This window comes from Neodiprion lecontei, chromosome 7, assembly GCF_021901455.1.
Source record: "Neodiprion lecontei isolate iyNeoLeco1 chromosome 7, iyNeoLeco1.1, whole genome shotgun sequence".
Taxonomy (NCBI): Eukaryota; Metazoa; Arthropoda; class Insecta; order Hymenoptera; family Diprionidae; genus Neodiprion; species Neodiprion lecontei.
The window spans coordinates 25,108,253-25,659,462 of NC_060266.1; the positions used below are offsets into that span (position 1 = coordinate 25,108,253).

A 551,210-nucleotide genomic window follows, 5' to 3' on the forward strand; every position below is an offset into this window, starting at 1 on the left:
AGCGAGTTAGTGAGCCGGGTGTACAGCGCTGCGCACTGCATCGGCTCCTCGGTCAATCGGCGTGCCACCAAAAAGCGAGTCATCGGAGCCGCCGAGGAGGTGAACGACAGGTGCCGTCGTCCATCGTGTCCTCCCCAGGTGAGGTACTCCGACGTACTGACACCGAGTCAAGTTCGGTTGGTACTGACCGCGTGGTGCGTTGCTCGCCCCGCATGGCACCGTTATGCTTTATTATCTGCGGACTCGGACCTGCGGCATGACGGCAGAAGGTGCGCCAGGAGAACGGCACGTTAAGGAGATCAGCTTTTTCTCTCAGATTTTCTGCTCTCAGAGAAAAATGGAAGTTATTGTAAGCACACCGAAAATCGAATGCTGAGTTCTCGCTGGATCTCTAGGTTTTTAAGTTCGGAGAATCACCGACAATCATTTTCAAACGGACGTTCGCGTGGGTTTACGTATGCACGTGTGTACGCGTGCGACTAATTTTTTTTGTCCGACGATATCTCGATAGCGAGTTATCAGATTTCAATGATTTTGGCCTTAATCGACGCGGATTTTACAAACTTAGAACTGATTAGATTTTGGATTCGATCGGTTCGCTGCTTTTGTAATTATTTAAATGACAAAATTACAAACAGTTAAATAAAATTTATGATATCTAGCGAATGGGTGAACGGATTTGAATGAAAATTGGTACCGTGAGGTTATTTGGGTCTCTAATCACGTATCTAAGGTTAGATTTGCAAAATTTAAAATTGACGTATTCGAAAAATTAAAAAGAAAACAACAAACAACATTTGGATTTTGATGAAAATTGGTACTCGTTGGTTGCGGAATCCAAAATGGCGGTTCAATATAGTGGGGAAAAAAATCTAAAAATATCCCGATATTGGTAGGAGGAGCTTTTTTAGGTCACCGATAACGAATCCAAAGACAGATTTCCAAAATTTGCAACGGTGGATCCATTATAGTGGTTGAATATAAAAAAAATCATCATGTTTTCACGTAATTGGTATCCGAGGGTTTTAAAATCGTCAATTACGAATCTGAATTTGTAGTTCTAAATAAAAATTGAATATTATTCTTTATTTTTCTCTATGAACTTGGAACCTGCAGTGTGAGAACGGTAATTTCGATGGCTGGCTCGTGGCCAGTCCGAATCATCTTTTTTCAAATTTTTAGCTGCTTCAGTCGGGCTCGAAGAGCGTTGGTTCCACCTTACGACATTATATTTATCGTATCAAACACGCAGCACCAACGATAAGTCACAACGAGTAGTCAAACAAGCATCGTATTATACATACATTGTATAATAATCGCACGTGGAAAATGTGTCACGTTGATAACCCTTTTTTAGGAAGGGGGGGGGGGGGGGGGGGGGCTATTGTCTCGTTCTTTTCGTTAACAGTTTTATTACTGCGCGCTATATTTAGTATTAAACGGGGGGCCCTACCATACCTTGCAAACACGTGACAAAAACGCGAGTTGATACGACGTTAAAATATTGCTATTATACACGTGTGCTTACGCGCAAACAAATCTCGTGTTGCATATTTATAAAACGAACAACGAACCTGGTGTACAAGTATATACGGTTTACTGCCGAAAACTTATCTCGTCTTCACGTTTTCAAATATTTTATGTACATATAATATTATTATATATTATTAGACACAGTTTCACACGTAATATGTTTTTCAACTGTCAAATTTAGGTTTTTCCTGAAAATGCATACACGGAACTCGACGAAATTTTGGCGTTGAAACATAAATTTTCACACTGATGATATTTATACGTATTATTATACAATCTGCAGTGGCACTAGAGTGACGAATATATATACAGACTAATATCTATCTAATATATATATATACTATGTATAGATATGTACATAGGGCATTCCACGCCAACTCAGCTGACGATTGATCATGACATTTATTTTGTAAGTTCACCAAGGATTTTTCCTACCTCGGTACGACTCCTGAAAAGCTTCCGAAAAAAATTCCAAATTACATCAATCCATCGTCTTTAATCAATGATTTTTTAAACCGATTTCAAAAAGACTCAAATTGATTTTTGAAAAACAGAAACAACGAGGTCCGACTCTGAATCTCGCGTGAAAATGTTCCGTCTCGGTAAGCGAGTGTTTTTTTTCTTGCATCGTAAAAATCAATTTCGGTTTTTTTGAGACGGTTTTAAAAAATCATAGGTTAAAGACGGGTGATTAATGCGATTTGAAATTCTTTCGGAATCTTTTCAGGAGTCGTACCGAGGTAGGAAAAATCCTTGATGAAATAAAAAAATTAATTTTACGGTCAACCGTTTACCTAATTGGCGTGGAATGTCCCGTATATACCGTACCTATAGACATGTATACACACATGTCCCGATGCACGCGGCTTTTCGTCAACGTGACTAGGGCATCAGGCTTCGAACCGAGCGAGATACCCAACCAATCTTATCTATTATCGAACGGTAAACTAAAGACGCGTTTCGGCGTTAACGCCAGAGCAATCATTGCGTAACATGCGCAATTATACATACTCGCATCAAAGAAAATGGAAGTACACGAGAAGGAGGTTCTTTCTCTCCAACTTTCCTCTTCCCCGTCGTTTTTTTTTTTTTTTTTTTTTTTTTCACGACTTACGATAGAATTGAAAACGCATATATCTGTGAATCAGGTAATTAATTCCGACCGCAATTAGTCGGCCCTGTTAAAACGTCCTCGACGATTTCCGTTCGGCGGCAGCACTAATAATAATTAAAAGTAGTACGCCTACCTCCGAGTGTGTCGCGGCAGTGCGACAGCACAGGTGGTCTGCAGGCTGCATGGCGGTAAGTCGTAACAAGTCGCATCGTGCAGGAGCAGAGCGATATAAGAAGCTGATAATAAAGAGACAGGCGCGTGTGTAGTCTAGTATAGCGTGATGCAGTATCTTCGCTGCAGGTTGGTCGCGTCGATTGTCAAGCCTCTGAATCGAGGTGCGGGAGGAGGTGGAGGTTGGAGGGTGGAGGGGAACGATCGGTTGACGCGCCTCATACTCGAGGCGTGGAACGATCGAGGGAACCGAACGGTTCGGTAACACCGGGAACTCGACACCGTGACGATCATCATCATCCTCCTCCTCCTCCTCCTCCTCCTCCTCCTCCTCCTCCTCCTCCTCCTCCTCCTCCTCCTCCTCCTCCTCCTCCTCCTCCTCCTCCTCCTCCTCCTCCTCCTCCTCCTCCTCCTCCTCCTCCTCCTCCTCCTCCTCCTCCTCCTCCTCCTCCTCCTCCTCCTCCTCCTCCTCCTCCTCCTCCTCCTCCTCCTCCTCCTCCTCCTCCTCCTCCTCCTCCCCCCCCTCCTCCCCCCCCTCCCCCTCCCCCTCCCCCTCCCCCTCCCCCTCCTCCTCCTCTTCCTCGCCGCGACTCGGAAGTACCTACAACACCGAACGGTTACAGTTAAAACGTGATGTCTGATGTAGGTACAGAACAAACACGGTGCACCGTTTCGAAGCCACGCACCGAGGCACCCGAGTGATACCCCGATGATGCCTATCGGGTGATTTTGACAGTTGAATGGCCGCCGGTCGGCTCGACGATCAGAAGCGATTCGGTCACACGAATTAATGCACGCCCTCCCCCTCCCCCCCGATCTGTCCGTCTCCAACACCATTCGATATCATTATCGAACCTGGAAGACTCCGTCGTTTCACCTGGGAGGTCGCAGCACGTGCTCTTTCATCGAGGGAATTGAAGAGCACATTTTTAAGGGGTTTGACCCAGTCGAGATTTTTCAAAAATCGATTTTTTATTTTTATTTTTTTTTTGTTTTTTCTTCAAATTTCATTTTCTCAACGCACGTACATTCAAGTATATGCACAGAAGATTTCACGTCGATCCGACAAATATTCTCCAAGTTGAGCGCAGATTTTTCGAAGACGCCGCGGAGCGTTTGAATCTCGGAACGCGTTTTTCTTGAAACTATGCTTTCATAGTCGGTGAGCAGGATTTTTTGGAAACTGCTGAACCGAACATTCACAAATTTTTAGACAAGCTTTGTGAATGTATTTTTTAATCCTTGATCGACGGGTTTTTCTCCTCGATAAATATTTTCCATTTTATAAAAAAATTAAGGTGAAAATTTTTACGGAAAATGAATTTTTATCTTTTTGAGAAACGGCCGTTTTTTACAAATTAATATTCTGCTTGTTCTTTCAATTTAAGACCAGACAATACCTTAGGATAAATACATATTTTTTGTTTTTCCATTTTCGATTATCCAGTCCAGAAATATCTCGCTCACCGCGACACGCCTTTTTTTTAAAGGTGAAAGATGTACCCGAATATGTACATAAATTTTTATATTAATAAATTGAAACGACACGTGAGGTTTTTTAATAAAATATGCTTAGTGAAATGCAGAATTTACTGTAAAATCAGTGAAAACCATGACTGTGCGCATATAAAAACCTGCTACATTTGTATAGTACAAAATACTGCTGACATGGTTAAGTTTTTGAATATACCATCCTCTCTTTCTTTTCAACGTATTCAGTCACTGTTTATTACGTTGCACCGAAATTAGTTCGCAGGAATTCGAATCACGAGATTATGACGAGGTTTCGATACGCCGAAGGTGGAAATGAAACTCCAAGTTTTCGACTCGATGCAGCGAGGGACACGAACGTCTGCCGAATTACACACGCGGTGCACTTCGTAGGTGTGTAGAAGAGGGAAAGTGGAAAAAAATACTCGGAACATCCGCTACGCGCGGATGCAGAAGAGATGCGGACTGCTGTTGAATCGCCGAGCGCATACGTGTCTTGGTTAACATAATTTCACCCTAAGAATGACCATAATTAATCGATTTTCGATCAAATCGATTATTTTTTCCCGATCAAGCGAGTATAATAGATTATTTTCTCTCACGATCGGTTTTTGATTTTGACTTCCGTGAACGACGCAGTAAAATATCAATTTACGTGTTTAGAGTATCAATCGTCATCGTCACTGTCTTGTTCACTAAGATACCTGGTTCATGTAGTAAGTGAAAGATGAACGAATATTTTCACCTGATATTGAAAAATATTTACCACGAAACTATGATTCGTGAAAAAAAAGTTTTCCGCTATCAAGACCACGTACCGATATTTACGAAACTTCCTTTCTTTTTTATCTCTTCATATGCATAGTTTCATAAAAATACTAAATAATGGATTAATCGATTAATTTTTACCGATTCAATCGAGTCGTGTTCGATTATTTTCTACTTGAGCTCGCTTAATCGATGCATCGATTATTTTTCGCTTAACGGCCAATTCTCGTTCTTGTAATTCCAATATCACTGGAATCACAAGAATTACTCTCTTCGTTTCGATACAGAGAAACGATTTTCGAACTCTGATGGACGGGAAAATGTATATAAATTGAGTATCGAAGAGAGACAGAGCGAGAGAGAGAGATGGAGAGAGAGAAAGAATGTAAATAAAATAAGAAATGAGAATAAAGAAGAGTGATGGATATGGGGAACGGGAATCTCGACACAGATATAATAAGAGCTTACTTCAGAAAAGTACCTGTCACTCCGTAAATGACATATGACCGTAGGTGTATTATAGTTACGTATTACACGTATCATACGTATACAGGTGTGTGTATATATATATATATATATATATATATATATATGCGTATATGTATACACACATACACACGGACGCGTAATCTAAAAGCCTCGATGTTAAGAGATGTAACTTTTCAAGTGCTACCGCATACGACGCACTACACGAGGAGGCAGGGTATTGCTTTTGTATATTTTTATCAAAGAAGACGATCCCCCGTGTGGGGCGAATGAGAGTAGGAGGAAGGAACGTATAATATCATCTTGCGAGTCTGCTTACGCCGAGTGGTAAAAAAAAAAGAAGAAGATGAAGAAGAAGAAGAAACGAAAATAAGAAGAATTCGACCGCGTCCGAGACACGCGCGTCTTCCTTCTCTGACCGACTTCGGCCTCTCGTCCGAAAGTGTTACAAAATATATGTGATATTTATTACACACGGGTTATGAAAAAATAAACTGGATGCATTCCGCTGCACGCCGTTGCTCCGTTGTGTAAAACAATGCCCCAGAGGTATTTAATTATACTAAACTGGACGGGGGTGGTTGGGCGGCTTGAATTAATGCCGGAATATAACGAGAGGTGGGGCGGAGTGTTTTAATACACGCATAATATGCATATTAAACAAGTGTTCTCGCATCCCACGGATGTTATTGGAACACACGCCGGGTTTATAAAGCGAGTATATCATTTGCGTTCCTCGGCGTAAACGCGAGACGGAAGAATTAAATGAGATTCTACGTGCTTGAGCCGGGATGTTTCAAATTTTTGTTGTTTTGTTTCCGTTTTTCATTTTATCTCACTTTGTTTATTTATTTATTTTTTTCAAATTATCATACGGTTATTGCCTGCATCATATTACATTTACCGCTTATGTTTTTCCCAACGCGTATGGTCGTTTATTTTTTCTAAATCTGGTCGCACCTTGTACACCTTACCTACATATGGGGGGTTACATGCCAAATCGAACCAACGTCTCGACCTCACCATTTTTAATTTTTTTTGAAAATATTCTCTGCAACTGTATCAACGTATGAGATTTTTTTTATTAAACTGATTTATCATTTATAAGTATTGAAAATGATTTTGAAGCCTTCTTTTGAAATTTTCAAAATTACTTTAAATGTTTGTAAGTAATTGAACAGTAGCGCAAAAAATGTGAAAAAATTCAGGACACCGTTTCAGAGTTGGGACAATTGCAGAAACTTCTTTAAAAAAAAATCACAAATTATAAGGGTAAGACGTTGGTCGTGTTCGCACGGAATCCCCCATATATACCTACGGTAACGTCTCGCTCCATTTATCCGTCACGTCTTCACACCTTCGCTGCGGTGGCTGTTACACTAACTGGACGTCAAGAATCCCGTCCCCCTAACCGAGGAATTCCCACCGCCCGTCGAGCGCAATCAAAATCTCGGTCATACGATTTCCACCGTCGAGGCTGACGATGAATATCGCCGTTTCAATTCCCTTTCGGTAACTTTCAGGAATTATTTTACATATTACGTATCTACTAGTCGCACGCGTGCTTCTAGGATAATCTTACGGGCATAAATATTCCAAGCGTTTCGATGTATAATTCACGTACGATTATTGGTTTTTTTTTTTTTTTTTTACCAATTCCGTAGGCAAATACAAACACTCCAACTGTCCGGGACACCGTTTCTTTCGCTAACTTATGTGACGGTAATCAAAGCTTAAAGTTAAGATTCACATTGAAAATGGAAATCTATAACCATTGACGATGAGTTGCCTGAATTTATCTTCAATATATATCCACCTGATCTACCGACGGGAACAATTTTCTTTCTCTATCCGTAATTTGATTAATATTGGTTACGCATATTTATCGGCCAATTATTTGTCATGGAATACATATAAATTTAGAGCCATTTGTAGGGAAGGAAAAAAAAAATAAATATCGTTTACTCAATTATAAAAACAAAAATTTCAATCTTTCACCGATTATCAAGGACTGTTCCAAGATTTCGCGATTTTCGTTCAAAGAAAAGTGAGTTCTTTCCAAGCTCTTCGCGGCATTCGGGGGGTAAGAAGAAAAAAATGAAAAAAAAAAAAAAAAACAACAAACACCGACAAAAGGAGAAAAATGTGTCATCCGCATCGGATTTCTCGTGAAATAAAACGAATCCCGTTTCTCTTGTCGTTATTTCCCTTCTGTTACGTCACAATTTAGGATATAAGTGCAGTAGGAAGGCGTTGTTTTCCTGCACGAGAGACCCCCTGCGGTAAATCGAGAAGGAGGAAGAGACGTTTTTCAAACTATAGTCCGGAGGAAGCATTACAGAATACTTTACGCTTCGGAATGTTCAACCTTATCGCCATGCGCCATGAGGTTGCGTCAAACTGTTCTTTCTTCTTTCCGTTTCAAATATCTTCGTTTTTTTTTCTTTTATTCATTTATTTTTTTTGTGTGTTTCTTCTTACCTGATACGGTTTCCGAATTCCCTCCTCTGTGACAAAAATATATTATAGAAAAACGCTTCGGGCTGTTGTGATTTTGTGATCGTTTTTTTTCATGCGACTTCCACCGACTGATTGTACTGATTGTACGTTGGTTGTACATATTGAACTTTTGAACCGAGCGTATGTTATTTAACCTTTTACGGTGAGTTTTGACATACATATTTTGTCTTGTAGAAATTAAAGATGAAGAAAAATTTTACTGTAATTTAATTCTGTCGAGGAAGATGAAGTTATTGGACTTCGATAATTGATAGGATTTCAAATAATTCCCGCACAGAGTGTAAAAAGTGGTGATATCCGGCTCGTGTTTCCATCTAGCGGCCGTTTAGGTGATTGTTATTAACTTTTAGACGTTCAATTGACGGCGACTGTGAACGTAGCGATTACCAACCGATTATGCTCAGTCGGTAAGTTATCCGACGAGTACAACTCCGTCAGTGCACCAGTAGATCCACAAATGACGTTGATAAACTCGTTTTTATGATGAAATTGACGAAAAAGAGTGTAATTTACGGGTTTGTTGTGTCTCGTTTCTCTGTTTCAGTTCTCTACTTGCGTATTATTCCATCCGGTGAATACAATAACTCAGCTGCTCAACGTCGATGATCAAACAATGATATATGATTAAATCTATTAAGACAATGTTACCAGCAACGCGTCTCTTGGTAAGCCGGTAATACAGAACGCTACTGTATCGGTCTGCTAGACGATGAAACGATCATGAAGTATAGAAAAAAAAAAAAAAAAAAAAAAATCATCAGCAGACTAGAGTGACTAGTTTTTTGTTTCTTTTTCGTTTCTTTTCTCACCCTTGTGGAATTTTTTCCAATTTCTACACGCCTAAGATTGCTATTTAATTAATTTCAACTGTGCAACAGACTACAAACGATAACCCAGATTCTACACGTGGTTGACACATGCGTCTCGGATATAATAGTTTTATTATGTTCAAAACAAACGATCTGATACAGTTGAGCTTGGTTTTTTTTTTTTTTTTTCAATTTTTATTTTTACGAGCTGCAAAGTAGAAACGTAATAACTGAGACACCCTAATCCTAAAATCCTTTCCTCCAGATCCAAGTTTTCGTATTTTTCTTATCATTTCGATAAATTTAAAACATCCCGCAGCAGTATTGGAACTTGTGCACATATCTGTACCGAAATTTGAATAATGCCAGCCAGAAACACCTACAATAATTTATTGCAAATTGTAATTGCGGTATACGCGTAGACTAACAGACGCACGAATTTGTAATGATTGAAGAAGAGAAAGAATTAATAGCTAGGGAATTTTTCGCGCGGGTGCAGATCGCACGCTCACGAGTAAAGTACGAGATTAAGAAGCTGTGGCCCAGTTTTAGCGATAGATGCGGAGGTGGTTAAACGTCATACACTACTAACTAACCGTGTAAAGGAGAGAGACAGAGAGAGAGAGAGAGAGAGAAGAAACTTTGTTAGCAAATAAGAAGAAGAAGAAGAAGAAGAATCTGTGTACCGCAGAAACCTCCATCGCTCGCTCGCTCGCAATTATTGTTTGTTATCATTTGATGCGCTGATTACTGTCTGGAGCGTTAATAAAGCTTTCAGGTCTATAAGATAAGAAACACCGCTCGAATTAGTCGGGCATCAGCCGTAACCAACGGCAACGACGCCAAGTATAACGGAATTGAGAAAACGAAGCGGAACCAGACCGAGCACTACACTGCTGAGAGAAAAAGAGAGAGAGAGAGAGAGAGGGAGAAAGAAAGAGACGGAACAGAGAATCTCCCCCATGATGATGAAATCTGGACACTCGACCAGCTGCTACTATTTTCTAATTTTATGCGCTTCAAACGCGGTCGCAAATTCATTATTAATTACAAAAACGAAACAAAAAAAAAAAAAAACGGATATAACTCACCGAATTGATGTGTCGATAGATTTGCGAATTAATTATAATTCACCTGAATTAGTGAGAATCAACTGAATTAATGCAAGATAACTGAATTAATAAGAATTAACTGAATTTGATAAAAATGTAACTGAAATACTGAGAATTAAATGAGAGATAACTGAATTATGGAAAATTAAGTCAAAAATATTAAATTGAAATAAGAAATTGGTTTCATGAATTGAAATGAATCAAGTTGAATTAAAGAAATCTACCTAAATTAAAGAAATTAATTTGTAATAAAAAAAAAAAAAAAAATCAAGTTGAATTACATGAATATATTTAATTTAATTGAGCTCGAAAAAAATTATTGCGTTCACTCAAATCTCGAGTTGTTTTCCTCTTGTTCGCGAGAAGGGGTGAGAAAATTGATAAATAAAAAAATAAGAAAAAATAAAAAGACTAAGAAAAAGATTCGCGTACGCTGTACGTGCATTTATCATAAATACATGTAATTATACATCCTTAGGCAAGTAAACACCGTGATTTGAAAACAAGTCGAGTCGTCAAGTGTCCGAGGCTAGAAGCGTATGTACCAGGGACGTAAGGACATTGCGTTACCTCATCTCTGCCCAATTTTGTAAACGTGGTATAATACAACAGCTCGGCATGGAAAGAGCGATGGTCGAGTTAAATGCTGCTCCGAAATAAGCAGATTTTTAATATAAAATCGCGGTTTATTCATATATAAATATAGAGTTAAATTTTTAAATAATCTCTACGATATTGATTACACAGGCCGTAAGTGCAGTTCTCAAGTGTTTTCTATTCTACCTTATTGTACATACATATGAAATGATGAAATAAATTTCTGTAAACGCAATTAAGTAAATATATACGTATAATAGAAGAGTAATATTATATCCGTGTGCTTACCGTGTTGTTATAAAATCAATTTTTAACTAAAAATTGTTAGCGTAATAAAAGAGATCAGTAACGCAGGTCTGCGAGAAAATTATTTCATAACTGCTGCACGGGGTGTTTTTCATTGATATTATGTTTGCGAGTGTGCTGAATCGAAAAATAATCACTTCCATTTCCCTCCACTAAGAACAATATTTTTGCAAAATGGAAGGTGTTGTTTGCATTAAAAAAAAAAAAAGTACGACAACAATGAAAAAACCATCATTACATTGCAACGAACAATAAACAACATATCTTACAAACTTAAACGAACAATTTCTTCATGAAATTTACTCAACAATCAGTGTTTCATTCTTTTTCCCTATTTTCATCACCGAACAAGTTTCCGCTTTCAATTTTCTCTTTCCCCGTTTGTATTTATTCTCGAGTCTATCTCTGATCCTAATTATACAAATATATTGAACAAAACTCAGAAATAACTTTTTGCAAAAGAATTACTCGAATCAAAAAATATTATACCATATAGTTCGACTAAACCAGGAGTTTCGCACCGACTAAAACTGCAAAAACCGCGTTCGTGACGGAGAATTTTCTTGACAATACATTTATCCCGGTTTCAGCGAGTTCGAAATAAAACAAATTAAAAAAAAAAAAAAAAAAACAGACACCCCGCGCAGTTTTTTTTTCCTTGCAGCCCCGTGTGAGTTGAGTTTAAAAAAAAAAAAAGTTCTTTTCCTTAAGTATATAAAATTGTAAAATTAAAAGGAATGCCAAAGTCGGATCGCAGTCCCAACGACGATGAGAAACAAGAGCCGGGGTTCCGAGGCTCGCCGTTCGAACGTCGAGGGCGTCGTCGAATATCGCGAGTCGGTCGCGTGGGGCGAAAACCGAGCGGCGGCTTTCGTTCAAACGGTTCAAATCGCGAAACGGAGTTGCCGACCGTGGTTCAAAGACGGAGTAGCGCGATCCTTGTTGCCCAAGCTGCAAGGGCGCTCGGTGTTTCCGTGATAAGGAGTTACGTTGGGATAATTTACAAGTGCGCGTCCTGCGTTATGGGGATGTTCAAATGGCTGAGAAAGTGAGTACACACACACACACACACAAAAATAAATATATATATATAACCTATAAGTTGTATAAAAATTTAATGTTATTTTTCTACCCGAGGATACGGTGATTTATGTTACTATTTTGTCTTTTTCTTTTAGAAAACATTCTTCTTCTTCTTCTTCTTCTTTTTTTTTTATCTTTCTTTCACTTTTCTCCAACCGCGTAGCACCGTGTGTTTCGTCTAAAAGTTCGATTTCACGCGCAATCGCGCGACGAAAATGACGAGGCAAAACATTGTCACGCATCAATTTGCAAACATTATTACACGTACGTAGCATATAATACACGAGTTTCTATAACTGGGTATATTATACAAATTTATGCCTGTGAATAGATTGTATATTTAATGTGTGTGCGTGTGTGTGTGTGTGTGTGTGTATAGACACGAGTCGAGTATCAATACCGCAAAAAAAAGAGAGAGTAAGAGAGAGAAAAAATTGAAAAAAAAAAGGAAAGATAAACAGCCGGACGAAAGGTAGAATATACGTTACCTACAATAATAACACCTTTGCGCAATTTGTAATAATATTATAATTGGCATACAGATGCGATAATGGAGCAGATAATTTTACCGGTTTTTGTATATTATGTAGGAAACCGTTTATCAGCGATAATGATATTCTTATTATTGCGTACATAAAATTGCCTACGTTTCAAGTGGAGTTTGAAAATGAATACATTAGATACGATTCATTATCTGACCTTTCGGCTTGTCAGCCTTGCTACATGTGAATATCTGTATATACAATATTATAAAGCGACTTGCGTATAATTTCTGTGTCGTGTCGAACTTGTGTAACTATAAACGCTTATATGCAACGTATATATATATACATACATATACATAAAAACCATGTATTTAATGGACAATTCCAACACACGTACGGTTATAATAAAGTTCGAAGTCACTAACTGTCATTAAAATCGTGATGCAGGCTCGTTTAAAAGATGTTTCGTCTTTCAAAAAATGTTACTGTATATTTAGAAATGAGAACCGAAAGATGAAAGTGGAAAAGAAATTTTTATAATAATACAATTACGTGTATATACAACGAAGAGACATAATTATTATAATTGCGACTCGCGAATAAAAGTCAACCATTGCGGAACAGACACTGCGAATAGAAGCTCACGGAGCATATTCGCAAATTCTTGCAAAATCCGGCTGAATGTACGTTCGTAACGGTAATTTTTATTTTCTTTTTATTATTATTTTTTTTTTTTTTTTCAAGCGAACAAAAGGTGTGGGAAATTCCCAGGACATATTTTCGATAGACAATTCAAACGAGCGGCGAGTTAATTGCTATCATTATTAGTGTTGTTGTTATAATTATTATTGTAATAATAATTATACGAGCCGTTGTTCGGTGACTTTTATTATTCCGGAATATAATTCAGGGAGAATTTCTTACCCAGATGACACTAGACGAGGAGACAATGAGAGCGAGCCGGATCTATAGGGTGATCAAAATGCGATTTACTTTAAGGAATTTTGTATCCATCCCTGGGAATCGAAGCGGCGTTTTGTTATTATACGGAAGGAAACGACGAGGAATTTACTGTGCGAGCAATTGTCGTAAAGTTTCTCTGTTTTCACCGGTCCTTTTCCGAGGATGTGAAAACGGAATACGCGTCGCTCATACGCAATGAATCGGTGTTTAAGGGCGGGGGGGGAGCATAGCTTGAACGATTAAGAATCGTATCTATTTTTTTTTTTTTTTTTAAGAAAATTAATTACATTTGGAGCAATTTCAGTTCTAGGGCTTTATTGTTTGTAGTTTCGAGAAAAATTTTTCATTTTTTCATTGAAATTAATAACAAAATGACGACGTGATGCGTACAAGTCAAGTTTCGAGTTAAAGACACTTTTTCGGGTTGGAGCTTGTAGCTCGAATAAGAAACTTTTTTTTTTCAAATATATACGATTATGAGCAGAAAAATTCATTTTTCGATCAGAAAGTTGGTAAAAAAGTGTTTAAAAAAAAAAAGACGTTGGGGTTGAAATTGGAAAATCTAGCCACGAGCCCGAATCGATAAACAAGTTTCAACGATTGTGTCAAAACTTCAAATCGATCGGATAAAAATTGACCACCGGATTGAAAACGTGCTCGTTCGCTATTTATACGTGCCATGCCGCCATTTTGTTAATAATGTCAATGGAAGAAAAAGAAAGAAAGAAAGAAAGGGCATGATTTTAGACCGTACAAGCTGTCCCCCCCCCCCCCCCCCCCCCAAACGCCATTCAATTTCACCGAAAACGTAACGGAAGTTGGATTTTACTTGTTGCACGAGTGAAAATTTCCATTTACTATTTCTAGGGAAATAATATTGCTACAGGTGTAATTGTTGGGGAATAGAAAGACGTGAATTCGTGCGAGTCGCGGGTACGGCGTATAAACGAAGGAATAAACTGAAATCGATTAATCGATAGCCGATCGCCTGCGCACATGTAATACACGTCCACACATTGTGTGTAAATATATACTATAATATAATTCGTACGGCGCACGCGTCATGAATTTTCAAGGCGCGTTACCGGCTTACCAATACTTTCATCTCGTACCAGCGAGGTGCCAAAGCTGTTTGCGACCCGATCGTAACTGCAGAGGTATAATTAAATCGCGTGGAACAATATAAATACATCGGCTAGCGAACAGCGATGTAATATAAGTAATAATCACGGCGAGCGACGACGAAGAAGGAAGAGTTCGATTATACGTGCATAATTGTAATTGCACTACAACGAGATGTAATCAATGCTAATTATAAGTTCCTTTCTTTCGTTGCCACCGGTAGGGATTTTTTTTTATACCCTAAGGGAGAGGAAGCCGTTCGTTTAATTAATCGCTAATCATCAAGCTGGCTGCATACACTGAGAAAAATTTAGTGAAACAGGTATCGTTAAAAAAAACTTTTTGAACATTGTTGGAATTACGAAAGACGAGGTACGCCCAACAATTTTGCGCTATCGTCGATCCTTTTTCGGTAATCGCAACGCAAAATCAGTTTGCGAGGTTTACTCTACTTTTCTAGTCAAACAAGGCTTTAACGTCAATTTATTCTTGCGCGAGCATTAGATTTTCGCAACGGTTGCAAGAAAATATAGCAACAGCGATCGTAACGAGAAAGAATAGCAACGGATACTAGACTTTCCGGTAACGGCTACACAACTATTATTCATTTTGTACCTAGAACTATATTTTTCGATTCTGGTAAAAAATGAAAATATTCAAGGACCGAGCGGTAAACGGAACTAAAAATTTCTCTCAGTGTATAACACAGTTGTAAAATTGGTAGGAATTAAGAAAAACAAGTTGGATAATCAATTTATAGATCGTACGTAATCGGTTTTAGAACGTGTCTATCTAAGCTAGATTTTGCCAAGCGACCCGTGAAATATTTCAAGATCCAATTAAGGAACTGCTACATGATATGTGTTGAATACACACACACGCTGCACACGCGCATGAACCTTGTAAGCCGGACAAATCCTGCCTGCCTAATTGCCATGCCGGATGCTTCCTCCTCTCCATGTTACAAACAGAGCAACAAAAACGCGTTTATTTATTCTCACGCAATGCAGCTGGGCGTGCAAAACGCATGCGATTTTTGTACATATACATATGTGTGTACGTATGTGTGAAGTAATATAATGTATAATGTATGTGCACGTAATTACTCTATCGCCATAATCAGATCGATCAGACAGCGTTACACCTTCTAGCAGCAACAGCATCAAGTCGCGTATCAGAATTCCACCACTTCTTCTTCTTCTTCTTCTTCTTCTTCTTCTTCTTCTTCTTCTTCTTCTTCTTCTTCTTCTTCTTCTTCTTCCTCTTCTTATTCTTTTTCTTCTTATTCATCGCGCTGCCAACTTCTCCACGCTTTCTAGATTCGATAGTACGTACATTTGTACATAGACCAGCTATTACGAAGCTGTTTTTCTTTTTCCTTTTTTTTATGTGTATATATATATATATATATATATTATATAAATTATACTGTATCAAAACAATCGACCTTTTTTTTCAAAATTCAAGTCGAAAATATTGTTCCAAATAACGAAAAAAGAACGCTGTTGTGTTCCAAATTTGGTATTGTATAACTCGTCAAGGGATTAGTGTACCGATGAGAAAAAAACGGATTTTTTTAAGGGGTTGAACGATCTACAAAAAAGGTCTTTTATCATTTTACGATAAATCTAATCTTTCAAACGTTATTCAAAGTCTTTTCTTTGATCTTTTGAAGGAGCAGATTTATCGTAAAATGATCATGGAGCTTTTTTGTAGGTCATTCGATTCTCCACAAAAATACGTTGTGGTTTTATCGGTACACAAACGCGATGACGATGTATAAAATTCCAACGCTTAAAAAAAAAAAATTTCCCAAGTTATTTAAATGGGAAATGGAAAATCGCGATGAGGCATCTCTAGATATTAATATCAAGAGGTCAAAATTGGAACAACGTCGTTTTTTCGTTATCTGGAACAATATTTTTGCCTTTAATTTTGAAGAATGGTCGATTTTTTAAAACATGTATCCAAACTCGCGACAATGAGACCCCCGGAAAGATCATTATTATAAACAAATAAAACGACACAAATTCGCGTTGTAATTTACGATATTTTCCATCCAACCTCCGGCCGACGTTAAATTTAATTCTCGATTTGTTGTACGAACTGAACACAGGATTGCGTCACGAGATCGTGGCGGCCGGAAACGAATACCGAATAGACCGGAAGGCGGTCGCGGCGTGTCGGGAAGCGGCGATCGCGGATCAACGAGGTGAAAAATTTCAGCGAAATTCGATCGCACGTAAATCCGACGGAGGTAGGCTACGTAAGAGAGGGAAAGATGTATCGCATATGCATACTCGTATTAACGCAGAATAGTCGATCGGGGATAAGAGGCGACCGTCGAAGCTGGCCGAGAGCGCGGGTCAAGGTTTTGCGATGGATTCGGAAAGGTGACGGCATCGGAAAGAAGCGGAAAGAAGCGGAAAGATTATATTATTATTCTGCGTATCGTACATTCGTACATGCATGTATACGAGTCGGATTTTATTGTTAGAGGAGAGGCTAACCCTTTGAATTATAGTGGCAAGTATTCTTACAATACCACCTGTTTTATATCAATATGTCCGTATATTTAGACAATTTTGAAAACATATTTCTTTGCGCTGTTTTGCTATTTCTGACGGTATACTAACGGGAATTCATTCATTGAATGTAAATTATTGTCGTTGGGAAGAGATTGGTTGAAAAAAAAAAACGTGAAAATTTAAAGAATAATTCATTTCCGAGAAAGTCAACACTCTACGCGTGTACATATTTTACATAAATTGTAAGTTCTCGGGGTCGCTGATTGCGAATGTAAAACCGGATTTGAAAAATCCAGTATTTCGAATCCAATCAGCGACCCCTAAAACACCTGCACAGAGTTTTTTAACCATATTCCATCAAATTTGAAACCTTCGTCCGCGATTTAAAATTTTTGAAATCCATTTAAAACTATCTTGCTATAAAATTTGACTCAGCACAACAAAGCACGTGTTTCAAAGAGTCAACACTCGCGATCGTATCCTCAAACTATGGAGAAAGAAGAACGCGCCGGCGGTAAAAAGCTTCGAAAACTAGCCTGACGGAACCGGAAGCTGCTGCGCCGGCTGCAGCGACCGCGTAGAAACGGTAAAAAATAAAAAGGCAGAATTTCATTCCGGCTCGACTGGGAAAATTATAAACTGCGGTATTCGAGCCGTCGTTGGTTAGGATTTTCGACACTGAATTCTGTAGGAGAATGTTATTCGGATTCAGCGAAGAGTTGGTATACTCAGGTACCACACGTATGTACGCAATTTTCGAACGAATCTCACCTCGCCCCGTTGCGTCGGCACGGTTCCCTACCTCGGAATGACATCATGCGGACATAAAACGGGGTATATGTATAACGTGCGATTTATCAAGTACACGTGGAATTTGTGTTGGGCCAGCGGACACCTATATATATATATATATACATATATATATGTATATATATATATACAGGTTTTGCCTTTTGTCCCGTACAACATGCGAAATGAAAAAAGATAAAAATAAAACTAGAAGAATTGAATGTTACGGAGTTGAAATGCGGGCTAGCCTGAACTTATATTTTGCATACAAGGATGTCGGACGAATAGATATTATCAGTGTGGAAATCTACTATTTTTCGACTGCGATCGCAATGAAACGAAAAGAAAAACGAGGGAAAAAAACACCACATACATTTCTCTTTTATCCACCTCCAAATATTTATCTACACGGCTGTTAATAACTGGAATCTCGAATTTCCTGACTTTTCCAGGCATTCCAGCCTGAAAATAAGATTTTGTCAAGTAACCTTTCGCGAAATATAACGCTAAATAATGACAATTTACTTTACACATCGATACTAATACCTTCACGATCAGTATTACCTAGTAAATAATATCTTTTACCATCCGACTATCAATTTCCAAAAAACAGCCTGCGATTTTCCGTTGAAAAAAAAAAAAAAAAAAAAAAAACGAAAGAAGATTCGGTGTCGAGTGATATGCGTGGAATGTATGAGGTGTTGCGATGAAACAAAATTTCAAGTACAACGTTTTTTTTTTTCTTAAGATCGATAGCAGTTTGTTATAAGTACAAGTGTGTTTCTGCGACAGACTCAAAATTCCAGTCTTGTTATCGAAATTCCCTGAGTTTTCCCTGCTGTAAAAAATTTCCCGCATTTTCCCGGTTTTCCAGGTTTTCCCTGTGCGAACGAATCCTGCCCGAGTCCTCCTATAATAAGTGCACCGGCACCCCCGACTTCGAGTACATCGCACGCGGGTATTTATAGCTATGTTCACATGATATTTACCTTTCTCTTAACGGTTAATACATTACGAGATGGAAAAAAACGGAATGCCGTAGACTCGTGTATGCGTATGTGCGGCAGATTTTTACCCATGTATCATGCATTTGTGTAATTGTAAGAAAATCTTTCCTCCTAAATTTCAGAGACTTTGTGCAGTGGGACCGAAACAGGAGGAGTCTGCCATCTCCGAATCAACGAGGGCTTAACAAGTGGGTACATGCTTATAATAATTCGAGCGTCGTTTGTTGTTTGTGTTCGACAACGTAACGCTGGAAGATTTATAATTCGTAGTTTCACTCACCATTCTCAAATCTCGAACGCTGCATCGGCAATTTTCCGGTGGCTGAAAGCGTGGTCGGATAAAAAACACGAGCACTCTCACAATAGTAACACTCGAAACTTTACACGATTAGTGGTAGTGTTTACAGTTTTTTCACATCAAAACGAAACGCGGCGTACGCAACACGATTACACAACAATGGCGTCGTAACAAACCGGCGAAACAAAAGCGGGGAAAAGTAACAAATGAAAATCGAGGATAGAAATGAAAAACCGAGCTTCGCCCTGAGTCGGCAAGAAAGATCGCGATGAGAATTAAACATCACGTCGGATTAGCGATATTTTATCGGAACCGAAAATCCTCCAGCGTATCGCGGCGATAACGAAATTCGCGAAGGCGTTTCAAGTCAACGCCGGTATTTATACGCCGAAATGAAAACGGACGCATCGCGTGGCGTCTTGCACAAAATTACCCATCATCCCTTGCTACAAGAAAGTGAAATTATTCACACAATAAACTGTTGCCAACCTGAACGCGGGGCGTTGCGAAATCTGATTCGATCAATTTCACGTTCGAAGCTCCCTTCATTCCGCAAGTTTTGATCGGTTGACCGTGTTGACCCGAGACAAGTTCACGTAGCATGAGCAAAAATTTTTTAACGAAAAAACGTCACCTCCTCGTCAAGATGTCAGGATCAGTTGCCAGGCGGCTCCGTTTCGAAGGAAGGTGAATAAACGTTTTCGACTTATGTTATAACCTGTAACAACGATAACTTACCGAGCATTTCGTACGATTCAACCGGCATAACCTCTTTTCGCAATCGTAACCCTGTCGGTGTTTTCTTTTTTTTTGGTTATATTGCATTTTATAGCTACGAATCGTTACTGTTATCGGCATTCTTTTTTCGGGATAGCGATCAGGACCGCAAAAGCACCTTGACAGTGGTCCTAGAACGGCGTCGACACCGCGGCACTGATTCCAACGACCTGTGCCGTCTGTCACAGTCCGAAGACACGAATGAGGCCCACAGCTCTGTTTCCGGTTCGCTGAACAGCTTAAACTGCACCGAAGACCGCGCCAGCAGGTTGTTCGACTATCGAAAATCGATTATATTGAACTTGGTAACGTTGTCGTAACTGTTCGTGCCGAGGAAAAACGGGAAAAACCGTTATTTCCGCGATTTGGGAACTGTTTGAAGTTTAGTAAACCGTAATAAATTAAAACGTACTCATATTTTGCAAACTTAGTTCCTTAAAAATAATTTTAAAAATAAAAAAATGGTAACTTTTTCCCAATGTTTCGTTACGATAACGTTTATACTATAACTATAACTTCAACATCGTGAAAATCGATAGTATTCGACACAGCATGAAATTAATAGTGCATGCGCAGATGCGTCACCGCGTTGCATTTCTTCGATCAGGATTATATGCACATGCACTCGTGATGCACAGCCGTGTCCGCATTGACGATGCACCGCATGAACGAATGTTCACTGATACATCTACATTTAAGCAACTTCCCAAAATATGACATTCTTTCACAAGTTTTTGCTTATCAGCGAGGCGTACAGAAGCGCACTCCAAGCGTTTCTGGATCGTCGTCGTGAACCGGCCGAGGGATCCGAGGGCGGTCATTCGCCGAAATTAAGTCCGACTAAAAACCGGGTCGAAATCTTCAGGAACAATACGAACAGCGAGAAGCAACCGGAGTATGAAAATCCGCCGATTCCGGGGGTTCCCCACGTCGAGGCGTCGGAACTCTTCGAAGTCGGGTGGGTCGCCGGTACGGAAGATCGCTACCTCGAGCTCATCGCCGCCGAATGGCAGAACACAAGAACTGCTCTTCGCCGAAGTTCCCATCCGGACTGTTTTACCGCTGTACGAGCCGACCTGAACGTTCTCACGTTAGTATTAACATAATATACTTAATTATTAATTTGTTACGTAAAACAAAAATGATGCACCTGCAATTTATATATATATAATAATTTCTTCGTTGTTTACAAATGAATGTAAGCCGACAAATTGCAGGGAAATCCGGCATCCGCACACCCTGCTGCTGATGGGAACGACGCGTACCGATGAGCACGGGATCGTCGCGATTTTCGAGTCGGTCGACTGCACCCTTTACAACTACGTCCACGAGCAGGGGGAGCGTGTAAGTGTCCAGGGTGCGGCGCGATGTGCCGGACAGCTGGCCGATGCCCTGAGGCACGCCCACGCGAGAGGAATCATCCACGGAGCTCTAAGTTCGCATTGCGTATTTCTCGCTGCTAGCGGTACCGCAAAACTTGGGGGATGGGAACTCGCCGTGCGCGAAAAAGAGGTTTGCGATATTATTTATTTCAATTCTGATAAATACCCCGGTGAATATGATTCCTACGATTTTATAAGAATTTTTAAACAAATTGGGATATTTCTTACAATTTTGTGCAAAAAATTATTATCGTACAAAATTGGAGAGTATACTTAGTTTCTCATAAATACTTGTAGATTTGTATGAAAATTTATATATTTTCAATAAGAAAACCTGCAAGCTACTACAAATTTTAACGAAAATTAACAATAACTCTTTACGAAAAATTATGCATATTTACAATTTTTTAAAGAAATAATCCCAAATATTTCAATTTCTGTAAAAATCTAAGTGTAGAAATTTTCACCAGGGTAAGTATTAGAATTACTTATTCTACCTGTTCGTCGAATATGTGTCTATTTGTAATTATAATACATGCCGTCGTGTATGCATTGCAGCTGAAATTCCGCGGAAGTGTTGTGCAGGGATATCGGAATTCTGCTAGCGTAAATAATTGGCCCACGCCCCAGTAGAAAGTGTATATAACACGTATATCTGAATAGGATTACGTAAAATTCATTGTAGCGCTATATATTATATGGGTATTTTATGTATTTACAGAGCAATATTAATCTTCACGGACCGCGGAGCAATCGATCGCTTTCAATTAACACTATTAACGGTATAAGTATATACAGGCAAAAAGGTATCGAAAAGCATGACTATTTCTGCGGGATTAGTACTTCTTCTTGACCGACTTTATACCGTTTATACAATACACGAGATTGACTTTGGTTTCGGTTTCCAGACCGCATTACCGCTACCGAGGTATAAAATACTACAATGTAAAACTTATTTTAAAATGAAAAATTACCCAACGAACGGACAAATAATCAAAGAAACAAACGAAAAGCAGTTATAGAACAGTGACACTAAAGTTAGAAGTAAATTGTCGGTTGGTTTTATTACGCGGAGTTGTCAAACCTCGGAACCGTTAATGTTATACCCGTGGTGGAGGGATGGGAGGGATTTGTATTTTTCATTCGTCGAGTTTTACTTAAATAGCCGCATTCCATGTAACAGGAAATTGTCTGACGGTATACTGTTTCGTTCTCATTGTATCCAATTGATCGTCCCGATTTCAAAACGGACACGTTTGCACTGCTAGTAGGTATTCAATTGAATTTGTTTCAAAAAGGAGACAGACGAGCGATCGCTCGACCGTGTCCAGATTCCCGATGGACGGGATAAATAAATATATTTTCCCGCATACTTCTGTAAGCGTGCAGCTTCGCTGTAACCACGCTGCTTGATCCCACGCTGAGGGTATTCTTTGATTAAAACAAAAACTGGCAATTCGTAACGTTTCCTTTAGCCGCGGCCTTACCGCGAATGGGAGGAAAGACTGAGGACAGAAATATTCAAGTGGCAAGCACCTGAGATGTTTTACGGCGATGCACCCAGTCGGGCGTGCGATGTTTACGCCCTGGCTCTCCTAATTTGGGAAATGTGTACTGGTGAGCGCTTCGAGAACGTAAATAAGATGACAATACTAGAAAAAATTGGATTGTCCTGGAATCAGATTTTTTTTTTTTTTAATGCACAGGCCGAATTCCTTGGAACGGACTAGACGAGGCGGAAATAGAGCGACAATACATACACTGGGAGCGCAGGATATCAACGGATACATACAATTTTCCACCGCTGCTAAACAACCTGCTTGAGGTCGGTCTCCATCTGGACGTTAACAAGAGGAACTTGGACATGGATCGTACGCGCAGATTTTTACGGCGAATCGAGGTTCGTAGAAATCTTTTTAACTGGTTAAATTTATGTTTACAGGAAACTGTTACTTAGATTGTTTGATTTTTGAGAAAAAAAAAAAATATCTTTTTAGCTGCGTTACGAAGAGGAAGAACCGATTTACATCAATCGGCAATCTAACAACAATAATCCGGATGTAAAAACGTTCAATGCACCCGTGGCCACATCGCCGTTGATCAAATCGCCGACGGTAACTACGCCGAAACGGGATACGAATGATATAAACAACACTCTGATGGCGAAGAAGTTATTTAATTTGAAAAAAACATCGGTTGATGAAGGAGGACAGAAAAACGGAAAGAATAAGATCTGCTCCGGTGATGCGTGCGCGGCGTCAGACGAAAAAAATTCAAATATGTACGCGGAGACGCGGAGAAAGAATTGCGGGCATGTATCACCCCCCGAAACTCGTAAAGCCGTGTCTGAGTATCGCGAGAGAACGGCAGGCAAACGGGAGAAACTGGGCCACACCGATGAGAAAAGACAGCGCAGAGCTACGAAGGCGACGTCCACCGATATCGGGAAGAAGGCAGATAGAAATTTGAGTAAATTAATCGTGTCTGAGAGCAGTTTCTCCGAATCTTCGACCGCAATCGAAATTACAGAATCAAGCGATGACGAATCCGGGAACGATACCATAACCGATTTGAAAAAACTTAAAGAACTGATAGCGACGAAAAGGTCCAAATTTTTCTATGGTACCAGCTCGCTCACGAATCTTCAAGCCCTCGAAATACCTGACATACCACAATCAAGTAGGTATATAAAAGTAAGCAGATCATTCAATTGATACTGTCGATAGTTGCACGATAAATGAATTTCTTTCAATGTTCAAGGTCCACGAACGAGAGAGAGGATTTTAAAAGAGGCGAGAGAGAAAAGCTGTGAGCCATGCAAACCTGCGAGTCATAAAACAAACTTTGAACCGCTACTGTCCAAGTCACCCATAGAGTACAATCCAACTTTAATCAAGCCTGCAAGCCATCAAAATCAAAGAGTGAGTTGATTCGGACCAATTGAACTTCTTAAGAAAGTCGAAAGAATTCACTTATACATTTCTAAACTTGTTTTCACTGTATGTTTCAGGTAGGGCAGTCGCTACTGAACCAGGAGCATCAACCATCAATTCCACGGTCGCAAACACTGAACTCTAGCTCTACTAACTTCTTTGAATCATCACTGTGGAGGAAGGAGAAGTTGATTTGCTTGTCTAAAATGCATAAAGACGACCATAGCAGCGCGCAAAACCTTTCAAGTCTCGATAACAAACAACTCAATTCCAAATCGCCGGAATCTCCGGAAAGTGATTCAACCTATATTATCAGCAATAAAACTCCAGGTAAAACTTTTCAATTATATGAAAAAAAAAAGAACACATTGACAAAACCGAGTTACAGCGAGGTTTCTCAAGTATTTATTCATATATTTTTTATTTTTTACATCAGCCCACGACAAAGCTGATTTCATATACCCAGATTCTGTTTTGATGACGGACACAACGACTACCGAAATGGATGCAAGTCAAAATCGTACATCCGAAACTATGCCGTTACAGGCATTGAAAGAAGCCCTCGATCGAGCTACGATTATCATTAATTCAGCAACACCAAATAACGAAAAATCGAGCCAATTTTCACCATTGGAGAGCCCTAACATCTCTGATGTTGTATTTGACGAAAATGGTGCAAGCGAATCAATCTTTGAAAATTTAAACAAATCAAAGCTGTATGTTAATAATTCAAATGAAGAGATAAAAAGCATTGAACGAACCACAAATGGTGACCGTGATTCGCTACTTGCCACCGAAATAGCGACGAAATATCCTATTACCGTTGAAGACAACAACGAAAAATCAAGATACCTATCTTTTGGTCAAAAGTCAGGAGATATTTTTGACAGTATGACAGAATCAAAAATAGATGACTCTTTGGTTCAAAGACAGCCCGATTTTACGTACAGTAACCTGAATGGCAACAACACGCATGATGCAAATGACAGCCTGAACTGCTTAGCTGAAAAAAGTCTCATCTCATCAGCAACGATATTTTTAAGTGCTAAAAGTGGGGAAAAAGGTTGCAAAAGTTGCCAAAACAGAAATTTACTTGCCAGACGAAGATCCCTTCCTGCCGGATTGGGGCAGTTCAGGTCTGTGAGCAATGTTTCACCGCTTGGAAGATTGCCCATTAGAAGAGGGGTAATATTATCTTATAAATCTCACTAATGCAACAGATCTTTAAAAATTTTTACATAACATTTACCCGCGATTGTACGTTGTTTTTGTTTTTTTTTTAGGAAATTCCCGACAGCACGGTTGAAGATTTGTACATTGATGATGAATTCGGAGAAAACTTGAACATAAATATGGTCTTTCTGGAAGATGAAAACGAGCCTGATGACCACGACATACTTTCCAGTCTGCTACAATCATCTGAAGTGTAATATAATTCATAATTCACATTTATTCTACATACTAGATTTTTCCCAGTCTTTAAAAGATGAACACCAACCAATACTTTCAGTACTCTTTGTACCTTTGATAAATTTTTCCAAATTTAAGAAAATGGGAATATAGATTTTTACGAAAGGAATCGTAAGATTGAAATATACTGACAGTAGATATTGTAAGAAATGAACCACACGATTAGCATCAACGATAACAAACTTATGAGAGTGATTTTTCTAAACAATATCCTAACACATGCTTTTATTTTATAAATCATTTTGTATTCATTTGTATGTATAAGTAGTGATATGTTTCTAGAATTAGAAACAACATGATGCATTTTAATTTCTCTTTCATGAACTTTTGTCAAACATTCCAAAGTTGAGATTGAAGAACGACAAGTTTTGTGATAGTAAATGTATGTTCAAAAGGTATTGTATCACGATATATAAGATATTTGGCGTCAAAGCAGAAAAAAGGAAACCTCTATTGTCAATATTGAAATGATAATATGTGTGATTGAATTAATGCTATAAATAACAAAATCTGTTCCTATCGCACCAAAGACATATAGCGAGCACCAAAAAAAAATAAGAAAAGTTGAAGACCGAATCATCATTGCTTTTAAGAGTTATCAGTATTTTAATGTATCAGTTTTTTTGTGTTAAACTTGTACTAAGGATAAGTTTGTTTTATACCCGATGTAAACTTAATATGATGTTAGATATCACTGACGATTCCTATAAATATGTTTTCCGTCCTTGAAGTATTTTACTCTCACGACCCAATGAGAATATGGTTATTATTATCACTACTATTTCTATTTGATTATATAATAAAACATATTGACCGAAATAATCTCAATAATTATTTTACCATATATTTTTCAACACCTGTGAGGCTAGAAGGTTTCCAAGATGTACAAGAAAAGAATTCATAGGTTTATTTATTTACAGATGATTAGAGAGTTTGCGAAATACGACTTTACATAAATTATTTCAACATCTTCTGACTTCTTCGCATTGATTGAATGGACTTGGGCCATTTTTTCTCCTTAACAACACTAGGCATACTTGTATGCACAGTGAACAAGGCCGCTTAGAATTTGCATTAAATTTCTTAAGAGTAGGATATCAGATAGCCTTGATAATCAACACAAACATGAGAAACGAAATTGCCCTCGAAATACTATAATAACTAAAAAATGCACATTGGGGTAGCTGAAGAATAATATGAAAAAAAATTTCGTAACACGATTAGTAAAGATCTTTCGTTTGCAATGAAGAAATATTTTGTGGATCAGCAACGGCCTAGACAACTCACGCCGTTTGAAAAAATCAAATATGTTTTTAGATATCTTACGACTAAACTCAGTTAAAACTTTCTTTTTGGAGATAAACTTTACTCAATTTGATTTTGGATGGACTAGGTCAACTTTCAACTCAAAGGTTTAAATCGCCAGACCAAAAACGGACACGATACAATACATCGTTTTGTTCTCCCAGCGAACTGTGCAACTTCCATCCGTTGCATTGTCCCAAAAGCACGAACTTGCCGTATGCAAGCCTGCACCGTTCTTTTGCATGATGGTACAAGTCACTGGAATAAATGTAGTTTTATATTTCCATGACTCAGTCTCACTTGGGAAAGCGATTTATCTATATCAGCAGGCTAAAGGAATCGATCTTGACCTCGTACCCCGGAAAAAAAATGTCACCATGCCGGAGCAAAGATCAGACTGCGAAACCGAAAACAACCGAAAAGACTGCACCAAGTAAAAATATAGAGAAATATGAATGAAGTGCGTCTAAGGAGCGGCCCATCTCGTTCTATCTCCCCTCTGCCACACAGATTTCAACATTCATAAATACCGGAGGCCTTGACAATGGGTCGAGGTCATCAAAGTAATCCAAACGTAATAAGACAAAGGTACGTATAAGCAAAAGTAATGTGATAAAAAATAAAAATGAATCATCTAGCCACTACTCACCGATATATTTGTAAGGTTTCTGTAGCTTGGTGAGGTTTCCCAGGCAGGCTTCAACTACGTGAGATGTCCATTGATTAACCTTAGTGTGTTGGTAGGCGTTGCCCCCGATGGAAACCTCGATCGCATCTTTTATTATCTTGCTGACATCGTCGACGACAAATTGGGTCTGAAATTGAAGAACTGCGTTAAATGCACGAAGTTTTAAATTTAAAAAAAAAAAAAAAAAAAAAAAAACGAATACCTGCAAGAGCGACATAAACTCAGACCTTAACCTAAAAATCCTGCGAGCATAGACCAGTAATTAAAAAATTCCGATTTACCTCCTCCTGCATATCTTCCATGGCTAAAATTCAAACAAAATTCCGCTCTCGATCGTTAAGTTACGCTTGTAACGGGGTCAAATCGCTGATTGACCAAAGATGAGAGTCAGATGCAGAGACGCGACTAATCGGAATCAGCCAGAGCCCTTTCTACAGTTTCAATTCCGAAGCTGAGGGAGGAGAAAGAGGAGGACGAAAACTGGTATAACCTAATCCCTGTTTATTGGCTCGCCGTTGACTCTCGCCTTGTTTATTCCGTCAACTGAGGATCGGACCGGTCATCACTCATGACAGCTGTCAGGCAAGTAATAAAAGCTGAGAATCGACTCCGAAATCCGAGGAATCGACAGACCAGCCAGCGACAAGATGGCGGACCCGGTAACTCACCTAACCTAAAATCGATACATACCATGCAGAGAGTCGAAAAATAACCCGAAACGAGGGCAAAATTGAATCGAACAAAACCTCGGTCCTCGAGGATAATAGAAGTTACATCGAATTCAGACACTTGGCCGGAGGAAAAAAAGTCTCCCAAACATGCTTGCCAGGCAGGTTACTCGTCTGGGATTGCATAGGTACCAAGGATGCCGTAATTCATTGATTTTAGAACAAGTATCGAGGTCAATGAGCAAGTATGATCCCCCGGAGGAAGAGGTCCAAAAACCTAAACCGCAGTTAAAGCAGTGGCGAAGAGAGTGGGACGATGGAAGTTATAGGTTACAAACAAAATTCAAAGTTTGGGACCGCACAGGCAAAGTTGAAGGACCCACGATGGAGAAGGTGGTAGCGTTGACGCAACCCTGGGACTTGAGCGCAGATGGGATAAAGAAATGGTGGAATCAAAAGAAGATAGAAGCAGAAAAGGAGGACCAGAAATTCATAAAACTGAGACATGAAATTCTAGGTTCCAATTTGGCCACCGGTCATTTTCTCGTCTTTCGCGGAGCCAAAGTTAAGTTTTTGGGACAACCTGGGTGGACGGAAAGAGACGAGAAAGGAAATTACAATTTGCCGACATCCTACGTGCCGGATTTCGTAGTGGAAGCGATCGACATAAATGGAATGAATCTTTACTACGAAGGATTGGATAACATGCGCTTCCTCAACGAACTCAAATGGCTAAGCCTTAAAGGCTGCAAGACAATCGACGACTGGTGCTTGGATAAGATGTCGAGCTATTACCCAAATCTGGAATATCTGGATATATCGGATTGTGAAAAAGTAACCGAACGTGGACTCGAAGCTCTGTACAGGATACACTCTCTCAAGAAATTGATTGTTACTAACCACCATGTTTCCCCGGCCTTTGAATTGACCTGCATGATGTTGGAGGATTGCTCTTCGCAACTAAAAGTCGACATGAGACTACCCGCGGAGAAGGATTCTGTGCCTGCAGAAGCCCAAACCTAAACGTATCGACACTAATCTAGCTTAGACTTAAATTTAACTGGGAATGAGTGTAACTTATTATATCGATGAGGATTAAAAGATAAAATTCAGACCGTTTTGTACCTAGATTTTGACACCTTTATTTTTCTCGCCGTTTCTTTACGTAATGTAGCTCCGCTTTGTTAGTCAGGCCGTAGTTCTTTATGTTTTCATTATCGTTTACCAGCTGTGTACTACCAAAGCATACGTTGTACTTTCTCCAAACATGTTTCCAGCTTATCTTCTTTGTTACCTTCTCTCTCTTCAGGGCCAAAAGCGTGTGACGTTTTATCGCCTTTTTCAAATCAAGAACCGTTGTGTTGTGAGGCGGCACCTTGTTTCAAATTATAAAGAACGGTACAAACTATTATAGCGCAAAATTGCTTTGTAGAAACATATATAATCTAGTAATATTTACCACAACAGAAAGCATCGGCAATTCTCCACGGTTCAAGTAAAGCGTAATCGCTTGACCTTGAGCAACTGCCGACTGTGATTTGATTTCCTCAACTGTAGCATCGGCTGGAATTCCAGAAAATAGAGGATCGCTCTCAATTATCTTGTTTATCGCATCTTTGGTCAGTTTGACAAGCTCGTCGTGAGCAAACTCTACAGCACCTGGTGTAGATTTATCCTTTGTCACAGAGTCATCGACCTCCGATGTTACAACGTTGCTCATTGCTGGATCTGAATGAAATTCAATCGTAAACCCATCAGTTGGGCACATGTATACAAATATGCATAAGCATTCCTAATTTCAGTTCAAACGCATGTACTTCGCTTTGCCATCGCAGGGAATGAAAGTTGATTCCAAACATTCCGTACAATCGCAATGCGTGTACATATAAGGGTCGAATAGTTTCTAATGATATAATGGATCAATTTCGCTGCCGACCTATACTCAAGCGGTATATTACGTACATACAAGTCTCTACGACGCAGCTTGATCCGCGAGTTGAGAGTAATGTAAGAAAAAAAGGGAGAGAGAGAGATAGAGAGGGAGAGATTTAAAAATAAGCAGGATCATGGATCCGCTTTTAGTAACGTCCTTCATCTCGGGCCGATAAATCCTCCGGCAACAAAGCCCGGTGGAGACAAAGACAAAGTAAGCGAAAGGTATGCCATCCGCGAAACTATTGCAAATTAGAGCCGTTCCCCGTACCGAGCACGCGGCGTCTATGTTATATTCACGTATGCGCACGGCCATGTGTGTAAGATGTGTTCACTGTATTATACAGTTGTACGGACTCGACGTACGAATAATCGCGATAATACGTACATGCGGAGAAGCCTGTATTAGATATATGTATATAGGTGTATATATAGACATATATATATATATATATATATATATATATATATATATATACTACCGACTCTACAGTGTGTGGCAGAGGACCCGCAGTCCACACACTTCTCTGACACATAGCCCGTAAAGATGAATAACATTCGCGGGAATTTATAATAGAGCTGGGTTTATTCTTGGCAGAGATTTAATAGACGGCCTGTGTGTATGTGCGTGTGTGTGCTGGTTGAAGAGCGAGGAGATAGACGTGCGAGAAGCGGCGACGAGCGGCGTTAAAGTAAAGAGTTTTCGATCGGATACTTTATATCCCGCGCGTCGTCGTCGTTTGTGGGTGATTATTTTACTTATATATATGCATATGGATGTATATAAGTATATAAGTATATATGTACGTAGTAGGTTGGTATAAATACGTTTGTCTCTCGTCGCGTAGCGTCGCGTCGTTGGTACGAAATGAATCATTTCGAGGAGTAAAGTATCGCGGATGAATAATAAATTCTTTTACCATTCGCGGTTGATCTAAACTCTCTCTCTCTCTTGAGTCGGAGACCGAGACGACGACGACAACAAGTGTCGGGGACGACGCTTTGAGAATTCCCCTCGTTCCCGGCCGCAGGTTTTCGTCCCTGAACCCAGATGGCCGAGAGCCGGCGAAGTCGCGCGCGGTCGTTTACACTCGTGAGTCGAGAGAGGGCGGAGAGGAGAGGGACTCTGCCTGTTGGGTTCGCCTGCTTCGCCTCCGGGGAGGGACTTCGGTAATAAAGCGCGCGTGTTTGACAAGTAGCGGCGCCGCGGCTGCTGTGCGGCTTGGATTATCGTTCGCAGTTCGGTATTACTATCGTGTGTAAGCGTATTTTCTCGTCAATTCACCGGGATGCCGGTATTATCGGAGCTGCTCGTACGTACCGCGTACGATGCATGGATGTACGGTTAGATAGGTACGTATTGTACGTCGTACGTACGTACGTACGAAACATACGTATGTATGTACATACATTGTACATACGCATGAGAACGAGAACGAGAACGAGACTCGCGTCTCGCGCGCATTTCTTAGACGAGGGGCCGAACTTTGCCGAACTGGGGTAACGAAGTTTCCCGAACCCCTCGGTAGCGTTACAAGTTCCGTGTGTGTTTCTCTCGTGTTTCTATTACGCGAGTTTCTGGTGTGTTGGTAACGTGAGTCTCTTTCTCACTCTCACTCCTTCTCTCTCTCTCTCTCTCTCTCTCTCTCCAACTCCGACTCTGGATGATTATTGTTGTGGTGGTGTAGAGTAAGCTGCTGCTGCTGCTGCTGCTGCTACTACTACTGCTGGTGGCGGTGGTGGTGGTGGGCCTCGGTAAAATTGGCGTTAAAATGGAAACAGAATTTCGCTACGAGGTCGAGGTCCCGCGAGCCGAAGACAAGTGAACATGGGAAGGTCCAAGTTTCCCGGTAAACCGCCGAAAACGGTCACCAGGAAACGAATCAAGGTTCTTGGGAGACCCGAGACTGCCCAAACCGACCCCGTAACCGTCGTCGCCGCCGAGAACATTTACTACGGACTGTCCCTGTTCAACGAAACCTTCGGTGACAACGAAAAGGTAATTTCTGCTTCTGTCGAACCGATGATTACGCGTCATACGCTGTCGTCGCCACCCCTCCCTTCCCCCCCATGCCCCCCATAGCCTGACCCCTCAATCCCCCCGCACGGACGTGATTTTAGACGCTTCGCGATCCTCGTCTCCGTCTTTTCACACTACACTCCGCCGATGCTCGCCTCTCTTCGTTTCAATTATTCGCCTACCTTCGTTCTCTTACCTTTTTTTTTGTATTTGTTTTTTTTTCTTCGCTATACTCCTGACGGCTCTCACTTTTTTCCGATTTTCGACGATCCTTTTGATGCGTGGATAATAGCCGCTATTCCGTATCCCCGATCCACTACGCCGATATTATACACCGAAAATGAACAACTGAACCATTAGAAGGTTAATATATGCCACATGAGCGGCAAATGTTTTTTATGTGCGTTGAGAAATTTATATCTATTTTCAAATGCCGATGACTTGATCCAATTCCTCAACGTCTTGCCAGTCGGATATCTTTCGTCGTCGATCCTAACCTCAATCCTCTGTATTTAATCGCGCGCAAAGAACGCGCGACGTTTCTCTGTTGATTGTGTTATCATTGAGCATCGCCTGAACCGTTTCTGTATGCATGCGCAAAACTTTTCATTCACAATATCGTCAAGTTAACCGAACACGCGACTTTGATCGATAAGTGTAGATGAAAGGGTAGTTTTAAGCGAAAAGGTCTTGACTGACTGGTATTTTATTTTCAGGAACACCCACCATTTCATGGGTTTAGCAGCAAAGAAGCCAAGCTATCCGTGTGCTATGTTAAAACGCAACAGCGGGACACAGAAGTGCCTGAACGGCCTCTGAAAAAATCTCCCTCCAAGTGTAGAAAAAACATTAAAGACATTAAAAATCCTCCATTGGATGAAGAAAACGTGAGGGATGCTTCTTTGTATAAAAGTGGTTCTAACCGAATTCGGATTTCCCGAGACAGTTTGGGTAAAACAGAGTCGGATGAGGCTAGGAGAGTTTGCAGGATGAAGAACCGTCGAAGTAAAATAGCTGGTACCGAGTCTCTGAACTTGAGCAAAGCTCCAGTGCTGAAGCCTGTAAACAACATTCTGGAAAGACACCAACGAACCAGGCAACTTAGAAACAGTACAGCCAAAAGATTACTGCAAAGGGCCAAGTCTAGCGGTTCGGTTAATACTCGAAACGGCACAGGTTCGACCGGAGATAAGATTGGTACTGTGCGCAAGTTTGTTTTGCCTGTGCGAAGTGTGCATTCCTCAAGAGTAATAAAACCAAATAAAAGGTTTATAGAAGAATTGGAAGAAACTTGCATCCCGGAGAGCAGTGAGAGTCTCAATGAAAAATATCATAAAAAAGCTAAAGTGTTACCGGATAGAACCGGGGGTGAGGAGGTTGTTGATAAAGATATGAGGAAGCCTAAGAAAACTGTTCAAAACGTCACGGCTAACTCAAATATTTCAAATCACACCGTTACAACGGCTGATAACGAGTTGAAGAAACCTCAGGTTTCTACATGCAAAAACAAATCTTCCGTCAAATCTTCCCATGTCTCACCCAGCGCTGCTCAGGATCCCATACCGCAATTACCTAAATCAAATACCTGTACAAGTAGCAAGCAAACTCTCATTCCTGCTAAAGTTCCTCCCGATTCCAGTACGACTAATTCAGAGTCTTCCAGAGTTCAGACTCGTTCTGGAACGCTCAGTGCAGCAGTGAATTCTCCAAGCCCGAAGGTAGCCTCTGAGCCTGTTCATAATTCAACAGATAATATGCCTGCTTTGGAAAACGTACCATCGTTAAAAGAGAGCATCGATAATATTAGTGATAAAAGCGTCTCGACATCAAACTCGCAAAGCTTGGACACAGAGAGCAACCTTTCGGAAAGTGGCAGTGAACACAGCGATCACAGTGAGGATGAACACTCGGAATGGTCAGGAATGAAGTTGAATGGCGGAAAAGTGATCCTGCGTAAGGCAAGGCTGAAGTTGGATAACAGAACGTCAGGGGGTGCTGAGGGACCGTTTTCCAACTCGAATGCCCACAGCAATTCAAGTGGAAGTTCTAATCCTGGTGAGAAACTAGTTGGAAAAAAGCATAACAGATTCTCCTTTCTAAGATTCAAACTAAGATTTTCTTCTCTCTTGACATTTCAGGCTTGGCTGCGACTGTCAAATGTGGGGTATGCGGTGCAGTACGTTTTTATCGATTTGTTAAACAGGCCCGTAAGTTTGGCATTCATAGTTGTGAGTCGTGTCGCAAATTTATTAGCAAGATGATTAAACGTCAGGCTTGCACAAAGTCTACCAACAACGCTCTTCCGGTACTTCAATGCCACAAGGGTGACGGACTCTGTCTGGTACCACCAGTCGTCAGAAGTCAGCAATGGAATCTTATGAGATGTGTATACAAAGCTAGGTGTCCGGCATGCTGGCTAAAGATGTGTCTAAAGTGTTACAATATACCTGCGGCTCTAAGGGCTGGATTGAACCTATTACTTCCACCTTTGATGAGGGATCCTTTGGCTGTCCCAGTATCCGTGCCGATGTCGGTATGTCAGGAAGAAAGCGAAGGACAAATGCAAAGATTGACGGGATGCAAATTGGGTTGGCCAGCCGAAGACAGCAGGGATAGAAGCTTGTTCAGATCAGCAACCAATTGGAACGGACTTGATATCCTGGGACAGAAAACGAGTCATCAAAATGCCGTTCCAGGAGCGCTAGGCAAATTGAAAAAATGTATGATTGCAAAAATCAATTACCACTTATTTATTTTTTATTAGAAAATTCTTGGAAATTTGTTCTCGGTTGTATTATTCTTGCATTTAAACATTGCTTATGATGAATTTAATGAATATCGAATTCCGTATTTACAGTTGACTATCCTATATCAGTATCACCAAGCAAGAAGAGAAGAAAAGATAACAGGATAAAGGTTCGAAAGAAAGTAAAAAATCCATCATTAGATCCATCGACAACAGATCAATTTTCTCAGCCCGTTAGACAGAGGCTGGAGTTGAAAGGACCTCGAGTTAAACACGTCTGCCGGAGTGCTAGTGTAGCGCTCGGCCAACCAATAGCGACATTTCCGTCCAGCGAGGGTAAAGAGGACAGTGTTGAATCTGGAAAGAACATTCCAAGACTACCTAAAGATGAGGAGAAAACAGAGGAAATCAAAAAGGTCGAGGAAGTATCCAAAGAGAAGGAAATAATAAAAGCCTATCAAGAGGAAACTAACAATCAAGTACAACAACCGTCTCAAAAAAGGGTGAAGGTACAAGGGCAACAGAATCCTTCAACGCTAAACCTTCCAGTCGTAAGTTCAATAATAGTAATAAACTTGCTTACTCTAATTGTTACTTTTAGACATTGAAAAATAATTTCATCACAAACAGATACGTTCTCTGCCTAAGCCTGTCGTTGATGAGGTACACACAGTTTCTATAGACTTTTGGGAACAGTACGATCCAGCTGAGGTTGGAGCCAAAGGTTTTGCACTAATCGGTTCCGAAGCCTTCCACATTCCTGCTATATGCTATCTTTGTGGCAGCGCTGGTAAAGAACCTGTAAGTGGATACATGTTTGAACATTGTAATCTATTCAAAGAATCCATAATCTGAGTTAACATCTGAATTAACATTATTCACAATCCTTACAGCTGATCCATTGTCAGTGCTGCTGCGAGCCGTATCATGCTTTCTGTCTGGAGCCAAGCGAGTGGAACGCATGTGCTCAACCAAATTGGTGCTGTCCTCGCTGTACGATTTGTCAAACATGCCACCTGAGATCCGGTCCGAAATTGTCTTGCATTCGATGTCGCCAGTCCTTCCATCACTCCTGCCTATCAAAATCTGGGATTAGCACGAGACTGTATAGTCCTGACAGACCCTACGTGTGCCATAGTTGCATAAAATGTAAAAGCTGTGGAAGCGAAGGTGTCAGTGTTCACGTTGGCAATCTACCTCTGTGTTCTATGTGCTTCAAGCTCAGACAGCGTGGAAATTATTGCCCTCTGTGTCAAAGATGTTACGACGAAAATGACTTTGACACAAAGGTAATGGGCAGCATGATATTTTCAAATGATTTTCTATTATTCTCAACTGCTAATGTTCGTAATTGAACAATTTCAATCAGTAATTGTATTATTTTTATTTTTTGTAGATGATGGAATGCAACGAATGCTCATGCTGGGTTCATGCTCGATGCGAAGGCCTCTCGGACGAACGCTACGAAATTCTGAGCTACTTACCAGACTCTATAGAGTTTATTTGTCGCCAATGTTCACCGGACCCAAATTCTATCTGGCGAAACGCAGTTGAAGCAGAACTAAAGGCAGGTTTCATAGGTGTTATAAAATCCCTGAGTAAAAACAGAAAAGCGTGCATCGCTCTGAAGTGGAGCCCTAGAAAGGAGTGCTTGTGCAGACCGATATCTAGTGTAAGAAAGCTAGACTTCTCAGACGAAAAACTTGAGGTGTGTGTTATAAACGGCAAGGAAGTAATCAACAGGTTCGATGACTACGATGAGTGTAACAGTGAGCGTTCTACGGATGCTGATTCAAACTTGAGTGGAAATTTGAAGTCTGATAACTCCAGTAAATCTGATTTTGAAACAGATGACCAGCCCACTGATCCACCCAAGAGAGGGTTGAGGCGATTGCGACAGAAGTTTCACTTGAAAGAATGTTCCGTTAGAGTAAAAAATTGCCTCTCAAAAGAGGGGCAGGATATTTTTGACGGTAAAGACTCTGCTGTCGATATTGAAACGACACGTGGTTCTGCAATTGAGAATAAAGAGTGCCTTTGCCTTGAGCAACAAATTATTGCTAGGCCATCACCAACCTTGATGTCTGTAAAGCGTAAAGTGAATGGTAATGAATATGGGTCGTTGTTGCAGTTTCACTGTGACATGGAGCACGTAATCAATCGTGCATCTAACGAGGACCTTGTAGAAGCGTATCACAAAATTCTGTGCGAAGTATTTCCTTGGTTTCATCCAAAGCATTCGAAAATCACATCGAGCACTGGGGGCTTATCCACGCCAACAAAAGAGTCGTATTCCAAAGATAGTGAGAATTTTTTGGCTAAGCTGGATGATTCAATTCTGGAAACGTGGAAGGAGGAAGTTCTGAGGGCGCCAAAGGCTATCGCAGCGAAATCAGGAAATTTGTACCAGAATGTCAACGCGCAGGACAGCAGGTCATGTTGCTTGTGCAAGGGACTTGGCGATGGATACTCTACAAGAGAAGGCCGTCTCCTTTACTGTGGGCAAAATGAATGGGTTCATGCAAATTGTGCTTTGTGGTCCAACGAGGTATTCGAGGAAATTGACGGATCACTTCAGAACGTTCACAGTGCTATATCAAGAGGTCGGTTAATACGGTGTACGGAATGTGGAAAGAAAGGAGCAAGCGTTGGTTGCTGCAGCAAGAATTGCAATGGAACGTATCATTATCCATGCGCAAGGAACATAGACCTTGCATTCAATGATGACAAAACGGTATTCTGTACTTTGCATTTATCTAACTGCTCGGACAAAACACCGCAATCTGAGGAGGACTTTGATTTAAAAAGGCCGGTTTACGTTGAGTTGGATCGGAAAAAGAAAAAATATGCTGAACCTAATAAGGTCAAGGTCATGATCGGCTCTCTCACCATCGATTGCCTTGGCACCATTGTTCCAGAGTTTTCTGACACAATTGAGAAAATAGTGCCAAGTGATTATAAGTGTTCCAGACTGTACTGGTCTACCATTAACCCTTTGAAAATTGTCAAATATTATGTTAGGACGTTTGTTCAAATATATGTACCCGAGGCAGCTGTGGATATGGAAAATAATGTCACCATTGATCACTCCGCGGAGCGAGAGGCTGAGAGCGACACCGAGAAATCTGTTGCAGTAAAACAGACGTTAGACACTCTCGTCGATTCTGTATGCAACAAGGAAGCCGATGAGAATTTAGCTGAACAGAATAACACAGATCTCTTACCACCAGAGCTGAAGGAAGCAATTTTCGAAGACCTGCCCCATGATCTATTGGATGGAATTTCGATGCAAGATATTTTTCCAAAAATGACGTATGAGGATTTTTTAGCCATGGATTTGAAAACTGATGGCGGTTTTGGTACAGATTTATTGAAAGATGAAATATTGCCAACAGAAGTAGACGAGATGATAAAACCTACCGAGAACAAAGTCTCTAAAATGGATCCATCTATGCCAGAACTCGGACCGCAGAATGATTTCTGGCTTCACCTGGAGGCAAAGAGTTCTGTTCAAGATATCGTCGACGATCTGTTTAATTCGAAAAACCAGAAATTGGGGGGCAGAGAACTAAAACGATCAAAGTCTGAAGTGATGTCCAACAATTCCGTCGTCGTTGGGGGTCCTCGGCATCACCAGAGATCCTGCAGTCTTACATGGAGCTATAAACTAGACGGGACCTACGGACCCACAATGAAGCGGAGGAAGTTACCGAAGAATTTAAACTCTACACGATCAGAAGCTGCCGTCACAGTTGTGGAGTCTCAAAACGAGCGAACGCCAATGCTGCACGAACTTCGTATACCAGAAAGTATTATGCTAACAGTGGGTAGGGCCAGTACACCCAGTATTATCTCCGAGTCTGTCAGAGAGCTTAAATACTGCATTGAAGATTCTGGCGTAACAACACGCCGCACTTCACCTCGGGATGATGGCAAAGAACACAAGAGGCTCCTCTGGCACGCAAGGCAGCACCCGAGGATTCTTCAGGTAGATGGAACGGCAGATACAGGAAGCGCAAGTGAGTGTAGCTCTCCTGAATACACAGCAGAGGATCGAGTCCCACCACTCCATTCGCTGGACGCGATTGTTCGGATCCCCCAGGTCGACGGAGCGAATGACGACTCCTCTTGCGACAGTGGAAAGTTTGACACTGGCGCCAGTTTGTACAAATATGCTTCTAGGTTTTCAAAATTGAATAGGGTTCCTCGAAAGGAGGATGGAAAGGAGCTGGTGGAGAAGTTTAATCAGAGTGACGCAGTGTCCTTCAAAATTCCGCAGCTGGATGGTGCAGATGATGTGTCTAGTGACGACGAGTGTTCATCGCCGCATTCTCAGGTCCCGAACGAATTAGGCACAAGCTTGTCAACAAAGTACCTGCCAATACCAGACCCTGTGGATCAACCTGTAACTTGCAAGAGGTGCCGTTGCACGTACAGGACACAGGATAGCTACAACAGACATCTTGCTACCTGCGACACCATGACTACAAGTGATAGCGACTCCGAGACTATGGACAATAAACTTACGTCCCCAGATTCAAGGTTTTCACCCAGTATCAGATCTTCAATCGAATCACCGCAGTTCATTACTATGTCTCCGTCTGAAGGACATACCTTGTCATCCGAGTATTCGGATATCCAGGCTACATCTCCTGTTGAAGCTTCGGTTCCCTCGCCCCATCCTGGAATTCAAATTGAACCCATCGCACAGGCGATTATGACACCTCAAATCCACACACACGCCACGGTAGAAACTGTTCACCAAACGGTATTAACGTCGAATGACATGATTGTACAAACTCAGTATACTAGAACAACGACAACATTACCAAATGCTACAGTATTACCACAGCAGCCGGAGAGTACGGTTCAAATAACCGAAATCACAGATCGCCCGTTGATATCGAGAGACTCTGTGACCAGTATTACACAAAGCGCCATAAACGTACCCCTGACATCACCAGACAGCACAAGCTCTCAGACCATTCCAAGCCCACAAGTATCGCCAACTTTTTCATCGACTGGCGTTCAGACCAGCGCCAATGAGGCAGGAGTAAATCCTGGTGTCCAGCAAGCTAAGCTTTTGAAGCCAAAATCTCCCAGAACCCCAAAGCCCAGGGCCAAGGGCATCAAGCCCAATATATTACGAACCTCTAACGTACCACAGTCAAGCCACGTCAGGTTCCAAACGATCCAAAATAATACGCCAATTATACAGCTGCAGCAAGCCCAAAGAGCCACTGGTCCAACGGTTATTCTACAACAGGTTCCCCAGCCGAATTTGATGTCCGCATACGTGGAAGCTATGCAGCAGCAACAACATCAACATCAACATCACCAGCAATCGGCTCAAAACTTGCAGTATGTAGCTACGATTGGAGGGCAACACGAGACCGGTTATAAGCCACAATTTATAGCTGCCAACTCGTTGGTTCCTGGTGCTTACATCCAGGCTTCCTCTGACAATTTGTTGACGTTGCAAAATGGCGGAATATCAGTATTACCGAACGTACAAATAGCTCAACCACAGCCGACCGTTTTGGGCACTATTATCCAGCAACAACCGAGCGCCATCCAATGTGGAGTGATATCGTCGGAGCAATTGGTACTTAGTTCCACACCGGCACTTGAAATGTTCACAGATTCAACGGGGAGCATGTTTGTCCATAGCCAACCAATGTACTATGGGCTTGAGACAATAGTGAGCAATACCGTTATGTCATCTAGTCAGTTTGTGGCCGGAGCTGTTCCTCAGGTACTTGCAAGCAGCTACCAAACTACTACGCAAGTATTTCAAGCTTCGAAACTCATGGAACCAATCGTAGACGTTCAGTCCGTGCCTAATGTTCCAAATGTTCCGTCGGTACAAACGGTCCAGAGTGTTCCTGGAGTGCCGGGAAGCTACGTGGTCGTCAATCAACCTCCACCTCCTATTGCTGAGCCAAGCAATTCCCAAATAACTATTCCAGCAAACCCGGAACAGGCTTTCGCTCCCGCGAATTGTAATCCTATACAGCATGGGCCGTGCTTACAGATAGCGGATCCTGTACAACCAATACAAGTGCCACAAATTCCGCCAATTGTCTCTAGTGCAGTTTCTCCTAGCGATATGTTGGTGGGTTTTAAACAGCAGCAACAGACATCTACGACAATACCAAGGGTTGCCGTTAGACCAAGTCCCGTTTCTCACACCTCTGTGCAGCCCCTTCAACAAATACAATCAATGCAGCCCTTGCATCAGGGACCCTGGAGAATAACTGAGCCTCTCTTTGCGTCCGAGCAACCTATCAGCAACAATATCAGACCGTACTTTGACTCTAAACATGTGTCGGAAAATACTAGCATGATAAAATCAAGCATATCTTCGAAAATGCCGCCTTTGCCGAGCCACTGTGTACCACAGAGGAATAATAATAATATTACTGTAAATAAAATGAACCACAATGATGTAAATAACGTGCATACCAGCTACGTTAATACAATGTCCAACAACAGTGTTGGTAGTTGCATTGTTAATAGTAACAGTACTAATGGCCATTGTATTAACGTTAACATGATGAACACAAATAATGTAAACCAGATCAATTTGAACGTTTGCACAACTAATAAGATTACCATGCCAGTGAGCAACGCACCTACAAGCAGACCGATGAATCGGGTTCTGCCAATGCAGGCGATTACCTCAAAACCAGAACCGGCGGAGCAAATGCGGAAGCCTGATATTGCCGTCGAGGAACCGACTAAGCTGAACGTCCAGATTTCCAAACGCAGAGATGACATGATTGTCGAACCGGTGAAAGAACCAGATGCGTCTACAAATGATTTGAGTAATAGTGATGGAATGGCATTTGATATCGAAACGATGAATAAAATGAAGGAAAACTTGAAATTGGAACTGGATAAGGAAAAGTTACAGAATAAATCTTTGAAGATTGTCTTTCAGAAGCAGCTACAGGACGGTTCTTACAAAATAACGCAAAATATGAAAGCAGTTTCACAAAACAAAAGGACACCACAAATAACTTCAGTTGAAATTCTATCACCGAGAGAAGCTGCTAAGATTACTTCCCTACAACTTTCGCCGTTGAAGAACTTTGCGTTAAAGTCGGGCAAGATGGAGAGTAAACCAAGCTCGCTTGATAATAAAATGGACTCGCCAAAACCTAGACCTCCTCCTATAGCGGTAAAGAAACCAAGAATTGTCTCAAAGATCTTGAAACCTCCAAACAATAATCCTTCTAAATTGATGGTAAAAAAATCAATCTCAAAACGACCCAGCATGATGTACGAAATCAAATCGCAAGACGGTTTTACGCACGTTGCCTCTTCCATGTCCGAGGTCTGGGACAAAGTCTTTGAAGCTGTTCAGTCTGCACGTAGGGCTCACAACTTGCCTCCGTTACCCCACAATCCCCTTACGGAAAATCTGGGGCTGGAAAATAACGCAACTGTTTATCTGGTCGAACAATTACCAGGGGTGAACAGGTGCACCAAGTACAAACCAAAGCTGCATAATTTAAAACCACCAAAACCAAGCGAGATAGAAAACGACTTGTTGACAGAATGTGACAGCGGAGCTGCGAGGGCTGAATCATTCAGGGGAAGGAAGGTCCATGACATGTTCAGTTGGCTGGCATCGAGACATCGACAGCAGCCAAAAATGATTGCCATTTCAGAAAACGAATCACGGTGAATAATAACATTAATTTATTGACTTTTCAAAGATTTTTAATCCATTTACTTCAGATATTTACATTACAATCTGAACGAAATTTTCTAGGAGGGCTGCGAGCACAAATTTACCAATGGCAATGAGGTTTAGGATTCTGAAGGAAACATCTAAGGAATCTGTCGGCGTTTATCACTCACACATTCACGGGAGGGGTTTGTTTTGCTTGCGGGATATCGAGGCTGGGGAAATGGTCATTGAATACGCCGGAGAGGTAACTAATGGAGATATATAAACTCCGATGACCGATAACTTTGGTAAACCTGATACCAATGTTTTAATTGTTTATTGTTTGGCTACTTTCAGGTGATACGAGCATCATTGACGGATAAACGCGAAAAGTACTACGATAGCAAAAACATTGGATGTTACATGTTCAAAATTGATGACCACCTAGTCGTGGATGCAACGATGAAAGGGAACGCTGCTCGTTTCATCAATCACTCTTGCGAGGTGCTTGTTAAAGTTGAAATAAAAAACTATGAATATTACCTAATTTTTTACATTTAATGTGGTTCCTGGAACGTATTTATGAAAAATCCTTCTCTTTTTCAGCCAAATTGCTACTCTCGAGTGGTCGACATCCTTGGTAAGAAACACATTTTAATATTTGCGCTACGTCGCATAGTGCAAGGCGAAGAGCTAACCTACGACTACAAGTTTCCCTTTGAGGATATAAAGATCCCGTGTACCTGTGGTTCCCGGAGATGTCGAAAATATCTCAATTGAGCAGCGCGTACCTGATTGGTGACATCGATAGGAAATAATGGATCGCACTTCACGAGAGCACCGCGCGTTTATTGAAATATATATCACGACAAGGTCAGTTTGCACGAATCGTAGTAGTTCTATTCTCAAAGATAATGACAAGAAAGAAGAAAACCACTATCGAATTACATATGCAGCTTTTTATTTAAATATAAACAATTGATAGGCGGAAAGAAAAGAAAAAATGAAATACAATATAGTTAACAAAGTTTGAAATATTGACAGGCCAGATAATATATCTCAGCTGACGCGGCGTTGTGAAGTCGTTTTAAGGTTTACTTTTTATTTCTCTAAACGGCTACGCGTAGTAATTAATTTAAGGAGTATATACCAGTAGCAATAATAATCAATTGAATATATCTTCGGCTTGCTTTTACGCTTCAAAAGTTAATACAACTATCGTGTTAACGACCCTTTGGATACACTTTACACATGCCTGTGCTATGGCACGCAACTTATAGATTCTATGCATCGTCCACTATCGAGGCTCGCTCGTAATCAAGGCCTAATGATTGATACGCAGCAATATTCGCACTGGATCACAATCCCTTATCGCACTTTTTGGTACTTTGCGTAGAAGAGCTAATTATTATACTACAGTGAAACTTCCCAATAGCGGACACCTTCGGGACTGAAAATATCGTCCGTTATTAAGAATAACATAAACGTGTAAATTGTGCCGCTGGAGATTCTTAGACTGTCCGTTGTAAAGAGAAATCCGTCATTGGGAGGTGTCCGTTAAGTGAAGTTTCACTGTATCAATGAAATTAAATTTGATTAAAAGGAGATGAAAAGTACGATAATATTACGCGGTCTAGCGTGGATATTACTGGAAACTCAATTAACCTTGTACGGGCTCAATTTTAATGCCAGATTTAAAGCTTTCTTGTAAGATATGTAATTGTTAAAAACCACACTTTGTCTCGATGTAAGTGACGAGTACCCAGTTTAACGTAAGATAGGATCGTAGGCATTAAGGAGAGAGATTGAGAATGGCAAGAAAGGATGATCTTTTTCTTTTTTTTTTGTAAAGAAAGACTATCCGAAGGTACGTCTACTTTGGCAGCGATGTGCAAAAGGTATGAATAATATTAATTATTTGTTCATTTGAGCCATACCTTATTGTTGCTGTTGTAATAGGACAGAACAAAGTCCCCTGATCTTAGTTTGGTGGTATTTTATAAAACTCCCATTGTAAGATATTTATCCCCCCCCCCCATAACGGTAAAAAAAATTATTTTTTTTTCTCTTTTCTTTTTGTTTCTCTCTTCCCACAAAAGTGATTCGTAATATTTTTGTGTCCATTTTTCAATGGCGGGAAACTGAGAACCAGAGAGACTGCATATTCGTACTTCATTATTGTTGTATTTTCTTTTATCGTGTCCAAATTTGAATCATGTGAATGGTAAATTTATATTGAATCTGGCCAGACGATAAGTTGCCTTCGTACTAATATTAAGTACATTATTTCATACTTTAGTGATTCACTTTAATATTTACACTACGTATACACCAGCTGCTTGAGCTTAACAGGAACAAATATATACTTTAAAACTTTTGTTTTTGATCTGGGTGAGAGTATCTGCTCGAGTGGACGTGCCTTAATTTTGGTGCTCTTTGGACACCGTCAAGTGCACTTTTCACGAAAACAAAAAAAAGAAGTAAAATAAAATTTAAAAAATCTAAAAAGTAAAATAAAATGGCCTAGAGTAAGAGATAGTAGGTTGAAGCAAAGTGTTTGATAATAATGAAAAAAACAAACAAAAACAAAAAGAAATAATAATAATAATAATAATAATAATAATGATAATAACTTTATACAAAGATTATTGATTGCGAATTATTTAAGCCGAGTAAAATAAAGAAGCATAAATGATGGCAGGAACATTATTTGAACACGCGTTAGTCAAATGTGTTACATTTTTCGATCGGCCTGGTTTGGTACAAAATATTGTATGCGTTGTGTAAAAGGTTATAAAATGGGGGAAAAAATGGAAACTTGTTCTGGTCATGAGAAATTGCCATTTTTTTTTTTTCATATTTAATTTTGAATCTTTTTTTTTTTTCCTCCCTCTATTTCAACGACAATACACATGTACAATGTGCGTTGCGTTGAATTATTTTAACTTTTTTTTTTTTGTCTTCAGCAATGCATAATTTTACCGATAACAATTTATAATAATAATAATAATAATTATAATAATAATAATTGTATTCGAGGATGGCGATGATAAAGGAGAAGAAGAATATTGTTAATATAATGATAATTAAGTTTTAATCTGTAAAGACGATTCATATACGAAATAAGAAAGGTAATAATTTACATGAAAATATAATAGCAATGTTAGATATTTTATTGATATTTATTGATTACAAAGACGATTTTCATGGTCTAAGATGAAAAAGTAATAATAATAATAATAATAATAATAATAATAATTTTAAATAAAAAAAAAATTTAATTTAGCAAACATTGGAAGGGGTAAGCGAATTGGGCTAATAGGCTTAACTGTTGAGCAGATATTCGTTTTTATTTTATTTCAACTTTTTATTTTTGACCTTCTCCTGTACCTTTAATCATTGTGTGTTTCCAATTTGACTTCTATCACATCCACCGCGCATATGTACAATATAAATTATACACCCACAGACATACACACTGCACCGTATACACAATATTTTAAGCTTTATTATTTCTAACAATTGTATAGTTTAATTATGCTTAGAGTCTATATTAACAATTATATACACAAGTTATACGAATTGTTATAAAATTACTAGGAACAACGGTAAAACACCTACATTTAATCTCCTTGAAAAATTTTCCATTCGTGGAAAAGGGGGAGAAAAAGAAAATGTACGAGACAATTTCGACGAATTTATTAAGACCGTGACCAGTCCGTCCTCACAGCAAGAGACAGGACCGCTCGTGAATTGCTATAATTTTACAAAAATAAACTGACGATGAGATAGACACGTGTTGAATTCCCCCTTTATGCCGACCGACGAGTCACTCGGTCGTTAATAAAAAAAATATTCCTTTAATTGCGTATAACGTTCCGCGAGGAATATGATTCCCGGGATCTTTTTAATTTTTTTAATTTTTAATGATATATTTTTTTTTTCTTCCTTTTTTTTTTTATCCAGTTCACGAAAATTTGCGTGGAACGATCGAGTTACAGATAATTTCCGCGCTCATGCTTCCCGATGACGCTGAACTGTTTTTATTATATATTTTTTTAAATTGATTTATTTTTATTTGTTTGTTCTTTATGTGATTACAGTTTTTATCGAATTAAAACATACCATTTTTTTTTCTTCTTTCCTTCCTTCATATATATATATATATATATATATATATATATATCTTTTGACCCAAATTTTTCTTCTCACGTATACATCCGTTTAGCGATTACGCAGCAAGAAACGCAAACAAAAAAATAAAAAATAAAAAATTAACGGCAATTGTGTTATATTTTTGCCTTGCCTGCGTATTGAATATATTATTATTATTATTGTAATATTCTCGAATAGCGTCAAACGGTGAAAAACGCACTCTGGGTTGTGTATACTAAGCTGCAGGCAAGCGTGCGTAAAATGAGTGAAATGAGAGAAAAGAAACACCACTTAATATATACATATACATATACATATACATATTAGTATTGTACGCATCACCCCCCTGTCATAATATTATATTATTATTATTACACTCACACACGCCCACAATTTATATATATACAAATTATAATCAATTATATATTTGCAAGTGTATAGGTTTTTTTTTTCATCATCATTATTAATTTTCGTTTTCCTGTCGTTTAAGAAAAAAAAAAAAAAAAAAAGAAAGAAAGAAAAAAGAAATGTAATTTTTTTTCCAAATTTTTGTTTCTTACTTTTCTTCTCTTATCCTTAGTACAATAATAATAATTTTACAAACGATAATGAGTATAATATAACACTTGACACACTGGTGTACACATAATTCGCAATTATATTAGGTGAATAACTGCACAGTTTCTTTTAAACGTCCTCACGTAAATGCACCCTCGACGTGATTGAAACTAATTAATTACTATCGGTTGATCACTGCGGCGCAAAAGATAGCAATCTATCAATCTATCATTGCAGAAGAGAGAGAGTGAGTGAGTGAGTGAGTGAGTGAGAGCGAGCGAAAGAGAGAGAGAGAGAAAGATAGAATGAAAAAAAATTAGTAGAGAATAATAACCGATAAGGTAATGATAATATATATATATATATATATGTGTGTGTGTGTGTATATATATATATATATATTAAACTATGTATAACGTGTATTTAAGTGTTAAAAAGACGACAGGTGAGCTGAGAAACAACGCAAGGGAATTAAAAATGAATTACATATGTAAAACGCTTCTGGCAAACTCTCTTCTGGTTATTATTATTTATCTATAACGTGACAATAGTAATAATAATATTATTATTCTGATCATTATTACTATTACTATTAGCTATTTTAACTGATAAAGAAGAAAACTAACAAACACGTAAAATTTTTAATAGTGTATTAATTATACTTTTACTTGTTTGCAGTTCGGGAAGGCAAAAAGAATTTTTAATAATAATAATAGTATTAATATTGTTACACATGCGATGAAATTTTTTCTTTTTATAAACGTGACTAAAAAAACACAACGCAACTGATCAAGATCGAGAATGAATCGAGGATGTGAAAAGTGAAGAGAGAGAAAAAAAAAAAAAATTGTCTGTGATTATCAGTCATAATAATCTTTAGGTCAACATATTTTTTAGAGAATATTTTTTAGAAAATTACAAAATTTATGATATATACCCTACTATTATTCATATGTGGTAATGTGAATATACGATATGATACGACTTATTGGATGAAACGTGCTACGCATAATATTGCGAGAGAAAGAGAGAGAGAGAGAACAATATGAAACAAATGAATAACAAAAAATAAATTAAATTTCAACTGTAATGAGAAGTTGCAAAACGTTTAATAGAGTTACACGACTATAGGGTGAGGTCAATAGTTGTTGTAAAATATTCAGTGTTTTTGACAAATAACTCTACATATATGTATAAATATATACATAGATACTTATAATTAACGTACATACCTGTAGTGAATGAAAAGTAGAGAAGGCAGAAAAAAGAAATCGTTCAAAGCGTGAAAACAGAAAATAATACATTATTTATGGAACTAAAGGTATACATAATATTATTGACATGCAACAACGCGATGGCACAAAATATTTCGTCATTGTTTTATTTTTATTCTTACGTTTTCTCACATACCTTATACAGGAGTAAAATACACGAGTAAAACAAGGGATCGTCGAACTTTTTCAATTCACAACTGTTTCGTCGTTTCGTCGTACGTTATACAAAAAGAATAAAAATAAAAAAAATACATCGTATTCGTACGACATAATATGATACATGGGTACAATCTGTGAATAATGTTGTAACAAGATCGTTATGAAGAATGAAATTGAAATGACGGCGATGTGAAAATATTAAAAAATATTTAATAGAAGAAAGAGAATGATATATATATATAATATATATATCGTCGTTAATCTGTGGAGAAGAAGAAAAAAAAAAAGAAAAACATTTTATCCACGCATTCATAAGGATCAAATACAAAATATGATCCTCGACACACTAACCAGATGATATTATTACACATACGGTATGCATATCGCGTAAAGAGATACATTGTAGCTTTCATCATGATATGAAATATGGATTGAAGAAAAAAATGAAAGACAAAAAAAAAGAAAAGAAAGAAAAGTTCAATCGATTGACACAAGGCACACGTAATACACCATCGTACACACAAATAGACCATACTGTTTTTGTAATTGAATGTTTTGTTCGTATTATATTATATGATATGATATAATATAATATAATATAATATAATATAATATAATATAATTACAATATGAGAAATTAACAGAATAATAAAAATTAAAAAACGAAAATGTCGAACTATTATACGAATAATTATATATAATCGCGATGCATGTATGTATTGTACGTATATACATACAATGTCATCGACTTCGTTTATCTACGTATATATTGTTTAAAAAATATAGGTGTATATGTACGAGTTATTCCATGACAACTCGATCAAGATTCTACATCGATGTCTCGGATTGATTTTATAATTTTTTGTGTGAAACGACATGACGAAGAACGCGATCGCAATTTTTTTCAGAATATTTCGACCCGGAGTATCTGAAGTACGATTTAAAGACTTGGAAGCAAAAATCCACTCTCTAAAATCTGTAAAAATTTAGAAAAATCCGATAAAGTATAACAAAATTTTTACATCTATTAGAAGATGGAGATTTCGTAACTTGAAAATACGAATTTAAAACAAATAAGAAAGAAAAAAATTGATTGTTATTGGATTGCATTTTTGACGTAAGAATGAACATGAAAGTAAGTTCTCTATAAATGTGGGCCGAAAAATTTCTAGTTAGAGTTACAGGGAATCAAATATATCACGATAATACGAATAAAAATCCAATCCAATAATAACAATTTTTTTTTTTAATTCTTCTCATTCATCTTTCGAAGTTATGAAATCTCCACCTTTTAATAGATTGTCGAAAATTTTTCTTACATTTCATAAGATTTTTCACATTTCAGAAAGTGGGGTGTTTGTTTTTTCTCAAGTTTTTAATTCATACTTCAGGTATACGCTGGGTCGAAAAATTCTGAAAAAAATTGCGTTTCTCGTCGCGTACATTCACGCAAAAAATTATAAAGCCAATCCGATATATCGACGTAGAATCTCGATCGAGATGTCATGGAATGCTCCATACATGTATGTATGTATACATACACACATATATATATATATATTCAACAGGATTTTTCTATACGATTAATCGCGTATTGTGTATGAAACGCTGCACGCTGCCTGTTTGTTCACTGTTGTATGCGATGTGTACATATGCACATGTAACATGGTCATGTGTATGTACATACATTAAGGTGGCTGTTGCGTTACGGGATACGCACGAGGCATGCGTCACTCTTTTCATAGTATGTACGACACTGTGTTTGGTGGGATGTCGCACACACTTGCATTTACACATTTTAACGTGCTCGCGCAGCATCGCCTATATATTTAGATGCATACGCGTGTGTCGCGCGTGTGTGAAACATTACAACGATACCAATATTACTTGAGGCTCACGCACGCGGGTAGGTAATGCAATAACAATAATAAAAAGTGTGCAGGTTGAAACAGCGTCGTGGATGAGTCACTGCATACGTGCGTACGTACATACTTGCGACCGTATACATACGTGATTATACACTGCGAAACCGACAACGCGGACTACTTGTATACGTCAAAGTCGCGCGATGTTGTTGAAAAAAAACTAATTAATTAAAACCCAAATTCATGTGAAATAATGACAATATAGCGAAAAGTCGGGCGTGCACAAGACGTGACATTTTTCACGTTCTAACACGCGTTTTTTCATTTTTGTGATTTATCACAAATTTTTTCTTCGACATTTCTTTTTCTTATCCTCGTAATTTGCTCAGATTTACTTTATCGTTACGCGTTGTACTTGGCTTTTTTTTTTTTTTTTTTTTTTGTATCCGGAGGGGCGAAGGGGGAAAGTTTGAATGTGATATTTCGCACGTTTTACGCAAATCTCGCTCAAACGTGGTTATTATTTACTCATCGAATACAGAGATTAAAAACGAACGTTCTCCCTACGCATGTCCTCCGCTTGGTATAAAAATAAAGGAATTACGTACTACTACGTTAGTATTGTTGTGCTCGCTGCGTGAATGGCGTAAAGTTGATAATGAAAAAAAAAAATAAAATAAAATAAAAATAAAAATAGAAAGAAGTTGGAGGGGAGAGAAAGGCCGCGCGTTTATTAATCGACTTTATCTACATACAATATTATGCCTCTTCTAACGGATGTGTCGCCGTCGCGTATTGTGCTAGTTTAATAAACGTTTTTAGCTTACAATTAGTTTCTCTCGTTAGTGCCGAATGCGCCGATATATGTACGTACACACACACACACACAGACACACACCCACATATAGATACGCAGATACGTTCGTTATTATACATATGTCCGTACATGAGGTGCAGAATTATTATACGTGTATCTTTGATCGGAGATTCGCACGTATTTTAATATAAAAACACGGGAAACTGTTGTTTTGCGATGCGGTAAGGAATTCTATTTCCGCGCGCCTCTGTGTTTAGGTATATTGGCATACCGACAGAGGCATACACGAGTATATATTATGCATTTATAATACAGTCCGAGGTTAATTCACCTCCTATACGTCGACGAACGCGGCCAATTTTATCATGTCACACATGCATGCATACGTACGTAGAGATACACATAATCGCAGTGAGTCATTATGCATGACGGTTTGGTGACGTAACCGTGATCATCTACACATAATTAGTTTGAATATTATTACACTACACACACACACACACACCTATCCGACCTATCGCGCATGATTCCAGTTATGCATTATAATTACTCATATCGTGCAATACGTATGTAATACATATATATATATATATGTATATTTATGTACGGATGGGTTCGGTTGTCAACGACCTGTAGAAAATAATAGCCGGCGTGCTTGCAGTCGCTTCGGAAGCGACGATTCCCGCTACGAGGATGAGATCAGCTTTCCGCAGGTGCCTCTGTAGCATAATTATAAACGTATGCGGTCACCGTATTATAGGTATCACATCGGTCAATATGCATTTTCAGTCCGGGTTCTTATAGATGTGAAATTTTCATTCCTTCCGCGTAACTGATGAAAGAAAAAATAGTTTTATTAGATGGAGTTTGAACGATATTTTTCGGATTTTAAGAAAAGTTATCCTATTTTTTCAAACACTTTTATTGTAAATAACAGTCAAAACAATTTTCAGTTTCTTCGTCGAATCATTTTTATTCAATAAATAGTAATTGGACACAGGTCATCAGAAAAATTATTCTTGAGTTTATATATTCTTGAGATTTTCGTTGATAGCTGTCTCAACCAAATACTTCAAGACTTATTTGTCGACGTAAAAAAAAAAAGACAAAAGCAATCTTTATAAGCAATAAATCAATATTTTCGTTATTATTCCGTGTATACCATCAAAACTTATTTGTTTAAATATCAACCTTACAAAAGACACGGGTGATGCGAAATCGGTAGGAAACCAGCTCTCGAAGAGTACACACGCACAGAGAAGTTTTTTCGTGCAATACTGAGAACTAGGATTATTAGAGTAATTTCGTAAATAAAAGATGCTTTTACGGCAAGTAACTTTCCTGAATTTCGCTACAAAATAGCGACATTCCGTCGAAATTTGAATACCCTTTCCGTTCGTTTGTTTATTCAATGCGGGAAAAAGGGTGAGTTTGCTCGGTCGGTAAACGTAGGAGTGCTACGTGACCTTAACCTATACGATTCATATAATTATTATGGCTGTCGTCGTTGCATCCTACATAACCTATGCTCGTGAATGCATACATGGGTACGAATATCGACCGTGCATGCGTGTGTGTGAAAATACGTGGACGATGAAACGATCGCGTTGTAAACTCGGTGAACATCGTTCCTGCTGCTACTGCTGCTTTGTAGTCTTATCCTATGTGATAATTGTACAAACTTTGTACGCAATTCTTGGTATTAACATTATTAATTGTTTACACAATTGGTGGAGATAATTGTACGTGTCAACGTGACGCGTTCTTGATATACTTCTCATATTTCCCCTCGAAGCTTGACTGTAGGTATTATCGTTGTTGCAAACCAAGAACAGAATGTCTTAGATTATGTCTTAAATTCTTAGACGTACCTACAATCAACTGTCTTTATTTCGTTGGAGGTAAGGTATCATCTGCTGTATAAATTACGAATTACCTACATAGTATGCGTACGAAACAAGGAATGAATAGGTGTACAGTACATACCTGTACATATACACCTTGGAATTATGAATGGCAATAGCTGCGAATCCTTCATCCTATTCATCGACCACGCGATAGAGAATACGTGACAAGCGATACACGTATAATCTGTATGTGCGGAATCTTGAAAAGCGCCGCGCGCGTTTGTGAAACCTTTTAAATAATTTTATCATCGATTCACGTTCGTTGTCACGACGATGGTTAAATTCACCAAATACGTAGAATCGGTAGTATCGACCTGTACGACAATGTACTTTATCACGTAGATTTGAACTGATCCACCGCGTGCAACAGTAACTTGACTCGAGTCATGCTTTTGACAATGAATGTTCTAATGAAAGAAAATTGATCGTTTTTTGTTTTGTAAAAACTGTCCTAACCTCAGTTATAGCAACAACTCCCACAAGATAATGTATTTTACTAATTCATTGTCCAAAACTTGACTCGGGTCAATTTGTTGTTAGACGCAGAGAGGGGGGAGGGTAAATTTCGATCGACGAAATCTCGATGCGAGCATGCTTTTCATCATCCTCGCCGACCCCTCTTCCGTCCTTGCCGGAGTCTCTGGCCGTGCCTCTCCGATATGCGGCTTTACATTCATGCTATACCACAAATGAACGAAAGCAGCCTGTGTAGTGCGGCACAAGCACGGGCAGAGCCGCAGTAAGAATACAAGAATCGTACAGACGAGGCGCCCGGGAGGCGTGCAGGTCGGCCGAGGCGGCAGCGCGCGCGTGTGGTTGCTCCGTCCTTTTTTACCTCCAGAGAGGTGAGCCGTCTCTCTTTCGCGGTGGATGTGGTGTTAGTCACCTCAAGGACGTTTGCTCTAATTGGGATAGGTCGGACAGACATTAGAGTTGGAACACTGAGAGTATTCGTGCGTCGCCGGCAGCGGCACACCGAGTTTTCTGTTAATATGGCGTCAGCGGTGAAGCCTCGCCGCAGCGGCCGCAGCTGAGACGAACGAATTTGATTTTCATCTCGCGGAGTTGAGTTTCGTTGTCCTACATCTCGGGTCGCCATTTATCGTTGTGTGAGTAATTTGCAGGAGAAAAAGAGCGATGAGGATCGTACGCGTGTTTGCGTGAGCGAGATAGAAGGCAGGAAGTAAAAACAAAAAAGAAAGAAAAAAAAAACAAAAAAAAGAACGATGAAGGAAAATATCGCAAGGAACGGAAGAACAACCTCGCGCCCGCAGCACCCGTCGACGACGACGACGATGACGATGAAACGTAGCTGAGAAATATACCCAGCTAACGCAGCACAGCATCGCCGCCGGTGATTGAGCGAATAAGTAAGTTACGAGAATGATGAAATAAAATCTAAAACATCCGACGGTCGGGGATTACCAACGACGCGCGGCGGATCATTTGCCCGTCGCTGGTCGCTATGCACCGCCGTGGATCTCTCGATCGATGTAGATTCGGACTCGCCGTGGTAAAATAGTTGACGCGAGCGGAACGCGATCGCAGCGCCCTCGACGCCGGCGGACAAAAACCGCGCAGCGCGCCCGCGCGTAGTCACCTTTGTTCGACACAACCAAGACGGCGACGACGACGACGAGGACTTGACACAGGTAAAATCTGTTGCTAACCGGGCCGCACAGCCAGAGACGCCGGCCCGGAACGACCGAAGACGCATGCCGGGCGCGCGTAGTCGTGACTCGTACGTCGTACGCAGGTCGGTCGTCTCGCCGATGCTGATCTTCGTTCACGCGTGTTGGTCTCTCTCTGCGTACGGTACGCACTGCGTACATGCGTACATACATACTTGCCTAGTACTCGAGACGATGCGTACGTACGTGCGTAAGTAAGCAACCACGTACGTACCTACCTAACTATAGCGCGCAATAGTAAGTCCGGCCAACTGCCTGGCTATTCTTTTAATAGACACCGTAGGTATAATAGTTGACAGACTAACGCGAGACGTCTCTACGGTCAATGCTTGGCACGCGACACGACGTCGCGACACGGCATTGCTCACCGAGCGTTGAATGAAATATTTTCAGAATCTATCCGTGGTATGCGGTGTGTCCTGAACGGATGTCGAAAACATCCACCTCGAATTACTTTTTGTATTACATTGTGTGTCCGAACGAGTATTATCCTCTGCTGCAACAGAGATCACCACCTCGCGTACCGTTGTTGCACCGCTGCAAATTCTATTTTCAACATCGTATACATATGTACGTATATACGTTCTATACACGCCGTACGGTACACAGCATAGAGGTGCTTTTATTAATCGACGATCAGCTCGCTCGCATCCACCTGTTCAACAGTTTGTTGCCTTTTACATATACTCGTCTGTTGTTTCGGTTCCTCCCCGCTACCCAACCTCCGTTTAGAATCTCTTCCCCGCATACCTGTACTCCGTTTTAAAATTAAAACGTCACGGCCCATTCCAACGTTTCTTTCATTGAGCAAAACTTCCACACATAATTCCGCGCGCCATTCGACCGCGAGTTCATTCTCCGTTCGAACAAAGAATTATTATTTCAGCTTCTCAGACCCGTGGTTTTAATAATAACGATCGACTATTCATGTGTAGCCTATAGGTGAAGACGCATAGTGTATTACGTAGAACCTGGTGTAGGTAGTACGACACTGCCTACCTACCCACTCAACCTATGTACATACATACATATGTACACGTTTAACATTTCCACGAAGATTCAAGCGCACGCTGTTGTTAGATTCTTGCCTCGCTTCGTGCAGCGCTGTGTGTGTTTACGTACACGCGTCAGACACGCGAGTATCCACGAGTACGTACGATGTAAACGTGTGCTGCGTCGCAACGTGCACAAGCGTACCCGTATTACCTGCCCGACTAGGAAGGACTGTAAAAGACTTTATACTCTCTAACCTCGAGGGTCTCTCGGACAGTACGGTTCAACACGGCGTCAAAGGGACGAGACCAGACGCATGTGTGTGCGTACCAACCGCGCAAGTGTGTTTTACGGCTAATACGCACGCGCAGAGGTCGTCCGTCCGTGCGTGCGTGTGCGCTGCCCGATGCCCATCGACTGTCGCGACTCACGGGCCTCGGGTCGGGTCGGAATTCTTCGGGGGGATTCGGCTCGAGCGACGGTGTGTCGTGTCGGTGAGAGAAGGAGCGAACAGCAGCGCGATCAGCCCGCGGCAGGCAGAGAGACCGCGGTCTGTGGTACGCTGCTGTGACGGCGTCGGCGGCGGCGCTGGCGTTAGCGGCGAGGTGGTCGGACGGTGGAGCGGGAGGAGGGGGGAAGAGCCGAAGGCTCGCCGTCGTCGACCGACTGGGTTAGTCTCTCTCCCCGAGAACCGAGTCTAGTCGAGCGAGCGACCACGAGCGATTCTGTCGCTGACCGTATCCACGAAGGTGAGAGAATACCTTACCTACCTACGTGCGTCGTCGTCGCCGAGTCGAGTGAGTCGAGAGAGCGCGAGAAGCAGCAGCAGCAGTAATTGTTTTCCGACCAACGTTCACGGAAGGAGCCTTTATCGAAACGATATTTATTATCGTCGTTATATATCGTGTGAAACGCGAGACGACGACGGGGTCTACGCGCGGCGCGATTATGAAGTGAGGTGTGCGAACGATAGATGATGAGGAAGATTATTCGGTGGAATTATTCGCCCCGCGTCTTGTCTACTACGGTAAATATAGCGTGAATCGAACGAGCGCCGCGTTGAGTGAGGAACAGCCGCCGCCGCACCACACAAACGCGATCACACACTACTCCCACACCCAAAAATAATAAAGCCACACGGTAGCGAGGCTCACGCGTACCTACGTGTTTTAGTGCGTGCGCGTATGCGTGCGCTGGCGTACGCGCCTGTGTGATATTATACATTCATAGAGAACGGCGCGGGCCTACCGAGGGATGATGGAACAGTGTGCGCGCGCGCGCGCCTTCTCGCGTGTATTATATACGTAGATGCGCAACACTGCGAGAGAGGAGGCGAGTCAGTCGTGTAGCGGGCGTTGTGTGTGTTTCGCTGTGTCGCTCATACGTACACATATAGGTATAATATCCGCGTGTGCGTACGTACGTTTTATACGTACTTATGTATATATATATATAAATATGTGCGCGCGAGTTGCCCAGTGACGTGATCAAGCAAACGACGGAATCGTGAACCGACCGACACACCGCCGCGAATCCAAGCGAATTCCGGTGCGGCTAGTGTCCCGGGGGCCTCCTCCTCCTCCTCCTCTTCCTCTTCTCTTTGAGACTTGTATGCCGGATCCTTGGCGCGTTACGAATATCGGGCTTATCTCATTTCGATGTGCGATATGTAAGTGTACGTACACTGTACGTAAACGGAGGAATCCTACGCGGCTTGTACACATATCGCCAAGTATCTTCTGTTTATTTACCGTCGCTTTGGAGCGGCGGGTGGAACGTGGGGGGAGGAGAAGAGAGCAACCCGAGAAAATACTACGTTTCTCTGCTTCGCCGTTGTGTTTTCCGCTCCTGTTCGTCTTCCTCCTACTCGTCGTCGTATTGTTGGTGGCAATAGTAACCGTACATGGTAGTTTTAGTTGTTGTATAGTTGAGAGGTGAACCAGGACTACTGGTGTAACATAGTGCGACCAGTGATTGTGTTAGTGCGACGACAACGGTGATAGTGACGATGATGATGATGATGATGATGATGATGATATGGTGATGGTGATGGTGATGGTGATGTGGTGGTGGTGCTGCTGCTGCTAGTGGCTACGAGATGATGATGGTGTTGTATCGAGTGTGGATCGAGTTTTCATCCACGTATAACCAGGTTCTTACCAACCACCGTACTATATCGTACTCTAGTGTACTATCTATCGTCTATTTATACGCCGACGACCATACGTGCACGGCATAAAGGATATATACGTATGTGTGTATACGCGTATACACGTCTGCGTCGTCTACTATGTGCGCGTTTCTCTCTCTCTCTCTCTCTCTCTCTTCCCCTCTTCTCCGTACACGTATAACTTTTCTCGTTCTTTCTTTCTTTCTTTCTTTCTTTTTCTCTTCTTACACTCCGCATTCATTCCTCTTGTTACTATACGGAGACTAGATCCGTATGCGAGTTACTTCTCTTCTTAGTCCTCGTAGTCTTGGGTCGTTGGTTGTGTTCTCTCGTGGTGATGATGCGGTAGTAGCCACCTCCTCCTCCTACTCCACCTCCTCTCCTTCTCCTCCTGCCACATGTATACACCACATATCTTTACCCCCACATAGTTATACATACATGTAAATTCGTTCGTTCTGTGGAATCGCGTTGCCTGCCCACAATGGGGTTTATTGTATTGTTGCAACCTCCACCTCCTACCACCGCCCTCCCCCCATCGGCAACCTTCGCTCTTCTCTTTCTATTACTCCTCCTCCTCCTTCTCCTCCTCCTCCTCTTCGGTCAAGATGGTGTGCCGCGTCGACCCGTCCTCATCTTCTTCTTCTTGTTCTTCTTGTTCTTCTTGCCTTGGCCCAGGGGTACACACGGGTACACGCCGGATTCGAAGGATTATTTTTATTCCTTGTCAAGCACGACTTACGCCGCACGCCCTGCCTCTCTCTGTCTATATATATATATACATACACATACATATATATATATATATATATATATCTCCGTATCTCTTTCGTATCTCTTGAACACGACGATGCTTTCTTTGTACACTGTATAATTCTCTTCCTACTGACGTGACGTCGTGTCTTTACGTTTGTAACACACTTCTTTTCTAACTGCATCAACGTCCCTCCATTCCCTTCCCTATGATTTTCTATTTTCTAATCTTCACCGTGCCGCCTTTAATCCCACATTATTTACGACGTGTTACCGATCGAAATTAATGCATAACTACGACGTTGTCCATGTACGTATGCATGCATGGCAGAGAACGACGAGACACCATCTTGGTCCTCGTGTCGTTTCTTTTGTATTTGTATACTTGCAATAGTTTTGCGAAAGGAAAAACTTGCTCGATGATTTGCTCTGCTAGCAGGCTTTGCGCTCGCTTTGTGCGTGCCAATCCCTCTTCGGGAGTATCGTAGTTGAGAGAGAAAGAGAGAGAGAGAGAGAGAGAGAGAGAGAGAGAGAGAGAGAGATGGATGGCTCGTAATTGCGTGATGTGTGCATCGTGCGCCACGAGTTCTGACAAGTTATTCACTCTCCGAGGGCAAGGAACTGTTGCGTTGTTGAGGTTGCTTGTTTTAAATATATTATAACCTTCAAATTCATGGCTGAAATTACGAAACTTTAATACTGGACAAACGTGGCGGGTGGCGCGGTGCGAATTTCTTTATTTTGTGTTTGTTTATTGTTGGTGTTTTTTTATTATTATTTTTTTATCCCCCCCCCCCCCCACATCCTTTCTTTTTGTATCCCCCTTACGTACTATTTATTTTCAATTTTTCGTTTTTACACGAACTGTTGTGTAAAATAGGAAGAAGAACGAGGTCGAAGTTAGTCAAGTTATCATAACGAAAACAATCGTTAATTTTCTTAACCTTACAAATGTTTTTTTTTTTTAAGGAATCAAGATTTCGAAATACGAGTGTGTTTTGTCGTATTACGGCTTATACTGAATTTCGGACAATACGAAAATCGCAAGACGACAATTTTTCCTCGGCGTGAATAGTTGCGATATAACGTTTATCGTACAATGATTTACTTTCCGGACAAATCGTTATTTCACTATTTCAGGGACGTTGGAAATGCAGTAAATTATAACAACGCAACTCTTGTTCATATTCTGAAGACTCAACTACTTCAAAGTCGCTATAAATTTGCAAAATAGTGAGTGTCTTTCACCGATGTTTCGTTACGTCAAAACCTACTAACTTCAGTACGACGAAGAAGATTAAGGGAAGGCATTACGCGGTGTAATCTTTGCCTTGTCGTACCTTCCATCATTTCGAGATTTAAGTATCGTAACGAATTGATTGATTCTTCTTTTTCCTGTCCTTCCATTTTTTTTTCCCCATCCTTCTTTCCAACGAAGTTCCGACAAGCTTATACCTACGAACGGTGTCGATATTCTTGCACAAAGCCAACTGTTGATCGTTGACCCTCTGCACTGGTTGTCTTTCGTTCGTTCGTCTACTCGTAGTGCCCGCGTTGTTCGTTACAGCTGATCGTTTGCTGATGCTCGTTTACCGTAATGACGTGTCGAAGGAATCGATCTCCGTCATACCAAGTCACGTTACTCCGAAAACCTTGATTATATATGTAACATACCGATAAATACGTGGAGTACATGTATTTTCGAACGAAAGAAGATGTCGGTAGTTGTGTTGTAGGAATGAAAGATGAGAGAATATTCATTCGCGATATGTATTAATTTACATTATCAACATTTTTCGTTCACGATCCTATTCAGTCTGGGAATAATTATCGTCGTTGTTGATTTTCTTCTGTCACAGTTGCGCGGATATTTTACTATGTTAAATGAGGTACGTAAGTGTGTACATGGAACAGATAATGAGAAAGCGAGAGAAGGAGAGATGACGATAACGCTCGTAATAATTATCCTTTGTGGTAGTTCGATATAACATTATATTATTATATTACAACGTAATTATATGGCAGCCGGCGCAGCGCGGCATGAGATAGAAGAATAGTTGGCGAAAAAACGCGCGAAGCGTAGTTTGAAAGGGATGCGTGCAAACTAACGCGTGTGCGTATGCATGCATGGTTCTTTATCCATGCCATAGGTAACGAATGTCACGTCGGCGCGACGCAGCTGGTGGTGTTTGTATTATAGAAAAAACTACGTAGAAATCTTTTATCGAATATGTAATGCAAGCAGTTTAAAATATGGAATATGGAAATTCGAGATGTTTCTCGCGGAAATTTATGTGCAATGTTTGCCTACTGCAGCAACAACTGTACGTACGTATGTAGTTGCGAGCAAACTTACACCCATCTGTTACTTAGTTGCATGCGCCGTGCCGGAATAGACTGATATGAGATTTCTGCGGTTATCCTTAGACCGGCGGTGACAAGTTTTTACTAAACACAAGCGCACACACGCACGCACAAATGTCTAGACTCGCCGATGATATCTGGTTGAAGTTCCGTCTTGTTTTTCTCTCTCTCTCTCTCTTCGTTTTTTCGACATCGTCTGTGTCTTCTTTCCTTTTTTTTTTTTTTCCTGTGTTTTAAATTTCGTTGCATCTCGTCATCGGTCATTTGCACCACGCGTCACGATCCAGTCATTGGTATATAACATTTATTCGTACTATTGTTTAACTGAATTTTGGAGGGGGGGATTGTCAGATGGATCGTCTTTGTATGTACGCACGTATTACGTTTGCTTGATTAATCATTTTTTCATATAATAAAAGATTTATTCAATGGTTTCGTACAACGAATAACCGGAGTACAAGCAACGAGTCGTTTTGTGTTTGACTGCGTATACAAAGCTTTTGTAGCAGCCGCGTATGTACCTATAATATGCACGTTGGTTGTACACTCTACCGTGAAATATCATTCTCGCGGCGCGATGTTGGTTGAAACGCGAAGGAGAGTGTAAAAATAAAAGAGAGAGAAGAAAAAAAAAAACTGTTATTCGTGAAAGTTTCACGTATTTAACAACGTACGGTGACGATGAAAAAACACTTCTTAATTGTTATTTTCTGTACTGTGTACGTTGTATCGAACCTTAAAGTGAGGAAGAAAAAGATATACGACGAACGAGAACGATGTAATATAAGTTTCGTGACAAAAGTAAACAAAGAAATCTTTGATTGATTTCAGTAATCTTTCTTCAATTATTGTATAAATACCGTCTGTGTACAGTAATGATGCGGTAATCGATAAGCCCAGGCTAGCTGAGAATAATTGTCTGTATGCATGTGCCGCGTGCATACACGCAACGTATTATTCCTGTGTTCGGTAGCAGCCGGAAGACAAAGTATTTTTATTTCACATTTATGCAACGAAACATTGCGTACTCATCGTACGCTCGGGAACGCAGCAGCAGCACCAGCAATAGAGAGAGAGAGTGAGGGGGGAGGGGGGGAAAGGCGGCTAATTTTATACATCGTTTGTATATGAGACACGACGTGTATGTGTTTGTATGTATAGACGTAGCGTAAATTATGAAAACTGAATATACATCTTGCCCCCGCCCTTCACTCTCATTCTACGCGATATGCTCTATCTTTCTCATTCTCGTTTTTCACCCACTCACTTACACTCTCCTTCTCTCTCTGCAATCTGTAATGCATAATGCGCCTAATCCATAGAGAATTCTCACGATCAAATCAATTTATTCCTCGGTACGTGATAGTTGGATGACGATGCGGCGCTGCAGCAGCAGCGGCGGCTTGAAAGAAGAGAACGTTTTCCGCGCCATGCGTGCAGCAGCGTTGATACACATTCATTTATCGTATTGCGTTGTTGTACGCACGCAGTGATGCAGATACGTACGGTAGTGAAACGGCGTGTACCTAGCTGTCTGCTTACTCGCCCCCCTCTCGCCTCCTCTCACCCGCCTACATCTGTCCCATCAACGTATCCCAACGACGAATGGGCTATTTTCCTCTACCTGCAGGCTGATTTATGCTTCACCAGCACAGCAAAAGTAGTTAGGATTGCCGGTGGAAGAGGAGAAGGCTGCGATCCTTTTCTTCCTTCCTTCCTTCCTTTTTTCCTATACTCTACCAGTAGTTCGCAGGCCCGAGTCCCCATTGTTCCGTGTTCGTACCGAGCTATTCTCTGACCTCCCCGGCGACAAACTTGAAAGTGTACTAAGATATTCGTGGGTGGAAGTATAAGTAAAACTGAAGCTAGCAGCGAAACCTTTTTCAACGTCGCTAGAATTAGAGAAGTTCGGTTCAGTTGTCATCCTGGTAATTCTACAAAAGTATCGGGGTTTCAAGGCGTTTTACCAAAAGCTTGATTTTTGGACCTCACTTCGCTACCTTATGCGAATGAACGTTAAAATAGAACTTCAGCCTCGTGATAAATGTTTGTACTAATATGTACGTTTACTTGTATATGTAATATAATATTGTGTGATATAATGTCGCGTAATGTTCCGTGTGAGTCGGTGAGAGTGGTGCGGTAGGCGAAATTCCGAATTTGAAAAGTTCCGTAAGTGAGATAGTGAGAAAATTTAAAGATTTGAAGCGTTGAAATTCCGAATGACCCAAGATTCTCAGTTCTGTCAAATCCTGGCTCGGTGAAATTTCACCATTTTGATATCTTTTTTGTTTCGGATTCTCGATATTTTTACGTTCGGAATCCTGGTCTTTCCGATTTTCGGTTTCTCTCATTTTTCACACCCACTCGTCGAGTAAACCAAGCTGCGTGAGTATATTTAAATTCTCGGAATTTTACTCCATCGAAACTTTATTTATGCGAATTTTGCTCTTGAATTTTCGGAATCTTGCATCTGGGAAGTTTGAACCGTCGGCTTTCCGACCATTCGAACCTTCGTTGTTTCGTAAAATTTCAATTTCTATACTCCCAAGTTCCTCCAGCAACCAATTCGGAATTTGTAGCTTTTGCCACTTCTAAAATTCGAAACTCCAATCCCGCCCCGGGAGGGCGCAAGAGGGAGAACGAAAAAGAGAAAGAGAAAAAGACCCTTTGTGTTTTCGTTGGATGGTCTCTGCAAGACCCCTGACTCTAGTAGGTACACCCGTACGAGAACCGAGGATGGTCGCAGGTATTGGTTACAAATTGTCGGAGTCTAGACACTGCCGTTAAAAGGGCGTGTTTTTCACCAAGGAACAAACCAGCATCGGATCTCTTTCTTTATTACATTATCCTTGGCAACTATGCCTTTCGAGTAATCGCCTTTTGCCTGCCCTTCTCCTTGCGCCTCACCGTCTTCAACTTTTAACGTATTGTACGAAGGGAAACCGACGCCCCGAACCCCCAATGTACGTACGTACCTTATACTTACGCACATACACCTGCAACCATCTCGTTTTAAATAAATAAAATTTACAAAGTTGCATTATGTACATTGTTACTTCTACATGATATATACCTATAATATTTCTGAGAATATACGTTGAAGGTATAAACTGTTTCACCTGTTTATTCTTGCAAATTTCTCCTTCCCCTTATTCCCTCCCCTCACCTATCCTCTCCTCTCCTCTTCTCTATTCTCGTTCAATTTCGACGCAAACGATGCACCTTGTCTGGAACTTCCTTGTCGATCGTTGACGCTGACCTCACGTCCCTTCGTAGGTTGGAAAAGGGCAAGGTGCAGCGTTGCGTTTCGTCATACTCAATTAATTCTGCACACGTGGTATAGTCATTTTGTTGCTTTGCGTGCGTGTGTCGTTGTTATCTGCGGATGCTGTGCAGTTTTCCTTCTACGCATCACAATCGTTTTGGAATTTATATTTGGAAAAAGTTTGTATGCATATGTACATGCCAGAGTGTTGCGCGAAAAAATAATTTGCGTAATTTCCAACGCGGCGCGATGTGAAAAGTTTGTTTCGGCCGAAGGAAAGATTCTCTCCAAGGCTGAGCGTGTTTCACGTTACATTCAAGATGGCGCCCATTCGATTTTTCACTTTCTCTGCAACGAAAAATTATTTTTTTTCCCGAAACACCCTCGCTATATTTTTGACACGTGATATGAGCATTTTTCTATTACTAAAAATGACTGCGCAGAAAGTCGTTCGACCCGTGATTTCTAATCGTTCAACCGTTTTTGTCAGATGTTTGTTTGGGTTGAGGGAAAGATTCTTTCGAAAGATGAGCGCGGTACGTACGTTAGAAAAAGTGAAAAATCGAACGAACGCCATTGTGGATGTAAACGTAGAACACGCTCATCTTTGGAGAGAGAATCTTTCTTTCAATAATTTTTTTCGTGCAACACCCTAATGTACACACTTGTACGTATATATATATTCACGAGACACGCATCAGAGCATCAACTGCTAATCAAATATTGCGAAAAGATGAAAGGCGCGCGCTCGCACTGGAGGACCAGAAGAAGCGCACAACGTCATTGCATATAATTTATACGTTGCACATGTGTTGTGCACATCGCCGTTATGCTTCATGCCCGTTGCGTTTCCACGTATAATGTAACATCGCCGCGTCCGATGTTTGTAATCCGACATTCGTTTCAGCTTTCCGTTAATTGAAATTTATTTATTTACTTACTTATACCGTATTATGTTCATTTTCCTTCCCCTTCAAAGCTGCGGTGTGTAGATGCGTATATACGTATGGATGTCGTGTAGTATATTTCCATTTATTTGTACATCGTGTAAATTCTTCCTCTATTTATCTTTTTTTTTTTTTTATCACCCAAACGACCACATGGTCGTTGTAACGCACCGTACAGAACGTACCCATTCTACTCGTGCGAACGTATCGTACACGTTTTACACACACGTACGTAATCACGAGAATGTAAGTTGAGTACAAAGTTTTTCCTGCGGGTAGCTGGTTTCTCGAGAGAATTCCTCGACTTGGAAATTACAGCGGTCGGTGATCACGCGGGGATATTCAATGTATACATATGGTATATAAACCTATGCATACACCGAAGTGAAACGTATGCATGCGTGTATGTATGTATGTATGTATGTATGTATGCGGACACGCGTGTATAAACGTAAAGAATTATTAACGGGATAAATTGTGACGCGATCTGTTGGTACATATGTTAGAACGACCGTCGAACCTAACAACGCCTGTAATATCTTGTTTTTACAGGGCAATCATTAGAAGATAGGATAGATAGGAACAAAAGAGACTGCAGTCCAAGCGAGACGAGAGAATTCGAGTATAGGATGCATGGGAGCTGGAGCTGGGAAGGAGAACTGGAGCTGGGTGAGGGAACGATCACTCTGCTGCGCCAAAGACGGAGACCAGAGAGCCCGGACTCGACGCATCCGGTCCCCGATACCCGGGTGCTAAGGTATGCACCCAGCCGTTGCCACCGAACGCCTACCTCTCAATCGCCGCACTCCGGCCCGCAGCCCCCTCTCACACGTGTCGACTGTAAGTGATGCCACCCTTCACCCTTCTCCCACCCACCCCCTCCCACCTCCGTCCATCCATCCAGCCGTCTATCTAACCATCTGTCTATCTATCCTTGTTTTTCTGCCTTTCTAAATTTCGACACAACGGACGGGGTTGAAATTCCGAATTTGAAAAATTTAGAAAGCTTAGAATTTCGATTTTTTTGCTCGCGAAACTTGAAGTGGAGAAAATCAAACTTTGACCATATCGTCAAAGTTTCGAATGGTCCGAAATCCGACGCTCAAAGTTAAGAGAGTGCAAAGTTACGAAAGGGCGTAACTCTGACAAGTCAAAGTTCCGATAGTGAGAATACTTTTTGAGTAAACTAGGTCGTGTAATTACATTTTAATTTTCGGAATTTTACTCCAACGAAACTTTACTTTTCGGTACATTGCTCTGCCGTAACTTGAATTTTCGGAACCTTGAGCCGACGGCTTTCCGACCATTCGAAACGTTGTTGTTTCATCAGAGTTTGATATCTTTGTTTCAAGTTTTGCCACCTAATAATTCGGAATTAGACGCTTTGGGAACTTTTAAAATTCGGAATTTCCATCCTGCCCTCAATAAAATACTGTCCGTATTATTCCGTATGAAGAAGTATATTTTTCCTTTGTTAAAAATCAATTTAGAGCAGCGTCTGGCCGATCCTGCAGGGGAAATGTTGACCGCTACTCATCCTGAGATGCACGAGAAGCGGGATTCCCTTGGAGTTGTGGGCCAGTATGGGGGAGGTGCTGGCGGGGGCGGCGGGCAATCCCCGGAGGATAAATGCGTCGTTGAGCAGCCACCCCCGCCTCCGCCGCCCCCGCAAAAGGATCCCTCCGACCCGACGATAAGCGCTAAAAAGTTACCGAAAAAACGTAAATTCGATTTGTCCGCTCTTGACGATATGAATAAAACCAACAACGCTACCAGCAACGTTACCAGCAACGTTGGTGGCGATCTTGTTGTTACCGGATTGCGGGGTATCAATACAACCTCTATAAATCAACCCCAAAATATTCAACATCCGACTCTTCTTCCGTCTCCTCCGCACCAGCAACCACCGCCGCTGCCGCAGCATCAGCAACAGCAACATCAACCCGAATATTATCAGGTAAGACGATAACATCGTACATACCTATGTGTGTTACGAGAGAAAAATCTCTAGCATTCTTTTAAGTACGATATAGATTCGTTTTGTAATTTGATTTTATTTTATCAACGATTAATCAGAAATGCCTCTTTCGAAAGTTTCTGTAAGATCCTCTAAGCATTTGAATGGTTAGTTTCTATACTGACATTGGTATAATCAAAAGAAGACGGTAAAAATGCGTGGATCCAACTGACTATCGATCGATTCGGACAATAATATATAAAGCTACCAATTTATACTTGGCAAGAAAAAGATTCGATTGAAATCTTTACTTAAAATCACTCGAATTTATTTTCAGGTACAACAGCCACATGCAGTTGTAGCTCCGCCGCAAAGCACAGCGGTGGATTATTCTTGTCGTGAAGAACCACCACGGTCTCGTCCTCGGTTACAGGTAGCACCAGCAGCAGCGGCGATAGACCTGAGCGAGTGGCGGGAGCACAAAGTGCTAGCTTTAAGGGACTCACATTATTACCCGGGGGTTATAAGCAACGCGACTCATGGTGATATATACGTTAAGTTTGACGGTGAGGGTAACCTAGTTAAGTACGAGGATGTGCTGGGGATAGGAAAATACGATGTCATCAAGGATTCGAGTCCGTCGGTTAGCCAAGTGACTGTTGATGCGAACGTTTGCTTTAGATATCCTACCACATCTAACAACCACGCCGAAACACTGACCAGTGTTTTTGTGAAGGGTACTGTTTGTGAGATACTATCAAATCCAATTAGTTTTGTCGTCAAGATACCTGGCGAAGATGATCAGAGCTGTGAATTTGTTGTTAAACGTGCCGATTTAAGGCTCGTCCAACCTCCGTGGTGGGATGAACTCGAAGGCCTAGAGATCGTTGATCCGCCAAGGGCCCAAGTAGTCGGTAAGATTTTGAATTTTTTTTTCACTCGAATATTTTCACACTTTGGAATCTTGTCATCAATAACATCAGTAATTTATTCCGTCAGATCGTGGCTATCGAAATTCGTTGGAGGCACCTGCGTCGGTACCGGTCTTACAGCTTCATCATGCTTCGCCGCATGCTTCACTTATTGCTCACAATGACGGAAATGCATACTACAGAAGTAGGGCGACGAGTCCCTTATTGGAGTTGCCAGGTTCCGTCCAATCAGGAAACAACACTTTGAACATAAGCAACGGAAGTAGAATATACGAGGATTTGGAAAGTGACGACGATTTGGGCAGAGAGGATATAAGGTTTCCTTCTGATGCAGGTAAATTGTTATCATATTTTTTTTTATGTCGAGTATAGCAAGGCATCTCACATTCTCTCTACTATTTTCAGTTCTTTGAGTTGTAGGGATATTGTTTTCCTGTGGTCTGAGGTCATATAATTTAGAAAGCGTTGTGTGTGTAAAATTATGATTCAACCAACGAGACAAAGCAAACATAATTTTGTGAGAATGTTTTAATTTGATCAGCTTTTACATTAAGCTCAAGATAGGTCAGAGTAGAAAATAATTGTATTCGTATTCAACTGACAGATGCAAAATTGTCAGGAAGCAGTAAAAGGAGCAGTATGCAAAGCCGTGGAAGTACAAGCAGCCTTGTCGAGCAACGCAGTATAACTCCTCGTTCCCAGGCGGCCACACCCAGGCAAGTGAAACAAATGAACGACGAGACGGAGCTTTGATTATCTTTGATAAATTTCCTTAAAACACGTTGTAGTCGACAATTAATTTACGAAACACTATCAACAGATCTCAGGCGGCAACGCCACACAAATACAAAAAGGGTGACGTAGTAGCGACGTCTAGTGGAATCCGGAAAAAATTCAATGGTAAACAATGGCGCAGACTTTGCAGCAAAGAAGGATGCTCAAAAGAGAGTCAGCGGAGAGGATACTGCTCTCGCCACCTTAGTCTGAAGGGTTCAGGATTCAGGGGCACTAGCACGTTTCCCGGGTAAGAAGCCACGATTTTATTTTGTCGCATTATTGTTTCAAAAACGCACCCAATTTCAAGACAATTCGGTCGTATTTTTCGTTCCGTTATTTTATCGTTTTGTTTTTTGCAGGGGTAAAATGGACGGGGAAGAAACCTCACGGGATTCCGACACGTCTCCAAACTACGCAGATAGAAGAATAGCCGGACGTTTCGACCAAGAGGAAACTGAGGCCGCAAACATGCTTGGTAAGCTCCTCCTTTTCCCATCAATTACAGCTCATAGGCACGAAAAAGTGCATTAACAAAATCATCTCTAACGACATTTCTCGTTTCAGTATCACTGGGGAGTTCGCGTTCAGCAACCCCGGCCTTTTCACCTACGGGACAGTCCTCTGTATCGCCGTGTATAAATCAGAGTCCCGTTCCGTTGTTGGGTCTGAATCAGAACGTCTTCATGCCAATATCGAGTCCAGCGCATCACCCTCCTCCCATAATATCGCCTGGTGCGAAATGGAAGCATTCCCCTACCCAACCGAATTTCGTGGGTCAGTATCAGCAGCCCGTAATTAGACCAGAGCTAGTCAGGCCGAACGGGAGACCAGGTCAAACACCACCAGCAAGCATCGGCGCCAGTGTGATCCGGATTTCACCCGTTAGTAGATTATTGGCAAGCCAGAGTTTGAGCATCCCTACATGGCCCGATCAAAGTCCGCCTCAAAGGCATCCGTCGGTTGTTACGTCGTTGGCTCAGCAACAGCAACAGCAGCAACAACAGCAGCAACAACAACAACAACAACAACAACAACAACAACAACAACAACAACAACAACAACAACAACAACAACAACACCAACACCAACATCAGCAGCAACAACAACAGCAGCATCAGCAGCAACAAAGCATAATATTGCAGCATGCCCTGACTTCTAACAACGGTTTTTCGAACCATTCGGAAGTGACGCAATCTAACAATCAGCTATTGAAGCCACCCCACTCACCCCATGTTCCACTCTCGGTAACACCAGGGCAGAATCTAACCATGATTCATAAACCTCAAGACCAACCCGTCGACTACGCTCAACCATTGACCCAGACTCAGACAATGTATTTAATGCCTCATCAACATGAGAAAAAGTATGTGATAAAAAGCACTACTATGGAAGCAACGCCATTGTCTAGTGGACATTTGGTTAGTAATCAAGACGACAAGTATAGACAAACGATGATTAATCATTTGGGACAATTACCACCCTTACATCAAACACAGTGTCAACCCCCCCAGTCACCGGCAGCTCAGTCCGTCCACGTTGAAAAAATGTCTGCTCTCCAACAGGTGAGTGTTAACAGTGTTGTTATTGATTATGATTTTGGTTGGATGTACGCGCGATTTGGCACCATATTTTCTGTGATCTAAAACTCTGCTATACGGTGGGATGGTTATGAATATGCACTAGCCTCTACATATACATATGCATAATAATTTTGGGGATGTTATTTTTGTCGAATTAGATTTTTTTTTTCTTTTCCCCCCTCTTTGCGAGTGAATTCTTTGATTTTATTTTACTCGGTAATGTCAAGGACAATTTTGGATTAGGTGAACCACGGATGAGACCTGGGAGGAAAGAAGGGGGGGAGAAGACTTTAAATTAAATTGTGGAGACACGGACAGCGAAGGCTTGCGAGACGGTCGGGGGACGTACGTTGTTAAATGCTTGTAAAGATAAAAGTTTATCGACCCCGTAAGAGGCGTAGGACGTCTCCCTTCCTTCTTTCGTTCAAAGGATCAGCCGCACGAGTGCAGGTACACATGTACTAATAATATGAACTGAAATGTTAGAAATTTCAACTGTAGTTGGCTGTTTATTCTGAAAAATTATGAGAGCGCGTCGCGTGTAAACTCCGCCTTTATAAAATCATTTGGATCGCGTATATATAATGACATTGTTTCGTTGAAAAAAATGGATTCTTTTTATCTAGCAAGCCAGATCCCTGAAGTAGGCATACAAAATGCATTCTTTTTTTCAGGTCAGCAAAGTAACCCTTCCGCTTCATCTTTCATCTCACGTGGACTCCCAGAGGACTTTGTCGACACCGGCAACCATTGTGATGTCTGCTACGACAACCATTAATGACTCGGCACCACCAACCAGCGTTTTCCAACCCGTCATCGTTCAACCAAGTCACTTGACTCCAATGGCAAAAATCCAACCGCCTCGAGAAGATAATCATCAAAAGAACAATGGAGTTCTATGTGAGTGTAAAACAATATCTTTATTTCCTTTATGCTGCCTTATCGATATTTCTCTCTAGTTAATTTATTGAATTTTTTTCAAACTAGAATTGACCAACTCTTTTTTTCAAACCTCAGTTTCTGTTATTTGTTTGTTTTTTTTTTTTTTTTTCCTTCTTCTCAGGAAAATTTATGCTTCAGATTGGAAACAATTATTAATATTTTATAATGTTTGCATTTATTTGTATTATCATATCCAATGTATCATCAATAGTACAGATAATGTACTAGAGTGTTGAAACAACTTGAATCTTAGATTTTATGGACATAAACGCCATTCGTTATTAGTGGAGATGAAAAGCATTGAGTTTTTGGAACAAAAATCATAAAACTACTGTCTTCGTATGTCCTATTATCACACAAAATTTATACATCCTTGACAGGAATGGTAAGCGGACACAAAACTAAGTCTTAGTAAAAAAAATGTTGAAATATTCTCTATCTGCCTACTTTCAACAGGATACGTAGAATATAGTGACTTTACTTAGAAAAATTACATCATCATGATAAGTTTCATTTACTAGACAGTAATTTTATAACTAATCGTGTTGTTTACCTCGAAAGTTGTCAATTTCTTTTCAAGTCTCATAGAAAGTAAAAATAAAAATCACGTTGTATCGATTGTGTTGAACATAATCGATGGATTGAGTAAACTCGGAGAGTTCATGACTAAGTGAAAAGAATTTCACAGATGGAAGCCGCGATGTTTCTCCCGCATATCAGCCCCAACTCCCGCAACTTGTCACCAATGCTGTGTCCAAACGGAAAAAAGGTTTGAACCCTAGAAAGCGAACGCGATCATCGTTTGAGTTCTCTCTTGTTCTAACTACAATTCGAATAATGGTATTACTTGGTGGCGGGAATTGCGATTTTCTGTAATCATATAAGCAGCGATGAGATGTTAAATTGTCTTGTAAAACTGCGTACAGATGGTCCAATTTTATTTCATACATTTTTTCGTATTCTTCCAAGTTTAATTGACATTAAATCAATAGCCATAGTAACTGCCATTATTCAAAAACAGCGACATGATATTGATCTAACTCTGCTTCTATCTCATCTTCTAACCGCATTTTCATGACTTCTGCCACTACGGTGTTTGATGTTGCTTGTATATAGGGTCAAGATGTTCCAACTAACCAGTTTTCAAATTTGAACTATGGATGTTGTATGCGAACAACGTGCGTACTTGAAGGTTTTCTTCAGAGTTATCAATTGAACCTCTCAGCTGATCTCACGATTGTTTGGATTAATTTTTTTCAAGTATTAATTAGATGAACAAATATTGCGCAATGATTGTCCGCCTTCTGACGTCTCTTAGTTTGATTTCGCACCTTGCATTAACTCATTGTAATGTCTAGGGGTTTGGCAGCACTTCTTTCTGTTTTTATTATAATCCAAAAAATGATATTCAAAATGATCCCATCTAATTTCGCTGCTATTCCCATGCTGTTACTAACCACATTCATCACAACTAACCAAATAATTTCATTCCAGCTTTTTCCTGGCAGACGATAGTGTTGGACCAACCAGAGGTCAGTCCGCCGCCATCAGCCCTCAGCCCTCCGTTGAGTGCACCCCCGATTCCTATGGGTACAGGCAACAATCCTAGCGACGATGGTAGCGGGCATGGTCCTGGGGCTGGCCCTGAACCCATCACTCCGGCGGAGGAGGATGATGACGACGTTTTTGAGACGGAACCGACAACCCCGGCTGAAGTAGAGAGCAGCATCAACAAACGTCGAAGTCAATCACTCGGTGCGCTGCACACCAAAGATCCACAAAGTCCACTTAAAGTGAGTTTCATTACTCATTTATTTCAACTCAGAGTCTTTTTTCTATTTAATCATTCTACGTGATCCAGAAGACCATTTTCTGGCACCAACACGTCGTGTCTTTATCCTACTGATTGTATGACCGTTGATTGATCGCTCGATCGATTGTTGATGTAGTCTATTCGTCGATCTGGAAGTATTTTTTTAGCATCGAGAAAAAATGACATGTTTTCTGTTTGCTACATTTTTTGTAGCAAACTGTGAAAAAACCACCGATGTTACAGGCCAAGGACCGAATACGACGACCAATGAATGCTTTTATGATATTTTCAAAACGTCACCGAGCGTTGGTACACCTAAGGCATCCCAATCAAGATAATAGAACAGTATCGAAAATTCTTGGCGAATGGTGGTACGCCCTGAAACCTGAAGAGAAACAGAAGTACCACGAACTTGCTTCGGAAGTAAAGGAGGCTCATTTCAAAGCTCATCCAGACTGGAAGTGGTGCAGCAAAGATAGGCGGAAGTCATCGACTACCGGATTCAAGGGCGCTGAACCACGAGGGAAACTTAATAGCACCGGAGAGGAAACTGATATGGGACCACCCTCTGATGACGTGCCTTTAACCCCGCGAACAGTCGACGAACCATCGGCACTCGCACCCGGCATATTCGAATCTCCGAATATCGAGGTAAGTTTGTTGAATTTTTCTTCCAGTCTCCCTTACAGAATAGTCTGTCTGTTTTTGCATCACATAATCGCAAAACATATTCGGTTCTTAGATCGGTGGTCAAGCGCGCGATTCTCGTCGTGTTTCCGAAATTCCGCTGCAGGTTGAAAACTCTGAGTCTGATATGAAGCAGGAGGAGGATGGTAACGTATCGGATGACGATCAAATGGTGATATGTGAAGATCCGCAACCGGAAATAGACTTGAAGTGCAAGGATAAATTGACAGACAGTGACAATGAGGGGCAGGATGAAAATGTGGAGAATAAAAATTACGCACAGGCGAGATGTTCGCCTGCTAGTGGTCAAAATCACGACGCACAGGATACCAAGATGGACATAACATGTAGGCCTAAGCCTATCAAAGGTAAATTTCGTATCTGGCGCGTTTGTTCTGCTCGAAATTAACATTATTCAGTAACGACGTGGAAAATTTGTGATTGCAATTTAATCATATATTTTGTAACAGCCCGACCACCATCCGCCGGCATGGAGACTACGACAAAATACCATCATGCATCCATGGACAAAGGTGGCACTGTTTCGGTCCTTTCAACAACGTACCCTTACCACAGCCCTGTTAATCCGAGCGGAGTAACGGGTTTCCAGCCTAAGGGAGGCGCGTTTATAACTATGCCTGTATCTCCAAAAGTTGTTAAACCAGAGCCGGTTAAAAACATTGAGCAACAGTACAGTACCCAGTATAGTGTCAGTAATCTCGTTGCTAATATTCAGAACGAAAACGGGCGAACTTTACCGAAATTTCCTCCTTCACCCATCGTTTCACATTCGGTGAGCCAAAAGTTGATTATCTGTTTGACATTTTTTTTTCTCTCGGGCCACGAGAGTCTGGTAGATTCGCGTAATCTGCATGTTATTTCATGGTGCCTTCTTGATGATGGCAGTTACAGGTCAGACCCATGATGACGCTTCTTAAAGAACAACAGGGGATACAGTCAACAAACTCTATGCATCATATGCTAACTTCCAGTGCTGGTTACCAACCCCAACTCACCCTCACAGTAGTCAACAATGAGGTCATGTCAGGTTCAAAGCCCCAGCAAGGATCTCAGTATCTTGTCCAGGCATCGCCTCATGCTAGAATGTATGGAAACTTCCAGATCCCTGTTTCAGGTATGTGTTTATAATTATTATTTGACACGTCTCTAATATGCACACGTAACGTGCACGGAGTTTGAAATAATAGCTTGGTGTGTTTAAATCACTTTGAGTACCGTTCAACGTGGTAAAGCTTTGTTTCTTATTTGTGTTCATTCTATTTTCAAACGAAACTCAAGGTACATTGCCCTCTGAAAATGAAAACTATTTGACGCCTGTGTTTTATTGTACTCTTTGTCACCATAAATTTGTATTCTTTGGCTCTTGACGCTACCAGCTATATTGATGTACTTTGGCTACTTTATTTTAAGGAGCTTGTCCAATGACTCAGTGAGGGAAGAATGCCAGTATATTTCTTTTTATTATTTTTCTTCTCATTTTCTCGTTTACTCTTTTCTTTCAGATGCCAGTGGCCGTAGTATATCTGTTCAGAACTTAGTAACCAGTGGTAAAGTCGAAGCTCATAGCGTTATTGTGAGCAAAGCTTATCCAGTATCAACTCCAAGTCCTGGTACACCAAGTTATAAAGGAATCGGTCACTCGGTTACACGACTTGCTGAAATTGAGCAAAATGATAATCAATCTACTGTAAACCATGCTCAATTCTATGGTAAGTCTGCAATTCAAAAAACCAAGACACTACTGCTCAATTTTATCTTGTATTACTAACATCTAAGTTTTTTTTTTGTTAATGGGTGAACAAAAGTATGAACCTTTGTCAAAGAGTAATGTTTATATTTTGTTGAAGCAGTAAATGCTCTGAAATTAGATCAAGAAAGGAAAGACACGGTTAATATTCACGTTCCGGTACCTGGTGACAGTCACAAGCAACCTTCAACGCCGCATACTCCGCACACGCCGCATAACAACGATCATTCGTCGAACACATCTTTCGCAATGGAAGAGCCAAGAGGAATCGGCGCTTTGAACAACGTCGACGTAGGGACAAATAAAGCTCCATTTATGCTTGCTCCAACACCGGCGCAACTTGGTCGGGCTCCGCTACAGAGGAGACAATCAATGGGTAAATAACATGTGAGACGATGAAACGACCTATTTATCCAAATGGCAAATATTTATTGTATACTCTTAACAGCAATGCCTCCCACATCAAATGCGGGAGATCATGGGCCTCCGACGTCTCAGAATTCCGATAATCGGCAGCCTTCAAATTCTGTCCAGAACTTCGATCAGCTGCAACAAAATTCCAATACCGAGCTTCTGGCTGCGTCGTCACCATCGACGAAGAAAGGTTCTTTCTTCAAGAAGAACGTCGAGGACGGCATGGACAGGTACAGGCAATTGTATGTCTACTTGGAGTGTAATAACAAAGATAAAAAATGAAGAGGAATTGATTAAATCACATGTGTATAATATTTCTAGGGTTCTGGAGCAAGTTAACTTCCAAGAGAAATTTTCATCGTTGCCAGAATTCAAGCCAGAGGAAATCCAGAGTCCGAGCGCGATCGGCATTACCAGTGGAACAGGTGCATCACCTCATGTCTCTGTTACACCGGGACTACATCAGTCTAACCTATCTTCATCCATGCAGGATTATCGTAAGAAATCTGTGCAGGGACCTCATAGACCCAGTTGTAAGTAGTATATTTGAAAACTGTGCAGACAAAAATTACAGAGTAATACTTGAGAGTGTAATTATAACTTTATTTTTTTTTGTCATGTTAATTAACAGTGAATGAGGATGATACAGAGTCAGACATATCGATGTCAGTCACCCCTAAGTCGACGAGCAGTGTAAAATTGACGGGGAATCAATTTTTTGGTCCCGACTTCAACATAGAAGCATTTAGAACGAGCACTGATCCAGGCGGCGATGTTGATCCGAGTTCACCGCGGACTCCGAAGACTCCCAGCGGTGGGGTTGGCGGTGCGACAACCAGTGCGAGCAGAGGTGAAAACGAACGAGGTCACAGGAAGGTACTGGAGCAGCGACGAAAGCTCGTTATGCAGTTATTTCAAGAACAGGGTTACTTCCCGACGACGCAGGCGACTTCTTCATTTCAGGCAAATCATGCCGATATATTTCCTACCAAAGCGAGTCTTCAACTGAAAATAAGGGAAGTTCGGCAAAAATTGAAGGCTAACTCGACGCCTGTGAGCGCCAGCAGTTTGATCAGCCCGTTACCGGTGTCGGAGTCCTCACCTGGGGTTAACGGTAATTGATGGTTTTTCCTTATATCTCCTCTTACATCCAGGTATTAAGCGGACTTAGAGATTTGAGATTTTGAAACTTTGCGTCACTTTGATTGTTTATGACAATAATGCAAACGAATATAATCGGCTCATACTTTCAGAGATGTTTATTGACATATTTGTGAATAATTATGTTGTATGGGATGGTTCCCAGGACAATAATATGGACGGTCCAACATCATTAGTCCAACGAGGTAAAATTGAATTTTATCACGATTCCACACGGACGGGAAATCTAATCCGGAGTCCCTCTGTCTGAATCTTTTTATTGAAAATTATAAAAATGGCAACCGAAAAACGCTAAATTAAGAAAAAATCGGGACATTTGTTATCATAAAATCGTGACAACATCTTCTAAGGATTACATTTCAGGGGTGATCGATATCGAGAGGCCCGATGAAGAGACCCAGACAAAGAAATTTCGGATTTGATTACTCTGGACTAATTACGTTGTGGACCGTCCGTATTATTGACCTGGGAACCATCCCATACAATATAATTATTCACAAACACGACAATGAACACCCTTGAAAGTATGAACCGGTTTTATTAGTTTGTACCATAACTTTGTTATGAACAATGAAAGTTACGCAAAGTTTTAAAATCTTGAACCTCTACAGTCCCCTTAACGTGCAAATCACTGGATCTCTGCTCTCTAGTTTCTCTCGCTCTTACTACCCTCTCGAATGTTTAAAGATTGAACTTCACAGGACCTCTTACTGCCCCCCCAACGTCGATGGGTGCTCCTCATTCGCTGCCGGTCGGCAATACCAGCGGTAGCTAGCCCCCACGCGCCAACTGTGATAGAAAGCGTACCCCCTCGCCCCGCAGCGCATCCGCCTCATAATGTTATGAGAACATCGTTATTAGAAGAACAAAATAATCGCATCGTCCGCACCGTGTAGTCTCTGTGAAACGATTAGCTGGGACGGGAGAAGAAGTTTACATTTTTTTTTAAATCTTTTTTTTTTCACTTTTTTTTTGTTATATTTTTTTTCCTATCTCTTCGAATTTCCTTCTCCAGGCGAAACGTGTTCGTGAGACTCGAGTGCTATTCTCCCGTTAACGTGGGCACACAATCGTTATTGATATTGAATACGGGCGGGGATGTCTTACATCGATCGGCTACGTGGTTTAATTAAATAATATTATGTCAAACTCCTGTCGAGAGAATGTTTTAGTTTTCTGCATACTAAGTGGTATATCGGTATCGGAAAACTGGTGTGTCTCGTTTTTATTATTATATCTTTACGAATGCTTGTGCAATAATTCGTCGATGAACTTTATTGGCTTGAATCTTGTTCAGCAAAGTTAGGATTCGTTATTTTGTAAATTTATAAAATTACTGCAATATCGCTGAAATATTTCAGAGGAAATGAAAGGAAAAAAAAACGTATTATAAAACTTTCACAGTTTTAAGCACGTGGTATGTGATTTAGAGTTTAAAAAAAAATCGTACTTGTATATGAATACTTGGGTAACGCTCGAATCTTATATCTGATCAAATTTATGTCGTTACTTGCAACTGTGATTTGTACCCGTAGCCGAATTAAGCATGGCATAATTCAAAAGACGTGTAGCTGATTCTTGTAGTTATGTAGTAATTGATGCGGGGCGAATCGGACGAGGCCTATGCCAATGTTAATAATAATAATATTAATAATAATAATAATGTTATGGGAGAAAAACTTATAATAAAAAAGAAACATTAAAAGACGTGATCCGGTGGTTAAATGCACCGGTCCGTTTTAATGAAACGTTATCGCTATTAAGTCATTCTATAGAATTTAGATTAACATTTTATACATATATCTACACTATATATATATATATCTTGATAATTGTTTAAAAAAAAAAAAAAAAAGAAAAGAAAACACGAAAACTCGAGAACAAAGTCCATAGAAATATATAAATATATATATAGTTATATATGTATTAAAATATTTGCACAAAATCTAGATGACGCAATCAACAAAAATGTGTTTTATATGATATAAGTGTAAATAATGGTATAGTACGTCTCGCGCTTGGGATGTTGCGTGATGACGAATCATTGTAATCATATAAGCGATTTTTCGTTTGTGTTAAACCTTGGTGACAATGCGTTGAATTATTCTGTTAATTTGAGAAGGACATGATAAAGACACGGTGCCATTGTGTGGTAGCGATGATATCCAGGGAAAGTGCGAATGACGTTCAATTCCCTTGTTATATTATTTAACGGTGTATTATTATATTAACGGTTAATCAATTCATTGCCCGATAGTTAATAAACATAGATCGTATTAATATGTAATTTAAAGAAAAAAAATATTTCCAATATTATTGAAAGTACTTATCGACTGTTTTTAAAAGGCTTTGCTAAGGTTCAACGTATTTATACGTATTTTATAGGTGTTTTTAAAAAATGGTCACTTTTGTTTTTTTTTTTTTTTACTCCAATGGCCACCTTAGATTTAAGCGGTTTTATATTGGCTATATGATGATGTTTTTTTTTTCTTTTTTTTTCTGTCCAAGCCGTGACTCATGTATTTTACACTCGTATACAGTATGGCGCGTGTAGATCTGTTAATCAATTTCCAATTCGTCATTGATGAAAATGGCTTTCACATTCTAGCATGTTATCTACTTTTACCTACCACATATACATATAGATTTACATTTATGTATTCACATATACATCGACGCCCAATATATTTTGTTTTAACGGTCTTGTTTGAATCTATATAAATAATTCTTGTCTCAATTTTTTTTTTTCCTTTTTTTTTCTACTACAATTTTATTCGAAAGAACGCTCTGTAAATCGTTGCGGAAATGTGTTGAATCTTGGCAAAATAACGAAAAAAAAATATAATAAAAAATGGAAATATATTGTTGAGAAATTGGCTGTAAAATATAGATATTGTAATTAGCAAAAAATGTTTTGGAAGTGCACGATAAAATGTTCAGGTCTCGCGCGACGGCACGCATATACATATATTGTAGCTAAACAGCAGACAGCGCATGTTCTACATATTTTGTAAATAAAAACAATATAATTATATTATATTATATAAAGAAATAGAGTATAATAATTGAAGTATAGTAAAGGATATAGTCTTGTAATTTGTAGAATGATAGTTATTATTAAAAAAAAAAAAAAACAAAAAAAAACAGAAAAAATAACATAAGAAAATATTAATCACTAGTATAATTACTTCTACGAGTTTAGGCAGGATTAGGTTTAGTTTAATTACAAATAACTGGGCCTTTACACGTCATTGAAATTTTGGCTCGGGATTGTTTACTCCACTCCCTCATAATCAAATGCCATTTGGTTCACACCCTCCAGCCTCCGTATAAACTGAAAAACTTGTTCCCAAATGATTGATAACTCTTGATACCATTATTTGTGTGTGTGTATATATATATATATATATATAAAAATATATATATACACACACATATATATATAATATACTTTTGCTGCCCAATAATAATTTTTGCAATTACCGATTTACTATAATTATTACTATTTATTTATTATTATTAGAATTTTTTTTTTTTTTTTTTCGACACCAACTTAAGAACGCGGCAAGCGTGCTGCAAGCAAATATTGACAGAGTGAAGCGCAAATATTTCGCGATAAGATTTCTTTTTAGGTAATTTAACAATTTCTCTGATCATTGTTGCATGAAATGATATAGAAATGTCTTGACGTGTTCGTTCTACCTCATTTGTCATATCCGACATGTACTTTTCTGTAAAAGATTACTCATGAGGTTTTACGTTTACTTGAATTTTCTTTCTATTTTTTTTTCTTTTTCTAAAATCTTAAAATCCAATGAGGATTTTGAAGCAACGGACTATTTCACAATTTTGATACTTTTAAGAAAACAAGAAAACTGAAATAGCGTACTTAAACTAGCTTCTCAGAACAATTCTTTCAATTTTATCACATATGTAATATATGACTTTTGTCACAGATTATATTGTTCTTTGATTTCTTCGGAAATTTGCAGTAAAATGTCGCCCAGATATGAAATAACAATGGTTCGATTGAAAAATTAGCCATTAGTCCGTCATTTGTTGAAGATAATTTTTATCTTATGCAGAAAAGCACATGATAGGATTATTGCGTAACACGATGTTGTCAAGGACCTTATTCTATGGGGGGTGGGGGAACTTACAGAAGATGAACACTAAGACGCTCTCTGACAGTGAAATTTCCTTATGTAAATGGGGATTGCGGCCGATAAGCGATATTGTAGAGTCTCGTAAAATCCTCATCCTTGCCTCGCTCGAACAACAATTAGTAAAATTTACCACATTTTGTACTTGATTTAAATTTTAAGTAAGCTATTTTCCAGTATTGATAAGATTTTTAAATAAGTTTCTTGAAAATTACTACTATTATTATTATTATCTACAAGTTTTTTTTTTCTTATTTATACATACATATTTTTCGTAACTCGTTGAATAATGCGAAGAAATTTGCTTGGTGACTATTAGCCGTTGCTTGTATGACTGTGATTTAGAAAAGCAGAACTATAAAGGATAAACCGCTGGGCGGCTATAATAGCTAGCAGTTTCCTCGCTCAATAATTTATCTCCCTGAACATATTCGTTATCCTCTTTTTTTCTCCATTTCGTCAAAGGAAGAGAGGAAGAATATCAAAGAATTACATTCATAGAAATGCTATGATGTTTGATAAAGAAAGATAGGAAGAAAAAAACTCGACAACTTACGACGAACAGCGAGCCTTACCAACATCCAAATTATACCCTCCCCTAAATACTTTTTATATTATTATTTGTGTTATTGTATTTTTACCACGATATAATTATTAATTACTTATTACTATTATTATTATTATTATTATTATTATTATCATCATCATCATTATTATCATTATCATTATTATTACTGTCGTCGTCGTCATTCTTATATTTCTTATTGTTTAATTTTGAAATATTTCTAAAATTGTTAAATATAATACACTATATCAATCAAGTATAATGTTATCGAAATATGAATTAGATAAAATGAATACCACACGTACAAGTGATAATGTCTATCTATTAATCAATATATCCATGCGGTAAATTCTTCTTTTTTCTTTTCTTTTTTTTCAATAAAAATACCTTTGATGTATGATGTAAATCTTTACTACTCAACGTTGTGATTATATACAAATGTGACACATACATAACGAAGACGATGAGGATATTTTGAAACTGATCTTTCAAACTACTTGAGGTGATTCCGTGTACCTTGAGATAACTGGAACGAAACTTTGAACGTGAATATCAAAGGTCTGCTTCAAACGACCCTCTCTGTATGTATGCGTGTATAATTTGTAAAGTATGCACTGATATATACATGTACGAAATGACGAGTATGATAAACATATATTTGACATTTTATAATAGCCACTATCTGGCAGAAGCTTGAAACTCTTTATCGACAGCGGTGGTCATGTTTGGTTCATTTACAATTTTCAATTACACCCAAAGTATGCGTGTGCAGATAAGTAGCCGTAAATGATTGCGACACACGCTATGCTTTAAGGTAATAAAACAAGCATCGGTGGTGCTTGGTAGACTTTAAAGCCTACCTGAGACTTCACCAGCCGATTAGTACACGCTAGACCAAATTTATAAAGTGACTGTACAATAATTTCGAAGTGCACATTTTGACGATGTATTATAAAATTTGTTCGTTATAACATTTTAATTAATTAAATTTAGTTAGATGAATCCGGAACACTGTATTGCATATTTGCAAATAGGTTATGCTTTTTTAGTACAGTTTCCAATGTTCTATAAAGTATGTGTTTCATAATACTTGAAAGTTTGCTAAAAGTCATTTAATTCTCCGTCGCGCACATCGTTGTATTAACAGATAACAGAAAACAGTATTTAAGGGTATTTTTGGTTAAGATAAATTAAAGACAGGTGCAATGATCACACGAATATCAATTAGCTGGTTGAAACTTCGGTTAATGTCTATAATGTATTACAATTCGATTCGCTTTCCTTGTAGCTAAAGTCGAGATCTGGTGCATGGATTCCCCAAAGTAGCGAGAACGATCCTTTCTGACAATTTATAAGATTACCAAAAAATGAAATGAACAAATATTGAATATTGTGTGAACATTTTGACGACAGCCGCAGTACGAGGTAACGATTATTAATGCAATCATATTACCGCGTGGCTATATGGATGCTTACATCAACATTAGAAATTTAAGTGGTTTAACGGTAAAAACTTTTCGATGCTTAGAAATTCACAGTCATGCCTTATAGACCAAACATCGTAATAATTGAAATGCATTTCTGTTGTGGGAAAAGGAACTTCCTCATTGAGAATAAATGAAACCAAATGATATTTTCTTCAAATTGCTATACGTAACAATTTATTGTCGACAACTAATTGAATACTCAGTGATTCAATTGCTTTTGGGAACAGCCATACGGTGTATGAAGTTTTGTTAATTTTAATCAAGATACTCTGAAACGATAATTAGGAAGTAAATTTCTGTTTCAATTTTTTGAGGAAAAACATTGGATGTATTATTTTTTTTGAAAAGCATAAATTTTTAAGGGTATTACATACTTTAATGTGTATATAATACGATGTATAAATCATACTGTTATATGACTGTAATAATAATTGAGATATATAATAATAATAATAATAATGGTAATAGTAATAATAATAATGTTAATTACGATACCAAGACGTAACAATTATTTGAAAATAAAATTAAGTGACAGGGAAAAATACATAAATTAAATTGAATATTTGCTAGAGAAATTGGATAATTGATATTCGGGTGAATGTCGCGTTAAAAGAGATGCGTGAATCGAATTATTTAATGTCTAAAATAGGAAATTGCGTGTGACAGAATAAATAAGATGTTGAAATCTGTGTTGACAATCGCCGACATATTGAGCTTACATTAATAACTGAACGATATTGTAGAGACACAATATGCCTTCGAAGTGTTGAAAATAAATTTTCTACTTTTTATTCGTAAGTACATTTTTACGAAATCAGTTAAATGTTAATATTTAGTATCGATCGTTCGGTGGGTACATTTTTAACGTGTTCACGTATATTTCGACGAATTTTTGTATTGTACTTACGATTGAAAATCTAAATTTTGTATTCCCATTTTGGGAAGAGGTTGATTATAACTGTTGATTTTCAAGTAATTTTCAAGCTTCTACTTCGAGCTTGATTTGTCAGGTGAATGTAGCTTACTTGTATATATGGTACATATACAACAAAACCCAGTCCGCTGTTAGTTACAACATATTATTAATCTTTTAGTATAAATATGAATATCTTTGTTAAGATAAAAATCGACCGCGTAAACTTCCGTAATGTTGTATCATTTTGATGCTATTATAAATCGCATTAGAGAACGTAAATTATATACAAATAGAGGTACGTGTTATATTATATTATCGAGAATGTGATCGAAGCGAGAGATGTTTATTATTTCATGTTGTTCGATAAAGAGAATTGGTAACAATTTGCACAATCCTGCATGAGCTGCAGTCTTTCTCCACTAGCCTTTCCTGTACATAAAACGATAAATATTTGATTGTGCGATATGACGATACGTATAATCATAATCAATAAACTGTAACGATATTATAGACTCAAGTATATGAATCATTTAAATAATATACACACATGCATATATAATATATATATATATATATATATATATTACATATATATATATATTAATAATTTTATTGTAAATGTGTTACATAATGTGTACTTCGTACATCCCGAGTACTTGCAGTAGGCATTAGATAGAAAATATTGCTTGAGGATATTTTTTCAATGCCAACAATGTGATCACTTCATGTAGAGAAAGCGATATAATAAATTTCATGTAGAATTAATAGTTTGAACGTGTCTTTTGAGTCTTTTCGTATCCACTTCTTAACAAGACCAGAAACTACATGAAATCTAAGAATTTATCGCTAAATCAAGTTTCTTTTTACTGTCTCGTACAATTTGATAGTCCTTTGGATATCTCTCATCAAACACATTACATAGAATATTTTCGTATCGTTTTATAAATAATTTAAATGCTATATCTAATGTTCTAGTCGATTAACTATTTATAGTGGATAAAGGGAATGTTTTTTCTCACTCGTACGATGAGTGAAGAATGAATAATTGCGAAATTTTTCACCTTTTACCCCAGGCAGATTGTCCAGGCCAAGGTAGTCGCAGAGAGAAATAATCCTGCTCGAAACGTGACACCCTGATGATTTTGCTCCGATTACTTTCAAGAAACGAATATAATGACGAATGTAGCACCATTTAATCGATATATCTGAAGAGGAAGCACGGGTTACACATATCAATACTGGTAATTTTAACGCAATGAAAATCAACTGGAATTGATATCAACTTACTCATCAATGTCGTTTGAGGTGACGAATTTTCTCCACCTCTTCCGGAGTGAAGTGAAGAATTGTAGAAATAGCATTCAACATATGCCGCTTACTGGATGCATCATTAGTCAGGAGGTAATTGAGTACGACATTCTTCAAGTACTCGAGATTTGCACCTTCTCTGGATTTGTAGGCTTTCAATCTACATGCATACGTGGAAAAAGTTGAGTTGAAAACATTTTTTTAATGCTAGTTATTATAATATTTCTCTTCTAGTTCCCTAGCGTACCTTGTAACTTCATTTTCTAGTCTCTTCAATTCCTCCCTGTGTCTTTCAGTAGCTTTTATATATTCTCTGTGTTTCTCTCTAATATCTGCTTCCATTTTCATATTGCTTTTTCGTAATCCTGAAACCTGGACTTCTCGCCGCGCCAATTCTTGAGCGTAATGGAGCATAGGTGGACTGTCGGCTGTCAGCAAGCCTGTAACGAGATCAACTGCTGGCTCGGAAATATTGTCCGGAGTTGGAGATTTGGAGCGGTCTTCCTGATCTCCAGAAGAAGCTTTCTTTGGCAGTAACGCGTGAAATGACGACTTTAAGGTTTGAATTTCTTGGTCCTTTTCCTGAATTAATACTAATGTTCGTTCCCTTTGACGTTGAAGCTGATGTTCCAAAGTTGAAATCTTCCCTCGGAATTCATTCTCTTTCAGAGATAGCGATCGTTCACTTTTCAATCGTTCTTCTCTGAGTAGCTGCAATACATCGACTGCGGTTATTACTGTTAAAACTTGAGTGACAAATTTGTTTTTGCCCACATATTCTGTATTTTTATTACCTGTTGCTGATTTTCTAATTGAGATTTGCATTCTTTTTCTTTGTTAATTATATCTGCATGCGATCTGCGCAATCTTTCTTCCAAATTTTTAACCTGCAATTTAGCAGCATTCAACTGCAGTTTGTAATTGCCACTTTCATTTGATTCAGAAGCAGTAATTTTGTCCCGTTCTTTATTCAGTGAGGAATCAGGTATCGCATGACGAAGCTGGGCCGATGTTTTCAATTTAAAATCTTCGAATTCTTGCTCTAGCTTTTCAAACTTTTCTTTGTACTCTAGATCCTCGTTAACATCGCGTAGATTTAATTTACCTAAAAGATCTGACATTTTTGTTCATAAACTCTGAGTAGAACTTGCACGATTGAGCTAACTATTAAAATAGACCTGGAGGATACGTTACTTTTGATATCAGACGACTTGTCCTGATTAGCCAGGTCCGACATACGAGCATAGAGCTTCTTTATTTTAGCTGCAATTTCTTCTGGATCATTTTCAAACCTTCCTGTTTCTTTATCTTTACATCCAGCCCCCTGCAAGTTGGCCAATTGGTCCTTTAGCTTTTGAATAGCTTGCTGATCCTGATGCCTCAGTCTATCGTATCCTCCGACTGTTTCCGATAATTCTGCTAATCGAGCCTCCAACCCTGCGACTCTGGATTCATGCGTCATTGCTAGAATTCTTGCCTGTTGTTCTGCGGCAGAGGCTCTTTTTTGTTCCTATATACAATGAGATATTATACAATCGGTCGTTCATTGGAAGTAACAATTTTATGAACTCTGTGCTATTGTTACCTCTTGAATTGCATTGCGATGTTGTTGTTTTAAACTCGCCATTTCAGATTGTAAAGAAAGTAGCAGTGGAGGAGTTTCTTTTGCAGCTGCCTCTGCTTGTTTCAATTTATTCCTAGCAATTTCTAACTCCGCCTCTAGCAACTTACTTTGCTCTTTACTCGCGACGTTGATCTTTAGATCTCTAACTTGGTTTTCCAACTGTTCTTTGGCGCATCTTTCGTCGTTGAGCAGTCTTTGCAGTTCCCTACAAATTGATAATATAATCCACATTATTACCTTAACAATTTCATTGTGAAGTTTGAAAAAAATTTGCTGTAATAACAAGTTGGTCAAGGCAAAAAATATTCGATTAGTTAATCTGCATGCAAGCCAATGTACCAACAATGGTCGAAAGCAATCTTCATACAAGTGAGGTATATGTACTTAATCATTGCAGAATGATCAGCTTGCTCCTTTTCCCGTTCATGCCGTTCCATGATCAGTTTATACTTAACATGTTCAACCTCGGAGCGTGTCTCTTTTTGTGCCTGTTTTAATTTTTCTCTCAACTCTCTGATAACTTTTTCATACTGGAAAATATTTCACATAATCAAATCAAAAGATGTTTCAAAATATCAATTTAGACAAATATTGCTGTTTTTAAAATTTAATTGCACTCACTTCTTCTCTTTCCGTACGCAGCTGTTTTTTATCAGACTGAAAATTCGCCTCCATTTTTGATTTTTCTGCCGAAAGAGTTGCTAGTGAATTCATCAGGGCACTAAGCTGAGTTTTTAACTGCTCCACCGTCTCTGGTTGGCTTGCTTCTTTTTTAGAATTGGGCACCTGAAAGTATAAAGTTTGTCAAAAAAGTATTCAACGAACATTTACTGCATCCCATATACAACTATGGATTGATAATATGAATACGCAATCGCTTGTAAGTATAGTAATGCGATTCATCTTCAAGTACCGGTTCAGTGCCAGTTTTCAAATCCGACGGTTTATCATGTTTATCAACGTCAGCCTTAGTTTTAAGGATAAAAGCTTTGAGGCTTTCTTCTAGGGCTTCTTTTTCCTTTATTAGACTTTCGTACGCCGGCACGATATCTGAAATAATATACAAATTAGATGTACATCGTCGCGTGTCCGGTTACCCGAGCGTTTCAAATGTTGCGCGCCATTTTTTATTCCGCTGCACTCAGCTATTACCAACCTCTCAAACGGTTTTCATACTTGGTTAGCTTTTGCCTCTGCTTGTCTACGATTTCCCAGAGCTCCTTCTTGCTAGTTTTTTCCATTTTATTAATCACCTTCTGGACTTACAGGTTGAATACAACGTATGCTTGCAATATTCATAGGTGATTGAGCTTATAAATCAATTCAGAAATGAAACGGAGATGTTAAATAGGATAGCGTATGACAGCTGGCGATTGCAATCATATTCACGAGCACACGTGCTTCCAGTATTGCCAACGTTATAATTTCGTGCTCTTTCTCGCACTGATTAGTGACACCATCTTTGATTTATTTTAGAACAGATGAATGGTCGCAAGGCAGGAATTAGGCGTGGGCTTAAAGCAGAATTTTTAGAATTTATTTTATTTCCAGACTCAAGCGCACGACGTCTTTAAATCACTGAGATACTCTAACAGGTGATTCAATCTCCAGGGTGACTGGTCCATCATTCTCGATTAGAACTTGCATCATTGCGCCAAATTTCCCATCTGAAAAATGTATTGTAGGTATGGTTGTAGTACACTTATAAATTGTGAAGAGGGTGAAGAGTATTTACATACCTTTTATCAACTCGGGTTTGTACTGTTTGCCAAGTTCAAGGAGAAAATTGTTGTAAAATGGTTCCGATTCCGTAGCTGGCATTGCTCTGTGAAAATCCAGTTTATTCCCCTTCAATTGATGGTACAAGGTGAACTGGCTGACACATAGAATTTCATAATTTTTATCCACAACGTTTGTAGACCATCTTTTCTCATTTTCGTCCTCGAAGATTTTAGTGTTAAGAATCTTGCGGATTCTGTTTTAAAATCGAATATATTCAAAGGTCCCATCAGGTTCTTAGCAATTTATGAAAATATGTGAAAGATACATTAAATTATTGAGGCGAGTTAAATTACATGTATTCCATATCTGCCGCATTGTCGTCTTTTTTTAGTCCTATTAAAACGCAGAGTCCCCGTCCGATGCAACTGATGATTTCACCATTAACTCGAGAAGAAAAAAATTTGAAGAAATCGTTTAATCACCCAAATATTTGTCTGACAGTAGTGTTGGTGCATATTGATTCGAAGCTAGAGTGCAATAAATATTTATTTGGAAATTCAAAATTTATCGCGAATACTGTAATCAAATCAGCTACTGTGTAACCTAACGCAATCAAGTACTCTCACCTGATACACTAGCTTGTGTAACTCGTTGAATTACGGCTTTCATCCTGCATGAACGAATCGGTCAATTCAAGTTTTATAAAAATTCTGAATGATTGTTTGGGGACAAGTCGAGTGTCTTTTGTTCCTACGAGATTTGAGGAGAGCTGATAACGTACGAAGTTTTTCTGTCACTGATGAATCAGGATGGCGTCTATCCGGTTACGCGAGGTTGGCGGGAGCGCGACGCAACTAGTACGTAATTTGATATTTCCGGTGCGTGTAATATGCTATAGAGTGGTGTTTGACTTTTCAAAGATTGTTTACAAGCGTTTTCCCCCGTTAACGTTCAATCGAATTTAGTCAAATCCATTATCAATATCAAGGCAGGGTCGGTGGCAACAGTTTCATAAACATCCCGGAATGTATTTCTGAACAACATTCAACCCCGTTGTGTTAAATGCGACTAGTTATCGATGACACACTTGTTGCACGTAGGTTATGGCCCTATAAACAAAGGTACTTTATTCACAAATCAATGATATAACATAGTTGTTCGGCGTTAAGCAGGCTTCGGGATGGAAGGGCCTGGTATAAGTTTGTTTCAAGGATCCGATAGCATCCAGTTGAACACAACCGCCCAGCGCCAAGAGGAGGATGAAGAACAAGAAGACATCAAGCGCCGGAATGAGGAGGTGAATGTTAACTCTCTTCTTGGTAAACAAACCCAAACCCCTCCGTTTCTTGCACTATAAACCCTTTTCGTAATTTTTTCAAGATCAAAAACATTTTGACAAATGCTTTTGACGACCTCGACAACGACGACGACGAAGCCAGCTCAGTCAACAGCAGTAGATGCTACAATGACGTTACCAGAGACACAGAACGGAGTCATGCAGGAGGGTTAGTTTTTGAAACTACGCGCTCTGAGAGTGGTCCGACGGTTTCTCAAATACAACGAGAATTCGGGGTGTACGGACGCGTCGACGCCAGTAATGATTGCAATGATCAACCCCAGTCCAATTTCGAACACCAAAATGCAGATCGTGGCCCTACTATTTCAGACATACAGAGAGAATACGGGGTGTATGGGCAACCGGAAACACCGTATAGTAAGAATACTGCAAATAATATGGTCAATTCGTTGGACAGTCCTTATGAATTGCCCAAACCATCGAATCCTGGGTATCCTCACAATATCAGAGCTCAGCTTAGCGAGGGGTATACTTTTCCTGAGAGTTATCCAGCTAATTACAAAACTCCAACCAGTCGCTTTGGAACAGCGACTGAAAATTATCGCGACAACGGGTATATCGACAATTACGAAAAAAATGGCCCGTATAAAGCTATTCAGGAATTTGGCGGAGGAGATAGCGAAGTCACTTCAGATCATTTTCAGCATTGCTTTCAAACCAGTCCAAATGGCGGTCCTGTCGATGAGAATACAGCCTATAAGACCGCAGAGTATAATAGTAATGAACAATTGCAAGTATTGTATTCTGTTAGAATGCGAGAAATTCAAAGGTTAACGGAAGAATTGCAACAGTTGCAAGAGGAACGAAAAGAAGAGACAAGTCAGCTCAGTAGAAAGCTTGCTCTTGCTCAAGCTGAAGTGGAAAGATCTAACCTGTCGAGAAATCAGGCACAGAATTTACTTGGTAAATATTTTACATTGATGTGAGCAAAAATTTGTCAAACTTTTTTACAATTGTTTTGATTTTTCCAGTGGACGCTAAAGTGGAAATAGGTGATCTCCAGGCAAAATTAGCAGCTTTGAAAGAAAACGTTGCTGTATTGGAAAAGACTAAGCAAAATGTGAGGCATAATAAAGATCAGAGAGTTTTGTGTTATTTCGTTCCATAAGAATAATAATAATAATTTCTATTACCCACTTCAACAGATGGGTGAAGAGCTCAGCATTTCCAAAAATTCGGTGGCCGATCTTCAACAAAAAATAGCGGTCCTAGAAAGAGTACAAATGTTGCAGACAACTGATAAAACTCATGAAAAATTTTTGAAACAAGCTCAAGAAAAACACACCATAGAGATGAAGAACATGCAGATACAGATAGATGCTCTTACAGATAAATTAAATGCTAAGGTATTCACTTGAACTAATGAACCTTTTACATAATTTCATAGTATAAAATAACACGAGATCTTTTGTAATTTTTGATGAAGCTGCTAATCATGGATTCTAGCAGCAGCGACATTTGGGCAAGTGTCTGATCTTCTGCATAGAAGTTTGCGTTTGCTTCCTTGAAAAAATTATTTCATTTAAATTTGCTCCAGAGTAATACTGATTTGTGTAATATCTCCTGATTACATCGATCAAGAAAAATTGATATTAAAATGTGAAAATTTACTGGTTGTTTTAAAATAATTAGGAAACATCTTATGTCGCTCTGGAACACAAGTTAGCTGATGTAAGGAGGGCGCATGAAACATTAATGGTAGATAAAGGAGATACGATGAATCGTCTGTCGCGTGCGCTAGAGGAAAGTCAGGCTCAATGTCGTCATCTGATGGCCAGTCACAATGTGCAGGAAGTTACGAAGTTGGAAACTCAGCTTAGAATTGTGACGGAGGAGAAGGACGAGCTTGTTAAAACTGTACACGAACTGCAGGTAAGGATTGTCGTCTAAGCATCTTTCTTTCCGTGAATACTTGACAAGAGTTCATTTACTTCTAGCGGAAATTGGATTTAGCCAAGAGCGATATTACACAATATGACTCACTGCTGGCAACTACGTGTGAAGAGGAATCCGACTCTATGAGGCAACTAAAGTTGGGCGAACTTCACAATAGATCTAAGAGTAAACCAGCTGATGATATTACCAATAAACTGCGAGGAGAATTGCAGCGGTATTTCTAATTCGTCTTTCGATGATTACTCAATACCAGAATGAAGATCTTTTAATTAAAATGCTGTTTTTATTATAGATGCTTGGCAGGACAAGCAGTTAAGAGGAAAGAGATAAATCGTCTAGAAAATACTCTTGCCCAAAAAGAAAGAGAGGTCGAACAAGCTTCATCCTTGGCTCAAACATGTCAAGAAGAAGCAGCGAGATATGCAAGGCGGGTCAACGAGTTGGAAATGGAATTGAAATCTCTTTTGACGGACAAAGCTATGAAAGCAAACGCGGAGATACAAAAGCTTTCTGATCACTTGAATGATACAAAAAAACTTTGTGATAACCTGCAGACAGAAAAAAATGAACTCGAGCGTAAACTACAGCAGGCTTTAGTTAAAAATGAGGAAAATTTAAGACGTGTGCATCAGGAAATATTGGCAGAGCAAGAGAAAGAAGCTGTGGGAGAATACAACAAAGAGTATTTAGAAATTCACGAAAAGGCTGTACAAAGAGTCAGGCAGGAAGCGCAAGTTGAAATAGTTCAGTTATCGTAAGTATCATAACCCAAAACAAGAACATTGCATGATGACCATAGTTTATTTGAACATCTTTAGAATCAATTGTTATAAAAATTTACCATGTTTCACAGAGTGCAATTGGAACAGACCCAAAAAGAACTAGATCGAGTTAAAGAATTATACGTAGATGTTTGTGGTACAAAAGAGCAACTGATAGCACAGCATCAGGAAGAAATTGCGGAATTAAAAGTAACGTATGCAGACTTTGAGACACATAAGGCAATGGCGGACAAGATGAATCGTGACTTAGAAACTCAGGCATCCGTTATAAAGAGGCTAACTAAAGAGTGTGAGCTTTATAGGAGTAAAACTGTAGAACTGGAAAAAGATTTGAGTCATGAAAGGCAGAGAAGAGAAGAACATGCAAAAAGAATACATGTTGAAATTGAGAGAAGTGAGGAGAAACCATTTTGATTTGGGTTTTGAAGCACCTTTATAGACGTCAATTTCTGACCATTGATTTTGTCTTTCTTGTTTGCAGCGAAAGAAGAAACGCTGAAAGAACTGCGTAATGCTTACCCAAACCGTAACATAAGTGTAATTTTACCAGATCACTGCTCTGAGCATGTAGATAAAATTACTCAGGTATGTATGTTGTTTAAAGATTGTTTTTCATGATACAGAGCACATTTATAGTCAAATATACTCTTTATGGCTATCATATCCTATTGCAGCTTGAAGATGATTGCAAACGTTTGGAAGAAAAGCTTTCGAATGTAGTCGAAGAGAGGAAAAAAATGTCGGAACTACAAACAAATTTGGATGATGCTAGATTAAAAATAGCCCAGTTGGAAATCGCACATGAGTCTTTAAAGAAAAAGTGCGAGGATGTTGCCAGAGATCGAAATTCCTGCAGAGATAAGATCTCTGCATTGGAATTAGAATTATTGAATGCCAAAAGAAGTACACAATCGAATTTACAGGAATCCAGTGATATCAGGCAAAGCCTCGAACGTGCACAAAGTGAATATGAATCATTGCAAAAAGAATATGATAGTGTTTTGAGGGATAGAAATACGTTGAAGGATAAGTTGTCTAGTTTAGAAATAAAACAGTTGCAAGGCAATACAGATGTTAATTCAAACTCGGAAGAAAGAATGATACTTTTGGCTAATGAGTCACGGCGCAACGATGAGCAGCTTCAACTTCAATCGAAAGAAATTAATATGCTCAAAGAAGAACGAGATCAGCTCGTAGTTAAACTGAAAGATCAGGCAAGACAATTTGAACGGTACGTTAAGAGTCAAATGCAAGTGTCAGTGGAATTGAACAACTCTCCTCGCAGCTTGACAGGTGATGCTGATTTACAAAAAATGAGGGAAATTGCCATAAAAGAGGTCAGGGAAGAAATGGAGGAGAAAGTGACTGACGAATTAAAGGGGATTGAAGAGCAACATAAGCAAAGACAAAAGGAAATTGAAGAGCAGTATAAAACCCTGTTGTTAGAGTTGCAGTCAAGGTGCAGAGAAAAGACTGAAGAGGTTGAAGCAGTAAAGGAAACTATGATCGCAGAAAGACTCCGGTTACAGTCGAGGTTTAAGGCGCAGGAACAAACGATAGCAAAAATGATAGAAGCAAAGCTGGAAAAGATGCATCATGAGTTGGTGGCGAGAAAAATTAGGATAGAATCCTTGCTGGAGGAATTAAGAAGGAGAGAAATTGATATGGAAGAACAAAGAAATGTAATGGCCCAAGTAATGTCCGAGTGGGCATCGGAAATTAGATCGGTCAAAACAAAAGAGGCTGAAATGAATCAAGATATTGAAAAGTTGAAGCAAAAGGAGGAGGCCTTAACCGAAGAAGTCAAAGATTTAAAACAAACGGAGGAAGATATGAAAAGTAATATCAATATGTTGAAACACAAGTATCAGTCAGCAAGGAAAACTGCTCAAAATTATAAGGTAAGACCTTCGGGATATCATTCGGTATACCCAACGATAAACGTCTACAGTTCTGGTTTTAAAACTGACATGGTTTACAGGAATTGGCGGAGAATAAAGAAAAATTCTTTCTAAGCGAATGCGAAAGGATCAAGGAGGGTTACAAAAGAGCCATGAATCAAGTACAACAAAAAGTTGATGCAATAGTGAGCTCTCAAGAGAAACAAGTATCGACAAAAATGGCGGAGCTCGAGAGTCAGTATGAAGAACAGTTAGAACAAATGAGACTTAAAATGAAGTACAAAAATAAATGTTGAAGTATGTATTAATTCCACTTACCTCTGGTAGAGCTTTCCGTAGTTTATGATAAATTTTAGTTAGAAGAGGCTAATTATATATTATTCTAGTTTAATTTAAAGCACTTTATTGTACAACACATCATTAGAAGAGATTTTATTTTAGGAACAATATTTTCAAATATATATAATAATATTACCAGTCGCTGCGGTTGCCCATACATCAAACGATACGATAGTCATTATTATAAGTGTTACATTTCTCTATAAGTTTTGCAATCATAATTGCAAAATTCTATATAATTAACAACAGGCAAAGTGCCTGGTCACGTACTTTGTAGGAAATTGTAATTGTAAATCACAAATTGATACAAATATTAAAAATAATATTAATCATTTCTATAAAATTTATATCATGTAAAGTTGAAATTTTATAAATTTTTATACTTAAGATATTAATAACAAGCGTCGTACAACTGTCCATCCGTCAGAGAATGTCGGGACAGTACTATAAGCACCAGTAGCCACCACTGAGTTTGGCTCGTTAATATTGGATGAGGTTGTACACGCAGGTTTTCATTATTATAATCAATTATTTTAATTACTGTAGATCTGCAAGACTAGATAATTATGTTTTAGATAAAAATTTATGCCTCTGTTACTATATGAATATTCGTTTAAGTAATAATGAAAAGAAAAAAATTTATTCAATATATGGGAAAAAAGAAAAGAATGAAAAGGAAAAAAAATATTTATATTAATCGATACTTTCGTAGATTTATTTTGAACTAAATTTTCATTAACTGTGGCAATTTGAAAAAGAATCTATTCTTCTTTCAGTGACGTATCTATCGTGTCGTTTGGATTGGAAATTTCAGCAACCAAACTATAGAGAGTATTGCATAATATATACTGTTTAATTACGTGTCGATACTGTCACAAAATAATAATATCATCATTATCATTTATTATAAAATCATCACTAAATACAGAGTATTATTAATATTAATTACTTACGATGTATTTTTGTACGTAGAATGAATTAATTTATTTTTTGTAATAAACATCTTATGTCATACCAGATTCTAACTAATACTAATCAGTAAAAGCGACATCCTGTCTGTGTTCAGAATGTGCGGTTTTGGTTTGGCATTTTCTTTTCGTTTCATGCACAATCCAATGTTTCTAGTTATATTACGACTCGTTATAAGAATCTGTAGTTTTAAGATCCCAAGTATGTTAACTTGTTCATTTCAACAAGCCATTCAAACACTTGTCAGCTATCGAAAGATAATTTTTCGTTATTGTTTATATTTGATTTCCCTTTATTTGAATTGGATAACATACAGATATACAAACACGAACGAACGTCACGAACACATTCATATCATTGTACGTATGTGTTGAGGATTGATAGAGGTCAACGTTCACTGGTTTGTGATTGCAACCTCAGTGTTCCTCGAGCAGTCGATCATGATGGATCTCCCTACTGCTTTTGGTTTAATAAATGCATTATTCTGTTGTTACATTACTTCTGCTAGCTCAATAGAATATGGTGAATTTAAACCAGCTCAAAACCAGGCAGTAGAAGACATCAAGTATGACTTTGTGATCAAAAAGTTTCGAGTACCCGTGAGTGAACAAGTTTGTTGTATCTTGTAATCAGTCAGTAATTTGTTTTCTTATTTAACTACAAAGAATAACTCACCGTTGAAATTGACAACTGTTTTTTTTCCAGCTCGATCATTTCAGTTTTTCAATGAACGCTACATTTGAGATGCGATACCTCGTTAATGACACATGGCAGAGGGGCAATGATCCACCTATATTCTTTTACACAGGAAATGAAGGGGACATCGAACTCTTTGCTCAAAATACGGTGAGAGATTGCACAGTAAACGTAAACAATTAGCGTTATAACTATATGTTGAAAATTCTATCACTGCATGCCGATTATTCTGGAAGTCAGTGAGCTTATTACAAATTGGTTCCGTGCAAGTTTAAAGCATTGCCCCTTGTTTGTACAAGTTTTGAATTATGTGCAGAGTTGATACTGATATCCAATTATTTTCTTGCAGGGTTTTATGTGGGAAATTGCACCAACCTTTGGCGCATGTTTAATCTTTGCTGAGCATCGCTATTACGGAAAATCTATGCCGTTTGGTAACGAATCTTATTCAGATTCTAGTCATCTCGGATATTTAACAAGCCAACAAGCCTTAGCTGATTACGCTGACTTGATAAGTTTTCTAAAATCTGCTTCGAACATGAAACATAGCCCTGTCATTGTATTTGGAGGCTCTTACGGTGGAATGCTTAGCGCATGGATGCGGATGAAGTATCCACACCTTGTAAAAGGGTGATAGTTGCAAAAGTCTCTTTTGAATGCTAAGCCTTGCTAATAATGCGATAAATAATCCACCTGAAAATTTCAGAGCAATCGCAGCTTCGGCTCCGATCCTACAATTCACTGGTATCACCGAATGCGGCGCATTTGCGAGAGTCGTCACATCAGATTTTCGCATAGCGCATCCAGAATGTCCGAAAACAATTCTCAAATCGTGGACAGCAATCGCAAACGTTACCTCAACTGGTGAGACAGAATATTACTTTATTAGCATCAGTTATATCTGCTATTTCCTACAGGCGGGGACACCTTCACGGATAGAATAATTTAATTTATTTTACAGAAAATGGGAGGAAATGGTTTTCAGAAAATTGGAAATTGTGCCAGCCGTTGAAAAATTCATCAGACATCAAAGTGCTGAAGGACTTTCTGACCGATATTTACGGAAATTTAGCAATGGTAAACTATCCATACGCGTCAAACTTCTTAGCGCCATTACCTGCGTATCCAATATCCGTAAGTTCTATTCTGATATGAAAAATTTCACTCTTTTCAAAGTAAAAGAATTGAACCAAATTCAAATAACATGTATATCTATGATTATTTTTGCTCGTGTAGAAAGTCTGCAGCTACTTGACGAACTCGAATCAGAACGACATGGCGCTTCTTCTTGATCTCAACAAAGCGATTAGTGTCTTTACAAATGGCACAGGAAACAGCAAGTGTTTATCTGTGAGCGAAAACTCTTCTCCAAATCTGGATAGCAAAGGGTGGTCGTATCAATCTTGCACAGAGATGGTCATGCCCATGTGTACCAATGGCGTGGATGACATGTTCGAAAAAATTCCTTGGGATTTTAAGAAATTTAGCGACGACTGCTATCAGAATTTCAAGTCAAGACCCCAGCCTTATCTAGCCTGCGAGGAATATGGATGTCAGGATCTATCTGCAGCTAGTAACATCGTGTTTAGGTGCGTTTGCTGTTTATTTAGTCTTGGAACTGACAGTGACTTCATATCGTGCATCAATTATTGCATTACTTATAAAATTTTCAGTAATGGATTGTTGGACCCTTGGTCAACTGGTGGAGTTTTATCAAACGTTTCGTCGTCGACAGTGGCAATTCTCATACCAGAAGGCGCTCACCATCTAGATCTCAGGGCAAGTAATCCCCATGATCCATCTAGCGTGATTCAGACGCGACAAATTCACTGCAATTTTATTAAAAAGTGGATTCATGAGCATTGGGTACCTATTGATGATAAAAATACAGTACAACATGAAATTATAAGTGTTTGATAAAAGACATAATTTTGCTTCTTATATTAATACGGGGAAAGTTTTCATACTGAATTTGAAATATTAATAGAAATAGGATCTTTTATAATATTTACGATTTGTTTATTCAAATTGCGGATATAAATGGTTTTACATGAGTGGATAAATAACACGTTGCTCGTGAGTTTACTTTAACTAAATTTGAGAAAAGAGATTAAAAGTTATCGACATAGATTTGTTGCAATAATGTAAAAACATATTGCTGGTGATTCGTCGGATTTATTACTATTAAAAAGCTGCAGTATACGTATATTAATTACTAATCAGATCATCAATCTTGTCGTTAAAAAAAGATATTTAAAAAATTAAGCTGCAAAGCATCAGATGTTCCCTCGATGTTACAATTATTCTGTACAACGAATTGAAGATTTCTTTTCATACTTTTTATCATCAGCAATCAAAGCAGATTTACGTAGATTTACTGACTCGTCAAACAGACATTTGTATATGAATATAAAATAATTCAGGAACAATAATTTATAATCCTTACCTATAATACGTATCATAAAAAGTAAAGCAGTTTTTACATAAACAATAACGAGTTCTATAATGTGCTAATATTCGTGCTAAAACTACCTCTCAATCGAGTCCTTGCGTATCCATTCCGTTAAAATGATACCAATTCTTTAAATAAAGTGGTAATTAAAAAAAAAAGAAAAAAAAATACACTATGAAAAATAAATATCTAGCTTATGGTTTTGCTTAAAAATAATGCTTAGCGAGGGGGTCGTCGATGAGCAGTGGTCGGCCTCGGAACACCCGACCGACCTCTCAACTTTTTTGGTTGGGCAAGACTGCTTTCCGTGCCCGTGTTGTACGAAAGGTAGATGTTAGAGAGATCAGGCTGTGGTTGCTGTAACAGAAATTGTAGCATGCAAGTTTGTCAATATTCCAAGCTTTCGATTAGAATCACAATTTCCACTTACATCTTTGTTGCTTCCGGTCGAAGGTGTGGCTTGTGCTTTTCTCATATTGTTTCCTGTGTACGCTACGCATTTCAATTGCCACTCCCCAATGTCTTCGTTCCAATGAACGTACCTTTCGATCATCGTCTGGAAAATATTATGCCGGTCAGGACAAAGTTGGTAATAATGATTAATTTTCTGTACCTCAGTTTACTTACCTGATATTGAACAGGTATGTAGTTGTTGAGAACGAGTTCGTGCAGTTGTAATTCTCGTCCAATTTCTCGTACACCTTCCAGGAGATCTTCCATCTCTCGCTGATGCTCTTGTTGCAAGTCCGATAATTCCGCCTTGGCAGACATCAGCATGGTGTAGACTCTGCCTAATTTTTTTGTTTTTCCTGCAGCCTCTTCTTGCAGGGACGAGTATTTCTCTTCGATGTCTATGCGTTCAGCCTCTTTTTCCTCAATAGCTTTCTTCAGCTGTTCTTCTCGGCTCTTTCTTTGGTCCAGCTCAATTGCAGATGCCGCGAGTAGCTGTTCCTGAGCCTCGGCTTTTTCCAATAAATTCTCACCTCCGACTAGAATTTTGTTTTGCAAGTTTTGCATTTTTTCCCTTAACGCTTCTTTCTCGCTTCTAAGACAAAAAATGAACAGTTTTTATTTGATATTGATTATCAAGTGTTATTGTGGGTGTTATTTTTCTTTTCATACCGAACATAAAAACTCACTGCGTTCTCTTTAGCTCGATGACATCTTTGTCATCTGGGCTTTTGTCGTGCCTCTCTGCCTTGTCCATTTTTTCTCTCAATTCTACTTCACCATCTTCAAGTTGATCCATTGAAAGTATTTGGCTCTGTCTATGTCTGGTTTTTCTATCACACTTTGACTCAAAATTATCATCAGAATCTTCGGTCTCGGGATCAGACTCAGAAACTCCTGTACCATTTTCTTCGAGTTGTTTACGCAGCTCTTCAATTTCAACTTGGAACTGGCGAAGTAGGGCGTCCTTGGGGTCCTCGTTAATTCTAGCTCGGTTCTTAATATTTTTAGCTCGATTGGCGTACCTTAGAGTACTTATAGTTTCATCGTAGTTCATGTCAGCAGGGCTAATGTTTGCGCACTGCGAAAAACATTAATCCATTCAAATTTGGTTCATTGTTCATTCAAGAAAGAAATTGTCACAATCACGAATACTGGGTAAATAGTCACCATTAAAGTTTTCGAATTTCCACCCAGCGAATCCTGCAGCAATCTTGTTAGTTTAGAGTTTCTGTACGGGACGTGTGAACTTTGTCCGTCAACAAGTGCGGATATAACATTGCCCAGTGTCGACAGAGACAAATTAATCTTTGTAGCCTCTCTCAGACGGACTCCTGTCGCTTTGGTTTTACTTTGCCTCTCTGAGCCCTGAAATATCGAGGTTTTAAATCTCGCTGTACTTTCGATGTTGGAATTTAGCAATTCAAAATTCGATCTATATACTGTGAAGAAATACACACAGCTAAATCTACAAGGTGAAGTTTTCCCATTTTAACGTGTTGTTCTCCATCGTCGCCTAGTTGACTGGACTCGACAGTTATGGTGAATATCGCATGGGACCTAGAACTGGAAACGTTCATCGCCGTTGCGCCGACAACCCCTTAAATTAAATAAATAATGGATTATCTTGAGGTGACTTTGTGTCTTTAGGAATAGCCGTTGAACAGCGATTAAATAGGCTCACGATTCTTATTTCCTAGGGTCATGATGCGGTCCAAGTCATCGGCGTTATTGACCACATATCCGCTTAGGTCTTTAACGAATACACCAATGTCCGGTCTCTCTTTGACTTCTAAACGAGTATTTTGATCCTTTCCTAACAAATCTCTAACTTCTTCGTTGTAAATCTCCAAGTATGTAGCGCGAACTAAGAACCTGCAAAAATGTAGTCTGAGATGAAATTCATATTATTTTAGTTCAGTCACGTAATTATCAGTAAATATTTATTCTGCAATTGACATGATCAAATTGAATAACTCGCGGCTGGTAATTACTTCTGATTTTCGTCAGCCTTAGCGATGTGGCCAAATATATGGGCAAAGGTGTTCGGAATGATGCCTCTTAGCTGTGGGGAAGTCTTGGCGCCAGACATGGTGTAGGTTTTACCAGTTCCCGTTTGCCCGTAAGCAAGTATCGTCCCATTGTAGCCTTGAAGAACCTTGTCGACGATCGGCCGGGCTGTTTCGTTGTATATGTCAACCTGTGATGAGTCTGTATCGAAAACTGCGTCGAAGGAAAACAGTTTTGGTGGTTCCCCGGGAGCAGCGTGAGGATTTTCGACCAATATTTCACTGTTCAGAGAGTCAACTTTTGTTATATTCTTACAGTGACCGTCCAACTCCTTTCCGTTCAGTGGTCTAACACGAACGACCACTCTAACGTTTTCAATCTCTCCCAGCTCCGCAGCATTATCCTGTGAAATGTATATTTCGTGTTAAATCAGTGCGGTCGATGAGAACGAACGTCGTTTGAATAATTTTACCAAACTCACCCCTGGTCCTTCCATTATCCTTTGAAAATCGCTCTATAAATTTCTAACTCACTGTACAATATCACGACTTTAAGTCTGCCAGGGAAATACGCTCCTCGCAATGACAGTGACAGGAGCAGACGACACCGCCTCAAACAATCGAATCGATTTTTTTTAATCACAAACCCTTTTTACGCCGACAGCGCGCTCTGTCTTCAATCATTAATAGCTTATTGTGTCATTTAGAGTCCGTCGGTAAATCAGATGTTCTGCCAATTGGAATGTATATTGTGTAACGGGCAAACTCGGTCTTTTTAGGCCGAGCGTACGTTTGCAATATGAGTCGTAGGTGAAGTCGAAGACGAATATTGCAAATATGCGAGGCGAAAAGACCGTTGCCTTCTCGTTGCACACGATTTTTCATGTAACAAGTGTATGTTACACGTTTTTTCACGAAGCACGAAATTGAGGTTAGGGTCGCACAACGTCAGATTCATTCGCGACAGCGCATGCGCGCGGTCTAGAAAAGACCACTTTAAACTCCTAGGGCTTAAAAGTGGTCTTTTCAGTACTCCTCGTAAACGCATTCACAGATTCACTCGAGCGTGATAGAATAGACTAGCACTTTTTGTACGAAAAACACGCATGAAATAACGCGTAAAACATGCTCGCGTTATGTAAAAGTAGATTCCTTCATATGCAGTTAAAATTCAAATTCAAATTGCATTTGCGCCGGAGTCGCGCGTGAGAGATTGGGGTTTTCTTTATTACGTTTCGGCAAGCTGAAACAATATCGCGGTACCAATCTGGAGTGTATATGACGGCATTGTGCGTAATTCGTAGGGAAACAATACGGGCAATGGCGATGCGTTCATTGTGCACCAGAAGCTGTACGCACCCCTGTTTGCTAGCCACCCTACATACGTGCGCCATGTGTTTGTTAACTAGGTGCAGGATCTTAATTGAAATGGGGCAGCTGACAATAAGACCAAAGCGTGAACAGCACAGCGTTTAAACGGGTCTAACTGTAATCAAATTCAAATTTCACTCGAGTATTTTCACGCATATATTTATACACATACTCAAAATTAGTTGAGTATCATATCGTTGAACAAATAAAATGTGTGTAGGAAATTATCATCATATGCACAATTCATTGAGTAACATTTGTGGAAAATTTTTGGGATGAAAAATTAATTTGATGTATTTATTTACCTAAATTTTGTCAAATAAATTGTAGCATTATTTAACGCGATACCTATTAGAGCTACACTGAAATCATGCTCAATTTAGCACAGTACGATTTCACTTAGTTCGCGCCAATTGATTGAAAATTATTGAGATTGAGAATTATTTTCAAAATATAGATCAGTCCTCACGTACCGGGACTTTAAGGATTATACGACATTATTTATTATAATAAAGGAACGCTGAAATCAAAATACCTGCAATGTCAAAGACGACGTTACGTCCGTAGACTTTTTATCGAACAAAATCTCTCATCCCAGTTCGCTAACAGAAATATATACAGTTTAAAGATAACTCAATCTCAGAAATAGTTTGATTATGTTGGCGACCGTTTGTTCGTTTGACAAAAATAGACCGACCTTAGACCAGACCGTCGAAGTGAGTGTTGCGCTCAAAGCGTGTAATAAACACACGCATATCTAGGAGGCATGCCACATACGACCGGACAAGAATGTACAGCACCAGGGGCCCTCTTCTCGTCCTACGTATGGAGAAAGAAATGGAGGGGGGGGTTCGATTCACGTTCACGATTCACTCGTGAATAACACACAGACGTATATATGCACGCCCGGCGACGTTCATTGGCACTCGATGTCAGGGCTCTTTCACTCCCCTCGGTTTTTCCCGTACCCCCAATGCGAACAACACACGGGGTTCCCTGCACATGTGCATCAACCCCGTGGCTGAACGAAGCCCTTAGTCAGCCTCAGCCAGCAGCTAACGTCGCTTGTAAAGCGACGCAAGTGTGGCGCCTGCAAGCCGTCTTATATAACGATTCATCTTTGCTTACGGGAGTAGGATATTTTATTCTCAGTCGTAATTATTATAAGAAGCTCTCTCGGATCAGCGTGCGAGGGAAATATAAGAGAGGGAGAGGGAACGTATATCTAGTTATACTCGTAGTAAATCCTGTTCTCCGTAACGAACGGAGAGACGCGGCGTGCGTGGATTACGCATGAGTTACGCGCGCATACGTTTCGGTTTGGGGACTTATGGGAGTTGGGCCGGTTTCACCGATCACCAAACAGCTTCTACGAGTGCCACCTGAAGCCTGGAAGAAGCTAGGCCGCGTAGCTAGCTGCTCGGGGTTGCTTCGTCACCGGAGTTCAAGCCGGTTGATCGGTTCGAGTCGATCCCTGACGAGTGAAGAGCGAGCGAAGAGCGAGTGAGAGAAAGAAAGAGAGAGAGATAAGTCGATCTGAGACTGGAAATACTAGGACTCCTCTGCTCGGGGATAACTCGAAGAAGGGATAGAAGAAACTCTCTGTAACTTGATTCTGTCGTCCCAGGTCAGTGTTGCCACGGTGGTCACGGTGAGCGGGTGCCGTTTTTATGACTATCGATGTGGATATCTGCGTATCTGTCCGTACTGAATGTCTTTTATACATCGTTATTGTATCCGCTTTTACAGACACCAGGAGTTTCGACAATAATCATCCGTAAGTCGAGTCGCGCGAGTGGATTTCTCAGTGTTTTATGCCGTCAACGGAATTAGTGCCGGTTATAGTAAGCACCGATGACACGTGACGAGGAAATCATACAACAGATAGAAATTTTAACTGAACAACATTTCTGAGCACGTGAGTTATTCCTGTATTTATAGTTTAATATATCATCTTAACCCTGGTAAAAATTTCTAATACAACGAATTTTTACAGAAATTTGAACATTTCGTATTATTTTGTACAAAATTGAAAATATGCATAGGTTTAAGTAAAGAGTTGTTAATTTTCGTTAAAAATTTTAGTATCTTGCGATTGTTTTTACTTAAAACATACAATTTATGAGAAACTATGCATATTTACAATTTTTTGTACAAAATTCTACGAAATGTCCAAAGTTTTTTAAAAAATTCATAGGACATCGTAGAAATTATTTTCATCGGTAAAAACACGAGTTTTGCGCGCATCGATGCATGACATTCGATGGGACGAAGGGTTAAACAACGAAGAGAATCGATATAAATTTCTCAAATCGTTATACATCTATCCATATCAGCCGATAAGCAAGCGTTAACCTAAGATTCTGTATTAAGATTACTAATTAAAAATTAAACGACACCCCAGATACCCACGTGTGGAGTCTCGTATAAAAAGCCGTCTGAACGATAATCACTATTCACGGCCGGTGGCGTTGAAACTGTTTAAGAATTTCGAAACTAGTTGTCGGACTGCTTTTTAAAACTCGATGTAAACATTTCCCGCGGCATTCTGTACCTCGTCCATTAAAATTAGTCGTGTATTTCAATATAATGCTGTATAATACCCCGCAACGCAGCGTATAGGGGAAATACACACGGTGTAAAAAGACTCCGGAAGTCATTCGATTTACATACCTGATGGGCGACAGGGTATACAGAGTGGTAAATTCGTTCCACGAAAACTAATTCCGACAAAAAGCTAATGGTCAAAAATTCATTCAACCAGGTTACTGTGTATAATCGGAGCAAAAAAAAAAAAAGAAAAAGAAAATTCCCCGATTCATTTTCGCCCTGCTCTATAAACCGTCTGATTTTTTATTTACATCTCCCACGCATGAAATTATAGGCAGTATTTTGACGCAGACCCGCCGAGTTATAAATAATATCAGATCGTGTAACGAGGATGGGTTTCGCACAATATCGTGCGTAGCGTCGAGTGTTGCGGGTATATTTTTCGGACACCCCGTAGGGATCGGTGCACCTTGCGTTCACGGCGAGAACATATCTCTCTCCCTCTCTTCCTCTCTCTGTGTGTGTGTGTGTAAAGATGTTACGTGTATATGCTGCACGTGTAGAGCACACATCGCAGGGAACCGCGTATCCATACATGCATATATATACATAATATACCATATACCTCGTACGTATCTCAGCTGCACCTATACCTACCTACCTCTACCTACCTGCCTGCCTGCAGCGTGCGACAGATGTTGCCCAACAAAGAAATAAAGAAAATAGTAGAAAAGAAGGAGAATGGAGTGAAACGGAGTAGTAAAAGAAAAGAAAGAGAAAAAAAAAGAAATAATACGAAAAGAGATGAAAAAAACCGCCCAACAAGCCGGCTCTCCGACTTCGTTAATACGACAACGACGACGACGACGACTCGCACCCATAACGGTCTTTAAACTATAAGAACCGGGAAGAACCAGCCGTTCCACTCCTCATTCGTCACTCCCTGCATCCTCGGACACGAGAACAGCGATGAGTGCGATGACTGGTTTCCATTTTTCGTTCGATCATCCGCTCTCTTCTTTATTTCGACGCGAAATTTCGGCAAAAAAATTTCTCACCGAATGTGACGTTCAGATTTTTAACGAGATCGAAGCAAGTCGGTGCAAGTAAGCTGAAGCTGTAATGTTACGGGTGTAACGCGGTTGCTTAACCGGGACTTAACCGTTAACGGGCCCCGGACCAGTCCCTTCGTAAATTTAAAACATATGTTAATATATACCGGGAAGCGTGCGCCAGCTTGCATACATATGCGTGTAATGCGTGTAAGGATGCCGTACACCGTATACACACAGTTTTATGCTAAAGTTCTGTGACTCGACTTTACTATCGTCGTCGTAGAAAAACATATCGGACTGCGTTGCCGTTTTACGATATCGCCTGTCTATACGCAACCCGCGACGCGCCGCGTGCTTTCGTAATTATCATTCTCATCCACGTATTGTAGTCTCGACCCTCCGCGTAGGTATTCAACCTGCGTTTGAATATAATTAGCGTCTGCAGTATTGCTCAACGGAATACCGCCGAGGCGTACGTCTTGTACGGTGTATTATGTATTCCGTTCCTTTATTTCCTTCTACGCAGGTCAAATGGTTCTTACTTTCGTCCGTAAGTCTTTGTACACACGGAGGGAAAGGATTGTTTGAGTTGAGTGATGATTCGCTTGATTCAAACAAGCGCTATAGTCAAATACGGCGAAGCCGATATTTGCTCAATTCAATAAAATACTTGCGACAACTTGATAGCGAATTGAATCAAGTCTTCGAATGATCATGCTGATTATCTAGTTATTCAAGACAACACGGCGCGAGTTTGTTGCGAAAATGTGAGATTGAAATGACTGAAAATTTGATTGAGCGCATCTCAATGGTTTTGTTTTAAAAATGTGAAATTGTTGTACCAAAACAAATTGAGCTTGTTTTAATTCACGTTTTGTCGAGTCAAGAGATCAATGGTTGAAATAGCTAATGAATTTTGTCGTTACAAAAATCTTTTGCATTGACCGAACATTTGAGTTATTCAAGCGCACAAGACGTATTCTTCGAATGATATCATTTATAATTCTAGTGACTCAAAATTTTGCTGGATTTACTCGACATTCAATAGATAAACCGCGAAAACTTATCGTTATATATGTACGATTTTACCACAATCTCTGAAGCGACTTTCGTATCGAGAAAGTTCACCGCCTAGTGGCCGTTTATAGTACCAGCATACCGATGTTTGCGACGAATATATTCTCTACTTGTTTCAAAGCAAAGTGTTGTTTATTTTACCTCGTAAACAAATCAGTGCAACCGATTCAACGAGTTGCGCCAAACAACCTCCGATTAGATCAACGAAGTACGGCATTCGGATCGATGTAAATTTTTTGTTGGCTAAATTCATGTACCTATTTGATTTGAAGTACCTAATCGTTTGTGTCGACGAACATGCTGCTTGGAGGAACAATACGATAAACGTCGAATGAAATGATATTCAGTCGACTCAATTTCGGAAACACATCGAAAGCTTCACTCGCTCGCGACAAGAAAGGCTTTTTCCGAATCAAGGCATTCGCTTGACTAAATCGAGATTGTTGAATCGAAGTCATCGTATTTGTAACAAACAAGGGATACAAGATTGAAGCGAACGGACTCCAACAAAATCTATTTCATTGGTTCAAGAATTCCTTTCTCTCCATCAACAACTTGTAACATATCATACAAGTTATTTACTAAAACTTTGACAATTAACGAGGAAAATAATTTCAGTTTATCGATTATGATATACCGTTCAAAATGAGGGCATTTGCCATAGGGTTTTATTATACCGAGCGAATCCTAGACGAGTTTATTCGGTCGATTGGTTTTCCCCGAAACTATTTTTCGACCTCCCCTGCAACCGTTGGATTCGGCCCACATTCGCACGCCATCGCCACCGGCGATCCTCTATATTACGCACGTCCATCAGGGGCCGGAAAACATCGCGTGGCTATAGCTGCAGGTACGAGGCAAGGATCAGGGGGCAAGAGGACGAGGACGAGGACGAAGGCGCGGGCGCGTTGCTCGAGCAAAAGGGTATAACCGACGACCTGGACGCGGATGTTCGGACGGGTGTCGTTTTAGTCGGACACCGTCAGTCCAGCCGAGTCGTCCGGATTACGCAGAGAAGCTACACGCGAGATCGGCACGTGGTGAACCGGAGGATCGCGTAAACGCGGTTGTGAATCATCGAGAAAAACGCCAAGTCGGAATCAACCCTCTTATAATCATATCATTCGTATATCGGTATTTTTCACGCGCGTTTATTATTCCATACATTTGTATATGGCCGAGTTTTTTTTTTTTTTTTTTTGCGTCAATCCGTTGCAGATTCCTACGTCAGTGAGATCTGACGGATGACAATGTGCAAGGAATCGGCGCGAAAATCATTTGATTTTAAATATTTTTAACACGCACTGACCGACCACGACGCTTTCTTTGAACCTTGCCTACGTTTCGTGGTTCATCTAGTCCGAAAAGTCGACTCTGCGGGAGTAATGCCAAAAATAAGAATCGCAATGAAAGTAAGGCCAGAGTTCGGAGGTTTGGGTTTATAGATTCGGGAGGCTCAACGGCGGCCTTACTCGGTTTATTATCGGTCATTGTCGTTCTGAAATTGGGTTGCAATTACGATCAGCCGTTTCTGTAAATCGAAAATAAACTCCTTGTGCACTGTGAAGGAGGAATTAGTGGCGGCCGGAGTAAAGGAGGGAGAGAATAGGCGGAAACGCGTTTATATTTTATGCACAAACAACAGTGCCAGTGCGTTATATCGAGCCCACTCTATACGTATACTATACAGATAACACAGCCAGCGTTCTCTAGAATTACCGTGAAATTAGTTCGCGCAATTTTTGCCAATTACACGTAAAACTACACCCAGGAGAGATTATATAGACCGATTTCGACCGCGGTTACAGTTGGGGCTGGGTTGAAATTACGAATTTGAAAAGTTGCGAAAGCGCCAAAATTTGAATTATTATTTTGCGAAAATTGAAGTGAAAAAATCAAACTTGATCCGTCGGCTTTCCGACCATTTGAAACTTTGTTGTTTCCTCAAAGCTTGATTTCTTTACTTCAAGTTTTGCCAGCAAATAATTCGGAATTAGAGACTTTTGGAACTTTTCAAATTCGGAACTTCAACCCCGCCCCATCAATTTGCAACGGCGCACTGGACTCGAGTGTATAACAATCAAATCGTCAATTATCGCTGTCATACACCAACGCCAATTTTCCCACACGTGTCATTTTACTCGCGGGTTTCTACTTGACCAAAGGTCAGAACACCAACTGGCGGGTCCACGGTAGAGCGAAAATTGTCGGTGTTGCTTATTTTCGCGCTACTTCTCGTCCGAACTGTTCGCAAATCACCGTTACCACAATTAATCGCAAGTGGTTTATACCCACTTCGCACAATCGTAGTCTCAGTGAGTGTGCGAAATACTAAACAATTCTTATCAAGGCGAGGTTTCGAGATCCTGCCGAGTAAAATCATACGCTAATTGTATTCGTCCGAGGACTGTACGAACCGTCGTGCTTCAAAGAAACTTTCCGACTTTTACGAACGGACGAGAATAAGCGCTCATAGTGATTTAACTCGCTTTCGGTCGTAAAAACGTTCTGCAGTTTACTTTCAGGCGAGAGAAATATCTCCAAGATTGAAATTCGGATGAAACGATCAGTTTTTTTTTTTTTTTACAAATAATCTCCGATCCTCGCTTAAGGTTTCGATTCGCAGACATCGGTCTCTGATTATAATCAATCCTTTTAACTGTCTCAATTTTCACATTGATAAATGAAACTTTGTGTACGTAATGAATAACGAATCGCTCCGTCTACAACAGCTGCACGCCTTTCAGCAATCGCAATTTCAATCTAGAGTACGACGTGCCTCCTGCCCATCGGAGTTGTTCCATAAATGTATTCGCGGTTCCCATGGGATTGTAGTAACACCCGCGACTAGAAGATGCCCTCGAAAGATAATCGGCCAACGTATGTAGGTACATTTATCATTGACTAGGACAAAGTAGTCGGAACAACTCCAATTCGCGTACGGTAATTGCCACGTAAGCAATTATATCCATAAAAAGTTGTTCCTTATATTTCGTAGTATTTTTAACTTCTCACGAGTTGCTGTTCAGCTATTGTAAAACACAAAGTTGGACTCGCTGCGTGATGCTTATAATTGTACCGCAAGTTTTTGAAGCGTTCGCAAGAAAACGATGAAAAAAATGAAAATTATTTACACGGTCTCTAAATTGTCTTGATGATAATTCGTTGAAATTTATGGCTTTGCGCGACGTGAAATTTGTAAGGAATCTACGAGTACAGGTTGTGATAAAATGACGGTGGACTATAATAATAACGGTTTTGTGACGCGCGATTACATCAAATCGCGGACTGACAAATAAACAGCGATTTCAAAATAAATAACAGAGATTGCACGAAGCGAAGGCTGGAAGAGAAAAGAGAGAAATAAGGAGAAAAACGTGGGCCTTATAGTGGATCTATTATAGCTCGGATGGCTCGTTGGAATTGAAGCATGCAGATTTTTTCCAGTTTCATGGCGCGTCATTTGAAGAGGGCTGCGTCACTGAAGAAAGGTACTGTACATACCTAAACATGACGCTTTTTTCCCTGAGAATATTACCTGCGGTTATTTCGTGTTAATTAATAACATATCCGTAATAATAAGCTTACGGCATATGCAAACTCGCTAATTTAATATCCGTATATTAAACGCACATGTATACCGAGTGTAACAACTGCGATCGATAAACCTCATTTCCTCCATAAATCAAACCGTGCTAAATTTGAACAATATATAGGATATCATTACTTGCGAAGCTCATTAGTGCCGCGCACCTCGTGAAGGTGGATACGGCTCATCCTAACTCCTAAGGATTTTAGGACAAACCCTACGTCGAACTTCCAACTTGAAAAAATTAAAGTCTCTAATCCTACTTTGACACTCTTGATAAACGATTGAACCTATTTTTCACGCTATTCGATTTACAGCTTCTCCATTGGACCTGTAACTCCTCATCTATAGATATATTATTACAGCGACATTCGAGTGTTAACGATGAATAATCCAAGGGCTATTTTGACATAATTTTGACGAGTTTCGATAACATTTGAATATTAAGTATCGCATTTCAACCGTATTCGTTCAACGTTCCCACGAATACAAAAACCCTTTATTTATTTGGATTTTAATTTGATTTCACACGTTTTAATCGTATTTTTTGTATTTCACATTTTTATTGTCAAATTAGGACCCAAAATGCCATTGAAATAGAACCTACTTTACTGTATTCGAGCCCTACGTAGGAGCTCCTCTAAAGTAGCCGTTAAATTTCGACTCCGACATGCGTCTGAAATTTCCTCACAAATACGAGACGTACCCGTTTACACAGTTCTTCATTAATTAATCGTAGGAACTTAATCCAGGATTACAAAGGTAACGACGAAGGGCGCATGATCTAACAGATTATATTTGATCAATAATGTTCGTTGTAATCTGTCTGTGTTTCTCTACACCGCATCGAAGCCTGTATAATATCACGGATAAACACACAGGCGGTACGGATTGAGCTTATGAAAGTTTCCTCGAATCACGCGATGCACCTGAAACTAAGTAACGATCAGTTGCTCGAATCAACCGCTCGGCCAACCTGGGCTCCCTGCTTAATTTCGTAAAACGTCGAAGCGCAAATTTAATATACCAGGGTAAAAATATCCCGCTACAATTAAACGTATTCACTTGTTCCGGCAGTTGATCAATCGATCAATCTCTTGATCTGATCTTCGATCAGGCTGCAGGATTACGGAAATTTCGCGACGCGGTGTTTCGGAGGTCAGAGGTGAAAGTGCAATTTAATTCCGCACCTTATCTCTTTAGGTGCTTTGGAAGCGCTTAATTCTGCCAAGGTTGCGCTCCACTTATTCGTCGACCCTTCCCCCCCCCCCCCCCCCTACAAGCGATTTGGGAACAAGCGAACCGGAAACTGTTTCCATAATTGTAAGGATCGCCGCAGGCTGACCATTCCTACACGGAATGTACTCGTAAACGAGTTGTTTTCGATCCAAGAGTATTATTACACGCGCGTACCTGCGGTGGCCGGGTTGAAGTTACGTACTTGAAAAGTTCCGAAAGCGTCTAATTCCGAATTATTTGGCGGCGAAAGTTGAAGTAAAGAAATCAAACTTTGAAGAAACGACAAAGTTTCGAATGGTCGGATACCCGACGGGTCAAAGTTCCAAAATGCAAGATTCCGAAAATTCAAGTTACGATAGAGAAAAGTTCCGAAAATTAAAATATACTCAACGAGTGGGTGTGAAAAATCGGAAAAACCAAAACAAAGAAAGATCAAATTGGTGAAATTTCACCAAAATCATTCCGAATTCTTTGCTTTAACTTTCCCCGGCGTGAAATTCGGAATCAGACGCTTTCGGAACTTTCAAAATTCGAAATTTCAACCCCGCCCCTACCTGCGGTACGAAAAGAAACCCTCCGCCGTCCACAACGAACGCATTCCTTTTACTGTTTTAACACGCTGACGCATCTTCGCAGGGAAACGAGAGGGTAGCGGAAGCTGCAGCCCTGGGGAAAGACCGCCGGCAGTATATCTGGCTGGAAATCCCTTAACCACCCTCCAGATCCCCGTGGGTGGCCCTGCAGGGGGTCTCGGAGGCGTCGCGACGATGAGCACGGACGACTTGGCGACGCAGGATGACGAGTTCGCCGTCGCCCTCGCCTTGGCCCAGAAGACAGAGGTTTTTCTTACAGTCTAAAAATACTCTTGCATTTCTTTATTTACTTGATTATTCCCCGTCAACTCGATGGACGCACAGTTTACGCGTGTGAAATTTTACACAGGCTGTAGAGCTTTCCCTTTGTTTTACATATTTTTTTACCTCTTTAATTTGAATATCGCGTGTAAGGCCGAGACGAGGCTAAAATTGTTATCTAAATCACAGAATCTCGCTTCGGGGGAGGCGAAATTGTGTATTCATACGTGAAACTCGTAAGACCCGGCATAAGTTAGATAAGCCTGTTGTGCGTTGTACCTTCGGTCGACTCGAGCCACCGACGCCCCCTAATTTAAAACCGTGTATTATTTACTTCGTTACAATCTCGGTATTACGATATGAGACAGGGTACAACGTACCGTGTCTACGCGTAAAGCTTGAGACCGTCGATACAGACACCGTGGTCACGCAGCCTCGGATTGATTTACGACCAACTTTTCACGCCTTGGGTGCTTAAGGGTATCGACTTTAATCATTTATTTATTTTCATCTCTTTTGTCTAGAACGTGCTGGTTGAATTGGTATACGTTGAAATCTGTCAGCTAGTCACTGCGGTCAACTTGAACCCAGGAGATCTTCACTTACGGTTTTTTCCTTGTAACGCTTTCCAGAATAGAATTTTGAACCGTAGTTTTTCAGACATACGATATACATTTCGAATGTAAATATATGTGCATGTAGATGGGGGAAAAAGGAATTGAATCAAATTAGATTTTGCTGGAGTCCGTTCGCTTCAATCTAGTGTCCGTTATTTGTTTTGATACAACAATTTCACAATTTTAAAACAGAACGATTGAGATGCGTTGAATCAAATTTTCAGTCGTTTCAATCGCACATTTTCTTGATACAAAATTCACATTATCGCAAAGAACTCGCGCCGTGTTGTCTTGAATAAATAGATAAACAGCACGATCATTCGAAGGCTTGATTCAGTTCTACGTTAAGTTGTCGCAAGTATACCGTCCGGCAAAAGTGTCTTGTCGAAATAAGTAATTATCGCGTTCGCCTCATTCGACTACAGTCTTTATTTGAATCGAACGAATATCACTCGACTCAACCAATCCTTTCCCTCCGCGTATGTTTTCAGCGTGACGCGGAGGCGGTGCGAGGTGCTCTTTATCTCGGGGTCGCCCTCTTGGTTGCGTGGGTCGTTGGGGCAGCCGGTTTGTCCCTGGCATGGTTAGTCCTGGTTCTCGCCCTCGTTGGAACGATATTCCGAGCGAGGCTGTCGCGGCTTCTGCAAACAGCCCTTCAACACGAATTGTCGAGGCTTCGTCGGCGCAGGGCGCTCTACAAGGACGAGACTGCTGAGTGGCTGAGCCTGCTGATAAATCGCTGGTACATAAAACAAGCTCAAACTTCCTACAACGCAAAGTACGTGGATCGAGAAGTGAAGATGAGAATGAAAGGAACGATGTAGTTACAATTGATTCGCCGATTTCTGTACACGGTATCGAATATCGGAGCTGGCACGGACATTAACATTATTACGGGGCCAGTTTAACGATCATGATGGGTGAATGAACTCCGTCGCTGTTGCTGCTGCTGCTGCTGCGTTTGGGTGCCAAGAGTCCTGCGGAGTCAGTCAGTCAGTCAGTCCATGAACTGCGGACCGTTGTACGAGTTAGACCAGTCGTAGGGCAGCTGCCGACTGCTGCTGGAGTATAGACATTTGTAAACATTCCACATTCCACATTCCCTTTGCGAGTTGTGGTACCCGCAACGCGCCTTTCACGTTCTAAAACGCGACGGCCGCGTCTCCAGTCGACCAGTCGACTACTTCCTTGACCGTGTAGTCGAGAAGCAAGGAAAATATTTATGCCTACACGTGCATGTATATTTCTCTTGATGCGTTATAACCGATGCCGATATGTACAATTAGGGGGGTTCTTTTTTAACATTTTTTTTTTAACACGTCACTCGAAACATTGTGACAAATACTGAAAAAAAACGAATATTACCGTAAAACCTGGAGGAGGTAGGAAAATATTTAGAGATCACATCGTAAATATAAATAAAAAATATTACAATAATTGATAGCGATCTCTAAATATTTTCCTACCGCCTCCAGGTTTTACCACAGTATTTGTCACAAATTTTCGAAGCGGCACCTTGAACGAAAAGAAATTTTTAAAAAATGAACCATCCTAATGTACATACGTGAGGTACAATATGTATGAATGGCAATATTCGCGGTTAATGAACAGCACCGCAAACTGATGACTGTTCGTGATTGTGGAAAAGTGATTGTGCAAATGTTATAATACACGCTTTTCAAATTTGTTTCGTTCTAGTTCCCCGGTTATCTTCAATCGCGATAAAATAAACTACAAAGCACGGATTTAGACTATAGATTGAGAGTAACGCAAATTCGTTGTTACCTAAACGTCGCATCGTGAAACTAATTTTTTTTACTCATATCACCGAATTTTATTTCCCTGTCATTCTTTAGCTATAAAAGTCCGTTTCTCTTTGAGAATCTAGGAATTATGGCCGATGAAAGACGCAAGCCTTTCGTAAGGTACACACACGTAACAGTCGGTGCAACTAACCGACAATATCCCGGGCGTCAAAGAATTCAATGTCGTTTAAAGTATCCGTCCTAAAGCAGCGAGCGCACGTTGTGTATCTATTATTTGTTCGTTCGATGAAAATCGATTTGCCGATCCCTCAAAGAATCCGAGAATCACCGTTTTCCAATCCATTCTCGTTCGCTATAATAACTTACCTCGCTCCTATAATCGTATAATCGTATAATCAATTATTTATCACGACGGTTGCTTTGTTATGCGATTGGCTGGAAATTGCCGAGCTGTATATCTGCGGGCAAAATCAATCCTCTTAATCCTCTCGGTTACGTGGTTTTTTTCCCCAACATTCCTTTCCACCCTTTGTTGTCGTCACGTTCTCCGTCACTTGCTATTTGAGTTGAGTCATAGATGTTTCGGCGAAAATAAAAAGCAATCAAAGCCATGTATTGTATATTTATTAGTCTGCGCGTTTAATTTCCGATAAAATATCTACAAAAAATAAATATACCCACGTCAATTATCTTCCATCCGAATACAGGTACAATATTAAACCTTAAGTGTTAAATGAAACCCGTATTTTGCTCCCGTTTGCGTATCACGGGTGGTCGAATGTATTACGGAAGAGGGCCGCGAGTGATTTATCATGAAACATGGTTGTATTTTCTCGAGGTTCACTTTGCGGGGGCGATAGCAGTGATAGTTTACCTCAAGTGGAATGTAACGTCGACGTGTCCAAGAGTTATCTACCCACTTGCATAATTTGCATACACCTATACCTAATAGCAGTGATCCGCAGCTATGTTAAACCGTGTAATGCGGTTGCAATGCGTGCATAAGGCCCTGCAGGCAGCAATTCGTATGAACTCTCGTACGCGGCGAAGCATGTAAAGATCAATCTGTGAAGTATTACGTAGGTACACGAAAGACTGCCGAGTTTTCCTATCTTCTTTTTCATCATTCATAAATGCATCTCCATGCGACAGTAAATAAAAACTTCCTTCTCTACGTGACACCGGAAGAATTTTCTTTCAAGCTCTCTACGGGCTATGATTTCTTTACATTCCGTCAACACGGTGCGAAAAAAGATTATAAAAAATCAATCTTGTGTATTTTCCATCGTCAAACAGGCGCGTCTTTCGACGCGTAGATTGTCGATCCCGATATCGTCGTGTGCATGCATATCAACGTAAATTTTCTAGCATTTGTACCGCATGCCTCCCGTAAACTAGTCCGGCATAAATTAAAGCTCGTTGAAATCCTGGATGCATAAATTGCGAATATCCCCGGGCCGGCTGACTCGTGACGGCGTTACTACTGCAGCAGGCGGCGTGTCTGGTTATATGTAACTTTGACTACTGCAGCCTGTTCATTGCGAAATCCTTTACAGTCTGACCAATCCCGATCTGCACTACTGAACGACGCTCGGGATTCGAGTCCCGTCGAAAGATTCTTCGTATTTTTAATTCTTTTTCATTTTTACTGAAGCGATGGACAAAACTTTCAGAAGTGATGTAATGGGTACCTATGAAATCGTGAAACTGGTTGATTTTCGCAATAATATCGAATTTTACTCAGCAATTTACAACCATAGGTAAAAAAGTATAAAAACTACACAGGATAATACACCTTAATTTATGCATACATTCACTCAACTCTTAATTATAGAGAAGAATGAATATGATATTTTTCTGTACCATGAAAATTGAATTTTGGTGGATGAAATTTTTATTTTTGTATTTTCAAAATTGTTTAAACAGATTGGATCTAATTCATTTGTTTACAATAATTTTATTCGCTAAATGTAATTGTAAATCGTTTCTTGAACGTTGAATTTTGTTCAAAGAATTACCAATTTCAAGTCTCAATATACAGCAAAACAAAGAAGAGAGAAAAAAAGAAAATACAAAGCATGTTTTTCATTTGCATATCACTCTTAAAATACCTACACACATACTATTATTCATTATCAGATTCACAATGCAGGTGGAGATTCAGCGCGGGAAGTATATTCACTCTTGCCAAGGAACGATTGGAGCCAATTTTGAATGAGTCAAAACCCGGGATACTTGGTAAGCCATAAATTAAGATTATTGTAAACCATCCTGAATTACGGGGTCTAATCATAGAAGACACCCCGAGAATGTGATTAAAGTTTCAAAATACCGAATAAGGTCCATTGGAGCTGCGAGAACTCACTTTTGGGGAACAGACACCCTGTATAACGCGTGTTAGAGCCCTGGATTACAGCGGAGATGACGATGGACCTGCCGCAAGACCCGGCTTCAGTAAACTCTCTGTTGAAGCTGATCTTCGATTGGACTGCGAGCAATTCAGGATGCTCATCACAACCAGGCTCTTTGGAAAAGGGTGAGCCACTTCCTTCTTCATCCAACTTTCTCGATTCCTTGCCTTTTGACAAAATAATGGATTGTCTCGCAGAGTTGGGATGGACATTGATGTTGCGGTTGAAAAACTGTCTCTTGCTGGTACGGTGTTGGCAACTCTGACACTGAACTCCGCAGCTCCATTTCCACACGTAACGCACCTCAGCGTGAGTTTCGTAGAAAAGCCAGATGTCTGGTTTAGTGTCAGGGTCCTTCGCGCTGTCCAAATGATGGAGGTACCCCTGGTAAAGACATGGATCCATGCGGTCGTCTCTGATGCTCTTGCAAGCTGGATAGTCGATCCTGGACATCTTGAATTGGACCTTCGAGCGCAGGAGAGACCTGGACCAGGTCTGGATTGCGTATCGCATGATACACCTCACGGAGTCCTTACCGTCACCCTCAGCCAAAGCAACACGGTCTCAGGTAACTTTCATGCATTGAAAATCAGACCTTGGTTTATATTTGTACTTTTAAAGTGGATTCTCTTGCAAACTGACAATTTCTCACAGAGTTGTGTTAATTTTTGGTTGGTAGGAACTACAACGGACGAAGTTAGGTGGTTGGTGGTCACCATAGGCGACCAGCGACTAGTGACGCCACATCTCTGCGCCAGCTGGACAGAAGATGTGTCTTTTCTGGTCGGGTCGTTGGAGAATGAACGAATCAGCATAAAACTGAAAGCCAAAAGGCTGGTCAGCACCATAACTCTGGCTCAATTTGAGCTGGCGCTGGGTGTGTACAACTGGGAAAATTCTACTGTGTAAGAGCGATTAAATCATGTATCTTTTGAATAGAAAATGTAAAATTTTGCTGGCAAATTGGTAATCATATTGTATTTACAGGGTTGAGAGTGTGCTGCAACAGAAAAAACCATCACGAAGTAGCGCCAATATTCCCAATATCAATGCTAGGCTGGAGTACAGCTCACTGCCCACCTTGGAACCCGATTTACCACAGCCAGAATCACTGGATGAAAGCCTTCATCCCTCGGGTAATTAAAACGACACTGTTTTGCTGGTGAATGTTGGTTAATCGAGTCTATTATAACCCTGTGAGACTTGGAGATGCAAATGAAGATGAAATAGAATAGCGATGAGTATTGAATAATCAATGGAGGCTTTGGATAAAGTTTGACCAAGTATTGAGGATGAAGAAAGTCATAGGTCCTGTATCCAAAGCTGATTATTTGCCATTCGCCTGTGCCTTACTCTCATTATGTTACTTAGCTTTGGTTTTTAACATTTTCAGTGACTCGAAAAAATTCGTACCGAAAGCAAAGAGCAGGTAAATTGCGAATCGACCGAATGTTAATTGAATTGTTTGTCAGGCATGGTCTTACACGATTTTTCTCATTATTGGTGCACCAGAGCACGCACAAACAACATGCAATTTATTTCAACATTGCGAAGTTTGTGTTTCACTAAATGAAAAAACTGCAATACACAACGCTTTCCGGCTGTGTACACTGTCAATTATGCAATTCTTTTTTTCCTTACCAGGTGTGCTCGTTGTTTACATACATTCGGCGGAGGATCTTATCAACAGCGATCCCTCCCACTGCAATCCGTATTGTATGCTCTTCAATAATCGTAAAAAAGCAAGTAATAAAATTATTTTCACGTGTTTATCAACATTTCTCTTTTTGCCGAATTGGGAAAATCAAAAAAATATACATTCAATAGGGATAATTAACTTTCACAGGTAAAAACTACACATTACGTCCGAGGCACAAGCTCGCCAAGATGGGAGGCCAGGACGCAGTTTCTTGTACAAGACTACACTCAAGTTTCTCTGAGCTTCGTTATATGTTCATGGAATATATCTAAAATGGCAGATACGGACATGCTGGGTCTGGCTATGCTTTCTTTATCACAGGTAAACGTGTACAAACGGTTTCTGTAAAGAATTCGAATTAGAATAATTACTGACATCCGGACAGACAATAAACCATCAAATTTTCAGGGCACTAGATGGATTGTCAGAAGAGAACTGACTCTTAGCGGTTCAAGTGGGTCATCAACTGTGACAGTTTCTGTGCTTTTCCATCCAGTCAGAAGTGTTCAACAAGTGGTCTCTAGTAGACGTGGAAGTATTGCACCCATAGGATCTGATGATGATCCTAAGATGAAGCGAAACAGTCTTCCATGGATGCAACAAGCGGTAAATTATACATTTTCTTCATAGTTTTTCAAAGATGGTATGCTCAACGATGGCCATTGTATCGTAGACTGTTAATATTGACAAGTGTTAAAAGTAATCAACTATGAATTTTCAGAAAATGCTTCTAATACATCGAGATGCAGACCCTGCCTCCTCAGATATATCAAGCCTTCTGTCGACAGGCAGTGGATTGATGGAGGTGACCTTGTTACGAGCAAAAGACCTCGTTGCAAAAGATTTAAACGGTTTCAGCGATCCATTCTGCGAACTGAGACTGAACAATGAAACAAAGTATAAAAGCAGCATAAAAAAGAAAACTCTGAATCCCTGCTGGGATGAAAGTTCAATCATGGGATTGCCGAGGGCCGGAGAAAATTTGGACATTGTAAGAATCTTGCCATTCCCAGTGAAAAAAAATATTAGAAATAAGTATCGCATATGACCTAGTTACTCCATATTCAGATGCTGTGGGATCACGATACTTTTGGGATGAAAGATTATCTCGGAAAAGTGTCATTAGCCCTAGAAGATATAAGAAAACTGTCGAGCAGCGATCAGTCCCATTGGTTCATACTCAAGGGAACCAAATCAGGATCTGTTGAGCTCAAGATCAAAGTTCTCTCCGAAGAATCTGAGGTGGACATAATTCACAGTAGTTGTAGGATTTTTTCCAGCTGTACATCGTCCTCTGTTTACTGATCTGTTGTTGAAGGAACTGGAAGTAAAATTTTTCTGGTATCAAATTTTTGGGAAAGTCTGTTTTAACTCTGTTCATCTGCTTTCTCAGACGCAGAGCACGTATGCGGCAAGTACCGTCAGTGATTCTTCCACACGGCAGGATGCAGAGCCAGATGCTGTCGCAACTGTTGTTCGACGGCCATCAATGGAAAAATCTAAAATGAGATTGCATCTGGGACCGGTGGTTCCTCCTCCACCGCCTCCTCGCACTGTCACCTTGATTAAACCGCCAGCCATAGTCCATCTACCTGGTATGTAATTATTATTTTGTTGAAACAAGTGATTGTGTCTTGTTCTAATTGTTTCATGGAAATTTATGTTTGGAATGATGTAGATAAGACCAGTGCGACTAGCAAAGAATCGGGTGAAGTAAACGGTCTGGCAACTGGTTGGTCTGGGCGGGATACCAGCACAGTAAGCGGCGATAACGCAGAGGATGGCGTTGATAGTAGCACCCTAGAAAAATTTGGGGAAAGAAGATCATCGCATCACAGTTTGACACCAAGCCCTGATAATGGTTTTGGGAAGAAGACGCCTCAGTACAACAGTTTTCGAGTAATGAAGCAGAAGGTGAGATTCGACATATTCTTTTCGTTAAATCGACTAGGTTTATACCGATTTCCGACTTTTATCAGGTTAAACGGGGACTCAAACTTCGCAGATTTCGATCTGAAGTTAATATTGAGGATAAGGGAGACACTGCGAAAGGTGTCGCACTGAGTTTGGAACCTCGAGGAGGTGGGGAAGCTGATGCGACGGAGTTACTTCAGGGTGCCGGTCTCTCCCATGCAGTTTCGCAACCGGACATGCTTGGGAGGATAAGGCAGCCAAGTCCGAACCTGCGTGGAACGAGAGGTCAGTGAGCTTGTGCTAAAATACTTTGAACGTAGTATTGAGCTACACGATTAAACTAATTTTAAAAAACAATTATCCCTGATTATCTGCAGACTTGAAAGCAATCAATGGCACCAGAGAAAAGTATTCCGGTGTTGAAGGAAAAGTACTCCAAGCCCAAGGTCTCCATGTTGCTCATATTGCCCAGCTTTATTGTCGGGTGAAGTTTCAAGCGTAAGTTGATTGTTTATGCAAGAGAAATCAAATTCTTTAATGAATCTCTGATAGAAGTATCTACATAATATTTTATAATCAAATAACTTATAGGTGCACAAGTCCAGAGAAAATGTCGTCTTCCACTAACGGCGGTAAGACATTGACAAAGTCTCGCCTTCTTCCGGCAATGCCCAATCCACAGTTTGGCGTTGACTTCCAAATTGATAGCGATGAAGTATCCCGGCAATCTTCTCTTATTTTCGAAATTCGCAGCTCCAACAAGGAGCTGTTGGCCAGCCGCAGAGTTACACTTCACGAACTTCTAAGTGGTAATTACATACCATATTATTACGTTACGATTTTTGTCATGCTACATTAAGTTCCGACTGCCGTTGAGTGCAGATTTTTGCGACTCGTCGACTAAGTTGGGCTTTGAAATATCTTTACAGGTGCTTCTGCGGCTACCAACGACGTGCATACTTGGCTAGCATTGAATAATGGCGCATCGTTGGAAATACAAATTGGGCATGGGAAGGAAGTGAAGAATAAATCCACGAAAAAGTTGTTCCGGTCTTGGTCAGTGCACAGAATTGGCAAAATTTGAAAGTGGTGTAAATTTCAGCCTGCAGTTCCAATGCATCGAGCTGAAAACAGTTGAATTTAACATCTACTAGGTCGCTTTGGTCATATTTGCAGATTATATTCGATCCGAAATTTATCAGGTAAACTGCAAAGTGTAGCACATCCATGGAGAATACTGACGAGTTGATTTTAAGATGTTTTTATTTTTGTATATATTAGAAATACTATGTTTATAATATTAAAAATTAAATCTTTTTAGTAGTCTAACTGTAAGAGTTCGCCATTTCATAAATAGATTTTGGTCAGTATTGCGTAAAACTGATAAATTTGGAACGTTTTCAAAATGAAATCATATTGATTTCATTCTTATAGAATCACTTTCAGCTTCTCTTGGAATATCTTGCTCCAGCTATTGACAGCATGAATTTGTGAGAAATACTCTCTGTTGTTGTATGTTCAAGCATAATGTGACTTACAATCGTTTTCGGATTTAACGTCCAGTACTGATGAAGAATCATATCATTCCGTAATAATACGTACCTATATAAATATACATGTATAATATTATGAGAGAAAATTTTTCACTGTACATTTCTTCGAATATTATAAAACTTTCAAGAAGATATTTAAAAAATATAAACAGTATATCGCCATATTATTGGCAAACTTATCATATTGTACAGAGACTGGGTATCGGACAAAATAAATTATTCGACTATTTATATTTATTTTCAGATTTACTATATTTATACATGCATATTTGAATGTAACTCAAATAGAATTTTTTCTACGTAAATAACAAATGTACTTTAAACCAATTATGTAAACGACTTCATTGTCTCATCAATCTTGGTATCCGCGATTAATGAATTACACAGTAAAATTTGAATTCAATCATGGAACTATGTTTTATTTCGTCTCGATTACATTGACGTTGAAAAATAATCTCACAAACCAAACATTTTGTAATAATTAGTTTCAAGTTTTAGTTTCTAAGGTATGAGTTGCTTGAAACATTGTTTAGTTTTTCCTGACTTTCAAGAAGCCGAGTCAAGGGTGGTATTGATTTTCACGTGGCTAATGCTCGTAAATTATACAAGAACTGTATTATTTTCCGTCACCATTATTATGAGAAAATGCTGTCCGTACTGGGTCTTAATTGAACCTTGCTGCATGCATTTTAATCCACACCGCAGGGGCGAACTTCTTTGTTGTTATATTATAGTGCCCATGACCCTTGACGAATCAGAAAAATTTTTTCGTCATATAAGCAGCAACGATTACTGTATTGTATATCATGATACAATAATTCAACGTGGATTGTTTGAAGAGTTATCATACACCCCCATTACTTTGATATCGTTGACTGTACGCTGGTAAAATATTCATGGAATTTTCACACTGTAGTAGTGGGAGTGTACCCAACGTAATTATAGGTTTCAAAATTATCGAGTGGTATAATTACCCAACAATCCATACTGGCTCTGTCGAAACTGCCATATTTTTGACGTAGTACCTTGGTTTGGTTACAGTCTTTATTGAACATCTCGTATTTCTCGTCGAGGTCTTTTTACCCAGAATCGACATTGTTTCATCAATTATCTAGTCTGAGTAATCACACGAGTAACTTTTTCAACAGTATATTTTCCCTTTTTCCATCACAATAAGAAAGGTATGGTATGTTAAATTTGTGAGTGATTAATGATTATTACCTACTGTGATCTGGAAAGCGAAGAAGGGCGCATTTCAACAGTTTTGACTTGTGTCAAGCCTATTAGAATAAAATGTATTTAATACCTTTCAAATTCATAGTATTATTTTATTTTCAAGCTGAACGATGTCAGCATTTCGTCCAGCTCGAGTCGTGCCTGGATTCGGAATGAATGGTCTTATCCACCTGACTGGAAACCGCCAAGGTATGGCGTTTATGAATAATTTCGGTCATATGGAGAAGAGTGTTGCTCCGTCGTCACGAATAGTCGTTGATGCTTTTGAAAAGAAAACCACCGAATTACAAGATATTGTTTATGAAAACATGAAGGCAGTTGTAATGGTGGTTCGCATAATGGGAGCTCTTCCCATCATGAGACCACACATAGGTGAACAATTATTCTCATTCGTAATTGTTTAGTTCAAGTGCATTTAAAATGGTTTGTTTTAAGTGCTATTCAAATTTTAGGTGTCACTAAATTCAAATTCGCTTCAAACACAATGATATATTCTGTACTGGTATACGTAGCCATGACGGCTTACGTTGTATACGTGATATGGAATCGAATAAAAATTGTGCAGGCAGTACAGGGTCGTTTTGAAGAAGCTGTCATAGCATATCTTTTCATCGTCTTTCTTGTACCTAATTTTCTCGTGCCAGTATTCTGGTACGAAACGCGAAAGAATGCAGGCTGCTTCAACCATTGGATGGATTTTGAGGCACGTGCTATTATTGCCTGGATTGTTCAGTAACTCTGCAACTCCCCTCATTTTTACTGAGTTACATCTATTACAGGTCTTCTACACTCGAGTAACGACACGGTATTTGCCAATTAATTTGAGAATCAGGGCAATATGGATATCAATTTTAGTTCCTATAATATCAACTGCATGTGTCTTCACCACTCAAATGACTATGGATAATTTTGCTTTGTGGCAGGTATACAAAAATGCAGTATAATTTGGTATGTTCCCAAATAAAATAATTACAACATCTTCAATTAAATCACTCGTATAATACTCAGGTTGTTCCCAATATCTATGTAACGACATTCATAAATATGCTGGGTGCTTACTGGTACATGCATTGCACTACCATCTCAACCTGTGCAAACATACTCGCTCAAGATTTTAAACATGTGAGTTTATTGCATTCATGTAACATCAGGTCTTTTCTGTATGTAGTCAATGTTTGCAAGTATAACGGATTCTCATATTTAAAAGAATGTGAAATCAATTTATTTTATTTTTATAGGCGATTAGAAGCAATGTTGAAGCTATTACTGTTGCGGACTATCGAGCACTGTGGCTTCATCTGAACAGAATAACGAGAGAAATAGGGATAGCGACTTGTTACTGTTTCACAGTTCTATGTATGTATCTTTTTTTCTCCTCCACCCTATCCATATACGGTTTGTTCTCCCAGTTAAAAGATGGGCTCACGATCAAAGACCTTGGACTTACAATATCGGCTATATCCACTATCGCCCTGTTGCATGTGATTTGCGACCAAGCACATTCTGCATCACAGCATGTGAGTTTATCTATCACTTATCTTTTATCATTTTTATATTATTGATCAATATCAGCATGTTTTAGTAATTTCATTCTCTCTAGGTGAGGGTTCATTTTCAAAAGAAATTATTGCTAGTCGAACTCTCCAATCTCAACGAAGACGCTCAAATCGAGGTACGTCTATTTTACGAGATCAAAGTTCTTGGGAAATACTGAAAATACAATGAAGTTTCATTTTCTAGATAAACATGTTTCTACGAGCAACAGAGATGAATCCGTCTGATATTAGTCTGGGCGGTTTCTTTGATGTAAATCGTAACTTATTCAAATCGGTAAGTTGAATGATATTATAACTTATAATGATGTTGAATTAAATTTTTGAAAACTTTTTAATAGCTCTTAGGTACTATGGTGACCTATCTTGTCGTCTTGCTACAGTTCCAAATCAGCCTGCCAGAGACCTCCACACTCAACAATGCGACGCTGGATTAGTAAAAAAGCAAGGATTTCTAGTGTCAATAGGCATTAGATACAATGAAAGTAGGAATAAGAGTTGAATATTGTATTAATTGAACAGTATAAGAATTGAAATTGACAACAGAGTGTATGTACCTAATTGGGCATTAAAATGAAACCTAATCCGTTGCTTACGACAATATATACACAAATTTAGCGATCACTTCCATCGTTTAAACGTATTTAGAGTAACATTGAATAAATTCATATGTATAAATTGTATGTACAACATGAAAAAAGTGTGGAAAAATCATACTGTCAGCACTGTGTAAAGTCATCGAATCTTAGAATAAGTAGAGTTTTTCACTGTTATATTATAAATATATTAAATATGTATGTATAATCGATATATCTATTAGTGTATATGTGTGTGTATATATATAATATGTATTATATGTATAAGTATATCACAATGTGTAAAGTAGTTATTCAGACATGTGATTGAAAATTCAGTATGTGTGATGCCTGCAAAGCGTGCACATCTTCACCTGGTCCTTATAACAGCTGCACCGTACCTCAGTTCACTTGCCACTGTAAGTATGCAAATGATACCTCATAAATCAGTAATTTCAAAATGATGAATATTCCTTCATTTCAACTAAGACTTACTTTGAGTCCAGTCTGTTGATCAACACTACCAGCTTCAGCCTGGCGTTTGGCCACTTCTGCAGCTCTCTGCTGCTGTCTCTTAACGGCGTCGACGTTGCCTATGCCTCGTGACTCATGTTCAGCTATTCGCTTCTCGGCAGCCTCAACCTGCTGGCGACGGCGCACCTCCTTTAGATACAAATGACAGTTTTCATTAGAAACCCATATCTTTGAGTAAATTTTTGCATGCTGACAAGTGAAGTGAATCGCAGAAAGCCTAATGAAAAGTATAAATAACGTGCAAGAAATAATATTTTACCGGATCGGGTGTCAGATCTTCGTACGACGAAGATTGTTTACAGCAAGATGTGCAAATACCCATGACGAATTAGTTCGTGTATTAGGCGGAAAGCTGAACGATTTGGATTTAATCCGGAGCAAAGCCTTTCTGACAACCCTCTCCACTTGTTTAAACTATCGCTGTTTCAATTTATGAGTTTATTTTAACTACGCTGCCCGATTTTAAAGGATCAAAGGTACTCCGAATTCCATACGAAATATTGGTTGGATTTCGTTTTGATTCCTACGATTATCTTGGACGAACTGTCAGCTGGCCAGTCACACATGCACATGAATAATTCGACGTGAAATGAATGTGCATAAGTATCACTATGTAGTTGAGTAATATTGTGTAGTAGTCACGTGATGACACGATTTACGTGCGTCTGCGCGCTTTTAGTCAAACTAAAGACTTAATTAAATTGACTAAAATTATCGTCACAGGATTTTGAGCGATTGAGTTTTAAATAATGGTTCGCGAAATTCAGTGATGCGATTTGCTAGATGTAGAAATTTAAGCGCAAATAAAATTATGTACAGCTTGACTAATAGGTCAGCCATTTTTTTTTTCTTAGGAACGGTTCCACTGGGTTGTTCAACCAACTCTCACGTCGCACGGTGAACCGCAGTGCAGACAAGATGCTGTCGAGGTTGGCTCTCCGTAATGGTAAATGACATTTAGGTTAAATTTACTTATTGATGCCCGAAAAGTTGGTCTTGATATTCAAACGAACTCAATAACCGAATTTGTCTCGTAACTATCTGTCCCTGTGTAGAAATTTTCGCGGTCCTATGTTTGCTTTTACATATTCTGCGGTCATTTTTCTGTTATTATGTAATGAGATGTATCTTGCCCAGTTTTCGTAAATCACTCACGGTTTCTGAAACGTACTACGGCACGGATATCTGATTGATGTCGGAAAATAATTCATCTAGAGGACCACTTTGATTTTTCTTCCTCTGCACTATCGCTAACCTCTACACATATTTTATTATGACCCGATATATATTACCGCATCTCAAGAAAAATAACCAATGGTATTATTCGCTTAGACGAAATATAAACATATTTCAATTAATATTTTTCACAATTATAGCTCAAGCTTTGCCCGCCATTGCTCATGGCGCGCAGGCTCTATCTTCATCTTCCGAAGCCAGCAATCGTCCGGTCAGAGCAGAGTTCGGTGGAAAGGTTCGCCTAGGATTTATTCCTGATGAATGGTTCACCTACTTTTATCCCAAGACCGGTGTTACGGGTGAGTGCAAATTTTGTTATTGTAATCAAGCATTGCACTCTGGTATAATTTTCCAACTGGTTTGGTTAATTTTGGCAGCAAGTGAAATGGCAGAGTACTGAATACTTGAAACTTATTTCAGGACCGTATGCATTTGGCCTTGGTTTGACAACCTATTTGGTCTCTAAAGAGATTTACGTGATGGAACATGAATATTATACCGGTCTATCCATTCTGTTGATGTGCATCTATGGGGTTAAGAAGTTTGGTCCAGCTGTTGCTGCTTATGCCGACAAGTTGATTGATGAGCAAATTACAGATTTAAATGAATCGAAGAACAGCGAGATTGAATACTATGAATCATCAATCAAAGATGAAAAGCACTCTCAATGGCAAGCTGAAGGCCAGACTCTTCTAATGGAAGCCAAGAAACAAAACATAGCCATGCAACTCGAAGCAGCTTACAGAGAACGCTTGGCCCACGTATATTCCGAGGTAATTATTTTGCCACCCTTCTTACTATTGGTATTCGTGTTACGTAAATGTAATTCACTTACTGTAATGTATTGTGTAGTATGGTGAATACATTAGATTCTCAGATTGAAATTCGATTTACTGGATTAATTTTACGTTAACACCATGGCGTCTTTACATTTTTTTGTTTCGTATTTGATAGATTTTGGTTTCCTTTACATGAGTATTTTTTTTCTCTAGGTCAAGAAGCGTTTGGACTACCAGGTACAGATTCAAGCAATCGAGCGTAGAATAAGCCAGAAACATATGAGTGAATGGATAATCTCAAACGTGTTGAAGTCCATCACACCGGAACAAGAAAAAGCTACACTCCAGCAATGTATTGTCGATCTTCAAGGTTTGGCTGCAAGAACTTGAAAACGAGAATTACCCAAATAATTAGCAAAACTAGCAAACCTAATGTACATTGTGCGTAAAAAACTTCACTGTTAGTCTACAAAACGACATGTATCGACAGAAAAAAAATTTCCTTGAGCCATCTCATGTAACAATGCGTTGAGAAACTGCGTTTGATAGGTGGTGTCACAACCTTGTATGACCAGTTATAATTCAATATACTTATGGTCAATGTGAATAAAATTATTATTAAAAAATATTCAACAGCTTGTCTATAACTTGTCATCAACTACAGGTCATTAGATTTAATTTCCAGTTCTTGCGGTAAATTTACAACCAGCCGAAATGGAGTTGGATGGTATTAGTTTATTATGAATTTACTCTGTTATAACTACGGATGAAAATACGATAATTGAGTAGATCAAAAACACCGGCAATTCGATAATACATATCAATTTTTATGTTGTATTTATCACTTCTGTTACAACATAACCAAACGTAAGATGAAGTAACTATTTCACCTAACGTCCGCATCGCAATACCGAAATCGCTTGATCCAGAATACCATAACCTATCGTTTATCAAACGAGAATTGAAATTTCAGGTCATTCTGCTGTCTTCTGTCGATTTTCCGTTGATTCAACATTTTATGCTGCTCTGTTTACCTGGATATCGGTTAATCAGTGTTTCGTGAAGGTTTATGAAAGAGTTCAAGCCATGCCGCTAGGTGCATTCGTGGAATTTATACAATTCGATCTTAATCGACTGGTGTAGGATTAACAGGGTCCACTTGTGCAGGTAGTTGGCGCGAACAAATGCTAATGCTGTTAGCGGTAACGACGTGAACATGTCGGAGCAGGTGCCACAGAGATAAAACGGGGCGCCTGTGGTTAGAGTTTTAGGCCACCCGACATACAGCTATGTGAGTTTGGCTGCCTAACCGAGTAAAGTTAGGCGCACGGTAAAAAATGGGCATGAGAAATAAAATGAAGTAATTAATTCGATGACTATAGTACATATAACGGAATGAAAAATTTGATTTGTTTTGACGAAAAAATTGTGTACTACGATAGTTTCATTTAATCAACACTGAAATCAAGTTCTACATACTCTGTGCGACGTATTTTTTGATGGCACATAATTACGCAGGATGTAAGTCATTGCTGTCGACGGATCAGAAGTTAGAACCGAATACGATATATCTAATATTGTATTGTTATTCTTGAAACCTGTATTTCGATAGAAAATGAGTAGAATTTCCCCGTTTAGTTTATTCAAGTTTAGTTTATTCAAATATGCCTTGAATCAAATACATGTATTACTCTGCGTATTTTCTCAGCTATTGGTCTTAAGCCATGTTAAATGCCTTTCCAGTAAACGGATATGTTAGTACTAAATTCTCTGCCGTTGATACCTTAATACATCGGGGACAGTGTTGCGTGCTTGAAAATGCAGTTATCTCGAAAGAGAGAATACAGGTGTATTCTGAACAGGGAAATTTTTGGTTGCCAGAAACGTAAGGCTAACCCCTTTGCATTTTTTGCGAAAATTTTCCGGGATTTTGAAAAGTGCTGGAATGAATTCGTTGTGGCACTATTCCGACGTAATTTTGCGAGAGAAATGGATTGGGCGCAGTCCCAATTTGCTGCGATCAACGCATCAAAAGTTACAGCCAAAAAACGGAAACCTGTGTTTTCGACATTCTTCAGCAGGTGCTTTTTCCTTCGCCATTTCTCTCCTGTTGATCCCACGCTCTTTTCGCTGCGTTTTCTGAGTTCCTGAGGGTCCAATTAGTCAGGAAAAGGTCATACAAAGCGAATCGGAGACCAAAAATTTTTGGTCGAAAAATGAAGAAAAAGTAAGGCTAACCCCTTTGCATTTTTTGCGAAAATTTTCGCGATTTTCAAAAGTGCCGGAATAAATTCATTGTGGTACTATTCCGACGTAATTCAGCGAGAGAAATCGATTAGGCGCAGTCCCAATACGCTGCGATTATTGTATAAAAAGTTACAGCCAAAAAACGGAAACCTGTGTTTTCGACATTTTTCAGCAGGTGCTTTTTCCTTCGCCATTTCTCTCCTGTTGATCCCACGCTCTTTTCGCTGCGTTTTCTGAGTTCCTGAGGGTCCAATTAGTCAGGAAAAGGTCATACAAAGCGAATCGGAGACCAAAAATTTTTGGTCGAAAAATGAAGAAAAAGTAAGGCTAACCCCTTTGCATTTTTGCGAAAATTTTCGCGATTTTCAAAAGTGCCGGAATAAATTCATTGTGGCACTATTCCGACGTAATTCAGCGAGAGAAATCGATTGGGCGCAGTCCCAATACGCTGCGATTATTGTATAAAAAGTTACAGCCAAAAAACGGAAACCTGTGTTTTCGACATTTTTCAGCAGGTGCTTTTTCCTTCGCCATTTCTCTCCTGTCGATCCCACGCTCTTTTCACTGCGTTTTCTGAGTTCCTGAGGGTCCAATTAGTCAGGAAAAGGTCATACAAAGCGAATCGGAGACCAAAAATTTTTGGTCGAAAAATGAAGAAAAAGTAAGGCTAACCCCTTTGTATTTTTTGCGAAAATTTTCGCGATTTTCAAAAGTGCCGGAATAAATTCATTGTGGCACTATTCCGACGTAATTCAGCGAGAGAAATCGATTGGGCGCAGTCCCAATACGCTGCGATTAATGTATAAAAAGTTACAGCCAAAAAACGGAAACCTGTGTTTTCGACATTTTTCAGCAGGTGCTTTTTCCTTCGCCATTTCTCTCCTGTTGATCCCACGCTCTTTTCGCTGCGTTTTCTGAGTTCCTGAGGGTCCAATTAGTCAGGAAAAGGTCATACAAAGCGAATCGGAGACCAAAAATTTTTGGTCGAAAAATGAAGAAAAAGTAAGGCTAACCCCTTTGCATTTTTTGCGAAAATTTTCGCGATTTTCAAAAGTGCCGGAATAAATTCATTGTGGTACTATTCCGACGTAATTCAGCGAGAGAAATCGATTAGGCGCAGTCCCAATACGCTGCGATTATTGTATAAAAAGTTACAGCCAAAAAACGGAAACCTGTGTTTTCGACATTTTTCAGCAGGTGCTTTTTCATTCGCCATTTCTCTCCTGTTGATCCCACGCTCTTTTCGCTGCGTTTTCTGAGTTCCTGAGGGTCCAATTAGTCAGGAAAAGGTCATACAAAGCGAATCGGAGACCAAAAATTTTTGGTCGAAAAATGAAGAAAAAGTAAGGCTAACCCCTTTGCATTTTTGCGAAAATTTTCGCGATTTTCAAAAGTGCCGGAATAAATTCATTGTGGCACTATTCCGACGTAATTCAGCGAGAGAACTCGATTGGGCGCAGTCCCAATACGCTGCGATTATTGTACAAAAAGTTACAGCCAAAAAACGGAAACCTGTGTTTTCGACATTTTTCAGCAGGTGCTTTTTCCTTCGCCATTTCTCTCCAGTCGATCCCACGCTCTTTTCACTGCGTTTTCTGAGTTCCTGAGGGTCCAATTAGTCAGGAAAAGGTCATACAAAGCGAATCGGAGACCAAAAATTTTTGGTCGAAAAATGAAGAAAAAGTAAGGCTAACCCCTTTGCATTTTTTGCGAAAATTTTCGCGATTTTCAAAAGTGCCGGAATAAATTCATTGTGGTACTATTCCGACGTAATTCAGCGAGAGAAATCGATTAGGCGCAGTCCCAATACGCTGCGATTATTGTATAAAAAGTTACAGCCAAAAAACGGAAACCTGTGTTTTCGACATTTTTCAGCAGGTGCTTTTTCATTCGCCATTTCTCTCCTGTTGATCCCACGCTCTTTTCGCTGCGTTTTCTGAGTTCCTGAGGGTCCAATTAGTCAGGAAAAGGTCATACAAAGCGAATCGGAGACCAAAAATTTTTGGTCGAAAAATGAAGAAAAAGTAAGGCTAACCCCTTTGCATTTTTTGCGAAAATTTTCGCGATTTTCAAAAGTGCCGGAATAAATTCATTGTGGCACTATTCCGACGTAATTCAGCGAGAGAAATCGATTGGGCGCAGTCCCAATACGTTGCGATTATTGTATAAAAAGTTACAGCCAAAAAACGGAAACCTGTGTTTTCGACATTTTTCAGCAGGTGCTTTTTCCTTCGCCATTTCTCTCCTGTTGATCCCACGCTCTTTTCGCTGCGTTTTCTGAGTTCCTGAGGGACCAATTAGTCAGGAAAAGGTCATACAAAGCGAATCGGAGACCAAAAATTTTTGGTCGAAAAATGAAGAAAAAGTAAGGCTAACCCCTTTGCATTTTTGCGAAAATTTTCGCGATTTTCAAAAGTGCCGGAATAAATTCATTGTGGCACTATTCCGACGTAATTCAGCGAGAGAAATCGATTGGGCGCAGTCCCAATACGCTGCGATTATTGTATAAAAAGTTACAGCCAAAAAACGGAAACCTGTGTTTTCGACATTTTTCAGCAGGTGCTTTTTCCTTCGCCATTTCTCTCCTGTCGATCCCACGCTCTTTTCACTGCGTTTTCTGAGTTCCTGAGGGTCCAATTAGTCAGGAAAAGGTCATACAAAGCGAATCGGAGACCAAAAATTTTTGGTCGAAAAATGAAGAAAAAGTAAGGCTAACCCCTTTGCATTTTTGCGAAAATTTTCGCGATTTTCAAAAGTGCCGGAATAAATTCATTGTGGCACTATTCCGACGTAATTCAGCGAGAGAAATCGATTGGGCGCAGTCCCAATACGCTGCGATTATTGTATAAAAAGTTACAGCCAAAAAACGGAAACCTGTGTTTTCGACATTTTTCAGCAGGTGCTTTTTCCTTCGCCATTTCTCTCCTGTCGATCCCACGCTCTTTTCACTGCGTTTTCTGAGTTCCTGAGGGTCCAATTAGTCAGGAAAAGGTCATACAAAGCGAATCGGAGACCAAAAATTTTTGGTCGAAAAATGAAGAAAAAGTAAGGCTAACCCCTTTGTATTTTTTGCGAAAATTTTCGCGATTTTCAAAAAGGCCGGAATAAATTCATTGTGGCACTATTCCGACGTAATTCAGCGAGAGAAATCGATTGGGCGCAGTCCCAATACGCTGCGATTAATGTATAAAAAGTTACAGCCAAAAAACGGAAACCTGTGTTTTCGACATTTTTCAGCAGGTGCTTTTTCCTTCGCCATTTCTCTCCTGTTGATCCCACGCTCTTTTCGCTGCGTTTTCTGAGTTCCTGAGGGTCCAATTAGTCAGGAAAAGGTCATACAAAGCGAATCGGAGACCAAAAATTTTTGGTCGAAAAATGAAGAAAAAGTAAGGCTAACCCCTTTGCATTTTTTGCGAAAATTTTCGCGATTTTCAAAAGTGCCGGAATAAATTCATTGTGGCACTATTCCGACGTAATTCAGCGAGGGAAATCGATTTGGCGCAGTCCCAATACGCTGCGATTATTGTATGAAAAGTTACAGCCAAAAAACGGAAACCTGTGTTTTCGACATTTTTCAGCAGGTGCTTTTTCCTTCGCCATTTCTCTCCTGTCGATCCCACGCTCTTTTCGCTGCGTTTTCTGAGTTCCTGAGGGTCCAATTAGTCAGGAAAAGGTCATACAAAGCGAATCGGAGACCAAAAATTTTTGGTCGAAAAATGAAGAAAAAGTAAGGCTAACCCCTTTGCATTTTTTGCGAAAATTTTCGCGATTTTCAAAAGTGCCGGAATAAATTCATTGTGGCACTATTCCGACGTAATTCAGCGAGGGAAATCGATTTGGCGCAGTCCCAATACGCTGCGATTATTGTATGAAAAGTTACAGCCAAAAAACGGAAACCTGTGTTTTCGACATATTTCAGCAGGTGCTTTTTCCTTCGCCATTTCTCTCCTGTTGATCCCACGCTCCTCTCGCTGCATTTTCTGAGTTCCTGAGGGTCCAATTAGTCAGGAAAAGGTCATACAAAGCGAATCGGAGACCAAAAATTTTTGGTCGAAAAATGAAGAAAAAGTAAGGCTAACCCCTTTGCATTTTTTGCGAAAATTTTCGCGATTTTCAAAAGTGCCGGAATAAATTCATTGTGGTACTATTCCGACGTAATTCAGCGAGAGAAATCGATTAGGCGCAGTCCCAATACGCTGCGATTATTGTATAAAAAGTTACAGCCAAAAAACGGAAACCTGTGTTTTCGACATTTTTCAGCAGGTGCTTTTTCATTCGCCATTTCTCTCCTGTTGATCCCACGCTCTTTTCGCTGCGTTTTCTGAGTTCCTGAGGGTCCAATTAGTCAGGAAAAGGTCATACAAAGCGAATCGGAGACCAAAAATTTTTGGTCGAAAAATGAAGAAAAAGTAAGGCTAACCCCTTTGCATTTTTTGCGAAAATTTTCGCGATTTTCAAAAGTGCCGGAATAAATTCATTGTGGCACTATTCCGACGTAATTCAGCGAGAGAAATCGATTGGGCGCAGTCCCAATACGCTGCGATTATTGTATAAAAAGTTACAGCCAAAAAACGGAAACCTGTGTTTTCGACATTTTTCAGCAGGTGCTTTTTCCTTCGCCATTTCTCTCCTGTTGATCCCACGCTCTTTTCGCTGCGTTTTCTGAGTTCCTGAGGGTCCAATTAGTCAGGAAAAGGTCATACAAAGCGAATCGGAGACCAAAAATTTTTGGTCGAAAAATGAAGAAAAAGTAAGGCTAACCCCTTTGCATTTTTGCGAAAATTTTCGCGATTTTCAAAAGTGCCGGAATAAATTCATTGTGGCACTATTCCGACGTAATTCAGCGAGAGAAATCGATTGGGCGCAGTCCCAATACGCTGCGATTATTGTATAAAAAGTTACAGCCAAAAAACGGAAACCTGTGTTTTCGACATTTTTCAGCAGGTGCTTTTTCCTTCGCCATTTCTCTCCTGTCGATCCCACGCTCTTTTCACTGCGTTTTCTGAGTTCCTGAGGGTCCAATTAGTCAGGAAAAGGTCATACAAAGCGAATCGGAGACCAAAAATTTTTGGTCGAAAAATGAAGAAAAAGTAAGGCTAACCCCTTTGCATTTTTTGCGAAAATTTTCGCGATTTTCAAAAGTGCCGGAATAAATTCATTGTGGCACTATTCCGACGTAATTCAGCGAGGGAAATCGATTTGGCGCAGTCCCAATACGCTGCGATTATTGTATGAAAAGTTACAGCCAAAAAACGGAAACCTGTGTTTTCGACATATTTCAGCAGGTGCTTTTTCCTTCGCCATTTCTCTCCTGTTGATCCCACGCTCCTCTCGCTGCATTTTCTGAGTTCCTGAGGGTCCAATTAGTCAGGAAAAGGTCATACAAAGCGAATCGGAGACCGAAAATTTTGGTCGAAAAATGAAGAAAAAGTAAGGCTAACCCCTTTGCATTTTTTGCGAAAATTTTCGCGATTTTCAAAAGTGCCGGAATAAATTCATTGTGGCACTATTCCGACGTAATTCAGCGAGAGAAATCGATTGGGCGCAGTCCCAATACGCTGCGATTATTGTATAAAAAGTTACAGCCAAAAAACGGAAACCTGTGTTTTCGACATTTTTCAGCAGGTGCTTTTTCCTTCGCCATTTCTCTCCTGTCGATCCCACGCTCTTTTCGCTGCGTTTTCTGAGTTCCTGAGGGTCCAATTAGTCAGGAAAAGGTCATACAAAGCGAATCGGAGACCAAAAATTTTTGGTCGAAAAATGAAGAAAAAGTAAGGCTAACCCCTTTGTATTTTTTGCGAAAATTTTCGCGATTTTCAAAAGTGCCGGAATAAATTCATTGTGGCACTATTCCGACGTAATTCAGCGAGAGAAATCGATTGGGCGCAGTCCCAATACGCTGCGATTAATGTATAAAAAGTTACAGCCAAAAAACGGAAACCTGTGTTTTCGACATTTTTCAGCAGGTGCTTTTTCCTTCGCCATTTCTCTCCAGTCGATCCCACGCTCTTTTCACTGCGTTTTCTGAGTTCCTGAGGGTCCAATTAGTCAGGAAAAGGTCATACAAAGCGAATCGGAGACCAAAAATTTTTGGTCGAAAAATGAAGAAAAAGTAAGGCTAACCCCTTTGCATTTTTTGCGAAAATTTTCGCGATTTTCAAAAGTGCCGGAATAAATTCATTGTGGCACTATTCCGACGTAATTCAGCGAGAGAAATCGATTGGGCGCAGTCCCAATACGCTGCGATTATTGTATAAAAAGTTACAGCCAAAAAACGGAAACCTGTGTTTTCGACATTTTTCAGCAGGTGCTTTTTCCTTCGCCATTTCTCTCCTGTTGATCCCACGCTCTTTTCGCTGCGTTTTCTGAGTTCCTGAGGGTCCAATTAGTCAGGAAAAGGTCATACAAAGCGAATCGGAGACCAAAAATTTTTGGTCGAAAAATGAAGAAAAAGTAAGGCTAACCCCTTTGCATTTTTGCGAAAATTTTCGCGATTTTCAAAAGTGCCGGAATAAATTCATTGTGGCACTATTCCGACGTAATTCAGCGAGAGAAATCGATTGGGCGCAGTCCCAATACGCTGCGATTATTGTATAAAAAGTTACAGCCAAAAAACGGAAACCTGTGTTTTCGACATTTTTCAGCAGGTGCTTTTTCCTTCGCCATTTCTCTCCTGTCGATCCCACGCTCTTTTCACTGCGTTTTCTGAGTTCCTGAGGGTCCAATTAGTCAGGAAAAGGTCATACAAAGCGAATCGGAGACCAAAAATTTTTGGTCGAAAAATGAAGAAAAAGTAAGGCTAACCCCTTTGTATTTTTTGCGAAAATTTTCGCGATTTTCAAAAGTGCCGGAATAAATTCATTGTGGCACTATTCCGACGTAATTCAGCGAGAGAAATCGATTGGGCGCAGTCCCAATACGCTGCGATTAATGTATAAAAAGTTACAGCCAAAAAACGGAAACCTGTGTTTTCGACATTTTTCAGCAGGTGCTTTTTCCTTCGCCATTTCTCTCCTGTTGATCCCACGCTCTTTTCGCTGCGTTTTCTGAGTTCCTGAGGGTCCAATTAGTCAGGAAAAGGTCATACAAAGCGAATCGGAGACCAAAAATTTTTGGTCGAAAAATGAAGAAAAAGTAAGGCTAACCCCTTTGCATTTTTTGCGAAAATTTTCGCGATTTTCAAAAGTGCCGGAATAAATTCATTGTGGCACTATTCCGACGTAATTCAGCGAGGGAAATCGATTTGGCGCAGTCCCAATACGCTGCGATTATTGTATGAAAAGTTACAGCCAAAAAACGGAAACCTGTGTTTTCGACATTTTTCAGCAGGTGCTTTTTCCTTCGCCATTTCTCTCCAGTCGATCCCACGCTCTTTTCACTGCGTTTTCTGAGTTCCTGAGGGTCCAATTAGTCAGGAAAAGGTCATACAAAGCGAATCGGAGACCAAAAATTTTTGGTCGAAAAATGAAGAAAAAGTAAGGCTAACCCCTTTGCATTTTTTGCGAAAATTTTCGCGATTTTCAAAAGTGCCGGAATAAATTCATTGTGGTACTATTCCGACGTAATTCAGCGAGAGAACTCGATTGGGCGCAGTCCCAATACGCTGCGATTATTGTACAAAAAGTTACAGCCAAAAAACGGAACCCTGTGTTTTCGACATTTTTCAGCAGGTGCTTTTTCCTTCGCCATTTCTCTCCTGTTGATCCCACGCTCTTTTCGCTGCGTTTTCTGAGTTCCTGAGGGTCCAATTAGTCAGGAAAAGGTCATACAAAGCGAATCGGGGACCAAAAATTTTTGGTCGAAAAATGAAGAAAAAGTAAGGCTAACCCCTTTGCATTTTTTGCGAAAATTTTCGCGATTTTCAAAAGTGCCGGAATAAATTCATTGTGGCACTATTCCGACGTAATTCAGCGAGAGAACTCGATTGGGCGCAGTCCCAATACGCTGCGATTATTGTACAAAAAGTTACAGCCAAAAAACGGAAACCTGTGTTTTCGACATTTTTCAGCAGGTGCTTTTTCCTTCGCCATTTCTCTCCTGTTGATCCCACGCTCCTCTCGCTGCATTTTCTGAGTTCCTGAGGGTCCAATTAGTCAGGAAAAGGTCATACAAAGCGAATCGGAGACCAAAAATTTTTGGTCGAAAAATGAAGAAAAAGTAAGGCTAACCCCTTTGCATTTTTTGCGAAAATTTTCGCGATTTTCAAAAGTGCCGGAATAAATTCATTGTGGCACTATTCCGACGTAATTCAGCGAGAGAAATCGATTGGGCGCAGTCCCAATACGCTGCGATTATTGTATAAAAAGTTACAGCCAAAAAACGGAAACCTGTGTTTTCGACATTTTTCAGCAGGTGCTTTTTCCTTCGCCATTTCTCTCCTGTTGATCCCACGCTCTTTTCGCTGTGTTTTCTGAGTTCCTGAGGGTTTAATTAGTCAGGAAAAGGTCATACAAAGCGAATCGGAGACCAAGAATTTTTGGTCGAAAAATGAAGAAAAAGTAAGGCTAACCCCTTTGCATTTTTTGCGAAAATTTTCGCGATTTTCAAAAGTGCCGGAATAAATTCATTGTGGCACTATTCCGACGTAATTCAGCGAGGGAAATCGATTTGGCGCAGTCCCAATACGCTGCGATTATTGTATGAAAAGTTACAGCCAAAAAACGGAAACCTGTGTTTTCGACATTTTTCAGCAGGTGCTTTTTCCTTCGCCATTTCTCTCCAGTCGATCCCACGCTCTTTTCACTGCGTTTTCTGAGTTCCTGAGGGTCCAATTCGTCAGGAAAAGGTCATACAAAGCGAATCGGAGACCAAAAATTTTTGGTCGAAAAATGAAGAAAAAGTAAGGCTAACCCCTTTGCATTTTTTGCGAAAATTTTCGCGATTTTCAAAAGTGCCGGAATAAATTCATTGTGGCACTATTCCGACGTAATTCAGCGAGAGAAATCGATTGGGCGCAGTCCCAATACGCTGCGATTAATGTATAAAAAGTTACAGCCAAAAAACGGAAACCTGAGTTTTCGACATTTTTCAGCAGGTGCTTTTTCCTTCGCCATTTCTCTCCTGTTGATCCCACGCTCTTTTCGCTGCGTTTTCTGAGTTCCTGAGGGTCCAATTAGTCAGGAAAAGGTCATACAAAGCGAATCGGAGACCAAAAATTTTTGGTCGAAAAATGAAGAAAAAGTAAGGCTAACCCCTTTGCATTTTTTGCGAAAATTTTCGCGATTTTCAAAAGTGCCGGAATAAATTCATTGTGGCACTATTCCGACGTAATTCAGCGAGAGAAATCGATTGGGCGCAGTCCCAATACGCTGCGATTATTGTATAAAAAGTTACAGCCAAAAAACGGAAACCTGTGTTTTCGACATTTTTCAGCAGGTGCTTTTTCCTTCGCCATTTCTCTCCTGTTGATCCCACGCTCTTTTCGCTGCGTTTTCTGAGTTCCTGAGGGTTTAATTAGTCAGGAAAAGGTCATACAAAGCGAATCGGAGACCAAAAATTTTTGGTCGAAAAATGAAGAAAAAGTAAGGCTAACCCCTTTGCATTTTTTGCGAAAATTTTCGCGATTTTCAAAAGTGCCGGAATAAATTCATTGTGGCACTATTCCGACGTAATTCAGCGAGGGAAATCGATTGGGCGCAGTCCCAATACGCTGCGATTATTGTATAAAAAGTTACAGCCAAAAAACGGAAACCTGTGTTTTCGACATTTTTCAGCAGGTGCTTTTTCATTCGCCATTTCTCTCCTGTTGATCCCACGCTCTTTTCGCTGCGTTTTCTGAGTTCCTGAGGGTCCAATTAGTCAGGAAAAGGTCATACAAAGCGAATCGGGGACCAAAAATTTTTGGTCGAAAAATGAAGAAAAAGTAAGGCTAACCCCTTTGCATTTTTTGCGAAAATTTTCGCGATTTTCAAAAGTGCCGGAATAAATTCATTGTGGCACTATTCCGACGTAATTCAGCGAGAGAAATCGATTGGGCGCAGTCCCAATACGCTGCGATTATTGTATAAAAAGTTCCAGCCAAAAAACGGAAACCTGGGTTTTCGACATTTTTCAGCTGGTGCTTTTTCATTCGCCATTTCTCTCTTGTTGATCCCACGCTCTTTTCGCTGCGTTTTCTGAGTTCCTGAGGGTCCAATTAGTCAGGAAAAGGTCATACAAATCGAATTGGAGCTCCAAAATTTTTGGTCGAAAAATGAAGAAAAACTAAGGCTAACCCCTTCGCTTTTTTTGCGAAAATTCTGCAATTTCTTGAAGAGCAGGAACGACTCCTCAGTCTTACTCACGCGACGTCATTTAATGAGAGGAATTGGTTGCACGGAGAATGGATTTACCGCAAGGAAACGAGTCGAATGTCACATGTGAAAATCTCTCAATGTGCACTGGGTGTTCGAAGGGGTCGGGAAGAAAAATGATCAACTCTCCATCATAATGTTATAGTATGAATTTATTACATATTTTTTGATTTCTGTACAGGTATTTTGGTGTCAGTGTACAATTTTTTCCATGTTATGAAAGACTACACAAATCCAAGACACAAAACAAATGCTACGAATCTGTTTGAACAATAGATAAAATATTTCACCATCATATGATAGCACGGAAGTGCATCATACATTATCTTAAGCCGAGTATGAAAAATCTTACATAAGGATCTTAGTTTGTAAGTATCGTTAAAGTTCGCGCTTGCGAGCGTGCACAGGCGCAATGCACTTCCGCTGAAAACGATGTGGATGATATTGTATTCTCACTACTCAGTGTAACCTGGATTATAAGTACTAAACCACTAAATTACAATTTATCCAATTTGTATTATACCAGCGGTCGTTTCTTCAATACTATGAATGCGTTTGTTGCAATCTCTGATGTCCAATCAGTCTGCTAAGGGTTGATCGAATCGATTTTCTCACAGAAAGCTTCCCACTGCAAACATCACAAAAAAGAAGGTGTCACGTATTTTGGTTTAGATTATCGCCTGGGGTACACACCGGGTTTTCTCACCAGAACCTTGATCGATACAGACATAAATCTGAAGACCAAACTGATCAATTAATCTGATTAAACCCTTACGTCTGTAGTTTTAATTAAATTTCGAAACATTCTGCTCAAATTATTGAACCGAAACAAATTTAAATTGACTGTTGACAATGTTAAGCAGCGTTCGAATCTCTTACGTGGTAGTCGAGACTGCAAGCAATGTTAGCAGCACCCTGTATCTATCAACTTGGTCTTGATGTTATCTATGGATAAAGATAACATTATTTGGGTGTACCGCTTGCGGTACCGTACTTCATGTTAGCCAAAGTAGGCAATTTCTTCGTTGTAAACCCCAACAATAGCAATTTACCATGATAAGTATGCTTTGGATCATCTCGTGCTCTCTTGGTGGTGAATGCTGGTCAGTTATCGATGTGTCTACTTTAAGGACAGAATGCCAGGATGGTGTCTCTCAGGCTTCCCTATGGATGGTGCCACTAGTACCAGATTCAGCACCCTTCCGAAACGTGCTTGAGCTTATCCTCTATCAGGAGCTAGCTCTGATATTTGAAATTGTCGATAAATCATGACTCCGTTCAAGTACTCAGTGAACCATCAATTTCAATCAAGTTGATCATTTCCCGCCCATCACCGTTAGCTTTTTATGTATTTGTACAGTAGTCAAAACTTAGGGTACAGTCAATATAGCAATGTGATATTTAATATAAAGGAAGTATCGCAGTCTGGTATTTTATTTTACAGATAATACATAGCCCAATATTCAAAACATGGTGTCTTATAGGGTGGAACAACATTATGGTTTGAATTCGATTTACGTAATTTTCATGTTTGCACATGGACGCGTTGCGAGACCTGTGAAAGGCACTTATTTCGTTAGACTGAGAGTAAAAATGACCCGCGAAAGCTCTCGCCGTAGTTGACTGGTTTTTTCGAGTCCAAACATTTTTGGTTCTTCTTGCCTCAATGATGATTGTGTGTGCAGTTATCCGCAAGAAGTGATTCGTCCTTTGCCAAACATCACAAAGGTCCTCAAATCCATCCCGTATAATCGTGGCCTGAAACAATACAGACATATTTCGGTAATCATTTGGTATATTCGTATATGAATGATATTTGGAGGTATGAACAGATTGCTGATGAGAGCCGTTTGTGGAATATCATCAAAGGGAAATAGAGTTTGTCGTTCACAAATATAACGTGGAATATTGTAATAAGCTCATTCGGCAATTATTATTACCGCACGCAATAACATCGCAAGTTATATGCGTATTCATTTATGTGTAGCTGCAGCAGCAGCATAATTGTTGGAAGGGGCAAACCGTAGGTACACACTGATACGATCGATAAAAACCATACATGGCCATGCTATTCCATGGATAATTGCCTTGTGCAATCATCACGATCATGATTTTAAAATTAAACCGGGACCAACAACTTGTGCCTGTTTTTTCTAGCGAAAATGTTTCCACCAAGCCACGGGGATAATCACTCATATTGTACAAACAGGCACAGACTCGGTGCCGTGAGGTTAAATTTTTTTTCCTCGCAAACAGCCAAACTTCCCCATCTGGAGAGCAGAAATGAGAATTAATATTGCTTTGTACAAATTACAGTGAGAAATGCTGAAAGAACTTTTCTTCAATGTTGTACATCCGTTCAGTTTTGTTGCCTTCCATTGTGGCTAACCGGCGCGTGCAGTGTGAGTCTCGTTAAGACATAAAAGTTGGAAGCATGATTCATTAAACAACTGTTTCCCGCTAACCATACGGACATTGTATATTGGATTAGATACACGGTAACTCGACGCGAATTTCTTGAGGAAAAAGTAAAAGCCACTAAGAAAATGAGAGAATAATTTTCCTCTGTCATCGATATCTGTGGCAAGTTCTCTGTATCCAACCAGGGCATGAGACTGCAGATAAGGAGGCGGAGGAACCAGGAGCAGATATCGTAAAGTGGCTGCCCGAGGCGTTCAACCAATTAGCCGACTCCCGGTTAACCCCGAAAACCGCTAACGAAGAAGACGAAGGAGTTGGAGGTTCGGCTCCAGCGGTTCATCGCAACGTCACAGCTCCGTTTCTAGCTGTTACACCCCTGCAGTTGTCGCAAGCTCGAGGCGAGGGTTATTTTTTCCCTCCCTTTTTATTTCGATATGCTCAGGGCGGGAGAATTTTCACGAAGAGTTTCTCCCGAGGAAAACGAACTAAAATGAACCAACCCAAAACCCACCCTAGAGAGATGCGACTGATTGACTATGTCATTATTCCCAAACCCTTCCACTGATCCCAAAGGAATGTTGAGTATTGTGACAGTTTCGATAAAGTTTCTTATTCGATTCATACCTGCACCGTAGGTATTTTTAATTCGAAACCGATCGCAGCTCAGATTACAATTGCAATAATTACAAAGCGTAGTTACAATTAGATATGGAGGAACGTTCGATTTCCGAATGCCATCCTGCTGCAGGGAAATGCGGTGTACCTACACGTATTTCGGTAGTTTGCTTGCCGAAGCATTGATAATCGAGTCGTTTCCATTCCGTGTATATTTTTCGATCGGTTTCATTCGGAATAATTATGATCACATTTGATCACTAATATAGAAAACGATCACAAGTGATCGCCTATCGTAGGAGAAGCATTGAAGTGGTTACACTCGTTCTTGCGACATAATAACTTACAGAACGGGATCTCTGAACGCGGTGAAATTGTTATTAAAGTAGATTGTGCGGAAGAACCGGCCCATGTCCAATCATACGATCTAAACGTTCTTTTTCCTGGTCAAAATAGGAAAGGGAGGGGGCGACACGCGTGTCTCGAGGTCAGCACCGATATTTATACGGATTGGGTACTCGTGTATCGTAAAATAAAGGGAAACCTCGTAAAAGTAGTAAAACGTAGGAATCAGCTGCGTGGCGCCGAGTCGTTCTCATCGTAGGACCTGGCGCGTCTGCCTTAAATTTTATCGTTCGCAAAGGCAGAAATTCAACGAACAACGAAAAGCGAGTGGTAAAATTAAATCTTACAAATAAACAAAACGGGTAATATTTACTCACGCAGATAGCAGAGAGAAGAGACTCGATTTATCGAGTCAACTTCGGGTACAAGTACTTCTCTTTTGATTAAAGCCGGACGCGCGACGATCCGCAAATATGAATATGAGAGGTGGTTTTTCCTGTGTTTGTTAGCAAATATAGGTTGTTTTTTTTTCACAAAAAATGTCATTTAAAAAATCTGGGTCCTTTCGTTTCCCGGTGGTTTTAGTTCCTGGTTTATTTTTTCAGTCAATACTATTCCGTTCATTTCATTACGAGTTAGTCGCAGCACCAAATTGTCACGTTCGTGAGCTCCCACGATTTTCCCATAAATGCAAGAAAGTAAAGTATTAAAATTACACAAACATCGACATTCTTAGAATCTCTCCCGATATCAGTTGTGCTCCACGCTGCCTCCGGAGTTTGAATTTTCTTTTTTCCGACAGATTTTTTTTTCGGTACTTTCGAATTTGCCATTCCGCGACTTCGAACGAAGTTTGATGCCGGTGCAGTTTGTCGGGGGTCGAGGTGTACCAACAATAATCCTGCATTGGGTCGAGCAGTCCGAGCAGTGCACACCTGTACACAACAACTATGACCTCGTCGTTGACAGCAACACAGAGTGGGAAGGCCGGGGGTTGGCGGGGTTCGCCGGGGGATAAATTCAAATTAGTAAACGCCATTAAAATGAGTTGTTAACTCCCGGGCTGCTCCGCACCCCCGTCCACCCATCCACACACATGAGCCCCCTCAGCTCTCACCGCCGTTCAGCATCCCCTCTGTGTGAGCCCGTCGACGCCAATGTATCAAGCCGGCACAATTCGCGGTACGCTAGTCTATTATGTTTCCCGGCTTAAAACGCATATGTGCATAGGCTTGCAAAAAGCTCGATCCGTCGCCGAGTTTCTCGTCCCGTGGAATGCCGGTTTAAGCTCAGCTTGCGTGTTGCCCTGATGGATCCGGTTGTTGTTTTTTTTTTTTTTTTTTTTTTTTTATACGCGCGATTCGGAGCGATTGTTTTTAACGAAAATGTCGGATTGTATTTCAATTTTCTGTGGGAGTTGTGGTGAGATTATGGTGTAAAATATACGAACGGTATAACTTTTTGAAATTGTTATCAGGCAATTGATAGACGTACCGATCAACGCGCTGATATTTTTTCATATCGTATGAAATACTGTAATTTTCGGGGTCAAGTTTCTCAGTCTCGTTATGAAATGCTCCACGTACGGCTATAATTCTATAAAATCATGGAATGAAGCATTTCTGAGTGCCTTTGAAATCTTGCACTTATTGGAAAGCAAGGCTTGAGTTTTGCCGAGCGAAGTTACCAACGACGCGCCGTGCGAGAATGAAGATAATAATAAAAATGACGATGATAATAATAATAATAGTATCGACATAATAATCAGGGAAGGTAACGCGCGGTGATGAAGAGTCGCCGAGGCGGTCGGAAGGTACTCGTGATTCTTCGCTCTTGAGGGAACCTCGGAGTTTCACAATCAGCCACACATCTAGCGTTCACATCGTTCCGAGCCCGGGGGTTCTTTAACCCTTCCTTTAATTATCGAAACGCTAATGATGTATCGACACACTCTCATGTATCCGCCCCCTCTTAGAAGCGTTTCACACTGGCGGTGTAAAAATTCATGCGTGTATTCCGGTTCAGAGTCGCGTATACTTGGGGCTAGGTGCCCGCCACCTGCTTCTTCTATCCTCCTCCTCTCCCGAGTGTATAATTAAGAGTCATTCAAGTCGTTGCTAGATGGAAAGAAGAAGGGAAACAGCACCGACGATATTCGTAACGATGAATTTCCTTACACGAGCTGTCACTCCTCAAGACTTTCAAGTCGAATTAACAACCGGGGGATGTTGATTACAATATTCCAGGTGACGGATTTCGAGGACGACGAATTTCATCAACGCGCCTGCACGTTTCCGCAATGTCCATATTATGCATACGAAGTAGGTACTTGATTAGGTGTACATCAAGACCAATTACATCGGAAGAAAGACCGCGTGTTCCGTGGACCTGAAACCTCGTCAGATTTCGGTATGTTTCCACGTTCATATCGAAATTTTGAAATTGAGAATGATCAGTTGCGGGTCGGTCTCCGTTGCGTGTGCCTTATACAGATGGCGAACGCACTACGTGACGTATCCGGACGATGCGGAATCCGCGACGAGGCTCACAATCAGCCGGAGAGAAAGGATCGGGCGCCCCGTCGAGGCTGGAAATATGGAGGGGGGCACGGCAAGGTAGCGCGAAGAGGGTGTTGAGGTAACCGAATTATCCTTGCGTCCGCCCGACTTATCCTGACGGATTGGGTTAGCCGAAGGAGGAGATCCTCCGGCACTACCACCAACACTCGCTCCAGCGATTCGAGCGTCGCACCGCTTCTTCTTCTTCTTTTCCTTTTCTCTTCTTTTAGGCACGGCGTGCACACGCTCCCTCAATTCGCACCAATTTATCTCACCCTCCCGTCCCCTTATTTTCCCGATTTTCCTCTCCCTGGAGTATCTCGCTCTCTCGCTGCCGGCAACGCCTGCATTCCTACATCGATATGTACAAGTAGTGATGTGAGGAGAGTTCTGGGTACAGATTCCGATACCGACATTTTACCGACATTTTTAGCCGCTTCATAGCTCAGATGTAAACCCTTTTGTCCGATGATCGATAAAGTCGTCCGGAGTGGGGATTACCCTCACCCAAAAAAAGGGTTTGCGTCTGAGCTGTGAAGTGGCTAAGAATGTCGGTAAAACATCGCTATCGGGATCTGTACCCCGAAATCTCCTTGTGTCACTATTTGTACACGCTTGACTCTCGTTATTAGATCGTTCGCGGGGCTGCAGGGAATTCGGCGCTGCTTCGTCTTATCACCGAAGGATTCGAGCACGGCGAGGAATGGTTCTAGATCACAAACTAAATGCGTGGGACCGTCTTTCGCCATAAATAAATACCCTTTTGCAGGATGAATTGGCACGGGGCAAACGAAGGCAAGTTCGAACCAGACCCTGAGAGAACGTGATGCGCATTTATTGTGAACGTGATCCCGCGGGGTTCGGTGTGGAGGATATAACACCGTGCTAATTGTTTTTCAATTTGCGACAATCAATGCCCCGCAGAATGCAGTACAAACCACTCACCGATTCGGTGTCGATCAGTATTTGCTTGCTGACTGTTTGGTCGTCCGATGCAGGAAACAGTCGGAAGTTTGTTTTGTAAGTTTTTGAGATTTTTTTTCTTCCCTCTTCTGAATCCTCACGGAAATTATTATGCGGGTCTAATCACAATCCGTTAAGAATTGAGACAACAACTGTATAGTATACGGAGAAATTGTTTTACGTTAAAAATTCAGAAATCAGGGTGATTGCTTGCGCAAGTTTGAATAATTCGAGGTCGTTAAACGGTATGTAACGTCAAAAATGGGCACTTTATTTCCGAGTCTTCCCAAGACCCCCGGGGGGGAAACGAAAATCCAACGAAAATTCTCGTGTCTCGCTCGTCAGTTGATGAGATGGTGTGGCGTGCGTCATGCGCGGGGAGCTAATCAAGTCGACGATGAGAGAGGAGGGCTGGGGGGTGGAGAGAGAGAGAGAGAGAGAGAAGGATGGGCTGATTGTGAGAACGGTGCAGAGAAATATCGTGGTCCTCAGCTTATTCGCGTAGACTGTACTGCGAGATTACGCGTGATTCAATTGTGCAAAATTTTGCTACCGCCCTATCCAGCGGCTCAAAACCCCAGCGGAGGTGGGAATTATGCCATGTTTGATTGCATTTTGTAAATCGGAAGAGCGGGAAATAGATAGAACCGAAGAACAGATGGGATTTACAAGACTTGAAATATTAAACTTCCGATTGTCATTTGTCTGCAGAGTTTTTAAATGTGGCAAACAATCACCGTCGATTTTAGGACGCGAAATTTGACGAATGGGAAAAACACGGACTCGCGGTTACGCTGCGATTACTCTCTCGTTTCACAGACCCGTGAAAATTTGTTACTCCGATTCTACAGGAAATGATTCCATTATACTTTTACTGGAAAAAGGTTATTCGCCTGAAAGAATTTTTGATCGTTTGTACGGAACGTATTGCAGCAAATAATTTCATCGAATTGCAGGTACTTTACTGATTTAAAAAAATTATTTCATAAGCATAATATGTCGGGTACGGTGTTTAAAGAAAGAATGATTTGCGATTTTCTACCGTCGTACAAAATCGTACGCCTATGAAAAGTTTGTTTGGATCGAAAGAAGGATTTTGTAAAAAGATGAGCAATCCACGTTATGTGAAAGATCGCGCTCATTTGATTTTCCATTTTGTTTTACATTTTTTTTTGATTTTGTCAAGAAACACGTTGTAGCACTTTGATTATTATTTCTTTCCTGACATTTATATTAATCCTAAAGATCACGATCAATAATACAACAATATATGAAGCAGAAATCTTATTCTCCTAAATTAGAAGTTCATAGTGAATTATAATTATTTTATGAGATTGAATAATTAATGAAAAAGTCGTCAGATCGACTTCTCAAACGTCAACCGAAGACTTAATATTACAAGTGTCGGTCTCCTTTGTGACGTAAATTGATATTATGATTGATGTTCGCAATAAAAGAAAAGTTTTCATTAGCGATGCTTTACAAATAAAAAATAGTCTAAAATAATGAAAAATCAGCTGAGCGCGATCTTTCGCGTAACGTAGAAAGCTCATCTTTCGACAGATACTTTCTTTTAACCCAAACAAACTTACGACGGATTGCCATGGAAATAAAATGACATTTTTTTTTTTTTCTGAACCATCCTAATACAAAGTGTCAAAGAAATGACATTATTGATACCAGCGTATGAAATAATTCGATAAAACCAATTATAAATCTCGCATCGATTGGCAAAAAAAGGATTTACTGCTTTACGGAGTATTAATTTCTAAGATTTTTCGCGGATTTTTCGCGGTGGATTAATTTCTTCGATAAGAATTGGCCAATCGTCGAATTTCTAAGACGCTCGACGGTGCCGCGAGTGATTAAACCATGCGTTAAAACGCCGGACGTACGATATCATCCCTTGCAAGTATCGGGGGTTGCGGCGGCGTCCGGATGCCGAATGATCGTTTGGGCCAACCGCGTCACTTAGGGAAGCTGGAAGGGAAGTGAAGCGGAGGGAAGACAACGGCGAGATGGGAATAGAGTGGAAATTTGGGCTTCTTAGTCGGGGTATAAATTAGCCCACGTCAGTTAGCCACATCCTGACGGCGTCGAGGCAACAATTGAACAATGGTTAATTTATAACCTGCCGCTGCAGGTATGACCGACCATAATACGCGTTACTCGCATATCTAACCACCATCCTGATATCCATACACAGATGCGCCCATCGCCGCGGGGCTGCGGGCAGCGAAACCCATTTATTCGCATTAGCCGCGTATCCGTTTTGCGCCTTGGCAATATAACCGCCCCCTTTCGCTCCCGGCCGCTCCGAACCCCCTCGAAATTTCACGCCTTTTTGTCTCGCCCTTCGCCCTGACGAATCCCAGTCCCCGCTGCACATCTGCCAAAAATTAAGGGCCCTGCAGCCGTTTCGTCCGAAGTAGAGTTTTAGCGACTAATCCAACCCCCCGCCGGGGTGAATTTTCGGTCGTAACTTACGAACGATCCTCGACCAGTTTCTTTTCTAACTATAAGAAAAAAGTATTACTCCAGGTAGAAAATGAAAGTGAGTTTAGTTACCGCAGATGAAAAATCTAGGATGAGGGTTGCTATTCTTTTTTAATACAGTCAACAGTCGATACACGAGTGTCATAATAACGATACTAATTCAGCCATAATTCTTCAAAATGCAGAAATATATCCGTGCGGTTAGTTTCGACTCAACCAAAGAGGGTGAATAGATCCTTCGAGCTTCGTTTCTCGATCACGACCGGTAAGCGATGCAGGCAACCCTAATGCATTATGAATCGGAACTGATATTAGAATACCCCCCTCCTCTTCCACACACACACACGTCTTCAGTCACATTACGAAAGCCGTGGTGCCGATGCAGATTCTCTTAGCATATTTTCAAATTTTCTAGGTTTGATTTAGCACCCAACCGTGCCGTATATTTCCACGTTCGGTAGTCCGGAAAGTAGAGACAGCGGGATTCTCGTCTGCAGCACACGTCTGACGTGTGTAGGTTGTCGTTCAATTTTTCGACTCACGTTCAAATGTATATATATTGGATCGAGCAATGCAACGATTTCGATTAATCATTATTTAGGGCTCCTTACCTCAAAAGAAAAAAACGGAATCCTTACAGGATCACTTTGTTGTTCGTCACTCTATCCGACTGTCAAGACTCTTTTTGGTCAGGAACGGGTAAAGGCATCAAGTTGAAATTAATACAAAATACTAAGGTCTACGAGGTGTAAAAAATTCAATCTTCTAAGTCATCGCAATGAAAAGATGCTGCCATTTACGTCACATATTTTGATCAAATTTCATTTAAATATGAGGTATCACAGCAGAAGTAAAGAAACAAATCCGAAAACAGTTGATTTGTAGTTATATCGCATAAAAAACAATTAATTTAGTACGCAAGCCTCAGGGCGCAAATCCTACTCACACTTGTCCGATGTTTTTGTCGATTAATCTATCAATCGTTTCTTCTCCTCGATTCCCGAGCCAGGCGGCGGCGCTACGATATTCTTACAATATAAAGAGATGTACATTGCAAGCCAACGTTTTGGGCCTTAGAACGGTGGCGATAGATAGGATAATTCGTACTTTGAGGAACTCGGCGATTTGCGTTACATTCCATCGTCCTCCCATCCTCTTCCCCCCTCGTTTTATTCAGCGCCGTTACCCCGCTCGAGGAAAACGGTGAACCACTTAGGTCGAGCGGCGACGCGACGGTCGGGTTAAGGGCGGCCCTGCGGGCGACGCCGGGCGCCGTTCGAGTCAAGGCTAGCGCTCGATTCCCGCACCCGGGACGTGGGAGGAGGATGAGGAGGATGATGAGGGGTGAGGGGTGAGGGGTGGTGCTGGAGGTCTGGTTGTACAAGCTGTTCTAATGAGATAACTTGGCCCATCATGCCTTACTTTTAATATCTCCTACCCTCGACGAGAGCGGCGCGGCGGCTTCTCGAGAGTCCTGGACCACTTTCGTCCCACCCCTTCTCCCCCCCCCCCCCCCTCCCCCCCCTTCGAAACCCGATTTAGCCGCGGCGCCGGCCACCCTGTCGCTGGCTAACCACCGCCTCTGGAATTGTCTCCGAAGCTTCTCTCCCCCCTTCCCCCAGCGGCGAGATAAAAATAGGGTACGATATAACTGCCCTTACCTCCGCAGCTTGACGAAAGCACGCCGCGTGCTCGCTTTGAGCTTTACCGGACTTGATCGCCTCGGGGTGAAATCTATGGTCGGGTTTTCTTTTTTCCTTCGATTTTTGAATTTTCGAAATTAAGGGTGGGTGGGTACCTTATATTACGCAAATCTAATCGCCCCCGGCATAACGAGGATAATGATAATACGATTATCGTTATATTTCTCGTTGGCAAAACGTGCGCAGGTGGAGGGGCGGGGCGGGGCGGGAGGGGGGGAAGTTTCACGGCCTTCGGGAGTTTTGTACACCGGATTCGCGGCCGCTTGCGTAGAAGGAAAAAAAAAACCAGAGTCTTTGTTGTATGTTACACTTACTTACCTACTACATCTGCGCAACACACTCTCTGCCACGTCTATAGGCGTATATACATATATCTTTACACATAATTGATCACAGTTATTTTGTTTTTTTTTCAACGTAGTCGGTACGACGACGTATGCCTGTGTGCAGCCGGTGGAGTTTTGAAGATGCGGTGGGAGAGTCGAGGGTTTTAACGTGAAAAGAAAACCTGCGAGGTAGGGAGGGAGGAGCAAAAAATGATAAATTTTTTTTCTAAATTCGAATAAATTTGGTTCGTTACCCGCGGCGAGAGTTTCGAGAACGGCGGAGAAGCGGCGAGGGGAAATATTAAACGAAGAGGGAGAGACCTGCAGGGGTGGCTCGCCATCCCCCGACTCTCCCTCTTTCTCTTTCTCTTTCTCTTTCTCGCCACCCTCTTTTATACGTTGTAGCTGTAGGTACGCGGTATGTACATACTGCAGCTATACGCGACTGACTAATTCTTTGAGAAAATAATGAGTTCACCGTTTGGCGCCGGGGATGAAATATAATTATGGAGAGCCGTGTAACAAGAGAAATAAAAAATTAGAGCGGGGAAAACAAGAAGAAAATAAAGTAAAGAAAATGAAAAAAAAATATGTAATCGTTATTCATTCTACGTCATATTATACGTCATAGTATACGTCGTGACATACACGTATGTATAATATACCTGCGCATGTTTGATTCAATTTTTCACTCTTCGAACGCAATTTCAAATTATTTTTCCCCACACTCGATCAATAATATAATAATTATTGACTCTCTACTTTCACCTGTGATTACCATCACGAAATTAGTAATTAATTTTCTTTTTGTTTATTTTTCTTTTTTTCCCACGCTTTTCTCATTTACTCCTGTCGTTGCATGATTTTATAATTGACCTGCACACATATAGCTGCGCACGCGTTTATTATGAATACAACGGTTGTGCAAATATTTCGCAATGTGCCCTGCGGGTACGCGTTCGGGTATAGACGCAACGTTTAATGTAAAATCTTGTACGTGAAACGTGATGTGCGCCCTATCACAATATCACGTGCAAACTTGTCGTGCGCCTTTGCATAATACCACGCAGCATTAATTTTCACATATTGCGGTCGGCATCGCGGGTTTCATTCAATAGGTAAATTTTCAGTTAAAAAAAAAAAGAATAAAAAAATATAGCAATATAGGTTATAAATATTTTCGATTGATCAAATTAGCTGCATTAATCGTCATTACAAGAACAGTTTATCCCAAGATTCCCTGAGTGATCAGTGATTAGATTTGTCGAATGAATGATTTCAACGATCCGTTCTGGCGACGTATTTTTTGTTCAACTGTGAAGATGGTCTTATCTTGGAGAGAAAGAGGGACTCCCTGAAAACAAAAAGTAAGTTAAAGACCGTAGCGTGGGTCAAGTCGTTATCCCCTGTTTGGTATTTCACAGGCTTTCAGGAGTAAGAATTCGCCTATTCGTCTATTCGATTAGCGAATCCCTGATTCCCCCGTCGCCGAAAGTCAGTCCCGAGGGTTCAACGTGGCCGGAAACCTCTACAGAAAGGAGATGTCGCAAGAGGGGCGAATGAAAGAAAAAAAAGATTCAAAATAAACTTTAAACCGCCTGCAGTCAGGCCTGCAAGGTAGAAATATTAAAAAGTTATAAGCCAATTTTCGAATCGAGGAAAAAATTGACACACGCGAAAAAGTCCCGGCACCGTGAAACGCGTTCCCGCATTCTCACCACGTGCGAACTACGTTATATGTTTCACGCGTGAAAACGGGCAATATCGCGAAAACTCAAGCCGACGAAATCCTTTCGAAATAAATTCGTCTCTCAATAATTTATCACGAGTCTAGTTCAGCGCTGACGTTTACGTTTCCTTAGATATGAGACTAATCGTAAGTCGTCTACATGGTGCTGGAACGTGACGCCATGTTGGTTAAATCGATGACCGAAGCTGGTGAACGTCGGTCATGAAATGGGATATTTGGCTGTTGATTCAGCCTTTAATTTGCCACACACGGATCTTGCGTACGTGTGTAGGTATAATGAAACTGCTTGCAGAGGGCCGTTGGAATTGATTTTGTTCCAATTCTTCGGCGGGCACGCGATTTCCGAATCCATAACCATACGTATGTATGGTACCGACTTATACCAATCTATGTAGGTAAATCCCTACGGTTCCGGATCAATCGAGATAAGTATTGGGGGTGGTGGTACGGGATCGGAACGACCGCGAGGATAATTGGCTAAAACTCATCTCATCGTCGATCAACCCGCAATCTTCCCGGATATAGACAAGGTTTTATTTTTCATCCTCGTCCTCCGGCTCCCTCCCTCCTCCTCTTATCCTGCACCCACCTACCTACGTTCAAGGGTAAATTGGGTTTTGTTTCAATTTGTCAATTACTCGCGTCAATTAAACAGCGACGCCAAACCCGCTGATGGTCTGCCTGATGCAGACCGCGTCGCTCCGTTCGCGAAATAGAAGGACTGCGGCTGATGGACACTGAATTAATTTATTTACGCTTTGGAACTCGTTAGCTTACCCAGTGATCGACGAGAAACGAATGATAACTGCGTAGCGTGCGCGTAGCGAAAACACCCGTCGATTATCTCGCGTGGCCGCCGCTAGGCGGCGCGGTGAGAGTAGTTTTCTCGTTACCGAGGTAATCCCCGTACTTTTCGCTTCGGAAGTACGAGGGCTTTGGAAAAAAAAGAGCGGTAAAACAAGAATGGCCTCGATTTCGGAATTTGGGAAAATTTCATTTCGAGACTCTGCCGCTGCGCGTGCGGATCGAATTTCGTGGTGCGTTGATTCGACGGGATTCGATTCCCGCCTCTCGAGAAACCGGATTGAAAAATGTATCGGCGATGTAAAGCCTCGGGGCTTTTTACAAGACTTTCGAGTCTCGCGGGCGGTTCTTGCCGAGTTTTTCACAGCCTCGCGATGCCGGTCGCGGCACTAACGCGCTTTTCAACAATCCGCGGATCTCCTTGACGAGTTTTAAAACCGCAGGTGCACGGCTACGGGGATTAGATTATTCACGGCGGGGTGTTAATCGCCGGCGTAATGCATCGCGTCCTGCACGTCCGTGTGCACGCGCTTCATTTCCTCGCTGGGAAATTGCGTTTCGAAAATCTATTTTCACCCGATCCAGCTCGAATATACGTCAGGCATACCTGCAAGGTTCGACACAGCGAATCAGCGAAGTATGTATGCGACGAATATGGACAGACGTCAGACGAATCCTCGAAAAACTTGATCATCCCCCGCGAACCAGCATAGTCACAAGAATTCAAATTTTTAACAATCGTTTTGACAATTCACTCGCGAGCAAAATCAAAAAATTATCACGACGTGTTAACCCGCTTCGAAATGCGGTTCGAAGCGCTGTAAACTTGCGGATGGACTTACGAGAGGATCCAATTGTTGTATGTATTCGTATCAAAGCGACGATCGTAGGGACGTGCTTGAAGTTGCAATGGAAGCGAGTCGGGGTTTCGTGCACGGCGACGGCGTGTTCGGCTTGTTTTACGTTTATGCGATACATACATCGCATATTTGCAGAGGGGACACGAGTGTCTGACCTATGAACATTTCTTACTCAAGCTCGACGATTTACGAGGTCTTAGAACGAAGAACCACCCCTTCTCTCAATCCCGTGGATTCTCAAAAAGTTTTTGCACTTTGATATTTTTTGTTAAAATTTTCAGAAACGTTATAGTTTTTTTCTAATCACACCAATTCTCTCAATATATCTATGGAATTTCGCGGTTCGTTACCTACTTCATAAATCTTTGATCGATTTTGCTGAACGTATTGAAAACCTTTGCTCTTATACGTTGAAATAAATATGAATATTAATCATATGAAAATTCTAGAGAGGAAGACGCCTGGTAGGAGAAGTCTACCTTCACATGCAGGTAAATCAATTTCGAAACCGGAAATAGTAATAGTTTTGTAAGGAGAAGTTTCGTAGGAGGTACGTCGCGTATGTGCCGCGTGGGTTTCGAGAGGATTTTTCCGTAAAGCCGAAGAGACGGACTTCACTTTCTATCCATTTTTCGTCGTCTCATTGAAAATAAATAACATCAAACTCTGTTTCCGTTTAAAATTCTTCGCCCAAAAGCTTTTGCGACAATCGAAAATCCTCTTTACCTCTTTTTGCCTGTAATTCCCTTTTTCTGTAAGGGTGCACCACCCTCGCACCTCTTCGCCTTTTCGTCTTTTCGCCTATATCAGGTCCCCTGTATAGGAGGATAATAATTATCGACATAATTGCGCGTCCCTTTCAGGTGTATACCTATCCGATGCCTTGTGCCTACACAAAACGTCGTTAATAACTTTTCCGCGAAAAGGCTTTTCAAGACCTTCTAGACACAAAGAATACGTGTATACGTATACACATACACACACCTACACCAACGAAATCATTTGCTGCATCTTGTGTATATATCGCTTACTTGGAAGGCAGGTATACTTCCACAGATGTTTATGAAGATCCAAAGAAGCTGACGTCAAAGTAGCTTCACCACTTTCGGCGTTCTCCGAGCGACTTGCACTTCTACTTACATATTTCGTACTTTAATAGCCTACGAGTTACGAGTTCTGAGACGAAAACTTTCGACGATAATATTATAACTTTCACGCAGCGCTGTAAGTGCAGTTCGAAGCTTCTGAGATCGAAAGTCAAACATTAAAGGAAAATTTTTTCATTCCGAACATCACAGGAGTGAAGTAGAAAAGAATAATCTACACCTGCGCATTATATTCAGACGTTGACATGGTCTGACTTTGCTTCATCAGGTATGTCAGAAATAGAGGTAAAAAAGAAATTACGAATCATCCGTCACTGCTGTTTTTCAACGCTTTGGCAAATGACTGACACGGAAATGAGTACAAAAATTGCGCAGGATTTCAAGTCGTTGAACAAGTTTTTTCACTGTATGCACGATATTCATTTTTTTTTTCTCTTTTTCCTAGGCGTTTGTATTTCTTCTATTTTTCAGTCGTTTCAAAAGCTCAGCGCGACAAGCGAGTTACACTGGATACCGTTGACGAGCCCTGTTCTATTGGATTTGTAACGAGCGAACGAACGAACGAATGTTCGAAACTGCGAGTGAGGTAAAACGAGCCGAAATGAAACAAATGAATGAACCGCGGCTGGTGAAATTGCACGTTATCGAAAACGATCGACGAAGGAGAGTAAAACCCGTCCAACGAACAAGCGGTTTTAAAACGCCGACATCGACGGTATAAATAATAATCAATCTTTTGTTCACAAGCTCATCGTGAAAGTCACACATCAGTGACGCGTGATAAAGACTAGCTGGAATCAGATATGTCTGCGACTTTATCCGAATCATCCGAATTAGGCGTATAAGGCCGTCTCTGAGTACAGATCCCGACACCGACATCTTCAGCCGCTTCACAGCTCAGATGCGAACCCTGGGGTTTGTGTTTAGGCCCGAAAAAGGGGTTTGTGTCTGAACTGTGAAGTGGCCAAAATTGTCGGTAAGATGTCTGTATCGGGATCTGTACGCAGAGACGGCCTTATATCAAGAATCTTAATTTCCGAGGATTTAGTTTACACCAGAGTGAACATAAAACCGACGAGAGCAGCTGCGGATTTCCTCTGCGCATCAATACCTACAACAGGAGTTTCAAAGCAGATTCGCTTCATCGATTTCTATCCCTCTCTCCCGAACTAGACAGGTGTATTTTCCTACTATCTGACCAGCGCTGGAGTTCAATACTGCATTATTTATACGCACACAATGGCGAATGAACTCTTATGGGTACATCTATACCCTCGCATCAAGCAGTGTCTTGATTTCTGCACGGGAATCTAAGACTCGCTGCATTCGAGGTTCCTCGTTAGAGGCGGCCGAGACGCAGCGGCGAGTCCGCCACTACAGCACGTTTCTCCCCGCCCGCGAAACGGGGCTTGTAGTCGTGGTTCCCGATCCAGGGAACTCGAAACTCCTCGAAAGTTTCGCCGCAAATTGGACTCGGCTCAGTCTGCATCTCTCAGGTCCTTCTCCTCTTGTCCCGCAAGTTCTGCGACGAGAAGATTTTCCGAAAAATAAACATCTACCGCATTATAATTGGTACTCGTTGCCTAATGTCGATGATTCCGCTCTTACCGTAAAATGAAAATGGATGAAGAACGATAACGACAAAAAAAAAAAAAGATGCACTTCCCTTCCCCCTTTCTAAGTGAATTTGCAGCAGGGGTATAAGGACGAGGAGTAGGTAGAAAAGGGAACGATCTTTCCTGGCTTGTCGCTGTCGCGACTCGTCTCGATGGGGATCACCTCTCTGTATCTGACTGTTTCATATTTAAAGTATATTTTCGTTGCGTTAAAAGTAAGGCCGATTCCGCCTCCGTCGTGGTTCGCAGTCTGGCTCGCGAGGCAGGCCAATAACTTTCCCGTCGGCGACGCGGCATCATTTCCGGTGACTCCTCCGATGAGGAAACATGCCACTCAGAGCCTTGGGTTCGCGGGCTTATAACTTACTTCGGCTCGATGTAGCCGGGCGGTTCAGCCGCGCGGTGGGGACCGGCATAGAACTTGTGTCCGGCGGTACGTCGGCGTCACTTCCGAAATATGAACTTCCTAAAAGGTATTATCGTTTCGATTGGACAGATTTATAAGGAAAAATCCTGACACCCGGACCTTCGCGTGTAATTGTCGGATGGGGTAAAGACGTGGAGGTGGCAATTGGGATGAACCAACATCACGGACCGTTTCCAGGCCGCCATGCCTTCCGGTAATTCGCGAGCAAACATTCGCCGCTCTCTCCGCAGGAGTTTCGCCGCAGAGTTCTGCAGCCGCAATTCCTAATTCCGCGAACGGAATACCAAACTCGCCTAATACAATCAATTATATTACTCGGACAAACATTTCGCTCTTATATGTATGTATGTATATAGGTATACGTATATATACGGTTACATGTTGTACAGGTACGTTTTTACTTGAAAAAAAGCTGGGCGTGCTTGCAGTATTCCTCTTCCAGCTTCCTCGCCTCGAATTCATTTATTCCTTCAATACAAAGGAGGACCGCAAATCAGCGACGAAAATAATTCTTGTCGGAAATATTTTTGTCAAACTTTCTAACTAACTTCCTTCTCCCTACCGCAGAGCTTGCAGATATTGAACTTGGCATTGTTTGAGAGTAATTATTGTCCGACGGAAGGAAACTTGTCTCCTCGAATGCTGCATATCAGCATGTCGATACCAAAATTCTCTAACTCTCTTTCTCTCTCTATATATATGTATATACATTCTGACAATCGTTTGTCAACATTTACGGCATTGTTGAAATTTAGGATATTATTAAGGTTAGTATCTAGAATCTGACAACATTACAATCCGAATGTACCAATTGCTATTAGTGCTGGTATGAGTTATCCGACAATGAGATGAAATTGTAAATACATTGTTACATTGATGTGGTTGACTATACTTGAAAGTTTAACCTCCGTTCAGTTGGTATGTGCTTGTGGTTATGTACTGCACTCTATTGCCCATGTATTGTAATTAGATACCATCGTTTCGTTCTAGCCTGATCAACGGCGTATCACTCTTAAATTTCTCTCCTTATCGCAGTTATTTTTTTTTTCCTCCTTGTTATTCTATCCGCAATACAATACTACGCTGAGAGATCTCTTCTTCACTAGTTTTAAGTTATTTTATCTTTCAAGACCGTCATTTTGTTGTCCCTGGTCGCAAAAAAGATACGTTCTATTCTATTCTATTCCATTCTCCCTGTCTCTCTGCTTTCACTTCTCGATTCGATAACCATTCAGGGCGTCCATGAATATTGCATAGCAGAACTACAGCTTCTGAATCTACAGGCAGGCGTTACAATTATAACAGCAAGACAGAGAGGCACGTGTTACACGTCCCGCAACACCCGCGCTTACGTGTGTACGATATGGCATTTAGCGTTTTGCCGAGGAAGCACGAAACCAGCCGCGCACCCTCCGGCTAGCCGTTTAGGTAGGTACTTGACGACCCGCCACACGTTTCCGCCGGAATTCGCGACGCCGGTCAAGGATGCCATGCTAGGAGTTTTTTCGCGACTTTCGAATACCCGACCCGGCCGTTATTCCCCAGGTCGATTGACGAGTCCTCGAGAATGCGGCGGAATCGGACCGAGTTTCCATCTCGAGTCACCAGCAATGCAATTATGCAAAGACAGAGTAACGACTAGGTACGTGGCTGCAGGGTAGGTTGGTACCTACTCGGCTAGATTTCATCCCCGCGACCACCTCGCTCAAAGATTCGCTAACGAACTCGCGAAACTCTCGGTACTTGCGCACGGAAAGGGGGTTTTAATTCTCCCTGAGGAATTCCTTCGCAGCTGGAACGAGTGTGTACCTGTCGGTGCTCGGTGTTAGAGGGACGCGAGACGTTTCCGACGGATTGATCGGCGCTTCCTTCTGGTTTCGGGGACGGAGAAAGTGAAGCACTTCGCGACTGGCGTATTCACGGTTAATGAATCCGGCCGACGGACACACTGGCGCGCGATTAGGATTCGAATGACGAACGCAGAACGCGTTTTCACCCCCACGACTTCGGTAGGCAGAAGCGCCGCGTCCCGGGCCGTTGAGCAGACGAGTAAACTTTTTTCCTCGATTGCCCGATAAGAGAAGTTAAACGGAGTGGCAAAAGTAGTCTGAATTCTGATCCTGTTCGAACTATCGTAATAAAGAATTCGGGGCGAGGAGAGGAGTGGAGGGCGGTGTCGCTCCCGAAGGGGCGAGAGCCAGAGAGTCCGGACCACGCTGGCTGGCTCGTTCGGCCCCAATCTTCCAGATTGCCGTGTCCTAATTTATCTGTTTTGTATCTCCTCTTGCGCGAGGCGATTCCCCCTCTCAGCTCGCTTCTTTCTTCTTCCTCTTCTTCGTCTTCGTCTTCTTCTCTCCCTCCGTTATTACGCTTGGGCTGTAAATTAAACATAGAACGAGGAGTACCTGGTCCATGTACCCTTACCACCGGGCTAATCATCTTTTGTCCAATTGATCCAAATGAAAGGAAGCTCGAGCCGCGCCAAGTTGCACCTCGTATAATTCGGAGGTTGGTTCTTGCCCCGTTCGGGGTGAGAATTTCATCCGAAACCGGGTACCTATACCTGATAGTTCCATAATACGGTACGACTTGAATTACAAATCGACAAAGGCAACCGCGGCACAAAGCGGTCCGTGGGCTTGAACCACCGCCGTGCAGAGGGAGTGATTCGCGGTGGGGAGAAACAGACAAAGAGGGGGCTGAACATAATAAATCATAAAGTTTTACCGGGGTCGGGTCTGCTCGCCGTGCCTTATATCAAGAAGTAGTCGAATTCGTTGGCTGAGCCTGCCACACACTAGCTACACCCCGAGGATTTGATGTATTCCATATAATTACTTTCTTCCCTGAAATCTGCGCCCGATCTTTAGAGCGCTCAGCCGGCGGAGGGTTGGGTAACAGATGTTACGACCACCGAGGAGGGTTCCTGGAGTACATACATATGTATACATCCGCCCACCCACGGGTCCGCTTGTTCGTCTGTTAGAGGCATGGTTCAACACGGCGAACAGGTGTGCGCCCCCCTCGTTCCTAAGAAATACAACGCCATCTCTGAGCTTTCGGATAAGTTCGCTTGAACAATTACTAGAAATCCTCAGAGTCGTGTCCGAAGAACGTCACCTTGAACTTGAAGAGGATTGATCAAACAACGAAGGTAACGTATGTTACAGTAGACTGAAAACTAAGCGATACATGTGTTTTTGTTATCTGTCATTAAACACTTCAAGGGCGTGAAACCACCCTCCAAAGTAAGGAAACATTACGTTTTTCGTTTCTCGGTAATAGTAAACTTTTCCAGTCGAATTGGTTACAAGGTATTACGTTCTTGTTGGTGAAACTGCCGAATTGCGCCTTGACATGCCTTGTTTTGAAGGGTGGTTTCACCCCCTTACGTTTTAGTCTACTGTAACATATTAGAAAAAAAATAAAATCGGAGAGATCGACCTGGTATATCTTCCTTGTCGGTCGTCTTCTTTTCGATCTTGGAGTCAGCTTCGTGCTCGATGACGTGCACTTACGCTTGTCGTTCTCGATTTATTCGGTCCCGGGTTGATTTCGCTACTATCGGGAATATTTCGGGGTCGAATAGCGTCCGGTCGGTGGTCCGAGATTTTGGGTCTGAATTGCTCGAGGATCAATTAAGCGAGCCGGGTTCTGTAATCGACGTATCAGCCCTGCACATCGTCTCGTTGGTTGAACGGGGCGCGTCGGGGTCTCGTTGGAGTCACCGACGTCCCTACAGTTTCGTTCCAGGACCCGCCCCCCTCGTCCCCTTTGCGAAGATTCACACCCCAATCAACGGGATGCGAGTATTTACGAGCAAAGCCACGACTCTAGCCATTTCTCAGGAAGTCGTCGTCCTCGTCGTCTTATTTATCTCCTATATCTCGTTCTTGCGATACTTATTTTTGTTTTTATTTTCATTCCTATATTTTTCCTCTCTTTCTTCCTCTCTCTCTCTCTCTCTCTCTCTCTCTCTCTCTCTCTCTCTCTCTCTCTCTCTCTCTCTCTCTCCGTTCTTCCTCCTCGTTTTATCTCATTCTTCGGATCTGCTCGCACACCGGCCACCCTCTCATACCTATACGAACTCCGGCATCGTATAACTCCGCCGCTGGTCTGCATCCAGGGAATTGCGAGGGCTTTGAGATATCGCTAGCCGAATACTAACTACTAATTAGCGACAACAAATGTTTGAGATACGCGCATCGCATCGAGCCGGTTTCCCGACAACTTCACCGTACGACCCCAGCCGTGCAGCGTATTCGGCCATCTTATAGATTCGTCGGGAATCGTCGTTTCGAAGGTGATCCTCGAAGGTTATAATTTTTCTGAAAGACTCAAGAAGCTGAGGGGAGAAATCGTAGGGATCCTTCAAGAAGGTTTTTTATCGAGGTAGGTATACGAGTTGCCGAGCGTAGCAGCTCGTACAAATCCAACACACATGCGGTCATCCGCGTGGATGTCTCAACGGGTAATTTTGAGTTCGGGCCAAAGTCACGTACTCCCTCATTTCAGGATTCGATATATTTTCCCCCTCCCCCTTCCCCACCCTCCCTCACCCCTGTCTTCCCGCCCAGCGACACAAGTTGAAAATCGTCTCTCTCGTTTGGCGATCTTGTACCTTACAACGTGACGATGCCACCCCGGTGGTAAATAGAGAAACGAGGAAAAAAGGCGAAAACGAAGAAGCAGAAGAAGAAGAAGAAGAAGAAAGAAAAAGCCCTCGGCACGTAAGGTCGCAAGCTCTCGTATGATTTTATGTCGAGATAGATTTTGGCCACGCTTCCCTTCCCAAGAAACTACCGAATAAGAAGAAGGAGCGGCGAGGCGAGGGTGGTGGTGGTGGTGGTGGTGGTAGAGGGTGTGTGGTGGTAGAGTACATTTCCGCGGTGTGGAGAGCTGCAGGAACTGCAGATATAGATAACGGCCGGCAGAGATGCCGAAGCCAAAGCAGAAGCAGAAGCAGAAGCAGGAGCAGAAGCCACCCTCTCGTCGGAGGAGAGGGGCTGCCTGGTCGGGGGTGGACGTGATCTTTCATCGCTGCTTGATTGGCCGGAGGTAGGGTGAGAATATATTGTCAACACGGGGGGTCAGGAGCCGCATGTCGGGTGGGACAAAACATTTAAGGCCCCGGCTAAACTGGCAACAATAAAAGGAAACACCGTTGATGAAATCAAGATCGGGGGCGATGGAAGTTGCGTGGTACACCACACCACGAAAGCTGGGAAAAATACCTGGGCTGTATCGAGCCGGTGCAAAGTATGAACGAAACGAAGCCAGCCGAGTGATTATTCCTCTGAAAAGCAAGAAACAAAAAAAAAAAAAGGAAAAAAACTTGAACACCGCATATTTGGAAAGTCGTGCAGGTTCGACAAGGCCGGGTCTTAGCTTTGCTTCTCCGTCAAGCCGCGACTGGATACGGTGTTTACCTCAGACAACGACTGCTGATTTTCTCCGAGACGTCGTGGCCCCGAAATTGTACCGCCAAATGCAGGGTTAGGTGGCGTTAACGCATTAGACCGTTTCTAAGGCCTCGCTAAGGCCGCCGCTAGGCCCTCCTAGGCCTACCAATTCGCACGGCGACACGACCGCTAAACTCCGTCGCTGTTCTCGGCTGCGCTTTAAGCCCCGACGAAAATCTTATGCTAATATCTGGCAGGCCCCCGTTGGTGGCGGTTGCCGAGCTCTCGACCCCCCTTCTCGTCGACGTTGAAATAACCGCCGCCATCAGCCTTCTTATACCTACTCGATCTGATGTTTACACCAAACGACGAAAGACGGGGGGGGGGGGGGGGGGGGGGGAGGATAAAACCCTGTTAGAGTGCAGGGGAAAAAGGGGGAGGAATCTTCTTTTTTCAATATTGTCTCTGCGAGGGCAGATGAAAGGCGACACTTTGTTTTCCACGCGGTATCGCAAGCCATTGGACGACGATACCGAGTACAGACTTCACCAACGGACGGATATCTCTGATTCCGGGCTTGCGTCATCGATACTTCGTCGAGGTGTTCGCGGCGTCCGTCCGGAAACGTCCCTTTTTCCGTGTGACAACGCGGCTGCGATATTCCCTTAAAGACATCTCTCCAAGCGGTGTGCGATACCCTGTCTGATAAGATGGTGTGAAAAATGAAATAAAAACAAGAAAATGGGATACGTAAGAGGTAGTTTTTTTTTCTCCCCGTGTAGCTGGGGACGTATTTCGAGTACGTCTCGAGAGGTATATGTATAAGCGACAACTCGGTTTTTTCACACCGTTTTCCCACGCAAGCTTTTACCACTGTAATCGTATAAGAGGCGGGATTCGCGTAGGACGTGTCACCTCTCAGAGTCGGAAATTCAAACGGATTGGAGGCAGAACTCTGCTGCGCTCTGAACCTCGGTTTCAACTGTCGAAAAGATGTGCTTGCGACTAGACGTCCGGAGTTGTTAAATATTTTCCTTCAACGGCAAGGATCAACTAGGCTGTAATTGTTACACGAGTGGATTGAAAAATGGTTGAGAATGACTCGCCGAGTGAGCACGTCTGTTCTGTTGAAGGCTGTGTCGACAACTAACTTATTTGAAATTTAAGGAAAGCATGGAAGGGACAAAGTTTTGGGAGAAGGTAGAGAGAAGTTGGAACAAGGGTCAGAAATTTACAGGATACAGGCGTGGTAGGAAAAAAATGTAATCAGGTACTTGGACATCTTGGGAACTAGATGTGTGGTTGTAAATTATATTTTGAACTTGTCGAGACTTTTGCGACGCAACATCGACTTTCTTGTTTCCATCAGCAACTGCTTTAAAAGAAAATCCTAAAAATGGGTATGATTTTAGACCGTCCCCTCCTCCACCCTTATTAGCAGTGGGATAAGGCTAGCTTTGGAAAGTGCAAGGTTTCAGATGTTGTAGACGATTAGATATATCATAAGGGTTAGACAAGTGCCAACCCGTATTCCAGTCGTTTGTCAAATCCGATTCGTATTACCGTTACCCCTAAGTGAAAAATCATGTGACCAAATTTCCCGGTAAACATCTGGGACGCCTCGAGGGCTCCTAGAAGGTTAAAAAATAAGTGTAATATCGCTGCTCGATGTATCACGGAGCGTGTAATATAATCATTTGCCAGTAAGAAGCGCAGAGGCACGTCTGCCTTTCCATATATCCCTTCCGTCGAGTAGTTGACTCGCGGATAAATTCATATCACGACTGTGGGTTCTTCTCTCGGTCCTCTCTCTTTCTCTCCAGGCGTTAACACGCCCTTGTGTAGTTATACCATTGTATCAAGTGAGGTTGATGATACATAGACTTAGGCCGGGTACGGATAGGCCGCTAATTATTCACACCGGGAGCTGAGAGAATCCCCCTGGATCAGTGAAGCCTTTCCCTCCGCCGAGATTTTCCCCGTATAGACAGTCGAGTACGCGGTATCACCGCAGCCCACAAAACCGAACGAATATGTTTATGTTCATTTTCATCTACTTTTTACCCTCCCTCTTTCTCTCTCTTTTTCCGGCGGAGGTGTCGCGATCGGGTTGAATCCTTCCCATACGTACGGTGAATCGGACCCCGTGTAGACCCTGAGAGAGAGAGAGAGAGAGAGAGAGAGAGAGGGAGAGAGGAGAGAGTGGAAAAGAGTGGGTGGCGTAACCGTCCCTTCAACGTTTTCGTATTCAGCCGGCGACTCGGGTGGCATGACGTCACGTACGACGGCGAGCGTCGCGCGGGGTTAGGGGGTGAATTTTTCGTCTGGCGAAAAAACGAGGGTTAGGAGATTTCGAAAAGCCGCGACGGGGAAGGAGAGTGACTCGGATAACCGCGGTAAGAAGACGGGCGAGGCCGCCGCGGCACACATAGGAGAAGAAGCTCTAACACGCGTCGGTTCTGTCCACTGAGCCACGTGACAGCTAATATCCGGGCAGGAAACTAACACCATCCCTCAACCCTGCACCTCGTCGACGACGAGAACTTCGATGCGCCAAGCGGTCGAAACTGCGCGATCGGGACCGAACGTTACGTTAAAGGAGCAAACTCCATCAGGCGATCAGCTCGAGGGATTTCGGGTGTACAGAGATTTTGCCAAATTTTGATTCTATCCCTCGGGGCTAGGATTCGACTTCTTCTTCATCATCATCATCTTCTTCTTCTTCTTCATGTCTCAGCTTGGTCTGGATCCGACAGAAGCAGCCGCGGGGTATCGAGGCGAGGAATAAAGGGAAGGAAATAAACGATACAATTACATAAGAATTAGGTTGGTACAGGGCACTCAAGACGTCGAAGGGCCCGCCTTCAAAGGCCGCCGACGAGAAGGGAAGATTGGTGAAAGTCACGTCGTCGTTGCACCTTACAGGCTCTCTCCGCAGAGGACAGATTACACCTGTCATTGGTGAGAAGGGCGGAGGGGAGTGGAGAAGGGAGTAGGGAGGGACGGAGGGAGGGAAGACGGGGCATGAGGTTGAAGGTTGAAGAAGTAATAACCGAATCCAATATTCGTTCCTTTCAAACGACCGCCCGTTGACAAAAAGTGAAATTTGCTTTCGAAGACAGGACTGTCAACGGCAGGGCTGCTGCCACGCCGTTTCCACCCTACCTCGGTATGCCGCTGTTCCTTCGCGGCCATCCCTTACCTTTCGCTCCGTGACGCGAACTCTTTTTAACCGATACGGTCCGTGCTCGAGAACGGTCGGCCGATATTAGCCGACGAGATTATGGGCATTGAAGTCCTACGTTATGTATCAATCCGGGCGCGTAGGTTCTGAAGCACCTCCCCCCCTCCCCCTTCGTGTCTCGGTTAGGCGGGACTCGATACATTTTACCAATAACGCAATTACATGCAGTGTGGTGCCAAAGGGTTGATCTCATTTCTGCACAAGACGTGGCAGTTTCTTTTTCATTCTTTTTTTTTTTTTGTTTCTCACATCTTTCTAGATTTCTTTAAACTTTTTTATCGTTTCAACTGTCACTTTTTCTTCCAACGCTCGATATAGCGAATAAAATTATAAAACGTTCTGAATTTACCCGTAATTAAAAATGGTGCGAACTTTTTACTTCGTTCGAGAAATAAGCTTGATTCGAGTTCCGTTGCCATAGTTAAAACTTCACAGTGAGAAACTAATCACGAGTTCAAAGTAGTTTACACTTGACACGAAAATTGAATGCATCGTAGAGTGGAGAGTTATTCGGGACGGGTAGGTATGGAAAATAGTGCTGTTGCGCGTTGTTATTGTCGGAAATTTGTAGAAACCTGGAGCTAGAAAACACGATGAGTAACGCGTTGTCCCGTTTCGTTGCAGGGAATTGCAGGTTTCGGTGAAATTCCGAGCGTCATTCGGAATTCCGTTTCGATTATCCGCCGCAAGTGGGGCGATACGAGACAGGAACGCGAGGAATCTAGGTGAAAATAATGAATGAGGGCTAATTGAAAGTTCCTTCAAAGGTGACAATTGGGATGACGAACGAAGAATCCTACAGCGAAGAAAAATTTCCGAGCGAAATGGGAATAGAAGAAGCCCCGGGTGTAGTTCGGTAATTTATCCGTCGCTGGCGTACTTCTTTATACATTTTTTAAACTGTATCCCCGTTTTTGCATTTTTTTTTCTCTTCTTATCTCCTCCGGTTCTTTCCGATCCCGAGGGAGGGAAAAATCGGGGACAGTTAAAACGCTCGCTCGTTAATCATACGCGAGAAGTATTTCTGAAATAAAAATTCCGTAATTACCTACTCCGTAAGGAATACGCGGCTGCTGCAGTTTAACGGAAGACCCAGGGGAGCGAGAGGGGGAAAAAAGAGGTGTAGAAGCAGCAGAAGAAGAATAATAATAAGAAAAAGAAAAACGGAAACGGAAAACGAATAAAAGACGAGACTTTAGTGAGACGGTTGCTCGCGTTAACGTTGACGGTTCTGCGGAGATTTATTCACAAGCCATGAGAGGAAGAGGGCTCGTGAAATCAGGATGAACGGATATACCTCTGGAATCTAAGCTCGGTAAAACGCGTAGAATGAAATCGTGAGGCAACGACGAGGCAGCTCTCAATAATTACAATCCGATTGTCCCTCGAGAAGAAGAGGGATAAAGAGAGAAAGGGAGATTTGAATAGTGAGTTTCTCATTGGCTCGGATGTATTGACTGGTTAATTGGCTCGAGAGACTCCGCAAGTTCCGAGCCTTCCGTTCGAACGAACGTAGTTCGTTCCTCCTTCGTTCGATTGTCTCGAAAGAGTTTTGTATCGAAGCGGGGCGAGGTTCGAGGGGGGGATTGGCGGGTGTCGAACCTGGCTCACCCGCCTGTCGAAGTGTAGATAATCCTATTAGCGATTGAAAAAGGCCGCGAGCGAGCGAGCGAGCGATCGAAGAAAGCGAAGTGCCTGCACGCGCGGTACAATTTCTTCGGTTGGCCCTTTGTCTCTTCAGCCCCGAGCTTCACGTCGGAGAGTTTCTTTGCATCCCCGTCGTCTCGGAGCTTCTGCATGGATGCGAAAGAAGAAACTCCCGAGGCGAAATCGCGTCGGTGAAAGAAACGACCGCCCGGTAATTGACCGTTGCCGTACGTCCATCGACTGGGGCGGGGGTGGAGGAGGTGGTGAAAATCTGAAAGGGCTCCGAGCGAACGAATTCAGGCCCCGACGCGGTACACGTACGTATAACGCGAAGCGCGCGGCAAGAGAAGAGAGGAAGACGGCGAGCGTTATCGTACTCGGTCTGTATGTAACCCTCGGGATGAGGGAGGAGGAAGGGGAGCTCCGAGAAATGATTCAGCGGCGAAAATGAATATAAGAGTCCAGCTGCGACCGAGCAAAAACTCTTCTGCCGATTGTCACATCGTCGTTTCTCGAACCCTGCGAACCCCGACCTCTATCTCTCACTCCAGCTTACCGGGGCGCTGCCAAAGCTGTTCGCGCCGCTGCTGCCGCACCGGAAATTATTAAACACACTCTATTCCCCGTCCGCATCCATCATTTTCACCATTTGGCAACTGCCCGTTTGCCCCACGGTTCCCCTTTCTCGTCCTGACTTCTAATCTCTTACACCGCGCCCGCGTCTCACCGTATAACGCATGCAGACGGTATTGTGCCGCAGCTTAGGACGCGCAAGGGTGAAATGCCGAAAGATTTCTTCAGAGCTTTCCTCAATTTTTATCAAAGACGTCGTTCCCCTTGAATGCTCGGTGATTTTCTTATCCGTTGGAGGCTGTCCCCGCGGTGTATCCATTCGACGTTCCAGGGTATAATCGTTGATTGCCGGGAAGCGGATTGCAGGGGGTTGGGGAGGGGGTGGGCTGGTGATCAAGGAAGGCCGCGGAGATATCAATCAACCATCTAATTCTTGTAATAGCTCAAGTTTTAGTTAACGAGCGGAGTACCAAAGTTGAGGGAGTCTCTCTCGCCCCCCATCCACCTTCCGATAGAGACTTAATTGTTCGGAGGGAAAATTCTTGGAACGATAAGCAGATGTCAATCTTGCCTCCAGGTGGTGGATAACTTCCTCCCCGGGAAACTAATACCTCCGAGTATAGGTATACCGGTTCGGAAGAGAGGAGAGGAGAGGGGAGGAGAGAAACCGCTCGGCAACGTTCCGCCCGAAGGCGTTCGCGGACGAGTCGAGATGTGACGCCTGTCAAACCTCCTGATACTCCGGGCGCATAGTCGTCTAAAAAGAAATCATGGAACTGACCCCGAGATGAGACAGACGCGGCCGACTCGACGGTATTATACGTACGTATGTATATGCGCGTGTCTTTCTACCCAGGATTCGATTACCGGGTAGGGACGCGTGACATCGACGGACCGCATCCTGCAGGACGAGACACCGCGTAATGGATTTTTCGGTCTTATTTAAAAGTCAAGGTAGGTATTATAACCCGCGGACGCGGATCAAAATCCACATGGCATTTTATCATCCACGTTTCTCCCTTCAATTTCTTCGTTCTCGTGGGTCACGCGGCTTTTCCACGTTTCCAAGATCCATACCGATCGGGTTTTTGCGAAAATAGTTTGAGCTGCCGGTATGATGATCAAGGGACCACGGCGTCAAATGTCGTGTAAAAACATCGAGTCAGGGTTCGAAAGAGTCATAATTAATACTGGTCGTATTATTATTACCTTAGAAGTTACGAGACCGTGCAGCAAGATGTTCTCCAAGGAGATGGTATCGTCAGGTTCGGTGACTGGAAATCTTGAATAATTCAACCACCATCTTCTGTCACTCAGACCAGTGTTTCGGACTCCATACCGCACGGAGGACTGTCGAAAATTTCTGATGGCTCGATGTGATACGGGTTGAAAAAAATCTGAAACAATATTAACGGAGAAAAATGAATGAAATGCGAGATCCGTCGCGATCGTGTAAAAACTGACTCAACCAAGCTGACAGGTCTTTTGATAAATCCGACGAGACGTTTCGAATCTCTCGCTTTTCGCTCACCGAACACGCGTAGTTCTACGGTGTTTGAAAATTGATCACGACGGTGAACGCCGGGGGAAAAAACGTGGTTGAAAAACCGACCAAACATCGAAACGAGAAGAAAATCTCGCGGGTGTAAATGCAGGGCTGTAACGGAAGATCCTCGCTACGGATAAGAGGCACGAAATATGTGATTCATGCCTCCGGCGAAGATTTAAAAATCATCGAAAGTTAAACAATGTCAGGTGCGCGGGACGGGGGGTGGGGGACGAGGCAGGTCACGTGCCGACGACGAGTCCCGCGCGGACGCTAAGAAAGTCGAAAATCTTAATTTGAGAGTCCCGCCTCCGCGGTCGCGGGTGCGGCCTCTCCTACCAAGCGATTGGCTCTCGCGGCGGGTTTCGGGAGGGGTGAAACAGGGTGAAACAGGAACGGGGGTGGCAGAGATGCGCGGCGTCGCGTCCGACGCTCCGGGGGACGATGCGGCTCGACGCCAGTCGACGCCGGGCGTCCCGACAGAGCGGCCCGCCGAGCATCCGGAGCTAGTCTTAGCGAACCGCGTCCTCGCGTTCTCGCCGCGTGTCTGCGAGCCTCTCCGGAGAGATTTCTACGGCCGCAACGGACGATATACTTTATCGATTCTCAGGGTTATAAGAGCGAGCGCGCTCCTGGAGGCAGCCGCGTTTCCGCCCCGTTTCTAGACGCGAACGATGTTCAGGACGGACTTGATTTTTTACAAAATTTTGACCCTGTAACGTCTAAGCGAAAGTAATAAAAAGTGGGACTGGAATTTGCTGCGGGGAAAAACACGCGCCGGGACTTGTAATTTGAAAAAACTACTCGAACAAACACTGTCGAATAAAGTTAAACGTTCGGTGGTGTTCTTCGGCATCGATGCTCAACGGTCGGAGGGAGGAAACAGCGTCGAGGGTGCCGGTTCTTCTTGATCCGAGTGCAGTGCCGAGATCCAACTGACGCGATGCCGGAGCCAGGATTCAAGGACTGTGGTAGCCGATCCGACAGGACACGGCGTCCCGAATTCCGTCTGGGACTTGTTATCAGGGTACCGAAGATGGCGCAGATCTGCTTCGTCGTTAGTCTCATCCTGCAGATCCTGAGGATCGGACAATTGGCCGCTGCAGCTACCACTGGTAATTTAAATCTCGCCGTTCGATTCGATACAATTTCATTTCGCAACGCGGAAAACTCATTTTACGAAGACGATGTGTTTGGATTGGGGAACGTTTACCGTGAGTCACGTTAAGCGTAGGTCAGAATTTGTTTTTCCAAATGTACACTTAAATACAATTATAGAGTGTAGATCGCAGTCGCCGTGGAGAGATAAGAACCGAAATCGATTGATTTTCGTCCTGTGAAAAGATGACATTCGATTACATTAATCATCCGAACACGGTGAATGATTAAAAACCGATTATTGGTCCGTCTTTTCAATTCAAACAAAGTTTGTTGTCAGGGATAGAGGGAAGAAAACGATTTAGCCTCTTTACGAAGAAAATAAAATTAAAAAAATGTATGGGAATAATAAGCAGAGAATTTAAAAATAATCAGATCATGTTATTTGATTTCTGATTGAACAAATATCGAAGCAATCAGAGTAGATTGAAACTAGAATAATATGACGTCAGCCATGCTAAAGTACATCGATGTGTCAAGAATTAAGTGAAATTTAATTCCAAGAATGACGATCATGTCTGAAATTTTTTTTTTGTTGCACTTTTGCACCTCTCTGCTATATATACAGGTGTAAATATTAGAGTTTTTTTTTTTTTAACGCAAAGAACAATCAATTACGCGTTTACGAAGAGAACAGCAACGTTCGATAAGACGTCAAAGCTATTTTATCACCGCCACATTCTAGTCGCAATATTTTCATACCCCTCGAATAAATTGCTTTGAAATTCTCACGGTAGTTGGGGAAGACGACTGTTACCATGAATGTGAAGCAACCCAGCAAGAATCGCAGATTGCCTTGTGCAAATAAAAAGAAAGACAGATGACTGTTGGAATAAGAAATGCGCAACACCAGATCACACGTGTGTTTGTGTAAATGTAGGGAAAAAAAAAAAATTCTCTGCACAGCAACGTTGAACAAAGATTACGAAATATTAATACAATATTATTGACTGTACGGAAATTGTTTGTCTTTTAATATCCCTAGAAAATCCGAGTACTCGGAGAAATGTGGCTTATACAATTTTGTTTCCCGTTCACCCTCACGTTTCCTCGGTATCTCTCTCCCTCCCAGCAACGATGAAGAATGATATGCCGCAACCTCGGAGGAGTCGGGGAGGGAGGAGAAACGACTAGAAGCTATACGACGGAGGCATTAACATTATAACTTCTAATCCGACCCCCTTCATTTCGATATAATCGAGCCTACCTATACGTGCGCGGTTATCTAATCGACGGATGAGTTATTAAAGGCGGTACGATAACCGGCCGTAGGGGTGGGGAGAGGGGGAAAACCGCCGCCTGTTTCACCCCCCAACAGCAACGTGGAGGGGCATTATCTCGTAGCCGGAGGGGTGCCATCTGTTTCAGTCATAGAAGTAAGTCCCTTAATATCAGACGCAAGGACCAAGGAGAGGGCTCGGAGAAGATAGGTGAATTACGGGAAGCGGGACACCCGGCAATACGTGCGCATCTTCCCCCCCCCCCCCCCCCCCCCCCAAACTACGATGATACATCAAATTTTGCAGGGCGCAAATTTCGCGTTCTTTCTTCCACCTCTCCTTGTCTTCGGCCGAAAAGGAGAATAGTGTAATTCTGTTTTCCAAGAAAAAAGCACAAAAAAAAAAAAAAACACCATTTTCGCATGTCACCCCCATTTTTTTCGCGAAGGATAATATGTATGTACATGCGCTACGTGTTACGATATCAGTCGAAACCACACTCGTTCTTCACGCCCAGCCCTTCCTTGCCTCTGTATAAGTAAATGCCTCCAGGGTACATATGTTTCAGCGGTCCCTTTCCCTCCCCCTCCCCTCCAACTCTCTCTTTCTCTCTCTTTAGTTCGTTCCGTGCCCGCGGGGCGGCGGAGGGCGGGGGAAGCCCCTGGAGATTCACGCTTCATGCATTTTATATTTCGACAGACTTTGATTCTTAGCCGTCCCCTCCCCCACGACCCCCCTATCGTCTCATCTCGCCCCATGCGGGGGGCAGAAGCAGCTCTGCGGATCGACCCTCAACCTCCTCGTCACCACCGTAGCTACTTCGTCTTCTCCCGTGGCATCAATCTTTAATCTTTTGGCGAGGAATTATCTTTGATCATCGTCGCCGGCTGTTACATTGGGCATACCTTCCACCACCACCACCACCATCACCACTAATATAATACCACGGCCATCACCGCTATTACCGTAATATCGGGACGACTTATGACGCGCGAGATGCACGAGGGGGCGGGGAAAGGATTTGCGGGAATCGACGGGGCGATACCTAGTTGCGAAATTAAAGAGAGTTTCCGCTTTGATTGGGGGTTGGAAAAGTCAGAGACGCGGAGGATTAGTCTTTGATACTGCCACGCAGCCTGCAGCCGCGGAACGACGACGTTGGGCCCGATGATATCGGACCTCCGGAACGGAGCCTAATCTGTTCGACGCCAAGAAGAAGAAAAAGATTCGGTCGCCGCTGCGGTTTTCGCGCCCCTCGTCGTGGAAAAGTCTTATTCGGTAAAATCCCCGCGATTTCGAAAGTTGGCTTACCAACTTGCCGAGGAAATACCTTTAGGTATACCACCGACAACTCTCTTTCTCTCGACCACGCACCGCGATTCCCCCTCCACTTTCTTCTTCCTATTCTTATTTTTATTCTTATTCTTATTCTTCGTCTTCTTCTTCTTTTTCTTCTGCTTCCAGTTCTTGTTTTCTTCCACCTTTTTTTCTCTCCCACTCATCCTCTTCGCCCCAACCGACTGCCCGAGGTTTCGGGTTAGTTGAGTACGTGTTAGCCGTGGGGGTTGATGCCGGTGAGTCGGTTCTACGTGAAGCATTAATATTTTATCTCTCAACCCTGGGATTTCCGTCGTATATACCCTACCAGTGCGGAGAAGACGACACGGGGATCGAGGCTGTAGGTGCAGATCTCAACGGCTAGATCCGCCGCGCGACCGCGGCAAAGGAAGAAGAAGGTGAGCCGACAAAGAAGGATGAGGATGTGAAGGTGGAGGCAGGGACGGGCGGGGGGTGGGTTTAGCCCCTCGCGAAAGGATTACAAATTTGGCTTTCAAAGGACGGACGGAATTTTGTTGGCTCTACACACACCCTCGGCTTCTCTTTCTCCTCTTTCTCTCTCTCTCTCTCTCTCTCTCTCTTTCTCCGCAGTCGCAAAATCTTCTTAGCCCTCCTTCCGCTGCTCATCATGCGTGTGTTGAGCGTACATTCGTACACTCCCGACTATGTATCCAAGCCGGCACTTTTACTCCGTATAAGTCTCTCCTCTCAATCCTCCGTCGATCTTATTCCCTCTTATTTTCTCTTTCTCCCAATCTCTCTCACGCTCTCTCTCTCTCTCTCTCACAGCTCGTCTCCACGTCATTTTCAAACCCCGGCCTTCCCGGTAGCCCGCGCGGCAAGAGACAGTTTGACGTTCCCGCCAGCTAACGTTGTTTAACAATTTGCCAAGTTTCACGTCCGTCGGGAAAACCGTCGAAAGTAGCTGGTACCGAGGTAATAGCTGGGAATAAGAAGGGAGAGCCGTGATTGGCGAGCGTCGATCCGGACGAAATCTTCAAAATCGAGATCGGATCGTGGAATCGATCGACCGCGAAAAATCAATCATCCTCATTTCCTGTACTCTACAAATGTTAAATCGTACACGAATGTTACGTGATTTCTTCCTATGCTTCTTATTCTGCTGGTACAACTTTCCTCTCCCCATCTTCTTTTTTGATATCCAGCGAGATTTCTACGAAGGGCCGCGTCTTCAGCGGCTTCTTCTCCTTCTTCGACTTCGTACTTTTTCCGAGAGAGGTAACAGGGCAAAAAAGTATATTAATTGCGCCCTGTGTTGCGGTGTTATTAAATTCTTATGGAAATGCGCGCGAACCTCCGACCAGCCTGCCGGGAGTCGACCGACCTCGTAAACTTGGCTATTGTGTTAGAGAATCTAAATAATTTCAACTTCTCTACCTCGCTCGTTGCGAAAAAAAAAAAAGAAGAAAAGTAGGATGAGGAAAAGTGAAAAGATAAACACGATAAAAAACGAAAGGGGGGTGGGGAGGGGGGAGGAGGAAAAACGAACAAAATACTGCCTAACGATTGTACCTTATATATAATATATATATATATATATATATAATCCAGTCGAGGGGCCAGTTCGCGAATTTAAAGAGGGCAATCAGATATTCAGATGATGTTTACCGAATCAGAAGACTTCTTGATTTTTTTTTTTTTTTTTTTACATCGCTCCATCTCTCTCATTTCCTCTTCGGCTTCTCGTTCCCCGCGTGGAAGTTGACGGCCTCTGCAAGTCGTCGTCGTCGTCTCTTCGCCTTTGCCCCGGCATTTTCCCCGGCCCTGATGTACACCCCTGCAACCTCTCTCACCAACTTGACAATTCGGTTAGGAAGTTACCTGCCTCATCCCCGACTCTTTTACCCTCCTTGCTTCGGCAAAGCGACGCGGTACGGGGCTCCGCACGTACTTGTACACTGTATAGAAATGGAAAAATAAAGTACAACCCATCCGGAGACACTTATCGCGGTGATCAAATGCTACGCGGACCGATGTAGGGTTCGATAAATTATGCCAGCCGCTTCTGTGTCAGACCTAGGGATTTAACGACGTGAGTTATAATTCAAATTGCGTGCCGTTTTTCGTATTTTTGATGCTGAGCACACTTTTTATTCGTATCCTCGTTCCGGCTCCACGGATAATTAACGCCTTTTTTTTTATCGATCTCGATGTCACGGGGACGATGAGTGAAATGTTTTCAGGTGCTCTTCTTGCGAATGCTCGATAATTCGAGGATCTTCAAATTCGATTAGCCACAAGTTTTTGGGAAAAAGATTCCATCACATTTCTAGGTTTTCCAGGATCTGAAACCTAGTTTTCCCTGACATTTTACCAGTTCCAGTAAGTTACTAAGACCTGAATCGTTCAGATTATTTACTCTGTATTCCGTCGAAATTCAATTCGAATTGAAGAAAAATATTATGTACAAAAAACTTAGTTTGAGCCGATTTATTTTCTTGACGGAAAACCGTGAAGTTGTTACCTCAAAAAATGATTTGTAATTCCTATAATGGAACGCGGATGTCTTATATTCTGTACTTGCAAAAAATGTTTGTACCACGTGCAACTCGATTTTAACCATTCTAAACGAGTATACCTACGTCTTTTTGTTAATTATAAGTTTAATTGAAGGAAAAATTTGTAAATATTCTTAATTTTTTGAATTAATTGACACGAATTTATGAACACGATGTTTCGAAGACCTCTGCAATATTCACCATCACCATTGCTAAAAACTATACTGTTTGGCCAAGTAAAAGCAGAAACCGCATGTAAAAAATGCTTCGAAGCAATACGCACAGCTGTGCATTAATCCAACAACATCCGAACATTGCAGCCGCAATGTAATTATTAGAAAATGAAGCAAATGAAATGAAATCTTGCCTCTGTGGAAGCGGAAGAGATACGGGATGGATAAAAAGCGGAATAACACGGGTTAGGTGACTCCGTGTCGTCCTTCTCGCTAATATTTCTTTCATATCGGACGTTTTTCTCGTCCTCGACGTTCGGCCAAAGCTTATAATATACCAGCGGCAGCAGCCGGAGCAACAGAAACTAAGGCAAGGGTGCCGTCACGTCCCAGTTCCACGAACCCCGAGCAACAGCGTAAGGGATGTAAGGGGAGAAAAGAGGATAGGCGGCGAGGGGGTGAGGGGGGGGGGGGGGGCAGGCAGGCAGGTATAACAGAGACGCAATTAATCTGCGTACACGTTGAAGCCTCGTCGTCGGATTGTGGATGAAGAGTAGAAACGCAAGCGGGTAGGAGTCGTAATAACTCGCACGTGACGTCACGTCCGCCCTTTTATTATTAGCAAAAATTATCTTTTGATTAATCTCGGAAGCCCCGGAAGCGAGAGGCGGCGGACCGGCGTATAAGCAGAAATATTTAGAGACGCGGGAAGAATAACGCGGGGGGATTTTTTTTTTTTTTTTTCTTTTTTTGGGGGGGGGGGGGGGCGGGGATGAGGGATCCGAAACGTCGTCGTTGGACGGACGCATTAGGGCGGTTTGTCATGCCCCGTTACAAGTTATTAAGTTGCATTCTGGACCGCGGAGTCGGTGGGGCCGGATGGGGGTCGACGACCCCCGCGATGGACGACACGACCGACTTATAAATATGATAATGCGGGGGCGGCAAGGGGCGGCGCCAGGTTCAACTTGATATTGGAAATCCGAGAATGCGAATTAAAGTGGCGGGGACGAGGAACGAACGTCGGCTGTGCTTGGTGGGCAGGACTTCCCCCGTTGCGGGGAAATAGCGGGGCGGAAAAATCTATGTAAACAGGGTATGCGGGCGAGACTCGGGATGGTTTCCCGAATAACGCGCTCCTTCTGGAGATTCGTTCCATGCTCCTTTCGTCGTCGTTCAGGAAATCGAAAGGGGGTTGAATCCGAACCCCCGTTTCCTTTCACCAAACACCGAACTATTCGGTAAGGAGCGTTACGATCGCACCTTGGTTCTATTTTTTTTTTATCCTTCTTTTTCTTTTTCCCCCTATACTTCAGGAACGTGGAGGAGCGGGGTTCAAATTTCGAAAATTTTTTTACGCCGAAACTTGAAGCGAAGAAGTTGAATTTTGACGAAACATCAAAGTTTCGAAAGTGCGAAGATGAGAAAATTATCAAATCTGAAACATCGAAATTCCGAATGATCCAAGATTTTCTGTTTTCCGTGAAATTTAATGATCTGTCTTTGTTACGTTCGGAATCCTGGTCATTCTGATTTTCGGTTCTTCTCATTTTTTACACCCAATAGTCGAGTAAGCTACGTTGCGGGAGTATATTTTAACTTTCGAACTTTTACTGTATCGAAACTCAAATTTTCGGAATCTTGGAAACTTTGTCGTTTCGTAAAAGCTTGACTTCCGTGTCTCTTTCCAGAAAATCACACCACTCAGGCTCGGCAAGGTCTCGACTGTAATACGGGATTCGGGAGTTAACCAAGGTGTTAATTATATCAACCATTAGGGTGATTAACGCTTCCCTACATGCGCACAGTCTTAAAATTTACGAAGCATAATACGAATACAGTCGAATTCGAATGCCGGGCTTACACGTCAACTCGAAGACCCTGAGGCTACCTTCAAGGGTGGATTTAACCATTGTATCAGTTCCTCTGCTCGCTGGATTGCGTTTTAATTATCCCTGCGCTGCTCGCTGCGCGTATTCGCTACGTAGATATACATACATATACATATATAGATATATATATATATATATATATACATATGTATATTTCCGGAATGCACACGAGCCGTTCACCCTTTGCGCTGCGGCTCTTTGAGCCATTCAAACCCAGTCGGGTATCATTCCGAATTGATCGCCACATCAAAGAATTTTCGGAGAAAATAATATCCCGGAGAGATGCAGCGCGTAACTTGCGATTCTACCTCCGAAATAACGACAATAACTAGCCACGATTCGGTCCATCGCTCCTTTTTTCTCACCCCTCGTGGAGGGCGCGTGCACTTTAGCCCTGCCGGTGGTGTTGCTGCTGCTGCCGCTGCTCACTAACCGAGATGTATGTAAAGCTTTGTATTTGTTCACCGCGGGAGTAATTTACAATTGACCGGAAGTACTCGCGGAACGGAAACGTCTAGGGCGCGGATGCTCGGCATTGTTGTTGGGAGTCGGCGAGAGGACGTCGCCACACATCTCCACCCACCCATTTCTCTCTCTCTCTCTCTCTCTGTACTGAGAATCGCGGGGTGCCGTTAACGAGCGGAATTGAATAAATTCAGATTCTTATTTCCCTGCACGAAAGCTCGAAACAGAATCGGGAAACGAGAGACGAATATTTCAGGGTGCGATAGGCGTAATGTGGATTCGAGAAAGACTCGAATCGGGAAAATGAACGTTCAGAGACTTAGAACCAGTAACCGAATAAAGTTCACGCGATTTGATGACTTCACGTCGTGTGGTCGTTTGAACGCGGGCTAACCCGAAAGTTTTGGCTCTTCTAATTTTTTTATGCAAAAGCGTTCCTCGAGGTCTCGTTATTGAGACAATTGTTTGTTTTTTTCAAAGTGGTTTTTTTTTTTTTTTTTCAACAGGATAACGAGCTGTTCTAACTTGCGCGCCAAATTTGGAATATTAGATTGTTCTTTTGTGAAGAGAATTTCTTTTCCTACCAGAGAGTTGACGAGTTTTTTGATGGAAAATTAGTCTTATAGGATAGTGAAAAAGAACGAATAAACGGCAGCGATGAGTAGAAAATTAAAAAAAAAAAGAAACTCGCTCTTTTATTAGAAGCGGTCAATAGTTCAGTAATGAATAATTTCTGACGGGTTATACTGTCGAATACATATTTTGTGCAAAGTTTGTTCAATTTCAACGAACGGTAGCTCGTTTGTTTCGCAAAATTAATTTTACACCAATGACTTGACACATATTTTAGATAACATAAACGTATCTTGAAATACAGTATCGGGTCATTACTTACGACCTGTATTAATTTCACGTAAATTGATGCTTCGGTCAATTGACAAGATCAATGAAAATTCGAATCTCATTGTCACTTACGAACGATCGATTGACGAACAAAACGAGTAACGACGACTTATTCACACTGCTAAAATTTTTTTTAACTTAAAAAATTATTTCTTTTCTCCATCGAAAAGGGCAAAACGTTACAAAGTCTGAAAGGTTGTTGACGAGTAATCTTTTTTTGCGTAAATCCTTTGATTTCCGCGCGCTCATTTAGTTTTCGTTTCGCGACTCTTCGCGAAACTCGACGAATCCTCAAATTTTTCTTCCCGTTTTTAGCGAACGAATCGATGCATTAAAATTTCTCTTTCACCCGTCACCCGGCTGTCATCTTAATTAGGTAGTTAATTTTCATAAGTATGGAACGCGGCTCTCTCGCCCGACGTTTATACGTGCAGCCGGCTTATTTTTGGTAAATTATCCCCTCGGGGCGTCGATTCTTCGTCAGTGTCCCGTGACGGCGTTAGAAACGAACAGCTGCAGCGACTATTTTCATTCTATTTTCATTCGCTCAAATTTGCCGGCCGAACACCGACCTCCCCGACGTCGCGGGGCTATTTTCAGTTTACACTTGTATATACAGATATATACATATAGATTATAGGTAAAAAGGAGGAAGATTTGCTTTCATTAATTATTACCCCGACGGAATATGAAGCGAATATGTTTTTTTTTCCACTCTCCGAGTAACTCCGTTAATATAATAACAAAGGTTTTGCTTTGCTTGTTATTGTTTCCGGATATTCTCCTTCTTTTCACAGAATATTTTCATTCGATTTCCATTTCACACGCAGCCCGATCTGCATATTGCTATATGTATATTTGACGCCGATTCTATCCAACTACGCTTCGTTGACTGTATATTTTGGGTAATACTGAGAGGCGGATTTTTGCCACCTGCGCGATATGGAGCGAAGGAACTTTTAACCAAAAAAATGACAAATTCAAAAAACATCGGCATTTCATACGATCGGGGTGCGTATTCGTTTAGGCCGAGGAATAATATTCTGTATCATACACGTTCGTGCGTGTACAATATAAATCAGTACCTATGCATATCTATGGTGATAGCCACTGTCGCGTAAAATTAACCTTCTATAATTAAACGTATACGTCTGTACGTAGTAACATGGTAAATTAAAACAATAAATACCCACCGTCGAGCGTTTAGCGCCGGGCTAAAGGAAAAAACTAAAAAAGATACGAAAACCAAAAAGTATTTAAAAGTGATAGAAAAAAAACACACACACACACGATTCGCCCTCTGGCGTAAATTTTCGTTTTTCTTTTACCCCTTCGCTGTTTGTTCGGTTGATTATTTGTTTCATTTTATTTTTATCTCGTCAGATTTTTTTTTCCGTCGTTTTTTCAAGTTTTCTGGCAATTTCGACACTCGCATATCCTGAAATATTATCTGCACGGGTATTGGATCGGGAGAGAGAGAAGGAAAGAGAAAAAAAGGAGCGTATCAAAGGCACGCGAGAGATAAAGAGTCACGAATGGACGGATGAAAAGTCTGACCTAATAAATTCTCACTTAATACGCGGCATATTGGCTTCAGGAATGAAATGGTCGTGTAATTTGCATACCAAACACAGGGGAAGCTTTATTATATTTACAAATTAATCAACCTCCGGCGTGTAAAACCTTGGAGCGGCGCGTTTGCAGGTGCGTGGATTTTGTGAGAAGGAAAAAATTATAATAATAAATTCCTTCCTTCAAAAACTGTATATCCGCCCACGGAGAGAGAGAGAAAAAACAAAATCCAAAGGTTGCGTTGTATTCTCGAGGTTAAAAAATAACGCCAATGATTATCCGACGAAGCTTATTCTTGTACACATATATACCGTACATTATTGCTTTGTCGTATTCGGAGAGAAAAATGGAGCTCGGAATTAATTTTTTCAAATGCGTGTACAATTACAAAGGGGACGACGAGGCAATTTTTCAAATTGGCATTATTCAACGCACTGCGTACGCATGTGTGACGTATGTAATACACGTAACCGACTCATCGTACACATTACGACGTCGGTAGTTAACGCAGTTACACCGACGCGGTGCTGCACAGGATCGGATATTCAATTAAGTGGCAGTAAACGCTATTTGTTTTCGTTGCATAAATTAATCGTCAAACGGTTTACCCAATAGCCATTTGTTTCGGGGAAACTAGACGCGCGGAATAGAACGTCAAGTTGTTCGAAAAATAAATTTCCCCCTGTATGTGCGGGTTAACGTACATTCACTCCCGACTGAACTGTAACGTTGACTTTTTTGACATAAAAAGCGGGACGAAATTGGCACTTTATTCCCTCTTAGCTTTTTACCCTCATCTGCGGGGAAGAAAGTATTCGAAGAGTGGAACTTTTCTTCCGAATTTGCGGGAAATATGAAATCATAATCTTCGACTTTATTCCCTTGTTACGTAATGTAACATTTTAGTGAAACAAACGCCGATTTTTGCATCTGCGTTATGAAATCAGCTGAAAAAGTACCTACGATGATGGAAATTAGCATAATTATCACACGCATTACCAATCCACATATGCAGTAAAATGGTTCGTCAAAAAATGTATGAAAAAAAATTTTTTCACTGCGAGTTTCTCATAAGACTGTTGTTTATATGATGCAAAAAAAAAAAAAATTCCCGCTCATTCGAGCCCGATCAGATGAAACTTAGAGATCCCGGCTTTAGAGTTTTCGTTTTTACATTGAAATAACATGTAAAAAAAATGCTTAATTTAACGCACCGTCGATTTCGCTTGAAAATACAGACGAAAATGAATAATATCAACAGACGTTTTTCGTAGGCAAGGTTGTTTTGTACGGAAAAAAGAGATGAAATTTTTTAGTGAACCACTGTAATGTGCAGCGTATGAGAATTTTGGAACAGTTGACACGGTCCCTGCGGCCACAGAGAAAAGCACACACGCGTTATGTGCAAACTTGCAGTGTACCGGTGTTGATATAACTACCCAACTCGCAAATTCAATCGAACTGTTTGCAACGATTCGATGTGTACATATTTTTCATTCCCAACGTGTGCGCATAATTATCGAAACATTTCATTAAACTAGTCAATTTAACAAATAGAGAGATAGAAAGAAAAAGAGAGAGAGAGAGAGAGAGAGAGAGAGAAAGAGAGAGGTAGAGAAAAGCAGAGAGAGAAGGAACCAAGTCGTTATTCCTGCGTATAACGCGAATCGGAATTGCGAGTATAAAATCTTTTCACCCGACGTTGTTGAAGTAAATCAGAGAGAGAAAATATTCCTGTCAACTCTCGCCTTGGCACGTAAAGCATCGAATTCGCGTACTCTTTAAGGATCTCGCAATTATATTTGACTTTCTTTTTACCGAAATTCGAGAGACGAAGAAATGGATTTACGTATCTACACATTATTTTTCTCCTTCCTCATGATCATTCAAAATTCAGGTAAAAAAAGGAAAAAGAAAGAAACGTAAGAAAACTTCCTTCCTTCTTGACTTCGTCTGGCGATATTTTGACGGTTCACGGACACGATTTGGCGTTTTATAATTGTTACAATAATCAGGCTCACCCCTTAGCCAGCAGGGTAGGTACACAACTGCGGCATTACGCGCCGGGAGCAGGCGACGGATTTCGATCCCGCAGGATCTGCACCGGCATCAGCATCGCCGTCATCCGCCCTGCAGCTACCTATTGTCGAAGCTTTGCCTTCAGCCCTTCGAAATCCGGTGATAATATGCCACCACCGCCACCGCCACCGCCTTTGTTGCACGGCGTAGGGTTTCATCCCTCCGCCCTTCCTTCATCCCTCTTCCCTTTCACCCACGTTGCGCGCATCTACGCACCTCTCTCTGTCGTCTGGATATAATTTCCGCATATCCTACCGCTGCGCAAACACAAACGCGGTCCGTATGTGTACATGTATACGCACACGCGCAGACACACGTGGTATAAAATCAAAATTAATACCCACTGCACCCGGACATTATAGATACACGACTGACACACCAAAGAAGGGGGTTTCATCGATTTTGGTTCCCTTGACGCCGCCGTGCCGACGACGCCTGTGTCGCTGATACTGCCGCAGCATCGCAATTTCGGATATAATCACTAGGCGATTCTCCCTGCTTGTCGAATGATTTACTGGTCAACGGTGGTTTTCTTGACCTCGATGATTGAGTGCTCTTGGGAAAGATTTCGTACCAACTACCTTAAACTGAGAGAAATTTTTACTTCCGGTTACCGCTCAGTCCTTAACTATTTTTCATTTTTTACCACAATCGAAAAATATAGTTCTAGGTAGAAAATGAACATTAGTTTGCTACCTGTTACCGGAAAGTCTGGTATCCGTTACTATTCTTTCTCATTACGATCGCTGTTGCTATATTTTCTTGTAACTGTTGCGAAAATTTAATGCTTGCGCAACGATAAATTGACGTTAAGGCCTCGTTTGACTAAAAAAGTAGAGTAAACCTCGGAAACTGATTTTGCGTTGCAATTACCAAAAAAGGATCGACGATAGCGCAAAATTGTTGAGCGTACCTCGTTTTTCGTAGTTTCAACAATATTCAAACAGTTTTTTTGACGATAGCTTTTATTACTGAATTTTTCTAGTTACTTTAACAAATGAAATTTTTCTCGGCGTAGGAGTAACCGTAGTTTTCCGAAATTTGCCCTAGTTATTTATTCTACCACCATTTTTATATGTTGCTCAAAGAAGGGATATTCAGATGTGAAATATGATTTTTTATTAATATCTGAAGCCTATAAAAAAAAAAAAAATACTGCACAGCCGAGCTAAAATTTAAAAAAAAATTCTCTGTCCCGGATTTTTCTCTTGAATTTTTATGTTTGAGAACGTAGCATTTACGAATAAAATCATGATCATATTAGAATCGCCCCCCCCCCACAAAACTACAATAACATAAAAAATAGAACCAGCCTAATATACATCTAATATATGATTTTATTTGTAAATTCTTTGTTTTCAAACACCAAAATTTACGAAAAAAATCAGGGCAACGAAAAAGATTTACGTTTTTCAAAATACGTTCTCGGAGCGTGTATTTAAGAACTGTATCTTGATTTCAGAATGACGTAGAATTTTCGAAATATGAGTATTGTTTTCTATCTCTTTTTTTTTTTAATGCATACATCGTTAAATCAATATCGCGATCTTCGACCCCGTTCGAAACGAGGGATTCGAAAAGGGTATGCAGCATGGCATCGAAGGACGGAATTTCGCCGCTCTCACCGAGCATCCAGTTTTAGTGCACCTTATAGGTATATCACTTCCGGTGACGTCGCTACCGCGTAGCGGCTGATCGCCTGCCAGGAGAATGTATAGGTTATATCCTAGGCGACGCACGATACGTGGAGGATTTTAGCACAGGCCAAGACGAGTTTATGACGAGAAAACTATATCGAGGTATAATAAACCGCGCCTATATCCTCATTCCTGCAGAGGGCTTAACCGTCGTAGTTGAAATTGAAATGAAAACGATTCTTCACGTTTATGAGGTGATTCGACCAAACGGTCTTTTTATTTCCTCGTGTTTATGCAATTATACATGCGTATAAACATATTATACATGCATACCAAAATGAAAATCAATTTTTTCTACCAGGAATTAAGGATTTAGTTGCTATACGTTCTCAAACGAAAGTCAGTCCCGTCGACAATGTTGAATATTTTATGATAAGTTACAGGCAACAAAATCAGCCACAACAAAGACGATGAGAAAATTAAATTTCAAAAACAATAATGCCCATAAGTTATCAATAAATTGTTTGCACAAAACATTGCTTAACAAATTTTTAGAGCATGTTGATTTTTCTAACTGGACATGAATTTTTTTTTAATTTTCTCATTATTTTGAAATTTCCGTTTTCGAAAATTTACTTTGTAACGGCTGCATTTGCGAAACTATTCGTTCAGTGCCTCGGAAGCTTCTCGATTGTAATGTACAACGATTTTACGAAAATGTATAAAAAAAAACTTCACGATTTCTACTTCATTCTCGGAAATTTCAAAATAACCAGAATATTCTTAAAAAATTTCACGTGTATTCAGAAGAACCATAGAATTCTTTTCACATGGCAAAAAAACTTTTGATCATTATTATTAATCAAATTTAATCATCTCAAATCTCATTCCCACATCGTGCGGAAATTTTCACGCTTAATTGAGGTGAAGAAAAATGATGAAATTGTTGGGTAAAAATGACTGAAACATTTTGGGCATGTTTCGGACCAAGGTGATTCGCAAATCGAGCACGGATCGAGAAAAAACATGCGATCATACCAGCTCGATCCAGGTCTCGTGTATTTTCGCGGTGTTACAGGCGTATGGATGGGTGACCATGGGTGTCGGAAAGGAAGTTAAGTTTCGGGGGGTAGGTTGTGAGGTAACGAAATCACTTCCGGTAAAAGCCATACAGCCTGGCAGGTACGCGTACAACTTCACGGAAGTTCGCCGTGAGATAACCGGGGCAACCAACACCCGCGTTAATAATCACGCGGCCTGCGCCTCGTCTCTAATACAAAGAGGTCGACGAGGGTCCAGGACGAATCACCTCCCGGGTCTCATTGTCAGGGTACAACCTACGTGACTCTTTTTTCAAATTAACACCACTAACGATAGGATGACTGGGTTATACGCGCGGCGTACTCGCTGATTTCAGACGTGATGAATTATCGCTGTTATCATCACCCGCAGTCCTCAAGTCCCGAATTGAATTCGACTCAACGATCACTCGACTATATTATACAGTCCTCGAAAATTTACGCTGCGAACTCGTAACGCTTTGAATCGTAGCGGTAAGCGTTCTTACCACCTGTTTTACATCCATTTTTTGGATATTTAATCCAATACGATGTACGAAAATTTGAAATTCGATCGAGCCCGGAGAAAAAAAACTTTGTCCCAGGATTTCTGAAATCAGATTTCGAAAATTCAGTACTCGAATTATTTTAATCTGATTTCAGATTCGTAATCAGCGAGCCGAAAAGCCACAGAATACTATCTTGCCGTAAAACTTGTCTCAGCGCGATTTTGCGTGACAGAAAGGGTCGACTCGTCAAGTCGCTAATAAGGACGAACGATTCGCATATTCTGACCTCGAGTGCTCAAATTAACAGTCTCGTTTCTCGATCAGGGTCATATCAGGCGTTAGAAAATTGGATGGCCATAAGGTGAGCCATGTATGCCGCAGTGCCTGGTTACGGGGCTTGATCGTAAGCGATAGGCGTCGCGAGGGTGTAAAATCGGTGGGTTCGATTACGCCGATACGCTGACCATCCACGAGGGACAATTAATAATTATCCCGAAGGTCGGCGATATCATCGCCGCTGGTCGATTTCGACCAGGACTATGCTCGGAGGTCGAGAGGCAGAGAGGGCATCTCGTTCCCGGTGCAGCAGCGCAGGAACAGCGCATATAGCGCATGTAGGGCAGCTCTCGGCTCGGTTTCAGGCAGTTTCCATTCTCGTGATCAGCGCTGCTGCTTAAAACCAGTCTACCGAGAAGATAACACCGCCAACCTGAGCCTAGTGTAGTGTTATAAGCATCGATGGCGGCCGCCGTGTGTAGATTAATGATTTTGTAGTGAATTGGAAGACAAAAAAAAGAATAAAAATTAATGTCGAAAAATTCTATAGAAATTGCGACAATTTTACACGTTACGAAATTTAATTCGTTATCATAGAAAGATACTAAGCATTTTTTTTATAGCGTATAGTACATGTTATATTTAATATGTGTGTGTGTGTAGCGAAAATTGGAATCGTACGTATTGAAACGAATCGAAATTCCATTTCGTTCCAATTTCCTCGTTCCATTCGATTTCCCTCTCATATACATACGTATTATAACGTTATTAATATTTCAATTTGTTCTATTTCGTTCGGTTCTGTATAATATATTCAATTCACCTGAATCAATTCACCTGATGATTTTTCAAAATCTCGTTCAATTGCACAGGATACGAAAGGAGAGAGAGAAACGAAAAAAAAAAAAGAATACAAAATTGTCAGACACTATTTTCCCTGAGAATTGTATAAACTATTTACGATTACATCGCAGCGCTAATGCCAAAGGAGAGTATAATTTGTTTTTATTGCCAATCGTTCCGTAAACTTGTTTTCTAGCTAAATATTGAAAAAAATGTATACACGCCGTTTCGACCTTAAAATTTTTCTTTTCCTTCAGTATTTTGCTTGAAAATACGTCTACGGGACAATTGGCAATGCAAAAAAAAAAAAAATAAATAATAATAAGTAATACGCCCTTTTGGCATTAGCATTTGGACGTGCACAATAACTTTCTCCCACGTGTGCCTACCTAGACACGTATTTCTGAACATTTCTATACTTTTCTCCCTCTCCCCGAGTACCTCACAGTTAATATCCGCACACACGTACGTCTTACGAAATTCGGTTCTCGCTTTAAGCTCACCCAGATACTACGTACAAAGAGACGGGATGAAGATATGCGCAGAGGGACGAAGGGGGCGCGGAATTCTGTTCACGAAATACTGAAACTAATTGGTATAACCTTATTATTACACCCTGCAGGGGGGAAACGGGATGAGAAGGGACGGCGGAGGGAGGGAGCGGTAGTCTTCGTTCGTGATTACGGGGTGCACGGGGGATGATTGATCGTGACGCAAGACTTTGACACAACGCGTCGCGTGGCGCGTGACACCCTCGGCCCCTTGAACGAGAGGCCTTGCACGTTATCATGCACCCACTCCGCGAGCCGACACAAAGGTGCACGAATCATCCCGACGTTGTTAAACATAGGCAATTTTTATTTCACCGTGTGCCGAGCATCGTATCGGAAGCTCGTCAACGCGGTGTAGTAACAAAGTGAGCGATTACCGCGTAGGTGCTCAAAAAGCCGTTTCCCTCCTACGCGTCATTTTTTACCCTCTTTTGTATTAATCGTACCTTTGTTGCGTCAGTTGTACCGTCAAATATATTTATATATATATGTATATATATAATAATACAATGTATATGTATAATACAATGGAATGCAAGTCGAAATCGCGTGAAAACTGAGGGAGAATGAACGTAGCACTTGATTACACGGGTGTGCAAAAAAAAAAAAAAAAAAAATAGTTCATTTCAGCTGCATGGGATTTTTTTTTTTTGGCAAGTATGATGTTTTCGAGTTTACCGAATTCAACGATGAATTCCATTTCCCTCCGTGACGTACATTATTTTTGCATAATACAAGGTGTTTGCATAAAAAAAAAAAAAAAGCGTAACAGTAATGAAAAAAACCACCATTTCGTTACAATGAACTAAACAATATTTCTTATAAAATTAAACAAACAATCTCTTCGTGGAACGTACATAAAGTTCCGTGTTCATTCTTTTTGCCTATGAAACCTTTTCTTCTTCTCCGAATGAAACCACAGACACAAGTTGAAGAAAAAAAAACCTGACGCGATGGTATTGCTTGTGTATTTTTCCCGATTACATTGAATAAAAATCAATAAGTGTGTTATTTGGGCACATTCGCGATACATTTTCACCTCGCGAAACCTGATCACGTACATGACGAATTGCAATTTTCTTTTTTTCATCCCTTAGAGTACAAGGATCCGGATTTTAATTCACCCTCAATAGTAGTCCAGCCCCCTGGCGGGTTCGGTGTGTAACTTTTTTTTTTGTCGAAGCTTTCATTCCACCCTGCACGGCAGCAGACGTACCGTCACGTGAAAGACGTTCCATCTGCAGAGAGCCTCTAACGCTGTTAATCTAATTTGCGAGGGAATTCGCGAATTTCATTCGGGACTGCGGGAGGGAGGGACGAAGGAAGATGGGGGGAGGGGGGAGAAAAACCTCCGTCGGGTCGCGCGATTGAAATTAAGAGGGCGTCAGCACGAGGGTCGATTGTCCAGCGTCCTCCCCCCCCCCCCCTCCCTCACCCATTCCTCTTCCGCCGCTCGGTCATTACGCAGACAATACCGTATTAATGGATTAAATCGAATTTAACGCCCCGTGCATTATACCCGGCATTGGTATACGGACCTGTGTATGTGTCCCGATCGTTCGCCGTGACAACCCTTGTACCGAAATTTATGGAGACGCTGTGATAACCGGACGTGACGACGCTGATTTGGTAGATATCGGATATCGGAGATTTGATAAAAGATTCGTCAATGTTATTCATGTTCGGATCAGGGATCGGAAAGAAAAAAAGTGGCTTTTTCGAACTTCCCGTTCTTACAGCGCAGGTTCCAAGTTCACGGAGGAAGGAAGAAAAAAAAGAACAATATTCAATTTAGATTTCGAACTACAAATTCGGATTCGTGGCTAACGATTTTAAAGCCATCGGATACAGTATCACATGAAAATGTGACGGTTTTTCCGATATTGAGCCGCTATAATAAATCCACAATTAATAATTTTGGAAGTCTGACCTTGGATTGGTTATCGGTGACCCGAAACATTTCCACCTATCAATTTCCACTGGAATCGAAATATTAAAAAAAAAATAACAATTTCTCAACATATTGGATCACTATTTTGGATTTCGCAAAGGGACTTCAGATTCGTGATCAGTCACCCAACCAACCGATGACTACCAATTTTCATCAAAATCCAAATGTTTTTATTTTTTTTTTTCAGCTTATCGAATACGCCAAATTTAAATTTTGCAAATCTTATATTCGTGATTATCGACCCAAAAAGCTTGCGGTACCAATTTTAAAATTAAAAAATGATTGAATAAATAAATGGAGGGAAAAAAATCTGATGAATTGATTGAGGTGCTTTTAGAAAATTTCTCATATTCGATATTAAAACAGAAAAGAGAATATTGATGAAAAGCCATCGATTAATGCCCGCGTACGAATGAATGGAATAAAAGAATAAAGGTAAATGGCCAAAAAAGAAGAAGAAAAAAAAAAAAAAAGAAATCCCCTGCCAGTTGCAATCGATTTTCTCGTCTTGTCCTCCGTTTATTCAAACTTTTTCGGAAACGAGCCTATAATTATGAACGTGTAATCCGTACCGATAATAATCGCAAATGTTCCAGAGGTTTGAATGACAGAGTGGATCCTCGTGCGGGTCTGGGTTTCGTTCGGCAAAGGGTAATCGGATTATCGAGTATCCTCTGCTTATACGGTAGGTCCTCTTGTTTTGCTCCGAGACCCTTTTATAATTAGCTGCCTGATTGGTACGGCACAATACACATATCCTAAGGTTGTCCGAAGCGTAGGGATAACACCCTGACACGACGGCACACATGTGCATTCCACGTATAGTTGGTTACAAGGTGGACCAACACGTAACCTTATTATCTGGACGGTCTCAGGCGGTGGGATACCGCAATGCATACCGAGCAGCGATCGGGGTGACGACGAGGGTGTCGGTGCAGGCAATATCACCCCGATGGTGGTCACCCACCCCCCAACCCCTAGACGCGGAACTAGGTACTATAATATGGCCACGCTCTCTCCGCAAACAGGCGGTGAGGGTGCATGGGATGTGTGCCGATTATAATCGAGAACAGGCTTGTAGATCCTCGGCCAAGGTTTGGGTGCGTTGGAATTTCCAACCCTCGATATCCCGGAAGACATATTTATACAACCCCAAAATCGTTGATCGGTGAATGTAAGCGCTGTTTTACCGATTAAGCGTGCCTCGCGGTGACAAGACAGACCGAGCAATGGAATTTCTAATTACAACCCAACCGGCATAATATGACGATTAAGTTTTGGTTGATCATCGAGAGGATGGCCATGACTGGGAGCGTTAAAGGTACATGGGTGGGGGGTTATTACGTCGTACAGGTTTTGAATATACACACCGACAATGACACGGAAGCGATTGAGACGCGATAGGTGAAAATGATTCTTACAATGCCCGTTATGGGACAGAGTATAGATATCGAGGTATTTTTTCAAGTGATACTCGAAGCGATTGAAAACTCTTCGTACACGAGTTGAGTTTGCTGCTCTTCTTCAATTTTTTATTCCGTGAAAGCTCGGGCGGCAAAAAAAAAAAAAAGCAAAAAATGAAGATGAGAGAAACAATGTTTGCATCGCATGGCAGAGCGAAACGAATGAAATTCCGTCGGTCCTTGGTTCGTCCCGTCAAGTTGGCTTTTCCTTCACAAGACTTACACGGGGCTAGTTGAAAAGGAAGACGGGAGGCTAGAGGGAGAGGAGAAGCTGCAGCGGGAAACTGAGGGCAAGCAACGGGATCCGAGGCACGTCCGATTCGCGGGGAGCATCTTGCTTCTGCAGGGTCGTTGCAGCGTTGGAAGATTGTAATCCGCGACGTGGGGCTCGAAAGGGGTGGAGGGTTGCGCAGCGCCTTGCATTGTTGCGTCTTTAAGGGTGCCCCGTACATTGTTTAGGGATGTGTAAGGGATGCGAAAGAATCGCGACAGCTGTGATATGTAATTTTCTTTATCTATTACATTATTTATTGTATATTATACATTACGATAGACGGTGCAAGAGTGCCGGAAAGGGGAGAACGTTTAAGAAGGGTTGGTTTATCGTTTTCACCATACCATTGATCGAATTGCCATAATTTTATGAATCTACCTTTATCTCAGTTGAACCAAGCGTCTAGCGCGACGTTGCATGTAGCGTTAAAATATTAATTCCACCGTGAGACATCAACTGACCGTTAATGAGGCACCTTGGGGCCGACCGATGCAATCTCAGGAAGTCAGGATCGACGGAAGAAAAGTGACGACGACTCGACTGGGGCCGGGGTTGAAACTCGGAGCAGAGGGAGGAGCGGTGAAAGATCGAGGAGAGAGAGAGAGAGAGAGAGAGAGAGGAAGAAATAAAGAGAGGGGTAGCTGGCGCCGGTCGGTCTTAGCGTGGCTAAAAAATTTAATAAAAACGAAGCTTTCCTTATTCTTTATACCCTTTACAACGGCGGTTTCGCGTTATCTCGTAAACCGTGATGCGGTAGAGAAAATACGTACCGACCGGTGTTGCAGTCATCGACCCTCCGTAATTTCGGATGTACGACCGCGAAGCGCCCCCCCCCTCACCCTCCCTCACCCCAGGCGAAAAGCCGGATTCCCTGGAGGTGTTTGGGGGATAGCTCGAGCAATTATAACTGTAGACCGCTGAAGAATCCCTTTATTTTTAACGCACCCCTTCCGCCCTCCAGGCTCCGAACGCCAAGAATAAATTACCCTGTCGCAAGAGTGACGCCGGTAACAATGGAGCGAAATACGCGAACGGGGCGATACACCCTCCTTGTCGTCCTCGCGTGTGGGCATAACCGGCCATATAAGGTTATAGGTGTACAGTTTTGCTCCACGCCTCGCCGGAACGGCGGACGAGGGACCGACCGGCAATCTTTTATTCATTGTTGCGATAATTAAAGGTAAACTCCCGTAGTTGATATATTGTTGGTTGGTATCCGGAAGGGCCGCGGGGGAACCAGCGCTGTTTGAAGAGCTTCTTACAAATTAGCCGTGAATATTCATGTCTGGTGGTGTGGTGTAAGGGCCGCCACCCCCGGAGCGCGTCGGACCTCAACCCGAGTGCCTCGCCGACCTTCCGCCTCGCCCTGGGGCGTCACTCCGACACCCTCGGATGATTATCCGTATTTTTATCACCTCCCTCCCGAACTAACAAGGAAGGTGTCCCAGGTCGGTCTCTCCAAATTCATTCCTTTCGCGATACGTTACAGTACAGTGAAAACTAAGCGACACGTATTCTTTTTTATCTGCCATTCAGCACTTTAAGGGGGTTAAACCACCCTCCAATGTAAGAGAACATTACGTTTTTCGTTTCTCGTTACGAGTAAACTTTTCCGGTTGGATTGGTTGAAAAGTATTATGTTCTTGCCGGTGAAACTGTAGAGTCGCGCCTTGACAAGTCTTACGTTGGAGGGTGGTTTCACCCCCACGAGGTGTTTAATGGCAGAAGAAAAAAAAAAAGAACAAACACTTGTCGCTTGATTTTCAGTCTAGTGTAACGTATTAGAAAAGAAATGAAATCGGTGAAATCGATCTGGGATACCTTCCTTGTTGGATTCTGTAGAAGGAGCTCTGCTTGACGCTGGGAAAGAAACAGCGACGTAACGACGAGGAGGCCAAGGAATTACGGTAGGAACGAAAGGGATGATATGGAAATCGGTGTAAAGTAGCTGTTGCTCGTGGGATTTCATCCCCCGGCACGGAGCAGCCCTCATTTTTATTCCTCTTCATCCCCCCTCCCTCTCTTCTCAACACTCGCCGGCGGTACGCGGCTCAGAGTTTACGTCAATTTGCAAAAACTACGTTACGCTAAGACGCGCCTAAGCCCCCGCCGACTAAATTCAAGGGTTGTTTTCGTCAAACGATATCGTATATTTTACATTTAACACCCTCTGCACGACTCGAGGGGCTTATTCACCCGTCTCTTCGGAGCTGGGTTCGCGATATTAGCCTCATCGTTTTATAATTTCTCTACACGTTTTCACGACGTGAACGGTGAGATTTATTTTCGTTTTTGCTGAAAGAAATTGCGTTGTGATGTCAAGATTGACAATTCGATTGAGTGGTCGTGTTTGTTTGTTTTTATTTTTTTTTTTTTATTTTATATATATTTTATATATATTTTTAATGTTTCTACCGTTTCATTGGCCTTTCACTCGATCAACGTGACTGACGCTTCGACACGTGACTGTCAGACGTACGATTTTTAGTTAAGTATGAATTTTCGAGCCTTTGCAGATTGACGATAGAAAATTTCTATAAGAATACCGTATAAATTTTCAGACAATACCTAAAATTGATGCAGTGTCAAATATTCCTAGGTTGCTACATCATTCTTTTTTGCCAAAATTATTACCACGACAATTTTGCTCGCACAGGTACGTAAAACGATCATTCGCTTCGTACATACATACGTCCATAAGTTGAACAAAAATTGAAACCGACGACAACGATATCGGATGAATAAATTCAGCACGAAGTGTTCACATCCCCAAAACTCTCCAAAAAAATCCAAATTGCGAGGCATGGCAAACGTGTATCAAGGGACGCGTGGCGTTCGGATCCTGACCCGGGCAACAACAATAGGAACGAGGCAACCCGTAGATACAGGGTGTAGTATGATATCGAGGGTGGTGAAAAGGCGCGATCACCTTTAACGCGGTGTGTATGATTTTGTAAACAATCGTATTGTGTAGCTGGTTTCCCGTGCGGCACGCCGTTCCTCCCCCCTTATTCCCCACCCCCGCCCCTATTCGCCGGATCATTGTACGACGTTACCGGGGGGTTGTATTCCTTCCAGCGCGACGCGACTTTCCTGTATCGGTGTATAAACGTTTGCATACACAGACACGGGGCGAGCGTTGGCTGCGTGGGGTGATTCAAGGGAGCAGCCTGAGGTTCGTCGAGGGTTGCGGGGGGCAGGGGTTCAGATTTACGAGCTATGCGCCGGGCGGAGGGAGGGTGGAGGACGCCGGGAGCCACGCGTCGGTTCACGAGCGCATCGAGATTACACAAACGCTCGCCGAATGCACCCCGGCTACATACTGCAGGTGCTGTGCAGGGGGTGGAAAACGGCAGGTCCGTTTATATACCGTGTATTCCCAGAGCCACGGACATACGGTGTTATACTTTTTATATAGGCGCGTGTACAACGCTGCGGAGTCGGGTGATTAAACTGTTTAATATCACAAATACCTCGGCCACAAATCCACCGCGAAGTTGTTGATGTCGTTGTTCTTGTACGCCGCACCGCAGCTGTATTGTCGAACATCCGAGTCCAGTTCCGGTTCACTCGATGACCAACCCCAATCTCACTTCGCCTCGCTGTAACGACTGCATGTCCAAATCCTCGTCCAAAGTGCTTTTCTCTCAATGACGGAGTTCTTGGATTGGACTGTTTTTCTGCTTGAAAGTGTGCCTTGCACGTCAATGATCTTCGACGATGTTTTTTTTCGCTAGTGTTCTCTTGCGTGATCAGTCGCTACTGTCTTTAATATCTAACGGACTCTCCGTTTCACCCGGCTATCGCCTTCCATTCCAAGAACCCTGATCCTTGCACTCTGTTCTCTGGACTCGCCAAGGCTGCGTTCCATTGGTCCCAAGACACTGTTCACTTACTCTATGAACTGCGCACTTCCTTTCTACCGTTCTGTCAAATTCCTCGCAATAAACATGTAATTGATATTCTAAACATGTCTAAGGTTATTAAGCCTTCATCCTAACCTCCGTCGTCCTAGAACGTCAAAGCGAAGCCGAACCATTCAATTCCTTACCGCTCGGGAATAAGCGACTTTGAGGTAATTACAGTGTTACATGTGTTTTGTGAATTGACAGTCGCAGTCACTTCTCGCTGTAAGTTTGACCTCGGGGCTGTATGGGAACGTGATTTTGGAAAATTAAGGATCGAAACACGTCAAGAGAGAGAGAGACGGGGGGGGGGGGGGGGGGAGAAAAAGGGTGATTTTCAAATTTTCGCCAAAGTTGTCAAGCCACAGGGTAGGTTATAGGCAGTTATTGGGAAACGAGGGTCGGGCGGCGCGGAGACCGAATGACCAGCTCCAATCAGCCTCTATTGCCGCGACCAATCGATTTCCGTAATGAATTGTGCTTCTCTCCCCAAGTCGCCACGCCGTCCGAAAGCTTGCACGGTTGTAGAGGTATACAGCCGCCTCGCGCCACGGAAGCAATATTGCTTCTTCAGGTTTACAAGTTCCCTCGAAGCAGCGGGCGATACACATCATCCTTTACACCGCCGTGCACAGGGTGTCCGACGAAAAGCGGATCACGAAAAAAAACCCGGAGAGCCAAAAGCGGTTACGGGTCGAATTGCTTGATTCGAACCCCTAACTGAGGACAAGTCCGTGACCGCAGTCACGGTGCGAAAAGCGAACGAAAGCTTCTGGTAGAGAGAAGCTGCGTGTGTTTGTGGCGTTTATGGTCGGTGTTAAAGGGGGCGATGATGGTAGCGTTTTGACGCGATCCTCGAATCACTCGCACCGGAAACGGAAACGCGGACATGCACCGCATACGCGCATCGCACGAAATATACACTTCGATTTATTTATATGCTCGTTCGAATTAAACTACCGTTGCCCCTGCAGTTGTACGTGTCGAAACGGATGTGTAGCCGGCAGATCCCGTTGTTGGACTGTAAACGCTGGAAACGATTCCCGCTGTTATTGCTCAACGCTGTCGCATTCCTCGTTTGACATTCGAATAACGATTTGAGCAAGGAAGTTGGGAAGAAATGGAAGGAAACGGAAATATCAGGAGAATATTGTAAGTAGATGGGGAGGGAGATGAGGTATAATCGAGACATCCGACGACTCGAAGCCAATTTTCAACGGATTACACGTGACGTCCGGTGTATCGATTCAATTACTTCACCCACTTACGTTCCGATATTGGTACGTATGTTAAACATCCTTTGCTTTCGGGGGATTGGAAAATTCGGAGATACATAGAAAGGGGAATCGAGGGGCGGTTCTCCGCGATTTTTCAACATTTTTAGCCTCGGTTTGAGTCACGTCAAGGGGAAAGAGTATAAAGCGAAAATAAAGAGAGGGTGAGAGAATGGAGGATCGGCCGAAGAAACGAGAAAAAGGTTTTGATCTCGTCACCGAAAAGTTAATAGCCAATAAATATGCAAATGCGGTACCGGGCGTGGCGTAGTTGTCAATTGAGAGCCGATGATATTTTTACGGTGTCGTCGAATGCCACCCCATCCCCTGTTACATTCCACCCCTGGCCTATTTTTTTTCATACATTTCAAAAGGCGAGGGGAGGAGACAATAGTGTATCCGATATCTTGCTGACAAGTGAGCCTAAGTATTGTCGTAATCCTCTTTTTCTTCCTCTGCGGCATCGGTTCTAATACGTAGTAACAGCAGCGACGTCGAAGATATGATCGGGATCATAAAGGAATGAAGGAAACGTCGAAAAGTGGGGAAAAAGTGACAGACAAGCATGTGGGATGCGGCGGTATTTCCTAACCCCCTTCCCCTTTTTTACTGGGGTTCTTTAACCGAAGATTCGAGCTTCCGAGAGAGAAAGGGAGGGAGGGAGGGAGGACGATGGAGAGAAAGAGAGGGTGGTCCTTCGTTCCTTTCCGTGCTGAACAGAAACATTTTATAATCTTATCATCCCTGGCATTTTCCGCATATTTTCCAAATTCCCAAGCGAAGGCTCCGGATTTGACGCATCGCTTTCTCGAGTCTAAATCGCGGGAAACCCGGATTGTATTTTCTCTTTCTCTCCACTTTTCTCCACCGAAATGAAACGAATAAATAAATAAATGAATAACTACGACATGTTACGATCGTACGGACTCTCACTCTCTCTCTCTCTCTCTTTCTTTCTGTACATTTTTATGCTTTCCAAAAGCTTTGCGCGGTGGAATAAGATTCCAGTCAAACCAAATCAATTCGTCGTGGCTCGGTTAGAAAAATTTCTTCTCTTTATCACATCGTTCGTAAATTTTAAAGTTTCCACTTTCCTGTCTTTGGAATAAAGAGGAAAATACTGTAACCACGCCGGAGATAAAATCATCAGTTTACACTCAATCTCGACGTTTCGAGGTCTCGAATTTTCAAAATTAGGTAAAAAAAGAAAATTTCACTTACTGTAAAAAAACTCTGATACTGTAATCCTATCGGCTGTCGAGCGATTTTCCTGCCTGCTTCTTATTTTTTATTTTTATTTTTTTTTCGATCAGACCCGTTTTACAGGCTGCGCTGAAAGCTGCGAGCAACGAAACGAAACAACGGATCGACCGATCGAAGACTAACGATTCGATTCGTTAGTTGGTCACAGTGTCAACAGAATCAGTCTGCCTCTGCAGCCCATCGTAGGGGCGGCGGTGCAGCCACTACGAGATTAGTTTTGTTGGAGGCAATTTGAATTTAGATTAGTTGCTGCAAATTGGCATCGCCGATCGCCACATACTGACCAAAGCGACGGAGCGAACGTTGCCCTTTATGTCTACATGTGTAGGCACGGATCGTACTCAAATCGCGTTACAGGCGAGGCCCAAATGGGGAGGATAAGTAATCGCCTCAGAGTTTGTCCAGCCCTCGCGTTCCGGCCAGCTCTTAATCATCCCGAAAGAAGGGTAGCCAGATTTTAAACACGTCTGTGGGACACCACATTATTGTATTCTATATATTCACTGGATTTGGCTCTACGCATAAAACTGCCAACGCAAGATATTTAAATATATTTCGGACAAATATTGACGTTTACGAGTTGTGTGACCATATTTGGATTTGCAAAGTTCGAACGCGTGAGCTTGAAAATTGACATTTCTCTGGTTGAACACCACAAACGGTTCACTTCGTAAAACGACAGAGGTAACTTCCGTAAGCATGCGAAGCTTTTACTCGCGCAGTTATTTGCAAATTATTTAGTTGTGTCAGTTTCGTCGTCGGTGTGCGATTACTTTTTCTCTATCTATACATCTCCAAATAAATTAACTTTCATATCACCAAAGAATTATTTCCGTCCTTACGATATGTGTTTCCTTTCTTTTTTCTCTCTCTCTCTCTTTCTCTCTCTATTATCGGCACATTTTTCATTGTCAGAATCGAAACTGCAATCTGCATGATTAAAAGATCGAAATGAAAAAAGGGCAGGAAGAAAATATTTCTTTTCACGAAGTACACCGATGATAAATCGAACGGCAAATCGGATATAAAAGTGATGGTGGGAGTAACGAACCGTTTATTGAAAATTGATCGTTCGTTGATTAAAATGCATACGTTTGACGTCGACTCGTGCATATCGGTGTAATTGAAAAAAATGTCGGTACTGTGATCAGCTCCAAGAGGCACGGAAAAAAGGGACGTACGAGGTATTTAAAATTAACCGTAATTCCCGCAGGCAATTGCGTATAATACGTACCTACATCTATACATATACGTATAATACAGCGCTGATTTATTCCTCGGGGATTATTAAACGGGAGTGATCCCCTCTCCTCCCTCCCTCACGTTAATTGAGCGGCTAACAACTTACATCAATTATTACACCGTCGTTCGTACCCGGCTAGCTGTGCAGCCGAACCACGAGGCTACTTACCGCTAGCGTGACGGCGGAACGAACCCCGTATTCCCGTTTTTCACCCCTCGCATGGAAGCCGGATGTCATTAAAGGGAAGCGCGATCGACGCGGTGAACGAGGCTTACCTCCTCTCGGGAAACAGGAAGAAAACAGCCTCGGCAAATCCCGCGAATGTACCGTGAAATATTCATCCCGGTCACCCGGCAGTCCTACGGGAACAGTGGCGACCTCCTTCGGGCCGTTTGTTTATGGGACAAGAGCTGCCTGCCGGGCCGTCAAGCCGGCGTCCGATGTGTCCTGGAAATTAAATTTCAACGGTAAGGTACAAGGAGAGATAAATAAAATGGTAGAAAAAATAATTCCCGACACGTATGAGGGATACGAGGGCTGATAACTCTTGTCCGAGAGGCCGAGCTCGGGATGAGGGAAATCTTTTAAAATAGCTTATGCGCAATTTTTTACCCCCACCTTTCGGCGGCCGCCGTCGGCCTCCCTCCCCTTCCTCTCGGATTTTTTCATAAGCTTCCACGGGTCGAATTTATGCGAATATATTCGCGACGAAGCGCAGAAGTCGGCCAATAGGATTCCGTCCCTGCGGCTCCGGCGCGTCCGACGCGAACGGACAGAAATGAATAGACCGAGGGACTAGGGTACTTTACAAATATGTGACCAGAAAACAAACCCGGACCACCTACCCTGCCCTACCCTTCCACCTTCCCTCGTTTTACCTCGTTTTTCGACTTTCGGTCAGGGCAGGCACGATGACAGATTTCCGAGGGATCAAAATTCCCCCATTTTTTCACCCTAATTTATCGCCCGCTAGTCCACCTCCTCCTCCTCCTCCTCCTCCTCCTCTTCACATTCGGAGAAGGAATCACCCCGGATTTACTCCCGCAGGAACGGCGACCTGCACGACGGGCACGCTTGTGACCGATTGGATCTCTTAGTTTCCACAATTCCCACCCCTGTTCCTCTTTATCTCCCCCCTATCATTTCAAATTTCATTTTCTACGCGTCTCTTTTTACTCCGGTCAAAATTGATCCGAATTAAAAATGATCGGATTACTGCTGCGTTTTAGCGTACAGCAAATTTCGACCCTCGGTAACCCAAATCTGAAGTGATTTTTGCGACGCTATCGATAGGTGAAAAATAACGTGACAATCGCGCAGAGCGGAAAATTCTACGTAGAATATCGGAAGCGGAATCGGATTAACAAATTAAGTAAAAAGAAATTCTACTTACAGACGGCATCTCGGGAATATTGGTGAAATAATTTCTTTTTCCTTAATACCAAATTCCACATATTTATGCGATAAAATACCGAAAGTTTACGTAATATCAAGTTATAAATTACTTTCTAATTACAGGATTATATTCTCATCCATAATAATTTACAATTCACCATTATTAGTCACATGGCCGATTAGACGAAAGCGTGAATAATTCGTATCGACGAAATGAAATCTCTGATGAAATCGATTCGACGATGCCACATGTTGTACGTATACCTCTGACAAATACACTTTGTACGTAAGTTACACGCCGTCTGCGTTTTTCCCTTATATACACTATATTACTGGCGAAGCAAACGGCTTACGTACCTCTGGAAATCACATTATATAATCGCTGTGTGTGTGTGTCTGATGTTTGCCGGGCATGCAGGCTACATACATGCATACATACATATGTATACATGCGTATAGAACGGCGTTTCCTCGTTTCCTCGTTTCCTCTTTGTGCGAGTATAAAAGCGGTCTAGGGAAACTGCTAAGTCTACGGAGTTCATTTAGATAAAATCTGCGAGCGTCTATCGACGCTGAGTCCTAGAAGCTTGCGGGTCCAGACAGAGATTCCGAGCTCAAGGAGCGGCTCCGCGCCCAGCAAGATCTCGATTCCATCCCACTCGGCAAACAAAAGTCAGAGTCGTATATTCCTATCCCTTCCCCCCCCCCCCCCTCATCTCTCTTCTCCTCTCCTCACCATTCCGCCGTCCAGAAAGTTTAGCGCTCCAGCGTCGTTTCATAGACCGAATAGATAGGCAGAAGAGGGACGGCTTGCGGTCAATTCCGGTACCTCAAAATCGCCGTTGGCACTTCCTTGGCCGACGCCCCCGCGGTTAAAAGGAGAAGAAGGGGGTGTGACGCGGATAAGAGGAGAGAAAGAGAGAGAGTGAGAGAGAAGAGAAAGAAAATCGGAGGAGGAGGAGCGGAAAGAGGAAGAAGAGAAAGAAGAGACTCGCGGCTCCGCGCGCTCGGGCCAGATATAAAATAGGTATAACAACGGCGAGGTGATTGTAAAAAGGTATAGGCTGCATGGGGGGAGGGGGGCTCATTTGAATACTTAGATTGGACAGGACGGGGGACGCTTAATCGCGTTTTCTCCAAGAAATTTATGAGATCCTAGCCGATAAGGTTGGAAATAAGAGCTAGAGGGCGAGAGTCTTCCGTGGGGCGGGAAAAACGGAGGGGGGCTAGGTGTAGTGGGTAAAAAAGCGCTTCCGCAACCCTCTTCTTTGTACCACCGACCCACACACGCCCTGCGAGCACCCTCTTCCTTATACCGCAAACCTCTGCAGACTGCACGGGAACCTAATTTACTACCGCGTCTTCTCTCCGTCGGAAGTGCTCCTTGATATACGATTTTTTTCATTTGTTCTTCGGTGTCGGGATTGTTTTCAGGGCGAGGGGGGGGGGGGGGGGGGGGGGGGAGTTCCGAATTTGAAGATTTCCGAAAGCGCCTAATTTCGAATTATTCGGTGGCGAAACTTGGAGTAAAGAAATCAAAATTTGGAGAAACGACAAAGTTTCGAATGGTCGGAAAGCCGACGGGACAAAGTGCCAAAAATAAAGTTTCGATAGAAAAAAATTCCGACAAATTAAAATATATTCACACAGCGTAGGTTATTCAACGAGTGGTTGTGAAACATCACAAATAAAGAAAGATCAAAGTCATGAAATTTTACCGAACCAGAAAAAAGTTCGGAATTTGGCGCTTTCGAAACTTTTCAAATTTGGAATATCAACCCCGGCCCCAACGCGAGTGGATTTATGTTAGTTTCTTCCTTCGCCAATTTGCCGAAAACATAACAAGACTGCATGCTCCGCACAGTGGAAAAATTATTTCTTGGCTTAAGACAATCAAGATCTGGCACAGCTTTTCAAATTCTTTCAATCGATAAAATTATTATCGTACAAGATTTGATATATATTATGTATGCTTTTTTTCTTTTTTAAACATAACCTCTGTTAACCTCGATACGTCTCTCACTCTCTCTCTCTCTCTTTCTGCTGAAAGTTGCCGAAATGAGAATATTTTTTTATACAGCATAATATTCATTAAGGTTTAATCGAGGTGAGGTTACTTTTACGAGTACGTATAAAAACAGAAGGAAGAAAAAAAACCTGTCATCCTTTCATTTCGGTAAGTATATTGAATATCGGAAAATAGTGGGAAAAAAATATTCAAGTATAACCAAACAATCCATACTTGATTGCAATTGTATCACAGACGTATTTTATCGAGTCGTTAAAAATTAATGCAAATTTATTCTTCAACGGTGAAAATCGTTGGATATCAGAAAAAAAAAAAAATGCGTAAAAAAATAAAATAAAATAAAATCAGCCGTACCTCTGAATAATTGTTGTAATTATTCCGAAAGAGTAAAGACATTTCGCGCTTTGGCGAAGCCCGCGGTGATTTTTCTTGACGGTTTCTTTCAACCGCATCTGCAGCGAGCCTCGCGATAAACGTTATCTTGGCCAAGGTGTACGACCTCTAGAAAGCGAAAAAACTAAGGGTGGCCCGTACCTGTGCATCGCCGATGAGTTTTTCCTCATTCTTCTTTCTCCGCCGGTCGAAAAACGCGGAAGGAAGCGTTGACAGAGCGCGGCAAAAAACGAAGGAGAAAGGCTAAGGGTTGAACGGCGATAAGAGTTATCCGGGATTTATTGGCCGAGGATAGACGGACGGATCGACGGGTGTCGTTTGTCTCGTTGATGGGAAAAAGCTGTATTTATTGTTCGTTAATATAAGATTTTTGACGAAACCTTCGTGGCGTAAATTGTTATTATTTTCTTTGATTTTTATTGATTTTTTTTTTTTTTTTTGTCTTTTTATACGCGCCCGCATAGAAGATCGAGAGGAAGAAAGAGACAGGAGGAGAAAAGGGAATCTTACGTTCGGGTAAAACGTTTTCGCACGCGGATTCAATAGATAAAGAACGTTCCTCGATTTATATCGAGACGGTAAAAGATTTCGTTTTTTCGTTACCGCGAGCACCGCGATCAGATCAACACCAGGCATTTTTCCACATTGTGTAGGAAACGGCCCGCCTCCCTCCTTTTCCCTCTAAGCTAGCTTTATATATCTGCTTCTGTGCGGGCGTGTGTGTGTGTGTGTGTACAGTGAGTATATATGGAGTATATTTGGGGAAGAGGCGGATAAAGCAATACTTTTAGCAGCGTGGTAAACACCGGGGAAATAGCAAAAAGTGTACACCAACGACGTAAAACTTTCTTCATCCTGCAGCCGTTTCCGGTTTGACGTCGAAAGAGCGAGCGAACCTGGCGAAGTAAGGGCTGGGATCGTAACTTGACAAATCTGTTTTCATCTTTCTGCTTCGATGCGGGCAAAGCTGCCCGGCAATTTTCGTGATTACCCATATACAATATCGCCCGATATTATACATACGTATATATATATTAGGGTGTTTCTGTAAAAAATGATTCACGATTCTCCACCGTGGTACCCTGTAAAAAGTTTGTTCAGATTAAAGGAAAGATTCTGTCGAAATAAGAGCGTTCCACCGTCACGTGGAAGATCGCGCCAAGTTGATTTTTCACCTCGTTTCACACTTTTTTTAAGGGGGGGGTAAGGTATTAAATTTTTTTTTTTTTCAATTTTTTTTTATTTTTCTAATTGATTGCACAATATGTCAAGAATATTGTGTTAAAATTTCAAGTCGATTGAAGCAAAATTGAGGAAGTTATGAGTAAGAGTCCGTTGCTCCGGGATGAGGTTTTATACCTGACCGACAGTTACGCGACGCGCTCACCCGGCCCAATTAAAACCAAACGGGTCTGTTCAGGTAGAGTCAAGAATATTCGAGGCATGGTATATACATCAGTTAAACACTGTACGCCGTGCTGAGCAGTAACAAGTGACGCTAAAATTTTGACTCTGTTTTCCTTCAATTCGTACATCGAAAGTGTTACTTTGTTATCGTTCGTGTTCGTACATCGAAAAATGCCCCGAAAAATTAGCCAAAGTCTGTCAGTGGCACCGCTACAATCGTTGAAATTGCAGCTCATGTAGCTGCATGTACTTTCAATGAAGGTTCTTTTGCCTTGCTGGCCTTTATGCAAGAGATGCACATCCCGACAGGGCCAAGTTCTCACGAATGGGCACGACAAGCTGACGAGTTGCGAATTAGTAGAGCAGAGGAGCAAGCAGCGCGTGACAGTAAAGAAGAAAGAGTTTTGCGTAGACAAATGCAAAAAGATGCTCTAGACCATCTTGATGGAAGCCTTTTGCTCTACGGACCTGGCATCGACGACTCTGTGGGAGTATAGAAAAATTATCGAATTTTATGTTGAATTTTTCAGTACGCAAAACTCTAAAGCGTTTTTCTGAGACTTGTCATTTTTGGAGTCCGTGCCCACCATAACTAAAAATCTACTGGACCAATCGTTTTGAAATTTTGCACAGTGTTTTTTCACATTATTCACCAGGTATTGTCGGGAGCTTTTTTTTTTTTTTCAATAATTATCAATTTTACAACAACAAATTAGACGTTTTTTTTAGCGAAAATCTGGTTTTTGGCTTCCAAGTGCTACGAAAAATCGAAAAATCGAAAAAAAAAAAAATCCTCCCGTGAATACCTCGACAAACATCTCCTTTAACAAATGCATTTTGATTTTTTCGTTTCACATGATTTGGTTGCGAGTTATGATGGGCACCGCAAAACAACTTTTTCTCGAGGCGCCTCCGGAGATTCATCGTCAGTCGCTCAATTTTTGATATTTTGCAATGAAAATTTAGGGAAATATTGTTCAAATGTTACATTATCATGTATGGATTGCCTGAATAAACTAACACCATCTGTATTGCCAAAAAAAAATCTTAAAAACATGCTTTTTTTTCACCGAATTAACCTTACCCCCCCCTTAATCTGTGAAGAAACACGTTGTAGCAATTTAATTATTATTTCTTTCCTGACACTTATAATCAACCCAAAGATCACGATCTGTAACACAACACGATATATCAACCGGGAATCTTATTCTCCTAAACTAAAACTTTATTGGATACTTGATATTACGAGCGTGGGTTTTTTTCGTGACGTAAATTGATATTACGATTGATGTAATCGATAGAAAAAAAAAAATGTATTCACGATGAGTCGCGATTTCAAAAATATTTTTAAAAGTGAAAAATCTTCCACATAACGTAGAACTCTCGTCTTTTGACAGAAGCTTTCTTTTAATCTAAATAAACGTTGTAGCGAGTGCCATGGTAACAAATTGCAAATTATCTTCTTCTGAAACACCCTAAATTGCATATACATATATATGTGTATAGACTTCTAGGGACATATTCTACCGGATAATGCGGTAAATGAAATTGATTATTATTATCTTTATATGTCCACGTGAACATTCTTCGAAAATTTTTATCACTATGTGACGCTGAAGAAGCGAATCGCCGCATGTATAATCTGCTCGATTTTATAATTCTGGTACAGGGGTGGCCGGTAACATCCCTTAAGCGTAAATAATAAATCTCCTTCCGAGAGGCTCAGTCAGCCTAGTCAGCAATTTTTACCATCTTCACCCCCGATCCCGCAGGAAAAAAACCTTCCTTTCGCTCATGCATCTCTGTGTGTGTGGGTGTGTCTGTGTGTACGGTACATACATCATTCCATGTAATGCCAGGACATAACGAAGAAGAGGAGATGGTACTCGAGCTTGCCTACGTAACAGGAGATGGTCGATTTTCAAGATTAAGGATTTTTCCCAAGTAGGTACATAAGTATAATAATCCCATGCGTATACTGTAGGAAAAAAGCTAATTCGAACAAATAATTTCATCCACGGGTCCGTATATGTATATATATATAAATGTGTGTGTGTGTGTGTGTGTATTGCACGATCCGTGGAGAAAAGTTGAAACTATCGTCAAATTTTTTTTTTCCATTTTTTTCTATTTTTCTTATTTATATGTATAAATTATTGCCATCCCTGTCCGGCATCGTTTAATCGTATTTCATATTCTTCATTTTTTTTTTTTTTTTTGCGTTTTTTTATTCACTTCATCTCGTTTCTCCATAGAATTCCGAAAGTGTCTCATACCGTAGAGTCGGCAAAAGAAGCCATCGTGGTGTAATAACGCGAGCCCCGCAGGGTATTTATTATACCCTATACCGAATTTTAATGCATATTCAAGGTGAGAAAATGAAGTGCGGTGACATAAAGGAACCCATCCCATATGCAGTCCGGCGGACTACCCTTAGCTGTGGTTTATACTCGTGGGTTTATTGTACATAACTCATTTTTGAGGAGAGAAAAAACAATGGCAACGAAAAAAGGAGAGGAAAACAGTGTGGCTTATGGCAGTCAAGAATGAACGGAATATACAGTTGGAGCAATGATGTACGACTGAGGCTAATCGAGTTAAATTCGTAATTCGAAATTGAAATTAGGTCTTAGAAAAAAAAAAAAAAAAAAAACGCAATTTGTCAAAGAAGTTACGCGTACTACGGAATAAAATTCTGCAACGATTTATCTAATGATCTAGATTAAAGTGCTAAATGTTAGCAAGGAAAGTCTGAAAAAGAAATTGAATTGAATTTATTGATAAGCGAACATTTCATTGTATATATTATTGTGTTAAATAAAATTATTATCTTGTCAAAAACTACGACAAGTACAGCTTTGGTTGCACTTGAAAATCGCTATTTCGCACGCACTCGTCAATGTTTCGATTCATTGAATCTTTCTCCGAATCTACGTCCTTGATAAGTGTAACGCCGCGCCTTTTCTCTCCTGTCCGTGAACAGTAACAGCGATATTTCATACTCGGTGCGGTACGATAAAAACGTCGATGCATCTCGGTGTAAAGGGAGCGGGCGTGGATGAGTCGGGGATATTAATTAAACGAGCGAAAGGTGAACAAGGAGGCTTCGAGTGTGCGGGCCGGCACGGCAGCGCGGCTGGACAATTATTAGCGAAACGGAGCGAAAAGGGAAGTTGTACAGCGGTCGCTTTTCTCCCGGTTTCCCATTGTCCGTTGGCGCCGGTCAATTCCAACAGCCACTCGGCCCGAATGATCATCCCCCTGCGGCTCGGCGTGGATTCTAATATCCTCGTGGCTGCCGCAGACGCCCGTCTGCGTCGAGAGAAAGGAGAATCAGGATACGGTAAACGAAGACCGAGAAGATAGGGGTGGGGGTGAAAAAACCCGGAAAGGCGAAATTTTAAGATAACGAAGGATCGGGGTATAGAAATTCGGATTCTCGATAAATCGGTGGGTGGAATAACTGTTTTCTCCAAAGTTTATTTAACGCTAACCAAAAAGTATTTCCAGAACAATCGGCATTCCGAATGAAAAAAAAATCCCTTCACGGGATGTGAAGGTATAGAAAAACGAAAGTTACGAAGTTGAAAAATTGAGAGAGCCCGATGCTTCGAACGGCCAAGAAACGATAAAAATTATCTGTCGAAAATCAAAGTTCGGAAGGAGGAAAAAAATGCGGAAGGACCAGAATCCCAAAAGGACGAGATACCGAATCTCCTGAGAATTCGGAACTTGTGAAATTCGTCAACTCGACGCTAGTTTTATCAAGATTATCTCATTGTGTCGGACACAATCGTCCGTGTCGTCGAAGAAAAAATGAACGCAAAGGCGACATATTTTTAATAACATTTAAACGGAGCATCTTTTCTCCCGTACGTTCAATTTATTCAAGACATCGCTACATCAAAGCGCGTTCCATATTCACGTGTCACTTCAAAAGCGCAACTCCATCTATTAGCTGCAACTGGTCACGTTGGAAAGAATAAACGTGTTTTTGATGTCTTGCAACCTTTCGGTATTTGGTCCATTCTGTGTTTTAATAAATTTTGAGATTTCGGTCTTTCGAGTCTTTGGTCAGTCGTTATTGATAAATTCGGATTCGTAAATTTTGGAAAACGGCACGAGCCTGATATTTGAAAAGTCGACTTTTCGACTCTTCGGTATATCTCGATTCAATATTTTGCCCTTCGCAACCCGGCTCATTCTCAAATAAAAAAAAAAAAAACGTCAGTACAAAATTTATACATTTTTGCGTTCTCAATTTTCGTTTTTGTACAAGACGACGTTTTTCTACGTTTTTAACCTACGGTAATTTGAGTTTTGGGAATTCGTCCCGTCGACTTTTCGATCTTTCGCATTTTTGTACCCCGCCCAAGTAACCGTCAACTTTTCCGAGAGAAATCTTCTTCCTCCGGTGTAACAGCAGCCGAACCTCGGGGATGTACGTCAGACTCCTTTTCCTCTCTCGCTCTCTCTCCCCGTCACTTCGTAACGGAAATGCCAAGGAGAATCGACTAGTAGCTGCGGCGCATCCCCTCGTCCTCCGATCCTCGCGTCGCGTCGCGTCGCGTCGACGAGCTTTTGCAGCAGTGACTGCAGCCAAAGAGCAAGCACACTTAGATAATTCCACGTCCTGTTTCCGGAGACTGCAGCGGCAACACGACGCTAAACCGGACGTAACTTTAAACTTCATGCCTCGCAGCTCCCGCGTTCGTTGTGCATAGTGTAGTGGTTTAAGGATCCTCTTCCTGGGGGGGTTTAACTCGTCCTTTGAAGAGGACCCGTGACGCCCCGATTCCTGGACCGGTGCAAGCTGCTGTGTTTTACAAAATTTATATCACCGATCGATTTATTCACGAAAAGAAGTCAACTTTCTTCTGTCTTTTCTTGCCTTGTTGGAATCCGAATCGATTTGTTATCGTTGTAAAATTGTAAAATCTCAGAAACCGTACGCGGAGAAGATTTTACGTTGGAATGAATTCCTCGTAACGTTGGCGGAGAATTCATACCTGGACCTTCAAAATCTACAGAGGTACGAACATATTTTGTTATACGCCAGGCGATATGCTCGGAATTTGTTAATAATCAGCCGGGTAATTCACCTCTGGTATAGATGATCGGTTTGCTCGGTAATCGAAATTCCGCCAGCTAACCGCGAAAATTTGTCCCTGTATTGTTGAGAGCGAAGATTGCGGTTTACCCTAAACAGAGGGTTTGGACAGGCGGCATGCAGGCGGAGGCGGGGGTGGAGGTGGAGGTGGAGGCGGAGGCAAGTTTGTGCGTTTCTGTCTCACCGTTGCTCACGGAGATGGGGGGTGAGGTTGATGTTTGGTTAGTTAGTTTCGAAACTAATTTCGTTCGATACGTTACAGCGATTCGCCGGATCCCGAATTGATACGTCTTTGTGTCACGTATGTTTGCACGTACCTACACCGAATGTCACCCTCAGACTTCCGGTCCGGAAATGAGATTCCGGAAGAGTGTGGTATCGGTTATTCTTCAGGAAGTTGGGATGTAGAGGATGATTAAATTTGAAAAATTAATGACCTTTCTTTTTATTACCTTTATTATTGGAACAATAACAGTGGCGTTAGATTTTTATTTTTTTTTTTATAACGATTATGTCCACATTTTTGATACAAGTTTCACTGTCCCGAATTTGACCAGCTTTGTGGATTCTATTTTAGCTCCATTGTTTTTTTTCCTAGGACTGAAAACCTTTTTCCATACATGTCTACTAATATTTTACTTACTACATGGTGTGCAATCGAAATTTGCACGCCGGGGTATTCGCGGTGAAATTCAATCACCCGGAAAATTGAACTTCGGACGCGGCTGATAGGCCGTAAGTACCAAAATTGAAAATAGCCACGTGAGTTCATATATAATAACGAAAAGTGATGGAAAAAAAGTGCAAGGTAGAGACAGAAAGACAGAGAGAGAGAGAGAGAGTGAGAGTAAGAGAGAGAGAGAGAGAGAAAAAAATAAAAATACGACGCTAAAGAGTGAGGAAAAAATTTGGCAAGTTATTTGATATATTAAAATTATCCAACGATTTCACGGGGTTTCTATATCCTCGCATTATTTCTCGTTTATTTCTCTTTTTCGCATTCCAGGTTCTTGCGTCAAAGCTCAGGACCAATTTACCTTGTATATAAGTATAGATGCAGTATACATTATAGGTATAAAGAGATTAAAGAGAAAATAAATAAACAGGCAATTAAATTTTTTGATAAGAAAACCCTGGTGTTGAATTTTACCGTCTAAATTTATCTCGTCGAATAACTTCGTCTTCTTGAACAATTTTAAACACGTAAAAGTACGGTGTTTGATATTGAATTTACAAAGTCAGCAGACGAAAGGAATAACTTGGCTAACGTTGTAGAATATTTACAACCAAATTAAAGAAAGAATTATTAAAAAAAAAAAAAAAAAAAAAAACAACAACAACAAAATCAAAAAATCTCAGCAGCACAGAAGAAACGTCGGAGAGAGGGGAAAAAAATCACAACACGTCAAACGTACGCGACTGTCTGTCAGCGTAAATCCATCGGAAAATAAAACATCAAGTGAGATTTGAGGAATTGCTATTCGCCCTCAATAACCAGCCTGTCAGTCTAACTTATGCCTGTCCATAAGTCAGGCATATGTGTTCCGATTCAAAATTTACCCACAATTCGCGTTACACGTGTTGGAAAAATGGCTACATATTTCCACGTTACGCGGTAATACGGGTGAAATGAAACAGAAGGGAGAAAAATCTGGAGGGCATAGAAAAATGAAATGAAACAGATCGGTGATACACAGGACGAAGGATAACGATTATTCTCGATATTAATACGTGCATTCACCGAACTAAAATCGCCAATTTTCTTTTATGTTCCAGCACCGACTTCCGATCCAGAATTCACAGATTCGATCGAGAACATAACAGTGCCGGCTGGTAGAAACGTGAAGCTGGCCTGCAGCGTGAAGAATTTAGGCTCTTACAAGGTAGGTTGAAAAGAAGAGGGAAAAATTCTTTGTAAGGTTCGGAAAAAACTTGACTAAAAAAAGACGAAATCAACTAGTTACGGAAGTCGTTGCACGTACAATAAGTACGATTGCCCCGATTAATCTCGGGGTAAAAAAGAAGCGCCTGTCTCGACTGGCGGTAGCAAGAAAAGTGAGAAACTAAGTGAGCAAGGATAACCGCACATCGGATATCAATAATATTTGTCCACCCGTGAGGTGAGAGAACTTCCTTTGAATCACTCGAAAAAAAATATTCAAATTATAAGCAATAGCTTGGATATGAATTTTTCATTTCAAAGTGTTTCAAAGTTAAGAAAAATCCATCGGATTCGATCGATTCCATTCTTCCTTTGATTGTTATGTTTAGTCACACTGTTTTATACAATTTCACCGAGACGATCAATCTTTTTTCAACACTCAGTTTAATGCTGCTATTTGTTGATCCAAACAGATGTTCGCGTATTCTTGGAAAATTGAATATTGAACAATAAAACTTTGTGAAAAAAGAAAACTGCGTCCCATTGAAGTTGTGTAAAACAGTTGACTGAATAAAAATGAGCCAAGGTAGAATGAAATCGATCGAATACCGATCAATTTTTCTCAATTTCAAAACACTTTGAAATAAAAATTTCATACCTAAACTATTGTTTATAATTTTAAGATTATTTTTTTTATCGGGAGATTTAACGGAAATTCTCTTAGCTCACGAGCGGATAAATTTCACAAATATATCCAGTATGCGATAATCGCGCATGGAATTAATGAGAAAAGTACTGATTCAAGTAAATGAACAACCTTAAGAGGGTTTGAACGTCGTTCGGCCGCCGGAAAGTTATGTTGCACAGCGTAAGCCACGCTGAAAGAATAGACGGAGCCATTGGAGCACCATCTATGGCACGGGGTTGTGCTGTTTGACGGGAATAAAAGTGGTGAAGGGTCTCATTAAAAAGACGAGGGGGTGCAGAGAAAGCGTGCGATGCATCGAGGCTTGCACGCGAAAACTCGAGCTCTTACTTAGACTCTTGTTATAATACGTTAGTCCGTACGTATAAATATACATGTACGTATGTCCATACTGTGCCTTTTCTACGTTATGTTTTTACGCGGTGGACCGCGCTCGCTGCTGCATAAAGGCTGATGCCGGAGATTTTTCTCGAAGAGAATAAGCAGAGGGAAAAAATACAAACGACCATCCTGCAAGGGAGAGAGGAAGGGAAACTGATTTTGCGGTCACCCTTGACTCTCTCTCTCTCTCTCTCTTCTCCAGTACACACCCCGGATCTCCCTCGGGACCGCTATACCGCTAAACACATACTTAGACCCTCAGTTTCCTCGCCCTCGTCTTCTCGGCGATCAGCTTTATTACCCTCAACACTCTCCAGCTGCGGCCGCGCTACCGTCTCGACGGCTTAGTGCACCCACAATACACATGACGGTACACAAGACTACGAACACATACACACGCACACATACGATATATATACATATATATATATATAACATAATTATGTAGATATATAATACACAGAGAAATGTATACTTGGGGGTATGTATTAAATGAGTGTAATCGTTTGGTTCATAAAAGTCGACGGCGGTAAACCCTTGTACCAGTCGACCGCCAAGTAGTCAGCATCAAAGGAGAGCGAAATGTATAATGATCGCATTATAAAAATGTAGATGTATATATATATATATATATATATATATATATGTATATATTTATATGTAACGTTGAGGCAAAAGCCGGCCGCTCTCCTTTTCTTTCTCCTCGTTACGTGTATTTTCTGTAAGAACTTGTGATAATTTTTATTTTTATTAATTTCCGCGGGGTGCTGAGAGAAAATGACGACGACGACGACGACGGCGAGGAGACGTTTTACTGCTGGTATTATTTTTAATTTGCCCCACTCATCCCGGTAGGACGAGAGAACGAAAAAAGCCCAAGGGCAAGATGTTCGAGGGTTGAATAATTTTTGTTAACAGTTTTTATTAAGTTTTTTTGTCTATCCCCCCTCCCACCCTCCAATTTTCGAGTTGGATTTTATTTTGCAACAAGTAAAAGAGTTTCTTTCTATGAAAAAAATATTCTTCCAGCTTTCTTCTTCTTCTTCGTTTTCTCCCGTACACTTTCCCACAGATGAGGAAGAAGAAAAAGTTGAAAGCAATCTGCAGTTCAGCGTATGGGATATAGTGATTGGTACGGATCAGTGAGTTAATGAAGTTTCTGGTACCTATGAGCACGAGGCGACAGAAGGAAGATAAAGAAAATACGCGATACAGGAAAGATGATGAAACCAAGCAGGTGTGGAGAGGCGCGGTATTAACTCTGGAGGTAACTTAAGCTGATCAGCGTGTAAGATATACCTGATCAAGTTTGCCAACTTGACATACTTATACAAGCATCGTCATATCCCTGATCGCGAAGCGTCATTTGGCATACGCGATTTCAAATTATAAAAAAAAAAACCAGCTGCGGTCATGCTCGCATAATACGCCTGTGTACATATTGTGTTGAAAATGTAAAATCTCTCTATCAAAGTTGTTTGAGAGTGAGTAGAAGTATGGAAGACGCTACCAACGGCGGGAGGTTCGTTAACCCTTGAATTCGCTTTCGCGTAGACAGGAATGGGTAATGAAGTAGAGGGTGTTTGTAGCGGGTTGTATTATTAAGATGTTAGTCGGCGGCGGCGTGCACGGCAGACGCACATCCCTCTCTTCTCCTCTCTTCGTAAGCTACTAGCGAGGGGTCGAAACAACCACCCTGAGCGAGCAACCACCGCATCTCCGCCACCCCCGGCCGAGTGGTAGCATCCAGTCGTTTCGATCGGAGGACAGAATATCGCGAGGGGTGGGAAATCCAACTCCGAAAGGGAGTAAAAGCTCGGTCCACCCTTGAGGCTCGAAAATATTGCGACGTTTGTCCGGAGAATCGCGTGTAACTCGAGTCCGTCTGTCTTTCTGGAGTAACTCGAGGAGAAAGAGTGTTTGCCAAAGCTGCGGCAACGGTGACCCCGGCAAAGCCGCAAACACCCCGATTTTTGACGCTGCTAAAACCACGGAGGAAACACGACGGGCCTTCCGACAATCCGAGTACAAGACTTTGCGTCGTTTCGATGAGACCTTGTCGAGGATCTGAAAGAAGAGTGAAGTAAAGAGGAGGAGGAGGAGGAGGAGGAGGAGGAGGAGGAGGAGGAGGAGGAGGAGGAGGAGCAGGAGGAGGAGGAAGTCTTAAGTATTTCCATTTCCATTTCCTTTGAGAGGTGATTCCCCGGGAGTCTTTCGAGCCTCCACCTCCACCTCCACTTCCGCCGCGGCCGCGGTCCCGTGGGATTCCCGTTTTACAAACGTTGTTATATAGAAGGGCGTGCGACCCCTCGAACGGCTCCCTCCTCGAGGTGAAAGAGGGACTTGAGGAGCGTAGAATGAGAGGAAACGGGACAAAGAGAGCTGCACGTTAGGACTTCCGACGTTGAACTTTTCCCAGTCGAGACTGGAAGGGTGGACCGGCGCGCATCTCGTCGACGTCCTCGATCTGCGATCCACCCTCAGCTGTCAACGGTTTCTTGATTACAGCTCGGCGGCATGGTCACGTCGTCTCTTCAGAATCGCCTCCCAGCTCCGTTAGGACAAATGGAGTTTCCAAGTACAGCGTCGAACGAGTGCCGAGCGCCTAAGAGTCTAAGCCAAGAGGTTACAAGCAAGACGGTCTTCTCAGCGTTGAACCGCCCCTTCCTTCCTTCCGTGGAAGGCGGCGCGACGTCCTGCGGTTTGGGGGTTAGGCAAGCGGCAGCTTTAGTGCCACTTACCACCGCAAACATTGTTTTATCATTTTAATGGTGGGGCGAGGCTCTCCCCTCATCCGAATTTAACTGCCAACTCGGATGTAGGGGGACAAAGTCCAACGAGCTGTCGCCAATTCTTCCTTCTCGTGTTTTCGAACCTTTGTACCAATTCCTTCGATCTTTTCCAACCACCGCGGGTTATTGTTTAATCAACGAAGTGGATGGGCGGAAAACCGCTTGTAACACTCTGCCTATCGTCCTTCGTGACGAGTGTCTGTACCTGAAATTTTGCCAAAATGAACAGCATCGACGGCGGTTCTTCCGTCATAGCACTCCGATTCTGAAATTATCCTATGTAGCAATTCGAGTTAGTTAGCCAGGGCTTCGGGGAAGCTTGGAAGTAAAGAGCGAGAGAGAGAAAGAGAGAGAGAAAGTGGATTAATCGAACTTCTGTCTCCAGGATTCTTTGCTTTTTAGTTCTCGTCGACGGTTTCGTTTCTTTTCCACCCCCCCCCCCCCCCCCTCCCCCTCCGACGGCTTTCGCTTTCTCTCTCTCTCTCGTCTCGCGAGACGCTCGCGAAAGAGACATATCCGTCATTTTCTCTTTCCTCTCTATCTCTCTCCCGCCTCTTTCTTCTTTCCTCCTTCGTGTAGCTGCAAGGGATTTTTAATAAAAGTTCACCGTCCGTGTTTAATATTTCACCCTATGATTACGCACGCCTCCCTGATTTCTCACGAGTCCCTCTTCCCCCCGAGATTTGTCCTCTGATCGATGGCGTCTCCGCTACACGAGAATTTCGAAGAAAACTTCGTTCACCGACCGGATCCTCACACGCAAGTTCCGCGAGTGGGACCGACAGGTGTCAGGTGTCAAGCTCCTCCTCCTCCTCCTCCTCCTCCTTCTCCTCCCTCCCCTCTCGCTTGCCTTTCTTTTCCCTTCGATATTCATCAGGTCCACACGAGTGTTTTCTCCCGAGTCACGTACCCGATGCAAGGATGAAATTTCACCGCGAGATCATCGCGACACGAGGACCAGCCTCAGGGTGTGAGTTGGAGTCAAAAGGACCCCGAGACCTCATACCGTGGAGGTCGTTCACCGGTGCGGAGAGAAGACGCTTGTCGCCCTCTTCCGCTTCTCGCCGAGCACCCATCAGCCATCCGCGTTCAATGGAGGGGAAAATGAATGTCATCTGCTCTCCCTTCCGCGGTCGCGACGCAGATCCTGAGGAAGGTGTTTCGACTCCTGCCACTCCTCTCGCACCGTACCGGATAAAATTTTCACCAAAAATAAAGAGGACGAAACGTGGCTTTCCGATCATGATCCTTTGAGCTTTCAGTAAATCTTCTTGCTTGTTCCGATTTCGGACAGCTGCGTTCGTCCCGCGGAAGCTTAGCCAGTCGATTATATCCACCCGACATGCGACACGTCGAAACACTTTTCAGCACTTTCAGTGGGAATCGGATTCCTCCTGGTAGACATGTTCGAGAGAAAATTGTGATCAACGCTTTCGCGCACCGTTTGTTGTACCTTTTCTGCCGTTTTTTTTTTTGCCACGGGCTTAAGCTCCCCAGATCGCCCGGATCGCTGAATGTAACATCGTCGTTCCATTCTTGGCCTGCATGTACACGATATCTACCGTATAGGTATACGTGAACCCAGCCTAGGATGCGGCCTTGTGGGCCACATGCCGTTGCCTACACGGAGGGAAAGGATTGTTTGAGTCAAGTGATATTCGTTTGACTCAACTGAATGCTGTTGTCAAATTCGACGAACACGATACGTGCTTGATTCAACAAAACACTTTTGTCTGTCGAAATACTTGTGACAACTTGACGTAGCATCGAATCAAGACTTCGATCATGCTGACTATCAATTTATTCAAGATAACACAGCGTGAATTCCTTGGTATAAATGTGAATCTCTTATCAAGAAAATGTGTGATTGAGATGACTAAAAATTTGATTGAACGCACCTCTGTCGTTTTGTTTTAAGAATGTGAAATGTTCTAGCAAAACGAATTGAGCTTGTTTTAATTCATGTTTCGTTGAATCAAGACTTCAACGGTTGAAAGGTTCACTCGAATCAATACTTCACTGGATCGCGACAAGAAAGGCTTTCGTCGAATCAAGGAATTCGCTCGACTAAATCATTTTGACAGACTACCTAAATCGAAATTGTTGAATCAAATTCATCGTCTTTGGAACAAGGGATACTAGATTGAAGCGAATGGATGCCAATGAAATATATTCTGTTTCTTCAACAATTCCATCTCCATCGTGCACACCGCGCAATATTACTTCAGCCGTCAAGTTCGCCTGCAGTGTGCAGTATCTTCGGGTGGCTGCTTCGTTGTCCCGAGACGTCGGGCTTCCTTTGAAGTATACCTCCCGGTGCGTGTGTACAACGTTGTGTTATTTACCGGATAGTCGAGCTGCGCACGGCGAAAGCGCGTTACGCTGAATCCACTGTAGGTACGTTCTTACGTAGGTGGTCGAGTTTACCGCTGTCGAGTATCGCCGTCTAGTTCGTAGTTCAGAATCTGCTTCCAGTCGTATTTCTTTGATCTACACTCCGCTCCGTAGATTGGTAGATACAGTTGTATGCACGAGTAATTTTGTGTTATTAACCTGATAGGCGAGGAGGAAGATCGTGAGAGAAATATCGCGTTATTTCTAAGAAGTTGCAACCGCAGGTACGCCGAAGAACCACGAAGGCACCGCCGCCAAGCCTCCTCGGCAAGAAGTTCCGAGCTTTTGATCAAGCGAGAGGATTTGAATTTAATTAAAAAAGACCTTGAGAGCTTGCGTATTTGGCTAAGTAAAACGCTCGTCTCTCCTTCGAATCGGGTCGGATGTCAGCCTCTGCCCGTTTTCCAACTTTTATCATCACTCACCGCGAACGTAAACGCCGAAAGCTCCGACTGACGAAAACAACCGTTATCAGAGTTGTTAACGCTGTATATATACTTGCGAGGAAGATTGTGTCTCGCACTATCGAGTATAAACGGTAACATTCGTTATCGAGTTCGTCTCTTTTCCTCTTTTCTTCTTTTCCCATTCGACAATTTTTCCGCGTTATCTTCTCTCTTTCGGCGTAATCGCTACGGCCAAGAAATTAGGACAAGATCGATCCTCCGTTTTTGGAAATATAACACGTAGCTGGTCAAAGGTCACAGTTTCACGTCGGAGCCTTGTCTTGAGGAAAAAATATACCTTCGATTTATTTTAACTCGCGAATAAAAATTTACGGTTATTAAATATCTTTCGAAATCTGTACCCTCCATAATCCTGATCGTCCCTGAACCTTTCAGCGGAAAAAAAAAAATCATCAGTGTATCTCCGATTACGCTAATTATCGGCGAAAAAGAATAACAAGTGACATACATCCGAGTTGTTCGCGAAACAAGCGACGTGTAAAGTGCACCGTGGGAATCCACGAAGAGCAAAGAGCATTCTTGTAGGTGCGGGCATACCTGTACCTACAGAGCGTCAGTGCAGCCGGAGCGTTGCGAAGGGTGTCTGTTTTGAAAGGGTAGCAATTACCCCGTCGTCCCGGCTGTCAGGCCCGAGGCTGATGTCCCTCTCGCGGTGGCTACCGGGCGAGGAGAAAGCGAGGAGAAAGCGAGGAGAAAGCGAGGAGAGTGGCCGAGGGTAGGAGGAAGATGAAAGCCGAGAGTGCGAGGAGGAACGCCGGCTGCAGATACAGGGGCTCATTAAACCGGGAATGCTGATTGCGTTAACCCCGCCGCTTCCCGCGACACTGCCGCTTCGCCCGATGCCTAGCATTAAATGCCCGGCATTTACCCCCCCAAGAGCTCGACGGACCAGTTCCCTAGGTCGTCTCTAATCGAAATACGGCCGATCTCTCCCTCTCTTTCACTTTTTCTCTCTCCCTCTCTCTCTTCGATAACCCATCGCGACCGGGCGGAGAACCCGCCTCTTAATTAGGGGTTAACTTTTTAATTAAATCTTTTCACTCACCCGCGCGAGTTCGCTATATAACCCTCATTCCACCCCTGAAACGACACACGACACAATCATTCGTCGTACGTCGATGTGAAAATATTTTTTGCGCGAAACACGGGGATCCATTTACGACGCCTTGTCGAAACTCTAACACTCGTTTGCGTGATTGTATCTCACGTTATATTATGTATGTATACCAGGGTGGTTCTTGAAAGGTAATTTTTTAATTTCTATTAGTTCACTCGTTAAATCAGCTCAAAATTTTTTTTATATCAACTCTAACTCGTGCTCGCAAGAGGGTGGATTTCCCCTTTTAACCATTTTAGGGACACATTCAATCTACCAAACTGGTTTCGATAAAATCCGGTCAAGGGGGGGGGTGGGTTCCTGGGTTGCTCAGTACGATCTGGACTCGAAGTTTCAAAATTCAAAATCGCGGATTCAATTCAAAATTCATCCGAGTACTGAATTTTATCGAAATAAAATAATTTTTTAAATTTTGGCCCACCATATTGGATCCGTCCTTTTGAATTTACAAATTTCGAGTTCAGATTCGTAATGAACGATCCAAGATACCCCCTACATCGAATTTCAGCCAAAATTCGTTCCGTGGATTTATTGTGTCCCCGAAAGGGTCAAATGAGGAAATCCAACATCTTGCGGGCACGGGTTAGAATTGAAATAAAAAAGTAAAAAAATAAGGGAATCGTTGCTGAATTATTTGGAATTGAATCGTGAAATTCAAAAATGACTTTTTCAAGGACCACTCTAAATTGTACGGTATACCAAAGACGTGAGTGAAGATAAAAATGTGCTGTAAGAAATATGTCAATTCTTCCAACTCTACAGTTCCTCAAAGATTACCTTCCGTTGAGATGCTCGAATATCGGAGGAAAAAAAATCTTCCCGACCCGCTGAAAGCGCGATTCGTCAAAACGACGTCGAGTCGTCCTTCACCTCCAACTCAACGCCGATTGAATTTCCTTCTCTGATCGATTTTGGTTGGATCAACGCACCGTGACCACAGCTGCTGCAGCACGGTGCACAACTCGGTACCTACTCGGAAAGAAGCGGCGAACCAGAATCAATCAGAGTTCCTGATTGTTGCTGGCCGGTGTTGATCGAGTCGCGAACGACACGTGGATGAGACGAGGGCGGTGAGGGAGGGGCGGGGCCCGTCTCCGGAGCTTGGAGTGTGTGTTTTGGACGCGATCTCGTTTTGGTGGGCGAATGATCGGACGGAGTATGAGAAAGCGGGCGATTCGCGCGAGGCACTCCAAAGTAATCGAAATCCTGGGAGGCGAAAGGGAGGCCGGGAGGCAGCGGCGCAAGTCGAGGGGAGGAAGAGGGGCGATAAATTACTGTGACCAACCCGCTATCAATCCTAAATACCTACGAACGCTTTTAGCTTTCACTTTGCCCACCGCGCTCTCCTGTTCTGCACCAGAGCCAGCCAACACCGCGGCTCTCTCGTCGCGCGCGGTATTCCGGACGAAATTTATTCCCCACCTCGGGATATAAAAATACACCATCCTGCTGGCGACGCGACGACGCGTCGCGACGCGAACTCGCAACGCCGTTTTCTTTCTCCCATATTCACCTACCTACACTCTGCTGTTTTTGCAGGTTATGGAACGTAATTCACACGCTGCGCGTACTTGCTCATGTCACGGTGTTATAATTCCGCGGCATCATCGCGCACATCTCGGTGAAATGGCGTGAAAAGTTGAATGGAACCAAACCATATATTTCCGATATGCATCGGGTAAAATGCAGCATTTTACCAACAGCCACGTGATCGTCGATGTCGAGGCCAATCCAACGAGTCCTGGCTCTTCGATTTTGCTCGCGCCGTTCCCAAGATGTTACGATTTTAGCTGGTTAGTCGCGCAAGCTACGCTATTCGTTGAATATAACCAGACCAGAGCTTCCTGATATGCAACGGACAAAATAGATGCAGCATTTCACCAATGAACACGTGATCGTCGACGTCGAGGCGAGTCCAACGAGTCCTGGCTTTTCGATTCTGCTCGCGCCTTTCTCAAGGTATTACGATTTTAGCGAGCAGCTGAGTCGCGCAAGCTCGCGCTATTAGTGTCGTTGAAACTGTGATATCTCGGTATTGGTCCATCCGAAATCGACGATCTTGGATCCGTCGTGCGCGTCTATGCATCGGCTACAGCATGGTTATAAAACTTTGGAATCTCATTCAGAAATTCGTGGTATCGAAACAAGATTTCTCAGCGTTCAACCGCGGGCTGGATCCCATTGAATTTCAAGAACCGAATTCTCGGATGTTAAAGTCGATATTTAGTAAGTAACTTGGAGCGTCAAAGTTGCAAAGTTGACGCGTGCGCCACGTGTAAGTATCATATACACGTTTTATTTTCGACGAGGCTTGTTGGTTCCTCGCCTTCCGCAGCCACTGTCCTTTCTGCCATCATCCCTGTGTCCGTTACTCCTGGATATTGGTAAAGTTGTAAGCGACAGCCTGCACCGCTAACCCTGCCGACCAGCTGACGCTGGCTACTTCGGGACTCGACCTCGTGGCCCGTCTCGACCGCTGAACTGACCCAGGGAGTTCCAAGAAACTCTCTCTCTCTCTCTATACGCGTGTAGCGTCTATTTATAAGTAAAAGAGACGAAAAAAAACGAAAAGAAACAAGAAGTTACAATTTTTTGTCTGTTATTCTTTCCACCCACAATTTGAATTTCAAGCTGACGAAGATCCGAAGAGAGAATAAAATCGAAATAAGCAAGAGAGAGAGCGAAATGTTGCAGTTGTAAGCTGAGCTTTTCGCCAAAGCGTACACGTACACGAAGATATACATATATTCCACTTTGGTATACCCATCGACGAAGGCATCTGGAGGGTCTATAAATATTTCTGCCCAGCTTATTCTCTTTATTCCGTCTCCGGGTGTGAAAGTAGAGGCGCCAATCTACAGAATATAAGGCTCAGAGTGTCTCAGAGACGAATAATGAAGAAGAGAATTCCAGGATGTACAGACACGTCTGTAGTGCAGCACTCGCTGGAGAAATGTCCGGGATTGTGCTGCGTCGAGGGATGTAAAAAATTGCGAGCTCGACGCCGGAGCTTGGAACTTGACTTTTAATTGAGGCTGAGTGAAAACTCTCCGCTGCTGCAGTCCGATTCTCAATACGAACGACGGTGGGGACTGGATGAGGATAGGGCAATAAAATCGAAGTGAAAAGAGAGGAACACTGCACTATTGGTGTACCAAATATAGTATATATCTACAAGGCGTCGAGGTATTTATATTGGCTTCTCGCAGCGTGACAGTGATCTACTGGGAATTTTACCCCTTGTTCCACACACTCGAAGCTCTCCTCCTTGCTCTTTCTTGGACCAACTCGGCCTCCTCCCCTACTTTTCTCATGAACGCGACTTACCGCGCTGCGAGTCGCGACGCGTCGAACTAATAAAAGCAACTTCCTTTTCAAGGGACGTCACCGGGATTCGGGTGTTTAGCGAGGAGGGGGATGAAGAGGGAGAGAGAGAGAGAGAGAGAGAGGAAAAAGAGCCGGGCGTGTCGTCCGTCGTCCGTCAGCCGTCTATTGTTTTTCTCGTTCCCCGGTCTCGTCGCGTTCAATGGCGTTTTGTTTCAATCGAGCTTCCCGCACCCCGCGCGCAATATGTCCAACCATTATTTGTTCCATCACCTAAAGCCCGGACGATCAAGGGATGATTTTATTGGCCGATCCCGTATGCCGTGTGGGTAGTCGGGGAGGTTTAATGAGCGCCTCAACCCCCGGCCCTGCCCCGCCACCCTCGCAATTACGTAGCGCGTGCCGCGACTGGGAAAGCAAAGTTCCGCCGCGTCTTCGGAGGAGGAGAATGAGGACGAGGAGCGGAACCAGGAGCAGATGCCGAGTTCCAAAAAGGGAGATAAAGTCAACCCCTGCTGCTGACCGATTGGCAAAGCGGGCAGCGAGAAAGAGAGCCGAGAGAGAGAGAGAGAGAGAGAAGGAGATATCGGCCGATGTTTTATTGCCGGATCCAAAGCCGAGGCTCGTGGACTGCTCTCGTCGTAATCCGCGGACAGATTCGTCCGGATTCATGGTTCGCTTTATGTTACAAATGCGCGTACTCGGTTTATATACCAAGGTTTTATACACGCGATGCTTTTCAGAGATATTTTCCAAACCCGGCCGCTGGTGTTATAATATTTGTATTAAAATGCAAAAGCCTCCCACGCATCAGGGCGCGAAACGAATTAGGTACAACGAAAAAAAAAAAAAAAGAACCGCATCTATGCATATTCAAACCCGTGGCCACCGGCCTTTGACTCAATTTTCAAATCACCTAAAGTCGCGTCGCGAAAATTCCCGCAAATTACTTTGTAGAAAATTGCAAGGCGGTTTTCATACTCCGCTTACCAGCCAGCCTTGCGGAACCCCGCGACCTGACTCAAGCCGAAAGGCGACAGCTGTTCAGGGATGTCCCCGTTTCTCTGTCGGGTTAACCGAAGCTTGGTTTGGTCACCGGGTTAACCCTCGATGTATATATACTGTCGATTCAAATTCATTGACTTTATCAGGTGCGCCCCCGGAGAAACCATTTTTTAAACTTGTCTCATTGTAGAAAATAATAACGGAAAGTAACAAAGAAGAACGGACCGATGGCGAAAGTTCTCTCGATTGTCAACCCTTCTTTGCCTCGTCACAGAGACAAATGTGCTTTGCAGGTATAGTAAGGATGAAGCGGATAATATTTATTTATTTATTGAATTTCAAAAGTTTACGTTAACGTCATGAATATTAGTAAACCCTAACAGAGGTAAACAAGTTACCTAGTTTTTAGGATTGGAGTAACAAAGAAATGAAAATAGAAAAACAACTTACCGACTACTGTAAAAATATGAAGATTTAGATTCAAGTTCGCTTATGAACAATCCTCAAAAATTGTAATAAATTTACTTAAGTTAATGTATATTTGTAATTATCCGACTATTTTTGTGAATACAAATTGCGATAATAAATTTCTGTTTGTTTTTTTTTTGTTTTATTGTTAGCTACGCGGTCGCAGGTTCTATCTCTTATTTCATTTTCCGAACCCTAGGCAACTACTGTGTATCGGCTATATTTTATCTCTTCTATATAAAACGCGTTCCAAAGAAGTTTCATTATTTAATACACTCCCGGAAACGGGGAACGTGACCGGCCGTCAAGAAACGACGCCAGCAAGCAAGAAGACAACACGACTCGTCGCGCAGCGACGGGAAAACGACTTTCCGAGACTTTAACGTATATCGTTTCAGGGTTACCAGAGAGAAAGAGGGAGAGACAGAGAGAGATGGGGTTTCTTTACCCTGGGGCAATAAATATTTTCCCAAAACGATTACAGACTGGTAGAAATCGATCAGGCAATTAATACCAGATTGTACAGTTTGTATATAATTTCTCGAAGAATGAACGATCGATTTCGAATTCTTGAGAGCAATTGGACCCTGCTCTTGCCTTTGAGACCTTTGTAAGCCGTGCGCGGATCCTTCCTTGAAGGAAGTCAAAGGGTGGATAGCCGGTAAATTGGTTAACGAATCGGCCCTTTGACAGCAGTGGTGGCTCAACGCCCCCGCAGCGTCAATTGATGCTCAGAGATATAATAGAGAGCCGGGGTTTAATGGCGGGATTGTTCTCAGTTGAATCCTTCGCTGCCCGGAGGATCCCGGCGTCCCGCTGAATACGAGAATCGGGATACGCGGCTACACGCAGATATATTCGCCGAAGGAAATGAAAAATGCGAGGGACGAATTGAAGCAAAACTTGAATAAAGTAAGAGTAATAAGAAAAAAAAAAAATAAATAAATAAATGAAAAAAAGGAAAAAAAGAATTAGTGAATATAAATCAAGTCAACGTACATGTACACGACATTAAATATAGGAATCGTATGTACCTACGCGTGCATAAATCGTGTGAAATCCGTTGCATCGCAATTTGCGACAAAGAGACGATACGTATAGTATACGTATACGTATGTACAATATACGCAATACAGATACGTACACGGTGATATAAAAAATAATTAATCCCGGTAACAAGTTTGTCAGGTAGGTATTTCGGTCGTATAAAAAGTCGGGAGGGTAGTTAGGCGGTGTTTGTTCTCGTCAGGGAGAAAGATAAAGAGATAAATTCAGGTCCGTATACGTATACACACACACACGCGCACGTATGTGTCAGCGTACTCCGCCGTAAGGATGTATTTGTGAATTCTCCCCGAGGAGAAAGCGGCCAGAGGATAGGGAGAGGGGGTGGTGGTGGGGATGAGACTTCAGGGAGGGCGAAGCACTTAGCGAATGATTTTTAAATTAAATCAGCTTGTTTGCAGGTCTGCTCCCTCCCTCCCCCCTTCCCGCTGACATCGTCGCTAGGCACTCGGGGTGTAAAAACATGTTGACTAGTGGGAGAGGAACCGAGGACAGTGTTACACAGGACCTGGTTTCAGGATCCCGATGACGGCGAAACACGAAGAAAACGGTCTGCCTAAAAGGGCAAGAACAACGATAACATAACCTCAACCCTCCACATCAATTAATCCTGTCTTGTCGCGATCCAAACTACCCCTAATTACACATGCGTTACGATCAGGGAGACGAGCTTTGAATGTAGCCTGATTGTGAGCGGTGGGGTGTGTTTTCGAAATTTCAGAGTAGGTGCTGATGAGGTAGATTTGTTTTTTGTTTGTTCTTTTTTGACCTGAAACATACACTTTGAACTGAAAAATACATCAGTCACTCGACGCGATTTTGAAACGTTGCACGTACAGGGTTGAATTCGGAAAACGATCTATCCGTCACACCGTACAAGGACTGTATATTTCGTGAAAACATCTTACGAAAAAGGGGGCCAGAAAAAAGTGGAAAACAAAAATGAAAAGAAGAAAGACAGTAACGCAGCGGGAACTTAACCGAGAAAATCGAACGACTGCCGGGCGAGAGAGAGAGAGAGAGAGATGAAAATAGAAAGAGAAAGATGGAAGTGCAGGGAGGGAGGAACAAGCAACGGGGGCGAAACGCGACAGCTCGACAGGACTAAGTGGTGTAACGCGTTTAACCCGGCAATCCCACCCCCGGTTTCCTCTCCAAGGGGATTCGTGTGCGGTAGTGGAGGAACACGCCCGCCTATCCCGTCAGGCATATGTGAGGGAGGGGGGAGGGGTGAAACGCGTGGCGACGCGATACCGAGCCGCAACCTTCTCGCATCCCGGAGCTAGACTGGCCGGCGACGTTCCTCCTCCACCCCCGAGTTTCTCCCCGAGGTTCTTCTCTCGTTCGGCCGCCCGGTCTTCGTAGTAAACAAAACTGTAACTCTCCGCGGGGCCGAAGAATCAATGCCGCGGGGGGTGGTCTATGGCCCAGTTTAGCCCCTCCCTGCAACCCCCTTCCATCAGGGCACTGCTGCAGCCGAATTATAGAAGAGAGCGTTATACCTCTTGCTTTACCTTACGGCGCGATGCACGCGCAGACATATACCCCCTCACCCCCATAGGAACGCGGAAACAACCCCTAAGCCTCGGTGGGTGCCGTAGCTGCACCACCGCACAGATCTTGTCCGATAATTTACTCTGATGCCCCCGTTGAACCGGGTGCATCGACCCTGCAACGCCACTTTTCCCGCACCTAAGTTCATCCCCCTTACAGCTGGTATATAGGTACGTTTTGCACCCAGTTTTCATCCCTTTCTTATCTTCATCCCTCTTTACTTGTTCATATATACAAAGCGCAGAAGTCAGTCGTGACCGCGAACGAAGAGCCGGAGATTCTCCATCCCTGCTTCTTCTCTCTTCTTCTTCTCTATCCAGTTCTCGATATCTCCGTTTCTCTTGCAGCCCTCCCTCCCCTCCGCCCCCTAACCGTATTTCTCCGGGGACTTTTGCCGCCGCTGCCGCTGCCGCTGCCGCCGCCGCCGCCGCCGCCGCTGGCGTTGCTTGGCGAACGAGATCAGGAACTCTCCTTTGAAACAGGAAAACATAAATATTTCATAGCTCGAGTATTCCGTATCCTGCAGTCGTCCTGAATTCTCAAACTTCTACCAAACACTTTTTGGCCACGATATATACTCGGCAGTATTTCCCATCCCTCTGCCGTGATCCCGACGCCCCTGCTGAGTCCGAAAAGTTTAACCCCCCCCGTCTATCCGCGAAACGGAACGCAACGCCTCATCCGGCCAGCCAATCTCTTAATCTTACTTAGGGGTATAGAGAAATCGCTTCGAACGACCATCCACCTCCATCCCTTCCTCCGTCCTTTCTTCCATCTAACACGTTCCTTTTTTCACTTGCACCTCAATCATACCGTCTTATAGGATATCAGCGGTAAGCTACACGTGCCTGTGATCTCGAAACCGTGATCTCTTCAAACCCGAGTCAACTCTCGGCGCCATTATTTTCTTCAGAAGATATTTCGTCTCTTGAGAAAAGATATTTTTCCTCGCTGTAATTCAAGGGGTTTTTCGACCATTTCACTCACCCCCCCCCCCCCCCCCCCCCCCCTCCATCAGAAAAAGGGATGTTGTATAATCCCACGTTCCCATCACATGGATCATATAAAGTGTACCACCACGTATTCTTATGATTCCAGGTTGCTTGGATGCACTTCGAACAGAGCGCGATACTGACGGTGCACAATCACGTGATAACGAGGAACCCGCGTATTTCGGTAACGCACGACAAACACCGTACCTGGTTTTTGCACATAAGCGACGTCCACCAGGAGGACATGGGAAGGTACATGTGCCAGATAAACACGGTCACGGCGAAGACGCAGTTCGGCTACCTCCACGTCGTAGGTAAGTGAAGAATGAGTTACATCCTATACATGGTTCCTCATCGCCGTTCCGATCAAGATCCCCTCCGCCCCGCGTGCTTTGGTTTCGCGTGACGGTAAAAGAAAAATGGAATCGCAACGATCCAATTTTAACGAGAGTGAGAAAGACAGCGGCTATGTAGCAGATTTCGAAGGGAAAGAAAACAAAGGAAGAAAAGAAAATGTAACATTAAATAAACAAAGCGAGACACCCACGTGACGAGGAAGAGGAAGAGAGATAAAAGTAGGTAGGCATCGGCACGGGAAGAAGGAACTCACGGAGTAGAACGGAGGAGGTGGAGAAGGAGGAGGAGGGAGAACAAAAGACGCGGGCGTCTCATCTGCCGGCCAAAAGACGAGACAACAATAATTTAATCAGAAGAGGGTACGTGCCCCTGCCAGTCGGGAGAATATATTAATATCTCGAGTTTTGACATCTCGACGGTGGCGGGGGTGGTGGGGGTGGTTTGCAGGGTTGGGAAGCCGTGAGAGGTGGGAGGGGTGAGGGGAGGGGGTCGGGTGGGGAGGAGGAGTAATCAGAGGTCTAGATTAATTGTTTCCGCGGGACTGTTTCCCTCCACCACCCCACCAGCGCGAAAGGCACAAATACGCGGGCAGACCTTCGTACACATAAACGACCTTGTACAACACGACGCCGCGACGCGACGATAACGTAGACGCGGAGGATCCACCGGGGACTCGACACATAATACCGAACCGTCATAACTCACGGCTAGGCGTAGGTGAGAGAGCTGATGGAAAGGTGATGGTCGGATTCAAGGTAGGGCGTAGGAACCATGACGTGACATCATCGGATGATCGGCGAGACGTTTGCTGACGTTGAAATTAGCAAATTGTGGTTCAGACTTTCCTGCACAAAATACTCAAAAAGTTTCATCTGGAGCGTTTCATTTGATGTGTATTAGAGTGAGACTTGAGAATAAATACAAACAAGGAAAGAGAAAATTGAAAGCGTAAGCGTGTTCGGAGAATTATCAAAGAGAAGAAGAAAAGCTTTCATAGGCAGAAAGAATGAAAACGGAATGGCAATTGAAATTCATATAGAAATTGTTTGCTTAATTTTATGAGAAATATTGTTAAGTACATTGTAATAAAATGGTCATTTTTTCATTGTCGTTGTGCTTTTTTTTTATACCAACACCTTGTATTTTGCAAAAATATTTTACGCGATGGAGGGAAATGGAAGTCATTTTCGGATTCAGCACGCTCGAAATCGTAATATTTACCAAAAAAAAATCCCATACGGCTGAAATGAAACATTATTTTGCGAACCTGTGTTGTCGTTGTTGTTAGTCTAAAGTGAGACTGCAGCTTACGATGTAAAGACTGACATGAGAGAAAAATCAACGGTACACATCATTGTATGTATTACTGTGGTACATAAGGTACCTATACGGGTATCCTGTAACACCGAAGGAATCGACACACTTTTTCCCTGACGCCTGTGTTGTATGTACAGTAGCAACACGGTGCGGCGCCGGGGCGTGACACTATGAATTATTCAAAAAGGCAAACAAAGCGTAAAGCAAAAAAGAAATCAAAGAATGATTACAGCAAGACTTTTCGTCGTTGTCCTTATGTGGGCGGGTGGGCGTGTGCTTGCGTGAGTTTTGAGGGAGTTTGCGAGGTCAGGAGGAGGGATAAGAAAAATAACTCGAATGAAGACGATCTTGAAGATATACTCGCGAGGCGAGTATTTCCACCTCCTCTTCTTATACCCAGCAGAAGCAGATTTACCCTACGGGGTGTATAAGTAAAGTGTCGCCATAAAACGGGAGCGCGGGTGAAATCGCTTCTTTTAAAATTTACAACTCCATTCGTTACAATAACCATATGAGATTGTACCAAAACCACGTTCTCTAAATCACTGCCCGATACACGGGCGTACACATTTTCCACTTTGAGAATAAAATTATACAAGTCTCTTTCGGCGTCTTCTTCGCCCGACGAGCTGCAACGAGGTAAAGTGTAACAGTTATCGACCCTGTCCCAATTATAGACTTCTTTTGGTTAGCTGTATCAGTTTGAACCTTGCTTCTAAAATTACCAAAAAAAAAAAACTTGTAGTGTTTAACCCTGTAGTAGCTGGTTTCAGTCATCGAAAAATTGACAATTTGCGCTATCGATTTATAAGTTTGAAAAATAAAAGGGACAATAATTGGGTCTAAACGTGTCGACAACTGGTAAACTTACGTCGTGGTTTTCAAGTTCACCGATAGGATCCCTGTCACCCCGTGCATCAAACAAACGAGTTCATGATGCACTGCAGCGAAACCGAAAAGCATCGTTGCAGGGGAGTAAGAGGTAGAGAAAGACGAGAGTGGATGTAGCAGAGGGAACTTAGTTGTGACGAAAAGTGGGGTCTGGCTTCTGTCCCGTCCCCCCGACGGCGTCCCGTCTTCCATCCCAGTTCTGCCTGCCTTCCTTCCTTTCACCCTCTTTTCCCTATTCACGACGTCAAGTGGCCAATTACGATTCAGAGATGCTATTCAACGAGTGATTCGGAATAAGAAGAGGGGAGGGGGGAATAAAATAAAAAAAAAAGAAAGTACGAAATGCGGAACGACGGAACGAACGAACGAACGAAGGATAGGATAAAGTAGATGAAAAGTGAAGAGAGAAAACACGGGAGCGAGAGAGAGTGACGGAGAATGAAAATGAAAAAGAAAATAGAAAAAAGAGAAAAAATAAACGCTGCGGAAATCCCTCCGCATGGTATGCGGCGCAATAACTTGTCTATCTCCAGCTCGGCGGGGGGCGAGATTCGACTCAGCTTTCGGTCCGAAATCTCATCCGCGACCCCGTCGATCCTCGATCCTCCCCCGCGTCGTCTATCCCGAACCCAGAGGCCACCTTTCGCTTGTATACCAGAGTTTAGGACAAGTTAACGCGCCACAACACGCGGTGGCCGTCCATGTCTGAATAATGCATCATCCGCACCAGCCTGCAGCGTAACGATCCATGTATACATAGAGTTGTATGTATATGTATTCGCCACATAGAAACAGTTGTAAATATGCATTTATACACGATGTATATCATATACACTAGATACAGGGATGCGTATTTAAGGGAGGTCTGATATCATACCTAATTTTGGGAGATGTTTTTCTTTAAAGAAAATGAACGCACTTTGAGCAGAATTTTCTGAAATCTGATCTCATGTCTGATATCACGATGACGCAATATTTAAAACTTGTTTATCGATTCGAGCTCAAAAAGTTTTTGTTCCTAATTGTATATATTGGCAAACTCGAACCGAAAAGATGTTTTTAACTCAAAAAATTGTTCCTAACTGTTACAAGTTGGATAGTGACGTCAGGAGATGGGCTATCGCAAAATCCCTTGAGTTCGGAGTCGTTCGTTACTTGCATGCGCCATGACGCCATTTTGTTATTAATTTCAATGAAAACATTCTAAAATGTTCTTGAAACCATAAATAATAAAGTCTCCAAAATCAAATTGCTCTACATTTTCATTTTCTTTAAAAAAAAAAACTCCTAAAAATAGGCATAAGCTATACCTCCCCCTCCTTAACGAATATATAACAAACCGCTCTCCTTTTCCGGTTTCGCTGGAGGAATCGGTAACTTTTATCCGAATGATAGATCCCGTCGCGTCTCAGTTTCCTGTATGATTCAATTTCACTAAATTCACGCAAATCCCTCGGAGATTTGGCTGTTGAAAAGATTTTTATTTCAACCATGACACGGTTTTCCGTTTCAAAAATGATATATCACTGTCTCATATCTGCCGTATGGTGTTTAGATTCGCTGACGTCCTATCTACGATATTACGTATACAATGTTTTCCCTGAATCAAAACTTTTATAGCTATAATATAGCATTCCTGAGAAAGTTGAATAATACTCTATCCTTGCCTCGTCTTGCTGCTTGGGGGAAAAGAAAGAAAAAAAAACTTTTAGAAATAACAAAGCTCCGACGCCAGTCTTTCTCATCCACTATATTCGCTTGTTCGACATTATTATACGGGTTACAACCCATACGCGTATAATAATGCACTCACAGATGGACGTAGACAATGCCTATACCTACGGTACAGAGTAGAGACACATTACACACGGAAGCACCGTTCAGTTAGAGAGCAAACACAACAAGTGGGGGATGAGATGAGATGGGATGGGATGTTGTGGGATGGAGGAGGTCGGCTCGTTCACTCCCAGTTCAACGTATCGCAGGCAGCTTCGCTGTCGGTGGTTGAATTTTAAAGAGGGCCGACACGTATGAATATGTAGAGACCGTGGAACGCTATCCGCGTATAATAACGCATGTATAAAGGTGCGTATGGGCATCGTGCAGGACTCGCATATCCTTCCGTATCGCGACTATGCGGATAAGGCAAAGGTGCCCTTTGGCACCCAGGACTCAACGAGGTTCGCGAGCATTACGGTAGCAGGCGTAACGCCTACGCATCTAAATACATGCGTAAATTACGTATACGTTAGGATGGACATTAGTACAGGGTCATTATCGAATTTCGTATATACTCCCATGGGGCAAGACACCTTAAAATAATTTTTTTACTCACGACTCAGCCGTAATATTGACTTTTTTTTAACCTGAAAAGCGGGACAAAAGCAGCATATTATTCCGTCTTAACGGATTTGCGGGAAATATGAGGTCGTGAGGATTAATCGTCGACTTTATTCCCTTGTGACATAATGGACTATTTTAAATTCAATAAAAATACCCGTCTGCTTTCCAAAGCTTGCGAATTCTCATGCATTTCTCATGCATTTTTCCTATGTACAACGCACGTACCAGACGTTACAAGCCCATAATATCATATCAATACTAGAGGTGCCACATTTTTTTGCTGTAATGAAAACCCCACTGTTGACAAAGGTAAAAAAATTTTGATTCGTTTGATTGGATTTCCCTGAATTTGACCAGGTCTTAGGAAAATTTGGTGCCCCGAAAATAGCATATCAAATAATATTTCAGACAGTGATGGTTCAAATTAAAAATTTTTTTTATTGACGTGAGCTTTTTTTTGCGACCAGCAGTTTGGTATGAAAAATTCTGAAGTAAATTTGAAATCTCAATTTCCGGTATTGATCGATTAGAGTAACTACTAATCGGTGCCACTTTTAAAAATCGTTATTTCGAACAATTCATCTTTCGTTATTTTATTTTCGTATGTTTGAGATTTCGATATATCGGCCATTCCAAAAACTGATCCTTCCACGTATTGTCTCCCACCCACCAATCGGTACAGGTATCAGAACGGATGAAAGTAATTTATAAAAATAGAAGAAGAAACGCCAGTGGATACGGAATTGTAGCTGTCGTAATTCGACGAAGCGTTATATCCTCGGAAAAAAGAAGCAAGTGAAAAAAAAAATCGCCAAAGAACGAAAAAATAGAGAGTGTTAGCACACTGAGTGTTAGCATATAACGTTATACGTCCACAACAACGTCGAGGCAGAATGGAGGTTGCATGCGGGAATAACGAACGAACAAACAAATGCTCTTCACGATTTTCCCCGTTTATGGAAATGAAAGGCTCGTGCGCGACACAGCCGCATCGACGACCCGTGGAAAAGGTTTTTAGTCGTCAGTGCAATTTCGAACCAGCTGTGCAGTACGTACTCCGCGTCGATACGCTCAGACCATGAACGCTACACGGCCATGCACACCATGCATTATACAGGGAGCGATGAAGCTGTGAAACGAAAACGTCGCGATCAGCGACGAAGCAGCCAAAAAGTTGCCGCGATTCTCTTCGCTCTATCAACAACATCGGACAAACGGCTTTAGGCTGGCCATCAGCCAACCCTCGAACTTACCGTTCTCACACAGCACTGCAAATTTATTTTAAAGCCCTCGGATACCATATTACACGAGAATATGACGACTTTTTTTATTTTGAACCACTGTAGTGGATCCAGAATTACAAATTTTTGGACTCTGACCTTGGGTTCATGATTAGCGACCCAAAAAAAACCTCACTGTATCAATTTTCATTCCAATCCATTCATCCATCCTGACTCGTAGGAATTTTGTTATTTAAATAATTGAAATAGCGCTGAAACTATCAAATCCAAAGTATAATCAGTTCTAAGTTCGGAAAAGCCGCGTCGATTGAAATCAAAATCATTGAAATCCGTTAACTCGTTCTCGAGATATCGTCGGACAAAAAAATGTATCACATACGTACATCTAAAAATGATCGGAGGTGATTATCTAAACTTGAAAATATACAGATCTCGTGAAAAGTCAACATTTAATTTTCGGTATGATTCCCATCATTTCCTTTTTCTCTGAAAACAAAGAATCGGCAAGTCAAGAACGGCCGACTGAACGAACACGCGCGATCCTTGTCCGAGGACGAAAAGCTTCAGTCATACTTTGGCTACTCACACATTAGCTCCACAAAGGCGAAAGACGACCGCGCAATTTCAGTCCAGGCACCGCCAACCCCCGGTTGTAATTGTCATAACGAAGTGGACCCCGCAGGCTTAAGGGATGGGAAACAGGAGCCGGGGGGCTGTTACGGAACAGCGGTTACATTTCCCCTCCGGAGGGTGAATTCTTGTCCGCGACTTAAGCGGGGCGGCTGCATCCGTAAAGGCAATTTTCACCCTACCATTCTCACCCTCCGGTGTTTCACCGTGGAAGAATCGAGGGCGCGGAGGGCGCGGAGGAATCGAAGACATTTTTTCCGGACGCCTGGCGCTCTTATCACGAGTGATTACGAGTTTTTAACGGGGATTTCCACCGCCTTATCGGTGATTCCCCCGGCCCTCGTTCCGTTTTCTTTCTACCTCTGTAATTTTATTCGATTCTCACGGAAATTTCCCTTTCCTCTCTCTTGTCTTTTTCACCTTTTTATCTCTCTCGGGGTCTCGGCTCTGACTTTCTTCCCCCGCGTGACATCGATTTGCACGAGGAACAGCGAATCGGCGAGCCTTGTGCTTGCTTGCCTCGCCTTTCCTCCACTCTGCACTCTCTTCCCCTCTCGCACGAATCTTCGCTGTCCGATCGCCGCATACGTATCGAACTTGTTAATCACCGCGTACGGTTGTGTGTTTTCAGTACCACCGAACATCGACGACTCCTTGAGTTCATCGGACGCCATAGTCAGAGAAGGTGCCAACGTCAGTCTGACCTGCAAGGCGACCGGAAGTCCACCGCCAAGCATACGTTGGAAACGGGACGACGGATCGAAGATATCGATAAGCAAAAACCTCGTCGGTAAGGAAGGTGCTTCTCAAATTCACTTCGCCGCTCGATTAACCCTTTCGATCACAGAAGCTATTGTAGTGGAACCCATACTTCTTTTTTTTTTTTTTTTTATCATTTCTTTTATATTCCATAGAGAAAAATAATCAAACTTTGGAATGATTGGAATTTTTTGTGAATCCATAATTGTTATAAATAAATACATGGAAAAAAAGAGGTATTGTCGTGAATTTTATTCGTTAGCGGAGGTTTTATAATAAACGTATACTAATAACGCTTGGAATTCATTGGTTGACAAGCAGAGATCTCAGAACGAACGTTAGATTTATAAAATCTAATACTTAGGGGTAGTTTTCATCTTCCTTAGAGGTCCATATAGATAGTATCAGGGGTCGCACCTATTCTCGGCCTAAGATCGTACTGTCTCAAAAAATAAATATTCATATAAATCTCATTGAAGAACACTGTTGACAACAAGTTGATAATTAGCCACGTTTTCACCCGATTTAGGGATTGTTTTTAGTTTTATTCAATTTTTTACAGTAGACTCGCATTCAGCGTCGAAATATTACACGAGAAACGTAAAATTGCACTTCTGTTCCAAAAAAGAATTGGATCGCGTGACCGAAAGGGTTGAAATGTCGTTTTTCGGTCGATCTCTTTAACCTTACCAGCACTTATCGCAACCCTGCCAATTGTTACACTGTTCCGCGTGCAATATGTATAATTCGTAGCGTATAATTGGGCTTGTTCGAAAATTAGCGGTTGCCACCCGGGACCCCGTTCGTCCATTTCGCGAGATAATCGATGCATCAGGCTAATTTCGTATTCGGAATTTGATTCCAGTGTCCGAATGGGAAGGAGACACCTTGGAAATGGCCAGAATCTCGAGGCTAGACATGGGCGCCTACCTCTGCATAGCGAGCAACGGGGTTCCACCAACAGTGAGCAAGAGGATCAAAGTATCAGTAGACTGTGAGTGGCAAAATGATAAAGGATTATTGGATTCGAGAGATTTTTTTTTTTATTTTTGGCATTCGAGTTCAATCATAAATAATATCCATAGATGTTGACGTTTCAGCCCTTTGGCGGTAGCGCTACAATATTTATTGAACGTAACTTGGGTTACACATGATCCATTTGGCAAGAACAAAAAAACAAAAAACTAGGAAACACTTTGGCCATCTGGCAAACAAACGATTATCTCGAACAAATACCAATGCGTTAAAAATAAAATAAGCAATTAAAAACCAATGGTGTATTTACTAATTCGACACGAAAGGACCACTTAAGGAGTTGTCCTTAATCGGGATTTGTCAAAAATTGTGTTTTTATTATTTCATTTTCGTAATGTACATCTATTCAAGTACGTGCACGGAAAATTTCACGTTGATCCGCGAAATATTCTCCAAGTTACGCGCACGTTTGCAAAGACTCGTTTCTTTTTACAAATAAAAAATCTCAGAATGAAGTTCAATGTTACCCCAACATGTATATTAATTTTTATAATAACAAATTGGAATATCTCTCGATGAAAAATTCTTGAAAAATCGCTTTTTCACGGCCCCTTCAAGGTCGATCGCATTTTGAATGTAAAGAAAACGAACATCTCTCACGCAACATCACATATTGTGCGCGTAAGCCTAGGTCGTCACCTGATTTTCAAATTTCCTCAGAAATTTCTGTCGTTCTTTTTCATTTCATTTTCTCTCATCTCGAACGCGTATTCCCAGCAGCGACGAGAAAACCCCTGACGCCAATGAAACAGGTACCAAGTGCATCGCATCCTGGATATAACAAATAAGATTCGACTAGTGGTGCAGGTGGGTAAAGTCGGTGTCTATACAGTGAGGAACCACCACCGAGAATACACACACAATTTAATAATGGAGAAAGGCGGCGGCCGGTGGCAAAGCTGGCTTTGTGAGTCGAGTCTCCGAGTTTCTGCTCGCTTTTTCTTTTATTCCGCTTTTTTCATGCTGCTCTGTTGCTTTTTCCCCCTTTATCATCCTCTCTCTCTCTTTCTCTTTCGTTTCGCTCACGCACCGGCAGAACAAACGAAAAAGAGAGGAGAGGAGAGGAGAGTCAGGGTCGGTCGGGGCAAAGCGGAGCGTAAAAGTGAGCTCAGGATAGCCGCAACAGACCATTACCGTTTTCACTGTGCCACCGCAGTGCACTGAGCCCAGTTCTTGCTGTTATTGTTGTCATTGTTATTGTTACACACGGCGAAACTCTCCTAAATACTGTGCCAACCACTTTGCACAAGTGTTTTCCTCGTCATTTCTCATCCCGGGTTTTCCTAAAACCACGGCGATTGCATTGCGGCGGAAAATTGCTGATGAAAACTCGTCGGGATCTCGATTCGATCCTCGCTTAACCCTTCGTCTCGGGCTCTTTTTTCCCCACTTACATGTACAGATTATACCAGAGGAGAAGGTGGACATGATTTACAAAATCGTTCTGAACTTTGAAAAGATTAAATTTTTATTCAACGTTTCGTTGCGATAAGGACACCGACTTCTAGCCCGACGGGGATTTTCAAAAATACTGATTACGCGGACTGATTCGGAGAGATTTTTTGTGCTTCCAGTCACGCAGCTGGTCCGCCACTGCGTGAATAAAATCAGTCTGTTTCCTCGGCCCCCGTCCGTCTTGTTCATTTTCTTACGTTTACGTTTCCGTCTCTTCTTTCTTTTGCTGTCGCAGTAGATACGTACCGGATGAGGTCCGGCGTACCTAGATCGTCGATATTTTCCTTCTATTCGACGTGGATATACGTAACGGGGTTGGGTATCTCCGCTGACGTTGCGAGAAAACCGAAACCACTCGGGTGGTCCTGTCACGACCGCGACGTATACGTGATCTTGAAGATGAAACGCTCGGCTTCGCCTCCTTGGATTTCCCGATTCGCCCTAAATACCCCTTGACCGGTGTCTTGACTTGTTTTCTTGTTATTAAACCTTTGAGTCACGCGTTATTGTTCCGAGTCAAATTTTATTGAAGGATAGTATTCAATGATTTTCAGGGTCAGATTTCAAAAATTCCAATATGGCGGACGCAAATTTCACATTTGACCGAATAGGGTTAAAAAACTCTATGCACGGGTTTGAGGGGTCACTGATTGGATTTGCCGTACTGAATTTTCAAAACCTGATTTCAAACTCGTCATCAACGACCCCAAAAATCCCTGAACAGAGTTTTTTTTCCGGATTCGATCGAATTTGAAATTTTTGTTCGTCATATTTGATCCGCAATCTTAAATATTGTAAATCCGATTTCAGATTCGTAATTAGAAAGCCCAAAAACTTATAATTTATGTAAAACGTCTCGGAAATGAATTATTCCTTCTATTTTGACGTTGTTTTTCAATCAATTTGTTTCCAATAATAATAATTTACATTATATCGTAATAAATACTCCTCTCGAGTATTAAAAACCTGTTAGTATACTATCAAAAATAGCGAAAAAACTGCAAAGTAATAAGTTTTCAAAGTTCTCTATAAATATACAAAAAATCGATATAAAATGGATGCTAAAAATACTTAGGTACTACTATGATTCAAAGGGTTAAAACAGGCAAATTACTAATTTGCGTTTATGAGACTCCGTCAACCTTCATTCTCGATGTTCCTCTCAACTGGTTGACTGTTAATGGATGATACATGTACAGGATAAAAAAGTGCCAAAACTCGTAATGAATCACATATGTAAATTTTTCAATAACTCTGATATTCTTCGACCGATTTCGACGGAAATTGCTACATTACCATTTTGTGGGTCACTGAATCCAAATTTGAAAGCAGAATTAAAAAATTCAATACAAGGGATTGAAAATGGTGGTTTCAAATTCCGATAATTACATTACGACTAGGCGTCAACAATCTTCTAGCAAAAAATCAAGAAGCGAAGAATAAGTCTTTTGAAACTTGTTACTCGGGGGTTTTGAGGTCACTGATAATGAATCTGTTATCAGAATTGGAAAATTGCAAAATAGAGGGAAACCTCGATCAAAAAATTAAAAAAAAAAAATTCTCCAATGCAGAAAAATATGTGTATTTCATACTCCAGCAGGGTTTGGGTCGAAATTTTCAGCTGATTCTCGGAAAAAAATTCTTAAAGTCAGCTACAACGAGAGCTTTGCAATATCCGCTAAGCACTAAAGTGTACACAGTGGGTACGGAGCGTTGATACACTGTTGTGTTTATGTTACTCGTGTACGCGTTGATGTGTATATGTTGTGTTAATTGCTCACTACAAGCAGACAAAACAACCGGAAATGGAGGAAATTTCGGTGGCAGTGTTCGAAACCTCGAGTTTTTGAAAAAACCCCTGCAACTGTCATCAATTGATAATGATTCTTAACTTTCAGACATATTCTCGACGGATGTTTTTACCTTTTACTTCTTCGTCTTCCTCTTCTTTTCCTTCCGCCTCTCCGTACGGATAAATGTTACAATGAATTTGGTCGATAATCCCGGCAATTATAATCGTCGACGTCGCGTTAAAGCGCGAACGCGTCTGCAGTAGGCAATTAAGTCGAATTATTATAAACGTCGAGGGTGCTGCAGGTTTCGGGCTGGGTAGTCGCGACGAGAAAGATAGAGAGACAGAGAGAGAGAGGGAGAGGGCGAGAGCGAGATGATGAGAATTACTCATCTTCACGCGTCTATAGAGGACCAAACGCAGCCCCCGAGCCGTGTTTTATGCCTTTACGTGCAAGGTTGACGTAGATTAGTTAAACGCGACGACAGATTACTCCCAGCAGTCCCCGCTTTTGCTGCGAGGGGTTTCACCCCCGACCCTCGAATCTCCTCGCCGCGCCACCTCGATGACGATACAACTTTACGTCGAGGGTTGAAAGAAGAGGAGAAACGGAGAGAGGGCGAGAGAGAGAGAGAGAGAGAGATCAGAGGGAAAAAAATTAGAGGAAACGGGAAGAAAAAAAGATTAGAGGAAAAAAATCTCGAGTTGCCTCGAATATCCTCCCTCCATCCCTCCATCCTCGATCTCGCCACCGTATTGTCCCACCAATTATTATAAATCCCTCGTCAAAGTCTCCGCGTTGCGGCCTGCTGCACAAACGCTGCGTATAATAACTCCGGCGAATCACCGCGCGAAACGAATTTTTCATTTTTTGTTATTTTTCAGCATTTTACTTTCATTTTTTTTTTCTTTTTTTTTTTTTACCTTGATCGAACCGTGCTTGTTTTTCCTTTGCACGTGTGCGTTACATTGTTGGAGTTGATTTTCTCTCTCTCTCATATCACATGAATTACATATATATGAAAGCACGAGCAGTTTCGCGAACCGAAAATTTTTGACGCAAAAATAATACAGATATTCCACGTACCTGCTCTACTTTCGTTTTTTTGTTTTGCAAAAAAAAAAATTTCGCGTGCGTTACCTCCTTCCTTTTTTTTTTTTCTTTCAAATGCTTGAATAATAAATCATATTCACGGTATAATGATAATTAAAAAAAGTCAATCAGTAATATCAGTGTATAATTTATACAGCGGTACGATTTTAATAATTTCGTTTTCTACCGAAGCTCCAATTTTCCAAGGATCGTGATTATTTGCGAAAATTTTTAATCTCTCTCGATCTACAATTCGTGTCTCGAGGAACGTGAACGTTGAACGTTTTTTCGTTTTCTTTTCTTTTTTTTCTCTCTCTCTCTCTCTCTCTCTCTTTTCAGCATCGGTGCATACATTATTATTTTTTATGCATACATATTACACATATCCGCGCATCAAGATTACACCGCGGCAATATAAGCTCGACGCGCTCCGGCGTTTAGGTGGTTTTTCATAATAACAACACGCCGCTTTGGAGTAAACGTTTATTTTATTTTACACTTTTTGCACAGTTTTACAGTTGAACAGTTTAACGCGAGGGTGAACGTGTGTTATATTCCGTAGGTAGCATAGGGGGGGGGGGGGGGGCGGTGGTGGTTTTACGGGCTGACAGAGCGGGCTGTTTCGGGGGTGGCACGGCAGAGTCAGGTGGCACGGCGGCATAAGTGCCAGGGGGGGTGGGGGTGGAGGGCGAGGAGAAGATGAGACTGCAGATGAAGCCCGAAGATAGGAGAGGAGCGCGGCTCTCTCCCGCGTTTGCGTAAAGAATGTCGAGTCGCGACGTGGATTAGCAAAAAAAAAAAAAAGTAAGAAGGGGAAGAAGAAGAAGAGAAAAAAAAAAAATCAAAAATTGCGTGGAAGAGAAAAGGAAAGGCCCTCCGTGTGTGGTTTGCAAGATAGTCGGGCGTAATTTCTACTCTTTTTCAACATTGTCCCGTTTCAATACTCAAATATGTATGCGTGTAGAGTTATTTCAATATAATTACACACACGTACGTGTATAACCGGGGCGGGGTTGGAGTTCCGAAAGAGCCAGATTCCGAATTATTTGGTGGCGAGACTTGAAGTAAGGAAATCAAACTTTGAAGAAACGACAAAGTTTCGAATGCTCGCAAAGCCGACGGCTGAAAGTTACGAAACGCATGATTCTGAAAATTCAAGTTTCGATAGAATAAAATTCCAAAAATTAATATATGTAACACACACGGTGTAGTTTACTCGACGAGTGGTTGTAAAAAATAGGAAAAAAAAAAAACGTAAATCGGAACTACCAGGATTCCGAACGTAAACATATCTAAAATCCAAAACAAAGAAAGATAACTAAAAATCCTGGATCATTCGGAACGTCGATGTTTCACATTTCAATATTTTCTAATTTTCTAACTTTCGAAACTTTGATGTTTCGTCAAAGTTTGATTTCCTTACATAAACTGAATCTTGCTCTTTCGGAACTTTTCAAATTAGGAATTTCAATCCCGCCCCGTACAACCACCCTACATATCTCATATGCATAGATAACGATACTCGCAATCAAAAATATGCGCTCGAACGAGGGTTAATTTTTGCCTCATCACGCCAAGTGTTTAGCGATCACATATATTATATGTGTGCGTGTATGTAATGTAAAATATACATACCTCCGCACCTATGTACAACACAATACGTACGAATGCGTTATAGGTATTTATGTATGTATGCAAACGTATACGGGAATGGAGACGGCGTCGAGGCCGAAGTGAGGGGGAGGAGGAGGCGGGGAGATACGGCACGGATTTTTCTCGTTGCTGATTTTAATAACAGATTGCTACTCGAGGTGGATTCTCGGACGGGGATTCAGGGGTTGGAGGAACAACGAGGAACGAGTATACAGGGGGGGGGGGGGGGGGGGGGTTCGGGGATGGGGGGAGGTTTTGAGTCACTGCTTATACGTGACTCCGACTACCGCGCGGCTTTATAAAGGGTCCCACCTACTTCCCTTCCTTTTTACCCAACCCTCCTTGCATCCTTGTGCAGAGAATCGTTTCCCCCTTTGCATGCCTGTAGATACGGCCCTGAAGTTAACGTCGGATGGGCGCGATTCTCGTATACACAATAATTCTCTCCCTCCTTATACTCGTCTTCTTTTTCCGTATACCTACGTGTTATAGATGTATACCTTGGTTTGTTTGTTCCCTTTGTTTATCCTTTGTGTATCCCGATTTTTACCTTCCTATATTGTATGGGTTTTTTTTTCCAGATATTGTTTTCTTTTTCTTTTTTTTTTTTTTCGTTTTTGTGTTTGCTTTTTTCGTTTTTGTTTTTGATACCGTTTCTTTGCTCATCGCTTTCATTCGTTATATTATACGCGGTTCTTTTTCCCTTTTTCTTCATTTTGTCGTACTTGTTATCCTGTGTTTTTTTTCCATATCCTTTTGTATACGGAAGCGTTTCTTCTCCCCTCGTTCCTCTCCGGTCTTTTCTCTTACAACACCGCAATTTTGTTGTAATGAGGAAAGACAGCTGCAAACGCGAGTCAAACGCATGGGGATAAAACTACCCCGTTATACGCAATTATACACGGCCATAGATTACATTTAGGGTAGTTTAGTGTGTAGGCTTATACTTTGCAGGCCTGTGAGGTTTTTCGGTTGGGGGTGAAAATCCCGGAAGACCAAAAAGTCGACTGGTTGAAAATCCGAAATTTTCCTGATACGATTTTTAAAATAACGAATGATGAGCGTACCGAAATCGGGATTTTCGATAAACCACCCTGTAAAATAACTGTTTTTGCCGACAGTTCATCTAACCGAACACACTTTTATCCGGAAAAGTATTTTCAGAACAGTCGACACTCCGATTGAAGATATATGTAGAAAAATGAAAGTTACGAAGTTAAAAATTCAGGGCGGCTGATACTTCTGAACAGCCAAGAAACAAAAAAAATTATTTTTCGGAAATCAAAGTTCTGAAGGAGCAAAATCTCGATCCACAAAATGCGGAAGGATCAGAATCCCGAATGGACGAAATTTTGAATCACCTGAGAATTCGAAATTCATGAAATTCGTTGACTCAATGCTAGTTTTATCAAGATTATCTCATTGCATCGGACGATCGTCCGTGTCATCGAAGAAAAAAAGAACGCAAAGGAATAGGCAAGATATTTTTAATAACATTTAAACGGTACATCTTTTTTCAGTCTGACATTTCAAGAATCGACTGTTTGACTCCGGTATTTTTGCGATTCGATATTTTGCCCTTCGCAATCCATCCCATTCTCAAAAAAAAATGTCGGTTGAATTTGTTTATACATTTTTGGGTTTTTAATTTTGCCTTTTCTACAAGACTAGTTTTCGAATCTATGTTCGTTCTACGTTTTTAACTGACGGTAATTTGAATTTCGGCAATACAATGTCAGCGCAGAAAATACGTCTAATTGAAAGTCGATAATTTTTTATTTACTTCATCGCAGATCGTTGCTGCCGCGATACTACACCGATATACTTGATGCGTACTTTCCCTCTGCCACATTCCGCACAATATACCCTTTGTTTTAAACGTCAGTCAACTAAATTTCAATATAAATACAATGAGTTTGTTATTCGTATAGAAAAATTGACTTCACATAATAAGATAATAGCTGGGTTTTCCTGTAACAAAGGTTGCATTTTGTTATTTACGTCCTCTTTAATAATTATTGACACACTTACCAAGGCAATAAAGAAAAATAAACTACCTGTAATTAAGGAACGACATTAAACGTCCTTAATTGCGATTTCAACGCCCGATTCCGAATTACGTTTATTAATTATTCACGTCACGATACGTTTATCCTTAGATATCGGTGAGTTTGCCACGTGTGCATTTTATCCTTACACTCTCCTTACCCTGCGTATCGAGATCTACTTTATACCAGCCCTCGAGAAATAGATTTCCTTTAAATTAATTAACATTTTAGTACAACCTTTATAAAATCGACAAGTTGGCACCCGGATGTGTGACAATTTCTCACAGTTTAATCGGAACGTGACAAACGAAGGATGGATTCGCGCGTTCGCATCTGATCCAAAATCGCAAATCTTTCCCTCCACATCCGTCATCATCGTCATCCCGACTTCGTTCATCATCATCGCCAAAAATCGAGTCTCTGCCTCTGGTTTCTAATTCCGAGGCTTCGTCGATCGGCTCCTTATCACGTCCCCGAAAAACTCATTAACGTGTCTGATGTAACTTCGCGCCAAACTCTACTCGCGTCTTTCTCCCCCCCCACGGCCCACCCTCCAAACCCCCCTTTAACCCCAGCGGTGCACTCAAGAATCTATAAGCTGACTCGCCTCGCGTATTCCGCACGTATACACACCTCGCGAAAACTTTTACCTATCTCCAACCAAACAACCAAACAACCGACCAACCTTCGAATTAACGCCAAGCGCGCGTGCAGGGGGAGGAGGTACGATTGGAAGCAAAGGCAGAAAAAGGGAAGTTCAATATTTTCCAAATCCCGTGTACCTTTTCATTCGACACGCATGTAGCAGAAAAAAAAAAACATTTTTTTCAGCTTCCCTCGAAAAGATAGATAGATAGAGAGAGAGAGAGAGAGAGAGAGAGAAAATGTTTCGTTCAAAGGAGTCGAAACATTTTCTCATTCATTTCGCATCCGATAAAAATTGATCAATCTATTCAAACTTTTGAGTGTGAAGCGGTTACGGATTAAATTACGTAATATTAAAGGAACCTCTTATACGTGCGTATAAAAACCGATAGATATGTACATATTTATAGCCTTGTACAATACAGTCGAGTAGCTCGAGTCTCTTTTCCACGAAAATTTTTGGCAACAGAGTTGAGCTTCCGCTGCTTTGCAAAGACATCGCTGATAACGATGGTGGAAAAACGAATAAAAAAAAAAAAAAAAACAACAAAAAATAAAATAAAAAGGAAGAAGAAAAAAAAATTAATCAAAATGAAACAATAGAGAAAAAGATCTCGAATCAAGGGTGCGGAAAGAAGCGTCTCGTCGCTCCGACTCGGGTTTTTCTAATATCAAGTGAGGCGTGAGGTAAAGTAGCAGCAACAATATGGCGGTGGTCATGGTCACCAGGCTGCCTTATACCCACCGTTAAGAAGATAGAAAGAAAAAAAAAAGAAGAAGAAGAACAAAGAACAGATACAGAACCGCTAGGGATCTAAATTCGTTTCTTAACTTATTATTAATTCATTTGGAAACACCGCTGTGTCTACGATACAAGCGAATCAAAAAACTTTTATCAGGTGAAATTAAACTGCTACTTGCATGTACGGGATGTAAAAATAATGATACTCTTCCCCCCCCCCCCCCCCCTATATTTCTTCGCTGTAAAAAAAAAAAAGACAGCGAAAGAAATTTGACTGGAATAATGAAAAAGAAAAAGAACGAAAAAGAATGAAACGAAAAAGAAAATTAGTTTAAGCATTCAGGGGCATGCTTTAAGCATTCCTAAGTATGATTGCAGAATTGAAATTCGGAAAATATGAAGTTAAATTGTTTGAAATAGAAAATTATTGTACATTTTTTATTTTAAATGTCAACGAAGGGTTAACAAAAAAAACAGTATCACCCTGTACTAACATCGCAAGCTGTGTATACATATACATATAAATTGTGTTTACATGATCCGTTATCCACATAAACGGATATGTGTTTGAAAAGACGACAAATCGTGCGAACAAAACCGAGGGGCTGCTCACTTGAGAAATCATTGAACCATTTCATCCAAAATCAGACAGGCAATCGCTAAAGGTCGCTGGAAATCACTCGAGTCGCATGATTCCTGATTTCCTCATGATTTCTTAAAGTATAGATACATTCATAGGCATAGATACATTCTCGATGTCATCCCCTGTTACAAATGAAAAATTTTTAAATGTTTACCAGAGAATAAAAGAATTATTCTAATTTCTTTAATAATCTCTGTTATTGATCGAGTATCCACGTATCTCCGATCGTAAATTAATTATTGTTAATCTATAACAATCAATCAATATTCATTTCTCGAGAGTCTAAAAATCAATGATTTCCAAAACCTAGAAATCACTTTTAATCGTTGGAATAGGTAATCTCATTGATTCGGAAATCACGGGAATCAGAGTCTAAATCACAAGAAATCGATTCCTTTCGGAAATCGTCGCGTAACCGAATCCGCGAGTGAGCAGCCCCTCGAATAAAACGATGAAATTTGACTAGATATATCCGTTTATCGGAGGGTTGCCTGCGTGTATAGGTATAATGACGTGTGATACCTGTCGGAAAGCTTTGCCGAAGCTTAATATTCAGGGAATCTGGGATACCTAAAGCCGCAGAAACACGATGTCCCCGGGATTGCGGAGGGTGATAACGAGGGGGGAGTGGAAATAGGGATTGGAGGGGGGGGGGGGGGGGGGGGCAAAAAAGCCCGACGAGTTTCGTTTTTAAACTCGATTAAATTTCATTAGCTCTCGCATTTACGAATTAGCCAACCCTCCTTTTCCCCGTGCAGCTTTTCGCTTCCGCCGCCGCGTCTGTCTACACAAGGTGAACGAAACGGCGAGTAGCAGCAGCTTTAGCAAGCCTTTTACAACTTTGGGGACGATGGATTTTTACATGCGCATACATCTACGTACGGGGAATTCCATGCGAACCCGACCAACGTCGTCTGACTTTCGCAATTCGTGATTTTGTTTAAAAAAAAAAAATTTCAGTAATTGTACACCAACTTTGAAACAGTATCCTGAATTTTTTCAAATTTTCTATTCGACGGACCGATTTCGTATCCCGTTTCTTTTTCGGCACTTTAAATTTTTTTAGTCAACTAAAACGTTGTCTGAACCGTATGGAAAATTCCAAAAACATTCTCAAAACATGTATTTTTCACTTGGAACATGTCTAGACATGTTTCATTACGGAACGATATTTGTAAATTTTTTGTCACATTCAACTTTTTAATCTATTTCATAATGAAACCGATGAAGAAATATTGTAAGTGAAAAATACAAGTTTTGACAATGTTTTCGGAATATTCAAACCGTTTAAACAACGTTTTAGTCGATACAAAATAATCAAAAGTGATAAAACAGAATAGAAAACCGAGCACAATTTCGGAGAGTTCGAAAAAACGTCCTTCTCGAAATGACTTTCAATATTTGTAAATAATTGTTAACAGCAATAATGCAATAATGCAAAAAAAAACATGCAATAATATTAACCAGTTGAATAATAAATCTGACGAAAATTCAGGGTACTCTTAAAGAGTTGGGAAAATTGCAGAATAAATTTTGAACAAAATTAAAAATGGCGAGGGTCAAACGTTGGTTGGATTCGCATGGAATTCCCCATATATTCATACCAATGTATACGTGCTATGCCTTCGGTATAATACGTAACATTCTCACAGCCATACCCGGGGCTTTATTACTCGCCCTCTAATTCCCACACCACGCGTGGATAGAGAATCGCGTCTACTAGCCCTGCGGCACGAGTCGTGCGAAAAAAGGTAATGCTCGATCTTTATTTTATTCCCACCTCGCCCCGAAGATACAATAATTAATGTGTATCGTGTATGCGCTGCGATAATTAAAATTTGCAAACTCGTTGATGAAATGCGTTGTTAACTCGGTTGAAAAAATTCAATTTAAAATTTTTCCGCGAGGTTTATTTATTTATTTATTTATTTATTTTCAAAGTATTTATTGAAACTTTCGCCGGATCAGGTTGTAATAACGTTGTAATTCACAATTTGTTTGTTTGCAAAAACGAGACCGCGGAGAGAATAAAGAAAAAACGAACGAACAGCGAGGAGTGCGCAACGCGGTTTTATCGTCGGCGACGAGCTTGCGAGAGCTTTCAAACGGATGCTCAATCGTGCGAACCGATTTCGGCGTCGTCGCGAGATTTATAAGGGACTCTTCGCGACTCACGGCAAAAAATAACTAAACAAATCGATAAATAACTCTTCCACCTACCCTGCATCCCTCTCCTGCACATCCCCTCATTCCAACCCGGCTGGCATCGAGAGTCGATTCCAATGACGTTCAGCAGGCGGTGATTTATTTCCCGTGGGTACCTGCCTACCCATACTTGTTCATTTCTGTCATTTCTTTCGTTTTCTTATTGTTCGTTTTTTTTTTTTATTTTTTTATTTTTTGATACAGGTTTCCTTACGTTACCGCTTTTCACACCTCCCATTCCGTTACGGACATACCTAGACCGACTTTCGGTTGCAGATCGTGGCTCAAAAGCCAAGGCAGAAGCAAGAGAAAAGAACTTAGGGGGTGAAAGAAATTAATCCATAAACCATTGTGCACGGATAAGGGTTGTGAAAATTTAGAGGGGTGACAAACAAAGAAGAAATCGAATCTCAGAACGGAGAGGACTCTGGAAGGGTAGATCAATTTTTTCATTTCATACCGTCAGACTTACGGAGAAACGCGAGAACGAGAGACGGGGAATAAAGGAAAGAGAAGAAGAAACTGGAGAACAAGTCGGAGATACGTATATTACCTACCTCGAGCTTTTGAGAGAACGGAGAAATGAGAATTCTCAATATCACGATGATCTATGACACGGGATTGAGGAAATTGAAGCAAGGAGGATAAGGGGTAGAAAATCTAACACGCGCTACTTCACCGTCTGCTGAAATCTATGAGATGGTTAAAAATTACAATTCCGCATTGAATTTTCTCAAACTCTCGTTTCGATGCATTTTCTCCGTTGTATAATATCTATTGGATTGAAAATTAGAGGAGAAACGGGGCAGAAAATCTATTCAATATCTGCGCTGATAGTTTTACGTTGTGCGATAATTACCAGGGTTAAGTTTTTAACTTTATTGTAAGGATGCATCTTTAGAAAAATCCTTATTTTGCAACTTCGGGATTACTTAAAGTTTACCAAACCGTTAATACAGCATCGTAAAACTTGAATTTGGTGAATTCAAATTCTTCGGTTATTGCAAAGGTACAAAATGGTAATTTTTGTTTCAACGTTTCGACACATTAACGTTACTAACTTCGCTTCGTTAATAATTAACCGTTTCTGTTACACCTGTTTGCACTCGATGTTTCGGCCTGAGTTTTCTTACTCGGTGAATCAGAAGTCAGAATTTAATAATTATAAAATCCAATGTAGCGGATGTGAAATTAAAAAAAAAAAAAAAACCGTAAAATTTGATGATTCTGGCAGAAACTTATTACTCGGGGGTTTTCGGGGTCGCTGATGACAAATATGAAGTCAGAATTAATAATAAACCGCGATAAGGCGGCTACGACATGGAAATACTCGAGTTGTGACGCTGAGCATTTTACCGTGACTGAAAGGGTTAAATAATCGGGATTTCGCCTCTTCCGCACGGCGAGAAGAGAAGTGTTACGAAACCAGAAACAAAAGCACAAGACCGTGGGAGAGAGAAAAGGCTGTTTGATCGCGACACGACGTCCCGAGAGGAGCCGATCATTGGCTCGGTCGAGCAGATAGGTGAGAGGATATGGTAGAACCTGGAGGAGCGGTTCCGGGAATGCGAAGGCGGAAGTCGCTACACGGAAGAGGATGGCAGGTCGAGGATCCGGAGAGTAGTTTCTCCTGTGAAACGGACGATATCTTCCAGTCGGCGGACCGACGTCCCCATAAAGACTCGTGGAGGCCCCCCTTCGTCTCGGCTCTATCTCGACGCGACAGACTTCCAGGACGGTGAATATAATCTTGCGGTTTTCCGCAAAAAGAGAAAGACGGAAGAAAGAGGGGAAAGAAATTGGCGAAAAATAGGAGAGGAGAGACGAGGCGAGATTCTTCCTCGCATCGACGCGACGATCGGTGGAAAAGTGACTGGACACGTGTACCGCTGTTCACCGGAAACGAGACCCGGGGGATCAACCCTTGGGCATAGGTACGCGTTTCGGAGTAGGACGCAAGGCGCGGCGGAAACTCGTGCGGCTGACGGACGAGTGACGAACATAACCGAGAAGCGTGCGAGTTCCGACCCTTGAGTTCGCCCTCCTTTACTGCTACCCCCAACCTATGGACGACGATAATCATGTCGGTAACGCAATCCGCGTGCTTACCCACCGAGCGTCACAGTGATTATCGTTACACGCGACGTCCTGACGTCTCGTCACCCTTGAAAAAGCACGATCCGTTGAGAGGGGTCGGTGTGATGGTTAAATCCGTTCACTTTGAAACGGAAGTATTAACTCAAAACGCCTTTTTTTCTCGAGGAAAGTAACATTTTTTTGGATGATTTTCAGATGTGTTCAGAACATGAATGCGGTAAATCCTCTCATCAGGGAACCTCGATACAGTTTTTTTGTTCAACATGGTCGTTTTCCTCTGTACAACATCTCGATGTATTTCCCGATCATTTGTTTCATCTACGTCAATTTGTCGTTTCGAATATCAAAATAAAGTTGAAAAGTACAGTTCGTACTTGGCCTGAGAATTTAATTATTTATTTTTTACTTTTTCAAGTACCCACTCATTTTCGTTTTCAAATCGAAAAGAGGAAGAAGATAAAACGAATGATTCTAATGCGCGGAGATAGCTGTCATATACACACAGGGTATAGGAATAGAAGAATTAAAAATTTGTAATTAATCTGTATTTTGTGGTTCCTTTGATTTTCACTCTCGTATAATCAAAACATATTTTTAAAAACAAGCAAACGCTGAACAATTGTTACAGTAAAAATTTGAAATGTTTGAAAACTTGTGGGATTTAATAGCAACGTTTTAATCAAAGGAATTTGCGCTCTCCGTTGAAACAATGAAATAAAATGTGGGTGAAAGGAGATGAGAAATCAGTAAGAAAGTTTTTGAAGTCGGGAGGTTGAATTCCGGTATACCGCGTTCAGAAATCCCGATCACCTCGACTTCCATCGAGTAAGTTGAGGTCTGAAGTGGAGTAGCTCAGGTGGGTTGAATTCAAGGGTTTAAATTCCGTTTGAAACTGCTAACGAACGAAGACTGTTGCAAATTTGGCGTAGGTACGAGGGTGCATGGAATTCCCGGAGAATCCCCCGGAGGGTTTAAATTCAACGATCAGCGGATTTGCGCTGGTTAGGTTGAACGAAGGAGAGAGAAAGAGAGAGAGAGAGAGAGAGAGAGAGAGAAGGTCATGAAGTGAATTCTTATATTGAATTGAATTCAAGTAAACCTCCCGTTCCATGCATCCTTTAACTCCTCCTCTCTTTCTGTAACACGTTCTCCCACACTCTTCCTCTCTCTCTTCCTCTCTCCCTCTCTCTCGCCTCTGAATAGAGCGCTTCGATTCTACCGCCACCATAATCGGTATAAAGTAAAAGATCTTTCAAACGATATTTCCCGATTGGCGATGAATAGATATTATCACCGAACGGATAGAGGTGTACTAAAAATCCACCACCCCATTTCCCTCAGCTTTCTTGCCGCATTCTCATCCAGCCGACGATACTCGACCGATGCTTTCATGCTTACGTTTATATGTATAAGAAACGACACGAGGATTAGGATTAGGATTAAGAACGAGGAAATTTCACGGCAGTAAAGCCGATGGATTTTATACAGTTTCTATTTGATTTTTGTTGGGTTTAATTTTTTCCATTATTCTATTTATATTTTGTTTTTTACTCCTCTTTTTCAATTACTTTTTTCACACTTTGGCCAACGATGAAACGGACGTTAGAGTACCCGCGTTTAACGCACAAGTGTCAGCAGACCGTTTGCATAACGCTTCTGTACAACGTAGGTTACGTGTCCGTTATGTAGTACACGGAATTTCCATGCAGAGTCGAGATTCCAAACTTTGCCGTTTCGTTTTCTCTTTCTCACTCGCACTCTCACTCGCTCGCTCACTCACTCGCTCACTCTCTTTTGCTCGCTCCATCTCCGGCCGTCTTTTTTCCTTATACTTTTTGTTAATTTCGTTTTGACTGACAGAATAATCTGCGGAAGACGGGGGGATAATTTAGCCGGCTTCGGGAAAGGCACGAAAGAACCTCTCGCGGGACATGGAAAGAGGAGGAGGAGGAGGAGGAGGAGGTTAGAGGGGGTGAACCACGTAGCTTTATCTCGAGGGGTTGAGAGAGAGAGAGAGAGAGAGAGAGAGAGGAAGAGTGGGGGCGGGAATTCGAGCGAGATTTACGCGCCGAGTTGGCAAGTGTCGCCTCTTCGCGCTCCCCGCGGCCTAAAAACGACTAAATATCCAATTTCTTTCAGCAGCTGGTGTGTTGAAGTCTCCCCCCTCGAAACTCCCGATCAAGTACATAACTAACGATTTTTATCCAATTTCAAACTGCCGCTCAACTGCTCACGCGATCATCTCCCGCAACTTTTCCTCAATTAAAATATAAAAATTTCCCGTTCGCGTACATGTAACATAATTTCTTTTTCCGCATGCTTGCATACGTATATTAGTACCTGCGATACAAGTAAGGCAAGTCTACAAGTTATTGACACGTTTCGACTCAGTTATCGAACCTCTTATTTTCCAAAATTCTAAATTTACGGCACAAATTGTGAATTTCTCGATCAGATTAGGATTAAGCACTGTATATTTTGTATTTTTCGTAATTTTATAAGTAATGGGGCCATTCAAGTATTAGCTAACACTTTTTGTAAAGTTCATTGGCAAATCGATTCATTGCCTGGAAATGGCAGAAATGCCACTTACATTCACATCCTGATCAATTCATTCCAACTTTAATCAATATTGATTATTATTAATTGTTAATACACGTTAAAAATGTTCAGTAAAACGTGAATTCATTATTTGTTCAGTATGAAATACGTTATATATCGTCTATCTTCTTAAATGCATGCATTACACGTTGTTGCAATTCGTGCATTATTAACACATCGTTTTAAACAACACTTTTTCACAATTCTCAAGTAGGCGGTGTGTTAGCTTTGAGGACGCGCTTCGAGTTTTCTATGTCAGCCAACGCTTGTCTGGAAAGCCTACCACTACACGATAACATTTGCCAACGTTTCTCTGAATATCCTACCCCTGTTTTAGCGTTAACTAATACTTGAATGGTCTCTAAGGATCAATCAGATGCAACGAAAAAAATTCAATAATCAGGACAGGGTCGATATAACCGGTACCCTTACCTTACACATCCAACCGCATTCACCGACTTTCTTCTCCAGCCAGCTTATCTCTTTCTTCCCAGCTGTTACATTGCATTCCTCCTTTTTCACTCCCGGTTATAGGTACAAGCGTAGGTACTCGTTCATTTTAGTTGCCTCGTCGTCGTCACGGCGCGAGGCAATTCAAGATTGCTAAATAGATTCCTCGATGAGAGGAGTACGAGATCACGGGGCGGGTGACAATGGCCGGGAAATGGGTGCCGGAGCCACAATGAGGCTTACGATCACTTAGCGGGCTCCTCGTTCGGCGTTGCTACCCACTGTTATTATCGCCGATTCTTCATTCGCTACCTTCGGCGCCCCAAACCACGAACCTCCAGCCCCAACCGCCGACACCTTCATCGAACCGTTCGACCGGGCAAAGAAGAGCGTGTCTCTCCGGTCCGTAACAACTTTTCCCTCCTCCTTTTCCTCCCTCTCAGTCCCTTTCATGATTTTGACTGCGGGACCGTTACAACCACCTCCGTATTATCGGCTCCTCCGAGTCTAATCCCAGCAAGATGTTGCCCGGGCTCTTTGTGGCAGACGTTGTGCCGAGGCGACGAGGAGAAACGATGGAAAGAAGGGTAAAACGGAGGGGAAGTAATTACTAGGGGCTAAAATAATCATCCCTGTTACCGGATGGCTGCCTTACTTCCACCAATCTCTCATTCTATCTCCATCTTCCTTACGGATTTGGTATCCAGGGTGAGAAAAAGCGCGCCACTTCAAGTGTCGTACATTGGTAGTATACGACGTGTGCGAATTGGTGCATGATCGACGCTTGGCTTGTTTGCGCAAATTTCGATTCACACGGTTGATTCATCGACGTGTACGGTGTCAAGTGATCCGGTGGATAAAATTACGCTTCGTTGCGAATTCGAGGATAAGAAGAAGTGAACGGCTATCCCAGAATCGGACCGAGTTGACGGGCGAAAACTCAAGACCTGTTTTCCAAATTACAATATAGATGGTTCTGGAAATCTCGGCGTCGGTTCGTCGTGGCCTATTTCTTCTTCCCCTCGCTCTGTGGCCGGGACGATGGCGAAATGGCGTCGAGACGAGTCGACTTGAAATTCAGGGCGACGTGTCGTATGTCGAATAGACGGCGATACCTATACTCGGGGGCTTGCGTGAGTCGTCGTTTCATTGAAGAAGACGATAGAAAGAGCGAGAAACTCGAGGAGGAACGAACGACGAGCCATGCGAGACTCGAGGAGAATAAAATCTAACTTTTGTATTCAAAGCTAGTGTCGACGTAATGGGATATGTAGAGACTCCGTTCTTTCTTTCTTTCTTTCTTTCTTTCTTGCTTTCTCTCTCCCTGTTTCATTTTTATTTCTCCTCGCCCAACGCATTTAAGAATAAATAAGTTTCACTCCTCCGCGTGGACATCGCGCTCTTTTATTCATAACGGGTTTCTCTGTGCAGCGTCCTGCTATTAATCGATCGACCAATTTTTCGTCACTAAATAATTTCGAACACCAAAATGTGGGGTCAGAGACTGAACTACGCGAATACGGAGCACAGTTATGAAGAATAAGATATAGGAAAAAACCCTCGCGTGTTGGTTTGTTGAAATCTGACAAAACTACGTAGCATCTTTGAAACTTTTTTCACAATCTCACAATGTCGCCTTCTGTCTGATCAATTATCAACCCTCTCCCCGTTATTTTAACTGTAGCTCGACTCGACCGAAGCCGAAATACATATAAACTTACTTTGAAGGAAACTGAACCCAGAAATCCTACATTGACCCTCTACGTACAAAAATTTAAGGACAAAGCCTACATCGAACCTCCAACTCCTGAAAATTAAAGTATCAAATCCTACTTTGACGTTCTCGGTAGACGATTGAAACCATTTTCACACTATTCAATTTTACAGATCCTCCATTGAACCTGTAACTCCTCATATATAGATATAATTATTACAGCGACATTCGAGTGTTAACAATGAATAATCCAAGGGCTATTTCGACATAATTTTGACGAGTTTTGATAACATTTGTATCAAAATTAAGTATCGCATTTCAAATGTATTCATTCAACGTTCTCACGAATACAAAATCACTTTCAACTGATTGAATATACAGAAAATACGATTAAAGGCTTGTGTAAACCGATTCCCATTTATTGGTATTTCAATTAGATTTCATACGTTTTAATCGTATCTTTTGTATTTCTACCATAATCAATCAGAATCGTTCAATCTTTATCAGCGGGTTAGGATTTTGCGCATTGAAGGAAGGTTTCAAGCGAGCAGGAGGTTCCAAACATACCCTACTTTGAGCCTAAATTTGGTAAATCAGTAAATTGAGGACCCTTTCAGCGTCAAATCAGGGTCCGATATTGCATTGAAATAGAACATACTTGACTATCTCTAAGTCCTACGTAGAGGCTCCTTTAAAGTAGGAGCTAAATACATGCATAGTTTTATCGACGTAAAACATACGATAATCGCGATCAAAAATCGTGTCGTAAAAACCGGATTTTTTGTCCGAGTGACGTGAATGGAATTGCGGAAGTGAAAGCACAGTGAGGAATAGAATGCGGCTGAAGCTTGACATAAAGACAAAGAAAGAGAAAAGCGCCGCGACCGAGATCGTTGAGAGTTTTCCTCAACGGGATGCTATACGCACTACGGTGTAACTTTCCCTCCTCCTCTCTCTCTCTCTCTCTTTCTCTTCCTCTCTCTTGCCAGCCTGTTGATTCCGCGTTGAGTCGCGTGGTCTGGTCCGCAAGGTTCGAAACACCGGAGGGAAGACCAAGGACCCCTTTTAAGCGTCCGCAGAACCGCCAAGTAGGAATGTACCAACCGACGCGACGTTGTCCTAGTCCAACCATATCACGTCACCCATGTCAGGAGTAAAAGGATTCGGATAAACGTGATCAAGAGGAAGGGAGAATGAAAACCCGAATTTGTCACCAGGCTGAAGTTAGTAACGTTAACGTAACGAAGCATCGGGTGAAAAAATCATTACATTACGCAGTTTTAAAATGGTTTTGAAGGAGTTGATTTTTCAAAATAAGAGTATGTCATGTTCATCGTGGTTTGCTAAACTTCGGACATTGCAATAGCTGAAGAGTAACGTGTTTTTCTAAACATGCATCGTTACAGTAAAATTACCAACTTCATTATCATGATTTGTCGAACAACGTGTATCTAGATACGTATATCTGATATTATTATACACTGTCAAATTTCGCTGGCAATTAAATCTTTCTCGCTGCAATATGTACGATGACAAAAGAACTTTGCGATCAAGGGTTGTTAATTTCTACTCGGTTATATTCCAGAAAAATAAATACAAAGATAAAAACGTTGAAAGCATTGACCATTAATCGTGACGATCGTTTCCTTTTGAAAGAGGTCGGTAATAATAACATTGTTCCTACTTCTTCTCTTCTTACTTCCGTTATTACAACAACGCTAATGACCCGGTAGGTTAATCAGCGAATAATCCACCCGCTGTCGTCTTTCTTGATGTCTATTTCAGAGTACACGCGTTCGTAGGTATAATATAATTGTCCAATGTAAAGTCAACGTCGTAACGAACGAACGGAACTCAATTTCTTCTTCGATAATTTTACCCAGCGTTATGAAACCTAATTTTACAATTATACTTGCCGGGGGATCATCTTCATCCCTTATACATTGGTTGAGTCAACGACTTCCCTCCCTTATTACCCTCCCATAGCTGCAGCGACAGGGGTGAAAGTATTTCTGAAGTACCACGGGCACATCTTCTCAACGAACTCAAGACTATCCAAGAAACTCTTCCATGGATGTAATGTAAGAGTCTAGCCACTCACGCGAGGTAAAAGGTTGTCAATCGATCGATAATAATTAACGCCCCCACCTCAGCTATGACCTTTCAGTCGTTCACCGTAATTTGTACAAATTCCCATTTTCGCGTCATAGGACTGAAGTGAATCCAAAAATTAGTTCCATTTCCCTCCATGACGTACAGTATTTTTTAAAAATACGAGGTGTTTGCATAAAAAAAGCATTAAAGTAATGACAAGACCACCATTTCGTTACAATGAACTATAAATTATATTTCTTATAAAATTAAACGCACAATTTCTTCATGAAGTGTACTCAACGTTTAATGTTCATTCGCATTTGCCTATGAAACCTTTTCTTCTTTTCTAAATGAAACTACAAACACAAGTTAAGGAAAACAACCTGACGTGATGGAATTGTTTGAGTATTTTTCCCGGTTTCAGTGAGTAAAAATCTATAAAAAAAAAAAACGGTATAAAAAAACCTGTGCAGTTTTTTGCATACCTGTGAAGTCAGGCCTTACCGATAGGATGAAAAAACGAGAGTAGGAATTTTACAAACGTAAGCAACGTTCAAGGATGCGCCCGTCCCAGTCACGGTCTGGGTAGCAAGGATGAGTCTAATTCGAGAATCCCTCGAAAGGACTTGGAGAAGAAGCATCAGATAGTGAAAGTAAAGCTCTGCTCCAGATGCACGAGAAGCGACGAGCAGGGAGCGAGAGAGGGAAAGAGACAGGAACACGTAGACGTCGGCGGTAAGCCCCCCCGATTCCTTTTCCCTTTCCCTCACCCTTTTCCCATCCCCGTTCAACCCTCCATAATCAAATCCTACCCTCCTCGCGGCACTTCGCTCGGCACCCTCTTCACACGAAAGGAATGTTAATGCGACAATACCTCCGTTCTGACTCACCTTCGGCAGACGGCCGGCTGTCTTTCCTCCGGTTCTTTCCTCTCGCACCCCGGAATCTGCGTTACATGGTTATACGGGATACCGACGACGGGAAGATAGGCAGGGCCAGGTATTTTGCGGATATCTTTTGCGCACGGCGAAATCCCTGATCGATACCGCTTCAGACGTTAGCGATACCAATGGAAAAGTGGCGGGTCACTCGACTCCTTGTTTCCCTTCGTGCACCCGGCATGAGACAGTGAGAATCCAAGACGCCAAGATGTGACGTTGAAGAAGAATCGTGAGATCGGAGGAGGATATTTGTTTACTTTTATGCACGCTGTTGTTTCCTGCAATATTCTTTCGGAGCGTTATTCGATACCCCTTAATTAGCATCTCTCTCATTTATTTTGTTTATTTACTTTCGTTTTCTTCTTCCATTACCCGTTTTCCCTTCCGTTTTTCATCATCCACTTTTTTCCAAACCCTACGGCCAAACGTAGACCGGGTATCCTCCCTCTTCCGATCCTTCCCGTGACCGAGCTTTGTACTCTTAACGTTTGTTTGCTCAGCCCTTAATCAGGCAGAACAAACGTCGGTCTTCGACGCAGCTGATGTTTGCCGAGAGTTCGAGACTCCGCCATCAATTAAATTGGAACTCGACGACTGCTGTTGCACGCGGTTCTCTGCTCTGAGAAGTAACCGCATGTACAGTACAGACACGGATGTATAGAAACGGCAGTAGCACAGAGAGAAAGAGAGAGAGAGAGAGAGAGAGAGAGAGAGAGAGAGAGAGAGAGAGAGAGAGAGAGACTCACTAGAACCTGTTTTCTTCGCGCTAGTTATCTCTTCTCCTTGTTGGCCAATTCCGCCGCAATGTATGTACAAACGAAGGTGAAACATACATCCGCAACAAGCATTACACATTCATCCATATCGCGTTATGTGTACGTACAGACGCGACATAGGAAGTTGGTTGCGCGTATATGCATGTGCGGCATGTCTTCCCGTACCATCGGAGTTCGTCGTAGGTGGATACACACCTGCAGCCCCTAGGCAGCAACTGCGACTGCAACCTAGCCAGCAGTCTCAAGGATGTCGAGTGCGACAAAGGAATCTATCCTCCACGTTGGCATCCAGCTATCATCCCATTGCTACTCCAGACTGTGTACAGAATTGACGAGCTCAAAAGCCATCCACACAATACCGCAAGATGCGCGTGCACCGATGCTTGCTCGCTCTTGCACTCGATGCCCACTGACGCATATCGATATCGAGACGTCCGTTATAGACCGCCGTGAAAATGGAATTTACGTTTGCTTTGGTTAGATTATACCTTGGCAAAGTCATCCGATTCACCCTATTATTTTGTTTACTCCCGACTCGTTCGTAACGTTAACTTTTTTGCCCTACGAATCGGGACGAAAGTATAAAGCGCATTATTCCCTCTCTTTACTAAGGGAGTAAATCTACCGGCGGGAATAATCTTCGGCTTTATTTCCTTGTTACATAATGTATACTATTAATCCTAATACCGTAGATGTGAAAATCTGCTGACATCATGGTGAAACCGAGGCACGCGCGTTACTCTATGAGAAATCAAAATCAGCCGGAGATGAATTTACCCACCCGGATTCCTTTACCGGTGTGTACGTATATATGGATACCGAAAATTCAGTCAGCTATTTCCGTTTGGCATTCCTCGACGCGGCTCAATGGCTTAAATCTGTTATACCCATCCACCTCCCGTCTCATCTCCCTCGCCCTTCTTCGTCCTCTCTCTCTCGCTTTCTCTCTCCCTACCTCTCTCTCTCTCACTCTCTATCTCTCCAACATCGGATCAGAGGGTCACGATTTTATCGAATGAGGGATTGACAAGAGTGCAAAAAAAAAAAAAAAAAAATTCCATCGCTTATAAATATCTAAAAAAATCTTCTCGGTATTATCGATTAAACCGTGTTTGAAAAAAAAGAGATCCCCCGCCCCCCCAATCTTTTCGCGTTTCCTTCTCATTTTTCCGACCTTCCGTACCACCTCAACGACTATATCAAATTCCCATCCGACGAGTATAAGCGCGAAAATGTCGGTTATGGGTGGTAGAAAAAGCGAGCGATGGGAGGGGCAGGAGGGGTAGGGATTAGATATCTCGGCGTTAAATGAGATTAAAATTCCGGGTCAGTCCAATAACCCGGAAAATGTTGAAACGCGGAGTGACAAGGGGTGGGTGGGGATGGGGGCATGGAACGGGGGATGGTGACGGCCTTGGTCTGCGGTCCGAATCAGCGGTGGTGCAGAAGCATGAGGAGCATGAAAAAGGAGATGATATAGGAGGTGAGCTGCAGGTCGAGTCCCAACCCCCGGTTAACGAACGCGTCCGAGGACGTCGTCGCCGTCGCTGCGGAAGGGAACGTGAGAGGGAGGAAAGGAGGTATAAAGAGGAAAACGCGAGGTTTTCTAGCCAGCGGCTATAACCAATCCTCCGCGACGTCCGGAACTCCGGTGAGGTGCGGTCGTGCCGTGAATTCGCTAGCCTCCCGATCGTGCTACATTTTAACATTGTTTAACTTCCAGCTGAATTAGCTACCGTCCAACGCACCGCATTGTTCGACGCCTGTGCATTTGCCCCTTTTCTCTCTTCTCTCCCACTCACCGTTACGCGATGTCGGAGAGAGCTGGTGCCCCACCAAGCACGCGGATTTCGTTAATAATTCCACATCCTGTTCCTCTTCCTGTTACTCTTCCTCCATTTCGTTACATTCAATTCCACAAGTTGAGAAACGCGAGACGGCAAATTATTTAACTATCGCTCAAGGGTGGGGTGGGCACTCACGGGGTTGTACAGACAATTCACCGCGGTGTTGGAAAAATATATAACATGCATGTGTGCATAGGTATGTATGTACGTTCATTTCGACACGATGTAGGTACGTACATTTTTTTCCTCCTTGCAACGTCGAGGAAAGGTGTGCTAAATATGCACGCATTAGGGTGGTTGTTTTTTTTTTCTTTCCATTTTTCTTTTAAAGTGCTACTCGAAAAATTCGTGACAAATACTGAAAAAAATACCGTCGTACAACCTGTAGGAAGTAAGAAAATATTTAGAGATAAGCAGCAATTATTGTTATGTTTTTTATTTATTTTTATGTCTGCACCTTACGGACTTGTATGTATATTAGTATATTTTTTTCGTATAGTGGTCCGATTAATCATTGTTCATAAGAATCAGTATCGAAAACGAAACAGGGACATCAAGGTGATGCGATACTTCTATTTCGATAACAAAAACTGTTATCCAAATTTCTCCGAGACGATTAATCTTTCGGATAAAAGACGAGAACAGCCAATTGCGGAATTGTTGGGCGCAGTTTGCTGTTGATTGGTGAACGATTAATTGAACCACGATACAAAACAAATAATATAATGTCTATTCAAGTCCGTAAGGTGTATAAACATAAAAATAAGTAAAAAAAAATTCCAGTACTCGGTAGCGACCTCTGAATATTTTCCTACCTCCTCCAGGTACTTACGAAAGTTTTTTTTCAACATTTGTCACAAATTTCTCGAGTGATACCTTAAAACAAAAAAAGTTGAAAAACCAACCACCCCAGCGTATATGCAGGTACACTCCGCGTCTGCGGAACTTCTACGGGCATGACTTTTATCGTATGGCTCGAGTGATCATCTCATTGGGAGTACCGAGCCTGGACCGGAGGATCGGCACGCGGTGAATGCTGATTCTGAGTTTTGATATCTGGTATTCCGTCGGTGCAACAGTCATAGATGCGCTGCATCGCGACGCCCGGCTCAGGGCGTACGTATTATATCAGAAAAGGCGTGCGGTATGGGAACCAGAATCAGGGAAAGGGAGGGAGCCAGTCTCTCCTCTCATCTTCCAGTCAAGGTGTGGGACCACACCGTAGAGCCATACTCCGCACCGACACGCTGTGATGTCGCCCGTCACCGCGGGCGAGAGAATTCCGAATTCTCGGTACACGCGAAACTCGTGCCAGCAATAAGGACGCGAAGGATATTCCCCTTTCTCACTCTCGGACGAAATGTTTTGCATTTTAAGAAGGTGTCAGATCCCCTACGCGCCATCCAGAGCCATCTCCTCCTCCATCCTCCCGCCCCTTTCCACCATACCTCGTTTCACCAACTCCACGCGAATAGTCGGAGCTTAAGATATCCGAAATAATTCTCGACTGTTTGCCCGCAGACACCTAGTGCTGCCAAAATTTTCCCTCCGCGCCCCGTTTTCTCTCATCTCTCTCGCTCAGCTCTCTCCAAAGTGATCGAAATACACTCCAGACCGATCTATAGCATCGAATAATATCCACGTTACGATTGAGTTTGATAATTTTAAGACATTTTATCCGAATAATCGGTTTTTTATCGACAATAACTATGAAGTTTTTACTCTACATTAGGTTTTGTCCTTCTTGTTTAAAAATATTGTGATTCTCCTTGTTCCTTTCTTTCTCTAAGGCCACGTTTTTAATTACCGGTAATGGTTGTCGATGTTGCTGAAAATCTTGTTAATACGTACATGTGCGTTGACACGATATTACCGAAAGACCCTGATAAGTTCATTCTTTCACGTATGCTTAATGCGAGTATAAGATGATTAGTTGTTTTTTCTTTGGACGGTTGTATCATGATTGTTGACTCCAATTTTTGTGATTGTAAATAAGCTAATTACAGTTCTGAGGAGGGCACCCCCTTCAAAAATCCGAAATTAAAAATGAGACTTTAGTTCTCGATTGACCTACGACGCCGAAAAAACATTACAATGATTAAGAGATTGTTGATATTGCGCACCGTACAGTAAATATCATTTTGAGTAAATATTTTCATTTCAAAGTGAACGGGTTAATTTCAAGTATAGATTGAGAGGTGAGAACGTATGTTTGAACTACAGCGATATAGGTATAGTCTTCATTCGTCGATTAATTGAGTAGATAAGGTTCGATAATGGGGGAAATAGAATGGTTATACAGTTGCCGGCTCGGGCGGGTAATCGGTATGAATATCCTGACTGCGGGAGGGATGGAAACACGGGAGGAGAGGGAGGATGTCGGTTATCGCGCTCTCTCGACTGCAACAGCGTGGACGCAGAGGGTCGTTTTAGATCGGAATTATCGTATCGTCGTTCGTTCGTTTATTCGTTCGTTCGGATTCCCCGGAGTTGATAACGGAATCTACTTTAAGAGTACAATAGTCGGTACCTGTAGAGAGAGAGAGAGAGAGAGAGTGAGAGCGAGAGGGGGAAGAAGAGGAGGAGGGACGGAGTTTCGAGGATCTGGAACCGAGCTTTCCGCCTTCTCTCAACGGTCTGCGAGGCTCTAAACAGGAATTCCTCGGAGAGCCTGGAGGCTAGAAGCAGCGTGCGGAGGAGGTCCTGGTCTGCTGAAGAGAAGGAGAAGGAGGAGGAGGAGGAAAGGAAGAGCAACGGCAAGCGAGGCCGAACGACCAGAGCTTTTATTTACAGAGTCATTTACATCTACGTGCTTTCCTATCGGTTTCGCGATCCTCTCCCTCTTCTCTCCGTCTCACCTTTCACCCTCGGGCCAAGAACCGGCTGCAGTCCGTCCCGCAGGACGTCAATAGTGAGACGAAAATTGCCTACCACAGTGCCGTACTAACCGGATGAAAAAAGTAGTGAAAAAGTGCTGGGTTAATAGAGAGACACGCGGCATGCGTTGTTAATGCAGAGCGAATGAAAACGGTGGATCAAAATGTATTATCGCATTATCTCTGTCCGTTGATCGAAATTAGATTAGCTTTCATCGAACCGATATTGCTAAGCCGAGATGAAACAGCGGGCCCCGTGAAACGAAAAACGAGAGACGAGGTGCGCCTCTTGCGAGACCGACGAGTCACCTCGATTCTGCGGAAATCGATTCCCGCGTCGTCGACGCGGTTTTACAGTCGACGGCGGTTGTTCGCGAATCGACATTCAGATGTTGAAATTGATAACTTGTATACGCAGTTTAACAAGCGGCTTTAGACTGGACATGAACCAGCCCTCGAACTTCCCGCTCTCACACTGCAGCTTACAAGTTTATGGAAACAGAAAAAGAATAATGTCCGATTCAAATTTCGAACTATAAATTCTAATTCGTAATTAACGATTTCAAGGCCCTCGAATACCGTATTACATGGAAATATGACGACTTCTTTTTTATTTCGAACCATTACAATGGATCCACTGTTACAAATTTTGGAAGTCTGACCTTGGATGCGTTATCGGTGATCCAAAAAAACCTCCGTCTACCAATTTCTACCGAAATCGGAATATTTTTAGAGTTTTCTTCAAAATGATCGGAGGTGATTGTCTAAACTTCAAAATGTAGAGATTCAATAATAACTCACCTTCTCGTTGTCCGGGTGATTACAGCAATAACTTCCTTTGGTCTCTGAAAACAGACGAAAAACGGGAAGTTAAAGAGAGAGCAAAAAACGGGAGGCAGATTATAAAAATACCGAAACTCCTGTGCGACAGCGCGATCAAGGTTATTATATCCGCACTTTCCGCAATCGTGTTACAGTTCCGCCGATGCTGTGGATACCTCATCAGCTAGTCGGAGCACCCCTCGGCTACTCGGTGACCCTCGAGTGTCACTCCGAGGCACACCCGACATCCCTAAACTACTGGACCCGCGAGGACGGACACATGATTCACGACAGCGAGAAACACAGGGCGGTTACTCTTCCCGACAAACCGTCATACAAAACTCACATGCAGTTGACCATTCACAGTTTAACGGTAAGTACTTGAAAAATGTTTAGCCCGAATTTTCTTAGTCAGCTTTGAAAACTGTCTCTGAGGTAGATCCTATAATTTGAAAATTACCCTAGAGTGGTTCGGAAAAGCGTTTTTTTTTTTTTTTTTAGATTTCGATCTTCTCCGAGATTTTTCCACTTTTTCTGGGATGAAAAAAATTTTATACTAAAGAACGTTGAAGTTTCGAAAAATGGCTGTTTTAGGGAATTTCAAAATTAAAATATCCTTAAATCCTTCGTTGGCTATGTTTTCTACGACGAAACAAAAGTTTTTGCGAAGCCTAAGATGCGTGCGATTTTTTTTAGTACGGTAAAATCCATGTTGAAATTCGTAGGAAACTCATTTGTTTAACTTTCAAATATTAAAATATTTCACTGGTCTTTATTTCTCTCGTTCCTTTACAGCGGATAAGCGCTAACCCGAAACCGGAGGAATGTGACCCAATATTAAATACCGCCTAATCAAATTATTATTATTAATTTTTTGTAAATTTTTTTTCAAAACTTTAGGAGAATCCTTATAACCTGACGTTTACTGGCTTTTTTTTCGTTCGATATTTTTACCGAAGAATGAATCTCGTGCGCAAAAAAAAAAAAAAAGAAATCCACACACATTTCTGATTTGACAAGAAGTTTTGTTCCGACGTACCAAAGGATTTGCGTATATCTCAATTTTGAAATCCCCGAAAATGTTCGTTTTTCAAAATTTCAACGCGTCGTTCAGGCAACGGTAAAAAATTTTTTAGCGAAAAACTGCAAATCTACCTATCCCATCCAACTTTCAAAAAAATTAAAAGTATGTGTAAATGTTTCACAACCACAGTGTACAATATCCGTCTAAACCTTCTTCGCATCGCCTTATTTACAGAAAGATGATTTCGGCACCTATAAATGCGTGGCGAAAAATCCACGAGGTGAAACGGACGGGACTATTCGTTTGTACAGTAAGTATCTGCATAGTCGGGACGACACATAACGCGGCCAACGATACGTACAATAAATATACATAAATACGGTAACCTGTGTTGCACATTACACACTGTACATATATACACAGGTTATACAGGGTGTACGCACTAATCGTGCGCAACGCTTCTCTCCTCGCCCCTCCGGCAGCTAACCAGCCTGCTTCTGTAGCAGGTACACGACGTATACATACATAACAGATTAGCATAGGTGGCCGTATATGTAAATGTGCCGCTCGTAACGTATGCATATGACGTAAAGGGTTGTACGGCATACGTGCTGGCGAGGCGAGGCGAGCTGACTCTCTCGCACGCACACACACACACACACACACGTGCAAACGCGCGCAATTCCCTCGCCTCACCCCCCAACCTCACCGCCTTTCTCCCTCTCCATTAGCATGCATCGGTTTTTCGCATTAGCGGCATTCAAATGAAGCCTCCCCTCCCCCTGCCCCCACCACCCTCGGCACACATCTTCCCCCGCACCCTATTTTCACCGTTTAGCATAAAAGGCCTGGTCCGCGCGCAAAAAGAGAAAAAAAGAAAGAAAGAAAGAAAAAAAAAAAAAACGAAAATAATAATATCCGCGAGTCCGAAACGGCCAGCGGCAAATGAAACCTGGGGTATGGACCGCAAAGGTGAGGTGATATTATAGCTGAGGGAAAGGATCAGCTCTCATTGTTACTGGACGCGGTGCTAACGTAAGGATCACGACGTATATATATAAAGAAAAAAAAAAAAATAAGAAAACACTCAGGATCCTATCTCAGATGAGAGAAAAGTTTTCTCTGCATCTTGATGAATAATTGTGTTTTTATTCTCGGAATTAATATGCAAAAACAAGTCCTCGATTATTGCGATAAGAGAGTACGAGAAAATACCGATTTCCAACTATCAATGAGACGGGAAATTGTACGGAAAATTTTCTTTTCTTCCTCCTCGTTCGTTCTTTTTCCATATCTTGGAGATAAGAATTTAAATTTGAATAGGATAAGCGATCTGCCATCCTGCCCGAGTTGAACGAACGAATTTGTCGCGAGTCGTCGTGACGATATCGGATGGATACAGGGCTCGGTAATATCCGGGAAGATCCGAGATAATTAAGAGAATTACCTGCGGTTTGAAAATTGAAAGGTTTTTCCGTTCGTTATTATTTATTTTTTATTTTCTTTTAATCTTCTTCAAACATCATTCGCTTTGAAATTTCTCCGGTTTGCCGTCACAGTCCGCAATAAAGGAAGGTAAGAGGTCGGGAAGGTGAGGGGAGAGGGAAAAGAAAAAGAAGAATAAAAAAAAAAAAAAAAAAAAAAAGAAGTAGAAGAAGAAGGAGCAGGAAAATAAGCGGCGCCGAATGCCGAGTTAGGGGAGAGTCACCCGAAATTAAGTGGTAGCAGTCAGAGATATGTCAGACGAGTTTTATTAAGCGGCATAAAAAGGAGATTTGTAGTCGCGGACCGAACGCGGCAGCGGCGGCAAACGGAGTTGGATAAAGAGAAAGAGAAAGAGAAGGAGAAGGGGAGGGAGGGAAAAAAGAGGGACTAGGGGAAGGCGGAAGCAGGCAGGCCGTAGAGATATGAATTTATTATTAAGGACCGCCTAAGGGCCGCAGCGGCAAAGCGAGAGAGCAAAGACCGCGCGTTTCTTCCTATCCTGCAGTCAGTCGCGGTTTTCCCCACCTCCTCCTCCCCTTGGCCTCGGGGATTTCTCAAGCTTTTGGGAACAAGGGAGAGCGGGCAAAATAAGGGAAGGGCAGCGCTAATTTATTCGGCAAAGTCGAGGTATGCAGTGCTTGAAGATGCCATTTGTATTATAAGGAGAAACTCGCTACTCGCCAACGCGCTCCACCAGATCCGACAATAACCACGGCTCGTTTCCTCGTTACCTTGATTTACCAGAAACGTCGCAACGTCATATCTCCATCCCCATCCCCCTCCCTTACCTTCTTTGTAAAGGTATGCCTCATAATACTTTGTTCGCGAACAAATTCACCGCGAATTTTACATTTACCATTATCATAAATTGTCTGAACTGCAAGTTCAAGCGAATCAACTCAGACAATTTGAAAAAATTTTTCAAAACTTTTCATACAACTTTCACGTTGTAACATGATGATAGTAATTCTCTTTTTTCTTACAAAATATACATGTATATACGTGTGCCCAAAGTTGTGCTGCATATTTATTACATCTTTTCTTTATTTACTTATTATACTTTGTTATTTCATTGTCGCGTTATTTTTGTAATATTACGTTTCATGTTTTACTACGTCAACTTTCTTGTTGTCTAAGAGGACTTGTACCAATGTGAATGAATTGTAATTCTAATTTTTAATGCTCATTCTTTCAAATTGTCCTATCAATTTTCTTCTGTTCTAGCTTGTATGATTTTTACTTTTATTTTTACTATACTCGTCATTTTTACCTTATTTATTTATTTATTTACCTATTTAATAATTTTTTCTCTACTTATTCGTTAATTTGGTTCTATTTATATTTATCTATTGTTTTCTCCCTTCAATGCGTTATTCCTACAACTCGAGTTTTAATTTTAATTTCAATTTTGAGTTTTACTGCACATTTCGTGTCACACGTATGTTACATCGCCCAAGGGAACTTGTCCCAGGACGAATAAACGTCTCTCTCTCTCTCTCTCTCTCTCTGTCTCTTTTTTTTTCCTCCGAAGACGAAAGTTTCAACGAAGTGGTAACACGTTTCGTCTTTTGCAGTATCAAGGTTTTTAATAACGAATTGTCGATAGTTGTATAGCATATAGTTGTGAAAAAGTTGGCAAAATATTCCCAAGGGGTGGCGAATGAGGGGTTGAAAAAGGCAGGGGGAGGGGGGATGAAATTGCAGCAGGTACCGACGAATATTATCGATTCCGCAGCGATTCTCCCGACGTTGGTGGTTAGAGTAGCCGTATACCTGTAAGATTTTCAGGTAACTACACACGACCACCGTTGCAGGGTGGTTGCAAGAAGTGGAGAATCCGAGTTAGGTGGGTACCTCCCTCCTCCTCCATCCTCCCTCGGTGTATAAGGTGTAAAAATTGTACAGTTTATAAGCCCTGAGGGCATCGAGGGAAACTTTTCACCGTGGCAAAAGCTCGGCCCTCCTCCCCTCCTCCCTCCGCCCTGCGCTCAACTTTATTCCTGAAAGTTCTTCTCACTCTTCCCTCTCCTCTTTTACTCTACGTATAAACCGGTACCGCGGAGAGCTGCAGGCCAATCAATTATGGATCTAGCAATGCCTAAGGTGCTTCCATCCCGGATTCCAACGACGAATATCCGCCCCCATTCCCACCCTCACCTTCCCCTGGAACACTCCTGGATTGTCTACTGCATTGCTAGATTTTTATCCAGCCTCCGGCTATCACGCTTCCCTGACTCACTTCCGGAGAGTAAGAAGAAGACGAAGACGAAAAAGAAAAAGAAGAAGAAGAAGAGGAGGAGGAGGAGGCGGAGGAGGAGGAAGAAGCCAAGGTGGAAGAGGAATTAGGGAGAACAACGGAAGTTGGAGAGCCACGGCTGATCAACCGACCCCGGATGTGCTGACGCTGGGCGTTGAAAGGGGTCCTCCTTTCCACCTTCTCGCTCTTCCGCACGGACAAGTTCTCCGCTATCGTTGCGTGCGTTCTGACTGTTTCGTTTAATCGACTCATCCCTTTCCGTTCCTCGCCTCTTTTCTCCGCTCCTCTCATCTCGAGTGCGAAGGGTAGGTACGTTAATAATTAGGTAGCGCTACGTCTCATTAACGACGGGGCAAGCTTTCACCTTGTCAATTAAGCCTCACGCAGCCCCCTCAACCTCACCCTCATCCTCATCCCCCTAATTCCTCTGGGCTGATAAGACAGCTGCGATATTACCCTCGGACTTAACGTTGGCAAGGGACGCGAACTTCAACACTTACTTACAACGATTGCATCCCCTTGATTCGCGGGGTGGACAAATCTCGGATGTTTTATTACCGAGGCTAACGGCGTTTTCAGGATTATTTAACAGGATGGCAGTTTAATGATACAGTTCCTCGCTCGTGGATGGAAAAAATTCCTACTTTATATAATCTACCTATTCTTCGTCTCAAGTGAAATAAATTTTTTAATTCTTCAACGACGAATGAACAACTTTCACTTCTATTGTACGTACCGTGACAGTTTCGTCAACGATCAACGTTTTTACAGACCCGAAAAGTTTTGAATGAGTAAAAAAAAAAAAAGAAAAAAAAATGGTCCACGTCGTTCGAAGAACACAGATCCTTGCGGGTTTTGATCTTCAGAAAACACAAATCAGTCTCATCGATGATCGATGAGAACGAAAAAATAGTAACAAGAATGCAATATAAGAATAATCGTACGTGAATTATACACGATCTTCACGTTACAATAACGTGGTACTTGACAAACTGTAAAATTTTGCAAATCGTAAACTGATAAAAGAAAAACAGGACTAAATAATACCGAGCGGGGAAAAACGTCGGCGGCTGTTTTGCATTCCGGTTGACAAACAACGAAATTTATTTATACGCGTAACCGAAATGTCCGTATAAAAATTACGAGCACACACATCTAGGTGTACGTATATACATTATACGTATGTATTCACATGGCGGGCATATAGGTGTGTATAATCATTTGTTTGACGGTCGTTCACGTCAGGTGGAAACTGGGCAGCAGGGTCCGGAGTATAATTTACCACCGATGAAATCGGGCATCGAAGCGATAGCCAAGTACGAAAGTACCGTTTGTGTCACAATACATACACGCGGTGAGAAAAATTTAACTAAACATAATGTTCCAGCAGATCGATTTTATATTCGTGTTATTTGATACACAAAATTTCTGTAATTCTTACGTTTAAATCGTCATAAGAGCGTGTAATTTGTAATTCTTGCTTTCTTTTTTTCACCTACAAGGAGACCTTGGAGCTATTATTATTTTTTTGTTTTCAATTTTCACCGTCCCTTCACAATTCCAACGTTACTTACATAATAAATTTATGAAAATTATATGAATACTTAGGCACTTAATTAGTATTTTCCTTCTAAAAACACGCTTTTTATAATTTTGCATTTTTTTTTTTCATCGATCTTCCGCGTGAAATTAAACAAAAATTATCTTCAATATCTGTCAGTTAATTTTTAATAAAGTACAGAGTAAAATTTAGTCATCCGAAGCATTACTGTCAGAAACAGTCGAGTTGAAGTCACAGGAACGACAGTTAAATAGAATATCTACAAATTGAATAAAAAGCACGTATTATAAACGATAGATCGTAAAAAAAAAAAGAAATTATAAAAAGCGTGTTTTTTCGTAAGAAAATGTTAATTAAATGCTTAAGTATCCATACAATTTTCATAAATCTATGATGTAAGTAATACATAGAAATTGAGAATGGACTGAAAAATTGCAAAAGAAAAACGAAAAATTAAAAACAGTAAATAAAAGTATCCCCAGCTAGACTTGAACTTGTTTTTCTCGTAAACGGCTGTCCATTTGGATTTTTGAGTTCAAGTCATGTAAGGTCTCCTTGTCAGTCATACACTAAAAAATTGTTCAAATCAATCTAAAAATTTTAACGAACCTGCCGGGACATTTTTGTTTCGAACCGTGTAGAACATGGTAGGTGTGCACAAGACTAAATACGTACGAACAGTAGACGGATGGCAACAATACGGGACTACAGCGGCTGGGGGGGAGGGAGGAAGGGCGGTAGGGGGTGATTTTTTGAGACACCCACTCCGTCGGTCAGAGTGGAGAGGATATTACCATTTAGATGCGAGTCGAGCTGTACACACGCGGCGTCGCGACGGGGTGAGAGCTGAAAAATAAAAGAGGTTCGAGCACCAGCTTTGTCAATCCCCTTCCCGTTTGACATTCACGCCCCATTACCCTGCGTACTTCTATCCCTGAGAAAGAGAAAGAGAAAGATAAGGAGGATCTGGAGGAGGAATAACCAGGACGGACGTACAAAACCGAGACTAGGTTAGACATTCCCCGGGCAACGGTTGTGTTTTCCCGATGTTTTTTCACGTTTATTCACCTCTGCTCTGTGCTCAACGACACCCCATCAGCGGATATCTACTTCGTATTCATACAATGCATATTTGATGATGATATTTTCGGGGCGCGCGGAATAACTAACGAAACGAAGGATGAAAAGAAAGAGAGAAGGGGGAGGGGGTGGGAAAACCAGTAAATGACAAAGGAGGAAAGAAATAAGAGGGGTAAAAACAAAAAAAAAAAAAAAAAATCTCTCGGCTAGACTCGAGTGCAACGAGGTTTTGAGGGAAGGGTTGGTTGTTTGCTGTTCGGCGAAAGCAGCTCCTGGCAGTGTGGCATAACGATAATAAATAAAACTGAGTGAGTACCTAGCGGTAAAGTCTGAGGAGGTGGAGAAGAATAAGCTTAAGAAGCCATCTCCGCGTCACGGGGCTTCGGGTTATACCGACAGCCTTGTCCCCCCCCCCACCTTCCCCCCTTTTGAACCCTCCTCATCCCCATCCCCTTGGCCGGCACGGGAGAAAATGCTTTTTTAATTTCGCTAAAATCTTTTGAACGAAGAAAAGCATTTTAATTTCGAGACTTCACTCTTGACATTAATAAATAGAAGCCCTTAAGGGCATATCGCCCGGCACGACGGGGTGAAATACCGTTATGAAAACGCGGTAGCGAACCAACCAACCAACCAACCAACCAACCAACCAACCAACCAACTCACTCATTCGACGAACGAAAGAACGAACGAGTCTGGCAAATACTAATTAGCGTTATTAATATAACGATCTCTCTGTACCTTTCGCGCCTGCTTTCGATATCCTCTGTATACCTCCCCCTTTCCACCCGCCGGTAAAACCTCGCGCTTTTCTCGCCGGAAGTTGTCGAGGAGGTGGGTTTTCACCTTAAAATATTCTTCCATTTCTCTGGGGGAGGGTGTGGGGAGGGAAAATTTTTATTAAAAGAAAAGAAAAAAAAAAAAAAAAATTGGCAAACACGAGAGCATGAGAACGAAAAAAAAACAAACTTTAATTAAAAAACACTCTGAATCTGTACGACCCGCACCGCCGAGTGGCAGGATATGAACACCCTTAGCGGGAGTTTTCTTTTTTTTTTTTTCCTCCCCCGGTAGTCGATGTCCGATTCGGTCAGCTCGCACGGCTTCAGAAATTGACTTTCATACTCTGCGGGGTTTTCCTCGGAAGGATCGGGAAAAAGAAGGGAAAAGAAAATCGAGGGGAGGGGGTAGAGGGGAAAGAGGGAAGGGTGGGGGGGGGGGGGGGGGTTGGAAAGAAGAGAACAAGAAGAAGTAGAAGAAGTTTGGCAATTTCCTCGGACTAATCTGGCGTCGGTCAGCATTGAGATGCCGCTCGTATTTCGGGGCGCCCCTCTGCAGTCGAGGGGGTCTCTGGTACACACCGCGCTGCGGTGATCCCATGAATTATACAGGAGCGAGGAGGAGATGAGAGACTCTCGGAGAAGGTCCGATATCAGCGGAGACTAAAGGGCCGAGACCGAGGGTTCGGATTATGGCTACCAAAGTTTTCATTCGTTCGTTTATCCCATTTTTTTTTTTATATACAGCTATGCACGAACAGTTTAAAAATTACCGTCGCAATCAATTTCTCTCTAGGTATACGGATTAATATTTTTGGATAGCAAGTTTTTATCGAAGAATATCGGTTGCAACGTCATCGTGGTTTATGCTTGACGGAGAGTAATTGTTTGATTACGTTTTATTTTAAATAAAAAAAAAAAAAAAAAAAATAATAAAATAACACGGTATTTGAACGATGCAAGAGGCGGCACCTGCAGGGAAAATAAACGAATACGCGAATCCGTGAATTATATTACAGGTGGGTATGTATTTTCGCTCGTTGCGTTAGCGGAGAACTTCTGAAAAGTAATCATCGTACCTGTCAGAAAATTTATAATAAGGTAACTAGGGTGTCTCGTTTCTTGTGAAATCGTTTCACTGCTAGAGACAAATAATAATCGAGAAGAAAATTATGAGAATAATATGTTGAAAGAAAAATAAGAAAACATGAGAACCGCCTTTAGCTGCTTTAATTAAAATCACTGCCTCCTCAAATTATATAATCGCATGTCATTTGTGTTTAAGGCGTTATACCTAGTCAGGATTTTTTAAAGATGGTTTTTTTTTTTTTTTCCAATTTTGTTTTCGGAACGTACATATATTCAAGTCTATGAACAGAAAATTTCGAGTCGATCCGATAAATACTATCGAAGTCACGCGCCATTTGCAAAGACACCCCGGAGCGTTTGAAAGTGCTTTTTAAACTTTGAATGCGTTTTTCTCAAAACTAGGTTTTCAAAGTCGGTGAGCAAGATTTCTCGGAAACGGCTGAACCGATCAGTCTCAAATTTTTTTACCCAAGTTTCATGAATATATCTTTCAGTCATTAGTCGAAGGTTTTTTCTCGTCGATAAACATTCTCCATTTTGTAAACAGATTAAGGCGAATATTTTTCATGGAAAATCAAATTTTTTTTTTTTTTTTTGAGAAACCACCGTTTTGCTAAAAATTAATATTTTCCTCATTCCTTGGATTAAATACCAGATGATACGTTATATTGACTAAAGCTTTTTTGTTTTTTAATTTCGGATGATCCAGTCCAGAGATATCTTGCTCACCGCAAGATATCTTTTTTAGAGCTCCTCTCGGAGATCAGATATAACAACTTTAAAAATCATTATTTTTACAAATAAAAAATATTAGATTAAATTTCAAAGTTAACCCAGCATGTATATAAATTTTTGTAGCAATAAATTGAGATGTCTCTTGATGAAAAATCGTTGAAAAATCGCTGTTTCCGGCCTCCAGACTAGGTATAACCACTTCAGAAAAAGACTATACAGAATCGGGGTTTATTTAATAGGTTTTAAGGAACTTGATGGCAGGTTCCGAAATAAAAGAAACTATGGAATAAATTTGTGTCAGGACTGTCAAGAAAATCTATTAGATTAAAACGATGGAGGAAGGCAAAAGGAGTGATGAAGATTGATTAAGGGGACGATGAACGAAGACGAGGGTAGCTGGAATTATTCCAACTTATTCTATTTATTTACAAATATTTTCCCTCGCAAAGTGCCGTTCTGGGATTTTTCTACCAAACGTTGGCCGTAGAATAAAAAGTGCCTTGACAAAAAAGACGCGTAATCGTTTTCGAGTGGAGCGTTAAAAGTCCGTGAAAAATTTTGTTCTTACAGACGAGGGTATATATATAGGTCAATCCCTTATCTTTCGTAGTTAAGGGCTATCTTGTTTCCAATAAAGTACTGCGGTTGATGCTGGTAATAACTGCAATATATTTACACTATTTACATATGTTCAAACGATTCAGATAATTACAATATGGAATTATGCCCAGGATTACCTGAATCAACAACTAGTACTTATAATTATTAACTTTGTTTGATTATAAACTTTAGCGCCAAGCGCTACGAGCCTTTTGCGTGTTTCTGTTTGAATTACGCAGTTTCGACTAATCAGCATGACGACCGCTGTCTCTGGCTTGGTAGGTGTGCCGAGCGGACGACCTCTGATAGTCGCGCTGTAGTTTGGATTAGTCTCAAACTTACATCCCCCCCTCCCCCCCCCCTCCCAGACTTATGTTTCAGGAGTCAGGAGTCTGGAAATAGGGGATCATTTTATTTGCATGATAAACGTTTGACTCTGGTGTTTTAAATCCCGAGTCAATAATATACAGTAAGTCAGAGATTTTTTTCTTTATTCTAAACGGGCCCACTCTGACCGGATCAAGTTTTTTCCTATTTAAACGACTTCCGTTCTGAATATAAACAAGATCACCGACTTCGTATGTTATTTTTCGTTTATTTTTATCATAGTAAACTTTATTTTGATTATGTATTTTTTCTGCATTTAAAAATGCTATTTTTCTGTTTTTCTCTAAATTTTCTAAGTTGTTTTCGTTAAGTTCCGACGGGAGATAGGATTTATCAATTCCATTTAAAAGGTAATTCGGTGTAAACTTTGTTGTGCTGTGTATTGTGTTATTGTAGTTTTCTACACACTGTTCAGCTATGACTGACCACGGCCGGTCTTTTTTTTCAAATATTTTACACCTAATCGCATTAACTAATGTTTGATTTGTCCGTTCATTTTGCCCGTTTGAAAAGGGGCAGTCTACCGCGGTGAAAATGTTTGTTATGTTTTCTGCTTTTAGATAATTTTTAAATTCTTTTGAGTTTATTCCCGCGTATTGATCAGTTAGAAGTACTTTTATTTTTCCCTTTTTCTGAACTTTTTTTACTAGATTTATGAAATCTTTTGCTGTCTGTGTTTTTGCGATCAATACAAAGGCGTACTTCGTGAAGTGGTCTACGATTAAATGCAAGTATTTTTTTGGTGATTTGTTTCCGCTGAACCCTCCTATTGTATCCAAGGATATTATTTGAAACGGCTCCGACGCTGGACCTAATTGTGAAAGGGGTTGAATAAAATTTCCGAACCTTGATTTATTTCTTACGCAAGTGTCGCATGCTCGACAAATAAGTTTTATATGTTTGTGCATGTTTTTAAAATAGTATTTTGGGGTTAAAGTCAGAGTTAACTGCTTTACTCCAATATGACTTTCGTTGTGTATATTTTTTATCATTTGAATACCTAACTTTTCCGTCACCCATATTTTTTCTTTGTTATTTAAGATTTTATAACAAATGTTATTTTTTTTTACTGTTTTATCCTCTTTTTTTATATGTAATTGTTTTTGGTCGTTCCTCAGTTCTTCCATCGATAAAAAATTTACTATTTTTATAGCCGTTTCACTGCTTGTGTTTTCATCTAGTACTGGGTTTCGAGAAAAGCTATCTGCTTCTGCATTATTTTTGCCTGGGTTATACTTGATTTCAAAATCAAAGTTTGAGATGTAGTTTAATAATGCTAATAGTTCAGGATCTTTACTCTTTTTTACATTAAAGTTTTCAAGCGGTTTGTGGTCTGTGAAGATCGTGAATTTATTTCCTATAAGTTTATATTGCCAATATAAAATACACTCTTTTATCGCCAGGACTTCCAAGAATATAGCGCGTTTGTTTTCTTGCGGTTTTGTTAGTTTTTTTGAAAAAAAAAAGACTGGTTTTATAGAATTGTCTTTTTGAGGTTGTTTTAAAATTGCTGCTACTCCTTTTTTGGATGCATCTGTAAAAATGTATATAGGAAGTTTCGGGTCAAAAATTGCCAATATCGGCTCAGAGCTGAGATAGTTTTTAATTTTTTTAAAACTGTCTTCACATTCTTGTGTCCATTCGAATTTTACATTTTTTCTAAGTAAATTATGTAGTGGTTCTAATTCTATCGAAGCTTTCGGTATGTATTTTAAGTAGAAATTTATTTTTCCCAAGAGTTGCCTCACATTTTTTTGATTCTGCGGTTTCGGAAATTTTTTTATTGCTATTAAGTTATCATTTAGAGGTTTTATCTTATTTTCTTTTATTTCATGTCCCAAATAGATAACTGACTTTTTTGCAAATGTGCATTTTTTTTTGTTTAACTTAAAACCCGCTTTTTCTATGGCGATGAGAGTTTCGTTAATGTGACGTGAATGATCTGAAGAATTTTTTGAAAATATCAAAATATCATCGATATAATTTATCGCGAATTTCTCGAGATTGTTTTTCGCTAATACGTCACTCAGAATTCTCTGAAAAATTGCCGGAGACGATTTTAAGCCGAAAGGCAAACATTTCCATTGCCAATGCCCGTTTTGGGTTATAAACGCGGTTTTATATCTATCTTTTTCTCTAATCGGGATTGACCAGAAGGCCGAATTTATATCTAATTTTGTAAAAAATTTGCAATCCCGGACTTGCATTAGCAGATCGTCAATGATTGGGAATGGGTGGCATTCTGGTATAATTATTTTATTTAGTTCGCTATAGTCTACGCATAACCGTGACTTTCTCCCTTCTTCTTTCTTCAAAACAAGAGTTACCGGGGAAGCGAACGGACTAGTCGAGCGTTCAATTAAACCTACTTTCAGTAATGATTTTATTTGTGAATTTATTTCTTCGCTATCCGCTATAGAGCATTTGTACGGTTTTCGCGCAATATATTTATTTTTGGTAAGCTTTACTGGCGCCTCGTAGCCTGTTACTTTGCCTACTTTGAACTTGTCCTCTGTAAACAGCTGTTTGTGTTTATTCCACACGCGTTCCAAATAGATCTCACTGTTTACCGCTATGTTTGTTGACATAGATTCTGTTTTCCTATTCTCATGTAACTGACATTTCTTTGTATCATTTTGAAAAATTTTCAAATTTTCATTCTGACACAGTTTAAATTCTTTGATTGCATCTAAACCTAACAAAATGTCATCCTGAAAAGAGACACTTTTTACAATATAAAAACATATTGTTTTTGAAATATTAAAAATTTTTGTTCTTAGATTTATTGAGCCTAACGTATTCGTAGTGCCTGCAAATGTATTGAGTTTGTTTACCCCACTTATTTTTTTGTTTAATTTTAATTTTACCACTGTATCATAATTTATTATCGATACGTTTGCTCCCGAGTCATATACCGCAACGACTGGAGTATCCTCGATACCTATTGTTAATCTGATAAGTGGGGTCGCCATCCGTTTTTTGATTCGTCAGAAGACGCTACGCTCTCTTCAATGTTCGTGTTATTTATTATACGTATTTTATCATTTCTTGTTTTCTCTTTATCATAGAGTTTTAACCTGCACACATCTTCTGAGTGATACCTGTTTGGAAATCCTTTTTTATTGCAGTAGGAGCATGGTTTTTTTTCTGATTTATTTTCCTCTGGGATTTTTGTTTTGATTTTTTTCTCTACAAGACCTTCTGACTGATTTATGAGCGACATTAATTTATCAATTGTATCTAAATCTTTTCTATTTATGTGTACTTGAATTTTTGCTGGTAAGCCCAAAACAATTAAATTTATTTGAGTGTTTTCTGATATTTTAGAATCTGTGTCTAAAAGCAGATTTCTCTTTTTTAGTGCGTACTCTAAAAGCGAACCATTTAAATAACGAAATTCGTATGCATACTTTATTTCTGGCCACCCTATCACGGCAAAAGTATCTAAAAAGGAATTTTTCCAATGCTCCCATGGCCTTGTAATCCTATTTATTTTCAAAAAGCTTTGAAACCAGTCAAGGGCCGGTCCCTCCAAAAAAAATCTCAACGTCTCTGCGTAGTTTTCTTCTCTACATTTTAAACGGGTGCACTCGCTCACGAAAAGATCCATAAAAATAGCCGCGTTCTGGTTTTTTCCTGAGAATTTTTCCAGAATCATGTTTTTCACTCGTGACGTTATCTTTTCATGCGGAAAGGTTTCAAAATTATGGGTGGGAACGGGACTGGGATCACCATACGCTCGACATTCATCCAAATAAATACCGTCGTAACATACATTTCCCTCTTCATCTAAGTATTGCCCTTCAAGTTCATCTACTAGCGAAATCCACACCTTCCGGAACTTTCCCCGTGTTTTAACACTCTTGACTATATTTTTCACGATCTTCGTTTCGAAGAGTTTTGGATGATTCTCTTTCGTTGAAAAGTGTTCCGGAAATTCATAAGTCGTGTCCTCTCCTTCTAATTGAATTGTGCGAACTCTCAAAATGGTGGTTCTAGCGTCTAATGCCTCGGAGACAAAGCAGAATTTTGCTCGAACCACAGCCATAGTTGTTGATTTATAGGTCAATCCCTTATCTTTCGTAGTTAAGGGCTATCTTGTTTCCAATAAAGTACTGCGGTTGATGCTGGTAATAACTGCAATATATTTACACTATTTACATATGTTCAAACGATTCAGATAATTACAATATGGAATTATGCCCAGGATTACCTGAATCAACAACTAGTACTTATAATTATTAACTTTGTTTGATTATAAACTTTAGCGCCAAGCGCTACGAGCCTTTTGCGTGTTTCTGTTTGAATTACGCAGTTTCGACTAATCAGCATGACGACCGCTGTCTCTGGCTTGGTAGGTGTGCCGAGCGGACGACCTCTGATAGTCGCGCTGTAGTTTGGATTAGTCTCAAACTTACATATATATGTACATGTTTACAGATTATAAAGCGCAAGTCTGTACGAAGGATAACCGAGGCGTACCCTTGTCGCGATTTTGTAGTCTCGCATTATTGTATTGTATTTTTCTTTTTTCTTTTTCTTTCGTTTTCTCTTTCATTTTCACTCGTTCTCACGCAGGAAAATACGTTAAAAGTGGTCGGAGTCGGGGGAAGAGAAGATCGAGAACGGGATTTGGCAATGAGTGGGTTTCGGTAAAGTGGTAATTCCGTCGTCACGTCGCGTCGCGTAGCGTCGCGTCGGCTCGACGTCGCGGCGCATCTCGACTCGTTAAGAAAAAGGGAATGAGAAAAAAAAAGAAAGAGAAGAAGAAGAAGAGAAGGTGGAGTTACAGCGGGTCTCTGAAATAATAAAGATTCGGAATTTTTCACTCTCCCCCTCCCCCCCTCCTTTCCCCGTCCGACGTGCGCAAAGATCCCGAGATCTCGGGCTTCTTGGAATTCGCAGCTCGTAGCGAAGGGCGGGGGAGGAGGTATAAGATACACATACAAATTTTCGATGAATATTTGCATATAACAGCTCACCGGCATCATTTAGCACCCGCCCGAGCAACGAGCACGGATTATACAATATTATTCGCGTACGCCTATATGCATGTATGTAGAGGTATGTACACAGGTGTACATAAGATAAGCGCACAAACACGATGCGATCATCCTGACGTAATTATTAAACGAAAGATTGACGTGTGGCTGCAATATTCACAGAATTCAGATTAGCCGAACCCGTCTATATATACATCGCACGGGTTTCACAGGCATCCGCCTCGATCCCGATCCTCGGCCTCCCACATATATTAACTTTCGATTTTTCATTAAACCACCAGCGACACTCATCTGCCCTCTGCAGCGCGTGCACGTTCATGTACCTGAAGATAAAAATAATCGTTTGGAATCGTTTGCTACATCATATCAATAATCCATTGAAAACATACGTTACATAGTAAAATATATCAGCGTAATTTTTTTCCTCCAATTAACAACGATAAAAATAATAAGACAAAAGTACCCAGAATAGATGAAAAGAGAGATGAAGGAGAAAAAAAAATTACTATCGCAGTAATATCTTTTTCCATGTATCCATGTAATTCAAATTCTTCCAACGAACTGCGAAGCTGTAACCGGAGAAGAGAAGGTCTGAACTCTAAATTCTGGGTACAGAGAGCGTTCCACCTTGGGCAGAAAGGAGAGCCGCTGACGGCCCCCGTAAGATTGATTGGAGTCACGGGATGGAAAATTAACGGTCTAGCTCGAGGTGGTCCGGGGCTGCAGGGGCGTAGGAAGGGGATGGGGGTCTGAGGGAGAGGGAGGGGGGGGGGGGGGGGGCGGAAGTGTGACAGCCGCCGCATACTAATTCCTTCCGAGCCCTCGCTCACCACCCTTCACCCACGACCAACCCCCGGATCCCGTTCGCCCGAGGACGACGAGGACGACGAGGAAGATAGAGGCGATGCCAACGACGAGGAGAGGCGTCCACCTTTGTAACCAAACCGGAACCTCGCGTGTCCGAAAGACCAACCTTTGTCACAGTTAACTTTGCAGGAGGGCCAGAAACGCGGAGAACGCAGCGACGTTTCCTCGTCCAAGCTCGCACATCGTGCCTTATCCTCTTCGAAATGCCTGCGAGCATTCGTCCCGGCATTCCGTGTAATTGGTGTATTTTGATATACCGGAGCAACAAACAGACGTTCGTGATTTCATCTACTAGCTCGATACCGGATTTACCGGATCGTAGAACCGTAGAGAGAACAGCGACGATGCCTCTCTGATCGTCGTTAATTGCCTCGTAAGATGGCTATTAGCGAGAGGGTGAAGGATGCATGGCTGAAGGGGGTTCAGTGGCGATGGTTCAGGATACGTCTTCGGTGAAGCGCCGAAAGTTTAAAGACGATTCGAAGGTGCAGGGCCCGCTGGAAACTCTCTTTTCCTCTTCGTCCTCTTCCTTTTCTTCTTCTTCTTCTTCTTCTTCTTGTTCTTCTGCTTCTTCTTCACCTCCACATTGTCGCTCTCGAAGACGTGCCAAAGTTACAAATATCTGCACAGCAAACGCCCGAGTAACGACCGAGAAACTAACGATCCTCCCCGGTGTGGAGAAAGAGAGTGAGAGAGAGAGAAAGGGAGAAAGAGAGAGAAAGGCAGGGCCTGCGCCTCTTCTCCCTTGGCTCTCTTTCTTATCTTTCTTCCGGAGCACATGATCCCATCGCAAACGGAAACGGACGTCAGGCAGAGCCCCTCCTTCATCTAATTCCGACACTTTCACTCGCCTCTCATCTCGGGGCTTTCAGATTTTCGTGTTATTGTATATTATACATAATACATCGTCTTTCGTTACGCTGCTTTCCTTTCCTCGTGAATAACACCTGGGGGCATGCCTTTGCACCTTGCAGGACTTTAGATCTCCGAGAGAGGTTAAGGTCGGGGGCAATATTCTAATTGGTACTTGCTAACGTCTGAATAGCTTCTTCCGAGGACCTCCCCGGCTTCCTTCAAAGGAGTACCTCCGCAACGAAAAGGAAGAAATTGGATGGATGGACGCGAATAGCGGTGCCACTAAGAAGGAGAAAAGGGGGAGAGGATTGATGTCGGAGACAGGCGGGAGCGATGAAGAAAACGAAGACGCCAAGGCAGGGCTGATGCTATTAGGCTAATTAAGGCGTCTTTAAGATTTTAACAAGTCTCTCCGTCCTCGTTCCTCTCGATCCCGAGTCGCGAGGTCGGGCGAGGAGACCGGATAAGAGAAAGAGAGAAAGACACCGCTGTGTATACTTCTTCAAACTTCAAACGGTCCCGGGTCCACGAGGTAGCCGTTCACGCAAATCCGTTTTTGCCCTTTTCTCCCCTCCGGCCCGAGTGTAACGCCAACTGATCAATTGTCAGGGAAAATTTTCGCGACATCCGAAATCAGGAACTTTTCAGCAAACGTATAAACCCTTTGATCGGTACCTTATACACGCCCGGGGACTTTCGGCTTGGACAAACTCCCCTTCGCTTCGGCAAACTGATGTTTGCACCGTGCGGAGAGCGCGCTGAAACTTTCGATCAAATAAATGGCTCTCTATGTGGTGTAACGTTAACACGGAAACACACAAACGCGGAGGCGTGCGACGTGCACGTAGAGAGACGAAACACGTACCGCGACAGTCGCAGCTGCTGGTTGGCTGGCCAATCCTCGAACCATAGTCGTCGAGCAGAGCTGCCTTCAATGTGGATTCTAGATTGTAGAGCGCAGAATTCGAAATGGGCGAGGTAAATGCCCTACGGCGTTGTCAAACTTAAACTGGTAAATAAGCAGCTTGTTATTTGCTCACGGGTCCAACGGTCTTTCTCCAACCTCCCTGACATCACCTGACGTATTCATTCACCTTTGGGAGTGCGCTGCACGGCAACGTACACATTGCAATTTACGACAAGCCATTATCGTTCCGTGTATAGTCCTTTGGAGATTTGCATAGATCGAGTAATGTTAACTCGTCGGTATGACGGGCTAAGTAGATTTGGATCACTACAAGGACTGCGCGGAAATCTCTCAAAGTCAACTAGAAGTCGAAAGCCTCATTTATAGCGATAGTTGAGCCCGACTAGTTCAGACTTTCCGAAAGTCACTGAGATCGGTCCAAGGTCGTCAGAGATAACATTTCCAAGTATCGAGATAAGCTGTCTCGCTACGAATACGAAAAGTGAAAATATTATTCACCGATTTGAAACCGAGGATCAATACCGAAGTCTGTAAGGGATATTCAACACCTTGCTAATATACGGAAAAGCTGAAGGCTGAGATTTTGGGGTGAAATAAAAATTGGCGCGTTGCGTTGGTATTAAGGGGTGACGGAAGTCGATACGTACGGTGAAAAGTCCCGAGCATCCGTTCCGGAATCATCAATCAAGGTTGGAAAGGGTGGCGGGACGTTAGCGAGAACTTAAATGGTAGGGACAACGGATTTTAATATCTCTCTCGCGAAGAAAATAAAAGTTACCGACGCTATAAATCAAAAGTGAAAAGTCACCGCCAAACTCAACGACGCTGACGCTTGGACAGCTCACCGCCACCTTGGCTCAGAGCCACTCCACTCCACTCCACTCCACTCCACTCTCGACTTGACTCTACTCGACTCGATTCTACTCGACTCGACTCGACTCGACTCGACTAGACTCGACTCGACTCCATCTACTCTCTCTCGACGACGACGAACCTGTCGGCCACTCTCCTTCTCTCCTCCACAAAACGAGAGGCGAACGTTGCACGAGGTGATGAATGAATTTCTGCCCTTCCCTGTATACATATAGGTGTTCCTTTCCTTATACGACGCGTACAATCTCCCCATGTATCGTCCAACCACCCCGATTCCTTGTCCTTTGCGCAACGCGATTATTCTCCAGTTTCCCCTACCTGACCCTCTTTCTTCCTTTCCTTTTTCTCCGTTTCCTTCATCCCCCCGTAAAAACGGGAACTCCAATCTCCATCCACCGTCGCCCGACTGCTAGTTCGATTTTTTTAAATTGGCAAATTTATCGCAATAATTCCGTCGGGGATCCGGCTTAAATTACACACCGATCTGCAGTCTCCGCCTATATATATATATATTTCATTCCAAGATTTGGAACGATCGAGATTTACATTTTTTATTACTCTCCGATGAGGATTGGTATGGAGTACCCGAGGCTCGAAGACTGGGGTGAAATTTTTCGGGTCAATTCGATACCTACTGGACCTGAAAACCACGTCGTACATTATTTCGTTCATCATCTTACAGGGAAGGTATCTCAGGTCGATCGCTCCGATTTGGTTTCTTCCGTAACATATTATAGTAGACTAAGATCTGAGGGACACGTATTTTGTTTTATCTGCCATTAAACACTTTGAGGGCGTGAAACCACTCTCCAAATTAAGGCATGTCAAGAGGCAATTTGGCAGTCTCACCGACACGAACATAATATTTTTTGCCAATCCAACAGGAAAAGTTTTATCACAATGAGAAATGAAAATGGTAATTCTCTTAATTAAAAAAAAATAAATAAAATAAAACCCTTTGACATGCCATACTTTGGAGGGTGGTTCTACCCCCTCATAGTGTTTAATGGTAGAGGAAAAAAAATACGTATCGCTTAGTTCATAGTCTACTATAACGCGTTAGAAAAGAAATCAAATCGGACGGTTGACCTAGGATACCTTTCTTGTTAAAGGAGTATGAACAGACCTTGATATCCCTTTTCATCGCCATGTCACCCCTCAAGAGGTACAAAGGTCGCACATGTGATACGTTAGACCAACGGTTAAGGACGAAACGTTGTCCAAGATAACTGGCGTGAGCGGAAGAACCACGTGGTCCTAGAGAAAAGGAGGCGCGGATAAAATATGGCCGGGGAGTTTGGCCACCCGGGTGGTGCCGGCTAATATGTTTGAGGGTGAAGTTAGTAACAGGTGGTGCGATCCATAACAACTCCTGTTCCGGTGTTTCCCCATCCTACCGCCCTCCTCGTCCTCCTCCTTCTTCTTCTTCCTCCTCCTCCAGGTCCCGCTGCTGCTCCGAGATATTCTCTCTCAACGCGGCCTTCTTTCTCTGGTCATCCCCCCTTAATCCCGAGGCCGCGAAACGTTGATGAAAAAAATAAATTATTTATCACCAACCCGTCGTCTCGTTTGTTCCAGTCTCGGACCCACCCAGCACAAGCCCAAGCCCAGTTACGACCGAGTTGTCCAGAAAAGGTGAGATGGATTTTTTCAGATATCAACCCCACGGTCTAGCGGTCATCAGTCGGGAAAGCCGCTTTATCTCCCACACCGCGAGTGAATGGAGCGTCCGATATGTAACATACCATGCGTCGTTCCTAAAAAGCACTTCCATAACATCGCGAGTGCTTGAGAAGTGCTTGTTTTTCCCACATTTCTCTCTCACTCTCTCTCTCTCTCTCGCGCGATTCAACGTAATACTTATAATCAAGCTCGCTCCCCGAACAATTACTACAAACGCTTTCACTCTCTTTTTCCAGACTGGGACTCGACGGCGGAGCTGAACAACTCGGTTTACGGGAATCCGAGCTCTCTGACAATCCAGAACGAAAAGGGAGCGAAAGTGGGTAAGTCGAAGCTCTCGGCATCGTGGTGGGGTGGCGGTGCCTCCTCCTCTTTGGGTTCGGGGCTCCTTAACCCCGGGGGTTAAGTAGCGCTCCCACGGATGAGGGTTTGCGGTATTATACGCAGCTTTAAGAGTGGCTTTAAGGCAATCGGGGGCCGACTGGCGCGTCCTCTCCTTCCCAAATGTAGGGTAAGGAAGAGGGGTGGAGGGGGTTGCAGCCGCGTCTCGTCGCGGAACGAGGATGTAACATCAATATTTCATGTATGCTAACACGCCAGAACTAATAATGCGCCTCCTCGCGCTCACGGCGGCGAGAGCGATGGGAGAAAAAGAAAACTTAGAAGCAGAAGAATAAGAAGAAGAACAACGCTCGGGAAATAATATCGGGCTGCTGCCCTTCTCCTCCCCCTATCCAAAAGAGCGCAGTTTATGCCTTATATTAAATTTAATCCCAAGTGCAAGTGTTTTCCGAAATCTCTCCTCTCCTCTACTCTCCTATCCTCTCCTCTATTCCAACCTCCGCTTTTCCGTCCTTGACGACGTAGCTCGCCGCCTGACGCCGAGGCCGTCGAGGGTACAGGGTATAAGGTTTGTAATTGGCGCAACATCTGCGGTCTGCCGGAGCATTAATGTTTGCCTCTTGCGTCTCCAACCTAACCAGCCGCATCCGCGCCACTTCGTATCATACCGGGCTATACCCTTCACACATAGAAACACGGGGCACAGACACGCGTAAATGACGAGCTACCAGAGCAAATTACACCCAACGAGAAGTACGCTGTCATACCCTGCGAATCTCAAGAAGAGCGTTCACTTCTTCTCTCTGCCTCTGGGTACCGTTTGTACCGTAGCTTATTGTTCTCTGCGGAGATTACAGGTACGCGAATTGGATGAAAAGCGTGTACAGAGTTGATGCTGCAATTAGCAATCTTGAGAACGATTTGCAGGGTAGACCTAGAGTACTTTCACCTCTGACGATCTGTTGCGTTCCACACAGACGTCACGCGGTACTTCATACCGATCAGAATTTAAGTCGGAAGGTGCAACTGTGGTTTGGTTGGTCATAAATTATCTTGGAACCCTAGCGAGTCAAGCTTTGTGCGTCTGTAGAAGCTTTGTTTGATGGCAATTCGAGTCGGCGGAGCAAAACGTTGGATCTTGTCTCATGGAGGGATAGTATATATGATGTGCTCTCCATACTTCGGTGATTTCATTTCTGTTCTCGGTTGCTCTCTGCACGTACACATGACTATAACGTAAAAGCATTGTTGAAATATCCGTCCATACCGAAGTTGTATCGAAATTGGTTTATTGTTGGGTATCATGGTTATTTCGGTTTAACAAGCTCGAGTAGATTGTCCAGGGACCCTGACGTACGTCGCAACTTCGAAACTCTCCTCTTTTCACAAAGTCACGTACTTTCTGGATAATTTATGTATCCATGGACAGACCAAAGTAGTAAGGTCAAATTGTCATAATCTGTTGATATGCTACGGCACGTCACGAGAAGTTAGCACATCGTATAATTGGAATTTGTTTTTCTATAAAAAACGCCAAGAACTTTTGTAGATCTTGATTGAAACCATAGAACTTCACGATATCAATAACTTGCAGGTCCAGCGATCGAAGTCAGCATCTCATTTTTCGAAAATATTTTTTTCTGGGCAAATTCAACGGAACTGTCATTCAAACCGGTATAGAACTGTAGAATAAACCGTTCGGGATGCTACAAGAATTGGAATTTGTTTTCGAGATACTGACACTTGATACACACTTTGAGAAACGTAAAAGGACAGGCATAACAGACATCAACTAATCGACGATCGCGTTCAGTAGGTTAAATTCTTGATTTAGTAGACCGGTTCCTGCTTGAATCCACACTGTGGAAAGGGGTGTTGCCGGGTTGGTCCTCGTCCCACAGCATCTGCTCTATATGAGCACCGCTCTAACGCACATAGCGTCTCCGTAATCGGTGGATTATCAAACAAGGCTTGGTGCAACGCAGCAGGAAGCAACTACGTGCGTCGAGGCAGCTTCCCCGAGGTCCAAAACCCCATCCTCGTCCATCCCACCCCTCTGATCCGTGTCGTTGAGAGGCGGCGACCCGCAACCAGTACCAGGGTCCAAACCCAAGGTACGGTCCGGTCGGCGGCGGTGGTGGTGCTAATGTTTGCTCAAGATTTGCATACGTCTGTCCAGCGGATGGTCAGCGGGGCGTGCGCGGATCTTCTCGCGGCGTGTTGTACCGGCGCCTTGCGCCAGCATGTAGTAACTTGATCGCCAATTACCTTACCAAAATAGCCCATTGTGCCAAGACTGTGTGGCCAGGATGACGCGGAGGCTGGACCCTGGCGTCGTCTGCTATGGGGAAATTGCGCCGGAGGAACAAAGGCGTTGAGTTACGCAGAGGCGACCGCTGCCGCCATCGACCAACCGTCGAACAAGGCGCGCCCCTCCCCGTGACTTCAACGGGAGTTGGTTTACCCTCTAGACTCGGGAACCTTTTTACGTAATTAAATGCAGGTGTAGCTTTGTAGTACCTACTCGACTATTGCGTTAATTTAATACTTGTCCTGCCCGCTAGACAACGGCGCAGATGCACCAGTGGCAGCGGATGGAGGCTAAAATCACGAAAGACCGAAAAGTCGACTGGTCGGAGACTCGACATTTTTTATATACGAATTTTAAAGTAACGAATGATCAGTGCACCGGAATAAGAATTCTCGATCAATCACACAGAGAATAATTGTTTTCACAAATGTTCATTCAAGCGAAAGTTCTATTAGTCGACAAACTATTTTCAGCACAGTCGGTACTTCGAATGAACAAAGCAGAGAATGTGAAGATAAGGAAAAATGAAAGTTACGAAGTTGAAAATTGAGAGTGAAATTCCGAATTTATGGAATTCGTCAATTCGACGTTAGTTTTATCAAGATTATCTCATTGTATCGGACGATCGTCCGTGTCATCGAAGAAAAAAAACGCAAAGGAATAGGCGACATATTTTTAATAACATTTAAACGGAGCAACTTTTCTCCCGTACGTTTAATTTATTCAAGACATTGTTACATTAAATCGCGTTCCACATTCACGTGTCACTTCAAAAGCGTAACGCCATCTGTTAGCTGCAGCTGCTTACGTTGGAAAGAATAAATGTGTTTCCGATGTCTTGAAATCTTTCTGTATTTGGTCCATTCTGTCTAAATAAATTTTGGGATTTCGTTTTTTCGAGTCTTTGGTCAGTCGTTATTAATAAATTCGGCTTCGTAAATTTTCGAAAAGGGCACGAGTCTGAGATTTGAAAAGTTAACTTATTGACTGTTCGGTATTTTCGCAATTTAATATCTTACCTAATCTCAAAAAAAAAAAAAAAAAAATGTCGGCATAAATTTATTTATACATTCTTACGTTCTCAATTTTTATTCTTCTACAAGAAAACTTTTCGTATTTACGGTTTTTCTACGTTGTCAACTAACGGTAATTCGACTCTCGGGATTTCGTCCCGTCGACTTTTTGGTCTTTCCCATTCTCGTACCCCACCCACGAGAGCAGCGTTTCGACGCCCGTTGTTTGTTCATCGGTAACGCGAGTAACACACGTTCGTCTACCAATGGACAGACCCGATTCCAACGATGCAGTTGTAGTCGTGTATTTTCACTTCTTTAAATGTTTTCAACTTTTTTATTCGTTTTTGTTCTTCAGCGGTAGAATATCCTATAACGTGCACGTTTCGCATGATTTCAGGAAGCAAGTTCCAATCAAATCTGAACGAGATCGACAAGTCCGAGCAAAAATCAAGCGACTCGGACAGAAAGAGAAACTCAAAGTGGCCATCGGATGACAACGGTAATTCATTCAGACAATAATTCCTGCTATCTATGCAACAGCTCGCGTAGAGAATTGATGGAATGTATAACCAGTCCACCACCATTTTGCTTCGTCTCTAAAAAAATCCGTAACTCATAAAAAAAATATCTCCGACTTTTTTTCCCACCTGACGAGATCAAGAAATGAACAACTTAGAAAATATTAAGCACTTCAAATTTTCTAAAAGTCAAAACGCTTTATTCAAATAGTCCAACTAAACATTTTGTTGCACCAACAGATCTTGAATAGATACAAATAAATATTCATTTCACCACCCGTGACCGCACATTTATGACCGTCTGATTCGTAAAATTATAGATGAGTAAGAATAAGGGTGCGAAAAATAAGCTCGATTCTCTCGGAATAGATGACAGATGTCAAAGGGTTCGTTGAAAAGAAAGGGGGCAAGTCGAAATAATACAGCCGTAGTTCTGCTCTTTTTTCTTTCCATGTTTGCCTATCCGATTTAACCGCGAGTGAATGCAGTCCAGTATTTATCGCATTTATTCCCCAACGAATAACGGGAAGCTTGTATTACCTCAATCAACAATTTGTACCAGACGTTATATTTCGGGGAAAAACACATATATTATAAATTCATCCAAAGTTGCTAATAACGTGACAAGATACTTAATTTTTCGTTTAATTTTTCAGGTGGCAGTGGAGCGGAGCTCGCGTCCAGTCTGGCTCTGCTGTATTTGGGTGCGGCAGGATTGCTAGCGGTCCGATAAACGCGGCCGTAATTAACGAATTATCCGTAATCACATACGCAATATTATATATATTGACAGATAACAAAATACATATTAAAAATAAAACATGTTTACTGCCCAATATTGTAATATTACACGAACTCAATTTGAAACATTACAAAATGAATAATAAAAGAGAACGCGAAATTATTATAATATAAATATAACAAAAAAAAAAAAGAAAATTGTGAAGACTGACTGAGTAGCTAGTGCCGTTTAAAGTTATAAGACAAAACTAGATAAAAGAAAAAAAAAGGAAAGAAAAAAAAAAATATTCAAATAAACGAAAAACGAGATACAAGATAAAAACCAAAAAGAGAAAAGAACCCAAAATCGCGCAAAAACCGTACTTTGACGAAACAAAAATTTGAAAACCGCGAGATGAAAAAGAAGATCTGATGAACAAAATTATATGTAATAACGGTAAAAAAAAATTATCCACCTGAATGAATGAACGGGAAAAAGGGGGACAGAAAAACAACAAATAATCACCCGTGCAATGGACAAAATCTGATTGTACGGGAGAAAAAAAAATATAACTCGCGGACAACGAGTAGATAAATAAAATAATATTCATAAAAAAAGAAAAACGAGATGCAAAATTTGTGCAACCGCAGTGCAACAACGGCCAACGCTTTCAGTGTGCAAAAAAAAAAGGAAGAAAAAAAAAGATTGTGTATAAATATAAAAATTTAAGCCGCATCTCTTCGTATACATATATAGTATACATACATTATATATACATAAGTATAAACAATAGGTACCTAACCTTTAATACCACACTTCCGCTGAATAATATTGTATATTTTCCGATGCGTTGTACTATACATAATAGGTATTATTATATACATAATACAGCGGATAAATTATTTTTCTTTCCATTATCACGCGCTGCAGGTATATAATTATATTATACATACATATAATGCAAATTACTGATGTAACAAAGGAGTGAGCCCACAAAAAAAAAAAAAAAAGAAAAAGAAACATTTCATCAAGGTTCTACGTTCCGAAAACGAAAAAACCACCGTAAAAACATTTTTTTAATATTTCCTACCACCTCGTAGTGAGAAAATCAAAAGCGATATGAATCGCAGGTATACCTATCCTTATGATTTTTAGGTATTATGAGACGTATATTCCCAACCAAAAGCGAGTCTCGTTGAGAATATTAAACACGTCGCGATGAGATGAAGATCTGAAAAAAATCAGCTATAGGCAAAGTTGATAAGATATTTCGTTTTGAATAATAACAATGCCAAAAAGGTGTAGAAATTCTGAGGGTCGACAGCTGTAGCAGCAGCACACAACATATATTTCACTGCAAAGTCCATATGCAGAACGCACTTGATTTATGAATATTCCACGTTGTCCCTCGACTCAGCGAAGAGGCAAGCAAGGACCGTCCACTGTTTGCCAACCGCGAAATGGCTGCAGTGGTCCCTTCGTGTACAAGGGCATAAATATGCGCAGAATGAATCTGAAGACCGCGTAGAAGTTCGAAAAGTGACCAGGGACGGGAAATTCTCTCTCTCCCTCTCTCTCTCAAGTTCGGAGGTACGGTTATGCATGAAAATAAAGTTAGCAACGTTAATGTACCGATGCAACGATTATTACTTCGCACCTTTAGAATCGTATGAAATTTGGTAAACCACGATGTACGAAAGACGCTCGCATGTATTTTGAAAAGCCAACTCTTTCAAAGTCATTCGGAAATTGCACAGTGATAATTTACTCCTGACGTTTCGTTGCGTGACGTTACCAACTTCTGTCTCTTGGTTATACCGAAAAAAATCTACCCACTCACACGTTTAACTAATTCCGTAAGAATTATACCATCTGAAAAGAATAACAGCAATAATAATAAAAAAAAAGAAAACCCGTTCCCAAATCTCTTTCTATTATTGGATAACCTTCTTGACAAAAATATATTTATCGGCTCGATTTTCATTCCGAGACCAAACGTTCAGTTCGGTATGCCGGGCAAATGTTAGGAATTGCGACGCCAGTAGAAACACTCCGCGTGAAATCAGACCTGTCGAAGAGCCGAGTACTCGAGAGGATTTCAACGGTTCGTGATAATAGTCATCCTACCGAAAGCATTGAGCCATTAAACCCATCAGGAGGACTAGTAGTAGTAGTAGTAGTAGTAGTAGTAGCAGTAGTAATAGGTTGTCTTCAGTTCGACGTTGTACACTCGTCGATGAGGTTTCGGGTCTGATTTAACACGGTGTATTTCTACTCAAGTATCGAATCGCATTGCATTAGCGTTGTAACTTCTCCAGGATTGTAGAACCTTGAAGAATTAGGGGTGGGGTTGAAATTTCGAATTTGAAGAGTACCGAAAGTGCCAAAATCAAAATTTTTTGCCGGGGAAACTTAGAGTAATGAAACGAAACCTTAACGGAAGATTAAAGTTTCGAACGATTCAGAACCCGACGCTCACAGTTCCAAAGTGCAAAATTCTGAATGGCCAAAATTTTGAAAGGGCGTAAAGAAAGTGAGAAAATTAAAAAATCTGAAACATCAAAATTCCGAACGATCCAAGATTTTTAGTTCTGTGAATTTCTGGCTCAGTGAAATTTCACCCCTTTGATCTTTCTTTGTTTTGGATTTTCGTTATATCTACGTTCGGAATCCTGGTCATTCTGATTTTCGGTTTTTCTTATTTTTTACACCCACTCGTCGAGTAAACTACGCTGTGCGAGTATATTTTGCTTTTCGGAAAATTCTCAATCAAAACTTTATTTTTCGGAATTTTGCTCTACCAGATTTTACTTTATTGGAACTTTCTTCAAAGTTTGAATTCTTCACTTCAAGTTTCGCCACCAAATAATTCGGAATCAGGCGGTTTCAAAAATTTTCAAATTCGGAACTTCAACCCCACCCTAAAAATTACACGACGAAAAAATTAAAAAGCATAATCGTATGCAGTTTACCGACGAGGATCCCGATGTATGTACATAATAACTAAGCTGTACACAAATGCATACGTTATACATCATCTGCATATGCATACATATAGGTATAATCTGACCGAACATTTTGCATCGAAAAATATGTATAAAAGTAATAAAGAATTATTGAGAAAAAAAAAACGAAGAGAAACACACGAGGGTAAAAAGCTGTTAGATTAAACGAATAATAATATTTATATAATATTAATGGTATTGATAATTAACCTGGTTATTATTATACTACGTTGTTTGGAAGATCAGCAAGAAGTACATAATGGAAATTGCAGCTATCGCGAAGAATAAAAGTAATATAAAACGAAGCGAAGTGGAAATTAATAAAAAAAGAATGAACTATTGAAAAAAAAGCCACAAAACAAAAACAAATATTGAATAACGATATCACTATATTGTATGTTATATAAAAATTACAAACAAACAAACGAAAAAAAAACAAAAAAACAAAAAAAAAAACCATAAAAAAACACAAAAAAAATATACTGCTTTGCGTCGTTGAGTTGAATGTTGTTAATTGACTATACTGCAAGAGCCGGAAACAGACTCTTATGAATAAAAAAGAAATAAAATTGAACACTCATTCAACTATGTATAATAAAATGATGATGAGAGGAGAATTCCGCACATGTTTTAATTTATGTATCGTGCATTAATCGTCACAGTGTTTTAAGTATATATAATACCGCGTACGCACGATGCGATTTATACACCACCGCACAGACAGGTACAATGTCATAATAATAAACAATTGGCATATACTTGTTTTTTTAAAAACCACGAATCCTTTGCTTTTTGATTCAATGAAAAAAATTTGTTTGAAGAAGAAAGATCCAAAGTATGTATGTTGTACCATGTGTACCTAAAAAAAAATCGAAAAAGAACATTGCTCTTGCACGTCGCTTTCGTCTGCAGTGTATTACCAATGAAACTACAATCAAGACCAAAGTCTCCGTGAAAATGCACGATAACGGACAACATGTATATAACCTAATAAAATCGTTAAGGCGATAATCTCGGTCTGCGGCACGTCTCCGCTTTGCGTTCTCCACAAGCTGTATACCAACAGACAACTGTATGGCATATTTGCAGGACGCATTGCCACTAATGTTGTAATAGGCGAGCCGTCGGCCGCATACTAACCAGGGATTAACCCAACCCAAGCAAATCGAGTCGCCCAAACTAAACCAAACCAGACCGAACCAAGCCAAGCCAACTCGACTCAACTCGCTCTCTCTCTCTCTTTCTCTCTCTTTCTCTCTCTCTGTCGTGCCGCTACCGCGTATCCGCATCTATTAGCCGGATATTAGAAAACGGAAACATAATAGTTCCTCCCTTCTCTCAAGGATAAATTTCATCGACAGTTGGCGACCCTGGAACGCGTCGATTGTCACGGACGAAGAGAGATCTCGTTGAAGGAGAAACCAGAAGTCTACCATGAAGCGCGCAGTTGATATGCAAGGAGAGTTTTGGATACAGATTCCGTTACCGACACTTCACGTCTTGTTAGTCAAGACACAAACCTTTTTACAAAATGTACGAGGGTGGGGGTATATCCCTACTTTGACTGACTTTATCGATGATCGAATCATTTCGTTGTTCAATGTTTATCGATAATTTTCTAGAAGAGGGTTTGGGTCTTGAGTAATTATAGGTAAAGGATCGATAAGGGAATCTGTATCGAGAAATTTCGTTTCCTACCTACTGTGCGCGATGCAGGTTACTGTGCAACGTGAGCGGTGATGCGGACCCGATAGCGCTGTTATTTTTAGGGTGAGAGAGAGAGAGAGAGAGAGAGAAAGAGATTGAAATCTGGGTAAGTGTAAACCCTGGGCACCGTTTGCCTCTCCATCGCCACTCCACACCTAGTCCGGTATACCTACACATAAATTCGCGATACCCGCCCGCTTAGCCGTCGTTTTCGGTCGGCGGAGGCTGTCTACATAATATCCGGGTAATACTTTCCACCAGAAATCGTAGCGTCCATCGACTTTGCACCGCCATTGTCCGGGTGCGGCGAGCCGTTCGTCGGCTGCGATCGGATCCGGGATTAAAACTCACCCGTGCACGGATGATGGTCGGGCTGGCTTCGATTACCGCGGCTACATACCTAGATAGCGGACAGCTAATTCCCCGCAGCTTTCGGTGTTCCCTACGCAACTTATGTAGGTACAATTATTTCTATCCAACTGCAGGTTGTGAATTTAGAAGACGATAAATAAATGCCGAAGAGATCGATTTTATCCAGGCGAGAAAAACATCTTTATCACCAAAACCAGTGTTTCCTGTCCCTCGTTTCCCTCCCTCTCCAGGGTCTCGAATGAATCTTCAGCAGCAAAATAAACGTACGTCTACGAGCTTATATTTTATACCCGCGCAGTGCAGGTTGGAATTGAAAAAGTTTCGAGTTCATCGAGGCGATCGCAATGGCCGTTAGGCAATTCAATTGTACAAAATTCTTGTGCGATTCGTGGTTTCCGGAGAAGACAGGGCGGAGATGACGTGTCAGCGCGTTTTTGAGGTCAGGAAGAAAACATCCCCCTGCAACAGCGGCGAGCATCGCAACCGTGAGGCGCCAGGAAGTTTTCCGTCCAACGAGAGTTCCCGGGGGTCTCTGACGGTCTGTGGGCTCCGCGAAGAAGCTGCAGACACCACGGGAGAAACCGGAAGTCCGGTATACGTCAGTCGCAAGTTACGGTCTACGTTTTTGACGAGTGGATCCGGGGAGACTGCAGAGGTCACCACGTGCCATTGTCCGCTGTGAATTAAATCCTGCAAGCAGTCTCCTACCCCCTCTCCTTTCTCTCTCTCGCTCTCTCTCTCCTGGTACGTATAATAAAGTCTCGCGGAACTCGGTCCTCCGGCCCTTGGGGGCTGGTCGGGGGTTTCGTCCCCCGAGACCCTTTCGGCTTTCAGAACTCCCTGCACGCCGGAACCCCCGATTTCACTTCGCCTTAGGCTGTAACATGGACTATTAAACGTGCAGGGACCCCGAGTACAATCGGAGGCCGGCCAGGCATTATACTCGAAATGTATAGTGAGGTTTGAAGAAATTTTGCGCAGAGGGTCAATTAGCCACCGGAGTATAAATAGTGGGAAAAATTTTCAAGCTGATGACGATAAATGTTTTTTCTTTCACAAACATAGATGAACAAAAATTTATCTCGTTATAAAGTTTTGCAGAGTGACCAATTATCCTGAAACACTGGATAAACTGAAACACATCCTGTTCCGACTTTTCGATAATTCAAGAATACTTCAAGAGTTAAAATTTTACAGATACGTAGCGCAGTAGTTTTCCCACATTGATTGCAGTGGGAAAAGAGAACGAGTTGGAAAAAAAAATACATCCAGGTGAAAAGCTTCACCATGGTGTGAACAATTCGTTCATTCGTTCTACTCGTATACGTATATGTATACTCTACATATAATAGGTATAGATATAGAAATTTTGCGGCACAAGCGGTGTGGGTAGGAGAGTTTTCATTTATTTCGTTAAAAAGCCCGGAGGCCGCGTATAAGCGCGTGCATAGCGAATGTATACAGTTATACATCGCATATGTATATACAAGTCCGTGCTTCTCGTGAAACGGAAATTTAATATCCATCAGTACGTACAGCGTACGTGTGTGCAAGACGAAACGAATCGGAAATATACACGTTGATACGTAACCAAGATTGGAAATTTCGCGTACACGCAGTTTCCCTGCGGTAAATGAAAAATTCCTGCCCTTTTGAGTCGTTTTTAGTATACATATACCTACGTCATATGTGCCACCATTATGCATGTACATATCAAGACCTCCATCAGATACCTACAAAAAACGGGGATAAAATGAGGAATCAATATAGTGGGATAGTACAAGAAGAGTCAAACTACGAAATAATTAGCTAGTCTTCTGTAATTGAATTTAAAAAAATACACATAATGTTACAAAGGGTGAAATCGTTCGTTTTTTCCCCCGTTTCTGATCCAGTGGTCATCATAGATAAAACACGTATAAAAGCTTGCGTGTGTTGAAAGAAGACTAAGTTTGCTGCGTCGACCGATACCATTGTAAAAACAGTCTCGTTTCAGACTTTAAATGGATAGTATATACATTTTCCAATGAAAGTATTTTTCTCATCTGTTAATTCGCATGGTAAGCTCGCGAACCTGTTTAATTTATTCCGTAGCTTCCAATTGCGTTAAATTTGGTGTCAGAAGTGGGATTCGAACCCATTCGGTTTTATCTATAATGACTACTAGATCAGAAAGGGTTGATTTCACCCTTTTGTAATAATATACATATTTTACGGAAAGGGTTATTTCTTTACACTCGTAACGGTTTAACCGTATGAAAATCAAGAGTGCCTCAAGAGCGGCGCACATCGGTCCTCTGGGGGAATAAAACCGTGGAGCATTAAAGACCATTAGACGAATCCCAAATGTTTAACGAGCAGAGTGTGGAGAAAGATGGTCGGCTGTATGAATATTGCACATGGATATGAATATGTATGCGTGTATGCGCGGGCCACCGGAAGGGGTGCGAAACGAGCCTTTCCGCGGAAACTGTTTCGGGGGTGGTGGAATCCCGATCTGCACGCCGGTGTAAGTCGAGTCCGTTAAGTAGGCAGAGGTATATCGAGAGGCGTGCGTTCGCGGCGTGTCTTATCGTGCCGATCCCCGGTCGACCTGCGCCTACCGTGTCCTGGCATAACAATTACCCCATTATCACCGGCCGCACACATCACCTCGCTCCTCGTCCAACCCCCGCGACCTCAACCCCGGCCTCCTCATCCTGCTCGAGCACCGAACGAACCGACCGGCCGGTTGACTGACTGACTTACTTACTCGTCGCGAACTAACTAGCTCGGTAATTCCTCGAGGACGGGCTTGACGGGTAGTTGCGGGAGTTTTAAACTTGTTCTTAGGGATGTAATGATTATAATTTTGACGATTAGACACCGGCTGAGTTACCAAGTAAATAATTCACCCTCAAAGTGAACGTTGTTTTTGTTGCTTTTCATCACGTATAAGCTTCGTATCTTGTCGGTTGTTGCAGGTGTGCTCGATACGATATCTGACATCAAAAGTTCATGGTTTTAATAAATTCTAACTCACTGGCGTGAGATTCAATTTTCATACTCGACAAAAGATACGATCTTCGAATAAATTTCGAAGGAAAACGCGATGAGACGATAATTTTTATCCATATTACAGTTTCGGGATGAAACGTTTGAATCATAGTGGTAAGTATTCTTTGCGGTTTTTCCTATTTCTGATATTCTACTGATAGGGTTTCAATACTCGAGAGTAATTCTTGCGATATAATGTAAATTATTATTGATAGAAACAGGTTGATTGAGAAAAAACATAAAAATTTAAAGAATAATGCATTTCCGAGAAAGTTACCCCTAATTATAAGTTTTTAGGACCGCTTGATTACCTTTCTGAAATCAAATTTCAAAAATTCAAGGTGGCGGATCCAATATCGCGGACGAAAATTTCAAATTCGTACGAATCCTGAAAAAAACCTCTGTCCAGGGGTTTTCAGGGTCACTGATTACGAATGTGAAATCAGATGTTGAAAATTTAGTATGGCGAAATTTTCTGACCGGATTCGACCGAATTTGAAATTTTCGTCCGCCATATTAGATCCGCCATCTTGAATATTTGAAACATGATTTCAAATTCGTAATCAAAGACCCCGAGAACCATACAATACTATCTTGTTATAAAAGTTGACTCGGCACAATAATGTCTGACTCACGGGGTTAAATATTAGTTTTGTTACAGAACTGCACGCTCCTGATTCGCTGCTTCTTCTCGTGTCTATAAAAGATATAAAATTTTATACTTTCTACAGTCGAGTAAAAATCAGCGGCACTAACTAACTAGAATCACATGTATATAGGATAAAACTTGTCTTCGAAGCCGCTTATGCTGCTCGGAGCGGATTCAGCTACAATGCCGCTGATATATCTATACACGAGTAAAACCGCAGTCCGCAAGTCGAGATAAATTTCTCTAACAATATGAAATTAATTACCATTAGCTACTATTCGAAAAGTTATCCACCCGCTTCTACCTTCTTCATCCCTCCGCCCCAAGCGGGAACTTGCCCGCGGAGTTCGCGCTACTTTTCCGTAACGAATTGCTCGCGGCGGTGGCGGTGAAGGCAGAGGAAGAGAAGAGAGCAGAACCAGCAAGAGGAGCACAGCCTCTCTTGTCATTTGCATTAACCAATTAGCCCTGCACAGGAGTTTGAGACGTACCGTATAAAAACTAGCCTCCATGCACAGCGGCGTATTATATTCTCGCTTCGTCGGTCTGACGGTAATTGAATAGAAAGAAAGAAAAGTTTATTCTATCATTCGTTCTAGAAACAAAGAGAAAATAAAAACATCCCCTCGGAGATTCGTCGTCGGTTTTCCTTTTATTACGATGCTGAAAAAAACTACACTCGACGGAAATGTCGCAACTCTTTGCCGGCGATGCTCCCAGAGCTTAGAATAATCTGTGCATCGATTAATAAAGTCCAAAAAAACAAACAAACGCGACTCGATGGAATCGGTAAAAACGAATCGATCAATCCATTATTTCGTATTTTTTTTAAACGGTGCTTATGAAACCACATTTTCAGTTCAATTTCAGTTTCTAGTCTGTTTGATAATTTATAGTTTCATTGATGAAATATTTTTCAATTTCAGGTGAAAATATTCATTTATCTGCCGCTTATTACATATCAAATAGGTATCTTAGCAAGTAAGACAACGATTATTATTCATACTCTAATGTCGTAAATTTATATCGTATTGCGTAGTTCATGGGAGTGAAAAGCAAAAAGCGATTTAGAGCAAAAATAATCGAAATTACTTTTGGTCATTCTTAGACAGCTGCAACGATCAGTATCACGTAGGATCTACAATTAGAGACACACCGTGCCTCTGTAAGGGTACTGTAATGGATGCGGAGGGGGATGGAAGCATTCGGGGTGGTGGGCCATTGCCATCATCGTCGTCGTCGTCGTCTGTTGCACCACCCGGACGGGTAAGCCGGGATTTGGAATGCGAGGGTCGCGAGTTATGCCGCATTCGGTGGTATGTAGTAATTAGCAACATTGCTCGCAGCGCGTGGACAGGAGGAGGAGCGCCGACCCCCCGCAACCCTTGCAACGTACCCGTAACGTAATTCACCGAGACAGGGAGCGGCGAAGTAGAGCTTGAAAGCTGCGGATCACTGCGGACTTCGGAGGCAAGAAATGAATGAAGCGAATGAGATGAAACCACGCGGTTATACATGGATATTAGGGGTGGTCCTTGTTCGGGGTGTTAACGAATTTTTTTCGCCCCACACCCTTGATCAACTTCAAACAATTCGAAAACAATTGGTTAATATTATTTCCATAAGAAACTTCGATCGCAATGCGGACTATCTTAGAGTTGAGGTGAAAATCTGAAAAAATTAGGCAATTGTTTTTGAATTATTTGAAATTGATCAGGGGTGCGGGGCGGAAAAGATTCGTCAACACCCTAAATAAGGTCCATCCTAATGGGTACATGCATCGAATTGTTAATTGTTGCAAATATTCAGCGGAGGAAAATAAGGGGGGATGCGGAGGGAGCAAAACACACGCGAGGGTGGATAAACTTCGGCCTTCTCGCCAAAGTTTATTAAAGTCTCCGGACATCTGTACCTGAATTATCACTCAACTTGGCTTATTTTCCTTATGCCATCCTCCGCCCTTCTTAGCCGCAAAAAGTTATTTATTACCCTCGCTGTAACACCGCGGTACGAGTAAGATCCGGTTAGATACAAACAGCGCTATCACACGCTCCCTTAAATTCTCCAGGATCTTCTTTCTCTGATCCAGTACCTTTAAAATATCTCGCTGACTTTTCGAAGATTGACATTCGCGTCAAGTGAGAAAAATTATTACTTGGATATATACGATATCACGCGTGTTTCATAATCCGGAATCTCTCCCACAAATTTTTCATCCTTTCCCTTATTTAACATTAACCCTTTTTTCAACACGGTTATCTCTTGGGCCGTAAAGCGAAGGAGAGGCGAGTAAACGGCTCTTCGAAATCTACCGAATGTATGCGCATATATAATTCGGGAGGCGAGATCGTTACAGTAACCGTGGCGTGCATGTGAAAGTAATATTACTCGCCCACTCGGGTCTTCGTACCAGAGCGAGGCGGGATAAATAAATTTTACTAACTCACCGTTTGATGTAGTCGAGCCGTTACAAATGTGGTCCAATCCATGCGTTGGAAGTCCGCGTGGAAAAATCAATAAGTCCTCTTTACGTGGATTTCCGTATAAAATAATATACGGATTTCACTGGTTTCACTCACTTGTAACACCACCTGAAGCACATGGAATTAAAATCTTTATTGACGATAAATGATTATTATGCCATCAAGTCCGAGAAATTTCATACAGGACGAACTGATACAATTTTTCCTGTAGTCTCAAATTCGTCAAGACAATTTTCGGTTATTGATAAAATTGGAACGTGATAGCGATTTGTTCAAAAATTTTTTAATTATGCAGGCACCAAATATCCCGCCTCGTTTTCGTATCATTGGCATCACCGCTGTTGGCAGCATCTGCTGGATCGGGACGTGTCGCCATCTTTACATTGTTTAAAGAACTAAAATTAAACAATGACAGGAATCCACCTTTTAACCGTTTTTGACCACTTCTTGGCAGACTGAAGATAACTTTTGTCCAACCTTTTTTACCGACGAGTGACGAATCTTTGATCTAACTTATCGACAGAAATGTTTTTTCTTCAACGTGACACATTTTTTCAAATGAATACGAATAAATCGTCGAAAATTGGAGATAAGCAGATAAGAATATAATTGTGATAAATATTTTTGAACCATTCGAGTCAGATCAGTTGTTTGCATTTATAATCTTTACAACGGGATAATAATATGACGAGTTGTGTGATAAAATAGGAGTAAAAAAAAATTAAAAAAATCCAAGCCAACAATCTAAATTGATGAATTGCGTTTGGTAATAAAACTGTATCTTTCCTACGACTTTAAAATTTTATGAACTTCGTTCAAAGACCGCTTTTAATTCTTTTATCAACGCTTTGCTTTTCTGATGCATGACAGCGCGCATAATAAAAGTGTCTGATTACAGTGTCGTTAAATAATATTAGGTATCTCGCAACGCGTAGGTGAGTCGTAGAGGGAAGCAAAAAATAAAAAATAAATACGTTGAAACGTGTGCCGTAATAATTTCTAATCAGAAACGACGACTCTGGGGTCAGAATAAATTTACGACCAGGTCGCGACGACGTAACGTCACAGTTTCGAGAATCCGGGCTCTTTATTCTCCTATTAATCAGAACTCTCGCGCGATTCATTGACGTCCTCATCTACCAACACGACCACCACTAAACTACTACTACTACTATTACTACCGTTACCACACTCCTGATCACACTGCGCTGATCGTCGCGCATCACGTGGCAAGTGGCTTTAGCCGTCTGCTGTATTTCGATTCAAGGATTTCATTCGGTCAGTGTTCCGCTGCCCGGTGATAAAGGAGTAGCAGTGCCGTCATGACGGAGAGGCAAAATTCGCTAGAGGGCATAACGGATCTGCAGGACACTGTCACTCCGTTTGGAGTGCAGCTGAGAGCGAAATACAAGAGGTGAGGAGGCTTTTTTATCTAACCTGCGATCCTTTTTCACTTTCTTTGATATTATGAATTAGTCACTGTGAATATGCAGCCTCGAGTCGTCCGGCTTTCCCTTGGGGAATAAAATGAATACCAAAAATTTATCATTAGACCTTGGACTAAGTCCGGGTCGCGACCCTGCTCCCACTGGAATACCGACGTCGATTGATTATTGACCTTTGGATCCGATTCGCAGGACTGGCGCCTACTCAACGTTCAATGATAGAGTACCAGTGATTCTGACACGTGTGATAGACTCGCTGAGTCGTGACAAGGATGAAATCGTTAAGAAGTACGGAAAGGTGAACTTCTGATTATTTGTACAGAGAAACTGGCCACTGAACGGCGCGACGAACGGCCTCTAATGTCTTGTTCAATATTCACAGTCGTCGTCGGAAGACGTCAAGCAGGTGATAGGATACATCAGTAAACTGAAAAACGAGATTGTCACCAACAAGCCGTTGATACCATTGATTTGCGTACCCGACGAAAGCCCTGAGGATAAGGAAAACATAAAAATGTGGAACGACTATCTAGAGGAGCGGACAAAAATTGAGGGAAAAGTACCCACTTGGTATAACACGGTGGTGCTCTACGCCGAATGCTACTCGTACCGAAGAGTCATAGAGGGTTTCAAGCTTACGTAAGAATCAAGTTTTCTCGTCTTTGCATAGAACTTTTAATGTTGTTCATTTTTCGCTAACTCCAGTTTTCTTTAAGGAAAACCTTGCGCTCCTACGATCCTTTCGCTAAACTGAAAGAAGACTCCTTTGACGGTTCTACAGCTAGCGCCATTGCTGTAGCAAATTACACTCTGGGTCAGGTCGAGAGAGCGCAGCAGGCCTCTTCGGCCGAGCTAAAACACGAGCTGGCTAAGTTCCTGAGATTATCACTATGGGGCAACAGGTACAGCTGAAGTGATTCTTTATTCGTCGACGACAGAGCAGGGTGGCCACACAACTGGAATTCTCAGGGGATTTTCAATTTGGCTACGAAAAAAAAATTGAAAATATCAGTTTTCTATCATGGGAAGTAGAAATTACTTTTTGAGGTAGCAAGTCTACCTTTTTGTCGTGGAGAAAATAAATTGGCTTAAACTAACTCTTTTTGTAAATTATATTTTTCTTCAATTTGAATTGAATTTGAATCGAATATAGAATTAATAAGCTGAACGATTTAGGTTTTAGTAACTTACGAGAGCTGGGAAATCATCAGGGAAAGCTAGCTTATTGGTCCCAGAAAATCTGGAAAAGTCATCCAATTTTTATTCCAGAAATTTGTGGCCACCCACACAGTGTTAATATGAAACTTCTAAGCTCCGTCCATCCTATCACTTTTCAGATGTGACCTGTCGCTCAGTGGTGGAGCTGAGAATGGCCAGATCGGAAACCCTCTCGAGCTCTTAAATGCTCTTGAAAAAGACTTGCTAGTAGACGACTCGAACTTCGTCTGGGACGTGCTGACCAAGGCTCAAAAGAAAGGTGGCCAGGTATTGGTCGATATAGTGCTGGACAACGCAGGCTACGAACTATTCACAGACTTGTGTTTAGCCACCTTCTTAACCGCTCACAATATCGCAAACAAAATACGTATATATGTGAAAGACTCGCCTTGGTTCATCAGCGACGTAACTACCAACGATTTTCACTGGATGATCGAGCGCATGAACGGGCTATCGAATCCGGATCTAAACCAGCTTGGAAAATTGATCAAGGGTTATCTCGAGAGCGGAGCATGGTCTATTGAGGTAAGAAACTAGGAGTACAAATCAAATGTCCGAATTTCAGGTGCGAGAACCTAAAGTCTGTTTTATCTCTACAGGAGGACGCGTTCTGGACAACCCCATTTCCTTTTATGGAAATGTCCCAAAGGGATCCGACGTTGTACGCCAAACTATCGGAAGCAAATTTACTCATTGTCAAGGGCGATTTGAACTACAGAAAATTGGTAGGGGACGTTAACTGGGAATACAGCACAAACTTCCTCGAAGCGACCAAAGGATTTTTACCGACAAATTTCGTCAGCCTGCGTTCCATCAAGTCGAACACGTGTTCAGGATTGAAATCTGAACAAGGCCAGTATCTCGACAAAATAGACCCCTCCTGGATGCTCAGCGGGCAATACGGTCTCATTCAAGGAACGATCGACGCCTGCATTTGCAGTAAAACAAGTTCTTGATCCCCTCCACCCTTAGTTCAATAATAAAATAATTTAATTGTAGCTGATCATCGGCGTTGTCAAGGTTTCTCATCTCCACAAAATACGATCAAACTTCCATCGATGTTTATGGATAAAACATTTTGCTGTCGCATATAATTTACTCGTAAAACTCACTCTACTTACGGTTGTTTTACAAATTATACATTCAATTACTGAAATTGTAAAATTCAGCGGTAGTCAACCTGGTCCCTACCGCCCACTAGTAGACGTTCCAGTTTTCATGGTGCGCGGTAAGGGTTTTGTCCGACACTGAAGCACTTTCCTTTTCTTTTTCAATTTACTTGAATTTTTAAAAACATTGTTATTGGAAATTTTTTAAAGTAAAGCTATTTCCCTACCTTATAAGACACCATTGCCGTGGAATCTGTAGGCGGTTAGAAAACTTTACTACTAACAGAGATACAAAAGTATGTATAAAAAGGTTGACTACCCGTGATTGTAAACAATAATCATCTCTGTATAAATTTATGGCAGTTGTTGTACATTGGCGTGTGTGTAAACTTTTCACATCTCGAATAGCACAAATTTCTAAATTGCACCTTACACGTCCCAATTTTAATATATTTATTTTATTGTAAAACTTGATATCAGTGGAACATTTGATGTTAAGTAAAAAGATAATCATATAAAGCTATTATACAATTACCCGTTATCTTGATTCACAACAAACATTCGGCATTAAAGTAAAAATTTCACAACTCACTGTTTCGTGTCTCCTCTGTTTTGCTCTGAGCAACGAACAATTCTATCATACCAAACGACGTTGTAAGTTAGTAACGTTATTTTTGCAATGACTTTGAAGGAACTAAGCCTGAAAAATATGAGTTTCTTCTTTTTTTATCACAGTTTACTGAATTTCAAACAGTTTACAAAATCGCAAAATAACAATTTTTAATCAGCACGAATCATTCCGGTAACGTTACTAACTTCAACATGATTATATCAAGTCAGATTTACCTTCTTCATCCGGGTAAAGACGAATTATCCTCACGCACTGCTCCGACATCTAAAAAGTTTGGTAGGACGCTTAAAATCACAACACGATACACTAAAAACGTTCGAGATAACTGTTTAGTGAGGGGGGAACGAAGAGATTTATGCAAAGCCACAGCAAGCCACCAACTCACATTCGTGGTTCAATCGCTACTGAGGCCGGTTCGAAGATGACTTCACGCCTCACACCGGCAATTCTCGGCGGCCTAACGTTCCTGTTGTTGCTGTGTTTCGACGGCTTGTTGATTGATAATAACTGCGTCGCGGCGCCGAGTTTGATCGCACATGTGTCGAACGAAACTGGGGAAGTTTTTCTGTCGTCGCCAAATTTGAAACTCGAACACGAACCGGAGTTGCTGGACACCGTCATTCCGTTCGGCGTTCAGTCGTCTCCAAAGTACAAAAGGTGATCGTCAATTTTTTTACTCTCACTTCACGTTGCTACCGGTTTTTGTTTATCGTATTGAAGTTAGCAACGTTATCGTAACGATTCATATCGAGGAAAAAGTGTTGCTTCTAGATTTTCGAATTGTTTGAAATTCAGTAAACCATAATAAAACAGAGTTACTAAATTAAACATCGTTTTTGTTTTAACTGAGAGAATAACGACAATCTATACCTTATCGGGCAGTGATTTAGAGTATTTAATATTGCAGCAGGCACTTTTAATTCATTTTTCACGTAATCATAAAGTCATGATGACACGAATAACAAAAATTTCGAGAAATCAATGCTACAAAATGTAATAAACGGTTATACCATGACGAACCATGACTCGAAATTTCAGTGTTCGAATAAACTATTTTTAGATGATTAAAAGAAAAGGAAAAATACAAAGGGCATTCACCGTGAAAACTTAATTAGATTATTTGAATGTTTAAATAATTATAGAAAGTCTGGCGAAGGAATTTTTTTTTTTTAATTTGCTTAAAGAGAATTTCAATAATGAGTGGTACTACACGTCAGGTGGTCAATATTTTGGGCGACAAAATAGCTCTAAATATATATATATATATGTATATTTTATTACGACGTATTACGCAATGCGTGTAATAGGGGTCATCTACGGATCATTGATTATAAGTCGCTATCAGACATTCGATATATATATATATATATATAAAACATCGTCGTCGTAAAACATCAGTTCATACATATGTTCATACATAATCTCACTCAAATTCTTTTCCCAGTCTTTAAAACTGATGTTTTACGACCCGCGTGATTTTACGAAATTCGCGGATTATCTAGTATATGACGTGCTCTGTATTTCTTGAAATTGGGTAATTCTTTTCATGGAATGTATTACATAAGTTCCGTGATTTTACTGACAGTAAAACAATTGTTGATACGATACATACATCTTTACTGTAAAATGTTACACCGACGTGATATAGATATATTACGTTACACCTACGCAAGTGTGTTATACGTTCAAGGTTTATCACGTGTTTTTAATAAATCTGCAGAAGTCTCGCCTATCATGAAGTCAGATATGGACTACCTCGGATCCTAACTCGAGTCATCGATTCCCTCGTCAATGATAGGGAAGAAATTGTTCAGAATTACGGTCAGGTGAACTTCGTTCGAAACTTCGTAAGCAATACCCTGGGCGATAATATTTGATCTCGTTGTTAATTTCTCCTTTTAATTTCACAGTCCGCTGGGAAAGATTTGGATCAAGCGTTGAGCTCCATTCGCAATTTGAAGAATGAGATACTAACAAACGCAGAGTTGAAACCTCTGCGTTTTTCACCTAATGAAAATGACACCTGGTCTAACGAGGTCAGGGTGTGGAACAATTATCTAGTAGAACGTACTAAAATAGAGGGAGTTATTCCAAGGTTTTACAGCACTATCTACGTTTACTTGAAATGCTACGTGTTTCGAAGGATCGCTGAGGCGTTTCATTTCACGTAAGGAATTGCAATAGGCAAATTTTCGAGAGAAAAATTTTCATGAAGCTAACAAGAACTCGTTGTGATTCAGGGAAACGTTGAAATTTTACGATCCGTTCGCTAAACAAAAAAGACGGGCTTTCGAGGATTCAACAGCAAGCGCCATTGCAGTGGCTGCTCATACTCTGCAAGAAATCGACAGAATACCGGAAGTATCATCGGCGAATGAGAAACAACAATTTATTAAGCACCTGAAACTGGGCTTATGGGGCAACAGGTAAACTCGGGGTGTAAAGTTTTTACGGATCGATTGTGTTTCATGATTATTTACGTATTTTATCGCGCAGGGTCGATCAAGCCATGTCATTCAGCCATGGTGCTGCGGTAGGTCAAACTGGAAATCCGCTCGAACTACTAAGTGGCCTGGATAAAAACATTCTTATTGACGGCACCGATTTGGCCTGGAATGCCTTGGCTAATTGCAGAGCGAAGAAGCCCAACGGCACGATAACGGTCGATATAGTGCTGGACAATGCAGGCTACGAATTATTCACCGATCTCAGTCTCTCCGCCTTTTTGATCGCTCGCAATCTTGCAGATAGGATACGATTTTACGTGAAACGTATTCCCTGGTTCGTCAGTGACGTTACCACGCGAGATTTTCAATGGATCATCCAACACATGAAGAATTCTTCGAATCCTGACTTATCGCGGTTTGGAGAGTTGCTGAAGGGTCACGCAGAGACCGGTGTATTTTCTATTCTGGTAGGAATCGGCGAGAGTTGCGCGAACTTTGAAACGGTTGACGAGATTCATCATTTTTTTCCGCCTTCATTTACAGGATGAGCCTTTCTGGACCAGCCCGTTTGTTTTCTCAGAAATGCCCCAAAAGGATCCCGCCTTGTACGCTAAACTTTCAGAAGCAAGTCTGGTCATATTCAAGGGCGACTTGAATTACATAAAATTATTCGGAGATATTAACTGGGAACACACCACGAGCATTCTTCAAGCAATCCGAGGATTTTTGCCAACGAATTTCGTCAGTCTAAGGACACTCAAGTCGGACGTTTGTGTGGGGTTGAAGCCCAACCAAGCTGAGTCTATCGCAATAGTAGATCCGAAATGGCTTGGAACAGCAAAATACGGTGTCATAACAGCGGCTGCAAATAATCAGACTTGCAGCAGAGCAGGATAATCTGCCGTCACTCAAAGTAGACAAAAAAACTCAGAATTTTCATTTTTGTCCGAATAAAAGAGAAATTTATTCTATGTAGTACAATAGAATTCTGTACTAACGCATCCATAGTAATCAATACGTATTACACGTACTTCTAATGACCTTAATCTAATCACCCATTATGAAATATATATTTATTCGAAATTAAAAATCATATCAGTTGGCTGGCTATGTACCGAAGTATACGTACGTAATTGAGAATTATACCCTAAGCAGAATTTGGCATTACTCGCAACAATGACAACGTTGCTGTTGGCACGGGTTCTGTTACCAACACTAAAAGGTGGCCAGGTATTGGTCGATATAGTGCTGGACAACGCAGGCTACGAACTATTCACAGACTTGCGTTTAGCCACCTTCTTAACCGCTCACAATATCGCAAACAGAATACGTATATATGTGAAAGACTCGCCTTGGTTCATCAGCGACGTAACTACCAACGATTTTCACTGGATGATCGAGCGCATGAACGGGCTATCGAATCCGGATCTAAACCAGCTTGCAAAATTGATCAAGGGTTATCTCGAGAGCGGAGCATGGTCTATTGAGGTAAGAAACTAGGAGTACAAATCAAATGTCCGAATTTCAGGTGCGAGAACCTAAAGTCTGTTTTATCTCTACAGGAGGACACGTTCTGGACAACCCCATTTCCTTTTATGGAAATGTCCCAAAGGGGTCCGACGTTGTACGCCAAACTATCGGAAGCAAATCTACTCATTGTCAAGGGCGATTTGAACTACAGAAAATTGGTCGGGGACGTTAACTGGGAATACAGCACAAGCTTCCTCGAAGCGACCGAAGGATTTTTACCGACAAATTTCGTCAGCCTGCGTTCCATCAAGTCGAACACGTGTTCAGGATTGAAATCTGAACAAGGCCAGTATCTCGACAAAATAGACCCCTCCTGGATGCTCAGCGGGCAATACGGTCTCATTCAAGGAACGATCGACGCCTGTATTTGCAGTAAAACAAGTTCTTGATCCCCTCCACCCTTAGTTCAATAATAAAATAATTTAATTGTAGCTCATCATCGGCGTTGTCAAGGTTTCTCAGCTCCACAAAATACGATCAAACTTCCATCCATGTTTATGGATAAAACATTTTGCTGTCGCATATAATTTACTCGTAAAACTCACTCTACTTACGGTTGTTTTACAAATTATACATTCAATTACTGAAATTGTAAAATTCAGCGATAGTCAACCTGGTCTCTACCGCCCACTAGTGGACGTTCCAGTTTTCATGGTGCGCGGTAAGGGTTTTGTCCGACACTGAAACACTTTCCTTTTCTTTTTCAATTTACTTGAATTTTCAAAAACATTGTTATTGGAAATTTTTTAAAGTAAAGCTATTTCCCTACCTTATAAGACACCATTGCCGTGGAATCTGTAGGCGGTTAGAAAACTTTACTACTAACAGAGATACAAAAGTATGTATAAAAAGGTTGACTACCCGTGATTGTAAACAATAATCATCTCTGTATAAATTTATGGCAGTTGTTGTACATTGGCGTGTGTGTAAACTTTTCACATCTCGAATAGCACAAATTTCTAAATTGCACCTTACACGTCCCAATTTTAATATATTTATTTTATTGTAAAACTTGATATCAGTGGAACATTTGATGTTAAGTAAAAAGATAATCATATAAAGCTATTATACAATTACCCGTTATCTTGATTCACAACAAACATTCGGCATTAAAGTAAAAATTTCACAACTCACTGTTTCGTGTCTCCTCTGTTTTGCTCTGAGCAACGAACAATTCTATCATACCAAACGACGTTGTAAGTTAGTAACGTTATTTTTGCAATGACTTTGAAGGAACTAAGCCTGAAAAATATGAGTTTCTTTTTTTTTTTATCACAGTTTACTGAATTTCAAACAGTTTACAAAATCGTAAAATAACAATTTTTAATCAGCACGAATCATTCCGGTAACGTTACTAACTTCAACATGATTATATCAAGTCAGATTTACCTTCTTCATCCGGGTAAAGACGAATTATCTTCACGCACTGCTCCGACATCTAAAAAGTTTGGTAGGACGCTTAAAATCACAACACGATACACTGAAAACGTTCGAGATAACTGTTTAGTGAGGGGGGAACGAAGAGATTTATGCAAAGCCACAGCACGCCGCCAACTCACATTCGTGGTTCAACCGCTACTGAGGCCGGTTCGAAGATGACTTCACGCCTCACACCGACAATTCTCGGCGGCCTAACGTTCCTGTTGTTGCTGTGTTTCGACGGCTTGTTGATTGATAATAACTGCGTCGCGGCGCCGAGTTTGATCGCAAATGTGTCGAACGAAACTGGGGAAGTTTTTCTGTCGTCGCCAAATTTGAAACTCGAACACGAACCGGAGTTGCTGGACACCGTCATTCCGTTCGGCGTTCAGTCGTCTCCAAAGTACAAAAGGTGATCGTCAATTTTTTTACTCTCACTTCACGTTGCTACCGGTTTTTGTTTATCGTATTGAAGTTAGCAACGTTATCGTAACGATTCATATCGAGGAAAAAGTGTTGCTTCTAGATTTTCGAATTGTTTGAAATTCAGTAAACCATAATAAAACAGAGTTACTAAATTAAACATCGTTTTTGTTTTAACTGAGAGAATAACGACAATCTATACCTTATCGGGCAGTGATTTAGAGTATTTAATATTGCAGCAGGCACTTTTAATTCATTTTTCACGTAATCATAAAGTCATGATGACACGAATAACAAAAATTTCGAGAAATCAATGCTACAAAATGTAATAAACGGTTATACCATGACGAACCATGACTCGAAATTTCAGTGTTCGAATAAACTATTTTTAGACGATTAAAAGAAAAGGAAAAATACAAAGGGCATTCACCGTGAAAACTTAATTAGATTATTTGAATGTTTAAATAATTATAGAAAGTCCGGCGAAGGAATTTTTTTTTTTTAATTTGCTTAAAGAGAATTTCAATAATGAGTGGTACTACACGTCAGGTGGTCAATATTTTGGGCGACAAAATAGCTCTAAATATATATATATATATGTATATTTTATTACGACGTATTACGCAATGCGTGTAATAGGGGTCATCTACGGATCATTGATTATAAGTCGCTATCAGACATTCGATATATATATATATATATATATATATATATATATATATAAAACATCGTCGTCGTAAAACATCAGTTCATACATATGTTCATACATAATCTCACTCAAATTCTTTTCCCAGTCTTTAAAACTGATGTTTTACGACCCGCGTGATTTTACGAAATTCGCGGATTATCTAGTATATGACGTGCTCTGTATTTCTTGAAATTGGGTAATTCTTTTCATGGAATGTATTACATAAGTTCCGTGATTTTACTGACAGTAAAACAATTGTTGATACGATACATACATCTTTACTGTAAAATGTTACACCGACGTGATATAGATATATTACGTTACACCTACGGAAGTGTGTTATACGTTCAAGGTTTATCACGTGTTTTTAATAAATCTGCAGAAGTCTCGCCTATCATGGAGTCAGATATGGACTACCTCGGATCGTAACTCGAGTCATCGATTCCCTCGTCAATGATAGAGAAGAAATTGTTCAGAATTACGGTCAGGTAAACTTCGTTCGAAACTTCGTAAACAATACCCTGGGCGATAATATTTGATCTCGTTGTTAATTTCTTTTTAATTTCACAGTCCGCTGGGAAAGATTTGGATCAAGCGTTGAGCTCCATTCGCAATTTGAAGAATGAGATACTAACAAACGCAGAGTTGAAACCTCTGCGTTTTTCACCTAATGAAAATGATACCTGGTCTAACGAGGTCAGGGTGTGGAACAATTATCTAGCAGAACGTACTAAAATAGAGGGAGTTATTCCAAGGTTTTACAGCACTATCTACGTTTACTTGGAATGCTACGTGTATCGAAGGATCGCTGAGGCGTTTCATTTCACGTAAGGAATTGCAATAGGCAAATTTTCGAGAGAAAAATTTTCATGAAGCTAACAAGAACTCGTTGTGATTCAGGGAAACGTTGAAATTTTACGATCCGTTCGCTAAACAAAAAAGACGGGCTTTCGAGGATTCAACAGCAAGCGCCATTGCAGTGGCTGCTCATACTCTGCAAGAAATCGACAGAATACCGGAAGTATCATCGGCGAATGAGAAACAACAATTTATTAAGCACCTGAAACTGGGCTTATGGGGCAACAGGTAAACTCGGGGTGTAAAGTTTTTACGGATCGATTGTGTTTCATGATTATTTACGTATTTTATCGCGCAGGGTCGATCTGTCATTCAGCCATGGTGCTGCGGTAGGTCAAACCGGAAATCCGCTCGAACTACTAAGTGGCCTGGATAAAAACATTCTCGTAGACGGCACCGATTTGGCCTGGAATGCCTTGGTTAATTGCAGAGCGAAGAAGCCCAACGGCACGATAACGGTCGATATAGTGCTGGACAATGCAGGCTACGAATTATTCACCGATCTCAGTCTCTCCGCCTTTTTGATCGCTCGCAATCTTGCAGATAGGATACGATTTTACGTGAAACGTATTCCCTGGTTCGTCAGTGACGTTACCACGCGAGATTTTCAATGGATCATCCAACACATGAAGAATTCTTCGAATCCTGATTTATCGCGGTTTGGAGAGCTGCTGAAGGGTCACGTAGAGACCGGTGTATTTTCTATTTTGGTAGGAATCTGCGAGAGTTGCGCGAACTTTGAAACGGTTGACGAGATTCATCATTTTTTTCCGCCTTCACTTACAGGATGAGCCTTTCTGGACCAGCCCGTTTGTTTTCTCAGAAATGCCCCAAAAGGATCCCGCCTTGTACGCTAAACTTTCAGAAGCAAGTCTGGTCATATTCAAGGGCGACTTGAATTACAGAAAATTATTCGGAGATATTAACTGGGAACACACCACGAGCATTCTTCAAGCAATCCGAGGATTTTTGCCAACGAATTTCGTCAGTCTAAGGACACTCAAGTCGGACGTTTGTGTGGGGTTGAAGCCCAACCAAGCTGAGTCTATCGCAAGAGTAGATCCGAAATGGCTTGGAACAGCAAAATACGGTGTCATAACAGCGGCTGCAAATAATCAGACCTGCAGCAGAGCAGGATAATCTGCCGTCACTCAAAGTAGACAAAAAAACTCAGAATTTTCATTTTTGTCCGAATAAAAGAGAAATTTATTCTATGTAGTATAATAGAATTCTGTACTAACGCATCCATAGTAATCAATGCGTATTACACGTACTTCTAATGACCTTAATTTAATCACCCATTATGAAATATATATTTATTCGAAATTAAAAATCATATCAGTTGGCTGGCTATGTACCGAAGTATACGTACGTAATTGAGAATTATACCCTAAGCAGAATTTGGCATTACTCGCAACAATGACAACGTTGCTGTTGGCACGGGTTCTGTTACCAACACTTGAGGAATAATTTTTAGATGACATCAAAAATAGGAAAATAGTTATCGATTATTTGGAAAATGTCGTAAAGTTAGAAAACAAAAAATTCGCCGAATGCGGTATCAACTTCAGAGTTTTCAAATTCTGTGCGGTTCTTGCTAACCGTTCGTACCTCAACCATTACGACGCGCGACGGTTTGTCCAAAATTTGTAACCTTTTTTCAATTGAACTGAGGCCTTCTGTGAAATTTCCAACCTTTACACGATCTTCCAATTGAACTGGGTCTAAAGAATGAGGTTCTTCCATGCCTTGCTCTTCCTCACACATTTCTATGAGCTCATCAATTGTCAGCTCCTGATTATTTGAATTTTGTCAGTCTGAGGACAGTCAAGTCGGAAGACCGTGTAGGGTTGAAGCCTAACGAAGCAGTCTCTCGGCAAAACGGATTCTGAGTGGATGAGAGCTGGAAAGTACGGACTTATAACAGCAGCTATGAAGACTAGTACTTGCAGCTGAGAAATTCAGTTCCAAATAAAAGGAGCAAGTGGCTTAGTTTATTAGGTGCGCCTAATCGTGAGTGGAGTAAACAAATTTTAGCGAGTGATTTCAATGAAACCTGCCAACGAAACTTCGCACCTGTGCACATAACACAGCCTTTTCTGCCTCACCAATTTACACCTCGCGTGATATTGCTGACGACTATCTTGTACTACCTGGAATATTTATTTTATTACACTTAGTAGTAATACAATATTTTATAATAATAAAGAGTAATAAGTAACCATTATTCGTAAATACATAATATCCTTTCTGTCCTATAAACGTTTGTACAATCATTATATTATAACTTAGATATCAAATGTTGGGAAATAACGTTAAAATTTCTTAAATAAATTTTATCCTCTCTCTTCCCTTCCAGCTGATAAGATATAAATCGACGTAGCAATTTAAGTGATTGCATCAGTTACGCGATTCGTTATAATATTTCTAGTATACAATTATCTTTTCGTCAAATGACCGCTTCTCTCTGCATGCCTTTTTACAAAAAATCGATTAACTTGATTTATGTTTATTTCATTCATCCGTTTTACTTTTTGCAGGTGATTAGCTGCATAAGCTTGCTTGAAAGTCACAATTAGAGCGACATTTATTATTTGGAATAATCGATGAGAAATGTAATAGAAACAATTCATTTACACCGGGACATGAATACTTCGTAATCGCGAATAAAACACAAAGAAACTTCCGGTTTATAGATTAAATAAGCCACTAAGATCATTTACCGTGAGGAATTTTATAAAATGTACCACTCTTCAAATTTGTTGCAACGTATATCAAATAATACTTACGTTCGCTTCTAAAAAAAATATGTAGGTACTGTTATCATAACTCACACGACCGTCCTAAATTGTTTTACCTACCCCGCCAATAATTCAAATAAGCTCTATTGACACACGTTCTAAAAATTACTAAAACAAAAGGAAATAACCAAACGAGGAAAAAACCTAGAAATTATATACCTAATAAATGGCATTGTTACAATGATCAAGAATTAGATGAGTGTTGGTCTTGCGCTTGGCGCAAAAGTGAATTCAAGCTGCAGCTATTGAATGTGACCAAAACAAGAAGAAAAAAAAGAATACCAATATAAATACGCTCAAAAATACAGGAAATAAAAACGAATGTCTCTCTCTCAAAAAAGTCTAGAATTTTTTTTGGAAACATCACCTCTCGCACCAAAATGGTTCGCTGGACAATTTGAGGGGTCGAAACCAAGTTGGGGCGACGTATATCACGGACAAATACGGGCCGGAACCTGTCATTCATTTTGATACGTTTACATGAACGATAAAATACGAACATTTCAGCTATCAAGCATTGAGATATTCGGAACGAAAATGAATGTCGGACGCCCTTAAGACTATAAATATTTATTAACGAAAGTAAGGGTGGTATAATTTCCCTGGGTGTGCATATGTACACCGACGCGCGACTCTGAACGACACGCGTACACTCGATCCTTCTATTTACACATATATATCAAATTAATTCATTGATCCCTATACTTTGAGGCAGTTGGGGAAATTTCGCTACTTCGTAAACGCTGCAAATACAGCCCAAAGGACGGGATTCGCGTTTGGTTTCGCGGCCTCTGCCTCAAAGTCGAGGTCTAGCAAAGTTCGTACTCGCCTCATCGCAACCTCATAGTCATCGTCGCACAGCGGGGCAAACGCATTTTCCAAGACATCGGCTGCATGTGCCAAAATCACCAATGCCAGCGTTCTGCGGTCCATTCGGCCTGCATCGTTTACCCAACGACCCAATACGGCTTCTTGAATCTGTGGGCAAGGCAGGGAAAATTAAAACGGACACTCGACTTGATTGTACTTGTGGAAACTTTGGTGCTAAAACAAAATTTGTACCAGACAAAGAGTTGTTTTAATCTTTAGAGAGCCGGCCTGGCTCATTTAGGAGTCAGCAAATAACTCCGAAACTCCATGGGACGTGATTACTATTTATATGGATAAATCATGTCTCTACGAAATGTCGAATTTCAAGGGAAAAATGCTGGCCCTCTAAAGATTAAGACATATTTGATTGTTTTAATGACCGGACGTAAGCGAACAGCTTCTGGAGTGTCAAACAATGATTTTTCTCTATCTAATCAGTTTCCGATGTGTTAGATAAGCGCTATCACCACTACCCACAATTTAGTGCGTTAACTATTTTATGCCGAACTCCCTCTACGTTTAGCGAACCTTTTTGACCAGCCGAGTTTTGGCGAGATTGTCTGTGAGCGGGTGAGTGGTCATATCGAACAGAAGAAAGTTCTGTTTCTCAGTGGTGAGAACACCCTTCTCGACAAGATTTTTGGCCAATCGTTCCCTCACATTTTTGAGCTGATATCGTAGCTTCAGCGGATTCCAAGTCTCGCCTGAAACAACGCGACAATCAATCCCTCGACTTTTGTCTTCGAATGCTAAAATCAGAAAGAACAGATGCGTAAACGGCTTACCGCTGAGATACTCGATCCAGCTCTGAACAGTCTCAGGAGGATCGGTTTCCTTGAGATGTTTAAGAGCCTCGTCGAGGAGGACGTCACCCGTAGGCGAGTCGCTCTTGAGGAGGAGTTTCCTGGCGAGTAAACCGCGCCTCCGCATACCAGCCTTTTCAAGTTCGACTCGTCCCCTGAGACCGAGCTCGGCTAGGATGCAGCCGCGCAGGCCGGAGCTGATACAGTCATTCCAGAAGGACGTGTATCCCTGAAAGAAGGAACCTCGAAGTTGAGCCCTAGGTCGCTCTAGGAGAAGAACAGCGCAGACCTACCTCCTTGTCCTTGAGTCCTAGTAGCAGGACCTCCTCCATGAGGGTGAGCCTCGTCTCCTTGTCGGAGTCAGAGTCAACGGCTGGATTGCAGTTCAGGTCCTTCTGGGATGAAGTCTCGGAGTCGGCGCCATGCGCCGAGGACTTGTCCGAGTTCCCGGTTAGCTCGTTGGAGCCATCCTGCCCGTTTCCCCCGCTGCCCCCGCTTCCGCTGTTTACAATTCTGCGACGTTGCACCAGACCGTCACCCCGATTCATCATGCGTGTGTTGTTGAGATACGAGCGGGCGGATTATTCCAGAAATGACGCTGGTGACGCGACCCTCCTCGGTGACGACGATTCGCAACGATGCGCGATTTTAGTAAGGGCAAAAGGCCGGACCGTCTGTTGTCGGATAAACAATCTCCTGTTGACGTTTACATAGACACGACATATCTTTCCAAGATGGCCTACACGGTGCCAGTCGCTCCCAGCAATCACTTTCATCCCCCCTTCGGCATTCTCGAGCCGTCAAGAAATCCACCGAGCGGTGGCGCCATCTGCCGGCCGTTATTGAAACTTCAAATATCGAACATGGAACTTCGAATCTCGAACAGCGTTGCCAGTATACTGAGACGAATATTTTTTTAAATAACGCTAAGACGGTTCTTTTGATTTCTCTTCAGATGGCACCACAATAATGCTTTAGATGCTTTAATGGTGCCACAATAATTCTTCGTAGTTCTTATTTTCACAAGTGATTTTTAACGCAATTGAAACTGAATATATAATAAACAGGAATACATAATGTATTTAATTTTTTCGCCTTATAACACGGACAGTTTCACTAGAAATATACCTGTAATGATAATTAACGAACGAGGTAAGACAGACAGATTTACATCCTACAGTCTGAATTGTGAGTATAAAGATGTTAGGAACTTTTATTTATATAATGTGTTATTATTTTTAATATTTAGTACCAACAACTTGTCAAATAAATGCACTTGCAAATTGCAGACACTATCAAGGTAATCGGTATATTTTTATATTTTGACAGAAACTTTACGATTGGTTTACTTTTAGTCTCTTGTTTCTATTTCACAGTCCAATGTTAGAAATTACGCTGTCAGTCTTGAGATTTCGTTTGAAGTCTTGAGTTTATCTTCAGATTTTGGTCTAAGCGACAACATTTATTGATAAAAAAACAACTTTTCGGTTTTCCTTGAACGGACTCTAATTTTTTTAGATTCAAAGAATTTTCTCGAGGGGTTGGCAGCGCTGATCTCGACCCTCGAATCTCGAATAACGATCGCGTTGTTCTACTGTTTTCAGTTTGAAACCACCTTGTCGATCGACACCGAGAATTTATTTTTAGAAAATGATGAAATGGCAATATTCAACGTTCACGCTTATTCACCGGTGACAAATTCTTTTGTTCAAACAACAAGAAAAGCGTTCTCGCGCCGTTTAGTCCCGTATCGCACGTGTAACGAGCGATTATCCATCGAACGATACCAGCACTTTTACACCACGCTTCGCGCCGCACGAGACGACGATTAGACACGCAACCGATAATCAATATACCGCGTGTATCAATATATCGCTTCATGCAATGGAATTACGTCTTATTTCTACTCGTGCGTAATCGCGCGGTTTAGTACCATCGGTGCTTTTATTTTCACCACATCCGCTGACGCTTTTTGATAGTCGCGATAAATTAAAATGCGTCGAAGTTTTCACGGCTGTTCGAAACTCGTTTTGGTTTATTGACCGTCAGACTTTTGTATGTAAATTGAAGATTGGTTCGTTCTTTGAAAACGAGTCTATAGAATGGATTTCAATTCTCAAACTATGCGATCTCCCGTGATATATATATATATATATTTTTCTTCTCCATCCTCGACGCGACAGGATTTCTTACGAATGGGTTATTTTAAAACCGTGTGTACATCAGTTCGCGGTTTCATCCGGTCCATACTCGGGCGGATAGGAAAATGACGAGCGTCCAGTCTTTGCGGTGATAATTGCCGGTATTCCGAGTTCCTCGGCGTTATTATCGCGTTGCAAGAAGGAAGTGCCCCGTAGCGAATAGTCAGGTCTTATAGGTACGCGCACATTAGTAATGAGACCATAAAGCGGCTGCCTGCAGGATATCCGCAGAGCCTGCAGGCGGAGATATTATAATACTATACGGTCTCAATTATAACCGTTCATTTAGCGATCTGTTTAACCGGGTCCAGTACAGCCTGCATGCCGCGATAGTTTCCACGGAGAAGCATAAATCCTCAAGTCGTTTCCTTATGCGCCGCGGCTCTGGGCCCCGCGAAGAGCGGTGGAGTAAAATTGTAACGGGGGCATTACAGAATAGGTACGGTAGTGGATAACAACGAGGTCTCGTTGTACGAGAAAAGCTACGGCAGCCCGTCCACGGAACGGTCCGCAGGCGCAACAACGGCTGAAGACAATTCCTCCTGGTGCCAGGAAATAATGACAGAGAGTATAAAATCGGAGCAGAGCGTTACGTACAGTTAGGACAATTTGCGATTTCGATTTTTCGCCGGGCGGTGCAGCGAACGGAGTCCAGCATCGACACATGCAGATGGTGCAGGTATGCGGTAATAGCCCTGGCAGTACGGCTTAACTGTGCTTAGTCGCGCGTCACTGGGTTCTCTAACAACTATCGCCGTACGTATTACAGGTACGTGTACCTGGATAAAATCGGCCTACCTGTAGAAAAGTGTACCTACACTTAGACGACAACGATGACGATAAATTCGCGCTGTTGCTCGAGTAGAAATTTAGAGTCTACATTTGACCCGATTGAGGGAAACTGAACCCAGAAATCCTACGTTGATCCTCCAGGTCGTGAAGATTTAAGAAGAAACCCAACTTAAGGATCGCTTTTCAAATGTATTCATTCATCGTTCTCGCGAATAGAAAAACCCTATCAACTGATCGAATATAAAGAAAATACGATTAAACGCTTGAGTAAACCAATTCCTATTTATTGGGATTTCAATTTGATTTCGCACGTCTTAATCGTATTCTTTTTAAATTTCGTACATTTTCACCGTCAAATTAGGGTCCGATATTGCACCGCAGTAGAACCGACTTAACTATCACGAAGCTCTATGTAGGTACGATCTCCTTCAAAGTAGGCGCGAAACGTCGACTCGTGGCGAGGTGAGGAGTAACGCGTATAGTAATGAATAATTGAAAGGGTTCTCTCCCAAGATCGGGAAGAACGGCTGAACAAACGGCGTTAGAATCGGCGGAGTTTAACGACCGGGTCTGTTTCCCGTTGTCAAAGCGGAGGGCTAATCGAGGTGGAACCGCATACCTCGTACCACGGCAACCTACTCGACATGTCGCGGTCGGTGGCATCACCGAGACTCCTCTCTCGGTGCAGCGACACCAACACCTGCAGACCCGGGTAAAAGTAACAACTGTCCGCCTCAATGTCAACGGCGTTCGTACACGTTACTCGTCGATACACAGACGCGCTCCTACATCCACCTTCGACGAGGACGGTCAGGCTGCAGCCTTACACACACGATCGTCGTGTATTTCACCACAAAACCATTTTAATACAACCGGGCACCGGCTCCGCAGGCAGGCAGGCAGGCAGGCAGGTAGGAATACACCTATGTAGAAGGTGCACGAGGTGGTGGGAGCGAAAGCTGCGTTGCCCCCGCGGACTCTCCGCGAGCATACAGTCGCATTCGAGAGGTTGCGGAGAGCCGCGTTTATTCAGTCGACAAACGTTCGTCCCCGCGTTCGACCGTCTGGACCGCCGTTTCTCTGCCGATTTAATCGCCGATTGGGGACGATAGACGAGGGAAGCAAAAAAAATATATAAATAAATAAAAAAAAAAAAAAAAACACGGATCCTCCGATTCTAGTGCCGAGGTCCAGTTATGCGCGGTGCACTCTCATGTTGAGCTTCCGGTTCTACCCCGTGCGTAATTGTTTCGTCGACGACATCATCCGGGAGTGACGAGAGGCTGCCGCGGAGGAATCGCGATGTTCGGAATTCATCACACCGTCGAGGATCCAACGGCTGAGGGTTAATCGGGATCTGCGGAAGTATAAGGTAGGCCTCGTGTACCTGCAGCCGCTGCTCGCTGACGGTGTGAAAAAATTTTCTTGCCTGTTGAACGATCGCGCGGATTTTTTTATTATTTCGGTTGAAAAATTTTTTTTCTTTTTTCCTGTTTCTACTCGCTACAGCGCGTGTGAATCAGCGAGTGTAATTTGAATCGGACGTACGTGTGATACGAAATATCTCGTTCCTGTGTACGCGTGTGTGATGACGGCGTTATTATTATTTATATCAAAACGCACGAACAACGAAGTTGCGGATGATTGCCTCATAATTAATGTGCGACTCGATGAATATTGCGATTTAATAAACGTGTGTATGAATATACATATACGAATGCATAGAGCGAGTGAATGCGGGAAAATTTTGCACATGGGAACCATCGTTGGTAATAATAATTACCTCCACCGTGTCTGCTCGCATTTAAACGTAACATTGCACGTACAACGTGTACGATATTCATATTATGCGATCTAAAATACAATTATATCATATTCGTTGATCACATTATTATCATTGCACATTACAATAATGCAAAGCATAACATACATTGTCATTGGCATGTGTGTGCAATGTGTTTAATTATACCTGCCGCCACAGATTCCGAATACAGTGTGTAACAACAATGAAGGTACACAATAACGTTTCACGAATTATGAGATTATACTCACTTTTAGTTTTACGCCAGACGAGTCTCATTACTACACCCGTCGCCTTATTATCGTTCTTATTTACCTCGCCTATACCAACCGCACACACACACGCACACAACCGCATCCCGAGATACGCCCGTGTGTGTTAGTCGGGTACAGAGTTAGCAGCCTTCCGACGTGCTAACGATGCGAGCCGTCGTGATTATCCTCTCGGAATCATTCCTGGCACGGGCTTTCCGGAGAAGAACTTTTGCCCCGGAGCTCAAAGGCCTCGGTTTAGTCCAATAACCAATACGATCCTTATCTCTACGTAACAATATACGCGTACAGACTTCCTATCGTGTTTGAACAAGCCGCGCCGCTTTGCCGAGTCCTCGCATTTAAATCCGCTCTTGGTCTGGGTCGCGATAAGAATTGTAACTGAAACGGTAGCAATGACAACGCCTTCGTTATTTTTCCTGCGTACCTGTAATTACCTTCAGCCTTGCCACGTTTTATATCTGCTTTTTACACAACGCCGTTGCAAGGATGCGCAAGTTTATGTTTGAGGTCTCTGCGATAAGTTTCAAGCAGTTCGTACATTCGAATCGGTACTTTTCTGATTAACTTCACACGCGATAATCGCATATTGGATATATTGAGCTAAGAACACTTCTGTTGAATATCCTGAAAGAAAAACAATCTTAAAATTATAAGCAACAGTTGAGATATGAATTTTTTAATTTCAGTGTTTTAAAATTAAGAAATATTGATCGGATTCGATCGATTTCATTCAACCTTGGCTCATTTTTGATCAGTCAACTATTTTCCACAACTTCAATGGGACGGAGTTTTCTTTTTTCGCAAAGTTTTGTTGTTCAATATTAAATTTTCAGTAGACTGGAATCGATCGAATCTGATTTTCCTTAACTTTAAAACGCATTGAAATGAAATATTCATTTCAAAATTTGTTGCTTATAATTTGAATATTTTTCTCAAGATATTCAGAGGAAGTTCTCTCACCTCACGTTTGGTCAAATGTTATTGATATCGAATGTGCGATTATCTCGTATGGAATTGATCAGAAGAGTACCGATTCAAGCCCAGGAACCACCTTAAACGTCGGAATAAATTCATAACACATTTCTTACATTAGAAAATAAGCGAATGCCGTGAAAATAAAGAAAAAAGGAGCAGCGAGAATGGAAATAAATCGAACGTCACTATCAGCTTCTGCGTAGGCAGACAGATTTGTGGTCCACGCCGATGAAGCTGATCCGAGTTAGCGAGGCTACTCTCTCGACGTGTGACGTCACCGGCCTGACTAATTCCTGCGATCGCAGAGTCAAACGTAGCGATTCGAGAAACCGCGACTACTCGCGAGTTATGCGGCATAAATACTCTGGGTGAGTAATCCGTAGGACCGTCAAGCATTTTCAAGTGTTTATTCGTACGATTTTCCTGAGTAGCCGAGTATTTTCGGGCAATGCACGCATCGTACCGGCAGCGTTACTCATTGTCAGACTTTCAGAATCAACCTTTCGACATTTCTAAGATCGCAATATACCGACTTGCTGCACGCACTGCACTTCGTCGCAGTGATAATAGTCGAGATAACGCGATCCGTGCGGCTGAGCGATCGATCTAGATCCTTCTCTCTTGATCCCTGCGAATTATAATGCCGTTTTCTTAGAAATAAATATTTCCGAAACGCTGATACACCAAATTTCACCCAATCAAGATCCCAAAATCTTACTCGCTGACAAACATTCCCACAAATACAGTGTAATATAATTAAATAACAGCTTTCGAAGATTCGACAGTTTCTGTTTGATAAAATTCACAGAGCAGCTCGCTGCGCAAAAGTAGAGGATAAGTTATGGATTTTTTGTTTTTTTTTTTAAACCAATCGATTTTAGAATAAAATTGTCCGACGGTGCAAATAGATTTTCATACGATTTCATTAAAATTTGTAGCACAAAGCCCCAAAAACAGAGGAATTTGAATTTACTAAATTGTGCAGTAGATTTATTGCATTTGAATTCATTGTTCCGTATCCGAATAAAACTTCGAAGAGAGTGTAGGAAGTGCGATACAGAAATTTTTACTCGTGCGGTATGCTTGTGACATCACATCGAGTTTCACGGAGTGTATAACTATACAACAGCCGTAGGGTTCATCAGCCGCTTTTCAGTTTCCTCACATCCTAGACGATATCCGACAGACGTACGTTTACGGGCCTTGTCTAAGTTATTATAATAATATGGACATCACGGTGAAGATGTTGCGGAATTGCCTAACCCGAGGCTGTTTGCCATTTTCCTTTAACAATTTTATGCGCGTGCGGATGTAGGTTGTAGGTTTTAGACAAGCGTACGTAGGTACGTATATAACTGCAGAAACGGTTATATGGGTATAAAAATAATTGTGCACGTACGCATATATGTATACATACGTGTGTGTGCGTGTGTGTGTATGTGCATGTATATGCGTTACATACATCCGAGTATTTCCGTTATTTCCAAGCAATTTTGACCAGTTGAACACACGCGTCACTGCAGGTACCTACCTACATAATATACGAACGAACGTCAGTCCGAGCTGCACAGAGAGAATGGTTGTAATACACTGATTTATTGGAATGCCTGCATAATGATACGCGGAGAAGGATGAAACGGAATATCTCGACTCGGTTGTAAACGGAGGAAAAATAAGTGAAATAAAAAATTGAAGAAAAAGGGTCGGCCAAGAACGCCGAGCACGTCACCTGAATTACGCTTTACCGTATATTCCGCTTAACAGCCGAGGGGAAATTATTTGTTCTAAGAATGTTTGCCAAACGACTCCAGAAGCAGCCTGCGGGGAGAAAAATAAAGAAGAGATAATACTTAGATCTATGGGTACCGCGGTGAAGCAGCGGCGAGGAGTAATTCGTCAATTCGCGAATAACAATGCGCGTCGCGGCGTCGTCACGTATCGAGGGCGTATAATTATTATACAGCTGTTTTCGAGGGAAACCGGGACTATGAAAGTAGCGCCCGGATTGACCCTCCGTTTATTTCTAAATTCCATTACCCGTGGCGCACGTGCGTGAAACGCGTGCCGCGCAAGCGCGAATAAATTGGAAAGTCGCACGCAGAGTCGCGTGGTCAACTGCGCCTATGGTGGACGAGTAGTCGAGTAACACGGGTAGGCATGCGTACATGCCTGTGGGATACAACGACACAGGCCGCAAGAAACGGGCAACGCCTGTGCAACTTGTACACCTATGCATGGGTATGCGATAATACGTGCGAAGAATGCAAAGAAACGGGAAGCCCCGATTGACGGATATCGAGCGAACTATGGCGAAAGTGCGGAACAATAGAGGCAAATCGCGATGAAAGAGAGTAAGGTGGGAAGGAAACGGGCGAAGAAACGGAACCCGGATCGAGATGCGGATTTATTACAAGTCCCGGGATAACTATAATACGATCCCCTAAGGACTACGCGACGAGTACACGGAAGGAATACGCACGGAAGAAAAAAGAATGAACCGTTACAAATAAATAAAACAAATAAGTTGCAGGAAAACAGAGAGTATCTACGAAACAAAATCAATAAAAAATATGATGTAAACTTGGTAGACAAAGCGAAGCGTAAAAGAAAATAGAGAGAGAGAGAGAGAGGGCGATGCACCGAGGTGCCTGAACTTGCGGCTAGCACGGGGTGATGCAACGCCTCCCGCAAGCTCCGGGGTGCACTGAACTTCGCGCCTATGAGGCCCTAGATGCCTCTCCGGACCCCGTCCAGCGCTGTGCAGCTTGACCACAGACCACCGGATATCGGCTGACCCAGCGAGCCGACGTTGCGCGAGATATCCAGACGCGTGTAGCTCGGAAAAACAGACGTGAGCGAAGAGTTTGGGACCCGTTCTTGACTTACGCAATAAGGCTCGTTCCAGCGGTTTCGCGCAAGGCCCATTTTTTTTTCTTTTTTTATTTCATTTTCTCAGTTTTCGACATTTTTATTGCACGCATGCACAGATTTTTACCCTGAAATTTCCCTCTTCGGTTTCTAACAACGAGAGGGGAATGGAAGTGAAAAAGAAATTTTTTAGAAAAAGACCGATATTTCGAAAATAACATTTCATCTGATTGGATTAAATGTATTGAGGTTGAAAATTTTTTTATATCTGTTACACGATTTCCAACATTTTCAATCGTGACGAAACGTGGCCAAATAAGATACATTTAATAGAGGAAAAAATTACTCACTACCTTCGAGAATCAAAAAAATCATATAAAAAACGTCGATGGACAAATTGGAGATGTAAAGAGTCAATCCGGGTTGCGATTGACATGGAATGCCCCATATACACGTTTTTTCAAACCTTGCACCGCGGCCAAAGGGCGGGGGGCGTCCGAATCCCCCCTCTTTTCACGAACGATCGGAGAAGGCGATTTTCGCGCGTTATCTAGGCTGGGTTACCACGGAGGTCGGGCATGGCGAGCGGGGGCGACCTTGGGACCTTGGGCCCCGGCCCCCTCCACCCTCGCGAGTGTCCCCGGGCCCCGGAGGGCGACGCTGAGTAGACAGGAGCGTGTTTGTGTTTGCGTTTGTGCTCGTGCCCGCATACGATGACGATCGGGTCGCTCGGCAAGCGGCCGCCGCGGCGTTGGGCCCCGGGCCCCGGGCCCGACACTCGGCTATTCCTCTCCGAGGAATTCCTGGCATCCCATCCCCCCCTCCCTCGCCGTTTCCATTCCTCTCAACCCCTCCTCGGACCAAATAAAAGGACCTCGACGGCCTTGACGTGCTTCTACGCCATCGTACCCGGGATCCCCACCGATAGTCTGACCCCCCTGAACCACCGACGTTTGTACGTCTATCCCGCAATATCGCGCGTTTCACTTTTTTAACTCACGAATTGTAATTCGATTTTAATAGATCTGCCAATTCAGGGCATCACGATCAACGTCGATTCCCTGATAAATACGCTGAACAAGGAGGATTATCGGAAATCCTGAAGATCGCTCGGTATTGTCGACGATAATTAATCCTAGAACGGTAACGACGGGTGGGGCGAAAAACACACCACCGCTAAATTTAGAGAACGCGCATAAAGTTTTTTAAACCACGTGATTCTTGATTAAAAAACTAAGAAAATGAGACTCTTAACGATTTTTATTGTACCCGAGAGATGAAATTTACAGGTTTGAGACGGTTTTTCACCCCTCCGTCACTGGAATGGGTGAAAAAAAAAATAACGATACCGTTCCAGGGTCAATTCTCTCGAATCTACATAGTCTTAAAAATCGTTCAAACGTTCTTAATACTCGAGAGAAAACAACGACCACCAGAGTGTGATATTTTACTAGATTCTACAGGTACAGGAATACGCGAACAATCATCGGCATTAAATTCAACATGTCTAAAGGGCCTCTTTGTCCTCGATCGGATCAATGCTCGGTACCTGTTCCTCGATCGTGTGTCTATAATCTTTTTCCGGAGGGTTCCGCAGCTTGCGCCGCAGGGCAGCTGCCGAGTATCTCGAGGTATGTACAACGTACATAGACAGTGCAGGCTTCGTGTAAGGCACCATGCACTACCGATCTTCCAGGTTACGATACAGTTCGCTGTGCGGCCTGCGGTTGCGGCGGTCCCAGCAGCTCCCGTGAGGCCCGAGATAGCCGGAGAGAAGGCGCGTAACCCGGCCCTTCGGAAGCCACCGAGTTACGACTCTAAGTAGTCCGCAGACCTCGTCGCGCTTGTCGAAGCTCGGATTTGAAAAGCTGCGAAAGCGCCGAATGCCGAATTATTCGGCGGCGAAACTTGAAGTAAAGAAATCGAGCTTTGAAGAAACGACAAAGTTTCGAGAATGGCCGGAAAGCCGACGGCTCAACGTTCCGAAATCCAGGTTACGATAAAGCAAAGTTCTAAAAATGTAAAATCTGATGGAGTAGAATTCTAACAAATTAAAATATACTCGTCATTCGGAATTTCGATGTTTCGGATTTACGAACTTTCGGACTTTCGGTACTTTGAGCGTTGGTTTTCGGAGCACATGAAACTTTGATATTTCGTCAACGTTCGATTTCTTCACTTCAAATTTCGCCGGCAAAAAAACTCGGAATTCGGCGCTCTTGGAGCTTTTCAAATTCGGAATCTCAACCCTACCCCGAAGCGAAACGCGTTAATGTGCACAGATTTTGACGCGTGATCGTATTTTTGCCAGCCGATCGAGAGCCGCGACTGCGGAGCGAGGAGGAGGGGAAAATGATCGATCGCGAGGATCGATCATCATCGCGGAACGTCTATCCGAGTGAAAATTGATCGATGATCCGGAGGCTGCGGCTAACCGATATTTATATTACAACGAATTATTGAACTTAATCTGCTCTACTCGGCGTCCAATTGGCCGTGGAAGTTACCGATGGAAAGTTTACAAGTCGCGTCGTGATCTCGATCCTTTTCTCGGCGGCGTTTTTCGCATGGTCTGATAACCATCCTCGGATCGCCGTCCGTACCCGCATAAAGAGACGAAAAAATTCCGCCCTGCGTCTTTAAATTCCAAATTCTCTGACCGCGAACCAGTGAGGCGTTTACGTAAGAATGACGAGGCTTTTTTCTCCGCAGGAATAATTTCTTGCGGAGTGGAATAAACGCGTTGAACGATCTCGAACGGTTCGACATCGCGTTTCCTTTTTTCCTTCTCTCGTCTTTTCGTTCGTGAAAAGTGAAAATTCCGTATCAAAGTCAACGATCGACGATCCGATCCCGAAGACAAATTCGACGCTCGCTGCACTTTCATCCGTAATTGCGATGAAATTGTTTCCAATAACTTTTCCCCCGCCGCTGTGCGGGTGATAATTTTACTCCCGGCGTATATTGCTCTTCTAATTCTTCTCCTTCTCATTAACCACGAGTCTCGTGAACTCTGGGCAGCATTCCGCAAGATCGTAACTCAGGTCTTAACGCGGCTAGACTAACGTCGCTTGATTTAGTAAGCGTCAATTATTAACGAGCTATGCAGCCTCGTTCCCCCGATTCTCCCCTCATTCTCATCCTTAACTCCTCTCCTCTTCCTGTTTTATCCATCGCGTAGTTATGCACGGACGCGATTTTGCGAGATCCCTTGCAGGTGTTAAGACCACCTTCCCATGGAAAGACCGAACCATTATCCGAGAGACGATTAAAATAGCGGGGACACAAGACGCGCTGAGATTTATTCCAGGCATGCCTCATTCGACATTACGGCTAGTGATTAAAAATCTCATGATGTCAAGATTCAACGACGCGATTGAACAGCTCCGAACCCCGAGGAAGCAGTTTCGCGTGATTTCTTTCACTTGTTCCACTAAATTTTATTCACCGGTATTGATTTCGGGGGGGGGGGGGGGGATTAACCATCATCCGTTTCCGTAATCATTTGGTGAATCCGTGCAAGGAGAAACCTGATGAAGATTTATTTTTTTTTAATCGATAAAAATTTCCCCGCTGATATTACGGTTTCTTTTTCACGACCTTATATACCACGGCTTGTAGAAAGTGATTTCTTCGAGCCAGAATCGAGGTTCGCCCTGAATATAGACACGTATGCAGCCTGATTCAACGGGATCTGATTTATGCAGACCATAAAAATTTCAAGCAGGTATACATATATTAGGCGATGTACGTTGAGACTCGTTTTTTCCACACCGAGAGTAAAAGTCGAACGATCTTCTCGTCGTGTCAGATCTTCCGGCTGGCAGCTTGGGTTGAATTCGTTATTTCAAAGCTGAACTTGTACCTGTCGTAGATTTCCCTCAGGGCGGAAGTAGTCACGTTTCCTATGTGACTCAGAAAACGGAAATGGATGTACGCGATCACTCTCTTCCTCGTTAGAACTGTTTCATTCACAGCTGAACACGTCAAAGTTCCAAGTATGAGGAAACACCGATCATGATATATTATATATAATAATTATACTTCCAGTTTCATTATCGTCGTAAATTGCTTGGTGAATTAAATAAATTATTATTGTAGAATCTTTCATTCTTATTACGGAAAGAAATATCATATCGTTTCCATCAAACACTGAACCTTTTGCGGAACAGCGTCTGATGTATGAGACACCGTTTTTGCATTCAATTTTTGAGATACCGGTGTCAGTTTTATTGCGTAATTGAACTTCTAGGATGTCGATGTTGATGTTTTAAGAGGGATTATAATAATTCCGCGAATATAGCGAGCGTTATAAATAAACAAAGTGTTGAAAATGCCTGTTTTTACAGAATCAATGTAATTGTGGAAAGGTTCTGGGGACCGACAAAGTGGAACTCGGTAATCTTGGGTTTTTGAGATCGCTTAAAACGAATTCGACGTCAGAATTTCAATAATTCAAAATGGCTAATCCAATATGGCGTACTGAAAATATAAAAATTCATCCTATTCGCTTGAAGTTTGTTACTCGGGTTTTCGGGGTCGCATTTGGTGAGAAAAAAAATCTCCGAGTGTAAATTTTCGAAGATCTGACCACATTATGGAAATCCCATTTTTCCTCGGTTTCAAGGAATTTTTTTAAGGAAAAGGTTTACTCCATAGGTTCGTGAATTTGTCGAACGTTCGGAAAAATTTCCGCAAATGCGGTAACGGAAGTTGAGCGACGTTGAGCGGGTTCTCAGGGCGCTACGAAATCGCGTTACGAGTTCCACGTACGATCAGAGAGCGAGAGCAGGCCGCATGGCACACATATTTGCATGGGAGAAAGCAGCCGGGCCCCTGGGCCCGTGGATATCGGGCCCATTAGCGAGGTTGCGTAAGAGGTTGTAATAACCGACGGTCGGATTCGATCCCCAAGTATGCGCCGTACGTAGGCAACCTTACATCAACTCGATCCCTTGTCTGTTCCAGAATTATGCGGTGGTTCGGTTCGCAACCCGAGGCTGCGCCGAGACTTCTGAGGCTGAGTCCCCTTCGCCCTGAAGAAGACCCGGAAGCCGCGATGCTCAGGCTGCACGTGACGGGCTCGACGCGACTGAGAGGTACGACCTTCGCTGAACCTTTGGGGTGAAAACTTTTTTTTTTCCAGTTGTCACTCGACGAATTTCTGACAAATACTTGACAAAAAAATTGCAATAATCGGTAGCAACCGCTGAATATTTTCCTACCTTCCGCTCACCTTACGAACCTTGAGAAAATTTTTTAAAAAAAGTTACAAACCGAGCGAACCAAGTCACCTCCTCACCCTGCGACTTTGACATTGTCGGGTCAGCTTTCTAGAAGCTCAAGTTTTTCGCGAATCGGATCTTCCGCGAACCCGTGACACAATCGTATCGAACAATGCCGCCACACGAGTGTAAGCTCAGCTCACGATTCTCGACCGAGTTACGCGGCTTTTCATCCGTAGTCAGGATGCCTGCGGCTGCCGCCCATCCTGTCTCTCCGATTAAAACCCGGCGCGATATCCCCGAGCTCATTCAGTTTCTTTCTCTCGTTCTATACGACAGCATGTCGATCGTCGCTGTTCTCTACAACGACGCGGCCACCGATCCAGCCGGGGATCCACGGTCGAAATGTGCCGAATTCACCGCCCCCCAATCTTCCGTCTACAGGCCGTCGACGATATTTCGATGTAAATATTTACCGGTTTTTAACGCTTGTTTATCCGTGACGTGTTTCTGTGTGTGTGTGTGTGAGGCAGTGACGCGTGAGCCGCTTGTTTTTACGACTCGAGTCGATCATCGACGGGTCTTTTAGTCAGGGACATGGCTTCACCTAATAATACGTGCAGTACGATATCTGCGATGGAATTTATATTATCAAGACGGGTTTTCACGCCTTATGCAATTTAGTTTACACCTTTTTTGGTTTGTTTTTTTTTTTTTTTTTTTTATTGCGTCAACCGAACTCATTGAGCCGACCGATTTTCGTGATCGTGTATAGTTATTCTTGTCAGTCCGGTGAATCGAATCGAAGATCGATTATAACGATCACGTGATAAAGGAATTTTAATTACAATTTGGAAACGGTTGTCGAGAAATTGTGTTTCGGAACTATTTGCGGTAGAAATATTGAAACGAAATTTGAACACTCGTTCTTGAATCGAGTCGTGGTTCGAGGTGCGTACGTGCGTTGCGAAAATAACCACTTTTACTTTGACCGCCTGTGGCTAAAGGGGACGGCACGTGTGACGAGAGGTCAGATTTAATCACGATTACATACCTACAACATCCTAGAAGAATTCTATACGAAAACGTGATTTATTTTTCGTTCCAAATTGAGCAAAAAAGCCGCGACGCGATCAGAACAGTGATGTAAAAAAAAGTAAATAAATAAAATAAAAACACACCGAGAAAGGTAGAGAAGATTAGTTAACGCGAATATATCACGATGTATTTCGTAATCGATTATAAACAGAATTCCAAGGACACGTAAGACTCTTTTCCCCTCCGGGGTCAATTTTCGAAATAACTATGACCGAAATCCAACGCCGTTCAAAAACGAATTTCGTCTTGTCTAGCCGCATTTCGTTTCTCGCGGTCGATTACACCGGTCGACAACAATTTACTCTTTGCCTGTAACGTGAAAACTCTTAACTTATTCGTAAAATAGATTTGTTACTACAATATTTTGGATACGAATTGTTTTATTGTGATATGAATTACTTAGTTTTTCCGAAAAATACCGTTTTCGTGAACAAAAATTAGGTTTTATTTATATATTACATGTATATATATTGTCAAAGTACATTGATACAATCTACCCTCGTTATAAAACCATATTTCTTTCGATTCGATCAGGTCTGGTTTTTGTTTTACAGCTACTGTACCGGTAAAATTGAATGTTTATCGCTTTGACTTGTCGTTTTTTATTCCAGCTCATTTTGTTATTTGTTTTAACTAATTAACTGATATTCATAGTAAATAAATAAGCACTCTGAATCAAAAAAGTTAAGCCAAAACGATAAACATTCAATCTCACCGGCACAGTGGCTGCAACGCAAAACCTATAAGACCCGATCGAATCGAAATAAATATGGTTTTCCAACGAGGGTAGATTACAGGTAATTAAAAATTATGAAACACCTTCCTTGTTGCAAGATTTTATCGACCAGTGTTAACCAGGGACCGCGATGTTTCAGACATGTCACCGCTGCGATGGGTCAGACGAAAGTCGTCGAGCTCGGAATCGGAGCGTAACTGTTACAACGTGCAGACATCCGAGGTGACTACGGAGCGAGTCGGGTCGTCGAAGAAGGAGAAGCAGAAGCGTTCGCACGAGGATCGTCGCCGCGGGGCTCGAGAGAAGCGGAACCCGCTTTTGGACCGGGTGCGAAACGCGCGGCTGAGCTTCTTCCGGGAGCAGGAAGCCCCGGCCGATCAGGAACACCGAGAGCTGAGTTTGAACGCGGACGCGCGGCTAAACGAGATGGTGCGACTCAGAGGGCGGCCTCTGAGCATCAACGACGATCGGCGCTCCCTCTGCTGCAGCGAGATCGAGCTTTCGTCGAGGATCGATCACCAGGAGCGGTCGCTGCGGGGGCGGAAACGCCGCTCCAAGTCGCACAGCCGACTGCCGAGCGCGTCGCCGGGCGAAGAGGGCGTCGCGACGCCCTTTGCCGGCTCGATATTGGGCCCGACGATGTCCTCGGACGACGTCTGCGGGGCGGAAAACTCTCGGGCGTCTAGGTCAAGGTGGTACAACGGCGGGGAGGCGGGATTCGACAGCGTTACACCATCGAGCTGCCTCGCGGCAAAGTTCAGGGCGATGCAGGACCGGTACCTGAAAAGCTCGACCAGCCGACTTATCGCCAAGTTCTACAAACGAGAGACGCGGCCCGACGCCGAGGCCTCGGAACGACGTCGACTCCGCAGCTTCTCCTACGGCACGCTTCCCGGACTCGACGAACTCCGCACCAACCCCCTTTACGTCGACAACGAACCCGAGGACGACAACGACTCGGGCATCCTCGACAACGACTCCGCCACCAGTTCCTTACTAGACGATCGCTGCGACGGCGCGGATCCTCCGCCGAGACTTCCGCCCCGGAGGACATCCGTCCCGACGCTTTTACCCGGGAAGAGGGGATGCTCGGTGATGGGACTGTCCTGCAGCAACGTTACTCTTGGCATAGAACGCGATCCTCTGAGCAATGCGAACGTCTACCAAGCGACGAACTCCGAGCTTCTGACGAGGCGGGAGGCCGACGAAACCTCGGCACCACGGGGGCAGCCGTTGTCCGTTGTCAGGGACAGGTCCTACACCCCGGAGACGATGGTCGTCCGGCTGACGCGAGAGGAGGTGGACCAGTCGCTGGGGATCTTCATCGCCAAGACGTCCGAGGCCAGGCCGGGATACCTGGTGGCCCATGTCGTGCCGAACGGACTGGCCGACAGGGAGGGAACGCTGACGATAGGGGACGAGATCCTGGTGGTTAACGGACGTCGGTTGAGGGGCTGCACGATGGTCGAGGCTCGCCGGCTGCTGGCCGGGGCTGGAACGCAGCTCGAGGTAGTCGACATCGTAGTCTCTAGGATGCGCCGAGTCTCCGACGAGGAGCAGGACGAGGCGAGGGACCGCGGTAGGCCCAGGAAGCTGAGAGAGAGCAGCGTCGACTACGAGAACGTCCTCGTAGAGAACGGGCAGGGCCTCGTCCCCGAGGTCGTCGTCTCCTCGCCCAGGTCGCACTTTCGCAAGCATCACTCCAGGGCTCATCGCGATCCTCGAAGCGACTCCAGCGTGTCAATATCCTCGGAGAAGTCGAGCCCTTCTTCATCCCACTCGTCCCAATCCTCGCACAGCGTATCGACGTTCTGCACGTTGCCCAGGCGACCCCGAAGCACAGTTTCCACCTTTCACACCGTCGTCTTTGAGAAAGGCTCCGGGAAGAAATCCCTCGGGTTCACCATCGTCGGTGGAAGGGACAGCCCCAAAGGAAGCATCGGTGAGTTTGCCGATACCTGAGTTGCTTTTTCATAGGAAGACAAGGATGACAAGGAAGGTATCCCAGGTCGATGTCACCGATTCGATTGCTTTTGCAACATGTTACGGTAGACTAAAAACTAAGCGAGACGTATTCTTCCGTATTTGCCATTTGACAAATTAAGGGGGTGAAACCACCCTCCGAAATAGGGCACTGTTCTTGCTGTCAAAGGGATTGAAGAAATTAAGTTTTTCATTTCTCGTTATGAGAAATCTTGCCCAATTCGATTTGTCAAAGAATGTCATGTCCTTGCGAGTGCTCTAAACCGCTGTGCTGGTTGTACCTACCTACCTACCTTGGCTTTCGGTAATTTCGGAGGGTCCTTTTGTCAGAACTCGTTTTTTCCCCTGCAGGTATTTTCGTCAAGTCAGTACTGCCTGGAGGCCAGGCTGCCGAAGATGGCCGACTGCGAGCCGGGGACGAAATTTTGGCAGTCAACGGTCAGGTCTGTCACCATTTGGCGCACAGGGAGGCGGTTCAGTTATTTCGCAACATTAAGCGCGGATCGGTTGCTCTTCATCTCTGCAGACGCGCGAAGCATCGGGAACCGCAGTGAGTTTCGGTTTTTTAAATAACTTTCCAACACGTCGAATTATTTTTCTCTCTGGAATTTGTGCGTTTTGTTATTTTCAGTCGGTACAGCACGAATTTTGCTTAAATTTTGTACTTCTCCTGTTTCAGAACCCAGAAGGCCAAGTCGTGCGCAGACCTTTTACTCGCCGACGCGTAGCTCGGAATTTAAGGAAACTTCGAATATTGTAAAAACTGCAATTCGTACCGCTGGACGCAACGTTGTGCATAATGAAAAACTGTATATTTGTAAAAATTTGACAAGAAATAAAAGTAGCCGCTCGATACTTTTCTATAAATATAATATTTTCCTCGAATGTTTCCTACTTATATACGTACCCCGGTCATTGGAATTTCCGCTCGTTATCAATTCGTCGAACGACACGTAACGCGTCAATATGACAATGCATGTTCTTTTATTAACAGTAAATATCGCCTGTATGCGTTTGTGTGCGTGCCGGTGTGCGTGCGTGTGTGTTTAGTGCAGTGTTTCGTTAATACCAGAATATACAACATTTTTTTCTCAATATATATATATATATACACATAATATATCCGTTATAAAATACATTTAAAATTAAAACATCTGGATAAAATTAGAAACGTGAATCAGGTGAAAGTTGAAATCTCCTAATTATTTCAGACTCCGTGTAGACCGACGTAAAATTCATCTATACAAATATATAATATATCATAGGAATAATAATCAATAAATTAAATATACACAAACGTATCTATGAGAATAAAATAAGAAACGCGAGCCGAGTTGATAAATCTAATTGTAAGATCCGTTGTTAGACGAGACTAGAGATCGCATGTACATTGTATATAGATAAAGTTAGAATCTAGTTCGCGAAGAATTTTTATATAACAATTAACACAAGCTGCTACGTCAAGTTATTATAACCGACTAATAATTCTCAGTAAGTCGACGAATCCGGGAGTGATTTGGGGTACCTGGAAAACGAAAGTTCACGTCATCGCAGGCATGCGGTGGTTTTGGAGTTGGACGAGGAATTTGGAAAAAATGCTGACCTGTGTCTCCTCGCGATTTCCAATTCCACGGGCCCTTCCCTGACGGCCTTGAAGAGTTCGATGACCTCGCGATGGGTGAAGCCGCGAAGAACCTTGCCGTTCAGGGTGAGAATCTCGTCGCCTGAAACGAGAGGCAAGGCAAGAATGAGTCCATGTGAAAGGAGGCGAACCGAACCGGGAGAACTGATTAAGAATTCCAGGCCTCGCCGAGCTCGCCGGCTGAATACGGAATGGCGGCCCCTTACCTTGAAGAAGAGACTTGGAGGCGTCGGCCTGGCCCCCGGGAAACACGCGCCTGACGAAGATGCCCATTTCACCTCGGGGGCTGTCTCGTCCCCCGACGACGCTGAAGCCGAGACTCGGACGGCCGAAGCCCTTCTCGAAACGGGCCGCGTGTCTGGTCGGGTACCGATGCGCTTCCAGGATCGTCTCGGGGGCCGAGGAATCCAGGGGAAGGAAGTCCGGCCGTCGACGATGGTCTACCACTCCGGAACCCGACACCGGCACCCGTCGATCCCGATCGTCGCAGAGCGAGATGTTCGACAGCGTCTTCGCGTTCTCGAAGTACTCCGTCTCCCCAGGAAACAGCGTCGGGACGGAACAGACCTGAGGAACGTTCTCGTCGTACGCCGTCAGCAGCTGGATCTTACTGCCCGTGAACGACGCCAAAAAGTCTTGAACCGCCTGCAGCGACTCCATCGTTCCCAGGTCACGACCTTCCACCTCGACGATCTCGTCTCCCAGTCTCAGTCTTCCGTCTCTGTGAAGAAACGGATTGCTCATGGTCGAGAATTTGTTGAGGCGTAATTTGGAGCCTGTATTTGACCATGCCAAGGTTCGTGTAAGCCTACTTTGAAAGAAACTGAACCTAGAAATTTGAACCTTTCAAGTCATGAAAATTTAAGGACAAAACCTACATCGAACCCCAAACTCCTAAAAACCTAAGTACCAAATCCTACTTTGTATCCGAGTAAACCCTGACAAGTGACAATTGGATTGGACGACCGGTGCAGGTGAAATCCTGAACACGGTGTAATTGGCGATTTTAAGCGATTGTCTATTCTCCGAGAACCGTACGCGATGTTAACGAGCGAAAGCGGCACTTATCGTTGCGAGGATTCAAGAAGGCGAGTGCACAAGTGTACAGGAACAGTGCCAAGAGTTCGGAGAATTTTTCATTTCTCGAAATTGCACAGCAGTCGTCAAGCTCGGACGATGTGTCGAGGTGGAAGTTTCACCTAATATAGCGATACATCGAAAACCGCTAACCGACTTAACAGAAGCTGTTGCAGTAATGAAGGCGTTTACCGCGAAGAGAGCACACAACCTGACCGATCGTCGAGCACATTCCTTCTTCTCTCTCTCTATATCTATCTCTCTCTTTCTTTCTTTCTCTCCGTTCTTTTCCCAAGAAAAGCTTTTACACCGTTCAAGCCCCGGTTTTATCACGCTCTTCAATACGTGTCGTACGCGATCTGAAAGCTGAGCGCTCCGCGTGTAGGTACGTACGTATAATTCCGAATGGAAACCGCGTAGCTTCGCGGCTTCGGTACCTGGGACGACTGTCGTTTGAGTAAACTTGAATATCTAAATCCAGTCGTTCGGTCGCTAACGAGGAACACAGTTTCACAGGGTACGAGAAGATCCAGTTCTCGACCTTGACACGACCCCGAGAAGTTTCAGGGACTCTTTACAAACGGTACGGAGGAACGAAGGGAATTGAAAAAGCTACGAAAGTGACGCTGACGGGAGGCTGAAGAGTCACTGATCGATGCGGAGAGCCGGTAAGCAAATCAGGGGGTTGACGGATGCATCCCACTTTCTCTCTCCACGATACGTGATTTAAGGGAGGGGGAATACAGCTTGGACGGTCTGTAATCGTACCGATTTTTAGGATTTTTTTTTTTTTTAAAGAAATCCTATACACGTAGTATAATTTGAGTTTCAGGGCCTTATTATTTATAGTTTCAACAACATTTTAGGATTTTTTCATCGAAATTGATAACAAAATGGCGGCATGGAGCATATAAGTAGCTAACGACTACGTTTTCAATCCGGTGACGCAGATTCCTCGGCCAATTTTTATCCGATCGGCACGAAATTTTGACACAATCATTAAAACATGTTTATCGGTTCGTTGAATTTCAATTCTAAATTTTTTTTTCAACATTTTGGCTACGAGATCGAACTCGAAAAAATGTTTTCAACTCGAACATTTTTTTCCACCTTTCACAAGTTGGACAGTAATGTGAAAGCGATGCGCTACCGCAAGAGCCCTCGAGCTTCTAGTCGTTCGCTGCTTGTACGCGCCATTTCGCCATTTTGTGGCTAATTTGAATGAAAGAATTCTAAAATGTCCTTGAAACTGTAAATAACAAAGCCGTCAAACTCAAATTGCTTCAAGTGCTTTCGTTTCCTTAAAAAAAAGCTTCTAAAAATAGGTATAATTGTAGACCGTCCAAGCTGTAACCCCCCCTCGTTCCCCTTGAGACGTTGCAACCATATACCTGTGGGCAATTCCTTTGTCCTCGAGTTCGACGACGACGTAACGAAGTCGGTCGGACCTCTGACGAGCGAGTCTGATGCCGAGAGTCTCGTTGGGATCGTTCTTGACCAGGTCGACCATCCGACATCGACGCTGACGCCGGACTCGCTCGACGACGTTGCCACCCTGAACAATGTCGGCGAGGAACCTGGTCTTCTCCCGCTGGAGTCTCGCCCTGTGCGGCGACGCGACGACAAGGCCCTCCGTCTCGGAAACCGGGATCTGATTTATGCTGGGTAGGATGCGGCCGGAGGTCGTTTGGTGCCAGCGCAGTCCGTCGAGTCCGCTCTCCGGGCGGTCCGGGTACTCGCTCGGCGTCGAACTCCGCGTCGGCTTCTCCATCTCCGAGTCGACGACGCTGCTCGTGTCCGAGCTGTCGGCGCGGTTGAGGCTCAGCGCCTCGGCCTCCGATGCCGCGGCCGATTCACCTCGGGGCCCGTCGCTGTCGTATCCGGACTCGTTGGAGCTGACGTAGTGCGAGGAGAGACGCTGCTCGGCGCTGGGCGCCGAATTTCGACGCTGAGACCGGAGCGTCGGCGCCGTTTCCGGGTCGGCGAGGTCGACGTGTTCCGTCTGCTGATCGTAGCCGGGGCTCCGGTACTCGGAGTAGGAATTGCGCCCCCCCGTTCTGAGGTAGGAAGCCGCCGTTCCTCCCGGGCGTGATCGGCGTCGACCCAGCGTCGTCGTCTCGACGGCGTCGTCGGTTCTGATGAGCGATGGAAAATGCTCCTCGGACACGGTTTTGAACAGTCGATCCGATTCCGGTCGATGAGAGACGGCGGAAGGAACGGCGTGACGTTCCTCGGGTAGAACGGAGAGCTTGGACCTGAGGAAGGCGTACGGAAAGCTGGTCTTCTTTCCCAGCTCCTTCGATTCCTTGCCGCAGTTCGGCTCGCGGAAATCGCAGCTTACCGATTTCCTCGCGAGATTAACGTCGGCGTTTCCATCCGCGTAATAGTCGCACGAGTAGAACGTCGTCCCGGGGTTCGGACTCTCCTGGACGCGTTCTCCCGGTTCGAAGACATCGTCGAGCAGCTGACCGGCCAGATTGTCGCAGGACACGGTCTTTCCGCTCTCCTTCCCGCCGATCCTGAGGTCGATTCCCTCCGAGGGGTCGTCGCCCTTGACGTAGGTCAGGGTCGTGTTCAGCTGGCTGGTACTGCAGCTTCTGAAGAGCGGTGCCTGGGGGTCCTTCTCCGGGGACCGAGTCGAGCGCAGGGCCTGAATCCCGTTCGACTTCCGGTTGCTCTGGGTCTGCTCGTCGGCGACGCTTTGCAGCGACCTGCGGTTGCTCTTGGCGGAGTTTAGCATCCCCGTAGACCCCATCCTGATGAAGAACGACTTGAACGGCGATGCGGACCGCTGCGGGGGGCTGAAGAGCCGCGTTTTTTCACCCGGGACTTCCGGCACCCCAACGGGGGACTCGCGGCAGCTGACCCTCCGGAAGGAGTCTATCTTCTTGCTCATCCTCCGGCCCCAGACGCCGAGTCCTGAAACGAAACAAACCGCGATTAGCGGGCCTCGTCGATCAGAAAACCACGGAGGCGAAAAAGGCTAAAAAGGTTGCGGAACGCGACGACATATGGTAGCCAGGAAAGACGCCGAGTCGACGAATAAGAAGCGGACGAGCGGACGGCACCTGGTTCCGCGTATTTTGGGACTAGTTTTTAGAGATGTCAACCCGACCGGCATACCTACGCCCAGTTAACGGCACCCGGTGCGTGCGGCGAGGGGCGGAAGGCGGAAGCGCGGAAAGGAGGGGGATGAGCCGGGACCGAAACGCCTCGGTTTCGAGAAAGGACCCAGGAACGGACCGAACGAAGAGGACCTCGTCGAGCCTCGAGGTCCCGCCGACGCTAACCAGCCACGGAAAAGGTGCGATCTTTCGGAATTAGCGCCGGTGTTCGAACGAGCCGCGATCCCCGCGGGATATTTTTAAAACGGACGACGAAGAATGCAATTCTGCACAACGGCGCAAAACACCGCTGCCTCGACCCCGTACCGAGGACACGGAAGTCGTCAGAGCGCGCAACCGTGTCCACTTAGACTCGCCACGCGACATTATCAATTCTTACCTCGGATTGCGAGAGGCTAACTACATCACGGATCGTGCTCGGCAGCAGCGCGGAGTCTGCGGAATCGACGCGCTTCACGATCGCAGGCGAATTTCGTATTCCAACTACATTCTGAACGGAGCCTGGATTCCGCGTATTCGAGAGGACCGGAGCGTCGTTGAAAAAATTGTACGACAAGGTTTCTTTATTTTTTGGTGGGGTTTTTTGATACCAGCTTACCGTTCAGCCGAACGGGATGTTTTTGGGGAATGTTAGGTTTTCGAGTTTGCTGAATCCAAAAATTACTTCCATTTTCATCCGTGACGTACAGTATTTTTGCAAAATACAAGATACTTGTATAAAAAAGGCATGACAACGATGAAAAAACTACCATTTCATCATGACGAACTAAACAATATTTCTTATAAAATTAAAAAAAACAATTTCTTCGTGAAATGCATTCGACATTCCGTGTTCGTTCTTTTTGCCTATGAAACCTTTTCTTCTTTTCTTTTGTACTTCTTCGAACACGTTTCCGCTTTCCATTTTCCGTTTCCCTGTTTGTATTACATATATTACCGCGGAGACCGGATTCTACAATAAAAATGAAATCTTTCCAATTGCGGTACTGAACTTCTTTTCGAAGAAAGTATCAATTTATTTATCGTTTCGTCCGTAGTGTGGCGCGAAAAAGAAAATCTTATCTTCGGTTGCATTTGCGCGACAAAAAAAAAAAAAAATAAATAAATATCAGCCGTAAAAATCAAACACCTTTCCGCACGGTACTCGGACCGTACAGTTTAAAGGGGCACGTTCTATACCGCGAGGATATCTTTTCTTGCAGCGACTTAGGAGGGGGAAGCGACACGCGCGTTGTTGGAACGGCCTTCTTGAGCTAACGTTTGAAAGTTAATAGCTTCCGTTCTTGTGTACAGCTCCTAACGGCAGGTGTTATGGACCGGATTGTAGAAAGGTAGATAGGTACCTGTAATTGGGTCTTTTTCTTCCGTTTCGTCGCCCCTTTTATTTTCGTCTTACTCGCCCCCCCCCCCCCCCTCTCCTCGAAGTTTCCATAGTCCGTCCCCAGTCGGCTAATGGGATGTCCGAGCACTCGGTCAATTTAGTGCTGCCGAGCCGGCTAGACGCTAATGGCGCGATTCCAATATTTACGGCTAGCCTTTCTCAATTAAAAAGGAAAACAGGGATACGCGGCCGAGAAAACTTATTTAGGATTTTAATTAAATATTTCCCACAGGTGCGTCGCGCATCGCGTGGCCGCGCATTCCTCGATCGTTCGATTATTCCTAGATCACTCGAGATCGTTGCGCAATCCGATCCGTAACAACTCGGTCTCGTCGGCTCCGCAGCCTCGCCGAGCCCTGGAACCAGTTGCAGGAACCATCAAACGCGGCGAAACTCGGTTATAAAATCAACCTGCAGCGACAGCTAATCTCGCCTCGAGGTCTCACACGCCTCGCGACTTATCTGTATTTTATATGTACATAGAACTCGGGACTCTTCGTGGCGTATAAATCATTTTGTCACCTTGGCTCTTTTTTACTGCACCGAATATACACACGTCCGCGGTACCAAATCCCTGCAGCCCGTCACACGTGAACTGGTATTTCAATCCTGATAAAAAGATTCAAAAAAATAGGACTACAACGAGTCGCTTTATCTTATACCAGGTATAATTCTTTCTTCCCTGACAACAGCTTCGCCGGTTTCACAACCTCTCGCCTAGCTTCGAAACGACGAGAATTAGGGTGACGTGTGCAGGTTACAGAGTCGAGGCGGTAATTGTAGCACGTATGAAACAGGCTATACCCGAGCGAGGGGTTTATTTCTCGTCGATTTCATGCACATCTGATTTCAATATTACAAAGATTTCAGGGATTTCAAGAGATTCCAAAGGATTTATCAAGAGAATTCAAATGCTTTCAGAAGACTTCGAAAAACTTCGAGAAACTTCAGAAGATTTCATGAGATTTGAAAAATGACAAGAGATTACAGAAAATTTCAAACGTTTCAAGGTATTTGACAATATTTCCGGAAAAGTGTGCGCCATATTCCAGGAGTGATTAACCCCTCGTACTCAAGCTATACCAGCAGGATATTTTCCGAAAGTGATACACACGAAGCAGGAAGAGAAAGAAGACACGGACGTGAAATAACAGTCCGCAAGTTCTTGGTCGTCGTCACGATCACCGTAATCAAGAGACTGTCAAACGGCGATTAAACACCGGTTGTAGCTGATGAAAAAGGAAAAAAAAAAAAAAACACCTTACGGAAAACACACACGCAACGATCGGGTACCAGGTATATTACACACGGCTGATGCGAGAGATACTCGATCTGCGGTACCTTTTTGTTTTTCCGGCTCGTGTTCCACGATGTAGGCCGGGACCGCGGTGACCATCTGATAGTCGGTCTCGGTACTGACCCGGGTGATGCGGCCCGATTGGTGGTCGGGTTCGTCCTGTCCATCCTGGTAGTTGTCCAGCGGTTGGACGTTGAGGTTCAGAGGCTGGTCGCCGCAGCTTCTTCTCGCCTGTTTCGCTCTCGGCGCCCTCGCGCCACCTCCGACGCTCTGGGTCTCCTCCGGGAACGGCGGGGATCCGACCGACGGCGACGGGGGTGGCGTACAGAAGGACGAGGACTCCTTCGGCGGCCTGGGTTCGCCACCGACCCCCTCGACGCTGTGCCGCTTAGACTTGGCCAGTCGCTTGAACATCGCAGCACCCTGTAATCGAAAAACGTTTGTTTGTTCGTTGGTTTGTTTTTTAACGGTCGATGACGTCCGGAAATTCGAGTAACTCTCGCGCGGCGCGGTTGCAAATGCACATCTTTGAGCGAAATCGATCTCTCTCTCCTGCGGCTGCGGAAAACGAGTTTTTTACAGGACTTAATACTCCGTAGAGTTAACCCCCAATTGGTCATTCTGAGTGAATTTTTTTGTTACCTCAACTTCAATTGCCGATGTTTTACAATAATTAGACAGTCAATTTTGGTTGGGAAAACTGAGAGACCTTTTTCTGCGATCCTTAAACAGTACCTGGATCTTATTTTTCTTAAAGATTTTTAAAAATCATCGTTGTAGAAGGAGGTCATTTTTTTTTTTTTTTTTTTGGAATTGGGGTGAATTTCACCCTGCGCAGCTGCGTGACCTTTACGCGATTCTACCAAGTTGTGACAAATTAGAGGTAAATTGCAAAGAGTAAAGGCCAGCTGGGCGACTGGCAAAGGAGAGGCTTGAAAAGCGCGACGAACGCGTGCGCCGCAAGGACGAAACAAGACTCGATCTCTCGTTGTTGAGCGGCATAATACACGGTGCAATTATGCGGCGGCGATACACCTGTTGCCAATCGATTACGCAACGCTCCGGAGTCGGACCGGCGGCGAAGAATTCCGTACTTTCACCGGGTGATCGGCGGGGGACCTTCGGGGCGTCGGTCCTAAAGGCGGGCTAAGGGCGTCATTATCGGGGAGGATCGATGACGCTCGGCGAGGAAGATACCGGAGAGAATCGCTCTCTCGTATACTCGGGGGATTTGGCACGGCGACAAGTCGCGTGCCTTTTGGTAACGCGCCGGAGGAACTCTCGACTAGCCGCAAATAGCGATCCGGGGGTAAAGACTCCTGGTTATAGATAGCTCGCGCTCTCTTGTATGGCCGAGTTCTGCGGGCCGATGCTGACTAGCGCTCTGCAGAATGCGAAACGGGCCCCCAAGACACCCACCCCCCCTCTGCAACCAGACGCGTCTCTCTAACCAACCGCGCCTGTAGAACCGCGAAGAGCGACGATGATGACCGGCGGCCGACGCGGCTCGCCTTAACCCAAATAAATTGAGAAACAAGAAACGAGACAACCAACCGGCTTCTGGGATACACTACTGTGTTCGAGATACCAGGAGATGATAACTTACAGCGTTGCCTGCAGTTTCGAATCGACTCGATCCTAGTGTGTGCTAACGGAAGTAGTCGATTAACTTTTTGCTAACTGGAGAAGGAGGAGAAGAAGAGGAGGAGGAGGAGGAGGAGGAGGAGGAGGAGGAGAATTAGAGGCGGAGTGCGGACCTCGTCGTACAAACAGAGTGGACCTTGTTCCATGATGCGTCTTGGAATCGTAGCCGCGGCTTGTACTTGCACGTCTCGAGAATGAGAAGCGTATGCAGATAATACGGTGTAATTGTAACCAATCGCGAGTCACCTCGGACGAGGTCGACGTTTTGTTTCTCTCTTGCGTCGCCAATCGACGTACTAAACGCGGTGACTAACTTTTAGTGATTTTTCGAGCTAATTCGCCAACGAGGCAACTGCTTAACTAATTCGAACCCTCGAGTGAATATGCAAGCGTGATTCGGAGGATCGCTCGAGCGATAATTCGTGGCAGGGTTTCGGTGAAATTAGCAAAGTGAACGTAAGTGAAGAACCATTGTCGAGAACCTTAGCGAAGCTCTCCATTAGCGTCGGTCAATCGATCGTTGATCCTTATAACAATATAATTGACGGCGAGGACGATGGCGTGTTTAACCGGGGAAGGTCACGGGGTTAACGTTCCTCTGTCAACACCCGTTTCAGAGTTAATAATACCCACGTGTGTCTGCCGAGCCTGCACTCCCCGAGCTCACGAATAGCTCGCTAGGTATACGACACAGAGGCCGGAGTGGAGGCCTCGGGCACTCACACGAAGGAGAATTTCCGCTTTTCACAAGCCCTAGTCCTCGACGAAGTGGAGACTACCTGTTGCACGTCGCGTCGCGGAGTCGACGTGTGGATAAGTCGAGCCGGGGTCAGAGGGCAGGCGGCACGCGTCGCGACGCTCCGCGATGGCGGGTCGAATTCGAGCGGAATATGAAGGAGGAAGAGGAAAGGAGAAGGAGAGATGGCGAGATAGAGAGAGAAAGAAAGAGAGAGAGAGAAAGAGAAAAAATGAGAAGGCTAGGCGTCGATTCGGGAGTGAGGACGCCGAGGAGCCACGGCTGGGCTGAATTTGCATCGGAAAGCCTCTCACGTTCGGAGAGGATAAGATGAGGGAGCCTTCGAGAGGAGACGAAGAAGACGAGGCGCAGGGCGGCCTTTGTACGCCTCTTGCCTTAGAATTCGTTCTTTTGCCCTCACACCGACTCCCACGATCAACTACACCCAAAGACCTTAGCACTACTCGACTGCATTCCGAAGGGTTCGCCGCTTCCTGCACGCGTCCTCCAGGCAGCCTTGTCCCCCGCTGACTCCCGCTCCTGCATCGAGAACCGACTATCGGAAATTTTAATTACCATTTGTACGATGCGGGACATTCGTTGAATGCATATTATCACCGTCCGTCGTCGCGCCGCCGAGTCATTCGAGGTTCAAGTACCCTTCGGACGGACGTCGTCTCTACTATTATACTTATACCTCGAAAACTGAGTGTCTCAGACTCGGAGGAAAACGCACGTGTCGTCCCAGTACTCGGTCGTATTATCGTTCTGGGACTCGAACTCACGAAATCGTCTGTCTCGAACCGAAAGAGCCTTCGGTGCTGGCCAAACGCCGTTCGAACCCTGTAACGGTGCTCCGTAAGTACTGCCGAGTCCTGGTTCAAACGTTGTTTGGATGTCGGTCGAAGCTCGACGAGATTTTCACACGAAACGGAGAGACGCGCTCGATGACCAGCGAAAACGAGACCTTTTCCGCTTAGACCTGCGTTGTTCCAACGTCGAAAATCGAACAGCACGGTGGCCTCGCGGTCAGAGCGGATAGCGCGTGTTACTAGCAGCGTAGTACCGCATGACGGAATTAGTATTCCGTTGTCATGTCGCAGAGCGTACGACGCACTCGGTCGCACCTCAGGACGAGGAGAATGCAACGGCAATAGTGGCGATGAAAGCCTGTTGTGGTTGTATTACAGAGGTATACAAGGAGGTGGGCAGGTATTACGGGTATTACTGGGACATGGTCGTGCCACAAGCCGGGATGAGGGGAGACGGTGCCTGTTTTCCTCCCTTTGTGCTCCTCCCGAAATCGACGACCCTGGCTGGTTCACGAGTCGAAATTTAACGCCTACATTTCACCCTACCAAGGTTCGTATATATCTACTTTGAAGAAAACCGAACCTAGAAAATTAAAGTACCGAGCCCTGCTTTGACGCTCTCGGTAAACCGTTGAACCTATTTTCATCGCTGTTCGATCTACGGCTCCTCCATTGGACCTGTGACTCCTCGTCTGTAGATATATTATTACAGCGACATTCGAGTGTTCACGATTAATAATCTGAGGGCTGTTTCGACATAATTTTGACGAGTTTCAATGACCTTTTGACTAATCGAATATACAGAAAATAGGATTAAACGCGTGTGATCGATCGGAATCGTTCAATCTTTATCAGCGGGTTAGAATCTTGAGCGTTGACGGAGGGTTCCAAGCCGGCAGGCTTAACTCGGTAAATCGATAAATTTTTGACAATTTTACCGTCAAATTAAGGCCTGACGTTGCATCGAAGTAGAACCGACTTTACTATCTTGAAGCCCTACGTAGGAGCTCCTCTAAAGTAGGAGCTAAATTTCGACTCGGGTTCGGTGACGAAGAGTGGGACGCGGTTAGCGAGAGAGGCGATCAGTCAGCCGGCCGCGGATCCCGTGAATGCATAATGGTGAATCATATCTTTTGAGAGAAGTAGAAGAGAAGAAGAAGAAACTAGATCATTAAGCCACGCAACCTTGGGTTTCTTGCCAAGTTCAGTGCACTCCGGCATCGACACGGTGTTCAGGTCCCCGCACACACGTACATGCGACGACCTCCGCAGCTTCTGACTCCGCGTTACTCCGAGTCCCTCCGCACCTCCTCCTCCACCTTACCCCCCTTTCCCGTTCTCCGGAGAGGTGGCTCGCCACCATCTAGGCATATCCTAGTTTTTGTCTAGCCGTTGGCTGGCTTCTTCGACGGACTAGTCTCAGGTAGCCCTCGAGCTCTGCTGCAGCTACCGCTTCTACTTACTCCCGTCAATCCACCGGGGCAATACAGAAACGCTCGGATCGAACCATCTACGGCGACCGCAGGATCCTCATCCTCCCCCCTGTTGCCGCCCATCCCGTTCCCTCGACACGACGCGATCTTATTTTCTTTATTACGCGATGTCGTGGCGACGATGAGAGGCGAATGTCTGTTCACCCTGTAGCCGATGGAAAAGGAGATCACAAATGTCCGAACCGATTCCCGTCGTTTCGAAGGTAATTCGTTCCGTCGTCAACATTTTTCGGAACTGCCGATCCTTTTCCAACTTTCGCGTCCTTTTCTGGACGACTCGGTACTGTTCGGACCCCGCTAGGTCCCCGCGATAATAAAGGGGGAAACGTCGATCCTCGATATCCTGAAGCGTTGAAAAAAACTCGTTTCGAGATCGCGCGTGACTCGGTCGCATGATAAACTTTTACGAGTCCAGCGGAGGGGCGAGGGGGTCGCGGGGTCCGGGGCCCGACTCTTGCGGTTCACGCGGCCCGTGTGCAATACCCCCGTCTGCGTGTCAGGATGGTCAAGTTTTCGAACCACGACGACTGTCAGCCCACGTTGAGCATAGTCCTGCAGCGTCCTTCGACCCGGTTGACCAGTCTCGGTACCCTTCTGTCGCTCAACATCCGATACCTACACCTCCTTCTCGGATACCCGCCTCGCCACGGCTCGGCAGACATCCTTTTCCTCCTGCCCGAGCCTTGTTTAGCCGACGATGTGTCGCACCATCGGATCGCAGGACGAAATCACGAGAAAATTCAATATCCTAGACGATCGTTGAGTAATGAATTTACGCTCTTCTCTAATGCTTTTCGGATCTTGGATTCCTCGTAGAAAGAATTTCGATTTTTTAACGGAAATAAGAATCGGATTGGAAATATAAAAATAAGCTAATACATTACAAGCCCGTAAGGTATACACATAAAAATAAATAAAAATACTTCGGTAATTGGTTGGCGACCTCTAAATATTTTCCTATCTTCTTCAGGTTTGACGACAATTTTTTTTCAGTATTCGTGACAAATGTTTCGACTGGTGCGTTGAAAAAAGAAATAAATAAAAAAACACCGTTAAAAAATGAGCCACGTTACACCTGCTGCGAGAGGCGTTACAGAGCCGGGCACGAAACAACGTATTGTTTTAGGATTGCGGAGCGGCCGGATAGACGAGCCTAATAGGTTGAAGACACGCTCCATGGAACGCTGAATCTTCGGTGGACCGGATCGCCTGTAGTACTAGACGGTATCGGTGTAAAACTGCGGGGTACTATCGGTACCTACCTCCAGGGTAACGACTGCTCGCCGTCTACCTTGGGAGGCTCGAGAAGCGCTGAGAGGCGCCCGTCGGGTCACGGTCCGAGTGAATTTTAATTGCGACAATATACTTGCAGCCTCCGCGAGGAGGATATAAGGTGCCATTTCGGTCTCCCGTGTCCGACGGAATCGTCGCGAAATACTTTCGACGACGTGGAATTTGCCTCGATGACAATTCCGAGAGAGGATCTGCAAGCAGAGGCGGCGGCGGGGAATTAATACCGCGGAAAAAGAGTCGGAGGCGACGTTTTTTCGAGAGTGAAAAAGAACCCAAGGTGGCTCATCCGCGTTTTACGGATTTTACGCCTACCTGCGACGGTAATTTTGATTAAAGCGAGGCCTGCGCGTTGCACCTGCCTCCTTCACATCCGTCGCGATTTCGATTAATTTTAATTAGAAACGCTCTGAACGACGGTTGCTCGAATTATTTCGTTGTAGCTGCAGGAATTCGCGGCGATGCGACGAGCCCGTTTCTGCCCCTCGTGATTTTTATCCCTTCGCTTCGCTTCATCGGCCAGGGTTTGAGACTCGTCGCGAGAATAGCAGTATGAGATACGTCTGCGAAGTATCGGTGGAGTTGTCAAGCCTCCGGAGATTCGGAAGAAGCGATCTTTGCGTTGGACTTCAGTGCGATATCAGACCCTGATTTGACGATAAAAATGTTCGAAATTTACCGAAATGCCAAGCTTAGGCTCGCTTGAAACCCCCCTTCAAACGCTCAAAATCCTAACCAGCTGATTAAATGTTCATCGATTCCGATTGATTTCGTATCGTATTCTCTGTATATTCGATCAGTTGAAAGGGTTTTTGTATTTGCGAGAACGTTGAATGAATACAGTTGAAACGCGATACTTAATTTTCAAATGTTATCGAAACTCGTCAACATTATGTCGAAATAGCCCTCGGATTATTAATCGTGAACACTCGAATGTCGCTGTAATAATATACCTATATATGAGGAGTTACAGGTCCAACGGAGGAGCCGTAGATCGAATAGCGTGAAAATGGGTTGAATCGTCTACCGAGAGCGTCAAATTACGATTTGTTACTTTAATTTTTAAGAATCTGAGGTTCGACGTAGGATTTCTAGGTTCACGTTCCTTCAAAATAGGTTTACACGAGTCTCGGTAGGCGCTAAATTTCGACTCGGGACGGTTCTCCGCCTGCTACGGAGCCTCGACTTCAAAGAGAGAGAGAGAGAGAGAGAGATAAGCCAAGGTAGGTATAGCGGGCATAATAATTGTAGCGACGAATGCTCGACCCATTAGCCGTCCGATCCGGCTACCTGCCTATTAATTTCCGAATGAAAGGAGGAGAACTGCCGCTGGTGCTTCTGCTGGTACACCGTGCGTCGCGCGGAGGCGAGAGATGGCATTATCATATGCAGCTATGCAGTCAGACACGCCGCTTGATTATTTTGTACGATGCAAGGCCATCCTCTAGGTATGCTTCTTCAAACCTCGGGCTCTCCTCGCTCGCCTCGAGATCTCCTCCCAGGCCGAGGGTAAATACGCGACGGACTCGCGTCTAGTACTTGTGCTCGACAAAAAAAAATAAATAAATAAATAAATAAAAAAAAAAAAAACATAAAAAATATACGAAAAATTCACCGTAGGGGTTCGCCATCGAGAGTCCGTGCCGATGGACGTGTGCGAGAAATGAACGTTAAAGTATCGCACAAAAGCCAGGGTCAGTCGGGGTCACCCAATGCGATTTGGTTTATGACCCAGGAACACCTCCTCTCCCTCCCCCTCCCCCACCCCCCCGCCCCCGCTCTTCTCCCTCTCCATATTATTGTACTTTGCGAATGATTTACGGCCGGGACCTGTTTATTTTTTAAATTCTTTCATTTCTCTCCGCGTTACGTTTTTTTCTTTTTTTTTTCTCTCTACTATTTTGTTTTCCCGTTTTTCTTCCCGCCTCCCCCGACTTTTTCGCATCTCCTCGCAACTCTTCCACACGCGCGGTACCTTGTAACCATCGACGTACACCGCGGCAGAGAGTAGAATCGCATTCGAATTCGAATCGAGTCAACGTTCCGGCATTCGATCGTCCGACAACACACGCAGCGACGACGACAACAATGCGAAGAACGCGAGAACGCGGGATTACAACTTACCGATACTTGCCTAGTTCGTCACCATCACCAATGACGACGGGTGGCTTTGTTTTCCTCTGTTGTTACACTCGCGGTACAACGACTAATCGTCCAACCGGTCGTTTGGTGCAAACAATGTTGTCCGCGCTCGATCGGCGGGACGTACATAGATCTCGTCACACGCGGCGCGAACTTTGACCCCTCGGGGGTTGGTCTCCTCGTTAACGGGATTAAAGGCACACAACAAACTGAGGCTCGCGCACGCGGGTATATGTCGCGATTAGTTTAGGTAGAAGCGGGAGGAAAAGGCGAGTGTGTGAAGGAGAAAACGAGCGGCAGGGAACCCGTGCGACCTCGATCAATGCCGTGCGCAGACCAGCGCAGACTGTCCGCAACGGGGAACGTAGAGAGACCGTGATGTGTCGTGGTTTCCCCCACCCGAGCAACCCCACTCTGCCGCCCCTAGGCCGTGACACGACCGACATGAACCCAAAACCGCGTGTTTACTCGACCCCCCCCAGGCGGGATCATTGCCGGACGATCTTCTCCCACCCCCGATGCATCGTGCGCTCGGTGGTGATTGATTCGATCGAAGGTATCCGCGGAATTCACATCCCTGGATACCATTTCCTTGTTCTCTTGTGTATGTTCCTTGATTGTTTTTGTCAGCAAACTCACCGTTTTTCCATTCTTCCCGGGTCGAAATTTTGGTTCGGAACCTCCTTTGACGCTCCAAATCGTAACCAGCTGATAAAGGTCCATCGATTACGGTTGATTACGATAGAAATACAATAAATACGATCGAAACGTATGAAATCGAATTAAAAAGTAGGGCTCGGGACTTGAATTTTCTAGGTTCAGTTTCCTTCAACATAGATTTATACGAACCGTGGTAGGGTCAAATGTAGGCGTTAAATTTCGACTCGGGTTTGTTTTAGTTTTCTTCGTAATAGTATCGTCACTCACAGGTTTGCTTTTGCCCCAGGCTTACCCTTCAGCTGCATGCTCATTTTCTACTCCGCGAAGCGTGCAGAGACGCTGTGGAAGAGTGGCTAATAGCTTCTAATGACGAAGTCAAGTCAACTTGCGTAATTTCGTACCCAGGTCTACGTCATGAGCAACGAACGCCGTGAGAGGAGGTGGAAGTATCGCCGGTGCAACGAGGCGGCAAGATCGTCTTGTGTGACTCGGATCCAGTTGTGGGAACTTTAATCGTCAATGCTCGGCCAGTCGTTGAAAACGTCTTCATGCTTCACCTCGTGGGTTCTAACGCCAGTTTTCTGCCGCTCTCTTTGCATTGCGGGCCTGAAAAAGCACCTCCAACCTCCAATCTCGTTATACGAAATTACAGGGTTACGCCGTAAGAACAATCCAGTCTTGGCAATCTGCCGGACAAGGCTGTTCAGTGATGAAATCCATCCCTTTCGTGGAAAATACACACCATGATTCCAGGTGCGTTTCGCCGCGTTGGCTCCTTTGCACTGATGGAACTCTCCTTGCCACGCGATCCAGGATCATTAATAATTCCGCGTAGCGTGTACGCACAGGAATTGGAAAGGTACGGTAGACTGGCAGGCAGGCTGGCAGGCAGGCAGGCAGGCAGGTATAACCTAATCAGTTTTCACTAGCGTAGTGCCCTAGCGGTGGCCGCGCTCTGGCGTGTCTAATTGAGGCATAGGATCGGAGGATGAGGGGGAGGAGAAGAACCGGGAGGGGGATGAGTGCTTTCTTTCATTTTTACCAGCGAAGAGAATTCCCGCGTCGCTCGAGGACCCCCGGCGTTAACGATGGGTAAATAGGTATGCGGGTGAAATGCGCGAATTCCTTGTTTATTGTTTCGCGTTCTCTCCTCTCTCGCAATACGCCTCCGTGCGCAATAATTACACGGGTGGGTAATCCAGGCAGGTGAAAACTTGAAAACGGTGAGAACTGAGAAGTACCGTCGCCGTAACAACAGCCGAAGCGTCCTTAATTCCAGGCGTTCGTATTCTCATCGACGAAATTCACTATGGCCGACGATCACAGATGGACCCTGTTACGATATGTGCGACAGGTGCGATCCTTCCCGTGCCGCAGAGCCGCCTCAGGCTGTGCTCCGGCCGGACACGATTCTATTAACCCGTTTTACCCCATTGCGTGGTATTATAAGGAAAATAACGTGGTATTACCGGGCAGCATTACGCCAGCCGGCTTCTACCGCGTGTTTCGCTTGCAGATCCGACGATCCGCGATTCCAAGCGACGGAAGAAAGGTGGAGCATGGGTCGAAATTTAACGCCTACGTTAAAGGAACTCCTACGCATGGCTTGAAGGTAGTGAAGTAGGTTTTATCTCCATGCAATATCAGACTCTGATTTGATGGTAAAAATGTTCGAAATTTACCGATTTGCCGAGTTTCAGGTTCAACGTAGGCCTTGTCCTTAGAGTTTTAGGACTTGAAGAATCAACGTAGGATTTCTGGCTTCAGTTTCCTTCAAAGTAGGTTTATACGAACCGCGGTGGGGTCAAACGTAGGCGCTAAATTTGGATTCGGTACAGGAACCAGGCTGTGGCGAACCGTGGACGACCCCGTGTCGAAATTGATCAAGGACTGGTAGGAAAAATCAAAAACAAGAATATAATGGTTAGATCCAGGTTGATTGGCCTATGATTACGGGTAACCTGCGGCTCCGCTTCCATTTCAAATGTGCCGTGATCCGTCGGTCCGCCGGGTCGGATCAAGAAACGCTACCTGAGCCCGAGGCGATCAGCGAGCGTTCCGGGCAACTGCGCTGCGGCGCTACGCCGCAGGACGAAGCGATAAGTGGCCGGATCCCTCGATCCTCGATCGTCGCTCCCCGGCGACAGCGGCAGGTCGCGGTTTTCGGCCGATTTGGCCAGGGTGCTTGCGGGAGTGCATAAAAGCTCACGTTTCACCTTCGCCGGCCATCTGCCGCCCCCCGACAATCGAGATAGAGGGATAATAGAGCCAGTTCGCGTGATCCTGCCGTGCCGGACAGCCCGGTGCCTTCTCCCCGAGTTCTCGTGCCAATGATTGCAGAGTACTCCGGAGTAGGATGTGACTCCTCGGCCGACACCGACGCGGTCCTGATGCCTAGGAGGCCGCTCTTTCTCCACCTTTTCTTTTTCCCTCTCACCTCTTTCCACTCGCCGTATGTACACACGGGCAAACGGTTCAGTCACCCGTCCGTCGCCCGATGCACGCCTCTTTGTTTTTCTCCTACTCCTACGAGGCTTCATTTTTCTATCTCAAGCTCTATTCCTGGGCCTTTTTTGTTCCGCTTCTTTGTCCGCGCTTCTCGCTTTCTCTTTATCTGTCCGTACCGCGAGTTCCCTTCCGGCTCCACGTACCTACGGAGCTACGCACCTATAAACGGCCCTTTTCCACCTTTCTCGCCGTCTCGTCGCCAACCCGGGACGGAAAATTTCCATCGAAGGAACGAACAGCCGATCTCTCGCGGCATTTATCCGTGCGCCAATCCTAACTCGCACTGCGCAATGGCAACGGTGGGCAGGTATGTGTGATTCCGAGAAAAGGAAACGAGCGGCTAATACCACCATTAAGTAAATTAAACCAATTACACTACTCGCCGAGAGAGGCCGCATCGTCGGATTCCCCGCGTAAATGCACCTCCCGCAGCCTCCTCTTCCTTCTCCTCGACGGCTGTCTCTGCGTCTCGATGTGGCCCCGGGGTATCATCGCGTCATCTCGACCGCCGTGTCCTCCGGGCAATTGTCAAACCCACATCGATTAAATAGCAATTACGACCGCAGCGTCTCTGACGCCACGGCGCCACGCGTTGCGATACCTTCAGGGAGGAGGATCGAGGAGCGAGGTAAGCTCCGCGCGTGACGGTCCACGGAATACGGGACGACGATTCTGTCGCAATTTTCTGCAAGCTGTGTAAAACGTGGATCTGTTGAAGAAAAAAAAAAAAAACAATAAACGAAACTAAAAAGGAATGGGAAAGACCACCTTGAGCAACGCCGAGCCGCTTGATGATAAGAATTAATAAAATGTCATCAGTTTTGCGGTTTCGTTCCGAGAGGAGGTGTAATTCATTTCCACCCGTCGACGCGCAAACTTTTCGTATAAAAGCAAAGGGATACGGTGTCTACCCGACGTTATATTATACTAGATTGTTATGTTGTCGTTGCAATGGGTGAGTAGCTCCCGCGGTCCCTTATCGCGATTTTTTTCGCTTTTCGACATCGGCGTATTCTCAATTCCGTTTTCCGTTTTTGTTTTTCTTTTTTTCTTTTCTCATTATTTTTTGATCATTTTTTTTCTCCCTGCGTAGTTTGGGATACTTGTTTTGATCAACTGTACGCGCTGCCTCGGCCTCCAGAGGATCTCCAGGCAGGCTGGTTACTCCTACGAAAGACCAAAGGTTGAATTCTCTCTACCCTCGCCTCAGGAATACGGACCACCACCGGTGCAGAATTATCCCAGCTACAATTACCCTCAGCCCCCTGCTTACAACTATCCTTCACCTCCGCCTCCACCCCCACCCCCACCCCCGCCACCTCCACCACCTCCTCCTCCACCACCTCCTCCTCCGCCACCACCGCCACCTCCTCCACCACCTCCTCCGCCTCCACCTCCACCTCCACCCCCGCCTCCGCCTCCTCCCCCGCCACCGCCAACATATTTGCCTCCAGCTCTCCCGCCCTCGCCTCCGCCCCCGCCACCGCCTCCACCTCCACCTCCTCCGCCCCCTCCTCCTCCGCCAACCCCAAGTCCAACTCCGCGTCCAATATCAACACCAGCACCGACATATCTGCCCCCTGTTCGATCCCACCCAGCAAGTGCATCGAGTTCCGCAAGTGCGAGCGCGTCGGCGAATTATGGATTCAATAAAACACCATCCGTGACGATCGCTCGTCCACAATCGACCGCGTCTGCATCGTCTTCGGCATCGACGCCTAGTTATAACTATCCGACACCTGCGCCCCCGAAAATCCCAGCTCCGTCGCCGCCGCCGAGAACCTATTTGCCTTCGTCGCCTCCGTCGCCTCCGTCGCCTCCGCCGACGCAGAGCAGGAAATACTTGCCACCTAGTGGATAGTCGGAAAATATTATGTATGCTGCGAGGGGCGAAAATTTGATTATGATAAACGGTAATTTGATCCCGATAATGACATGTGCGATTGCAATCTGTATCGAATTGTTCATTGATAGTTTTTCGACACTGTATATCTAATTGTACGATTGACGAGGAGTAGAGGATCTCGAAATAAACGGTTAGAGAAATTTTATTTTGAAAATGAAATTGAAGAAAGGACTAACGGTATTTCATTGTTTTACTTTATTTTCACTGTTAAATACAACACAAATATTGTTACTGTTATTATCATTACTATTTCTACACCGTGGATACCACGTATAATGAACACCATTTGTACGATATAATATAATAACTAGTGACTACTGTTGGTATCACAGCTTTTATTCAGGTAGACATTCTTAATGTCAGTCTTAGTAAATTTAACTAATACAGGTATATCTCTTGTTAAGTAATTGTTATGAGAGAAAATAGCTATTTTCGCATCAAGGGCGTAAAGTTTTACACCCTAGTGCGATCCGCCGCACGAGGGTGTAAAGTGTTATGCCCGCGATGCGAACAGTATTTTTCGTCCTACGTAGGCGTAAAACAAGATTTTACGATCCGGGCGCGGACGTGAAATTCCGTTTTACGGCCTACCGAGACGAAAAATGTATTTCGGTTTCATTACGCAAGTTGTCTCGCCTCTGGTCGATCGATCGATCGATCGATACATGCGTACATATATTATAATATGTATAATATGTAGTATAATACATATTATAATATAGGTATGTAGTATACAATGCACGTATGTACGTATATACGTACAGATACGGGAAATAATCGATGATTGCATTTTCGAATTAAAAATATACGCAGATTTCACTCTAAACACAGAAACAATAGTGTTTCAAGTATCGTGAAACACGTGATAAATGTGAACTGCTTTACGGCCGACCATATCCCAATCAGCTAGTTCAACGCGTCTAGCAAGAAATGGCAGCGAAATAAATTCTTTATGCCTTCAACGAGTTATCGCCGATCCGTCGATCGATCGTCGTATCGAAAGATGCAAAGATTTGAGTATGAAAAAAAAAAAGAAACAAATGTCATCACCGTTGCTTTCATACTTGTTTTTGTCCGAATGAAAAAAAAAAAAATTACACTTTGGTCGAAACCGAAATACGCACGAATTACTGATTGGGTAATATCAACACAATAGGAATGAAGAATTCAAATCATGTTTTGTCAATTTATACTTGTCGCAAGATTCTCTGACGTAACTCTTCGTCACCTTAATAAATTCCAATTGATCAAATCAATTTCACTCTCCTGAGATCTAGACTCGAATCTCGCTTCACGAGTAACAGTCGATTATCACATGGTCAAGTCAAGTCCTCGGCTTGATTTAATTAGCGTACAATATACGAATATAATACGACACCTACTTGTCCAAGGTGAATCTAACTTAGCTATACGATAACATAATCTAGTTCTGTCTATACGTGTTAATAATTCAGTTTCTATATCAAGCCTCGACGCAATAAAAAAGAAAACAAGAAGAAAGAAAAATTAGGATGACACCGTAACGTCACCGTTTTAAGTAGTATCATTTCCTCTGTCGCGTTTGAAAAAAAGGGATCGACTCAAAATTTGAGGTAAAAAACAAAAAACTTAATCTTCGTCGTCAAAAACTAAACAATAATCTCGGTGAAGTGGCTGGTCGACTCGGATGCCGTTCCTTGGTCTACTCCTCGTCACAATCCGACAATTTGTCCAGCGCGTCGTAGGACTTGCATTGAACGATATATCTGAAACGAGATAAGGAGGCATAAAAGAAAAAAAATAAATAAACGCATGAGAACGAACCGTCAACCAGACTTAATTATAGATACAGTAAAATTAAAAAGCAGAAGCAGAAGCAGATGAAAGCGTGCGAGTGTGAGAGATCGTTAGGAGCGATTAGAACGATAGGAAAGCGTGCTGACTGACCAACAAGTAATGGCTTCGTTATCGCAACAAGTGAGCAGAGTGCGTCGTGAATTGTTTAAGAACCGTTTATTGTGAGTCGGATCCCTGCGTCCGACGTGGAGTATCAAGTCGCCCGGTTTTGCGGCCTTGAATGCTTGGAGGGCCTTGGCGTGGGTGAGTCCGTTCATGGGTAGTCCGTTGATGGCGAGAATCTCGTCCCCTGCTCTGAGAGTGCCCTCCTCGGCAGCCTGTCCGCCCTGCATCACGTCCTTGACGAATATTCCCATAGATCCCTTCGAGCTGTCCGACCCGCCGACGATCGAGAATCCCAATTTCTTGGTGGCACCCTTCCTCAGTGTGACGGTGAGCAGGTTTACCGAAAGACTGGTTGCCCGTCGGCCGAAATTGGCGCCGGGCATGTTCTGGTTCCGCTTCTTAACCACCTGGAACTTCTTCATTCCGGTAAGTGTCTTGGCGGGTATGGGAGACGCCGGCTTCTCAAGGGGCTCCAGCTGGTCCATCGTGTTCACGGAAACGGTCTTCCCGTCCTTGGTCAAGGCCCCGACCACCTCGCATTGGGCCTGGTCGGCCCCCGAGTTGGGCCGCTTCAGTTTCCAGACGTCTGACTCGCTGCGCGCCCGGGACATGACGACGTCCCCCCAGGTGTCGCCTAGTTCGCCGAAGGCGAAGGTGGGCTCCCTGGCTATCTGGAGTTCGACGGTACCCGAGCAGCTTCGAACCGCGGTCCGCGCTTCAACCGCCGACATTCCGCGTAGCCGGCGACCGCACACTCTGACGATTTCGTCACCGACTCTGATCTGCCCACCCTTGGCTGCCTCCCCGTCGGCGTCGACCTTCGAGACGACGTAAAACGGCCGCGCGGCCTCGCGCCTCTCGATGGCGACCCCGAGACCACCGGGCTTCTCGACGAGCAGCTTCATGGTCTTCAACTCTCGGCGTACCAACCCCTTCGTGGGATTCGCATTCGATCTCGTCACCTCCGACGCGCATTCCTGCTCCTGACGCTTAGCCGCATTCTCCTCTGACTCGAAGGCCGACCTCGATCGCTTCGGGCTGTAGTAGCAGGGTGCGTTAGCCGCGTCATCGACTGGCAGTCGGCCCTTGGTTGCGGGGGGGCTGTCTTTGCAGGGGGACGCGGCGTTGTCCAGCAGATGAAGAAGACTGGTATTGGAGTTGCAGCGGTTTCTCGGGACGAGTTTAGCCCCGGGTCTAATCGGCGTTACGGAATTGCACAGGACACTTTGGGACCGCAGGTGGTTCGGAAAAGGCACCGGGGGCTCCGATTTTCGAGGAGTCAAGGGAGCCTCGAAACTCGACGAAACTGTACTTCCGATCCCGGAACTCTTCGAGGACATTTTGCTCATTGCGAATGTCCGTTCGGCGAGTTCGTCCCGTGGTTCTGACCTCGAAGGTGACATTGGCATGAAGGTGTCCTCGTCGCAGCTGTCCGTCTCGTCACCGTCGTCGTCGTCGTCCAGATCCCCGTACATGAGTATCGTAGTTTGCGTCGTGGCGGAATGGTTGAGAGGATCGTCTCGAGGGCAAGCTGAATTCTGGGAACACGGAGCTTCCGCTATTCTTCCAGGATTGTTGTTGTTGATGTTGTTGTTGTTCTTTTTAGGAGTACTCGCCATCGATAAATCTATACCGTGATAGTCGTCCGAGGTTATGGAGAAGCTTCGCACCCGATTCGTCCTCTCGGATCCCGCGTTCGAACCCGAGGACGCCAATGGCATAACTAATTTTCCACTATCCGGAGAATCTGCTCCTGTTCTCGTACTGTCGGAATCGTAACCGCTCTCGTCGCAGCCCACTCTCAATCCGCTCATCAGTTCCTCCAATCCGTTCAACGGCATCATCGACGAGACTGCCGACGATGCCGATGACGAAGAAGACGCGGACGATCTGACAGCTTCACCACTGTTAGGAAATAATACGAAACAGTTAGTCGTCTTTGCCGAAATCCACTCTGCATTGGGCATTTACAATTTTATACAATGGACATCGTTTCTGACATGCAATTAATCCGAAAATCATGGATACTGGTGAAAATCGAATTAAGGTACTATTGGACAAACCAAAAGTGAGAATATTGAACACTTCGCGATAGAATAAAAATCTGAGTTTGTGAAGATAATTAGTTGTGAATAGTAATAATGCCAAAAAGTTGTTGATAACATGTTTGAACAAACATTTGTTTTACAAATCCCTTGTGAAAATTTTTTCTTCTCATATAAAATGAATTCATCGATTTTTCTGGATATCTATGATTTTTTTTGGAAACTTCGGCGATTTTGAATAACCAGTTTTCGAGAATTGAAAAAATGGAAAATTATTGGAAACGGAATTATGGAAAATCGCCACTAATTCCAAAAAAATTCATCGTTATTCAGAAAAATCAATGAATTTATTTTATATGAGATAAAAAAATGTCACTAGTGATTTGTTGCAGAAATTTCTGCTCAAACAGTTTATTAACATCTTTTTAGCATTATTATTACTCGAAATGAATTATCTTATCAACTTGGTCGTGATTAACTTTTTTCGGATTCTTATCTCACCGTAAACTGTTCGATATTCTCAGAGAGACTCACTTTTGATCGGTAATATCCGTCCAATAATACCTTAAACCTTCGACCGCAGTTGAGAGGAGAACATGTAACGGACATTTTTCTGGTTCTCTGCAGCTAAAGGGAAGGGTCTGAGCCCCTCAAGGTTTCATTTCGCTCCGACAGACCTTTCTCGCGAAGCCGATTGCCGACTGAAGAGATTCCTCTTAACGAACGAGAGTTGATGGCTCTGATTCTCCGCGGCCGCAGAGTGACTCGATGACTCGACGATCATGGAAGAGGGTCTGGAGTTCGAAGCGCAGCGTTTGGCAGCCTCGAGGGTGAACCTTGCGAGATCTTCGCCCTCTTTGGTCTTGAGGATGTCCTGATTGGTGAGTATGAAGTCGAGGACGCGCTGCTGCTCCTGAAGGTTCTGTATGCTCCTGCTCAGCTGGTTTTTCTTGCCGCGTAGGGTTTCCTGGTTCTTGTAATCCGCCCCGATGCCATTGACGCCACCCTCCTCAAGCGACTCGGCATTCCTCAGGGTCATCATCGAGCCGCTTCCCTCGCTCAAGGCCTTGGCCATCCTGTACCGATCGGCCAAAAAATTTGGTTCTTCCTCGCTGATCGTCGCGCTGCGCGCTATGACGTCGAGAGCGATTGAACTCGTGCTGCGTTCTCCGGTGCGAAAGAGATTCCTCAAGGATTCCACACGAGAGATTCTCTTCGGCTTGAGAAATTCCACCGTCGATGGTGAGTTCTGAATAGAGAGAAAAAATAAAACGAGGAATGACAGAGGATTAGAATGGCTTGTTCAGAGTAGGTATATACAACGAATTCCTGCAGGGGAAGCTTTAAAAGTGTGATAAATTGACCCGGTTTCGAAGCGCTGTACGGGAATAGGCGAACGGCTTCTCGGAATTTGATTAGGGAAGCTCGGTGCTCTGGAATTTGGTAGATATCTTTCATGTTCTTGATTTTTACCGCCAGCACGACGAATCTCAAAGCATAATTGAATAACGCCAAAGAGTGTTTCTCGAAAAGTAAAACATATTTTAAGATTAGAAAATTATGCTCATCAGTCATGCTTTTCGTCAATGAATAAGAATAATAATCTTTTTTCAATTCATCTACCTTTCGCTTGTCGTCGGAAACGGGCTCGGAATTATCCGCCTGTCTGTTGGGACTCCAATGTCGACGTCTTCTCCCGGAGACAGCGAGAAGCTCCGAGCTATCGGACCTCTTAAGCTGGTCCCATCGCCTTCCCACTTTCCGCCCCCACGTGGATATGCCTGCGGCAAAATGGGATGATCGTTAAAACGAACGATCGTTTTCCGAAAGGGGCAAGGGCTGAATTTACGAACCTTTCCTGGCCGAGTTGGAGGACTGGAGGTTGGCGGTCGTCTGGTTCCCACCGTCTTGGACAATCTCGGTGTCGGACTTTCGCCTCCCGGAATTTTCCGGCTCGACTTCCGGCTCCGTTTCCGCCTCGAGTTCTTCCCGATCTTCGCTGACAGCCGGTACCGCATCCTGGGGAATCGGCGTCGCCGACACAAGCTGCGGACTCGTGTCCGAGCAGCGTCTCTTGAACAGCCGCATCCTGGCTCCTCACCACTTTCCAGCTGAAATAAAGTGTGCAACAATTTAGCGATTATCTCCCGGAGTGGTGCTCGGTTACGCAAAGAGCGGGATCACGGGGCTGCGATTAACGGTGCATCGTTCATCCGATCGGTAATAGCCGATCAGCCACGAGGCTCGGCTCGAATCCAAAGCAATCACTTTCTACACAGGCATTCCACCGGTTTAGCAACGCTTCCTACAACCCAGTACCCTCTCTCTCTCTCTCTCTCTCTCTATCTCTGTAACTCCTTGTTATCCCGGTGTGGAAACACGACTGCAGCAAGACGACGGTGGGCAGCCGGGTTCACGCGAGTCCCGGTGCAGTATCCGTAGGCGCTAAATTTACGGAGTTCAATAGGAAGGAGTGGTTCTCGGTTCTCGCTTACCCCGTGCAGACGACGCCTCCGCACCCAGCGTCAAACGCACCGGCGGCAACAGCCTGGAAATCACCGTCGAAGGTGCGGAAAAAACGTAGAGACAATCTTTCCTCGCCCCGATGAGCGGAGTGGCCGACCTCCTCCGGTGTAACCACCGAGCGGTTTCATCCGGCGTCTCGCTCGCTTCTCGACGACCGGTTTTCAGGTTCGTTTAGTCTCTAGAATGGGAGCCGCTGGGCTCGCGGTGTCCAGGAATAAACTAGCCGCGCCGCAAGACTATTATCCGAGATAGAGGACCTCGAGCTTCGCGTCTCTCGCTTATTTCGCCTCGCAGGAAGTTGGAATATCCGGTCGCGTTTATTCTGGTATACAGAGAGATTGCGTCGAAGTCCTCCATTGGCGCTACGCGACATAGTCGTCCAGTCATTCAGTCATTCGGTCATTCAGTCATTCAGTCAGCTTCGCGGCTCGGACCCAACGAAATTGGTTCACCTGCCGTTCTTCTCGTTCCCTCCCTCGCTCCTCGTTTCCTTCCCCCGATTCTCTGTGGCAATCCTCCGTAACGGTCCACTGCTGGCGTGTAACACCGCGAGGCAAGGCCCAGAGACTCGAATCCTCGTCTATAATCTACCTGCCCTGCTCTTCGCGTCGGGCCACCTACCGTGCCTCTCCGGAGCAAGGTTGAATTAAATACAGTTATACTTCCAAGCGTGTTGTTTTTAACAAATTCTAACTCCGAACAACGCCGCTCGATCAGGACCTCGGCTCCAGAGCCTCAGGTTTGCGCTTTTGCGCAAGGTGCGTGCAGGTGTGGCCGCAACACGGTTGTTGTACGAGAAAAAATAAATAAATTAAAACAAAAAACGCCTACGTTTGTCGGGGTCTTTTTCTTTTCAAACTCCTTTTGTTCATCGACTCAACGTTTGTCATGTTCTCTTCACCAGATTCCCAACTCCTGCGGACAGCGATCAGCAAGTTCGCCGGCACCTCCCAGTGCCAGAGGAGTGTTTGTATCAGTGTTAAAAATGATTTTGAATTAAGTAAAAATGTACTGCACAAAATAGTTGTCAATTGTCGAAATCAGGTCGCAAATTTACAAATTCGGTTCAGCGACTTAAATTACGGTGTATTTGTCTTAAATTAATAATGAAAATTTTTGATTTTACACAAGTTTATAGCAAAAATTACGAAAAAAAAAAATAACTTGAATTTACTAAATTGCGTAGTAAATTTGTTGTGTTTGTAAATTGAATGAACCGTAAAAGTATGGTGAATTCACTGTTACGTATTCGAATAAAACTTGCAATAAAGTGTAGGAAATTTCATTCGGAAATTTTTTTAACAGTGTGATATTTTTTCTACACTGTGAACCCGAGTATCTCTCTTTCTCTCTCTCTCTCTCTCTCTCTCTCTCTCTCTCTCTCTCTCTCTTTCTCTCTCTCTGCCCCTTTGGCTGAGTAGTAATAAGAATTAAAGCTCTCCGGGACGCGTATATCTAGTCATCGGTCAATATTGTACGTATATCTCGAAACGCAATTCGACGACCGGAATTTAATGAATCGCTTATACGAACCGCGGGGAAGTTGTTGTGCAATCGGTTTAATCGTCCCCCTCGATCTTCGTTCAAGGTGTTTATTTCCATGATTCAAAGGCACGTGGGTATCAAACACGAGGTTAACAAAAGCACCGTATCCTGAGTGAATCACGATATAAATCACGAGCAAATTTGCGGTCAGAGAGTCTAATCGCGCCGCGTGCTTATCTTTGGCAAACAGCTCGAGGACTCGCAATGATGCGGTGAATTAATAACGTATCTGCGTTACGTATGTATGTGTGATATTGTTGTTTTTCTTTCTCTTATTTTCGCGCAATCGCTTCGCTCCTTATCTCGGTCTCGACGTTTGTCACTATCAAGCTGTCGTTGGTTTCCTTCTCTCTTCGTTTACTCACCGCGACGCTGTGCGAAAATACAACGCTGACACCAGGCATGCGATGACCTATTCCTCGGGATACGTACATCGCGCAGCCTTAGAGCCGGCCATGCACCGCAAGTGCATTAAGCATCGCGCATGGGAGACGAGAGGATAGTTTTACTTTCTAAGATGAAAATAAAGGAAAACGAGAAACTGGCGCTACTACCGCGCTCGGTAAGCGGTGACCGAAATAACGCGGCACAAATTTCGTTTCGGATACGCTACGTGTATGCAGTAGGATACGCGATCTCGAGGCGGTCGGTATTCGGATCGAGTTTACGGTCCGGCATTCCGATACATCTGGTATTGTTGTTGCCCTGAATTTAACGATCCACCCGCAGCTTATCTGCGTCTGCTACCGAGCTTCGGCTGGATGGAGAAAAAATAAATAAAGATGATAAAAGAGAGAAAAAAAAAAAGAAGGAGAGAGAAAGAGGAAGAAAAATGGAAAACTACTTTCCACCCGATTCGTGCGCGCTGCACATGTGTTACACACGCAGCTGCTGGAGGAGGTTGTGTGGCTGCGTCAGGATACGCTCCGAATAGCCCAACTCGCGTACTCGATGCTCGTCCAACTGGCCATATTATACTACACGCATGCCTGGGTGCACGTGAAATAAAAAAGACCCTCTTGAAACTCGCGCAAGGTGCTCCGCTAGGGTCGTTCATTCTTTAACTTTTTTCTTTCTTTAAGGTGCCACTCGAAAAATTTGTTACAATTACGGAAAAAAAATCTTCCTAAAACCTGGAGGTGTTAGGAAAATATTTAGCGGACGATACCAATTATTGTTATATTTTTTATTTATTTTTAAGTCTACACTTTACGGGCTTGTATGTATGTTAGTTTATTTTTTTCGTATCGTGGTCCGATTAATCATTGTTCATAAAAATCAGTAACGGAAACGAAACAGGGACATCAAGGTGATGCGATACTTTTATTTCAGTAACAAAAACTGTTATCCAAATTTCATCGAGAGGATTAATCTGTCGGGTAAAAGACGATGACAGCCAACTGCCGAATTGTTGGGCGCAGTTTCATGTTGAAAATAAACAATATTACAATAATCAGTAGCGATTACTAATTGCTAAATATTTTCCTAGCTCCTCCAGATCTTAGGACAGTTTATTTTTCAGTATTTATCACAAATTTTTCGAGTGGAACCTTAAAAAAAAACAACACATAGTTATAAAATGAACCACGCAAGCTGCTCCTTGCCGCCAACGCACCGTGAGAAAATCCATCCGAAGCCGTAGAAACCCGAAGCCATGCGGCCTGCGCCGCGTACCTTGCTCCTTTATACTGCCAAATCTGCTTCTTTCGGGCATCCCGAGGGTCAGGTGCGGCTCCGAGGGCAACAAAACGGACAGAGGCGAAGGGAATCCCGAATTAATCCCAACGACCGATCGGTGAACGACCTTTATCCGGTCTCGCTGCAGGTATAAAGTCGCTCGGACGATTATAAATCCCTTCGAAACGGTATTCGGGCCCTTTTCTGTCGTAATAGGTACTCGACACGTGTAATCGTCCGTGCTTGCCAGAGGATCCTTACGGAATCGCGAGCCGTTGTAAAAGGTCCTCGTTAATTCCATGGTCCTCGAGAATTGTACTTTGACTACGGCAGGGACATTAGCTTGGGAGTAGCCGATCAGTTTTTGTACGAAAAATCATGAAAAATGGTTCGGTTCAACGGTCGGTGCGAGGCGTGTAGGTGTGCCTAAGGGATAATCGAAAACGCGTAACTGCGGAACGAACGATTCCGCGTGAACGCGACTCGGCGAGGCCGGAGGATTAATCGAAGGACGGGCGAAACCGAAGCAGTATCACAATACTCGGCGAGTCGCGCAAGCTGCCACGCGGCGTATAAACAACATGCATAGATGACTGATCGTGAGGGAATTACGACTTTCCGAGAATCGAGTGTACCAAGGTGTAATACACCTTCGATGTGCGAGGTACACCGCGAATCACGTGACTCTCACACTCACGGTAAACATTATCAACCTTATTTCCACGCTGTTACGAAGCGGTCGTAGAAATTGGCCGCCGGTTAAAGCTCCGAATGGTCGAAACTCTGAACCGTCGAGATTTCGAATGGTCAAAATTCCGAGACTTTAACAACCTTCGCAGTTTCGATAAACGCTTCGTAACGTACACGGGAGAGTTGATGACATTCGGAGTTTTGATCATTCCGAATTTTGACCGTTCGGATAATGGTCTGACTACGTAAAACGTCCGGAATCCTGCAGGACCTCGAAGGATACAGCGGATCGCAACGCCACCCACCGACCATTACCTTCACGGGGTCGTTGCCCGGTTATGTCATTTATTTTCACCGATCCCTTCCTACAGTTTTGCTTTTGAAACCATGATTTTTGCTCCTTTCGTGTGATTTTTTTTTTGTGTTTTTTCGAACCGAGAACCGAGCTTTTTCATCTCGGTTTAATTATTCGTAAAGTTTAATTTCCCTGAAGGTGTATATCGTGCCGATTTTGATAACTACATGATCAGAACTCGGGACCGTTTCAACGGTCAACACAAAGGATCGCCATTGCTCGAACGGTTCGCGAAAGGTGAACAGGTTTCTTTGGTTAATCAAATTTTTCATTAGCCCGGGTCGACTCGCAGCGAGCGAAAGTAGGCTACCACCACATCGGAGATCACGCACCGCGATGAGTTCGACTAAGTTGTACAGTCAGGGAAATCGTTGACTCCGGATTTATACCGGCGGCGTAAAAACGTCGCGACAAAGAGTGCGTGAGCATCTGAATTGCTCCTGGCGCATGATGACTATAATGATTCGGCGATTCCGTTCGGTATACTCACATTCTGCACGCCGCACGGCTCCTCGACCAGTTTCTAACGGTGTCGCGAAGCAAAAGCGAGCCGAGAATAGACCGATCACCGCGATCGCTGTCATGGCAGACCAGCGGCAGTCTCTGCGTGTTATTAAAGATGCACGCAGCCGCGGGCAGAGAAAAATTTAAGAAACGAACAAGAGAGAACGGAAACGGAACAGTCGAAGAGTGCAAAATGCGAAAAAGCAACTCACGTTTTTGGTTAAAACATTCAAGCACCTCCTCCGCAGCCTCCTCGATGCGCCAATCGGGATTATAATTATCTCCTCACCGAGCGCGATCGCGTTCTCCAATTTTCCAATCGCACCTTCAGCCAAAATTATAGGTAAGTATTATATATTGTACCGAGATACCGTGACGACACAGAGAAAAACCGAGAAACTACACCTCGTGAAAAAAGAAAACAACTTGAAAATCCACACTTCTCGCAGCCTGCATCAGGCGGCAACCCGGCGAAGAGCCTCGTTCGCAATATCGTACCGAATGAACCTCGCGTCGCCGCAGCTCTTCGAGGACTGAGCCGGTGCGGGGCACCGAGGTTCACTCGCCCGGAGGGCGTTCCCCGTTCCCCGTTTCCCGTTTCGCAGTCACCTCACCGGCGGCGCCCTTGTTCGTCATTCTCGAGGGTGGAAGTTTGATGTCGTTTCGAAATTCCACCCCGAATGTGCCCGAGTCGAAATTTACCACCCAGAAATCTTACGTTGATCCTCTAAGAATGATAAAAATTGAAGAAGAAACCCGACGTCGAACCTCCAACTCCTAAAAATTAAAGTGCCAAAACCTAGTTTGACGCTCTCGGTAGACGATTGAACCTATTTTCTACAATTTGATTTCATACGTCGTAATCGTATCTTTTGTACTTCTACCGTAATCGATCGTTGAAGCATTGAAGGAAGGTTCCAAACGAGCAGGTTTGAAGGAGGTTTCAAACATACCCTACTTTGAGCCTAATCTCGGCAAATCGGTAAATTTCGGAAATTTTTATCGTCAAATCAGGGTCCGATATCGCCTTGAAATCGAACCTACTTTATTGTCCTTCAGCCCTACGTAGTAGCTCTTTTAAAGTAGGTGCTTTAAATTTCGTCTCTGGTGGAAAACGGTTTCTTTGGGTTTCGGGGAGCTCGTCTCCAGCTCCTCGGGTAATGATCAACCGATTATCCTGTCCTTACGCAGGCAAGTACAAACAAAGTATGATTTTCTTCGCAGTTACGAGTATCTCGATGTACGTGCAGAGAAGGAGAGATCGCGAGTCGGCTGGAATCGTCGGCTCGAAAACTCCCGGCGATCTCGATGGGCGAGGAGAACAGGTTCTAGATTCATTCACGACTCGCCGAGCCGAGAGACTTGCCGCTGATGCTGCTGCTGAAGGCCTTGAGAATACACGGTAAAAAGTACGTTTTGTATCTTTCTCACTCTACGAAGTAGCCAAGAGTCTAGATTCACCGACCGTTTCGCGAATGAAAAATTACACCGACGATTGTTGTTGCATGAGGGATACGAGGAGCATGAGAGAAAAAACATGAGAATAAAAAAAAAAAAAAAAAGCAAAAAAGAAAAGAAAAAGAAATATTTACCGGACAGAGAATTCCTGGGTACCTAAAAATGGTTGCCTCGATGCCGTCGCGTCGTGGCGCTTTGGCCAATTTCTACGATATAATCTATAATGGATTTCTGCCCACGTCAGACGGATAACATTCTATGCTGGTGCAAAATAGAAAAAAAAAAAAAAAAATAACAGAAACAAAACAAAGCTTATGACAATTTATTCACACAACGTTTAATGGTTTTATGATCGTATTGGGATTTTTTAAGCTTCGATCGCTATCCTACGCCGCAATCGCGATGAATCTTTCGCTATTATCAAGATTGCAGCACACGATCTGTCGATTTACCAGTTTCCATTTTTGTTAGCTATAACGTTTCGATGCGATTTTTTACGCAGCCTCGCCAATACGCGTCAGAGGATTATATACAATGCGATGTCGTATTGTATGGGTTTGCGAAATAGGACTCGTAAATCTGTGCTGTTCTGTTGACATCTGCAATAAACATAATCGAGTACGCGTGTAAGGTGTAGGTATCTTACAAATATTCGTATTTTCTAAATTCTTATAACGCAGATCGTATCTCGGATCGCTAAACTAGTCGTAACTTTAGAGAGGAATCGCAACGACGTTGGTATATCATCATTATTCTATCGGAGCTCGTCAAATACTTGTCGTCGTAGTTTTATTTGTACTGTAGGTGTACGTATTTTCTGTTTACTTAAGGAAATCCGTCTCGATCCTCAATATAACGCCTCTCGCTGAAACTTTTACGTATTACTTACTTACCGCGTACCTTATACTCACATGCCCTGTAGTGTAAAATAAGTCAGGCGTTTTAGAGATTTAACACATCAGAGAGCGCCGATCCGTGCCAGGCTTGATTCAATTAGGGAGAAACTTGGCCTGCATTTAATGAAATCAAAGAAGAAATCGATATTCGTTCGAAACGAAAAATAGAACAGGAGCTTCGTTCGGTCCATGGCTGTATATTTGCACATGTGACCAAAAATCGGGAAGGAGGCGTCCATTAATTAAGTGAGCTGAAAATTGATGGGGGGGGGGGGGGGGGGGGGGATCGATTAAAATTTCACACCAACTTTTCTCATTCAGAGAATATACATTGTTATAACAGATAACATATTGTGTTATTAAATCAATCCCGGGAGTAAACAATATTACATGAACATATCAAATAAATTTAATTGCTTAAAAATTATTGGTTAAATATTACGTGAGAGAAAGGAGGAAGAGGGAGGGACAAATGAAAAAAAAAAAAATTGCTTTGCGTAATTAATGAACGCCTCCTAAGCTGTAAAAATCGATGATAAGCATCGAATCCCGCTATTGGGATTCCCGTAGAAGGTTTCTAAAGCCGTCGTAAATGAGTAAAGGTGGAAATGGCGGAGACCTTTAAATGTTCGGGGCAAAATTTTCATATGGAAACTGGCCTGTCCGTACACAGAAAGTCTATTGTTACGGTCACGCAGCGTCGAGGGCAATAAGACAATCTGCGAAATTATACAGTTCCGTGAAAATTCAGCCTACTCGGGTACGCATTGGATAATCCCTGTACGACGGGAGGGTGAATCGCTGGATTTATTCTCGCAGGACAGAGGCCTCCGACCCGGGTTCGGTTATCCTTGGAAAATAAATTGCGGATATTACGGAAGTCCGCAGGTTTATAACGAGGAAAATACCAGCGCGTGGCTCCGAGGCAATTATCTGGTTCACCCTCGGGGCCGATAGCCGGTAAAAAGAAAGGGAAGAAATGAAAAAAAATTAAAATAAAAAAGGAAACCGGAAGGAAGAAAACGCGGTCGGGGGCAGGCAGGTGACCCCTGCGAGGGCTCTTCGCGCAATTAATCAGACCTCGGTGGCTCTCGTCATCCTGCAGGAGGGACGGTTGTTTTGAGTTATTAGACCGAGTTTCAGCTGCATCGAAACGGCGACTCCGGGGCCCCAACGAGGCGCGGTTGTAGCAATTATAAACATACCGTCGCGTCGGAATTACGGCTTCAACCGTCTGGCAGATGTAAGCGGTTGTCGACCGGTCTCCTTTATCGGTATTCGAAACCGATTTTCTCACTCGGGATTTCGTAATGTATTGGAATCCATGCCTGTACCGGTTCTGTAATAGGAAATCACGCGGACGGCTCGTGGATCTATCGTGTGTGGAGGTATAGATCCACTTCTCTCGGACGTAATTAAAGCCGGATCATAGATTATCAACCTTCGCTAATTGCTTCGCAATCGATTCCGCGAGGCGTTACGATTCGATCAATCCTGAATCTTGACCGTAAAAACTTGACCTATCGCCATTCGCTCCTCGTCGTCTGCAGTTCTGCTCGGGCTCTGTTTTTGTTTCTGGATAAGGGGAAATGGGCCGATAATGGGATGATATTGAAATGGAATTTGTGAAGAACTGAAACAACGTAAGTCGTTTTCCTTTTTACAACGTTTTTATTGGAGTTTTGGCTATTAAATTCTGTGGTACAATTTCAAGAATATTAATGTTTATAATATGGAAGATATGGGCGGATAAGGAAGACCAGACCTAAATTTTTGGCAATTTCCAAGTGACATTGTCTTCGTGGAATGTCGTTCCTCTACGGACTGAAACAAAATTTTTTTGAAAAAACATAAGAGTTAAAAAAAATGGCGGCTTGGATTTGAAAAACATCGAAAAATGTACGACATTTGTTGGCAACAATAACAACGATAATAAATTACCAAAAACTAATGACGAACGTTGTTTGGCGAAGAACGCGTGTACCCGACCCGAAAAAATGTAACAAACAATTTAGAAATAAGAAAAATTGCGCATGTTTTGTCAGTACTTTATAAAAGCAAATTGAATTTTTGCCGCATTTTCGGTTGTTTTTTTAATTTTTCTTGGGCCAAAATGTTTGGTCTGTAGTAACAGAATGCAAGAACTAGCAAAAAAGAAAACGAAAAACTTGGAACGTTTTTTTGCGCCCGGGGTTCCCTTAGTTCGAAATTCCGGTATCTGCTGCCGCCTCTATTCGCGAATTCAAATATCCGCCAGAATTACCGCCGGCGGAGCGTTTCGTCGCCCCCCGAAGACGTCGACGCCATATGGGTGGCTCTTGGGAGTCCAGGTTCGAGTCAGAATTACCCATATTTACCATCGCATTGTCATTACACTTTTTCCTCTCCTCCGTGCAACAGTCAATGCGTGCGGCTTACGGTCAACGGAGCCTCGACTCCTCGTCTCCAGGCTAACAATCTATTATGTAGAATCTTACACGTGTGCGTCTTTCAACTTCACGCCTCTCTCCTCGTCGCCGATGCATCTATGAGAGGATCTCTTTGCCGCGGTCTGTCTTTTTCCTCAGATTTTCAACGTCTGATTGCAGAGGTGAACGAAGGGACCGGAGAAAGGGGGGAGGAGGGGGGGGGGGGGGGTCAGTCAACGCTGCAGACAGTATGAACGGCGACTCAATGCGCCTCGTCAGCTTAAAGACTCCCAACAAACGATCCCCCGTATCTTCCTGGATCGTTGGACGATCGGCAAACCGGCAAAGTTCCTTCCTTCCTTCCTTCCTTCCTCGGTTATTCACTCGAGCTTGTTAGTTAGCCGCCTTCTTCGTTTGCGATCATCGATTCGTCACCGTGAGCAGCTGGAAGAAAATAATCGAATTCAAAGATTGTTGCACACGTAACCCCCCGTGATTTCCGTGCCTCCCCCCTCCGCCCCTCGGGGGCAATCTTCGAGGAGACGAAACCCCGCGTCGCGTTTTACGAGCGAGGAAACCCGGCGCGCGGTTTGGACGAGAAACGTTGGCAGCGACTTCCTTCCGCCGGACGGACAAGCCCTCGTAATTTTTTTTCCGACACCAGGGGTTATCGGGCGCGTGCCACATGCCGTAAGGGTTGATCCGATCCGGCGGGAGGTCGACTTTGCCGGGTTTAATATCCGGCCGGGAATTGGGGCTGCACCCTGGGATCAGCTGCGGCTCGTTTTGACCCGGCGATGTGTGCCTAATACGGAAACGGTTGCAACCCGAGCTGCAGTGTCTCCGGGGGGCGAGGAGGCGACGCTCCCTGGCTTCTTCGGGGGGCCCAAGGACGCCGATCGAGAGTGTAGTGCCGTGCCTTTTTTAGAATTTCTCATGCCGACTCCCGGGCACCTCCTGATTCGAACGTGGGCGATGGTTTATCGCTGTTCTGTTATGCGGCCGAGCACGCCACTTGACTCAATTGCCTGTCTCTCCGTCTACCGTCGATACAACGGCGGCGATCACTTTTTGGTAATCCTTGTTTCCGTGGGCTCCAGCGTTTATGCTAATCGTTGAAGAACGATTTATCGCTACACGGGTTCTAATGGAAATCAACGAGGATACTGGTTGCAAAAAATTTATATTGTGAAACTGATCGGGTTTCGGTAGCGACGTTATGTTGACTCGGACCATTCGGTGTCACGTTGGGCACTTTCCCTCTCCTTAGAAGAAATCGGGTTTCTTGTTTTGCTTGCCTTTGCAGAATCTCAAGATTTGTGTCACAGCTACACGCTGCCCCGATTTTAGAGAGAGAGGGAGAGAAATTTTACGTGCTAATTGGAAAAAAAAAGTAAAGAAATTAATCGAGACGGATTTAACGACGTTGATGCCGATAATTCGGTTTTACGACCAATTACAATTAATCACTTCCACTAATTTACGTCAGCGAGAATCTTCATATCGTAAAGCTTCTTCGAATCGATTTCATTTTATGCAACAATTTATTTTCAGAATGATCAACACCCGGGGGAAATGGGAACTGAGAGAACGGAGAGTTTGAACTTTCGTTTGCCTAATTCCTCGTCTCGACGTTTAGTTTTTCACTTTCCCGACGTGAATTCGCGTGCGAGAATAACGACAAGGGTGACAAAATCGAGCCGATGTAGAACCTCTGATAAAGTGAGGCGGTGATTACAGATTGTGCAAGAATTTATAAGCTGTAAATAACATACATACGCTATACCTGGACGCCGATTAGCGTGACATTCGGAATTAACATCGAAGGTAAACACACTCGAGGGCAGTCTATACTTTCGTAAAGTTTGTAAATATAATATGAGCCTTACCGGAAACAGGACCCGACGAAGCAAACGGGGATTTGAATTCAAGTTTAATAGCCGGGACATTACGGCGTGTTACGATATCGCTCGTTCGCCGCGTGGGCGAGGATTTACACACAACGCGGGGCGAAATTAGTTATACACAACGAGTCTGTCGTGGGCAGAGGGTCCGCATGTAGGAGCGGGCTGAACAAGCCTTCGAATACGTCGACGGGGTTCCCACGCCGAGAAGAGGAGAAGGAGGAAGAGGAGGACGAGAATTATCGGCGACTCGAACCGACCGACCGCTTTCGCTTTCTCGCTGCCGCTGCTCCTGCGGCTGCTGCACCCGGAGGAATTGGGGCACGCAGACCGCGATTATCCGGGACACCTGTTTACCCCCGGACCCCCCAGGAAAGCGAAAACCCTAATTCTCGGCCCGATTTCGCATCTGGCCAAGCTCCGATACCAGTTTAATTAGGTCCGCTCACGCCACGGAACCGCGTCCTGATTGCCGTAATTGTTGATTTTCACACGTCAAATTGCTCGTCGTCGTCACGCTTTTCATCCTCGCGAATCGCATTCGCTGTCGATTAGTGATCATCTGGTCGAAAGCGGGTGAAACAATTTTTCTAAATTTTACAGCTATTGAAACCGACCGAAATTCACTTGTCGACTTTACTCGTGACTTTACTTACACGCTCTCAAGCGTGATTCGGCATTTCCCTTACGCCCGTTTGACGGGAAACGAGATAATTGTAAGCCGGAATATTGAAGGTCTCGGGTGTGCAGTGACGTGCAACGGACCCAAACCACGAAAAGGTGCGTATGGTGGTGCACTTATGCGGCATGATCGGAGTACAAAATATGAACTGTGTTCGAGGAACTTGATAGCAGCAGGAGAGAAACCAAGAGGCTTAATTCACCGGATCGCGTGGCTGCTCCTCGTACTCAGTTTCGATACCGCGGCGATAACAGGAGGGGAAGAAAGAAACGGGGAAAAAGATCCGCGGTGAAAATCTGGCTCGTTGTTCGAAGGCACGCGCCGACGATGTTTCTACCAGACGAGACGACGCCTTTGGCTCGTCTGTCGGTCCCTAAAATCGGCTCGGATCGAAGATCGTGATCCGTGCCGGGCATAACTGCCCGGCCAGAGAGATCGATGAACTTGCTTGCGTCACATCTGGCCGTCGCTCAACCCGGAATGACCGGTAGATGCGCTCTCGTGTAACGTAGGTGTGCTGGATTCAAGAAGTCATTTTAGTGTAATTCACTCTTTCCCCCGGCAGTCGGTGCGTATCGGGAACGAGCTGCAGGCTTCAGCTTTAAAGACGACTTTCGATCTCCTGCACGCTACAACTCGGTGTATCAATTTCTCGTCGCAGGGTAATCGTCGCTCGATTTTTTCCCATGTCTTTTAGCGTTTCGAAACCAGCTCGAGTGTCTAATGACACAGGGACTGAATACAGGGACTCACGAAACGCGGCGATGATTAAATTCGCATATTCGTTCTCCTAACGGCACGATTAGACCATCCGTACCTGCAAATTGTATCGCCGCTGTCACCTAATTCGGACCATTACCGAAATTTATCAAACTGTGTGAAACTGCCAGACGGAATAATAGATTGTAACCGTCGCTGTTCATCGGGCAGTTCGGAACGAGAATTCGAATCCTTCAGCCATTCGGAGACGGTGACACAAGAATGGACTTCAGAACCGTCTGTCGTCCTATGATCCTGGCCCTCCGGGTATCCGGGACGTTCTTCATCTCCGTTAAACGCGATGGCTACACCTTCTCCTGGTTCTCCGTCGAGACCATTTACGCGATCCTCTTCCACGTGGTGACTGACGTGGTCGCCGCTATCTCGATCACGCCAAAGATAAAGGAACTTTTGGAATCCGGATTCGACGTATTGACGATCAATTTTCCCGTCTCATGTATTTCCCTCTTTTCTTGATATTCAGCTATTGACATTCTTTCAGCTTGGGCTCGACAGCTTCTTCACTCTCGCGCTGACGTGGCCGAACTTTGTGCTGCCGATAATCGGCTTATTCTCCAGCAAATCCGTAACGAGGTACCTGAACGAATGGAAGATCGTTGAGGACGAGTTTCGCGCCCTGGCCGGAAAGTCGCTGGTTTTTCCTGAACTGAAAACGGCCAGCCGTCTGCTACCGATTGTAACGTTGATCTTGCCGATCCCCGTTACCGTGATAGCCATAAGCATTGGCCGTCATTCGATCATCCAAGCGATCACAAACGCAAAACCCTTACTGACGTTCGAGTGTGTCGCAACGATGTGGCAAATCCAGGCCGAGCTTTTCAGCCTAACGTACCAAAAGTACTGCGAAAATCTATCCAAGGTATACCGTGAAAATCTTGCGTCGAACCAAACTATCTCAAAAACGAATCCTCCTCTTTGAACCCATGCAGACGCTGCACTCGACTCAGGGTACCAACGCCTCCGTTATCATACGGTACAGGCTTCTTTACCTGAGGATCACTTCACTGGCGTTGAGCCTGAACAGATCGATGAACCTGATGACCACGATTGCTTACGTCATTCTCTACATCGACATGATTATCGGAGCCTATTCGGCGATTGGTAATCGTAGTTTCTTAGAAGATCAATTTTCGAGGCAACGATAAAGAACCCGCGGAATACTTATGGAAATCGGCTCCGTAATTGGAAAAAAGTTCGTTTCCAGATGTTTTGATATCTATGGATTTCCTGATTTTCATGAATTGTAAAGCTTCAATGGGACTTGAAATCAAACAAATCACTGAAAAAACTGCCCGGTTGATTCTCGAAGATAGGCAGGAAGCTGTGACTGATTCCATCGACGCATCGATTCCATCCATGAACTCGCTGGTTTACCGGAAGGGGGTGCAACGTCGGATTTCTGGTGAAGAACGAGACCCTCCAACTCTTGCAATAATCGACTTGTTCTGTTATTCACGCGCGTGTGAAGTTTCGGCAAATCGGCTGTGCAGTTTCTGAGCGATACATTTGATTTCATGTTCCCTTTGAAGGTTTGTAATTCGTAAAAATCGCGTAACACATAGATATCAAAAAATTCATACACCCCCTATCCGAAGCCTGTATCTCGGAAACTACTTATTGCTGGGACTTATCTCCACGAGAACTTTTGATAAGGGCTCTGCGGGGTCCTTTCTACAGAAAAATTCTACCATTTTTTTTTTTTATTATTACAGTGGGTCTCTCTAGCAAGGTAGTGACCGCCTCTCTACTCTACCAACTTTTCTTCCCGCTGTTATACTGCACAATTATAAATCAGGTCTACTGTGAGGCAGGGAGGAGGATCACGCTGGCCGGAGGCGAAGAGGTAAGAGTCCATTTTTAAAGGCAACCTTCCTTACTTACCGACGCTGAATGATCGACGGTCTTAGGCAAAAATCTGACGCCTGCAGTTACCGATCGATGCTTCAACAGGTCGCCGGAAAGATAAGCGGCATGAGGTCACGGTTCTCCTGGGCTGCCCGAACCGAGTTCTTTCGACTAATGGATACCGTTTACCTTCTTTCACCGGAGCCCAGACTCGCTGGCTGCGTAAGGTTGGGCAGAGGTCTCACAACCGTCAGTTTAAAGATTATGTTCAGCTATTTGGTTGTCTTGTTTCAATTCAGAGGCAGCCTTGAATAGGATGAAATCACACGTCGCGTGCCAGCATTGTAACAATGGTATGATTAAAATATTGAAACGACCATATTCTAATAATATTATGTGTTATCTATTACGTTCTTATCGCGTCATATTTATTTATTCCTACATCATGGGATGAAATTAGACTTAAGGTAATCAGGGAACATTGAAACTGAATCCAGTATCTCTGACGACACCGTCGATTCCGGGAATACAAGCTCAGAATCCGACCTCAGCCTCGTTGGCAGGCAGGATCACATCTTCCACGTTGATAGGGATAGGGCTGCTTGCAGCCGGAGCAATCGGAAGTCTGTAAAAACCACGAAGTCACAAAAAATTGGTAACAAAAATACGCCAAAGAGGATGAGATTCAGATGACAGCGATTCGAATACCTGCTGCAGTTGCTGATTCGGAATACACATCCAGATGCTCGTGTACGGGCAGCCAGCAGGGGCGGAACCCAAACCGAAACCAGTACTGATCCCAAGACCGAACGTGATTTGCGGCACCATTTGAATCTGGGGAACGAGAGCGAGGCTTGCAGTACCTGGTGCAGGGTACCACGGTTGAAATCCTGGGGCTGCTTCGAGTGGAGTATTCAGTCCAGGTTGTTCGCCTGAAAATCCAAGGTCGAATGACAGATCAGGCCACGGATCGACAGACAGACAGCAAACGAAGCTGATCACCGGCTGTTCTTACCCGACACGATGTCAGTCCCAGTGTCTGAGCACCCAGGTTGTCCAGGCCCGCAGCTGGTGTTGTTTCGGTTTGTGTCGTCTGGCTTTTTCCCACGATGACCGGCGTCCGAGTCAGGCAAGGGGTTGTTAACTATCAGGTTGGTATTGTTGACGTAATTCCGAATGTCGATGCTGGTCGTTAGGTTGGCGAACGGATTCACTCCTTGACGATGTTCGAACTTTCCTCCCTCGCATTTGTCTCCCTCCTCGCAGGCGCTTTCGTATTCGGTGATCCGATGGTGGATCTCCTTCGTCTTTCTCAGGCAGCGATCGTAGCAGACCTCGGAACAGGAAGTGACGTCTTGACGACGACACGGCTCGCGTTCACACTCCTCCATGCATCCGTTGCCAGCAGCGGGGACTGACGGCGTTCTACCTGGGTACAAAATTTCAACTATTCCACAGCATTAGATCGCTCGGTCTTCGTCATTGTTGACGGTGATATGAATCTTCCGAGAATTGAGGATGGTAAAATGGACGGTGCAAACCGCTTCCTCGACCCACAGACTGACGCGAAGTTGATGACGTCGACGCTTCAACACGGAATACATAATGTTATGGATCTATATTTACCAGTGGCCTGCGGTGAGTCGTACCTCCTATGCCTCAGCAGGCACTTGATGTACGACCTGTAATCTTTGTGATGGCAGAGAGATCCCTCGGTCTTCAGGGTGGACGAGCCGTAGTCGTGTCCAGGGGGCTTGATCTTCTCGGCGTCATCTTCGAGTTCGTTGAGGGTGGAGTTCGATCGCTGAGCCGAAGCACTCGCGAGTATTGCGAGGATCGCAATCGAGGCTGCGGTACCCGCGAGGCGCATTGCTTGGATGTGGGAGGTTGAGCGACCTGCGAGTTTCTTATCCCGGGCCTCGTGTTGCCCTTTTATATACAAAAGAAACGGTTGGCAAACAGATAGTAGTCGGTTTGCGCAACACATTTTTTTCACCGTCTCTTGACAAGATAGGGCGATGCACTCCCTCCTCCCACACCGTGTACAACGCGGCGAGGCTCGACACGCGTGAATAATTGCTCGTAACTTAACGACTATTCTTTCACAGTCTGCAGGATGTTTAATCCGGGACACGTCTGTTTGAACTTCGTCCCGGGATAACGTTTCTCGGGCTTTCTGATACATGCGGCAATCTGATAACAAAGTCCTCCGCGTCGCGCGGACTCGCAAATGTGTCTATATGTACTTTCCTCGCGATGCCTGATAACCCCGAAGAATTCTCTGACAATTAGTTACCTGGCCTCGGGGTTGTCGCGCAAATTTAACGAGCAACGGTAACGGTTCCATTATACGTTTCCCTACCTTCCTTGAATTCGCAAATGAAATGTGGGCGGAAGCGATCGTTCCGCGAATCTGATCATGAGTCATAACGGAATAAGCCAGAAAGTTTCTCAAACGAATCCGAGTCTGTCCTTTCGCGTTTCCGTCCGATTTAGAATTCTCCTTGAGTTCTACGGAGGTTCTTCAGGTGACTTTACGATGGTTGGCTCCTCACTCGGGAAATCCGAGGAGTAAATTTTCCGCCACAAAGGCCCGTTATTGTTTTGCCTAATTTTTCTCGAATCGAGGTCAGACATGAGGGGCGGTAAGGGGGAGGGTGAGGCAAGTTAATATTCATCGTATCAGAAACAGTGGCCCATATATTTCCCCTCCATTGTTATGAGAGTCAACGCGAGTCGCCGCGCGTGCCGTAGGCGTAGGTAACGTTTATAACTGTGATGCGCGATTACTTGTCGGAAAAGGGGTAAGGTACCGAGAAGTATGGATTACGGTCGTGGAATATCGAGGACTCGGAAGCGATTAGGAAATTCGTCCACGTCCCCCGGCGTGTCGGTGCATCGTGGCGCATAGTTCGAATCGATGTGCCTGTCCGATTATTAGGCGGTTAACGGGTTAGGCTTTCAAGAGCTCGTCGGTTGTACCTACAGGCAATGAGGCGTAACGACGTGCCACGACGGGCGTAACAGGTATACACATGCGATTCGGTCTCGGTACAGAGTGTAATTAGCTGAAAAGCGAGGGCACATGCAGGTTGCGCAACATCTGGCTGCGGGGTCGCCACGGCTATCTGGCTCTCGGTGTGAACTGAGATAAAACAGCGAATTCCAGATAGCTGACGGTCTGTTTACACTGGCCCGGCGACGGGGTGCGGGAGGCGGATGATTATTTTTGGAGCAACCTGCCGCGCGGATGGCCGGAAAGGCATAGCAGCCGGGGCCCCGGCTGGCGGGAGTAAGCATTTCTCGGTGTGGTGTTGTTAGAACGGTCGGAGTATAGCGAATGGCGGCGAGTAACGGGACCGACCCAGGCGTCGGGGCCCTCGGCGCACTGCGTTCAGTATTGAGACGCAGCCCGAGCTATGGTCTGCGGTGCCGTGCCCGAGCTTATGGCCACTACGCCATGGCCCCCGTGACCTAAACGCCAGTGTCAATCGTGCCCAATTTTCACTCGTTACCGTACCGACGAAACGCGGCGAAGAGGGTGACAGGCGCAGTCGGCCGAGGATCGCCACCGCGGGACAACCGCGGCAAGTACTCCTCCTCCAGCGAGTGACGTGAACGTGAGGATTTGAGAAACACACTCCGAGTGTCTTGCAACTGACAAGAAAGTCGACTCGACTCGGCTCGGCTCGAACGACGACGCCGTGACGCCGCCCAGCAGTTTGCGTCACCTCCAACTGCGCGCTGGCAAACTTATATTATACCTACTATACTCAGTGTGTACCCAGCTGGCTGCACGCAAGTCCGCTGACAATCTTATTTCACGCCGCGTGGTGCCGACCGGGACCTAAACGATCACGAATTCGCTCCGAGCCCCCGCCCAAGTCGTTTCGCGATCGCGTCGCGCTCCTTGGGAGCATGCCTCGGTCAGCACCGGTAGGCAGGAAGTCGTAGGCACACTTAGGGACACGCTGCAGCAGTCTTTCCGTCATGCAGGAAGCCGGCTGCGAGCCCCCGACGTCTTCTCCTGGGTCCGACGGACCCTCCTGGTACCGAAGGTGCCTGGCCTACCTCAGGAATCACGGTCGCGTTGATCCGGCCAAGGTTGAACTGCCGCACTGCGACTTCTTCATCGTCGGACAGCGCCGAACTCTGCGGGTCTTGAGGCCCGCGCTTAGGGGCCGGTGGTTCTACGAGGGTAACAACGGCCGGCCTGAATCCGTCAATGACAACTTCTTCTCAAGGTGGTCGAAGCGGCCTCATCCTTCCGGGAACTGCAGGTGCTCCTTTCGGCAGTCGGCCAGGCTAAGCTCGACCGAGGAGGAGATCATTTCGAAGGAGATAAACAGGATTCGGACGAGCCTTTGCGAGGCTGAGAAGACCGGGCAGGACATCGGGGAGATCGAAAGGAGCGTGGCGATCAACCTTGACGTGCTGATCCCCGTTACCAGTCAACCGACCAAAAGGGCGACCGTCGCTGAGGAGAAGATCGTCAAGACAAAGATCATCCAGGATCTGGAGAGGTACATAAACGATCTTCTTCAAGAAATACTCACCGACTCGGTAAAGTTCGCTGCGGACGTTGAGAAACTTGGACGACGGGAGGGAGGCGACGATGAAAGCGTGTCCGTCGGCCCCGATGAACGTAAGTCCGACAATAACGGTGAGCCGTTTGGTAATTTAAACTTCGCTTTTCACGCCGACGAGCAGAAGTCATTGGAACGAAACGGGAGCGTTCGAAAGGAGGAGATGACGCCTAGTGGTTACGAGAATCCCGCGTTCTTGGGCTCCTCGAGCGATCCCGACGGGCTTGAGTTCTACCTTAACAGACCAGTGGGCAAGAGCTTGGCCCGCTGCACCATGGAGCAGCTGGACTGCATAGACTCCGGAATAAACAGCGTCGAGACGGTCGAGTTTCAGCCCGACCAGGAGCCCAGCCTGGAGGAATCGCTGATGGAGATCATAGACGCGAAACTCGGTCGAACGCACCTTCGCAAAAGCTGGGAGGACTTTCAAGCTCCGAAGGCAAAGAGCGCAGGCGACGACGAGCCGACCGAGAAAGTAACGGAGCCCCAAGGGGAGGTTGAATCACCGCCCGAGACGGGTGGCAGTGATACCGATACCTCCGAACCTCTCGACGAGGTTCAAACTGATCCCAGCTTCGCAAAGCTGCGCTTGGAGTTCAGCAAGAAACCGATTAACGAGGAAGTTCAGCTTCGACGAAGGGCCGACTCGATCAGGTCCTCGCTGGTCGCCCAGGCCAGGGAACGCTCGGATTCGTTCGGGAGGCTGCAGGAGGACAAAGAATCGAACGGGTCTGAGCTGGACGACTCGTGCTCCGTGATCCCGGAGAGCCCGCGCGACATCGTGCTCTTCCGCAAAAACAGGAAACCCACGATCGTCTTCCTCCACGGCTTCGGCTCAAGCGCCGACGTCTTCGAACTCCAACTCGAGTACTTCTCCAATCTCGGCTACCCCTGCATCGCCCCCGACATGCTCGGCCACGGACTCAGTTCCGCTCCTGATCGCGCCAGCGATTACCACTTCGAAAAGCTCCTGAAGGACCTCGTCGTTCTTCTTCATCATTACGCTTTCAGGCCTGGACATAAGTGCGTCATAGTCGCGCACAACTACGGGTGAGTGGTTTGAGTGGTTCTCTTCTCACATTTCCATTTAACAATAAGGGTTATTCCGCGATTCGACGAAAGCTTATCAACTCCCGGATCGTTTCAATTTTCAGGTGTAGTCTCGCCGCCGCGTTGGCCTGCAAGTTCGAAAGCAACATTCATCAGCTGGTCCTGATATCCGGCGGTGGTCCAACGCCCCTGGCGAGACCGAGTGCTGAGGGGGCTGCTCACTGCTGCTTAAGAGCGATGGTGGCTCCTCTTCTGGTCTGCGGTCTTCGCCGAGAGGTCATGTACTCTCCCAGGGGACGCCAACACCCCTACTGCGGTTCCGAGCCCCCGGAGCAGCGACCTTCCCACATGAAATACGTCCTCGATGGCATGGTCTGGCCCGAAGGGGAGTACACGCTCTACAGGCGGATCTGCACACCGACTTTACTCGTTCATGGACTCAGGGACAACGAGGTGTCACTTGTTCAGGAGTGTCAGATGGAAAGGGTGAGTTGAAATACGAAAGAACCTTGTACCAAACTGGGCCCCTGATGTACACAAATGGTTCATGTAGAAATGTATGGTATTAGCCAAGTATAACAACGACAAAAATATTTTAACGTATGAACGTGTGTGCGTTATAAAATATAGTTAATCAAAATTTGTCAAAAAATGGACTCTTCATCGGAGGTGTCAAAAATTATAAAAATTTTTTCTATGTGTTCGTTTGGTAGCTTCAGAAGTTTTTCTTGGTGTTTAGCATAAGCCAAGTACCAAATGCCCGTTAGAATGTGTGCACAACATTCCACAGTACGGGCACAATACTGACATTTTCAAAAAAAAAAAAAAAAAATCGATTTAACACCTACTGTAACTTGTAATACAGTATGACTTCAAGTTTCATATTAAGATGATTTGAGACAAGGTTCTTTGTGCTGCAGAATTTCTTAAAAGTATAACGTTTGTGAATTAAGACCCCGAAGAGAATGCAATGTCGCAATAATCTTCTTCATAGTTTCCCTGATGCTGGTGAATGATTCGAACGAACGTTTTGCTTTCAGACGATGGTGAAAGCGTTTTTGGAAGCCCTTCCATCGGCCGGTCACAACCCAATGACGGACTGTCCGGAACAGCTGAACCACATGATTCATTGTTTCATAGACTTGTGGAAGAACAAGAAGTGGTAGAGACAAGTATTCGGGAGTTGATTTTTTGTTTTTTTTTCGATACGAGAACCGAGTGTACGATAGTGAAACCTTAAAGTCTGCATCGAGCCTCTGGTTAACCAAAGCTAGGCGAATATATACCTGAGTAAATTTAATTGTAAAGAAAAGGTGACTCGACGATCGTTGTAGAAGGTCGAAAAACGCCGTTCAACGTTATTGTTATTGTCGTTTTCGTTGTTATATAGTATATTGTTGATAAAAATTACTTTATCAGAGGCTATATCTGCTACTGCGCTATGTAACGAGTCATGTACCAAAGATCATTTCTACGATATGTTGTATACGTGTATAGTATGTAATTCAAGTGTATTTTTCCGCTGTATAATTCGATATTATTATTATTATTATTATTTTTTTTTTCAAAAAAGCATAATTTATTAATCGATTTACACAACAAGAACGTCTCTCCGTTTGTGTTTGTTTCGCACTTTTCTCATTTACCAGTGACAATTCTGCATATCGACGTGCAGGTACATAGATCGCGTTATAGGAGGTCAAACACGAAACGGTCTCGCCAATCCGCGTTACCAGCTAAAATACTTTCGCCCGCACCCTTCCCTCGACAAATCGTTTCAAGCGCGATATCGACTCAGCGATTTTGAATTCTCTGGTTGAGCGGGTTGTCCGGCGACTTCATCCACTCCTTCCTTAATATCTGCTTCAGCTGGCTGAGCCGCAGTGTCGGATTCTGCTCTTTGATCAGCGGCATCATTCGCTCCTCGAACGCGGTGTAAGCAGCCTTCAGCCGTTTTTCAGGGTGCCGATCGACCTCAGATTCCTTCGTGCTGTAATTCAGTCGCGAACATGGTCAAGTACGCGGTTAAAAATCTTTCGGGTATTTCTCACCAGAGGGGTTAATCACTCGTCGATTTGATGTACACCTGAATTCTAGATCACAAGGGCTTAAAAAGATTTCAGGGATTTCAAACGAATACAAAGAATTTTGAGTGATTTCGAAAGATTTCAAAAAATCACAAGAGATTTCATCGGATTTTAAAGGATTTTTTCAAAAGAAAATTTCAGAGTTTTCAAAACATTTCAACAAATTTCAAACGATTTCAAGAGATTTCCAAAGTTCTCAAAAGATTTCGAAGGCTGTAAAAGATTTCAAGAGATTTCAGAAGGTGTGAAATATTTCAAGAGTTTAACAAGATATCCGGAAAAGTGTGCATCGGGTTTCACGAGTGATTAACTCCTCGTTCTCACCTGAGAACCGATAGCGCCTCGTCTATTCCGTGGGCCGTTTCGCCCTCGAGAACGATTCGGTTGATGTTTTCCTCTATCGGTCTCTCCTCATCTTCGGTCTTCTTCTTCTGGGCGACCTGGTTCCGCCTCTCAGTTTCCGCCTGAATTTCCGCCCGCGTCAACTTCGCCGCTGGCTGTTTTCCGCCCACCTTAATGCTGGACATTTCCTTTTCGAGGAGCGCCTTCGCCTCGGCTTTTTTCTCCAACTGCTGCAGCCGCTTCTTTTCCATTTCTTCCTAGAGAACGTACAATTCGGTTCACTTTCCGTGATTGTTTTGTCGTTTCTCTTGTTAAATTATTCCCTTTATTCTAGTCTATTTTCAAACCTGTTTCTGCTTCTTCTTCTGTAACTGCTTATCGTCGTCCTGCCACGCCTTGTCTTCGGCCTCCTGGACCTTTTTCGAGGCCTCGGCTTCCTTTACTGCCGCTTTTCGCGCCCTGGCTGCCACAGCCTTGCTGTTCTCCCCAACGAACTTTTTCGGCATCTTTTATACCGCTTCAGGAATAAACAGACCTACGATAAAATTTTTGTATGATTTAAATACAAGGTGTAAAGAAAATTGAACGTTTTAAAAAAATTCTATTTCAAATCGCGAGGCTTGCGGGGAATTTTTCAGCCTCTATGTTGGCATTCCTGAGCGTACTCCCTTCACCCCTCTCCACGTCGCTAAGTTTCTAGCAGCTCAGTTGATAATTTAGCATCTAGGCCAGGGAGTCTGACAGAACGGAATAAAATCAGTCCGGGGTACGGAGATGCCATAAAAAAAAAAAATAAATAAAAAATGATGAGAGGAGCCGCCGATGTTTGGACAAGTGGTGATAAAATTGTGTGACGTAAAATTAGGCGCAGTGAAAAAAACGAGCAGCATCTCGTTGCGAGAAATGTCGAAGAAAGGATCGTCCAAGAAGGCTAGGGAGAAGGTGAAAACAGGTGAAAATATCGAGGTAAGTATTCGTTACTACTCACCCGAGTATTTTTGGAAACCGTTGGAAATTTTATCCTTTCCTTGAAAGATCCTCCTCCCGTCTTCTCTCGGTTTTCTCTCTTTACGCGATCATCTGTCGAACCAATAACAACATTTCGGAGCAGAGCGCGTGGCCCTGGTCTTGCTCAGCTGCTCGCTTCAGTCGTTCGATAACAATGCTCGACACAGGCTGGGCAGCCGCTGGGCGAAAATTCACTAGAGAAGACCAGAGTCACCATGTATATTTTGTCGACGGTAATACGTGGTCCGAAAAAGGACTGACGGAAAAGGATGAGGCATGGAAACAATCGATAAAATCTAAGCTACGATGTATCAGATGCATTTTTCTGTATGATAACATGACTATTCGTTTGATTTTAGTTTTTCTGCGCGTGTTTCAGCCTCGCCTTACTTGTCCAGTTACTTTGGACAAAAGCGGCAACGTGTTGATCAAAATTCAAGCCAAGCCGGGAGCCAAGCACAACAATGTAACAGGTAATCGGACGATGTGCCGTTTCTGGTGTTTTCCTTCACTCTGGTTTACTCAAATTTCATTTTTCTACCTGTTTTCTCTCCCCAGACATTTCCGAAGAGAGTGTCGGAGTCGCTATATCAGCACCTCCGGTCGATGGCGAAGCAAACACAGAGCTGGTGAAATACCTGACGTCGGTACTGGGCGTAAGGAAGTCGGACGTGTCTTTGGACAGGGTGCGTATGATAAGATTCATGCAATTGAAATATTTGTCTAAGAATAATGAATGAAAGTTTTTTTTCGGGTAACGTTGAAAGGAAAGATCGTTTATAAATCAAATGACACCATGATTAGTAATATCGATTTGTATACTCAACAGACGAGAAATTCATTGCTTAATATCTTATCAACTCATCCCGCAGGGTTCGAAGAGTCGTCAGAAGACCGTCATCGTGTCTAATCAGACCGTGGAAAAGGTTCTCGAAAAACTTCGAGAGGAAATGCAGACGAGCGGTTGACTTCGGTTAATTGTATGTATTTTGGGTAAAAATTTGTTTTAACATATAAATTTTAGGATTATCAACGAACTCTGTTAAATGTCGAGTTGAAACAACAAGCACACTCATACACACACATAAAAAGCATAATCATGCACACGTACGCAAATATATTTATATCAGTATATATAAACTGCATTAAATTACATATATTAAATACAATCATTTTTAATTAACCATCGTTAAATACGCGCGGGATCCACGTCTAAAATATGCAACTCTCAAAGTTTCGTTATTTGATTCCAGCGCGCGTGGCTCAAAACATTAAGATAGTGTTATAAAATTAATATGGCGCTTTAAACGGTGTGAAAAACATATCCAACTCAAATATTCAGGGGGGTAATCTCACGTCACGGTGACTTTTTTTTAATAATTTCTTTTTCGTATTAAAATTTATTTAATAATTTCAAATTTTTACACATAAAATAGGAAGATATAAAGCAATGCGAGAAAAAAAAAACCAAAGAGATTATCAAAAAGTATACTTGTCGCTATCGTCTGAAGCAAAATTTTGCAAATCCTATATATAAAGAAAACGATATTTTGAATATCTTTTTTTTTAACTTAAATAGTTGAAACAATGGATTAAACTGGATATGATGATTGAAATAATTTTGACGGTGCTTCAGACCATAACGACAAGTATACGTTTCGATAATCTCTTTGGTCTCTTTTTTCTTTTGTCACATGCGTGAAAGTTGAGACATCGCGTCTACCAGATTTTAATACGGGCAACTTCAGGCGACCATACGTGAGAGATGTGCCATAAAAAAGGAAGAAAAAAACTTTTCCGCATTACTTTACAACTTACTCTTCTGCGTGTAAAAATTTGAAATTATTAAACAAATGTTACTGTAAAAATAAAATCATGAAAAACAGTAATTGAGATGCGAGATGCGTCCTCCTCATCAAGGATAATCTACTCCTGGACATCAAAGGCCTTGTCGTCCAGCCAGGGCCTGAATATCGGCAAAGTAGAAGGGTAGTGGGCCCCCCTTTTAGAGGGCGCGGTTCCGGCCGGCGCTCCTTCCGGTCTGAGCGGATAAGTGGCCAGGACGATGGGTATCTGGAGCTTGATCTCCTTGTCGAGGCTCTTGGGAGTGATGACGAACTGCGGAAGAATACGACAGCGAAACGTCAGACTCGCTGGGAGAACGAACCCCGTGAAAGACAGTTAAATAACTTCTCACGTATACGTGGTAGAGTATGTTTATCAGGTGACACCCTCGCAGATTCGTCGGCGGCAACGGAGGGACGTACATCTGCTCGTTTAGCCACTCCTCCCCATCCCCGGGTCGAATTTTCCCCCTCGAAACGCTGGCGAGCTCCCGAGTCTCGCTCGCCAGGACCTTTCCTCGACACAAGTACTGGATCGTCTCGGTAAGCGAAGCCTTGGTGGACTTCATGGTCACCTGAGAAGAATAATGAGAAGATACGATTCGGCGAACACCGTTACGGAGTAATCCTACTGTGACCAGCGTGTAACAAGATTTATTTAGGAAAAACTGCAAATGCAATACTAATCATTTTTTCATATGTTTTTAGGTACAAAAATATTTATATTTTCACACGTTACTTTTCTTCGCGACGGCTGATGTGTAAATTTCCAAAAATTAGCCCGTTTGCATGTTGGTTACAGTAGGATAGCCCCTTAAGGGGTAACACTGCTGTAAATACTAAAAGAAAGCTATTTTTTGAATTTTATTCTTTTGCATGTGAGAAAGGCAATAAGGTAATAATATTTAAGAGTTATTAGGTATATATTCAAGCATAATGCAAACAATTATTGTCGTCAAATATTCAGACATGACGATACAGGAGTCATTCTCACGAAAAAAAAAATTAAAGAATCAAATAATCTACATATCATTAGTTACAAACGTACGTAGGAGATTTTGAAAATATTTATTTTTGTGTAACTTGCGTATATTTGAATGTTCAACGTTTGATCAAAGGAAGAGTATTTATTTGTTAATAAACAATGTTTAAATTGACTTATCGAAAATTCGTTACGTATTTCTGTAGCTATCAATATGTAGATTAGGTGATTCTATTTTTATACTTTCGCAGATTCAAACGCGCCGAATTTAGCCTACATGCCGCATGTCTGGGGAGAATGATTCCAGTGTCACGATTTTTTATTATTTGTTAATGATAAATTTTTTGCATTACGCTTGAACGTATGCCCGACAGCTTCCTTGAATATCATCACCTCATTACCTTTTCTTCCAACAAAGAAAAATAAAAATTGTCAAATTTTGAAATTTTCACAGCGGCGTCACCCCTTAATCCTCGTTGTCCCTTCCCAGCGCCGACAAGCGCTCACCTTGCTGCGGTTGCTGACCGTGGCGGAAATGCCGATGGTCTCTCCAGGGACGTATCCACCGCGGTCAAGACTGACCCTGCAGAAAACGGGGCCCCCCGAGACGCAGGAGACGCCGACTCGCTGCTCGACCTCGAGCCTTGCAGGCTGCTGCATTGGAGAAGATCTTTGATCAAGCTTCGTGGCGGGGAGGAGATCGAAACGCAAAATAAGTGGTCGTCGGACTCGTTAGATAGATCAGGGTTTCTATATCGGTCTGTATCATTACCGCCAGTATCGGGGGCTCCAGGTTGAGATCGATCGGGTTCATCACGATGAAGACCTGCTGGTTCTTGTGCGTCAGGCCTCCAGGCTCGCGCAGGGCCGCCTTGCAGTAGTACTGGACCCATCCGTGCTTCCCGAGGAAGGTCGAGGGCAGTCCGAGAGGAAGTCCGAGCTTGAAGGGGAAGCTGTGGATCCCCGGGGACAGGAGGGACGGCCCTTCGCCTGGAATTCGAACTCAGTGTTAAAGCACCGTTGGATTAAAACGGGATATTCGAGGAACGTAAAGTCGCGAGTGGCGCTTGCCTGGCTCCCCCAAAAGTCTCATCCGGAAATCGATGTAGTTCTCCTTGTCGTAGACCCGCTCGGCGCGCTGACTTCGAACCCTTACAACCCCCTCGCCAACGACGTGGAAATGCAGCCCGGAAACGCTGCGGAAATAGAGAAACGATTGATGTTGGGAAGGATTCTTTTCACCTTACGTGTCGTTACGAACAAACAGATTAGCTTTGTCGTCGATTGTGACGAACAACTATGGTCGGAAAATATTCACTTTTTGCGTGTAACGTGAAAACTTTTAACTAACGCGTGTGTTGGAACAAGGTTTAGTATAACGGAATTGATGTTAGAATATTTTGTATACGAATGGTTTTATTGTAATGTGATTTTTTTTAGTTTTTCGCAAAACTACAGTTATTATTAACAAAAATTATGCTGTATATAGTGTCACGGTAAACTGGTCGGAAAAATTTTGCGACAAGGAAGGTGCTTGCTAATTTTAAAATACCTGTAATACAATAATCTACCATCGTCGTAAAACCGTATTTATTTTTATTCGATCAGGTCCAATTTTTGTGTTACAGCTAGTGTACCAGAAAATTTGAATGTTTATCGTTCTGATTTACCTTTTTTTATCCTAGGTGTTTTGTTATTTGTTGTAACTGACTAGTATTTATAGACGAATAAAAAAATGCTAGTCAAAACGACAAACATTCAATTTTACCGGTACAGTAGCTGTAAAAGAAAAACCAAACGTGATCGAATAAAAATAAATACGGTTCCACAGCGAGGGTAGATTACATTATTATAGGTATGTTAAAAACAGTAAATGCAATCAGCTCTCACTTTCGATGGATGAATAGATAAACAGTGAACTCACTAGGCCTCGTCATCGAGCTCGATTAGCACTCTGCCCGAAAGAAAGTGCCCGGGAAAATACAGGAGATTGGTATTGTCGAAGAGTATAAGAAATTTGCTCAATTTCCGCGTCATAATTCCCGCTTTTTTCTCCTCTTAAAAGCCTGCAATTTAGTGGTCCTCAACAGTGTCCAGCAACAGGTGTGTCGTACTCCTCATTCGTACGTCAGCAGCGCTGCAACGCGATTACGTGCATAGAATATACATTCGCAAGTAACACACACACGCACACACTCAGACGAGTTCTTATTTATCATTCGAAAGTAAGACGGGAGATCTTGTAAAGTGATGTTAAAAATTTCACCGATCGTTAGAACCGCGACTCGCGATGTCTGTTTTCTTTTGTTTTTTTTTTTATCTTCAAGTCTCTCCGCGGACGGATATCTTTTTCCTTTAGTCAAAGAGTCGTCTACACCGCGATCCTCAGGAACCCTTGAAGCCTTCGATTTTACCGATGACCTTGGAACACATCCGACACATGATCGCGCGGTTGTTCGATTATCGCTGCGTTGAAGTCACCGATTTTCACTGCGATTTTTCACTCCCGAAACCCGCGATCTCGTCTCAGCGATTATCTGGTGTTCGGAACCAGCCGCAACACACCCGCGACCTTGCTTCTTCCTTACCATTATTGGTGCCCGGTTCACTTTCGCTCCTTACCATCGTCTCCCACCGCCTTGCATTCCCGTAACCGTTCACCAATCCTAGTCAAATCCGAACGGTTACCTGAACGCGCTGACCAATCCTGGGCCCGAATACTTACTTGACGATGTTACGTAGGCGTCTGTTACGCGATTCCGAAAGGTTTTTTTACCCAAACAAACTTGCGGATTCCTCCTATCTGTGAATAGAATTTTTTTTGGTCATTCTGAGTCCGTTGAATCTTGACGATAAATTATCGCGAATTTCTTTTTAAGCGGCGTGCAAGCCTCGTTTTTCAATTTGACGATGAATTTTTCGTATATCTTTAAATTTTCGAACCCACGCAACTACGTCAGTCAAGTAGTTTCACAAGGCTACACCGATGGCGCCAACGTTCGTCTTTCCACCCAAACGCCTTTTCCGAATCGCTTTTACCCACAGTCGAAGATATGAGGGGACCGAAGTAGAGACTTTCTCCGATGAAAATAGAAAGTTGCCTTTCCGCTGACGAAATATTTGTACTCGTAAAATCACAGCGTAACAGTTTTCTTTCTTTTTTTTTTTATTCTTTATTTATCATTCATAACTTTGAACTGTAGGTCGAAAGACAAAAAACGTCATTAACGAATGATATTGCACAAGGGAAAGGCATTGTTATACGAAAATTGTTGGTTTAAGATACGAAGTGAATAAAAACAAAAAAAAAAAAAACGATATTGAAACAAACAAAACCTGCATTGCGATATTGTTGAATTTAAAGTATTTCAACCAAAATAATGCAAACTTTATAGCAAGAAATGTTACTTATCAGATAACGGTAATCGAATGATGAGATATTTGAAGACTGAAAGAATTGCGCACAATTTCAAAAAATTCAAAACTCTATCGCATGGCGATTCGAGAAACTAAACGTGAGCTAGTAAAGTCGTCTGGTACGAATTCAAACCGTAGATGAAATTATTTATGCACTAACATCGTGTAAATATGTATGGAGGGCGTCAGCGTTGCCGCGTTTCAGGATTAAATATTCCAGTAACAGAAGCTTTCGATTTCGATCCGTTTATTCGAATCAAGCCTCGAACAAAAAATTAAAAAAAAATTTTCTCCACAAACAGAATATTAGAAGATCCTTACGCGATTTATGACGAGTAAAAATGTTGCTCATAGAAACAATTATTAGCTGCAGTCTTTTTTTTTGTCCGACCAAAATCTGGAGCAATAAAAATTTACGCGTAAAACGTCGTATTATAGACCGTTCGGTAAGAAGTTGAAAATATTTGCGACAGTATTTTTCAACACAAGTCAACGTGTGTTTGCGAATAAATAAAAGGACGCCAGGACCATCGGTAGTTTAATTCTATATCGGGTTTCTTCTGAGACACGTATTTCCGAATTGTGGGATTCAGTCCGCTCGGAATGAGTCTGAATAAAAGGAGGTACGGTTAATATTTTGATTCTCCGTCGTCGTGGTGCCAGCTCAACGGAGATCCCACCAACCAGCGGCGTATAGCGTCGCGACGCAAGGGCAGGGTCGTCAGTACGCCCCGTGCCGCCGACGGGAACCATCTCTCAAATGTCGATCCCGAAGGTGTAGCTTAGATTAGCCGATAGTCCCGATAATAGGAGTGAAATCGAGGAATCGTCCAATTTCTTTGTACGACAAACGAATCGACGGAATTTGATACTAGAAATTTAAAGCCTCGTATTATATATATTATAACGTAAAAGTGAGGGGTTGAACAAAAAAAAAAAAAAAAAAAATAGTCTCCAAAAATTAAGAACGCAGCTCAAACGCTTATTACGCAAAATCGTAGAGATATTATCTTGCAGAAAACATATTGTTAGTGCGAGTTGAACGTGAGTCGTCCCTCGTGCGTAATTAACAAGTTAATCTGTCGATTGTACGAGTAATCAACGTCGCAAGAGCCAAGTAACGCAACAATTACCGGTAAAACGGCACAGCCTGCGCAAAAATTTCGTAGAGTAATTAATATTTTTTAATCAGACACGAATTAAACGGAAAGTATAAAGAGAGGAAGAAGAGACCAATTTTCAATTTTATTTTTTCAAACTGCGAAAGCGAAAGCTGTGAAAGTTTGAATCGTCGCTTACGCCGTTATTTATCGTGGAATTAATTAGGCACGGGTGATTATAGATAATTGTTGACCAGTTCGCGTTCCTCGAGGGATAAGTACACACCGCTAAGAAAGTATAATCTAACAAACGAAACTGTCTTCGTTTAGATTTTCGAGTATCCAACGCGTACCGCACAGGTTAAAAGACCAAGTGGTAAAACACAGAACACGTCCGTCTCAGGTATAATAATCGTTAACTACAACCCTCAGAGTATATACACGATCAATTGTCCGCTGTAATATTTTTATAAAGTATAATATATACGTATTGAGATAACCGTACCTACATACATATTTTCCACGATATATTCCGTATATTTTTACGAGGTATCGATATTGTCGCGACGCGATAAATTAATATTCACATTCTCGACTGATGTAGAAGAATAGCGTGGCAGAATATTTCAACCGTATAACAAATGAGAGATTATTCTTATACCGACCAGTGAATGTAACATTGGTTCGAAGGGAAATTCGCAATTTTGATTTTAAAATAAAGAGAACGACGAAAAAGCGAAAAAAATAAACGAGATAAACAAAAGTGTGTGAAAAGTCTGCGCAGCTGTACCAGGTAGATAATCACAAGGAGTGAGAGAAAAGAGAGACGTGCAAGATGGGATGTAACACGAGCAAGGAAAGCGTTCAGCCAACAGCCGAGGAGGCTAAAGAGGACTCGAAGAACGGTGGTGAGTAAATATTTCGATACTCCTTATCCATCCCTCGACGAGATAGGATTGATTTCCTTCCCCACTCCTTTATGTTGTTTTCTAACCCGTCGTCGCTTATTCCTCGCTCTTTTCTTTCTGGTATTCGTTAATTACCGCCTTCCCGAGGGGGTCTGTCAAGTCCCACCAACTCCGTTCCAAGCCGGCCAGGCTTTGCCTACCTCGCGTGTTCGAGACGTCAAAGATTGAGTGTAAGGTCACGCGAGGATGAGAATTGCATTTTCGCAATGTCTGGCTCCTGGGCACACATAAACTCTTATCCAAGGCTACATCGCACTGTCAAATTGATATTTCCACGCTCGATTGACAGGCTGTGCTCGACTTCGTTATTTTCTACGGTCTCTTCTTCTCGTCCCTCTTGACATTGCCTTGCCTTTTATCTGTGGTTTTAGTTTTGATCTTTGACTTCTACGACTGCCAAGCCTGTTCGGTGGGTATTCCTACGGTTCGTGCAAGTGGGCCTTGCCCGTGTTTAAGCTAGTAAATAAATAAACATGCCATCCGGACTGGCGAAAGACAAATCAGTCATGATTAATCCCCTCGTTTTCACCCTGTTGCTGAATTTACGCTCTCTAAGGGGTTGCCGAGTTGATGAGCAGTGCAAATATTTTGCGAAGAAAAATGAACCGAGACTTTCGAAGAGGGTTGGCAGGAAAAAAATAAATAAAAGTCAAAGCTCAGGGAAGGGAAAAGAAGTGTAATTCGGCGTCATTCGGACGGGGAAAAACTGGGTGTGTTTTTAAGCGATCGGGTTACGTGAATTCGAGCCGTTAGCCCACGCTACAGGCGAAATAAAACACGAGCTGTTGCGCGTCTCTGTTGAGGAATCGATCGATTCAAATGAGAGTAATTGCCGGCGCGCCGATTCGCTCGGCTGGTATTTCTTCGCCTTTATTCTCTGTCTGTCCAATGGGTCGGTGTTTTTTCACTCTCGAGGGTGGCTGAGAGCATTCTTGAAACTGATTTTTACCCCCTCGAATTAGATCGCTTGTTTTCGATTATTATTCGGAACAGAGGGGGGGACCATCCCCGCGTCGCGTTCCGGAAGGACGACGATACGGTTTTGCAGTAGACGGGAAGCGGGGAGCGGCCGCGATTTCAAAAGAAGACAGAGCTTCTGATAGCGCGATCGATTCCCCGCGAACAGGTCGGCGAACCTACGCCATTCTCAAATAACGCCTTCCTATAGCCAGCGGTAGACGCGTGTCGAGACGTCCAAGTTGAACACTAAATATATACAATAGCTTTCCTCGATGTATGCGAGTGGCTTTTCGCCATCGTAAAATGGCCGTTACAGCTTCGCAAAAAAAAAAAAAGAAAAAAAAGTTACCAGCTAACGTCGAGTTGCGATAATTTTGCGATAGGGTGGTTCGATCTGCGAAGAGGGTGTATAGCACAGTTTATACACAATATAAGTGTACAACCAGTTTGTTCGTACACCCGGTGTTCCCGATAGCATCGCCCTTTACTGCAGCGTGTAGCGTAGGTAGATGGTATAACGTGAATACACGACGAATCAAAATTATACTTTAATATTCATGTGAAATTAGCATCGTTACTTTCTCGCGGATGGGTACAGGGTGATTGGGATCTGATTCCCCTCTTAAAACCAGGATGAAAGTTACTTTACGCGGATTTCGAGCTACCAACAGTTTCCGAGATACGGAGCTTCGAAGTTGACCAATCGCGGAGCTGCACGGCCGAGCAGACGACGCAAAGGCGGCTCTCCGATTGGTCGAACTTCTGGGTTCCGTAACTCGGAAGCCGTACATCCCTCGAAGATACTCCAAAGGAACTTTCGTTCCGGATTTTTACGAGCCACCCAGACCGCCGAACGTGAACCACCCTGTACGGACCTGCGAATTGCCGAGGTCGCGTGCCGACTCGACCTCCTTCAACAGCTCATAGCGATATAAGACAGATCCGCGATTTTGTGCCAGTTATAGCTTATGCATACATAAATTTCACATCGCGAACTAGGTAGATGTTACCCGGTGGCGAGGTGTGCTGGTTTACGAGTACGAGACCAAAGTAGGTATGTCATTACGCGTGTTGGACACGGATGTACGCGCACATGAATAGCAGGGTGTTTCATTCGTTAACTTTCTTTGTTCTTAAGATGTCACTCGAAAAATTTGTCCCTTCTTCGTTTTCGGTACTGATTTTTGTGAACAATGATCAATTGAACCGCGATACGAAAAAAATAAACTAATGTACATACAAGTCCGTGAGATGTAGACATAAAAATAAATGAGAAATATAACAATTATTGGTAGCGACCTCTGAACATTTTCCTACTTCCTCCAGGTTTTACAACAGTTCTTTTTTTCGGTATTTGTCACAAATTTTGATAGTGTCACCTTGAAAAAAAAATAAATAAGTCAAGATACGATCCACCCTACCGCACATGTGTATGTGTCGTGTGAATTCGTACCTATCCAGTAAAATGAACGTGCAAATATGTATGATGTATATTCACGAACACCGTTGCTACGGCTACCATTGTGGTGTCTGCGGGCCGCGGCTTCTATCTATGGCATACGAGCCACTTGGGAATCGTGACAATTGAAGCAAAAGGGTTGAAGAGAAAGATGGTGAACCATCCCCGCTGCTGGTAATGCGATTCCGCGGATGTATATTCATGCTTCACATCCGCAATCGTGGACTCGGTGATCGAATACGAGATGAAGAAATAGGAGAGGAAGGGAATTTGGAGGAAAATATTCGAACAAAGGGGTGCAAGTCGACTCGGTCCCCCTTTCTTCAAGCCGACAATTATTCATTTCCTCCATCCCGTGTTACGAGGGATTCGCGATCCATGGAAATCGCTCTGACAATGGGACTGGAAAAAGAGGGTTCGGCGCTGCCGGCGATAGCCGGTGAAAAATCGATAGTCAACGAGCCATGGAAGCTCCTGTAAGCCACTGGCCAGAGGCAGAATCACACGTTTAACCCAAGTACGAATGTAGTGTGTGGATGGAACCTGCGAACCGGTACGTGAACGTACCCACCCACACATTGCACGCAAGGATGACGAAACGGATGTATCGATTTTCCGGCGGGTCGGTGTCGAGCGCGTATAAAATCGAGAAACGCGAGTCTAGTTCCAGGACAACTCTGCGTTTGTAATGCACCCTCGAGATAAAGCCCTGACTGCCTTTTCAACGACGCCGCCACTCGCCGATTACCGCTGATTGCGATGGATAATTTTAAACGAAACTCGTACACGCGCCTCGCGTGCAGGGGATAAAGGGACGTCGGAAAATTGAGAGACGGGCTGTCCAATTAAACTTCTCCAAACGTGATCGTAATGCACCTGCAGGCTGCAGTAAAATCCGACATATTATTGCCGACCTTCGAGTCACCCCCCCCCCCCCCCCAACGGCTCACTTTACCTTCGCGATCCTTTTCCGTTGACTGCTCGAATCTGATGAAGCGAAATTAAAACCGGATTAGAACCTGAAACTCGTTACGACAACTTTGCTCTGATGATTTGTGGGAAAAAGCTTGTAAACCTTGATCCTCCCTCTCTTCCGGGGGATGGAAAGGACGCAGTGAGAAATGAAAAAAGTTCCGCGAAAAGTCGTCTCACGTTTTTCTCAGTTCCCGTAATCTTCCGCGCGATCCCGTCCGGCGCTTTTTCAATTTCGAGAGTAGATCCCTTCGAAATCCGAGCTTCCTGCCGGAACTCGGGAAAGGTTCGCGTGCCCGCATCGCCAGAGGGTTGAAGGGATCGTACTGGCGTAGAGCCCACGCCGACAATTACCTGCCCGGTTTACGGCGCCCGAGAAAAGCCCGATCTGAATCGGAGAGCGCAGATCCTCGTCCAGGGCCTCGAGGCCGAAAGCTCTCGGGTTATTCCCTTATTTATTGATCTCCCCTCCGGACTCTCCACGGCGGTTCGTCGTTCCCGAGATGAGGATGAGACACACGCGCGACTTTTCCGCCCTTCCTCCCTCTCGCAAGCTCCTCCGTTTCGACCTGCCTTACCGACTGACGTGCAGCCCTGTTTTATCGACGGCAGCGATCAGCGTCGATCAAATTTGCCGGAATCGCTCTCACGATAGGATCAATTCCATCACTGGGAAATCGTTGTTCAACTTTCAATTTATATACAACCCTGCGACGTACTCGGAGCTTTATCCGTGCGGAGCTTGCGAGCTTTTGTGGGTAAAGGCTCGCATCGCAGGCCGGTAATGCAGGGAACGTACTCATCCCTCCTCTAGTTCGCTTCTGCCTTACTCACGGCCAGTCGGAGCCACCCAAACGATTAATCGGTGGCGAAGCGCCGGCGGAAGTTTTACCCCAACTCAAGAAAAACAAATATGAAGCTGGACAGAGTCGTCGGTATGATTATTGTTTCAGTTTGTGCGATTAAATGGTCCGAAATCAGTTTCGTCGTCGAAGAAGACAGTTTGTCATATCGAATTACCACGAAACTACATCCTACGTAGGAAAAAATTGTACAAACTTTTACAGGACCGAGTCCAAGTAATTTCGGCGCGAACTCTGGAGGATGACAGGCGGATTGAAAAAGGCCGAATATTTCAGAGCTGGTGACATGGTGGGAGTGGGGAAATAAAAGTGTCAAACTTTTTCGCGTGCTATACGTCTTGAGGGAGTGTCATTCCGGCAAAGAAACGAACGCCGAGGAGTTTTGGGGTAGAAAATGTGCAGATGGGAAGGTTTCCTCGACGAGCCTGTCACGAATGAACCCAGACTCGATCCGTCAGCCACGTGCCTTCCTCCTATTGTGCGCCTCCTCCAATTCCCAATTACACAGCTGCCTGAGTTACATGGCTGGTCAGTGTTTTTGCTGCTACTCGTTCGCTAAAATTGTCGAGTATACCAATCAGCACGAGATTAATCTCGATTAACCAGAATGCCGTGAATTTACGTGCGGATATTAAGCGCCGAGTCGTACAGTCTGTAGTTCGGTATATCTCTATTTTTTAACTTCTTTTTTTTTAAAGTTGCCAATAGAAAAGTACTGAAAAAAAATTGTAGTCAAACCTGAAGGAGGTAGGAAAATAATTAGAGGTCGCTACTAATTGTGATATTTTTTACTGATTTTTTACACGTACACCTTTCGGACTTGTATATGTATATATATATGTTAGATTATTTCTTTTGTACCACGGTCCAATTAATCGTTCGCCAAACAACAGTCAAATGCGCCTAAGAATTTCATAGTTTCTTGTCACAGATTAATCGTCTCGGAGAAATTTGGATGATAGTTTTCGTTGCCGAAATAGGAGTATCGCGTCACCTTAATGTCCCTGTTTCGTTTTCGGTACTGATTTTTATGAAGAATGATTAATTGGAAATAAATAAAAAATATAACAATAATTGGTAACGTCCTCTAAATATTTTTCTACTTCCTCCAGGTCTTACGACAATTTTTTTGTAGTATTTTTCTCAAATTTTTCGATTGATAAAAAAAATTTAGAAACGAACCACCCCAATATATACCTATGCAGTTAAAAAAACGAAATCCTCAACAAAAATGCCAGATTCCCCCACCTTAACGTCGTGTAAAGGGTGATGGCATTTTTCTCTTTCCCCCATACATTACAGACATCTCGAAGATAATTTTTCGCGAACCATTTTAATTTTCTCGCGTATACCTACACTTGGCGCGCTTCTCTTTCCGCGCGATCGACGCGACCACGTCGCGGAGGTGACGAAGAAGCAGCTCGCCCATGGTTGTACGTACCTCGGCAAAAGGTTAGAAATTTGCTTGGCAGAGGCAAAAAACTAGCTCGTCACCGTCCACCCGGAGACACCCTTCGCGGTTCGCAGGGGCTGGAGTGTTATCCTCGGTTGCGCGCACCTCGCGGCCCACGGCGAGACCCTAAGGGGCGGGGGAGGAGAGGGGGTCGTATAAAAGGGGGCGTCGCGACGCCGGAGAGTCAGTCGTGCAGGGGATCCTACACCGGGTGCAGCGAGCATCGTCAGGTGAGTTTTTCACGAGGAGGGATGACGTGGTTAGCAAATAAAAAAGGAAAAGTAGAAGAAAGGTGGAAAAAAAAACTCTGTAATTTTTCAGTACCTACTTCATGTTTCTTTGTTTACAATTCCATTTTTTTAAATTTTTCTTCATTTTTCTTCATTTCTCTCGATTCTCACCAATTTGTCACGTCGTACTATTGTTTCTTCGTTTAAAAATATATTCGAGAGAAGTGATGAAAAAAATGGAACTCTTCATATAATCCTGTCGCACTTTCTTTGTAGACGAGGGCAAAAAAAAAAAGAGGTGCGAGATAAATAGCCTTGTTTTAAATTAAGGATCTTACTCGTCCCGGATTTTCGGGGTAAAAATAGAGAAGTTGGCGGTTGCCACGGGGATGATCGAGACTTGAATTTGGGTATATTTCGGACCGAATCGATTCCGGGGCGCATCAATCATTCCCTATTTTCCTCACCGCGGGCTTGGAAATCTGACGAGTAACTTATGGGCGCGATATGCTTGGGGGGGGGGGGGGGGGGTAAGACCCTCTCAATGTCGAACCCGAAGAGTGATCGTGACTAATCTCACCCTTGAGTTTTCGTCATCGTTCGAGTGTAGAGCAGTCGATGAGGTCCGACGTCGCCCCCGAACATCCCTTTGTACCCTTTATTCCACCCTGCAAAATTTCAGTCCACACCGTAGCGTTGTAACTGAATTCCCGACGCTCCGGACTCGTAATTATCGAATTCCCAAGCCCGGGCAGCCTGGGCGTCTCGCTTTGGCTTGATAGAAGCTAAACTGCGAACACGGAAAAGTTGATGGGAAGTTATTTGGGGGGTCAAAAATAGTTGTTGGAAAAGATTCTCATCATACCCGTCATGTAATTGTTCGCGAAATTAAAGACCACATCGTGTGGTTTTGGCACGCCGCGTTTTTATCGCCCCCCCATAAAATTCGCCATGCTTTTTTACGCGCACTAATATTAGATTTTATCATCGTGTATGTCATACATAAAACCACTCGAGTTCGCAGGCCCTACCTTGAAGATAATCGGATCGCCGTCTGGTCCGTTTATCGTTAATTGCGTCACAACGGTGCAGGTAATCCTGAATGATCCTTGATCCGCTACCTATAATAACACGGTGGAAAATATTTCGCCCTTGCGTTGGCTTCTACCTGATTTTTATTTTCTTCTAATTTTTTCGCACTAATTGTGAGTCACGGTGACTATTCTTGAAGCATTCTTCTCTCAAACAGCGAACAGATGAAATCGAACAACGTTACAGAATTTAACACGTTTTTACCGGGTCTTTGACGAGGAGCGTAAAGACGCGCCTGAAAAACATGCTGGGAGTATCAAAATTGGAATCCCACTGGGCAAAGGCCTCGTCAGGCAGCTCGTGTTGTCTCCCTCTGTGTTTTATTCGATCTGATTAAATTGCAACGACCCATTTAGCTCCGAATGGAGACAGGAGGTTCAGGTTTAGGGGGGGGGGGGGGGGGGGGGGTAGTTTTCACTCTGTTTAGACGCGCCGAATGCGACGCATTCATCGGTTTCTGATCAGACAGAGTGACGTCGTCGAGCAAGATACAAACCTGGAACAATGAGCTCGGCGTGTTTGATTGTTCACATCCGCACGTTCGAGACTGAAACCTCGTCAAATTTATATGCAAAATTGTCCCCGAGCGGCGGTGCAGGTGAACCTGTACTTTCGTAGTATCGCGTTGAGATCAGAACTTTCCCGAGTAAGAAACTCTCGACATGAATATGGCTTGGTTAGATATGAGGAATCGAGCAGGGATTATAATGAAACGAAGTTATATACCTTCTGGATTAACTAGAACGAGAGCGGAGAACTCCGAGAACTGTATAATCTGCCAGCGATTATCTACGGGAGTCGGTATATTTTTCAATCCACGTAAATTACGAAGTTTGAGGTTCAAATACACGGCTCCGTTGCTGTTCCTGCAGATTTCGTTGGGAAGGATGACGATCTCTGCTTCCGGTTTTAAATTGACAGTTTAACGAGCGTGATTCCCAGTCTGATGGTTATTCTGAAAGAGAAGTCGCGGTTTTCCCTGATTCGTAAGCTCTGCTATCGCATTCGTGACAACCGCCTCACTCCCTCCTTCGACCGTTACTTATCTACTTTATTTCCCGGAGCCTGTAACCGTTCCCTCCCCTTATAATAGCTGCACGCCTAGAAGCAACATCAATGGCGTTAAGTGCCGCGGAAGCTGAAAGAGAGGCCTGAAAAAACACAGAGAAACAGGTCATTAATTTGAGCTACCATTGAAATTCGGGGTTATAGAATCGGCGCGGCGGGGGTTGAGCTCTGCCATTTTATAAGTGCGCGAACACTGGCACACGCCGAATTTAACCGGCATGTGTGCGGGGAGCAAACATCCAGCTGCTGTGGAGCATTATGGAGGGAAGGCTATATCGCTGTTTACCTTCCTCTTCCTCTTCGGGGCCCGCCCCTCTCTTTCTGGATAAGATTAACGACCCGGCTGCCCGGGCGCTAATATCGAACCGAGAAATATATATATATATATACATATATATGTGTGTGTGTGTGTGTGTGTGTGAAAAACCCGTCAAGTCGACGAGAACCGGCCGAAAAACTCAAAGCCGTTTTTCAAATCCTTGATTCGCGACAAACTCTCGTTGCCGACCCTCCGACAACTTTCCGGGTATGGATGAATTCAAGCTCCGACTTGGAAAGCTCCGACTTCTTCTTCCACGTCCCTCGATCGATCCAAGGAGCACGTAGGTACCTCGCAACTCGCTGACCTCCACGACCACTATGCTACTACACCAACCCGCGGAAAGACCTCGGATTAATTGTCACCTCCGCTTCGTGTAAATTGTTCCCCATCGCTTCTCGTAAACTTCGACCTGCCCAAAACTACCGATTCACTGATATTCGAACGGTTTTCCACCGCCGGCGCTATTCAACTTCATTATTATCATTATTCTTCGAAGATTTGTGTCGTCTCAGGCAATCGTTTTTTATCGCAAGACTTGGCGCCTCCCACCCAGGTATAGTAACGGGGAAACTTTTCTTACCCTCGGTCATTTGCCGTTGCAAAATGGCGCCCAATTGGAATCATAAAATACTAATAAATTCTCATAATCGTAGGTGGAATTTGGTCAGATCCTAGACGATTGAATTCTTGCCATCTGAGTGCGTCGTTTGAAAGTTATTTCATAAGTTTTCACCGTCGAAAAACAAAATTACGATCATTTATAATTCTCAAGTGCAGCGTGTCGGCTAATTCGACATACGGTGGAGAAAACGAACAATTTAGAAATTCACAACGTATGCTCGTAATTTCGAGAATATGACAATGAGAAATTGTCGACAGAATCAGTCGACTAAGGATTCCGGAATACACAAGTAATAAATGTGCGGTAATTTAATTATTCGTTTCTTGATCGTTGTGGCTCTGGAGGATAGTTGGACTTTGTACTCGTAAACGCGGTACGGACTCATTTACAGAAAACACGCGATCGCGGCAGTCTGAGCGTGACCTGGAAAACTTGGGATTCGACTTTCCGTACCAGGAAAACAACAATAGCAACACAAAGGGCGGATGCTAACAAACAAAAACAGACACACCACGACACTCGCGGTAGCTCCGGGCGCCGACAGCTGATACTGAGACCCAGTTTTCCCGGCGGTACGGACGTGAGATAATCTCTCGGCTTTCCTTCACTTCCACGTTGCTTTTCTCCTCTAGTAGAAAAACACCTCGGAAAAAAATGGTCGGAAACATCGCGGCGATAAAGAAGTTTAATTTTGAGGAGTTGAATTTTTCATACCTCGGCTTCGCACGGTGTTCAGGCCTCTTTCCATCTCCAGTGCGGTAATTCGACAGGCCAACGGATTACAGGTACCGTGATCGAGATAACGAGATTGAATCGCGGATCGCGATAAATATATTTACGACTTCCGTCCCGGGTCTGTACTCCTCTGGAACATGCTCATCCAGGCTGGATATTCGGCTCGGCGGGTAGAGGGGGTGGGGGTGGAAAGGTCCCGAGAGGACCTCGCGACCTGGCTCACGGAACTCGACGAGAAAAATACGGGTTGAAAAGCCCAGGGTCGGTTCATAAATACGAATTAGAACTCCGAGGTAAAAGGTCGGACCTAAGGACGAGGCTAAAGCTCGCTCCTCTTCTTCCCCAGATATCAAACAATCGACGGAAGGGACGGGGACCGACGAAACTGCCGCGGCGGAAGAGGCGAGCAGCAAATCGGCCGAGGCCACTAAGGAGGCGGCGAGTCAGGGCGAGAACGAGAAGGACAAGGACGAGGCTGCCACCAGGATACAAGCCGCGTTCCGAGGCCACCACGCGAGGAAGAGCATGAAGGAACCGGAGAGCGGAACGAGGCAGCCGCAGAGCCAGAACGACGCGGAACCAACGCAGGAGCAGCTACTCGAGGAGTTCCGGGCGGATGACAAGGGTGAGAGGACTAGCGGTGTTTTCCATAATACAGGTTTGCAGGCAAAAAAGTGCACAGGGTTTTGTACTGTTTATTACAGATTTTCACTCACTGAAATCGGGGGAAGTACTAAGAAAATTCCATCACGTCAGGTTTTTTCTTTAACTCGTGATCGTAATTTCATTTAGAGTGAAACTCCGGTTTAACTCGAGATCTGGTATCCTCTTCTTAGTTCTAAAAATCCTATGCAAAAGTCATTTCTTACTCTCATTTAATACGTATTAGAGTGATACTCAAGAATAAATACAATCAGGGAAACAGAAAATGGAAAGCGGAAGTTTGTTCGGCGAGGTAAAGAGAAGAAGAAAAGATTTCATATTAAGTAAATTTCACGACGGAATTGTTTGTTTCATTTTATAAGAAATATTATTTAGTTCATTGTAACGAAATGGTAACTTTTCATTATTGTTACGCTTTTTTTTTTACGCAAACACGTTGTATATTGCAAAAATATTGTACGCGATGGAGGGAAATGGAAGTCGTTTTCGGATTCGGCACACTGGAAAACATGATATTCAACAGAAACATCCCATGCAGCTGAAAAATGAAGTTTTCTTTTTTTTTTGCAGACCTGTATTATCTTTGGTTCCTCGTCATCCTTTTTGTTTATCCGTTATTCGTTGCGGAACTCACTCCCCGTACTTTCATAGGCGTAAGAAATGAGCTTAATTTTCCAGAACTCTGCAACGCTGCTACCAAGATCCAGGCGTCGTTCCGAGGCCACATGTCGAGGAAGGAGCAGCAGGTCGTATCGGCTGCCTCGGCGGCGATCAAGCCGATCGAACAGTTCGTAGAAAAAACGGCGGACAAAATCGACCAGAAGGTGAGTTCAGTGAAGGCAAGGCCACGTTCAGATCGCTTCGCAAAGATTCCGGGCTCTGCAGCCTCACCTTCGATAAGGACTGGCGGAGGCGACGTATAAACCACGGAGTAATCCCTCATTAGCCCATACCCTACAGTTTCCTTGAATGCTAGCTTCCGCTTACGAGATGCGTAGATTACCTGGATTACTCGATCAGTCGAAATACGTCTGACGGTATCAACGCGCGGTGCCCGGATCTAAACAGCCATCCCTTTCCCGCGGTGCTGTTGTAATATTCATGCGTGTACCGTGTATCAAAGCATTATCCTTTCCCAGGTTCCAATATGGCGTCCAGTTTACGGCTTGAAAGGCTGATAAGTCCAGCGATTATCAGTGAATTATTACCAAACTCGGTACACCCATTCCAGCCATCGGTCTCTGAGCTTCTGAATTTTTCCACAAATTTTCATCATCGCGATTGAAAATGGCATCGATTGAAACTTTTCAAGTGGGCCGATTTTCGGCGGTTGAACAATTTTCTTCACTCGATATAAGAAAAATAAATTTCAGGCATTCCGCAGCTGTCGGAATGGCTTTAGGCTGATGCCGGTTCACTCCGAATTACAAACACGGCAGAGGAGTTTTTTCTCAGGCGAAAAACCCTGCTTATAACTAATTTTGGGGAGCTTCAGATACAGTACCTGAGAACGCGGTGGGGTCAGAATACACAAATTACCGCGAATTCTTTCCCGCATAATTTGCGTTTTTCATCCAGTGCGTTGCGAGGAGCGCGAGTAAGGCACTGCAAGGTTTGTGCTTTCAGACTCCGAGTATAAATTTAACGCACAATTTTTCACGGCGAGAAAAAACAAACAACGATGAACCAGATTTTCTTAAGAGAAAGCGAATAACCGTAACGCCGGAAAACTGGCGTACGTGGTTTTCTGCGAGGGTGAAACCCAGCGGAACATATCCTCGGGCAAACAGCACCCAATCGAAGCTCCGTCTCTTCTCAACGAGCCCTTATGCATGTGCGTTTGCTTATCGAGTCAGTGAGCGTTGGATGATCGATTTGTACCGATTAGCTTCCTTGCGAACGAACAAAACCCTATTCGAGGGCCGGTAGGCGTGAACGTTCCCAGCGATTTCCACCCTTATTTATTATTATTATTACTATTTTTTTTTTTTTTATCATATCGCCATTCCTTCCTCACATATCGACGTTCACGCCTCGCGCCTGAATTACCGCCGATACGAAACTTCCGCGAATTTCGGGGCGGGATCCGGGTTTCATCGATCCCCTAAAAAATACAACTTCCCTCCGAGTTCGCCTCCCCTTCGACTGGTGGTTGACAGAGCAAGCTGTCCGGTAGTTATTCCTGCAACGTCGTGGGTGTTGAGTTACCGCTGTTTGTTCAACGCGATCAGATTCTTTCTCTAGCGCAAATTGGTAGTTAAGTTTCGTCCCGTCGTCTTACGTAAGTGTTTGATCAAGTCGGACAAACAATTGCCTGCAACGTTACAGTGTATAGTAGTCGAAGAAAATTCGAGTAATGCGAGTCAACGGAGGGATGAAAAAGGCGGAACCTTTTGAGGGGAAAAAATTCTCTGCACGTCTCGAGTAAAGTGTTGAAAAGTGATTACACCGGCACGTGGGTACCTACAACGTTCGAGTCTTTGAAATTGCATTGAAACGTTCGAGATTCTCACTCGGCGTTCAGCTTGCGGGTCCTTTTGTGGCCATTGTTAGGCCGGCGAAGCGGCGCAGGAAAGTTTCCCGAGTCCGGGGATGGCAGGCAGCCATTCTCACAAAGAGATTGCGAAGGGAATAATTTTCCAACATCCGCCTCCGGCGCGGCGCGTTTGAACGACTCTCTTGGCAGCCGGCATAAGGTGTCGGAGATCAATGTTGGGAAAAATATATTCGCGAAATTCCCCGCCTTCTTCCAGTTTTTGGCTCAGTCGGAAAGAGAGAGAGAGGGAGAGAGAGAGCAGAACGAAATAAAAAAAAAAAAACAAGCCCATCCGTGTGCAGTGCGCCGCGCGAATTCCGGCCAGCCACTCCAATCAGCGGAGTCAGCTTTCTAGCTCTCTTCAGAATCTCGAACTCCAGCCGCTCTAAGGACGAAATCCAAGAAAAGAGAGAGGATCGTTTGCCGTGTGAAATAAAATAAAATTCCGAACGTTATGATAATATTTCCCAAAGGTAATGAGTAGAGAAAGATATTACGTCAATTTTGGGGCGTGAAACAATTAACTCGTTCATGCACACATTTTTCCTTACGTAGGATTCACTCAAAATTTTGAAAACATGTGCCTTCTGGGTCGCTGATTACGAATCGGAATTCGAAATTTGAAAATTCAAAATGTCGGACAGATGAAGACTAGAAGAGAAAAAAATTTACGCAAACTCTGTAAAGTTCTTTGGTGTGTACTAAGTTTGTGTAAAAATTAGCGTGTAGATTAGCAGAAAATGCTTTTTTTCGTGGTAAAGTACGAATTACGAGATTTGTTTACATTTCCTATTTTCACAATAAACGGATAAATAAATTTTAGATTTTTTTAAACTTGGAAATATCTCAGAGGCCATGTGGGACTAAAAAACTGGGCAATTGTTACGAAAAAAGTAGTTCAACGAATAATAAGCTGCCAAAAAAAAAATTAAAAAAAAACAAAGCTGGGACGCCGAGCGTCCCAGCGTGAATTAAAGGGTTAAAAGCTCTGTACAAGCGGCCTAGGCGCACACGGGGTTAATAATTCACAGGGAATTGCACGCCACGGGGCATTTTCTTCCGCATAACCTTCACGCCGTGGCAAATAAGACCGACTAGTGCAGCAGTGCGACAATGAGTAAAACATCAATCCGCCCTCGGGGTCCCGCGAGCCGAGAGCTTGCACAGGGTTTTATTGATTTTAACGTCACTCCATTGTTTCCCGAGACTCAAACAAAGCTCCAAAGTCCCTCGGCTATTGTTTTAAACACGTATCAAGCGTCGCGTCAATCAAAAGCAGCCAAACCGTGTAAGGATTTATTTATCACCGCTGATCAGGCTGATGAGACGGCACCCCGAAATTAAGCTCATCCGGCGACGATGGAAATTGATGATGAAAATTGACCAATAAAAGATTTTCATTTCTTCGAATCCGAGGTGAAAGATGGCAAATCCATTCTCTGACCGTCGAGCCTTCTCCTCAGCTTTCGATGTCCTCGCCCTCGGCCAATCTGTGAAATATCAATGGCGAGCGCCTCGCAGGGTGCAGAAATATTTTGCAAACGAATCAGCATTTATGAGAAGCCCTCTCAAGGTATGGCCTGATCGATACAATCCCGTTTCTCCCTGGCTGCAGCCTCGTCACAGCTGAAGTCGAGGCCGAGTGTTATAAATCCCGAGAGAGGGTGCAGGATGTTTGTTCTGCACGATGGATCAGAATCAACGGGTGGTGAGAAATTTGGGGCGGGGTTGAAATTCCGAAAGCGCCTAGCTCTGAATTATTTCATGGCGAAACTTGGAATAAAGAAATCAAACTTTTACGAAACAACAAAGTTTCGAATCGTCGAAAAGCCGACTGCTCAAACTTCCGGGATGCAAAATGCCGAAAATTCAAGTTACGATAGAGCAAAGTTTCGAAAAGTAAAGTTTGAATGGAGTAAAATTCCGACAAATTAAAATATACTCACACAGCGTAGAAAAATGAGAATAACCGAAAGTCTTGGATCATTCGGAATTTCGGTGTTACAGATTTTTCAATTTTCTCACTCTCGCATTTTATCCTCTCGGAATTTTGAGCGTCGGGTTTCATACCATTCGAAACTTTGATGTTTCTTAAAAGTTTGATTTCTTTATTCTAAGTTGTGCGTGCAAAAAATTCGGAATTCGGTGCTTTCGGAACGTTTAAAATTCGAGATTTCAACACCGCCCCCGAAATATGTCGCATCCTGAGGCATCGCAGTGGAATAATTAAGCCTCGGTCGGAACTGCAATCTCGCGATGTTAGAATTCAATTTGTCAATAATTATAAGGAAACCCGATCCCGTTTATTCGTGTAAAACGCGATCGAATCGTTAGCCAAAAAGCGATTACCCGCCCCTGAAAATATCACGAGATGATAAACTGATTAAAAAAAATCAAATATTTTCGGACGTTATTTCTGCGGCCTTGCCGGGTAATAATAACAAACGGTGAATAAAAACCTGCCACGATATAACAGGAGCTTGTCGATCCTTATCAGTCACGATCCTTCGATCTACAGTCGCTTCTAGGCGGCCTTCGTGCGGTTCGCAGGAGTCGATTACTCGTTGATTTTTCTATTTTATTTTATACATTTTTTCCCGCCCTCCCCGGAGCTTTTTTTCCAACGGTTCCCATTTCGCGAAAAGGAAAACGGGACGCGTGTAGAAAAGTCTCGACAAAAAATGTAGATAATTATAAAACACGGCCGGGGTTCGATTCTCGGGGGGAATTTCGGCCGATGCGCGAAACCGGAAACCCACCCTTTTTTCGCACATGCACACCTGCCCTCCCTCCCGATGTTACTTTCGCCTCACACTCCGTCTACCTGTTTAATTAATGCTGCACGGGCCGGACGCTCAAGGGGCGAAAGGGGGCGAAAGGGGGTGAAACGGGGTGAGGTGAGCGCTCCCTCCGCTCCGCTGGGGTGGGATCGATAATTTCAGCACAACGCCGGCTATTATTAGCAACTTTGACATTAGGTTCACACGTATAATGTATATGCATTAACATATATTTACGTATATGTATGCCAATTACGCCTTATACATATATTATACCCACGCAGACACTCGGTTACAGCGTACAAGTGCAGTCGGAAATTTTATTGTGATTTTCGAACGCGAATTCTTGCGGCTTTCATTCAGTCCCAGGGTTGAAATTACGCTCCGATATAATTTCCATTCGGTATCACCCCTAAGAACGGAAATTCGTCTTTTTTCTTGCCAATCGTCCCCTACAGTGATGTGCAGTTATATACGACGACGCCGGAAGGAAAGCCTAGAAGGCAGGGAAATTATTTAATTACCGATAATCTGGTACGCCGTTGCTGGCTGTAAGCTGATAAGATAAAAATAAAGAAGGAAAGAAAGAAAAAAATAAAAAAAAAAATTGACGGAAGAAACCCGAGTCGTTGATATAAACGCGTTAACGAGAAGAACGAAAGAAAATGGGAAAAGAAAAAATGACAAAGTTACAGGCAAACTAATTTCTGTCTGTAAAAAAAAAAAAAAAAAAAAAAAAAAAGAAAGAAAGAGAACAGTGAGGAAATATTCCCTGGATTCTAATCCACGTAGTAATTAATAATAACAATTCTTGTTGTTTTTCTTTGGATAAATTTCGGGGCGCCCGTTTTCTATTCGGTATAAGAATCGTGCCGACGACGCTGGTTTTCAACGTTCGTACGAATTATGACAACCCAGACCCAGACCTTGGGTATGAAACGTGGATTCGCGGTGAACATGATTTGATATTTGGCGAATAATGCAGGCCTTTCCCTGATCCGAAATCTCCTGTCCCCTCGGGGCCGACAACCAGCAAGGCGTACCTCTCGTGTTTATTCAATGATACGAGACCCAGTGCCCCGGTTAGAATTCATATCCTCTCGTGAATACGACACGCTGTTTAGCGCGGCTCGTTATTCCCGGGCGATAAACGAGATAATTAGTCGAGCGTTATTACAGCCGGTACTCGACGTAAGAATGACCAAAAAATAACGGATTTAAGACGGAACGCGTCGCTTATTTTTAACTCACTATCCACCGCTACGGACTCTGTGTACAGCAAACGTTTAACGAGCGGAGAAAGTGATTAAGTTTGTTTATTTCAGCAGTCTAACAATCCGCGAAGCTGGTAGAGTAGAAGAGGGTTGACGGATTTCGCGAATTCCGAGCTGCGGGATCGATTTGCGGAAAGTCACGTGTCCGAGACGTGACGAGATTTCGTTATTCTTCGACGAATCCTGGCGGCGAGACGCGCCCAGAAATTCCGTTACCTTCGATCTTTGCGCGGTTCGTCAGAATGGAAAAAGAAGAAAGAAAAAAGAAACGGCGAAGCGGACGGACTCTGCAAATTAGGGTGAAATTCGCGCTTCGGTAAGCGTCAGGACTTTCATCATCTCCGGCAGGTCCGCCATGCATAAGGGATTATTCGGATTCAAATCACGGTGATATCGCGCAGCTCTCGGGTAAAAGCACAGCCCCTGCTGCAGGATCGCGAGTACGTTCTTTGACCCTCGGAATAATTTCCGATCTCTTCAACGACGACGATATTATAGGCGAACACTGTGTGCATGTGCAGCGAATTGTTCGCGGCTTTCATCTTCGCTAATTATGCCCACTTCGTTTGATTGGCTAATTAATTTAAGGCCCCGTCCGTGGCTGGAAAATAGCCTGGCTGCATCCCGGAGTGAGGGAGGTAATGTATTCGTGTACACATCGCACGACCATGCTTTGCAAAATGAGCATACGACGCTGTATTATTACGTAGGTACGTCGTACAGAGCCAACGCGATGTCTTCGTCGCGTCGCGTCGCGTCGTTGCGAAACGTGGAATAATGTTGAGTGAAAAGTTTCTCATACCCCCTTAACCTGTTTACCTGTGTACGTATGTGCATACGTTTATCTACGTTTCAATTTCTCGCCAACTTTTCCTTAAAGTTTATACGCGGCTCGATGTAGGTCGCATCTTCTCTTGAATGCAAAACAGGAATAACACAAGGGTGAAATTCTGTGCAGAGATTATTTATTCCGAAAAATTATTGCTCGTTATACATTTTCATATTCAATCGAAGATTTTTACAGTCATGTTTCGAACTGATAAACGTGATAAAAGCCAAGGTTTAAAGAATACAATCATTTCGATCGAGAATGTCGAGGTACTGAATCACGTAAAGAAAAAATAAATAAACGAATTCCTCACAAATAGTTTGAGCTTGATTTTTTTGGGGGGTTTTCGGATAGTTAAAAAAAAAAAGATAAAAAACAAAAAAATCGTCAAATACCTTGACTATTTTTACTTTACTTTGTCTTCAGCCTTCTTATTTTTTTTTTGTTTCGATTAACAAAATTGAGTCACCGATAGAATTATGTTCAGATCGAACTATAAGGATCGTCGGTTTTCCTCTTTCAGGTAAACGACGCGCTGAACGAACTTGAGAGCATCGACTTGACAGATCCGGATCTGCACAAGGCAGCAACAAAGATCCAGGCGAGTTTCCGGGGTCACAAAGTGCGCCAGGACGGGCCGGCAGTCGGAGGAACAGAGCCTGGCAAGTAGGCGAAAGTACCGAAGGTACACGGGCTGGAAGAAAAATCAGGAAGAACTTAAAAACCAAAGAGCAAAGATAAAACGTAAAAAAAAAAACAAAAAACAAAAGAAAATTAAAAACGAAAAATTTATCCTTTTTCTAAGCCACCGCAAAAAAAAAAAAATCCCGGAAGGTAACTCGGTGTGGGGAAAAAGAGAGAGAAGATCTAATGGTTTTTTCCCACAAATAAAAACCAAAAAAAAAAAAAGAAGAAGAACTGCGAGACACACATTCCTGCGTCTAATGTAAATACAGCGGTATTATGAGTGGGATTTTATTGGCGCTGGCTGGAACGGAAAAACGAACAACCCGTTATGCGAACGCTAACCGCTAACGGATTATAAATTCAGTTACATATACGATTCCTATTTCTGTTTGTTTTTTCTTTTTTTTTTTTGTTACATCAGTTTATTTATTCATTTTTCTTTCTTTTTTTGTTTTTTTTTTTTTTTGGCCCTCGTTTCAATTTATCAAATCACTCCTGATTTTTAATTGAACCGTACGTCACGTATTGTTGTTGTTATTATTATTGTTGTTATTATTATTATTATTATATATATACGTACAGCGTAACAACGATGTAGAAGTGCATATTTTACATAATAACTAATCTAACTTATATAATTACGCGGTATAAAAACCGTAAATATGTGTGTGGTTCTTAGATGCGGGGAGGTATAATATACGTATAATATATACACGTGATAGAAAATAGAACCTACATTTTGTTATAATTTTCAATTGAAGGTGAAGAAAATTTTGAAATGAATTTTATCAAAAACTGGAATATATCTTCAAGCCTGCTGAATCGTTAAGACTTGCTGCGGATTTAGATTTTATTATTTATTCTTTTTTCCTTATTTTTTTAAGTTTGTCAAGGTAACATGTACGTCGTTTATTAGAAAGAAAAAAAAAAAAAACAATCGTACCTAACATACAGGATTTACGTTTAACAACATTACAGTAAAACGGGGATCGAACGAGAAGTGAGAAGTGAATGATACAGAATCACTTTTCGGTACAGTTTATTTTGTAATATAGTTACTCACGCATTATAGGTATAATATATTATACACGCAAGATTAGTATATAAATACGTAGAAGTTATAATTATATAGTAATTATTATTCTACAAGCTACAGGGAAAGGAAGAAATTTTCAAAGGCATTGCGTATGCGTATTGAAACGAAGAAAACTCGTTTATGAATAAACTATGAACACGGGGAAAAATTATAACGAGCTGAGAAAACGAAGAAAAAAGAAAAAAAAAAAAAGAAAGAATAGTGATAAAATGAAAAAAAATTTAGCGTCAATTCGATACTCAAATCAATTAGGGGGCTTCGTTTTGTTTGCGAGGCACGTACAATTATGATGCGATATAGGAATACGAAAAATATATAAAGAGAAGTCTGTGAGCGGAAATATTAACAATAATAACAATGATAATTATGATAACAATAACAATGATAACACGGTACTTAATGCAGGAAGGAAAAATAAGCGAGATGAGAAAATTGAGATATATTACACGTATTACATTGAAAAATATTACATTTTATATCCCAGGCGCCGATCTCGCTCGGTGTCTGTTATTATTATCGCTAATGTTGTTGTTATTAACATTATTATCATCATTATTATTATTTTTACAAACAGGCCGTTTTCACGTCCGCGCGTCATTCATTCGTTTAATTCGCTAGCTGAGAAAAATGAAAGATGAAAACTAACGAAAAACTATAAATGTCGTATTATAATAACGACCGTAAAACAATACCGAGAGTAATTATAATACGAGGAATAAAATATGATTCCGCTAATTTAAAAAAAAAAAATTGGGCTGCAAACCTGATCGAAGATACCGTTAACATTTGATAATCACTGATTGAAAGTTGTACTAATAATCGTTTTTGCCCCGTCAGATAATTGGGTACACTTATTATATATATATATATATATATACAATGCATACTCCCGTAATACGTGAATTATATACGCGGTATTAATTTCCTCCCTTATACGCAATTTTATTATACCTATTATATATATATGATTATACATCGTATATGTGTGTATGTATATATTTATATATATACATTTATATGTACTGTATAATCATCCGATACACTTGATACACATAATTATTATATTATACCTACATCTACCAATTATTATACATATATAACTGTATAAAAAGCAGCCTAGTATCTACACATACATATATTATTATTATTATACACCGTAACCGCGATTTTCTCCAATTTACACTAAAGCGATAAACTTCTGATAGTCGAAAATAAAATTGATATATCTTATCTATGTCAAAAACATCCTAAACACGAAACAACGGTAATTAATTCATTAGTGAACAATTGACTTGTGGTTAGTATTTTTCTAGCCCAGCGTCGCATTGCAATTGCTTTGCAATTGCTTGACGTCAGTGTTGTTCTTTAAAAATCTTGCGTTGATTACTATGCATTGTTATTTGTTGAGCAATTGTCACCGCTTGTACGTTTAACATTGGGAGAAGAAGGAAAAAAAAAAAAAAAAATTCGGAATAAAATGATAACTCTTCTGTGATTAACAAGATTAGTTAATCGATGAATGAAGAGAGAAGTAGAAAAAAAAAAAAAAAACAATTCAACGCTAGCGCGTCTAATAATTTATTTCTCGTTGCATTGATCTCTTGTACGCAGTTGGAAAATTTTCTGTTCTACCCGTGTTACGAAATATATCCAGTACCTGTGAAACTTAGTTCGTACCTGTTCAAATTATTCAATTATCGCCACGTTCGTTTTATTGGAAACTTTGTTGCATAATTACTGTATACATAAATTATTATACATTATGTGCCATGCCTGCGCACCTGTCGCACTCTTATGAATTCTTACACTGTTACGCCGATGTTGTTTTTAGCGGGCCTAAGAACTCACAATATTTTACATATTATACATACACACGCATGCCTATGTATCAAATATTTATATATATACACAATACACGTATACATGACTTGTTACGGTGAATAACGCGTAACGATTTTCTATGTAATCTCAAAAAGAAATTTAAGGCGCTACGTGCACTAAATAAATTAGATATATATACATCGCGTGCTTTGTCACGCTGCCGTGGAAAAATTGGCCAATTGCAGTCGCGAAAACTGAATTTTTTTGTTTCATTTTTTTTTGTTTTTAAGCTTGTATATTTACAAGCAGAAATGATTTACTTAAAGAAAACATGTGAACGTTAACGAGTTGCGAGAATTCGAGCATTTTTAGTGATATAATTACGGTCATTATTAATCATTGAGTAATATTGGAAGCAAGTTACTGTAAAAGAAGTTCATTCGCATACCCACCGGTAGTAAAAATTTAACATCGTTGGCTTTAGGTGGGATGCTTCTAAACATAATGAGAAAAGAAAGAATGAATGAAAGGAAAGATTCAAGAGGAATAAATTAGTAGAATCGTTTAAGACCGTTGGTAAAAATTTTAAGGATAGCATTTTTATTCGATATACGCGGTCGGTATAATTATTTACAATATTACACGACAGTTGTAAGGCAAATCCTGATTAAAATAATTTTCCAATCACTGTGAATTTCAACTTTATCTAATTTTCATTTAAATTGAAATTTTCTTACCAACAACACACAAGCGCATCGCTTCAATTTTATGTATCGCTAAAACGTGAGCCAAAATAAAAAAGATAAAAAATACAGTAAAGAAGGAAACAACAAAGATTTTGTTCTTTAAATCCAACGAGTAATCAAGAATTACAATAATAAACGAAGATTTCTACAGTAAGTGAACGAGTGAACGAAGAAAAGGAAGAAGAAGAAGAAGAAGATGAAGAAAAAAGAAAACACTTTACACATAATTATGATCTCGGGGAGATAATCTTTTATTAATTAAATTAACTTTTATTCAAATAAAAATGTTAAATCAACTTCTCAGTACGACATTGCGATGCATTCGCAGCCTGCAAACCATCGCATTATTTTTCCATGCGGTAAAGATGAGTAAATTCAAACAGGGCTTTGCACTATACCCAGTGACACATGTCACGAGAGGGACGACGTATCGCGTTGGGCTAGATTGATCACGTCGAATTTAAAATTCAGATATAGGTATACGTTATACGCTCGTTGCGGATATGAAAGTGTAGAATACGCCTGTGGGTCCATGGCTATGTAACCCGGCCGTGTTGTCACACAGACAAGTATCTATACCTATACGATGCATAATTTATGCAGTGTTTGAGGAGAGAAGTTTCGCAACACCGAATCTATCGATTCAACCGGAGGTTTCGGTTGAGGTAGGTGTAAAAATATTGCGAGAGAATCGTTCCAAGGTTTTCTCGAATTCGACGCGAGAAGGACAAGAAACGAAAATCAATTTTCACTTCAATCGGTCGTATGATTTTTTCTCTCTCTGTCTCCTCTCTCTCTCTCTCTCTCTCGTTAAATTTTCCACTACTCGTATGTTATTTAATTATACCAACGTGCGTAAGAGTATTATAAAATAATTTCGAAAAACAAAGATATAAACTATGTGCTTGTAGAGGAAGCGATAATACATAGGTGATTTCGAATTGTACTTATACATAAACAAATATGAATATATATATATATATATATATATATATATATATATATATATATGTGTATATATATTTGATATATATACACACATATATATCAAATTAATATATAAATACATAAAAGGCGAGGTGAACTATATATTGCAATGAAGGTAGAAAATTGATATTCAGGATCGATCTTATGATATAATTTTACGTATGTGACCTATATATAATACATACATGTATGCATACATGCATAAGTATAATTGCTTTAGTTTATATAACATTACACAATTACCTTATTATTACCTACAATAAACGCGTTGATAAGAATTGAAGAGAATCTTTATTACGTTTTTCTTCGTTCAACAGCAACAATACACGTGGCGATGTATGTGTGTACATTCAGATATTATGCCTATATCTATTCTATATACAATATATGATTTAATCGAGCAGTACTACACATGCATATGTACCCTGTTTATTTAAAATAAATGCCTACGTCAGAATGTATATAAATGAAAAAAGGGCGAATACACGAATTCCCCTCGGTGTTGCTGGAACGAAAAAAGGAAAGAAAGTTTTCTCATAACGCTGGCTAAATATACATTTTAATTTAGCTGTATAATAAATGTGTGCTTTTTCTCGTAAAAATTCCTCGGGATCCAAGCTCGTGCAGAAATGATGTACCACATAGAATTACGCTCGAACGTTTCGTCTTATTCTCAAATAACAAGTTTTAATACAAGGTGGAAATTTGAGCGAGTAATTTTTTAGGCAAATCGCGGTTCCCCAGCCGTTTCATAATTCAATTTTATATTCAAACCCGCGCGCCTCTGAGTTTCGGGTCTCGAGCCGCAAAATGGCGGCCGGTCACGTGGGACGGAGGATCAATAAGCGCGTGTAGCGCTCTGTGTCGTTTCCCTGATCCACGTCGTGCTTTTCTCCTTCCTTGTTCCCTGTTTTATTTACAGTTTCGCGTCCAAGGTTGACGCGCGGTCGTTTGGCGCAAGTGTACATTAAATGGTAATATAGTCGGTGGCGAATAATAAAACGAGAATTTGCATAACGCCGCAGAGGGGGAAAAGAGGGTAAAAAAGACACGCTGCTCGTCGTCTTATCTCTGTAAATAACCCCGGAATGGGTAGACGATACTACTGCGACTACTGCGATCGGTCCTTCAAAGACGACCCGGAAGCGAGAAAAAAACACTTGTCGAGTATCCAGCACTCGAGAAATCGCACCGAGCATTACGACCGGTTCAAAGGTGGGATTGATTATTCTCTTCCAAGCTTCAGGCTTCGATAATTCATTTCAATTTTACAAAACCATCGTTTTTCAGACGCAGCGGTTATCCTGAAGGAAGAGTCCGCGAAAACACCATGCAAGCGTTTCATCACTCAGGGTGATTGCGCCTTCGGGAGCGGGTGCAGATTCTCCCATTACACACCGCACATGATGTGGGAGCTGGAGCAGCACGGTAAGGCATGAAATCGATCGATTACAGACCGAGATTCAACGTCTTTCGATCCTTTCAGTACTCGCAAGGGAACGGCAGAGCTTGCAAGGGGTGGATTTACCGCCTCTGGCCTCCGAGGCGATCGACGAGCTTCTCGAGGGAGGAACGGAGGCGGGAGACCAGGTCCGAAGGAGCTTCGTACCCCGGTGGAACTACCCCGTTGAGCTTCAGAGCTTTTCCAATCTGCCGCCATCGCTGTGGCCAATAACGCCTGACTCGATAACGGATACGAATTTTGGAAAATGGGGCTTTTAGTCGACCGAAGGATGAAGCATGATCCGTGATGTTAGAGACTCGACAAACTCGGGTGGGAGTAAAAACATGGAAAGATCGAAAAATCGAAGAGTCATGGTATCGAATTTTTAAAGCAGTGAAAACTTGATTTCAGAATTTAACGACGTAGAAAGTCGAAGCATGGAATATAAAAATAAAGTAAAAGAATACGGAAAGGTCAGAGTATAAAATGCCGAATTATAGATCGCCGTCAGAATTCCTCTCGATATCTAATATAGATATCATACACAGATTCTCAATTTTTCCTTTCTATGTTTCGACCCTTTATATATTTTGTCTTTCTGATTTTCGACTTTCTATGTTTTCAATTTTCTACACTTGGACTTTCAACGACATGTTCAAATTCTACGAATATAAAAATTTTCGGGTCTGTGAAAATTTTGTTATTCGGGTCCTTCCGTCAATCGGGAATTCCATTTCTTAACCTCTAGTCTTAAACTCGCTTCAACTCGTCAACGGCCAGTTTCTTCATTACCGATCGGTAAAGCTCCGATCTCGCGCGCCTCTGGCGGCGAGCTGCGCTCGGCAAAGCTCGGCAATCGACGAAGTCTGGCCGATCCGGCTCCCTCCCCACTTCGTTGCTCACTCAGTCGTCGCCCGGCGTCGGGTACACGCAGACTATAGAATCGCTCGACAGACTTTGAGAGCATCGAGCACGCCGCAGGAAGTGTCGAGTTCCTCAAAAGTTCCGAAGCTTCAGAGTCAAGCATCTCCGAACGGTAGCATGGAACGCGAGGCTCCAAACCGCCGGGCCGAGCACTCCGCAAGCTTTTTCACCGCCGCCTAAAAGCTCGCGCGTCTCATTTCACTATCCGCGACGCGAGTGCCGGACGCCCGATCGAGGACTCTGGATACTCACGCCGTCGCCGCTTCCCTCCAGCTCTTTTGGTGAGTTGAAGATTGGTTATTTGAATCGCAGGAAGAGAGGAGGAGAGACGACAACCACCGATTCGCAAAGACGAAGGAGGCGAGCCGCTCGATTCGAGTCTCGCTGCGTCTCGACTCGCGAAATGGACCGAGACCCGTTCTGTTCGCTCGTTCAAATTTCCTGCCCTTCGGAGTCTGCGGAGCGGGGACGGATTTTCTATTTTGGAACAGCTGCGAGGGGCGCCGGGAGAGAAAGGACAATGCACCGTCCTCGCCTCCTCTCACGTTCCTCTCCGTTCTGCGTGCTTACGGCCCTTCCTGCATCTGCGGCTTACATTGTCCGTTATTGTCAGCACGCGCACCGGTCAGTAAAGGGCAGTCGAACCGCTGCCTGTGTGTATGTAAGAGGTCGAGGATAGATTTCTGTGCCGATTTTCACGCAGGATGGTTTCTACAGGGTGGCGACCAACCGAGAAAATCGTGAATAGTCGGAGAATTACGATGGGCCGTAGGGAAAAACGTACTTTTTTTATAAATCGTTTACGAACTACAGCTATACGTTGTAAATTCACCTGAGATAACTTTCGGAAATGGTATTTTTGTTAAATTTCTAATTATTCGTGTGAAACGAAGCCGTACCGTGCTTGTTTTTTTCTTTTTTTTTTTACACACAAATTTATATATTCAAGGTGCACAACTTCTGGAGCTTTTGGTCATAAAAGCTGACCAACCTTACCCAAGTTTCGTGAGATAAAATCAGGGAATTCTGAATTTTTTTACGGGGATAAGTCGAGGAAATTTGTTTGAGAAAAATGGTCGCCACCCTGTTTTATTGCACGCAGTTTTGGATGAATAAACATATGCCCCGATCTTGACAATCAATCTTTAACCTAACGTTGAGCTTTTATAGGGAAAAATATTTAACGAGAATATTTCGCAATTTGATTATCTAAAAACAGCTCTAATGAAACCGACCTCCAAGTTCGCTTATCTATATTTATATATGTATATACGTCTATGGTTTATTTACGGTCTTGCAAAATTTCTGCAGGTGGCTTTCGGAAGGAAAGAATAAAGTCGAAGAAATCCAAAGATTGATGGTTTTCTGGGTGAATCGATCATACCTATGATCTTTTCCATTCTGTTCGAACAACAATGTATTATGTTGAATCTCGTTCTGCCCCGTTTGAGATTGAAATTAAGTTATAGATACGCGGAAATCGTCGGTCATTACAATACCTACGGTGAACTATGTCAGTCCGCACCGCTGCATGACTGGCGAAATCGTTAACGATGAAAAATGAAACGCGGAATCATTCACGATTCACTAAACGCGAAGAGAGGTTCTTAATGGAGAGAGATAATATCTAATGCCGATCCGCTGCAGCGCTGTAAGCACAGACAGAGAAAATCGAGAAAACTGTAATAGAATTTTCGAATTGTCCGTCGAAGAAGTTATTCTGCGAATGCTTCAAAGCTGCACGCAGCAATTAAGTCACATTAGCAACGAAAAAAAAAAAAATCCCAAGTGACGTAAAATCATTTTTAAAGCTTCGAGGAATATTGTTTGAACGAAATATATTGTCATATTCCGAAATTCATTTTATACTCGCGACAATTTTTCTCATCGAACAGGCAGAGGAAAAATTGCATTTCCGTTGCGCGAGAAAACCTGAATGCAATAAAAAAATCCAGGAATCCGAAATGTGACTTCTTACCGCTACCCTGAACTTTGATACGTTGCTTTCTGTCAAGACTGAAATACCTTATACGCGTAACCCCGCACGTTGGAAAACTATAAACTTTATAACCAGAATGTACCGCGTCTTAGTCACCGGGTGAAAATTATTGTAAAAATAGCTAGGGCATAAATAGCGATTGAACGGCATAAGGTGCCTCTCAAATCTCGCGTATAATATACAAATGTATTATTAGGCCATCGGCTCGTAGACGTGATTTTTAGCAGAACATAGCCAAGATGTGTAATGTAACGTATCTGATATATTATGCACACATGTATACAAAGATTTTTATTACCGGCGCGTGATTTTCGCTTGCGAAATTCAAACAGATAGTTATAATGAGAAAATGTTGATTATTCAACGTTTCTTTTTTCTCTCTTTCTTTTATCGACTTATTTTTTCCTCCCGATTCCGCATCCCTGAGAAGACGGTACTATTTCGTATCTTAATCTCTGTTTACCCAGGCATTAAGAGTCTCAGCTTCGGCTCCGCGACGACGCGGGAAATGTAATAAAAATTCTTCGTATAAAATTCGTACATCGTGTATCAAAAGCCCCCTGACCCGAACCGCGATGATAAACTTAATCGCAGTTGAATATGCAACAGACGTATATTTACAATGAACACAAGTGCCGCGCCACGTTTACAAGCCGCGACGTTTTCCGCCGTAGCCGTTTACTTATAGAGCTTTATCGCTTTTGGCACAGTTCATTGATAACCGGCTAGTCGCGCACCACGTGGTCGGGACTGCAGTATTTCATGTTTCATATTTTTCCTCAAACTCTGGACGGTCTCGAGTCTTACTCATCCGCACCAGAATATAAATCGCAATTACACGATCGAAAGATTGACGGTTGATCAATTTTTTTGCGCGCCAATTATCGTCCAGCGACTGATCATCGGGCTCGCCGACATCGATCTATAAGTGTACGTACCTACGAACGCGTTGTTAAAAAGCAAGACGAGGCGACGCGCCGCGGTAGATTGTGTGTACGGCAATTTAAAATAATTTATTTTGATTGTCTTTATACGGGCCTTCGTTACGTCATCTTGAAACATCTCTCCCGCCCTGACGTTTTACGCTTATGGAGACGTGCAACGAGGCTGCAGATACCCACACACCAGAGTTTGGTGTGAAATGAACCGTGTGAAAATGTGACCAATGTCCGATGCCCACGCTCGGCTAAACCGAAAATGAGGGGAAAATCACAGATGCAACAGTCGAGTCGAATCGAGTACAGAATGCGGCACGCAGACGCGATCGTTCGCGATTTGCGTCAATCGAAATCAATAATAATCGACGAGCGTTGAGCAAATCACGCTGATACTGCAGTGCCAATGATAAACACGTTGTAGCTATATAGTTAACTTACGTTACAATTGCAAGACTGGCTTTGTCGTGCGAATATTAATTTGAATCTGTAAAATAAGCGAGGCGAATCGTCGTCAAGAGACTAAAAATGACTATAGATTTGAGTTCCGGAGGGTCGAAAATCCCGAAACACAAAAATGCAGCCTTATACGGAATATTTTTATTTCAGACCTATTTTGATCGGACTACAGCGGTCGGTATCTGCACAGGTACAATAACGCATTCAGACCACGAGGCCTTATCTTGGGGCAAATAATCGACGGACTCCCAGCCCGCGTAATCGTGTCACAAATACACGCGAGTCTCTTCTAGCGGTGGTATAATAATGTTGCGTAGGTATGACATCGAGGAGTATGCATGTATTATACGTACGTACAACCGATGTGCCTACGCATGGCGTTCCGTGGAATGCCCGCATTTTCAAAACGTTGCAAAACTTACACCTCTGGAGTGCTCGTTACATGAATTACAAGCGACACCGCAAGGCAAACATACGTGTTATCCTTTGGTGTACAATCTCATGTGCTCGTTTTTGCATCTCTGGAACATCGTCGCCTGAAGGACGGTTGTATGTTATTACGTGCGTTATAAATTTGCCGGACTAGAAAAACGCACTTAATTATACTCTTTCAATTAAGGCCTTATTATTTTTCACTAGAACAGGTGAAATAGCTGTGTCTAATGATATCGAGGAATTTTTATTACTGGTGATAACGACTCGTGAAAATATTTAATGAAAATTTTCAAGTCCATTTTTACTTCCGTTTCAATTAGCAGCCACGATGGTCGGTGAATTGCCTCTGAAATTCTTCCGCGCGTCAAGGAGGCACATCGGCAGTACAAACCTTTACGATACTCCGAATAGCATGATCCCAATTCTTCCTGCACACGTAAACTACGAGGAAAGGTCTATACATGTATATATAGATCAAGCGAGTGTGTAAAGCAGCCTGTCGACGATAGAATAACGAAATGTAAAAAGTACAATCAGTAGTTCTTCGAGCCGGTATACAACGCTCGTTGAACGACGACTGGTTCTTTTGTCACCCGGTGCACGTAGCTGTTCCGAAAGGCCATCACCGCAAGGTCGTCTCGAATGGTTACGTAAGAGTGAATGCGAGAAAGACGGAGATACAGAAACACGCCGCCGGTGTGTACTCGTGGCCGTAGGAAGGACCGCCATTATCCAATGATATCCGCCGCCATGTTGCCTCTTTGCTGGAAGAGGTTTCGACGTTCCAACGATCGGTTGACGAACAATTACGGTCGATCGATGTTGCAGATGCTCCAACCTTCGCGTGGAAGTCCCCAACTCAACCTCGATTTGCCAACCTACTTGGAGCACTTTAAGTTGGGTTCCTCGTACTCGCAGGGTTCTCCATTACTCGGTGCAGCCTTATTATACCTGCTGGCTTACCTACCCAGCTAATGACCCGAGCAGGGACTACCTGCAGTTCTGGGAACGAGGCAGGAGGATCATATTGGAGCCACGTCTGGTCTGGTGTGCCGGTGTAAACGGTGGACGATAGTCGACGGAGCAGCCCCGTCAAGACCCGAAGGGTGAAGAGGAAGAGAAGGAGGAGGAGGATGAGGAAGAGGGGAGCGGAACGACCGCGGCATTCCTTACACGCCGATGAACCTGCAGCATCGTAGGGTCTTTACTTTCGTTTTAAACTGTTATACCTACCTACGGGATGTTGTCTTTTCCCAACCATGAATAATAAATCTTGATCGTTACACGCGTGGAATTGCGGATTGCAAGCAATGGGTTACGCGATAAGGACGCGTCTTGTAACACTGGACATCCGTGCGAAATGTTATTGTAAAAGGGTATCGATTTTCATCTTGGAACGTTTTACTTACGTACGGTTTCATTGTTTGCGATCAGTGTCTTTGGTACCGTTCGTGCGAGATTGATTTCACATTGCGTAATGGCTCCGATTGCTCTCGATGGTATGCATACCGTTTACCGTCTGCTCGATTTGGACTATACCTAGGCGGACGTTGTAAAAATTTAGATTACCATCGGGACTGTGGTCAGCCATTTACTTCAATTCCAGTCTCAGCTGTAAGTTTAATCTTGATTCATGGCGCGATGCGGTCTGAAGCTTTCTTCGAGTTAGTTGTTCAAAACCATTCGAGTTACAAAGATGGTGAATTTAGATCTGTACAGAAACAGATATATCCTCAAACCAGGAACAATTTGAACCGAATAATATACAATGACGAAACTGCGGAGGAACCGCATTCCTGATCAACTCGTTGCGACGATCTTGACTCGGGTTGCGTAATTTACACGTAAATCTACTCGTCGTATCTTATCCGTCTATCGATCTATTCACGTCGATTCGTCATCGGCTCTTCCCGCGTACCTACTTATCCACCTCCACTTTATACTACGTACAGAATTTTGCGGCAGGTCAAGATATTTAGCGTAATAGCATAATATTCGGAATTTATAGGAGGGTAAGAACGTCAATGGCATTCCTGTAGTGCGCCTCGACTTTTCTTGCGTTTCCAGACGGAGTACACTAGGTTGATTCACATTGAAACGTTTTTTTTTTCTTAGTTACCACTCGAAAAATTTGTGACAAATACTGAGAAAAAATTATTTATTAACACTGCAGTGCGTGCATACGTAACATTTGTTTTCCTATTTGTTCTCCTTGTTTTTCTTGAGACATATGTGCACACAAACGTATCGAGCAGCCGCTACGCGACCGGCTGCCTTCCTTTTCGTACCCAAGTGAGCGTGCGTTATAACATCACTCTCGCGCGATCCTTCAAGCTTCCAGCATCCACTTTCCAGCTACTCGGCGTTCGTTCCATTCGCGGATGACTCGGTTACGACATTTTATACATCAACGTGCGTGCTCGTATTATAAATGTACAAACACGATTAGTACACGTCAACTCGCGTTCCAACCATACGTGCAACTCGACCCAACTTTGCCTTTCGCATTTCGTACTTTGCGCGGAATACCGGGAGAATTATACGCTTCGGTCGCTCGTGTCGATAACTCATCAGAGACGCTACTTTTGATGTAAACTGTAAACGCGGAAAAAGGAGACACGAGTATCGGAGCTTGTGTGACAAACCCGAACGACTCTAATTCCCAACACCGACTCTTTATCTCGGTTTGGGTATACATGTACATACATATGCATGTACCTATGTGGCTCGAATTAAAACAAACATGCCAGCTTATCTGTCAAACCCCATCCAAAGCTTAGCCGTATCAGCAGCATTATACTGGCGCAATTTGATATTACCGTTACAGTATTACAGAATATTACACGTGTTGGATATGTTCAGGTTCATTGAATTCATTCAATTTACTTTTGAAATTGATTGTTTGGTTCGTTGATTTGTTTCGTTTTGTTTGTTTTTTTTTTTTTTAATTTAATTTTCGGTACACGGCAAACCCTGTAGAATCAATTACTATTTGGCATGTATCGTAGGTATGTACATGAAATTGGAACAGGGTGTTTAATCGTTTAACTTTTTTTCTACAAGGTGTCACTCGTAAAATTTGTGACAAATACTGAAAAAAAGGTGTCGTAAAACCTGGATGAGGTAGGAAAATATTTATAGGTCGCTATCAATTATCAAACCAAAAAAAAAAAAATGAAACATAGTACAGTACAACGTAAAAAACAATTAATCGAATATTCTTTGCCAATCTGTAACTTGTGAATGTAACAGTGAAGCTGAGTGACTGTATCCGTAAGACGCTTCTTCAGAGTGGGTCCGTCTGCATCTAGCAGCACACCCGCATCTCACGTCTCAACTCTTGGAAAATCACCCACCGGCCATCCTTTTACGTCCTGACGTACAGCGAATATCATAATATCGCCGTTAGGTAATTCTAGAACCGCGACTGCACGAAACGATTGTATAATCTGCGTATACGGATGCAAAACAATACCCAGGAACACGTTGGTATTTTCTGCTCGTACAAGCCGTCATCGCCGGTCACGGGAAAAAGCGCGGTGCGATGGGCAGGGTCGAAATATTCAGAATACATACTCGCACCGAGCACCTGGCACACCTGCTCAGGTTAACGCATACGCACTTGCGCGGCGAACCTGTCCAATGTTCAAACCTACGTGATGCGATCTGCATCGCGTGTCCGTTCGGTAAACCGTTCGTTTATACTCTCCAACAGCGTGTAATACTTGGACACGTTGTGCCTGATGAAGTTCTCGTGTAATATTGAAAGAAGAAATTTTTAATCGCGATAGTCGAGCGAAATAAACATTTTTTAGTTCAGGGGGGCGGGTGTGAAATTTCAAATTTGAAAAGTTCCGGAGGAGCCGAGTTCCGAATTTTTTTGGGGTGAAACTTGAGGTAAAGAAGCGAAACTTTTGACGAAACGTCAAAGTTTTGAATGGCCCGAAACTCGACGCTCAAAGTTCCGGAAGTGCGAATGTGAGAAAATTTTGAAATCTGAAGCATCGAAATGAGGAATGATCGAAGATTTTCAGTTCTGCGAATATCTGGCTTGGTGAAATTTCACCACTTTGATCTTTCTTTGTTTCGGATTTTCGATATCCTTACGTTCGGAATCCTGGCTATTCTGATTCCTGGTTATATTTTAACTTTCGAAATTTTTCTCTATCGGAAATTTACTCATCTGAACTTTGCTCCATCGTAACTTGAATTTTCAGAATCTTGCGTTTTGTAACTTTGAGCCGTCAGCTTTCCGACCGTTCGAAACTTTTTTATTTCCTCAAAGTTCGATTTCTTTATTTCAAGTTTCGCCAGCAAATAATTCGGAATTGAACGTTTTCGGAACTTCAACCCCGTCCCAGTTCAGTTTTCGACCGTGACTTATCCCTGAAAAACAATTGTTCAGATTCCGATTTCACGTATCGTTTTACCGCTTGATTATCGTTGAGAAAACTTTGAGTCACGAAAACTCTCCTAGGTAATAGAAAGCTGCTAGAGTCTAGCGGGAGGTCAAGTGTATACCCAATGACGTGTAAGGGCCCGGGATTTCCTCGTTAGTAAACGGAGGTCGTACGAATACCCTGCGTGCGTTTGGTGTGTATGCAGAGTATTTTACCATGCACGGTGACGCATCGAGCTGTTCATCGCATTTGTATAAAGGGGCGCGCGAACCGGGCGATTGCTTTATATTCCGACGTAGAAATACCGTCATCACGGATCATGTGTACGGTGTGGATGGTACAAAACAAAGTGAGAAATAAAATTTGAAAAAAAGAAGAAGAGAACGGATATGTGGTTAAATCGAAACACACACGGGAACTTCTGTGGGACGAAGGTGTAGCAGTGCCTCGGGGACCACCTACGTATCATTATTATTCTCGTCTGATTTACAAAAACGGTACCAAGCGGTCGCCCTCGAATGTAACGTGTATACATATTAGTTTCCGCCATGCAGGTTTACGGTAGAACAGACAGGCGGACGCCTCCGGATATTCACGGAACCAGAGAGGAGGGAGAGAGAGAGAGAGAGAGAAGTGAGAAAACAGAGCTTTGGATGTATTACGTACGTATACATTCCCCGTGACACGTGATTGACCCCGTATTTGAATCAGACTTTAAAAACAAATGAACACAGGGTTAAAAATACGATATCTAGAATATTTTTTCAGCTAATGTACGGGAAAGTTTACAACTTTGGTTTATTTTTGATAGATGAGAGAAAAAAAAAATAAAAAATATTCAACACTGAAATGTTGTCGGAAAATTTGGCAAATTTTGATATTTATCACACGTTAGTCGTGTTGGGGGAATTTTTCAGCCTGTTCGAAATTCCATTTCTAACCTACGGTTGTGGAAGAATTGTTTGTCCGAAGAGTGCGACGAGTTTATTGGACTCGCGAGGACGGTTTAAGAATTAGCTAACAACCCATAGTAGGCACGCCACGTGGGTAGGTATACGACTACCGATGCACTACCACCATTCGACAAAAACCTTTCGAAATACCGACGGTCGCTTCTACTACGCGAGTCCGTGTTCCGAATTCCTAATGGGTAATAGCTAATCCCTAATGGCATCGTGACACTGTAGAAACGAATGCACGCGTTGCGTTGGAAACGAAATTGGAAAGAAGTCGGGCGGAGCTGCTGATCTGGAGCTGAAATTGTGTCTAAAATCGAAATTATGCGCTCATCGATGAAAAATCTTTACAATAAACGAGGTTCGTCTTTGTTTGATGCGCCTTCACCGCCGTACGCATTAGATAAAAATGAACAACACCACGCCCAGCGGCTTGCTGCCACGGTGATGTCATCACCGTCGTTAATTGTTCCTCAAAAAAAAAAAGAAAAAAGAAGCGCAAGCCGGTTGTTAAACATACCAAAGCCACGCTTTGCGCGACTCGATGGAAAAACTGTTCGATCTCTTTCGAGACGATCGGTGGAAATCAAACAGCGCATCATTTAGAAGTCGGTAACGTTAACGTAACGAAACATCGTGGAATAAACCGTTGTACAATTTTAGAACGACTTTCAGGTAGTTGGATTTAACGATTTTTCCAACCATACATCGTCAACGTCACGTTACCAACTTCAACCTAATGACACAACGACCAAACTCAAAGCTTGTAAGTTACCCCCAATTATTGGGAATGTCGCTTTGCAATGCGTCATCTTAAGAAATCGAACTAACGTAATCAGGCTAACAGCTGACCTTATTGATTACGTTTAATTAATTTATCCGTCACGAGGAATTTGAAAGCCCATGAATTACGATTTGCCTCCATTAAAATGAAACTCTGACGTCGTGAGGACATTTTCCATTACGCGCATGTAACCAGTGTGTTCGAGTCCCCGTCGTTCTTCGATGCAATTACTACACCGGGTAGGAAATTACTCTCAAGTTTCGTCTGACGTGACTTTTTATAGAATTCACAGAGACTCGATCGTCTGTCGTCCGAGGCACTCTCGCCTGCTTGGTGCAGATGGTAGCTGGTTTTATACACCGAGGCGTTAACTCATTTTCTGTTACTCCTGCAGCGGCTTACCTACCACTTAACTACAGCATGCTCTTTATATATCTACTAAAGGCTCGCTACTCGAGTGCACGAACATCGATTGCAGCAGGTCCCCGTTTCACAAGTGGTTTCGATCCCGCTTATGTGTGGATGCCACTTCATTTTTCATCTCGTTGCATATCACAGTCCTCGGGCCATTTGATCCGCATGCTTCTCATAAAATTCACCAAACTTCATAACAGAGATCGTAAAAGCTCCAAGTGCAGCAGCACGTGACGCGAAGATTGTCACATGCTATTCCGAGCACTCGCTAGAACTGTCAGTGACTTCATAGAGAATGCTACGTGAGCGTGTTTAGACTATACGTATCTCCGTCTCGCTCTTTCACTCTTGCTCATCGAAGCAAACGCCTCCGGCTAGGGAACACGGTTGTTGAATCGGCTTGTGTAAACACGAATCGCGATTGTAGATGTGTGTTGTGTTTTTTTTCTTTTTTTCTTTTTCACTCTTTTTTTTCGACTCGTTTTTCCTACTCTTTTATCATTTTCCCGAGGTACAACGTCACGACGAAGGGAAGAGCCATGGTTTTGTTACTCGGAAATTATTTCGCAACCGCTTGATCTTTCATATACGTACTGATATCACACGTACAGCTATTCCGTGGTTTGTTCAAACATTTATCCACCTGTAAATTACCGTCACAATATTGTATTCCAAATGCGTCACGATTTACGGTATACAAGGTGTACGTGTAATATTCACCTGTGCAGCAAAAACTGTCGCAAGAACACCGCAACGTTTACACAGTTAAATTAGATAAAACGGAGAAGAGGCGCCGTCGACGATACGGACTGTGTTCAGGAGATATCATTCTCCGCTTGATAAGCTGCCCGACAGCATGCGAAAATAAAGGAAAAGGAACCCGCCAACCGACGATTGAATAAGAACCACTTCGCCTGCATTTCTTCGGTACCCCGAATCTGGCTTAAGGGGTTATACTTAGTCAGGAGACGAAGAGACATTTCAATTTATTAATATAAAAATTCATATACATATTGGGGTACCATTGAACTTGATTCTGATATTTTTTATTTGTAAAAATAACGATTCTTAAACCTGCTGTAGCCGATCTTCGAAAATGCAATAAGACAAAAATCGATTTTTGAAAAATCCCGACTAGGCATAACCTCTTGACCATAATTCTATAACAACTTTCGAGTTGTTTTGGTACTCTGGACGTGCGCAGTTCCTACACGCGTAGACGCGTTAGCGCTCGCGCACGTCCGGTAGCCGCATATAGAACATCCGCTCCATGCTCGACGACTTCTTTGACGAGGCATCCGCTGCGTTCCGTCCCCCTCCTGAAACAGAGGTGTGGATAAGCGTGATCTTGACTACAGTGTCTACGGTGTAACGTCCGTACGGGTACCTTGAACTATGAGAACGCCAGCAAAATGTTCCCGGGCTTCGTTTACGATAGAGAGAATAAGGTGACGAGGCCCCGCGCAAGGCCAGCAGTCTTTCATCTCGGCTCACCGTTTCTTATCGTCCGACTGCCTTCTCATCGTCTTCTTCGCTTCTCCTTGCTGAAAGATGAGCTGAATGACAGTCGAAAGCGGAGGCATATACACATCGTATACGTGCAGGAACCGAGAGGGAGAGTGAGAAAATTGTATAAGAAGAAGTGCCGGCAGGCATCTGGCTGGCAACTGGCTCCTTTCGAGGCGCTACGCCGTTTTCTTCGCTGCCTTTGAAATCTAAAAGCGTCCCTCTCTCTCTCTCTCTCTCTCTCTCTCGTCTCTTATCTCTCTATTTTTCTGTTCCCCGCCCACGCCCCTGCGGGGACTAATTAAACGAGTTCTCCATCCGTCGCGTGTACCTACGATATACTGTAAAACGGCTGGACGCTGTTCGGGAGGGTGAGCAAATTCTCTTCCTCAATGACCCGGACCAAGTGTATACCCAGGCTCTTCAGCTGCCACAAGTGGGAACTCGTAACCGCGTCAAACGTAACTCCGCGACTTTGATAGAGGTGAAGTGAACCGCGTTTCGAGTACGATTTCCAACTTTTATAACTTCATGTTTACCATTCTTATTCCTGAGGATCCGTCACCGTGGTCGAAACGAGAAAACAATCCTGAAATTTCAATTGGAGCATCAACTCCAGGCACTTAAAGAGCGCTTCTTTTTCTCGCGCTTACCGTACACGGTGCCGTTGGTGTAACATTAATGAGAGAATATACGGAGCGTTGTTTCCATAGTAAAAGGATTTTAGATTCAATACCGTGGCTCCACTTGTCGTGGTCTGATGATAATTCCCGCAAACACTCTTTCTTCTCATTCTTCTTTCTTTCTCTCAGCTCCTCTGGATTCCTCGTTCGTGTGTCCCCGGTTCTATTCTTCTTTTCATTCCGCCTTTCAATGGGCTTAACCACTTCGTTTCGGGAGGCAAATGTCTGCTGGTAGTGGTCGTGGTTTGTTCTTCCTTCGAGAAGGATTGATTGTTTTCTTTGGTAGCTTAACAAACGCCTCTCTCACTCCCAACTCGCTGTACAATCGCAATCCGAGAGTTTGTTGACTTGACCCATTTCCTCCTGATGCGGTTGATCGAGTCGCGCAGCCTGCAGGGAGCATCGCAATGCATCGATTAATTGACTTGATGAATTTTCTCCCCCGTGTTGTCGCCCCGATTTGGTTTAAATACCCACAGAGAGCAGAAATCATAGCAGAAAATATTTTTTACAAGAGGAAACACCTTCAACTTCACACCGCGACAATCGGGCCCGTGCAACAATTTCCTTGGTCTCCAACGACGACTATGCTGACCACGAGGTTGTTCAACCCATGCGAATGACTCGGTAACGAGTTGAAATAAGTTTAATTACGAGCTGCATTAGCTGTTAGCGCAAGCCTATTTACCCCTCCTCGTTTGCCACGTACTTTATTGCCGTAGGTATTAAAGAATCGTGTGCACTTCTCTGCGGGTTCAAGCTGCTTTTTATACAGTAATAAATATTCCTTTACTTGTTCTCCAAGTGCTGCCTCTAAGGAGAAATTCCCGGGTCGACTTTGGATCCCAACGGGACCAAAAAAAAGGAACGAAATATTATTTCTAGTCCGAGTGATTCATCACCGCGATGCGATGCGGGGACGTACATGCAGCTACCGATCTAATTCCACGTTCCAGAGAGACTATCTTATCCGAGCGAGTGGCTGCTTCTTATCGAGAAATCAATATGACCGTGCGAACATTTATGTGCCTATCCCCCGTCCCTTGTCTGCTAGAGTTACGCTTCGTGTTTCATTATATAGCTCGTAGCCGATGTAACCCGATTCTCGGAGATTAAAGTTACCAGTATGTACGTATTTAGATGCACGAAGGAAGGAATTAACGAGACCGTCCCCTGAACATGCAAAACCGGTCAACGGCCGTTCGGCCCGAGAGCAGAAAAAATACCAGGGGCAAAAAAACCGCAATCCACAAGAACGAAAAAAAACCTTAGACTAACGCGTTTTATCCTCTATATTCCAGGCGAGATGGCGAACACTGGACTCGAGGTACGGGAGACTGGACGAGTCCTACGGGTTCAGACGGAGACACCTCACTTGGTATCAACCGGAAGTGGACGCCTATCAGTCGCCGTGACCTTGCACCCGTTACCCGAAGGTGAGGATGCCTCCTTGCGTCAATGTTCCCAATTCCTAGTGACACCGAACGTAGTCTACGATGCATGCGGAGATTGGCGCTGAAGGTTTCAGACACTGGTTCACGCCGAGGGCGGTAACCCGGGATTCATATACGAATATAGTCGCTGGAAAATTATTCTACGGAATCATCCGCCAACGGCTGCTGCACCGGCTCCAAGTGCTACTTTGCGTCTAGCTGATCATCGTCGGTTGGAAGAGCATCCAGAATTACGTTTCTCTGTAGAGGTTTACTGGCAGCAAATAACTTGGGAGAAATTGTTCCATGTTTTCTTTTTTTTTTTTTATACAGTTCCGGGTATACGGGAATGAATTTCTATCAATTGAATTGCGTAATTTGTTCGATAGAATATTAGGTAACAACGGTGTCGGGTGATCTGGACAGATATAGTCGAGACCATGACTGATACTACTTTCCAAATTCTTGTCGATTCCGGTAGGTTCTGAAATTCTTATTCGACTTGACCACCTTCCTAATCTCGCACTGCAGAGACTTCTAGAAAGAGACTTAGCCGCACTCCGTGTCTACTCTTGCAACCGACTGCGCGTGCTTATTCTGGTAATTTGGTATTTCGGGGACTTGGACTCCCCGCGACTTACGGACGAACAGCGTTCGGAGCCGGTGCAACGGAGCCAGTATTCCCAAAACGACTGAAACGCCGTCGTCGACGTCGTGCTCCCGGGGCTACGCCAAAACTATATATAAATCCCCGTCCTTTGTACTCGTCGAGCCCTCGAGACCCACGGCTACGCTGGTAACCGGCAACTCCGGCATCAACAGCAGCCCTCTTCGAACTTGCATAACGCCGGCACCAACCCGCCCCAAAATCGTAAACCGGGACTACGCACCGTGGTTTCTCCAACTTCATGGGGCGTCAAAAATACACCAGACTGTTTTACAGCCCCGTCAAGAACGATGGGGACGGCTTACACTTGCTCCTTCAACCCGAACGTCCGTCCCTCCATCCTGCTTTTCAAGCTCATCCTCAATGAATGAATTACATTTCTGCATAACGCCGGTCGTTCGATTAACCTACACCGCAAGAGGGTAATTAATTGGGCAATTGCTCGAGCGCGCCATTTACTCGGCTGCTGTGCCGCGCACCCCTTTCGTCAGCAATTATCGTTTGTAACATCTACGAAACGCAGTCTCCACACCGCGATGATTCTGACGAACCTCTTACCTCGATTGTTTCACGCAAAGGACGAGTCACTCTCGGCTCAGGCAGGGAGGCTGATATCTCGGTGTCGGGTACGGGAATCGAGCCGATTCACTGCGCCATCGAGAACGAGAACAATGTTGTGACCCTGTATCCTATCAGCGGGAAAACGGCCGTCGATGGAGTTCTGGTGAACAGTCCGGTTCGACTTGCCCAAGGTATGAAAGTCGTATACAGGTGCCTAATTTATCGACATTCCTAACATCTTCGTCTTGTTCCATTTGCCCAGGGTGCATGCTGTCCTTTGGACGATCGAGTTACATGAGGTTCAATCACCCAGCAGAAGCGAAACAGTTGAAATCGGTTTTACCGAACTCGAGGATATCGATGGCACCGATATCATTTTCGCTCGGCGACAACTTGGAGAATCATCTGGAGCGGAAGCCACCTGTAGCGCCCCGTAAATCGCCCCGGAATTCGTACTCCGAGGACGAGGGTTTCCTCGGCAAGCTGACGAAGTTCGAGATGCTCGCCAGACAGGGTAGGAACGCAGTTTGCGTTTCGCCGAAGGTTTTCCCCGCCGGAAGTGGAACGGCGAATGTTCCGGCTGACCAGATACTGGGTTACTCGAGGTCGCCAAGCCTCGCGTCGCTCTCCAAGGCAAACAACAACAACAACAACATCGCACCCCTTCAGAACCTGACCAATTTTGACGTGAGCAGGTCCAACACCCCGACGATAATCGCGCACGACGACAACCGGCTCCAACGACGCGAAGTGAGCAGATCTCCGGCCGGAAACGGAGTCTCAAGCACGTCGGTGCCCAACCATAACAACCTCCAGGTATTCGGGAGCCAGGAGAGTTTCGGGAAACCGATCTACAAGCAAATGTACCATGAGAACAACAACGAGAATAACAGGAACGAGGAGAATCTACGCGTCGGTATGTCGCAGAGTCTGGTCTGTCAGCGCTCCTCGGAGTACGACAACTTCGGAAGGGAGTACGACATGAGCCAGAGCCTGATCGTGGCCAAGACAACCACCGAGTATTTTCAGGTAGATCAATTTGGCTCGAACCCGAATTTGCGGGACCATGAAAATGGTGGCTTGGGCCTCGTGAATGGCGGCTCAAACCCCCATGTCAGGAGGATCCACCCCCCAAGTCCGGCGTTCAACCGGAATCCAAAGTACAGTGACCAGCCGAGGAGAACCTATGCGAACTACGCCAGAGTCAAAAGCCCGACACCCAGCGCCGGAAGCGGGTGCTCGATCGAGGAACTCAGAGAAAGGCAGATCGATGCTGAGAACAAGAGGAAGGAGGCTGAGTCCAGGCGCAGGCAGGCACAGGAAGAGAGGATGAGGGAGCAGGAGGTCGAACGACAAGAAAAACTCAGACTCGAAGAGATCCTGGCCATGTGCGCCGAGTACGAGAGACAGAGCACGGTTGATCAGAGACCCAGGCAACCGAACAGGTGAGAATTAAAGGGTGCAGGATGTCATCGGGGAATTCCTCGCTTCCCATTATCGCTTCTCACACCGTCTTATTATATATTCCATTTTTCAGGATAAAGACGAACGGCTCACTTCCTCGGGAGAAGCGGCCCGGCTACAATTCCCCCTTCGACAGTCCGATCAGGAGTCCATCCTCCAGTGGGAGTCAGCAGAGCAATTTTTCATTTTCCGAATCTTCGAGGCCGGGGGTTTCCTACGAGAACGTCAACCTGGTCCAGGGGGCCAGGAACGGCCGGACCGAAGTCGTTTTTGGGGGTGAAACCTCAGGGGAGAACGGCAACGAGACCATCGCTGTGAACTACGAGAACGTTAGAATAAACGAGGCCACTTCGGGATACGGGAAAATCCAGGTGGTAAACTCTAGGAGCTTACCGACTCAGAACTACGAGAATTTTTCACCTACGAATGGAAATCTTCGACCTTCGCAAATCGAGGAACACAATCCGGTCGTGACGAAAAATAACGCAACGTCTTACCAGCAGGCGAGAGGCTTCAGAAGCTTTAGCAATAACCAACAGCAGCAGCAACAGCAGCAGCATCAGCATCAGTGTCAGGGTAACAGGAAGAACGGACAGCTTCAGAACAGCTGTGAAGTTATCGAGAACAAACTTGCCATATCGAACGACGACCTCCTCGAGGCTATTGAGCAGCTCTCGATGATATCGAAGTCCAAGGAGGCGTTCGCCACTCCGAAGAGAAACAACACCGAGAGGGATAACGCCAAGTCGAACGAAGCCAAGGCTGACAAGGCCAGGGAGGAGCTAGAGATTGAGGACAGAAGGAAGTACGTTGAATTCTTGCAGAACGAGAAGGTTCATATACACGGTAACATGGATGTGCTCAAGAGGAGCATCGCTGACATCGAGACACAGGAAGAGGAAATCGGCAGAGAGGTGAGAATCGAGTGATTTTTTTTTTCACTCAGAACAAAACTCTGACCACAACACTTCACCATCCAATATGATGATTCTGTGGAGAGCACTTCGGTGTGACCCTTATCTTGAGGTTGATAACGAGTTTCCTATGTACGGGGAGTAACGTGAGGCATAATTTTAAAATATCAGGTTTCAATATTCAGCATCTTCAAATTTGAACTCTTCTCTCAAATCCTTCGAAACTAACGCCATTCAAAGCACAGTTACAGTCCTAGCAGTTCGTAATGAGAACCTTCAATTTCAACCGTCACACTTTCTTTTCTCAATGAATTGTGGTCCGAACGCGGAGGCGACCAGCTGTCATTATTATGATTAGCATCATTGGGTAACTAGAGTCGCAATCCGAGTTCCAAAAACTCTTAGCTAAACCCGTTTCGCGAACAAAGTGTTGGCGTATTACGTCACTTCAATGTTATCTGCGATTCGAAGAGGCGCGGCAAACGCGACCAGGTCAATATTTGTTAAGCTTTTTGCATTTATGGTTAGATAGTCCGAATGCTTCCCCTCCATCATACGCAACTTCTTATCTCGCGTGTCGTGACACATGCGATCGCATGCGGCTTTGTGTCGTACCTCCTTCGACAGTCACCTCTAGTTTTCTTACAATTAGTTGCACTTGAGCTCGTCTGTATATAGTATAGCAGTGTTTCGCGTCCCACGAAAAGAAGCGCAGTGAAATGCCTACTAAAGTCAAAAGCCTACAAAAATTTGCTCGAATTTTTTTACGCCGTACTAAAAGTGACGCAGGCTGCATTGGATTAAGAGAAAGAGAGGTGCGTGAAAACTTATTCGATACACATATTCGAAGAATAGTGATGTAGCGTTTTGGAAGTAGTTAACACAGACGCATAAATTTTCAGCTGGAACTTGAGAAGGCGCTCCTGTCGGCTGAGTATGAGGCTGAGTCTTTGAAGCTCTCGCAGGATGAGGGGGAGAAAATACGGACCCAGATGCGGATCAACGAGCTCGAGAGAGAAATGGCCGAGGATACCGTCACCCAAGCCAATCTTCAGGCGGAGGCCAAACAGAGGGTTCAAAGTGCTCAGCAGGCCTGTTTCCGAATCGAGGAAGAGATCCGGGAGGCCGATGATTCCGCTGACGAAAGGAGGCGACAGGATCTCGTTGAGAAGCTCTCGGTACAGCAGGACCTTCTCGAATCCGAAAGAAAGGCCTTCGAGGATCTAGAATTTCATCACCTCGAGGAAGAAGCCAGCAAACTTGCCACCAGGGAAGAATTGCAAAGGTTAGCAATTCGTTCGTCATCTTCTTCAAAAGCTCCTTCTCGTCTCGTGGACGTTTGGAAAGCCTTCGCTCTTACCGTTTCCATTTCTGGATCCCTAATTCCTTTCTCTTTTTAGGTACCTGAGTGATTTATCGACCAGAATAGAAGCCAAAAAGGCTCAGCTCAACAATCTCGAGTCTCAGCGAACCGCCGCAAAGAATACTGCCATCAGAGACACAAGGAGTCTCGAGAGGCAGAAGTTGGGACACGTTCGTCGCCTCGAGGAGGTAATCGCGGTTTTGTTTCCTCCGCGATGAGACAAGCTCCACCGCTCACGATTTCTTTATTTTTTTCATCTCGAATTATTTCACATCTTCGACAAAGATTCTAGACATTTTTCCAATATGGCCTAATGTCGCGGTGAATTCTTTCAGGGTCGAAACAGGCTCCGGGCAATCGACGATGAACTGGAAAGCCTGTCGCGTAACGAGGCCGAGAATCCGGACGAAAAACGATCACCGAGCCGAGAGGATTTCGACAGGATATCAAGGGTCACTACGGACTCACCAATCGTCCAGACAACCGGCCAAGGCAGTCTTGGAAGAAAAACGATCGAGTCGCTCAAGGAGATCGAGCGAAACAGGCAGCTCCACCTTGCCAAACAGGGTAAGTTATCGTACTGTCCAACTACCAAATACCGCAGAACTTCATTACTCCGAGCTGTATTGACAACGGGATTACGGATCATTCACAGGAAGTCAGGTGATATCCGAGGAGAGGCGGAGGGTCGAGGAACTGAAAAGACGGGTTCAGGACGAGGTCCGGACCCAGTGGGAGGAGCGGAAAATGAACTGCGCTTCTTTCAACAGCGTCGAATCTGGAGAAGAGTCGTCAAGTTATTCTACCGGCGGTCCGACGGAGAGGTGAGTTTCACCCTCTTATTTTTGTCCCAGTTTTACGATCATGGATTGACTGTTCCTCTAATACGCTCGATCGAAAAGTCTAATGAACCGCTTTTTTCTACCCGATCTCCGAATCGTTACAAGTACCGAAAGTTTTTTTTACTGACTGGAAGCGTCACGAGTAAATGGACTTAATTAGCAAGAAAAGCTTTACACCGATTGGTGAGAAATGAAAATTGTTTGAATTCCCGTTTAAAGAAATGATCGGTAGAAAATCTGGTAATCTGATGAAAATAAGCAGTTTACGTACACCGCTTCTATTTAGATTCGAAGTAACAGGTTTGTTGTTTTAGAATTTTTTTTGTTAGCTTGTATCAGAGGCGTGTGACTGGTAAAATTTATCAGTACCAACGCATAACTTACGAGGTAGTCATAGATACTAGCGTAGGAAATAGATCGAGTCCCGAGGCGATATCGTCTGATCGATGAACGAATTGGTGCTAGTGCAGAATGCATAAACGTGTGGTACAGTATAACGCTTCTCTGCATGTCAAGCAGCACATTCGTAGAAATTATCGCAAGTTATCGGTGAGCTGACTGTGGCGTGTTGACTCACGTTGCCAGAGCCGATGATGATTTTGCGAGAGAGAGAGAAGAAATAAAAAAACAGGCAGACAACTGTACATCATAGAGGAATATAGAAAGCGAATTCAGGCTAGAGAGTGGCTTGTGCGGAGTGATCGAAGAGGGACGGTGGGGCGTGTTATCGCCGCCGATACGATATCGGCTACCTCTTGCTTTCGTCCCGTGTCCATACGTTATTATATCTGAGTGTGTCGTTGCGATGGGTATTAGCGCGTTGCGAGGTAGCGGATGATGACCGTCTACTCCCAAAGCCGACAGTAACTCGGCGATAAAAGTTAGAAAATCGAAACCGACGAGTCGATAAATTAGGCCAAGGCGGATCGCCGGTTAGCTTTTGACGCTAAAAATGATCAAAGTTTAGTGTTTTGGGTGACGCAGTTCACCCGCCACTCGAGTCCAACAACAAGTGAGAGTGGCGAATTCGCGAGTGCGGATCAGTTTTTGATGCACGGTGAAAGAAATTTCCCCAGCAAGATCAGAGACAGTTCGAATGTTCGTATGCATATTGGGTTGAGAATTCTGGGTACTCACCAGGGCTGATATTTGACGACGAAAATGTGCGATTAGGACGATATGAACCTCCGTCAAACAGGTGACGTTCTTCTGACCGAAGCAAGGTCCACCGGATGCAGCGTAATAACGTACATAACGAGTCACAGGTGGTATCTTTGTGCGAAAGACTGGCTTTTAGAAAACTGTTACAAACCGGCGCGAGGATTGACGATCCGAGTTTACGCTCGAATTTCGTAAGTCTGACTATAACGTCTTTTTTCACTTTTCTTTTCATTTCTCAAAGAGCGGGTTAGTCTTTGAAGTGTAATCAGCAGGCGCGGAAGAACATTGAACGGCTCATTAGACTCGTTTGATCTCAATATTGCCCTGAATTCGAATTCGAAATGCAGATTCGTTTCGTATTTTTTTATCTAGCGGAAGCGGAAGCAGCGATGGGGCCGATGGAGGAACCAGCGAGAAGCTTTCACCCGGGAAATCGAGTCCTGGACCGAGTCCTGGTCCTGGTTCCGGAAGCGGAGGAGCTGGACCCTCCAACGGAAGTTACGCTCTGCTTCAGCGCGGCAATGTGAGTCTAATTTTTGTTTCGTGTTAGAATAATTTTAATTTTAGCCAAAACCCACGCAGTCAAGCCTCTAATATCTCCAGCTAGGATTTGTCAAAGTCATTCACAATTACAAAAGTAATTTGAATGTTTCTAAATAAAATCTTTTCGGCGCAAAAATTCCGTTTTCACATCTCACTCCTAAAAAACTCGAATCGCTTCTCCCAGCTCTCTCATGCTTTGGCTGCTAAAGTTTCATCAAGCCTTCGATTGCGAAACGAATTACTGTTTGTCAGGTGACGCTGTAAGTCACGGACAGTGATAATAGTCTCACATATTTTTGGCATCGTTGAAGAAAACTAAAATTATTGTTTGTTTTCGTTCGGCTCTTTATTACACTTTAAATTCACACCATCTGTCATTTTTGAGGTAACGTAATACGATTTATCTATATCTATAGACACAATATCGTGAAAAATTTACAATTGGAGAAGGTGGAAAAGAAAATTCGAAATCGTAATATTACTGCTACCATAATTTACTGGTAATAAACTAATGAACGAACAATTGTTCGGCCTCTTCCTGTTGTACCGAAATTGTTGTTTACTCTGCGATTCTCTTGTCTCCTTGTCCTCTTCTCGTCTTCTCGCACCGATCTATTCTCGAGATAATAGTTGAGGATTTCCGGGAGGGCATTTGAGCAGGGGAGGGCGTCTAAACCTATTTCTGGAATAGGCGCGTTATATCGGTGAGATTTTCTCGGATGAAGAGTATCCACTCGTCGTTTCGGTACAAGGAGCACCTGCTCTAACTTATCGGGCAACATTTCTCGACACAAATCACGTGGAATAAATAGAACACGTGTTTCTGAATAAATCAAAAAAATTTGGAAAACAAGAAGAAGAAGAAAAAGAAACTTTTCCTGTGTACGTATAAATCTTTTTCAAGCGTTGCCAAACTTGCCAAGAAATTTTGCATTACTCGCTTCAGAGAAAATACTGAATCATCCTGCATCGGTCAGGTGCGTTATGAGATTTGCGACTCGAGGAGCGCGCCTCGCAAATTTTCATGTTTTCCTGTCCGACGCCTCCAGGTACTTAAATAAAACCCAAGGCTCTTTGAACTCGGCACCGTGCAATGTTAATTATTACGACCCGGAAACCACAAAGCGGCGACGACACTTTCATGTAGCGTAGGTATAATAACCGGTAAGCTATGGGGTATGAAAAGATTATAACGAAATCCTTGCAGTTTCTTGCGTCTTTTCTCTCCATAATGCATCGTAGTTTATAGCCAAACCACTTATATCGGTATGAATTTCAACGTGGCAATAATAGACGGTGTATTATATGTGTATAAATTTTATGGTTGATCGTGGGTGGGATCGTTTATAAGCTGTCAGCAGCTGTCTATGAAGATAAAAACAAAAAAAAGATACCGAAAAACAAGTAAAATAGAGAATAAAACATACGTATTTTCGCGATTACGTATGTATTTCTTGTTTTTTGAATTTTTTTTTTTTATTCCGACATCCCTTTTTTCATCCATCGTCTCGGAGATTTAATACACACTTGTAGACAGATATATAAGCGAATAAAAATGTTACTCGACTTTAAACATTATATGTATTTACAAGCGTTAGGTAAATTGTTGCGTAACGTCGAATCGTACCGCTTTGGACTTATAATTACAACCACGTTATAATTCCACGAAAGAGAGAGAGAAAAAGTGCAAGCACACCAGGTAAGAAGATGAAAAAAATTTGAATCTATGTTTCGTATGTACGTTATGGCCTACGATGTGTAGAAAGTTTTCACACCGTGGTCCTCAAGATCATTGCATAACCGGGTATGTATGTGTAAGTTATACGTGCATGTCCTCACGTTGTCAACGCTTTTTAGATGAAAACTTTGAAATACTGCCAGGCGTGCGTGAAGAATCCATTTACGCGTTTCAATGAAAATACCGAGAGCCGAGGTCGCTGGCAGCTGATTCTAACTAAATATCCATCCAACGTGTCCTAGATTTCGGTGTACAACGCGCGTTGTCCGAGGACTCGATGTTCAAATTAAACCTCGTTGTATATCGTATACATACCCTCTTCTTCACGCAAACACGAATCCAAGAATTATACATAGACCCGCGACGATGGAAACGTTGAACGATGAATCCTGAAGGCTTCTTTTCATTCTGTAATTTATCAAGATATAGCACAATTTCAATGAAATTTCGGAACACCTGACTCATTTCTTTGCTGCACAAATTTCATTCGATTCTTTATATCTTTCAAATTCTCGCCATTCTTTCCACCTTAGGCATTCTTCCACATCTCATCATTATCATACCCTCTGTATTGTTCTGCACACCTTAGACTCGGAATCGTCAAACCACGCGATTATACCGAATAAGTCGCGATTGTTTCGCCGTTTGGATTGCGGTGAATATATAATTACACACGTAGGTTGGTACTTGCTCTGATGCCTCGTGTATGCGTAACCCGGAGGCCTATTCGGGGGTGGAGGGGCGTCGCGACGCATCGACGTCGACGCGGGAATCAAACGGCCCCGATCCTCTCATCGTCAGTGCCTTCGGCAACGCGTTGACGTCCGCTAGCACGCATTTACCAAGGAACGAGCAATCCTCACGATTATTATAAGTGCCAGTTTCTTGCACAACTGCATACCTGTTCGTGGTGAAATAGCTTGTTGTGCTTGCCGGTCGCGCCTCCGCCTTATATATATATGTATAAAATTGTACATGTATACTAGAGTTTGAACAATTTTTTCACTCCTCTCGTGAAAAAATTTTAAGTATTTTTAGCGAGGGTTAATCAATCGGCGTTTTTCGTGTATAACTGTTGGCAAAAAATTTTTTTACCGTTCACTTAGACGAGACTCGTCGACGCAATTATGTCCCTAATATGGATTAACTCACTCAAGTATGGAAGAAAGAAGAATCATGTGAAGAAAAAGCACGTGAGTTTCTTATAATCGATTGCGTGGGTTCATTTTTATTTTTATTTTTTTTCTATTACTCATGTTAACTTATCTGTATGACATCGAAAGAAAAATAATCTTCTATAATTAGACTTGAGAATCGTTTGTAATTTATAGCGGATAGATATTGTAGACTGAAAAACTGAAAGGAAATTATATTACAATATTGATGATAGTATAATTATTAATAATAAAATAAGCATATATTTTAAACCACAAAAATATCTTCCGAATACCGTCGATTGTTATAAATATACTTTTTCGAGTTTCATTTTGAACGTGCAATTTTTGTTTTTACAGAATTTTTTTTTCTTGACTGAAAACTTGCCTATGTCATCCCTTATTCGTATTCTTAATTAAAAATTTGCAAACTGAGGTGCAAGCTGGAGAAAAGTTGTGTAAAAACAGGGAGGAAATGTCGATTGTCCAATCGATTAAAATCAGTCCCTTCTCTCGTTCTTCATTAGCTTCTTCTTCTCCTTACTCAATTGCAAACGGGAAATATCCCGTTTCAGAAACGGCCTCCATGAAAATATGCAGAAGGCAGTTGTAAGCAGCGATTGTTCCGACTTAATAAAAACATGCACATGAATTCGTTGAAATTGCAGTTGTAATAAAGCGTTTGCAGAATGTGTATGAAAAATTTCATCACCGCCTTTGTTCAACTCTTCATATTATGCGTATGGCTGTGAACTAAGAAATGTGAACGAATCCAAACCGCGCTTAACGATCTCAAGTTTCGCGAACGCGGTTTAATCCCACAACCATAATTTAAGCACTTTGCACGCGTTGCAATCTGTTCGTTGTATTGGTATAATAATTCTCGACTAAAACCTGTACAACATTCTAAACTGGTTTAGTCAGCGGCATAGTCTAGGATCGATTTCGGAATGTGTAGGTAGATATATATGTTTAAATAGAAATACATATATACATTTTTTATTTTTTTTTTTCTTTTCTTTGCTAAAAATATTCGTCGCTAAGTTTTGAGCCTGGATATCTAGGTACATATGAAAGGTCTGTGTATATATATACACGTACAGGATTTTATGATACATTCTTTTTTTTTTAGATTCTGACTATTTTTCATGACTTTTTTTTAAAACGAGTTTCTTTTTTTTTTCTTTTTTGTCATCTCTACTGGAACAATAGGTACTGATTTGCAATTAAGAAAAGTAAACACCGTATTACGGAGCTAAAAAAGACTTGGGTGTGGTTTATAATAGAATATTGCGGAAGTGACGGAAGTTATAACGCTTGAAAAAACATTTTAACTAGCTCGTCAAGATCCGTCAGCTGCAGTCTTGTCAACGGGATAGACACCTAGATGTATATATACATATGGGTAAACATAGAGTGAGGCACAGACAGATGCACCGATATACCTACGTGCCGGTACACATAGCGTTCTATTTCATTGTAAAATGAATTTTACAAAAATAGCTCGTGGCCCGGCGGCAGCACGCAACGTATAAACGTATAAACATGATGTATATGTTTTGTATGAAAAGAATGTATATATTTGCCCGAGCCGTCACTCTTCCGCAGATCACTGCGTATACATATATAAACTTTGAGCTTTGCTACGTGAAAGAAAAAAACAAGAGATGACCTAAATATCAGTAATCGATAATGTTTTTTTTTATTTCTTCTTCTTTGATTTGTAGCCGAGAGACGAAAAACGGATATCATCCGAGGGCGAAAGGACCAGCAGTAACAGCGGAGGTATGCCTGACGGAACCGGAAGTCGACCTCATTCGCAAACGTCCAGCGAACTCGACACTCTCGGACCGCTGCGGCCGCTGCAGCCGGTTAAGCATCGGGAAAAGCCGAAATTATTGCAGGTGAGGATGACTTTGGATCTACGAAAGATCTGATTTTGAGTTCCGGTAAAGCGCGTGACGTCAGACCTTCAAGTTTCACCGATTGAGTCGTATTTCACGATTTTTTCGACACCTGAGCGACGGAATCGTCTCGTACTTTCAGAAATGATAACGCTGATGACAGTGATTGTCTGCTCACTTGGATACGTTTACAAGATCGATGAGAAGTACCCCAGAAAACAAGGAACTTAGCTCTACGCGTAGAAAGAAGCCGTGTGTCATATTCAATCAAATTCAAGTGTATAATTCACAGTCTTTACCTTCAATTTTCTAAATACGTGATTATCGAATAGAAACGTAATGACGGATCTTGTGATCTTCTTAAGTTTAAATAGATTTCTTTACACGGGAGATGAAGAAACGGAAAAATACGATTCGTTGGTTTTGTCGATAAAACAGGAAGACAGATAGACATTCCCCTTATTTTATTAAGCGCGGGAGTTGAGGGACGGATATTCTCAACTAAAAGTGAGTCTCGATGTGAATATTGAAAACTTCGTGATGAGATGAAAATTAACAACTCTTTGGCATTATTATTATTCAAAATAAATCATCCTATCAACTTGGCTACGATTAATTTGTTCCAGATTTTATTTCATCGCAAAGTGTACAATATTACAATAGTACAATATCCCATAACACTTTAGATGCGGGTTTTCATGTAATTCCATTACAGCAGCGACCGCTGACTCGATATTTGCCGATAAAATCGGAATCCCTCGACCTGAGGCACCACATCGAGACGGCCGGACACCAGCTTCAGCTTATCCACGACGTCTCCGTCGACACGACGACATGCTGTGGCTACCTCTCAAAAATGAGCAAGAAATTTCACCACTGGAACAAACGGTGGTTCGTCTTCGACCGGAAGCGGAAAACCTTGTCGTATTACAGTGACAGCTCAGCGAAAAAGGCTCGCGGCCTTGTCTACTTCCAGGTATGAGCGATTTAAATTAAATTGAGGATTTAAATTAATTGGAAGTACCGTCTGGATCGTAAATCGTTGAGACCCATAGATAAGAAAATTGTTTCGGAAAATCTTCTACAGCGTTATTTGTGACAGTCATGGTGGTAAACATGGTGAAAGGATAGCTCGAATTATCCGACATCAACAGTTTGATGAATTGTTCTACAACGAGAACGTTCAAAATACTCGAACCCTGCTGTTTTTCATTCGATTCTAATGTTTTGGGATTATTTTGTCCGCCATAGAGGTTTCTACACATACTGTCGGAAACATTTTTTTACAAACAGTAATCTCCGGATCGGATAAAAATAGATTTTTAAAAGTACGCTACAGCCAATGTTGGTCATCAATGTTTCCACATCAAACACGTGATGTCATGTGGGATTTGTTGAATTTTTCGTGCAAGTGATTTGAAATCAATAACTTTTATTACATTAATTGGTTCAAAAGCAGCAGAGTTTGATCATTTTAGACGTTCTAGCCTACAACCTTTTCTTAAATTATTGATATCTGAGCTTGTGTTATTTGGATTTGCTGAGCATCATTTACGATCACATATTATTGATGTTATTTAACTCGTCTCGCCGTCATTGACACAAATAACACCTTTGCAGCATTTTTAAACGGTTTTTCTTATCTCTTTCTAACTGTCGACCCTGAGGACTCATCCTTGATTTGGGACGGAGTTGACTTTCCGAATTTGAAAAGTTCCGAAAGCGCCGAATTCCGAATTATTTATTAGCGAAACTTGAAGTAAAGAAAACAAACTTTGAAGAATCAACAAAGTTTCGAATGGTCGGAAACCTGATAGAGCAAAATTTCGAAAAATAAAATTTCGATAGGGTAAAATTTGGAAAATTGAAATATACTCACACAGCTTAGTTTACTCAACGAATGGGTGTGAAAATTGAGAACCACCATCGGAACTTTGACTTACTGCAGTTATGCTCTTTCGAAACTTTGCACTTCCGGAACTTTGAGCTTCGGATTTCGGACCATTCGAAACTCGTAAAAGTTTGATTTCTTCACTTTAAGTTTCGCCACCAAAAACTTTGGAATTCGGTGCTTCCGCAACTTTTCAAATTCGGAATGTCAACCCCGCCCCCTTAATTTCGAGCCTGAACCTTGTCACTAACGAACCAAGATATCTCTCGACCGTCGTGATTTACTAACACCGTCTCCAATCGTAGTCCATCGAGGAAGTCTACGTGGACCACTTGAACAGCGTCAGATCGCCGCAGCCATCGCTCACCTTCATCGTCAAGACGTCGGCCCGGCTTTATCACTTGATGGCGCCGAGTCCAGAGGCGATGCGAGTTTGGGTGGACGTCGTTTTCACGGGTGCCGAGGGGTACCACGAGTTCGACCACGGCGTTTGAGGGAAAAGCCGAGCCGACTCGACGGCTGCAGTAATTTATCGTTTTAATTTTTTTTCATCACGACCTTTCGCAAGCACGATCGTTGCGTCGATTTTTGCCTTTCCCTGAAACTTTGGAAAGAAACGCGCTTTCGTCTAATCCCTCCGCCTCTGCAGGTGACTTATCGAGAGGAACCGGAGAAAGCGAAAAAAAGTTTCTAGCGGTGTCCAATTCAGCGACAATAAATTTCATTGTTATCGCGTGTACTGTATATATTGATATATTTACATACCTAATGGGGAAGAAATATATATACTATATTTACACGCATTTTTTACACGTTGTAACCAATGGTGCCACGATTCGTTGATAATAAAAATAATATTAGTAATAACAGTAGTAATAATGGTAATAGTAATAATTATAATATCCGAAGAAGTGTGACGAGGGCATTATTAGATGAATCATGGGTATATGTAATATGTAATTGTGTATAATCAAAGTATTGTTATACACATCGTGTAACAATGAAGAATGAGAAGCGTTTAATTATTGATAATATGGAAAACCTTCCGTGTCTTATACCGAGATAAACGATAGACGAAGTCTTATCATGCTAGTAAATATATATTATCGATATATTATATTATTGTTCTATCGAGTCTGAGAGAATTTTTGATAAATGATAATTTTTACATAAAAAAAGCTATGATCTAGTCTTCCAGTAAGCAAAATAAACAAAGCGGAACAATGAATACAAGTAAAAAGATACATTTTGAGAAAGGGTATTTACAGCAATTAGTTCGAATGAATTATATTTAAGCTGAATTCGTGCAGCTCGCGGTTAGAATGACCAGTTCTTACGTAAATCGTATTATAATAATAAATAATACGACAGGATCAATTATGTATAATTATATATGTAAATGATCTGGAATGAACCAGAAAATGAATTATTTTACCAATATGATTGTACATACTATGTTATACATGAATGTAATAAAGATTAAGATAAGTCACTGTGAAAATTTGCTACTATTGAACCCATACTGTATCCTCGTTCTTGAAAACGTGCATTCAAAGTAGACCCCGATTATAAGTGTTGTAACAAGTACTTGGAGAATGCTTTGGTTGTTAATCTATTGAGATTTGTAATTTGAAGTTGGGATTAAAGTTGCGCGATTGTTATTTGAAGGATGAAATGGATGTTGGTTTGTTAGAATTGGTTAAAAAGTAATCGTGATAAGAGAGATTCGAAGTATATTTGAGGGGAGATGAAATACAAGTGAGTCTGATTTGAAGGGTATGGATGCGAGGAAGATGCAAAAAATCAGGAAATAAGAAAACAAGATTGACTATGTGGGGGTGATGATGAATCGATGGTCGAATCCTCGATGGAGTCGAATTGGTATGGAATGACTAACATGTAACGTTGAAGAGGATGAGTTCGATTTGTTGTGACATAAATGGATAATACAGTGTGTACATTAGGAAGAAAATGCACATCACATTTGCAGTCATATTTTAAAGACGTGGCTGGGACTAGCAATCGTAATAAAATCAAGTAATTTTCGGCGAAAATCCGAATCAGTTTGCGTTACTTTTTTTTGGCGATAGATTTTTTGTACGTAAGCCAATCTGTGTGACCCTACCTGACTAATTGGAGCCTCAGAAACTCACAAAACGCAGCGAAAATAGCGTTGGTCCAACAAAAGAGAAATGGCGAGCGAAAAAGCACCTGCTGAAAAATGTCGAAAACACAGGTTCTCGTTTTTTGGTTGTAACTTTTGATGCGTTGATCGCAGCGTATTGGGACTGCGCCCAATCGATTTCTCTCGCAAAATGACGTCAGAATAGTGCCACGATTGATTTATTCCAGCACTTTTCAAAATCGCGAAAATTTTCGCCAAAAATACAAAGCCTTGCTGTTTTTTTGGGCGAAAAACTTTTAGTCTCCGATTCGATTTGTATGACCCTTTTCTGACCAATTGGACCCCCAGGAACTCAGAAAACGCAGCGAAAACAGCGTGGGATCAACAGGAGAGAAATTACGACGGAAAAAGCACCTGCTGAAAAATGTCGAAATCACAGGTTTTCGTTTTTTGGCTGTAAATTTTGATGCGTTGATCGCAGCGTATTGGGACTGCGCCCAATCGATTTCTCTTGCAAAATTACGTCAGAATAGTGCCACGATTAATTTATTCCAGCACTTTTCAAAATCGCGAAAATTTTCGCCAAAAATACAAAGGGGTAAGCCTTGCTGTTTTTTTGGGCGAAAAACTTTTAGTCTCCGATTCGATTTGTATGACCCTTTTCTGACCAATTGGACCCCCAGGAACTCAGAAAACGCAGCGAAAACAGCGTGGGATCAACAGGAGAGAAATTACGACGGAAAAAGCACCTGCTGAAAAATGTCGAAATCACAGGTTTTCGTTTTTTGGCTGTAAATTTTGATGCGTTGATCGCAGCGTATTGGGACTGCGCCCAATCGATTTCTCTTGCAAAATTACGTCAGAATAGTGCCACGATTAATTTATTCCAGCACTTTTCAAAATCGCGAAAATTTTCGCCAAAAATACAAAGGGGTAAGCCCTGCTGTTTTTTTGGGCGAAAAACTTTTAGTCTCCGATTCGATTTGTATGACCCTTTTCTGACCAATTGGACCCCCAGGAACTCAGAAAACGCAGCGAAAACAGCGTGGGATCAACAGGAGAGAAATTACGACGGAAAAAGCACCTGCTGAAAAATGTCGAAATCACAGGTTTTCGTTTTTTGGCTGTAAATTTTGATGCGTTGATCGCAGCGTATTGGGACTGCGCCCAATCGATTTCTCTTGCAAAATTACGTCAGAATAGTGCCACGATTAATTTATTCCAGCACTTTTCAAAATCGCGAAAATTTTCGCCAAAAATACAAAGGGGTAAGCCTTGCTGTTTTTTTGGGCGAAAAACTTTTAGTCTCCGATTCGATTTGTATGACCCTTTTCTGACCAATTGGACCCCCAGGAACTCAGAAAACGCAGCGAAAACAGCGTGGGATCAACAGGAGAGAAATTACGACGGAAAAAGCACCTGCTGAAAAATGTCGAAATCACAGGTTTTCGTTTTTTGGCTGTAAATTTTGATGCGTTGATCGCAGCGTATTGGGACTGCGCCCAATCGATTTCTCTTGCAAAATTACGTCAGAATAGTGCCACGATTAATTTATTCCAGCACTTTTCAAAATCGCGAAAATTTTCGCCAAAAATACAAAGGGGTAAGCCTTGCTGTTTTTTTGGGCGAAAAACTTTTAGTCTCCGATTCGATTTGTATGACCCTTTTCTGACCAATTGGACCCCCAGGAACTCAGAAAACGCAGCGAAAACAGCGTGGGATCAACAGGAGAGAAATTACGACGGAAAAAGCACCTGTTGAAAAATGTCGAAATCACAGGTTTTCGTTTTTTGGCTGTAAATTTTGATGCGTTGATCGCAGCGTATTGGGACTGCGCCCAATCGATTTCTCTTGCAAAATTACGTCAGAATAGTGCCACGATTAATTTATTCCAGCACTTTTCAAAATCGCGAAAATTTTCGCCAAAAATACAAAGGGGTAAGCCTTGCTGTTTTTTTGAGCGAAAAACTTTTAGTCTCCGATTCGATTTGTATGACCCTTTTCTGACCAATTGGACCCCCAGGAACTCAGAAAACGCAGCGAAAACAGCGTGGGATCAACAGGAGAGAAATTACGACGGAAAAAGCACCTGCTGAAAAATGTCGAAATCACAGGTTTTCGTTTTTTGGCTGTAAATTTTGATGCGTTGATCGCAGCGTATTGGGACTGCGCCCAATCGATTTCTCTTGCAAAATTACGTCAGAATAGTGCCACGATTAATTTATTCCAGCACTTTTCAAAATCGCGAAAATTTTCGCCAAAAATACAAAGGGGTAAGCCTTGCTGTTTTTTTGGGCGAAAAACTTTTAGTCTCCGATTCGATTTGTATGACCCTTTTCTGACCAATTAGACCCCCAGGAACTCAGAAAACGCAGCGAAAACAGCGTGGGATCAACAGGAGAGAAATTACGACGGAAAAAGCACCTGCTGAAAAATGTCGAAATCACAGGTTTTCGTTTTTTGGCTGTAAATTTTGATGCGTTGATCGCAGCGTATTGGGACTGCGCCCAATCGATTTCTATTGCAAAATTACGTCAGAATAGTGCCACGATTGATTTATTCCAGCTCTTTTCAAAATCGCGAAAATTTTCGCCAAAAATACAAAGGGGTAAGCCTTGCTGTTTTTTCGGGCGAAAAACTTTTAGTCTCCGATTTGATTTGTATGACCCTTTTCTGACCAATTGGACCCCCAGGAACTCAGAAAACGCAGCGAAAACAGCGTGGGATCAACAGGAGAGAAATTACGACGGAAAAAGCACCTGCTGAAAAATGTCGAAATCACAGGTTTTCGTTTTTTGGCTGTAAATTTTGATGCGTTGATCGCAGCGTATTGGGACTGCGCCCAATCGATTTCTCTTGCAAAATTACGTCAGAATAGTGCCACGATTAATTTATTCCAGCACTTTTCAAAATCGCGAAAATTTTCGCCAAAAATACAAAGGGGTAAGCCTTGCTGTTTTTTTGGGCGAAAAACTTTTAGTCTCCGATTCGATTTGTATGACCCTTTTCTGACCAATTGGACCCCCAGGAACTCAGAAAACGCAGCGAAAACAGCGTGGGATCAACAGGAGAGAAATTACGACGGAAAAAGCACCTGCTGAAAAATGTCGAAATCACAGGTTTTCGTTTTTTGGCTGTAAATTTTGATGCGTTGATCGCAGCGTATTGGGACTGCGCCCAATCGATTTCTCTTGCAAAATTACGTCAGAATAGTGCCACGATTAATTTATTCCAGCACTTTTCAAAATCGCGAAAATTTTCGCCAAAAATACAAAGGGGTAAGCCTTGCTGTTTTTTTGAGCGAAAAACTTTTAGTCTCCGATTCGATTTGTATGACCCTTTTCTGACCAATTGGACCCCCAGGAACTCAGAAAACGCAGCGAAAACAGCGTGGGATCAACAGGAGAGAAATTACGACGGAAAAAGCACCTGCTGAAAAATGTCGAAATCACAGGTTTTCGTTTTTTGGCTGTAAATTTTGATGCGTTGATCGCAGCGTATTGGGACTGCGCCCAATCGATTTCTCTTGCAAAATTACGTCAGAATAGTGCCACGATTAATTTATTCCAGCACTTTTCAAAATCGCGAAAATTTTCGCCAAAAATACAAAGGGGTAAGCCTTGCTGTTTTTTTGGGCGAAAAACTTTTAGTCTCCGATTCGATTTGTATGACCCTTTTCTGACCAATTAGACCCCCAGGAACTCAGAAAACGCAGCGAAAACAGCGTGGGATCAACAGGAGAGAAATTACGACGGAAAAAGCACCTGTTGAAAAATGTCGAAATCACGGGTTTTCGTTTTTTGGCTGTAAATTTTGATGCGTTGATCGCAGCGTATTGGGACTGCGCCCAATCGATTTCTCTTGCAAAATTACGTCAGAATAGTGCCACGATTAATTTATTCCAGCACTTTTCAAAATCGCGAAAATTTTCGCCAAAAATACAAAGGGGTAAGCCTTGCTGTTTTTTTGAGCGAAAAACTTTTAGTCTCCGATTCGATTTGTATGACCCTTTTCTGACCAATTGGACCCCCAGGAACTCAGAAAACGCAGCGAAAACAGCGTGGGATCAACAGGAGAGAAATTACGACGGAAAAAGCACCTGCTGAAAAATGTCGAAATCACAGGTTTTCGTTTTTTGGCTGTAAATTTTGATGCGTTGATCGCAGCGTATTGGGACTGCGCCCAATCGATTTCTCTTGCAAAATTACGTCAGAATAGTGCCACGATTAATTTATTCCAGCACTTTTCAAAATCGCGAAAATTTTCGCCAAAAATACAAAGGGGTAAGCCTTGCTGTTTTTTTGGGCGAAAAACTTTTAGTCTCCGATTCGATTTGTATGACCCTTTTCTGACCAATTAGACCCCCAGGAACTCAGAAAACGCAGCGAAAACAGCGTGGGATCAACAGGAGAGAAATTACGACGGAAAAAGCACCTGCTGAAAAATGTCGAAATCACAGGTTTTCGTTTTTTGGCTGTAAATTTTGATGCGTTGATCGCAGCGTATTGGGACTGCGCCCAATCGATTTCTATTGCAAAATTACGTCAGAATAGTGCCACGATTGATTTATTCCAGCTCTTTTCAAAATCGCGAAAATTTTCGCCAAAAATACAAAGGGGTAAGCCTTGCTGTTTTTTCGGGCGAAAAACTTTTAGTCTCCGATTCGATTTGTATGACCCTTTTCTGACCAATTGGACCCCCAGGAACTCAGAAAACGCAGCGAAAACAGCGTGGGATCAACAGGAGAGAAATTACGACGGAAAAAGCACCTGCTGAAAAATGTCGAAATCACAGGTTTTCGTTTTTTGGCTGTAAATTTTGATGCGTTGATCGCAGCGTATTGGGACTGCGCCCAATCGATTTCTCTTGCAAAATTACGTCAGAATAGTGCCACGATTAATTTATTCCAGCACTTTTCAAAATCGCGAAAATTTTCGCCAAAAATACAAAGGGGTAAGCCTTGCTGTTTTTTTGGGCGAAAAACTTTTAGTCTCCGATTCGATTTGTATGACCCTTTTCTGACCAATTGGACCCCCAGGAACTCAGAAAACGCAGCGAAAACAGCGTGGGATCAACAGGAGAGAAATTACGACGGAAAAAGCACCTGCTGAAAAATGTCGAAATCACAGGTTTTCGTTTTTTGGCTGTAAATTTTGATGCGTTGATCGCAGCGTATTGGGACTGCGCCCAATCGATTTCTCTTGCAAAATTACGTCAGAATAGTGCCACGATTAATTTATTCCAGCACTTTTCAAAATCGCGAAAATTTTCGCCAAAAATACAAAGGGGTAAGCCTTGCTGTTTTTTTGAGCGAAAAACTTTTAGTCTCCGATTCGATTTGTATGACCCTTTTCTGACCAATTGGACCCCCAGGAACTCAGAAAACGCAGCGAAAACAGCGTGGGATCAACAGGAGAGAAATTACGACGGAAAAAGCACCTGCTGAAAAATGTCGAAATCACAGGTTTTCGTTTTTTGGCTGTAAATTTTGATGCGTTGATCGCAGCGTATTGGGACTGCGCCCAATCGATTTCTCTTGCAAAATTACGTCAGAATAGTGCCACGATTAATTTATTCCAGCACTTTTCAAAATCGCGAAAATTTTCGCCAAAAATACAAAGGAGTAAGCCTTGCTGTTTTTTTGGGCGAAAAACTTTTAGTCTCCGATTCGATTTGTATGACCCTTTTCTGACCAATTAGACCCCCAGGAACTCAGAAAACGCAGCGAAAACAGCGTGGGATCAACAGGAGAGAAATTACGACGGAAAAAGCACCTGTTGAAAAATGTCGAAATCACGGGTTTTCGTTTTTTGGCTGTAAATTTTGATGCGTTGATCGCAGCGTATTGGGACTGCGCCCAATCGATTTCTCTTGCAAAATTACGTCAGAATAGTGCCACGATTAATTTATTCCAGCACTTTTCAAAATCGCGAAAATTTTCGCCAAAAATACAAAGGGTTAAGCCTTGCTGTTTTTTCGGGCGAAAAACTTTTAGTCTCCGATTTGATTTGTATGACCCTTTTCTGACCAATTGGACCCCCAGGAACTCAGAAAACGCAGCGAAAACAGCGTGGGATCAACAGGAGAGAAATTACGACGGAAAAAGCACCTGCTGAAAAATGTCGAAATCACAGGTTTTCGTTTTTTGGCTGTAAATTTTGATGCGTTGATCGCAGCGTATTGGGACTGCGCCCAATCGATTTCTCTTGCAAAATTACGTCAGAATAGTGCCACGATTAATTTATTCCAGCACTTTTCAAAATCGCGAAAATTTTCGCCAAAAATACAAAGGGGTAAGCCTTGCTGTTTTTTTGGGCGAAAAACTTTTAGTCTCCGATTCGATTTGTATGACCCTTTTCTGACCAATTGGACCCCCAGGAACTCAGAAAACGCAGCGAAAACAGCGTGGGATCAACAGGAGAGAAATTACGACGGAAAAAGCACCTGCTGAAAAATGTCGAAATCACAGGTTTTCGTTTTTTGGCTGTAAATTTTGATGCGTTGATCGCAGTGTATTGGGACTGCGCCCAATCGATTTCTCTTGCAAAATTACGTCAGAATAGTGCCACGATTAATTTATTCCAGCACTTTTCAAAATCGCGAAAATTTTCGCCAAAAATACAAAGGGGTAAGCCTTGCTGTTTTTTTGGGCGAAAAACTTTTAGTCTCCGATTCGATTTGTATGACCCTTTTCTGACCAATTGGACCCCCAGGAACTCAGAAAACGCAGCGAAAACAGCGTGGGATCAACAGGAGAGAAATTACGACGGAAAAAGCACCTGCTGAAAAATGTCGAAATCACAGGTTTTCGTTTTTTGGCTGTAAATTTTGATGCGTTGATCGCAGCGTATTGGGACTGCGCCCAATCGATTTCTCTTGCAAAATTACGTCACAATAGTGCCACGATTAATTTATTCCAGCACTTTTCAAAATCGCGAAAATTTTCGCCAAAAATACAAAGGGGTAAGCCTTGCTGTTTTTTTGGGCGAAAAACTTTTAGTCTCCGATTCGATTTGTATGACCCTTTTCTGACCAATTGGACCCCCAGGAACTCAGACAACACAGCGAAAACAGCGTGGGATCAACAGGAGAGAAATTACGACGGAAAAAGCACCTGCTGAAAAATGTCGAAATCACAGGTTTTCGTTTTTTGGCTGTAAATTTTGATGCGTTGATCGCAGCGTATTGTGACTGCGCCCAATCGATTTCTCTTGCAAAATTACGTCAGAATAGTGCCACGATTAATTTATTCCAGCACTTTTCAAAATCGCGAAAATTTTCGCCAAAAATACAAAGGGGTAAGCCTTGCTGTTTTTTTGGGCGAAAAACTTTTAGTCTCCGATTCGATTTGTATGACCCTTTTCTGACCAATTGGACCCCCAGGAACTCAGAAAACGCAGCGAAAACAGCGTGGGATCAACAGGAGAGAAATTACGACGGAAAAAGCACCTGCTGAAAAATGTCGAAATCACAGGTTTTCGTTTTTTGGCTGTAAATTTTGATGCGTTGATCGCAGCGTATTGGGACTGCGCCCAATCGATTTCTCTAGCAAAATTACGTCAGAATAGTGCCACGATTAATTTATTCCAGCACTTTTCAAAATCGCGAAAATTTTCGCCAAAAATACAAAGGGGTAAGCCTTGCTGTTTTTTTGGGCGAAAAACTTTTAGTCTCCGATTCGATTTGTATGACCCTTTTCTGACCAATTGGACCCCCAGGAACTCAGAAAACGCAGCGAAAACAGCGTGGGATCAACAGGAGAGAAATTACGACGGAAAAAGCACCTGCTGAAAAATGTCGAAATCACAGGTTTTCGTTTTTTGGCTGTAAATTTTGATGCGTTGATCGCAGCGTATTGTGACTGCGCCCAATCGATTTCTCTTGCAAAATTACGTCAGAATAGTGCCACGATTAATTTATTCCAGCACTTTTCAAAATCGCGAAAATTTTCGCCAAAAATACAAAGGGGCAAGCCTTGCTGTTTTTTTGGGCGAAAAACTTTTAGTCTCCGATTCGATTTGTATGACCCTTTTCTGACCAATTGGACCCCCAGGAACTCAGAAAACGCAGCGAAAACAGCGTGGGATCAACAGGAGAGAAATTACGACGGAAAAAGCACCTGCTGAAAAATGTCGAAATCACAGGTTTTCGTTTTTTGGCTGTAAATTTTGATGCGTTGATCGCAGCGTATTGGGACTGCGCCCAATCGATTTCTCTTGCAAAATTACGTCAGAATAGTGCCACGATTAATTTATTCCAGCACTTTTCAAAATCGCGAAAATTTTCGCCAAAAATACAAAGGGTTAAGCCTTGCTGTTTTTTCGGGCGAAAAACTTTTAGTCTCCGATTCGATTTGTATGACCCTTTTCTGACCAATTGGACCCCCAGGAACTCAGAAAACGCAGCGAAAACAGCGTGGGATCAACAGGAGAGAAATTACGACGGAAAAAGCACCTGCTGAAAAATGTCGAAATCACAGGTTTTCGTTTTTTGGCTGTAAATTTTGATGCGTTGATCGCAGCGTATTGGGACTGCGCCCAATCGATTTCTCTTGCAAAATTACGTCAGAATAGTGCCACGATTAATTTATTCCAGCACTTTTCAAAATCGCGAAAATTTTCGCCAAAAATACAAAGGGGTAAGCCTTGCTGTTTTTTTGGGCGAAAAACTTTTAGTCTCCGATTCGATTTGTATGACCCTTTTCTGACCAATTGGACCCCCAGGAACTCAGAAAACGCAGCGAAAACAGCGTGGGATCAACAGGAGAGAAATTACGACGGAAAAAGCACCTGCTGAAAAATGTCGAAATCACAGGTTTTCGTTTTTTGGCTGTAAATTTTGATGCGTTGATCGCAGCGTATTGGGACTGCGCCCAATCGATTTCTCTTGCAAAATTACGTCGGAATAGTGCCACGATTAATTTATTCCAGCACTTTTCAAAATCGCGAAAATTTTCGCCAAAAATACAAAGGGGTAAGCCTTGCTGTTTTTTTGGGCGAAAAACTTTTAGTCTCCGATTCGATTTGTATGACCCTTTTCTGACCAATTGGACCCCCAGGAACTCAGAAAACGCAGCGAAAACAGCGTGGGATCAACAGGAGAGAAATTACGACGGAAAAAGCACCTGCTGAAAAATGTCGAAATCACAGGTTTTCGTTTTTTGGCTGTAAATTTTGATGCGTTGATCGCAGCGTATTGGGACTGCGCCCAATCGATTTCTCTTGCAAAATTACGTCAGAATAGTGCCACGATTAATTTATTCCAGCACTTTTCAAAATCGCGAAAATTTTCGCCAAAAATACAAAGGGGTAAGCCTTGCTGTTTTTTTGGGCGAAAAACTTTTAGTCTCCGATTCGATTTGTATGACCCTTTTCTGACCAATTGGACCCCCAGGAACTCAGAAAACGCAGCGAAAACAGCGTGGGATCAACAGGAGAGAAATTACGACGGAAAAAGCACCTGCTGAAAAATGTCGAAATCACAGGTTTTCGTTTTTTGGCTGTAAATTTTGATGCGTTGATCGCAGCGTATTGTGACTGCGCCCAATCGATTTCTCTTGCAAAATTACGTCAGAATAGTGCCACGATTAATTTATTCCAGCACTTTTCAAAATCGCGAAAATTTTCGCCAAAAATACAAAGGGGTAAGCCTTGTTGTTTTTTTGGGCGAAAAACTTTTAGTCTCCGATTCGATTTGTATGACCCTTTTCTGACCAATTGGACCCCCAGGAACTCAGAAAACGCAGCGAAAACAGCGTGGGATCAACAGGAGAGAAATTACGACGGAAAAAGCACCTGCTGAAAAATGTCGAAATCACAGGTTTTCGTTTTTTGGCTGTAAATTTTGATGCGTTGATCGCAGCGTATTGGGACTGTGCCCAATCGATTTCTCTTGCAAAATTACGTCAGAATAGTGCCACGATTAATTAATTCCAGCACTTTTCAAAATCGCGAAAATTTTCGCCAAAAATACAAAGGGGTAAGCCTTGCTGTTTTTTTGGGCGAAAAACTTTTAGTCTCCGATTCGATTTGTATGACCCTTTTCTGACCAATTGGACCCCCAGGAACTCAGAAAACGCAGCGAAAACAGCGTGGGATCAACAGGAGAGAAATTACGACGGAAAAAGCACCTGCTGAAAAATGTCGAAATCACAGGTTTTCGTTTTTTGGCTGTAAATTTTGATGCGTTGATCGCAGCGTATTGTGACTGCGCCCAATCGATTTCTCTTGCAAAATTACGTCAGAATAGTGCCACGATTAATTTATTCCAGCACTTTTCAAAATCGCGAAAATTTTCGCCAAAAATACAAAGGGGTAAGCCTTGCTGTTTTTTTGGGCGAAAAACTTTTAGTCTCCGATTCGATTTGTATGACCCTTTTCTGACCAATTGGACCCCCAGGAACTCAGAAAACGCAGCGAAAACAGCGTGGGATCAACAGGAGAGAAATTACGACGGAAAAAGCACCTGCTGAAAAATGTCGAAATCACAGGTTTTCGTTTTTTGGCTGTAAATTTTGATGCGTTGATCGCAGCGTATTGGGACTGCGCCCAATCGATTTCTCTTGCAAAATTACGTCAGAATAGTGCCACGATTAATTTATTCCAGCACTTTTCAAAATCGCGAAAATTTTCGCCAAAAATACAAAGGGGTAAGCCTTGCTGTTTTTTCGGGCAAAAAACTTTTAGTCTCCGATTCGATTTGTATGACCCTTTTCTGACCAATTGGACCCCCAGGAACTCAGAAAACGCAGCGAAAACAGCGTGGGATCAACAGGAGAGAAATTACGACGGAAAAAGCACCTGCTGAAAAATGTCGAAATCACAGGTTTTCGTTTTTTGGCTGTAAATTTTGATGCGTTGATCGCAGCGTATTGGGACTGTGCCCAATCGATTTCTCTTGCAAAATTACGTCAGAATAGTGCCACGATTAATTAATTCCAGCACTTTTCAAAATCGCGAAAATTTTCGCCAAAAATACAAAGGGGTAAGCCTTGCTGTTTTTTTGGGCGAAAAACTTTTAGTCTCCGATTCGATTTGTATGACCCTTTTCTGACCAATTGGACCCCCAGGAACTCAGAAAACGCAGCGAAAACAGCGTGGGATCAACAGGAGAGAAATTACGACGGAAAAAGCACCTGCTGAAAAATGTCGAAATCACAGGTTTTCGTTTTTTGGCTGTAAATTTTGATGCGTTGATCGCAGCGTATTGGGACTGCGCCCAATCGATTTCTCTTGCAAAATTACGTCAGAATAGTGCCACGATCAATTTATTCCAGCACTTTTCAAAATCGCGAAAATTTTCGCCAAAAATACAAAGGGGTAAGCCTTGCTGTTTTTTTGGGCGAAAAACTTTTAGTCTCCGATTCGATTTGTATGACCCTTTTCTGACCAATTGGACCCCCAGGAACTCAGACAACGCAGCGAAAACAGCGTGGGATAAACAGGAGAGAAATTACGACGGAAAAAGCACCTGCTGAAAAATGTCGAAATCACAGGTTTTCGTTTTTTGGCTGTAAATTTTGATGCGTTGATCGCAGCGTATTGTGACTGCGCCCAATCGATTTCTCTTGCAAAATTACGTCAGAATAGTGCCACGATTAATTTATTCCAGCACTTTTCAAAATCGCGAAAATTTTCGCCAAAAATACAAAGGGGTAAGCCTTGCTGTTTTTTCGGGCGAAAAACTTTTAGTCTCCGATTCGATTTGTATGACCCTTTTCTGACCAATTGGACCCCCAGGAACTCAGAAAACGCAGCGAAAACAGCGTGGGATCAACAGGAGAGAAATTACGACGGAAAAAGCACCTGTTGAAAAATGTCGAAATCACAGGTTTTCGTTTTTTGGCTGTAAATTTTGATGCGTTGATCGCAGCGTATTGGGACTGCGCCCAATCGATTTCTCTTGCAAAATTACGTCAGAATAGTGCCACGATTAATTTATTCCAGCACTTTTCAAAATCGCGAAAATTTTCGCCAAAAATACAAAGGGGCAAGCCATGCTGTTTTTTTGGGCGAAAAACTTTTAGTCTCCGATTCGATTTGTATGACCCTTTTCTGACCAATTGGACCCCCAGGAACTCAGAAAACGCAGCGAAAACAGCGTGGGATCAACAGGAGAGAAATTACGACGGAAAAAGCACCTGCTGAAAAATGTCGAAATCACAGGTTTTCGTTTTTTGGCTGTAAATTTTGATGCGTTGATCGCAGCGTATTGTGACTGCGCCCAATCGATTTCTCTTGCAAAATTACGTCAGAATAGTGCCACGATTAATTTATTCCAGCACTTTTCAAAATCGCGAAAATTTTCGCCAAAAATACAAAGGGGTAAGCCTTGCTGTTTTTTCGGGCAAAAAACTTTTAGTCTCCGATTCGATTTGTATGACCCTTTTCTGACCAATTGGACCCCCAGGAACTCAGAAAACGCAGCGAAAACAGCGTGGGATCAACAGGAGAGAAATTACGACGGAAAAAGCACCTGCTGAAAAATGTCGAAATCACAGGTTTTCGTTTTTTGGCTGTAAATTTTGATACGTTGATCGCAGCGTATTGGGACTGCGCCCAATCGATTTCTCTTGCAAAATTACGTCAGAATAGTGCCACGATTAATTCATTCCAGCACTTTTCAAAATCGCGAAAATTTTCGCCAAAAATACAAAGGGGTAAGCCTTGCTGTTTTTTTGGGCGAAAAACTTTTAGTCTCCGATTCGATTTGTATGACCCTTTTCTGACCAATTGGACCCCCAGGAACTCAGAAAACGCAGCGAAAACAGCGTGGGATCAACAGGAGAGAAATTACGACGGAAAAAGCACCTGCTGAAAAATGTCGAAATCACAGGTTTTCGTTTTTTGGCTGTAAATTTTGATGCGTTGATCGCAGCGTATTGGGACTGCGCCCAATCGATTTCTCTTGCAAAATTACGTCAGAATAGTGCCACGATTAATTTATTCCAGCACTTTTCAAAATCGCGAAAATTTTCGCCAAAAATACAAAGGGGTAAGCCTTGCTGTTTTTTTGGGCGAAAAACTTTTAGTCTCCGATTCGATTTGTATGACCCTTTTCTGACCAATTGGACCCCCAGGAACTCAGACAACGCAGCGAAAACAGCGTGGGATCAACAGGAGAGAAATTACGACGGAAAAAGCACCTGCTGAAAAATGTCGAAATCACAGGTTTTCGTTTTTTGGCTGTAAATTTTGATGCGTTGATCGCAGCGTATTGGGACTGCGCCCAATCGATTTCTCTTGCAAAATTACGTCAGAATAGTGCCACGATTAATTTATTCCAGCACTTTTCAAAATCGCGAAAATTTTCGCCAAAAATACAAAGGGGTAAGCCTTGCTGTTTTTTCGGGCGAAAAACTTTTAGTCTCCGATTCGATTTGTATGACCCTTTTCTGACCAATTGGACCCCCAGGAACTCATAAAACGCAGCGAAAACAGCGTGGGATCAACAGGAGAGAAATTACGACGGAAAAAGCACCTGCTGAAAAATGTCGAAATCACAGGTTTTCGTTTTTTGGCTGTAAATTTTGATGCGTTGATCGCAGCGTATTGGGACTGCGCCCAATCGATTTCTCTTGCAAAATTACGTCAGAATAGTGCCACGATTAATTTATTCCAGCACTTTTCAAAATCGCGAAAATTTTCGCCAAAAATACAAAGGGGTAAGCCTTGCTGTTTTTTCGGGCGAAAAACTTTTAGTCTCCGATTCGATTTGTATGACCCTTTTCTGACCAATTGGACCCCCAGGAACTCAGAAAACGCAGCGAAAACAGCGTGGGATCAACAGGAGAGAAATTACGACGGAAAAAGCACCTGCTGAAAAATTTCGAAATCACAGGTTTTCGTTTTTTGGCTGTAAATTTTGATGCGTTGATCGCAGCGTATTGTGACTGCGCCCAATCGATTTCTCTTGCAAAATCACGGCCGAACAGTGCATGAAAGAATTTATTCCAGCACTTTTCAAAATTGCAAACTTATTCTGCAGTATCCAACCTCCCTTCAATACTCTATTCATCATACCTTTTGAGTCTGCAATCTATAATCGGTCTTGAACCTCTCGTTAGATATGAATATTACCTTTTATTTCGCATTCCAGAGTATCGCGATTGTTTGACTTTCGTTCATTATTTTACCATACATGTTGCACTGAGGCATCTCACTGTTTAGAAAACTAGCTTGTTAGATCAATGCTCCACGGTCGCTATAGTTACGTATATCATCCGTACACACGTCACACTGCATACTGGCGCTCACTCAGTTGTTTACTTCAATTCTTCCTGCACATGAATTTGACATCAGCTTGACGCCAAGGGGCCTGTGATTTAACCAATAAAGTGTTAGTTGTTAAGATTATTCGTATTTCATCTTGCTGTCAAAGGATCACGTCAACTTGAATATCCACTTTGCTTACTCGTTTCTTCTATATCTGTGCAATGGTTCGGCTGCAAGTAAAGAAAGGAGATGAAACTCAATTTCTGTTTGACACCAGCGTCGAGACTAGTGTCGATGAGGTGATTAGCGACGTTACGACCATTTACAACGGTCGTTTAAAAGTCTCGAGAATTTGCTATGGTAAAAATGCGTTACAAGAATGCTAAAATATAAATATCATCAATTCTATAATAACGGTTCAATATGAAAATATGTAGAGTCAACAGAAAATATATTACACAATCCTTAATCAATCGTTGAAACAGAAATTGAAGAATTGATCAAGCATGGCACGATGCTGCCACACGATATGATGGGCCTGACTGACGAGCAAGTCGAGGAACTCAGGCTGAGAGATGAGTGGGGAGAGAAGTGCTGCCCTATGGGTGGCTGGACCATGAACAAGGATATCGTAGGTAAGTATCGAGAACCCCCCTTTCACCTTCGAAATACTCAAAACCCTCTTCCGTAGGTCGTAGAAACGGCAGACAGCCAAACGAGAAAATGCGAGAAGTCTTGAAGAAGACGATCGACGAAGCTCGTGCGATGACTTCAAAGGTTCGTTTGTAACTGATCTAAGTATAAAGGTTCGTTAATGCACAATTAACACGTCCTTCACCATTACCGGCAGAAACTAGTGCAGCAGAATATATTAGTCACTCAAAAGACGGTCCAGACAGCTCTGGACAATCTGCGAGGTGCCGTCACGATCGTTTACCCAATGGGACTGCCACCGCACGACGTAATTCGCCAGGAATTTGAAAATACCGAGGATCTTAGTGGTACTCAAGCCTCCCTCGAGGTAAGCCCTAAAAACCGATAAACTGCAGGTGTGGCTGGATGTAATTTCACTGAGTTTCAGGATAACGACACGGTTATTTAGCCCAATTAATCCAAGCACATTTCTTCTGCTCCACAAGGTCATGGACGTGAATATGGCCCAACTCTGGTTCTCCGGCAAAGAGATGCTGCGGGGTAAGAAGGTCAAGGACTATCTTGGCCGGAACGAGAAGACTAAGGTTATCGTTAAGCTGCACAAAAGAGGCTCTGGGAAGCCGGGAAGGGAACCAATCATGTCTGAAGATGAACGGAAGATGCTTATGCTGCACGCTTATAAACGCCAGGAACAATTCAAGGTATTCACTTACGTATATATATATTTATATATATATTGTCAGACCACTTTCCGTCAGCGATGGTTTCTTATGTACCAACCGCGGGTGAAGCGACCAAATTGTAGGGGTTGATAACGCAGCATGTAGGGGTAAACGCAAATTCTACCATACGGTAACACGTTTGGTTATACGTAACATCGGTTGTTTGATGGCTCACCTTCATGGAAGTGGTGATCGATCGCCGATGAGTCCGTGTGTCACTTCATCGATCACTGCATACTTCATACCTATTGGTGACCGACGTGAACTTTCTATTCGTTCTGACTTTATCTTTAGCGAGGAAGCAAGAACAGTGATCACTGTCGTATTGAACGCCGCTTATGGTGCTCAGCAGGAGGATGCACGGGATCATTCTCGGGCTGAGCTAAGCAGCAAAAAATTGTTTTTAATCAGTTTTAAACTCCATAGAAAAATCGGACAGCCAGTAATTGCTAAAATTTGAATTCTATCGGTCAACGGAAGGTTGCAATCATAGCCGAGGTGGAGTCCAGGTGAACATTGCACCCGGCTGACCTTACGGTGACCTTCCGCCCTTCTGCGTCTGTTGAGCCTTGCAATCAATACTTACATATGGATGCGGTATAGTCTGAAAGGCGAAGGGTTGTGAGTATAGCTGCGCGCCCCAGGGCCCCTCTAACAAATGTTAAGAAAAAAAAACCGTAACCGTATGAAAAAGCCGTCCTGGCATTCGCAGAGTGTGACTTCTAACGCGAAGAAAACAAGACAACAAGGTAATCTAGAGTCGACAATACAAATCGACGATTCTTATCCATGATCCCGTAAACAAACAGGAGAGATCGATCACCCTTAGGTTTGTTCCATTCGCGAAAGCCCATCGAAACTCAAACAGGATTACAACGGTCACAACGATGGGGTGAAAAAAGTAGACCTGTCGGGGAAAAATCCACCCCATTTATAAAACTTCTTTCATCTTTTTTACTTTCCATCACGTCGGTAATTTTTTTCATGATACCGCTTTGTGCTTTCCGGAAAGAATTTCTTTCCAGAAAAATACTGGAACCTCCATCCGTCGGGTCCAGTTTATCGGACTTGGCTCAATCTACCTAGTTTCGGACAAAATTTCCCGCCACGAATCCGATGACTTTTCTAATCCGTTGGCTCCTAATTGGTGATTAGCGATGCTCTGTTTAGCACGCATTGTAACTCGGGTTCGCTGATTTACCTGGCACGACGTGGTTTCGCGTGATTCGAGGGCGTTTGCTAGGAACAAGAAGAATAGTCCGAGGAGTCTTATCGACGGTTCAAACCAAGTTTTATAGTTTCGTGCTTCGTGATGCCGAATAATTACCCCTAGACCCTGCGGAACATCGTCTCTCGAGTTAAACCAGAACAACAGCCCTGTGCTATCAGTGCAAAATTGTTTTCACAATTCGGTGATCCGCAACCTCAAAGTGGAGAATAAATTGAACGACACAGAGGCGGAGATCTGGTACTTTTTATGCGGATAATCGTATTCATCACACGCTCGAATGAATCTCAATTCAATGTAGCCTCTATTCTGCTGCAAGATCGATGAAGAACTTGTGCGATACGTAGATTCCAGAGCCAGCTGTTTCGCACTGTTGCGCTTATCGCAAACCACGCGACTCGTTTCAAATTGCTTCTCGGTATTTCAAAGATGCCAACCGACTGATATTCGTTTGTACATACCGGGGTTGACCTTTGCTCATAATTTATGCAAGGGGTGCATTACGGTAAAAGCTTCGCGAGGCTTCCATCCAACGTCGCTTCGTTTCTTCCCACTTTGTCGGAAAACTCTTCACTCAAGGAGAGCGGGTTTGCAGATCGTGTTACAAAATGCCACGGCTTTTCGAAATCCGATAGCTACTCATCGCGTCGGCGAAATGCGAGATCCTGAAGCATGCCGCGATTTTAGCGAACGCGTAGCGAAACCGCACTGTAAATTTTTAGGCATTCGCCTAAATTATTTACGCGGGTGTGAATGATAGATCGCCTAGCTCTATCTCTGAGCAAAGTGGAAATATTTCGCGAATGCCTGAATAATATGTAAAATAATATTATCTCATAAGAAGACAGGGGTAGAAGTTTATCGGTACCTTTCGGAGATATCTGCGCGTTCGTAACGCACGTACGTAGTAATGCTCCTTGTCACGCGATTCAAACGCGTATTTTATGGCATCATGCATATAATATTATTACGGGATTACCGCTAGACCGACGAAAATGCGAAGCTCTCTTTATCCCCAGAGGAGTGTACGATAAAATTTTATTTATGTAAGCGAATATCTGATGCAAGTAAATTTCAGTAAATTTATTTTCATTCATATGGACGCGGGAATTACGCATCCCCGGCATATATATATATGCGGAGTACATAAAATTCATACGATATACAATTATATAAAACACAGTGTTGCAGTACATACACGTATTACATGGTCAGGGTATGTAAAGCTATTGTATATATATAGAGATGGAAATGCTCAGATTCATGTATGTATGTATATACATATATATATATGTATATTTGTGTGTGGGTGTATAGACAGTAAATATAACATCGAATTATCGTTAATAATAATCAGCGTTGTATAGACAGACGCAGAGCTCAGCATGAACAAACGAGAAGGCACATATAGTATAGAGTGTAAAGCGTTACGATTTTTAGTACTTATCAAGGTAATTAAACAATTCACCATCACGTGTGGCGATCTTGTTCGAAACTTTCAATGGTTTGCATAAGAATTAAATTTATAAATTATTTTCTAACAGATACTATTAAGCTGATAATATATTAGACGCAGTGAAACGTAACTTGTTCGTGACTAATTTTGCCAGGCTTGATTTTCTAGGAAATGGAAATCAATGCATCGTTATATTCGACACGCTTTCCAATCAGCTTCTTCTCCATCCTCTTTTATTTCTCTCTACTTTCACATTTTCATTTTTTAATAACTAACTGGAATTGCTACATCCGCGAAATATATTTAATAATATGGTATCTAAATGTATGTATACATACACATTCGATGAAAAACATGGATGATCAACAATATTCTTTTGCTTGTTTCTTCTACAACGTGCTGTACATCAATTTGCGCCAGTGATTGCAATACATCATATATCATATCGTATATATATATATATATATATAAATATATATGTTATATATTATATATCTTTCTGAAATATGCTTTATACGTTATTAGCGTAATATATTAGATGTGAAACGAATATGCGGCGACACGTTAGTTATATATTATTATTATTATGATATAATAATAAGATTCATTCTTTTATATATGTATTATTCGTTTTCGTTACATATGTATATGTATGTATATAGTGTATATAGGTACAGTTTGCATATGGAACGGAGTTGTACAGTACTTTGCACATGTCGATCAGCCTTCCGACTTACAATCAGTTTCATCAGGTTGCGATGTATGGCAAATAAAATATGTTTGAAAACAAATCCATTTTCAAACGAGACATTTTTACGAAGCAACAAATTTACAAACTGACATACTAGTTTCAAAAATATTTAACAATGTGCTGGTACTTTTCAAAAACAAGCCACACCACATAGAGGCAGTTATATTATAAAATAAACACCATTATACGTATTTATACACTTATATTTGTATGGAGGAAATTTTATACGGTCTATAAAATCTTGTGTTGAGATGTTTTTTTTTTTCTTAACTTGAGACGGTACAGACCGGTAAATTAGATTCTACGACTAATTATTTTCGACAAACTTTCGAATACGTTAATGCAACAAAAAGAAACAATTTCTCCGTGAACTCTTGTTCTTTTATTCGTTTATTTCTTCTACTCATTAATTCTTTTTATCAAGGCAATTTAATATTCTGTTGAATAATTGTTGTACTGCAAGGGTTTTAGATATCGTTTCATTCGTTTCGATTCATTTCTGTTTCCGTTAACTGTGCAAATTGTAATCTGCACGATGTATTAAAAAAAATAATTCGCTGTAAAAAGTGTTCGTATGTTTGTTTCTTGATCGGACGAACGGTTTAAAAAGAATAGAAAAAAAAACAATGAAGTGAGTCGTTACAAAAATGTATGTGTATATATAAATTTATATATAATGTATATTATACATAGAGTCACATGTATATGTGTGAATACTTTGTTTTTTTTTTTTTTGTTATGTTCAGCAGTACAGTGAAGGCAATGTAGATTGAAAAAAGAAAAATCTCAATCATCTTGGCCCCTTCATGGGTATCGTAGGCTAATTGTAAGCTTCTTTTTGCGTTATAGAAACGGTCGCGTCACGCGTTAAATTCGCAATGAAATTCCCTTACTCACCCAATTTCGATCTACCTTCAACCCCACGACGACTATAATCATACGTGACGATTCACTAGCCGTGTCCAATAACCGACAATAGTTGGGCGTCTGATCGGTGCATTATTCAACTTAGCGTATTACCGACATGTATGTCCGGTGAAAATTCCACCGAGTCCGCAATCCGCGTCTGCGTCGACTCGACGCTTCCAGTCATTCGTTCACTTCGAAGAGGAAAATTCTTCCGATCCTGATCGAAGCAGCTGTTCTGGTAGGTCGATCGCAGTGAAATTGAGGAAGGCGGGTCGAGTCCCACAAGGCCCAGTCTCGACGGTTCCCTGAACGACGATGATTCGACGTTAATGGGGCAGATTAGACCAAAGGCGACGCTCAAAAGGAGTCTTCGGTCTCGAGGTCGACGAGCGGCAGCCGTTCGTAAACAGCCGGAAGCTCGGCCGGAAGGCCCTGGGGACTCGATTTAGTCTGCTAAAGAGCCAGGGCCCTGATTTCATTCTCGTTTGCGATTCCCTCCGGTGATCCTGGCGTCCCCTCGACCAGACCCTCGTCCTCGCTCTCCTTGTCCTGGGCCTCCGTGCAGTACCTGCACCGCATCTTGGCGTCATCGCCGACCCTGACCGACCTCGTTATTATCACCAAGGTGGTCAGGCTGACGACGAAGAATATCGAGGGCACTATTATCGCGATAAGAAGCTCCGTCCGAGTTTTTTCCAGGTCGAAACGCGCCACCACGAAGAACGAGTCGTTCTGAAATTCACACGAGAGTCGGTCATCTTTTCTCCTCTTTTTCAACCTCCCGTTTCTCTGTTCTCAGAGAAGCAAGGAAGTTATTGTAATCATACGGAAAATCGAAAGTTGAGTTTTCACTAGGTTTCTACGTTTTGAAGTTTAGACAATCACCTCAAGTCATTTTCAGTCTTTTCCAAACTTAGAACCGATTAGATTTTGGCTTTGATCAGTTTACTACTTTTTCAATTACTTGAATAACGAAATTGTAAAAAAACAAATTGAAGTGATGACATCTTGAGAATGGATGAATGGATTTCAATGAAAGTTAATACCGCGAGGTTTTTTGGATCACTGACGATCCATTCTGATGATGAATCGAAGGTTAGACTTCCAAAATTTGTAATGTTGGATCCATTACAGTGGTTCAAAATAAAAACAAATCGTCACATTTTCATTTAACATGGTATTCGAGGGCCTTAAAATCGTTAAACACGAATCTGAATTTTTAGTACGAAATTCGAATTGATTATTATTCTTTTTTTTTTCTCTCTATGAACTTGGAACCTGCAGTGTGAGAACGGGAAGTTCTAAGCCCGCTTGTTTCTCTCTATTTCTTCGATTTAAACTCGATAACGGGTCAAAATCGCGGGACGCCAAATGAGTGACGTTTGTGCGTCGCGTAACTGAAATACCACCAACTACGTGAAACTGTATGACGAACGAGAATCGATCCAACGTTAAGGGTCGCCTGGAATTCCCGCACTCCGAAACCCTTTTACCGCCATGTTACGCGGGAGAGTATTTTAACAATTAAGAGGACCTGAGCTTATTCAGGATAAAGGGATGAAGGAAAGGAGATACAGCGACTTTCTGCCAATCAATAATTCTTAGATCAGCTCCAATTCCCGCATGTTTTTTGCGAACGCGAAGCAAACGAGTATATAATACGCGAGTCGTCTCCGTCTCGTTTTGCCACGCAATATTAGTACAAGCCGATAAAAGAAACGACATGATTGGGGGACGGGGGTCATAAATCCTGTCAAATACAGAAACAAGGTACGCCGGATTTTACGAGGCTTTCGACGTTTCTGCGATTCCGAAAACGGCCTATTTTGTTCAAGAAAATATGATCGTAAATACGGAAGAAAGGATTATTGGTAAAAGCAACAGACACTCGACTGTAATAACTCGAGCTGTTGAATCCTGAGGCTGAAACTCTCCGAGATACTCTCGCCTTAAATTGAATACCGCAATTCAGGAGTTTGAGGAGTTTGATCTGGTTGAGCTAACGCAGAAATTGTATCACGCGGTATAAGTTACTCGCAAATTGAATTTGTAAAATTGAAAGAGGTCGCCCGGGAGAGCGAAAGGGGGAGGCGAAATTTTATTCCTTTTTCCACTCGCATTTTTATACCTTCGTTTCGTTCAAGGGGAATTACGCAAATTCCGTTGCGAATAACGAAGAGTATAAGCTTGGGATATAAAAACAGAGAGACGACAGAATCGATCATTTTTGCTTTTATCTCGCTGCAACCGGCCAAGTCCAAGGTCAATCAACCCGGAAACAGGGAACGGAAAACGTCGAAAAACCGACGACGTTTGTGAGTCACCGGCGCCGACTCTCCGGAAAATCGAAGCTTCCTTTCATCCCCCATTCTTCAAAGTAGCGAAATCTTCCCGCGGCCATTCGCTCTCCCTTTTATATCCTCCGCAGATTACGTCACGCGAATTTCCCCGCGGAAGAAAATCCAATCCAGTCGGTGAATAACCTCGATAAACAGAATCCACGCTCTCCACCCTCTACTCGATGCAATACATCTAATACTTATTTCTTCTACCTTTCAGGTAAGCCAGCGATATGTTGATTCGAGGAGACGAGTTCCAGACGGGTGAGTGAATTTTTAATCCAACAAAGAAAGGGGGGTAAAAATATTGTCCCAGCCGAAGCTTGTTTCGATATAATAAACGACATTCACTGCTCGAATATGCATCCGCGATCGATTTCTCCGGATAACTCACAGCCGCCGATATTGAGAGATGATTACTTTTCCCTTGTCCTTAACCGTCGAGCGGAGAAAAAAGTGGAGACGCAAAGTTTGTTGCAGAAAAGCAAAGAAATTCTTTGACGAACTTTTCAAGTAAAAAAGTGATCTAAACGAAAAACGCAATTATCCGTCTTACAGACGTTCGTGTTTCAACTGACCTTGTTGTAATAGCAGGGGTATCTGCTCTGCGCAGTTTTGTTGTCACCGTCCCTCCCATTGGTTAGTAAAAAATCCCGACACTCTCCCCTCAGCGTGTTTACACACCCTTCCAAATTGATGTAGAGCCTCGAGCTGTTATAGATGGTCAGCGATCTCTGGGACGGAACGTAAGAGTCCCCAGGATCGACCTGGCGACCCAAGTTCGCCTCGTAGATGTCAAGGAAGGTGGTGAAGTTCACGTAGGGATGAGGGACCTTCTCCTCGTCGATAAGAGACCCGTTCACGCAGTCTTCCGTCCTGAAACACGGAGTTTCGGTGATTCGTCGTCGAATCGACGATGTACGAAGAGTCTAAACTATTCAAACTATGCAAAACAACCGAAGCCCCGCTTCGAGCTGATAGATATTTCAGAGGAGGATCCAGAAAGGAGGAAAAGGAACGGGGGTGAAAAATGGCTAACCTGATAGCGTCCCCTTGCTTCGCGACGGTCAGGCAACTGGCGATAATCGAACCGCTCTCCTCGTCCCAGAATTTTACGGATTCCTCGAGCACGGTTCCGGGCAAATTGCCGTTGGCTCGATTCAGGGCTTTGGCGCTAGAGCAGCGGGCGGTGAAAATGTTGTCGTCCTGCATGAGGAAGACGTTGACACCGACGGTGGTTATTTTCGGGCAGTATCTGTCGCAGGAGAAGGGCTTCTTGATTTTGGTACACCGGGAGTGTTGGCAGCTGAAGAAACCGTTCAGCTTCATGTTGTCCTTCTCGCTGTCCACCATGATCCCGTCCGCCTTGTGGTGGCAGAGCATGAGCTCGCTCATGTTCGCACAATGGCCCAAACTGCAGTTGAACACACCGGAAAGCGAGCCGCACTCGCTGCCGTTGTTGCAGTTGTAACGCTTGAGATTCGCCGTGTTTACCTGGAAGGCGAAAAGCGAAATGCAGGAAAAATTCACGCGGCGAACGATCGCTAATTCGATTATTCGAGTCCCCGAGGCGAAGGCTAATTGCATTTTCCGATACAGTTGCGATTCGGCGATAAATCGCTTCGTCTGATCAAATTACACGGAAATTTTCGGTACTCTCTCCTGCGGCTACGGTTAATTGGCTGTATGTGGATTTATGGGGGCGAAAATTTTCCCATTGGAAATTAAGCTGTTCCTGGCGTTGTTCGAACGTTGAGGACGGGGCGGGGTTGAAGTTCCGAATTTGAAAGGTTCCGGAAGCGCTTGGTTCTGAATTATTTGGTGGCGAAACTTGAAATAAAGAAATCAAACTTTGAAGAAACAACAAAGTCCCGAAACGCAAGATTCTGAAAATTCAACTCAAGATAGAGCAAAGTTCCAAAAAGTAGTGGACGTGAAAAATCGGAAAAACCGAAAATCAGAATCACCAGGATCCTGAACGTAAAAATATCGAAAATCCAAAACAAAGACAGATCAAAGGGGTGAAATTTCACAAAGTCAGAAATTCAAGATGCTGAAAATCTTGGATTATTTGGAATTTCGGTGTTTCAGATTTTAGAATTTTCTCATTTCCGCACTTTGCAAACTTTTCGGATTTATACCCTTCCGGCATTTGGTGCTGTCGGAAAGTTACCCTTTCGGAACTTTGATGTTTCGTCAAAGTATAATTTCTTCACTTTACGTTTCACCAGCAAAGAATTCGAAATTTGGCGTTCCGCAACTTTTCAAATTCGCAATCACAACCCCGCCTACCTCAAAGAGATAAGAAATCGAACGAAAAAATCGGGTCGATTTACTTTTGGAACAATCGAGATGACAGGGATCGAGGCGTGTAAACAGTTAAGGGAAAAAGCGAAAGGGCGAAAGAGCTTAACCATGATCCGGCAAAGCGACGTCACAGGCAGACGTCGCGTCGTCTTCTCAGAAGTAGCTCAGCCCGTGAGGTGAAATCAATTCGCCTAGAGCGAGAGAGGAATTTCAGGCACAGGCGTCGCGGCTTAACTCGGCACGGCGTTTCTCTAATTAAAGGTGAAAATTATTCATTCCTCGCCTACGGCTTCCCGGTACGAGGGTACGTGATACGCACGCAGATTGGAGGGCGGAAGTAGCCGGGTGGATGAAACAGCGAAGTTTACATCGCCGCTGGCAAGTTTCGAAAAATTAAAAACGCCGTTTTTGCATCGCGCGTACGCGTATCGATCCGATATGGAATTTAATTACCCGAATGCCGCTGTCATTAGCTAATAAACCAACACACGCGCCGACTCGTACAAGCCGGTTGAAACATTAATACCTTGCAGGGTGAAATTACCACCGGCCAAGGGAAAACTCGGAGTCGAAAACTCAGGTTTACCTCGCGGGTGAATCGCTGGGGAAAAGCGTAACGGCCTGTGTTTTTCTACTCCGAAACGATCTTTTCTACTTCCGCGTATATATGTATACGTACACGTACGTGAAATACGTCGCTACGTTGAATGGCGGCAGTTTACCACGTGTCAAGGTCTCGGACTGCGGAAAAAATGCCGCTTATTAACTTCCGCGTCACGTAAAATAGTCCACCCCTGTCCCGTGACATCCCACTTTTCACAAATCTCGTTTATTGCCAACTTTTCCTACTCGCGGCGTTTGACACGGGACCACGTATAAACACCATGACGAGTTTCGATGGGAGATTTTCGTCCTGAATTTTAACGCGACGGGAAACTTTCCAAATTCCAAACTTACGGCTGTTGAATAAATTTACAGTGAGAAAAAAAATTGTCGTATCGAAATGTTTTTTTTTTCCTTTTCTTTTCTTTTCTAAAGCTCTTGCCACAGAACTGAAATATTTTTATTATCATGCGAAACGAGACCGACTACGGCTTGCCCTTTTAGGTTGAAAAGCGCTTCTGACGTAAGGTGACGACACTAAAAGCCTCGTTCGAAAAGTTCCAGCCGTTAAACTGCAAAATTGCTTCAACGACTGGCGTACTTCGAATAAAGCAGGTATCAAGAATTCGAGGCTGTAATTTTTTTTCAGAGGGGTCGATTTTATCTCTATACGGTGTGACGCGAGGTTTCGTCTTTCACGGTATAAAATCCGTCTAAAAAGGGATGATGAACTCGGTTGGCAAACACGTCATTCCTCCGTCACCGCGAGCCTCGAATCGCACGCAAGATACCTAAACACACATCTGGCGATGAATAAAATAGTTCCAACCAAGGTAAATTCGTCGAAGGTAACTCCGAAATCCCTGCATGCGATATTACGATCAACGAATAAACAAGTTACGACGTGCGAAAATTTTAAATGAATAACGAATCTCCTTATTTCCGGATATCCCCGAGTCAGATACACGTAAGCGAGTAAATGAAACGGATCGAAAAGGTCGGGAAATTAATAGCACTGTAGTCCAGAAGTGGATTAAGCTCCGTAATTGAGCTGGAGAAGAGCTCGGAGAAAATCTTCGCGTTCCACTCTCCGCGGGAAGATTAGTTTGTTTCGCACATTCTCTTTTTTCTAATTTTTTTTTTCATTCTTTTGTTCTCCCTCGGTACATAAATTCACCAGAAACAATCGCCTGGGTCAAACCTTTGAGTCACACATTATTGTGCCAGGAATTCGAGGAAATCCACGCGCTTAATCGTTAAATCTCACCTGCGGACAAGAGATGCTGGAGGTTCTGGTACAGTTTTGGAAAACAGCGTTGGTCCCGTTCCTCCTTACGGTTGCGTGAATTTGGGGACAAAAACCGGTCGTCTTTGTCAGACACCATTCGCCGCAGCTTGCCCAGGCACAATAATTCACCAGAGTTGTATTCACAGTCTGACACATCACCGGATCCGGTTCTATACCCGCGTTAAAAGCCCTGGAACAGGAATTACGAACATCACAGACCGGCACGAGCTTAACACGCGCTCCCGGGATGAAGGCCACCTGTTTTCTCTCAGGATTCGAATGAAGCCGGATACAACTTTGCGCGATTAATTTTCATCCGGTCTGCGAGGGATGCAACAGAAGCCAAAGTTCAAAGTTTTGCCGACCGAGGAATTTTACATTTCCAATGATTTTTTTTTAAATCCAAATCGAGGATTGTATTTGAGAAATTTGGTTACTAGGTTTACAGAAACAGCGATTTCACCGTTTTTCAGAATCTGGATAATAATTTGGTTCATTTCCACCTCAGGGAAGAAATTTCATCTTTTTTTTTTCCTTCCTTTAATGTTGAATCTTTAATTAAATTAAGCCCTGTGGGGTGAATTCATTCGCGAAGCAGGTATAACAAGCGACGTTGCGATAATGCGAGAGAATAAAAGTGTGTCAGGTATGGTGGGTCAATAATGATCATGCAATGCATACACGGTGGACGGCATCGTGGTTGTTTATTTTGAATTCCAATTTCGAATATGGAAGGGAAATAGGACAAAACAAACGAAACACACACACGCGCAAAAGGGTGATCGGCGTATTATGGATCAATGTTGTAGCGCACCAACCTGTGCGATGGCATGTAGATCGCAACGCTGAGGTAAACCAGAGCGACACAGCTTATGACGATAGTAAATTGACAGAGGCAGATACTTCCGCAGATACGACGATCCTGTTCGGGAATTAATCGCGGTTTGTACTTGCGACCCATTATTGAAGATTTCAGAATTTGACAGGCGAAAAGACTTCTCGATTCACACTCGGACTCGCTGCGATGGTTGAAATTGAAGTAATTCAAAATATCGTAGTTTGTTCCAAGAGATAATTACGTCAAAAACCAAAATAATAAAAAAACTTGACCACAATTTCAATTTTTTTTTTTTTGTTTCTGGGACGTTTAATATTCCAGCCAATAAAACGATTAGGCGTTAGTCGGGGTGGAATTTCTGCGCTTTATTTGGAGGAATATGAAAAATACCGCGCGATCATCCAAACGAGGGGATTATTAAATTCTTGGTCGAGTTGCAGGAACTGGAAAGAAATTAAGACGCTTCTCGTCGCTTGGGTGGAGTTTCGAAACCACGTGTTGAGTTTATTTCATACTTTTTTTCTTCTCTTCTTCTTCTTCTTCTTCTTCTTCTTCTTCTTCTTCTTCTTCTTCTTCTTCTTCTTCACCTGCGGTTATTATTTTGCGTCGCAAGCATACCGAAACCACTCCCTCGCACAGTGTTTTACAAAAACACAAACAACCGCACCCTTGTTTCACCCTCTGTCATCACTGCTGCAATTACTCGAAGATTAATTCTTCGCGGGTGAACCAACTAATCGTGGGGATTTATTTTCAGAACTTACGCGATTTTATTTGTATGTGGAATTTAAAAAATTTTTTTTTTGTATTTTAGCGGAGACAATTTTATTAGGGATATACCCCAAAGGGAGGATTCAATTTCCACCTTAATTGTATATGTTTTAGAAAACGCGTAGTCTTATTAAAATTTCACGAATGTACAAACCGTACGTATTATCTAATTCGGAATTTTTTTATTCTATTTTATTTTATTTTTATTTTTTTCTTCTATCACGTACAGAAATATTCGTACCCATCAGGTTGACACTTTGATTTCTTAATAATTCAATTTTGTGCGCGAGGTTTTACAATCGTTACATGATCAAACCGGATTAAATATGGTTAAAAATCTATTAAGTACGATTTGGCAGTTGTTGTTCGTTTTGGTTTCGTTTAATATTATGTATTACGTTACTTTTACTATCGAGGTATGTTAAGATTTACGCTCCCACGATCGGAGATAAGTGCGATTCGTCGTCGGCGATGTGGCCGAAATTACGGTGAACGTCGACATGATGGGAAAGAAATCGTCGATTCACAGACAACCGTTGCCTCCCTCATTCCCGTCCATTTTAACGAAAATCGTAGGAACGCATGTCGGATCCGACTTGTACGAACCGCGCGCGCTCTAAGCCGAAGGAGAAATGCGAGTGATCCGAACCTGTTCGCGCCCTCGCGACTCTGCGGACTGTTTGAAAACAAGCCGAGCCGCCGTCCAGCTACGCGGGTGGAAAAGCTCTGCCACGAAAGCGAGCTTGCGCAAAGAGGGTGGCCGCCCCCGCCGAGGGGCGCGACATCCGACGGCGGACGAGTAGTAAGACTCGCCGATGCGTCCGACTGTATTTATGAAATTATTATGCCGTCGGTAAGTAGGATTTCTTTTCGCTTATTTTGTTGGCCCGACTCCGTTTCCGAGATAAACGGAGATAATTCGATGCAGAATTTTCCGCTCTACGCGATGGTCGAGTCATTTTTCACCTATCGATAGCGGTTTTCTCGAAACGCCGGCTATGCGGTTCAAAAATGACCTAAGATTTGAGTACATGAGGGTCGAAAATCTCGGAAAACAAAAATGCAGCCATATCCCGAATATTCTTAATTCAGACCTATTTTGACTGAAGAATTATATATTATATGCAAGCCGAAATTCTGAAAATTTCAGGCCTAAATTATTCCCGAGGGTTTATTCGGCGATAATTCGGTTGCGAAAGGGGTTTTTGTATTCTTAAATTTTTGTCAACGGTCAAATTCCCTTGTAGATTTACTACAGACTGTTTCGACAGTTGAGTAGAGAGAAATCATTGATCGGTCCACGGTATGAAATATGCAATAAAAGTCAACCGTCGGAGTTGCCATTTTGAATAAATAACTGCTTCGTTCTATTCACATTTTTCGCATTTATTTATTTTTACTTTTCTAAGATATTTAAACAGCCATATTTTTCAAATCAATTTGTTACTGCGGTAAAATCGGAGGGTGATTATTGAAGGAATTGAAACTCAACGGTGAATATTTATTTGCGGAAAACGGAAAGAAGATTTTTCTTTTATTTTTATATCATCGTAATAATTTCTTTTCCAATCTTTACATATTATACGTATATATACATCTGTACTCCGTGTTTGACAAGTCTTACAATATTCATTATTATTATGGTATATTTACACTATAAGTCGCGCATATTAACTGAATTGATCGCATATTTTAATTTTTTATTTTTTTTTTTTTTACATCATATCATATATATGTATATATATATAATATTGTAACGTATTAACGTATTAGTATAGATGTGTCGTATGTACAAATCTTTTCTGGTTTCGTTAGCTTTAAAAATTTCCTCACGAAGCGGTGAACATTTTTTCGGTGAAATATTATCGATAGGTAAAACGCAATTATTACTATTATTATAAATCCGAATAATAGATTGAAGAAGTATAGAGCCAAATTCGCACAGCTAAAATACGCTCATTTCGGTAATTTTCGCCTAACTCTTCGCCTAAAGGCAGCTCATCAGATTTTCCCTCACCCAATTTTTATAGCGTGTTGAATTACCATAGAAGTTAGATGAGTACATGTTTTTAAATTTATCGTTCTCCTGTAACGATTACGTACGGTGTGCGTAAAACAAAAAAAGAAAAGAAAAATTCTCGCTACGAACGCAGTTCGCTATTATTATGTATATTATACGGTGTCAAAATTTGAGCTATTATGAGAATACATTACGTATATTATTGAATGCATATGATAATATATTATTTCGGATTCACACCTCGCGTTAGCAACGTGATTGTGTATATAATAGTAATATGCTACTATTGTTAGAGAGCGCATGCATTTTTTTTCCGTTTTTTTTTTTTTTTTTTTGTTCTTCAAATTCTCCTTGCTATATTTTTTTTACACTATTCTCCACCGAGTATTATATCACCCGTGTACCGAAGACAGAGAATTAATTAATTAAGTGTTATATATTTCGATAACCTGTAATTTTATTGGCACTAAACTGCGATATAACAATATGTGATTAATCTACGATGAGTATCTGACAAAAGTACTGACATTCAATTATTTTACGGTTCCGGAATTAAAACTCAGATTGTCGGGGTTTCCGTAAGTGCGTTGGTGTTTTGAAAATTCTTAATTTCCGATTACTGATTACTTTTTCTCTTGTTTTGCGAAACCCAAAAACTTTCTCCGTTTGTTTTCACACCTTACAACAAGAAAGTACGTATTAAATTGTCAACGATAGTGCAATTGTAATTTTTTGGTACTTTTGATGATTCAAAATTCCAAAACGATAACGCGCGATATTAATTTATTGATTTCCCTTTACGCTGCAATTTGATTGTATCTGCGTGATTGAGCAAACGTTTTGTCAATCAATTGATTAATCAATAATCGACTTGTTTCTATAACGTAATGCGTATTCGGTCAACTGTGCCAGTACTTCGAATACAACGAGGAATAAGAATTTTGAAGATTATTAGTTTATGATAATACGTAGTATTATAATAATTACGTTACCGTGAACGGGGAAAGTGATCAAAAATTATTATATCAGCAAGCCTTTTATATATATGTATATATATATATATGTACGTGTATAAGAGGAATGACAAATTTAGTGCGAAATGCGTGAGTAATCGTTTTACAAGGAAAAAACAATATTCTCTTCTCCCTCGATTCGTTTCTGTAACAAGTAAGTCCGAAATCGAGAGGAGAGAATTATGCGTTTGAAAAATACTCTTACTGCATATATAGCGAGGAGGTTCAATATTTCACAACCATTCTAGATGAATGGGGCAAGATACGTTCTTCGCATGCTTCGAACTGACGCAATAAATATATACAATTAATTTAGATATATATATATATATATATATTATACATAACTCTTTTTTCTTGTTCAAAATAAAATCTCAACATATTTATTATTATCTAACCTCCGTAACTGTATATATTAAAATGATAGACAACGTATAATATTATCATAGCCATCCGGCTCGAAGCGCGCATAGAATATTTCGCGAGTCCCGCTGACAAAAATTATTAACTAAACAATATTCCTACATCTATATATGGATATTTACGTTCGTAGTACGTGATTTTATACCACCATTCATAACATCGACAATCATGGCATGTATTTCAACGCCCGTGTAAAAAAATTTGTTTTTTTTCTCAACAATTTTATACTTAAACTTATTAATAATAGAATTATCATTATCGTTATTATTTTGTTGTTGTTATTATTACTAGTATTATTATTCACAGGCAATGAACTTATGTTCATTTCTATATATTTATTAATATATATATGAGAATCTTTGTTTACTTATATCTCGGAGACCTGATTCACGGTTTACCTTGCGAAATTTGATACGTCCGTAACAAATGTGTTTTAAATACGTTTTTTCGTGCGTGAAAGTAAAGAAAAAAAAAAAAAGAAAGAAATCACAAGGCAACAATCGCGCGATTCGTTCATTTACTCACAGCGTCTTTACTTGGCTTAATATCATTGTATATGTTCTTCATGCTTCAAATTTATTTAGCAAAATTTGCGATACTGTGCAGCTATGTTCACTCTAAGCCTCCCATACTATACAATGTCAGTTGAAAATCGTGCGCTATAATTTTTTTTTTTATTTTTTATAACTACAACAAGACTCGAAGTATTATAATTCCTGTGTAATTCGATAAACTCTGTGAGCGTCAGTTTCTTTCAATACGTTATAGTATCGTATTAGGTATTGATATTAATATTTAACAGAATAAAAATGGCGTGAGTAAGTGCAGTCCAGTATATTATTACAGTTTTCATACAAACACTGATTGTAATAATTATTTTCATTTGTTTGCTTCTTTCCTCAGACGAAGGTCAATCTAGATCGGGTTTTACGATTCTATGTAATTTACATTTAAGAATTAATTGGAATACTGGTAGATGATTGAGTCCGAATTTACTATAGATTTACATCGCACACTGCCCGCGGTCAAACTTGCTCTATTATCAAAATCCAAAGCTGTGTCCAACGATTTCTAATCGTTCGTGGATTTCGCTCGCACAATTTATCATATAGAAAAAAAAAGCACCTGGTCTACGCAGAATTATCAAAAAAGATGAGGCTTGAGAGATTTTAGAGAGTGGATTATTACCAAGTAATTATTTTCGTAGATTGTATAATTCGAAAATTAGCAAGCGAGAAGAATATTTTTTCCTACGCGTTGCAGACAATTCTTGACGATCGTTATATACCTGAGCAAAATCGTCGTAAAGATATGCGGGACTTGACATTGGATCGGAAGCGAAGTATACTGTTCGTAGAATGAAATCTTCCCTCTGTTCGACGTGATCGGCGTCATTCCCTCGCTGGGGGATGAGCCCTTGGCAGCAGTCAGTACTCCTCTTCGTCTTCCTCGAATTCGTCCTCAGCGAGGATGCTGTATATTGGGAAAAACTTGACGTTGCCGTTGAGACGTTACGAAAACGAAAGAGAAAGGAGAAGAGAAGAAAAAAAAAAAGAAAAAGAAAAACAGGAAAGTAAACTCGACATGCGGATCGATCGCTTCGGATCGCCCGAAGAAATCGATCGAGAATTAGACGAAAGGACGGGGCGGGATTAAAGTTCCGAATTCGAGAAGTTCCGAAAGCGACTAATTCCGAATTTTTTTCTGTCTAGAAACTTGAAGTAACGAAACAAAGGTTTTACGAAACACCAAAGTTTGGACAGTTCGAAACCCGACGCCCAAAGTTTCGAATGTGAGAAAATTGTGAAATCTGATCGAAGATTTTCAGTTCCGTCAATTTCTGGCTCGGTAAAATTTCACGACTTTGATCTTTCTTTATATCCTGGCTTTCGTAACTTGGTCGTTTCGTCAAAGTTTGATTTCCTCCCTTCAAGTTTCTCCGCCAAATAATTGGGAATCCGGGGCTTTCGGTGCTTTTAAAATTCGCAACTTGAAACCCCGCCCCGACGAAAGGACAGATATTAGAACGTCTATAGCCACCGAGGCACTGCATACATACACGCTACTTACTCTTCCTTCCTCGCATACTTGTCGATCAACGGTCGTCCGGGGCTTCCGCATCTTCGTCCGATCGGCGGGCAGTACCAGTAGCAAAGCACGCCAAGGGAGACGGCGAAGAGGACGATCGGAGCTACGAGGGCCATAACGAGATGCCTCAGATTCTCGTCCCACGAGTACCTGAAACAGCAAAATACGGAGGGATGAGGAAGTTGCGATTCGCGGATAAATTATCGGCGGGAAAATTCTCGCGGTGTTTCTCACCTGGCGACGACGGTTTCCGGATGCGTCCGACTGTAGAAGCACGGGAAGATCTTTCCCATGTTTCCGTATCCGAACTTCCTCGCGAACTCCGAGCAGTTAACCCTCGGCGGGTATCCGCACCCCTCGGTGTTGACGAAGAACTTCGTGTTGGCCACGTCCCAGGGGATCAGGCCGGCCGGTTTAGCGAGGAATTCCTCGTACGGCACCCTCGAGTAATTCACCCTGATCTGGTGGCAGCGGAGAGCGGCGCTGGTGCAACCTGCTCGGGAAATCGGAGAGGGTTGTTTCAGGATATTTCGCAAGTTTGGGGGAGGAAAGAGTTTCGTGACGAAACGTTTGGTAGACTCAATTTTGTTAGACCGGATTAATAGTGTTTTACAGTCAAATCTCTTGACCCTTCGAAACATTTTACCGTAAAACCATAGTAATCTGTACTAATAAAACTGAGTTGATCAGATATTCGGTTACGACACATACTAGCCCTTTGAATGTCACTTTGACTAATTAGGTTACCACTAAACTTAAAGTAAAAAAATCAAACTTTAATGAAACACAGAAGTTTCGAACTGTCCGAAATCCGACGAGTCAAAGTTTCGTTTTCTGCAAAGTTTTATTTCCTTACTCCAAGTTTCGCCATCAAATAATTCGGAATTTGAAGCTTTCGGAACTTCAACCCCCCTTATCAAACACTCAACGCCCAACCATCCAGCGATAAAATAATAAAAAAAAGTCTCGATCCCTTCGCCGTCAAATTTAATCGAACCCGGATACGCACCCTCCCTGCAGCTGGCCCAGGAGCAGTTCCTCAGGCCCTCGGCGTAGACGTGGTCCGTCGCGACGCAGGCGACGGCGTGGGGCGAGAAGTCGGCGAGTATCGTCGATATCGCGGGCTCGACGACGAACGGTATGAGGAAAAGGAAGGCGAATACCGCGAGAATCGCGGTCGTCCCGAGGCAGAGGGAAGTGTAGAACTTGGCCTTCTCCATCAGACTGGCGACCTCGACCATCGGCAGAACGCCCGTCACGCTCGCCGTCGACTTGGCCTCCCCCTCCTGGCTCCCCATGATCACCGTCGCCTCGTCGGATTCAATGATCGTGCCGTTTTCGGGCCCCGAGGACCCCTCGAGATCGTTGGATATTATCCTCGTAGCTTCACCCCCGCAAAGAGGGCTCGTTCGCTCTATTTCGGACGGTTCGATTCTCCGTTTTTTTTACCTTCGCCGATCTTCTCTTTTAGGTGGAAACAGGATTACTGATATTGGCACCGCGGGAAGATAGATTTTTCCAAACGCCCGTTCAATCATCTGGCAGTAGAAACGGCGGGGAAATAAAAAATCGATATACGAATCCGCTTCCCCTCGCGTCGCGTTGCGCGGTTTTCATACGTAATATACGGTGTAGAGAATTTCAATCGTGTTGGTAAACTTTAATAATAATAATAATAATAATGATAATATTAATTATAACAACAACAACAATAATAATATAGTTATAGCAGTAACAACGATAATGATAACAATAGCAACAATTATTAGAATAGAATCTTCTTTTCATATGCTATGTATCCTATAGGTATGTATGCGTGTGTTTATTGAATTTAATATACTTTTTGCGTGAGACGTGATTAATTTAATTATTCCTGCGTCGCGCGTCTGTACAGCAAAACTTTTCTTCGCTTATTTTACTTAACAATTAACCTATTAAAATTGTTTTTATATTTTGTTTTTATGAAAAAACCGATCATCTATAGGACGTGCGGCCGTGCCTTATATGCTTCGTCGTATTATCGCGTATGCAATGCATTATAATCTCGATTATAATATTATAATTATTACAATATTGGATTTGAGAAAAATTGCGTGCTTTCGAAATGTGCGGATATCAGTGCCATTTTTTTTTTTTTTTTTCTTTTAAATCCTCTGTTTCTTCAAAATATTATCGCGTTTGTTTGTTTTCTGTTCTTTTTTTTTTTTTTTTTTTTCTTGTCTTAGTTTTTTCTTGTCTCTCAACTTCAAATTCGTGGTAATATCGCAACCTGAATAGAGCCAGTTCAGAGATTGAAAATTTTCTTCCCTTCTTCTTTCAACGAATATATAATTTCCTGTTTTCGTTTCTCAACTGTGATTTTTTTGTGTTTATTTTTTTTTTTTGTGTTTTTTTTTTTTTTTTTTTTTTTGAAAATTTAATTTTGCATTCTTTTTTTTCAGTTTAATTCTTTCGATTTAACTCGTTATTTGAACATCTCGAATCTTTCCGTTCACAGAGATAGAACATTGTCGTTTTCGTACAACGATCAGAATTTCAATCACGCGTTCCCCTCCATATCCACACCTTAATAGTGCCCACGCAGTGAGAAAACCGACTGACGGGCCGGGCTCTCCTCCAGGAGGGGAATGCCTGGAACAAAAAAAGACCAAATACGAATGCAATTAGTAGAAATAGCGAGAATACAAGTGAAACACAACGACTTGAACAGGAAATTTCCCTGACCGGTGCCCTCCGGTGATTGGGTGTAAAAACAGTTACGTCGTACCGCATTCGGCAAGTTTTTCCCGAATCCCCCGACGACGATCGATCGGATTCATCCGCGATAAAACGAAACGAAAGATGGGACGAACGAACGGACATAAAATAGAGAAAAAAAATAAATAAAGAAATTCTTACGTGCCGGATCTCAGAGCGCCATAACGGAATCCCCTCCCCCGGCATCGCCCAAGTTTCCCGAAGCGCTCTTCTCGAGGGAAGCGAGAGCGGCTCCGGGTTTTCCCTTGAACCGCATTTTCGCATCGTCGCCAACGACGACCGTTCGCTGACAGAGTATCAGGGTGAGGCAGCTGACGATGAAGAGAACACTCGGGAGGATGAAGGCGACGAGGAACTCCTTGTAGGTCCGTTCGAGGTTGAACCTGGACACAACGATCCCGGTATTCCCCTCGGCGTAGAAGCAGGGAAACCGAGCCCTGGCGTTGTGGTCGGTGCCGTCCTTCCCGTACTCCCTGAGGAACTCCTTGCACTCGTCCCTCAAGGTGTTCACGCACCCCTCCAGGTTTATCAGGAGTCTGCTCTCGTTGGCGATGAGGAGGTCCTGCTCCGGTGGCGCCACCTGCCGAGTCTCGTCGAGCGGCTTCGTCGCGAACACGTTGAGGTAGGACAGGTAGGTGAAGTTCGTCAGGTCGGTGAGCATGCTCTTCTCGAGTACGGACCCGTTTATGCAGTCGACCGCCTCGACGCCGGTGCTGGTGTTGTATATCCCGTAGCACGAGGCCATCATAACGTCGCCCCGTTCCTCGTTCCAAATCTCCCTCCCCGTGTCGGCGTCGATCGCCCGTTCGCACTGACTGAGGTAAACCTTGTCGCCGCTGAGGAGTATCATGTTCTTGTTCCTCGTCGGTATGTCGACGCAACGTCTGTCGCAGTTGTACGGCGTCCTTATGCGCTCGCAGGTTCCCCGGTTGCAGCTGAAGAGTCCGTCGATGTCGATGCACGTGATCTTCCCCCGGCGTCCGGAGCACTTCAGTGCCGGATCGGTGTCGTGGAACATGCACTCGAAGGCGTCGGTGATGTTGATGCACATCCCCATGGTGCAGTTGAAGGTGCCCGTCAGGTTCCTGCACTCGTCGGCTATGCACCGCGACTTCTTGGCGTTCTCCTGATCGATGCCGTAGCACGTCTTGTTCGCGGTGTTGGTGCAGTTGGCCAGGACGATGCTCGACCCGTTCCTCCTGAGGTTCACGTATATCTGGATGCAGGCACCCGAGGTCTTGGAGAGGCACCACTCGCCGCAGCTTCCCCAATCGCAGCCGTCCTTGTTGACGGCCCTTGTAGTCGTGCACATAACCGGCACCTCGCTGATGCCCGACTGGAACGCCCTCGTGCTCGGCATGTATATGGCGACGGTCAGGTAGACCAGGGCGACCGAGGAGAGAACCGCCGTCATCTGGCAGATGCATATCGTGCCGCATATCCGGCCGTCCTGCGGCGGTATTACGAGATCCTCGACGGGCACCGGCTTCGGCATCCTGGAGTCAGGACTCGGCGCGCTTATCGAATTCGTACGGTGTGACGATATCGGGCTTATTCGGGGCGGGAGCGACTCACGCCTCGGCACTCTCGCGATCCATCGAACCCGCTCACCCTCGGATGGTTAGGTCGAAACTGCCCCGCTCCCTCGCTCCCTCTCGCAGATATCCTTCAGGCGAAACCCCGATTCCGCACTCGGTGTACTTCCAACCCGATCGCGGATCACGCACACCCCTCGTCCTGACGCCCGATGCGCGAACAAACCTCCGCGCACGAATCAATATTACCTGCGCAGTGTTGTGGCATACTGCAGTGACGTCACACCCACCCTACCTCTTTCACCTAGAAACCACGGGAGTTTCACACCCCCTAGGCGAGTCGAAGCCCGATCATCGATTAACGATGTTTCCAATTTTAAATCCAAAAAGTTGACCCGTTTCCGGAAAGTCTTCAGCCTTTCGAGATAGGAGGTGGGCTTAATTGGTCAGGACTTCTTTTTCCGCCTTTGGATATTCCGTACGATCTGCAAGTATCTCACGTAGTAATGTTTCTACGTTCCCGCGTTTCGAAAATTTTCGATTATTTTTATTTGTTTTTTCATTATTGGTTTTCTTTTTTCTTATTTAAAATTTTTTTTTCTCTTCATCGCGTGTGGCACCGAATCGAACTGTGGTAACCTCCTTCTCGGGTACGCTCTGGATTATTACGGTATCGATTCATGCCAGGTAAAACTTGACTACCTCCACACACGGTATATAAAACTCGTGGATCGATACGAAAGTAATTCCGCACTTTCCAGTACGTAGAGAAAAGTTGTTACCGAGGGTATATATTAGATATTTATGTATATATCTCGTTAAATACAGTAAGCGGGTCAAATATTTTTATACTAACAAACGCCGACGCTAGGTTGTTTTTTTTTTTTTTTTTGTTTTTCTTCTCTTTTGTGCAAATCGAACATCAAACACGAACAGAGGAAATATGTTCTATATATTTAATGCGGGATCGGTACGAATTTACTTTGGCGCATGGAAAAAATACGGATTGTTGGTAATTACATTCGATCGAAAAAATACCGTAACAATTTAGGTTTGTTAAAACAATGCGTCAAACTTACTTCGTATCGATGCACTAAGGTATAAGCTTACTCGCTAATTAATATTAAAACGTCACTTACACAACTACACCACAAACAAGCGTATTTTTCTTGAGACGAGCACGATTCGATTTTGAAAAACAAACCGATTGAATACCTGTGTCAAAAATTCGCGAACGATGTGAACGGAGCCGCGGTAAGATTACATCCAACCTTGAAAAGTTATGAAAACAAAAAAGAAAAGTTCAATCGAGGCAAAAGTATCGCGAAACGGACGCGTCCAGACGGATCTGACGTCTGACGGAGAATGAGACGATCGCTAAATTTTCCGCTCCAGAATTGAGTCTTATTGCTCGCAATTTAGTAATTATTATATTACACTGGTTATAACGAAACACGCGGCGACAGGATCTTCCACTTAAATTCCAGCCTTGCTACCACACGGCAACTCGATTCCTATTAGCCAAATTACTAAATGGTTTTGACTCGGGCAAAGTCTGAGCCACTTTATGCCCTCTCATGAACGTGATATACACTTATTAACTTGTTGTTACCGCGATATCAGTCCGCCTTCTTCGCGGAACGTGGATTGTCCGTTGAAAAATGATTAACGCCCACGACAAGGAGACAAAAAATTAGGTGGACGATAACAGCGACAAAATTTTCAAGGGTTATAATATAATATACGCTTTTATGTTCGCGATGATTTACAAAATGGAATTGAAATCGCTGAAGAAACGGGACTGATTTACGAGAAAGAAGATAAGAGACAAAAAATAAATAAAATATATACGATATGAAAACGGAAAAGGTACCAAAGAATTTAGCAACACGGTTCTCTCATTTCCTATCGATCCGGGTCGCGAACTAACCAGCAGAGCACAACTTCCCGTGGGATAAAAACGACCACCTACCGAGAATATCAAAAGAAGATGTCACCTTAGGATTAGGAAAAAAAATGTTGGAAAAATGATTTGAAAAAAATGTTGGAAAAAGACGAAGTAGAATAGTGACTTTACATGTCGCGTATCGTTCATCAGCCGATGATCGCGACAAAAGTTGAAATCGTGATGAAAACGACGTGGTGAAAAACGAAAAAAGCGAGCGAAAAAAATAACGGCGAACTACCTGATGAAACGAAACGTGTTAAATGAATAAAATATAAGCAACCTGGCCCGGTGCGGTTTTCTATAATAATAAGTATAACATGAGGTATCGTCATTAGGTGTCGTTATTGCGTGACGGCCGGTGTTACTCCTGTCATTTGTTAATTATGAACGGGACCAATTAGGGAAAATTAATTCTCTCCACCGGCGTATTAACTTGGAAAATTCATATTGTTTGACTGAGAAAGAGAGAGAGAGATATCGAATTCATTGGGAGAATTTTATCACACGTATAAAAGGTGTGAATTCTTCATTGCGTAATTTTCAATAATCACACATGTGCTGTTAAACCCGATTTTAATATTCGCTAATCAATTTATAGCGCATTATTATCACCGTTCGGGAATAGCTTTGTCGCGGAAAAATGTAAGTTTCACTCAAAATTTCGAGCACCTTATTGTGCAAGGAATAAACTTTCTTCCGTGCGATTCGAGCGGGTTAAGGGACGATCGATCGGTCTCGTGACCTACGTAACTTTATGCGTATACCGTTCTAACCCGCAATGAATAAAATCGAGCTAGTATTCACCCACGCACACACGCGTAAACAGCCGTAGGACTGGAGAGTTAAGGAATTCAGGGTGTATTTCTTCCCTTGAATAATTGAAGACTGATGTGCAATATTTTGGCAAGTGTCACTGACATCGAAGTAATGAAACATAAAAATTACTATTATTATTCGCGAGTCGAAAAATTCTAGGCAAATAAAGAAGGCTCTAAAAATACCCAAAATTTTTTTATAATTTTCACCGAGGAACTTTTTCGGGTAGAAAATTTGAGCGTGGGAATATTAATCAGCCGGGAGATGACGAAGATTATAAACCACGTGAGATTTTCTTTCGAGTAAGCTCGTTACGAAACTATCGTCGAAACGTTGAAATTAAATTTTCTTCATGACAGACGAAGAATTTTGTGAAAACAATAAAGTTGGTTAAACACGTTCACGTATCAATGACAGCGACCACCTGTCAAAATTCTGACATATTCGTACACACGAAAATTGCACAGAGTCCGCGATCACGGACGAATGATCCGTGTATGAGTTTTTAGTGGTGAAATCATCTTGTGGCACCAGTCAGAGAAATAGGGAGTAAAATGAATTGGCAATGTGTAAAAAAGTGTGAAAAACGACGTAGCAACAACGTGTAATCGTATTATCAATTGTTTTACTCACGTCAAGGCGCCAGACACCGAGGGCAGGTTTTAGTCCTGGAAAAAGCTCGCGTTTGCACACACAGTAGCGAAAAGCTCCCGTAAGAGAAACAAATATGGCGGTAACCTGGAGCAACCGAAGCGCCAGCTGGGGGTTGCCGTATTGCAGTATAAAATCAATACACCTGTCACTACGACAAATGCAGTGCCAATGTTTCCCCGACTCCAATACCTGCCTAATCCCGACCCCCGGGTTCGGGGTTTCCGATGTGTGTACGTGCACGCCTCCTACTTTACACACGTCGACGGGCGATGCGCGATGTGTCCCGACACAGGATCCGCTGGGAAGTTGGCGGAAGAGGATGAGAAAAAAAAAAATATACACATTGTCGGATTCTGGTGGTGAATGGGAATCGGGAAATGGGATTTCCTGGTGCTATTAAACCCGGCAGCACCTCCGCTATTGTTACGTAATCCGACATTCTGCCCTGCACGCTTCGTGCCTTTCATCGGCATTGTTCTCCATCCCCGTGCACTTTGTGCCTCATCGGGAGATAGGAAAATCCAATCACTTCCCGCGGGCTACTCGAGACTTTTAATAAACCGATCCACGGGTTGATATAAGTTTAATAAGCCTCGTAATTAGCCGATTTATGATTTCAAGTAACGCGTACGCGAAAGCGAAAAGTTTGAAAGTTGCGACGATTGAGCGTAAATCATGCCGCATCTTTGGCGCTTGTTTCTCGAACCTGGTTGTCTGGCTCGACACGCTATCGACGGTGTATACTTGGAATAAATTCCCGGCCGAACAAAGAAGAGGCAGAGCTGCAGGTATCGGTGTGTGAGTCATAAATATCAGACGGATATTTCCAATATCGGCGATACCGCGGATAAACGAGAAGAGAAGAATTTCTGACGGGAAAAACTTGCTCCCTTTCGATGCTCGCGACCGAGGGGACGGGATGTGATCTTTGCTTTTGGTGAAATTAAAGCTTACCTCTGACCAATGAGAAGAGAATTCTCGTTTCATCGCCAGAGTCCTGACGAATCGAAACATAACCCTGCGATATGTTTTTACGAAATAATAATAGACAGATAGGTTGTTCGCAATGAGAAGATAAAAGTTTGACCCAATTTTTGACGGAAGCTACCACGTAAGGACTCGGTAAATTATTAACGAAGACCTTATCAGAACCTGTCACTTTCCGACTGCGGACGAACATAGGTATTCGTTTAAATTATCCGCATCACTGTATACATATTTGACCCAAATAATTCGTACACAACGACGATTGATCCGCAGATCGTTCGGTATATAAAGAAAAGGATAGAACGAGCGAAGAAGAAAAAACAATTCGATGAAGGTTAAACGACTCGATAATCACCTAAGCGTAAACTAATTTTTCCGTTTGCTCCGGCTTGGTACTTGCAATTAAACCGGTTAACAACGAGAGGGGAAAAGGCGTTGGGATCGGTCGGTTGGGGTGGAAAAGCATTTGGCCCACATTTTGGTTGACTGGCTTAAAGCCAACGCCGATTCACTCGCATATCTCTTCTTGGAACAACACCAGAAATTGCTTAAGGTCAACCTCTCACCGTCGGCCACTGTAAATTACGTGTTCGACTCGAATTTATAAGTGGAGATTTCGCCCTGAGTATAAGCAAGATGAAAGGTAGTCGCTAGCGATACGTCGAACAGTGAATTATATTCCGTCGGACAGGAACAAGATTGTTATACAGGGAGGAGAAACTCACCCTGCGCCTGGCAAATTCGATTATAATAGCGAACCAGACGTCGGGAAATCAGAGCTTTCATTGGGGTTCATTTGAGCAAGGAGGCAAAGCTTGAACTAACGTCCTTTACGGGTGTCAGGATTCCGGAATTTGAGTCGAGAAGCTTCGCTTGACATCTGCGGACAAGGCAAAAATTTTAATGTCTCGTCGTTGCTGATTGCGGAAAGAGCGATGGCAATAACCAACCAGAACCAGGAAAGAAGCTTCAACGATGTCCGAATGGAGTGGAGTATCTTTGGCTTTGGGGATAATTCTGCATTCTTTACTTCCGAGTCAACACTCAGCTTCCGCTCCTCGCCTGAGAGTATACGAAGCCGACCATCGCCGCAGGGAAAAAGCTCCGAGCTTTACGGAATGTCGAGAATTTGTTATTCGCCTATGAGACGAAGACTGCAAGAGGATCCTCCGGCCTGGCCTCTGGTTTCGCATCTGTAAATTCATCCAATTAGTTAGGAGGAAATTCACCCCTGTAGGATAACGGTAGAAGACACCCGACATGGATCATCTTCCCTTTCGTTTGCCTCGTCAGATTTCTCGCTGTAAGCTCGTTGAAACAACGACGAGCCGACTAAACGCGACGATCCGTGTTGAGCTTTCGTTACGTCTGATCAAAGTCATTGTCTTCCGGTTGCAGTGAGACTGAAACTGAAGAGAGCGAGTCGAGGGTTTGTTAGCGGTAGAAGGCGCAGTATCATTGTTGACGCCAATTTCTCTCGAGCCTCTCTCTTTCGCCGACTGAGTTGAGACTCAAGATTGTAAAGTGCTCTTTGTTCCAAAGCACGAAACCCCTTCTGATTCGAGAACATTCCGTTACACCCCCCCCCCCCCCCCCCCCCACGACTGAGTGGGCGTGTATACGTCAAAGTTATAATCTACTCATTGCCTCCGTGTGCTCCTCTTCACAGAGACCCGGGAACCCCGCGGCAAAAGCTTTTCACTTATCGATAAATCGGAGATTGGCCAAGAGGCGCTTCTCCTCGTCCGCGATGGGCTGTTGAACGATGAAAATCGTCAAGCCCTTGGCACGATATCTGTTTACCGTTACAGCAAAGGGATCTTTACGCCGTTGCATTTTGGCTTCTCGTTCTTTTAATAACTAATAAGGACAGGGGTATTTTTCCCCCTTTTTTTTCCCAGAGACATATACCGAAAAAGTAAGGAAAAGGGGTGGAACGTGAGTTACGTATCCTGAGACGGGCAACTCGTTTTGAATGAATAATAAATAGCGATAGGAGGGGGTGCGAGCAAGGGTGGTTTTGAGCTTGCACGGGGGACGCCCTGGACGCGGCGGTCGATGCCACCAGATGCCGTCGCGGCGCTGGGGTCGGGTTGAAAGTAAGCTCGCCCCAAAGCCCGAAGCCCGAAGCCTGCAGTAGCCCGGCGTCAGCCGCCGCACCAAGGATTACGTAGCAGGGTGCTATCCTCCACTCGAGGTTACCCCCTCATTAGAAAAATAAACCATACGTACACACGTAATCCTTGACTGACACGCAACTCTCCGCCGAGCAGAAATCGTTCTTGTTACCATTGTTGTTATATTTTTCATACAATACACATGTCGTGAGATAATCGACCTGCACAGCGATCGGGCTGCTGCACACCGGCGTTGACTCGACCCGTCGAACGGACTAGTATTTTTAATCGAAATCAATCGAACGTATCAAATAATGTGGACAGTGATTGCCGATGTGGTAAAATAGTGCCCCTCGACTCCCGCCTGTTCACCGCTTCCGAAAGCGCCCGGAAAAGGGGAGAGGAGGAGAAAATAACAAGGAGTCAAGGAAGAAGTGTCCGGGATACGAAGGCCTTGACCAGAGGATGAGAGGGCTTAAAAAGGGGGCACCGTGCAGCCCCGACGGTACCTCGCTGTAGGGGGTTTAGTTACCACCGCGTCACCGTTGATTCGTTTTTTTTTTTTTTTTTGTTTTTTTAATCGAGCCCTGGTCAATCCGCCAGCACCGAATGAATCCCCAACGCTAGATATATTTTTCTTTCCTTTTTTTTTTCTTTTCCTTCGTGTTTTATTTTATTTTTACTTGGGTTACTTTTCGTAAAACAAGCATAAGAGATCCCTCCAGCCATGAGACTAAGCCGGAGTAAATGCTCGATGAATCCGTACATCCGTAACAATTCATTTCGGTAATGAAACAAATCGCCGTTGTAGAATTGGATTTTGCAATTGATCGAGAGGTAATTGTAGTGTCAAAGAAGAACTTTCTTTTTTTTTTTTTTTGACAAACGAGATAATATGCAGGCTCTGGTAACTTTGACCCTCTGAAGCGAGGCTAACCGATGTGTGTAGAATAAATTTTTAGCCTCGTCTACCTCAAGATCTACATTCCGTCGTTTGAAAGCAGCCGGTAACAGCTCATAAGGATCGAAGAAAGTCAGGAGAAAGAATTGATTGTAAAAAACAACACATCGCGAACGGGATCGGTTCTCCAAAATGGCGGATGACAAGGAGAACCAAACGTTCCTCCAGAAGCTACTGTTCTACACGACCGCGTTCTTCATTCTCCTCGGCACCTTCAGCCTCTTCGCCTTCCTCTTCTTGGTCCCATTCGTGATCGACCCTGCCTTCACGACCATCTTCATGCAGTTCGAAACACAGCCCGCCGAGTGTGTCACCATCGACGTGGAGTCACGAAGAGGTGAAGGCTAAGCCGTCGCAGCGATGTTTCCACGTTTCGTCTTTCACGTACTCCACGTATCGCACATACCCACTCACTCCCACATTTCCACGCCGGCCTTCTCGCGCTATCATAGGATCGTTGTCATTGTCGTTCTCGTCCTCGTAATTGAACGGAAGTTTGCCTTTGTTAACAACTGCGCAACGAAACACTATACCCAACTCCCGGACGCTTTACTGCACCGCTCCGTCGTTCTGTATACATAATTGCCTCCGCCTTCCCTCAATCTCCTTGTTATTCGCTATCCAAACTACAAAATTCCCAGCACGTTTGTCGCATTGCTTCGTATCCGTTACGTACCTGCACGCCTAGACAGCCATAACTCTTGTACCGCAGCTAATGTCGTGGCCAACTGTAAATCCGAAAGCGAAAATACTGCGTAGATAGTCACCACGGTACGGATGTAAATTTTTTTCTTATCGTCCCTGTCCGGTATGTGCTGGTAACTGCCCTTCGCGTACAAGCGTTAATTCGCCTGTCGTTCTTTAGTCGGAATTTCAACGTCGTCCGTTATTTTTCCACGGTCGAGTAATCGCGCGTTTTACAGGACGACGCGGGAAGGGAAACACTAAGAACTGGTGAACAGTAGCCAACAGGAATAAGTCAGAGAATTTTTCACACAAGCTTTTGTAACACGCGCAATAACACTTGGATCCAATTTCCCTCGCGAATGGTCGGTAATTCCGTGTGACCGAGTTTCGTGCGACGCTTTTTTTATTAATCTTATTTTCCATCTACTTCTTCTCCCGGTTTGTTTTTATTCTCCCTCGGGAGATCAGAAGTAGTTTTTAGTTTATTAGCCTATCTCCGTGATTTTATCCTGGCAAGTGTCCCGAAGGATTTCGTTAGTTTGGCAAGCGTGCATCCGGCGTTAGCCTCGTAGAACCGGGAACCACTGTTAATTGTCCGTGTCTTTTCTCAATGGCCGCATAAAAGTTGATCCATCACTGCAGGGTTCCTCGCTGTCCCTTGTAAATTGCCTGATGGTTGTCTGTGTGTTCTGTGTGTCCGATGATAAACCGCATGAAAGTAGGAAGGTCGTCGCTATCATCCTCTCACGCACGCTTCAGGTACTCGTAACTGCTCGTGGACATCGTGCAGAGAAGGTTGTACCAAAGAGTTGTACGATTGTACGCAAATACGGGTCAACTACAAGCTCCCGGTGAATGGTACGTCGGAACTTGAGGATTCGCGACTAGTCGAGGAGGGCAGGGCGGGAGGAGGTGTCGAGGGCGACGAAGAGGCGAACGTTGCTCGTTCGCGACGTTCACGGGCCTTGAGGGAGTACGACTACGCCGAAGAGGTGAACGAGGATTTCGGAGAGGAGGATGATTTTGAGTTGGCCAAGCCCTACCCGACAGGTATATCGTTGATGCAGGTGAAACGGTACGATGTGTGCTAATCGCGCGACCGGCTTCCGGTTCGGTACCGGTCACTGACGAACACCGTCTTCGGCTCCGTAGGTCTGATGGGCAACGACTCGGAGTGGTACTTCACCGGGGCGAAGCTATTCCCGAACGTCAAGGGATGCGGCTATCCGCCGATGCTCAACTGCAGCGTTTTCTACAAGCAATACACGATCATAGGGCACAATTTTAGCTGTTACTACTCCAAGGTCGACCCCGGCATCGTCATCAGCGACTTGGACATGTGGCAGGTCACTATACGAGACACGATTATTACGCTCCCCACCTACCCCTTGGGGGTCTTCTTCGAACGCCTCCTAACCACACGATAACGATGCACCAGGTCCGCATGAACCTCGTCTACGCAATGGCCATTCCGATTCCATCCTTCATTGTGTCGGTGATTTATCTCACCATCGCCTACTTCAAAATTTACAACGAAGAGGAGGAGGTCCTGGTCGACCGCGAGGAGGTCGACGAGGGCATCGACGTCGACGGAAGCAACGCGACCCCCTTGCCGCCGACCAGCGGAGCGTTGACGCCCGGTAGCGAGGCCTTCAGAGAAGACTTGGCTAGCTTTGGGCATCAGTTGAAGGTCGCGATGGCCGACGACATCAGTAGGGAAAGTCTTGATGGAATACCAAATTCACTTTCCGTCCAAGGGTAAGCGAAGACCAAATGCTATTTCCCTCGTAGTAGCCGACCGAAGCAGTCAGGATGCTTATCGATCCCAAACGTCGACCAACTGCCAATGTAACAATGAAAAATCGTACCAACTATTTTCTCTGATCATCTTCTTATTAAATTCAGTCAGGTTTTTCTGCTTTTCCATCACTTGTCTTTGGGCTATAAATAACTGTGGCGAACTCTCCGTTCGAGTGGGTCGGAGAATAAGGGTGATTGATCGTTTCCTAGGGATACGTAAGATTAATGTCGTATAGGTAGACAGACGGAGGTGCGGGACGGGGACGAGAAAAAAACATACCGCACCGTGAGATTAGGTACGAGCTTGCCTGGTAAGCTCTACGTTGACAATGTTTCGTGAAAGCAAAACACTTCGGGGGTTTCCTAGCGCGAGCTTCGATGTTTCAACTCGTCGTAATTTCAAAGGCTTCTTCTCAAGCCCGGCCGCCGTTAACTGAGAGACAAAACGAGCTTTCGCTCTATATCTACAAGACGGTACGAATAAAAATCAGCTTGTATTATCGAGTGGAAATAAAATCTCCAGAAGAATGAAATTCGTATTTTTTCAAAGTCTGTACATCACGAAGCTCTCCAGCAGCTATTTAGAAACGTGTACGTTGCATAAGCGAGGCAGGTGACATTTATTGAATTGGTTAATGGAATCGACATTTTCTAAATATAGAAGGTATAGACTGAACGGTGCAGATGCACGGGTTGAAAATCTATTTCTCTTCGAGGTCGTCCCGTCGCTCTTTCTCTCTCGTGCAAAGGGCCGTTCGAATCGAAAGCTATTACACAAAGCGTATCGCGCGGTGTACCTACTTTCAGAAAATTGCGGCTTTCCAATATGCCGGTATAAATTTCGAATATAAATACGCGCATAATACATATTTCCCGGGATTTGCATACGAACGTAGACAGTGCAGAAACGGAGAAAATTTATTTCCAGTCAGAAACTGGTGTGCGTAACGATAAAAACTGAACCTGCTAGTGCATCATCGGGAGATCATAAACGGAAGACATGAAATGCTGCGCAGAGTGCAGGGTGATTAGTTGACGAAGAACGAATTGGTCCGGCTCCAGATGTCGTTAGTAAATTCGGGTTATCCGAAGTAGCCCGCAAGCTCTCCACCCCCGATCGTTGTTTGCCTCTGGCGGTACGGCGCCGCACAGTCTGCAGAAATTCGTCTCTAGTCTGACTCTATCCGTTCCGCTAGATCATATAAACCGCCGTCATCCACCCCATCCGTATCGTTCACGAGCTCGTAGCCGCTTTGTATGGAGAGAATAGTGTATAGCTATCCGCGAAGAGACAGCTAGGGCTGTATTCGCTGCCGGAAGAAAAACAACATTCGCTTTGGTCGGGGTATCGGGAGAAGTCGAGCGGACATCCCCCTGCCCCTCTCCGAGGAGCTGGAGAGGCAGAAATAAAGAACCAGCGAGTCATCCGGCCTCGATGTACGTGTCGAGAACGACGGAAGTGCTACATTGTGCAACGAGGAGGCAAACACGCTCTTTTCGCGCCGTGTTTAAATTTGCAAATAAGAGTCGAAGGCGAGAGCATGCTTGTGAATAGAAATACAAAACCGGTTTTGGATACAGATCCTCTACCGACATCTCACCGACACTCCCAATGTCGGTAAAAGAATCTGTGTTTAGAACCGGTCTTGTATTACTACTGCGAATATTGCGAATACGCGAGGCGAAAAGACCGTTGCCTCCTCGCTGCACACGATTCTTTATGCGAGAGTATGGTACGCGTTTTTTCAAGAAGCAGGAGATTGAGGTTAGGATCGCGTAAAGTCATATTTGTTCGCGACAGCGCATGCGCGCAGGACTTGAAAGTGGTATTTTCGGTACTCCGCACATGCGCACTCGCAGACTCACTATACAGTCATAGAAACGTATACCTTGTGCACGAAAATCACGCATGAAGAAACGCGTAGAACATTCTCGCGTTATATAAAAGCACATTTCCACCACGATAACTCGTGGACGCAGAACTGAGTGCAGGGTGGAAGACCGAGGGTATACGCGCGTAAAGATTACATACGCACGGTGCAATAAGGTACTCTAGGTTGCGTGCGACGTCGAAGGTTGAAAGTGCCGCGATATGCGTGAGAAAAGCTTCCGCGGCGAGGAAAGGACGCAGGCATCGATTCATCCCCCCGACTAGCAGCCGCCCTGAAACCCGGAGTGACTGTACCTTGCAGTAACTTATACCCTACAACCGTTGCGGAACAGTCGGTCACTCCAATGACGCGGGTAAATGAATTTTGCAAATTGTCAGCGATTAATGAGCAGCGGTGGATGCGCGGAACAACGTTGACGCAAACGGGGAAAACAGAGACTCGGTCATTCTGCGTATCTATTTTCCTGATTCTATTCATTGCTAGTAATTGGACGCTTGTTAACAACGTAAAAACTAATTAAAACCAAATTTGTTTATGGCTTGGCTCCGAAGAGTTAATTGATAGGGTAGGTGGGTGGTTTTCGATAATTCAGTCGCTGGATTTAGCTGCCCGTTAGAATCTCGATTATACATGTACGCACGACGTCGATTAGCTGTCTCATGATAATTCAGCTATACACGCACACGTGCAAAAGCAAATAACAGCGGTTAGTAGCTTGATAAATCGGCAATGCGAATTGCCGACGGCGAAATATCGTGAGGCCAGGTATTCAGACATACCTATAATTTCGTCATACATTCGCAAGTACCCCGTTTCTGGAGGTATACTCGAGGTTTCTCGATTATAGACATAAATAGAGGTAATCGATCATCGTGAATTAAGAAAGTCGAAAGTACGTCACACGCTCATTTACAATTAGTGAAATTTACCGTCGGGTCTGCCGGTTACAATTCCACCGGGAATAATAATATTCCGTAGATTTCGACGTCGAGGGTAAATCCGTGCGAGAGGTTCAGGGGCCTTCCGTAGGCAGCGAGACGCCACGAGAAGACCCCTCGCCTTCGTTACGACAAAACTAGTAGTGCAGGCACGGTTATGGCCAGACCGCGAGGCGCCAGCAAATGCGAGCCAACGAAACGCGGCTGCGCGCAACCGGATATTTGCGGTTGCGGCGTGCCTGTGCATACGAAACACATACCGTGTAGGCGTAGTTACCCAAAATGCGACACTGTCGATATAGAATACATTTTGCATACCGCGTGGAAAAATAAAAAGTTATATTATTTGTGACTGACCGATTCAACGGCGCCTTCTAACTCCCTGATGAAGTGATTTCGTTTATTTTCAGAAACTTGAGCAAGACGATGACGACGAGTATCTCAACTCCACCTGGGCCGATGGCGGCAGTTTGAAACGTCATTTCCAAGGTCTGAATAACATTTCGTGGAAGCCCCACTAAGCCCAAAGATACGCGGTTGAGTATCCTTAAGAGAAGAAACATGATAATATTAAATTGCATATGCGGAGAAGTGAATGAATTAATTTATACAAATTCTATCTAAATAATAAGATGATTCAGAAGAGAAAAAAAAAAAAAATTAATAATTATCAGCATAATTGACGTGCGCGTATAGAACGGCAAACGGAGCAATACGAATAACGAAAATAAATTATATTATTATATGCATTTCACACGGAGCTAAGGAATTGGCCGGAAAATAAATCATTACACGTACTAGCCGCGACCGCCTCGAGTATCGATCACCCGAACACGTAATCCAACCGACCACACTTGTCGAAATACTAAAATAAAGAAAAAATAAAAAAGAAAAGACTAAGCAACACCGCAGAGTGTGATTCTTATTGCTACAATTTTATTTTTGCGCAAAATATGCCAGCACATAACTGACGTAATAAAATCGACGATATTCATACGAACATACAAATAATAACGATAACAAAATATATACGCGTATAAATAAAAATTAGGGAATTTTATTACCTTGATGCATAATAATAATAATAATAATAGTAATAATAATAATAATAATGATGATGATGATGATGAATTGATTGGTTGATTGAAGATTATTACATAATTCTAAACTGAGACTGTGGTGCTACATAAGTTTGCCGTATAATAATGCTAAACGAGAAAACGGAGCTGTGGTACCTATGCAATTATATTTTACTTGATTATATCTATTAATATTTGAGAACAGAAATCCTACCACACACCATGGCTAAACCAAAATCTCGCAGAAATATTCATCAACTGATTGCACGCCTGTAACAGACGATTAACTTCTCTTTCTCTCTTATCACTGCCTGTTTTGATTGACACTGAAGAAAAAGAAGAAAAAAAATCACAACAAAAAACGAAACAAGGATGAAACTTTTTCGATCAAACGCGTCTGTACGACTGTTGTGTAACTATTTTAACATGTATAAATATCCGTCACACTCAACGCTAAAGCGTTGATGTACATTTCCCGTTCTGCTGATCGCCGCCTTTTAAAATAATTAAATTAACTGATTAATCAATAATCATCTGCCATATACCGCGCGTTAATTAAAACCATATAAATATTGTATTCAATGAAAAAAACACGTGCAGGATAATTATTCTTTGTATTGCCGATGGTTTTTTTTTTCATACGTTTCTTCACGAATAACCATCGGTACACGCATAGATTATGAAATTAAACAAGCATTACTACACACGTGTTGGTGGTGGTGGTGATAAAACGAAGAAAAAAATATACAAGGAAAAAAAGTCATCGTGCTTTGATTTACCCCGTTTGATCAAAATATTCAATTAACGATTATGTAAGTAAAGAAACTTGATGATCTTCAACACCACCACATTACGCATTGTATTATATAGTTATGATAATACTGTATACTAAATAACGCATTTGCATGAATAAGTAAAACGGATAACGTCGCATATAATTAATTAAGTATCGAGAACATAATTTAAAGTACGCATAATTAGTTGAGAAAAGAAAAAAAAGAAAAAGAAAAATTACTACGTACTATAGTTGATAAATTTTAAACAAAAAAAAAAAACGTATACTTCGCTTGCTGTGTGAACGCGTTACGAGATATTCGCACCACTCACTGTGCATCGTTACACAAATTCTGGCCACCGGAAAACAAACGTACAACACCAATTATTAAATTATACCTACATATAGACACGACTACGACACGAGGATTAGTTTATAAAAGTGACAGTTTTCAGTTCTTATTCTCTTTCTTTTTGTAATTACATTATGATATATTTTGGTTCTGTTTTTCGATTTATTAAAAAGCAGGTCACTTTTTTTTTTTTTTTATTTCAAGAAACGAATTTGTACGCAAAAGGAATCAACGCAATTCTGCTTTCTGTGCTAATCGATAAAGTTATACAAAAACTTATCAAGATGTGAATTGTCGAAATACATATTTTTTTTTAAAACAGCTCAAAACACGACTTGCACACAAAAACATACCGATACCACCCAGCACACGCAACTAATAATCGATAGTTTGTAAAAGTAAAACTAAAAAAGAAAAAACAAAAAAAATTAAAAATAATCTTCTAAGATAAACATACGCGCGTAAGATGTTGCATTTTCAATAAAAGTAATCTTGTGTAAGCCATACAATAAATAATATATAATTATACGTTATTATTAACCTACGGGAAATAAGTGAATTGTTTTTATGAATTAAGAACAAGTTGTCTGTGATCTACAATAATAAATACTTAAAGACGGAGCGAATGAAAAAAAAAAAGAAGAGAATATTGTATAAGTATTATAATTTAAACGTAAAAGTAATGGAGAAAATAAAAAAATTGAAAACATAAATTAACCAACACGTCATATATGCCGAAGTTGGTGATGCGGATCGTTTAAAAATAATAATTGTATGAGGGATTTCAGACGGGAGCAATATATTATATTATTAACGAAATGTATATCTACGCGAAAAACGAAATTAGGGGGGAAAGAAAAGCATTAAGAAAAAGATAAGGAAGATAATCGCATTTTTGAATCACTGCAAGGAATTATATATAAATAAGAATACACATTACGATCATAAAAAATTGAGGACACAAAGGGCTAAAGAAAAAAAAGGTAGATAAAAAAAAAAGTCTAATATTGTATAGTTGCTGTTGTTAATAATCTGTGCTACTTTGCAAGGTAATAATTTCGCCAGAAAATTAAAAAAAAATAAAATAAAATAACTGAATAAATAAATATAAAAAAAAAAAAAAAAATACGAACACAGAAATGCTTTAAAAAAAAAATCTAACAATTTAACTAAAATGGGCGCTACCTTCAAACGTTAATATCATAATAGATAAGGAATATTAATATACATTATAGGTAATAAAATGGAGAGAAATAATAATAATAATAATAATAATAATAGTAATAATAATATAAACAGCGAGAATTACAAATGCGCACGCGCACGAACACACACACATACACCACACGAATGATTACGAGCAAATTATTCTCACAGTGGCATAAATATAACATTATCAACCAGCGCGGCTACAAGACAGAATTGAGAAAAAAAGTAACAATAAATATACAAATGGAAAGAGAAAAATTTAAGAAAAAAACAAAAAAAAAAAAAAAATTGTAATAAAAACTAAGATTTATAAAAAAGCGCAAACACCAAAATCGTTCCTTCCACCCGCTCCGGCCGTGTTTTTGATTGATTTTCTAATTACAAGGATAATTTTTAATTACACACGAATTGAATTTCACATGTATATTGTATAAATCAAATCGACTATTATATCTCATCTATACGCACCTCAAATGCAATTATACATGAATAAAAAATAACAGAAAATGTATTATAATTATTTACAAGTGGAAACGGTATTGTTTCATACTCTAAATACATACATACGTACATATTGTGGTCACGATGTAATAATAAAATGAGTTGTCGAGTGTTACGGAAAATGCAAAAAAAAAAGTTAAAATTAAAAAATAAAATTAAAAAAAAAAAAAAAAATGTTCATTAATAATTTTTGTACCATTTGGCACGTACCTACGCGTTGAGAACAAAAAGAAAAAGAAAAGGTAAAACAACAACATGCATTTCGGCATGATCGCGAATTTATATTTATGTACAACACGTTCTCAATTTATTATGTAAATTATTAATTATAAAATTTCGACCGTTAAAAAATCAATTATACACATACATATATATTATATATATATATACCGATTAAATTTCGTGTGTGAAAATGTAATATACTTGGCTTTTTCTGCGGTTAAATAATAAAATGTTGTCAAGGCTTTCACCAAATGATTATTTCCTACACTCGGTCTGCATTATCAAGTTCTTTTTCCCCCCTCTTTTATGCGTCAATTCAAAGTTTCCAGCTTTTCAGGCGTTCGGGAATTGGGGATTGGTAATTAACGATTAAAGTAGAGAAGGTTAGTAAATGACACGTGAAAATTTCTTTTCAACACATCAATTAACGGTTAATCTATGAAGAGTCTTTTTATTTCACTTCGTTTTCATCAAAACGTGATTACAGGTACTGTAGAACTTCTCCATCCCAGCTTCTAGGACATCTTCCACGAAATAATGAATCGTACGCCATTTTTCACCTGTAAAATTATCAACAAATTTTGGTAAGCCAGAGTTCAGCTACAGCCGAATCCTCAGACTGATCGAACAGAATGTGTCAGTGTACGAACGAAAAGTTGTCATCTTCTCTTATTCAGGACTCTAGCCAGTTTTTCATCATTTTGACGTACGTAAATTCTATTCCCATCAAAATATCGGTAGAAGATAAAACAAAAAATTAAAAACTAAAAAATAATGTGTCATCTTACAAGATTCGTGCAGCCTTGCATCGAAGTTCACGTATTTTCCTCAGTTACCTGCGACAAAATAGAAAGCAAATAATCGATCAGACGGTGTTAAAATCAATCCTAGAAATGACAAGGAGTTTTAAAATATCGTCAGTACACGTTGGGTATATTTTAAGACATCAAAATAATCAGACCCGAAAGATGCTATCATCATTGAAGAAAATTACAGCGAACCATGTGAGTGGACGGTTGCAAAACTTTTACCTAAACTCAGGAAGAGATTCATCTTGGAAAATCCGTGCCACTCTGCATCGAAGTTCACACATTTTTCCCAGTCACCTGAAACAAAAAGAGGAAATAATCGATCAGACGGTGCTAAAGTTGTTTTAAAATATCGTCAGTGCACATTTGATATCATTTTGGGACATCAAAATAATCAGAACCGAAAGGTGCTATCACCGTAGAAATAAATGACAACGAAACATGCGAGTAAAAACTTTTACAACTTTTCTCTCACCTCGTGCGGAAATTAGATTCCAATTTCCAAAGAATTCCGTTCAATGGTTCATGGAATTTTCACGAGTCCAAGTCGTAGATTAAAATCCCTGTAACAGAAGAGACGACAAAATTTTCAGGATCGGGAATAAGATTCGATGCATTTTGAGAGGATTGTTTTCTTCTATTATTGATTCAGAATAATACGTTGGGAAATTGTGTCATCAATGGTACTCAGACCCGAAAGATGTTTTCATCATTTTATAACAGATTATAATAAATTGTTAATTTTCAACAATTATTTTTATTAATTCTATTTCATTATTACCTTATATTTGTAGATCGTCGAAGACTCGTCAGCCACCTACAGCTATAATCTGTAACGACAGAAGAGAAAATTAACACGTGATTCAGTAACAAATAATTAGAACATATTAAATCCCCTTTTACAAGTATGACTAACGACATTAAATATAACAAGACAAATATACAACTGCGTTTTTCCGAATGTCCTTGAAATGTTAGACAAAGGAAAAAAAAAACAAACCAAAAGATGTACAAGCTTACAGTAATGTTATTCCGCGATAGATCAACATTGGAATGCAAGTTTGTTGTACAATAACTACAGTAATATTATTCAAAGTCGACGGTTACAGAAATGTGAACACCTTTTTCCAATAGATTCCCTATAATAAACAATTGCAAAAGAATCACTTTTCGATAATTTCCTCGTCATTTTCTAATATCATATGCGGTAAGTTTAGTTTGACTTAAACGTTCATTTCGTGCGCGTTAAATCATGTGGAATATTTCAAGAAATCAGAGACTAGAAAATTAAAAACAGGTTATAAATTTACGGCAATATCGTACACACAAGTCCAACGCTTCGCATAAAATTTCACAGAGTTTCAAATAAATTCGTCGCTGTAATTTTGCTGGATAATAAAAGTACGTACAATCAATCAGTACAGAGTTGTTGCAAAATTCTCCCAATTTTTGAAATCTTATGAAAAAATTTTCCACAAAAAACAAATCGCCGCTTTACAAAGCGTTAAAAAAAAAAAAATATCACAAAATGGTTTATACCATAATATGAAAAACCGATTGAATAAAATTATTTTCTCAATTCTGTAATTCAAGTCACAGCTAGATGTAAAATCAAATGATCTTCAAAAGTATGAAATTCAGCCAAATCGCTCCAAAAATTGTCAATATAATTGCATCGCAAGTACATTTTTTATTCAACTTAATTTTCCATTTTTGTAACAACCCTGTTTTATCCGTCGAATAATCAGACTTGTAATAAATCTGAGCACGCAAAGGTACAAAGGGAAGAGGGGGAGGGGGACCGACATTCGGCAATCGTCAAAATCCAGGGAGGTCCGGGTTTATAGAAATCGTAGGTAAATCGTTTACGAGAGCTGAACGCGATTGTTCCGTAATTGACACAGACAATTAGTTGCCATCGTTCACAGAACAGGGTACAGAGAATTACTTTCTTTTTTTTTCTTTCTTACATTTGGTACAAACAGCATAAACCATTAATCGCAGTTTACAACGTTTGCAACCGGTAATTTTCTACTTCACGTATAAACTTATCCGATTAGCAGCAGCAGTAGCACAAAAATTCGCAATCGGAGAAAACTCATGTTTCGAATAACGAACACACACTCAGTCAGAGAACGTATTATCATTCAGTATATTGCCATTCGAATAATTGTTCGATGTTTTCTTCTTCGTATCATTAGTACTGCAAACACTTATTCAAATTGTTATAAATTTCAATTTGAGATTAAAAATAAAATATCGATTCATCTTCAAGTTTTACATACATGATCGTGACAAAGTGTTTGCCGTACTGGACATAAATAGTTCCACATGTTCCCACCCCAAGTGTATAAAGTATAATTTATATAGATATACCTTTAATAACATTTTCGCAAATGCTACTCACCTCAGTAATAGTGGGGGTTCAATGAATAGTTCATTCAACATAGTAAGAGCCTATATCTTGCGATTGCAGTCTCTCCTCCGCTAAAGAACACTGCCGCGATCAACCATTTGGATCACATAATAATGTTGAAACTGTAAACATAGGTATCTGGGCAAAGAAGTCACGGGGTCATGAAAAACACCCAAAGTGTTTTCGTCTCAGGGCTTTCGGTCAGTTATACACATCAGTACTTCTATTCAAATCCAGAAAAATTTTCCTGCGTAGTCGAGAAGTTGACAAGTTCACACATCGAGAAAAATTGGTTTACAAATTCAAGCGATCCTGAAGTTTAAATGATTTCTCAAAACTGACGGTTCAACTGGTAGATTATCGAATATGGGAAAATAGAAGAAAAAAGGTATTAAAGAAAGTAAAAAATAAAAAAATAAACACGATCAAGAGAAAATTGTGTTAGATTTATAAACGAAGTACAAAGTTATAATTCAGAAAAAATTTCTAGCTTCAATAAGATGCATGTAAGCACAGTGAATATGTTGTTACAAAGAAAAATTTCAGTAAAGGAATGATTGCAAAATTGATTTTAAAAATTGAATTATGAAATGGAAGATTTTTGTTTTTTTTGTTTTTTAAATGTTTTTTGTTTTTGTTATACAAACATTACCACCCTATACCAGCGATGCTTTTTCCACATTGTAGGTTGTTGATTCCCTTATAAGCCAAAGTTGTAAAATAAAAAAAAAAATAAAAAATTCTCAAGTTTCACAGAACAGGAAAATCGACGGAAATGTTTGAGTGTCTCCTCTTCTCTGATCGTTTCAACAGTTAACACACACACACACAGCAAAGATTTCCAATTATCGATGCTGCGAAGCGTGTTCTTTGTTACACGCATAAGCAGAAACTTTGAAGTTACGGTAGTTTGTTCTTAAAAGTTTCTTCGAGTCCATAAATCTTCGGCCGCGTAGATTGTGATAAATAATAAATTCTCTTCGTGTTAATGTTAAATTTCATTGATAAAATGTCACGCTGAGATACATCATTTGCAAATATTTATGCACGTTTGCAATCAGAAATTTCATCAAGCTCCAGCCGTTTTTCTCAAAGTAATTTCGCAAACACGCAAAACGTGACTCCAGATAAAGTACAATATTTACAGCTTGATAACGAATATTTTTTTGCAATAACAAAAATCACACGCCATGTTGAAAAGTTCATCTGAAGTCACGTATAGTGCAGAAATACGCAACAAGCGTAATTAGAATATTTTCATCATTTTTGCAATATCAATCAATCGAATTGATGAGATTGATTTGCAAACATTGGTGTTATGAGTAATGAGCAAGAAATAGATAAACTCCGATTTTTTTTTAGTGACGCACAGTTTTTTTTTTGTTCTCTAACTTTATTAATAAACTTTTAAATTCATTTTTCTGTGAGAAAAAAAAAACAGGTCTCGGTATCACAGATCGAAATTATCCATGACTTAATATCAATCTCGTGATAATCAACCCGAAATATTTTCTCGCTGGTTGAGATTTACGTGTTTTAATTCCATTACTAAGTTTTAATTACGGTAATTGTTGTTTTCAAACTTATATATATATATATATATACATATATATATTTGTATATATACGTGTATGTAATCGAGAAAGGAATAATAACATTATTTCCAATTTATGCTATGGATGGTTATTCAGTAACCTTCATTCGAATCAGTCATTCATCTGATAAAATTCATTACAGAGGATTTGACTTTTTTCAAATTTACTATATATGAACTATTTGTTTTTTTTTTTTTTTTTTTTTTACTTTTCGATACACTCGATGACGGATATCGATATCAATACTATTTCGCCTCGTATTCCTTTTTTTTTCTCTTCAAATTATCGTAACAAAACATTCAAGTCAGATATCCACATTGTTGATTTCAGTCAAAATTAATACCTCCACACTTACACACTACTAATGGTAGTTATTATTTGTATAATATATATAAAGTACAACTTAGTAATTATTAATAATACAGTCAAGTCACGTCGATTATCTATATATTCTTCGTGATTGTAAGGTCGTAATGATAAATGAGCCGTCAAATTGAAGCTAAAAACCAGATCAATTTTCAGCTGAGGAATCCGTGGAATGGATTGTTTTTTACACCCTGATTTCAATCAAACGTTTCGGAAGTAAATTCGACAAAAGATCTGCATTTTATAACTTTCGCAAGTAGTATCGAAATATAATTTTCATCGTTGGTTAATAATAAAACGTTGAGGGGAAAAAACGTACTCTGCTGGAAGAGCAGCAACAGGGTAGCTTTTTTCCTTGCAAGTTAACGACGATAGCAATGATCTTGTCATCATCGACACCGCAGTGAACGATTGATAAGTTTGGTTTACATATTTCTGTTCTTTTGTCAAGATAGTTTAACAAAAGTAACGAGCTGTGTTGTTAACAATGTAAAAAAAAAAAAAAAAATTATGTGTAAAACGGGAAGCGGCTGAATGACCAAATAACGATATACGAGAGAATAAACTTAATAAAAGTATCAAACAGAGTTCCGTCAATTTAATTTTTTTTTTCTTTTCTTCTAGTACCTGATAAAGTTCTCGTGTAGCACAATACACGCCCCTAGATCCATATAGTAGTAGTAGGTAGACATGTACGAGAAATATTTTCATATTTCATAATATCGTCAAAGTCGACGGAGACGAAGATTTCCTAGGTAGCGATACACGGACTTCGCTGAAATGTTTACGGCGCCGGGCTATGTACGATAAAATTTCAACCCCTCCACCCCACCCAGTTTCTTCGATATTTCACCAAGTCCGAAGACTCGATTTTCGATCACAAGTCAACACCTTCCTGGGTACAGAAAGTCTTCGATTTATGATATGCCGCAGTTCGTCAACTTGTCCAAATTCTGGGTATAAAATTTAAAACATCGTTCGAATTCCATACTGCATATTTCACTGCACAAGAATAGAAGTATTACAACGCGTTCGGATATCGAAGGATTATCGCGTATTATAATACATCGACAGTACGAAACGATTGCGTGTAAAACTGAGCTAAAAGTGGGATCGCGAGGGGAAAAAAAAAATAAAAAAAAAAATAAAAGAAATAATAAACTTTCCGTCAACTCTTGGATCTCTGTCGGCCTTATTATCTTCTTCCTTTGCTCCTTCTCCTTCTTCTTCTTCGTCATCTCATCTTTCTCTCCTCTCTCTGTCGTTAGTATCAATGTTCATACTTTAGGCGATTGCGATTCGTCATTCTCGTATCAATATCGCCTTCGCTTGTTAGGATAATCGTCGGGTCGACCACGGTCGTTTCCTTGCCAGCGGGGATTTCCCCCGCCGCCTCCGCCACCGCCGCCACCGCCGCCGCCGCCGCTACCGCCCCGATTGTTACCGATGTTACCCATGCTTCCCATATCGACCCTCATGTCCATCAAATCCATTATTTGACCACGGTCGTCACTATAACCGCCGCCTCCACCGCCGCCGCGACCCCCGCGGTCCATGTTATTATACGCGTCTAGGAAAGACTTTGGATCCTGTCATGGACGAAGGCCATTTTGTTTTCATTTTATTTCGTGACGAACGATAGCGCGATCGACCAGAATAACGTGTTAAGACGTCGATGTAAATTACGGGTTTTAGAAGTTATGATTAAACATAATCACGGAATCGATAAGCATAGATTTATATCGTGGCATACGATGGAATGGTATTTTTTTTTTTTTTTTTGTGTTTACCGTTAAAAACACATTTCATAGTTCATTCACAGGCAGTGACCATCCGTGTTTGACAGCAGCAGAGAGGTTCATCGGTCAATTTCACATAGAAAAGAAATGGGAAAAAATACAATGTTAGAGAGTTGTTTCTCGACGAATGCGAAATGTAAATATCTTTCGACAGAATCAGAATTATTCGTGCCTCTAAGATCGTGTCACGTACTTGTAACTAGTCGTGCCACTAAATTTATTTTCCTATCAATTAATTTCCATCAACAACTAGTATTTTATCACACGTGTAAAATAATTCACACAGAATCAGAGGACCAAGTAAATGCCTAACACAACCAAATAGCTGTCTATAAGCGTACAGACAATACCAACTGCGATTCGACGAGTAACCAAGATATGGATATCGAGAAATTGACAAGATAAAATCTACGGATGATACATAATACTTGTTCAGACATTACAAAACATTTCCTGAAAAATCGTAAAATGATATCAGATGTGGATTTAAAAAAAAATGATAATTTCTTGAGCTGGAAAGCGATGTGAGCAGCAAAGAAACTTGATCAGGGTCTTCTAAGCAAGCTCTTCGCAAATTTCAAGCTATGAAAAAATCATCTTTTTCGTATGAAAATGTAAAGTGTTGCTTAAAAGTAAGATACAAGGTATGGGGGGGGGGGGGAGAAGTTCGCTCTTTCACAAATCAACTAACGCTTCGACGATATAGGTGTTTTTTTTTTTTTTTTTTTTCATATAAGGGGCCGGTGTTGATCGCGTAGGTACAAGCAGTATCAACGTGAAAAAAAAAACAAATCAAGTATCCAACGAATTTTTCACATCGAGCAGGGCAGAGACGAGGGTCAAAACTCTCTTCACAGCAGTTGGGACGTGGTTAAGCATTTCTTGGTCCACGTACGGTAAGACTGATCATGGAATTACTGAGCCACAAATATAAATTCAATGTATTAATGAATGCAAGAAAAATATTTTGAACCACACCTGTCTAACAAAAAAAAAATAATAATAATTGGACAGATAATGTCCCGTAATTCCATGATTTTCGTCCAAGTTTTAAATAACCATCCGAATAGATATAAACAAGATACAGAACTGACTGTCTGCAACCATATGGAGAGGCCAAACGTAGCATTGCATGTATAGAAATTGCACACGTTGTCACAGATAGTACTTGCTTTATTTTTGAATGTCGCGAACGGATTTTGTTTTTTTTTTTTATTTTTTAAACGCGGTATTCACAACTGGCGTGAAACTGTTATGTAGAATGTTAATTTTCTTCAGCATGATAGGCGAGGTTGTGTTCGCGGGTGAGCAAAAGTAATCGGCTAAGCATCATCACACGGTTAATTTTTTGTTCTTCAGTTAAAAAAAAATTTGTATTTTTTTTTTTTTTTTTGCCTTCTGCAAATAATGCGCCTGGGGTTCAACATATATCTACGAAAAGATTTAAAATCACTCAAATTTTACGAATATGTTGATGAGTACTTTTCATCAGGTCACAGCAATCAGCGGAGAGATAACAGTGGTAAATAGAAATGGTAATCAATGTTTCGAAATAAGTAGATTAATACCATCTACTTTACCACGTCAAATGTTTTCCCACCCTAAGGTTAAAACTTTCTTTTTCCTTCTCAATCGCACACTAGAAGATGACGTTGGATGCAAAGTGAAATTAAAAAATATATATACATATATATGTATAATATATCATATATATCAAAGCATATCCAGTATCGTGTAGGCACAAAAAGGTTAGCGCGTCATTTTTGTTTAATTCGGGGGTATTTATACACATGCACGTTTTTTATATGCCCAAAGACAAGTTCTTTAAACATATTTCTGCAAACTTTATACTGCCTCATTTCCCTTCATCTTATTATTCACGGCCATCAATTAGGCTACCTTTCAACGTGGACAAAAAATGTGCGATGTTCTGCGGTATAAAAATTAATCATCAATTCAATTGCATCCCGAAGATTTTTATTCATGCCGAGCACGTTTGAGTGAGACTTTCTCGTTCAGTCTCAAGCGAGAGCGACGATCTCGCATTGTAATAGAAATTAATGCTCGGTGACCCCTCCATATGTTTCAGTTGTTGAACTTCGGTGAAATCGTCGTTAATGTAATATTACATTTATCAAGTACAGTTCATTGAGATCGGTAAGCGATTGTGTATAAAAATTGGTTTCTTTTCTTGTTGCAGACAATAAAATTCTGTTACACGTCAAAAACGTCTTATTAATGGAATAGAAAATTACTGTGCAAAATTACGCCATCAGATAATTCGCCAGTAAAAATGCGTTGTTCACTTTTCTCCTTAAAGTGTCATGCAGAAATATTATCTTTCACGAGTACACGCATTAGTGGAAAATTAGTAGAAAAACAAAAAGGAAAAATATCTTCGCAATAAATCGCCGAAGCTGTATCTCGACGCTCGGACAAGATCCAGTTCATATATAAACTGGACTCGAAATCCATTCTCATCTTACAAATCTTTCAGATGCTTCAGGTATATTCGATAAAAATTAAAAAATTACAGTAGATACCAGATGAAAAATTTAAAGGGAAAAGAAAAAAAAAAGAAAAAATAAACTAGACAAGTGAATTCGAAAATTCAACTACGATTAAAATTTTGTAAACAGAGTTAATACATTACCACTGGCAAGTTGTTTCCGCCTGAAATAGAAAAACAAAATTGACATTGCTTACTTGGTTCTCGTAAGTTTGGATACATTCGCGAGTCTTTCGTGTTTTTGTCTCTAAGTTCTTATTTATTTTTAATGATTTTACTGTTCAAGTTATTCAACTTTTACTGTAATAATAACATGTGCCCAAACTTTTGGCACATCGCAGAACCATAAATTAAGTTTCAGGATGCTTCCTAGCCGGGTTATGATTTTGCTATTCCCTGTTTTTATTCATATGATTTCTGGCACTTAGAATCTTCAATCAGCAAAGAAACAAGCGTGGCGTCAGGGATTTTTTTCACGTGACATTTTATTCATCAAGTAGCACAATTCGAAAATACTAAACAAGCTCAATCGTGACCATTCATGTTAAGTTGAAAAACACTCACCGTCTGGTTGACCAAATCCGTCGCGGTCATTCACACTGATGGCATCATAATTTTTACCACCAATGCTGCCAGGGCCTCCCCCTCCACCTCCGCCGCCGCCGCCGCCGCCGCGTATGGCTTGTTCCTGTAGGATGAAAATTATTTTTCAAAAATTAATAAACCGTATCACTGTGTCAATGTATCACCGTATCAAGGGATCAAGAGTCATCTACCATAGAAGGGAAATTTTTTAATACAAGTTTGTTTACCTGCATAAAGAGATTATTCTCTTGCTGTCGTCTGTGTAATTCTTCCTCCTGCCGCCTGATACGTATCGCCATTTCTTCCTGTTGTCTCCTCCGCAGTTCTTCCTCACGTGTTCTTTGCTCCTCGGCTTGTCTCTCCTTCATCTCCCACTCTCGCTTTTGCCTTTCCCTGTCAGCTTCGCGCATTCGCAACTCTGTGGTCCAACGAGGAAAAAATTTGATCAAGAAGTATTCTCGACTTTAATGACAGTTATCAAATCAAGACAGTTCAGACAATATTCAGAACTTAAAAAGCAGCCAAAATAATTTTATCATGTTGATCAAACGGTAATTTTTTTCATCATTATTGCACAGTCAGGACATGTGTTGAAATTCGAGCAAGTTATTCCAATCCACTCACGTTCGCGTAGTAGCTCAGTCTCATGTTCATATCTGGCAAACTCCATCTGTGCTTCAAGCTTTTCTTCCTCCATGGCCATTTCTCTCTTCAATGCCTCTTCCTTCTGTTTGTAAAGTTCGTGGAGCTGCTTCCACCTAGTGCCGTACTCATGTTCAAAGCTACCGATCTGTGCAAATCTCGGTCCAACTTCACGAGCTTTGTAAAATTCTTGGTTCTTACGGGGTAAATTTTTGTCTGGATAGCCGTCTATATCATCTTGCTGCTCAAAAGGTTCGACGACGACCGGTCGGAGAGAACTGCGGTAAAATAAATCAAGTTGTCGCATTTCATGAAGACACAAAAAAGAAAGACTACAACCTTCACAAATGTATTTTGACACACTTACGCAGTAAGGAAGTAACATCCTTCGCTACATTTCCTAAGCGCCAGTTGTGCACCTGGTTTTCTACAATATTCAACTATTCCCTCGCCCATACTTTTTCCTCGGTCATCTACAATAACTGTCGCACGTTCAATCTCGCCAAATACACTGAACGCTCTGTCCAAGAGTTCATTCGACACCCAAGGAGTAAGATTCTTGACTTTAATAGCTGACGAATGCGGGGCAAAGCGTACTTTTATTGCACGACCTTTTCGCATCGAGCCATCCAGTTCATGCTTTGCTTTTTCCGCGTTTGCACGGAAGTCCTACATAACACGGGGGGGAAAAAAAAATACCGAATGTTATTATTGTTATAAACTAGTGAAAACATCGGTTTAATTTCATAAAGAATCAAGTCATAGCAAAATAATGCAGCCAAATGATTATTATCATTGTGAAGTCAAACGGTAATTTTTTTAATCACATAATGTGGCGATAGGTTGTATATTTGGCAATTTCAAGAAATGTAGAGCATAAATCACCATTCTTAAGAATGCGAAATTCTTCTCGTTATTCACAAACATTTCTGAAACTTCTCCAAACGCGCTGAACATAGTTTGAAGCTCTTCCTCTGTAACGTCGTTGGTAAGGTTACCAACGTACAAACGATTTCTGCCGCTGAATTTTTTCTCTGTTGTATCTTGGGGCTGTAGCTCATGCGTCGGCCCGCTCAAATTTATTATACGTTCCATTAGGCGATCCTGCATGAAATACAACGTAGTTGAAGTTATTACCAAGTAGAACGGCGCTCAAAATTGCAACCGAATCTATTACTTATTTAACAAATTGTGTCCATACTTTCGGCACACAGATAGACATTGACGAGTCAAACCATGTTTCCTAGCCGGACTTTCTTTAATATTCCCTTACGATAAATCTATGATTTGGCACTACTCGGCAAACATGAAGATTTGCAGTAGCGTGGCGTCAGGGTTTTCAACTTGCATGTTCGCAACACGCACACAACATTTCATGCATTACAAGACTTTGATCGGTAAAACTCACGTCTTGTGACCTGCCACCCATCATTCCTCGATCTCCGCCACGACCGCCTCTACCTCCACGGCCTGGCCCTCCTCGTCCGCCACCAAGGTCAGACATGGATATGTCCATACTGCCGTCCATTGAGTCATTCATTTTCACCTGATATTAAAAATACTGAAAGTTTGGACGATTTCCTATAACTGTTTGCATTGTGCGATGAATGTAGCATGGAAAGAATTGTCGTTAACTTTCCTATTTTTCATTTCGATTAACCCTTATTTACACCGATATCTCCAGAATATAAGAACAATCTCGGTGTGGGTAAGAATTCTTCTAAATTACAAATAAGTATTTTAGGGGTCAGAGTATTATATTGGGGATGAATGTAAGACACGTAACGTAGAGTCACTCTAGCAGGTCTGAACCAGCGCAACGTGCCGGTCGATCTCCAACACATTGACAAAATGGACTCCAAGCGCGGAGCAACGTGGAGTGTGTGATCGATATAAGGAACAGGCGATTGGTTTATCAATAAATACGGCATTCTGATCATAGTCAAAGGTTTTTTACACCCGCATAAACCTTTCGCACCGATATGAAAATCCGGAAAAATGAGATCGGAAGAAACAAAGATGCATAATCGCGTTGGGCGGAACAAGAGCGTGCCGCCTTACGACGCCATTTTGTGTTTGTCAATTCCGTGCGTCCGACGCGCAGATAGTTTTCAGGGGATCAAAAAATCAATAACCTTTAACGAATCTTTAGCCGTAGGAAAAATTGGTGTACATGGTATTAAATCAAGCCCAATTAAAAGAAATAGCGAAAGACTGTAAACTTCGTGATCGATTTACTCTCAACATACATTTTCATGTTTGGTGGGGAAAAAAGAAAATGTCGCTTTCCTCGACCTCGTAACAAATGTAATAGCTTTACCTGCACGTCATTTCTGGGTCCTGGACCACCGCCGCCGCCACCGCCGCCTCCGCCTCCTCCTCCTCCTCCTCGACCTCCAGAAAATCGGGATCCTTTCCTACCTCGAGGACCGCTGCCGCCACCGCCACCACCGCCACGTCCACCGCCGCCAGGTCCGCGTTGATTATCGTTCGTGTTTTCAGGCGGGACGTTGTTCGGGGTTTCGGATTTAACACTGGGAGCATCAGCGCCCGACATGATTCCGTTGCAAGGTCAACGGCCGGATGATGGTGGGAAAAAAGCTTCGCGTAGCGCGGAGTCAACTCCGTTGTTCAACTACGTTCGCGACGTACGACGCGTCGACACTGAGGTGTAACAACGAAGAGAAATGGCAACGCCGACGCGAGACGAGCCTGCCGGCTTTTCCCCCCTCTACAACCCCACCGCGAGGCACGACGGGTAGCGCCGTTCTCGATTTCTATTAGCTGACGGCTTCGACGCTTTCGCTTTTTATTGGCTGACGGCTCCGACGCTCTTACGGAAACTACGTTAATCTATTCCGGCTTGTATTTCACCCGGAATTATCGACGAGAATGGATTTCGAACAAAATATAAATGTTCGACGACGTGTTTGCGCTGCGTTTATTTTATCATAGTAAACGAATGATCGTCGTAGCTGAATTACATGCTACACGGACCTCGACTTGATCGGCGCCATTTTTTCAAATCATCGCTAAAGCCCGACATCAGCTCGATCGGCTCGATTCCATTCTACTCGACGAATTCGAACTAGAAAAGCAAGGATATTTAATTACGGAACGAGTTTCCTACTCCAGATGATTCGTTGAACCAAGTAGATGGAATCACGAATGAATATTTCGGTCATCGTTGCACCGCTCGTAGTACTTGCATACTTATTCCTTTTTTCTGAGATTGCCCAAAAAATATTCCCTCGCTGTATTTCCGTATCGAATAAACACAAATAATTTCATCATAAAGCATTTAGTGTCACAGAAGTATCAAAAGCAGATATCCGACCATGGAGAAATAGCCACGACTATATGTTTCGCAGACCTTATTATCGGCCTAAACTGCATATCGAGACCCGATCAGATCGTGACATCTATAATGCATGTAATATGAGTAGCGTGCTAGCTCCTACAATAGCGAGTATAGTTCGGCATGAAAAATCATCGGCATAATCTGTTATTCTCTTGACAATAGATGCAAATACGTGGAGGGAATGCAAAAAAATGTTGTATGAATAGTTAATAATCTTGGTTCTCGCAGCAGGGGTAGAAGCAGTTAGCAAGACCGTTTATCGAACGGGCAGATCGGGCGGGTGATTTAAGTGGCGGTGAATTAAGGTCAGACTTGTGATCCGAAGCGATCAAGCATATGCCCCTAAAGTGTTCCAACTTATAGGTATGTACGTACGTACGACTTCCATCCCCCGGCTTTTTTTACGGACGCTGCTGCAGTTCATTTTGCCGTAGTAGGCGCAGTCGTTGGAGAACTGGTACGGATAAAAATCTCAAGAGAGTTACGTCTGCATCTTATATCTGCTGGCCAAACTCGCCGCTGGCATTGTTCCCTGCAGTAGGTCACATCTCAGGAGAGAAAACAGTGCCTACGAGTCTTTCTTCGAGAAAGGTACATGCAGGTACCCCTCAGGATTAATGCGCCAAACTCGTTTTGGACTGTAGTTCTCCGTATTGTTTAGCATTGCCGTAATAATTTACGGTGCCACTCGAAAAAGGTCTAATTAGCCGTTCGCGAATCAACAGCAAATCGTGCCTAACAATTCCGCAGTTGGCTGTTCTCGTCTTTCACCCGAAAGATTAATCGTCTCGGAGACATTTGGATAACAGTTTTTGTTACCGAAATAGGAGTATCGCATCGCCTTAATGTCCCTGTTTCGATTTCAGTACTGATTTTCATGAGAAATGATTAATTAGACCACGATACGAAAAAAATAAACTAATATGCATACAAGTCCGTGGTAGCGACCTCTAAATATTTTCCTACCTCCTGCACATTTTGCAACAATTTATTTATTCAGTATTGGTCACAAATTTTCCGAAGAGCACCGTGGAAATAAAAAAAAAAAAAAAACAAGTTATAAAACGAACCACCCTAAATCGTACGCCCGATATGCAATGAAATCTGAATTTGTCGCGATCAATAAATGATCGTATATATCCAATCGGAGAATTCCGTAGTCGGAATAGTTTTTATTTTGCGTAGTGTCTTACCGGATTGCGACGGGGAGCAGCAATTTCATTTCACCCCTGGCAATTATTTTTTACTCCCGTATAGTATAACAAAGACGATACGGCATAATCCCGACACAGCCACGCCTATATCGTTTCTGCACCGCACCCCCGGGAACCACATATCTGCGTATAATTGAATATCCCAGAGGGTATTTTTCCACCTGTAAATAAAATCTTTATCCACGCACTGGGAGATAAGCGTACAGTAATTTTTTCATAAAAATGGCGAGCTTGAAGAGATGCGATAACTTCGCACGGCTATACGCGAAGAAAAAACAAATTTGTGAAAATTCGTTTTGGGAAAAAATTCACCTCCATTTTTCCATAGCAATTTTCTGCACGATCTATCGTCATAGTTATTATTATTATTATTATGTAAACGACGAAGAGGGGGCAAAACAATTTCCGTTTATACAAGTTGTACAAGACGACCACCGCCGTAGTATACCTGATCGTTTCTGCACAGGGAAATGCGATTTTCGCGGGCTGGAATTTGGCATATTTGAATACCAAAACAGGCACGCGCAATCCAAACACGTACAGACACCGTGTATAAAATTACGCTTATTCGCGACACCGAGGCTTATCGCCGAGGTCGTAACTGCGGTTTTCAGTCTTTCTTCCAAACGAGAACGACGAGTTATAGATGTGGGTGTAATACCACCGATACACGAGACGTCGTGGGCCGGGTGCATGCAGGTGATCCCCGGTAATCCGAGTTACACAACGAATAATCGCCGTAGAATAATTGTCGCTTGGAGATGTCACAGCGATTGATTTGACGATTCCGCGAGCGATGAACAACTCGAGGAATTGAATAAGAAATGGAAAAAATTAAGTCGGAATGACAATGATCGACCGCGCTCGGGTATAATGATAAATTTATTAAGATATAGGGTGGTGAGGGGCGGGGGTGGGTGAAGCCAGGTGAGAATGTGGAAGTGGAGGGCAGGCAGACAGGCAGCGACAGTGGGTCGCGAGGCTCAGGAGTGTAAACAAGAGGAGTCCTTTGGGGGGCGCATGCGCCCGGGGACCCCGCCCTGTCGCGAGGGGAGAAATTTTCGAAGGCTGTAGTTTCTCTGGTCTCAGTACGCGAATGCACCCGCGACCCGCGGGACGCCGAGTCCTCGTAAAACGATGATAAATTATTGAAACCAGAGTTATACCGCCGCTTATGTCATTCGTATCAGTGACAAGTTCATTACGGAATCGATCCGCATGTGTGCACGAGGCGTTTGTCACGGATGGACAAGTGCAGCGCGACGATATTCGAGGAGGAGGATGAATTGAAAGGAGGCCCGTTACTCCGATAAACGAGTAGAGTCAAAGTTGTAGCGAAAAGGGAAAAAAAAAAAAAAAAATGGAAATAATTGACAACGAGTAGTTTTTTCAACCCGCAGCAGCGTCGCAGTCGAAGTTTAATAGAAAAGAAAATTCATTTTTATTCGCTACACGTCGACCGCGCGCGTTATAATATCGTGCGATGATCGCGTGTCTGACCGATGAAAACGCTTCTGTACGTTGAGAAGAGAGGAAAAAAATAAATAAAACAAACTAAAACAATAATCCACGACGTATCCTGCCAACTGTACGTAGCTTTAAAGTATAGACGATATATTTTTTAAATTTGAGCAACGTAGATGAAACGGGAAAAAAACAAAACGAGAAACGTGATTTGAAAGGAGAAAAAACTGCGTCGAATAGCCTCCTTTGATATAATTCAACCGTAGCGAAGTTTAGGGAAAATCAGGGGGTGACGGTTTAAAGAAATTCGCAAGCATGCCGCCGTCGGTGAATCGATATTTCAAATACCCGACGAGTTAACGAAAGTTTTTACTCAGAAAAAGAAGATATTAACCTTCTCAATCGAGATGAACGAGATGGAGAAGAAGGATTCAAGGAAAGGGCCGAAAAAATCCCTTAACGAAGCTGTGTAACCGCTTTCGAACAGCCGCGGTTGTGTACGAAGTTACGAGGAGCGAAAAAAGGAGGTGGAAAAAATCGAGAGGATGACGAGGCAGCGGAAGCCATCCGTGTGAATTATTTTTTAATCAAGTCGCCCCCGTTCACGTTCAAGCCAATACTTACGCAACGTATACGTGTATGTATGTATATAAGATCTTGGAGCATCTTGAAATCCTCTTAACGTTGATTAAAAAATCATAAATCAAATCGCCGAACCGCCCACCCCGCGTCCTTCGTCGCTCTCGCTGATTGGCGCTATATCGAATCATGCCCTCGATAATAATTTTTCATCCCGTCGGAATATAACGTACCTGTGTATACACGTATACGAGTATACGATCCTCGCGGATCTCGATCAAGCATCGTTAAACTTGTCGAAATGAGCGGGTGAAAAGGATCGCTTTCTTTTAAAATACGACGCGCGATATCCTTGATCGAGGGACGAACAATCGAAACCGAAAGGCCTAATTATGCCCGACGACCTAATTGCGGTATCGTATTATCGTAAGAACACGTCGACCTAAGAAACGAGAAGAAGAAGAAGTAGGAAAATTTGTAAGGCGATACGAGTTTGAAGGCGAGAGATAAAAAACAAGGTAAAACAACCGAGTTCCCGCCCAAAAGAGAAGCGACCGAAATCGGAGTCCCTTGATTCAAATGAGTCCTCCGACATCGGCGAAAGGATCGGCGTCGAGCCAAACCACGTAACGACGCGTCGACAGGAAAGAAAGGCTGCGGTGTTATGCGTGGCAGCAGCTCGGAGCTTTTGCTTGACTCGAGTGCGGCTCGCGAGAGTGAAAAGTACGAGATTCAGCAGCAAGAACTACGACGTCGCAAGCTGTTCGAGCTCGGTTTCGGGGCGTCGCGGCGCCGACCGCCTCGGCGAACCTGCCGTCAGCGGTTCAACTTCTACGCGACGTCGGCTCTGGCCCTCGTGGCGACATCCGGGGGAGCGGCCCTCCTCTTCCTCGTGCCCCTCTACGTCGACCCGGCAATCAGCACCCTGGCCGCGGACTTTTCACCCCATCCTGTAACCTGCACGACCTCCCGACGCGAGGACCTCGCCGGTCTTTTCAACTGTTCCTGGAGCTCTTGCCGCGAGGGATGCACCAGCGACGTCTACAGGTGCACCCACATCTACGTCACCTACGCACCCTGGAACAATTCGTCGTCCGGGAATTATTCCGGCGAGGAGATCGACGCGGGAACGTCGCCCCCGGTCGACCTCGGAACGCCAGGTGAGTCGAGAGAGAGAGAGGGAGAGGAAAGAAAAAAAAGAGAGAAAAATTGCCTGGGATTTGTCTCTCGGCTGGCCGAACAAGGCCGCAGGGTGAGAGGATTAAAAAATTAGGGGCGAAAGGTGCCGGCCGAGTCTCTGAACGTTGGATAGTTTTTCTCCCTCGAGGTTGAACGGACGTAGCTTGGCGGTTGGCGAGAGTAAAAAGAGGGAGGGGGGATAATATCATACACCGCACACTTTATAAAACGGTCTGATTCAATTAGCGAGAGTGGGCTGTGCGGCCGATCCTGGATGTAAGCCAAGTCCGAAACCGAGAGTCAAGGTTGCCGAGATTCGCGGTGTTGGGATCGTGCTGGTATGAGGATAGAGTTCGGAAGACGCTTCTGATGGTGTCCGAAAGTCTGAGACTACACTCACGAGTATCTTTCTCGCACTCTATCCTTGTACGTACCTTACGGTTCCGGTACGTCCCGACAACACCGGTCAGATGTGAAATTTTCTCTTCTTTTACGTAATTGATCAATGGAGGAAAATTTAGTTTTATCGGATGAAGTCTCTTTTTGTAGAAATCAGAACGATATTTCGTAGTTGGAGAAAAATTATCCATTTTCTCAAACAATTGTTGTAAATGGCAGTCGGAGAAACTTCGATTTTGCATCTGAATCACATCTATTCGCAAATAATAATTAATAATATACTTTAAATGCAAACGAATCGATAAACAAAGTTTGGTAAACGAATATTTTTCGGTACTTGTTCGATTTTCGTACGGACTTTCTCGTATCAAACCCCGAACGTAATCTCCCATCGCGCTCTCTTTATACGGCCGCTGATAACGTTAATAACGATAAAGTTCGTCGCATCTCGGTAAAAACGTTTTCCTTTTACTTCTGAACAGGCACCGGTATTAGCTATCAAGCAAAAACTTCAAGGCTTGTTCGTCAGCGTAAAAAAGACAGAAGCAAACCTTACAAGTAACAAATAAAGCGTCTGGCTATTATTTGATCTTCGAAACGGACGTTTGTTTATCCCAATGAAAGATAAAAAAAACAATATTCCGTTTCGTTGACCTCTCTAATCAGCCAGCGCCACTGCGACGCTTCGCGAAAGAAATTAATAACGCGAGAAATTCTATCCTCGAAGTTATGACTTATTGATTTTCTTCAGCCACGGATCTCGTCGGCGAGGTTGAGGCGATACTGATGGTTAACATAAAGGGATGCGGCTACCCGCCGATAGTCGACTGCGAAAACTTCACCAAGGAGCTCGGCTTCGAGGGATCCAAGTTCCCCTGCCACTACAGTCGCGTTAACGGGAGTATAGTGATGGCCGACTACAATCGTGAGGCCCAAATCGCGACGATTATGCACTTCTTTGCCGCACCATTCGTAGTGACTTTGGCCACCAGTGTTGCTCTTTGTGTTATGCATTGTGACTGCAGATGTGCCGCTCCGCCGAGACACCCTCAGAGAACCATGCGGAGGCCCAGGATCGACGATCTCAGGTGAGAAACACTCGCGTCGAATTGCCTGACTCATTTTTTAACCTTTCTTTTTTGTTTGTCCGTAGAGGTCGCTGCCAATTGCTGTAATATTTTTTGCGTACACCTTATACGGACTTGAATTTTCTATTATTTTTTTTTTCTTCGTATCGCGGTCCAATCAATCGTTCACCGATCGCCGGCAAACCGCGTCTAACAATTCCGCAGTTGGCTTTTCTCGTCTTTCGTCCAAAAGATTAACAGTCTCGGAGAAATTTGGATGACAGTTTTTGTCACCGAAGTAGGACTATAGCGTCACGTTGATGTCCCTGTTTCGTTTTCGGTACTGATTTTTATGAACAATGATTAATTAATGACAATAATAAACTAATATACATACAAGTCCCTAAGGTGCGGACATAAAAATGAATAAAAAATATAAAAATAATTCCTGGCGACCTCTAAATATTTTCTTACTTCCTCCAGGTTGTGCGACGATATTTTTTTCAGTATTCGTCACAAATTTATCGAGTAGCACCTCAGAAAAAAAAAAAAAAAACACGAAAAAATTCAAAAACGAACCACCCTGCAGTACCTACGCGACACATACGCAATTCCGACCAAGTGACCGCGCGACGGCTGTTTTTTAACAGGTTAGAAAAGGAAAAGTAGCGAGAAATCGAATCAATTTATCCCCAATTCAGGGTTCGACTAATTCCCGACGTCAAAGTAAGGTTATCCGCACGAAATCGAGCACGACCGAGATCGTCGGTGACTTTGAAGGGTTCGCTTCGCCCCCTCCTCGACACCCTTAATGACTTCGACCTGCCGACCATGATGCCGCGGGATAAGGAATTTCCCTCAATAAGGAGAGGTTGTTATTTTTCCGCACGAACCGGGCAGTTTATCATCTTTACCGTGTCTGGCATTAGAGTAGGTAGGTAGGTAGGTAGGTACGAGCTCTCTTTCGGCTCGGAAATACCACCGCCGTATATCAGCAGGTATTAAGCTGCAAAACTCAAGGCTTTTATTCCTCTGCACGTGGTAAATTTCCTCGAATTGTATGGGAGTCGCGTACGTGCGCGTCGGTGTGTCTGGAAGGTGGGATTATACCTACGCTGTCCGTAAATTCGGACGGGAAAGCTTTCCGCTCGGATATCCTCACCGCCTATGCAAGATTTTCACAAGTCGTGGAACAAGCCCCGAAACTATTCAAGATCGAAATATACGAAGTGTTAAATTTTAGGAATCAGAGGGAAATAAGGGATACGATGAGGAGCGTTGAGAAGCGCGCTTTTACATCGGCGAAAATTCCTCGTTGCATTATAAATCATATTTTTTGCTAAAAAAGAAAAAAAAAAAAAAAAGGTTCATCCAAAGTGGAATTACATATAATTGTTACTCGTATTGACTACAAAATGGATTTGCTTAATTTGAACGGTAATTAATTGAAACGAAACAAAACCTACAACCTTCTCTGATAAGTCTAGTATTTTCGCTGTTAATTAATCTCGAAAGAGCGAATTTTTACGCGATTCCAACTTTAAACTCGAATAACTTTTGAAAGACGTGAGTTGTGAAAAAATTGTAAGAGATCTTTCTTGTCGAGCGTCAAATTCTCCACGAAAATATATAACCGACATTTATGTAGATTGTTGTGTTACTACAAAATTCCAAAATAACTAAAATTATTGTCGCGTGTAAAATTGCGTTCAGTAAGCCCACTAAATGTTAAAATTAAAGTCACAAATTGTAACAGGCCTCTCGTTTCCTCTCCCTAAAATTCTTCACGAGGGACTTTGAAAAAAAAACAAACAATTAGTCCATTTTTTTGGATCACCGTAATACATACGTAAGTTGAGAGTTATTTCGTAAGAAAAATTGACGCGTATAGAGAAAGAAAAAAAAATATAGATCTTACGCGATCGAGAAACGTTGCGATTATTATTATTACGCGGCGCACACAGACCGCTTATTAATTTCCGCGCGTCGTATATAAATCGCGGGCGTTTTATTTGTCCCATTGAGAATAATAGGCGGGGGCTGGTGAAGTTGGCACGATTTAAATGGGAAAGGGGTTACCCGAGGCGTGCCTTGGTTATAATTACTGCACCGCAAGAGCATAATAATACACAAAGAGACGGATGTCCCTAATACGTAGGTAGATAATATAACGCCGGCGCGGGTCCGCGTATTATGCATTTATACGGCGCACACCCAGGAGCGGAATCAAGAATTACTGCACGAGCCGTTTCAACCAACCCCGTTTATAATCTACCCGCGGAATCTTGGAATTCTAAATTCCTAACGGAGCAGCCACATGAACTCGAGGATGGGGAGGTTGGTACGTGAAACGCGAGTCGGCTGAAAAGTCGGAAGAAAACTGTAATTTTCATTATCGAGATCAACTTTTCTAAGATCATTTTCAAATGCAGCCAGAAATCGGGTTCACCTTTTGATCTACGAAGGACCAACACCGCGTCGGTTGAACATTAACGGAATTAAATTCCGTCGGAAGGGTGAAAAAAATCGTGTTCGCAAAGCGGGGGAATAAAATAAAATAAAGTAAATCGGACTCGATTCGTAAAAAACTGCGGTGTACTTGCGTATTATTAATTTCTTTCCACTCCCATGCAGCAGCACGACGAAAATCGGGTTTCACCGAATGATTCGGGGCGATACGAGGGGTGGTCGGAGATCTTTGCAGAGGGCGTCTATGAAAACCCGCGATTGTAGTTTAATTACTTCTGACATGCGGGCAAGGCTAGTGCGGAAAGTTTTCACCTTTCTCTCTCGCTCTTCGCCCATCCCGGGAACTCGATGAGTTATCGTTCTTCTCGAAACTTGTTGGAGCCAGCCGACCAGCCAGCCACTAGAATCGTGCGTGGTATCGTGCACGATTTTACAAACATTGGCACCGCGCTCAGTCAGCCAAGGTTAACCGAGGTTCCAGAGAACCAAGGTTCCAGAGAACCAAGGTTGACCGAAATCATTCCGGCTGCGGGCTAAAACGTATGACAAACAAAAAACATATCAAGGATATTTGAACGTAAAGGGGATGGGAAAGGAAAAACATCCCTGTTTTTACTCGTACGTGATTTTTCGGAACACCGACGGAACGGTGGAAAGAAATAAATATGCGAAATTCGAGTCCTCCGCGTGCGTACTTTCCTCTGTAAACATGTTTTTCACCCTTTTCCTCGGTTGCAATATCGATGTACCCATTTTACCGTACAATCTCCAAAGCCCGGATTTGCGCACGTGTGCAAAAATTGGCACGTCGTCGCGTCGATACGTTTCTCGTTGTATTTTAGAGCGGTTTAATATCTTGGCATTCGACGGTGCTGCAGCGGATACCTTGGTACGTCAATATTATATTGAAAGGACTGGAAGCGTATTGGAATAGGGGTGAAAAGGGGGCCGAATGCCGGTCGAGGAGGTTGGAAATTAATATCGCAAAGTGCCGAAGAAAGGTGGTGTAATACGGCTCCGAGAACAGCTGATGTGGTGAAAGCCATCCCCCTCGTACATAGATATTACCATGAAGCCGGGCTTTTCTAGCCGCGCAACACATCGCGTCGCTGTGACATAACGCTGCGAGCAGGCTCGACATCGGTTAACGTTGTAACGATCCGTTGTTATTACATATACCGGGAGCGCCGCTGCCTCGCTTCGGTAAAAAGTTTGACATGCATAATTCAATTATATCACACAACTCACCCCGGTTCGTGTCTTCTTACGCAATCCCTTCGTACTCGTTCAAGATCTCGAGACCCTTTCGCTTCGCCTTAAATTGCCCGCATTGAACACGACGAAGACCCGACGATGACGATGACGATGAAAAGTTTCGCCTCATCCAGCCGTTAATAAATTTACAAACTTTCTCTTCGGATCGGTATAATTATTACAAAGTCGCCAAAAACCGCATGCGTGGAAACTTTCGACCATCCAATCCATTCGTCGTCGTCAGTTTTTGTATAATTTTCATCTCTCGAGGGAAATTTCGACGAAAAAGAAGTTTTGCGAAAAGTGAATAAATTGAATTCAATTATTCAGTAGTTCAATTTTATGTTCGTTATTACTCGAATAATATCTGTTACTTCAACTTCGTTACGTATAGCTGCGAATTTACGACTGCGGATGCGTTGGTGAAAATAGGGATGGAGGGGATGTTCGCTTCTCGAGAAGACGCCTGCAGCCACGGAGTTACGATGGTTTGTTTTTTGAAATTTTTTTTATTAAAAAAGAAAGAGAACGATAAAAAGTGGAGACGAAACAGAAGAACGTTGAGCTTTTAACGACTCCGATTTCGTCGCACGAAGCCGGTGTCGCGGGCTGGTTCGCTAATGGCGTCGATGGATGGTAAAAATTTGAATATCCCCCTTGGCTAGACGACGGACGTGAGAACGAATGACGTTTATAACGAAGCGCGGTGCCCGCGCCGCCGTGGTGGTAGTGGCTGATGAAAAAAAAAGAAAAAAAAAAAAAAGGGAATAAAAATGTCGAAGAAGCGGGGAGGGAAGAAACAGCTGCAGCCACTATCGTACGTCCCGTAACAAGATTCGTCGACTTAACATTTTCCATTCAATTAACCACGTGATTGACACGCGCCGGCTTCCATGTAATTCCATTACCGATTAACCAAGGGTGGCGCGCACTTGTTAGCTGTCACAGTTATTTGACCCCGGTGTCTGTTTGCGCTCCCGGCAACTCGCAAACCGTTCCCGAGGTCTTCCGCAACACCGAGTGAGACGAGAGAGAATCGGGGGTGAGAGCGGCGAAGAAAAGAAAGAAACGGGTATAAAAATAGAGAAAAGCTCGCCCTGTCGCGTGTCGCGTGTCAGCAGCGAATCGATATATCGGTCGAAAGCTCTTCATCCTAAAGGCTAGAGCTTCGCTAAGCTCAGCTGGCGGCTTGCCATCATTCCCTCCCTCCCTACCGCCCTTCCACTTACCGACCGAAAGAAATACTGCAATTTCATCGTGGGCCGGTGCATTACGGGCTGCATAACGGGCCGAAAAAATACACTGGGATCGGTGGAAAACGCTCTCAAGTCTGCCGTAATCCGCAGAGAGCTTCGGTAGGTTCGCTTCGATGCCGCGAAATCCTTCTTATATCCCGCAGGTCTATCTGTTGATCCAGATCTGACGATTAGAGAAGCACTTATAACGGGAGGGGTATGCGTCTGGTGTATACGGGGTTTCCGATCAATACGTGACCTGAATTCCTTACTCGACATTATCGACGCTTCTGTATGAGCTTGTAATTAATAGTCGCTCCTTGTATCCGTTCGCGCCTCGGCTGCGGTCCGTTGAAACGAAATTCAAGGAGCGTGAGCGTAAGCGGAAACGGAAACGGCAACATTGCTCCACGCAACTGGATTGAATCGAATTAATACGTATCTAAGGTACTTGATGCACAAGTTCTCCGTAGGGGTACGGAATTGTGAGGGGTGGTTAGCGGATAAGCAACGCCGGTTCTGAACACAGATTCCCTTACCGATGTTTTACCGACGCTTTCTATCTGATCTGATTAAAATGAAATTAGGCTTGTCGAGAGAAGAGAAAATAGACTTTGGCGTACTTTCGCTGTTCACTTTTTTTGCTCTCAATGCCGTCAGTTTCACACAAGAGAGGCAACGCCGGTTCCGAAGACAGATTCCCTTACCGATGCTTTACCGACGCTTCCTATCTAATCTGGTTGAAAATGGAATTCGAACCGTTGAGCAAAAAGAAAAGACATTTCGTCATCGGTATCATTTTATATCATATATCGTAAAGTATATCATTAATATACACATAATATTTGATACAAGAGAGGATTAAATGTCAATTTTCTCGCGGACCCTCCGGATCCTCGAACACGTGACTCACAGACCGACACCGATCGAGGTGAAGGTAGGCTAATTTGCATGAAGTGGCGAGAGCCGTTTGCGAGAATAAATGTAAAAAGCGATACGAAATTATGGTAATTCCTTGAAAGTTTCACTCGGTCCTCTCTAGCTTTACGCGCGGCCACCTCAAGTGCCGCAATCCGTTCCGCAAGCGCATGGCGCCATCGGCTGAAACCAGTTTCGGAAAAGTTCTTGTTATGCCCGTAGTCCGCAGTCTTCCAAAGTACAGTTTAACGATGTTAGCTCCACCTTCTCCTACGTGCGCCTCCGATCAAAGTTTCAACGTTATGCAAAGTAGACAAGCTCTCGAGAATAAGCGAAAGATGAAAGTGCATTCGTAAATTTTCGTAATTCTCGCTCAATCTTTATATATATGTACATCACTCTCTTTCCATTTCCACCAGCCGCGTTGAGCAGGTAAAGTGGAAAAATTACATCTGAACGGGGGAAAATGGTGAGAATATTTTCCACTTTGCGAGCGCCTTTGTTTCTGTGAATCGCAGCCCTTTCGCCACACTTCCGTTGCGATAGACGCGGCTTCAATCCGTCCGACACCCCCGACTTCACAGCTGCAATGTGCGGTGCTTTTGTTTCACTGCTTTTGACGCTTTGCAGCGTACGCGAAGCTTTGAAGCGGCTATTGCAGCTGTATAATCGGAATGGAAAAAGGCGAGAGAGGAAAACAGGGAGGAATTGATTGAAAAAAAAATTCCGCCTGGAGCGCCCTTAGCTGCAAGGGTGGCAAAATTTGTATTCACAAGCGTCGAGTGTCGTTGACAGAGTTTTCCTTTGTCGTCGCGTTCAAGTCGAGACTCCGTCCGTGCCGAAGTAGACCTTCTCCTTGGCGTTTGTTCGAAAAATGATTGTCTAGGGATTTTCATTGTATGTTCGACTAATTCAGCCTCCTTCAAGCGGCGACTTTACTGCCAAGTGGAAAAAGAAAAAGGAAAAAAAGAAAAATAAAGAAAAACTGAGTACTACCGTACCCGCAGAATAGCCAATCACCGTTGCGTACATTATATTCCAGACACGCGGATCAGCTTTTGTTCGGGAATTCGGGAAGTGTTGCTGAATGCGCGTCGCCTCGCTTTGCGAATGCAATTATTATTCCGCATGATGACCGAAGGGGGTGGCTGGAATCGATGAACGCGTCTATGCAGGCGGGCGAAAATACACGACACCCACTCCGTATCGATCAATTCACCCTCCCCCGGTTTCGTGACTTTCGGCCGTTCCCCCGCATGCCTCGGTTCGGACGCGTTTCGCCCGCAGCGTGACCGAAACGAGGTTGCGTGACCCCGCGGACTTCGGTCAAGGGTCAAGCCTTGCTCGCGACGCGGGTCATCTTCGGGGTGATTCAGAGCCGGAGGACGGTAAACGGTGCCTGGTGCCAATGCCACCAGGTTTCAGGGAATTCAAGCCGCTTCGGAATCCGCTAATCAATTATAACTGCCGATCAATTTAGGCGCTGCCTTCAGATTCACAATCTATGATCACTCCGTCGTTCGGTCGAACACACGGGCGCCCGGATCAAGATTGGGTTTCAATTTGGACGAAGGCGTTAAAGGCCGCGTACTAGACTAGATGATAACAATTTGCAAGCCCTCATAGACGATATCCGGAATTCACCCCGACTGATACTTCCTGCAAACATTTTGCAAGGAGGAGAACGGGTGCCATATTTTTCGTCGGTCTGCTTCGTTCGACCGTGAAAGTGTGCATTGAAAGGAATATAACTGCCATTTCTCCTAACATATAATCTGATTTTTACTAAACGCGATATAACAGCGCACGTATTATAAGATTCACGTGAAAGAGTCCGATCGTGGAAGGGTTTAGGATCACGAGTGGGTTCGGTCCCCTTTTTAGCTGTCCTAACTAGCACGAGTGGTTCCTTTTTGTTTTTTTTTTTTTTTCTCCCCCCTGCATACCAAATACGACCTACTATAAATCCCGCATGTAAAGTGGCATACGTACGAGGGACCATCGTGTAAATTATAATTGGGTCTGTTGGGTTTAAAACGCTTCGCCCAGCGCGCTGCACGGCGGAAATGTAATTGCTGTAGAATGTATGTACCTGCATACCTTGTCTCTCGCAGAGACACACACATCACGACGAGGGTAGCGTGGCTTTAAATTAAATTAATTGTACAAAGAGGGAAACAACTCGTCGGTCCGCCCGTTTTGGCCTTGACCTCTTCCACGCTTCATATTGTTCCAACCGCGAAAACACAAGAGAAAGAAGAAGAAGAAGAAGAAGAAGAATAAAAAGGGAGGAAACGGGCGGAAATTTAACAAGATGCGTCCTTTCCATCCTCGGGGAAGAATCGCCGTTTCAACGACGCTCGTTAAAACTCGGCCTGTTCCATTTTCAAAAATTTCTATTCAGGCAGGCATGCAAACGACTGTCACGTGTCAGATGTCTCAAGGCTCGGGGAATCCCCGCGGTCCGAATCGATTTCGCATCTCGTCCAATTTGACTCGACGGTGGCATGAAAGGGGGATGGAGGTGAATTAATGCCAGGCATGCGAACAGAAATAGAAACGTCCCCTTTTCCTCTCTGCTTATTTTGATTTCTAGTACTGTTTTCTCCCCCTGTGCCAAATTAACGATTCATTCATTCAAGGAGGCGGACGGGGATCAAATGGCGAGTACGGCGACCTTTCATAATGCCAGACTAAATGCGAGGACTCCGCTTATAGATCGTAGCTTTTTGTCGAGGCGCGGGGTTCGCAACATTTCAATCCCCGAAAGGCCCCTTATATCGGTCCAATCGGATGGCCGTTTTCTTAATCGACACGCAGCAAGCTCTCCGCGCTTTCTGGATAATCGGAAGCTCCGCGTTTTTCAACTGCAGCGCGGGTTTTATTTTCAATGAAAATTCCAACCACCTGCAGAAAAATTTCAAAGAGTGACGTCAAAGGATGTATTCGAGCGCTTTTATTGTACCCAGGAGCATCGATTTTTCCACCAACAAAATTCCGAGTCTATCGAGTGTATTATTAAATGGACCGCGGATACAAGAAAGCAAGCGTACGTGTATAACTTGTACGTTGTATAATCAACTCCGCGGATGTCTTGCAAAAACCGTCCTGCACAATGGCGTCATTGTTGAAACCTTTCGCAGGGTATTACATGCCGGGTATCCCAGCCTCGGGGCTTCTCCTCTCCATTATTCTCCAGATTTCAATCGTAGAATAGAATTTGGGTCGCGAGAATTGGTTTTTCAATTGTCATCGCGCGATACCCTTACAGGCACAATGATTTCTGAGCGTCGATTCTGCGCAGCTTGTTCGCAAAACGTGAAATTCGAAAGAAGTGAGAAACTCTGCGAGCCGCTTTCCATTGTTTTCCTCGAGCAGCGCCAACCGAATTAAATTATAACAACGATAAAAGAGAACGTCGCGAGTTGGCACATGTCGCAGAGATTTTCGCGTCAGAGGGAATCCGGATGATGATTATAAAAATACATAAAAATAATTAAGGACGCTGCGAAAGAGCGGAAATAGTATAATTCGCAGACTCACTTTACCGTCACAGAAACGGCTACTTTGTACACGGAAAACACGCATAAAAAAAAAAAAACGTGTAAAACGTTCTCGCGTTGCGTAAAACTAATTTAAAGCAGTCGCAACGAAATGCAATCCAAACAACGCGTAGAGTTGGACAGAATCCTGAGACTCCGGCGTCACTGCAGGATCCGGGGCGAAGGAAAAAGTCACCTTCGGGGCGTAAAAGAGCGCAATTAATATCCGTTCTTCCACGAATTCGCGGGTTCGAGCTTCCACGCCTTTCCATTTCACATCCTGGCCAATTCAGCTAATGGAAAATAAGGAGAAAAAGAAAGCCGTCATCACGTGCCGTCCGGTGTTTCGTCCAGATCGAAGCCCGACTCGGGAAGCGTTTTGTCATTTTCTCACCTCCCCCCCCGCCCATTCTCCTCTCGTCCCTATTCTCACACATACCATTGAAATTGACGGCAATGTACGTGCAATATGTTTCGATGCAAAGTAAAGTTGCGATTGTAATTTCTTATTTTTTTTTTTTTTCTCATCTTCTCCCTCTCGATTTCAGCGATCACTCGATAAGCAACAGGGTCGATCGGCGGGGTCACGTGCCACACTGCGAATGCGGTGACGTAACGAGGCCCTTATGACGTCACGAGGAGACGGCGGAAAGCGTCCTGCCGACGTCGCAGTCCGATCTCTAGGACACGAGGTGGAGCGACCTTCTGCACTCCGTCCTTTCCGCCTCTCCGGAATTCTACCGACATTTCTACGTACGTATGAAGAATTTCACCTGCACGCGTCTACGCCCTATGATTAATCAAGATTTTCCGTTTCCCGTTTCATTTTACTCGCGTTGATTGTAATACACTTGCCTTTACTGTAATTCATCCGGTCCGAATTAGGTTCGATTTGCGAGATCAATTGAACGTACGATTAAACGATGCGGAAAAATACTTTTTTTTTTTTTTTTAAGATGCTAATTTCGCCAACCGGTAACCGGTTTTTCATTTAACTTCGGACGCGTCCTAATTCGTGGAAGTTTTCATCTATAGAAAACGACGAAATATGATCTATAAAGTCGCTGCGGTTGTATTTCGGTATTATTCGTAAAAATTCCTGATAAAGGATATTATTTCACATCGCGGTGTTATACGAGAAATTTCGCGAGATCAAATCTGGTACGCGTAATAACTTCGTATCCGCAAACATGCAGGTTAGCGGGGAGATAATAAACTGCCCAGCAGTTTGAGAATGAAACAAACAAGAGAAGCTGGAACAAACTAAACTAAAATCTCTGCAGCGACTTGTGATATAGAGTTTCGTAAAACTTGATCTCATCCCTTCGCTGTTGTACTTGAAGAAAGAAAGTAATTTTGCAATGGATACGCGGAAAGCTTTGTCATTTTCTCATTTTTCAATTCTTTTTTATTACTATTATTATAATTATTATTATTGAATGCGTAAAGGAAGTGTATAATATATATGTATATTATATTGTTACATGATAATGTTGCGCAAGAATCGCGTATAGTGATGAGTACGATAAAGAAAAATAAAAAATTGTTGAAACATATGTAAGAGGTAACAAAATAGCCGTCTATATAAATAATACGTATAAAACGTAAGTTAACGGTAGTTATAGGATATTACATAAAAGCCTACGAGGGGATTGATTGACTCATCGAAGCTGCATAGAAGGGAGATTGGAGCAATATAATAACAATAATAATAATAAAAACAACAATATAGCTACGGTGTATGAAAAAAAAAAAAAAAAAAAAACAAAAATAAAATAGCTCTGTATTCTATACTGTATCTCTATATCTATAAATATTATTATAGTGTAGAGGTGTATGGGCTGTGTCTCGACTGACGATGGACCAAATCGATACAGTTTTTTTATAGGAATTGCGAGTTGGAGAAAAATTTAAACAAAATAATAATAATAATAATAATAATAATAATAATAATAATAATAATAATAATAATAATAATAATAATAATAATAATAATAATAATAATAATAATAATAAAAAGTGAAAAGAGAATAGTTAACGGTGAGATCATCCTTAGATTATTCAACCTTACAGGAATAACACATCAGGCATCATTTTCTATCAACCGGGAAATTTTTCTATTTCCTTTCGGATGATTTATTTACATGGAAATTGCAGCGTTTGTTTCAGTGTTTTCAGTTTTTTTTTTTTTTTGCTTTTTTCTTTTTTGTGTGAGCTTGATTCTTAGGAAAACGTCGTGAAACTAAAACTCCATTCTTGAATAAAATATCTACCATCTCTACGCGAGTTGATACAATATTGATGTGAATTACGGAGAAGGGTGGAAGAAGATAGAGGAACGAATTTATCCCAGCATTTTGCAGACCCTTAAAATCTCTACGAAACCGCGGAGCTCGGATTAAACATTTAAACATATCTTTTGGGGTTTTTTTTTTTTTCTGAGAAAATCATTATTTTTGACGAGAGTTTTCAACTTTTTAAATCGAAAAATGGATTTTTTCTCACAAGAAACTTGCGTTTTTTCTTCAAGATCAATTTATAACCCCGTTGAATATAATCGTCTGCGGATTGTGAAACAAAAAAGATTCGCGTTTCACGCAATTACTCGTATACTTTATAATTTATGAAAATCAACTGTAAATTTTTTTAAAAATTCGAATTTACCGAATGACTCGTTTTCAATACATAACGTAACGATTAATTATGTAAGCGCTTTAATGTAGCATAAGTTTACACAAACGATTTATAAAATACACTAAATATTGTAATAGTGAAATTATTCAGCCAATATCTATAACAAATCACAATGTTGAGGCGATCAATTCTGGGAAATTCCAAAATATAAATTGTCAACTGCTCACTTATCCATTTCCGTTGAGAATTCGGAGAAATGCAGCTTAATCGTCGATATTACGCATTACAAAGTGGATTAATCGACGTAACTAAATACATAAACCTACAATATTTTACCGAAAAGGGCCTGGATGTCATTTTTGTATATATCCTAACGACTAACATACACATGCATGTATATATAGATATATATACGTAAATATATACATGCACACATACATACGTGATAGATGATAGAAAGTGAAGAAATAAATAAATCGATTATAAGCAAATGAATATTAACCGAAAATTATGAATAAACGTAAAACGATTTAACAGGTGTAGAAGAAGATATGCCTAATGGGAAATAAACATGGTACGTTAAAAAAAAAAAAAATAATATACACGTGAATAGAAGAGAAAGACAGAAAAAAAGAAAAACAAAGAGCAGAATATAAAAGATGACGAAGTAAATAAATTGATAAATGATATATTTAAAGCATAGATCGCGCGTCACGTCGTTTAAGCCGCATGTGTTTATGCTATGTATGTAATATTTAAGTTAAAATTATGATACGCGTAGGTGTAAACGGTATAAGCAAAGGTTACGTTGTATAAGTAATTAAAAGAAATGAATAAACTACCTAGTGCACGCGACAATATACTTAGGCGCCGTTTTTCAACTTGGAAAGCAGGTAAAAGGACAAAAAAATATATAAAAAAAAAAAAAAACAAACAAACAAGTAAAAAAAGAAGAATGAACGAAACTGAAAAAAAATTGAAATGGAGCGAAAAAAAAATAAATAAAAAAAAACAAAAAAAAAACAAATAAAAATAAAAATATAAAAAAAATAACAGAGATAAGGTTTGAAACGAAAAGAGTAGGATAAAAAGTAACGTTATGACGCGATAGTAATTATATATATATATATATATATGAAACATGAAGAATGTGAGGTCAGGTTTAAAAATAGGAAAATTCCCCAACCCCGCAATACGTTCTACGACATACATTATATTCGGTAATTGCGCGCTTTGCCTTTGACATTTTCCTTCTTTGTCCACTGTGCGCGTACAGTATCACATGATATTATCAAAAATTCTTCATCCTCCGACGCGTTCGCATGTAACGTATAATATAATCCTTCGGACACTTGCGTCACCGTTTTAACAATATCCGTGCTTACATTCGACATATTCCCTGCTCTGTGAAACATTTTTTATCACCGCAATGCTAAATCCTGGAAGATGATTTATCATCGCCGTTTCGGATATTCTCCAAAGAATTTTCACCCCCGTAAAACATTACGATCAATTGTTACAGACGTATGAAAATTTTATACCCGCATTAACGTGGAACAAGAGATTGAAAAATAAGTTCACCCGTATGTTTGTCACAGACGGACGTTTATATGCCACCTTACCTATATTGAAATTATCACATATTGTACGATCACGTTTGAGTGAATATATTATACAAGTTTAAAATGCGTGAAACACGGGGAATTAATTTTTTCAAAAGTCCGAGATTCTCTTGGCTCGTATTGTATATAATATGATACGTTTGTGAGAAAAAGAAATTAAAAAAGAAAAAACAAAAAAAGAAGAAGAAAAATGTACGAGATAAATGAGTGAGGGTGGGATGAGGGAAGGGTGGAAAAAAAAACACGCAAAAAAAAATTCAACTCAAAGTGAATTAACATGCGGGATTATGAGACAAAAATGGCTGAATATGTAACTAAACACGCGACGCAATGGCCGAATTTCAACGCGAGTGTATTACGGTAATTATTAGACGATACTAACGAATATTATATATTTGTGCTGTTAAATAACGATGCAATCCGCGAATGCATATCAATTATATATATATATGTATACAATAATCAGAATATTATATTTTATCCTCACGATTAATCATCAGTAACAAGTTACGCGTATAATACGTTATTAATTGTAATAAATTATTAAGCGAGTTTTGACCGCCTTCGCTTGCGAATTGTATTAATTATTAATAAATTGCTGAAATACCGATAAAAATCCGTGAATACGTTTCTAATTGCGATAGATAAAACGAAACGCGAAAAAATTTATGAAACAAAAAACAAGGAACAAAAAAAAAAAAAAAAAAAACAATAAACGTAGAACCGACGCAAATCCAATCTTAAAATAATCACGTGCATAGGTATAAATAATTGTACACGATACGCGAAATACGATAGCTGCAGGAATCACCGTTAGGTAAAAAAAAAAAAAAGAAAAAAGATTAGAAAAAAAAAAGAATGTAACGAGTCGACGGGTGGAGAGTGAGAAGAAAAAACCGAGAGAAACCGCTTTCGATCGTAAATCGACACGGGCACTGCCGGAACGCTAAAAAATCAAAATATCCCTTCGACGGCAAATCAAAATCCAATCAAAGCCGCTCTTCGGTTAAATCGTGAAATTGGAATCGTAAGAAAACAATGTTTGGCGCCGGGCGCCTCAGTTAGATTTTCACGAAACTCGCGGAAGCTCTGACCAATAACGTTTCAAACGATTCAACATATTATTAGATTAGCGAATAATAATTGGATGAAATGATAAAAGAAGAGAAGTAAGAGAAATTGAACAGTATTGATCGACGAATCGATCAACACGGACCTACGGAACCGCATCAAATGAAAGATAAGATAAATAAATAATCGAAATGTACGCTGCATCTTGAGCTTATCGAACCTGCAAGAATTAGAATAACAATTTTATGAATAATATGTAATACACGTACCTACTATACTGTTATACACCGTAAATAAATAATTCGATTCTATCGAACCGACTGGAAGAGAAAGGATAAATCAAAATAGAGAACATGAAAAAATAATAAAAAAACAAAAAAAAAAAATTGTGGTACGGTAAATGAAAAAAAAAAGTTCGGAGCAGTGCAAAGAATGAGGCGTAGTCGGTAACGTTTGAAACGTATAAACGTGTACTAATTACAAAATAATCAATTTAGAATGTATATGTCTAATTGTGAGAAATTATGCCTGTATGATATACACACATGTATTACACTCGCGATTATATAGGTATATACGCGTATATAGTAAAACATATGAATTACGATCTGGTACTATAGATAAATGTTAACGAATTATTGAGGAACGTTCATCAGTATATAACGTAACATAAAACATATACATATATTATTATAGTAACCCGATGATAAAAAGTTTAGCTGGTCTAAATGACAGGGGGTTGTTTTTATATAGATATATAAATGAATAAACAAATAATAATATATATATATATATATATAAAATATAAAATATACTATATCAGGCATGCGTTGTTATTACCATTTAATTACGTTCACACGTTTCAGTGATTTCACACACAGCCTTTATCTTTTTTGCTTCTTCTTCTTCTTTTTTTTTTTTTTTTTGTTCTACTACCGAATTTTTCTAATATTAAATAATAGTTTGTAAGAACGGTAAGAGTTATTTTTTACAGAACATGTTTTCGTTTGAAAATTTATGTATCGAAATAGTCTGCGAAGTCTTTTTCTATGTTTATCAGCCAGGCGTTAAATACCGATATGCTTGTCGTTAATGCGTATTAAACTAAATATTATAAGTTATATGCAAGTGGTGTGTTACGATATGATTATTAACCAAAGTAAATACCGCATAATAGGTATAAATATGAAATGTATAATCAAGAAATGAAGAAAGGCGTGATCATCGTAGGTATATTATGACGTTAAGCTTGTGAATTCAAGTAACTTCCTCGCGTTCGTATTCAAGCGATTTTCCACGATTTGATTACCGGATTATCCGTAAATTTGATTAAACTTTTCAATTCTACATCAGGTGAAATTTTGTCAACGAATCGTTGAATGCGTGGAAGCTAGTCGGCTGCTTGTCTCGCGATGAAAGTTTTTTTTTTTTTGTCGTACCAAGTTAATTGAAAAAATTAATTTAAAACTGATCGTTGATTGAAGACGAGAAGGAAAGAAAAAACTTGAAACTTCAGTCGAACTATCACGATCTGAATAATTTTCTATTACAATATGTATTCGCATGTTACACGTAGTATACCTACCTGTATGTACGTTTACACTTGTTTTAATATTATTATTACACGACCTATTAAATATCTATAATTACGTGCGTGGATCGTACATTGTTGAATAGAATATTTTTATTTTTAAGAAAAAAAAAAAGAATAATAAAAAAATTAAACCAGAAATCAATAAATAAATGACAAAATAAATTGAAAAAAAAAAAAGAAAAGAAAAGAAAATTTTTATCCCACTCGAAGTAACGCGAATGTTAGACGTTACGTTATTCATATATGCCTAGGTAATATAATATATTATACGCAGGTATAGAAATTGTAACGAGATACATCTACGCATAAGTGAGGTTTACATAGGATATAATATTCGCCGAGATGATGAGAAATATATATATATATATATACCTGTGACTTGACCCTGATCCATAACGCATAATAATATTAAGGAATAATATAAATGATAATTTAGAAGACGACAAAAGATTCTTGATTTTGTAAGCAGTTGCGAGTTATCGATTACAATAAAAACAACAACAACAACAACAACAATAACATTAATAATAATAATAATCAATACAAAGTGAAAAATAATAACAATAATAATAGTAATAATAATAATAATAACGACGGTGTTTTTAAAAACGACTTTCACATCTTATTTCATTCTAACCGTTCTGCACCTTTTCAACTATTCCGCTATTCCAGAAACGACCGTGTGTGTAAAAACGTTGAATCTGTGAGGAATATTCAACTGTTACGTATTCAGGTTAGCCGAGGTGCGATTCTCACGAAGTAAAATATGGATGCGAAGGTAGGTGAATTACGGCTGTGTGCATTTATGTTATAACGTGTCATTGTGCTGTAATTGTGCTGTTTACCCGTGATTGGAGAAAAGGCGAGAAGATTTAGGGGAGATGGAGAGGGAATAAGAAAGAGAGACGGTGAGAGGGAGAGAGGATAATCAAAATTCGAAGGGGGCTTTTGCTCGATCGTGTAAAATTCATGCAGGAAATTATATCTCGGTGTAATTTCATACGTCAGAAAGAAGAGAAAATACATCGTTTAAAAAAAAAAAAAAATTAGTCGAATAAAATGGTGTTAAATTAAATGAGTGTAGTTAAATTCACACTTGAATACGTCAAATGTTCCCCAAAGAATCAGATATAGGTACAATACATTATCCTTTGTCAACTAGCCTGGTAAATTTTCTTGCTCGTCTTACCGTTGTTTCATGGATCTTAAAGTAATGTTTTTCCAACCTGTCTTTGTAGTTGACGACAGCCCGACGTATTTTTCTTAACTCTTGTCACTGATATCGAAGTAAGTAAGTCACTTTGTTACCTTCCATCATTTTTCTCTCCATTCCTCTTTATCTCATCGCTATGTCGTCCTTTTTTTTTTTACTTTTTTACGACAAACGACACCGAGAAAATTTCCTAATGATAATTAGAATTTAATGTTTTCATCTACCGTGTTCACGTGAACCTCGTGAATAAAAATGCCCATTTCGACAAAGAGTCGCGACTCTGCAACGCAGCTCGTCATCATCAATTTAGCCTTGTTTCGTAAGTGTTTGCTTGGGTACATATTTGCAAGGGTGTGTCTTTCCCTCTCCCTCTCCCTCTCTCTTCCGCCTAGGTACGACCCCCAGTCCTCTGCGTTTCACCCTTGGGCGCGGTACCTCTTCGTGAATGAGACGGCGATCTATACCTTGTACGCTTTTGCCCCTCGGCGACGCGCCCACCTTTACTACCTATTGAAGATGATAAGTACGGCCCGATTTCGGTGGCGAAATGCGGTAGAAACTGTGTAACAATTTCGAATAGCGCGCATGTTCTTTTTCTCGCATCTTTTTCTCGGGTAGCGTAACGTTGAACGGTCACAGGATGTGGATTAGGGCTCGAAATGCGTAGAGACAAGGGTTTAAAAACGGCGATCGTCCAATTTTTAGGTTTTTAAAACGTAGAAATTGTCGAAATATCGTGGGTAGCTACTCAAAATGTGAAGAGGAGAAAATGCAGGATAATAAAATTACATTGTTGGAATATAAAAGAATAATAGAAATCTCGACAGTTCTTACGCAATTTGGCCTTCCGCAATATTTTTCAGAGTCGTCGTTTAATTTGGATTTAAAAAATTCACTACACCGCCCACATTTTCACTTTATTCTGTACAACGATTTGTTGTTTCATTTTTTTTTTTCTTTTTTCTACTTACCGTATATCAGATACTCGCGGCATTGAGAAATGACCGAATCCGATGTGATTCGTGGCCCGAGCTTGTCGAAATCTATCCACGATTACAAAATGCCGATGAAAATCAGCCGGAGATAATTTCAGTTGACGTTCAAAATTGTCGATCCTTATTTAATTTAAAATTCTCACGAAACGTCACCGTTCTCTATCATTTTATTCGTACTCTCGTCCGACCGGGAGGAAAGGCCTTGAAGGGATTGATCGGAGCCGACATTCGCGGCTAAAGCTGAGTCAGGGCAGGCAGCGTCCCGACGCCGCGAAACTCCGTCGGAACGCCCGCGTTTGTTATACGGCGGTGAGAATTTCCACCGGTTCGAACGGCGGAAGGGAGGGAGATGAGAAGAGAAGAGAAGCGAAGTGAAACAATTGAATTGATAAGCGATTGTTACCTAACAAGTGAACGGTACGCGATTATCTGCAAAATAAATATCTACACAATTTTATGCCATCGCGAAAATTGAGAGGAAGAAAAAACTGAAATTATAAGCGGTGTAAAACGGACGCGATTTTCGGTCCTCGAATGAGGCGCGGAAGCTCAAGAGGAGGGAGGAAGAGGGGGATTCGAGAATCCTGATTTCAATTAAACGAAGCACGTTAATAAATTCACATCGTTAATCTAATTGCTTTACTTCAAAAGCTTCCGTTCCGTTGTCAAGACGCTTTACAGTCGGTCTCGAAACGTTTCTCGATGCCCGCATCGTGAGATCTGCGCGTTGTACGTACCTGCCTATGTTTGCAAAAGTAAAACAATTAGCACGGGATTGCAATGCATAATTAATTCGTCAGAAGTGCAGGGCTCCGAACGGAGACGGGAAGTTACAAATGATCAGAGTTACAGCTGGGGAAGAAAAGTCGTTGGGCCGAGTGTAATTGATACATTAAAGTGGAGGCTGCTGAAGATAGAAGACAAAAACCATTGAGAGAGAAAAAGTAACTATTTTGCAATTTTATAGTGACTTTGAAGTAGCTGAACTTTTCCAATATCAATTTGTTTTATCTTATTACAATTTATACTGGATTTCAGATATTTCAAACATTTGGAAATAGCGATTTCTTCGAAACGTGAATTATTACAATTACGTTGATAACTTAAACCATGCAAAAGTGTAACCTGCACACTTCAGGTACCTAATCGCGTATCCTTCATTTCCAATTAATACGCACAGCGGAGAGTTAATATTATCAGACTTATAACTGCAGTGATTGCAAACGTAATTTGAGTCAGACAAATCTGATACGGAGGAGAAAAAAAAATGAATAGATTCGAGCTTACGGGATGATGAAAATCTGGCTAATTTCTTCCTCGAGTAGAAAATTCTGATATATATTATACTTTGGTATAAAAATGAGCCACGACTTGATAACGAAGCGGAATTACTCCCGGAGTATAAAGCCGAGCGTTACGAAAACTGTAGTAATTAAACCAAGCTCAGCCAAAGACATTTTGCAAGAGAGAGAGAGAGAGAGAGAGGGGGAGGGAGAAAAAGAGACACCCTGGTGTGCGCAATATAACGATATAATAAAATTTGCAACGGAGATGGAGAGGGGCTTTCGTCTCTCTCTTTCTCTCCCTCTCCGTTTACTTTGAAGCAGCGATAACTGCGCGACGCGATCGCAAAAGCGTCGATTATTTTCGCGAAATCGGTTCGCGAAACGAGCGGGGAAGCCCGATCGATCATCGCGCGGTTTCAGCTTATCGAGCTGCGGCATAATCAGCACGAGGTTGTACGGAAAAATGGGGCAAAGTGTGCTTTGACGGGTATGCATGGCAGGAAACAGCTCTGACCTGAATCACCTGCATCGGTTATCGCAGGTTGGTTGACCCCAGCGACCTTATCGCCTTCGGTTATCTGCTGCAGGCCGGCCGAAGTGGTTCACGGAAAAATACAGAACGACATTGGAACGCGCGGGAAAAAAAAAAAACCCGCGGAAGCTCCCGGAACGTGTGGCTAATTAAATCGCGCAAAGAAG

General features: G+C 42.5%; 38 protein-coding genes and 2 long non-coding RNA genes across 108 annotated transcripts; 22 read left to right on the top strand and 18 right to left on the bottom strand.

The window, feature by feature from the left end:
- The first annotated feature begins 10,524 nt into the window (after nt 1-10,524).
- Nucleotides 10,525-26,179, top strand: LOC107223995. Of its 5 annotated transcripts, none has more exons than XM_046746089.1 (14): nt 10,525-10,556; nt 11,643-11,955; nt 18,752-18,835; nt 19,007-19,072; nt 20,057-20,227; nt 20,705-21,049; nt 21,177-21,471; nt 22,817-22,958; nt 23,048-23,241; nt 23,339-24,020; nt 24,102-24,262; nt 24,352-24,604; nt 24,711-25,459; nt 25,558-26,179. In XM_046746089.1, the coding sequence occupies exons 1-14, from the start codon at nt 10,544-10,546 to the stop codon at nt 25,702-25,704; spliced, it is 3,615 nt and encodes a 1,204-aa protein (XP_046602045.1). In that variant the 5' UTR covers nt 10,525-10,543; the 3' UTR covers nt 25,705-26,179. The 5 variants fall into 5 exon arrangements, with proteins under 5 accessions (XP_046602045.1, XP_046602049.1, XP_046602047.1 ...); XM_046746090.1 differs by lacking the exon at nt 10,525-10,556 and adding an exon at nt 10,563-10,754; XM_046746093.1 differs by lacking the exon at nt 20,057-20,227.
- Nucleotides 26,180-26,638: 459 nt separating this feature from the next.
- On the bottom strand, nt 26,639-31,921 carry LOC107223997 (dynein light chain Tctex-type 1). Of its 10 annotated transcripts, none has more exons than XM_046746100.1 (5): nt 31,166-31,921; nt 30,065-30,133; nt 29,865-29,968; nt 29,531-29,780; nt 27,740-27,864 (listed from the first exon to the last, which is right to left on the bottom strand). In XM_046746100.1, the coding sequence occupies exons 1-4, from the start codon at nt 31,212-31,214 to the stop codon at nt 29,547-29,549; spliced, it is 456 nt and encodes a 151-aa protein (XP_046602056.1). In that variant the 5' UTR covers nt 31,215-31,921; the 3' UTR covers nt 27,740-27,864; nt 29,531-29,546. The 10 variants fall into 10 exon arrangements, with proteins under 10 accessions (XP_015519380.1, XP_046602056.1, XP_015519378.2 ...); XM_015663892.2 differs by adding an exon at nt 30,368-30,377 and having other exon boundaries at nt 29,865-30,133; nt 31,258-31,913; XM_046746099.1 differs by lacking the exon at nt 31,166-31,921 and adding an exon at nt 30,820-31,093.
- On the top strand, nt 28,545-29,517 carry LOC107223996 (distal membrane-arm assembly complex protein 2). Its single transcript, XM_015663890.2, has one exon. The coding sequence runs from the start codon at nt 28,556-28,558 to the stop codon at nt 29,426-29,428; it is 873 nt and encodes a 290-aa protein (XP_015519376.2). The 5' UTR covers nt 28,545-28,555; the 3' UTR covers nt 29,429-29,517.
- LOC107223994 (histone-lysine N-methyltransferase trithorax) lies at nt 31,106-46,572 on the top strand. The gene is made up of 11 exons (XM_015663888.2): nt 31,106-31,151; nt 32,026-32,336; nt 33,074-34,412; nt 34,496-35,077; nt 35,215-35,654; nt 35,734-35,904; nt 35,997-36,392; nt 36,500-42,792; nt 42,884-43,046; nt 43,139-43,285; nt 43,388-46,572. Exons 2-11 carry the CDS (start codon nt 32,166-32,168, stop codon nt 43,559-43,561), a joined length of 9,876 nt encoding a protein of 3,291 aa, XP_015519374.1. The 5' UTR covers nt 31,106-31,151; nt 32,026-32,165; the 3' UTR covers nt 43,562-46,572.
- A 7,714-nt stretch (nt 46,573-54,286) lies between these two features.
- LOC107225170 lies at nt 54,287-82,376 on the top strand. 15 transcript variants are annotated; one of them, XM_046745902.1, is made up of 22 exons: nt 54,287-54,886; nt 66,255-66,542; nt 67,198-67,659; nt 67,997-68,573; nt 68,659-68,925; nt 69,196-69,307; nt 69,412-69,615; nt 69,728-69,843; nt 69,933-70,930; nt 71,623-71,848; nt 72,579-72,659; nt 73,385-73,683; nt 73,917-74,354; nt 74,446-74,758; nt 74,861-75,183; nt 75,297-75,525; nt 75,914-76,120; nt 76,259-76,534; nt 76,607-76,814; nt 76,894-77,105; nt 77,204-77,686; nt 78,435-82,376. In XM_046745902.1, exons 2-22 carry the CDS (start codon nt 66,462-66,464, stop codon nt 78,506-78,508), a joined length of 6,186 nt encoding a protein of 2,061 aa, XP_046601858.1. In that variant the 5' UTR covers nt 54,287-54,886; nt 66,255-66,461; the 3' UTR covers nt 78,509-82,376. The 15 variants fall into 15 exon arrangements, with proteins under 15 accessions (XP_046601858.1, XP_046601867.1, XP_046601865.1 ...); XM_046745911.1 differs by lacking the exon at nt 54,287-54,886 and adding an exon at nt 56,804-56,949 and having other exon boundaries at nt 67,193-67,659; XM_046745909.1 differs by lacking the exon at nt 54,287-54,886 and adding an exon at nt 56,804-56,949 and having other exon boundaries at nt 78,421-82,376.
- Nucleotides 82,377-82,844: 468 nt separating this feature from the next.
- LOC107225171 (GRIP and coiled-coil domain-containing protein 1) lies at nt 82,845-89,267 on the bottom strand. Of its 4 annotated transcripts, XR_006905480.1 has the most exons (11): nt 88,953-89,233; nt 88,710-88,846; nt 88,418-88,582; nt 88,136-88,326; nt 87,758-88,001; nt 87,367-87,682; nt 86,967-87,286; nt 86,420-86,883; nt 86,152-86,332; nt 85,926-86,069; nt 82,845-85,293 (listed from the first exon to the last, which is right to left on the bottom strand). XR_006905480.1 is itself a non-coding variant. In XM_046745917.1 (10 exons), the coding sequence occupies exons 1-9, from the start codon at nt 89,035-89,037 to the stop codon at nt 86,155-86,157; spliced, it is 2,091 nt and encodes a 696-aa protein (XP_046601873.1). In that variant the 5' UTR covers nt 89,038-89,267; the 3' UTR covers nt 82,845-86,069; nt 86,152-86,154. The 4 variants fall into 4 exon arrangements, 3 of the variants coding, with proteins under 3 accessions (XP_046601873.1, XP_046601872.1, XP_015521022.1); XM_046745917.1 differs by having other exon boundaries at nt 82,845-86,069; nt 86,967-87,277; nt 88,953-89,267; XM_046745916.1 differs by having other exon boundaries at nt 82,845-86,069.
- Nucleotides 86,594-96,978, top strand: LOC107225176 (centrosomal protein of 152 kDa-like). 3 transcript variants are annotated; one of them, XM_015665546.2, is made up of 12 exons: nt 86,594-86,731; nt 90,691-90,815; nt 90,899-91,778; nt 91,847-91,935; nt 92,021-92,221; nt 92,508-92,747; nt 92,813-92,985; nt 93,064-93,525; nt 93,625-93,947; nt 94,035-94,138; nt 94,228-95,454; nt 95,535-96,978. In XM_015665546.2, the coding sequence occupies exons 2-12, from the start codon at nt 90,699-90,701 to the stop codon at nt 95,748-95,750; spliced, it is 4,032 nt and encodes a 1,343-aa protein (XP_015521032.1). In that variant the 5' UTR covers nt 86,594-86,731; nt 90,691-90,698; the 3' UTR covers nt 95,751-96,978. The 3 variants fall into 3 exon arrangements, with proteins under 3 accessions (XP_015521032.1, XP_046601870.1, XP_046601871.1); XM_046745914.1 differs by lacking the exon at nt 86,594-86,731 and adding an exon at nt 90,272-90,375; XM_046745915.1 differs by lacking the exon at nt 86,594-86,731 and adding an exon at nt 90,401-90,614.
- On the bottom strand, nt 89,312-90,327 carry LOC107225172 (D-aminoacyl-tRNA deacylase 1). The gene is made up of 4 exons (XM_015665538.2): nt 90,145-90,327; nt 89,872-89,962; nt 89,536-89,771; nt 89,312-89,463 (listed from the first exon to the last, which is right to left on the bottom strand). Exons 1-4 carry the CDS (start codon nt 90,185-90,187, stop codon nt 89,372-89,374), a joined length of 462 nt encoding a protein of 153 aa, XP_015521024.1. The 5' UTR covers nt 90,188-90,327; the 3' UTR covers nt 89,312-89,371.
- Nucleotides 96,979-97,135: 157 nt separating the features above from the next.
- Nucleotides 97,136-99,692, top strand: LOC107225168 (lysosomal Pro-X carboxypeptidase). The gene is made up of 7 exons (XM_015665532.2): nt 97,136-97,361; nt 97,468-97,608; nt 97,808-98,088; nt 98,165-98,322; nt 98,420-98,592; nt 98,695-99,047; nt 99,132-99,692. Exons 1-7 carry the CDS (start codon nt 97,203-97,205, stop codon nt 99,373-99,375), a joined length of 1,509 nt encoding a protein of 502 aa, XP_015521018.2. The 5' UTR covers nt 97,136-97,202; the 3' UTR covers nt 99,376-99,692.
- Nucleotides 99,454-103,009, bottom strand: LOC107225177 (kinesin-like protein KIF3A). 2 transcript variants are annotated; one of them, XM_015665547.2, is made up of 9 exons: nt 102,852-103,009; nt 102,355-102,773; nt 102,045-102,235; nt 101,821-101,960; nt 101,531-101,728; nt 101,050-101,441; nt 100,538-100,955; nt 100,341-100,466; nt 99,454-100,267 (listed from the first exon to the last, which is right to left on the bottom strand). In XM_015665547.2, the coding sequence occupies exons 1-9, from the start codon at nt 102,864-102,866 to the stop codon at nt 100,130-100,132; spliced, it is 2,037 nt and encodes a 678-aa protein (XP_015521033.1). In that variant the 5' UTR covers nt 102,867-103,009; the 3' UTR covers nt 99,454-100,129. The 2 variants fall into 2 exon arrangements, with proteins under 2 accessions (XP_015521033.1, XP_046601874.1); XM_046745918.1 differs by having other exon boundaries at nt 102,045-102,250.
- Nucleotides 103,010-105,006: 1,997 nt separating this feature from the next.
- LOC107225173 (tricalbin-1) lies at nt 105,007-124,295 on the top strand. 2 transcript variants are annotated; one of them, XM_046744880.1, is made up of 22 exons: nt 105,007-105,367; nt 105,490-105,658; nt 111,747-111,913; nt 113,887-114,089; nt 115,213-115,499; nt 118,640-118,725; nt 118,828-119,023; nt 119,096-119,466; nt 119,578-119,803; nt 119,886-120,034; nt 120,292-120,327; nt 120,543-120,640; nt 120,745-120,918; nt 121,006-121,203; nt 121,319-121,588; nt 121,666-121,839; nt 121,991-122,192; nt 122,276-122,511; nt 122,577-122,796; nt 122,889-123,009; nt 123,103-123,320; nt 123,441-124,295. In XM_046744880.1, the coding sequence occupies exons 3-22, from the start codon at nt 111,853-111,855 to the stop codon at nt 123,593-123,595; spliced, it is 3,681 nt and encodes a 1,226-aa protein (XP_046600836.1). In that variant the 5' UTR covers nt 105,007-105,367; nt 105,490-105,658; nt 111,747-111,852; the 3' UTR covers nt 123,596-124,295. The 2 variants fall into 2 exon arrangements, with proteins under 2 accessions (XP_046600836.1, XP_046600838.1); XM_046744882.1 differs by lacking the exons at nt 105,007-105,367; nt 105,490-105,658 and having other exon boundaries at nt 110,590-111,913; nt 115,213-115,463.
- A 1,101-nt stretch (nt 124,296-125,396) lies between these two features.
- LOC107225169 (gustatory and odorant receptor 24) lies at nt 125,397-127,319 on the top strand. Its single transcript, XM_015665533.2, has 8 exons — nt 125,397-125,672; nt 125,753-126,003; nt 126,080-126,223; nt 126,309-126,422; nt 126,539-126,817; nt 126,901-126,972; nt 127,041-127,130; nt 127,195-127,319. The coding sequence occupies exons 1-8, from the start codon at nt 125,411-125,413 to the stop codon at nt 127,288-127,290; spliced, it is 1,308 nt and encodes a 435-aa protein (XP_015521019.1). The 5' UTR covers nt 125,397-125,410; the 3' UTR covers nt 127,291-127,319.
- A 26-nt stretch (nt 127,320-127,345) lies between these two features.
- LOC107225175 (small VCP/p97-interacting protein) lies at nt 127,346-128,557 on the bottom strand. Its single transcript, XM_015665545.2, has 3 exons — nt 128,222-128,557; nt 127,924-128,091; nt 127,346-127,845 (listed from the first exon to the last, which is right to left on the bottom strand). The coding sequence occupies exons 1-3, from the start codon at nt 128,282-128,284 to the stop codon at nt 127,831-127,833; spliced, it is 246 nt and encodes an 81-aa protein (XP_015521031.1). The 5' UTR covers nt 128,285-128,557; the 3' UTR covers nt 127,346-127,830.
- Nucleotides 128,134-130,605, top strand: LOC107225174 (ATP synthase subunit b, mitochondrial). Its single transcript, XM_015665544.2, has 5 exons — nt 128,134-128,189; nt 128,817-128,908; nt 129,339-129,497; nt 129,619-129,971; nt 130,191-130,605. The coding sequence occupies exons 1-5, from the start codon at nt 128,149-128,151 to the stop codon at nt 130,365-130,367; spliced, it is 822 nt and encodes a 273-aa protein (XP_015521030.2). The 5' UTR covers nt 128,134-128,148; the 3' UTR covers nt 130,368-130,605.
- A 12,079-nt stretch (nt 130,606-142,684) lies between these two features.
- Nucleotides 142,685-315,230, bottom strand: LOC124295531. 5 transcript variants are annotated; one of them, XR_006905483.1, is made up of 8 exons: nt 310,017-310,152; nt 305,363-305,506; nt 268,012-268,055; nt 202,760-202,931; nt 178,264-178,553; nt 172,582-172,769; nt 143,569-144,274; nt 142,685-143,144 (listed from the first exon to the last, which is right to left on the bottom strand). It is a non-coding gene; the product is annotated as an uncharacterized LOC124295531 (long non-coding RNA). The 5 variants fall into 5 exon arrangements; XR_006905484.1 differs by lacking the exons at nt 178,264-178,553; nt 310,017-310,152 and adding an exon at nt 315,168-315,230 and having other exon boundaries at nt 142,687-143,144; XR_006905481.1 differs by lacking the exon at nt 178,264-178,553 and having other exon boundaries at nt 142,687-143,144.
- On the top strand, nt 173,373-296,116 carry LOC107222259 (neurotrimin-like). 3 transcript variants are annotated; one of them, XM_046745931.1, is made up of 11 exons: nt 173,373-174,033; nt 214,595-214,701; nt 231,072-231,279; nt 238,376-238,543; nt 239,369-239,497; nt 268,188-268,405; nt 269,291-269,366; nt 289,134-289,190; nt 289,475-289,561; nt 293,305-293,406; nt 294,082-296,116. In XM_046745931.1, exons 1-11 carry the CDS (start codon nt 173,862-173,864, stop codon nt 294,156-294,158), a joined length of 1,401 nt encoding a protein of 466 aa, XP_046601887.1. In that variant the 5' UTR covers nt 173,373-173,861; the 3' UTR covers nt 294,159-296,116. The 3 variants fall into 3 exon arrangements, with proteins under 3 accessions (XP_046601887.1, XP_015517024.1, XP_046601889.1); XM_015661538.2 differs by having other exon boundaries at nt 238,376-238,534; XM_046745933.1 differs by lacking the exon at nt 289,134-289,190.
- LOC107222258 (damage-control phosphatase ARMT1) lies at nt 306,552-314,911 on the top strand. Of its 2 annotated transcripts, XM_046745930.1 has the most exons (7): nt 306,552-306,812; nt 307,036-307,141; nt 307,226-307,482; nt 307,560-307,745; nt 308,181-308,320; nt 313,471-313,736; nt 313,811-314,911. In XM_046745930.1, the coding sequence occupies exons 1-7, from the start codon at nt 306,721-306,723 to the stop codon at nt 314,165-314,167; spliced, it is 1,404 nt and encodes a 467-aa protein (XP_046601886.1). In that variant the 5' UTR covers nt 306,552-306,720; the 3' UTR covers nt 314,168-314,911. The 2 variants fall into 2 exon arrangements, with proteins under 2 accessions (XP_046601886.1, XP_015517023.2); XM_015661537.2 differs by lacking the exons at nt 313,471-313,736; nt 313,811-314,911 and adding an exon at nt 308,661-309,761 and having other exon boundaries at nt 308,181-308,586.
- On the top strand, nt 310,157-313,370 carry LOC124295529 (damage-control phosphatase ARMT1-like). The gene is made up of 6 exons (XM_046745928.1): nt 310,157-310,458; nt 311,522-311,627; nt 311,712-311,968; nt 312,042-312,227; nt 312,298-312,715; nt 312,792-313,370. Exons 1-6 carry the CDS (start codon nt 310,157-310,159, stop codon nt 313,143-313,145), a joined length of 1,623 nt encoding a protein of 540 aa, XP_046601884.1. The 3' UTR covers nt 313,146-313,370.
- LOC124295530 (damage-control phosphatase ARMT1-like) lies at nt 315,121-319,640 on the top strand. Its single transcript, XM_046745929.1, has 6 exons — nt 315,121-315,609; nt 316,691-316,796; nt 316,879-317,135; nt 317,209-317,394; nt 317,465-317,876; nt 317,953-319,640. Exons 1-6 carry the CDS (start codon nt 315,308-315,310, stop codon nt 318,304-318,306), a joined length of 1,617 nt encoding a protein of 538 aa, XP_046601885.1. The 5' UTR covers nt 315,121-315,307; the 3' UTR covers nt 318,307-319,640.
- LOC107223094 (Golgi phosphoprotein 3 homolog sauron) lies at nt 318,837-322,422 on the bottom strand. The gene is made up of 4 exons (XM_015662671.2): nt 321,934-322,422; nt 321,623-321,869; nt 321,366-321,541; nt 318,837-320,945 (listed from the first exon to the last, which is right to left on the bottom strand). The coding sequence occupies exons 1-4, from the start codon at nt 322,189-322,191 to the stop codon at nt 320,697-320,699; spliced, it is 930 nt and encodes a 309-aa protein (XP_015518157.2). The 5' UTR covers nt 322,192-322,422; the 3' UTR covers nt 318,837-320,696.
- A 3,212-nt stretch (nt 322,423-325,634) lies between these two features.
- On the top strand, nt 325,635-340,461 carry LOC107223095. 4 transcript variants are annotated; one of them, XM_015662672.2, is made up of 5 exons: nt 325,635-326,005; nt 335,521-335,651; nt 337,751-339,553; nt 339,946-340,144; nt 340,274-340,461. In XM_015662672.2, exons 2-5 carry the CDS (start codon nt 335,525-335,527, stop codon nt 340,320-340,322), a joined length of 2,178 nt encoding a protein of 725 aa, XP_015518158.2. In that variant the 5' UTR covers nt 325,635-326,005; nt 335,521-335,524; the 3' UTR covers nt 340,323-340,461. The 4 variants fall into 4 exon arrangements, with proteins under 4 accessions (XP_015518158.2, XP_015518159.2, XP_046600973.1 ...); XM_015662673.2 differs by lacking the exon at nt 335,521-335,651; XM_046745017.1 differs by lacking the exons at nt 325,635-326,005; nt 335,521-335,651 and adding an exon at nt 336,088-336,241.
- Nucleotides 340,462-340,561: 100 nt separating this feature from the next.
- On the bottom strand, nt 340,562-356,576 carry LOC107223099. 2 transcript variants are annotated; one of them, XM_046745016.1, is made up of 6 exons: nt 356,226-356,576; nt 348,161-348,539; nt 343,705-345,232; nt 341,443-341,957; nt 341,198-341,318; nt 340,562-341,119 (listed from the first exon to the last, which is right to left on the bottom strand). In XM_046745016.1, the coding sequence occupies exons 2-6, from the start codon at nt 348,528-348,530 to the stop codon at nt 341,083-341,085; spliced, it is 2,571 nt and encodes an 856-aa protein (XP_046600972.1). In that variant the 5' UTR covers nt 348,531-348,539; nt 356,226-356,576; the 3' UTR covers nt 340,562-341,082. The 2 variants fall into 2 exon arrangements, with proteins under 2 accessions (XP_046600972.1, XP_015518164.1); XM_015662678.2 differs by having other exon boundaries at nt 356,216-356,576.
- Nucleotides 356,577-360,676: 4,100 nt separating this feature from the next.
- LOC124295594 (glycine-rich protein DOT1-like) lies at nt 360,677-361,369 on the bottom strand. The gene is made up of 2 exons (XM_046746048.1): nt 361,192-361,369; nt 360,677-360,981 (listed from the first exon to the last, which is right to left on the bottom strand). The coding sequence occupies exons 1-2, from the start codon at nt 361,367-361,369 to the stop codon at nt 360,677-360,679; spliced, it is 483 nt and encodes a 160-aa protein (XP_046602004.1).
- Nucleotides 361,370-361,493: 124 nt separating this feature from the next.
- LOC107223100 lies at nt 361,494-373,102 on the bottom strand. 4 transcript variants are annotated; one of them, XM_046745836.1, is made up of 7 exons: nt 372,996-373,102; nt 372,803-372,915; nt 367,147-367,404; nt 366,917-367,074; nt 365,971-366,542; nt 363,234-365,153; nt 361,494-363,052 (listed from the first exon to the last, which is right to left on the bottom strand). In XM_046745836.1, coding segments are annotated over exons 3-7 (2,886 nt in total). In that variant the 5' UTR covers nt 367,382-367,404; nt 372,803-372,915; nt 372,996-373,102; the 3' UTR covers nt 361,494-363,051. The 4 variants fall into 4 exon arrangements, with proteins under 4 accessions (XP_046601792.1, XP_015518165.2, XP_046601791.1 ...); XM_015662679.2 differs by having other exon boundaries at nt 363,297-365,153; nt 372,803-373,102; XM_046745835.1 differs by having other exon boundaries at nt 372,803-373,102.
- A 7,810-nt stretch (nt 373,103-380,912) lies between these two features.
- On the top strand, nt 380,913-382,887 carry LOC107223086 (gustatory and odorant receptor 21a-like). The gene is made up of 5 exons (XM_015662663.2): nt 380,913-381,126; nt 381,200-381,577; nt 381,648-381,819; nt 382,431-382,561; nt 382,669-382,887. Exons 1-5 carry the CDS (start codon nt 380,920-380,922, stop codon nt 382,876-382,878), a joined length of 1,098 nt encoding a protein of 365 aa, XP_015518149.2. The 5' UTR covers nt 380,913-380,919; the 3' UTR covers nt 382,879-382,887.
- Nucleotides 382,888-382,969: 82 nt separating this feature from the next.
- LOC107223088 lies at nt 382,970-385,729 on the bottom strand. 3 transcript variants are annotated; one of them, XM_046745840.1, is made up of 5 exons: nt 385,546-385,729; nt 384,190-384,492; nt 383,579-384,010; nt 383,272-383,495; nt 382,970-383,188 (listed from the first exon to the last, which is right to left on the bottom strand). In XM_046745840.1, exons 1-5 carry the CDS (start codon nt 385,598-385,600, stop codon nt 383,111-383,113), a joined length of 1,092 nt encoding a protein of 363 aa, XP_046601796.1. In that variant the 5' UTR covers nt 385,601-385,729; the 3' UTR covers nt 382,970-383,110. The 3 variants fall into 3 exon arrangements, with proteins under 3 accessions (XP_046601796.1, XP_015518151.2, XP_046601795.1); XM_015662665.2 differs by having other exon boundaries at nt 383,579-383,992; nt 384,190-385,647; XM_046745839.1 differs by having other exon boundaries at nt 384,190-385,647.
- A 536-nt stretch (nt 385,730-386,265) lies between these two features.
- On the top strand, nt 386,266-389,756 carry LOC107223091. The gene is made up of 3 exons (XM_015662667.2): nt 386,266-388,199; nt 388,304-388,685; nt 389,240-389,756. Exons 1-3 carry the CDS (start codon nt 386,554-386,556, stop codon nt 389,363-389,365), a joined length of 2,154 nt encoding a protein of 717 aa, XP_015518153.2. The 5' UTR covers nt 386,266-386,553; the 3' UTR covers nt 389,366-389,756.
- On the bottom strand, nt 389,757-391,798 carry LOC107223092 (coiled-coil domain-containing protein 124). The gene is made up of 4 exons (XM_015662668.2): nt 391,617-391,798; nt 390,976-391,163; nt 390,611-390,885; nt 389,757-390,189 (listed from the first exon to the last, which is right to left on the bottom strand). The coding sequence occupies exons 2-4, from the start codon at nt 391,132-391,134 to the stop codon at nt 389,994-389,996; spliced, it is 630 nt and encodes a 209-aa protein (XP_015518154.1). The 5' UTR covers nt 391,135-391,163; nt 391,617-391,798; the 3' UTR covers nt 389,757-389,993.
- Nucleotides 391,312-392,891, top strand: LOC107223093 (UPF0235 protein C15orf40 homolog). 2 transcript variants are annotated; one of them, XM_046745845.1, is made up of 4 exons: nt 391,312-391,580; nt 391,996-392,109; nt 392,195-392,322; nt 392,509-392,891. In XM_046745845.1, exons 1-4 carry the CDS (start codon nt 391,451-391,453, stop codon nt 392,602-392,604), a joined length of 468 nt encoding a protein of 155 aa, XP_046601801.1. In that variant the 5' UTR covers nt 391,312-391,450; the 3' UTR covers nt 392,605-392,891. The 2 variants fall into 2 exon arrangements, with proteins under 2 accessions (XP_046601801.1, XP_015518156.2); XM_015662670.2 differs by having other exon boundaries at nt 391,315-391,594; nt 392,016-392,109.
- Nucleotides 392,892-393,321: 430 nt separating this feature from the next.
- Nucleotides 393,322-397,069, bottom strand: LOC107223096 (arrestin domain-containing protein 2). Of its 3 annotated transcripts, none has more exons than XM_046745842.1 (7): nt 397,051-397,069; nt 396,387-396,599; nt 395,534-395,658; nt 395,235-395,452; nt 394,970-395,143; nt 393,834-394,055; nt 393,322-393,754 (listed from the first exon to the last, which is right to left on the bottom strand). In XM_046745842.1, the coding sequence occupies exons 2-7, from the start codon at nt 396,497-396,499 to the stop codon at nt 393,563-393,565; spliced, it is 1,044 nt and encodes a 347-aa protein (XP_046601798.1). In that variant the 5' UTR covers nt 396,500-396,599; nt 397,051-397,069; the 3' UTR covers nt 393,322-393,562. The 3 variants fall into 3 exon arrangements, with proteins under 3 accessions (XP_046601798.1, XP_046601797.1, XP_015518160.1); XM_046745841.1 differs by lacking the exon at nt 397,051-397,069 and adding an exon at nt 396,729-397,040; XM_015662674.2 differs by lacking the exon at nt 397,051-397,069 and having other exon boundaries at nt 394,970-395,116; nt 396,387-397,040.
- A 1,523-nt stretch (nt 397,070-398,592) lies between these two features.
- LOC107223097 (cilia- and flagella-associated protein 91) lies at nt 398,593-421,198 on the top strand. Of its 2 annotated transcripts, XM_046745846.1 has the most exons (5): nt 398,593-399,382; nt 399,584-399,887; nt 410,070-410,348; nt 411,038-411,210; nt 418,329-421,198. In XM_046745846.1, the coding sequence occupies exons 2-5, from the start codon at nt 399,815-399,817 to the stop codon at nt 418,473-418,475; spliced, it is 672 nt and encodes a 223-aa protein (XP_046601802.1). In that variant the 5' UTR covers nt 398,593-399,382; nt 399,584-399,814; the 3' UTR covers nt 418,476-421,198. The 2 variants fall into 2 exon arrangements, with proteins under 2 accessions (XP_046601802.1, XP_015518163.1); XM_015662677.2 differs by having other exon boundaries at nt 398,600-399,887; nt 411,065-411,210.
- Nucleotides 421,199-424,034: 2,836 nt separating this feature from the next.
- On the top strand, nt 424,035-424,976 carry LOC107223087 (zinc finger matrin-type protein 5). Its single transcript, XM_015662664.2, has 3 exons — nt 424,035-424,357; nt 424,433-424,570; nt 424,629-424,976. The coding sequence occupies exons 1-3, from the start codon at nt 424,231-424,233 to the stop codon at nt 424,862-424,864; spliced, it is 501 nt and encodes a 166-aa protein (XP_015518150.1). The 5' UTR covers nt 424,035-424,230; the 3' UTR covers nt 424,865-424,976.
- Nucleotides 424,977-425,481: 505 nt separating this feature from the next.
- LOC107223090 (pleckstrin homology-like domain family B member 1) lies at nt 425,482-455,217 on the top strand. The gene is made up of 13 exons (XM_015662666.2): nt 425,482-425,791; nt 439,383-439,517; nt 440,760-440,933; nt 441,005-442,187; nt 442,280-443,120; nt 444,023-444,405; nt 444,521-444,671; nt 444,819-445,050; nt 445,139-445,307; nt 446,859-447,009; nt 451,649-451,825; nt 452,541-452,801; nt 454,022-455,217. The coding sequence occupies exons 2-13, from the start codon at nt 439,388-439,390 to the stop codon at nt 454,208-454,210; spliced, it is 4,041 nt and encodes a 1,346-aa protein (XP_015518152.1). The 5' UTR covers nt 425,482-425,791; nt 439,383-439,387; the 3' UTR covers nt 454,211-455,217.
- Nucleotides 447,499-449,569, bottom strand: LOC124295512. The gene is made up of 3 exons (XR_006905464.1): nt 449,331-449,569; nt 449,083-449,175; nt 447,499-447,711 (listed from the first exon to the last, which is right to left on the bottom strand). It is a non-coding gene; the product is annotated as an uncharacterized LOC124295512 (long non-coding RNA).
- A 14,989-nt stretch (nt 455,218-470,206) lies between the features above and the next one.
- Nucleotides 470,207-510,288, top strand: LOC107226750 (cilia- and flagella-associated protein 298). Of its 7 annotated transcripts, none has more exons than XM_015667671.2 (6): nt 470,207-470,414; nt 470,540-470,689; nt 470,746-470,831; nt 470,905-471,075; nt 471,194-471,409; nt 506,967-510,288. In XM_015667671.2, exons 1-6 carry the CDS (start codon nt 470,276-470,278, stop codon nt 507,075-507,077), a joined length of 873 nt encoding a protein of 290 aa, XP_015523157.1. In that variant the 5' UTR covers nt 470,207-470,275; the 3' UTR covers nt 507,078-510,288. The 7 variants fall into 7 exon arrangements, with proteins under 7 accessions (XP_015523157.1, XP_046601811.1, XP_015523148.1 ...); XM_046745855.1 differs by lacking the exons at nt 470,207-470,414; nt 470,540-470,689; nt 470,746-470,831; nt 470,905-471,075; nt 471,194-471,409 and adding exons at nt 500,292-501,115; nt 501,228-501,576; nt 502,686-502,976; nt 503,079-503,272; nt 503,365-503,684 and having other exon boundaries at nt 506,948-510,288; XM_015667662.2 differs by lacking the exons at nt 470,207-470,414; nt 470,540-470,689; nt 470,746-470,831; nt 470,905-471,075; nt 471,194-471,409 and adding exons at nt 500,292-501,115; nt 501,228-501,576; nt 502,686-502,976; nt 503,079-503,272; nt 503,365-503,684.
- LOC107226729 lies at nt 475,080-484,609 on the bottom strand. The gene is made up of 5 exons (XM_015667640.2): nt 483,130-484,609; nt 482,291-482,501; nt 479,153-479,607; nt 478,692-478,989; nt 475,080-476,506 (listed from the first exon to the last, which is right to left on the bottom strand). Exons 1-5 carry the CDS (start codon nt 483,270-483,272, stop codon nt 476,228-476,230), a joined length of 1,386 nt encoding a protein of 461 aa, XP_015523126.2. The 5' UTR covers nt 483,273-484,609; the 3' UTR covers nt 475,080-476,227.
- On the bottom strand, nt 485,401-501,650 carry LOC107226767 (protein tipE). 5 transcript variants are annotated; one of them, XM_046745862.1, is made up of 5 exons: nt 501,646-501,650; nt 490,474-490,724; nt 489,699-489,957; nt 489,447-489,614; nt 485,401-488,866 (listed from the first exon to the last, which is right to left on the bottom strand). In XM_046745862.1, exons 2-5 carry the CDS (start codon nt 490,703-490,705, stop codon nt 488,572-488,574), a joined length of 954 nt encoding a protein of 317 aa, XP_046601818.1. In that variant the 5' UTR covers nt 490,706-490,724; nt 501,646-501,650; the 3' UTR covers nt 485,401-488,571. The 5 variants fall into 5 exon arrangements, with proteins under 5 accessions (XP_046601818.1, XP_046601817.1, XP_046601816.1 ...); XM_046745861.1 differs by lacking the exon at nt 501,646-501,650 and adding an exon at nt 497,154-497,250 and having other exon boundaries at nt 490,474-491,002; XM_046745860.1 differs by lacking the exon at nt 501,646-501,650 and having other exon boundaries at nt 490,474-491,672.
- LOC107226740 lies at nt 489,829-494,887 on the bottom strand. 3 transcript variants are annotated; one of them, XM_046745854.1, is made up of 2 exons: nt 492,363-494,887; nt 489,829-489,957 (listed from the first exon to the last, which is right to left on the bottom strand). In XM_046745854.1, the coding sequence occupies exon 1, from the start codon at nt 493,714-493,716 to the stop codon at nt 492,373-492,375; it is 1,344 nt and encodes a 447-aa protein (XP_046601810.1). In that variant the 5' UTR covers nt 493,717-494,887; the 3' UTR covers nt 489,829-489,957; nt 492,363-492,372. The 3 variants fall into 3 exon arrangements, with proteins under 3 accessions (XP_046601810.1, XP_046601809.1, XP_015523137.1); XM_046745853.1 differs by lacking the exon at nt 489,829-489,957 and adding an exon at nt 491,818-492,095 and having other exon boundaries at nt 492,367-494,887; XM_015667651.2 differs by lacking the exon at nt 489,829-489,957 and adding an exon at nt 491,818-492,095 and having other exon boundaries at nt 492,363-494,216.
- Nucleotides 510,289-511,118: 830 nt separating the features above from the next.
- Nucleotides 511,119-524,110, bottom strand: LOC107224923 (protein no-on-transient A). 3 transcript variants are annotated; one of them, XM_046745847.1, is made up of 14 exons: nt 523,736-524,110; nt 522,824-522,961; nt 522,301-522,519; nt 521,783-522,084; nt 521,398-521,693; nt 521,001-521,191; nt 520,753-520,876; nt 520,333-520,352; nt 513,911-517,469; nt 512,285-512,333; nt 511,979-512,066; nt 511,726-511,800; nt 511,483-511,530; nt 511,119-511,254 (listed from the first exon to the last, which is right to left on the bottom strand). In XM_046745847.1, exons 1-9 carry the CDS (start codon nt 523,970-523,972, stop codon nt 517,194-517,196), a joined length of 1,803 nt encoding a protein of 600 aa, XP_046601803.1. In that variant the 5' UTR covers nt 523,973-524,110; the 3' UTR covers nt 511,119-511,254; nt 511,483-511,530; nt 511,726-511,800; nt 511,979-512,066; nt 512,285-512,333; nt 513,911-517,193. The 3 variants fall into 3 exon arrangements, with proteins under 3 accessions (XP_046601803.1, XP_046601805.1, XP_046601804.1); XM_046745849.1 differs by lacking the exon at nt 513,911-517,469 and having other exon boundaries at nt 523,736-524,109; XM_046745848.1 differs by lacking the exons at nt 513,911-517,469; nt 520,333-520,352 and having other exon boundaries at nt 523,736-524,109.
- Nucleotides 524,111-526,954: 2,844 nt separating this feature from the next.
- Nucleotides 526,955-545,275, top strand: LOC107224933 (protein tipE). Its single transcript, XM_015665193.2, has 3 exons — nt 526,955-529,193; nt 530,363-530,699; nt 540,645-545,275. The coding sequence occupies exons 1-3, from the start codon at nt 528,698-528,700 to the stop codon at nt 540,724-540,726; spliced, it is 915 nt and encodes a 304-aa protein (XP_015520679.1). The 5' UTR covers nt 526,955-528,697; the 3' UTR covers nt 540,727-545,275.
- Nucleotides 545,276-551,210: the final 5,935 nt, after the last annotated feature.

What these genes read in the sequence shown, in the direction of transcription:
- LOC107223095 (XM_015662672.2), top strand. Translation starts at nt 335,525, where the DNA reads ATGCGGTGGTTCGGTTCGCAACCCGAGGCTGCGCCGAGACTTCTGAGG. An exon ending in GGGCTCGACGCGACTGAGAG is followed by an intron (nt 335,652 to 337,750) that starts GTACGACCTTCG and finishes GCGATGTTTCAG; the next exon opens with ACATGTCACCGCTGCGATGG. An exon ending in GCGAAGCATCGGGAACCGCA is followed by an intron (nt 340,145 to 340,273) that starts GTGAGTTTCGGT and finishes CTCCTGTTTCAG; the next exon opens with AACCCAGAAGGCCAAGTCGT.
- LOC107225173 (XM_046744880.1), top strand. Translation starts at nt 111,853, where the DNA reads ATGCAGATTTTTTCCAGTTTCATGGCGCGTCATTTGAAGAGGGCTGCG. An exon ending in CAAACTTCCTACAACGCAAA is followed by an intron (nt 115,500 to 118,639) that starts GTACGTGGATCG and finishes TTCACAATGCAG; the next exon opens with GTGGAGATTCAGCGCGGGAA. An exon ending in ACCAGGCTCTTTGGAAAAGG is followed by an intron (nt 119,024 to 119,095) that starts GTGAGCCACTTC and finishes ATTGTCTCGCAG; the next exon opens with AGTTGGGATGGACATTGATG.
- LOC107225176 (XM_046745914.1), top strand. Translation starts at nt 90,318, where the DNA reads ATGAATCAGGATGGCGTCTATCCGGTTACGCGAGGTTGGCGGGAGCGC. An exon ending in TGGAAAAGACTAAGCAAAAT is followed by an intron (nt 91,936 to 92,020) that starts GTGAGGCATAAT and finishes CCACTTCAACAG; the next exon opens with ATGGGTGAAGAGCTCAGCAT. An exon ending in AAACTGTACACGAACTGCAG is followed by an intron (nt 92,748 to 92,812) that starts GTAAGGATTGTC and finishes ATTTACTTCTAG; the next exon opens with CGGAAATTGGATTTAGCCAA.
- LOC107226767 (XM_046745861.1), bottom strand. Translation starts at nt 490,762, where the DNA reads ATGGGGAGCCAGGAGGGGGAGGCCAAGTCGACGGCGAGCGTGACGGGC. An exon ending in CTGGGCCAGCTGCAGGGAGG is followed by an intron (nt 489,958 to 490,473) that starts GTGCGTATCCGG and finishes TTTCCCGAGCAG; the next exon opens with GTTGCACCAGCGCCGCTCTC. An exon ending in AAGTATGCGAGGAAGGAAGA is followed by an intron (nt 488,867 to 489,446) that starts GTAAGTAGCGTG and finishes GGCAACGTCAAG; the next exon opens with TTTTTCCCAATATACAGCAT.
- LOC107223094 (XM_015662671.2), bottom strand. Translation starts at nt 322,191, where the DNA reads ATGATGAATCGGGGTGACGGTCTGGTGCAACGTCGCAGAATTGTAAAC. An exon ending in CTGGATCGAGTATCTCAGCG is followed by an intron (nt 321,542 to 321,622) that starts GTAAGCCGTTTA and finishes GCGTTGTTTCAG; the next exon opens with GCGAGACTTGGAATCCGCTG. An exon ending in AAACTCGGCTGGTCAAAAAG is followed by an intron (nt 320,946 to 321,365) that starts GTTCGCTAAACG and finishes CCTTGCCCACAG; the next exon opens with ATTCAAGAAGCCGTATTGGG.
- LOC107226729 (XM_015667640.2), bottom strand. Translation starts at nt 483,272, where the DNA reads ATGGGTCGCAAGTACAAACCGCGATTAATTCCCGAACAGGATCGTCGT. An exon ending in ATCTACATGCCATCGCACAG is followed by an intron (nt 482,502 to 483,129) that starts GTTGGTGCGCTA and finishes TTCCTGTTCCAG; the next exon opens with GGCTTTTAACGCGGGTATAG. An exon ending in ACCCCTGCTATTACAACAAG is followed by an intron (nt 476,507 to 478,691) that starts GTCAGTTGAAAC and finishes TGTGAATTTCAG; the next exon opens with AACGACTCGTTCTTCGTGGT.
- LOC107226740 (XM_046745854.1), bottom strand. Translation starts at nt 493,716, where the DNA reads ATGCCGAAGCCGGTGCCCGTCGAGGATCTCGTAATACCGCCGCAGGAC.
- LOC124295530 (XM_046745929.1), top strand. Translation starts at nt 315,308, where the DNA reads ATGCAAAGCCACAGCACGCCGCCAACTCACATTCGTGGTTCAACCGCT. An exon ending in TCGTCTCCAAAGTACAAAAG is followed by an intron (nt 315,610 to 316,690) that starts GTGATCGTCAAT and finishes ATAAATCTGCAG; the next exon opens with AAGTCTCGCCTATCATGGAG. An exon ending in TTGTTCAGAATTACGGTCAG is followed by an intron (nt 316,797 to 316,878) that starts GTAAACTTCGTT and finishes TTAATTTCACAG; the next exon opens with TCCGCTGGGAAAGATTTGGA.
- LOC107225177 (XM_046745918.1), bottom strand. An exon ending in AAGGCTGACGAAAATCAGAA is followed by an intron (nt 102,251 to 102,354) that starts GTAATTACCAGC and finishes ATTTCATCTCAG; the next exon opens with ACTACATTTTTGCAGGTTCT. An exon ending in GAAATTCGAAAACTTTAATG is followed by an intron (nt 101,442 to 101,530) that starts GTGACTATTTAC and finishes TGTTTTTCGCAG; the next exon opens with TGCGCAAACATTAGCCCTGC.
- LOC107223093 (XM_046745845.1), top strand. Translation starts at nt 391,451, where the DNA reads ATGTTTGGACAAGTGGTGATAAAATTGTGTGACGTAAAATTAGGCGCA. An exon ending in TAGGGAGAAGGTGAAAACAG is followed by an intron (nt 391,581 to 391,995) that starts GTGAAAATATCG and finishes GTTTGATTTTAG; the next exon opens with TTTTTCTGCGCGTGTTTCAG. An exon ending in CGGACGTGTCTTTGGACAGG is followed by an intron (nt 392,323 to 392,508) that starts GTGCGTATGATA and finishes CTCATCCCGCAG; the next exon opens with GGTTCGAAGAGTCGTCAGAA.
- LOC107223088 (XM_046745839.1), bottom strand. Translation starts at nt 384,748, where the DNA reads ATGTATCAGAAAGCCCGAGAAACGTTATCCCGGGACGAAGTTCAAACA. An exon ending in CGACTCACCGCAGGCCACTG is followed by an intron (nt 384,011 to 384,189) that starts GTAAATATAGAT and finishes GCTGTGGAATAG; the next exon opens with TTGAAATTTTGTACCCAGGT. An exon ending in CGAATCAGCAACTGCAGCAG is followed by an intron (nt 383,189 to 383,271) that starts GTATTCGAATCG and finishes TGGTTTTTACAG; the next exon opens with ACTTCCGATTGCTCCGGCTG.
- LOC107222259 (XM_046745931.1), top strand. Translation starts at nt 173,862, where the DNA reads ATGCCGGAGCCAGGATTCAAGGACTGTGGTAGCCGATCCGACAGGACA. An exon ending in CGAAAAGGGAGCGAAAGTGG is followed by an intron (nt 289,562 to 293,304) that starts GTAAGTCGAAGC and finishes GCATGATTTCAG; the next exon opens with GAAGCAAGTTCCAATCAAAT. An exon ending in GTGGCCATCGGATGACAACG is followed by an intron (nt 293,407 to 294,081) that starts GTAATTCATTCA and finishes TTAATTTTTCAG; the next exon opens with GTGGCAGTGGAGCGGAGCTC.
- LOC107223097 (XM_046745846.1), top strand. Translation starts at nt 399,815, where the DNA reads ATGGGATGTAACACGAGCAAGGAAAGCGTTCAGCCAACAGCCGAGGAG. An exon ending in AGAGGACTCGAAGAACGGTG is followed by an intron (nt 399,888 to 410,069) that starts GTGAGTAAATAT and finishes CTTCTTCCCCAG; the next exon opens with ATATCAAACAATCGACGGAA. An exon ending in GTTCCGGGCGGATGACAAGG is followed by an intron (nt 410,349 to 411,037) that starts GTGAGAGGACTA and finishes GTACTTTCATAG; the next exon opens with GCGTAAGAAATGAGCTTAAT.
- LOC124295529 (XM_046745928.1), top strand. Translation starts at nt 310,157, where the DNA reads ATGCAAAGCCACAGCAAGCCACCAACTCACATTCGTGGTTCAATCGCT. An exon ending in TCGTCTCCAAAGTACAAAAG is followed by an intron (nt 310,459 to 311,521) that starts GTGATCGTCAAT and finishes ATAAATCTGCAG; the next exon opens with AAGTCTCGCCTATCATGAAG. An exon ending in CTGGGCTTATGGGGCAACAG is followed by an intron (nt 312,228 to 312,297) that starts GTAAACTCGGGG and finishes TTTATCGCGCAG; the next exon opens with GGTCGATCAAGCCATGTCAT.
- LOC107225169 (XM_015665533.2), top strand. Translation starts at nt 125,411, where the DNA reads ATGTCAGCATTTCGTCCAGCTCGAGTCGTGCCTGGATTCGGAATGAAT. An exon ending in ATAATTTTGCTTTGTGGCAG is followed by an intron (nt 126,224 to 126,308) that starts GTATACAAAAAT and finishes TATAATACTCAG; the next exon opens with GTTGTTCCCAATATCTATGT. An exon ending in TCGCTCAAGATTTTAAACAT is followed by an intron (nt 126,423 to 126,538) that starts GTGAGTTTATTG and finishes TTATTTTTATAG; the next exon opens with GCGATTAGAAGCAATGTTGA.
- LOC107223092 (XM_015662668.2), bottom strand. Translation starts at nt 391,134, where the DNA reads ATGCCGAAAAAGTTCGTTGGGGAGAACAGCAAGGCTGTGGCAGCCAGG. An exon ending in AGAAGAAGAAGCAGAAACAG is followed by an intron (nt 390,886 to 390,975) that starts GTTTGAAAATAG and finishes TACGTTCTCTAG; the next exon opens with GAAGAAATGGAAAAGAAGCG. An exon ending in GAGGCGCTATCGGTTCTCAG is followed by an intron (nt 390,190 to 390,610) that starts GTGAGAACGAGG and finishes ACTGAATTACAG; the next exon opens with CACGAAGGAATCTGAGGTCG.
- LOC107223090 (XM_015662666.2), top strand. Translation starts at nt 439,388, where the DNA reads ATGGCGAACACTGGACTCGAGGTACGGGAGACTGGACGAGTCCTACGG. An exon ending in CTTGCACCCGTTACCCGAAG is followed by an intron (nt 439,518 to 440,759) that starts GTGAGGATGCCT and finishes TTTCACGCAAAG; the next exon opens with GACGAGTCACTCTCGGCTCA. An exon ending in GCTCCACCTTGCCAAACAGG is followed by an intron (nt 445,051 to 445,138) that starts GTAAGTTATCGT and finishes GATCATTCACAG; the next exon opens with GAAGTCAGGTGATATCCGAG.
- LOC124295594 (XM_046746048.1), bottom strand. Translation starts at nt 361,369, where the DNA reads ATGAACAATTCGATACAGATTGCAATCGCACATGTCATTATCGGGATC. An exon ending in AGGCGACGGAGGCGACGAAG is followed by an intron (nt 360,982 to 361,191) that starts GCAAATAGGTTC and finishes GGGATCGAACAG; the next exon opens with GGGGCAGATATGTCGGTGCT.
- LOC107224933 (XM_015665193.2), top strand. Translation starts at nt 528,698, where the DNA reads ATGCGTGGCAGCAGCTCGGAGCTTTTGCTTGACTCGAGTGCGGCTCGC. An exon ending in GGTCGACCTCGGAACGCCAG is followed by an intron (nt 529,194 to 530,362) that starts GTGAGTCGAGAG and finishes GATTTTCTTCAG; the next exon opens with CCACGGATCTCGTCGGCGAG. An exon ending in CCCAGGATCGACGATCTCAG is followed by an intron (nt 530,700 to 540,644) that starts GTGAGAAACACT and finishes TCTCGATTTCAG; the next exon opens with CGATCACTCGATAAGCAACA.
- LOC107222258 (XM_046745930.1), top strand. Translation starts at nt 306,721, where the DNA reads ATGACGGAGAGGCAAAATTCGCTAGAGGGCATAACGGATCTGCAGGAC. An exon ending in CTGAGAGCGAAATACAAGAG is followed by an intron (nt 306,813 to 307,035) that starts GTGAGGAGGCTT and finishes TCCGATTCGCAG; the next exon opens with GACTGGCGCCTACTCAACGT. An exon ending in GCGGAGCATGGTCTATTGAG is followed by an intron (nt 313,737 to 313,810) that starts GTAAGAAACTAG and finishes TTATCTCTACAG; the next exon opens with GAGGACACGTTCTGGACAAC.
- LOC107225168 (XM_015665532.2), top strand. Translation starts at nt 97,203, where the DNA reads ATGATGGATCTCCCTACTGCTTTTGGTTTAATAAATGCATTATTCTGT. An exon ending in AACTCTTTGCTCAAAATACG is followed by an intron (nt 97,609 to 97,807) that starts GTGAGAGATTGC and finishes ATTTTCTTGCAG; the next exon opens with GGTTTTATGTGGGAAATTGC. An exon ending in CGCAAACGTTACCTCAACTG is followed by an intron (nt 98,323 to 98,419) that starts GTGAGACAGAAT and finishes TTTATTTTACAG; the next exon opens with AAAATGGGAGGAAATGGTTT.
- LOC107225172 (XM_015665538.2), bottom strand. Translation starts at nt 90,187, where the DNA reads ATGAAAGCCGTAATTCAACGAGTTACACAAGCTAGTGTATCAG. An exon ending in TACACAAGCTAGTGTATCAG is followed by an intron (nt 89,963 to 90,144) that starts GTGAGAGTACTT and finishes TTTCTTCTCGAG; the next exon opens with TTAATGGTGAAATCATCAGT. An exon ending in GCGGCAGATATGGAATACAT is followed by an intron (nt 89,772 to 89,871) that starts GTAATTTAACTC and finishes ATTTTAAAACAG; the next exon opens with AATCCGCAAGATTCTTAACA.
- LOC107223995 (XM_046746089.1), top strand. An exon ending in GCCGACCTGAACGTTCTCAC is followed by an intron (nt 21,050 to 21,176) that starts GTTAGTATTAAC and finishes GACAAATTGCAG; the next exon opens with GGAAATCCGGCATCCGCACA. An exon ending in GATTTTTACGGCGAATCGAG is followed by an intron (nt 23,242 to 23,338) that starts GTTCGTAGAAAT and finishes ATATCTTTTTAG; the next exon opens with CTGCGTTACGAAGAGGAAGA.
- LOC107223994 (XM_015663888.2), top strand. Translation starts at nt 32,166, where the DNA reads ATGGGAAGGTCCAAGTTTCCCGGTAAACCGCCGAAAACGGTCACCAGG. An exon ending in CCTTCGGTGACAACGAAAAG is followed by an intron (nt 32,337 to 33,073) that starts GTAATTTCTGCT and finishes TTTTATTTTCAG; the next exon opens with GAACACCCACCATTTCATGG. An exon ending in AAGTGGAAGTTCTAATCCTG is followed by an intron (nt 34,413 to 34,495) that starts GTGAGAAACTAG and finishes TTGACATTTCAG; the next exon opens with GCTTGGCTGCGACTGTCAAA.
- LOC107223996 (XM_015663890.2), top strand. Translation starts at nt 28,556, where the DNA reads ATGCTTGCCAGGCAGGTTACTCGTCTGGGATTGCATAGGTACCAAGGA.
- LOC107223099 (XM_046745016.1), bottom strand. Translation starts at nt 348,530, where the DNA reads ATGTTCAAGCGACTGGCCAAGTCTAAGCGGCACAGCGTCGAGGGGGTC. An exon ending in CGAGCCGGAAAAACAAAAAG is followed by an intron (nt 345,233 to 348,160) that starts GTACCGCAGATC and finishes GTTTCGTTTCAG; the next exon opens with GACTCGGCGTCTGGGGCCGG. An exon ending in GACAAAGGAATTGCCCACAG is followed by an intron (nt 341,958 to 343,704) that starts GTATATGGTTGC and finishes GTTTCTTCACAG; the next exon opens with AGACGGAAGACTGAGACTGG.
- LOC107223096 (XM_046745842.1), bottom strand. Translation starts at nt 396,499, where the DNA reads ATGACGCGGAAATTGAGCAAATTTCTTATACTCTTCGACAATACCAAT. An exon ending in CGGTCAGCAACCGCAGCAAG is followed by an intron (nt 394,056 to 394,969) that starts GTGAGCGCTTGT and finishes TATTCTTCTCAG; the next exon opens with GTGACCATGAAGTCCACCAA. An exon ending in ACATACTCTACCACGTATAC is followed by an intron (nt 393,755 to 393,833) that starts GTGAGAAGTTAT and finishes ATTCTTCCGCAG; the next exon opens with TTCGTCATCACTCCCAAGAG.
- LOC107223997 (XM_046746095.1), bottom strand. Translation starts at nt 30,895, where the DNA reads ATGTTATTCATCTTTACGGGCTATGTGTCAGAGAAGTGTGTGGACTGC. An exon ending in TGCCACACACTGTAGAGTCG is followed by an intron (nt 30,134 to 30,819) that starts GTAGTATATATA and finishes AATTTCATTCAG; the next exon opens with ATCCAGCAATGAGCAACGTT. An exon ending in TGCCGATGCTTTCTGTTGTG is followed by an intron (nt 29,781 to 29,864) that starts GTAAATATTACT and finishes ATTTGAAACAAG; the next exon opens with GTGCCGCCTCACAACACAAC.
- LOC107223086 (XM_015662663.2), top strand. Translation starts at nt 380,920, where the DNA reads ATGGACTTCAGAACCGTCTGTCGTCCTATGATCCTGGCCCTCCGGGTA. An exon ending in ACTGCGAAAATCTATCCAAG is followed by an intron (nt 381,578 to 381,647) that starts GTATACCGTGAA and finishes GAACCCATGCAG; the next exon opens with ACGCTGCACTCGACTCAGGG. An exon ending in CGCTGGCCGGAGGCGAAGAG is followed by an intron (nt 382,562 to 382,668) that starts GTAAGAGTCCAT and finishes ATGCTTCAACAG; the next exon opens with GTCGCCGGAAAGATAAGCGG.
- LOC107224923 (XM_046745847.1), bottom strand. Translation starts at nt 523,972, where the DNA reads ATGTCGGGCGCTGATGCTCCCAGTGTTAAATCCGAAACCCCGAACAAC. An exon ending in GACCCAGAAATGACGTGCAG is followed by an intron (nt 522,962 to 523,735) that starts GTAAAGCTATTA and finishes TTTTAATATCAG; the next exon opens with GTGAAAATGAATGACTCAAT. An exon ending in AGAATAATCTCTTTATGCAG is followed by an intron (nt 520,877 to 521,000) that starts GTAAACAAACTT and finishes TTCATCCTACAG; the next exon opens with GAACAAGCCATACGCGGCGG.
- LOC107225174 (XM_015665544.2), top strand. Translation starts at nt 128,149, where the DNA reads ATGCTGACAAGTGAAGTGAATCGCAGAAAGCCTAATGAAAA. An exon ending in CGCAGAAAGCCTAATGAAAA is followed by an intron (nt 128,190 to 128,816) that starts GTATAAATAACG and finishes TTTTTTTCTTAG; the next exon opens with GAACGGTTCCACTGGGTTGT. An exon ending in TCCCAAGACCGGTGTTACGG is followed by an intron (nt 129,498 to 129,618) that starts GTGAGTGCAAAT and finishes AACTTATTTCAG; the next exon opens with GACCGTATGCATTTGGCCTT.
- LOC107225175 (XM_015665545.2), bottom strand. Translation starts at nt 128,284, where the DNA reads ATGGGTATTTGCACATCTTGCTGTAAACAATCTTCGTCGTACGAAGAT. An exon ending in AAGATCTGACACCCGATCCG is followed by an intron (nt 128,092 to 128,221) that starts GTAAAATATTAT and finishes TTGTATCTAAAG; the next exon opens with GAGGTGCGCCGTCGCCAGCA.
- LOC107223100 (XM_046745836.1), bottom strand. Translation starts at nt 367,381, where the DNA reads ATGCGGCTGTTCAAGAGACGCTGCTCGGACACGAGTCCGCAGCTTGTG. An exon ending in CTCCAACTCGGCCAGGAAAG is followed by an intron (nt 367,075 to 367,146) that starts GTTCGTAAATTC and finishes ATTTTGCCGCAG; the next exon opens with GCATATCCACGTGGGGGCGG. An exon ending in CAATCGGCTTCGCGAGAAAG is followed by an intron (nt 365,154 to 365,970) that starts GTCTGTCGGAGC and finishes ATTTCCTAACAG; the next exon opens with TGGTGAAGCTGTCAGATCGT.
- LOC107225171 (XM_046745916.1), bottom strand. Translation starts at nt 89,037, where the DNA reads ATGGAAAAAACTAGCAAGAAGGAGCTCTGGGAAATCGTAGACAAGCAG. An exon ending in CAAGTCGTCTGATATCAAAA is followed by an intron (nt 87,287 to 87,366) that starts GTAACGTATCCT and finishes CAAAAATGTCAG; the next exon opens with ATCTTTTAGGTAAATTAAAT. An exon ending in AATTAGAAAATCAGCAACAG is followed by an intron (nt 86,884 to 86,966) that starts GTAATAAAAATA and finishes GATGTATTGCAG; the next exon opens with CTACTCAGAGAAGAACGATT.
- LOC107223087 (XM_015662664.2), top strand. Translation starts at nt 424,231, where the DNA reads ATGGGTAGACGATACTACTGCGACTACTGCGATCGGTCCTTCAAAGAC. An exon ending in GCATTACGACCGGTTCAAAG is followed by an intron (nt 424,358 to 424,432) that starts GTGGGATTGATT and finishes ATCGTTTTTCAG; the next exon opens with ACGCAGCGGTTATCCTGAAG. An exon ending in GTGGGAGCTGGAGCAGCACG is followed by an intron (nt 424,571 to 424,628) that starts GTAAGGCATGAA and finishes CGATCCTTTCAG; the next exon opens with TACTCGCAAGGGAACGGCAG.
- LOC107225170 (XM_046745902.1), top strand. Translation starts at nt 66,462, where the DNA reads ATGCACCCAGCCGTTGCCACCGAACGCCTACCTCTCAATCGCCGCACT. An exon ending in GCCAAGGGCCCAAGTAGTCG is followed by an intron (nt 68,574 to 68,658) that starts GTAAGATTTTGA and finishes TTATTCCGTCAG; the next exon opens with ATCGTGGCTATCGAAATTCG. An exon ending in ATGGACAGGTACAGGCAATT is followed by an intron (nt 76,815 to 76,893) that starts GTATGTCTACTT and finishes TAATATTTCTAG; the next exon opens with GGTTCTGGAGCAAGTTAACT.
- LOC107226750 (XM_046745855.1), top strand. Translation starts at nt 501,372, where the DNA reads ATGGCGGATGACAAGGAGAACCAAACGTTCCTCCAGAAGCTACTGTTC. An exon ending in CGACGTGGAGTCACGAAGAG is followed by an intron (nt 501,577 to 502,685) that starts GTGAAGGCTAAG and finishes CGCACGCTTCAG; the next exon opens with GTACTCGTAACTGCTCGTGG. An exon ending in GGCCAAGCCCTACCCGACAG is followed by an intron (nt 502,977 to 503,078) that starts GTATATCGTTGA and finishes TCGGCTCCGTAG; the next exon opens with GTCTGATGGGCAACGACTCG.
- LOC107223091 (XM_015662667.2), top strand. Translation starts at nt 386,554, where the DNA reads ATGCAGGAAGCCGGCTGCGAGCCCCCGACGTCTTCTCCTGGGTCCGAC. An exon ending in ATAGTCGCGCACAACTACGG is followed by an intron (nt 388,200 to 388,303) that starts GTGAGTGGTTTG and finishes TTCAATTTTCAG; the next exon opens with GTGTAGTCTCGCCGCCGCGT. An exon ending in AGGAGTGTCAGATGGAAAGG is followed by an intron (nt 388,686 to 389,239) that starts GTGAGTTGAAAT and finishes TTTTGCTTTCAG; the next exon opens with ACGATGGTGAAAGCGTTTTT.